Here is a 557,500-nt window from a genome sequence, read left to right as displayed (position 1 = left end):
TTGATTGAGTTGAGTTCATTTAAATCATTTCACTAAGAAATTCAGTCAAAAAGTCAATTATTAACTTGATGAGCTTAAACTTTCAAGTGTTGGACCACAGAAATGATTTATTTTCAAATAATACTCATGATACTAAAAATGAAAAAGTTTGTAGGTGCATGAGCATTCTGGGAAATATTCTACTTGTATCCACATCTAATTGATAATTCTTTCGTGCCTCCTGGTCATCACGCAGGTACTTGACACACTTTACGCATTATAATCTCACCGCTAATTGCCATCTTCTTAACCTCACATCATCTTCTCATTAACCTTCTGTTGTTATCCCATATGACAGTGTTTTTTTTTTCTCTTCATCCCTGTCTCCTCACTAGGATGCTCCTCTGAGCCCCAAGCCCCCCTCTCCTGACTCTGACTCCTGCCCTTCGTCTCCCAAGCCCCCCGCCTCTGTTAGTACTCACCCCTACTATAACCTCACCTCCTCACCTCGCCTCACCCTGCAGGAGTTTAACTTGTTCTGAGATTGTGAGCAGTGGCACATGTTGCAGCTCACTGCAGGGTTCCTCCACAGGTCTGGAAAATGTGGAAATAATTAGAGGAAAGTCGAGAGTTACAGCAGACAACAAAGCTGCAGCAAGAAAATTTGAACTTGAACCTGTGTAGAAACACTGTGCTAATGGGTCCTTAGGCGTATTTGTTTAAATTATTCACTTTTTGTAGTCAATAGACATTCAAATATTTTTGGGGTTTGCTCTTGGTTGTGTTTCCCCAAACTTTGCTTCTTAATCTGAAAAGGCAACAGATCACTTGCTCAATGCTGCAGGAGCTTTGCCAAGAATCCAAAGCCTTTTCTCATGTGTTTTACTCTGATGTCTCTTTACACTCTCTCTCTCTCTCTCTCTCCCTCTCTCTCTCTCTCGTGTTTGGTCTCTTGCCTTTCCTGAGCGGGAATAATGACAGCAGTCTGTTTTTCCTCCAAACTTAAAGCTGCGATTGTTCTGGTGGCGGTGTATTTTTTGCGGTGGCGGTGTTTTACAATTGACTGACACATGCTTATTGTTTACCAATATGTGGTTTTGACAGCAGCTTTCTCCTCTGTGATCCTGCAGTGGTTGTCAGTCATAATTTGTGTGATGGATGTGTCTGTAAAATGATGTTGCTCTAATGCTTTTTTTTTTTTCTCTCCAGCCGTCTGAAAAGTGTGGGGTTCTGAATGTGACAAAGATCACTGAGAACGGCAAGAAAGTACGGTGAGTAGCTCTGACGCTTTAATTAACTCTAGTCCAGTGTTATAATCCTGCGTCGTGTGGACGTTAGTTTTGCTTGAAGCTCATTTAATTGTTTAGTACTTTTTTAAACATCCTCATTTTGGTTCCAGTTATAAACACTTGGTTTATTCTTTATCAAAATGAATAGATTTTCTTTAGCATTAATGACCATTTAGAGGGATGTTTTTTAAATTTCACAGATACACTCTTGAGTACAGTTATTCTTTGTTGTAAATACAGTTAACTTCTCAAATGCATAAATGTTACATCTTAACACAAAGAATTGACAAGAACTTTGTCCAAATTATTAAATTATTCAAATATGTCATCAAAGAATAAATGAACAGTAAGAGTCTGACCAGGCATTTGATGCAGCTTTCAGTACTTGACTGTTTTTGGTAGCTCAGACTCAAATAAACACACAGAAAACTATACATTTACTTTCCACACTCAAGAGTTTTTATCAACTGTCTGTTGCAGGAAGAACTGGACTTCTTCCTGGACAGTCCTCCAAGGATCGACGTTGCTGTTTGCCAAAGGACAAGGAGGTGGAACCAGCTGGGTGAGTGACAGAAACATTTTTCTTTTCTCTTTTCAAGAAAAGTTATGTCTCATCAAGTCAGTAATTCTGTGGTGTTGCTGTCTAGACAAAGGTACATACAATAGACTATTGTTATCAATCATTCAGGGCCGTTGAACAGAGGGCGAGGACGAGTCTGTTATCTCTGTGTAGTTATTGTTGTTGAGGCTCTTTTATGTTAAAAGACCTCCTCCATTGAGTTCAAACCAAAAGGAAAGTCTGATTATCTGAGCCCGTCTAAAAGAGGCTGCTGCCTTTTTTATTGTGCAGGATTCAGTTTTTATGCCCTCTGTGATTTGTCAATGCAGCACCTAAAGTTTTTGAGTAATTTGTCAGGTCACTAGAGGGAAGTTGGGGTTGAACTTTCTCCTTCCCGGATGTTTCCTTTTCCTTCTCTTTCCATGCCTCCATCTCTTTACCTTTGGCTTCACCCCCCTCCCCTCCCATCTTCCTTTTCTTCGTCCCCCTCCATCCCTCCATGCAGCCATTCTACCACAGTGGCTCCCTCCCTGAATTTCTCCTGTCACTGTTGAGTAGCTGGAGACCGTCTGCTAAGAAACGTCCTGCTGTCTCCTATGGCTGCTCAGGGCTCGACCGTGCCTCCTCTGTATGTGCTTCCTCCTTCCTTCTGTGTGCTTCTCTCTCTCTCTTCCTCTGCACGACATCTCCGTCCTGTCTGTCATGCTCTGACCCCAACCCCTCTGTGTTATCAGTCACTAGCATCATGCAAAGACTGGGGACAATAAACAGTAATAAGTATTTTACATTATAGGCATTTGGCTAATGTTTTTGCCCCAGAAGTCAGGATGGAGTTCATGAAACACCTTTATCAGACAGTTGTTTCCTTGTTCTAAGTTGTAAAGTTCAGCCTTCAGATGGAGGTCTGCTGTCATGCTTTCTGATCACACGGACAGAGCATGACACACAGGAAGGATTACTTTCATTTTTTACTTGCATGTGTGTTGGCTGATAGAGCAAAACTGAACAGACTCCTTAAGTCTTTTAGAGTCTGCAAAGTTTTTTTGTTTTTTTTTCCTGCAGTTAATGAGCTCTCAAGGTAAAAGAAATGGTAATGAGGTTTGGTTGTGTAACTGGGTCATTTTTCTTCACCTTGAGATCTTAACTCCAGCATGCATACACATTCAAAGAGGTAGATTTCAAATAATTTATTGGAATTACCTTTTATATCAATTCTGAATTAAACATATTCATATACACTCAGTTGTCAGTTTATTAGGACCTTCATGCATGCCGATTTACTGCAGAACTGTTGTATTAGTTTTAGCTAGGTGTAATAAACCAGCTGAGTGTATATATGGAACATAAACATGTCTTTTAGTTAGTTTTCTTCATTATCCTTTCATAAATTCCTTCTGTGTCTGTGTCAGTTGTTAAGACTAATACAACAACAAGACAGTTAAGGACAGACAGCCAACAGGATAGTCCTCCACAATAGCAGAGCGTTTAACAGAGTGGTGAAAGCTGAAAAGAGTTGTACTGGAAGGTATATCTATATATGAGCAGGTCCTTTGTGTGTTAATCTGCTTCCCTTTGATTCTTTTCTTGTTTCTGTCTAGTTTGGAGGCGGTCAGTCCAAACCTGAGTTCACTGTAGATCTGAGGGGCGGCTCGGTGGAATGGGCCTCCAAGGACAAATCCAGCAAGAAGCACGTTATAGAGGTGGGGCAGAGCTGACATCAAGATTATGTGCTCTTCAGTCTTTTGTTAGTTTTGAATCAGCTTTTCTGTTGTTTTTTTAATAATATCTTATAATATAATAGCTTGAAAGCACTGAAAGGTCTTAAAAAAAAAAAACAATCTTTCAAATGTAGTCTCAGAAATTTTCTTTATACATTTTTGTTTGTTTTTCATTCCAAAACTCTAAAGATTAAATTTGTTTCGGCTTCCAGCAACACAACAAAATGATCATGTTTTGGGTTTAGACATGTAAAAATGAAAGATACTTTTAATTCCTGCCAGTGAAACACTTCATGAGCCCACATACACAGAGAATACATAAAGAAAAAAGCAATAAAGAGGATTTAAAAAATACAACATCTTTTGTGTCTCTCTCCTGGTTGCAGCTGAAGACTCGACAGGGCACAGAGCTGCTAATCCAGTCCGAAAATGACGGTGTCATCAATGACTGGTACCGAGCGCTGCAGGACACCATCAGCACCCATGTGAGTACCAACACTCACAGAATTTGTATTAGTTTAGGAACCAAAGGTCTGCAACAAAAGCATTTGTCGTGCAGCATGGAACAACATGTCAGTCAAAGTAGGGTTTGAGAGAGTGACTTAGATAACCACCCTAATAAAACTAAACTTCAACTCACTATTAAAATAAACACCAAATTGAAACAGAAATAAAATCAAAAAACAACATAAAAATGACAATAATTTGACAAATAAGCCTGGGAGTTAACTTGCTGTTTGTTTCAAAGGTTGAATCAGTTTGGTTTCACTTGTAATCAAAATATTAAGTTTATTGTTTCCATGAGAGTCCGAAGGTGCAGCAGATAGAGGCTTTTACTACCACTGTCTTATTTCCGTGTGTGTGTGTGTGTGTGTGTGTGTGTGTGTGTGTGTGTGTGTGTGTGTGTGTGTGTGTGTGTGTGTGTGTGTGTGTGTGTGTGTGTGTGTGTGTGTGTGTGTGTGTGTGTGTGTGTGTGTGTGTCTTAGGCCTGGGAGTCTGATGAGGCCATTGAAGAGGACATGCCTGATTCGCCTGGTTTTGACAAACATGACAAGGATAAAGAACACAGAGACTCAAAGAAAAGCAGAGGTGCGTGTGCTCGTTGATGGTGTTTAACGGGGCTGTATTACCTATCTCAACTGTTTGGTAACCATGGTTATTAGGGTTGGCAGCTGGTTTGGGCAAATGTTTGTTTTTTTTTTTGCAAAAGGAGATTTTCAGAGTGAAAATGGCTGATATAGCAAAAAAAATACTTCAATGAGATGAGATGGGAAAAGTAGCCAGTCAGTTGGTAGACAACAGATAAAAGTTGGATTGAGTATTTAGGATTTCCTAACCTGAGATAAGAATGTATAGCTAAAGTTAGTTAGGATTTGCTTGTGTGATACTCTTCCTGTCTTAACTGAAGACTTAAGATAGGAAGTTTCTGTAAGCACATACCATTTTGGGAAAAGTGAAATACTACATCAACATATTGGAGAAACTGATAATAAATCTTGAAAGGTCAAAGCTTAAAGTGAATGAATTGGGGAAAAAAAGCAAATATGATAGCAGGACTTATCTAAAAAGAAGAAAACTGAACGGGATACATACAGTAATCAAAGCATCAAGTACAAAAACAACTGGAGGAGTTATCTGTGTTTGGCTCAGCGTGTTGACAGCCTCATTACCTGTCGTATAAAACAACTGCTTATCAGTTTCATTCCTCCAAGTGGCCGTCATGGCGATCAGTGTTCTCATACGAGTGCTGGACAACACCATCCTGTCTCATCTCTCCTCAGCAGCCATGAAGACCTCCACCAGCATGGACGCCTCCGACAACAAAAAGACCAGACACAAGCTGAAGAAGTTCCTCACCCGCCGCCCGACCCTGCAGGCTGTCAGAGACAAGGGCTACATCAAAGGTAATGGAGACAAACACAAACTTCTCTCACATCTGAAACACACACATGGCGTCCCAGCAGCCAACTTTTTACAAATGGATCATCACATTGTATTGCAGTTTCATACATTCATTGGATTAGCTGGTGGGAAAAATCATTATGTTATTGTCCAGTGGAGACCATGAATTCAAATTTGGTGATTTTGAATTTTACTGAACTGAAGGTAGATCATTTATGGGTTGAGAGCTAAGTCAACCATTTAAAAACTATTTAAAAATGAAATGTGGAGATGATTGTCACACATGTGAAAACTGAGCTTTTTTTTCCTTATCTTAAGAAAATCTGACTTTTTGGTGAAACATTCTTTAACTTGACAGTGTCAACTATCAAATCAGGAAGTTGGACATCCCTTAAATCACAGAAACAGTCCAACTAGTTAGTTTTGAATAGTAAAGTCTCTGCATTAGGTCACTTTCCACATGCTTTACATCATACAATACTTTCTGTTGGAAAAATTAGTGCAGTATCTTAAAATAGATCATGTCACTCTGACCTTACTGACATCCTGTTCTTCTTTGTATCATCAAACTTTCATAATGAGAGTAAACTTCTATGTGTATTGCATCAAGCTTTTAGCCCACATGATTTTTAAAAGGCACACAGGTAGAAAACCTTCATCTTTATGAAAGCAATAAGGCACAGGGAGTTTTTGGAAGCGTGAGTGTTGACAAAACACTCACTGCTGACTCAGGACTTTGGACTGTTTTTGTGACTTTGTTTTTGTCATCATGTGTCTTCAGATCAGGTGTTTGGCTGCAGTCTGTCCAGTCTGTGTCACAGGGAGAACAGCACTGTGCCAGGCTTTGTAAAGATGTGCATCGACCATGTGGAGAACAGTGGTAGGTTTGGATTTAAGTCACTTTACCAGAGCTGAGTTAAGAGGAAGTGATACTGGTTTATTTTAGTAAAAAAGGATGGGGCTTACTGCCACTTGATAACAACAGGTAATATCAGATATCACTCACTGTAAAGTAGTAGAGTAGTAAAAATACTTGACTGTGTCTGAAAGCATATAGTACTGTCTTGTGTTGGATGATTCAAAGCAAATAAAATCAAACCATAAGAATAATTTATAGATATTACTGAACTGGTATTTTCCTCCCATCATCCCCTGCAGGTCTGTGTGTAGACGGGCTGTACAGAGTTAGTGGAAACCTGGCTGTCATACAGAAACTACGCTTTGCTGTCAATCACGGTGAGTCACATCATTTCTCCATTATTCAGGAGAAAATAATAATAAAAGACTGAAAGGTTATTAGAAATATTCTTAGGTGATAGTTTCTTTTTGATGTGTAAAGTGTGTGACTGGAGGGTTTGTTTGTGTCCAGATGAGAAGGTGAACCTGGCAGACGGGAAGTGGGAGGACATCCATGTGACCACCGGAGCTTTAAAGATGTACTTCAGAGAGCTGCCCGAGCCTCTCTTCACCTACGCTCTCTTCCATGACTTTGTCAGCGCCATCAGTACGTGCTGCGTACAGCTGTGGCGCACACATACCTTTATTTATTCATGCATTCCCTCAGTGTGAACTTAATGCACTTTCTGTGTTACTAAGTATGTTGTCAGTGGAAGCCTCTTTATGTCAAAAGCAAGACTGTGCCTGGAAATTTACTTCTGCAAAACCCGAAACCAACGATTTATTGATTTTCTTCCTTCAGACCTCAGTTCAAAGTGTTTTTTTCCAGGAGCTTCTTATGGAGAACTTTTTGTTTCACTGATTTTTGCTGACTCAAAGAATTTAAACTGAATGCAGAGAGATATTAATTAATGAAACAATTGATTTGAACTTTTCTTCTTCTTTCTTCATTCAATCAATCAATCAAACTTTATTTAAAAGTACTTTTCATACAGGTTACTGCAGTTCAAAGTGCTTCACAGATGACTGATAAGCTAAATAGAAAAGAACGAATCAAGTAAGAAAGCTGACAATGAGATGCAATAAAATAGATTTCAAGAGCTATAATAACATTAGCAAACAAAAAAGCATAAGAAAATGAATAGAAGAACAGATAAAATAGAATAAAATACAATATATAAATACAATGATATCTTTTTTATATCTTAAATCTTTTTTATTGTCCTGTTGAAAAATTAAATGAAATTACTTTGCTTGGAAACTTAGAAAACACTTACATTATGAAATAGTACCAGTACGGTAGTCAGGGAAAAGTGATCCCATAGACCTCTAACATCAAGGTTCACTTTACCCGACTTTGATCATTAAAGACTGTTGCACATAACTCAGTGACGGCTCAGGTTGTTCACCCAGACTTTAATACACTTTGTTTTTTGTTCTGCAGAGATACCAGACTACAAGCAGAGAGTCCACTCCATCAAAGAGCTGGTCCGACAGCTGCCCAATACCAACCATGACACTATGCAGGTCCTCTTCAAACACCTCAGGAAGTAAGAAAAATTGCTCCGGCTCCCAAAACAGAAGTTAAAGCTTAAGAATTCTACAGAATCACAATGGATAAGAACTGCTCTCTACACATAGAAACAATGAATATGAGATACAGGGATTTAGGGCTTCAACTTTCAGGTTATTTTTTCACTTGATTAATCTCTCATCCAATCACACATTTCCCAGAGGCCACACTCTAAAACCCAAAGATATTTCTTCTTCTTCAAAAAAAAAAAAAAAAAGGAATTTCTTCAAACAATCAGACACTTAGACTCAAGGATGAACTGATTAGATTTTGGTGGTTAGAGGTCAAAGGTCACTGTGACCTTACAGGTCTCGTGAACTTAACTCAAGAATTATTTTTTTCTTATGACACAAATGTCTTAACAGGATGAAGTGATGAAGTTTTATGGCCAAAAGGTCAAAGTTTAACTTCACTGTGACATCATAATGTTCTGCAGAAACATTTCTCGTCATTATCCAACGCTGTAACTCAGGAGGAGGAGATTGTGACCATATGTCATCCAACTTGGCTGGTTGGCAGAGGCAAACATTTGAATTTGATATATTTGACGATTCAGTTTGTCTGTTTTCAGAGTTTGCCTCTACTTTGTGTTTGAATGCATGAGTGATTTTGTGAGAAAGAAATGTTGACTGATGATAATTGTTCTTGTCAGGGTTCAGCCTTTAGAGTGATTTTATCTGACTATCTAACACTCCTCCTTCCCTCCAGGGTGATCGACTACGGTGAGGAAAACCGTATGACCACCCAGAGTGTGGCCATTGTGTTCGGCCCCACGCTGCTGCGCCCTGAAACAGAGACCTGGAACATGGCGGTCCACATGGTCTACCAGAACCAGATAGTGGAGCTGATACTGCTGGAGTACGAGAACATTTTTGGCAGGTAGACTGAGACACCAGAGGATGAGCCTTTTGTTTTATTTTTTTCTCTCCAAACGCAGAGCTCTTCCTAACCCAGCATGGCCCTGCCAAAAAGAGCCCGGCTCGGTCCGGGGGCAGCTTCTCTTCATCTCAAACCAACCCGCGGTCACTGGCTTCTCCAATCTTGCAACCTCTGGACCAAAGCCAAATGTGTCTCATAAACCAAAACATAGATGTAACTAACTAGCGACCAAAAAGTTAAGACTCTTTGCACTTTTCAGTATCTTATTTTCTCCTGCAGCTGCATTTGTGCCACTTTACTGCAAAGGTGACATCCTCCTGTCCTGACACTGGATTCCTAAAACTAATAATACATAGGCCAAACAAGCCTCTACTACTGCACAGACTAACTGAGACCAAAGGAGCTGCAGAGGAGTGAGTATCAGTAAGCCTCTATTACAGAGGAAGCAGCAGTATTGGAGGTTTATGATGTTGGATGCAACCTGTCTGTACTGTACTGTAAATCTCATCACTTATATAGACTCATCACTCCTGTATGTACCACAGTGGGGAACCAACAGAAGAATCGAAACTGCTCTGCCCCCTCAGCTTGGCTTTAGAAGTGTAGACACTAAGAGGTGAAATAAGTTGGAGCTAGAACAAGGTGAAGAAGGGATTTTTCTTTTGTTTTTTATTTAGGAACTATACAATTTACAAGACATTTTTTTTGGCTCTTTCATGTTCTCTCTTCTTTTTATTTTAAATGTTTTGTTCTCCTCTCAGTCTGCATCTGCCCCCCCTCTTTCTCTCCTCCTCCTGAAATACTGGACCGGGGTCCTCTGAACACTTGAGAGGTTAACACCACTCTGTATTATCTCTGCATGGCACCTCCTCCATTTGGCTTTTAGAACAAATCATTTCGCAGCGCTCAGAACATGAACTTGAAAACAAACAATGGTACTCAGCTCTTTCCTTGACTAATGGATATTAAATGTTAAGGCAAACAGCCTTTAAACATGTCTCCATTAATACAGTTGTACAGTGTTTATGTGTATGCATGTGGATGGGTGGGGCGGGTGGGTGGATGGATGAATGGATTTACTGACAATATATTGTACAAATAATAAATATAAGTGCATATGCCTGGAGTGTTAAAAATATGATAAGAGGTAGAAATCACTATTTTGTGATCATTGTGTAACCAACATGTGAGGAAAAAAGTTGTGAAGAACTGGGGATGTGGAGGTTTACCTGTGAATCAGGTTAATGGAAGATTGTGAATATAAAGAAAATGCTGTTGGCTTTATCAGACTGGAATAAAGGCCTCTAATAAGAGGAGATATTCTTTACGTTGTTTTAATACTTATTTATACATTTAGTGTTCAGTTGCACCAGTTCCATGTTGCTTCATTGTGACAATAAGACACTGACACTGCCAGAATTTGAGGTTTGATACCCACTAAGATCTTTTCCACTATTAAACTTCCAGCAGGCCATTTTGGCCAATAATTAATAAACAAAACTGAAAGGTTAGGACTGATATAAAAACTTTTTTTTTTTTTAAAGTACATCAAAGTAATGAGCCACCAAGTGAAAATAGTTGATAAAACCTGACATAAGTTAATGTTTTCAGATATCAAGCCAATTTTTTATTCAAAATTATAAGATAGTAAGTTTGACTGATTTTCTAAATTTAATTTACTAATCTCTGCTAATTTAGATAGTCAAAATTTTCAATTGCTTTACTAAATTTGTCTTAGTGTCTCATAATTGATATACTATGTGATAATTATACACTTGTATACTATGTAATGCCATGTCCACTATCTAAGTTAGGTGCGAGGGCAGACGGTTTACACCAAATCATTTGGGTCTATGTAATTTGATTATTGGCAAATTCTACCACTAACGTTAAATATCAGCTCTGATTGAGCCACGTGTACTTCTTTTAAGACCTGGGGTAAGTTGGTACTAATCCACCATAGGAAAACTATGAGGCTGGAACCAACATTTATCTTCATTTTCAATTACTTTATTTAATAATCGACTCATTAGTGTATAAAATGTCAGAGAATTATTATAATTCTTATTTCTTGTTTTATCTGAAACAAACATGTTGAATTTATTGTCATAGAAAACTGTTAAATTAGCAAATTAGGGGCTTAGGGGTATCTTAAATTAGCTCCTAAATCTGGGAGAAGTTAGAAGTAGTGGAGAGGACTCCTAACTCACTAAGAACAAATCACAAAGAAGCTTAAAGGGCTGCTGTCATTCCACGTCACAGCGTTTTGGAAACATTAAACGATGCTGAATTACTTAAAAGAAACGACTCAATTACGAGGGAATAATGATCTTTGTGGAATTTGTGAGGGATTAAATAACAACTGAACAACCTGATCAGTGCGGAAATTAAGTGTTTATCAACGCTGCGCTAATTTGCAACAGAGAAAGGCTGATATATCCACCAAACAATAAAGCGCTCTGACGTCATAGGACAATTCATATGATTTATTTTAGATGTTCAACAACTACAGAAAAATAAAGCAGCTTCATGGCAACTGCCAGTCTACCCAGTGTGATTGGTGCCATAGATGGAACACATTAATTATTGCACCATCACAAGGTATTTGTAAGCAGGAAAACAAAATCACACTATCAACACACAGGTTGTATTTGATGCTGCCTGTACAGTTTCAGATATTGTTGTACAGTGTCCAGGATCTACACACAATTCATGGATCTTAATGAAGAGTGACCTGAGACAGAATCATCTTCCAGCTGGATGTCACCTGGTAGGGGACAGGGGAAATCTTCACACACTTCAACCCACAGCTGGGACCACAGCTAGTTTACAACAGGTAGGCTGCAGCTAGAACGGACTGTGGTTAATAGGCTGCCAGTTAGCTTTAGTAAGATGGTCTAGCACAGGTTAGTTTTTTTTTTTTCATTGAGAGAAGTGATCCAAGTGTTTATAGTTAAATTAAATCCTCCTGGGTCGACACAAACCTTATCATACGGATGCATTTTAAGGAATGCACTACTTTTGTAAACAGAACCTAATCCATAATTATTTAATTTATATTCGTTTATTTCTCAGTGTTTTTTTTTTTTTTTTTAAATCATTATTGTTACTGCGGGATGTTGCGCATGCGTTTTCACCAGCACACACTGGTCTTTCATCAACCAATCGCTGTGGTTCCTGCAAGGGAGCTCGTCCAGGAAAATTGACGTCAGCCATAGCAACGCAGTCGCACCTTTAACTCAGGAGTTTTCGCCTTTCCTTACTAAAAGTTGGTCTCAGCAGCTTGATGAATAGGACTTAGGAGAAAACTTTTAGTTAAAACCTTTTAGTGTTACTTAGGAGTACTCTTTGTGGTAAGATAAAATGCTCTGTGAATACCGGCCCAAATCTGGTTTCTGGGTGCCAGGGGAAATAATGAAACTGCCATGTATAATAGGGGTCTACAGGGGCTACCTATGGGGTTAATCCAGCCATGACAATCAGGTAATGGAACTGAATCCTAACTGGGTTGCTGCTTTGAGGTTATTAAATACACCTGTGATTTTCCTGCTGATGAGCTACACCTGTGAATGTGAAAGTTTTCTCCCTCTGAGAATAGAGCAGTCTATGCATGATTATAATCTTCATGAACTTTAAATAACCTGTTTATTGATACCTACTTACATGCAGTATTGATATATTCTGTCTGATGCAGCGCTCTCAAAGGCCAGAGTGCTGATTTGACTAGAACACTTGGTCTATATGGGGCTGGCTTGGTTCCAAACCCATCAGTAGACAGGATGGTCTTTACATGCTTCAGTATCATGACTTATGTGTATCCAACCAGGCATAATCATAACCTGGGTATGAGGTTATCTACTTTACTCTAAAATGGGATAAGACACCACATTAAGTAAGGGATATTCCTGATACCAATCAAGCTCATATTAATGCTCACCAGCAATTTAAAAGAATAAATTGACAATAAAGAATTATTTTACCACATTTTGCTGGTATCTTCATATCTAGGCCTTCAGTGTGTGTTTAATGTTTTTGTTTGTTTGTTTGTTTTAAATCAACTAGTAGGAACATTGTAATTTTGTAAATTAAGAAAGTAAAATGACTCCAAAAATGACAACTGGACTGTAAAAAATGTGCACTCCGTTCTCTATAATAGTTTTACTTGTATATTAATGTTTGAGGTGTGGCGTTACCAATTCTTAAAGGATTGGTGCCAGGAAATTCATTGATTGCTATTGGAAGCTACAGGCAACTTTTAAGGTTGGATGTTTTCTTTCATGTTAATCAATGCATGAGTGTTTAGTGAATCAATCAACACACCTTAAATATCAATATGATAACTTGGAACATTCCATTTGTTGTCATTGGCTGTCTCGCATGACGTACGTTTTAGTGATGTCTTCAAGCTCTTTAAAATTGTGCTACTTAACTGCTATCGCCATGTTCCGAGCGGCCCTGTACGCTCACTATGTAAGTTGCGTGGGGCCTCACAATTTTCGCTCGGAAACCCGCCTCCCTCTAACGTTATAGCCATAGACTATATATAAAAGGTCAAAGCAGTTGTCGATGTTTACAACTTCGGAGAGGATGAAACGGAACTTTCTGGTCACGAAGAGGAAAAAAACACCACCAGAGTGAATGGCGGGAACAGCAAACAGGTAAACTTGTTTTCTCCTCCAACTTTGATGTCAAATAAAGGTTGGCTAACGTTTAAGTGCTAGCTTGCAGCGTATCTCTCTCCAGTCTGTCTTGCTAACCGAGCCGGGTAGTTTGTCTCTGTTTTGCTCACCAGCTGCTCTAGAGCTGTTGTGTGACTTTGTGACAAACGTGAGAGTGAAATGCAACTCTTTTTTACGTTTGTTAAACGCCAACGGTCAACGCTAGAAACAGCAGGCGGTGTAAACGATAACCGCGCCGTGAACAATCGTCGATATGCTCGTGCACCAAATGGAATTTGGCAGCAACCTCTGTGGATACTAGTCCAGACAAAATATCTTGCGCACATCTTCTTCAAACAAATCAATGATGATTGGTTACAACTCTGGCCTAATGAAAACAACGGATTGACATTGACTGTTGGTAAAATATTGAATGTAAAATACTGATTTGCTGGGGCATACTAGGCAATATGGATGCACACCTCTCAGTGAGTAATATGCATTAAGTATTGAACCAAGCCACAGTATCAACAGTATTTTTATATTTTAAAAAATGTCTACATAGCTGACAGGAAATGTAGGGCTGGAGGGCTCCTTAGCAGAATTTTACTTTAGGCACCAGGGAGGTCAGAACTGGCTGTGTGTGTAATGCATTCAGTGTTTGAGGTAAGTGATTAAAAAATCAGTTATGAGGTTGACATACAGAAATTCCATCACCAACATCCTGGATCCATTTCCAATCTGAAATATCTGAATATAGAAGTCCATTGTCACAAGAAAAGCTAAAATATGTGGCAAAGAAAATATGGTCCCAAAGTTCTGACTCACCAAGTCAAAATTATCAGAGTCTAACTGAAGAGTTAGTTTAGAGTAATGCTGAATAAAATATTGACCTGTTTTTTTGTTTTTGTTGTGTCTTCAAAGCTAGCTGTGTGTCGTGTGCCACAAGCAGAAGCTGTGTTTTGATATTGAGCATGTGGATGGAGAAGAGAGAAGTAGATTTTTCCATGGATATGCTGATACTTTTATTTTGCAGAGAAACTGCGGTGGGCCGCATTTTCCTCAAATTTTGACCAAGTGGGGAAAAAAAATAAAGCTGGTGTAGTTTGGATTTACTTCCAACGATTATAACTTTTTAAACCACTTATGTAATGAATTGAGACTCAATAAGCTCAATTATGATACTTTTATCCACACTTTGTACGTAGTGTAATATAATTAGACCTGCTACAATTAACTGATTTGTCGATTGAAAAAAACCCTTAGTTACTTTTCTCATTATCAAATAATTGTTGTTTTTTAAAGCAAAAATGCCAAACATTTGATGGTTCAGCTTCTTAAATGTGAGCAATCAATGCTTTTCTTTGCTATGTATGACAGTAAACCGAATGTGTTAGGGTTTAGAAGAAATTACCTTAAACTGTAGGAAATTGTGAAAGGGATATTTCATCTATCTTCTGTTTTTATACACAAATCAATGAATCACTTAATCAGTAACAATAATCATTAGTTGCTGATTTTAACATAATTACACCAGGTGTGTTCTCACTGTTTTAAGGGTCTGAAACAAAATGTAGAGTGAACCAGCTCTGGTCTTCAGTTCACTGGGCTGCAGAGGAGCTGATCAGCCTGTATGACAACTTCTAATAGAAATGTCAAACAGAAGTGCAACAACATGCAGCAGAGAAGGAAAAAAAGTTCCCCTAACGTCACAAAGTGATCTCAGCTCAAGGATGCAGAGCAAAACTAAAATACATACCACAAGGAAGCAAACTTTTAATGTAAGGCTTATGTAAACAGATAGTGACATCATTCAACAATTTAGAAGAGGTGATTACGATCAAAAATCACAGTAAAGTCAAAGTCAGATTTTGTGATGCAAATGTTTAAGAAGGAAGCAGTATTGTGCATGGATTTTAACAACACCTTTGATGCCTGGTCCAAGTTAAACCTTGATAATGGATTATTTTATCAGAGATTTCCTGTTGTAAGAAGGCAAATGCAAAGCATTCAGCATCGGGCAAAGGGTTTCCTTTATTCTGCTGTGGAAATATCTTCAATTTTTGAGAAACTGCCAATATTTTGACTTTCCTAAATGCTGTTTTCTGGCCTCTGCTTTCACATCTGGCTGCTCTGCTGCATCAAATGCTCAAAATAGGAAATATCCGCCCTTTAAGCTTTATTAGTGATTGCTCTCCAAAAGGGACTTTAGGACTTCCACAACAGAACACACTTATTTTTATAATGCAAAACCTCCAAATGGCAGCAGGCTTGAGGAGTAGTTATCTGTCTAAGCTCCAGGCTTCTTCAGCTGTACATCATCAGTCACACCTTCTATCACAGGACTCAGAGAAGCAGACGTGTGAAATCACATGTTAAGATCACAGGGATCCATGCAGAAACAGGCTAAAAACTGTGATGCTACAAATATGATATGAGGTACCACTATGAAAACTTAAGTTAAAATAATGCTATGTACAGTTGTTATAAAGGTATGTTGTACAGTCCCTTTTAGTTAAATTTATGACTTTGGGCTCTACAAAATAAAATTGACTGGGTGTCATGGTTGCTGTCCGAGGTGCTGTTCCTGGGATCCTTGGCTGTCAGTTGGAGGCACTGATAGATAGCATGTGTAATAATGAAGGAAAATATGCTTCAGGAAAGATTTAAACTAAACTTTTATCTGCATAAATATTGCCTCTTAATAGACACAGACAGTAACTGTGCCTGATTTAATTAAATATTAGATCATAGTTACGCTGAAAGCAAGGTATTGCTGTGATTTTTTTAAAGACTATACATGTAGGTATGTGTTTGTTGTATTGAAGTACAGTAAAAGAGTATATTTTTCTATTAGGCAAGATAAGTTGCAACAATATAAATTAATTGATAAAGTAAGTTGGAAGTAGGTTTGTTAATAATTTGTTCATAATGAACATGTCAGAACCACTGACAGCATTGAGAGAGAGAGTGAGTGTGAGAGAGAGACACTTGAGTGGGCAAGCGAGAATGAGCACACATATGGACAGAGGGAAGGAAGTGTGAAACTTAAACTCAAGTTTATTTGGACCCTGTCATATAAAGGTAGAGAAGAAATTTGTGCATATTCACATCTCATCTGTCAGCATGAGCAATTGATATCAGCAACAGATGGAGGGGCAGTCTATTTTTCTGTTTCATCCATGTGTTTTTGTTTTTTGTTTTTTTTGGTGGTTGACCCAATGGAGAAACATCACCTCACTGACCAGATCAGTTCTTCTCAGATAACATCTTAGATATCCAGCACTATATGGACTGGTACAGGAACCCTTGGCCTTAATCAATCACTGGTGCTCAGCTTATAGATAGTAACAGTGCCACAAAAGATGGTGTCAAATTGTAACAACTAACATTAAAACCAAGATTTCTGTATTGTCGGCCTCTCATGGAAAATCATTGGGCCGAATGCCCCTTGAACATATCTATCGTACATATCGTATCTGTCCAGACTAGTGTGTGTTCTTTAGATAACTAGGATAAAAGATGGATCTTCTGAAAACCACAAAAAAGCATAATTTTACAAGACTTGAGGGTCTCTATTGTACATAGTTAAGTGCCGTTATCTCATGGGCTGCACGGTCCCACAACAGTGTAAGTGTAAACCTTCATTCATCTAGGAAAGAATTTTTCTGAGCGTGCATGTTCTTGTTTTTTTAGGACTGTCCTAATTTAAATTGCTCCAGTTACAGTTACACCTGAGACATGAGGTCAGGACAAAAGCTGTTCCTCTGGTTGTCGCTGACTGAATTTTAGATTTCCACTTAAACCACATTTTCTGAACAATTCAACCTGACTAAAAGTAGTTTAATCCAGTTGAGATATGTGGCATTTTCTACATCTCAACCACATTATGGCGTATTAGCGCACATTCAGCAATCAGACTACATGAAATCAGCTGAATTTATTTTTAATATTTACAGTGTTATGTTGTGCGTAGTTTAAAGCCTTTTTTTATTTCTGAATTTAATGTTTTAAATTTACAAAAACTCATGTTGCAAGGTGAAACCACAGAAAGAAAAACATAAAAGAAAAAATGGGTTCGAGGCTGTAATGAAAATCTAATGATGCATTTTATGGCTTATTCTAATCAATTAAAATGTCATAAAATAGTCAAAAACAACCACCACAAAGGCCAAGGTTTATTTTATTAAATTTTTTTTATATTACCTTTATTTAGCTAGTCAAGATATTAAGAACAAATTCTTATTTTCAATTGTGGCCTGGCAGAATGCAAGAGCTAAAAGGGTATAAAGTTAAAAGACAGCAACACAGAGAACAAACATTACATAAAAGAAATACAGTCTAACAGACAATGGCATCATGTAAAAGTAGCATACACATGCAGCAAGAAAAGCATGCAAGATAAAAACAGTAGATAAGAGGCACAGTGGTAAAAGCTAAGCAAGCACAGGAACAAACAACAAAACAAAAATGCAAAGCAAGAAGCAAGCAAGGCAAAAACAAAACGGAAACAAACAAGTAAAACAACAGCAACAAAAAACAAATAGGAAAAGCAGGCAAATAACAACAATAAACTAACAGGCAAGCAAGGTGTTGTTACACTGCTTTTTTTACTAACCAATTACTTTAAACAGATAAATGCAGAAAATATCCGAACTGCAGAAGGTAAAATCCTTAGATAAGCAACCAATGAAAATAATTTCATATTCATGTTAAGAGATTATCACAGTTCATGTAAATATATCTTTGATGGTACAAGCTGAGGATCCAAGCTTGAGGCACTGAAGAGAGAGCAGAGAGCTTCATGTTCCTTAGTGAGGATGTGAACACTGACCTTGCAGTACGGCCTCTGAATGCCAATCAGCTAAATTTTGAAAGTTAATAGCAATACTTTTTGAACTTATGCTTTACAGAGTGAGGAGATTCTTCTGTTAACATTGAAATTACATGGTAGCTGTTGCTGTCGCTGTTGGTCCTCCACAGAGAGGATGTCATGGCGGCGCCCCGGGCCCGGTGTCAGGCTCTGATCATTTGCTGCCTCCCTGAGGAGCCTTCCCCCTCAGCATCTGCTCCACTTCACCCTCAGCCCTTTGTGGCTCCTGCTGATAAGGCCAAGCTAATATCTGCTCAGTTGCCGGCTGCATGGAAAATGATAAGCGCAGACTGAGCTGCTGTCCACACCATCAGGACAATAGAAACTGAAACCTAGCCTTTAAAAAATGCACTGGGGTTTTTGATCTCTTGACTTGATCTCAAAACAATTAAGTTATGCCTCAGCCTTTTTTTCTGATGTTATCTGAGACTAATTAACAGCACCAGTACAAATATGTGCAACAGTGTTTGCACATATTGATGAGGTTAAATCCTTGTTTGAATGAAGTACTACATGGTAATATGAAATGATTAAGATTCACATGTGGCAGAATCAAGGCTGAAGTGTTCACAGCCACTCTACAGTATGAAAATGCTTCAGGGAGACTTGACTAGAAAATGAATCAGGGTTGCAACAAAGGATTACTTTTTTGTTTTATTTTGTGGAATAACTGATTAATCACTTCTCAGAGCCCAATGTGATTTCCTGCTTGTTTATTCCACCAACAATCTCAAGCCCAAAACTTCAATTCATGATATGAAACAACAAATCCTCACATTGAAGAAGCTGAAACCAGTGTCTGTTCATTCATGCTCGATAAATCACTTATGGTTACCTTATCAAAAAAGAGTTTTTCTGTTGATCAACTAATCACTAACAAGACTAAAAGTTTTAGCACTAATATAAATGAAAGAGATTCTTAGTGACATGTTAATTTTGTATGAAAAACGACAATTGACGTAATTTTTTTACATGAAGAATCCTCAGAATGAAGGATACTGAGGGACTGGAAATTATAGAAACTATGTAAATATTTCTTAGTTTATTGCTCTCAACTTCACCAAGAGACAGAAAATACATTTAAGTTCATGTTTGCTGTTGAATAGTCAAATAAAATTTGGTAAGGGGCAGGCAAAGGGAATCCAAAAACCAGAACTCCCTGCAAATGTTGGGAACAGGCCTGGCAGGAAAACAAACAGAATGCTGGAAAGCTAGGTAGAAAAAAACTAGACAATCTGGCAGGAAATGAGTGGAGATGGGCCGATACATGAGTTGTTTATGTGGTTGGTAACAGGTGAGTAGGTGGGCAGGGAAAAGTCAGGTGGCTGCAAGGTGGGAAGGCAGGATGGAGTGGCAGGAAAGTTAGTGATATTGCAAAAGCAGGCAGATAACAAATGAAAAAGTGAATTAACTGTGACAGCTGTACCTCCACATCCAATTTGGTTTAATTTAATGGCAGAGTGTTTTCTTAATAAGATGTCTGACTAACTGTTGCATTAATTAATAGAATATTTCCACTTTAATTAAGGTTTCATTAAACAGAGCTGACTGACAAACTGCCTCAGTGGACAGGAAGACGTCACCAGCTGAGGACTGATGGAGAGACATGAGAAGCATCATACACTGACACTGACAGGTACAAACACACACACACACACACACACACACACACACACACACACAGTCTTTTATATCATCACAGAGTCTGTTTGAGCGTGTGTGTGAATGTGTGACCACCTCTGAGGAACTCCTCTTCCAACTACACATGCAAATCCAGACAGGACCTCCTCTGTGACTGCTGCTACCAGTTCTGCATGGTAATCACATTCTCCTTTGCAACTTAAACACAAACACACACTCACACTCACTTAGAGGCTGTTCGTCTCTGACTCCTGCTAGCAGCTCTGCATGATGATTATGTTCCCCGCAGACATTTGTGTTGCCAGCGCTGGCACACCTTTCTGCTCTTAACCCAGACTGAATGCAGGAATAGCCAGGTGGGCTGAGTGTGTTGACATGTAGTTCACTTCACTCAGAGGCTCCGGTGAATGGAAACCAGAGAACGAGAGAAGCTAAGACTTCACATGCAGCACAAACATTTCACCCTGTGTAGCTTTGCGCTTTTGAAAGTTCCTTGAAGATACTTCAACTAGTTTGGTGAGTGGATGTTTTATGAAAACTGGTTGACATCACACAGTAAAAAATAATAGCATTTTCAGGCTGTGGGAGAGTTTCCCACAGCCTGAAAATACTATTATTTTTGGGATCTAACCTGAAACTAGTCTGAGTGGCGGAGGGATACAACCGCAAGGCGGTAATTTTAGTTTTTGTTGCAAGACCACTGGCACAGCTGACTTAAGCTGGTCAGACACTGAGCAATTTCATTCATCTTGTACATTGTGTGAACTCACACTACATGTTTTTCTCCTCGGCCAGAAGTGGGCTCACACTGTACAGGTCAGTTGACTGGCCACAATGTGGAGCTCACACTGGAAGTAAGCACTGAGCCCCTGGTTGGATTTGTCCAGTGATAATTCCAATAATGTTAACTAAGTCAAACAAACCAGCTGTGTCATCAACCTTGACTAAAAGAGTGAAAGGCAGCACTACTTTGTGTTGGTCTATTGTAAATGGAAAGTGAGCAGAAAAAAAGAATAATATGGAGCAGCAGGGGCTGGAAGTTGAGTAAAGTCAGTTTTACATCATGACAGGATAGTTTTACCACAACATGTAAAATACTTCTCCATTAATATTAAAGCAAACCCTCTACAGTTCATAAAAGATATTTTGACAGCAGCCACGTGGGAAATTAGACTTGGAACTGCTCATACTGCCAGACAGCTGCCCAAAATTTCTGACCAGCCTAAAATCCATCTGATTGTCCGGGAGATTGTTCAGGTGATTAATCGGGCGCCTTGACCCCCCTCCAACTGAACATCATCATATTTCAGTGGAATTGCTGTGATGAGTGGATTTTCTCATGGAGATTAAGTAAACCAGTTTTAGTGAAATGCAAGTTTGGGACTTTGGCCAACTGCAAATAATCTGAAAATCTTTAATGTGTTGACCTGTTAGGGCACGGCGGGAACCAGAGACGTAAATTACAGGAAGATATACTAGTTGTGTCAGAGCATCCAGTTTGATGATCTACTCAGCTAATCAGAAGCAAAGATCATGGAGCTTACCTCTTTGTTTGTATTAGTAACTACACAGTATGACTTGTCAGATTCTGTCACAAGCGATCTCATGAGGACTTGAAAATGAATTTTGCTGTCCTGCTTTGTGTAGTGAACAGGCACATGTAGAGGAGTTTGGAGCGGTTGCTTAAATGTACACTGTGTGGTATTGATACTGTAGGCTGCAGATCTAATACCAAGTGTCAGGGTTTTTTTAATTTTTTTTTATTTGACCTTAGTCTTTCCCTAAACTTAACCAAGTGGATAGGTTGCTGGAACTTGACCAGACCTTAACCACAGAGATATCAGACCAAAAATCATCTGGAACAGTCAACCTTGTCTTTTTGGAGTGCACCGACAAACACCTGCTTTCCTTTGAAATCCAGGGGCCTTCTGACTGAGCAGCTGAAGCTGAGCTTGTTTGCTTTAAAGACATCCACCAATAACCACAGCTGCCTTATGTCTTACAGCTCGGGGCTGGTTTTTGTCAGCTTCATTGGTTGCAGCAGGCTGTGAGAGAGATCTCTATTAAGATTGACCTGAGCGACAAGAGCTCCAGGTGGCTAACAGTCTCTCACTGTCTCTCTCTGTTTGGTAGTGTAAGTTTGGTAGTCTGTACTGGGATAAAAACCAGCTAACCAGCAGGATAAAACCTGCTGAGAAAGGGGGGGAAAAAAAAAGTATTTTCAGGAAATTAAATTTAAGTGGAACATTGTTGCAAGGTGACTGGCTGAAAAATCAAAAATACAAAGTAAGATTTCTGGAGAATCAAGGACCAGTAAATGTTTAGATAACAAAAGGAAACACGGTTAACATCACTGCAATCACTGTCTTTAAAAGGAAATTGAGGGTTGTCCGTGCTCTAAAGGGCTAACAATGGCAGTTGTGGATGACAGGTATAATACTCCCTGTTTCATGTTTCTGACTTTCTCCTTCATCATGTTGGTCAAACCCAGACTGAACTCACACGTCTGTATGAATGTTCAACTCCACTCAACCATCTGTTATTTTCTAATGCATTTGAAGCTAAGCATCACTGAGCAGATGGCCTAACTCATTTGGCTCTAACTCCCTCCAAAATGAGAGATTCAGTCTTTGGGGCAAAGTGACGTCTACTTCACAACTTGATTGAGAGTCTGAAAACATCTAATTTGGAAAGGATTTAGTTCTCTGAGGCAGGTTTGATTATTTTAACATTGCATGCCTTGAACAGATATGCATGTGGCTATCCTCCCCTGACCCTGGTATTAACTACAGACCAACAGATCTTTTTTGTTTGTTTGTTTTAAAGTTCAAATTTAAGCAGTCACATGATTTTCCTGTTGAATATTCTTTGGAATATTTTTTTCTATCATGAACAACTTCATGTAGTTTACAGCTAAATTGTTAACATGGGAAGAATGCCAAATATTTTATTACCCCCGGAGATATCACGCACAAATAGAGATTTAGCGCATTATGTTCAAGGAGAGTAAGAAACAAAGGTAATAATATTATTATTAACATTTACCATGTGCAAAATATTGAAATTGTAGGTCATAAACTTGAAATAGTTATCGTTATCCAAAATAGAAAATGTGTTATTCACAGAAACGTACTTGAAATTAGTAGACTCTCAGTCTGCGGATACATGAATTCATTTTCTATTACTGTATGTGTTTAAGCAGTGTAGTTGCTAGATGGAAGAAAATGGAAACAAACATGGAAGCTTTACCTCCTAAATGTTTGAATTCCCTCACCACTCGGAGCAAAGGTGCCAGTTTTCTCTTGACATTTTGGTTTGATGACTGACAGCAGAAAAGCAAGGTTACCAAGTTAATGAGATTTATCCAGAAAGGCCAATCTGCTGATCCACTGCGACGCTGTGACATTTCTCTCGCTGTAGATTGATCGATAAGTGGCTAGACCATCCCCACAGGCGAAGCATTAAAACAAAAACACAAGTGACTTTAAATGAATTTGCTGACTGGAACCAAGCAAAACTTTTTCCTCTTACAGAACACACTGAACAGACTGGGATGAAAATGTGCAATGTTTTAAAAATGGAGGATCCGCAACGCATGTTGATGCCAGGTCTGAATAGGGCCTTTATGTTACTTAAAAAAACAGGGGATTACGTAATGCTTCACTAAAAGTTCGTTTTATTTTAAGAAAGAGTTGCAGTGGCCTTAATGTTAGAGAAGTTAGCTCCTGTGTAGATTCACAGAGTGGCCAGACCATTCTGGAGATGGAGGTGGAACATAAGTAGTTGCTCCTTAGATACCCTTCATCAAGGCCAATAACTCCCAACTGCTCCACCTGACCGTGGGTGTAGAGAAAGGCTGAACGATTTCTGAAAATAATGTAATTGTGATTTTTATTTAATATTTATTTATTTTCTTACCAATATTGCGATTGCAATTGAATATGCAATTATTTTTTTAAGTTCCATATCTTCTGTATTGTTCAACAAACACAAGCAATAAATCAGTCTATATTATGACTAACACATTATTAGATAGATTAAACATAAACTGTTCTTTCCTGTAGGCCAGGCCTATATGTCATGATGAAATTAGATGATGCATGAATTGATATGAATGACATATTTTTATTTAACTACTTCAATCACAGTAGTATATTGACTGATTGGTTTAACTTACAGCCTTGTAAGCATGTAAAGTTGTCCGTCGTTATGCAGACATGGTTCTCTTCATGGAGATCCCAGTTGGCAAGCCCCTCTCATTTTCCGGCTGCTATGTTTTCCCATGTGTGGTCGTCTGGGAAGTAGGTGTTTTTTTTAAGTGCTGATACAGGTTATTAGTGTTACCCTGTGAGGTAGCAACAGTAGCAAGGCAGGTTCTGCACAACACTTGACACTGTGCAGCATCTTCTTTTTTAAAGCCAAAATAGTTCGACACAACTGACGTACTGCTCCTCTTTGACACTAAAGTTTCCGCAGTGCCAGGTTCTGTCGAGCCTGAGGCCATTGTACAACAGGTGAAAGTGTAGTGTGCCAAGCTTACTGTGATCACAGCCTTTGCAGTTAGAAAATTGCCTTTTATCATATCGCAATATTACCGTAAAAGCAATTAATCGTTCAGCCCTAGTGTAGAGGGCTGCTTCTGGGGGTGAATGTGTGACACTGTTATCTCCATCTTTTATTGAGAGGAAAAAAACAAACAATCTGCTCTTAGTAGGGATTCAGACCGAAAGCAGTGCATAGGGCTGCATTGGTGAGACAAAAAAAAATGAAAATACCATTCAAGTCCAGTTGCAGTACCAGATGAATGTGTTTAAAGGCTTATCAGACACCAAAAGTTTTGTCAGCCAAAGCTTTTATTTTTAGTCATCATCAGATTAGTTGACAACTGAAATTTTCCTGCACTTTTAAGCTGCCTGTTAAATGTTCATAACACTTTTGTCTAGTTCATGAAGTCATATCGTGAGTATTTTAGTAAAACTTAAGCAAACTGCTTTCAAATAAGATTTAATTCAACTGATTTACAGCCAAATGAAATTTGAAGTGAAAATAAGTCACAAAATGACAGTTTTCAATAATAAGAATCCAGCAATTATTCTGTAAATTTGTAGGCCTTAGCGTTAGTGTTGTACTGTGTTATACTCATACAGTGTTTACAACAGATTGTACACCACCACTTCATGGACAGCCTAGCCTCATTCAAATGAATGAGAGGGCTACTCATGCAGGGCTGAAGTTGGCCTGAAAGCAGCGTTATCATTTAGTGAAGCAGTGTTGTTCAAATTCAGATAAAATTAAAAACAGAGTGTAAAAGTATGGACACATATAGACATCTCCAATTGTGTTTTGAACTCAAACAGATGCTCTTATCCACAGAAACTGTTGTGTTGTCTTTGATGACAAATTTCATAATGTCTGCTGCCTGTAGTGGTGACACAGATCAGTAGCGAAAGTCACAGAGTCAAATCAACACCAGCTGTGTGTGTGTGTGTGTGTGGGTGGGTGTGTGTGTGGGTGTGGTAGGCATTAACCAAAAAATTGTTTCTCCAACATGCCTGAGGGTGCAGCTGTCTCCATCAAGGGCAAATGGAGGCAAATAATAGAGCAGATTAGCATAAAGTGTCAAGAATTAGCTCGGGGATTTGTCACATTTCTCCTGCACACTGTCTGCAGTGAATGAATTCAGTGCATAAAATAACACGGGGAAAAACACGTCCTCCTAAACATGGGGCTTCAAGGCTGAATGGTTGCTTCGCTTTTGTTTTATTTTGTTTTTTAAAAACACTGGGAGCAGTTAAACCTCATCAGAAATCATTAAATAAATTCTGCAGATCGTTGCAGCATCTGCTAACACAGCATGCTTGGATAGATCAGTGAGCTTCCTGCTCCGCAGGGAGACTGTCGAATAAAAGCAGGAGGAACGGCACATTGTGATTTTACATGCTCAGTTAAGTTTGTCCACCGTGTCGGTTTCGAGCTTCGCTGTCTTGCCTGATTACTCCCAACAAGTTCCACCTTTCCAGTCATTTACTGTCAACAAGTTCCTGTGGAAAAATATCCCACGCTTTGATTTCTGCAGTTGTTTGCATAATAGCTACCTCTCTGTCACTATCAGCCACTGGAGAAAAGCCAGTTTCTTTTGCTCTTTCCTCTTTCCTGTGATTTCTGTCTGTCTGATTTGCTCTCTCCTGAAACAAATAAGAAATGGAGGCTGAAACCTGTTGCCTGTGAAGATGGAGGAGGCGTGCTGGCAGAGAACCTGGAGATGTTTGTGTTGGTTGAGCTGCTTTGGAAGGAAAGGACAATGTTTTCTCCATGTTTCCATCACTAATCACTGTAATCACAATGACTGAATCCTTCCAGAGAGAAACACAACAACAGTCCTGGAAATCACAGCCATGTGAATTAAAGTGGGGGAATCCTTGTGCTCCGTGTAGTGCAAGTTAACAGGTTTAACTGTGGAGCTGAGAATAATGCTGGGATGCTGCAGGATTGAAAGAGGAAAATGAAAGAAAATCAGAGATGCTGAGAGAGAGAGAGAGAGAGGCAGTCACTCTGAGTCATGTACATTTCCAGAAACTGTTTCCAGTAATCGTTTCCATTGTAGATGGTGGTGTAATTGTGCTGCTGTTTGCTGCTGATAAACCTTTGGAAGAGTCCGGTCTCCACTGGATTCTATCAGGAGGCCGTCAGACAGGAAGTGTTGGCCCAAACAGGCAGCCAGGAGCTTTTGTTGGTAGCAGTAGTTTTTCCTCTTTGTCTCTGCACCAACAAGATGATGCAGCATGTGAAGAGAAGACAGAAGCAGCAGACATAAACAGATACCAACACCTCAGTGTCATCATATGTACATGCTGCTCACTGGACTCTGTTATCTGCAGCAGCTCAGTCTACAGCGAGTGCACAGACTCTAAGTTTAGATGGTCCCAGTGGAAATAAAACCACTGACCGTGGAGGAGAGGCTCCACTCGCTGAGCTTCACAGGACTTCTGTGTCTGTTTCTCTGCTGTTTGTGGCTCCTTCAAAAACCTTTCTGACAGTTTGATTTCTAGTTAAAAATCAGTGATAATATAATTTTTGATCAAGTCGTGTAAATAAATAGGATCATACTCAACAATTTGAGTGGAGGGGCTTCACTTAGATTAGACAGAGCAAAAAACATGTTGTCCTGGATGAATAATATAGCCCTGGACAATCAGGTACTCTACGTTTTGTATTGACCTGTAACAGTTTTCCACAAGGGCTGCAACTAAAGATTGTTTTCATAATTGAGGAATCTGCCAATTATTTTCTTGATCAATTGATTAATTGTTGAGAGGCCTCTAATGTCTTCAGTTGACTCAATTTGTCAGACTTACAGTCTAAAACCTTAAGATGTTCAAATTTCTGTCATATATGACAAAGAAAAGCAGCAATTCATTACACTGAGAAGTGGGAACTAGTGAATGTTTGGCATTTTTGCTAAAAAAAAAATCAATTGACGATCAATCTAGTAATCGTTGCAGCTCTACATTTCGCATTGGGCATATTAGTGTGTGAATACACAATGTAGAACAGCTGAACTCTATGTACTGAATATTCAGTGACATTGGTAGTGTTGGTTGAGCACATTCTTTGAAATGATCGCTCCATGTTCATGAGTTTTTAGCCAGGGATGATTAGGTCCTTACTCCAGATAAACAAGGAAGCATGAACAGAGACTGCCATCGCAGCTGTATGTTCTCAGTAGAAAGTTAGTATATCAGTGACCTTACATCAGCCTTTTGTCCAACAAAACTGAGGCATTCATCCCCAAAAATGTGAAGTCTAGGTTTGTGTGTTCAGCTGTAAATAGTGTATGATTGTGATGCTGCACTGCTAAAATAATGACCTCTCCCTTTTCCACCAAATCAAACACCAAACACATGGTTGAAAGTATCACTTACACAGGCTTTGATTGAATTGAATGGGAGATGGAGACGGAAGAGTTGTAACCACAGCTCGGCCAGTCACTTTAAGAATAAAGCATTAATAATAAAACTTTGGTAAATGATCTTTGGCTTCTAGAATAATGTATGTGTTTGTGTGATGTGTGACAGTCGATCCACAGTTTTTCCCCTGGACTTATCTCTTAATGCTTCCTGTATTTACTGTAATATGAATTAGTTTAGATCAATTGTTGAAAATAATAGTCAGTTATTCATAATGCGAGGTCTGTAAATTCAGTGAGCCACAAAATCCTCACAGTTTCCTCCTGAGCTCTTTATGCAGTCAGTCAATCTTTAAAAATCCAGCATGCTTTAATCAGAAGGTTTAAGGGAAAATCCTGCTCACTAAATGGCTTCCTTTCTGTTTGCTCAGGCGTGGTGCAGGACAGAGCTGTTTGATAACTATAAGCCACTCAGAGTGAAGATCATAATTACTCCTCAGGACTGTTGCAGAATGAAGCAGAAGCTCAGACTCCACTTTAATGCTTAAGTATCAATAATTTAATGCACTTATAGAAATATCAAAGACTTTATTCTTTTCTCTAATCATTCGTGTTGTGGTGATATAGTGTAAGTAGATGGAGGTGCAGGTGACTGTCAGTAATACCTGCTTAGCTATAATTTATTAACTAAAATGATCTGTCAAGGTTTTTGGTTTTTGAGTGTCCCTGATATTAAAGCTGCGAAATGTTTTCCTGTTTTCTCACTTCTGCTTCTATAGTTTGAACAAGGTGAGGTGATAAATGAGAGCCAGCTTTGTGACTCAGGGCCGCTGCAGACACACCTGACTCTCATTACTTATTAACCTGATAACTATCATTAGGGAAAATCATCGGCAACTAATGAGGCATCTGTGCTCTAGACTATTAAATAATAAACAGGAGCTTTCCACGTGAAGAGAAAAGCTCCAATCAAACTTGCTGTGGCTGTGGATGTCTGGCTCTCTGAGGACTTTTTATCTGCTGCTGCTGCTGCTGAATGTTGATGGTAAACACTGCTCTTCATAAGCTGTGTTTCTAATTCTTCCTGCACAACAAGACCAAGGTCATTTCATCACAACAACAACACCAACAACAACAGGAGGTGTCTCTGTCCTGTGGGAGTTGGACTTATTTGGTGACTAGAGCTTGTCGAGGTGGACGGGCGTCCTTGGCTAAACTCCAGTTTCAGTGTCTGATCAGAACTCACTGTTCATTCTGTCTGCTCAAAGAGGAACTGTTAAAACTCCTGACAGTGTATAGAGTCTCTTTACAATCACTTTGCATTCATATAAGCTCTGTATCACTGTAAATCTGGATGATAACAAAATATTCTTAACAGAAGATCACTTCAATCTATATTTTATGATCTTTAGTTGTGGTCCAAAGCTGTTTCTCCTTCTTAATCTGCAGCAGAATGGAACAGAGTCGGTGGCTCTTGAGAACAGAGGGAGGATGGTTACATATCCCAGACCTACCTGCTGTCTGCTTAAAGGAAGCCAGAGGCATGTTACTGTTTACTGCGGCGGGACAATCATTAACTTATTATTACATAATATTTGTAAAATTGTACGCTGTAACATAATTGTAAGCGTTTTTGCATTTAAAACGCACAAAAAATGACAAATGTTCATGTACTGGTGTGGAAAACACTAATTTGTAGATTAGTACTTTTTAATTTTGTTCAAACATTAATTATTACCAATGTTAGTCTAAATGCATCTAATGGCAACACATATTTTATAGGTCCTGTAATTTCAAATAATTTACTGGAAAGGAACTAATATTTAACCATAAATTCAGAGGACATTTCCTGGAAAGAGCTCTGTTAATTGGTACCAATTATATGTAAAATGGAACCAGTTTAGATGGTACAATTCAGTTATTTAATACGAGTGAAATGCTTGTATAACAGAGAGTCTTTCAGTCAGTGTCCAGCAGGTCCTCAGTACGTGCAAAATATGATATTCTTCTGCAGAAAAGTGGACAAATCAGGTTAAGAAATGAAGATATAAGATCAATCATTTGTTCCTATAAAGTGTTGAAATCAGACCCAGCTTAGCCTGCTGTGTGTGTTCCTGGCTGTGTGTTCCTCATGTTACACAACATCTTAATGATGATTTTTCTGCTGATGAAAAGTCACTGTGACAAACGCCAGTGACAGAAACAGCAAAAGGAAGAGGACAGTGCCACACAGATGCTCTTGCACACTGCCAGGCAAACGCACAAACAGGAAAGAAAAGTCTCCATCAGGAGGGTTTACATGATTACAGCTCTGGATGGTGCAATCACATGATCAGCTTTTGAGTAAGCACTTTTTTGCCAGCTTCGTAGCAGGGTGAAGCTTGTATTTGGTGTCAGGCAGTTTTTTGTGAGAATATTTGAGCAGACGAGTCCATAAGCTCAGCATCTGACATCTACAAGCCTCTGACTATATCACATTATGTTACATTTTGCAGCTTTGTGGTAATAACAAAGACATGCTGACAAAAACAAAAGAAGAAGACTTCGTTGAGATGTTTGCTCTTGCGGTACATTAAAAGTGCATTTTTGCATCAAAGCTACGTGTATGCGACTCATATACTGACTGAGTTTGAAGATGACTTGAGGTCATCATTAGATCTCACTTAAGCAGCACAACACAGGCCTGTCTACCTTCTCTGCTCTACAATTGGCTGTAATTTTAGGTTTATACCTGTTGTACATGTTTTATTTTTTTTGTTGGATGATAGCACTTATTTTAAAACCCCCCCAAAAAACTGACAATATTCATCATAGAAAACAAATTTCTTCTGGCTCCATAATGAGAGTGCATCATGAACATGGCAAAAGGACTATGTCTTCAAAATAAATCCATTTAAACAATCAAAGAAATTGTATTTCACATTCTATAATGAATTTGATTATCAATTTTTAAGAAAGTAATCACCTACTTTATGTTACAAGAATAAACTAGTTTGTATGTGAAATAATGTCTAAACAGCTGCAGTTGGCTGTGGGGTTTATTTCCTACTGGGAATACATGTTCTACAAAATGTATACACTCCCAGTACACAGAAAAACTTCGGATGAAAGCATCCACTAAACAGTTTTTGTGGGGGGAAAAAGCTGTTCTTTATCCTCCTTTGAGGCCATTTTTGTGCTCAATCGCTCAATTTCCCCCTAAGCAGATTTAAAACATGAAAAAATAATTAAAGCACATGAAAAGAAAAAGGGAGAGGAGGGTAAGGAGAGGATAGTAGAAGTAGAAAATAAATTAGGGAAAGAAAGGAAGGAAATGAGAGCAGAAGACAAAAGGGCAGACGCTGAAGGGAAAGAGTGCACGGCAGGAGGTGAGAAGAGAAGAAGAAGCATGTTGACTCCAGCCCTCTCATTATAAAGGTCATTAGTGGTTCCTCTCCTCTGGGTGCTGATTAATAACATCATTTGGATCAAAAGGCCGCTTAACTTGAGACCTCTGAATTATAGTTGCAGAGAAAATAAGGTCATCAGAAAGAGAGCGAGAGCGGCAGAGAGAGAGAGAGGCAGCTCTGCAGTGAACATAACTTTCTGCTCTTAAATAAAAATACTTTTATCTTCAAACAGTCAGATTGGCAGAAGTCTGCAGCTACATGATTTTAAAACCATGGAAGATGAAAGAGGAGCCTTTAAAAAACTCTAAACCTTCTCTAAAACTGAACCAATATTTGATATGAAAGCAGCTGTCTACTTTTTACTAAATATGGAGAGAAATGCTTTCTCTATGTATTTTAATCTCTTTGTATCATCACTGCTGCTAAACCACACGTACTGATGAAGAGAAATCTAAATTCATAACTCGGACTCAGACTAATTGTCACCTGACTTCAGTTTGATTATTTATTCAGTCCCACCTTCTCTCGTCCTTCTGTCTAATTTCATGAACCCTCGCGGCACATTTGACTCTCTTTCATTCGGCAGTACACCTGGCTCAGTTAAAATTTTAATTTCTCCTCTCTGCAGTGTTCATTATGTGTGTAATTGTCCTGTTTCTTTATTGGCACACTTTGCCCGCAGCTCAGAGAGCAGAACAGAGCTGCAGCCGGGTTGTTAATGACAGCAGGCGAGAAACAGAGTCAGACCGAGGATTCAGGAGACAAACTGATGTTACTGTACCTGGTTCACTGATGACATCATACTAGGACAGTCAGAGTTTCTCCACAGCAATAATATCTTCTTCTCCATCAGTTAGTAAATTCCTACATTTCCTAAAATGACTTTAAAGAATCACCAGAAAACGCACTTTAGGATTTCAGCTCTGGGGTTTACGTGTCAGTAGAGACTGGCAGTGATAGTCAGACTAATGTTTGTGTAGAAATCTGTCTCTGCGTCTTCAATGAAGGATTTATCTCTGTATGGTTATTTGATTGTTGATGTAAAATGGTGAGTCCAGGATTCTGAGGGACTCACTGCAAAACCAGAAATGTATAATTTACATTTTAGCTTGTTTTACTACATTGTGATTTATCAATATATCTTTATAATATAAACATTAGACCAGTTTTTGTGGTACTGGATATAATTGAATGAAAGAAATCTGGCATATGTCATCTGTCATTGACACTTTAAAGGTGTTTTGTTTCTTGACTTTTCAGACCCCTTTTCTTTTTTTTTTTTTCAGACCTTTTTTTGTTTTGTTTTTGTAAAGTACCTAGCGACAAATCTAGTAACCTTTTGAACAAACCTTAGCTACTTTCTGTAGAAGACAGACACCAGTACTACTTTTACGGATACTGTGTATCGATCCGGTACTTTAACTGTACTCTTATCAATACTTTTTGAGGAAGAAAAAAAAACTTGAACATACAAAACATTTGTCACACTTGTGAAAATAGGCTGTGTTTGCATCCACTCTAGTAAAGTAGAGCCACACTTAAGACTGTTTGGTTCTCTCTGCCATCCTTATCTATCTAAAGGTAGGCTACAAGCTTGAGTTGGTGTGTGCGCTGCACTGTCTGGTGTGTGTGTCATTGGAACAACAGCCCCGCCCCCTGCCCTCCGCTCACACAAACAGCAGGCAGGCAGAGAGAGAGAGACAGATCTCTCGTCTTCTGTGAGAATAGCGAAAATATACATACATAGACGGATATTTGACGGAGTTGGTGAAATAAATGTGCAACATAACGTTTATCTAGTGGAGAAAAAAAATCATCAGTACTGCTCCAGTACTGATAGCAGAACTGTTAAGGTTGGAGCTTATTGATACTGCGGTCTTGAATTATGTAGCCCTGGGGCCCGTTCAATACCGGGGCTTGGTACCCATCCCTATATCTGGCTGCTACTCTATTTACCCGCTAGTCGCTAATTTTGTCTCTCTGTTGTGTGATGCTTGGCCGGCAGTGTACTGTGGGTTTTTAATAGCTTTTTAAAATATAAAAACTTAACCAAAACAGTAAATCTGTAGGTAGTAAAACCAAAACAATGAGCTGACAGATGCTTAAAAGCTCTGTAGAGCTCCCAGGAACTGCAGAGTCGGGGGATTATTTTCTGTGAGTTTGTCCCTAAAAAGTGACGCCTCTCTTATGCGCACACACACAAATACACACACATCAGTCTCTGCAGCCTTCCATTAAGAGGCTGTGAAATGTGGCCGGTAATGTCAGTTATGATACAGAGCTCTGCTGAAGTCATTTAATCCTTTGCTAATTTAAAAGTTATTGAATGGTGCAGCTTAAACATCTGTTTTTTTTTCATCATCATTCATAATTCGTGATTCAACCTGTACTCAGTTCATTACCTTTCATACTTACTGGACTTAGTGATGCAGATTTGTTTGGAATACATATAAAAAAGCCATTTTAATAAAGACTGGAAAACAGTAAAGCACTGACCACTTAAATTTAGTTTCCTCCTTAACCTCAGTAACCTCTGACAACAGAAGAAGCTGCCTCCAGAAATGATTCCTCTGACAAAAGTTTAAGCTGAAACAAACTTTAGACTGAATCTGTCCCCCTGAAATGACAAGGTTACCTTTTCTTTCAAGCTGACTCAAAGATTATTTAATTAACAATCTGACTCTGTCCAGGTAAAAAAGAACTACTGCTGCTTTGTAATGAAACAGCAACTACAGAGAACACACAGTCTGCAGAGATGAGAGCTCTCCTCCTCCACATTTACAGTATCACCAGCAGCGTGCTGCAGGCGTCCTGCTGCACTGATCTGAGACTGAGATCAAGGCAGAGTGGGAGGGAGATGGGACTGACTGAGATAAAGAGAGGCTGATTCAAACAGAAGAGAGATAGAAAGACACTTTGTACCAGCAGGTGGAGAGAAACCTTTCACATTGTATTAACAGACGGTTAAGCTCTGCTTTCATTCCTCATCTGGGATTCTCTCCCCACGCTCTGTTTAACGGCTCAACAGTTATCAAATCATTAATTAAGCTTGCATCAAATCTAGTCCCGCAGGCAAAGTGTGTGTGTGTGTGTTTGGGCGTGCGTGCGAGGGGTCTGCAAGCATTGCCACCCTCTAGTTTTTCAGATGCAAATATGAAGAAGAGAAGTCATCATGTTCTGCAGGCATGCAAACTTCTCACCTTTCGATGAAATTCGCCGTTTTGAGATCAAAATGGGTCCCCTCCGTGATTGGTGCTACATGTGAGACGCAGATCAGGCAGCACTTAATAAATTCATGCTTTGTAATTTATTTTGCTCAATATTGTAATTCTGTTACATGGTGAGCAGCACAGGAGTAATACAAAAAGTCATTAGAAATGAGCATTCTCTGGGGGAGCATACCCCCAGACCACTGTAGTGGGTCTGTGTTTTTCTCTGCTCATGCATCCTTCTCACCTTTTTCACCCATGACCAGTTTGCATGCCTGGTTCTGAGGTGTTAGCTTCTCCACAGGAAAATTGCTGGAAGATTTCACTAAATTAACCAAAACAAGGATCCTACATCTGCATGAAAACCAAAAAATACCTTTGATTTATTGCAGTTACTTGCTGACTGCAGGGAAAAGTTCTTGTACTTGGAAATAGTCATGGAGTAGAATTTTGATGCACAAAAAATTATTTGATTTAAAGCAGAGAGGTGCATACTTTAAAGGCATTAAAAGTACCCTGTGGATTTTTTTGACCACAGGGGCTATGGAGCAATATTTTAAAAAACAACTCCCTGTTTTGGTTGTATCCCATGCATGCTGAAGTGGATGATGTGATACACTTACCTGACAATGATTTTTAAACTATTCCACTGAATCAGCAGGTGGCAGTATTGATGAATGACTGATCGAAAAACACTGAATGTAAACAGGGAAGGGAAGAAAACTTAATACTTGCAAAACTTATAGGGGCTGTGTTGGTGTCTAGTATCTAGTTTGGAGCACTGTTTGCACACATCTCAAAAAATCTAATGTTTTCTTAGATCCTACTCTGACAATTTTCTCCTGAGCTGCTAAGGCACCAAATCAGATTTTAACAGTCATCGTCTAGTCGAGTGTGCTGAAAAGGTTATCATAACTTCACATTACAGTGTCTGAGAAAGATGCAGAGTATGTAAAGCTTCATTTAAACTTCATTTAAAAGTTTGGTTGGGAGTTTGTTAAAGTGATAATAGTTTGATATGTAAGAGACACAGGCAGGTGAAGGTGTGAATCATTACGATTCAGCAGAGCTCTGTATCATAACTGACATTACCGGCCACATTTCACAGTCTGAGTGTGTTACATTCCATTTCACAGCCACATTATGGAGGGGCTGCAGAGACTCTGTGTGTGTGTGTGTGTTTGTGTGTGTGTGTGTGTGTGTGTGCGTGTGTGTGTGCGTGCACATCTCCCAGGAGATGATGATGAGAGGAAATCTTCCCAATCAGAGAGTCTTTGGAAAATAATCTCCAGCAGTTGCTCAGAACATCTCCTCTGTGAGTCAGACAAACAGCAGATTTTTGTTTCTAAAGTGTAATCAAAGTTCTGTGTGGAGAGCTTTGATTGGGCTGAGTATCTAAACCAACACAGAGCCTCCTCTGTCTCTCAAGACACAAACTGAATGTTAAACTCCAGAATGAAAAGACCGGGGAAGTAATATCAGGAACAACTGGGAACAGATTTCCTCCCTTTTATTTTAGTTTCATTATCATATTTTTGCAAGTGATCATCTGAAATGCGCAAAGAAGAAATACATTAACCAGGCTGTTAGCAGCCCCGGCTGAGGCACAATATTCCCCTTCAGGGCTGTTACGGTTTCAACATCACTCACTGATTACTACTTAGTGACACACTTACTGAGTAAAAAATGGAAATAAATGGATTTAGTTACACTTTAATTTTATTGCCTTTCATCTATATGCAAATATACACTTGGACAAAATGTTGTTCCTGTCTGGTGCCAAGTAAAAATAGTATAACATGGACAAAGTATAACATGGACAATGTAGCGTGAATACCACAATTTGAATTTTGCTCTCGTTAAAAGAATGGGGCACCAGTCCTCAGGGAGGACAATTTGATTAAAATACAGATTGTTTTGATCAATCTCACATCCAAAGTTGTGATTTCTCAATTACAGGGATCTCCGATCTTCACTTCAAAGAAACACAGGCAACGACTGGGTTACGTTGATAATATTTATTGACTAACTAAACACAGTAAAATGAACAAGGATAATGACATGAATCTATATCTAACAATAACTATATCTACCAGCTGAACTAGCAGTATTTGGGCGATGGTGAAAGAGGATGGATTTAGTTATGTGTATAGCATTTATTCGTAACGGTGGAAACGAACGTGAGCTAGTGCGCGAAACGAGACGTAAGAGTTAAGAATGTAAGAAAAGTTGTAAGAAGAAGAATTGTAAAAGAAGAGCTGAGCCCTGGAGGATCCTGCTGTTTTATCCTCAGGGTGTGTGTAGCCGGGGGGGGCTTGACAGTTGTCGCCACCCCTTTGGTCTTCCTTCTCTTTCTTTGTTTCAATAAAGAAAGAGAGAAATAAAACCTTAAGTTAATTTGTTTAATTTGGTTTTACGCGCAAGTGTTGCGTATTCTACTCCCACCATGGCCCATTCATTTTGACAACGGCCTATATCAACTACCTAGCTAAAGTTTGGAATATACAAGATAAACTAATAATATCATCATGTTTAACAGCACACATAGAATACATGGATCAATGAAAGGATAACAATTTGTAACCACACAAATATATAGCTAAGTTACAATATAAAACAGTAATGTCAGAGTGATGTATTAAGTTTGTCTATTCGTTAATTCCCTAAGGGAAAAAGGGGTCCAGAGTGGTCCTTAGATGGCAGTATTGTAACATGGTGGATATTTACCTTAGAACTAATTAAACCTATCTCAGCCTCCGTGTGGGCTACAGAAATGAACTTTGGATCATACTTATTTGAAATCTTTCCAGAGTAATACTGCATGAATTACCTGGTGATAGGACGTTTGGTTCAATGACATTTCAATCATGCTTTATAAAATGTGGAATAGTTCATCAATCCGGCTTGGAATGTAGGATGGTTTTATGGCGGGGGTCTATGGTTCCTCATGAGACCCCGCTTTGGGTAAGAAAGGGTGTTAAAGGTGAGAGTGTTGTTTTCTCTTGTGAGAGAAAATGAGTCAGGAGTGTGAATCCTGGTGGTTTAGCACCTTGATGGGCTAAATGTTCCTTTTCATGTTATTTGATAAGAGGTGGCACCCTCCTATCAATCCCAGATGAGTGTCAGGGATGAAACATGAATTCAGTGTCAGTCTGTGGGGGAGAGTTGTGTTTGTCTCCCATTTGTTGCAGGAGTGTTGGTTCAGAATGAGTTCGATGAGCTAACCATAAATTCCGATGGTATCTTTAAAAGCTAGTCTATTGGTGAGGGGAACTCATTTCGTCCCTGTTTTCTATCCAAGTGATGGTTTGATGATGGGAAAGTGGACATGGGAGGCTCCCCATATCCTCCAGAGCACCCCAGTGTCCTTACCATAAATCTGGTGTCCGGTCACTGGCGTCCACCAGTGTCCACTACAACAATAATAGAGATGCAACAAACAACAAATAAGAAAAAGTCAAAATTATGAAGAAGATAATGTTAAGAGCTTTCAAGTGGCACCTTTACTCAAGGGGAATAATATTAACTATTTAATTTTGTACTTGCCCCCCCCCCCAAAACAAATGTAAGCAGAATAACAAATAAAACAATTACCTACATGTTTGAAAGAAATGATTGAATACATCCCTCTCTCTAATACATGTGTGGATGACATGATCTAAACTCAGAAGATCTCAAAGTGGTTCAAAGCCACATCTTTGATGTGCTTTGCCTGGAGCCCCACCAGGGTCTAGGATCACTACTGGAAGTGTTACCTCCAGATGCTGCCACCTTCATCAGACAAAGTTTGCAGATTGCTTCACCATGTTTCCATTGGGTTTAAATCTGAAATATTGCCAAATACGTGCTTTTGCTTTTTGCTTTGACACCAAATCCTCCACCATTGTTTTGTCGGCTGACTCGGCACATGATAAGACTTCACTGTTCTGAGATGTGGCTTTGCTCTGCTGCTGCACAGAGCAGACATGTTCACTTTATATTTGTAGCATCCGACTAGTGTTATTAACTAGTATTTCACATATTAGAGTTTTTTATTTGATGAATATGGGCGGTACCGTTGAGACACAAAATTGAACCAAATGGGTTTTATATCTAGGAAAAAAATGCAGTGTGGCCAGTGGGTAAGTTATGTAATCAGTGTGTGCCTTAACACTGTGTAACACCAACTACCATGGCAACCCTATAACGGCAGCTTTTAGTGTATATGTTTTGTTACACATAGTGCTCCCACAGATCCAGAATGAATTTCCATGCTCATATATAAACAACTTGTTTCTGGGTTATTGTCCTTCTCACTGAATGCAGTCTGGTGTGGACTGGGTCAGATCTCAGGCTCTTTTACACTGACACAATGACTGCCTTGCTCGAGGGCTCACCAGAAGAGTCTCTGTGGATTGGATGACTGAGATTCGACCTTGATAAGAGTGAGAGAGAGAATAAATGTGTTTGTGTGTGATCTCCCTGAGGATCTCTCATTCACCTGATGAACACACAGCCTCAGTGTCCCGTCTGCTCCATCTTTTATTTCCACACAGACACCTTGAAGGCTGGTGTGTCAGACAAAAAAACACCTTTATTCTTCTCCTCCTATCTTCTCACTTTCTCTGCTGCTCTTTCATTTTGTCCATGTTGGAATACATTACAGGAAAGTTGGCGAATCTTCCAAATGTGTCCCTCCACTTTCTTCACTTTCTCTGTCTGCCTCCTTCTCTTATTACCTTGTACTATGTCCTCTATTGCTTTATTTCTCTGCCTCTCTTGCTCTCAGTTGAAATCCATTACTGCACATGAAAGCAGTAAATTTCTATACTGTCTTTCTGAGCTTGGTTATATTCTAAAAGAAGCTATTATAACCTGCAGCCAGACGCAGCCAGACACTTACAATACCAACAGACATCATTCATACGTGTAAATTAAGTTTATAATTTTAAAATTGCTCATGACACAAAAATCATTGTCAAGAATGAAGATGACAATAATTATCTTGGGCTGGTGGACATATTTGTAGTTCTTAACGATGATTTTTGTTATCTTTTCAAGGAACATGAGTTTTGCTCATGCCTTTTTGCACAAATCACTGTGACATGATGGTTGTGTCTGGGAGTGTGAAGTTGGATTTCGTTGTACTTGATTCTTGAATCTTGGTGTTAGTCAGAACACCCCGTACTATTTGTCTTTGAGTGGATCTATTTGTATTATTTTTTTTAGTAATTGTTTAACAACTGCCACAGGCACACAATGAATTTCAGTGGATGCTAAACTCAAAGACTCAATGTGGCTCTCACTACCAAATATATTAAAATGTATAGCAGCACCTTAACGTGGACGTGTTAATAGATCTGTGTACACTGTAAATATTTGGAGAGTAAACAGGTTTTGTAAAGTTTTTTTTATCTGCGCTCATTGCCAGTGGGGAGTCTAAAAAGAAATTTCATAGCCTCTTGAAACTGAAAATATAATTTTTTTCTGGTAGTAAATAACATTTTGACCCCTCAAGGTTGGGTGATGATAGAGAAGCTGTTATAAAGGAACTCCTGCATTTAGGTTTATTACAACTTGAGATGACCATCATGTCTGTTGGTTTGGATAGCCATGTTCGCACACAAGAAGTTGCTGACTTGATGAGACATGGTGACATTGATACAACATAGCCAGAGGATAGACTAGATTATTATTCTGATATGTATAACTATAACTGTATAATGAAATGTTGCTATGGTATGGCATCTCAAATTTGAAGCATGGAATCGGTCTGTAAACAGTGTGGATGTAGAGTGTCAATGATTAGTTGATTAATCAATTAGTCAGTTTTCAGAAAATGATTCTGAAACTATTCTAATAATTGTTTAAAATAACAAATATTTAATTGTTCTGGATTCTCAAATGTAAGAATTACGTTATATGCATTTCTTGCATTAAATATTGTTGGGTTTTCAGCTTTTGATAAGACAAAATGAGACTTTTAAGGAAACTGATGGACATTTTCCTCTGGTCCCTCCCTGACTGTGAGCGTGATGGAATGGGAAATACTTTGACATTGACCACCCCGCCTGTGATACCTAATGCAATTCTCTTAATCATCAGAAAATACACTCCCCTCCAAAAGTATTGGAACAGTGAGGCCAATTCCTTTATTTTTGCTGTAGACTGAAAACATTTGAAAGATGAATATGAAACAAGAGATCAACATTTCAGCTTTTATTTCCAGCTATTTACATCTGGATCTGATACACAACTTAGAAGATAGCATTATTTGTAACGAAGCACCAAATTTTTAGGGGAGCAAAAGTATTGGAACAGATAGACTTAAAATAGATTAAAGTGTATAAGACTTAATATTTATTTGCAAATCCTTTGCTTGCAATAACTGCATCAAGCCTGTGACCCATTGACATCACCAAACTTTTGCATTCTTCTTTTGTGATGCTTTTCCAGGCTTTCACCGCAGCCTCTTTCAGTTGTTGTTTATTTTGTGGGGTTACTCCCTTCAGTCTCTTCTTTAGCAGGTAAAATGCTCTATAGGGTTTAAGTCTGGAGATTAAATTGGCCAGTCTAAAACCTTCCACTTCTTGCCCCTGATGAACTCCTTTGTTGTGTGTTTTGAGTCATTATCTTGCTGCAGTTTGGTTGCATCTTTCTTTAAATTGGCAGACAAAATGTTTCTGTAGACTTCTGAGTTCATTTTGCTGCTGCCATCATGTGTTACATCATCAATGAAGATTAATGAGCCCATTCCAGAAGAAGCCATGCAAGCCCAAGCCATGACATTACCTCCACCGTGTTTCACAGATGAGCTTGTATGTTTGGGATCATGAGCAGATCCTTTCTTTCTCCAAACTTTAGCCTTTCCATCACTTTGGTAAAGATTAATCTTTACCTCATCAGTCCATAAAACTTTGTCTGTTACTTAGTACACCAGTGGTTTCTTTCTTCTTCAGCACATTCAAAATGGTTGTACTGGCTATGGCCAATGTTTGTGCAATGGCTCTAATTGATTTTCCATCTTCTCTCAGCACCCATAGACAGCTCTCTGGTTTTCATGTTAGTTACACCTCTGACTATAAATGCTATCTATAAAAATTATAAAATCCAAATCTGAAACTGGAACTGAGCGAAGACATTCAGTGCTATTTGTTGTTTGAATAATCTATGTAATAGGACACACCTGGGCAACAAAACACACCTGTCAGTCACATGTTCCAATACTTTTGCTCACATGAAAAATGGGTGTGTTCAAAATAAAAGGTGCTATCTTCTAACTTGTGTATCAAATCCAGATGTAAATACCTGGAAATAAAAGCTGAAATGTTGATCTCTTGTCTCATATTCATCTTTTGGTGTCAAACCCAAATGTTTTCAGTCTACAGCAAAAATAAAGGAATTGGCCTCACTGTTCCAATACTTTTGGAGGGGAGTGTAGCATTGATACTCTATCAAAATGTTATGGTTCCGTCAAAACAGCCAAAGCTATTGTCACAGTTTCCTTAAGTTACTTTAAAAGTGATTTAGTCTCTTTTGTCACATATCAGCCTTTGGAATGAAATGAAACGAAAGGGTTGGATTTCATTTACAAGGATTCTTTGTGCGTTTAGGATTAGCATAATTCAGGAGGTCGAGGCTAAAGAGGATGTTTGAATGGCCCGATTTCTACTTTGTTTTATCAAAGGTCAGTAAACAGGATGCGAGGACAAACTGCCTGGACCCGACCCCTGATATCTGGGCAACAGATTCCCAGCAGAGTAATCATTGAAAACACACACGAATCATTAAGCTCTTATTAGAAGCATCACTAAAAGCTGTCCACATCAATAGTAGGTTCTGGCTTTGGGCCATGTAGCCTCTACAAACCTGCGACACACTGGTTGATATTTAGGATTTACAGCAGGAATTCACTTCTCAAAGGAAGTGAATTACTAGCCTGAAGATGTGAGGAAGCAAAGCGGCCACAAACAAGATAATAGCTGTGTGTTAGTGAGGGAGTCAAGGCGCTGACCATTCTTTCAGGTACGAGGCTCCGGTTCGCTGTGATGTCAGTGTTTTTATCTCCCTCATTTTCATTCCAGACGAGACGCTCAGACTGTGTCAAATGAGTGATAATTGCTCAAAGAGTCCCACTTATTCAGGCAATGTGATGTGACTGAGCCCGGTCCAAATCTGCTGATGGGATGTCTGGTTGGACATCAGTGGCCCACAAGCCACTGTTCTGTTTTATTACAGCGGCAGACTGGAATTGGCTGGTTACAGATGAAGTTGTAAACACATCGTCTTTGTGTTTCCAGTCTTCACTGAGCTTCACAGATGTCTGTATTGTCAAGATTCATCTTCCTTCTGTTGATGATCAGTGAAGCTCAGTTGACACAACAAAGACATATGAAGGTTAGAGTTGTGCGTTTGTCTGCCCTAACATTAGCATGCCTGGCTAACTAGCTTGCTACCAACAGTAGTAACCAAGCTTTTCCAAGCTAACAACATTCTTTTTTTTTTTTTTTTTTTTACAGGTTATTTAAGAAATACCTCTGTTCAGGACCAGCACATTCACTGGGAGTTGGTCCTGGATACTGTCGAAACCTAGCATCTGTATCGTGCTCTTTATTGGATTCGGGGAGGTTTGGATTTGTAGGAATCAAACCTTTTAGGGATGCCCCAATTGATCGGCCGCTGATCATTATCGGCCCGATTTTCATTAAAAAAACTTGATCGGTAGATTGGAATTAATGCTTTTAGTCTGTAATCACCTGGGGTTAATACGCTGGTGTCTGTGAGATGAAGCACTTTGTGCTTTTTAGTCCCACCTCCTACCTTGTTCAATGCACCGTTGCGCGACAGGCCACCAAAACGAAACAACATGTCAGCTGTTTGGAACTTTTACAAAGCATGTGATACTGATATAACGTAGGCCATCTGCAATGTATGCCAAAAATGATTGGTATTGCCCATGGATCGGCCGATCTAACTCATAGGTGATTTGTATCGGCAGCAAAAAAAGTGATCCCTAAAACCTTTTTAAAAAGATATCGTTCCTCTTACAAATTGAAAGTTTCAAGAATTCATAAGCAATAAAACACACACTGATTTCAGTACTCAGGGAACTTGCTGCTACAGCTTCACTTGGTGTTGTATGACCAGTAGATTTTGGCAGCTAATGTTTGTTAATGTTACAAACTTGAGGTAGATATTGTTGTGTAACTGTTTGTGTTTTCACTGCATGTTACGCGCGGGACTGTTTTGTGACTTTCTGAAGTTTGGTTACTTGTTGCCTCGCAACCTCACTCTGTGGCTTCTGGTCAAGAAATAATCTGGTACATGACCCCTGTAAATCACAATTTACAGAGTCATGCTAGCTGTTTACCTCATTTTCAGTGTTAATGTTTTGCTTTGCCAACCAGCTGCTGGCTCAAGCTTCATTCTGAATCGACAGATATAAAAAGTGTGAAAAATCAAAAAAATATCAGACTATTCCTTTAATCTAGGTAATACTCTTTTTTTTTTTGTTCCTCGTAAAAGTAAAACATGCTATTTAAATAGGGAAAAAAAGTAATAAAGTATAAATCATAAAATTACTGCAGTTTTTAATACGTACTTTGACAGAAGTACGTAGGCCTCCTGTCACTGTTACAGAGCCAATCACTTTCATCTTGAAATAATAAACCTGCAAGTAGAGGGAAACGCTCTGTGCAGCAGTGACTTAAAAAAAACAAAAAACAAAATTAAGCCTTAGAGTGTAACATCACAATAATGAATTTAGAGCTTTACAAACTAAATAGTTCATTAATTCACTCTATTTAATTTAATTTGGCACTGTAGTTATTAGTTATAGGCCCTGAGTTCATAAGAGGCCAGAGTTTATTTCAGCATCACGTAAATTAGTTTCTAATTACTGTACACTATTAAGATTCTGAACTGCTGTATGCCAATAGTGTCAGTTTTCACTTCAATATTTATTCATTATAGAAAGAGAGAGCAAAAAAAACATGATGTAGTGTGAGATTTTTTTCTTTGGTCGGGTCAGGGCATTAATTCATTCTACCGCGACAAAATGGGAATATTAAGCAGCTAATTAGTCTTGGCAGAACATAAATGAGTGTAACTATGAATAAATGACCCACTGAATCACTGCTGCTACTTAACACCTTTGAGAAGAATTAAAATGTGTTTTCAGGTTGCACGAGACAAAGCGGTACAACAGAGGGAAGAAATAAAAGTAGAAGACCAGTTACACACCTTTACGATCTCATTAAATCTCTACATCCAATCAGAAATCCTCTCGTCTCCTCTGATTATTATATTACCACATTATTTGCCTTCCCGCCCCTAAAGCAGAAATCATCCATTAACCCTTTGAACCTGCAGCCACTGAAGCACAAACAGCTCCGCTCTGATTCAGCAGAGTCATTAGCGTCTCCATTAACTCCACATTCAGCAGCTCAGCTCCTGTAGGCAACAACTCAAACAGCCCGTGGACTAAAAAAAGCATGTCTGCAGTTACTGAAAAAGATCATTTACAGCAGAGTACATCACTTCTTCCAAATATTCAGCTTGGAGAGTCACAGTTCAAATACAGCTGTGCAGGTCAAACATTAAGATACTGACTCAACATTTGATTGGTGACATTTTGATGGTAAGCGCTGAGACAGTCCTGCGCTCTGAGGAACGGAGCAGCTTGCCCATAAAAATACTGAATTGTCTGATGATTGCATGACCTTTAGTGGGAAGGTGCTGATGGGAAATTAGGTGTTTAACTTATTCTGTGTCAGTCTGAGCATTAGTGTCAGTGTAGATTGAGTCTGACCTTTGACTGGGCCTGAGCAGGAATTTGACATGAGGTTTAAAAAAAGGGAGCTGACAGATTTACACTCAAGTGTTGTTCTACATGGAAACAGCTGGACAAGGTTTCATCATCCAAGGCTTTATTACATATTGTTCAGTTTGACGTTTGAATGGATATAAAATATAAAAAGCTGCTCAGATGGTTTTTATCTGCTGATACAAAACATCAGGTTTTATTATAATATACAGTTCTATCACTAGTGGTCAATGCTGTGTTCAGTACATATCCAACTCAAATTTGGGCAGTTATTTTCTGATGGATTTAAAGTTACACTAAGCATCTTCTTTTTTTTTTTGTCTGCAAAGTCATGTTTACCCACGCAGGTGATTTCACTTATTTTGGTTGATTAGACCTGTTCTCGGGTGTGTGTGGACACAGAGACTGTAATTGATTGACATCTTCTTCACTCTTTTGTCCACTTTGTTGCACCTACTGGGCCAGAAAAAAATCTATTTTTGTCCATTTAACTTACATTATTGCCAGAACAGCTGTATCCAGTGATGGAGCAGAGGATTATCAGGAACTCTGCATGGTGAAGCTGTTTATCCTCTTTTATCATTGTTTTGGTTGTTCGGCCTGCAAATTTAACTTCCATGAACCATATTTTCAGCAGAAGTAAACCACTGTTTTCCCTAAATAAGTTCCCATAAGTCACCTGTGTGCTACCAGACATCAGGCTGTTACCATGTTTATTTCTGCTTTGACATTTAAACATGGGAGTTTATGGGGATTGACTTGCTTTAGGAGCCAGCCTCAAGTGATCATTTGATGTTTAATGAACAGCAGTTTTTGGCATTTCCGTGTTTATAGATAGATAGATAGATAGATACTTTATTTATCTCCTAGGGGAAATTCTTGTGTCCATTAGCTCATTGTTGATAATAATAATAATAATAAAAACAGTTAAAAATAAATAAACAATAATAATTAGATTAGTCCGCATCCTTTGGCTGAGGTGTTGTATAGCCTGATGGCAGTGGGAACAAAGATTCTCCTGAACCTCTCTGTTCTGCAGCGCAGTGAGAAGAGACTTTTGATTCTGTAGCTGCTTCTCTGTCCTGCCAAAATGTTGTGGAGAGGATAGTTGGTATTGTCTAAGATGGCCTCCATCTTACATTGCATGCGTCTCTCCACAACCAACCTGAGTGAGTCCAAACTCCTGCCAAGCACAGACCGAGCCTTTTTTACCTGCTCTTCCAGTGTCTTTGTGTTCATGTCGGCCATTCTGCTGCCCCAGCAGACTGCAGCATAAAAACGTACACTGGCCACCCCAGTGCTGCTCATCACTGTCCCTGAGACACAGTTACCCAGCCTGACGTACTGTGGTCGTCTTGTCAGGTAATCCACAATCCAGGAATTGATGCAGGGATCCACCCCCATCCCTTCCAGCTTGTCTTTAAGAATGGGGGGTTGGATGGTGTTAAATGCACTTGAGAAATCAAAGAACATAATCCTCATGTAACCACCTGGCTCATCCACTTAAGAATGGGCCTGGTGGAGCATGTAAAGGACGGTATCATCCACTCCAATATGTTCTTTGTAGGTGAACTGTAGGGGGTCTAGTGCATGTTCAACCTGTGGCCTCAGAAGGTGGAGAAGCAGCCGCTCCAGGGTCTTCATGATGTGTTATGTGAGGGAACTGGTCTGTAATCATTTATCTCAGCTGGTCATCCTACTTCAGGTACTGGAACAAGATATGATGTTTTCCACAGGACCGGGACCCTCCCTGTTTGTAGACTTAAGTTAAAGATCCTCTGGAGAAGCTCAGCCAGCTGGGCTGCACAGTCCTTTAACAGCCTCGGACACACACCATCCGGGCTTGTTGCCTTTCCAAGGTGTAGCCTCTTGAGCTCCGCTTTGAAGGACAGGAGACTTGACCCCAGTGTGGAGGGAGTTGCAGCTGCAGTGTCAGGTTGTGGAGAAGATGCCGTAGGAGAAGCTGCAGCTTAAGCAGTGGGAGAGAGAACAGGTGAGGCTGTGTCAAACCTGTTGTAGAACAGGTTGAACTCATTGGCCTTGTCCATATCACCTGATGTCGCCTGGCTGTTCTTCTCTTTATAGCCACGGATGGTCCTCATCCCCTTCCACACCTCTATGGTGTTGCTGTGCTGCAGCTTCCTCTCTACTTTCTTTTTGTAGTCCTCCTCCGCCTGCTTTAATCTCCTCTTCAGCTCATGTTGCACACACCTGAGCTTCTCCTTGTCGCCATCCTTGAAGGCCTCTTTTTTCTAGTTGAGGAGGGTCTTGATGTTACTGCTGATCCAGGGTTTGTTGTTTGGAAAACAGTGTACAGTGCTGGTATTACAGTGTCCATGCTCAAAGGTTCTTTGCAAGTGCCTCCAGTTCATCACACTCATTAGCTTGGGAGTTGACATTTCCCATGAGGGTCGATGGTAGAAAAGGCTTATCTCTATCTCCTGGCCTTTAGCTTAGCCCCGACTCTGCATCCATGGTATGGCTTCTTCAGCTCAGCCAGTAAGGGATGTTTAACTCCATATCCTGTAAACTTTAAAGCCAGAAGTTCTTGCTTTGTATACATTATTTTCTCCATCGTCAGATGAAACAACGATGTAGAATAAAAAAACATCAATCGACAAAATATATACTAATATATACAAATATATTGCAAAAAACTATGAGCTTTGCAGACTTGCTGCCACTTGTTGCCAGCGCATCATTTGAATGCCAGCTTGTTGTTCAGTTTTTCTGCTCCCCTAGTGGCAAGGAAATAAATAATTAACATACAGTATATTTATGTGGAATTTCTTTTATCATGATGAAGATATCAGAGGTACCTTAATGTCACTATCCAATCATTTACTGCTGATTTTACAACTGAGAGAGAAGCTGAGGAATAATTAATTAATTGGTGTTCGTGTTCATACTGTAGGACGAGTTATTAGCTTTGTTGCGCAGGTTCTTGTTGTCTCATTTTACTTGGTGCAGCCATGTGTGTTGCTTTTTACTGATGTATTTTCTTGCAGTGAGCTGCTGCTGGAAAAAAAAACTGTTGCTCAGGGTTTTTGTAATAGAAGAAGATTGCTGCATAGAAACGACCTCATCTGTTGTGGAATTGAGGTCAAAGTTTGTTTTGTTGAAGACCTGAAACACATCAGCTGTGGATGGACCAACAACATGTGGCATCTTTTCTCCTCTTTCTCTGCCTCTCTCTCTCTCTCTCTCTCTCTCTCTCTCAGTGTTCAGTAATGGATGTTTACATGGAGGCAGAAGTAGTTTGCTCAGATCAGCCCTGCTGCTGTCAGCAGGAGATCAGTGGATGTGAAACAAGTGTCAGCTGTGACAGGAAGAAACCCTGCAGAGGAAAATGACCAACACTGACAGGAAGAACGACAGTGGAAGATTGACATGAAGAAGAGAGAGAAAGAGCTGATGGACAGAGAGACAGGTGGAGAGAGACGGACAGAAGTTGGACATTATAGGCAGAGAGGACGAGAGGCAGAGGAGGACATTTTCAAATGAGACGCAGAATCCTAATCTAAATGGAGAATGTAGCCTGAGGCAGCGCTAAATGCATTAAGAGTTAGTGAAGAGCAGGAAATTATGTTATTACCAAGAAGTGTGAAGCAGGTTATTAGAAATTCATAATAGTCCAAATGTATATGTGAGCAGTTTCCTTTTTTATAGGTTGGAGCCCTGAGTCCAGAACAGCAGCACTGAAGTATTTTATAAAACGACTCCAACCGCCCTGTGGAACGAAACCCTCAGACCAGTCAGATTTGGGCTCTCTCTCAGCTTTTAAACATTTAAAGGGGCACCCCACTGATTGTACATGTCAAAGTGAACCTACTAATCATGAGGACTGTCTCTGAGCCTGTGAAACAGTATAATAACAATATAATGTCTTCTGTGGACCTGGAGGAGCTTTGTCAAATCTGAAAAAAATTACTCAAGTGCTTGGGTAGGTCTACAAATTTATAACAGATAGTGTCACAAATCCGGGGTGTAGAGCCTGAAATGTGGAGTGGCATTTCAAGATGAGAAGAATCCAGTGTTTTTGATTGTTCATAACAAGGAGTGTTATAAACAATCAAAGTGCAGCACAAATCAGTTGCTTTTGCTCATGAGGACAGAAAAAATCATCAAGGTACATGAGCCAGTCAGTCCAGGGAGCACATGTAATAAAGTTGCTGCTCTTTTGACGCCTGCACACTGACTCAGAATCCTAAATTTATACTACATACTGTATAATCCATACTATCCCAAAGAGTAGGTACAGAAATAATAAGTCAGCAAATGCAGTGTCAAAAATAGCTAAAAAAAATTTGAAAAAGAAAATAAAAAATTAATGTTTTTAGATTATATTGATATGCAGTTAATTATTTTAGTCATTTTTTGAGCATAAATGTGAGGATTTGATGCTTTTATTTGCAACACATGAGAGCAAACTGAATATCTTCAGGTTTTGAACTGTTTCAACTCAGATATGACCCATAGGAGCGTACCAGAGGCAGGTGTACCATACCTTTGTCGTCAGGCTAATGGTAATAAACATGTGGTCAAGGCTGTGCAACAGTCATGGTTTGGTAGCTTTTGGCAAAAAAACTAAACTAGGTTTAGGAAAGATCATGGTTTGGTTTAAAATAAGTTCTTCTTTAAGGTTAGAGGATGTTTGACGTCATGGTTACAATAATAAACACTTGTGGAAATGTCATGGATAAAGAAAACAATGACTACGGAAATGAACAGCACTCTCCCGTGTGACGGTCTTGTGTTTTGTCATCCCATCCATCCACCACAACCTCCTTATTATGCAAACTTTGCTGCACTATAAACAACATCACCTGACTTCCTCCTTTGCTCCTGTCATATTTATTACGAACGCTAGAGGTCACCTAACAATAAAATGTAACAGGGCAGGCTTTATTCACAGTGTTCTTACATTTTATAGACAAAAGGATTAATTGATGAATTGAGAAAATTCTCAGCTGATTAATAAACATTGAAAATAATTGATTGTTGTAGGCTTACTCAAGACTATACACTCATTTAAGCATCTCATACTGTGAAGCACTGCAAAGCAAAGATGCACTTCAATCAATATCTTCAGAACAGATTAATCCCCCTCTCTCATACTGGCTGGTCAAAATTTAGCAACTGTGGATTGAGCTTTGAGAGATCTGTTTATGAGAGATGGCAAGTGCATCTTACCGCTTTCCTCCTTCAAATAAACATGGTGCAAATTCTGCTGTGACTTCATGTTCAGTCTTTTAGTATTTAACCAGCGTACACCGATGACACAGACAGGGGTTTGGCATCATGGTCAAATCAGATGATGGAGCTCTAACTGGGATTGAGTTTTTGACCTTCCACTTAATCTCTTTACTCACACTCTCTGTCTGAAGCTGCACTTGCCGTATTGTCATCACATTGTGATCTGTAGTTAGTTCTCTGTCCTATTTGGAGGATCACTTTTTGGTCTCGTCCAGATCTATCTGTGTTCCCAGAGCGCTCAGTAATCTGTAGACAGTCACTGTGCCCTAATATCAGGTTTAGTCCGCTGACCCTCTCCTCATCATTTCACGCTATCGAGGCAGCTTCTCTCATTTAGCAGCGTTTTGTTCCAGATGGGAGCGGCTGTCAGTCACAGCTGACGGGTCGGAGATGCTCAGAGGTTGTCAGGACTCTGAAGCCTCCCGCTGTGAAGCTCAGAGTGTAATATCACGCTTCACAACACCCCTCAGGGCTCCTCAGCTGGATACGAACCTCAACAATCCAGCATTTAATTGTACAACCAGGTATTTAGGGCAAGATGAGAAGACAGTTTAGAGCCACACAAGTCTGAAAGCAACAAAATTCAAAAAGTCAGTTAATGAAAACACCACTGTAAAACGAGGAACCAAAAATGTAAAGAGAGACCAAAGAGGTGCAAGTGAGCACTGTTAATGGTAAGTTAAGGGACACATAGTGGGCTGGGGGGGGGGCAATAGACCATATAATAACTCATTAGCACATCCTTATCAACTTGTATGTCAGCACACGTTGACACACAAGTGTCCAAAAGCCTACATGCTATTTACAAACTAATTAACCACAGTCACATACAAGCAGTGATTCCTCAATCAAGTTAAGCTTAAGAGATACATGGTTTTCAAGGCGACACATTTCCGTTTGTGACACAGGAGCACTTGAGGCTCATCAGTGCTTGCTCTTCATGTACACATCCTGGCCTCACTCCCAGATGGTCTGGGCTTAGCCCCAGACCTTGTCGACTCCTAGAAATGCCCCTGCTTTAAGTGATTGCCTACATTTTGCCAAATCACAGCTCTTGTCAGTGTGTTTCCAGACTGTGAGAAGAGTCTCAGCAGGAGGAGTCTGTGCTATGCTTCCTTGCTGTGAAGGTTCAATCACTGCTTTCCTCTGGCTTCTTTCCTTTACCCTCACATCCTCTTTTTGTGCTCCAGCTGATTCTGACATTTCTGGTACAGCGCTTATTTTACACAGTTCTTTGCTTTATTTGCCTGCTTCTTATTAACAGAATGTAATGTAGTGAAAATTACTGCAGTTTCTCTCAAATTACAAAGCCATCAGCACTGGCAGTACAGGAACTCCTCGTGAGAGCAAGCCCATTAAAACTTTTTAGTAAGCAGCAAAACTGTCTGGTCTAAATTGAAATTTAAATAATAAACCAGGGAGCACTTAGAAATTATACATAATGTATGATAACTTAATAAGCCCCCAAAATTGTAAACTTTGGAACATGCAAATATTGACTGCAGACTTCATGAAAACTTATAACTGCCCCCTCATTTTTTTTTTGTTTATTTTTCATTGCTGGTTATGGAAATTAGAAATTGGTCACTGAGATGTTCCTGCGCCACTCCTGACTTTGAGTCTGCTTTCACCATGCTGCACTTACAAAATGACTCACAGCTATAACCAGGCAAATGCACAGGGAATAACTCCTGCAGCAGTTTGTTGCAGATAAATCTCAGCAGCAGCACAGGCGTCGTGTTAAACAGCTCAGATGGCAGCTTCAGTGACTCATCTGCTGTTTCATCTCTGTAGAAGTCAGACTCTTCATTCTTGCTGAAACTCCTCTGAATCTCCTCAAAGTGTCTGTTGACGGAGCTGAAGTCAGCAGCAAAGCGCCAAAGGTTTTGTTGGCTTTCAGCAACACGCTCCATTTTAATAGTGAAGAGCAATAACCAGCAGCACATACAAAATGTGACCCCAGCGTTTTGCAATGTATCAGCAATTTACTTACAGAGCACATTTTAAAGGAGCCATTTGTAAATTTTGCTATTGTTACATAGCCAGCATTAGCATTAACAGCTGGTTACTTACAAGTCTTGCCAAGAGCTACAGCCATCATTGTGTTTACAAGACAAGAGGTTATGATATGTCTTCTGAGCACTGTTACTTATTAGAGGCTGCCTGGACACTCCAGTGACTCGGTATCCGAAAGTGAGTAGACAGTCTGGCAAGACCGCTGGTTAGCATGCTAACTTAAAAAGAAGAAAAGAAATGATAGAAGTAGAAGCGAAACAAGAGGTTGTTTTCCACACTGCTCTTGATGAGGTAAGGAGTTTGATGTTGAACTTGTTTCTTCTTGACTGCTAAATAAAGAGCTGTTAATGCCAACATTAGCTATGTAGCAATGGCAAAACTAAAACAAATAATAACAAATAGCTCCTTAGAACAACAGTGTTGACTAATGTGCTTTACAGACCATCCAGTTAAAAGAAGAATAAAAGCCAACACCAAACAAGAACCAAGAAGACAACAAAGACAACAAAGCAGCATAATATCGATGTATGGAAACAAAAGAAAACAGAGTTGACAGTAGAGTCAATATATAAAATGTTAAAAAGCAGAAGCAAAATTTGAATGGCACTCAGCAGAGTGCATACCTCCACCAAAGCTAAGCAAAGTAAATACTCAATAGATCTCAACACCATAAATATGTCAGATTTTTTTACATCAAAATCCATCCATTGTTTCCTGAGACACTGAAACGTGAAAAAATGCTGTATCTCACAATGTTTTGGAAAATGATGAAAAATTTCTGGATCCGCCCTTTTTAACCGGAGTGGCACCAAAATTTAATGGGTTCTTCCCTGGCCCCATCTGCCTACCAAGTTTGTTTCAAATTGGTTCAGTACTTTTCGTGTCATCCTGCTAAGGAACGAACAAACAAACAAACAAACTTACCAACTAAGTGGTTGGATAAAGCTGAGTTATACGACGAGATTTAAAAACACACAGAGGGGGAGAGATCCTGATTGTAGTAGTAAATTAGTGGTTTAGGAAAAGAAGAAAAAGATTGATCCCCTTTGTATTTCAGATTGGAGCCAGGGACACTGAGGAGGAGCTCATCAGTGTGGAAGAATTTTCCTTCATTAAGTCTACTTAATGTCATTTAGGCAGTGTTTCCACACAGGTCACTCTCTGGTCATTCACTATAAGCAGCAGTTCACAGCTGTGAAGACACATCTGCCCAATTCCCGTCTGCAGTTGCTATAGCAATGGAGGTCGTGGCACAGACTCTCAGAGATAGGAGACGGACAAAGCCTCTGGTGGAGGAGGTAACAGGCATAACAAACAGCCAATGCCTCAGGGTCAGGAAGTTACACAAGTATTCTCAGAGTAGGACTGACAACGTGACGCATTGACATTTGAGTAAATCGTGGGTTGATATTTAGGATTAGGAAACCAATAGAAGAATAACCTAATTTGGAAATGTAGCTTGTATAATGAAGTATAGGTTTAAATATGATCTACAGGAAGAAGGATTCCTTCAGAATCAGATGGCATTGCACAATGTCAACTTGTAGTATTATCTCTTTTCTACTTGCATCATGCTTTAATAAATGCCACAAAATCAGAAGATCGTAATGGCCTTGAAGAGCTTTAAAAACAGATAAAAAAATTTGACAGATAGGCAGTGCAGTATGGGTGAAATGTCTTCTCTTGTTCTTGTACCTTAAATCTAGCTTCTGCATTTCGAACTCATTGTAGGTGATAAAGTGATGACTTTTTTTCTTGTTTACTATAAGGAGGGAATTACGTTTATTGATTTTGGAGGAGATGAAAGCTTCATTGATAACTTCCAGGTCTTATTCTTCATGAGAGAGGGACGGTTTAATTTAACTTGCATGAGTATGTACACTCAGAGAGAGAGAGAGAAAGAGAGAGAGAGAGAAGTTCAAGAATACTGGAAGAGGAATGTGAGGAGTCATAATGAGAGGGCTCGTAATAGAAATTCTGTAGCTCCAGGTGTTATAAAGCCTGCACTGTATAGATAGTATGGATGCCTCACAGTTGTTTGAGATTCAGAGAAACCTTTGAGCCCCTCAGATACTGTGTGAGTGTTGCTCTGGCTGTATCAGTCAAGCTTCAGGAAACATTTGAGCTGAGGAGTTCAGAGATATAAATGTTATTTTTTTTAAAACTTCTCATTAACATAGGCTTGTAATTTATTGTGGTTGCAACAGTTAAAATATGACTTGGCTTGCCATTCACAGCTGAATGTACCTACAGTATAGTAGTAGTAGTAGTAGTAGCACAGTAGCTCTGTGTCAGGCTCTTCTGCATCTTAAACACCTTGCCTCATTTTTTTTTAGTTTCTTTTTTTTGGCAATGAGACTGCTTTCCCAGATATCAGCAATTAAATTTCAATGAAGTCTTTGACAGAACAGTATTGTATCCTCCCAGATGATGTCTTTGTGGAGAGGGGTGTTTGATATGTTGGCTGCTGTCTCTCTGGAGACAGAAGTACAGGTCTAAACTCTTCTGTTAGTTTGCTGAAGGTCTCTCCTGTGGACTCCCCGCTGAAGATGTCCTTGCTGCTCAGCAGGATGGATCCAGGCTTTTTGAGAATTGCTATATGAATAAAGTTTGCTTTGTTACTCACTTCCACATTGGCAGAGCAGCTCTGTGACCAGCAAATGCAACACAGAGGCTTTTTTTTTTTTTACACAGCAGTTTTTAACCTTTAAGTTCCCCTGAAAATATATGCATGCAGAGTTTTCTTTCTTTGAGAGAATTGGTTACAGTATATGAGCAATAATTAGAATAAAGCACAAGAAGCTTTATTGGTGTTGCTTACACCACATGCCTTTTCAGCCACCTTTTCACCTCACAAACAACTGAAGCTTCTCTGTCTGCATGTAAGTTAGCGTGCATGTTTGTTTGGAGACATTTACATGGCACGGATTGGGAGGTGTGCTTCTCTGTGAGCTTCTGCAATCTGGTTACTCAGAACACTCTTGAATGAAGACTATGTTGATCCAGTGAGACATTCACAGGCAGTTAAAAATGCAGCATTGTTTTAATCAACCCAGCTGTTTTTTACTGGCCAGATAACCTTGTATTTCACTTGCACTTTACACTGGTAACTGCGACAAAAAGGTTTAAAATCTATTTTGTTCTGACTTACAACAATTGGTCAATTAATCAATTAGTCAATTGACAGAAAAATGATAATCTTGGATTTTAAAAGACTAGTGGGAACATTAATTTACATTTTATAAGCAAAACAATGAGTTAATTGAGAAAATAATTATCTGATTAAGTGATAATGAAAATAATCATTAGTTGCAACCCTGCTGTACTGTTAACAAAGGTGCAATTGCACAACAACATTGAACAGATCTAGTGATGGAGGGCTGCAGCTGCCACTGTGCTGCTGTCACTAAGCATCTGGTTCTGGACAGGTATATGTACACCACCTCGCTGACATGATAGGTTGTATTTCAGAAACCAGATCAAATCAAGAAACAAATCAGATTTTTATTGGTAAAATTTTTCACTTTAACACAACAAAGCACCCTCAAAAACACACTCCATCTCTGCAACAATTCAGAAACATGATCTTATTATCTTCCACCTCAGCCTACCTCATGACCAACATCCCCTCTGACTACCGTTTCACTAAAGTTAGTGTCCGATAAATAAATTAATAAAGGAATTGGGAACAGCCAATGCACTCAACGCAACAGTCAGTTCAGCTTGTCACTCAGTGGTTTAGAGAGTCAGTAAGTGGAAAATTACCTGTAATTTGCTCCAGTAGGTTCGGGTTTCCCATCGTCAAGCTCATGGCAGAAATTCCTCCTAACAGAACCCTTACTGAAAGACATTTCAGTCCTGCACTAGCTTCAGGTCCTGAACTTCGTCTCCATGTATGGCTTCTTGAATTACATTTTACCCTGCTTCTCCACCAATCATTCTGAAATCTGAACACATGTAATCACAACAGTATATTTCTTATGATTTAAAGTATAATAATAGAGTTTTTAAGTTTCTATTAACCTCAGTTCATTTCTCCTGTGCTTGAACAGCCAGGGGCGTTCGCAGCTTTATAAGCAGGTAAACACGTCTCTGCTGACTCCAGCATCTGTCTCACTGTCCTCAGTGAAATTACTACAGCATTTTGATCTCAGTGGAAAATATCGGCAGACAAATGTGATTTTACTGACTCTGTTTCTCTTTACTTTTATCTCTTTCTGAGTGTCTCACAATAAACAAGACCGTTATTCAATTGTTTTATTCACTTGAAAAGACAGAGATAATCAGCAGAAACATGATAGTTTTGTAGTGTGTTCTCAGATCCATAGAGGCCAATTATCTCAGCCAAAAAAACAACAAAAAAACATAAACTTCATACTAAAATTGAATAAGTGTCACTGAGTGGGACTTTCTGTTGTGTTTGTCTCAGTAAAAACGCAATTCAGGATCTTGTTTCCTTTCATACCTGGGGAAATGAAAGGAATATGCACACTGGGAGATAAGCTTTTAGATCAACATGACATTTCATTTCTTTCGAAAGGAATTTACGAGACACTCTTGTCACGACTTCTCGCCACCTGATCTGAGATAAACGGTGATTGTATATCCTTCACATATTTTAGAAAGCTAAAGAGCTCTGCTGTCTCCTATCTTGAAAAAGATTGTTCCACTTCTGAGGCTGTTGCTGTGTCAGTCGAGATAAACCAAACACATCTTTTTAAGTTCAGATAAGTGACTCTGTTTTCATGTATGCTTTTGCTTCCGTCAGACATTGTGTGAATAAATCTAATCTGAAGAAAGTGAGTCGAGATCTAAAGCGCGGCTTTGACAAAGAAAGAAAGAACATTTCCATTTCTGACGTGGGTTCAACTTAAATCAGATACACTTCAAAAACTGCAGACATTTCACGCTTTGGAGTCATATTTCTGTCCAAAACTCTGATTTGTATGAATAAATTCAATAGAAAGAGCCCCACTCTCTTGTAAAGTTTTTTTTTTTTCTCCTTTTATTTCAATTTTGATCATGCGTCTGTCTCTTTGTCACTCATGATTTTAAAATTCCTCTCCAGACATGTTTTAAACTATGTAAAAATACTGCTATGATTTGATATTTTGTTTAACATGGTTTATCCACATAAAAAGTGAAAAAAATTGAAAAGTTGGGCTGAAAACACATCTATGCTTACTTCCTCATTGAGAAATTCTGGAGAAGGCCTTGTGCCCTGCCCACCACCGCTGCCTTAGGTTGACAGCTGAAAGAGCAGTGTGTATCAAGATGGTTAGCAGAGGAAACATCAGAGAGACTCAGCCACAGTTTCTGGCTGACCGTTCAAGTGGCTGTGCTAATGCAAACTCTTGATCTCTGTACTGACAAGGTTTCGGTGAATGGTGAAAGAGCAAAGTGTATCAAGACGGTTAGTGTTAGAGGAAATATCGGAGAGACTCAGCCACGTTTGAGCCTCAGTCAGACCCAGACTCAGGAGTCTGATGCAGAGGTATCAGAATGGTTGGCGCTTGCGTTTAGTGGTTTGTTTATGTTGTTTGATCGCAACTGACAGTGGCTGACACAGTGTTTGTGGTTATGCTAATGCAAACTCTCGCCCTCTGTACTGACAAGGTTTCAGGTTTATTTAGCCCCGTTTATCGTGCCTTAGTACCTGCAAATTGACGGGATTGGTTCCAAAGGTATGTGATGCATGAAACCCTGGCTGTCTGTATCTGTTTTTATGAGACTGTCATTGTCACCTCAGTTCCAAGGTTTGCCTTTCTGTTCGGAGCGATGTCACACGACCACAGATCGCGCACACAGACGCAGGAGTGATCTGTAGCCGCTCAGCCTCCGCGTCAGATACTTCGATGGGTGATGATGTGTTTTTAAAAAGGGCTGCCGCTCACTGTCATCCCGGTGCAGTGTTGCCGCAGTGTTTCCGGTTGAACAGCACCGTGCTGGACAGGTGACAGGTGTGTCTACAGTGTCTCTTCAGTGCTCTGAATGACGTCACAGCACGAAAAAAAAAATTATACTAACTTGTTTAGTTGGCTGATGCTGATAGATGTGTTGGACATGATATTATTTTAATTATGAAATACACATATTCACTTGGTGAAATGATTTCAGGTTGTGTTTTATTACTTTTTGAGCATTTTCAGCGCGTTTTACCAATACCATGATAATACTTTTAACCATGATCACTTTGGTCACTATGATCGTGATACTACATTTCTATACTGTTTCATGTCTAGTGACTGCTTATTTCTACTGTTATAAAAAAAAAAAACCCAAACGTCATATGGTCATGTTAACAAGGTTAAACACTTGATTTTCCTCGGTGGAGGTCTTTGAGAAATTAAAAAGTAAAAATCAAGTGTTATAGTCATACTTAAAAATCCAAAACGTGACATGTAGAGTTTAACAATGAAGAGATATAAAGTAAGTGTACATTCATGATATCAGTGAAATTTATCTACTTATTGTGAAGTTTTCATTTTTTTAGAGGTTTCTTAGTAACCCACAACCATTGTTGTGGCAGTTCACACTTACAAAGAACTAGTTCAAAGTTCAGTTCATACAGATGAAAATGAACTAGTTCACGTTCATAGTTCTTTTTTCCCCTGTTTTTTCAATAGAACCTCCCTCTACCCATCCATCATCAGCCCCAAATCATTGCCACTCCCAAAGTAAATTAATTATTGTATACCACTGAAGAATCACAGACATGAGTTACATTTGAAATCCGAATATAAATGTAATCCGTCTAAGTCTTCACTTGTTTGTTCATAAAACTGCTTCAAATGCTCAAACAAACTGGCTACAGCAGTAGTAGATGCATCTGTACCGTCTGTGCGGCTAGCACCAGCCAAGCTGAGCCGTGTCTATGGAGACGTCATGCGTGAGCGGCATTCACTCTCGTTCATCATTTGTAAACTGATAAACATAACATAAAAAATATAATTCATGCACAACACTGCCCACGACCAAACTGAATGCTGAACTAAAGTTTCAGCACACTGGCTCCTACAATTGAAGTGGTTATCACAATAGGGAAACATTTCCATATCAATGTTTTCTTATGACAGAAATGTTTACAGGAAATGGTATTCGTGGTTTGTTATGGCAGGGCCTTGTGAGGTGTCTCATAAGTACAACTTGCTGTCTTCCACTGTGACACGGATAAAAGGACAAAAATTGTTGTGTTCACCAGCAGGGAGAGGCATGCAGGAATACGCTGATGGATCTCACTGATGGCATGGGGCGGGCTGTAGAGAGAGTCTGGTTAATCTTATAGTTTTCTGTCTTGGACATTCATAATGCATGAAGGTGTGAAGGTGCTTGCAGACTTCGAGCGGCTGTCTGTTGCCAGCAAGGTGCCAAGCCACCGCTGTGGTCTCTTGCTACCTCTGATCCCACCAGTCTGCACAATATAGGCTGCTGCTTCCCATATCCACTGACTATAATCTCATCATAAAGCTTATAGCAAGTTTTGCTAACTAGTATCATAAACTAGTTGTCGCAGACCAGATAATCAAACTTTGTCACTCATTTACAGTTTTTTCTTCATTAATATAGTTACCAGTGAAGAGTTGTGTCATTCAGATAAAATCAGCTCCTGTATTGTTTCCATGCTGCAGTTTCTGTGGTTATCATGGTTACGTGATGACCCACGGCGGCGGCAAATTGAAAGAGTTGGACCATCTTGAGCTCTAAAAGCAGCGGCACAGAGCTGTTTGCATTCACGAGAGCAGCAGCCAGACTTCTCAAGGCAGCAGCAGTATCTGCTTGAGAGAGCCTTCAGTGAGAGAAGTGAAGGGGTTACCGTTCTGTCTGCAGGAACACGGGAAGTACACCTCAATTTAGTTCTGGGTGATATTTACAATGATAAATACAGACAGTCATACAGACCTGTAAACTGTGAGTAGTTAATCAATAAGAAAACCCACTGCAGTTTACAGGACTGCAGAAGGCTCACTAACTGTACACTGATCTAGACTTTCAGTTTGTGTTTATGTTGTATTAAGTCTGGTTAAAAGAGGTATAACCCTGGGAACTTTGTTGGCTCTGCCTCTGCCGTGTTCTGCAGCTGGATAGTTAATGCTGATGCCCAACTCTCCTGCTGTGACTTTGTACTGAACAGAAATCCTTTAGGCATGGCAGGACACTGTACAGCCAAAGCATGATTTCTGTATACAGCATGTTTTACCTCCCTAGAGGTTGACCTAGCAGATATGAGGTCTTTTATTTTCATTGGTTATTAGCTTTTTAAACTAAATATAGTTTGTCCTGTTACTAATTGTGGATTTGTTCCTCGAGTTTCAGGCTTCCTCTTTTTCTTGCTTTTCTCACATTTGGTGATAAGAATAACGCCAGTAACGGTGGCATGAATTTGTGAACTTTTTCATACTCACTAATGCAATAATGATCATTTTCTTTACACACCCTTTAACATAAATAAATGATAAGGTTCCCTTTATTTTATTTTATTTTTTAACAATTGTGACCAAAAATTACATTTTACAGTTGAATAATAAACTACACTTTTGGACAAACTATAGAATGATGATGATGTTTCAAAACTTATGTTTGGCACGTCTCTACTTCAGTTTCTTGGGATTTTTTTGACTGAGACAGAAGCTGATGCTGATGAATCTACAATGAACAAATATTGTCCAGTATATTGTCCAGGCTGATTTATCTGTCGGTGCCTAGTTCCACTCAACCGCCAGGTCCTGAGAGCCAGCAGGATTCGTTTGTGTGCTTCTGGATCTTCATCTGTCTGGGTTTAGCTTATCTTAAAAAGCACTGGAATCCAAAGGTGTTCCTTGTAGCTCCTGGGTCCCCAGCAGGCTCATCCTCGAGAGCCTCTGCTGCAGGCAGACCCTGCAGTCATCCAGCTGGTTTGACAAAACAGGTTTGTCATCAACCAACTGCTCCGCGTTCAACTCAGTTTTTGTTTAAGTTTCTTTTAATTTCAAGTTTTGTGCTTTAAATTGTTGGTGTCAAATAATAAGATTTTGGCAGGAAATTAAACTGCACTCAAATGAGTTCCCCCAGAATAATTTCATCTTCCCCTGACTGCTGGCTGACCAGCCAACCATCCCTCAGTCTATCTGGCCTCTTTTCTGTCCTCCTGCCTGTCTGCACACCACATTAGCCAGCCAATTTTCTGGGTAATTGAGCTATTTTGGATAAAGCTTCTCTTCTTATTCTCTGCACTACAACATACAGTGGTTTTACTGATAGTGAGGATGACCTGCATTGGCAGCAGTGACTGAAAAAATTTCACATTACAACAACAAAAATTCAATCCAAGTAATAATAATAATCAACTCTTGTGCATAAGTAATTTATGAACTACATATGATTAATTTCCTCAGCATAATTGAACGGATGATTTGGGCTCAGACAAATTTCCTCTCAAAAACATTTTTAATGAAGAAGGTGAATTGAAATGCTATTTTCAGGTTTAATGAAAGCCCCTTTCCTCTACTCCTTTAATGAGACCATTAATGTGCCAAAATAGTGAAGCTCTGGTTCATTTACACGCAAATTATCCAAGAGCTGTGACTGACCAGTTGATTAAATTCCTCTCAGCACTCTTCAAATTAAAATTTGATGCTTTACCTTTCAGAGTATCAAGATTCCTGAACTTCCATATTTAGAGTAAGGCTTAGTTAAAGACTACTACATGTACAAACAGTCAAGGTAAATCCATGTGTCTGCCAGTAACTGCCCAGTGCTAATAAATGGTTCAGCAGTGAGGATATTGTCTTACTGTAGTAAATGGATGCGCGTCAATGACAGTTCAATACAGTAAACGCAGGGTAAGAGTAAAATCAGACTTTCACATGTGTAAGTAATACCTCTAAAATCAAAAGAAAGCTGTGTTTGAGCTATTTATACACCACTTATTTGTAAGCTTTGCCTTAGAGTCCTCAGAATTAGTTATTTGTCAATAGCTTGCCCAGTGTTAGTCACCATATAAGAGTATTGAACCCTCATATATGAAATTAATACCAGAGGAATGGATGAAGGGAGCACTGGTATGTATAGGTTCAGCTATGTTGTTTTGACTTTGCAACACCAAACACTAATTATTTGCTCCAGAAGATTAACTTGCTGAACGGATTCCACTTTCCATTAGTGCTTCTGGCTTAATTAAAATATTACCACAATACAGAGGAAAACAGAAAATGCTGTTTACTGTTGACTGAGACTTATTTAAGCTTCCTTATTCTGAAGTCTAATTGAGTGTTGAGAGAGAAGAGTGAGTGAAGCAGGAATGCTGTCTGTGTCTGTGTAATCCAGTAGTAAGCATGTTGTTCCAGGCACAGACAAGCTGCTGTGAACCGACCTACAACTCGGCCGTCTGAAGCTTCAGGAGGCTGCTGCCAGTCTGATCAGTTGTGGTACAAAACAACAACAAACCTTAGATGCCCTGAAAGCAACCTGAAAAACAACGGCATTAGTAAATTTGCTTTTTGAGTTGTCTAACATAAGTGTTTCAGGGATAAAAGAAAGGAAGAGATACATTCAGCTCAGTTTTAAGGCCATTTGGATCTCCATTCTTCTCTGGCCTGGTTCCATAAATCCGGGTTTATAAAACACCTTGAGGCTGTTTTAACCGTTATTGAACCAAGTGTGTTGTGTAAAAACAACATTCATATTTATAGCATCAGGCAGGAGTCACTACAAAGTGAGAGAAGGTCAGACAACAAGACACCTGGGATGTGTTCCAGAAACAAAGTTTGAGAAATCTTAAACTCAAACTCTGACTTGAGTTAGCAAAACAATAAACATGCTGGATTTTTTGTTCCATTTCCAGAGTTTGGATAGACTGAATCTGAACTGTAAATGATGGATTCTGACATAGAGAAACGTTTTTCACAGCAACAGAGCAAGAAGTTGTCATGACAGTTTACCAAGACTACCGGCAAATATTCTTTAAAGAGAAGTAATTCAGCAACAGCAGCAAAGGAAATAAAGATGGTGTGGCAAAAAATGCTGACAGTTATAAAGAAATTAAATAAAATGAGAAGAACATTATAACCTCATTTAACAAAATGTTTTCTCTCTTCCCAGATGCCAGTAAAAGATCTATATCTGGAGAAGCAATAAAAGAAAAAAAACTGGTCTGCTTAACTCACAAATCCTGCTCTCTTAAACACACCCCTTGTCCCTGGTCATCTCTATGCAACAATCTGAGCGTGGGCAGAGACAAATTTCCCTGCCTTGGTGTGTCTGGCATTGTGTTGCCCTCTGTTTCAATCAGCCGTCTCTACTTCCATCACAGTTAGTTTTTTTGGTTCACTCATTTGGTTTGTAAAGTTTACAGCCTGCCACAGTGTTACTCCTGCATTGCGCTATTTACTGCGCTGCGAGTCCACTTGGGGTCTTCTTGATTGATGCATCAACTTGACAGTTCTACTAATCACCTCCTGGCTCTAGCTACATGCTTAAAGCAGGTATTAATTTTGGATTTCCTCTCCTATTGATTTTGACAGGTGGAACTAATCTAATGCCATACTAGGTGCCCATACATAACTATACAGACCTGAGAAAGCTGTCTGCAATTTGTGAAAGGTGGTACTGACACTATTTGCAATCTGTGTGAAAGCATTGCTCACATATTGCTTTCATGAAAAAAGCCCCTTCTCAAACAAGCCCCAACTCGAATCTTTCAAGCCAAATATGACAGCTGGGGGCCTTCTTGGTGGCAAAGAGTTTAAGATGTGTACCATATACGGTATACTTTAATGTTTTGTTTTTCCAGCCAGGGGGACCTTTTGTTGCGTGTCATCTTTCCCTCTCCACTCATCTTTATGGTTGAGATCTGTCACTGTCAATAAAAGTATTTTCTAGTGTAGTCTAGAATAGGATCTATCTTAATCTAATTTTCTAGTCTTATTTATTGGTAATGAATGATTCAATATCTTTGAAATACAAAAAATTTATAATTTCCATGTGTCACACAAGATAAGAAAAGAGACAAGTAAAAACTGAATATGCGAGTCTTTAATTGTTGTAACAGATACACCAGGACATTACTTTTATAAAACTGACCAGCAAATATAGAAATTTGTTTTTCCAGGAGCCTGTAGTAATAAAGACATGTAGCTGCAGACAGATAAGAACCTGTTAGCTCAACAAAACCTCACTTCTTCCATCTCAGATCAGATGAAGAGCAGCTCATCTGTAGTCCCCTCAGCAGAGACAGGAAGTGCCCTCTCCGAGGAAACCTGCTGCTGTCTTCATCATCTGACTGGCAGCCCGCGGGCATTTCACACCATCTGTCAGGTAAGGATTAAACAACACAGAATTATCCATATGTGAGGCTCTCTAACTCTCGCTAACAATCTACCTTTTCTTACACAACCTACCAGAAAAAAAGGCAAGTCTGGTTCAAATAAGCAGGAGAATTTTTCTGCACTATTCAGAGATTTTTTTTTTTCACTCATTAATTCTTGCTGAAGTTCATTAAATCCAGACAGCAGAGGTAATTATAAGAGTCGTTGAAGTGCATGGCTCGTAGGTGTTTTTGTCAATCCCTGATTAATATTACATATTCTTAGATTTAATTTCTTCAGATAAGGACTTGATTAATCATTGATCGTCAAAGGATTGATGTCAGAGGGACGTGGAGATAATTTAAGTGCTATTCATTTGTTTTCAACATATATTGGATTCCTGTTTGTCCCAGATGAGTTCTTATTTTATCTTATCAGGGCTCTAACTCTAATTACACAGTGAAGAGAATTATGATCAGCCGCCAATCACTGACTTCCTAAACTGTGTGAAGTTAATCAGATCTGGCATGTGACCCATGTGGACTTCACTCTTGTACATTAATCCAGATTCAGTCAAATATTGCTTCTCTTGCCGTAAGTGAACCAGAGTTAATACACCTGTGACCCATTTTGAGTACTGACCCTTTTTAAACCCTCTGGAGTACAAGGCCAGTTTTCGCAGTGCATTGAAACTGTTAGAGTGTTTATATCTTATACAAGTGCATTTTATAAAATAATCCAAAAGAGAGAAGTAGATGACGAAAAACCAATTAATTCTGACTTAAGGGTTTTTCTCATTGAATTTTATAACTGAAAAGTTTCATTTTAAAATGACTCCACTGATACTTGACCTTGTCTCTGTGTACCCATCACAGACAACATGAATACATACATTGGGACACTGATATATCATAGAAAACCTTTATTAGTTTCAAAGCAAAGAAAAATTATTTTTTCGTACTTAATACCTTTTACTTTTTTTTTTACCTTTAAAACTCATTATAGCACCTGTGAGTCAGTCAATACAAATTCGTGCAGCCAAACACTGTTCAAACCCAGATATATTAATTTTAAATTCTAGTGGAGATCCCAGTGTTTCCAAAGACACCAAATATATCTGGATGAATCTGGAGCAATGTGTATAAAATGATACACAAGACATCTAGAATATTTCTATTTGATAGATTGGTGCTGCCACAAACACCATGGGGTCTCTGTGTGAACATCATGTAATTTTAATGAATCATAACTTTGATGAAGAGGTTGAACGAGCTGTTACAGAATATCTGTGATACTGTCAGGCAGAGCAGAATCAGCAGTGGGCATTTGTTCCGACCTAAAAGCTACTTAAAAAATAAAGGGTGGAAAAATGAATGTTAAAGTCAGTGCATTAATTCAACAGTATACAATTCCTGTATATTTTGATACAGCCAATCACATCTGGCATGAAGCAGTAAGGTCAGGTTGTATTGCAGGCAGAGAAGACGGTCACACTGAGCCGCTGCTACAGAACACAACAGCCACATGAACACTCGTCTTGTCCTACAGCTTATCACCAAACAAACATTCAAAAAGTTTCAAAGTTCACAGCTAATGTCACTTTGTGGGCCTGTAAGATAATTAGGTTCTCTGCTGCACCACATTAAACAGCATGTAAACGTACCCACAAATGTTACTTGGGTGCGGTTTTATGCTGATGTTCTTCACAATCGCTTGGAACATGCTGTCTGACTATGTCATGTAGCTTTGGAACAAGTTTGTTTACTTGGTCTCTCGCAGCACTTTCACAGCCTGCTGCAGCAAACCTTTCCATCCTGCTGCTTGGCCCGTGTTGCATCATCAGACATTGCATTTTTAGAGAATTAATAGATGCGCAATTTTACTGAACAGAAAATGTTTTGAGCATGTGTGAGGTCTAACAGTTTAAATGTAACTGCAGATCTGTCCTGTTAAGAGACTTCTTCAGTCCAACCTCAGTCACTGAAAGCTGAATAAAACAAGACATAAAACTAGAAACAAGGCAGTGCAATTTTATCAAAGTGTGTTGGCAGCCAGCGCAGCGTGACTTTGATAGCCCAGTGGAAACCTTCTGTGTTGCTCTGCCAGAATAAAATGTGTTATGTGGATAAATTAACTCTAAATAGAATTGGAGCTAGACAGTGTGAAGGTTCAGTGGAAGGGGACAAAAGTGGTATATATCAAAATAGAACTGTAGTCGAATTTGTCATCTTTCACATGTTCATGGAAGTTATTGTGTAAAAACAGGATGTAAATCATGTTATTTCAAAAAATATTAGTATGATATAGTATTTTTAATGTTAAGAATGTGAAGCGATTTACATGAATTAATCGCTTTTTTATTTCCAAAGTGCGAACGGATTGTGACGTAACTTAAAAAATGAAACCTTCCCTGACTTTCTTGGTTGCCTATAACAGCCTGTGGACTGATTTGTAAATAGACTCTTGAGGAATTTGTAGGAGAATCCAAAGGATGTGAAATTTATGCTCACTCCCAAATGCTTTGTCTCAAAGCCTCTCTTCTACTCCCCTACAGCTTCAATAATTTGCACAATACAAGCTAATGTTAGCTTAGAAATGGATGTTGCTAAAGTCAACAAATGACAAGCTCCCACCATTAAACAAAATTTCTGTTCCTTAGACCGTGTTACTTTGTAGATTTTATGTATATTAACGCCAGTCTAATGTTAGTCATCCCACTCCTATCATCTGTTTATAACTGATGTTATTTTAGGATTGTCGTTTTCCTGTCAAAGCCCCGACCAAGTTGACCGACGTCTCTTTTCCACACTAAAATATGAGGCTATGTTTTCAGAATTATCCACTATGGAGAGCAGTTGATATCAATGCTCATTTCATGTGGAATGTCTAACATAACATTTAAAGTCTAGCTCCATCTCCCACTCTATGATGACTCAGAGAGGTATTTGACTTAAATTGGTTTTCAATTGACAGCATACTGAGGAACAACCCTCTTATTCCAACCATCACTACCCAGAATGCATCAGTGTACAGTACACTGAAGACCTCTGAAACTCGTTGATTTCTCTCCCTCTTCTCTGGCTTCCAGCAGCTTGATCTCTGCTCCGCTCTCAAACAAACTCTGAGTGTCTTTTCTGTTTCAGCCAACTGGCCGGCCGGTCAGGCAGCAGGCCTCCAACAGCCTGCAGCTGCTGCTGTGAATATAAAGCAGAGTCAGAATGCATTGATCACCAGCTCCCTCCATCTGGTATTCAGCATAAATACGAGTGTGGACAAAAAGATGAGGCAGCAGCTCACATCATTCATCAGCAAACTGACTCATGTCAAAGACACTTAAAGCCTTTAATGTCTCAGTTTACTCCATTATCTACTAATAATTGTTCTACTGAGAGCTCACTGTGGCTTTGACTCCCTACAGTACATCCTAATGATTACAGCTTTCACCTTCGAAGAATCTGTGGTTCTAGATGCTTGATGATTAGTGCACTACTCACAAGGCTGGTTAGTGAGCTAACCACCAACATGCTATCCAGCCAGGTACATTCCAGCTCCCGTCAGTTACAATAACTCTCCAAGCTTGTGTTTTCTTTGCACTGTGCTGGTTCCCCCTCTGGCATTTTGTTTGCCGGATTGTAGCTCATTTCATTCTATATAGAGTTTCACTAAAGATGGCCAGCTCTCTGACCTAACTGTCACCAGTGAGCTCATTAGGTCAGTCACTAAAATGACAATAAGTTCACCCAGATCATTCATAAGACTGTCTGCAAACCGTTCTTCTGTGGAGTATTAATACTCAGACAGAGTAAAAGCAGAGCTGAAATAGGTAATAGGTAAATATATTTACTTAGCATGTGTGAGTGAAACTCTCACTTATGATCATGGTAGTTGATTTTTGCCATGAAATGTCACTGTTTTAAATGCTGCACCTGGCTCTTGCTCTGCTGTCAATATCATCTCCAGGAGAATGTGATAAAGAAAGATTTGCTGTAAAATGTCAGCACAGTGAAGACATCACAATTTATCTTAAAACTTACCTTGAATTTTGGAAAAAGCACGGCAAAATGATAATGAGCTGATTGGACAGGACACTACAGCGAATTGACTCAGTTGTAAAGCTGATGTTTCTTACCAATATTCATCCAGAGAATCACACAGAATTACTAACAAATCCTGAGTCAGTGTTTTCCCAAATATTCATATTCTGCTTGTACATGAATATTCAGCTCTGCCTCATTAAGTATGAAAAACGTTCCTAAATGTGCTGGTAAAAACAATGTTAAGTGAGTGAAATTAACAGAGCAAACTAAATGGAGACAGTTTTATTTACACTTAAACCAGCCTCTCTCTCCCTCACTGCTCATTCTCATGCTTTTGGCTCTAATTTTCAAAAGTCCATTCAGCCTCTGTTTAGTTGTTTTGGAGGTTGCCACTGCAAAGGAAAAAACACTTCATTGTTGATTAATTGATGCCAAAATAACACATTGCTTCTTTCTCAGGGATCACTGGAATCACTGGTTCAAAATCTGACGCCCGCTTTGATCAGCTAACTTGGCAGGTCAGAGATAGAAATTCCTCTGAACACTTTTATACAGAAGAGGAGGAAATGGCTGTGGATAGTGGTGAGAGACCCATTTGGGAGTCAGTGGCTGAATGAGCGCTCAATCAAATAACAGCAGGCTTTGAACAATTGATTCAATCTCTGAACACTTTACGACTTTAGTGTGGTTCATTTGGCTGAGTGAGAGTGAAGCCATCTGGGCTCTAGGGGCACTAATTAACTGATGAACCTGAAAATTCAACATTCATCCCTCTTCCAACACAAATGTGGCGTAATCTGAACAAAATGTGGGAAATGAACCCAACTAGCCAGGTGTTATATTCAACATTTTGGAAATACACATATATGCTCTGCTTTTTTTTTCCGACAGTAAGCTGAGAAGTTTGAAACCACTCTCATGTCTATATTTAAGTGGAGTCAGGATGTGGTTAGCCTAGCTTAGCATAAGATGGGAAACGGCTAGCTCGGCTCTGTCCAAAAAAACAATGTGCCTACTAGCACCAAAGCTCTCTAACACATCAGCTGTGTCCCAATTCAAGGGCTGCATCCTTCGGAAGCTGCATTTGAAGACGGATTGTGTCACAGTGCCGCGACCAGGCCGTCTCATTTCAAAGGCTCCTTCAAATGCAGCTGAGAAATACGGCCTTCTTATCCTTGGCAACGAATGATCCAACAGTTGGATCCTCTGTGGGCTCTAACCCCAACCTATCCCAAGATTCATTACGTGCCAGTAATGAAAGAAAACAACACTGACAGATAGCCTGAGGATTACACTTCTAAATGTAAATATTGGGTTTCAGGTCCGTTCAACAGCTAATGAGACAACTGTTAAAACTAAGGGCCTGAAAACTTCAAGTTTTGGTGGAAAAAAGTTATGTGTTGTCAAGGTTGCTAGGTGACAGTAGCTGCATTTTGCCAGACAACACTAAGGGGGGCACAGCTGGTGATGCGATGCAAAATTCCTCCATAGGCCAGACTGTCTCATTTCGATTTGGCCTTCGTAAACCCTGAATTGGGACAGAGCTATCGTATCTCATTTATTTAATCCGTACAGAAACAAGAAAGATGGAAATGTTAAGCACCAAGAAATAGTTCCAGCACATAACCACACATTTCTTCTTTGTGTAAGGGTTAAACAAATGACATCTGTATTAGTGAGCTTCATTTGGTAAATGTATTTTTGAAATACTGAGAAAAGGGGCTAGCTGTTTCCCCCTGCTTGCCATTTTTATTCTAAGCTAGACTAAACACATCCTGACTGACATTAAAATACGTTTGATCTTCTTATCTCACTCTCTAGTCTCCATACAGTCTCCCATTTATTTCAAACAAAGCCTGTATGACTGACATATCTAAGCATTTGTTTCCTATTTCAGTTTGATTTCTTGGCCAACTCTGACAGATTGCAGAAGTTATTATTCTAGTGCTATGCCATTACCCTGTTTTGCACAGCAGCACACTTAAAGACTGTTAACTCTGTGCTCTATAACTATGCACTCCACACTATATTCAATGTTTATTTGTTACCCACATCTTTCTGGGTAGAGTGCCTTTGACATCCGATAGTCAACAGATTTTCATGCTTGGGGAAAAAAACCCACAGTCAGGTCTGTGTGGTTATCTCCTCATGATCTCCTACTGGTAACCATCAGCACAGATATGTCCATGCTGTCATCACATTTTGGTTTTATTTGACTTTTTACTGCAGCCAAAAATCTCCAACCTCATAAGATAAGAGGTGAAATGAGCTCCATCCAGACTAACTTCAGAAAGAAACTCCACCAAGGTCTGTGTTTGTGAACGATGGAGGCTGAGTGGCATTGAAGTGTTTATTGATGGCCAACTTCTTGGCCACAGTTTACTCACTCTGTCTTCAGCTTCACGGCGTTCATTAATACAGAGCTCACACTGACAAAGACTTCTTAATTTCTTTCTTCAACTTGTGGAATAGAAATTTTGCACACATTTCTATGAAAGCACAACTCACACACAAAGGACTTTTCTTTGTTTCCTCTCATGCCCTCTGTGGCCCAGTTTCACTCATGACTGCCAAGTGATTTTTATCAGACCTTTAAGATGCAGCAACAAGTAATCTTCACTTTAAAATAGGATGATTCAAGTTGTGCAGTTTCTCTTTTTGAGCATTTTTCCCATCATCGAAAATACAGAACTTAACAAAAACTAGAGAGAAAATGGAATATTAGCATCCATTAATCTCTTTCCTGTTTCTGTTTTCCATGTAACCCTAATCTCTATAACTGTGTGTTTCGATGTTTGTATTTGACTCTCAGGGTGTGTTGTTAAGTTTTTAATCTTTTCTGCAACCAGAGGCCTGCTCTTTCCTCTCGGCGCATCCCAGGTTCAGATAATTATAAAATCTCTCACCCATCTGATTTAAACATTAAACAACCAGCTGGTTTCTCTGTGTGCGGTGTGTCCACAGGGGCCACCGGGGTGTGTGACGCTCATGTTGAGTATGTGTGTTAGTGCACGGTGTGGTTCTTTGTTTCTCGCAGACTCTGGCTTCAGTGTTATCCGATTCCCCTGCTGTCCATGCTCTCAGTAGGGTTTCATTATCAGATTCCCCCGCTGACTCTCTCTGCACGCCTTCCCTTCTCCTCTCTGCTTTCTGTTTTCTTGACCGCACATCTTTGGCTCAATGAAACCAAAAGCTTCTCTCTCTCATAAATGTATTCAGTTCATTTTCGGACCGGTGTTGATCTGTTGAATGTGACACCACAGCCTCGTACCCAGGCAGTTCTGTGTTACACAAATTGGACTGAGACTCCTGCTGTGTGTTGAATCATGGTTGCTTCAACCCACCTGTTGTAATTATTAGCAATGCTGCATTCACTCTTGAAGAACAGCCTGCCTAGTTTCCATCCTAATAACTTACAAATTTTAACAGAATTTCCATATAATTGGCAAAAGAAAATGCAAATTAGTGCATTTTTCTATCCGTCACTGTTATGTGAGTTGGGTGCATCAAGAAACAGATGGTGGAGCAACAAGATGATGTCATTAAAAGAGCGACAGTCAAATCTCAAACGCACGAAAACTGTGGAAACATACCGGAAATATGTCATTTAAAGTCTGTTTCGTATATTAATTTGAGGAGTGTTTCACAGATCTGATGTTTTGGTGTTCTCAGTGGAAGCTTAAACTTAAGCACCTTTTTTGCATTTTGTATTTATCGATACACCAACTTTTACATCTCAGGCAATATTTTTTTCATCTTTTTTTTTCTTTTTCTAAAAAAAAAACAGGTGGAAGGACACACACTTAGCGTTAGTTTTTCTGTTGTAGAAACTCGATATTGGTTGATTTGTTGAGCCTCTCTGGCATCACATGATGGAACAAATATATATATGTATGTTTAAGTATTTGCACTTGTACTGCCATTAGTCACAGATTAATACACTGTCAGTAGAAAAGAAGAGCACTCAGTTAAGATGCATTAATGGGAACCATAAGACTATAAATTATTTAATCTTCATACCCACTAAATGAAAGCTATTATTATAGCATCCATCCTGTATGCTGCACATATGACTCTGGTAATCAGCCACTCAGAGCAATGTGAATGTATTAGACACTATGCAAATCTTATTTGACAGATAATCCATAATTTATATGTGTTTTTGAGATTTAGAATAAATTGTGCTTTAACAATCAAAGAGGAATTGGACAATGGCTAAAATCCTATAATCGCTTATTTCCAGAAAGCAAAAATGATATTATAGTATTTTCATGCCAGTAATTAACCTTTGTTAATACTGCAGCGTTATAATTACCTTCCTTCTTAATGGAAGCCAGATGCATACTGCTGAAGTCTTGGTTGTAAATTTTACCCTAAACCATGCTCTCAGTTTAGTAGTCATTGCAGGTTATTAATCAAGAACATTTATATCATTGTCTACAACATTATCTCCTGGGGGGGTAGCCTGCTAGTCAGTATTGATTGATTAACTTTACTCTTCACTTTACTCATTCATTTACTGTTTGAATCACAGGAAGAAAGAAAGAAAAATACGCGATGTGGGCAGCAATTCAGAGGCCTGAAACTGAGCTACCCATGGGGCTTTATGGAAGAAAATGTGCCCAAAGCCCCCTTTGTATTAAGTCATGAATGCATTACATTATTTATAGTGACTGAAATGCTCTCTAACCTTTCCAGCTAGGTCCATGCTATATGACATTCCCATGCTGAGAGAAAACCTGAAACTAAATCAAATGTTTGTAGACAGTTGGGTAGTGCTTTAGATTGTGATAATTTTAATGTAGGTAATTTAAATTACTGAAATAATTTGATGTAGTGTTTGTCTTTCTGACTGGTTTCTTCATTTCCGTTTTCTCCTCGTCTGCTTCATCCGGTAGCACTTGATATCCCTCAGAAATGTATCTGAAGTAGAGACCATCAGACAAATAGTACAAGCACATGATTAAAATTAAATAAAATGTTGTATACAAATAACATTACTTCCTTTCTCCAGTATCATTCAAAGCAGAATGAGGGAAGCTGCAAAAGCAACCACAACCAACAACCATCTCTATTGACTTTCCTGGCTCTAAAGTGGGATATTAAACTCTATAATAGCAGCAGAGGTGATTGCTATCGTCTCCTTACATTGTGGGAAGCCAGAAGTCTCTCCTATCATGTTGCGTAGCTCTATTTCTTTCAGCCTGATCAGGAGCTCACACATCTCATCTTCCTCGCTCCACAAAGCTGAACCTGGATCCTCAGCAGCTGTCACACTGAAGTCTTCCAGAGGTTGGTAATCAGCCACCACCAAGCATCCTGATGTTGTCAAGGCTCCTGGAGCTTCAACCTGCTGAGTGGTTGAGCTGTTGTTTTTGTTGGAAGCATTACTGCCGTCCTTATTAGAAGATTCAGCAGCAGGAGTGGTCCTCAGAGAGCTGAGCTGTTTAGCTTTAAGGTCAAAACGAGCCCAGATTTCCTTGTTTTCTGCTGCATTGTCGTGGATAGAGGGGAAATATCTGACAGCAGCCATTTTGCTCAGATTGCATTATTCTTATTTAGATTCAAAGAGGAGGGTATCCTCGACTACTCTAGAACCAGAGAAGTCGAGGATACTCTAGAACTTACTATGCATGCCACATCATGCATAGTAGCAAAGATTAGCACTTTCAACAAGATTAATCAGCAACTTTTTTGATCATTAATTATTTTAGTTATTTTGCAGCAAAAATTCCAGCATTTACTAACTGCTGATTCTCATGTGTGACGATTTTAAGCTTCTCTTTGTTTTTTTTGTACATCACAGTAAACTGAATATTTGGGTTTCAGCCTGTTGGCGGGACAAACGAGACGTGAAGACTTCAGATGTCTCTGAGAAATTTTAACAGGCATGTTTCAGTAGTTTTTTTTACATTTGTCTGGCAAAACGGTTGATGAACTAATCAAAAGAGCTTAGATATAGCCCTATTCTACAGTGCACAGAAAGTTCAAATGTATTGAACTTTGACCTGGGCTGCGCTGACCTTCCAGGGTTCAGCCAGTGGCTGTTGCCCACAGCTTGAAAGACGGGACAAAAAATAAACAGTCTACTTGTGTTTTCCACCAGCAGTGTCGGAGTGGTAAATACTGAGCGAACCAACGCCTATCGCACAAGGCTGTTCTGCTGTAATCTGAATGTGATATGAAATATGAAGCTGCAGGCAGTAGTGTAGTTTATCTTAGCAGGAGAGGTGACTTCCTAGAATGTAAATGTCACACTGAGGGTGTCAAGTAGTCTGCACAACTACTTAAAACACAAAATCTCGAAATTTCATTGAGCTTTTTGAGATGTGAGATTTTTTTTAAGGCTGTGGCTCAGGGGTCATCCTCAGCTCCTCCTGTCCACATCACATAGAGCCAAAATAGCTGTGATGATCAGGCACAGCAGAAATCCTTTCCAACATTTCTAAAGCGCAATGAAATGCACCGATGAAAGAAAGAATGTTTTTGTGTGCGTCCACGTGTAACACAGCCGTGACTAGCAGCGGTGCCTGGCGGTTTATTTATTGCCCTGCTGTAAAGGGAGATCAGTAAGTATTTATCAGGCAACATCAGACTGAAGGACTCAGAGAGAGGCTGAAGGAGAAAGGGGAGCTTTCTGGAGACGAGGAGGCGCACTGAAGCTGTGACATTGTAGTACAGCCCCCCCCCCCATCTCTCTCTGTCTCTCTCTCTCCCTCTCTCTCTCTCTCTCTCTCCCTCTCTCCCTCTCCCTCTCCCTCCCCCTCCTCCAGTCTGTGGGGTTTGAGGAGATCTCTCTTGGAGCTGGAGAGGAGAGGTCCGCCGTCTCTCTCTCCTCCGGCAGCCACCGGGCTTCTCTGCATCCTCCCGCCGCTTCATCATGGATCTGGGGACTAAAACAAGAGTCGCTGGGATTATTATCGCTCAGGTCGCCCTGGTTCTCTCCAGCTCGTACGGGACAACCGGAGAAGGTGAGCAGGCTGTGCGCGCTTCTTTTTTTACTTTTCGCGGAGGAGACGCAGCGAGTCCGGGCAGCTCCAGACCCGGAGAGGAAGCTTGCTTGCTTCTGTCACCCTGCCTGGATTGTGTTATGCGGATGCAGGAATATTTAGTTGTTTGTCTCATTCACTTGTTATGTCAAATTGGACAAAGTAACCTACAGGGATTTCTTCTAATGTGGGATTTAGTGCGTATCGGTTGCGCATCAGTGCTCAGTTGTATAAAGACAAATAAAAGAAGATTTGAAGCGGTTTGATGTGAATGATGATTTAATTTGTGTTATACGAGATAACTGGATCAGTTATAACTATGATTTTCGTCGTTATTCTCACAGTATTAACGTGTAAGCCGAACGTGTCTTGTGCGTATTTTTTGGAGCGACTTTTACACAGCGTCCATCCATCTGTCATTTATGTCACTACATTTGAAACGGGTTCATATTGATTCTCAGGCTTCCTATAATACCTAATGAAAAGCATTATTAGCTGCTGCACAGAGAAGTTGTCTAATTCACAGAGCCAAAGGTTGGCAGTAAAAGGTCTCAGCTGTGTGTTTTTACCTTTCCAGCCTGACTGAAGCAGTTTATCCACTGTGTGCATAAAACAAGGTTATCTCTTTGTTTTCTGGTTAATTGGGTGCTCAGAGCAGCATGATGAGCAACCTGGGACAGAGCCACATTAATGGTCTCACACTCCAGAAAGCAGCTGGAGTGTGAAGGTGTGTGTGAGAGAGAGAGAGGGAAAGTGGAGAGATGGGTTTTGGGACTGAGAGGTTGCTGGTTTGACTCTGTGACTTGTGTGATGTGAAGGAAAAACAGTCTCTTTTCCCCTCTAAATACCATTGAACACTGTGCCAACTGCGCTTGGCAGTGTTCTTCTCTGGAGCTGTGTGTCAGTGTGTGAATGTGAAGCGGGGGCGTTGCTGTTACCCCCCTGCTTGAGAGAGGAGGAGAGCAAGAGAAAGGAAGGGAAATCGAAGAGGACGAAGTGAAGAGAGAAATGGAGATGACGTATGTGTGTGTGCGATCCAGATTGCAGAAAGTCCTCCATCGTCTTCCGCAACACAACACACAATGATCTCGTAGCCTGTTGGTGGTTGTCTCCATTTTCTTTTCGTTTGCCTGCCTTTTTGCATCCTCTGTGCCCAACTCTTCTTACTTCCACCTAAGTTGTCTGTAACCTCTTGAAGCAAAAGTTTCTAAAGACACCAGATATGTCAGGTGGAATTTTGCAGGGAGTGGTGAAAGCACAGAGTCTCAGGTTTGAATTCTTCACTCAGTGTGAACATCATAGAGCTTAAATTAACAGCTGTGACAAGTGGGTACAGAACACTGTGTATATGATGGTGTGGAACAAGATGATTGTCCAACCTTAAAGCTACTAAAATGGAAACTAAAGGGGAAAACTGGATGTGTGGTGTTTCTGGTGCAGTTTAATGTCACTACAATCAGCAGTAAGACCACAAGAGAGAGAGAGATATTGCTGTTCTTCATCCTTCCTCTGACAGAATATCTACAGCTTCACCAGAACATCTGAATCTCCTTCTCTTTTCCTCCTGCTGTGTCTCTCCTCCAGCTGCTTCTCCTCTTTCCTGCTGTTTCTGACTCAGATCTGCTGCTGACTGTCCTCTCCTCCCCGACTCGTCTTTCTGCTCCTCTCTTTTCCTGCTGTTCCCCATCAGCTTCTTTCGTCCTCCTTTGTCCTCCTGAAACATTTGTGTATTTGTCTTTCTTCCTCTTCTCTTTTGATGATCTCTTTCCATACCTTTTTTTCTCTTTCTTCTCTTCTACCTGGATTTGTGCCTTCCTGCATTTGAATCAGAGAGCTGCCGCTGTGTCGCTCACTCTTTCATCCCCAGTTTCCCTGTTTACCGTCCTCCCTCTTGCCTTTCTCCCCTCTCTACCCACAGTCTTTCTCTCTGTTTCATGTCCACATTTCTTTATCCTTATATCTGTATTCTCTCTCCTGCTGCTCATTTGCTTCTTTCACAGTAGTATCATAGTTTCCATCTGAAGGTGGTTGTATTTGGTTTCATCTGATAGGGTTTGGCACTATTTTGTGAAACTGTTCAGTTTATAACTGCTGGTATTTAACATCTTGTAAAAGGATGCTAATAGATTGTTTGCAGCTTCGCTCCTTCTCTGCTACTTGTATTCTTCTGTCTTGCAGTTATAGAAGAATATAAACAGTAATTTGTGACCAAAAGTCTCGCTTTCCACATAGACACGAATGGGAAGCAAATTTAGTTATGACTGCTCCAAATGACAGACTGTACATGCCGACACCGTCCGGAGGAGAATTCTTATCGGGCAATGTAAGTGAAAACGCCTGTTCCGTTCTTTGAAGGTTATCAAATGTTAAAACATATAACACTTTAACACTTTATTATTGAATCAGGAACTGTTTGCTCAGAGATGAATTGAACAGGATTATGAATCTGATCAGACATTTGATGCCAGATCAATTTGACTTCAGTTTTTGATACTCAGTCAGCTTGCTTGATGCACAGGTCCTCATGATGCATTTCCTCCAAATTATACATCAAAATATGTCAAACACATTCAAGTGTTTTCTGATCTGATTCCTCTATCAGCAGTATAATACCTTGTGTCTGTGCTTTTTTAAAACTATTACAGTGACTACTTTGTTAAGGTAAGGAGATGGATTTTTATCATGGTTACAATAATACACACTTGATTACGATCATGGTCATGTGGTCAGCTGTCCCCTGTGTTAAAGTCTGATGTTTTGTCGACCCAACGTTCGACTCATTCTACCTCCTCCCCACGTGGACTTTGTCGCTCTATAACAATGTCACCTGACTTCCTACTTGGCTCCCGTCATAATTACTACAGCCACTAGAGGGCTTTGTCACTTGAGCACACAGTCACTTCCTGAAATGATGCTGTCGTTCTTCTTTAGAGGTGAGCGGTTCCTCTGTGTGCCTCTGAGACCTACTATTTCCCATTACATCCTTCTTTGAGTTGCTTTAAAGAGACATTTATTTGTATCTTCGCATCAGTATAATTTCAGCTCTAGATTTCAAAGATCACTGAAATCCAGACTGATGCAACTGTTCCCCCATGTTTTTAGGAGAAGTTGACCCATCAAGCATACACCGAAAAGGTCTCTTGTTTAACCTTTTAAATGCACAGTATGGCATTTTCTGCTGCCAGGGGTCTCTCAATCAAAACAACAATAAAAGACAGGGGTTTGGTGACGTTGTGAAGTAGCGTGGGACCATGGGAGTTGCTGTCTTCACCACCATTGCTGTCATTGCAATCAACTTATTCCGGATTCCTTTAGTGTCAATCATTTAGGGGTTTTTCCTTTTTCAGTCTATGCTCATGCAGTTATGATCAGAGAAAAATTTTCATCATATTAGATGTGGACAAAACTAAATGATCAAAATTGAATATTTAATTTAACATTCATATTGGCTCAATATATCAGTTGGTGCAGTTCTAGTTGTAATCAGTGTTTTCTGTTATCTGTGCCTTACTTGTCTTGGCAACTCTCTCTGTCTGTATTTGTCTATCTCTGTTTTTCTCGCCCGGCCTGACAAAGCGGCACACTCATCATGCACGGACCATAAACCACAGCAGCATAATAAGTTAAGGCTGCAGAGGTAGAGGGATCCCAGCTGCAGTTTTCAGACTGAGCTTCACATCTCCATCCCCCCTCCTGGAGACAGTTCACTGTTCATTATGGAGGTGGTACAAAATGACAACAAAGTAGAAATACATATTTTAAAAGCCACAGATGGTGCTCCGATGACTTGTTAGTTGGAGGAGTGAAATGCTGGGGTTTATGTGTTGAGATTCAAGGAAGTCAGTATGTGAAACAGCTACCCGCCAGGCCATAAAGTCACTGTGCATTTAATCGCCTTCCAGTATTACAATCGCCTTCCAGTAGTACAACATTAAAGTTGTTTAGCAGCTCACAGACTGGCAGCCAAATGACTAACATGTAAATGAAAATGTGCCTTTCAACTGCCAGAAGCAGTGATTTGCTGTTTAGTCATCGGTGCTGCAGGTTAGTTTAAGTGTCAGCGTTAAAGGAAAAAGGTGAGACGTTCTTTAAATTCAGATAGATACAGATTTCTCTCTTTTGCTGGTTTATTTTCCTGCTTGTGTCGATTGAAAATAGTAAGTGGCTTAAGATAAATGCTGTAACATTTTATTAAAATAGGGTGGCTAGGCAGCTGCAGCTCAAGTGAAGCAAAAGGTTGGCCATTAATCATAGTGTTGGTGGTTCAATCCCTAGCCACTCCTGTCCACTCGTTGAAATGTCCTTGACCAAGATTCTGAACCTTAAAAAAAACAAAAAAGAAATCTGTTGAATGCAATTCTGTAGAAGGTAAAAACAAGACTAACATACTTTTCACACTGCTCATAGCCTGAGGCTAAAAGCTCCCTTAGCCTCAGGCTAAATTATTAAATTTCATCCTACAGGGTCATGGCATCTGTAGCACATTTCATGTCAATCCTTTGAATAGTTGGTGAGATATTTCATTGACAGCCAAAAGTGTCAACCTGCTGGTAGCGCTAAAGGAAAAAGTTTGAGGATCAAAGGTAGGTGGGTCAGATGGCTTCATCCTCCGTGGACCATGAATGTTTGTACAAAATGTCATCTAAGTTGTACAGTAGAGCGCCGGCGGAGGTGCGACATCAGAGTTTTAAACACTGTTACCATGAGTTTGCGGAAGCTGGGTGGCTGTTTTCCCATTTCTTTATGATTGTGACTTTTTGGGGTTTGTGGATTTTTGTTTTGAGAGTGAGCTGACTAAATCGACTCTGTTTTGAGTTTTGTTTATGGTTGCTGAGAAAACCCGTAGAGGATTTTAGTTTTTATTTGAATTGAGTTGGACATTTGGACAGTTGAACTACAGGTTCTTTACTTTACTTACTATTATCACTGTGTGTGTTGTAAGGAAAAATAAGCAGGGCTCATGTAACTGCAAACATGAAACCTTTGTAGGGTTTGGTCAGACTTTTTAATGTAAGCTGGTAGGGATAGAACGGTTCATGAAAAAAATCTGTCCCGTTCGGTTTTCTTGTCTTAGTTCGGGGCATGTGTGTATGGTTCGGTTCAGGGCATGTGTAAGATATGCAGCCTTATGCCGTGGTGGATGATGCGGGATTTCAGCAGTTGATTAAAGTACTCGAGCCATGGTATAGTTTCCCCTGCCACCGACACTTCAGCATCACGGTAATTCCTGAACTTTATGAAGAGATACGACGAGGAATTGTCAAAGAGTAGCTCTTACTTCTGATGGATGGACCTCCAGGGCCACTAAAGTTTCCTAACTGTGACTGCTCACTACATTACTAAAAGCTCTGTTTTGCAGACCCACCCCATTTAGCTGTACCCAAAATCTCACGTAGCTTTAATCTAAGACTATCACAATGATGTACCTAATATCAAACTGCCTTATTCTTTCAGTTTTTGCATGACTACAAACAGATTTTTTTAAAACTATAAATGGTTGATTATTAGGCTATATATCTTATGCTGATGTATGGTATTTCTGGAGTGTTAAAAAAATATAAAAAAAACGCAAAAAAAAACAACATCGTATACTGAACCGAACTGAAAACTGTGATCCCAAAACCGTCATACAAACCAAACCAGGGATTTTGTGAACTATTCCACCCCTTCAGTTTTGCTGCTGTAAACTGATGCTCTGACCTCGGTCTGTCTGCTGAGGGTGCAGGTTGTTTCCAGCCGCTGAACATGAAAAGCTTCAGGAACTTTGAAGTCTGTGAGAAAGTAGCAGCTGAATAACATAAAAGTCATTATTGCAGAAGCAGTTTTTCAGCTGAAAGACCTACATGTGTCAGTACAGGCAGATATTAATTTTTGAAGATCCTCCAAAACCCCTGAATAAGTCCATTAGTGATTTTTCACATCCTTGTTACATAAAGGACACACTACTTCCTGAATTGATATCGAACGTTTGCATAGGCTGTGAATTAGGTGGAGGTGCAGAATTATCCAACATGAATGTAATGACTTTGGATATTGGGCTGTTCAATAACATGATGGGGTGTTTAGGATGATCTTAAATTTTTGTTAGAAAAACAGATGTTCCTACTCTCCCTCTTCTTGCATCTACTGTTAATGTGGCTTTATGAAAGATCTTGACTGTTGAAGACTTTGTAAAGATTGTGGGTTCAGTGACGCAGTCACTGTTAGAGACTGTTGGTGGTCTGCAGTGTCTCTGATAGCGACCTCAGAAAGTTTTATTGTCTTATGACTTGTTTTGTTCTGATTTATTTTGCTGCTCCTCCGAGCACTGCGCTACTTTGGATTTATTTCTGTATTCATTACCGGATTTAATTAGCTTTGTTGTATTGTTTGTTGCTGGTTTTTTTCAGATGCCTTCAGAAATCCTCCTGATTCTTTGATGAATTTGCTTTTACCCCTTTGGATAATTCATCTGCTTCTGAAGATATAAATTTGGTGCGTTCTAAATATGTCAGGTTTGAGGATTTTTGTTGTTTGGTTGTTAGAAAACTGTGCCTTAAGTGTTTCCTTTGTACTCTTCAAAGGATGTTTGTATTTCAACAAAGTAGAATTTGGACTAAGAGGGCAGTAGTATCTTGTCAAGCTATAGAAGGTTTTTACTTTTCTTGAATTGAAACTGAACAAAATATTACATGATGCATATTTGTACTTCTGCCTTTATGAGGACCCTAATCGACACAATTCAACCTTTTCTCATAGAAATTGCAACTGATTTGCAGCAGCCAGTATGTTCCTAGGGAAACAACTGGATTACTTTCTCTATCAACATAATGAGAAAATCCATAAAATCAGTAATGGGAAGATGTAGCAGCCTGGAGTAAAAAGAGACACATCTGACCCGCTGCTAAACACAGTAAAGTCTCTCTGTTACTGCTTCATTGGGTACAGGCTATAAATGATCAAACAACATATTCCCAATTTAAATTCCTGTTTGAAGACTTATTCTTGCTGCTACATTTAATCCATCATTGAAGTTCAAGGAGAACATCTCTGAAGCGTGAAGTCTAAAATCATACACTTCATTTCCCAGAATGCCTCTCAAGATATTTCAAAGGAGGTTTGCTTCTGTGGTGCACAATATAGTGTGTCGGTGGATGGAGTGATTGTGATGGAGTTAAGAGTTTCCAGTGAAGAAAAATTAACAGCGTAGAGAGGTAGAGAGAGAGAGAGAGAGAATAATGTCACAGCGTGCTGTTCCCAGTTGTTCAGATAACAATAAGGCTTTTAGAGAGGATACTCTGGGTGTAAAATTGGTCTGCTGCCTCCTCTATGATGAATTTTTCTCAGTGTGATTGTTGAATATTGGTGCAAAATAGCAACTTCTGAGAGAAGCTCTAGCTGTTTAAGTGTGGGATGCTACAGCAAAACCTCTCCATAATTGCTTATGTTTGCAATTGCCAAAACATTTTCTATTAATCCCCTTTACATTCAGCCAGGTATCCATGGGAATAAGAATACCTGCCTACTCCAGAGTCCTAAAAAGTCTCCTGGAACTGAGAGGAAGTAAAGATTTGAATGATGATTCTCTAGGAGCTCATCACTATAAGCACCTCCTCATATTACATGTAGTCATCAGACCAAGTGCTGGGCAATGCAGCTTTAAAAACCTAATCGTACCCAGGGGAAAATGAAGGAAACAATTAATTCAGTTTATTGATCTTCATAATGACATATTTTTCTACAGCCATTACATCATGCTGTCAAATTTAGTTTGTTAATAAAATAATGAGTTCGATATTACACATGTTAGGACTTGAGATACACCAGTAAAACTGTGGAGAAACTTAAGGCTCAAGGCTATTGACAAAGGGGGATTCAGGATGGATCAATAAGCGGAGGAACTATTATTCTCCCTGTGAGGCAAGAAAACTGGTACGAGATGAGAAATGGGTCACTGCAGTTGGAAAAAGCAAAAAAAATAAAAAATAAAAAAGACATATATATATATATGAATCAAATATGAGAAACACTAAATGCTGTTGGCTAAAGTGGTGTCTAGCTCATATATTAGTTGTCGTTAGGTTTGAATGTTGCCAGATTTTTGGTTTAAGATGGAGAAGAAGAGGAGGGATGGATAGTGCAGGGAAAAAAGATCATCATGATTTTGAAGTCACATTTGCAGCCAGCTTGCATGATTAGATAAGAATAAGGGTTAAAATAATGTTTGACCCTGAGACTTAGTTAAACTGAGGAATAATGCGGACTTCTTCAAAGGTGACAGGCGAGCAGATAAATAAACTCTTCAGATGATAGTGTGACATTTTACATCATTCGAGAAATTGGATTAAAAGGACAGATGATTGAGAAGTGTTGTCACCAGGAGCTACAGGGAGCCAAATTAGAACCAAAGAACTCATCACCTTGATATGAAAGCTTTTGGACCCAAAAGGATATCTGCCATTTAAAAGCCATAACCAAAAAAACACTGCTCCCTGAAACCAATCAGTTGTCCTTCAGCCAGTTACTCCCCAGAGAGCTCACCTATAGAACATCATTCACTTAATAATTGTGCACACCAACTTTTCTCTCCAACATTTCATTTGTTTCAGTGCTTTGCCAGTGCCAGGGGCAAGGTTGGGCTAAAGCTGTTATTGAGAGTGAACTGAAGGCACTAAAAAAACGTCCTAAGAGGTTTGACTGTGTTTATTCACTCATAGTAATTCAGCATCTGAGCAGCCGACCTAAATCAAGTGGAGATGCTTTTCATTCCTGTTTAATAGAGACACTGTAGTAAACAACAACTGAAACTGAGCAGTGAAATATGAATTTCTCCTCAACACCAGCAATTAAACAGAAGCTCCTTTATATCAATGAGTGTAGGCTAAATAACATGAGCACCTCTTTGTATAATGCAATACAGTTCAACAGCAGCACAGACTGCATCCTCCGGAAAGATCACACAGTTGAATCAGCACCTTTGTAAAACTCTTTCAAGAAAAACCTGAACATTATAACCTTATAACCTTCATGAAGGAGGATTTATTGCAGGACTGCAGTGTAAGAGAGCAGTAGTTTAAGCTGGGTGATAAAAAACTGCCAATTATTATCATTATTAGCTCTGCTCTTTAGCTATCATTGTTACACAAAGGCGGCAGCATTTTTCCACAGGCATTAGGCTACAGAAAACTGTCATCAGCCTCTCTCTGGTATCTGTTTTGTTCAATTATTTAGTTGATAATTTGGCGTCTGTACAGGGGCCCTCAGAGCGTAACGCACTGCAACTTAAGACACATGCTAACAGACAAAACACAAACAAATTGAGAAAACATCATCAATTTGACAACACACATCTGAAAACATCAGATGTCCTGGATCGACTGGCTAGGATATAGAGAGAGTGGTGCTGCATAAATTCTTTAATACTGACGTCATCATTTCACACAACAGGTAATAAAACCATACAACTGTCTTGCATAACGATTAAAGGAAATAAATAAATAGACGTGTAGGATTGTTTGGCCCTGGCGGAGTTTCACTCTAATGTAAGTCATTCTAGTTCACCACGTATTGAGCCTTACTCTTACTGTTACTGACACGGGCATAACATAAAAAAAAATAATTTAAAGGATGGTAGAGAGCAGCCACCACATCAAGGGGAAAGATGGCACATGTTGTACTGTAAATGCTTCAAACCTCTTAATGATGAAATTAAATGTTTTTTTATTTAGTTTAGAAAATGTTATCATCTATACACAGAAGTTAGAAAGTAGGGCTGAATTTATATCATGTTTTCAAATTACAAAACATAATCATGATCACTGTCTTAACAAGCTGTAGCAAGTGACAGTTTATGCTGGTGACTGTTGATTTCACCAGCTGTGATGACAACTGAAAATTGAATCAGCGCTACAGGAGTTGTGACACTAATAAGCCTATTCACACTTGGCCAAAAATGGTTTTATTGGAAAAAAAATATTATAACACATACAATATGTTGTGTATGTGATAATGCTTGGATCACTAGTTTTATTTTTAAGTAGTTATTTATAACTTTTATCTCTGACATCGTTATTAATGGAGGGTTTGGGTCTTGAAAACTGCCCATCCAAAAAACTTCCTGGAGTCCTCTGCAAAACACAAGCCGAGTTTGAAGTTGATTGTATGAGCAGTAGTAAAAAAAAACTGAAGGACAGACAGACAAAAAGACTGAGATTTCTCCATTCATTAGTATGATAAATCACAAATGGGGGCTCATAGTTCAGTCCTCAGAAAGTAATTGCTATTTAAATAGAAATCGCAACACTGATCAGAAAAATTCCCATTTGATATTTTCTCAAATAGTTGAGGCCCATCAGAAGGTTTCATTTTCAGCGTACTTTCTCTCTCACTCTGTCTCATCAGTCTTCCTGGAGGGTTTTATCTCCCCTCTGAGCTGATTTAGAGCCACAGGAGTTTGTGATATAATCATACCCTAATGACAGATAATCTGAAGAACACTAAATGACTTTAATCCTAGTCTAATGACACATAATACCACTACACTCCTACTGTGTGTGTATGCTGATTTACATTTTTGCCCACATCCCTGGGTGTTTAAATGATGGTGACTCATTGGTTCCTCTGAGTCACCCCATTCCCAGTCTGGCTAATAAAATTAAAACTTTGCTGTCAGTTTACTTTCTGCCTTGCAGAGAGCGATAGACCTTCCTGCCTGAAGGTCAAAGTTAAAAAAGTTTCTTCTGAGTCAGATTTGTAGTGGAGTTGAAATTCTTTCATATTCTGACAGGTTCTGCCCAGGTGCTCTGTGGTTAAGCTTTAGAAGGGCAGACATTATGGACAGGTTATCATATTTTGTTATCCTTGAACTTGGTGACCAGTGTTTTAGCTAATTAGGCTGTGAGATATGCATGGTTCTGTTATTCACATGCTCTGTGTTGAAGGAACGGTTTGATTATTAGGCTGCTGCGGGCTGTGGAGGGATTTAATATGAGTTACAGTGAATTATTGAGATGCTGGAGGCTGGATGGCAAAATCAGGGGTGTGATAACTCACCCAATGAAGGCTGGTGGATGCCTTTAGACAATGTTGGTTATTTAAGCTGTGGGAGCTCCAGGGGAATATTAAGGGTGCTTGATTAAATATCAGAGCTCATGAAGAATCCGTCAGCTCTTCCAGGATTAAGCTGGTAAAGAAAATGCTGAGGACGGTATAAATTCAGCAGCCTATTTCAGGTGTGGCAAAGCCCTGTCTCATGGGAATTTATTGCCTTTTAGTGAGTTGGCTGTTTGCACTGGATACAAAAAGGCCTTTACCATTTGGTGTGAATATGTGTTGAAACTCCCTGCAAACCTCCCAGGCCCTTATGATTCATGAGAGGACAGCATCAGTGTGAGCCGGGATGAGGAAAAAGGGAAGTAGCTGAGGGTAAATCCCCTTTCATATTTCTTCTTTAGTGTCATTTATGGAAATGTGTGCAGGCAAAGTGGAGCCATGAATGGGATCTGATGAAGTCAAGGTTACAGACCCAACGTGTAGCCACCAGCCATGAATCTGAGGTTATTAACCCAGGAACAGGTAGTTAAGTGAGGAGCTGACAGACGACTGCAGTCCATCCATTTGATATTAGGACCTGCTGGACTGCTGTATTTGTTCAAGGCCGTCCCCAGAAGACGTCTGGTTCCCAAAAAATTAAGCCATTCATCATGAAGAGCTGTCGTCATCAAAGATGACTTGTTGTCACTTCAAATATCAGCTCTCATCTGCAGAGGTCATGATACTCCATCATATTAAGACAGTGGACTCAAATAATAAATGGATTTTACACTTACAACACTATTTGCAGCAGCTAATACAGTAGTTATGACTGTCATAATTTCACATTAGACTGAGGACATTAAACTTACCAACTGTAACTGCATTAGTTACCAAGGTCACCATGCTCTTTCATTCTCTATTACAGGATAGATTAGATTTGTACTAGACAGATTCTCCATACAGAGGGAAGTCTCTGCTTTCCCTTTGGAGCAAACACAATATGTTATTGTAAAAAATGATACAGTCATAGTCAAAACAATACAAACCATATATTAACATAAATCAGAAAAGGTAAACATTGGTAATATACACTGTGTTCACAATTATTAGGCAAGCGCGTATGCTTACGTGCATATTTTCCAACTCCATGCTCAATAAACTTGAATGCTTATTGGATTCAACCATATCAGGTGATGTGTATTTGTGTAATGAGGGAGGGTATAGCCTAAAGAGATCAACACCCTAGGTGTGCATAATTATTAGACAGGTTCTTTTCCTCAGACAAAATGGGCCGAAAAAGAGATTTAACTGACTCTGAAAGGTCAAAAATTGTAAAAAGCCTTTCAGAGGGATGCAGCACTCTTGAAATAACTAAGATATTGGGGAGTGATCACCGAACCATCAAATGTTTTGTTGCAAATAGTCAATCAGGTTGCAAGAAACGTGTTGATGAAGATGCAAATTAACTGCTAAAGATTTGAGAAGAATCAAACGTGAAGCTACCAGGAACCCATTACCCTTCAGTGCTGTCATATTCCAGAACTGCAACCTGCCTGGAGTGTCCACAAGTGCAAGGTGTTCAGTGCTCAGAGACATGGCCAAGGTAAAGAGGCTGAAATCCAACCACCATTAAACAAGACACATAAGTTGAAACGTCAAGAATGAGCCAAGAAATATCTGAAGACAGATTTTTCAAAGGTTTTATGGACTGATGAGATGAGAGTGACTCTTGACGGATCAGATGAATGGGCCTCTGGCTGGATCAGTAACGGGCACAGAGCTCCACTTCGAATCAGACACCAGCAAGGTGGAGGTGGAGTACTGGTATGGGCTGGTGTTATTAAGGATGAGCTAGTTGGACCTTTTCGGGTTGAAGATGGACTTAAAATCAACTCCCAAACCTACTGCCAGTTTTTAGAAGACACTTTCTTCAAACAGTGGTACAGGAAAAAGTCTGCATCTTTCAAGAAGGCCATGATTTTTATGCAGGACAATGCTCCATCGCATGCATCCAAATACTCCACTGTGTGGCTAGCCAGCAAAGACCTTAAAGATGAAAGAATAATGACATGGCCCCCTTCCTCCCCTGACCTAAACCCTGTTGAGAACTTGTGGGCCCTTCTTAAACGGGAGATTTACAGTGAGGGAAGACAATACACCTCTCTGAACAGTGTCTGAGAGGCTGTGGTTGCTGCTGCACAAAAAAGTGATCGTCAACAGTTCAAGAAACTGACAGACTCCATGGATGGAAGGCTTATGACTGTTATTGAAAAGAAGGGTGGCTATATTGGTCACTGAATTCTTTTTTGGAAATGTCAAAAATGTTTATTTGTAAATTTTGAGTTGTTTGTTTGTTATTCTCACTTTAACAGATGAAAATAAACAAGTGAGATGGGAAAATTTTGAAAAACGTTTTTCATTTAGTTGCACAATAATTCTGCAAACTAATAGCTGCCTAATAATTGTGCACAAATGGATATTCTCCTAAGAAAGCCAAAAACTCACTTTTACTGTCTGAAATATTCAGATTTGAGGTTTATTAACATTTTGGATTGACCGAGAGCACTCTATTTATTCAACAATAAAATTAATCCTCAGAAATACAATATGCCTAAAAATTGTGCATGCAGTGTATAGGGAGCATGAATATGTTCAGCAATGTTCATGTCAATTAATTTTTATGAATTTATGAAAACCTGGTCATTAGTTTCCCATATTTTGTGTGTACAAGTCTGCAAATCAGACTTTATCATAATATAATAAAACCAAGAGAGTTTGAGAGTAGATGAACCCAATTACTGTAATGTAACATGAAATAAAAGAAAAAGAACTAAAAAGAGTGAAATGAAAAGAAAAAAGAAAACCTCAGCAAAATCGGGATGTGTGATTTAAAAGATGTTCCTGGTGACTTTAAATCATGGCAAGTTTCGATTCAGCTGGGTGCATCTGTGTTTGTATTATTTCCTTTGTGAAAATAGAAATTTTGGCCTGATGGTGGCACAAGAAGGAACCTGAGTCATCAAAATCATTAGAATTCGTCCTCTGGAGACCTTGAATTTTCTCAGTAAATTTAGTAGAACTCTTGTGGTAAGTAAGATAATGTTGTGGATTTGTAGAAGTGTGGTCTGTATAGTAGCACTAGACACCAGCCCCTCCCCGCAACCCTCAAAGGATAAGTGGTGTAGCTAATGGTTGGATGGACAGATAGTTTTATTCATTTCTTTCACTCTCTTGCTCTCTCTCACTTTGTTTCCTGTTTGTCAGAGGCACAAAATAAGAGCTGTAGTGAATTCAGAACATTTTGTTGTCAAATTTTTGAGCAAAACATAGTCATTGTCACTGAATTAGTCCAAAATGGTCCCAGAGGTCAAGCTGCAGATCCATTTTCTTTACACAGTTATCTTAAGCTTTTTTCCACCATTAGCCTGTGTAACTTGGCACTCGTAACAGAAATTTAAGGGCTGTCATTGGATGTTTTTTGCCTCAGTGCATCTTTTAGTTGTAGTTAATTCCTTGCTTGAAGTTATAGGCTTGTACCTCTGACTTTGACACACTGGTCAATCTTTTGTTCTGATGAGTCAACTGGGAGAGTTTCATACCAATCCAAGCCATAAGAGCAGCCCAGCTGAGAGTCATGTAACTCTGTCTGTGGGAGAAATTTTACTTGCGGAACCAGGAACGCCTCCCACTTTTAAGATCTATGTCATAGATTTTGCATCAATGAGTTATTATGAAGTGTCTTTCACATCCTTGGTGTCATCAGTAATTTAGCATCAATGAAAACATTCTTGGAAAAGGTTTACCCTGTCAGAGTAGAACCTCATATTCCATACTACACCTCATGATCTGCTTTCCACCGTGCTCCCTGTTCCCCATGTTAATACCAGTCTTCAGTGAATAAACCAGTGCATCTCTATCACTTCATACACCATAGCCCAGGCTCTAAGTTGTCCTCTTTACACATTGACATAGATGTTGATCACACTTTAATATTCTCTCTGTTGTGTATTTCGTATGAACCTGGTGACCACAGCTCTGCAGCGACTGCTGATGAGAGGAAGCAGCGCTGGTCAGTTTGTATCAGAGAGGAGGACAGAGCTGAGTCAGTGGCCATTAAAGACAGAAGGGTAAGGCTGAATTTCAACACAAGATAAAGCTATGTCAGAGAGCTTTGAGGTGAAACAGAGGAGGAGGAGAAGGAAGGTGGACAGAAAGGGAAACAAGGATAGCAAGAGGAATATAAAGTATGAAGGGATAAACTCGGGGGTCAGGCGTCTGTAGGCTGTCTTGTAGTAGTATCTCCACTGTGCTTCTCACGACTGCAGTGACATTTTCAACTTCCTTTCCCATTTTATCCCTCACTGACTTTTTGTAAGTGTGCACGGACCACCATCTGCTTTTCAGCAGAAGGCAGTGAAGGAGGATGACAGCGAGGTTTGAAAGAAAGTGAGGAAAGTAGACCGGGACAGAAATGAGCGGAGAGAGATAGAGAGAGAGAGATGTGGGAAACAAGGTGGGGAAAAGAGTAAAAGCCTGAAGATAGACAAGAAGAAGATGAGGATTAGGGTGAGAGGAGGAATAAGGAAGAGGAGAAAAAGAAGGATGATAAGAAAGGGTGTCAAGCTAATAGTTTCCCCTGCTGTGACATTCTCAACTGCCTCTACAATTTCACCCCCGCAGGCTTTTAGGGAAGTGTGAGTGTGTTCATGTTCAGCCCTCAGTTTTGCAGAGCCCCAAGAGTACTGGGTTTCTGCAAGACTGCACTGGTAAATGCTAATGTCTGCCCAAAAAAGTGAAAGTTTAGAGAACAGCACTGGTTGGATCCGTCGTCTTTTTTGTCAGTGTCAGTGCCAGTGCTACCTCAAACAACTATGATGGACAGAGCTCCAGTTTAAAGAACTTGGTGCTCATTTCTTAGTTTTTCTGGCATACTGAGGATTTGAACACAAAGACTGCATCATACTGTACAATATCATTTCCCAAAGCCCCTGGATTTTTGGCCTCAGACTGGTTTAGACAAGCTTAGTTTGACTCACTCGTGAAAGTTACCCACTTACATTGCAATGGTCCAGTGAATTTCATTGCAAATGGAAATATCTTAACCTATAAATCAGCTACATATGTGTGTGAAGTGTACATGCATGACTGAAGTAAAGATCATCCCTGCGAGTAAAGTGAAAAAGTAGTTATGGATACTGTAGTTTGGATCACTGTGGTGGTTATAGTAGAACAGCACTTTGCATTACAGCTCTGTAATAAAGAAGAATTAATTGAATAATATCATGTGATATCAGGATAAAAAATGCACAATGTAGCGTAATTACAGATCTAGTGGCCAGGTAAAATATATAATCAGAAGACATTGGTAATATCATGGTTTGATTGGACAAAATGTGGGCAATAATTGGAAGCAACATCATCATTTCATTTACACTGTCATTAACGCCATGGTAGTAATGGAGTAACAAAAGGCTACACTGCTCTTAATAACCAAATTATATCAGGGTGATATTCTCTAAACTATAATAAGCTAATCAGTTGCAGGGTAATAATGGGAGTAATGTTGAGTTTCTTGTGTTGTTGCTTGCTCTCATCAATTGTCTGCTAATGTTTTCAATCCTGTGTGATGGAAAAGAGTCTTTTACAAACTCAATTCTTGATTATTTCATCACATGTTCACCCATTATTAGGCCTTTGTCTTTGTATTTCTATGTATCTGCTTTTAGCAAAATATTGTCATTTTTACTAAAATAATAATAAATTATATTACTCCATTATCACCTAGTTATTTTCAAGCTGTAATGTAAAGTGTTACCCAGCTCATATCTGAACTCATGTCACTGCTTTCTTCAGAGCGGTCTGTCATTGGTTCTTGTAGAGCAGTGTGTAACTCCCAGAGGTTTTCAGGTCTTGACCGGTCATATCACAGCAGTGTGATAAATTATAACCCCAGCAACCAAACAGCAAAAAATTGAATTTCAGTGAAGTGCGTTATCACCACAAAGATAAAAAACACTTCAAGCTTCAGCCAAAGATTAAATTTAAGGCAGGCAGAGAACAAATGTGTGTAATACTGGTCCGGAACAATGCTACCTACAATCCTCTGCTCTCAAACCAGCACAATCCTTACAACCAGCATCTTTCTGAGGAGGGAGCCGTGTGTCTCTTTGCTGTGAAGAAGATAGTTTCTCAGTTTTATGTGTTATCAAGTGTAAAGGTTGTGATCCTCTCTGTTTTTCCTATATAGGCCTATTGTTTTTCTATTCAACATTTTCAAATTGGAAAAAGTTCTTGAACTAAAGTTTCTGTTCCACCAGATTTCTCACTATCATATCTGTTCAGAGGAAGATGTGACCAACAAGCTGTGACAGGAGATATTCACCACCACATCCTCCATGTCTGAGCAGTGCACTAATTGGGGACTGTCCAGATTTTATCCCCAGCTTCCCCCCAATTCCTCTGCTCTTTGAAGGTTCAATAGTTCAGGCCAAAAGTTCTATGTTAACACTCGTCTCAACAACTTTGGTGAAGGATAGAAACTCTTCTCTTGGTTAGTTAAAGAAATTTTAGCCTTTGTGTTTCCAGCCTCAGGAAAACTGAGCTGTGAGTGTGTGAGAGGAAGATGGAGAACATCAAATTCGCTGCAGAGAAGTTTTTTAAAGAGCACTTATCTTCTAATGTCTCCTGAGGGAGGATGGCTGTAAAGTAAAACTAAGTAGATGCTGCAACGGCGGCTCCTGTTGTGGTTTAGTGAAAGTGTGAAGAGGCTGCACACACACATGGAAAGAGAGAGTGCCTTTGGTCACGCTATCCAATTTCTCTCTTTGGAGCTGATACAAAACGTGTGTGTGTTATTGCAGTGCCGGCACGGAGAGGTTTTCTGGTCTCCATAGACCAGCTGTTATAGTGAAGGTGTAAAGGGGCTGTCTGGCCATCTTTGGTTGGGAGTGTGATCTTCATAGTTTGGCTGTTCCAGAGGCTGCAGCTGGCCTCTGGTGACAGGACATGTTTCCCTTCACTTTAACAATATTTCCCAGATCGATCTCTTGTTCATGTCCGGCTCTCTAGCCGACCACAAAGTCGACAGCTGTTTGGTTTATAGATTTGTGAGTGAGACATCTGAAAAGTGTTTTAATAGATGAGGTATGATGAAGTGTATTCACAATACAGCATCCTCTTGTGAAGATTTGAGGGTTAATGTTTTGTAATTAAAATGATGTATGAAGTACTTATCCATATTCAGTGTATTACCTGCAGTAGTTCTGTGTCAGCTTGCTCCCATTTTGGAAAAGCAGGCAGGAATACTGGCACAGAAGCTGAGTGGTGCACTACTGTGGACGGGCACAGCAGAAAATATGTATAATTGTATAATAAAGATATAATATAAACACTTCTAAATATGTACTTTTTTACCACGGGTTTAGTTTCTTTTCAGAACGCAGACTTTCACATTTGTGCTGTAGAAGACATTCCACTTTGTTCATGGTGACCCCAGCTTCTCTCTTCTTTGAAATAAATGTTGAGCAAATGATATACATGTATATTTATATACAACATACACACACTGTACATACATTTAACTTATGTGTCAGCAGATTGGTTTAATTAGTTTTGCTTTTAAATTCCTGCTAAAAATTACACTACGTTGTCAAAGAATCCTGTGGTTGGTCTGATTTGCTTTCACCTCACAAACAGAGTTTTCTTGGAAAAGGACTGAGACCCAACTGTTCAGGAGGTGTAGGTGCAGTTGGTTCACACCAGAGTTTGAATGACAGCTTCAACACCAGCCAAAACAAACTGAACTAAACAGCCAAATTGTTTGAGCTAAAACCAAAGAGGTCAGGTGTGAAAGACCAAGAGAAGACCAGACTGATGCTGTATGGTGGTGTGATACCCCAAGTCCCAGACTATATCCAGTCTTATACCACCATATAGGTATTGCATTAATATATCACTCAACTCTCACTGCTCTGAAAATTCATTTGAGCAGCGGATTGCCCCCAGTCCCTATAAAAGGACAGAAGGTACACGATGTTGTTCTGGCTGTTACAATTTGCATAAAAACAGTTTGCACTGGTGCAATGCAGAGTTTGGAGTTTTATGAATCCCCCATGTCCAATTCAGTCTTTCATTTTTGAAATAAATTAGATTTGCAGAGGTGCTTGGATGATGTGAATATCCTTGTGCCTTGTATTTTATCTTATTGACAGAACAAAATTATATTTTCTGCTGAACGTTTTTTTTCCCATGGAGACCTGTTCGTCTGTTGTTCTTTATTAAGAGACATTTACAGGCAAATATATTCAAATTATTTACTTGGTGCAGCTGGTGGATAAGTAGATATTTTATTATACATATCTTCTCCTGAAGCCATTAGTACGAGTGATGTAGCCCGCAGCATTCCCTCTAAAATCTGCATAATTTCTTGCATTACGCTTCACAGTGAATGTTTTTTGGGCTTCAGCAGTCTTTGAACTGGGCTCTGGTGAAAGTCTTGATTCTCAGCAGCTTGTTTCAACTCTCTCTGTGTTTATGTGAGTAAAACCTGGCAGTTTAAAGATGAAGAGATTTTAAATGCTGCCGTGATGTGGCTCGTCGCTATTGTGATCACTTCATTTGGTTGATGTCTGTCTCCCACTCGGCCACCCACATCACTGCTCAGTGTGATGAGCCTCAGTGAGAAGGATGATTGTTCTCTCCTTTCAAAGGCAGCGGTACATTGGCGTTATGCAGAGTACTGTATGCATTAGGATGCAGTTTTTATGGATATGTGTGTGGGCTGTATTTGTGCATGTATAGATATTGCTGTACATAATTATGTATTTTTTCTTTTGGAGATGGATAATGCTTGAAGGCCATCAAAATTATACAGGACTGTATTTGACAGTCAGACGTGGAACAAATATTCTTGTTGTTGTTAGCTTCTGAAGTGTAAGGGGCTGAGCTTCTCAGTTGGGTAGCTGTCAGACAAACAGACTGTTTTGTGTCTGTTGAGCAGAGGGCTGTCAGAGAAGAGGAGGAAGTGGAGCTTTAAGTATTGAAGCTGTACAGCAGAGGTAGTTCTTAAAATCATAGAGAAAACACAAAATAATAGCTGCTTATTTTAAATGACCAGGGTTACAATAATGACAAATCAATATTTGTTGTGATATTTTTGCTTTCTATTCAGTCTTGAACTTTGACAGATTTCATGTAAGATAGGTAATGATTAGCTGTTTTGCTATTGCTACATAGCCAGTGTCAGCATCAGCAGCTGTTTACTTACCAGTCTTGGCAAGAATTTCAGCCATTGTTACGTTTACAAGACAAGAGGTTATAATATGTATGTACTCTGAGCAGCTACTTCTTCAGGGGAGACTGGAGGCTACAGTGACTCAGTATCGTAAAGTGACAAGACAGGCCAACCAGGCCAGGGCTAGCTGGTTAGCATGCTAATTTCAGAAAAAAAGGAGAAGTGGGTTGCTCTCAACCTCTGGAGACAGCTCTTGGTGAGTAAAGGAATGAAGTTTGATGCTGAACTCGCACCATTTCTTCTTGACAGTTCTGACTTTGATACTGAGGTTCATGTTTGCACACCTACAAGAGGTTGGTGGTCAGGAAAGATCAAACTAAAGTCACACTTATTTACTTACTAACTGTGATCCTCTTCATTCGCTGTGGGCTATAAAGTTATAAGAGCTTTCTTCGTCCATGCAACCTGCCTACATTCAAAGCACATGACCCAGTCTCATTTTCTGTACTTTTTTCTGTAGAAACAACTTGTTTACTATTATTTAATCACTTATAGCTGTAAACTGCGCTTTATCTCAACGATTCAGCTTAACAGAACTGCATGAAGTACAGCTACAGTTGACTTAATGGTTTTTTTATGATTGATTAAGATTAGGCAATGTGATACACTTTTAAAACATGTACAAAATTTGGTGCAAGCTTGAGACTTGATGATGAATAAGGTTTTTACTTTTTAAGTTATTTTTTGGCAACAGCTCCTGAAAAACCTTACCTGGTGACTCAGAATGCAGTTTTTCAGTTTATCTTATTTCCTATGATTGTGAGAAAACCAGCTGAGTAAAAGAAAAGCTAAACTCAAAGTATTTCACTATGTTCTATTTTTAATGCTTTCTTTGTTTGTGTATAAACGGGGAGGAGCAGGCCTTTGGGTCAAACTGGAGGTAGAAGTTGTACAGATTAGTAAAATGAACATTGATGTTTTCTGCTTGAGGAGGATTATTGGAGGTCTGGAGCAACAAGGAGCCTCATTATCCTTACTGCTTACTGCGATGTGCTCTGAATGGGTAAATAAGTCGGCTCGACTCACACTAAGAGGCACTGAACTCTGGGTCTGTGGGGCTTATGGAGCTCTGGAGTGCAGGACCTCCTGTTCACTGCTGTTTGTTGAGGTGATGGATGGAGCTCATCAGTATTCAGGGTCTCCGGTGTGCGCACTTTGTTATTCAGCAAAACAGTAAAGAAGTGGACAATGCAGGTGAATGAGCTGTGGCCTTCCTCCCTGTCTCTGGTATTAGTGTGCCATGTCAGTGCTGATTAAATATATTTGATGGTGTGTTTTTTTTTTATGCTGTCAAACTCTCCATTTGTCACTTGGCTGAATGATAAACCTGACACTGTGCGAATGGATGGATTGGCCAGAGGGTGATGGATTGGTTTACCTGAGGATATTTGCTTGGAATGAAAATATATTTCTTATCACTCAGATGTCAGCATAACGGTTTCCTGTCCTTGCTGGTTGAGGTTTGTGCAACGTCCCTTCTTTTATTGTTTCACCTGAGGCAGAAACCTCTTTTTTGTGGGCCAGTATTAGACCACTTAATGCTGTTATTCCATGCCGCAGTAGAAATCAGACAGTAGAGTCAATCCTTATGTCCTATTAAAGATTGGCAGATCATGTCCTCACTCATCTCTTCTCTGAATGACATCTGCTTTTCATGAATGTTGCTTGTTATTGAGGAATTGCAGTTTATTCCCCTGTTAACCTGGATGCCTAAAATGTAAACGCCAGGAGAAAAAGGTTTTTAGTGAATTCACCCTCGATCACACGTTGAGGCCGACAGAAAGAGAAAGGAGGCGCATTTGTTTTTGTGCTGTTTTTGCAGGGGAGGACGGTGCAGTAGTTTAATATTCAGGAAAGCTCTCTCAGCCGGGGTCAGTGTTGAGGTTCAGCGGCTGCAGAGTCCAACAGGTATTCAACATTTAGCTCCATTTTCCTCTGAGCTGTCTGTGTTTGTGCTCCGCTGGTCACACCTACAGCGGCGTCCACTCTTAAATGCCAAACCTCCGCTGTGGAAAAGTGGCCCGGTGTTTTTAATCTGCGGGTTCTTTTTCTCTCTCTCTTTGTGGAGTGTTACCTCAGCGAGGTTGCGCTCTCACCACACATTATCTCCTCAGGGATTACAGCACTCAGCAGTGGAGAGCCGTGCCTCTCATTTCACCTCTTCAGATTCACCTGCTTTTCACACTGAGGAGTCCCCACCACCCACATGAACAAGTGTCTCCGAAGCCAAGGCCTGCAATGATAAAGATTATCAGGAGGAGTTTCAGTGGACCAAAGAGCTGGAGGCCTTCTGATGATTGTCAAATAGCTGGACCACATTTAAAACAGTGAAATTGAATATGTATGAAGCTCAAAACCACTCTGTTGACTAATGATGGAATAGTTAATGGTAAGTGTAATATGACAACTGCTACAAGAAGCTGTCCTGCACAGAGTTTAGACTGAGATAGATAATTTTACCATCACAAAGAGCTACGGTGTCACTGAGATTAAGATTGAAGTATTCTGATGTTAACAAGCAGCTGGACTAAATATTAACAGACTTTAAAACTCTTAATTTGAATATCTGAAACTAAAGTTATAATCCTTAAAGCTACTTTAACTGATTTTCTCTTCTGACAACTAATATATTATTACCTCATAAAATTGTTATGCTGGATTTGTTTCAAACATTTGCCTGTTTGGATATCCAGCAGATGCAGAGCAACATTAGCATTTATTCATTCATTTTCTGGCCAATATTTAGCTCTGTTTTTGGTGTCCACCACCTCCTTTGGCTGGTTTTACAGCTTTTCCCTTTTTGTCTGCTCCTCCTGTAAACCAGGTTGACGAGAGAAGTGAGACTGAACTAAAAACATTAAAATTGTAGTAAAGCCAGCGCCAACAATTATGTAAAAGAGGCTACAATTCTCTGTAGAGCTGAGGGGAAGAGCTGAGTTTGTTGATCATTTATTTACTGGTGTATTTAACAGTGCACATAAATAAATATTGCTATAAATGCCTCCGGACTAAAGAGGCTATTTTTCATCTGTAGTTCCCGGTTACAAAGTCACACTAAAAACAGAATATCATTCTCTTTGAGGTCATTACTATCCATGACCTCTTTCACATTACAAGTAATCATGCAATCCTTTAGCAGCTTTAATATTTTAATTATATCAAACCCCATGTCTGATGCTATTTGTGGCCAGAATTTTTTTGCAGTAGCTGTCCTTTGTATTTGCCTCTAGTATTTTTCATTGTTACTGGTATAGCAGAGTCTGGGAATTAAAAAGCATAACCATACAGAAGGGATTCACAGGAAGTGATACATATACTGGATGAGAGATGGAAGACAAAAGCTGATGCAGGTGGTTATTTCACATAATGTGGAACAGTGGTCGCACAATGGCGGTGACTTTTTTTTTAATCTTTAGTATTCTTTATTTATAACCAGTGTGACATATCCTCTCAGCTGATCCCTGTCGCTTCTCCCTGTTTGATCCATATTTGTGTCATTTCAAATGGAACTGGGACCTGTACAAAATTAAGACACTTGCTATAACCACGAGTAACCACAGGTGTCATCATTCATTGGCTTATCGCAAGCATTTAATGAACACAGCTTTTTTTTTGACACTTGCATATTGCTGATAAATTTGCGAGTCCATCGAGGCTCTCACATGCTTGTGTGTGGGTTGGGAGTTGCAAATTTGATAAGCTGGGCACCGGGGTGAAAATGGTTTAGGATGTTTGTCTTTAAAGGTGCTATGTGTAGTAAGTCATTACCACATCTATAATGAGACATAACATAACAAGATAAAAATAACTGTAGACTGTTATTTTGAGGGCAGACTCTCGCCTCTACACTGTGTTTAATTGCCTCCATATTGGCAGGAAACCAGCTGAGAGACTTTTACAGTAATAGTTCTCTGAACACTGTAATTATACCAAGATATCACAGTTCAGCTAGTGAAACAATATTAATGATTTAAATGAAAAATGCTGCAATTTTAATTTCATGCCAGTCACTGTAACTAAGGATAAATAACAGTGCTGCTGTGGAATCTGTCTGATCAGCTTGTTAAAGACCCAGGTTAAAAAAACTGCCCAATAATGGAGTGTTCTTCCTCTTTAAAAAGTGAAATCATCAGTCTGTGGAGGATGTTGAGAGGCAGATGAAGACCTTGAGTTGTTGAGGTGAAGTACACTAATGTTGACAGAGTAATCGAAGCTAAAGCCTTGTTGTCAGAGCTGTGGGCCGAGATCGGACCGCAGTGTGAATCATAGTAATAGGCTCTTGTCTCAGCGGTGGAGAACAACATCCATTAACAGAGAGGCTTCAGATGGAGGCAGCGTTAGTTTGGCTTTAACTTACAGTTCGGAGCTGGAGAGGGAAACTATGAATATTTATTGAGCTGATGTTCATGAATCTGTGTGTGTGTGTTATTGTGTGAGATATAATTACACTGCTCAGACCTCAGAACATCTCATAAAACAAACATTCATTTCTACTGTGACTTTTTACTGTTTACTGTGTTTTCTCAGTGTAATGTAAATTTAACAAACAAATGAAATAGCTGCTCCTGTGTAATGTGGTGCAGATGCCAATTAAAGCAAGCTAAATTACTGTTAATCATTGTGGTATGTATAACATATAATGGGTTTATTTTTTGCAGTCGATCGTCCATAAACCATTAAATTGTGTGAACATGCAGGTTTCCTCTGACAACACTGATCCCTCTCCATCAATATCCGACCTGCAATCAGCCAGTCAGGACGCCATTCATCTCCACAACATGACATGATTACAATGTTCATTTATCCATCTTGGCAGAATTACACCATTAATTCATCCAACCGCACATTATTACACTGTTCATTCATCTAATATGGTGCCATTACAGCTGAAAGACCTGTTTCCACCAGGGGAACATTAAGCTTCCTTCTCAGTGATTAGACTCTGCTCTGCCACTCATGTTGTAATAGTAAGAGACTCAAAAAGTTTTTTGTTAATGTCACTTAAAGGATTAAGAAAACTGCAACCTTTGTTCTCATGAAACAATAAAAACCTGACTGAATAAACTCTGAAACCTTGCTCCTGAAAAGCTTGGATAATTTGGAGACACAAGACTTTCATCACACACCATCAGTGAGCTCCCGTCCTGCTGTTTTTACCAATGCAACAGTTTTTCACTCAGAGTAAGAGACGGAGAATAATCCATCCCCTGCTGTGTCTGATGTTGTGGTATCCTCAGTGTGGTTTTTGCTGTTGACCTCTGCTCTCCGAACCACTCAGCTCTCGAGAAGCGTTTGGACGCTTTGCTTCAAGTGCTTTTTTGATTTATGATTTTCTCTCATGCTAAGAGACGAGACGTTCCTACATCAACCTGCTGTTGTGAACTTACTTACTGCTCAATGAGAGACTGGAATGTAAAGTCAAAGGCCAGTTTTCACTGAGCTGACCTGCAGCTGGAAGATAAAAATGCACGACTACTCTTCTCTCAGCTACTCCGAGATTTTTCCTGAGGCTAAAAGATGTGATGCGCCTGCCCAACAACATCTGCTATTCTGTTTTTCTGACCCTCTATCACTCAGAGGAAGTGTTGTAGTACCTCTATCCAACTATTTATACTTTTCCGAGTCTCTTAAATTAGTTTCTTTCCCTCTGAATGGATGTTGCTGTGAGGTTACAAAGTTGTGTGTGCTCTCAAACGTGTGAACATTTGCTTGAAATCTCTGCAAACCAACTGGTTTCTTATTTTATTGCTAAAAACTCTGCAGAAATGGCTGAAACAACATAGCTGAATTGTGACTGATATGACTAATAATTAATGCTTTTGTTTAGAGCTGAAAAGATTAGTTGAATAATCAGTTTTTTGATTGAGAAAGAGAAGAATAACCTGCAACTATTTTGATAATTAATTCCTTTGATCAATTTTCCAAGCAAAAAAAGAAAGGTGAAAAAATGACACATATCAAATGTTTTTTTTTGTTATTTATGATTAGTAAACTGAACACCTTTGGGTTTTGGACTTTTGATCCGACAAAATAAGACATTTGAAGATTCTGCAAAGCTGTGATTGTCATTTTTTTTCTTTTTGAATTCACTGATGATTTGAAAAAATAATCTGCAGATTAGGCTGACTCACCAGATGTAGGCTGTAAGTATAAGCCTGCCATTGGCGCCTATTCAAGGCAGCATTCTCCTCCACTTCCCCTGCCTGTTACTGTTTTCAAAATCCGCTTTGCTACAGGAAACAACAATAACCTCCGAACGAGCAACCTACACGCTGTTTAGATGAAGATTTGGATTGCGCAATCACACAGTTAACATGCGCCTTTGACTTAATAAGAGAAACTATTGGTGAAGCTGATTTAAAGAGTGGGTAAGAAACGGTAAAGAAACATTCAGAGCCTTGACAACAGATGTGACAAATTGTCCCAACTCTCAAATTAAAATATATGTGACAGAGAAAATATTTGATTTAAAGATGACAGTTTTAGATAAAGCATTTTTAAAAACATAACTTAACAAGGTGTGTTTTGTTTCTGCCTCTCACAGAGGTGTGTGACAGCGCACTGGTGTCCAATCTGCCGCCATCGTCCTTCAGGAGCTCCTCCCAGCTGTCCAGCAGCCACGCACCGGGCTTCGCCAAACTCAACAGGAGAGAAGGTGAGGAAGAATTTCCATTGTCAAATTTGATGCAGGAGTGGATAATGTTGTGTTTGACCTGGGTAATATAACAGAACTGACCAGACTGGATACATAATTGGGCAGACTGGAATAATGTTTATAATGCTTCTGTATTTTTTCCAAGAGGAGATGTAAACTGTTTCTTTACTATGGTTTACATGAGTCTAACAGAGACAATAGAGAGGAAGCAGAGCCAAATCTCTCATCTGTCACTGAGGAGCTGCTTTGTGGCTGTGGGTCTCAGGGGAGTAGAGACTTTGTTTAAGCTCAGAACACAAAACAAAACAAACAGGAAAGTTTTTAGTGGATTCACAAAGACTTACAGGTAACTCACAGGTGACCAGTTTAGAGGGAGACGGAGGATCAGAATAATTTCAGAGAGACAAGACAATCTAAAAGAGAGAACAAGCAGTAGTTGCTTTGTATCGTCTTTGTTCTCTATAGGGGCCGTTTGTATTGAGGGTTTATATCAGAAGGATAAATGTGAAAGGTGTTTGTTCGTCCAGCATGGAAACCCAGCAGGGAGTCCTGTGCTGGATGCTGATGTGAGGCTTTGACAAAATGAAGATGACGGTTTGTTGTGGAGATTTCTGCAGGGAACAGGCTTCGCTGCTTTATCCTGACATCAAAGCCCAGAATCAGCTGGGAGGATGAGATGAGTTTAATCTGGATCTGAATGATTTTCACCACCTGGGAAACTGATGGAAGATGAGCCGGCAGAAAACTGTAGTCCTTGGTTTGCTGCTTGAGACTTTAAATACAGTGTCTTTGCTGCTAAATGCTGCTAGCCTCTGTCTCTCTGTTTGCTCATCTGACTTTGTGTTAATGGACTGATAAGACTCTTTACTGTGGTAATGATACACGACAAAATTAAACTCTCGAAAGTCTGATGTGTAGTAGAATAATCAGATTTACAGACATTAAACTAGACATTATATACTGTCAGTGCTAAGAAAAGAAGGGTCGGAGGTTGCAGCGATACTGTAGCTCAGGTAGTACAGAATGTAAGAGCTAAATTTCATTGGTGTCCTTTGCTGACACTTGCTGACACTTGCTGGTCTAATGCCACTCTGCTTTAATGCTGCTGACATTTCTTGGTCTTTCATTAACTGCGGTTAAAACTCTTTAATGAAAACTGTGAACTGTGACTATTTTTATAGTATAGTTTTACAAGAAGTTCTTCTTTACTTTTTACTTCTTTATTACTTCACAATGGCTGACGAACACTTAAAATGCCTTGAAAAACTTCCTTTGAACAAAAAAAAAAAAAGGTAAACGTGTTTTTCTGAAGTTAGAGCAGTTTGTGACACAGGCAAGCAGTCCAGACAGGGAGCAAGTGAAAATTCAGACCCATAGAGAGCAAACTAAGTCAATAACCATGGAATCAAACACTAGGAGAAACTGCTAGTGAGCTGTGCACACACAAGGTAACAAAGACAATGTGGCAGAGGGGAAGAGGAAACACCAGGAACACCAGGGGCATGTGAGTAATTAGAGGCAGGTGTGGATGATGAAGGGCGGAAGACACATGAGGGCAGGAACTGAAACGACAAGTCAGGCAAGTATTTCAAAATATAACAGAAAACAGTGACTTAACAGATGAGACGTGACAACAATAGATTTGAGAGAAATCTATCATAATAGGGACAGAAAAACAATACTCAATAGACCAGAATGCATTTTGAGGAAGTATCTTTCTGCTACCAGGCTTTTTGTGCATATACAGTACATATAGCAAAGCATGTCAGCAGTAAAAGGACTTACTTAGTTGAAATGTAAATTACAGTAGAAGGAGACAGCAGTCCACCACCAAGACACCAAGTAGATCTTTCACAGATTGCTAGTACTATGAAAGACTACATGAATATGAACATGTAATATATGTACTGATAAATTAGACTTTGGTGTATCCAGAGGGGTTGATGTTGAACGATTAATAGTGGATCAAATTTTTTACTTTAGATTACCTTATCACAAAATACATGGGAATTAATAGAAAACAGATTGTCAATATCTTACTGCATGATATTTTAGATGGATTTTTGCTTCATCAGCACATACAGTGGCTTAACAGTCACTGCAGAACTGCTGCAATATCCATATATTTTCCTTATCTAGCTCTAGTATGTAGTCTGCAGATTAGGAAAGCTGTGTGTGTGTCACATTTCCTCCTTAGCAACATTCATGGTGCAGGATCCTAGGGAGCGATCCCAACTGCTTTGCTGAGGAAATCGATGAATAAATGAATGTCTCCATCTCATTTCCATCTCCTGCTGCTGCTGCTAACACTCTGCCTCCTCCTGTTGTTCTCTGAGGAGCAGCTTCGCTCTCAATTCATTTACCCACTAAGTGAACAGAGATTATCAGAGTCTGGGAATACCACCTACACAGCACCTTTACAAGGGATTTAATCAGAAAGTCTTGCAGCTGGAATCTATAACTTTACTCACATTCAAATCTCATTGTAATTGATATCTAGTGAGAATCACCCAGGTACTGCGTATATCAACATATTATTAATGTTACATGAGAGTGCCAATATATCCTTGTACCAAAATTGATGATATAAAACATACTGATATGAATCTGTTGAAAAAAAATTGTTTGTGTACAAAACAAGGCATAAACATATTGGATGATGGTGGCAGATGAAAACTTAAAGGATCACCAGTGTTATTACAGTTAATCCTCAGGTGGGCATAAATGTCATAAACAAGAATTACGGCAATCCATCCAACAGTTGTTGACACATTTCACTGAAAACTACAAATGTTAATCTCATGGCGACACAAGAGGAGAAGTCAGGAGATCATTAAAGTCATGAGGACTTATCCTCTGGAAACCATGCATATCCGTGCAAAATTAGGGTCCCAGTTGGGCTAGTTTATACTAGACAGACATATTTCACTAAATAAGTAAAAACTTTGAACTGGTGTTCTCATCAGTGGAAAAGTCAGAGGATCACTGAAGTCCTGTGGATTCTTCCTCTGGAGGCCATGAAAGTCTGTACAAAATTTCATAGAAATCCATCAATAGTTGTTGAGAAATTTCAGTCTAGACCAGAGTGGCGGACAGACATACTGACATTGCCATCCATAAAGCCAGAGGACTAAAAAGTCCATGGACACTACGAGAATAGAAGATGTCTGAAGACACATGCTGACTAAAAATAATGTTGTAAAAAAAACTGCCGCCATGCTTGAGGGAAACAAAAACCTCTTGTATCCTATTTTCTCCACAGACAGCAGGCACTTAATAAAAACCCAGCGGTTGTCCAGTCTCTGTCTACAGTGAGACCAGAGGACGTGACATTGTACCTCAGACTTTAACCTGACAAGGCTGAGCACAGCGTAGGTCTGATGGCTCTGAGTCTGACAACAGAAGTGGATAAAAAGCCATGATAGTCTATTGACTGGCGATGAATGGCCTTTTAAGAGGATACTGGAGGATGAATGACTGGACTATTTCACTCTCCCCGATGGTCTCTCTTCTTCTTCATTTTGATTCCCCCTCTGACTTTTTTTCTTTCATTGCTCTACTGAAATCCTCCTCTCTTTCTCTCAACTTCGTCTTTCCACTTCCGCTCTTCCTTTATCTAAATTGTACCTGTCCATCTTCCTGTCCTTCTGTACAGTCTGTCCTGTGTTATAATCATTAGTTTCACTCCGTCTGCAGTCTCTTTTTCATTTTCATTGGTGAGAACTAATTTAGTCAGCTCTGTCTTCTTGCCAAATGTTAATAGCAGCGTCCATGTTTAAACATTTTCTTTCTTTGGTAGGCAACGCTGACAGTTATCAGTGACGCCACTGCAATCATGCTGGAATGGACTTTGAAAGAAGTCCACAGTAATCATTTTGTCAAAGAGTGAAATTTGAAGGTGGAATTAAACTTTAATTGGGTGGGAGCAAGTGTGAAAGAATGACAAGTTATTCAGGAATTGATCTTTATCTTGTGTCATGTTCAGTATTCAGTCATTACAGTTCAATTTCAGATAGACTCAATTTCACTTTTGAAAACAACACTTGCATTTCTATGGACTATCTTTGTGCATGCAGTTTATTTTATTTTCCTGGTCACATGATCCCAGTCAAAGTAACTGCAATAAATGACCTACTACCTATTATTACTTCTCATCCCTAATCTCCATCCATCCATCCCTTACCAATAAGGTGGAGGAAACTCACCCATGCATGAGGAGAACATACAAACTCCATACAGAAAGTTCCTGGCCAAACCAGGGTTCAAACTGAGCACCTTCTTTTTTCTTAAAAGTACTTGGCAAAACAATGACACTACCAAAGACACATTTTTTTTATTTTTTTTTATTAAATTAGATTGGTTTAATTCTTGAACTGAGTAAAAACATTACGTTGTCTCTAAATATATGTTTGTAATATTAGTGTGCCTACTGTTAAATTACTTTTTCAGTTAGATCCAATATCCTACTAAGGCATATGAAGAACAGTTACATTGAAAAAAGTTTTATAATCTTTAATGCAAATTGTTCTTTACAATAAAATTTATCATGGATATGAAAAAATAAGATTTAATCATCCTAAAAAAAGATATTTTGACTTTTCTGCCCATTTTGCAGTGTCATATTTAGAAAAATGGAAATCTTTCCTGCTTTGTCTGCAGAGAACCTGCAGTGTTCTCCAGCCTGCTGCTGCTGTCAGAGCAGCACTGAGCCCATTAGCTTCCTGTTGGATTCTCTGTCCGACTGACATGTTATCAGGCAGCTGAAATTACCCTCTAGACTTTGTATTCTCATGCAAATGACCAGTGCTCATTCTGGGCCCAGCACTTATATCAGTCTGTCTGTTACATGTCTTTCCAGCTGCCTCTCTCTCTCCCTTTAAGCTGCCTGTCTCTCTGTCCAACTACCTGTCTGCCTCCAAGTTTCTTTTCTGCCTCTTTGGTCTTTTCCTCTCTGCCTCTCTGTCCCTCTACATGACTGTCTCACATTCAGCCTGTCTCCTTCTCTTTAGCTGTCTGATGGGATATCAGTGCATTATTGATGATGAAACAGTCATTTATTTAGTTATCCATCCATCTGCTCCTCATAGTGAAGTGATGAGAAGCAGCCAGGCTCGACCAGGCGCCGTGCTGCAACTCATATTATTTCTACATTAACCTTACACAAAGATGACATGAACACTCAGCCAGCAACAGAAAACACATCTTTTTCTCTCTGTTTTGACTTTCTATCCACACTAAGCCAAACTTTTTCATAGCCCAAAATGGAGCTTTTCAAACATGATCTCCCAAAGGGCTAAATCTGAAAATATATTTTGGTGTATATATGGAGAAAACAGAAAACCAGACATGGGCTGTGCTTTCATGTCATTTTAAAGAGTGTGAAGAGGTGGAAAGAAGAAGAGATTCAGCCATTTTATGATTGTTTAGACCTTTCAGTGCGGACAGAGATTGTTGGGAACACCACCGGAAAATGCTAGTGTGAGATCACGTCAATTTTACTTTCAAAGTCCCTGCACAGCCAGTCCACCCCACAAGTGTTTTCACTCTTCTCAGGACAGTAGCCAGGTTTTCATCCAAATGTAAAGCAGACTTTACCCAAATATCCAGATAAATCAGCAAAATAAAAATATGAATGAATGCACGTTTCCATCCACTACTGTATGCGAATATTATGAGCTGTATTAGATGTAGCCCATACTTTTTAGTAGTGTTTGCATTTATGAAAATAACAATCCTGTGTAATATTTGCACATTTTTGCTTGACTTGGGTAACTTGTGTAGTAATGATACCCATGTAGCTAAATTAACACTGTATTTGCGTATTGCGTACTGTATTTTTCTGTATATGAGGATCTATTCATGACACAATGTAAATAATAATGAGTTACTTAGTGTAGTAAACTGATGGCCTAAAGTTGAGAGAAGTGAGCTTGTTACTGGAAGGTTGATGGTTAAATCCCTACACCAGCTGGATAAATCTGGATGGGAAAAGTGAAAAGGCAGGAGTTGCCATTCCCTCATTACCACCACTGAGGTACCCTTGAGAAAAACCCTTGGACCCAATTGCTCCAGTGCAGCTGCTCATTGGCCAATAGGTCAGACTATGGCAACTGTCAGTGTGTTGACTCTCTGTGAAATTTCCCAGAGGAAAATAAAAGAGAAAAAAAGAGCGAACTCGCTGTTTATTTAACTTCACTGAACAAATGAAACAAAGCAGAACAAAATACTGTTTCAAACTGGATATAAAGTGGCCTGAGTCCCTGTCAATTTGGTTTTACATTACCACATTTCCATCAGGACTGTCTCACTGTTCCCTGATTTGTTCGGCTACAGTGATAATTTCTTCCTTTGTTCATTCTTGGCCTCCATTAACTTGTACTTTTCTCAGTGGGTGGTCGGATCTGGTAGCTCGACAGACACTGAGGAGAAAAACAGGGAGATCTCTTTGATGTAAAGTGACAGCCGTGAAACAAAGTATTGAGACCCTCAGCCATCAGTTCACCTCGGTTAGATTAGTTCCAGTTATACCGACAGGGTGGACACAGTAAATCTTTTAACGCCCCTCAGTCTCGGAGTCATTTCCTCTGATCTTTCTCTCCTTTTCTCTACAGTCTAATCTTCATGAGTAAAGGTCAGAGTGTCTGCTCTTTTCCGTTCTGCTGTCACTGGACACGTCTGTTAGTCAAGTGCTTATTAGCTTTGGCCTTTAGTTCTGTAAAGATCAGGCTCCACTGGCCACCAGACCGACACTGATTCGCTTTCACTGCTGAGTTTTTCTCCTTGACCTGCCAATCCACACTGTTCACAGACATTTTTCACTATTAACAATAGCTGTTGAAGGTCCGGCTGTTGCTCTCCTGAACCTACATGATACTCAGGATGGGAATATATCCTCTAACATCAACGTATGAAACTAATAGTAGTTCAGCATTAGTGAGGGTTTCAATCAGTTATCATAAAGTGGCAATTTCAAGAAAGACAGACATGAATGAGACAGACATGAATGCTCCAACAGTGTAATTAATGAGAATATTTCAGATGGCTTACGTTAATGAAGATAACAGCAAACAAAGTATAATTGTGTGGCTCATTAAAAGGGATTGTACTTAATTTGAGTATCTTGTGCCTGAAGTTAATATTTTAGTCTAAGTGTGGTGCCGGGTGAAAAGATTTAAATTCTGGAGAGCATGAAAGTACTCAGTGATTTTTTATATCAAATTTCCAGTTACATATTAGTATTTACTTATTTATTATATTAGTATTTCATGTGTAAAAGTCTGGATTTAGACATGATCGTGACTCTAGAGGTAACAAAAAGACACTAGGACTCCTCCTCTGGGGAACATGAATATTCACAGAGTATGCTAATGAAATCTGGCAATTAACATTTTGAATGCCTTGTCATGAAACAAAGTGTTGGTCATGACAGACTTCTGACCTGATATCGGCGCTAGACAAAAGATCAGTGGACTTAATAAAAGATGAGATTAGTTTGGTTTTGTTGTGCTACGGTATTCTTTAGTGGTTTGAAAAGTGTCTGCAAAGCTAACGAGAGGAGGCAGTAGGCCAAATCAGCACTTCTAATGGGTAATAAATTGAGAACTATTACATCTTGCATTATGCCGAGATCAGACCACATAATATTGTTGTTTCATCTGTCGTGTGGATACTCATTATGTGTCTCAGATGTTTCAGGAGGCCTCGACAGACAGATTAGCACACCAAATGTTTTTTTGTCTACTACATGCTCAGTGACGACACAGTTGTTGGCAGTCCTGTTATGGAAAGTCTTTTCACTGACCACCCCCCACCCCTCACCCCCCACCCCCTTGCCTGAATACCTGTGAACATGATGCAAGGCCCGAAAGACCGCAAGCTATGATTGATCAGGGTTCAGTGTGTTGTCTGACGTGTCTTTCAGCCAGATCACAGCAGGTGTTTAAATGTTGTATAGTCCGATCCTGGCATTAGGTGAATACCCTGTTCTATATTTTATCATATTAGTGGAATAGACTTGCAAATACAGAAACAGTTTGCCTTCAGCTTCTATTTTCTGTCTTACCAAAACCATGTTTACACATAATATACCAAGCTTGTAACTACAGTAACTTCTGCATGCAGCAGATGGTGGCCAAAATATTGACATCCTGCTGTTGGATGGAAGACAACTGCATTGTCTTTCTGAAAGTCAAGTGGCATTTAATCTACTTTCACTGTGTTTGTTCTTTGTAGGGCTCTCTGACACGCTGCCTGTGTGTTTGTGTGTGTGCTCAGTGGGATGCCGGTCAGCAGCCTCCTCTACCAGAATCCGTCCATCTGGTGTTTGAGCTCTGTGTCGACATTTTGTCCTGACAAAGCATTTTCCTACACACGCGCACACACAGGCACACACAGGCACACACGCATAGGCACACACACACTCACAAACACAAACACACACACAGGCTACTTTTCAGTGTTTGAAGTGTCTTTATTGTGTAGCAGCCCATTCAATCAACCCCAGTTTATCTATCCCGGCAGACTTCTCTCAACACCCGCCACCCACATTTATACATGCAATGTGGGCAGTGTGCACGGTCACAAACACACTGTCTGGTACTGCAACAACAATTTACACTACAGTTTTTTAAGACTGAAGCATTTTGAAAACAAGACAATGTCCTAACAACTTTAAATACAGGATGATGTACTACATAATGCTGTGCTACATAATACTGTATGTATTAATCAGTGACCTAAATACAGTGTTATGTTTATTAAATCAAAGGCCATTGTTGATGCTATTTTGCATCAGAAAGGTTGGCACTGAAATAGTGCACCTTTCTTTAATAATTGAACTCACTCCGCTCTACCACATTTTTAATTTGCTGCAGGGAAAAATCTCAACCAATCAACAGAATATAAGACAGCCCTTTATTTATGATATTTAATATGTGTTTCAACATGAGCCTCTTCAGATATTCCCTCACTTGGGAGTTTTGATGATGATAGTAGTGGAGAGCGCTGTGCCGTCTAATAAGTACGGTGGCCGACAAGGGCAAACGCGCTGCAGTGGCCCAAGAAACTTCCAAAAGGAGAAACAAGCTGCAAATTCATTAACGATGCAGATTCAAAAAGAGATACGAAAATACAAAACAACTTAAGCAACGGGAACGTGCTGCAAATGAAAAAACATGCTGCGGGAAGCCTAAACAAAGACATTAACAGCAAACACGCTGCAAATACAGAAACGATGCAACAACAAAGACACACACAAACCCCCAAAACAAATGCAACAGGAAAAAGCGCTGCATGTTCATGCAACACAACGGAAGTGCTCCGGGCCTCTAGGGGGAGCGCTAAGTGGGACCGAGTGGAACACCTTGACCATGAGCTTGAGCTACGACCCATGAGGTCAGACCAGTCCACCGTAAATAAGTCATTCCAAAATGCCTCATAAATGTTAAAGGCCATATGGAAGCATCTGCATTCATTTGGTTTCTCCTCTCATTTAGTTATTCAGGTGTTTGTTAAATGTGTAACTTGTATGTATATAATGTTATTTTCAAGGTCACACACTGTAAGATTTAATATAGTTTGGAATTTCAGTTGTCATCGTATTGAAGTTGAAGGATGTTTTTTCAGATTTTTACACCAGTAAGGAAGTTCAGTGTCCTGTTTTCTTGCCTGACTATTGTGTGGATCTGACTCTAGGTATTGATCTCAGAATTCTTTTAATAGATATCTAAATTGATTGACTGTATTGTATTGGTTTGTAAACTATTTTACAGATTTTTGGACACAGATGACTGACCTTTGTTACATTGCTTTAAAAAGTGAAATATGAAATGTTTTCTGTGTTGCATATTTTCATTTCACAAATAAAATGGCATGTGTGTTTCTCAGATGGATATGAAAAGACCTAATGTCACTGTGGATCACATAGTAAATGTGCACAATTTACATTCCAAAGGAAAGTTGCTCAAGTATGATTTATATCCCATTATAGCCCCAGAATGGATTTAAAGATGTTCCCCTCGTTCAATCAATTTTCTTCATTCCAGTTTCATAACAGAGCAGATTTAGTTCAGAGTGAAAGGTCAAGCAATGCAATTCATTTCTCAGCATCTACCAAAGCCCATTTCATTTCATCCCAAATAGATGAAAACCTAATAAATCACTTACTTAGTGCTGTTCTTCTCTCATCTCTCTGCAGGAGCTGGAGGTTGGTCCCCTCTCACCTCAGACAGGTATCAGTGGTTGGAAGTCGACCTGGGCGAGCGGACCAAGATCACCGCTGTCGCTACCCAGGGGCGATACGGCAGCTCTGATTGGCTGTCGTCGTACCTGCTGATGTTCAGCGACACGGGACACAACTGGAAACAGTACAGACAGGAGGACAGTTTAGGCGTGAGTCCAAAACAGTCCCATCAAAAATGGTGGCACACCACACTGCACATGCATCAATCACATTAAAGTTTTATATCACTAGTTTGTTCCATCCCGTCACGCAAGTGACACAAGTTACAGTTTTATTCTTTTTCCTTCTTGTATTGACTTTATTTCCCTGCGGGGATCAATAACACCATCATATCTTGTTTTGTGTATCTCGTATGAAGTGATGTAGTGTCGAGCAGTACGTGTCTCTGTGTGTATTGTACCGATAAACTCAGTCATCATGAGTTTACCTTTTCATTTACAATGGATGAACCGTTGCAGGAGCACTGCTGAATGCACAGACTTGTTGCCAAACATTTAAGCTTCTGTTGTGATATCTTGTTTTTGACCGTCTTTGCTTTTTGACTTTTAAAAGAGGGTAAATGCTGTTTTTATTATGCCTCCGCACCAGCAACAGCCGTGGCCAAAGGCTTTCTGTTTTCGGGTTGTCGATCTCTCAGTCCCATTCTCGTGATATTGCTTCAAATTTGGTAGAAACATTCACTTTGATTCAAAAAATTTACTCATTTTTTTGGCCATAACTTGAATTCATATGCTAATTATAAGCAAATACACTTAATACCTCTCAGTTAATTTCATTATGTGTATTCACTAGATACATAATTGAGTCTGGACAGACATGGATGTAAACTGCAACTAGACTGGATGGTGGAGGCATACAACCATACAAAGCTGTTATTGTACTTGCTCCACTGGTAGATGCTTTAGCATACAGACACTGGAATACTAACTAATTTTGATGTTGTTTGTGTAGCAAACACAGTGATGACTCCTGCATATTTGTGTTTCTTACCTGCATGCTCCAACTGAGTCTAAAGCCAAATCACATAGTGCAAGAAACATGGGAAAGGTGCAGCAATTCCCTTTGTGTGGACATTATTCATGTCGAAGCCTAATTTGTTACAGTGCTGCAGAGAGGAGCTTCTGATTAGAAGCCGAGCTGAAGCAATTTCCTCATATGGAGAGAATCCAGCTAATCTCAGCAGTGAGGATCTTCTCTGGGAGAGCAGCGAGCGGCTTCTCACAGCTTAAAAACGTGTTGATCTGACACTCTACGTAAACTGTGCACAATTCCAGTCACATTTCAAAGTGTTTATGAACTCCTGCGTGTTAGTCAGCCAGGCTTAGAGAGGCTGTCAGAGGGGAAAGTTGATGGCAGGGCTGGTGGATCAACCACAACATGTTTCCCTTCTGGGATTCCAGCTTGCAGGGGTAAAGAGCAGGGGCTGTATTCATAACACTTCTTAATCCAAAGAGTTGCTCTTGGTGATGAAACTCTAAGAAAATTCCTAGATTTATGACTTTTTCTAAGAATTTCCCCACACACTTAAGACAAGATCCTGGTAAAACATCTTAGCCCTTAAGAGGTGAAACACTGTCAGGAGTAGGGAGGAGGATGTTTAAAGGCTGAAGAGTTTATTTAGCAGAGGAGAAAATGGCGGAATGGCAAAGAGGCTGGAGAATATTCTCCAAACACTGAATGACAGGGAGTTAATGAAACGTTACAGATTAGATTGTGCGAGGATAATGTCTGTGGTCAGTCTCATTAGAGATGCTCTCACATCTCCCACCCAACACAATAACGCTGTAACACAAGTGATCAAAACACTAACGCTATATGGCAACTGGGAAAAAATGCAAAGGTGCCGCAGTGATGACTTTGGTCTGTCGCAACCTACCGTCGGCACAGTGATCACACAAACGGTAACAGTGCTTTCGAAGCCTCATACTGTGGCGCAGTTCATTTCAGTTCCACTGGATGTTCACACCTTGCAGACATTCATGGACATAGTGGGCTTCCCTGTTGTTGGTATAATTGATGGGAAGCACATCCGTGTTATCGCACCATCAGAAATTGAAGACTTTTTTGTCGACAGTACTGCACCATCCATACTCACATTGTTTTCTGTGCGTACTACAAGATTTTGGACATTGTTGCAGAATGGCCGGGCTCAACAGATGATGCCACGATGCTGTCTGAGAGTGGCCTGAGACAGCTTCTTGAAGGACATGATGTTCCAGCCAGATGCCACTTGTTAGTGGACCGTAGCTATCCATGCAAACCATGGCTCCTTACACCATACCTCCATCCAGACTGGGGAGCACAGCGAAATTACAAGAGGTGGACTGAGCAGTAGCTGAGCATAGAAATATTATGGAAATTAAATTTAAAGAGCAAAAAATGTGTTGGAGTTTCCTAGTAGTTTAAATATTTTCCTCAAACAGCCCACACTGTCATGTATTGAAGGTTATTAATATTATTTGCAGTTGCTTTTAATTAAATTCTTTCCTTTTACCTGTATGGACTTAAAGGGCCAATAAAAAAACCCCACAGACAGTAGTTGAGCATCACATGGAGAAGTGCTGCTGAGGTATTTCTATGATTAGGCCTTTTGATTTCACTGTTCATACTATGCTCATTATCACCAAGAGTGCATTTCTGTTTTCTTGTTTTGTTTGATCAACCAGTCACACCTTTTAAAAGATTGCATCATACCTAACAAACAGGTCAACCACACCTCCTCACTAAGGTCAGAGTTTCTGTCCCTTCCTTTCTCCTTGCTGGAAATTTCTAGGCGAAGTTAAGAGCTGTCCCAGAGTGTTTTCAATGTTTGTGGGGATGCTGTTTGCTGTTTTCCTCTTTTGTCTTTCTTTCTCACTCCATCCTCTTTTTTCTCTTTTCTCAGAATCCTGTGGGTTCTGGGAAATACACTATATCTCTATCTCTCCCTTTATTATCCTTTGTTTTCTGACAATGCTGCTCATCTTCTTTCTTCTCAACATGTGCTTTTCTTTGCCCTCCATTTGTTCCTCTGTCATTTCACTTTGATAATCTCTACTGTTTCTCTTCCCCTTTCTTCCTCCTCTCTTTATTCCTCACTATTTTTCTTGATTTCCCATTCTCAATTAATCTCTCTCTCGTCATGTTTCTTTCACTCTCCCTCCCTGTGTCTGTCAAACGCTGGTGTTGGAGAATTCACATCCTCATCTCTCTAAAAGTAAATGAGATTCTGTCGACTCTTCTGTGGCACTGGTTGAGTAAAGTGCATTTCTCTTTGGCTCAGAGCTTTGAGGAGACGAAACACAAAGCATGTTTCTTTTTTGGTCTTTTGCAGTAACTGTCACACAACCACATATACACAGAAACAATACTCTTGTACACTACCATATGGGATTGTGTTCAAGAGACAACAACAGCATTGGTCATTAATTCGGGCACTTAAAATGACCTATGTTTACATATTCCGGACAGGGACCTCTTGTGGCCATGTGAATTATGACTGTTGTCTATGAGGAGAAAAGGTGGAGATAGTGTGACATTAGACTGGAGGTCAGGTTTGCCGGCTGGACGCACCAACAGTGTCACTTTGAACCTGGAGGTGACTGTAGTCTGCATGCTAAAAACTTGATTGAACATCCATGTGAACAAAAAGCAGGATATACAGGATATGCAGCAAATAAATTATAGCTTTACATACAGTTAAATCAGATAATACAAAATAAATACAATTATCCCAAAATCTACTATACAGATACTCTGCTTAAGCACCATGGGTATTCAAAGGGTTAAAAAGTCCCTCAGAAGCGGTGATCTTAAGGAAAAACACGTCTCCAATGTGAAATGTTTTGGGGATATACATGAAATTACGTGACTGTTTAAATGTTGAAAAACACTTCTTTTTTACAACAACAACAAACACAATATCTTTAACCCTCTACTTTGATAGTACAGTAAGCCACCTCCTGGTTCCAGACCTACAGTGAGGTACTTAAAGATCTGTTTCAATAACATATCAATATCTGTTTCTCATTGATACTTAAAGCATAACTTCACTGATCACTGCCTCCCCTTCTCTTTTGCACGCTGCTTTTGTTCTGTACCTGGGGTTGGATGTGCATGCTATTCACTGTCCTTAAACCAAGCAGTTTCCGTTCCATAAATCTAATCAAACTTTAACCACAGAGTTTGCAGATCAGAGCACAGTCTAATTAATCCTTTTTGGCTGGCACTAAACAAAGTCATCCTGCCAATCGAGTTTGCCAAATCAGAGAACCTTATTACCATTTTTTTGCTTAAGCTTGTGCTCCACTGAATTAGATTTAACACTACAGTTTTCAGCTTAACATCGCAGCACATAAGATGGCAGAAAACGTTCATTAGTGAATAAAGCATGGAGAAGAGTTGTGTGTGTTTGTGATATGGATTTGTCATTTGACTCTCAGTGAGTATTGTAGTGTTTTTTGCAGAACATTGTGATGTCACACTGAAGTTGACCTTTGACCATTTGGATATAAAACGTCATCACTTCATTTTATTCTGTTAGACATTTGTGTCAAATTGTGTCATAATGAGCTAATTCATTCTTGAGTTATGGCCAAAAAATGTGTTTTGTGAGGTCACAGTGATCTTGACCTTTGACCTTTGATCACCAAAATCTAATCAGTTCATCCTTGAGTCCAAGTGAATGTTTGTGCCAAATCTCAAGGAATTCCCTTAATGCGTTACTGAGGTGTTGTGTTCATGAGAACCCGAAAACATGACTGTCGCCAGTGTGGAAGCATAAAAGTGACACTGGCTCTTTTTCCCCTTTATTACAATCAAACATTTCATATGAGGAGATCCAGCTCCACTCTCATATGATTCCAGAGGAATTAATAAGTTAATTATGTGTCTAAGCTTTTATTTAGCAGTGGGAGAGCCAGTTGACCTGGATGTCAACTTGGAGGGAGGGATGTAATTAGGATAGATAGCCAGATGGGAGAGCTGGAAAGAGATGAAAAGAACGATCCATCAGGTGTTGAGCCCAGAGTCAGAAAGAGACAATTCACTGCTCATACTCTTCATACTCTGCAGAAAGGTTTCAATATGAAGCAGGTTAATGAACTTAATTCCCACAAAGGAAAAGTTTCTAAAGCATAAAAGGTGTCAAACTAAGAGTGTAAGAGTTCTCTTTCATTCTCCATCTGTTTATTAGCTTTTTATACCCAGCATGCTCTGCTTCCACAAACTGTTAGCTTCTGGGAAGGTGGTGTATTTTCAGTGTGATAATCCAACAGGTTGGCAGAGTGGTCAGCTTTATTATACACATCAAGAAACACTATAGAGGCTGCATATATCTCCTGTTGGCTAGATCTGATCCGAATCACATCTTCATATGTATCAGATCCAGTGATAAGTAGATGAGTCAACAAGCGTTCCAGCCTGAACAACAATATAGATCATCTCTGATATGACCCATAGTTGGCTGCAGGCGTACTGGACGTTTGTCGTTATGGTTACAATAATAAACAAGTGGTAAATCTTACGTAATCGTCAGGGTTTGGTTATGTTTATGAAAAGATTGTGGTTTGGGTTAAAATAAGTACTTTGTTAAGGTTAGCCTTAATCTTGTTGTTTCGAGGCCCGACCGCAACAGGCTTGTCGTCATCATGAATACAAAATTCATAGCTGCTGCGTGAAAAGAAGTCAGCGCACGGACAGACAAGACAGAGCAGCACAATATCGGCACTGAGCAGCAGCAACTTGTTCAGACCATCGGGGGGAGAGTGAGAAATATCCACAAATCTGTTATATTGTAATTTATTCTCATGCATGTTGCTCGGAGGAGTCAGCAGCAGCATCTCTCCATCCCCTCTTAGGCAGATGCATGAGTGAGTTATTATGGTTACGGTGACACTCCGTGTCTCTGTGGCTCTGAAACTTTCTCGTCATTCCCAGTAATAGGTTTTATGTTTAGTAGCCATGCCTTTACAAAATCATGAATGTAACTACCTCAATACTAAAATCTAAAATCTGACACGCTCTAATCTCTCTCAAATCCATCCCTCAAATCTTACAGCATGTAAGAGGAAGCCTCAAAGCCAATAGGTTTTCTGTGCCCACAGGACAAAGTCTGAACACCAGGCTTTTTTCCAGAGCCCAAAGCACAGTTTGTGTGCATTACAGCAGTCCTCGATTTCAGATAATGTGGGGTAAAATGATCTGCCTTTGAAGTTAGGATTATTCATTCCTGTATAACACAAATGAATTCTGAAGCTATTTGATATTCATTCTGGCGCCGGGCCTGCACCTCTCCAAGATGCTGATCCTGCTGCTAGGAGCAGCCAGGGAGCTATCCAGCACCTTGGAGAGCATCGTGGCGCAGGTCCTGGCAGTCGTATTGCTGTCAGAATGCAGTGAGAATAAATGGATAAAGCTCTTCTCTGTATTGTGTGGAATGACATTCTTATTACAGTTCCATTCAGTGATTCGATTAATTATTCCATTAAGTCTTTATCCCGACCCGATTACTAGTAACACAGCCCTGGTTAGTTTTACATTTACCATATAAATACATCTGTTTAGCCATGTTAGTGTGGCTCTACGTATATCAGCCAAATTTAGTGCAGATATTCCCTCTCAGGTTAAACTGATGACACTTTGATGATCCCTGAACATTTCATCTAGCTCCATTATCAAGTCAAATTTTTAATTAGCTGTTCTTATATATTTAGTGCTAATTAGCAAATGTTAGCATGCTAATACATTTGGTAAATTGGTAAATATTACACCTGCTTCAACATCAGCATGTTAGCATTGTCATTGTGAGCATGTTAGCATGCTGATGTTAGCATTTAGCTAACTGCTTCACAGAGCTGCAAGTGTGGCTGTAGGCTCTTTGTCCTGTTATTTTAAAGGCAAACTAGAAAAAAAACTTTCTCTGTGCATGTATATGTGTTTATAAGATTTTCAAAGTCACATAAATGCATAATGTATACTCAGTTGAGGTATTTCCATTGTGTTTGTGTGTTTTCAGTCTTTTCCAGGTAACAGTAATGCAGACAGTGTGGTTCAGTACAAACTGCAGCAGCCAGCGATCGCTCGCTTCCTCCGCCTCATTCCTCTGGACTGGAACCCCAGCGGGCGGATCGGACTCAGGCTGGAGACTTATGGATGTCCTTATAGTAAGTCTGATCTTCCTTACTGATTAGAATGCTCTCCGCGGTTTTCATCCAGCTGGAAAAATCTCTGGAAACTGGTGTCACTGGTTTCATTCAAACAACCTGCTGAAAGTGTTCACTGACCTCTCGGGAAATTTAGTTTGCATCAAGGATTTCTATGAACCTGAAAAACTGGGAAACCATCATAGGGAATGTACATCTCAACATTCTATAGATTTAATTTGGTTTAAATGAAAGTGAAACACTTTTCACCGTGTACATTTTTTCCATGGATACAAAAACCACAAAGGTTTCCTGGCAGCATTCTCTTGATAATATATTCATGTTTCACAATTAATTTACACACTTGCCTTTGTTAACAGTGTTTTGCAGTGTTTATCTTTCACACAAAGCATATTGATTTAATGGCTTCTTTTTGATCCTCTTTAATTTCTCAGATTACACAACCCATTGCCAGTATCAGCAACTGATTTATTCACACACTATGTGTTTTCAAAGTTACACAGCAGTTATTCGTTTCAGCACTGATTACATCACGTCAAAAAAACCCAAATATTGCATTTTTTGGATTTGAGCCAGGGACTGATTCTGTTTTTAAATAAACAACAGATATGAAACCTGTCACTGCTCCTATTACTTCAGCCATAAAACATGTTGTGGCTTCCATTTCTCATTTCCCTGTGATTTAGGATGAGAACATCTTTACACACATTACATCTTTGCTGAATATTACTTCTCTTCATCTTATTCTTTATCGTCTTCATAACTCTGTTGGACTCACAGTAAAAGATGGAATCACCTGCTTGGCCTATTTTGCTGAAAGAGCAGGTGTTTGTAATGTTTTTGTTTCTCTCAGCATTAGTTTCCTGCTGTGTCTTTGACCTGATTTCTGTCCTCTCAGCTGTTTGTTTACTATATTGTCCCTTCATAAAAACACAACATACTCATGAATATCAAAAACAACGGCACACGTTTACATATGAGCTTGAATATATTGATCAAACAGTAAATATGAATGTGAAAGTATGATTTCCATATAGACTGTCTGGGTTTCTATCCACAGCGGTTAGTGTCAATGTCATTTTTGATACTTGGTTTATCCCTTTATTTGAAAGGTTTTGAAAATAATTTGGAAAAAAGTACGTCTTGTTTTGAAAACACATAGCTGATATGCCGGTAAAATAACCTTTTTGAAATGTCACTAGTCAGTTGCTGATGCTTGACACAAGAAATATTCCAAAGGGTTTTCATACAATAATTTCATTAGTCACTAATGCAAATAACTACTTTTACAACAAAAGTCTGCTCAGTCAGATACCATAATTGATACAGACTATGTGATCTTTTTAAGTTTGTCTCCTTTTGACTTTTTTTTTTGTGCCAAAGGTTGAACATCGAATTAAAAAATTTTCTTCAAACCTGAAAGTTATGTTTGCTTTCAGTGTATCACATCAAAGTGCACCATGTATCCTTGAGCCTAACAACCGTGCTGAATACCTTTTCTTTCTCTTAAAACATTTCAAGAGCCAATTGTGGTTACAGGTTGTGTATTTTCCAGCCAATTTCCCCGAAACATTCCTCATAATTTCCCAAAATTAGCTTGTATTAAGCTGATTAGTGCGAGGATATTTCTAAGAAAAGCCAATTTGGTTCTAAATATTAGGAAAAATTGAGAAAATCGTTTGTTGTTACGTTTATTGATTGATGGTTATAAGAAATTTTCATGAAGAAATAGGGAATTATGTTATGGGTAAATTAAAAATTGTTCATAAACAAATGCTTATATCCACCAGAGTTCCCTTAGATAGACAAACAGAAATTCTGTATTTGCAAGAAGATTGGGCCTTCCTTGGAAATATTGTAGCAATAAACAGCTAAATACCAGGCTAATTTACAGGAAATTATGAGGAAAGTTTCCTGGTAATTAGCTGAAAAATAGCTAGCTAGCAGGCTCTTCATAGCCTGCATTTTTCTGGTGAATTGCTACCTTTCTTCACATTTTCCCACCGTAGTTAGCTTAAGATCACAGAGTAGAAACTCATTATTTTCACATATATAAAGATATAGAAAGATTTTATATAGATATATATACATATCTATATAAAATCTTTCTCCTTTAAAAGTGCACCAAAGCTTGTTAAAGGTTTCATACTGTATGTGCTGAGTCGCCTCTCTGTCTCTGTGTTCTAACTTCTTGTACTGGAGTCCAGCATATTCGCTCATCAGTTATTCATCATGCTATTTCACCAAGTGTAAAGATTTTTCATAATGTACCCATTTTATATCCCTTAAAACTGTGAAGAAGAAGATTGATTATGAAAAACATTTAAGAGATGGATTTTGATATATTGCGGGTGGTTTGGAAATATTCTCAAGTTACAATAACATGTTTATTAGCCATTGTGATGGTTGGCAGAGTGGTAAACTAATGTAGCATGAACAGCAGAAAAGCAAACGTAATATACTGAAGGGAGCAGAAATATGGCTGCTCGTAGAAAACAGTTTATCACAGTATGAAAAATACAGCCAGTGTAACTGCATTGTTGGTATTAGTCTGTGATCATGACATCGCAAAAGAAAACATCATAATGTGTCTCGGCAGCTATCATTAAAAAAAGATTTCAGACAAAGAACAAAATTGAAGGAGAACATCAGGTTTTCCCCAACAATGACTAGTGAATACACTTCATCATTCAAATCTCTAAAAAATAAAGGCAAAGTATTTGTTATGAGGAGTATTTTAATATAGAATATGTGTCAAATTTAGGTTTTCTGGTCAGTTAACAGGTCATATAACAGGGATAAAGCTTTTAAGGGATGGGGCCACAGGTTTACTCGTTGTTTCTGTCAGTAAAATGTTTCTTGGATAATGCAAATGTTTTGTTCAGAGAACACAATAGTAGGTGTTGTTTTTCTTTCCATCCAAAATAATTTCATCTTCACTGCTTGTATGCCTCATCTCTCTATACAATTTTAGTATCTTTCAGCTCATTGTTTTGGTTTTCGGGGTCACTACTTTACTGTTTTGGTTGACTTTCACCACTTTCATGTGGGTCATTTCCAACTGCAGCCAGCAGCAGTTTTCAGTGAGAAAATGTAAACTCACTGTACACTACCTTCTCTGAGAGCTATATAGCAAACAGACAAAGATAGCCACTAGCTGGTTAATATACTGGAGCTTTTAGCAGCTTAAGAGTCAGATATGTCTCTCAAGAGTTGGTGGAAACCTAGGTGGGCACAACACACCTCCAAATGAATGATTGTGTTGCTCCATATCTGCTGGATGAGGAAATAGGTAAGTGTTTGCTATAAGGTTTTCCATATTAACTGTCTAAGACACGACAGTATGCCAGTGTTGTGTCTACAGCTTATTTCCACTGCCAACAAGTGATCAATGCAGGTTTAAATCGTAGCACTGTTAATCACAAAGCTGCAAGAACCTTAACGTTTTGCACAGAATTAACCTGTAACCACACACCCCCACAAGTGCACAAGCCCCAAATTAATGTAGCCAAAATAAAGAGTTTACTCTTCTGCAGCCATTTGGTTACAGTTATAACGATGGTCCCCTTTGAAAGATAACTCTTTAAATTTTGCAAACAAATAAAAAATCATAATTAGTATAAGAGATACTGAACCAAAGTTATAAAGACACAAATATGCTGGAAATTTATTTTGCCTCATCTATTTTATTTTTGCATAAAGAAAGATAATGTAAGGTCTATATTAAGGCTGTTTATGTGAAAAACACTTTGGAGACGTAGCCACACGTCTGAACCAATTCTGTGTCAACAGGTCTTAAAATGTTTTGCACAGATTGAACCAGGAGACGGTGTATTTTCAAAGGTTAAACACCTTTTCAAAACCCAGTCCATCCTTTTACTTTTACTTTAATTATAATCAGATAAAATGTAATATTCCAGGATTTAATCTTGTATTGAATGGAGTGAAAGTATATAGATTATCAGAACAGATTTAAAGTAATGGTTGCAGCTTCACACTCAGAGGATGACTCAGCACTCTAGAGCTTCAGCCTGCTGCCCTGTAATCAGCAGGAAATACACTGTCCCTAACAAGCAGCGGACACTAAAGGAGTGATTTATTGATGACAGAACACAGACTCAGTCCTGGCTGTCTGTCGTAACTCTGTAAACCACAATATCACAGTAACAGGCAGACGTTCTGTCCAGATGTAGGTGCGTGTGTTTTTTTTGATAGGTAGTATGGACATTATTTGAAGACCTTGAATGTTTACATGGAAATAATAGCAACTCTGACACACAGTTATCTGTTGTGAATACTCTGAAGACCACAGTACGTTCCTCCACACTAAAAGAATGAATTAAAGCACAGATTTTTACCTCTTTCTCTGTTTTTGTATTTCAGCCTCTGATGTGGTGAGTTTTGACGGCGGCAGCAGCAGTCTGGTGTACAGGCTGAGTCCCGGCCGAGGCGGATGTCCAAAGAGGTCGTCTCTCTGAAGTTTAAAACCCTGAGGAATTCTGGGACATTGCTGCACGCAGTGGGAGAAGGAGGACTCAGCCTCAGTCTGGAGTTAGAGAGAGGAAAACTGCTGCTGCTGCTGCTGCTCAGACAAGGTCCAACATACCAGATACATACAAATACTGATACTGTAACTGACATCTTCTCTTACATACAGTAGTGTGTACAGTAGAGAAAACTCTCCCAACCCACTTATTCAGAGAATACATTGTAAAAGGAGCAATTTGTATGTTTTACTAGTGCTACATAGCATTAACAGCTTTTTACCTACCAGTCTTGCTGAGAGCGTCAGTCATCATTGTGTTTACAAGACTGGTGGGTAAACACCTGTTAATGCTAACGTTAGCTATATTGAAATATTGACCATATTGAAAGCCAAAATGTTCAGAAATGCTACAGGCCAAAAGTATAAGCTTAAAACTTAAATGCTGATTAAGCAGGGGTATCACCCAGCAGGTATTTACTACCTACTACTTACACTACTTATTTTTGACTCTTTGGCAAAGACACGTTATAGAGGTTCTACTCTTTGAGGCTGGGAGTCACTTTATGGTTATATTGGCACAAAAATATCTGTATCAGACCGAGGACAATATAAACCCTCTGTAATAACTTTAGATTGGTTTTGGTTGGGTGAGGTGGCCGGGAAGCACTCTGCCACATGATTGGTTTAAATCTTGGCTCACACTCTGCTGCTGCATCTCTGTCTAGTTACAGCTGTGATGGATGGTTCCCGTTTACTGTAGCATGTGTTAGGGCTGGGCTACATGCATGGCTTACTGTCTATACAGAGTGGTGTGTGTGTGTGTGTGTGTGTGTGTGTGTGTGTGTGTGTGTGTGTGTGTGTGTGTGTGTGTGTGTGTGTGTGTGTGTGTGTGTGTGTGTGTGTGTGTGTGTGTGTGTGTGTGTGTGTGTGTGTGTGTGTGTGTGTGTGTGTGTGTGTGTGTGTGTGTGTGTGTGTGTGTATAAATGGGGTTAAACCAGAGGTTGTCAGGCTGCCATGCTGAATCATCACCATATGGCTCACCTCTCATCAGGAGTCCCATCTGGCTGCTGAAATTCTTTCTCCATCCATCCATCCATCCATCCATCCATCCAGCTATCCAGCCAACCTCTTTATATCTGTTTGCTCCCCTTCCCAAAACTTTCCCTCCTCTCTTCTCTTTCTTTTCGCCTTTCTTTCTGTCCGCTTCTCTACCATCTGTTTCTCAAAAACACGTCCTTAATCTTCCATCATCTGTTCCTCTTTCATAACTCTATTCTACCTTTTATCCATCTGTCACCCACTTCCCTCTTTCTCTTTCTCCTCATTCTCCTCTCACAGAAGTTAAACTTGTGAAATTGCTTCACCTCATAAACAGATGACAGCACATCCTCAAAGAAATTAACATTTTAAAGACAATTTATGACATTTTAAGGAGTGAATCATAACCAAAGGTGTATCACCTTTAAAAAGTAGCCAGACATATCAGGAACATTGATCACTGTAAAAAGTGGATCAGCTTGAAAAACTGTTTCACCTTCAAGACGAACTGTTTTACTAAAACACATTTACCACCTGTGCTTCAAGTGAAAACTCTTCCTCCTTAAACAGAGTCTGTGCCATCTTATCGACATTAAGATGTTTCCGCCTTAAAGACTGCGTCGACTTAAAGAAAAACTGTGTCAGTCACCATAAAGAGGGACTGCAGCTCAGGGAGAGGAAATTAAAGCCATCCATTCAAATGAGAGAAGCTCGACTTCTGCTGCGACTGATCAACACTGAGAACAACAAGCATTATTCACTCCTCATCAGTTTCTGTCCCTCTCTACTCCTCTTTGTTTCCTCGTGTGACTCTTTGCTCTTCTGTTTTTCACCCTTTCTGCTCTAATTAACGTTGTTTGTCTTGGTTTTGTCTCGACACATCTTACACTCCTTTATTCTGGTCTCCCCCCCCCCCCCCCCCCGAAAACCCTCTCCTCTGTTTTCTTCTTCCTTCATTGTTATGTATCTCTGTCTTTTGGATATGCCAATGCAATTCTTTGCCTCTTTTATTTTTTTAAAGGCTCAACTCAACTCTCTGTCTCACTTTATTTCCTCTTCCTCTTTCTCTCTTTGTGCATGAGTTTTTTTTTTTTTTTAAGGTTACAGATTATTTAAGGTCGTCTGCTGTGTGCATCAACCCTGAGCTCATGCATGGTCCGCTCTGCTGTGCTAACACTAACACATCCAGGTCTGACCCCCATGGAACAGATGCAGTTTGCTTTATGAGGCAACTCTGAGTAACAGCTCTGCATAAGAGCAGCAACACTGCCCTGGAAAACAGAAAAACCAAAACACGAGGCAGAACTTTGATAGTAGATTAACTAGTTTATAGTGGATGCTTAACTCTTGAGCTCTTGTCTTGTACTGTAAAGTTTAATTCTCACACTGTCCTCCACCCTCACCTTCTTTGTGAAAACATTTTTCTACATCAATACTACTTTTCCATTGCATTTTGAAGCTCGCTCAGCCTTTTTATAGACAGCTAAAAGAAATCATCCTGTCAGTAGTTTTCATACTTGAGCTTTTCACAGCAGCTTTGTGTCTGTATCATTTTAAGATAATCAGGTGGTAGGGCAGCTTGCCCGCTGATCTCTGGGTTGGCAGTTTGATCCCAGACTCACCCGATTCCACGTTGCCTTAGGAATGGTATCCTCAAACCTATGCCGGATCAAATATGTGGTTGGTGATCTGCTGTAGCGACCTCTCACCGGAGCAGCCGATAACAACAATAACAACATTTGATGGACACATTAAGAGGCAACATAATTGAAACACAGAATGTTTCTGTATTGCAGTAACTAGCTTCATTTTCAACACAGCTGGCCACATGGAATACCTTCTTTAACATTTAAACCCACATCACATGAAGGGACAGTGGTTACCTCATAGCCTTGATGTAGTATACCAGTCAGTGAATCACATGACTCGCTGTGCTGTGGGGGTATAATTCGCAGATTGCCCCTGTTGGGTATAATTAAGTTTTTCTGACAGGAAAATCTCTCAACACATATCAAATCACCACACATAATGTTTTAGTGTTCAGTGTGAAATGTTGATTAAAACCAGAGAAGCCAGATTCTTGGCAGTTGTTACCAGTGGCTGATGCAAGGGACAATTTGGCTTTTTTGGCTTCATATAACAAGAAGCAGGTAGATACAGTAGAATTACCACTTGTGTGTAGTAACCTGTATTTAATACTAATACTAGTACATAATCCAAGTCACTGTTTCCTCATGTTCCCCATACTGTCAGTGACTTTAATGAGTTACATTATGATGCACGTCTTTGTTTTGGTCTGATCATTTCTTATGTGTTTGACACAGAAGAAGACACTGTAACTGCTGTGAATACGACTGTCTTCATTCTTTCATCTTGTTCCTTCATTTCATCATATTATGCAGAATCGACTCTATATTCAATCAGTGCAAAAGTGATTGATGTGATAAAAAAAAAACACAAAAGGAAAGTTGTGAGGCAGCAGAACTTCAAACAAGCCTCCCACTCTGTGACCCCAAGTTGGGACTCATTGCAGAGCTTCGGTCTCATGCTTATTATGGGACAGAAACTGTGCTTTATGAGAGCTAGTTGCTCAAATAATTATACCAGCATGTTTTCTGATGAGAGCCGTCAGTGTCTTTCTCCATCAGCAGATTTTGAGCAGAGATAATAGAAGGTCAGACAAGATACAATGAGGTGATACTGTGTAGAAGACACGGGCAGAACTTTATACATGAACATGATTATTAGTTCAGCACCTCAATACCTGTGCAACAATAGTCTGTTTATGTTTGCTCTACCAAAAGTTTAGTGTCGTGTTCATGGACAGCCGCATACATTTTATCCACAAAAAACAGGTCCTTGTCGCGATAAAGAAAGCTAATATTAGAAACAAGGTCACAACACACAGGAACACTTCATCCTTCTCTATTCTCAGTTTTACCTGAAAAGGCTTGGGATGAATTTGCTTGAGACAGATGTCATTCAGGAGTTGGCCAAATGCACAGATCACTCTGTTGCTCTGTCTTTGCTCCTGATATTCGAGAATTGTTTTTTTCTTTTTTTTTTAATGTCTAATTTAATATCAGTATGAATTTGTGTTGTATTTAAGTTGAGAAATGATTCAAGTAGCTGAAGAATCCTGCTTCATTTTATATGTTATATATTTTTTTTTATGCTTTTTTTATATCTGAAACAGATCTTCAGTTTCGAGAGAGATTTCATTATCACAGTGCTTCCCGACTGATAAGTCCAGTATTTAGTAAATAAGGTCTTGTGAGACGTAGTTGGATTTGTAAGGCTAGAGTTAAGTAATCTTTGACTTTAATTGGCCCATTTTCTCACAAAAGAATTGTCCAATGTGTTGGTGCAACTGTGACCTTTGTCAAAAGTATCAAAAGTTATTAAGTCACATTCTAATACTAGAGGCACCAGTGACAGCTACTTAGAGCAGAGACGTCTAGTGAAGTCGTTATATTTTACAATTTAACATCTAATAATAACACTGCTGCTTTGTAAGGCTCTGTCAAGTGATGCCACCAATTCTCTGTTGACTTAAAGAGTAAAGTATAAATGTAAAATTTTAAAAATAGACAAGCAAGTTTTGAAAGTCAAATATGTCAGTAGTTGGCCAAACTATTGTTATTTTGTGCTCTGAATCAGAAAAAGTCCAAGGTAAATTGACCTTTTATCAATTGTAAGAAGTATACTTATTGTACAGATAAAGGTCAGTGGTGAAAAAGTAAGGACCAGAAAGACTCACAAGAGATTTCTGAAGTGCTCTGACGATCTCAACTTCCACTCTGTTGCTACTACACTGAAAAATGAGTTCACTGCCAAGCAGTGGGTGGGAGAGAGAGCAATGGAGAGAGAGAGAGACTAAGGGTAAGACAATGATAGCTCTATATATTAGTAACAATAAAGTGAGTTTCTATTTGTTTGCCCTCGGACCTCCCATATTGATTCCTACTTTCTCTTTCCATTCGAGCAGTAATGAAATCATCCATCCAATGAAACACTTGATCATGAAGTCCTCTCCCTCTCCTCTCTACCTCCAGTAGCATAATAATTATTCCATTAATCAGTGCCAGTAAAGGGATATTATGTGTTTTTAAGTCTTACCATCCTTCCTCTCATATTGATTGCCCCGTCTCTTCCCACTCGTCCACACTGTGATTAAATAACTCATCACAATGAATGCGTTGACGGGATAGGCTCCCATCTTAACTCTCTCTTTCTGGATGAAATTGTTTTTCTCATCCACATTATAGATATCTCACAAAACAGGCTGAAATATCAAAGATACATTTGTCCATCATCTTCCAAACTGTCTGTGTTTGTCTCTCTGAAGCTGGAATTGTCTCTCCCTGAAGAATATCTGATACATTTTTAATGACTGACTGTATTCAGCTCTTTCTACAGTTCCTTCCTCGACAAAGTTTCTCTTCCTAGTACTTGGGGGGGGGGGGGGCATCTTCTTATTTGGACCGGCTGGTGCTCATCTATCATTAATGATGTCTCCCTATGTTTCTTGTGTTCAGATTAGGCTTCATCACATATTTGGCTTCAGTTCTCAGTATGCAGATATCCAGTAGTTCCTAATGAGATGAGAGACGGTGACCTAGCTGTGCTCGTCTCTGTGGGATACTGAAAAAAATGAAATACTTAGACGCAGCGTGGAGGCCGGTGTGTTGTTGCTGTCACTGTGCTGTCGTTCCCATGACACCAGGTCAGACTGTGAGAAAGAAGCAGAGTAGTGGGTCAGATAATGATGAGACAAACAAACAACAGACTGTCATGTTGGATAACTAAAGACTGAAACAGGGAAAAAACAGCCAAACAAATTACAAAAGGAAAAAGGAAATAGATAACTTGCTGTTACACCTGATAGAGGCAAACATATCAAATAACCAGAATAAAGAGATAACAGTGAAAGAAACACACTAACAAGTCAAATAGCTTTGGTCGATTCAGTTTCCGAATGAAGTGGAGTTTCATTTTATGCAGGTTATTTTTCTTTTCATGTCGAGTTGAGTCTTTGCAAATTAAACCATGATGATTTGTTGATTAAAAGACTGAGTCTGTCTCTGTAATTTCCATTTCTCACTGTGTGATTAGTTTTCAGTAGCAGTCTATTTGTGTGTCTGCTTTATCTTCTCTCGCCTTGTTGTTTGTTGTCTTTACCTTCTCTTCTTCCTCTTCACGTTTGTCACCTTCCTCCTCTTCCTCCTCGCTCTTCCTGCACCACCCTTGTGTGCCTTTTCCTCTCCTTTTTATTCTGTCGCCTGTCTTACTCCTAATCTTCCTCCTCCTTTTCATCCTTTTTCTCATCATGCCGTCTTCTCAACTATTTTCTTTCTTTACTTTCCTAGAAGTCACCCTTTCTCCTCTGCCTTCACCACCTCAACATTTTCATGTCCTCCTTCTGTCCAATCTTCATCCCCCCTCTTGTGTTTTTCACCTCATTTCACCTCACCTGCTCTTTTCTCTTCTTTCATTCCTCCTCTTTACCACCTATCTAATCCACCCCTCCTCCTTCTCCTCCCTTCCAGGTGGGACTTCTTCCTCTGAACCTCAGCGTCTTGCCTCCCTTGGCAGCCTGTTAGATGATCAGCACTGGCATCATGTCGCAGTGGAGCGGCGAAGTGTTCACCTCAACCTCACTGTGGACAAACACACTGAGAGGGTTCAGATCCCTGCAGAGTTCAGCCACTGGGACATCGAACAGGTGGGATGAAGCACACTGCCCTCAAACAGACACACACCTATGTAAACATACATGCATACACATTTATATATTTCATTATGCCATTTTGTGTTTCTTTTCATCCCCATACAGCTGAGTGTAGGAGCAGCCAAGAGCCTTGACTCCCAAAAACCAGTTGTCTCCAAGAACTTCCATGGCTGCCTGGAAAACCTGCTGTACAACGGCCTCAACCTGATAGAACGAGCTAAACACAATAACCAGCAAGTTACTCTAATGGTAAGTCCATTAAAGCTTGAACATCCACTTACTGTAATGGTTAGCTCTGCTAACAACCTCGGGTTTAATGTGACAAGTAGCTAAAAAACAACAGTACCACTTGACTGACTTTGTTACAATAACTTGATATTTGCATCTAGTAGTTGTACAAGTTGTATAATGTATCTCAACAGAATTTCTAACCTCTTTCCGTGTAGTGTTTTAGTTTTACAGTATACATTATTAGTTTTACAGAGTATAGTATTTTACAGTATTTACAGTTTTGGTTTATCTCATTTCCAGCAGCAGTAGGCAGCTGTTTTTAGCAAAAAAGCTCTGATAAACCCATCGTATGCTAACTGTCCTACTCTGCAAGCACTTCTGCTACCCATACTGCTGCTGCTGCTCAACATTCTGTATTATAGCATATTGTATTATTTTGCATTACATATAGTTTAGCGCTCATTGAACTTTTTTAAGGTGGTAAGCTTGTCATCATCACTTGCCAATATTTCACTTGGTTTCCACTTTGTTTACATGCTTGTTGGGAGTGAAGAGGTCAGAGCCAAAATGACAAAAATCTGCTCTGTACATACTCATCATCTTCAGATACATAACTGTATTGATCAATTAAAAGATAAGCAATCAGCTCAAAATGCAAGATACAAGGAGAAATACTTGCTTAAATAACTTTTTTGGTAGCATATAGAGTTGTTTTTAACTTTTCCAGTGTGATGATGACAGATCACATAAATCATTTGGAGAAAGCACAAAGCCTTGATGTTCTGCCCCTCAGACTCTCTGGACTCTGGACACCGTGTGAGAGAGAATAAGCGTCAGTTGCTGGAGCTGTGCCACCTAAAATAAAAACTGCAGGCTAGATTTGGCCCTTCACAAAATTATTTTTGGCAAAACACCATGACACACATTCACTGAGGTTCATTCACTGCGAACCAATTCCTTCACATCCATAAATAACTACAGATCACCATCTAGAACGTATGAGGTTGTGTATGTCTACATGCATGTTCACAGAGCACCGCGGGGAAATCATCTGGATGCTGGTGCTGCTGCTAACAAGCTGCTAGCTGGTTAATGAAGCTAATGAGCGCCTAACGAGGTCAGTGAGTGATGAGGGGGCAGAGGAAAGTAGATGCTGGTTAGATTTACAGTAACGCTTCCTCGTCTTTGTCATTAGGACCTTTGGATGATTATACAATGACAATAAGTGGAGCGAGCTCAGTGGAGCTCTGGCCTGTTTCTAATAAATGATCTCTCATTACAGCAAAAGAGCAGAGAAGCAAGAACTCTTGGAAAAAATATTCAGAGATTCACATGCATGGCTGCAGGTCTAATAGAGGCTGTTTTACAAGAGTACTGTAGCTCTTAAGGTAGTAGAGTATTAACACAGTTATGGTCCTCTTTAATAGAGAGACCACTTTTGGCCGTCTTAAGGGCAGGTTAACAAAAATAGGTAGAGGCTTCACTGATGTTTGTGAGTGAGGGGGATTTTGGGCGTGCATGTGTGTTAGTGAATGCTTTTTGGGCGATTTTATAGCTCACTTTTTTCTTTATATTTTGCAGTAGTGCTGTATCCTCCACCATGTACTTTCATATATCACTTTAACAGCTCTACAAAGGGCTTTTAGATGTCATCTGTGTTTCCGGAGCATTATAAAGATAGCAGGCTGATATTCCCAGCAGAGACCTGGGAGTGTAATATATTACTGCTGCCGCTTTAGCAATGAACCGTGTCATTACCACAACTCAAAACAATGGACCGCGGTGGAAATGTCTATATACTGCTGTTCACATACATATCCACCCTTCCACACATCTGAGCTGGGTGACATTGGGTCTCCTCAGTTTGCATTCATGGCTTTTATTCTCAAGGAGACTTGCTGATGAGATCACTGTGACATGAGGTCACGCCGACAGGCCCTCTGCAACTGATTAATATTCATGTTTCATGTTGTTTTATCTCTCTAATAATCATTTTCCTGTCTCACTTCCTCTCTCTCTGTCTCTACTCTGCATCTCTCCGTCTCAGGGCAACGTGACCTTTTCTTGTGCTGAGCCAGTTTCCGTTGCCGTGACGTTTCACGGCCCCCAGAGCTTTCTCCAGTTGCCAGGGGCACCCGCATCAGGGGGCGTGTCAGTGGGCTTTCAGTTTAGGACGTGGAACAAGGCGGGGCTTCTGCTCACCTTTGACCTCCCTCACAAAGGGGGTGTAGTGTGGCTCTACCTGAGTGAGGCCAGACTGAGACTACAGATCCATAAGGATGGCAGGGCACTGCTGGAGCTCAGTGCAGGTCAGTTTAACTAATTATAAAACTGATTCTTAGCCCTTGCTCTCTGGCCCAAATTTCTAAAAGGTAAATACCAACGTTTAAAGCCAGACATCTTACATCTAGTTAAGGAGCATCAAACATATACTTTGTGTTATACTTTATATTTGTTTGATTTTACATGGAGCTGTCCAGTCTGGATTACCAGCTGTGCAAAGTGGGCCCCAGACCCCCATTTCTACTTCATATCATTTGGGTCTATTTAATTTGATGAAGGCACTGAGACAGGATAAAAACTCGGACTGATCCTCCATCTTGTGTCACTGGTCTTATAAAAGGACTCTGTCAAAATCTAGTTTAAAAACCTTCAATATTTCAGTTTATATCGAGCTCATGTATTGTGTTATTATGTTGTATCAAATTGCTTCCATTTTTTCTTTGTCAAGTAACAAGCACAGAAAGCCCAGGGCAAGGAAGCATTATTCCATTATCTGAGAACTGTAATGCTGCATCCAACAGTTAGTTTCATCGTTATTACATCTGACAATCATTTTCTTTAAAAATGGATTGATTGTTTGGTTTAAAAAATGTCAGAAAATTGTGAAAACTGCCCATCATTATTCCCTGATACACAAATAAACATTTTCAAATTGCTTTTATTGTCCAACCAACAGTCAAAATCTCAAAGGTAGACAACTGGGTATAATAGCAAATATTCAGATTTTAGAAGCTGGTACCAGTGATTCTTTGGTATTTTTTGCTTAAAAAAATGACATTAGCTATTAATCAGTTATCAAGATTGTTGCCAATTACATTTCTGTCATTCAACTGGTTGGTTTCTGTGTTTTTGGGGAAATAATGAAACTGCTATGAACAGTGGGGGTCAGGAGGGGGCTAACAACAAATGTTTGCCCCAGGGCCTCAAAGGAGGTTAAGCCAGCCATTGAAACACACAATGAGCAATGAAGCAGATTGTGCCATTGTTTTTGTAAAAATGCTACATCAATAAACCTTAGAAATCTTTTTGTCACTGAATGGTCTTCAGGTACGGCTCTAAGTGACGGTCAGTGGCATTCAGTGGAGGTAACCTCTGGACGAGGACGTCTGACCATCGCTGTAGATAAAGAAGAAGGAGGCGTCACTCATGCCAGCCCCTCATTTCCTGTCACCGTAGGAAGTCAACTCTTCTTTGGTGGTAAGAGTGGAAAATATATTATCAATATCAGTTAATATACTGTAGAAGGATCTGATCAGTAAGCCATTATAGCACACCAAACTAAAAAAAAAAAAAGGCATTTTTCACATGAGTGCACTGGACATGCCTTGATAATCGTTTTAATTAATTTTCACAGGAGAAACACAGCATTCATTTACATTAGTGATGTAAATTAATGCTCAGAAGTATTATTGCCACGCTTAATTATGGTTCTAGCTCATTTTGCAGCAGCTGAGTGATAGTTAAGCTATATTAGGATTTTGGATTTATTTATTCTCGTTTTAGGAATATTTAACTAAAGGATGAATTTAATGCCTCTCATTTATAAATTAAACAATTTATTCCTGCCTTTCATGTCTGGATTTAACTTCATTTCACCCACACTCCCCCTTTTCTTTTGATCCCAATGCCTGCCAGGGCCCAGACTGTCACACTAAATGCAACTGCCGTCTCAATTTTTGTTTTATTTATATATTTATTTGCATTTTGTGAAATATTTTTATGGGCCTAATAGTATAGTCACAGCAGAGCACTGACTCCAAAATGAATCTATTTCTGTTTCACTGTGGTTCAGATTAACTTAGTCATATTTGCCCTTAAAGTTATGTATTAATATTTGAAAGTGTCTGACATTTTATATATTGTTCGATACAGTCGGTGTCATCAAGACTCACCTCTACAACTGTGTGTGCGCTGAGCCAAATTTAGCTTCTGGCTGTTTCATGATGAAAGTTATAAGTCTGCTTTATCTTTCTCCTTTCCCTTCCTTCCTCTCTCCTCTTTCTCTTAATATGTTCTTTCCTCTCACTCTTCTCTCCAGTCTTTTCCTCCATTTTCCCTCTGTTTCATTCTTCCGACCGGCTTCCTCACAGCCTTTTTTTTTCTTAATCTCATCTCTTTTGTCCTCTCTCTGCTCAGCAATATTAGAGTCCAGCCATGTTCTTTTACTGCTCGAGGCTTTTTATCCTCCTGCTCATACTGTACACACTTATACATTTGCACAATGCACTCACTATCTCCTCTTTCACATTAAATTGACTATGGACTACAAAGGAATTTAATTAAGGCTTGACCTGCTGTATATTTGCATTACTCCAGATGCTTTAAAATACGTAATCCAGCACAAATCACTGCTCAGTTCTTGGTGTGGTAGAACATTTTTACCACGGTGCTACTTTATGCTGCTCTTCAGTAAAATCAGAGTAGGTTTTTAAACCCTACAGAACTGTCCACACCATGAGTGCACATTAATTAGTGTGTTTTCAGCCATTACCTAAACTTGTAGTGAATTTTAATCATCGCAGTGGGTTGTATTCCACTTTAGCTGTGATGTATCCGCCATTTGTGTTAATAGTTTCATAATACACAAGCAATTGACTGTGTTTAATCATGTTGAATGGTGCTCGCTGTGTCATCTATGAAATTTTATTTGCCTCGAGAAACGTCGAGGGGAAATTGAGTCGTTTATAAAGCATTGGGTAAATCTAAAAAGTGAGTCACCTTCTTGTACCATGAACTGTTTGTGTACTTCACTTTTATTTTCTTCTGAGATCCCATTAGTGTTTTTTGATTGGATCAATGCTGTCATGTCACCTTCCTCACTGTTGTTCTGTTCTCTTTTCCCTTTCCTGTCCAGGTTGTCCTACTGAAGACGACAATCAGGAATGTAGAAACCCCTTCGATATCTTCCAGGGCTGCATGCGTCTCCTCACTGTGGACAACCAGCCAGTGGACCTGATCCTGGTGCAGCAAAGACTGCTGGGAAACTACAGCCAGCTGCAGATTGACATGTGTGGCATCATTGACAGGTCAGAACCACCAAAACCCATCTTAGTGGTCGACAATTAAACCATGATCTCACCCTTTCTGCCATTACCGAGACAATGAGACTTCTCGGCAGATACACTTAACATGGTACTCCTTAGATAATTCTAACCACAAAATGTGCCCATTATTCATTAATCCTCAGTTGTTATTGATATTTGGAGCCTGGTGTTAAGGGACTATGGTGTGGGAAACCTTAGAGCGTTCAGTCCAGATTTATGTTGTTTTTCTGGTTAAATTATCCTCCCAACAGAGTGGGAGTGACAGTTCAGTGATCATAACTCTCCTGCCAGCAGTGGGTTTTGAACCCGCGAGGGTTTTGTGCCCACTGCATTAGGAGTGCAACGCCTTAACCACTCAGCCATCCTGCTTTCCACATTCCTTAACTTTCAATGGCTAAGATCCAGCAGTGTAATAAAACCATCTGTTCTTTACAGCCCAACAAGCTTATCAAGGTCGTCAGAACACAACTGTGGGATTGTAAGTGTATTAGTCTGAGTCACCAGATGTAGACTGTGGGTAAAAGCCTGCCATCGACTGTGTATTATAAGGTACTATTCTCCTCCAGCGCTGGCTATGCAAGACTATAAGTGTATGAGCAACGTGTTAAATTATAATTTAATGTGACAATTTGGCCAATTTTACTATGAAGGTAGCACATGACCTTTAAAAACATCGGTGCTGCACAAGAAGCACAGTTGAGATCATATTATAGTTCAATTTTAAGCCCAGTAACTTAAATACCTAAGAGGCTGAGCTTGAAATGTCAAACATTCAGCCTTAATCACACTATCCAAGCCATCCTGATCACTGCACGCAAACATACACTACACTTTACTAAGCTGTGTTCAATTCTACCGAGGGTGGGGATTTAACCCACATGGGCAGAGAACTGTTGGACGTTTAAGCCCCACAGCTTAACCTCTCAGCCATCCTGGTTACTCCAGTTGTTCACTTTCAGTACCTGCAAGACTCACAGAGCAACATGTTTTGTTCTTCAGGCTCTGAGCTTCAGCACGTTCAATTTTAGATAAAATAACGGATCCTACATTAAAGTGCAAAGTCTCTCAAAGCTTTCATTTCAGTAGGTTTACATCAAATATAATAGACTTGTGTAGGAGATATAGCCCCTTTTACACACAGTGCCCAAAGTTTAGGAGTTCAAAAGGAATAACATATTCTTGATATATGTCCATGTTTGAAATATTAGAACACATGATTAAATTGTAGCACTACAAAGTACAGAGTTCAGTATCTGGAGTCATGTTCTGTCAGTCAGAAGTTTGTTACATTAGTTTTATTCTCTACAGAGCTGCCTTGATTATTTTGTCACTCAACTTTATATGAGACACAACTTTTGTGGAAGTGAAATGTAATTCTTCTATTTTTTTGGCAGACTAATTTATTTGTGAGGGGAAGTGGTGCGGAGAGTTGGATCCAGGAAAGACACAAACAGACACACACACACACACACACACACACACACACACACACAAAGAATCAACAGCATGCACACACACTCACAGTATTTCCATTAAGGAATGGAGAATTATTGTTCAGTGGAGACCTGAGGTGTGAAATAACCACTGACAGCCCTGTTTGTTTTATGATCTCCCTCATATCTGACAAATCAATGTTTCTTCTTATATTTCTCTCATCTGTTTCTCACTAGAACGCAATGTGTTATTTTCATGTGTGTATCAGTTTGCACCATGCAAAATGCCATTTTTAGTATATTTTTTGGGGGGGCTTTTTATGGATAGCACAGTAGAGAGAGACAGGAAATGGGGAGGCAGAGAGAGGGGGGAATGACATGCAGTAAAGGGCCGTCCGATGCGGGATTCGAACCAGGGCCGACTGTAGCCTAGGCGCCTGCTCAACCCACTGGGCCACTCGACGCCCCAATCATTGCCATTTTTAAAGCAGAAATCTTCAAATTTATTATTTAATCTAATTTATTTATAGTATTCCACTCTCTGTTGATGTGAGGAGATTTTATTCTGCTTTTATTCCTGCTGGAGCCATTTTATACTGATGCTATGTAGGTTGCTTTGGCATCTACCAAAGGCTTTCAGTTTTCTGTTTGATGGCATCCTAATGGCCGAGGGTTGGAGGTGCCGATGATGTAGCTGGTGGGTGTTCAGCTGTGGACCGCTGCATTTTGAATGTGATCCCCCATTTCTCTCTCTTTCCTCCCTCATCCCCTGTCATCTCTCTACTGTGCTATCTAGTGCCGACATAATGATTCCCCATCCCCACCCACATCTACACTGAAGTACACCACAGAGAGAGAGAGAGAGAGATACACTGTATGTCCAATAAAAGGTGTGCAGGCATTAAAAGACCACCTACCTTTCAATATTACCTTTCAGTTTTCTTGAGTATAATAATAGTGATGATAAACTTTAGTTATATGTCACTTACTTACTCACTTAAGGTTACTAAGTGCTTTACAATGCAAATGTAATACGAGAGAGATCTGTAAAACATGATCTAACAAGACTAAGAGTCTACAGCCATGCTAGCAGCTCTGTGAAGCTGCACTTTGCCCATGTGATGATATTTAGCAGGTATTATGTCATAAACCAGAGCATTGACACTTTGGTCTGCGTTGGCACAAGATGAAAAGTCGTCCCGGGGGAAAATGAATGTCTAAACCAAATGTCATAGAAATCCATCCAGTAGTTGATCAGATATTCCGCCTCAAACAACAATTGTCAACCACATCGTGGCAGCAGAGGAAAAGCCAACAAGGAGTAAGATTCATCCTCTAGGGACCATGAATGTCTATACCAGAAGTCACTGACAGGTGGACCGCAGTCCAGATCCAGACTCGGATGCCACACTATCCTATAAATTATTGAGAATTATTATATTTATTAGAATTATTATAAGTGTTTGTATTTATAACCGTTGCAGCTTTTTTAGCCTTTATAGCACTGGTCACATGATGTTACTCAGCCAATCATTGCAACTCTAGTCAGACAGTGAGAGACACACACAGGGCAGAGACGACGTTGGAAAAAATAAGTGGGGAAAGAGAGAGAAAAGGAGATGTTAAAGCTGTTCATTTGTTAAGATGTGAAATGAGACTTAACCATAAAGAAGAGAAATGGAGACACTTTTTACTAATTTTGTAAATTTTTTACCAATGTTTAACCAATATTCTGGACCTTTGCTTGAGAAAATGACGTCACTAAAAACACAGCACAATTAAAGGAACAATTGCAACAATTACTGTATGAAACCTCCTGTAGGCAACAACCAGCAAGCACACATTCATATACATACATATATGAACACAGCTACGCGCACCAGCCTCCTCACAGAGGGAGAATTTGCTCCGGTGGGTTTAATTAAATATCTTCCTGTTTCAACTTTTATCAGATTAGTATTCAGCAGAGTCTACTCACAGGAACAGAACAAGAGAAAAACCACAGCTTTTGTTGCGGTTTCCCTCACCGTTACTCTGTTGATTAAACCGAGGGTCCATGGGATGTAAAGTTTAAAGGAAACTGGAGTTGTAGACTTAGCTTCCATATGCTTCTCTTTCCTCAGCTGTTAAATCTGTGTTTGTGTGTGTGTGTCTGTGTGTGTGCGCGGGCTTAATAGCAGTATAACCCCATGCAAGGAGTACAATGTAGAAGCAGCCATGCATTTAATAGATTTGACCCATCATTCTTACAGTCAGATCTAATTTACCTCAGGTCTAGTCTGCATTCACATTGTAGTTACTTGGTCAGAAAGTCAACATTATTTCCTGAACAACTTTTTTGCTCTGTGTGGGCAGGCAGAAACCTCTGAAGTAAAACCCTTATTTTCTTTTCCTTGCCTGAAGGCTCATCTAAACCCAAGAACCCCAGTTTGTTTATCATAGTAGTTTAGTAGATTCTAATTGGCTCATAGGAAAGGTGCGAGTTACCCAGTCAAAGCTTTCATAGAGATGTAAACATCAACTGCTGTCACTGAGGCTATATCAGTAGATTGGCAAAGCTGATTTTGTTTAGATGTACAGGGTGTATATCTGATCAAACAGCTGTGTTTTCCATCTCTTACCTAGTTATAGTAGAGATTTTCTTTAACTTTTGGTGAATACCAGGAGTGGGATTTGAACCCACGAGGACTTATGTCCATTGCATCTTGAGTGCAACGCCTTAACCACTCGGCCATCCTGGTGACATATGTTGTACAGCATTGGTCCTTTATTCCACTACTTACAACCCACATCCACATTTTCCTGGCAAGCTACCTCTAGCACTTGTGATCATCATTAACACAACCACAAGAGATAGCAGGAGTTTGATGTTGTTACACTGCTGTGAAAAGCTTTAGGGGGCAGAGGAAGGGTTGGTGGTTGGGCTTGCAAAGTGTTTCATCTCTAAATACAAAAGACCAGACTTTATGTCTCAAATAATACCAGCAGGCTCACTCTGTCTTATCAAGAACTTTTAGTTGCAGTGAAGCAGCAACAGCAGCATGAAGCTGTGTTCTTCTGTGCAGGTTTTCACCATCATGTCAACCCCACTTGACAAATTGCTGTTTTACTCCCCTTCAGGACTTGTTGTTCATGTAGCCGACGTGTTCTTGAATGCAAAACTTTGTATTAATTACAAACATGCGATCTCTTGGATGAATACATGTGGCTTTGTTGTTTGTGCACTTGAAGACAAGAAAAAGTACTGTATGCTCTGAACAGTACATTCTGCACAATTGAAGCCAAAAGGTTTCCAAACAACCCCTCTTCTGTGGTGATATAATGGTCCAAGCAGAGAACCATATGTGGGGTTTGAACTCACGTGGGTATTTCACTATTGGATGTTAAGTCCAGCAGCTTAACCACTCAGCCATTCTGATTCTTGCATTTTGGTGATTGAGACACTTTTGGTTCATATGAATCTTAGACGAAGGACTAAATTTGAATCCAATTGTTGTTGTTTTAATTGCAAAGGAACAACAATGTGAAGATTAAAATATCCTGCTGTTATCTGTCAAACAAGCTAATCAAGTGTGTTGAAATCAAACTGTACAAAGGGGTGTGTAAACAGCATGTTGATTTGATTGGAATCCAAATGCCTCTATTAATCATTGCATTAAAGGCCTGGTAAAAGTTTCATGTTCAAAAATCTGAACACACAAGGTCAATTTGTAAGTGCAAATACACTAAGAGGATGATGCACTCCGTTGATGTGCAAAGACACATAATTATCTTACTTTGTCCACTTAAAAACTGCCTGTGAAAGGAAACACAATACCAGGAGTGGGGATCGAACCCACGAGGGCATTCGCCCATTGGATCTTAAGTCCAACGCCTTAACCTCTCGGCCATCCTGGTGCTGGCTGATGATTGATTTATACAGTACAATAAATCAATCCATGGCGATTAGAGAGAAAATTTTGCAGATTTATTGGGGTTTAAACCCACAAGAGCTTTGATGTGATGTGATACAGTGATACCTGAAGTGACAATTACTGACCTAAAATGTGGCTCTAAGATATTTCCTACATAAGAACTTGCCTTGAAATTACATTAGTTAGTATGTTAGTACCTCCATGTGTAGCAAAGATCAGGATGAAGCTTCTCCTCTGTGATTGTTGCTTCCCTTCAGTCTCTTGCTGTATCACTCTTCCTGTTGTTTACTTCTACAGAGGTATGAACACACAGCTTGAGTATATACAAATGTATTTGCAATGAGTATGTCGATGCTTGTTTGTTTCTATGTACTTATGCAGAGTGTGTTTCATTGCCCTTGTCAGTATTATACACTACTCATTTAGACAGAACTGAATCTGAAGCTCATCAGCAGTCAGTCTGACCAAAGACCATATTACTGTGTATAACACTACTGACACACTGAATTCGATTACATCAACACTCACATTCTTGAAATCCTGCCTATAACTGACTCACACATACACAAGCACTAAATATATAAAATAAAATATCAAGTGAAGTGTTTTATCTGCAAGGCTCCAGTTTACGCTTAGATTAAAGCAGTATAGAGATAAACGGAGGTTAACATCAGCCTGTAGCAGGCTGACAGGCTGCTGACTCAGGGCTTTTATCTAAATAAAAGGGAGGCTGCAGATTCTGTACAGTCATCTGTTTTCTACTCAATATTCCCGCCTGGGTTTGAGCAAACACACACTCACACACTGTCACATACGTTCACCTAAGTAAATACACTGGTTGAAACATACAGTTGTGAACATAAAGACAGATAGAAGTACAACATACACATGCTGACAAGCTTTGTAAACACAGATGACATAAAAGTGTGTGTGTGCGTATGTGTGTGCGTGCGTGCGTGTGTGTTTGTGTCAAACCTCCTGGAGGTGCCAGCCGGTCCTGAAGCAGATGGAAAGCAACCAGTGTGGATGAAAACACTGTTACTCATCATCTCCTGTCGTCCGTCCTCTACCTGTCTTTCTCTCAGCAGAATCAGGTCACATGACGTCTTTCTGTACGTCTTACCAGATACAGAGTAGATCAGAGGCTGAGCTGTGTTGTTTTAAAGCGTCGTTTAAACATGTTTTCTCACTCACCTCAAGTGATCATACTTTTGGTTTTACAACAACATTGTATGAATGAATGGATGTGGATGGATGTATGGAACGAATTTATTGGAAGATTTGAAAGCTATTTCACTATCAGACTAATGAACTAATAGAACATGGAAAATAAGTAACATTACAGGTATGATATAATACAATACACTGTCACATACACCCTAACCTAACAATGCACTTAAATTTAGTCTTTGTTGACTGACATACTGTACTACATATAGTGTACAGAGAGTAAACAGAGTGGTAAGTGACATCTAATATGACCCACCTTTGTAGCAGTCTTTTTTAATTAAGGGTTTATATAAATGTTCCTGCTCCCTACAGCTGAAAAGTTGCAGCTAAAACAAGAAGAAGAAACAGCTGAACGGAGCATGAGTCCAGACCACAGTTTCCTGCCCTTCATTATCTTTCTGCAAAATGTTTTGTTGTTGTTTTCCAAGCTTCAGGAACTGCTACCTCTGTCCGCATTCATGTCCCTTACCCTTAACGTGATGTTTTCCAGTTGTTTCCTGCAGTTACCTAAAGTCTAAAGCTGCACAGTTCCATCTCACGCGGTCTCATTCTTTCTGGCCTTTATTGAGCTTTTTATTGTGGAAAAATGTATTAATGTAAATAGTTTGTATGCAGTTGGCATATTCTTCCACTGCTGACTGCAAAAGTGTCAAGATTTTCTACCTTCCTTGCACACATGCTTTCTTTCTAATAATAAACTGCTTTGTTTTAATTGAAAGGAAAAAATTACCTGATCATTGGCTTCCATGAATTACCTAAAGTGGTCCTCAGGGGACTGGAGTCACAGTCACACCATGTGTCTGACAGCTCACTGAAAAATGTGTGCGCATGCCGGAACAGATAAATGAATGTTCGTACACACACACTCACTCACTGTTGAGGCTGGTAATAATGTTTCATGTGTTTTCATAAGCCCTACCCCCCTCTCTCCGTTCCCTCCGTCTCTCTCCCTCCCTCCTACACAGGACTGATGTCGTGATGGCTACAGCAGTATGATATTTATCTATAAATAACACACAGGGCCTCAGTGAATTCTCCTGGGAGCTGGATTCATTTAAAGAACTTCTTCAAACAATCTGCTGCTGAGAAGAAGTGAAAAGATAGTCTCTATTCAGAGTAAAACTTTTCCTTTTATGTAAAATGAAAGAAAATGAAATGTGTGAAGTAATGAAGTTATTCTTTTCATCTCTCTGAGGAAGGGTGAAAGGTGTTTCAAATGAATATTCTTCAGATGTCATCTTTCGATTTAACATTAGAAAATGTTTTTTTATTATTCCAGAGCAACACCCTCTCACAGCTTCACCTAAATACAGAAACCAATATTTAAAATGAAAGATGTTCTATTTGAGATCCTGCTCTGCTATTTAGCAGTATATTTAACCATCAAATAAATAACCTTGAAGAGCTTTGGCTAAAAGGTTTTTTCTTCCTTAAAATGGAAAGCTGCATTTCATAAGAGGGCTGTTAAATTTAATGAAGTAGTTTTCTCTCTCTGAAAGGAAGTGGGAGTTTGAAAGCATGTTTCCACTCAGTCATCTGTATTTCTGTAAAGATGAAGCAGTTTTGGCTGATGATGGTTAGAAAGAGATCTGTAACCCCAAAGTCAAAGGGCATTCGGTGCTATTGAATGCTCACTAACACTTTCATTATAACCACACTAAGACAAACATAATGCCAGAGACATGTTAATATTTTAACAGAGTTATTACCTTAAAAGAGTACTCTACCCATTCAGCATCAGTCTCCCATCTCATTATCTGACACACGAGTGACAGAAAAAAAAAAAAAATGATCAAAATTGATGCAGCAGATCTATCTGATTTCACACAGCTCCCTGGGGCCCCACAAAAGCTTTATACAACTTTTTCTTCATATATGCAGTAGTACTTCCCAGGACACTGTATATGATCTGGACTGGACTGTTCATTAATCTGCAGGTGGAGTGTGTGGCATAGTTTGGTTTCTGTCAGTGTTTTTTATCCTGTGGACTCATGAAGTGAATCAGGTGGTGGAGAAAAAAAAAAAGTATGATCTGGAGCAACAGCAGAACAAAAGTTGAAACGCTTTGTAAACTGATATATGAAAGTTTGTTGGCAACACGTCAAGGACAATTTTCAAACTGCCATGAAAAGCACGTCTCTTACTCTTTCTCTGTCTCTCTCTCTCTCTCTCTCTCTCTCTCTCAGGTGTTCTCCCAGTCGTTGTGAACATGGCGGCCTCTGCAGTCAGTCCTGGACCGTTTTCCACTGTAACTGCTCTGACAGCGGCTACACCGGAGCCACCTGCCACAGCTGTAAGTCACCTGTCAGACAAACATGGCCACATGACCGCCAAGACAGATAGATTGGCAGGTGAGATGGGACAGATGAAATACAAATGAGGAGGGAGGCTGGGTGTCAACCAGAATAATGAATGGGGATATTTCCTCCTTCATCATTTAAACCCAGAGGCAGTATGCAAACAGAAAAATCTGATAAAATTAGATTAAATAAAATCTCTTTTGCTACAGCGTCGTTAAAACCCAAAATATACTTTAAAAAAAAAAAAAAACAGGAATCACAGAAAACATTACACAGTATAATTATTAATGTTAAGGGTCCAACATTTTGTTTTTACAGTCCCGAATAGTTGTGATTTTTTTGAATTGGAGCCACATTTCTTAAAAGAAAACTCAAAAGGTTTCCAAAGTAATCCTGTGATAGTTGTCTTTCCCTTGCAAAACAAGATGCTAATAGTGAAATTAGCAAACTTTTAATGGTACTGATTTGCCAGAGTGTAAACAAATAAAGGTTTAGTCTCTGACGTGGGCATCTCAGGCAAAGCATTTTCTTGGTTTGAATCCTATCTCACTAGGCGCTCCTTCAGTGTCATAGCAACGACAAACATCCTTGTTCTCACCACAGTCTCTGCACCGATCTGCAAGAATCTCTTGAACACTCATCTCTCCAGGAGCATGTTATGCCCCATACGTTTACATCCTCCAAAGCCCTGAAATTATAGGAATTATAGTTGCAAAACTTAGAGCATAATTAATGATAATAATAATAAACTTTATTATATAGCACTTTTCATACACAGGGAAAGAAGAAAGAAAGAAAAACAGGGAAATCATTGAAAAACTGAAAACATTTAAGACAAAAACATTAATAAGAAAAAAAAAACTCAAAGAGCTAATGAAAAGCAAAATTTAACAGGTATGTTTTTTTCAGTCATTTAAAAAGATCCACTGAGTCACTAACATTTCTTAGTAGGGTTTAGGTGCATAGTGGGTGAAGGGGCCCCTATTTTGGGGGACATTTGGAACATTCAGAAGCCCCGTAAATAGAATGAAGATGAAGAATTATAATCAGAGTGATAAAATCTTTTTTTTTCATGTTTCACTATGAGAATTCTTTGACATTACGAATGCTTACTAAGGCTCATCCACTTATATTTCTGGCTCACTGACATTCTCTGACATCCTGTTCATTCATATACAGATGGTAGTGGAGGACGGTGGGAGACTACCATGTTCTCCCTTGTCTTTAGGACTACTATGTTCTTATAAGTGATAGAGATGGCAGCAAAAGCTATAAATACAACATCCAGGCTGTAATAAACTGGAACTACCCTTTAAATAGACCTGCCCCCATGAGTCATTTTTATTATTTGCACGTCCTTTATCTCTGATGCAGGAGGTTACAGTATTATTAAATCTGTTTGTATGTGAGTGATATGATGGAGGTTAATGAGTCTGTAGCTGTGACTAAACTGCCAAATGCTGAATAAATAAATGGAACCATGGCAGTGAGGTGAGATAATGGGCGAGATTTACTGGTTCTGTGCCGATTCCCTTTGAGCCAAACACCTCAAGACCAAAAGAGGAGAGTTTCCCACACACCTCACCTCTGCTCTCATTTTTTATTGCTGACGTTTCTGTGAAAACCTTTTTCTAACTACACTGAGGCAATGTGATGAATAAAAGGCCTTTGGCTGTGGAGAAGAAGCGAGATAAACAGGTGAGCAGAGTGTGGGAACCTTTAGATATGGATTTGACTTGAAGGGCTCGATTATGTGGCTGCAGAGGAAGAACAGGTGTGTGTGTGACTGGAGGAGGAGGAAGAGGAAGACTTGTGGAGATAGAGAGGAAGAGGTGGGGCTGATAAAGGTTTTATTTATTGAGTCTATGACTTCCCATCAGTCATTACTGTCCTCTCCAGCTGGACTGATCTTGACTTTATGGGACGCTGCTGCAGAAATAAAACGCTTCATGCTGGTAATGATTCAGTGGTGATACATACGTATGAAGAAGCACCCATAATCCTCCACAGGGTGTGATTTCCATCCCCCCACAGCTCCTGTGTGCCAGCAGATGTGCTGATGTTGATGTGATTAATGTTGAAGTTGATCTTATTATTTTCCTCCCAGCTGCGTATGAACAGTCCTGTGAAGCGTACAAACACAACGGCAACTCCTCGGGACATTTTTACATCGACGTGGACGGCAGCGGACCAATCAAACCACAGCTGGTCTACTGCAACATGACAGGTGACACACACACACATTCACTCCCCTTCATCCTCCCATCATCACTCTACTTTTGCTTGATTAACGTTCACATAATTGCAAATGATGATGCTCTTCCCAATTTTTTTCTTTCCTTCTCCACCTCAGTCGCCCCCTCCTCCCACGTCCTTCTGTGTCTCAATCCTTCATGTCATTTGTATAATCATATAAATGTGAATTATGACACACTCTCTCTTTCTCTTTCTCTTTCTCACTGCTTCATATAATTTGTATACTTATTTATCTAAATATTAATCTAATATTCTCTTTTTTTCCCCTGTATTCTATTTTCCAGTCTGTTTAAAGTCCATGCTCAAGTTCAAATATGCCTTTAATTGTATGAATAGGTAGCAGGTCTCATTTCAGTTGCCAATCTTAAATGTACAATACATTCATCTTCTGCAAATAAAGATGACATCAACATCATACAGCAAAAACGTTATGTTAATCAAAACCTTTCAAAACTTTAAAGGCTGTTTTCACTCACTTCACAGAATACACAGGCCATATATTGATATTTTCAGAGTTCAACTACACAGAAATGTCATCCATTGGCATGCATGTGGTACTATGTATATTCCACGAACAATCAGATAGTAATTGATATCAACTGGGTCTGTTTATTCCCTCCAGAGGAGAACACATGGATGGTGATGCAGCACAACAACACAGAGCTGACCAGAGTCCGACCCTCTCCAGGTGTGAGCCAGCATATAGTTCATTTTGACTACTCGTCTCAAGAGGAACAGCTGTTGGCCATTACCAGCCAATCACAGCACTGCGAACAGGAGCTGTCCTACCACTGCAGGAAGTCCCGCCTCCTCAACACCCCAGGTGAGGCCTGTTTGTTGTATATGTATTTAAGTATAATTAGGGGATTTCTTGTTAAAACTAATACCGTCAGTCATGATACAGCTCACCTGACACAACTAAGAACTTATTGTATTTCTTATTAGATTAATGTGGCTGTTAATCAGTATGAGGGAATCAAACTTGCAACTTCAAGTTGTGTTTTTTAATGTGAAGTGTGTTGGTCATTGGCTGGCTTCACATGTGAGCCCTTATATGCTCTCTGCTCCACTGCCGGGCAGCAGGGCCAAAAGAGATAAACACAGCCAGTGAATGAGTTTCTAATTTCACACTGTGCCATTTTTATTATATTTTGATTAATTTTGTCAGTCATTATCTCAGAAACATGTACAGAATATAGAGCATTCTCAAGTCAACTTCTTATAATTTTATCACTGAAGAACTTAAATCCGCTTTAACTGAGCCAAAGTGAGATTTGTTTTTTTGGATTCTGTGTTTGTGATTATTCTTAAATAATTCAAAAGCACATCTCACTTTTTAAAAATCTTTTCTAAACCTAATCCTTTTAATCTTCTAATCTTATATAATCTTATCTCAAGGCGAGCACTCCAGAACTCTATTTCCTCCCTTTTCCTTCAACACCCCTCAAGTGCCTGCTTAAACAAGAAAAGACTGTAAACAAGGACTTGTTCTTAATTGACTTGTTGGGTTAAGTGAAAGTTAATGAAAGCTTGGTTAAGCAGTCTTCAGATGGAAATGTTTTTCTCACTCTCCGCCAGAAAGAATAAAATCATTACGTTCATTACTTCAAACTTTCACAAATGATTCAGACAAATTGATTGCTCAGGATTTGTTTAATACCTCTTCATTTTGGACTGACTGTTGAGTTAGATTAATTGTTTTCTTCATTTGGTCATGTGTTTTCTTATTGACTCAAAGATGGTGAGTGTTGGAAAAAGAATGAGAATTAGTCTTGGTAGCTGTAAATTTAGTGTGCACTTTCAAATTCTATATACAGGAGCAACAGTGCATCATATTCAGTGTTATAAAACCCGTTTTATAACAGTTATGTGTATTTGGTTAGCATATAGTTCTAATGGACACAATGCAATATCATCTAACCACACACACAAACACACTGTCTTGTTTACCAAATGATCATTGTGACAAATGATAAAAATAGATGCTACTCCGAACACCTGGACCATGTCAATCCAACCAGCAGATGTTTTAATCTGGACCATAGTGGTGGACCAGTTCACACTGCCATCCATGGAGTCATACCACTATCATGGCTAAAATGAATGAACCACAACCTGAATAATCAAATAAACATTTTGAACCATGTATCACGCATTATTTTGACTGCTAGTTACCCAGTTGACATCCAGACATCTATTGATAGCAAGGACACACCTTCAAAGTTTCTAACTCCCGTGGAACTACAACTGTTATATAAGAGAGAAATGTGAGTGTTGAAGCAACTTTCTCGGGGGTGGCTAATAAAATGATGGATGAAAATAGTGAAAGTGGTAGAAAAGGAAGAATGGGTAGAGAAATTGAGGTTCCATTATAAACCCCCTGCTGCTGTCCAGGAAAATAAAGAAGCGCTGACTCAACAGAGACCTTTCCAATCACCTTCTCTCCATCCTCTCCACCTACACACTCTCAGAATGTGAAATACATTTTTCAATATATACTATCATCACCTTCCACCCAAAATAATATATTAAGTGTTAGGGGTAGGAGCTGGCAAACATCCCTCAGCTTCAAACACTGAATTCATCTTCAGAGGTTGAGAGGTGGGGACTCTTTCCATACAGCACAAAGCTATTTTCTCTCAACACAGCTCATCTCGGACACAATATTGCATGCAGTATTTCCAAAGACAGCTGTGTTACAACCTTTAATTATTGTGAGCATCTTAGTTGACTATGGACAGGTGCAAGAGGCTGCAGTGAGTGGCGGTCTCGCAAAGAATGGACCATTAAAAATTATCCGCATCCTTTAGATAACCATATGTTGCCTTGGTTTACCTTTTTTTTTTTTTTTTTTATTTAAACCTCATATCGTTTTCAGTGAAGCTACAGTGTGCACTTATTTAAAAACCCAGATCAAACAACCTCAAAGGTGCAGGGGGAGGTCTCATGACAGAACATAATGTATGACAGTGACATATGAGCTCCAGTCTGTGAGGTTACAAGCTCAAGTAGAACAAGAGGTTTCCAGAGATAAAACAAGAGAATATTGTTAGACATGTTCAGGGAAGTGACGGGTGTGTTTTCTCGTGTGTGTGTGTGTGTGTGTGTGTGTGTGTGTGTGTGTGTGTGTGTGTGTTTCAGAGGGCTCTCCGTTCAGCTGGTGGCTCGGTGGTCCCGGCTCCGGTCGTCTCCAGACTTACTGGGGCGGAGCTCAACCAGGAAGTCAGCAGTGTGCCTGCGGCCTGCAGGGCGACTGTGTGGACCCACAACACTACTGCAACTGTGACGCTGACCGAATGGAGTGGTACTGGCCTTTATAAATGTCCAAGCATTAATGCTAGTTTGATGAACGTCTGTTTACTTAAACAGAGTGGAAAACCCTCTTTACCTTACAGTGTAATCCAGTACAGCAGTCCTGCTATCAGTCCAATGTTTATGAAACTTTTTGAGAACTATGTCAGAGAGATGTTGCTTCTACTTAATTTTTTGCATGTAGTTACTGGTTTTGCTGTATTGGACTGCATTACTTAGAGCAGGAGTGGCCACCAGCCAGTCTGCAGACTTTTATTTATCACCTCACGATTCGTGATTTCACTGATGAGGTCCCCCTCTGCTAATCAGTGGGTGGAGTGTTTGTTTGGATTTGGTTGATTTAAATAATTATGCAGCATCAGCAGAGGTATGTCTTCTCTTTTATGCTTTGCTTTTATTTCTTGAATTTAGCTGCAGTGTATAAATGAATAAATAAAGTTCAATGCTTATAATGATACTTTTGGGGCAGTTGGTCTTATCAGGGGATATTACAGTTAAACTCAGTGTGCTTTATATTAGATTACACACAGAAACAAGTGCAGATTAATACAGTAAAAAATAAAATACAAAGTGTAGTTACAACAAAATAAAAAGTACAATAAACAGAGGTACATAAAGAGAAGGGAAACACAAATATTACTCCTGAATTGTAAGAACAACCAAAAGTGTACAAAATATTATATTATATAATATTAGAAATTGATCAGATATTGCTGCTTTCTTTTTCTTGTGTAAATCCATTCAGATTATTACCAAAGGAAGATATTTGTTCAGGAAAAACACTTCCTGACCAATCCTCTTATCTTCATCACACCGCACTTCCCTCTTTCTATCATCTAATAGTCCAAACTGTCAAACAGTTCAGTGCTGACAATGTTTTTACAGACCAATCATCAGATTCTCACAGTGCTGAAAGAACACACCACTCACGTCCGGAGACATATCAGTGCATAAGTGCATAAAGCTGAATATGGGTGTAAATGGCCGAAGCTGCTCACTCGGCTGTCTGTGTGGACGGCACTTTTGGAAATGGCTGTCACAGAAATTGACTGAGATGAGAGTGTCAGGATCAACACAGATATACTGACTCACCATTAAAATGTCTTCCTGGGAAAGTTTCATATTTTCCTCTCTTTTTCCTCCTCCTTCTCCTCTATCCCTTCTTCATTTCTTTTCCTCCTCCTCTTCCCTCATGATCTCCCCTCTTCCCGTGTCTTCCTCCTCTTCCCTTCCTCTTATTCCTCTTCTCCTACTCCTTTATTTCCTTCCCTCTCTGCCTTTCTCCTCCACTTTCTTTACCTCTTTCCTTCTTTCACTTCCTTTACCTTTTGCCTTTTCTCTTTATCTTCCTTAAACCCTCTTCCCCTCTTCCCCTTGTTCTCCTTCTTCATCTTTTATCCCCTCGTCCTCCTGCTCCTGCTGCAGGGCTGAAGACTCAGGCCTGCTAACCCATAAGGAGAGCCTCCCTGTCAGGTCTCTGGTGCTGGGTGACATCCAGAGGCCAGGGTCAGAGGCTGCCTACAAAGTGGGACCTTTTCGTTGTCATGGAGACAGTAAGTCCAGCTCTGGTTGCCTGGTTACACTTAATGGAGGCATGACAGAAATCTATCTGTCAAGGAAAACACTGTCACCTGTTCTGCTTCTTTCTTCCATTTTGTCCAAATGACTTAAACTGACATTTTTATTTGAATAGGTAAATTCATATCAGCTATCAAGCAACATATTTTTAATACCTCATTATTTCTAGGAGAATAATGCTCTCAGGCCTGTTGTTGATATGGAAATGCAGGATTATATGTTACATACTTTATTCCACCTGCCAATTATGTGATAAATGAATCCCTCTGGATAATGTACCTCCACATCTAGAAGCTTATTATCACAAGCAGAACTGTTGCTAACGCATATTTCCTTTTAAGTTTACACACTCTAATACTTGCTTCTCATTAAATGCATTACAAGGTAAATCAATGTAGCATGCTGCTTTTCCTTCTTTCAATTAATTGTAATTACAGCCAATTATATTTACTCAAGTATATAGATAAATAAATATTTGTCATGATTAATCAAACCAGACCGTGTAGCAGAAATCATACCCTTGTGTGAGCTCATTAGCTGAACATGTTGGCTCATTTGTTTCCTGCCTGATTTCCATTTAAAGGTCCTGACTGTGAGTTTTGATTGTGTTTTTCAGAGAACTTCTGGAACGCTGCGTTTTTCGACAAGGAGACGTCGTACCTCCACTTTCCCACCTTCCACGGGGAGCTGAGCGCGGACATCTCCTTCCTGTTCAAAACCACGGCCTCCTCTGGTGTCTTCCTGGAAAACCTGGGCATCAAAGACTTCATTCGCATCGAACTGAGCTGTGAGTAGGAGCTCGAGGGTAAAGATTTAATCTGGATTAGAGCGATGTGTCAGTGGAACCTGGAAGTCAAAGTCTTAATCTTGAATCAAAGACTTAATCTGTATCAAACTAACCTGGGGGAGAATATTTAGGTTTATTTTAGGTTGGAACTGAACTCAGCTGTCTTGACCTTCCTGTCCCCCATTTATAGCCGCACATAGTTAAATTGAACAGTCTCTAACTGGATCCTAATTACCTGACACCTGAACATTACAGCCATATTTAATTGCTCAACATCTGATTGAGAGCAATGGGCCCTCAGGGCTGTTAAGATTCTTTGGAACTGGAGCCTAGCCTGAACCGTAAATGATAAAATTAAAGATAGCCCCAGAAGTAGTGTCCACACATTTTTGGCTATATAGTACAGTGGGTACGGAAAGTATTCAGACCCCTTTAAATTTTTCACTCTTTGTTTCATTGCAAAAGGGTGCTTCTACTCAATACTGAGCAAAGGGTCTGAATACTTATAACCATGTGATATTTCAGTTTTTCTTTTTTAATAAATTTGCAAAAATTCTACATTTGTTTTTTTTCTGTCAAGATGGGGTGCTGAGTGTACATTAATGAGAAATAAAATGAACTTTTTAGATTTTAGCAAATGGCTGCAATGAAACAAAGAGTGAAAAATTTAAAGGGGTCTGAATACTTTCCGTACCCACTTTATATGTAAAACAGATGTTTAATCTCAGCTTCGTAAGGAAATCTCAACTTGAAACCTACTCTAATTTGAGAATATATTGCTCTTTACACACTTCAGGTCTATAAAAGAATAATTCATCATTCTGAGAAATATGTATATTTGTTTGATATGAGAAGATTGATATCAATCCCATCTGTGTGCCAAGTATGACATTTCAGTTTAAATATTGTATACACTGTATATATAGACAGAATGACACAATGATGGTTTAGTTTCTGAGAACAAACATCCACTTTCCTTCACTTCAGGTTTCTGTTTTCATTACTTGAACAATATTTTCAGCTGTATTCTGCCTAACTTTCTAGCTATCGCCTACACTGTGGGGCCACTGTGTGTGTCATTTGGAATATGACAGCAATAACCAAGAGAGTGTTAATTTACTTTATGGGTACCTCAACATTGATGCTGGGTCGGTGTTGTACATTTACAGCCCCCTTTACTGTGGTGTCGTTTTAAAATAGGACGTAAATAACCCCAAGGGTGTTCTTTACTATGCCTATGGTTATGACAGTAATGCAGCAAGGTATGAGGTTCAACTTTACGAGTGGACGTGATGTGGTGTTTAGAAAGTCTTGTATAGATGCCTTGAATCAGTTATTACAGGCAGTTGCTGTTTGAAGCTCGATTAGCCTGTTTCAGTTTAGTCTAAGTTCAGTTTGATGTTTTTGTGCTGCATTTTGTATTTCCTTATAGATGGGATTTCAAGGGACACGCACAGAATCTAATACAGGGACACTGCTGCACCAACAGCCTCTCTCCTCGGGGAAATCATTGTCAGCGTGGTGTTCAAGCTCTGAATACTGCTGCTCTGCTGGCAGCTGCCTCAGATCGCTCTGTAACACTGCAGCTGGGCCCGAGAACAGCCTCTAAATGAAGTTACCAGAGGAAGCTGGGATATTGTTTCATCTTCTTCTGTACTCCCAGAGTAATACATCTTCTGCTTCCAAAACATGAAGGATGAGGGTTTGTTTCAGAAACACAGATGATTTCCAAGATCCTCTCCTTTTGTTGGAATGAACAAAAGAAGGATTTTGAGAACGGAACAGTCCTCTCCATAGGTGTAAGTCTTTGAAGTGTGGGTAGGACTGTTCAGCTCCTGCTCAGTATTATCACAATGTCCCATCATGGCTCAGCGATACGATGTTGTATACGTATATGTATTATACCATCGTGGGCCATTATGCTGATCCCTGAGCTTAACTGCTCATTGCGTTGTGTCTTGGTTTGTCATGTATTATCACAAACCTTTGCCAACTGGTTATCCATGAACAGTTTCTCAGTTGATTTTCTATAAAATATATAGTTGTTATATGACTATATAAAATTAGATTTACTGAGATATATAATGTTTTCCATTGCTCCAACTATAAGCAACCAAATACAAAATACAAAACTAAATTTGATGTTGGACTAACTTGTGCAGTAGCTGAGACATCTTTTCATCAAACACACACGCAAATACATCTCTCTTCAAGGGCTTCGTCAGAGCAGCATTTTTTGCTAGTTGCTAGTTATTAAGACAATGATATCTAATATATTCACTGTCCTTTTCAAGAGTGAAGTTGGGAAGAAGTTTCTTAAGCAAGTATGAAGCTTTTTTTCTTCTCCTAGAAAGAAAGAACTTCTGTAAAGATAGAGGTCAGTTCTACTGGATAATTCAATGATAACATCAGGAAATAATCTTGATTATTCTGCTTATAGTTGTGTGTCAGTCTCTATATGACCTCACACAACATTTCCTCTTCAAACGTTTTGTTAATTTTGTCAGTTAATGAACAATGCCATAATTTTGTTCTCACTTCATGTGCTCTTTGTTTCCCGTCTTTGTCTCCATCGTTTGCAGAAAACATAACCTCATCCTCTGACTCCACCTTCCCGTCTCGTCTGTTTTTTTTCAGCCTCCACTCTGGTGCTCTTCTCCTTCGATGTGGGTAACGGCCCGCTGGAGGTTCGCGGGGAGTCGAGCGTCCCACTGAACGACAACCGGTGGCATCGAGTCCGAGCCGAGCGCAACGTCAAGGAGGCGTCGCTTCGATTGGATGAACTTCCTGCCGCCACGCAGCAGGCTCCTGCTGACGGACACTTCCACCTGCAGCTCAACAGCCAGCTGTTCATAGGTGAGGAGCAAATACATGATGACAGGGAACATTTGCCTCATTAGTAGCAGTGTTGGTGCCTTTGACGGCTTTTTGTCCGGAGCATTTGTCTGATCCTCTGTATCTCTCCCACACTTTGGTATACATACATATACAGTATAAAGTTTATCTTCTCATAAAGTATCCTCTTCGTTGTCCAGGGAAACAGTTGAGCTCATTGTTTTTGTCTCAGCAGCTTGATCACAGAACACTTTTTTTCTTGGTGCCACTAGTTTAACTCTCTGCCTCCTACTTTAGTTCACATTAGACCCCGCTGTATGAACCATTGTACTGTTAGGAGCTGTTTGTATTTTCTTTGCTATTGAACAATTCATCTGTGTGGGAGTCAATTTAGCCATCTGTGTATTGGAGGATATTTTCCTACAATTATTTATACAGTATATATATTATCTGAAGTTACACAGACTGAAAACAGAAGAACTACAACATGAAGTTCTATGGGTGAAGCTCATGTGCCATTTCTATTGTCTGAAGTGCAGAATTACTTCTCTGCTCATTTTGTGGTTATAGTTTGTATTTTGCTCAACAAACATGCTGTTGAGTGTTGTCAGTGCGGGTAAGTCCCCAGTTGTGACAGATGTTCCTTTTTCCCCCTGCATTTTGCCATCATCTGGCATCTGTCTGTTTGTGACTGATGCACCAGCAATTCAGGCAGAGGCTCTCCATTCTGTGCATAACAGTGGAGTTATGTTAAGTCGAGTAACAATTAGCAGTGTTTGTCAGGTTCATTGGAGCTCTTACAGTCACAATTTTTATTAGTGAGTTTTGAACAAAGGTAGTTGTGTGCAGAGTGAAGGAAGGAAAAATTGGAGAGTGACTGCAAAATGGATTAAAGCTCACAAAACTTTATGGACTGAACACAGGAAACATTTCGATCCTATCAGATCTTCATCATGCAAATGGTCAACATGGCAAAAAGCAAGATATAAGCACACAACAGCTTCTTCCTTGTTTACGTCCCAGTTAAGTAATCAAACAAAAAAATACAAACAATCATAATTTACAATACAATCCTCCAGAAACATTGTCAGCAACTAAAATACTTTAAAGAAAGTTGCATGAATTAAAAAAGATAATACACACAAAGTACATTACTATATATATAAATTAGTTAAAAAGATGCATAGAGGATAACATGACAACAGGAAAACATCCCCTACAAAGAAATGTAGGGAATTTAAAGATGGGGTTTTGGTTTAAACAACTAATGGATTTTTTTCTGTTATTATGTCAAACTCTTGTAGTTGTTTTGTTTTATATTTTATAAAATCACCTTACTAGGTTAAGATTTAATAATGCCTGTAAAACCTACCTAAACAGGCTCTGCTGGACATACTCTAGAGTAATTTTTCTAACCGAGAAAATAATAACTTATTTTTAGCTTATCTTTTGTGCAGGTGCTGCTGATTTACAGAGGAGGAAATGTTATGGGTGGAGAAGAGTCCGACTCTTCTTCCTTAGAAATCACTGCTGTTTAACACTTGCCTCTGAATGGTGATACATTTTTGGATGTAGATTAAGTGTCTCCCTGTACGGCCAAATCTGAGTGAAAAAGTAAAGTTGAGAGATCAGTAGCAGCTAGTACAGGATCTGATCCTTGATTGTTCTGTGTTTCCCTTTCAGGATGGGATTAAATCCTCAGAAAAGAGCTACAAATACTCTCCTTTTTTCACAAATGCTAATCCCCTTAACAGGATTGGATATGAAAGTGCTGAGACTGCACATGTAGCCTTCAGTATAAACTCCAGATAGACTGAGATCCAAGCCCCATGACGGTAGCAAGTCTGACCTCCTGAAAAATACTGAAAAAGAGAAAGAAATCCTCTGTCACAAAGCGCTAAACTGCTGTTAGCTAAAAGCTGCTTAGCACTACTGGATATGACATTGCTGAGTCGACAGCTTCTGACCACTGATTACATTCAATAAATAAACATGCAGCAGGGAGCAGTGATTACACATAGTGTGGGATGTGACTTCTTGCAGCGCGGGTCTTTAAATAATCTGTAAATGAATCTGTACTCATTAGTGGTCATGTAATTAACACACTGAGAACTACCAACTTCATCAATACCGCACCTCTGTTTATCTCAGCTTTATCGGTTCAGCTTCTACATAGACTAATTCTCTCTTTAACCTCTGAGTCTGTGTGTCGAGCTGAAGGTAGTAAAAATAATGAAAATCCATAATTTATTATCAGGTTTTAGTGTTGTGTAAATATGATGTACTGTATGTCACTTAATATCAGTAAACACAGTGTGGAGGGAAAACAAACCAACAAACACTGATGAGATCGGACGAGGGCGGTAGCAGCAGCAGTAGCAGGGAAATCAAGCTGAATATTGATTGGATGAATGTGTTTATCTGATAATCCGCTCTGAATAGCCAACAGGTCATCACCATCAGCCTGAACCCGTATATGTTTACCTCTACAGCGTAGTGCAATAAGCCTCATGGATTTATAGACTGGAACTGAAATGTGCTGGTATTTACTCCCATGCTGGTTTGTTGATGGATGTTTGTGGTACAATGCTCTGACTTGATTTGAGAAGAGCAGCAACCAAAAGATAGTCACAGGTTTGATCCCTGTAACAAAAGCTGATGCATCCTTCTGCAGCACTAGGTTCTGTCAGAGTCTTTGAGTAAGACAGTAAACCCTGAATACACGAGCTGAGCATCAGGTAATCTGAAAATAAGGCACCGTTTCTCGTGTGATTGGCCAAGAACACAAATAATTAAGAAGCAGCAACAAAGCTGGTTTGGCTTCAATGGACCAATTTGTAATTTAATTGCAAATAAAGCCTCCTAAATGTTTGAATACTATCTTTAAACAAACTCTACAGATCCTTTAGTTACAGTAAGTAATCAGTAAAATAGAAGTTTCTGTATTTCAGTGATGATTCTCTTTTCTCTGGTTTGATGTGGGTGCAGCTCAGCTGGAAAAAATGTGATGTCGCATACTTTTAAACACAAATCAGCCTTTGTAAATATTTGAATTAAAATCTGATGAGAGTTGTGGGGCTGTTTGGATATGATGTCAATCAGTTGATTATGATGAAGCAGATCAGCTGAGCTTTTGAGTTCAAACTTTCTTAACTTTAACTTTTATTGTGGCATATTTAGTGATACATATATAAAGTTATAGATACATAAGTTTTCAGGGGCTTCAGGTGTAATTACATTACATACTGTCTGAAAATATAATCTACAGCTACCTCAAACCAAGCTCTGTAACAGCTGAATTTGCAAAGTAATTCTTAACCACAACTTTTAGAGAAAAACATTGGAGTAAAACATGTAAGTAATTAGTAAAAACATTTCCTCTAAAATGTAGCAAAATGAATTTAACCTTGCTCTAAATAGAAATACCTTTACCATTCCATGTATTCAGGATCGCACTTCCATAGTCAGTAATAATGTTAAATAAAACAAAACAAAATAAAATAAGTAGTAAACAAGAACAGAATTGCACAGTAGAGTCGGACTTGTCCTAGTTTGGGTGACGCTACAAATGTTGTTGATTATTTTCACTTGGTCCTTCCTGAGAGGTAAACATGTCTTTCAAACTCCACTCCCCCAGTTTGTTACTCAAGCTTTCTCTTAAAAACTTGTAGTTTCTAAACCCAAGATAAGTTGCATGGGTCATGTGATCTGATAAACCTCCTTCCAGAGCCACAGAGAGTTTATAGGCTGTGTGGGATTCCTCATGACCAGTAAAATGAACAATATGAGCAAAATTGGTGCTGAAGCAAATGTTTTCATTTCTATGTTTGGGACTGATTACTATGTACAATGTACAGATTTTTCATGAGTACACAATCCACTCCCAGTAGACATACTGTATGTACAACAAAATAATGAGTTCTTTGGATTCACAGCTCTCACCACGGGCTTATTTAAATTCAAAAACCTTGTATTTATAAGTCTTGATTTGCAAGGCAGACTGTTTCATTGTTTGAATTGTGAGCTGCTGTGTTGATTTGTATAAATTCATAAGTCATATATCAACGTACACTGGAGTTATGAGTGATAATCCTGCCTTGCTTTATTAGGCAGTGAATTCCACTGTTTTGATTAATAAGCTGTGTTATTGCCTTGCATGAATTCATAATTCACCTCATTGTTCATTTTCCAATTCCTTTATTGCTGTTTGTATTGTAGGTGCCGAAAAATCCATAGGCAGCAATTTTGAGTGAGCATGTGATGAATGCAGAAATTACTTCTGTTGTGGAGGTTTATTATCTATTGTCTTGCCTTGTTTGGATAGTTAAGCCTTTGTATATTTGTGCTGCGTCTCTATCTACCGACTGATGTGCTCACACACACAGAGTTTATTCTTCTTCACTGTCTCTGGTTTAGAGAAAGCACTTGCTTGGACGAGGATTTTCAACACTCCTTTGATCTTTGCTGCACGTATCTCTGGAAATGCAGCAGTATTGATGTTAGAGGATTCTGTTATACATAATGTAAGCGGTATCCTGACAAGTCGTCTGTGTTGACTGATGAGCTTTTGTTTCCTCCTCTTTGCTGTGCCATAAAACACAGTTCAGTTACATAGTTTAAAAAAGAAACTGCTGTGTGGAGGTATATTTTGATTTCAACATCACTAATCCTTCATATTGCACTGGAATAGACATGAATATTATTAGTTCAAGGTGAACAGGAATCGCTATAGTATCCGTATTGATTGATGCACAGATTCTTTTGCACACTGTCCATACAAACTCTGCATTATCCGACAATATCTTCTCAGTGCTGAGGCTGCGCTGGCAGTTATCTGATTGAGTTTTGAATTAATTCTGTCAACGTTTGCATTCCAAGTTTGATGTGCACATGAATCAGCTTGATGATCACTTTGATCTCCGTTTGACTAATTGTTTTCTTTTCAGTCCCGTGTGGTCTCAAGTGTGTATTTGTTCACAATATGCAGATCTCATGTAGAGAGACTTGAATCATCTTGTTAGAGCTGACAACGTGCTGCTTGATGTGAAACTGAAATTCTCCTGAAGGTCCCACTGATAGCTCTGCTTCTCTGGTCAGAGGTGGAGTTTATCTGCATTTGGATTCTTTGATGTTTTCTTTGATCTCCTTGTCCTAAATCTCTGATTATGCTCTTTTAAGTGTTTCCTGTAAGCGGCGTCTCCATGTGATGCGGGGAGACTGTAATCCTTGTTGGAGCTGAAGTTTTACAGCAGGATAGTCTGGCTGTTTGAAGGGTTTGTTCTCTAACAACTTTTCCCTGCTTCTGTTTTGTAGCTTTGATCAGAGGTGGTGGTCCTCAGGGATGTGTCTCTGGTCCCTGCTAGAATCATCTCTTTCATATATACCCCCATGTTGAAGAACAGTTTCTAGTAGTGATAAAGGTTTCCTGAAGTGAGAGGAGTTATTTTGTACATCCAGGGTTTCAGAAGCAACAGTCCTGTTCATTTTCTACATTGACGAGGTTACATGACTGGCAGTCGCAGCACATCCGAAGCTTGAATGTGAATGAAACACTCCTGGTTGAATTAGCAGAAAATATGAGAAAATTGTCTTAAAAAATATCCAGTTCTTTGAGAAAAAGCCAGAGGTAAAAACCTGTGGACATAAAAAAGACATAACTACGACACTTAAATTGGACTTTGGTAAGAAACATCCAATCAATGGGCTTAAAATTCTGTTGCATCTGCTGCTAACTGTGATGGCAGGGAAAAGATTACACTCTGTAGAAACCTGATGATCTCTTTTTGGAATTTGGCAACTATGGCATGCTGTTTTGTTGGCAAATGTGACAGCTAATTTAAAGCCCTTTCTTTGAATTATCAACAGCTCTGACTGGCTTTGTGTCCATAGCAACAGCAGCTGAGACTCATGGGTGCCATAGAGCCATACCAAACTGATGGAAAGAGGAAACATAACTTCTTATTGTCATATTTAAATAATTATAGCACGAGCCATAGCATAAACTTAATTACAGTTAAACACATAATGTCTTTTAACAATTTTTCTATTTGTAACTCCCAGTTTGCAAATTTTCAATTAATGAATGAAGCTCTACATTTAGTAATGCCAGTGGAGTTGCCAGGACGTGGTTTGGGTAGATTACAGGCACACAGAGCTCACTACTGTCACACCAGAGAACAGGTTTCACATCCACAGTCCCACCTGTGGTTTAGGCCACAAAAACACTTCAGTTCAGTTTAAAGAGCCCATATTTTACACTTTTTCTGGTGTTATATTTGAAGTTTTGATATCCATAAGAAGATATATTTGGTTTTAAGTTCCAAAAACCATCTCTATGTAGGTTTAAACCTTTTCTCTCAGGCTTCTTTCTGTGGCTTTACTAACAGGTTGGTGAGCCAATCAGAAGTGAGGCTCTGAGCCTCGCTTTTACTGACACGTTCACTATCAACAACTTTGCAACTTGCCAAATAAGCAAATTATTTGAATCTATTAACATTGGGTTAATAGAAGATGTAATTCGCTCGCAATTGTTTCCCTAAAAGCATATTTGTATATAAACATAACAGGGTTGCCTGAAGATATCTTGAATATCATGTGTCCTTAAATATACAGATGCTGTGGGATGCCACTTATTCAAAGTCTATAAATTTTTGCTTTGTCATGAGCTAGTTGCACATTGAAAAACCCCATCCCAGACTTAGGGTTAAACATGTGCCCCTGATATCTTAAGCACACAAAGCAGAAGGTGGAATGACTGGGTTAAGCTTGTTGTGACTATGACACTGATTAACATACAAAGGCATTTGCATAGGAAGTGCAAGCCATGCCTTAATCAAGAAAGGTCACATTATTTGAGTGCACATAAGGGCGGTCAGTGTGTCAACCCTCTGAATGATTATTTAAAGATTAATTATTCCAAGGAGGACATTTTGTCATCTCTGAGTTATGGCCATTCAGTTTCCTCAGTCTTAACACCTAAATGTTGAACAATGATTTTCAGTAGTTGTGTCCAAGGAATCATTGAGGTAAGTTTCATATCCTGTGTTGCTTTGGTGGTTCAATAATTCATGAGTCAAATCAGAGCAAAGAGAAGAGGCCTAGAGGGGAGTCTAACAGAGCTCAGTGATTCACTGGTGTGAAAAGCTGCTGCTGCTGTACAATAGGAAGTTGTCACCTTCAAACCATGAATGGAAAAAGTTGCAGAATTTGTGATCTGAGCACAACAACTATCAGTCTGTGATCTTTGCAGAAAAGAGAGGTTGTCATGTTTGATGCAAGCGAACAGTAGGTGACCATGTAACATCTCAGAGAGAATGTACAATGCTGAGCACAGAGTGAGCTGAAGTATTGAAGAATACTGAAGTGAGCGTATGCAGCGGGTCCTGTTAGACAGACAGCTGATGAAAGTTATGTCCCCACAACCGTTTTTCACCTTCAGCTTGTTGCTGTTTTCATCGTTTCGTTTCATAAGAAGAGTGTTGTCAGTTTGGAGCTTGTGGGGGAGCAGAGGTGACGTCTGGATATGCTGTAGATGACAGGAGGAGGAGGAGGAATGAAAAACAACACAGAGAAAAAAACACACAAAGACACACAAAAAAAAAAAACAGAAGGCCTGGCATGAGCAGGGTAGAGTGCGTGCCATGGTTCCCAAAGGATGTCTCGGTTTTGAGTGAAGTGTTTCGCCAGCTATAGGATGGATTGTCATGAAATTTGGTAGTGATATTTATGGTTCCCCAGAGGATGAATCTCAGGGACTTCACTGATTCCTTGATTTTTCGTGTAGTGCCAGCGGCTGGCCAAAGTTTTCACTTTTATAGTGAAATATCTCAACATTAACTCATTTGATTGGAACAAATTTTGGTTCAGATATTCATGATACCCACCTTTCATGAAGCACCATCATCAGGTCAAAATTTTAGCTGGAGCAATACTTTGGTTTAATACCTGCAAAAGTAATGACCATCAGTGTTCATTGCACTTTGTGCTTACTGCGAATTAACATGTGCTAACTTGTTAAGCATGCTAACATCAGCGTTTAGCTCGAAGCAATGCTTTACCTGCTGTCTCGCAGGTCTGCTAGCATGGCTGTAGACTTAGTCTTGTTTATTAAGAATGGACATTGTGAAAATATCAACATTGATGACACCAATACTGATGGCGTTAGTCTGTTAACATTAGATGTCTAAAATGTAAATGTAATCCTAATGTCATTCTCTGTTTTGATGTTGACAGGAGGCACAGCGTCCAGGCAGAAGGGCTTTCGGGGCTGTATTCGCTCTCTGCAGCTGAACGGCGTCACCCTGGACCTGGAGGAGAGGGCGAAGATCACGCCCGGGGTTCGACCCGGCTGCCCGGGTCACTGCAGCAGCTACGGCTCGCTCTGCCAGAACCAGGGCCGCTGTGTGGAGAGGGTCAACGGCTTCCACTGTGACTGTGGCCTGTCAGCCTACACCGGAGTCTTCTGCCATACAGGTACACATACAAATACACACACACACTTATAGAGTTGCTTATTTACACCTTCAGAAGACAAAGAAATCTTATCTTTCACTAGGAGTCATGTTTTTGTCCACCTGATGAATGTAAGTCCAATATTCACACTGGTGTTGGCTCTGTTTTGGTCTCCACCAGCTACTAATAAAAATATCTGGCTCTTCCAGATCCACTTTCTTCATCAGCTATTCGGTAACGTTGTCTCTCTGTTGTTTGGTGATGGGCAGGTAGTGCACAGTGGCTTTATCCGTGCTTTGATTTTTTTTTCACTGAAAACTGCTGCCTGTTATTAACGAGTTGATGAGAACACTGTGACTGAACCAGAACTCTAAAGGTGTCACATAACCAAAACAACAAGCTTAAAGAGTGGAGAATTTGTCACTACAAGGATTCTTTGAAATCATAGTTATTTAATTCATCATTAATATAAAAATATTGATTAGTGGAGCTTTAGTTAATGTCAGATTACCTCTCCGCTGTTGATGCTATATGCTGAAAATACTGGTAACAGTCAAATTATTGCCAAAATATTGTTTAAATACTGATCTTCCCACTTGATCTTTATGCATAACCTTTTTGAGGCTCATATTTATCTTTGAGAATGTTGAAGTGCCTGCTTCTTCGATTTCCATTGGTTAGAACCTTTCTATCCGAAATCACTGACGCACAAATGTCCGGCTCGTTTGTTGGACGTGGTTTACTGATAGGCTTCAAACATGTCTGTCAAACAATTATTACTTAAATAAACCAAATACCAGACTCAAGACAGCCAGTTCTTCTGACCACTGGAAGAGCAAAAGACTCTGACGTTCACAACACAATGAATGTGTGAAACTGATCACTTCCAAAATCAAATTCAACAAATGTGAAAGACGAAAGTACAAACTTTGTGCAGCCAAGGAGACTTTTTAAAGCGTAAAGTATTTGATATTCAACAGATGGATTTTGGGTGGAGTAAGCTTCAATGGTGCCATCTGCCTTGACCTCCTTCTAGGAGACCTGTCCAACCCCTTTACAACATGCTGCACTGTGTCATTTCATGCCTCCGTCCCCTCGCCTCTGCTTTACACTTACTGTAGTTAGTTTATATATCTCAGCAGCCAAGGTTACAGCTGTTTTGATTGTGTGTGTCAGCTTGTACTTCCTTTGAGGGGAGAACAAAAGAGTCAGCGCAGGAACATTCCTGACTTCTAATGACTCTTTTACAAAACATAGGCAGTTATAATTTTGAAGCTCATACAGAAATAAAAATGAGTGTGAGTGAGAGTAACAGCAGCCTCCATGTATGGGCTTTTATCTGCTGCTGTTTAAAGTTTAAGGGCTTTTACTGCACTTCACACTCATCATGAAGTACTTAGCTGCCATGTGACATCAAAGGTCTGATGCTGTTTAATGTGTCGGTGTCTATTTTAGTCATTTGTTTGATGTTAACTCTGTGACAATGTGTCATCACATTGATCTTTTAGCCCTCCATGAGTTCAATAACTTAAGTGAGTTCAGCCGTCTCTACTTTTTGAAAAGGACTCTCTTAACCCTCCAACTACCAAATACTGATATCCACTGTACATTTTCATCTTCCCTGTCATGTTGATACACACTTTGTCAATTCATTTTGAGTCACATTAACTCCCTCTAATTGTGTTACATATCTTAAAAAGTCATCTCTGTTTCCTGGTGGTAAACTAAAGCAAGAACTCAGCAGTCCTCAAGACTGTTTCCTGTAATTAGAAATGACTAAAACATTTCAACCTGCTGCAGATATTTTGAGAACAGCTTTTTATTCTCTCACTAACTAATGAAAAGTTGTGTGGATGCCACAGCCTCCCTAGGAAGTTAATTAAAGTTTCAAAACTCAAACGATCTAAATATATGTACATTTAGTGGCAAAATTTAGCATCTTGAGGCATCCAGAAAAAAAGTGTTTCAAAGCAGAGTGTGGTCATGTAGAGTAGAAACTCATTCTCTAGTCCTGGTTAATGCTTTAGCCATATGAGAGAAGATTAACCAGTGACATTATTGGAAATTGATGAATTGTTGAAGCCATTAAAAGGTGCTTCTGAAATATGATAATTTTCCTTCTTTTCTCTGTTTCTGGAACAAAATGAAGCCCTTAGGGCTCTGCCTTTTGATCAGTATTACTGTCATCAATCTTAAAATTTTATCGACTAAAGAATTACCTGAGTAATGGAAGAAAAAAATGATCATATGATTTAGTGTTTTGAAAGATGGCATCAAGGTGACATTTTCATTTTTAAAACAGAAAATAAATGGGCTAGGCTTCTCCAGGCTGCACGTAAGCAAACATTTTTGTCTGGGATTGATTCTTTAACACCAATGTTACTTGTACCCACTACTAAAATATTTTGTATAAAGTAATTATACATCAAGTTGTTTGTGATGTATGGAAAATGTCTGATTGCCATTTAATGCTTCAGAATATGTCATCTGTAATCACAGTTAAGATTAATATATTTTTAGAGAGACTGTCATGTAACGTTGTAATTTAATTAGTGTGTAACTATTCACTACACACTTAAAACTCTGTTTGTCAGCAAAATAATGAATAATCCTATCTGTAAATCATTTATCTCCTTCCAGAGGTTTCGGCCATCTTTAAGTCAGGGACATCCGTCAGCTACACCTTCAAGGAGCCGTACGAGTTAATCAGGAACAGCAGCGCCCTGCCGTCCTCCATCTACTCTGACATGACGCTGAGAGGAGAGAACGTCTCTCTGAGCTTCAGGACGAACCAGAGTCCGGCTCTGCTGCTCTACGTCACCTCCTACTACAGAGAGTACCTGGCCCTGCTCATCAACAAGCACGGTGAGCAGGACATAGGGCTTTTATTTTGAAGGTGGTTTGTTTGGTTGGTGTTCAGACCTGAGGTGGAGTGGCCTGTTTTAAATGTAATTCTTCTTCCTTTTTAATGGCCTCATGAACTCTTGTTTTGTTTTCCCTGGGAGCTTTTTATACATAATTTTAATGCTTCTTGTAGAACTTTTGTACTTAAAGTTTCTCCTCCTCTTTATCTAAGTTTCTAAGAAGTTTAGTGCTCATCCCTCCTCCTCCTTTCTTCACCTACTGTACAATTTTCCTCTCATCCTGTTTTTACCCAGTCTTACCTCTAATTACTCCCCTTTGCCTTTTGTTCGCTCCTCTCCTTTTTATCTACTGTTTGCAAATCTCAGATTATGAGTCTCTTGGAGAGTTTCCTTTTCGTCTTTCCTTGTCTTCCTCCCTCAACTTTTTTTAAGTGACTTTCCTCTCCTCACATCTCCTCCCAGACTCTCATCTTACCTCTCCTCCCCTCTCCATCTCATCATCTCTCCCATTCCTGTCATCTCCTCATGATATCGACCTCTCCTCCTCCTCCTCCTCCTCCTCCTCCTCTACCTCTCTCCTTCCTCCTCGTCCTTTGCTCTGCAGCTTTACCAGATCTATCAGGATCTGTCAGACCTTTCCTCTCTCTGGATTCACCCCGTCAGCCTCTACTGCCTTTTAATCTGTCCAGCTGGGCCGGCTATTGTGTTTTGTCTCCGGCTGAAAAAAGAAAGTGCTCTCTGGTTTTACCGGTGAGACCTGATGAGTGATGCTGAGGGAATAAAGGTTTGGTGGGATGTTAATGTAGCCGGTCAATGTGCTGCTGAATAAAACAGCAGAAAACTCACTCATGTGTTTTAGAAACTTTTGAGTCAAATAATTATGTTGAGAGTTTGGCTTTTAAGAGTAGTAGGAGGCACTTTGAATTTTAAATTACATTTTCACCGTCCAGGAGTCTAATAAAACCGGCACTTGCTGCTAAATTAGCTGTAAATGGAATATTTTTGGTGTTAATGACTCAAAGCTGAAGGACAGCAGAGCGTTAAGGTTTCGTGGTGACCGTGGACTGGTCAGGTAAATGTTCTTAAACTGAAGCGTCCAATTCAATCCCTGAGAGCTTTCTCTTGTTTCCCCTGAGTCGGCGTATTTCTTCTTACCCTTGACTGCAGTTATACCTCCTCAGCCCAAACAAAACCTTTTTACTCAAGGCTTCTTCTCAACAGTAAATAAAGAGCAGCAGCAGGTATCTGGAGGTCCTTCTACACATTCTCTGTACCTGTGTAGAAAAACAGTTAGTGAGTTGTAATCCCAAGCTTTTTAATTTAGTTATATTTTTATCAGTTTTGGTTTACTTTTAAAATACTTTTTTTTCTCCTCTCCTTTCGCTGAACTCTGAAAACATCAGAGGGTTTTTGTTAAATCTGCACTTGAACATTAGGAGAATTATTTAGATTTAATTAGATTAGTTCTGTTATTGATAGGGAATTAGCTCTTATCCCCTTAATATAAAATAAGTTCTTAGTTAACAGAGCGACCGCTTCTTTAAAATATTCAGATTTATCTTTGAAGGATTAAAAACGTGTTTATCCTTTTAGCCAAGATTACGAGGCAGAACAAGGCCATTCTCAGGTGGAGAAAACTTTACCTAGAAAGTAGCATGTTTGAAATGATGGTGATGTTTTAAGCTGAAATCGTGGCTCTGAATGTTATGTTTTCATCTGAAATGCAACCCCGTGGTTTCATGTGTGTTGTGTGTGAAGATGAGCTGGAGGTGCGGTACAAGCTGGACAGCAACAGAGAAGCTGAAGTGTTGAGGAGCAGAGTGAGGAGTCTGGCCAACGGACAACTTCACACTGTGACCATCAGGAGACTGACAGACTCCGTGTCTGTGCAGGTAACACACACATGACAGTGATTATTTATACTCTTTATAAGTTTATAATGTATACGTCCATCAGTTAAAGGCATTAAGCATTTTCTTTTACCACTAGGATTCATAAAAACTCAAAAGAAAATGTGTCAGTATACAAAACAAAATAGTTTTGGCTCATGTGTTTGCAAACATTTATGTGGACATCCAACAGACTTAGAGTATTATTTCTGGCCATCTTACATATGTAAATCCAGTATTCATTCTCCTTTTGGCTTTGGTTTGGTCTCCATGATCCAGCTCAACAAAATATCTGGCTTTGTAGCTGCACTTTCTTCACCAGCCTCCCACTAACTTTGCCTGTCTGCTGTCTGGAACTGGGCAGGAAACATTAGCTCAACTTGTCTTGTGATTTGCCAGAAGCAGCCACCTAACAAGAAATGAGAGCTCTGGAAAGCTGCAAAGTCGAGTGTTAGTTCTTAGTGCATCCAGCACTGAAAGTAGCTGCTTCACATTTCACAAGGTCAATTCCTAATAACTATGATATGAAAGATATAACTTAATGCAGATTTCAAGACAGGAAATGTCCAGTCTTACACTACAGAACCACTGTAGGACGGACTACAGAAATGTCTCTGCTTGATGGCCTTTTGAATAATGTAATCTGTTAGCATGAGAATATTTCAGCCACTTCTTGCTTCCATCTAACTGACTGAATCAATATGCTACAACTTTAATCAGTACATCTGCCAACAACAGACACATAACATCCTGCAACTCACTCACAGTAACTGTGGCCTGATGGCACTTTAGTAACACTTTAATTTAAGATTTATAAGCAGTATATGGACATTTGATAAATGGTTTATAACACACTATAATGTACCTGTTCACAGACATATTTAAATATTAATTAATCCACACTTTCAGAAAACTTCTCCTATGAAGAGATACTTTATATTACAGCTTCGTTTTACTCTGTTATCATTAATAATATGTTTATGCAGCAGCCTCCACGTGTGGGTGGAAGAATAATATTTGTGGACAAATACATCTATAAACTGTAAACCCTGTACTAAATGTTTATATTCTGATTATAAATGCTAAATAGGAGGACTAGTTAAGTGTTACCATATGTTTTTGGGCTTTCTATCTGTTTCATCTGAACTTACACAAACAGATTTGTACATTGTGTTGTATGTTGGCCTGCGAGTGTTATAAAGCCACAGCTGCTGCGTTTGTGTTTTGCTCTCCTCTTTCACGCTGCAGCGTGTGTAGACAACATGTAAAGATGCTTAACATGAACTTTTTTTTCCCATGTCGCCAATCTCAAGGGTAAATCCAAGGATGCACATACAGATGCACACACAGGCAGTCCCATCTACCCCACTTTGTGTGTTGTGTATTGTGATATTCCCCTTTATAATAAAACCTCAGTCAGCATTTTACTTTCAGCCACCAGCAGCTGCTGGCCTGGACGCAGCCACAACAGGTCACCAGGGACAGACTCCACATTAAAACAGCTCCAGATGAAATATGAAGCATCTTAATCGTATCTGGATCTACTGAATCTCTTATCTTGTTAACAGAAGCTTCAGATGATATATGAGGTTAACTTCATCCAACCAGTTTCCAGCAGCCTGAACGTCTGTATAATTATCAACACAGTGAGATAAATAACAAGGTGACCTCGTCTTGCATGGGTGCCGCCTCCTGAGTCACTGTGTTGTGGGGCTCCAGTGAAATATGAGATGCATCTCATCTTATCATTTTCCATTATACCGAATCGTTTTATCTTTAGGAGCATGCTGAGAAGGCATAACATGGCATCTCAACGAAGATCTGAAAGATATCGCAACAAACATTTACAATAGATTTACATAAAAACTGGTCCCCAAAAGATAAATCCTAATGTTTCTGGTGCACATTTATACTCCCCACAGAATGGATTCTTCATGAGCTTTTCTTTGTTCTGTTCTCAGGCCAAATTTCATCTTTACATGGAAGATATCTACTGCTGAGATTTTATGATGCTACACTTGGGGACTTTGGTATTAGAAAACAAAGTTTGGAGGAAATTAATTCAAGAATCTCTTCTTTCAGATAAACCAAAATGCCAGAGAGGACTTCAACCTGACATCTGACGGAGAATTTAACGCCATCAAGTCTCTGGTGTTGGGCACAGTGCACGGTAAGTGAGGAGGAAGTACAGTAAGAGCAGAGACAAGGCCAGAAGTCAAAATATAAGAACTACTTTAGCATGAAGCTGGATCCACCCACATATGGTAGCTCTCTATTATATTTGTGTTTAATTTCATAAGAGTTCAGGGTTTAGGATTAAGAGTCTAAAATAAAAGTGGAGTACAGGAGGTCATATGGCAGCTGCAGGGACTGAACATAAGCTATTGATGATAAAGAATCTCTAATAAGAAGTAGTCCAAACAATAACCTACTAAACAAGACAAAAAAGATCAAGTGTGATTTTGTCGTGATTTTCTAAAAGACTATACTCGGCTCAGCTCCACTTGTAATTTCTTATCTTTATGTGAAACTAATGTAAGTTGTGTTCGTCAATTTTCTTTCTGTCCATATTTGAACTGTAGATCTAAGTGACACAACATAAACTTAACAAATTTAATGCATCTGTCATTTTGTAGTTTCCCATTTCTCATGAGTGAAAATCAGATAACTAATGATAATAGCAAAATCCAGATGCAAATCTGTTTAAAATGCTTTCTTACTCCCCCAACTTTGCATATTTTACTTCACGTAATACTACACCAATGCGGGTTTCAAGCTAGATGTCCTTATCCTCAGATGTCCACCTTTCACTTTCTATCATAACCAGGGGAGATAAATAAAGGAGAACAAAATGATAGCCAGCTTTAAGAAGCCTTTGGACAAGTATGAATGTGTTCAGAATCAGAGAGTGCAGAGTTAAACCAGGAGGATGCACTCCTGTAACGCACCTGCACAGATCTGAAGCCTGGAAAGAAAGATCCTCCCCTCTAAGAAGGTTAAACCACATCTTCATTGAGCTGCTGTTTTAAGTCCTGGACAGGGACGTGTAACAGAGTCGGAGTGAAACAGTAATTGGCTCTGTCATGACTTATTCATGTTCTCTCTGAGCGGATCCATCAGAGACACACTCAGATATAAGCTGTTAATAACATGAGGGGCTGAGAGGCCGCAGGCGGCAGTCATAGCTCTCTGATGAAATCGAGTCACAGCAACACACTGTCAATTTAAAAGGAACCAACCAGGCTATTAGTCGTTAAACATGAGTCAGGTATTTGAAATAGCCTTCACCAGATGCATCCATCAGGTGACACCAAATACTGACCATGAGAAAATGATTAATTTGCACAGATATAGAATATATCTGTATGTGTTGATTTGTTTTATTCAAGCACCCCTTTACTATAATATATATATAAACGTGTGTGCAGTGTAAGAAAACATGCACTCTAGTGTATGTTAGTGTCATGTGGGATTCTAAATTAATTTTTAAAGATTTATTTATTTATTTAATTCTGTTTTAGAAGAATTCAGGAGATTCTCAGTCAGTTCCGAACATGCATGTATTTTCATTTATTCATTTCCTGGGATTTTTGCTCTGCTGGTGCAGGAAAAATGTAATTACTTGCATTTCTGAGCATAACAATTAAATTTTCATTGGCTGCTTTATTTCCAAAGGTTAGTCTTCGGTTTGGGCCTTTAAATATCCATATGTATGAAAATCTAGCGTTAGATAGTTTAGTAACAAATACCAATTCTCTGATTATCTTTCGTCTTTTTGGATGTAAATCCTCAGTGAGTAACTCAGTGGGTGTAGCACAGTGTGTTTGAACCCCGGTCCTCATCTCTGTCAAACCAGAGGAGGCAGATCAGGATCAGAAAAGCAGCAGGAAAGTGGATTTACTGTCGTTCCCTGCCAACCCTATCATCCATCAGCCTAAGTAATGGACCCGGAAGGAATACAGAGAGACGGAGAGGGGGAGAGAGGTGATGGAGTGAGTGGTGGATCAGCTGAGCGGAGCTTACAGGCTGCAGTAATGTTTCCTGCCCGCTCTCGTCAACATGCAGATGTGTCCCGGTAAAAACCATAGTCACCTCTCAGTCATCTGACAGTGATGCAGCCGGTTTCTGTGGTAATGTTGTTTTTCCACAGCTGCCGTTTACACTGCTGTGAAGGAGTGGAGGTGAATAATGAAGGGATTTAAGTCAATAAAATGAACAGAGAGGGCGAGAGTGCACATCTGTCTCGTGGAGTGATAGATGGAGACTGAAGGCTGGAATCACTGACAGTCTGTCTACTGTAATGAGGGTGTGTGAGGTTATGTGTGTGTGCTAATGATTAGAATCAATGTACTGCCACTGTTCTCCTACTGTGATAACAGGATGGTGTGCAGCTGAGTCAATGTACCTGTCAGTGTATGACATGATCCATTGGGCCAAATCATTCTAACTATTGAGTGTAGCCTCTAGATGAAAGGTCAAAAGTTCATTTAACAATACAGATAAATTCTACTTCATTCTTGAGCACTGTCTCTGTTATTTAAGGGTTCCAGTTAGCTAACGTGTGCTCTGGAAAGCATTGCAAATTTCCTCCTGTCAGTGTCTCAAATTATGATGCAGGTCACTGCACTTGCATTCAATAAATTGTCATACATTTTGAAAAATACGGTTATTCATTATCTTGCCAAATAGAGGAGAAGATCAATACCACTCTCATGTCTATCCAGCAAATAGGATGACAGTGCCAGCAGCCAATTAGCATAGCTTAGCATAAAGACTGGAAACAGGGAGAAACAGCTAGCCAGGCGATGAAATAATCCAACGTAACCCCTGTGAAACCACAATGTGTCGACGTAACACTTGAACAAACAACATGAGTTAAGAGGCACTAGTAGGCAGATTTTGATACTTTGGACATAGACAGACTTGTTTTTAAGCTGAGCTTAGCTAACCAGCTGCTGGCTCTAGCCTCATATTAAGTGTATAGATATCGAAATATTTTGTCTTCTTGTCTCTTCTTGTTTGCATTAGATTATTAAACTTGTTTAAACGTAAAATATTATATAATTTTTTTGCAGCGATACACGTGACAAGAGAGAAGAAAGAAGTCTGACAGGTGGATTACATGGTTGTCTCAAGAGAAACTACACAAGACAAAAACAAAACTTTTTTTCTTTTTTTTTATTCTGTTACTTGATCAAAAACTTCCTTCTCATTTTTCTCTCTTCAGATTCTGCAGAGTTGGATCCAGACCTGGCCAGGGTCGCGTCTCTGGGCTTTACCGGCTGTCTGTCCGTGGTCCACTTTAACTCCATCACTCCTCTGAAAGCTGCTCTGCTCCATCCAAACACCAGTCCTGTCGTCATCACTGGATCTTTAGTGCAGTCCAACTGTGGTTCCTCAGCTTCAGCCAATCCCTACGCAGCAGAGAACACTCACCACCTGTCAGGTAAGAGGGGGGGCCCCGGTGGCTCCCTTCTTTTCTGTCACATTAAAAAACAGCATACAGGATGTCCCAAATTTTTTGCAATTTGCCCTTTAATAAAAGCCATAACACGCTGCTACACCAGAAAGACTTTAGGAAGTCAGGTGATGGTATAAAGAGCGACAAAGTCTGTGCAGGTAGTGGCGTTTGACTCCAGTGTGAAACCAAAGGTTGATTCTTTCTTATTTTTAGACTTATTTCGTTAGTATTCCAAAAAAGATCATGGTTTGGCTGGGTACACCCTGGGCAGATCGCCAGTCCATCATAGGGCTGACATACAGAGACAAACAACCAGTCACACACACATTCACACCTATGGTTGCATGTCTTTGGACTGTGGGAGGAAGCTGGAGTACCCGGGGAGAAGCCATGCAGACACCGGGAGAACATACAAACTCCACATAGAAAGGCCCCAGGCCTGGGGTTCAAACTTCTTGCTGTGAGGCTAAAGCGCTAACCACTGTACCGCCCCAAACTTAAACCTGCAATATCCAATTTTTTGGCCACTTTTTACAAGAATAAATAACAATATTATTCATTTAGAGTCATGTTTGAGTCCACCTGATGAGTATACTTTCAATATTAATTCCTTTTTTTGGTCTCCATTAACTCCTGAGAGAAATATGTGGCTCTTTACCTGTTCATAGCTCGTGTCTAACTGTGTCTGTCTGTTGTTTGGGGAGGAGCAGGTTATGGACAGTGGGTTTTTAGAGCTTTTTGTTAACAATAAAATTGCAGGCTGGGCAGCTAACAGTGTTCTGACACTCATTCTAAAGATCTACAGATTGACACATAGTTATTATAAAAATACTGATTATAGCCTCTTTAAATAAAGTGAAAACCGGGAGCTGCAGGTGATCATTCCAGCATAGAGTATATATAATCAAGCTGCCATGTGTAGTCTGCTGCAACTTGGATGAGACAAGGTGCTTTCATACAGAATACACACAGGATGGTGAGTGGGACAGGGGTCAATAGGGGATAGTGAATCTTTGCCCCAGGGCCCCCTAAAGTTAATCTGACCATTGCTGTAAAGTTGTTTGAGTAAAAAAAGGCTCCATTTTGCATCCCCAAAATGCACTGGAAGGAAGGAAGTAAACTCCCGCGTATCAACCATAGTACTGTAGTTCACAACCAAGAGGAGTTAAATTCATTCATTATTATTTGACATCATAACTGATGAGAAAAGATATTCAGGGGATGTTTTTGTTTTCTTATTTTATATGTCACTGCTCTTTGTTGTAAATATTTCTGACCCTTTTTTAACATTATGTTTAAGTAAATGTTTAATAGTAGGTTGGCTAACAAAAAGACAACAAAAGAATGAAAATTAAATGTTGAACTGTCACCTTGAGAATAATGAGTGCATAGAAATCAGTGTGCATATGTCACATCCTTTTTCTCCCCTCTGTTTCTGTGTGTATATGTTCTTGGTGAGAGTAGCTTTTTCTGTGTAGTGTATAATGGGCTCATTAAGTATGTACACCTTGTTGAGGACACTCATGACAAAGTGCTTGATGAGATAATTAATTTGGACCACGGATGGGAGTTTTCAGTGGCATTTCTTTCCTAGGACTGTTCTCATCCAGCTTCATGTTGCTGTAATAGAGCTGCTGCTTTAATCCCTGTCTGCTCTGGATGATGATGCTGTGATCATGTCTTTAAATTTCTGTTCTTGTCTCTGATCTGTTTATTTGCTCTTATTTTCTCTTATTCTCTTCTCATATTTCCTCTCTCATGTAATAATTTCTGCATTTCTGTCTTTGTCCACAACTTTCCTCTTCTAATTCTTTGAGCCCTTTGGTTTTTTTCTTCTTGCCCTTATTCCCTTCTTTTTTTCTACCTTTTTCTTTCTCTGTTGTAGACCAGTCTGGTTCAGTGGGTTCAGGTCAACCTTTAGTCAATGCCATCAGGACTGACTCGGCTCTGATTGGAGGTACTGAACTGTTTCACCATCTCTCACTGTACTGAAACCTGTCATCTTGTTTCACTATGTTTGCATTGGACTTGTCTCAGAGTCAGAGATTACACTCAATATTTAATTGATGACAGATATTCTGTTGAAAGCCAGCAAACGTGATGTGATGAACAAAAAAATTCCATCTGAAGAAAATAAAATGTTTTGCTCCTCTGCCCAGCCAGATTGATTCAGAGTATAGATCGAACTGTTCCTACAGTATAAGAGCGTGATAGAAAAATAAAAGTCAAATGTCATTTAAAACTGTCCATTAAATCTCCGTGACTTTATGTCTCAGTGCACAAAGCACAGCTGAACTAATTAAACCTCTGCTGAAATGACTTGCTGATGGAGAAACTTTCACACTGTTATCTTCAAATGCGTGGACATTTTAAAACCAAAGTAATATAGTGCGAAATTAATTTCAGCCACATTCTGGAATTCCAATTAGACAAAAGTTTCTCTGGATAATGAAATGTGCAGAACAGAGTCCAAATGTGTGAAATTCTGCTCGCTGTGTGTTAAAGTTAGATTAGCCTCCGCTAGAACGACCAGGCCGCAGGGCGAAAGAACTGACATGGGAGGGAGAGATGGGCAGAAATCGTGTAGCGACTTCACAGTCGTTTCACAAAGCTCTGTGACCAAAGACCACTTTGATAGATGTACTTTGATTCAGTGTGTCAGTCAGCAAAGCATCAAGACTTTCCAGGATTCAGCAATATGAACAACACACATCAAAATGTCACAGCTGAGCTACAATATGGACAAATGCACAGTTAACCACATTGGTATTTTGCATGTTTTAGCACCTTTTCACTTTAGTTTTAAATTGATTAAGTTAGTCAGTACATCACAAATAACAACGTTTGATTTTCGTTTTGACAAAGGTAAGTAACTGTTGCATTGTAATGTTCAAAATGATTTCAAAAAATTACCTCACCTTAGTGTAATCTGACAAAAATTAAAGCTGAAAATCGTACTTTACCTTACTGAAATATCAACAGAGTGATTTAGTGGAAAAAAGTTCTAAAATATTACGCTTAACACAGGGAAGTGTTAAGTGGTTTGTTAATTATATGTGATTTGGCATTACCTAAAAAGCTAAATTTGCATGTTTCATTGATTGTATGTATAACAGCTCTTTTGATTTATGTTTTAATTTAATGTTGTTGTTTTACTTTAAAAGTAAATGTACTTTACTGGGGGTAAAAACATAGTTATCTTAGCTTAGCACAAAAAAAAGCAGGAGAAAAAAGCTGGCTTAGCCAAGACTAAAAATAAATCTTCCCACATCTTCACAATGATCATGTGTACATGTATCAACTAGTAAGTTACCCAGCAATACATCCAAGAGTCCAGCAGTTGATTAAGAGTTAACAAAGTGTGTAAAGCTTACAACTGTGTCCAGCTGCTAGTGTTCAAGAAATAGCATAATTACCTAAGATAACCGCTACCTTTTTAGCATTACTTCCCATATTTGTGCTAAGCTAGGCTAAACACATCCCAGAGTTACCTGTACTGAGTTCACAGAGATGAAATCGATATCAATATTCTCAGTATGAGGAACCAGACCACAGATACAGTATACTGTCAGTTGCCAGTTTATTAGGTACACCTAGCTAAAACTAATAAAGTCTAATACAATAGTCCTTCAGTTAATCAACCTAATGAAGGTTATTATGTTCAGTTTTTGTTGAAACTGTTTTAGAGAGGTGTTGATTATACTGTATGGTGGTGCTATTGAGTTGTATTGCATTAGTTGTTTCTACTATTGTACAGGCTAAATAACAGACAAACATCTCTCTGAACAAAAATGTCTCAGTATGCCAGAGTAAATGTCCTCTAACCCTGCAGGTGTGATAGCGGTGGTGATCTTCGTGGTTGTGACTGTCCTGGCGATAACTGCCAGATTCCTCTACCGGAGAAAAGAGACGTATAGAAATCAGGAAGTGAAGGGAGTCAAACAGGACGACAGCCAAGATTTTCCTTTCAACAACCAAACGACTGACTCCCAGGACGTCTCCAGCGAAAGCCGAAAGGAGTATTTCATTTAACTAAAGGCCTGGTGACCTGGTGAACTGGGGGACTTTTTGGAGCTGAGGGTGCAGACCGGGGGTGTCCTGCCACGCCTCAGGACTTCACACTGCACTCAGAGACACTTGAGACTTCACTGGTAGAAGTGGCTCTACAAAATGTGGAAGGCAAAAACAAAGAACAATACACACAGTGTTGTCTTTTACTGTATGTATATACTGAAACAGTACTGGACTGAATATCCTTTCAGAAATTGTATATATAAAAAAAAAAAATGTAAATGTTGGAATAATGTCTACAGTAATCTCTAGCTAATGTCACTCTGTCATACTGAAAGTGTAGAAGTATTCTGAAGGGAACTGATTTTGTTTCATGGATTCATTTACAGTGTTCAAAAACAGTTTTATTTCTTTATTGCGGTGAATCAGGGGACTTGGAATCATGACTGGAGTCATTTGGCTGATGCACTTTTCTGTGAGGAAGAATGGATGTTTATGTAATTGGAAGTAGAAATGTTTGACCCTTAATTAGGCCCTCAGGAAAAGTACTTCAGTAAGAGCTGGTGTTTGGTGGTTCACTCACTGTGTGTGATGCCTTTCTGTTGTGCGGGCATAACAGTATGTACTCGTTAGAGGCTGTACAGCCTTGAAAATCTGCTTAAGGGAAACCTGTGTGTGCTTGTACACTTGGAAAATTTACAAGTATTGTCAGAGTCCCTGCAGCCGACATACGCCTACCAAATGCCAGGATGTCTTTTTGATGATTTTCCAGCTCCAGTCAGCACATGAATTAAATATGTTCATGAGTGAATTACTTCCAGCAACATTGTGCTACCACAGAATTTTCGTGTTAGCAAGTGGCGTCTTCAAAGTCAACACAGTCTTACTCACTCCAGTCATGCACATCGCCATGAGCACATTGTGCATTTGTGCTGAAATGGTACACTGCAGTCTGGCAGCTACTGGTTGAGAGACTTAGAGACTTTTATACAGAAGGGATTGATTTTCTACTTCATTTCCATTTTTATTCTTTTTTTCTCATTCCTCTAACTGCAGCTCTTTCTTTCCTCTCGTGACGTCTTCCCATCGTAACATGAAAGCACAACAAAAACAGGTAACAAAACTACATCCGTGAGGATTGAACTTTTTTTTTAATTTCCAATAGTTTGCGAGCTTTTCAGAAGCAGCTTGTTCACTTTAATATGAACGTTTTGTCCTCCCTGCTGCATGCCGCCTGCTGGGAGCTTCCTCCCCCAGCTCTCTGAACAGTGAAGCTTTTAACAGCAACAGCAGCGCAGGCTCTGTAACACTGTGGCTGTCTGTCACCTCGTTCACTGCACGCAGAGACAGTTAATGTGTTTTTGAAATGCTAATCTGCTTCGGTCTGACAGGTGGATTGTAACGCGATAGAAAGCAGTAAGATGATCAGAATGAGACCGCGAGATAATCCAAGAGACAGAGTGTCAGGCAGACATGGATGTAATGAAAACACATTCTGATATTAACACTGAAAATGAAGCAAATCCCTCCATGTGATAATTCAGCTCATGTGTAAAGAGTGCTGCTGATGGAGGGAAGCCAAGAAGCAGAAAGAGCATCGACAGCAGCTGTTTATCAAACATACACCACCGTCTCTCTGCGAGACCCCAAAGCACAGATGGGATTTTAATGACAAAAGTTGCTAAAACTTCAAAGTGCATTATTCATCACTTTGTCTTTTCTTCTTTTTCCCCCCACCTCACAACAGCTGAGGCCACACATCCACATCCTTGATTCAAAAGACTTTATTCTCTGAAGAAGCAAAGTGACTGTCCTCCAGCCTGCAGCAGAACTCACTCCAGTGCAACACTTGATTGCAGAGAGGAACTCAAATGGTAATCTTGACAGCCGGATAATCTTTGCAGATTGAGCGCAGCTGGAGGACACTGCATAAAGATATAGCAAAATAAAGATCCAGATAAGAACATTTTAATTTTTTAGAGAGTGTCCATATAACATTAGCAGCAAGTCAATGATGTAAACAGTGATGTGTGCAAAGCAGCAAAGAAACATGTTTGACCTTAAACCTTGGTCAAGTGTCACTGTGAACAATTTTTTTGTTTTGTCAAACCACTTTCATCAACAGAACAAAAACATTACAACAGTTTTACATTTGAACCTGCTTTATTCGCACCTGTAACCTGAACATTTTGGTTAATTTTGGATTTAAAGTTTAAAGGCCTAGTCACACCAGAAAGTAACACAACAAAATGAATCCACATGTTTAAAGGCTCAGTGACATAGTGACTACTGGCAGGGTTAGTTTGCAAACTGCTCTTGAGCTAACATGCTAGCCAGCCGGGACATGTTAGCATTAGTCAGTCACAATAAGTTTCAGAGCTTCTTTCTATTTTTTAGGCACTGTGCTGTTTACTTCCCCTGGCATTTTGTTTTCAGTACCATCAATCATTTCATTCAATAAAGAGAGAAAAAGCGAATAAACTTTCTAATTACTTGCTAACTGTCAGCTAGCAAGCTTGTTAGCCACTAATGGGGCAGCGAGTTCACCCAGTTAATTCAAAAGAGGTATCAGTACTATCCACTCCCACTGTCTGCAAACTATTCCTCCTTTTTGGAGCAGCTTCTAATCTGTCAAAGGAGTTTAAATAAATCTCAAGGGTGTAATGCGGCTAATATGCTATAACAGCTTTCCCCATTTTGTCAGCAGCAGTCAAGATGGCATGTTATTGCTTAACAACACAAATTTGCGCTTCACCTTGCTCCCATGACTGACTCCACTAACCCTGGCAGTTTTTATTCATTTTTATTAAACATTAATTGATAACCTTAGCCATTTTAAATGCTGGTGTGACTAGGCCTTATGCTATTCTGAAATTTGCTTATTGTCATCAAATTCCATGAAAAAGACTAAAACAATAAATTGCTCTTACTAACAATATTATCTGTGTGGCCAAAGCAATTCTTCAGTAATATGAACACAGTCACACTGCAGTTTATTTTGAATCAATTCCACATACTCCGTCCTGCTGCCAGAAATACTATAGCACCAATTGTATATTCATCCAAAAATTGAAAATGGCCCCCTACAAATGCATTATTTCCTCCTTTTTAAGTAACTTTTGCAAAAAAAACTACAGTGCCCAGATGTTGGAATTACGGAGTTTTTTTATTCAATCAAACTATATATATATATATATATGTGACCTGCTTTTAATATCTTTAAATATATCTTCAGTAGGAGCCAGTAGGTTTAGGACCGAGGCTACAGACAAGGTTACCTTGGAGATAACTGATTAATACATTATTGAATTTGGTCTTTTCATGGGATTTGTTTTGACAATGAGAAAAATGTTGAATAACTTCAGCTTTATCCTTTTAGGAGTTAATATTTTTGACTGACAATGTTCTAGTTTCTCTCTGACAATGCACTGGTTTAAAGTCGAAGTGTTGTCACTGTAACTGTAGTGTTAGTAAATAACAGTGATGTTGTGAGTGTGAGTGACCTGCCATAGAAATATACAGATTCTACTCATATTCTGGTTGTTTGATTATCGACAAAATCCTGTTAAGTCCTGTAAGATAATAAAATAATCATAATTTTTTTTAAAGATCCTGTTTTTCATTTTAGCTGGGGGGTTGTTTCTGCTTTAAAGATGAATCACCAACTGGGTAATAGTTAAGAGGAGACTTCTTTCTGTTTGTTCTTACATTTGCATGACTGAAGGACTCTGCAGAAATATGACACATCTCCACAACAAAATAAAATAAAATTAACATTTGTTGAAGTAGGATGCTTAAAAAAAAATTAAAATTAAACCACTCATTTGTTTCTTTGTTTACAGTAACTGAAGCTGACACATAGCAAAGACTCCCCCTCAATGACCAGAACAATTTACATATATTTACATCTTTTATATTTGATACTTCAAACCGCAGTGTGGGAGGATACATATCCTTCACTACTGGCAGTTCTGGTGGCTATTAACATTCTGCAGATCAGACATGAGGGAAATATGTAGAGTTGTGAAGCATCCAGGAGCAGATGATGTCGATGTGATTCTCTGCGAAGTCCCATTTAGACCTTCTGCCTGTTTAAACATTCAGACGCCTGAGGTTACAAGATGATTCAGCTGCCTCAGATCAGTGATCCCCGTTTGATTCATTTAAGTCTCAGCTTATTGGTTGTGATCAGAGACAAGATGTGGAGCTCTCTGATGATCTTTAGCATCATCACAGATATCAAAGGCTCAGCGAAGGAAACGCCAACATCATAAGGATCAGCTAATCTCTTTGGCCAACTAGAATTTGAATGTGATAAAAGTGCAGTGTACAGTTAATATGTATATTTGGAATGATAAATACCACTGCAACATTTCTCCCACTCTGCTGTCTTATTTAACATTCGACAAACCTTTGATGTACTGAATCACCATACTTGATCTGTGATGGCATTAATATGGCTCATGGGATTATACTCTATGTAGCTCAGCTTTCTACTCCTTTGGTTGTTTATTACTGAGTCATATGTGTAAAGTGATGGAACCCCAAAGGGTTCAATATTAAATAAATAAAGACGTTATGAAACAAGCAAACATTTGAGTAAATGTGGGATATATATATCAAACAGTCATCATTATGAAAAGTTATTCCATCATTCTTATTGTAATAGAAAGTTTTGTTTTATTGGATATCTTATTTTATAATGGCATTTTTCTCAATGACACGTTTATTTTATGTTAAGTTTTATTTCATACTGTTAATTTTCATGACTGTAATGTCAGCGCCTTTTCAACAGTATGTTTTAGTAATTTCTTGAATTATATGTTTTATATTTATTCATGTGATTATTTTAGTTCATAATTAAGCCTACTTATTTATTTAATATTGAACACTTATAAAAGAAACTGTGCTACAGATTTTTAATTTTATATCTGTAGACTTACTCATTACGTGATTTTTATTGCAGAAACAAGTTATCTCTCAAAACTGTAGTAGGTTAAATTTAAATTCTGAAACAAACTCGGTTATCCACCGGGCCGATTAGGCCTCCGAGCTCTGGGGGCGACCTCCATCAACTGTGGCCTTGTCCTCGCCGTCCTGGCTTTGCTTTTTTTTTTTGCTTTTTATTTAATCAAATCATGAATCAAATGTAATTAATTAATTGAGTGTGCGTGTGTTGAAATATGAACAAATTAAATTAAGTTACTTTATTTGCGAATAAGAAAAATATTGAGATCTGTTGAGTGGCTGATGATGATGAGGAGTCAGGTCAGCTGCGGCCAGCCCAGGTGATGAAAGGGTGAACATGGCCGCCAACATGACGGCTGCGGAAGAAAGACGCTTCTTGAAACGTGTTGGTTAGAAAATAACCGTTGGAGCGGGAGTGAAGCAAGGAGAAAGGCGGTAAAACAAAGGGCTCTCGGAGAAACTGAACTTACGGATAACAAACCATTTATCTCAACTTTTTTTTTTAAAGCCGGCTCGCTAGCATTAGCAAAGAGACTGGGCGATGCTAAAGTAGAAGAGGACAGTAACGGCTGACGGTCGTTAGTTCAGCCGAGATCACTGTGAAACACGCGGAGAACCACAGACCTGCGCCACGCACCTGTTCAACTGCCCAACCCTTTATTACCACCACTTAGTAGGTTACCAGTGTAACAGCCCCACAAGTTATCACTTTTTTCCCCCCATTTTCCCCACATATCGATGATTGAAAATGAACTGAGAACAAGGACGAGTCAACAAAGTTTAAATAACCGGCAACAGAGTCTGAATTCCTCAGTCCAGGACTTTAATGATGTGGTGGAGGAGTTTTCAATGAGAGGCCAGAGAGAAGACCGAGGTAGGCTTTCATTTTACACTCTCACACATTATGGACTCACATGTGTGTATATTCTTGTCTCCAAGGTGTTGTGTTTATACAATGAGCAATAGTTGACATTGCCTTTGTTTTGACATTTGGCTATTGTACCATTGCCTCTTCATGCCAGGATGTCTGAAACGGTGGATATCCTGTTTGATCAGCTTATAGATCTACCTACACAGAGCAGTACGAATCGATCACTGTGTGTGTGTGGGAGAGAGAGAGAGAGTGTGAATCTGAGTCATATAACTGTATTGGTGGAGGTGGGGCAGTATGCGCTTGTGTATGCCATTCATCTACACACTGTGGGCTAATGTGTTGATATTGTTGCTGCTGGCCCAGGAAAGTATTGTTGCAATCATGTGGTGTAAATCCTGTATGAGAGAATAAATCTACAGGTGTTGATATTGTCCTTCAGGGTGCGATCATAGGCTGTAGCCTGTCAGTGTAAATCCTGTATAAGATACAGGTGTTTTCAACAGATAGTAGCCTCTGCTGAGAACCTGTAATTCAAAACCTGGATTGGGTGTGTGTGGAGAGTAGTTCGGGGGGTGGAAGGGTGTCCTATATTTTGGACCCAGTGGTGTCTGCATTCTTAATCCGGGCCTTGTTTAGAGCTATGCCAGCAGCTCTGTGAGGCTGTGCTTGAGCTAAATACTAATGCGAGCATGCAGTGACCATGCTAACATGTTGATGTTAAGCAGGTGTTACGACCCAGCTCGCGGTTAGGGAAAAGGGTAAGCAACATAAAACCAGGTGTTTTTGGTAAAGCAAATTTATTGTGTAACCAGGAGGGTAAATAAGTAAACAAAACTACAAACAAGGTGAGAGGATAAGTAAAAAAGGGGAACAGGGCAAAACAGATGCTGCTTAACTCAAAAATAAAATATAACCAAAAGAGGACTCTACCTTATAGGGAGTTGCAAAACTCAGTTCTCAACGTTAAAATGAAATTAACCAAATTAGCCTTTCTATGCTGAGAACAGGAAGCAGCATTCCTGTTCCTAATGGCTCTAACAGTTTTGTTTTAAGTGTAAAATTCACAATCAGTACTCTAAACCCTAGCCCAGTCCCCAACAATCAATACTAGTATCTCAGACAAAAATCACAGCGTACACAAAAAGTTCACACTCACAAGGGGTACAGAGGTGAGCTGCCTATCTGAGTCAACCGCCATAAGTGAGTTCTGGGCTTTTAAACTAATCTTTCTCTGAATGCCAGAATAGCTGCAGCTGCTGTTTGCATTGGCAGGATTATTGCCTCACCAATAGTGAAAGCCGGCCTCGAGACTCCTTCCCTCTGCTCCGACCAATCAGGCTGATTAGCATACTCAATAATTAACACATTGCAGCGCATGTGTTGCCAAATTGATGAAGATGTTTCTGTGTGTCTTTGCATGTTTTTTCTTAAAATGCAGTGCGTTGAGCCCTTGGGGCCACTGTAGGATCACCACAGACACTGCAATTCATCCTGAGAGGTACAAGATTGTCTGTGCAAAATTTGATGGCAGTCCATCTGGTAGTTATTATTAAGAAATTTTACTCAAAATAACAAATGTCAGCCTCATGGTGGCAACAGAGGGAAACTAAGAGGTTCACTAAAGTCAGTAGATACCATTGATATCAATATAGATTTTGTGCCAATCAGTTGAGATATTTTGCAAGATAGGTGATAGTCACTGGAAAGTCAAAGAATTTCGTGGCAGTCCACTGGACTGACTGACACAATGAGACTGCCATGTGAATCAGTTTGCCACAGGCTGAGACTGATCAGGTTCATGTAGAGTTAGTAATGTTTTTCCTTTTCAGTAAGGCCGGACATTTCTCATTGTGTCACAAGAAGATGCAATAGAATGTATTTGTGTGTAGAATGAGTACACAGTAATGCCATCTTGTTTTACAACCGTGGTACAAAAGTTGATGGATTGAACAGATGCAAAAAGATGTTTCACCTCAAGCCTGATGGCAGATACAGAGTCATACATGCGTGTAGATGAATAATTCAAGCTTTACTGGAGTCTCTTTGCTTTGCTTTTTCTTCTCTTTGTTTTGTAGCTCTACTGACTGAATGGGACAGGTCAGCTTGATCTATAGGTCAGAGAAAGTAATAAAACTTGATGTTCACCAAAATCCAACATCATTCATGCTCCTGTTTTCTCCTTCGGTTGACATGTTGACTATTTTGTTGACTTAAATCCCTCGATTATCCACCTCCACCATGTAAACAGCAGCTTTAAAAACTGTAATTACAGCTGTATCCAGCTGTATTAGTGGCTGTTCAGATGACGGAGGGGTGTGTGTGATTTCAGCAAGTCAGAGCTGCATGCTGATGAGGGCAGCTGGAGCAGGCAGTGTGGTTTTGATTATTGATTTTGATGTATTTATTGAGTAATAATGTTTTGAGCTTTACCCCAAACTGTCTCCTTATGATCCTCAGATAAAAAATTGAAAGATTCTGATTTATGTTGTTGCTCACATAAGCAGATAACATACACATAATAAACATATGAGGGCTGATAATGGTAAGAAATAGAAATAAATAAATAATGAGAAAACAAAGTTTGCTATACCAAGATCAATCATGATTACAAGACGACAAAAAATAAAATGGACAACCCTTATGGTCAGATGAGGCATTTTAGTCTCCACAGTCCTGACACACATCTGTCAACTGGTCTGGTCTTTGGTCTGCTGATGAAGATCATGTGATATTATCTGCTGCGTGGCTCAGGAGTTAGAGCGGTTGACTAGTAATTGGAAGGTTCCTGGTTTGATCCCTGGCAGTGGAAGTGTCCTTGAGCAAGACGGTGAACCCCCAGCTTCTCCCGATGTTGCTCCATCAGTGTGTGAATGTGTGTGTCTGTGGGACATATTGTACGTTGTAAAGCGCTTTGAGGGGTCAATAGACTCGAAAAGCTATAAAACTGCTGCCCATTGAGGTGAGATTATTCAGTTAACTGCTGTTTGCACAATCAATAATTAATTTTCAACTTCAAGGCCAGATTCAGTGGTTCGTTTTCAGAAAAGTGATAGTACATTTAATCAAATACTGTACTGAGGTACAGTTTTGAGGTTCTTGTACTGAAGTAACTCCATTTTAAGCTATTTTATACCATTCTGTTCAGTTCATTGAATCCACATTGAGACTTATTCAGCAGCAACCACTGGCTCTGTTATCATTTTAATTCGGATGTGCTGAATCAAATTTTAAGATTAAGATTCAGATCTGCTTTTACATGTGTGGCAGAGGAAGTAATGAGATTAGGAGAACAAATAAAATCACTGAGAACGTTATAAGCTTCAGCAATACAACCTAGTGCTGTAATATTATTGGATTATGGTAATTCAGTAGTATACTTCTTTAAAAAAAAAATCAGTTATTATTTTACAATGCAATGTCTTGAGGGAAACAGTTTCAGTGGCACTGAATGAAAAAAAAAACTAAATTGATTCTTGATGGGGTTGGATTTTGTGTAATAGACTCTCCAGGCTTGTTTTATTAAATATATCCAACATATAAAGTGACTCAGTGTGAACTGAGCAAACAGGCGTCTGTGTTTTCAGTTATTACTCAATTCATTGTCCCCGTTGCAGTGACTGTTGAAAATGATTCTCTTCTCTATAACAACAAGTATTGAAAGGTCTAATAAAATTCATGGTCTATCAGCTCCTTCTTTAAAGTCTGTGGCTGATTCCATCAAGTCATTCTCTAGTGCTCCTCTCAGTGTGGGTGGGCAGAATAATTACCTGTGGCTATTGCGGATAGAGAAACTAACAGGACCACTTAATGAAAAAAAGCCTTTACTTTGAAATAACCATAGGATTCACTGCTGTATATTGAGTTGGGAAGTATGAGGAGTTATTTTGAGCTCCCCCTGGTTCCAGAAAGTCAGAAATCTTCCTGGTAGAATCATCAGTACAAAAGATTGACAGCTGTGTGAGAGAATATCAGGTTGTTTGATTAAAAAAGTGGAATGCACAAGCCTGCGTGTAGAAAAACTTTGGATTAGAAATCAAGCACGACCTCCAAGGTGCATTGAAGCTCCACGGTGCCTAAAATTCTGTAATGTGAAAGTAATAATGACACTAAATCTCCACAGGGAAACTTGAAAGAAACATTTTAAAATGGGGATACAGAATGTGTTGTTTGCTGAGCCCTAACCCCAGCAGTTACTTGAAATTTGACTTCAGACATTAGCAGACTCGAGCCGTTAGAAATGATGACTACCGGTTACGTTAACTTTGTGAGTTGGTTAAAACCTGTCTTGTGTTGACTTTTTAATGTTTCCAATCAACACATCTGTCGAGTATTAGACTCATATTAATGGTTGCTGTCTTACCTTTTTGGCGGGCCGGTAGAAAGCGGGTCTCAATAAACTCAGAAGCCCAGGTGTATTAAGTGCTCATGGGTAGCAGGCTTGTATGAGAGGAAGCCTACACCTCTTTGCCTACTTGAGGTGTTGTCCGACTACCTTCAGATCTGTTTCCCTTTTGGACCAACCACAAACATCAAAACAAATATCTTCAGTGGACGTTGTTTAGGCTTGTGGGGTCTCAGGTTGACCTAGCAGTCGTTCCCAAATTGAGGTGAGCCGCAAACAGCCTCAGTAAGTTTCTATTCCTTTCGTCTGTACTGTTTTCGTTCACCTACACACACTTTATGTTAGAGAGTGATCGTAGCCTAGACACGGTTGTAGAGCTGATTGCCATTCATCCTTGTAACAGCGCAGTGTTTTCACATTGCCAGGTCTTGGTCTCTGCACAGCCCTGATCACACCAAACAGTCACTACACCCAGCTGATATTCTGAAAGAAATAGTTCCAGCATACAACTCCACCTAAAACCATAAATTGTTTCTGTTTTGTACCAATTTAACAATCAGTTGTGTTAAGACCTCTGTTGTCGTGTCAGGTTCAATTCATCACAGTCGTCTACTTGAGCAATGTGTCATTTAACAGGTAATTTGTCTTCACAGCGTCTGTTTGCTGCGCAGGCATCAAGCCACTTCCTCTTCTGCTATCAGCAGCGTGGAGTCAAATGTCACAAAGCTCATGGAGAACACTTAGGAGACAATAATTCTAGCTCATGAAAAACCTCCTATTGTGGCTGTTGTCCATGGAGATACAAAGATATTAGAGGGTGTCTCATTAAACAGCAGTCAAAGAAACAGTTGAGCTTCTCTCTGGTTCGGCTTTATGTTCTGTCATGATGTTGCTGGAGGGAAAAGCTCGCTTCTCTCCCAGCAGGCGGCTGGTAATTATCCAGCCCACCTACAGTTTATAATCTGAGCGGCTGTGGAGATGTTTCTCATTGTGGAGTTTGAATTCAATCACATGAGTAATTAGATGACAGAGTGCGTCCTGCTCATCATCAGCCCACCTACAGTATTCAGGAGAGAGCGGAGTCAGGCCACTATCACTGATCTAATGAATGCACAAGTTACAAGATCAGACATTTGACCATCAGAGCAGTGACTGAACAGCTCGTTATAATCAATCAAGAAGATTTTCTCTTTATCCCTGACAATATTAGAGGAGAGGACTCATTTGAAATAACAAATTTTAACCACTATAATTATTTTTATGGCTCCATGCTGGTGAAGGTCAGAGCCGGAGGCATATTGTTTTCGGTTTGTCCGTCCGTCCGTCCGTCCGACCGTCCGATTCTTGTGGATACCATATCTCAGTAACGCCTTGAAAGAACTTCTTCAAATTTGGCACAAATGTTCACTTGGACTCAAGGATGAACTAATTAGGTTTTGCTGGTCATGGTCACGGTGACCTCACAAAACATGATTTTGACTTTGTAAACTTGTAAAAACTTGTAAAATCTCTGTAACGCTTCGAGGGAATTTCTTAAAATTTGGTAAAAACGTTCGCCTGGACTAGGGGTGGGCGATATGGCAAAAATATCATATCACGACTTTTTAAAAATAAAATTACGATTTCGATTTTATCACAATCTTAAATTGGAAAAAGAAAAACAGACAATTAAGACCAAAGCACCTTTTCCTAACAGATTTTATTTCAAAGTAAAGTTTAAGGTAAACAACAACAACATTCTAATAAAGTGCACTCTTGCAAAAGTAGTAACAGAAAGTAAAATATCAATCAAAGACATTATTGACAGTCATTTAAACAGGATTTATTTATCAAAACACTAAATAGCTTATTGAAATGCAAAAATACAAACTAAAGTGACTGTGGTTATCTCTTTTAGTGCAACAGTTTTGAACAAAAAATATCAAACTGCAATGTGTATAACCTGAATTATCTGTTAGCTTTTTGGCTCTCAGCATACTGCTTGGGATGCTTCCTCTTCAGGTGATTAAACAGGTTCGTTGTGTTACCACCCGACGTGCGAACGGTTTCTGTGCAAACTTTGCAAATTACATTTGCTTGCGCTTGATCAGTTGCGGAAAATCCAAACCAATTCCATATAATGGAGGTGGAATTTTTTTTAGCGACCAACTCCGTTTGGCTTTCAGCCATCGCTCTCCATGTGCTACCGCTACACACACAGGAGGCGGGTAGGTAAGTGCGTCACTGCCCGTAATTCACTATGATTGGTCGGTCAGGTTGACGACGTCAATACGTCTGGTGCGTCGGTGCATTCGCATAGAACTGCAATTTATAGACTGTGCCCTAGACGATCCCACGATCTCTGCAGTTTTAAAGATCATCTTCACGTTGTAATCCTTCATGATCTAATATCGTCATATCGCCCACCCCTAGCCTGGACTCAAGCACACTGTTAAGATTTTTGTGGTCAAAGGTCAAGGTCACGGTGACCTCACAAAACATGATTTTGGACTTGTGAATGCAATATCTCGAGGACTCCTCAAGGGAATCCCTTCAAATTTGGCTCAAACATTCACTTGGACAAGGCTGAACTGATTAGACTTTGGAGGTCAAAGGTCAAGGTCACCGTGACCTCAGAAAACACTTTTTAGCCATTACTCAAGACTTTACACAGCAATTATGAAATTTCACACAAATGGTTAATATTTTATATGAATTTACATAAACAGGGATGTAACCTGAAACTAGTCTGAGTGGAGGAGGCAGACAACCACGAGGTGGTAATTCTATTGTTCTCTAAATCAATCATATCTACAAATATAGCTTAGTTTCAGCTGTTATTCACCAACTGTGAGAGTAAATTGACCTTTTGATTTTAGATTATATTGTTCCCAAAGGTCAAGGGTGAACTAACATGGTCATGATTTATACATTGGATATAGTTTCTGATAAGTTTTAGTCTTTGTATTAAAAAGACCTTTGCAGCAAATAAGTTTGAGAGTCAGAGAGCTCTAATCGTGTCTTTAGTTTTTGCATTGGACGGCTCACAGTGTGTGTTTTCATCATAATCTGGTTTAGGGATTCTTAAAGCCAGCATGTAGCTTTTTACAAGTGGAAAGGTCGGGGAAACCCACTTAAATGGAGTGCAGGCGGGTTACATTAAATCTCTATCAGCTGATAATGAAACAGCAGCAGGAGAGGAGGTGCCGTGGTAGAATTTAATTTGATCTTTTCACCACTTGTTGTGAAAAACAAAGACTTCACTCACTGATTATCACTCCCTCAGGCAGAGAGGAAGAGGTCACCAGGGAAGGCACCTGCTGAGGTGATTAGCTGGAAATAAAAACCTGCACCATCCCCTGCTCCAGTTAAAGCTGTAGGGTTTAGATGAATGACCTGAATGAGAGCGGGAATACAGATGAGTTTCCTGTATGGTTGGTCACCTGTTGGCTCTCCTGTTGCAGCTTTACACAGTTCACATTCTGCGATGTGTCTTTGCACAATGTGAACTGTGGCGCAGTGTCACAGACAAGAATGTGACTTTCCAGCAGGGCAGAGGAGTGCTGTGATGTCATTCTATTTTGTCACAAACTACAAGGTGAAAGTCTGAAATAGTTCATCACTCTTAGGCATTTTTGCCTTTAGTTTTGGTGATGTGGTAGAAACACAGTGACAGAGAGGAGGAGCTAAGGATATGCGACTGAAATGAAACGGGAACATCATGGTTACGTTGTACAGATTTTATCCAAATGCATGTGGTCAAACTTGTCTCCCTCTACTTCCCTCTTGTGATTCTCCTATCGTGCACCTTAAATGTCCCTGTCTGAATGGGACCTGTGTTCCAAAAGTAATGAATCACATCAGTTCACCTCAGTTCGAAAGCCTTTATTTATACTGAGTGATGAATTTCTGTGTGAATGGGCCATAATGCTTTTTGTGACGGGAGCCTATAACAACATCATACATCCTGCTTCGCCACTGAATGTAAAAATATGTTATTTATGTGTTTCAGGGAAATGTCATTTATGCAACAAAAATACTGCACAGCTACACCGCTATGGTGGCTAGTAATGGTTTGTTGAGAGGTAATAAAAGTGCAGGAGAATGCAGATACAAAATTGTATAAATGTTTGTATTATAAACACTCGTAAACATGAGGTGTGTTCAGAATTTATTTATTGAGCCACCCCTGCATAAACCTGAAGATTTAATCAGCAGAGCATCCACTTCAAATGATCTATGTCTTTCCTCTATCAGATTTAAGTCTTTACCTTCTTATCAGGTGGATTTAAAGCTGACAGGGATTTTAGGAGACAAAAGATCTTAATTAAGAGTCAAGGTCGTTTGAATTCTGCTGCGTTGAAAGCCTGCTTCCTCTTCCTCACAGCTCTCCACCTGCCTCACGAGAGTGTGCAGATGTGAAACTGAGAAATGTTTTTGGAAAATCAATTTATTATTGGATAGCGAGGCTGTAAGGCGGCTCGGCCGTGATAACTTCTATGTATCACGATGAACACTGACTCCTCTGTGTGGAGGCAGACGGAGAGGAGAAGCAGGAAATGCTGTGGAGAGAGGTGATGAGTGTGAGGATAATCCTTTAAAAGTCTGTGGACAGCCATGTTTAAAAAGTTGTCCTCCGCTGTTATTTCTGTTACAGATTAGCTCTGCTTCTCCAGAGACTATTCTTTTTCCATTAGAGATTAGACCTGTGTTATCTCCTAAGAAGGAAAGGTGGGAAGAGTCAAGGTGGTCTTAAACCAGGACAGCAGGATTGTAGAGCAATCTGATAACTTCTGCTCTATTTAAGCTTTCTGTCACTTTAATTTCATTGTCTTCTACCTTCCTCTGTCTATCTTCCATCTTCCCTCCTTGATCTGTTTTCCTGATTCCTGAGAATGGCATGTAGGAACAACAACTTTCTTTTACACACCCCTGACAGAGCCTCACAAACATTTCATTGACAACGCTGATGTTGATCACAGAACTTCTTAAAATCCACATCTGGTGCTATTAGACCTTGGATATGGTTAATCAGCTAGAAAATAACAAGCATACAGTACACAGAAAACTATGCTGTCTTTAGCAGCTGTCAGGTAATCTAAACAGTGGTTACAGATGTGTAGCCGCAGCTGTATGCAGCTGTGTTATTTTATCTTTTTATTCTTATCAGCAGATACCTTGACCAATACCCTGAGCAAGAATGAATTTATCTGACTAGCATTGTCTGTGCCTGTACCTGATAGAGCTGAAAGGGGTTATTTGACGTGGGGTTGTATGAGGTAGTCATGCATAGTTGGTGTGTTACCTGCAGTAGATTCAGATGAGTGAATCAGAAAGCGCCATGGGCGCGCTTGTGCGTAGGAATATGGTAGTTCAGCGGATGAAAAAATGTAGTACCAAAGACAAGTGCAGTATTGAACATTGAACATTTAAATGGATATTGGATTGCTTCGGTGGCCGTTTCTGAAACACGTTGTTGGTCCCGTAAAACATAGCTGTGCTAGTCTACCAGTGTTTCGTGCCGTCTCTCCTACCCAGCAGCCACTGATCTGAATCTACTGCAGGTAATACACCGATTATGCATGACTTTCTCATTCAATCCCACATCAAATAACCCTAACTATCCCTTTATGCTGTACTGTATGCTTGAAGCAAACTATTTTCAAGCATACTGAGGCTGTAAACATTAGGTTTTAGATCCCATCATCTGTTATCAGTCATCGCAATGATATCAATGGACACCTACACATAACATGCAGTACATGAGCCATGTTGTTACATTGGGTACATTGGGAGTGAGGTACTGTTACATCGGAACATGTACAAATATATGCATGTAGCCACAGATGCAGAAGCAAAACCTTCAAACCAAACAATTCTGTATTAGTAAGTCAAACTCAAACTTTAAGGTCTTTGTATCCACAGGTGAAATCCTGTGTTCAGTCATGTTTTCAGTCAAACATTAAAGACACCTAAAAGTAAGACTAGTTTCAGATGATAGTGTGTTAACTCCTCCCTGACTGTTTTTCATGATGAGAATTTCCCCTCATTTCTGGACAATACTGAGATTCTATGTTATATCAGGCTTGGCTAAACAAAAAATATGTTCTGTGTCTTATGAATGTATTAATAAAACATTAAGCAAACCTCTCAGCTCAGAGAATCCTCTGCTCTGCTGTAAGGAGCACAGATTTGTTGTTTGCAGCCTCAGTTTATTTAAAGCAGCAGCTCCCTCAGCTCTGTCATAATGTAATGTGATTCAGACAGGATTCCACCACCTGCCCAAATGCCAATTTACTCATGTTCAGCCTAGATGACTTGGACTCTGTTGAGGTGATATGTAACGAGGCCCAACTAAGTTTCAAGTTTTTAGGTGGTTATGAAAATTGCCTGTGTTAAATCATATGCAATTATTCCAGGAGGAAGCTTCCATTTTCCTCCAGGTGTCACCTAAATAGTTCCATTATAGTCAATATCATGAGGCTTTCTCCTGCTAAAGTCTCTAATTTACCCCGTGGCACACCTCCCATTACACACGCCTACAGGCTGACATTTACAGAGGCCTCCTATTTGTTGTTATCTCACAGAGATGGTGAGCCATTTTCCGCTCAGCAGGGGCCTCCATATCATTCTCTCTCAAATTACTTTGTCTGTTTTTCTTTCTTTTCTCTCCTTTTTTCCATCTTCAGTTTGCTGCTCTATTTCCCAGTCATTTTCATTGTGTGTCTCTCTTCAACTTCATCAACTTTTCTGTTTTTTTTTTTCTCACCAATTTCACAAGGGTTTCACCAAGTTAATGTGAAGTGACACTCATAGCACCTGCAGCAGCTTATATTGTTCAATTTAGCTTCGGTTTAACGTTAATCCAAGTAACAGGCAGAGGGACAAAGATGCTTTGACAGTAGCCTGGCAGGGTGAGAATAGACGGCATTACTGTGACATCCGTTGTGTGTTTTGGTGCCTGATAAGATGCTCAGGAAACAGTTTTACTAAGCCGAGCTACACAGGAAATATACTCCGTAAGTATGACCACAAATCTTTGAGGTAAACACGTTTTTTTCTGTTGTGACAATGCGATTTATTCGTCAAACCTACGGCGGAGAAAGTAGATCATGGTCAAGTGTTGCAGCAATCATTCGCGTCAACCCAGCCCTGCTTTAAAAGGGCAATGTATTCACCCAACGGGCAAGAGAAATTTTTCCAACCATGACTTAAAGCCAGTTTAGTGTCTACTAAAGGGAACATGAATAATGCATTTTTAAAATAGATCTGTTTAACCTAAGATAGGTTTTCTGTATTTATTTGTTGTGCTCACAGGGAGCCGCAGAGCTGAGTTAGAGCTGACAGCTGCAGTTTAATTTCCCCACCGGGCAGATTTTGGTTTTAGAAAGCATTGCTATCTTTGTTTTCATTTATTGATTCATAGTGTAGGCGTTGTGTAGCCCTGTGAGACTGCAATGTTGATTAAAGGCAATACAAATTAAACTGACTTGACTTGTCGGAATATTTAGAGCGTGTTTAAAGATGCAAGATGGTGACTTACTTACTTAATGCTTTATACTGTAGATAAGTAATAGTCAATCGTGGAGGAAAACTACGGAGTTAAAAAATGTGAAATCAATGATTTACTAGAATTAAAACCACAATTTTTATTAAGTATCGCTTCAAAGGAAGTTGTACTTTCATACTTGCAGAAAAACATCAAGGGGTTTTCCGATCTGATGCCCATATCGCTAGAGCATTCAGTACTGCTTAGTTAAGGTTAGGGAACATTTGTGGTTTGGGGTAAAATGACTACTTTGTAACCAGTTTGCCACCCCCATTTTTGTGTACATTATTTATTACAGTCATAACTCTGGTCTCCTTTGAAAGATAACTTTTTGAAAAAAAAATCATGTTGTCATGGTTACAATAAGAACCAGATGATGAAGATTAGGGAACAATCTTGATCATGGTTTCAGCCTCTTCCCACCGCAGACTTTGAATCTCTCTAACAAAGTCAGTACAAGACACTGGTTCACAAACTTTTCAGCTTGTGACCAGAACCGTGGAACATCTACTTATGATCCTTCATAAAAGGGTTTCATGTATGTTTATGAGCTGATGTACCCTTATTGATATTGATTTATTTAGATGCTTTGTAGACGCATAGAGGCATTTTAAGAAAATAGTTTTGTGATTAATCAGAATGCATCATTTTGTGTAGTATAACTACTCAGATTTATCTCTTTGGTACTCCTGATCCTCAGTTTTCTGTCTTATAAACAGATTACTTTATGATCACCTCAAATTAATGTTGTAAGTGGGGTATTCGTTTACAGCGGTCAGTAATCAAAGCTTTCATTTACAGGTTTTCTGTCCCTGCTTGATCATACTGACCACCCACACTGTGTCTGTAGAGAATACAGAGCTTGTCTTGGTGGCATCAGAGCACATTAAAACCCTCACATCAGTCATATTATTCATATCCGTGCCAGAGATGAAAACCATCACCACCCACACTGTTTTTACGTATAATCACATTTGTTGTCATAATTATCTTCATCACATTCAGCATGTTCCACCATATTGGACCCCCCATCTGTGTATCCATTCTAGTCTAGTTTAGAGTGCCTTTTCTATCTCACAGTGTTTTCTATGTAATCAGAGCTGTAATCACATCCATATTCAGATCCCACCTGGATCCCTACTTCTACTCATCCATGCTGACTGGCATGAGCCGGTCAGGCTGGGTGTTAAAGGTCGTCCACTGCTCTGTACCCTTAGTCACTCTGTAATGCATCAGCGGTGCTGTTTATGCTCCAAGGTCAGAGCACAGTGATGGATCATTAGTTTACAAAGCTTTGAACTGTGGAGACAGAGACAGATTTCAGTGACTCAGGCAATGGCTGTTTTTCTCTGGGATCTTTCACATTGGAACAGCTGAGCAGTTGAATGAAAAATGACCTTGTTGCTCTCCTGAGTGGGACGATGAACCGCAGCCACAATCACTTTGATCATCATGTACAGAAAATGTGCAAGAATTTGTCTTCTGGTTGACACTGCTGAGACATAGTGAACAACATACTGTACATCCTAGATTCATACAGCATGAAATAATGCATAGCCAATAGGTTAATATGGCTACATTAACCCTATATTGTTTTTGTTGACCTATTGGCAATGATTGGGAGATGTGATGTTATCAACTAAATGCACTGTTTTCCAATCATAACTTCTACATTTTTAATTGAATTATATTTTGAAAAGCTTTTAATGATAAGTTATCAAGTGACATGTTTTGCACCAAAGATTTTAATAAATTGTGACCTGTTCCATAAAGTCTCAAAATATTTTTTGACTTTCAAGATAACATCACATATTCATGCTAAATCACTTGCACAATCATGTGAGAGCAACATAAGCGAACAACCCCACCACTGTCATGCCTATATTCTGATCCAAGCTCTCACATAAAGAAGTTCATTGAGAAAATATGTTTTTCAGGTCCTTAAAAAAATATTTGTACCATAAAATAAATAGCTAAACCTGCCCGGCAATTACAAGGAAAAATGGGAAAGATCAGAAAAAGTATAAAAAAATGTAACATTGGGCTGTTTTGTTTTTCTATATAAAAAGTAAAGATAAAGTTAATAAAAGAATGACTGCTCTACTACTCGCTTTGCTTTCACATCAAACCACACTGCCCTCACTGCAGACAGGCGTCTTGCATCATGAGTTTGCCCATCACTGAAGATCTTTGCATGTGAACTCTTTTGGTTTTGGCACTGGCGTGTCAGTTGTTTCTCTGCCTGAAGGATTTAGTTTAGTGTCAAGCAACAGTTGAAATAGTTGCAACAGCTTGATCACCAACTGAGTGGAAAATTCCTTCAGTGTCCTTCTGTTTTGTAAGGCAGGATGGAAACTACCTGCCTCTCTCCTGTGGTTTTTGGATAGGAGAAAGGAGGACTAGGTGGGAAACCAGCAGTCTTATCAGTCTGTCAGATTCTGATGTAACTGTTGTCAGACCTGTCCAATATTGCCCGGAAGGTATTGGGCTTGTTTGCAATGCTGTTCTGCAGTTTCAGGTCCTTGGTTATCCATGGTTTGCTTTATGGTTAAAGTCTGACCTGTTTTGAAAGTACTTAAGTGATTCAGTATTACACTTACATAAAGTTGTGGGCTTCACAAGAGACAGAATAAAAAACAAAAAACAAAAGAATAATGAAAGTCAAAACAACAGAGTTTGACATATCCTGACTTTTGGTCCCTAGTATGAGTCAAGCTCTAAAAAAAAAAAAAGCGTACATCCTACATTTACCGTGTTGCAAATGGATAGCATCTTTCATTAGATCCCTCTTTCTGCCTCAGTACTCCCCCTGGTACTTTCAAACCCCACATTTCCAATTTGTACCACTGCTTTCTGTAGAAAGATTCAAGTATCCAGAGCCACAGAAGACGTTATACAGCTGTCTTCACTGACTGAGTATGAGTGGCGATCCTATATTCTGGGGAGATGTCCCCTAAACGCCTCACATGCAGGCAGTCGGCAGACTCTAGTTACAGCATATATCATCAAGGGGCAGCAGCAGTGCACTGTGTAGTGTCTTTATGGGAGGTTTAAGGGGGTTCATATTTGTCATTACAAAATGTGCTAATGTGAGGGGCCATCAGGGGCTCCTTTTCCCTATGGGATTGTCCTTATGGTGTGTGGTACTCCTTGTGGCAAGTAGACTGAACTTCAACTGTAAAATCAGTAGATTACCATCTTTAAAGAATTTGTCAGAGACTTGTCAACTGATTCCAAGAACACAGGAAGCACGCTTACCTAAGGGTAAGATTGTTTTAAGTCGCCTTGGCTGCTGCTTCCAGTCAGTAAGAATAGTAAATCCTATTTCATTCACATTTAACGGTTATGTCAGGACCCTGTTACACCTAATTCTGAGAGATTCTACTCAATGCTGCCCCTTCTCCATCGCTAAATAAATAATAATTGAGCCTTGTCTTCGCTCAACATTGGATTGTTGTTTATGCAGCTCTTTGCTCTCTACCATACGAGCGTCTATTTGGGATTGTTTTGTTTGAAAGATGCAGAAGATCTGTGGGGATTCACCTGGGAAGAAAAACAATAACCAGGCTTTGCTGTGGGCTTTTCATGTTCAGTCACGGTTCGGCTGAATACACACCTGCACAATAAAGCAGCTTGTTACATCAACCTCCACCACTGTGTCTGCTTGTTTGACGGGGCCTGCTGTGGTTTGACTGTTGTTTTCAGCTCCTGTCTTGGGGGTTTTGATAAGAGTCGGCACGGCTCAACGCTCCTCAGGGTTTTCTCAGCTCTAAAACCTGTTTGCTATGAACAGAAAAATGGCTGCAAGATCAAAAATGGAGGAACATTGGGTCTGTAGAAAATATGGGAAAATTGGAAACATCTGCGGATCAAGAAAAACCTACAGCATCCCCTCAGGTTTCACAAAACAAAACAGAGCAGAACATGCTCATCAGAAACAGATACCTGTCGGGTTTCTGAGGACTGTCTCAGGGTGATGATGCAGCATGGTGACTTTCATGAAGCAGTCAGCTGTTTCTTTCTTCCTATTCATCGAGGGAGATTTGCATGAGCACCAAAGTCAGCCCGGCCCATTAGGCAGCATAAGCAGCTCACCTGCTGCTGATGGGGCAGCATCATGATGCAGATGATGAACAAATCTGGCCACATGCTGCGCACATCTGATATACACAGAGATTGAGCGTCCGCTATCACTCCGATGTACTCAAGGGAAAAACAAAAAATTGGATGGAAAAGAGTTGGATGGTGAGTGGAGCTTTGGTGGATTGATCATGCAAGAGATTATCAAAAGTGGCAACCTGCACTTCCACAGAGACGCCTGTCCCGCTTGAGAGGGTTAGTTGTTATTGTCTCATTGATCTGATTTCTGCTTATTTCATCCATCCATTATCTCTACCCCTTATCCTTTGAGGGTTGCAGGGGGGCTGGAGCCAATCCCAGCTGACATTGAGGAGAATATGCAAACGCCACACTGAGAGGCCTGGCCAGCAGGTTCAAACCCAGAACCTTCTTGTCGTGAGGTGACTGGTGACACACTGTCGTCAAGTTTAAAATCAGGGTCCTCTCTTTTCAACCTTTTTTTACAACCATTTCAGTGCATACATTTTTTACCACTGCTGACTTTGCAGGATGTGGCAGTGGGAAGGAGGTTGAATTCAGGGTGTTAAGTGCCTGTGAACCAGATGTAACCGAGCTCTGATGCTCAGCACTGAAACTGGTTGGTTAAGTAACCCATTGACTGTGCATTGTGCTGTGTTGGGTGGAAGAAGGATGGACGGGAGGTCTGTGTCGTTGGTGCTGTTTAAAAACTAAGATTTGACTATTTAATGCTTTGCTACACATGCATGTGCATACAGGGGATATTATTATTTATTTAGTATTTATTTATTTTTCTGCAGAGCTCTGAGCTACACAACCTACTTCTGGCATATCTACTATGAACTTCCAAGCTTACACAGCTATCAGTGGCTTCTACCTGTGAGCTAATAAATCTAGACCAGTGGATTTATGACAGATGGAATCACACACTAGACAGACTAGTTCATTTGACCCTGTACATAATGAAAAACTATAAGCATACCTCCATTGGTTAGAAGTAGAGTATTGATTGTAAACTCATCACCAAATAGCCCTTAAACAACACCTTTTCTTTTAGTAATCTCCACATCCAGCCCTACTGAGCATATCTGCACCCAACACTCACACAATTAAACACAAATACCAGGAAAGCTGACCAAAACCAGAGCTGACCAAAGCCTCTGTTTCTGTCATCTGAGCAGCCCTTGGTAGATATTTTTACAATACGCTTCATCAGGTTAATCCCTTCCCTTTCAGAAAAAAAAAATCTTGCCCACTCAAAGTCAATTTTGTTTCCAAAACAAAAAGATAAGCAAGTTATGTTCACAGACCCGCTACAGTCATATTATCCTGGCTCCAGAGTGATTTTTCATCCGTCGGTTCATTTCTGCCTCCTCTGATCCATAAAAACCAGTGAAACCACCAGAGCAGGTGGCACAGATCTGGGCGTGCATTATTTCATAATCGCATTCAGGAGGGAACAGCAGCCGTCTGACACCAAACCACCTTCTCTGCCCAGATGAAAAGTGCCATATTTAACACCATGTTGGAATCTGCTCTCGTCTCTCTTACACACACGCACACACACGGCAAATTATAGGTAATAAATTCACACATGGCTGAAGGAAAACACCTGCAGTCACAATCAAATCTGACCCATATTCATTTTATTCATATTACTGTTCCCCGCAGACAGAGGTGGAGACTCTTTTCATCATGTGTGAAGGGTCATTCCATTACCTGTATATTAGATGTGGGCTGTCTGTAGAAGACACTCTAACACAGGCTCAGGGACAAACCTTTGTGCTCTGATGCTTGATTTGCTCTTTTTCAATGTCTAGCAGGCTGTACCATGGTCATTATGAACTACTGGCATTTCACTGTATCTATTGTGTCTCATTGCTCCAGTATAACCTCTGCTGTGACATATTTATTCAGTTTTAAGTCTGCTCCCATCACCTTACTCAATAATATCTAACATATGTCTATGCATATGTTTCTGTGGCTCTCTCTGTGCAGCAGCACCAACACTGATAAGTGGCTGATGGAGCTTGTGTCGCTGTCATATACTGATTGTTATTCATTTCTGATTCTTGACATGTGCCACTTCCAATCATAATAAGCTGATGCTGTGTATGACGTATCAACAATTTGTCTCACATACTCCACTGATTCCCCGGACGACACTGATGGTGTGCCACAACTGTTTTAGTGTCACGTGCCAATTCCTAGCGGTGTGTCACTCCTCTTTCACTTTTACTGGCATATACCACTGCTGACTGACTGACTGACTGACTGACTGACTGAATGCTGTGTGCTACATTAAAACAGCATGCCACTTATGTGCCACTGACAGGTGCCACTACTTACCTGCATATTTCAGTTCTTTTTGACATATGCCACTGCTGTGATAATGGAATGCATAATACATGCACCTCATTGCTGTTCCACTGATACATACCAGTTCTTATTAATTTATCGACCAGTTCTGACATTAAATAAATTATTTAAAATGATAATTTTGACACAAGGCCCAGGGGCATATAACTAGTGTTAGTGATCAAACTTTGTTTGAGCCCATAGGTTGTTTGTGCAGCAGGTTATAATGACCCATAGTTCAATTTTGTTGTTAGGTGACATCTAGTGGTCATAGAAATGATGACAGGAGCAAAGGGAAAAGTGCGGTGATGTAGTATAAAGAGAGACAGTCCACGTCAGGAGGAAGTTGTGTTTGATGGGTCAGAAAAACAGAGGAATATGACACAGGTCAGTGGTGTTCGATTCCCATGTGAAACCAGCAGTTTATGTTGTTTAATCTATCCATGAGTGTTCAACAAATTTAGCCACGTTGTTATTATTGTAACCATGACAACAAAGATCATCTAATGCTGAGGAAGTACTTATTTGAACAGAAATCACAATCTTTTCCCAAACCTAACCAAGTCATGACCGTTATTATAGTAACTATGGTGACGTTATGCCGCTTTCGGTACAGTCGCATGCTTATTATGGTAACCATGACAACTGAGGTTCGGTACGCATGCCACTGTAGGGGCGCTATTTCAATAGACAATCCTATTGGTCGTATCAGACAATTGAAAAAAAATGACCTATATGGTTGTTTAGGTTGGAGGAGTTGTTGGGCTAATATGTATGTACTGTAAACATGTACTATATGTATATACTGTAGCTTAGATACCGGAAAGTTTTCATCAGTAACAGTTGACTAAAAAGAATTGTTATCATCCAGTCTGTTATAGAATAAGCTACCAGTGAAGCTTGTGGACAGGTTCCACCGGTTGGTAGGTGGAACTTAGGTTTCATGCATGCTGTCTTACGTGGCATACAACAAGCCAATAGCCAGCAGCAGTGTATGCTAGTAAAGTATCATCAGAGGCTGGCGGAGAGTGGCATGTGTGGAATACCAGTACTGTTTTTCATGTGCTATATGGCGCTATATAGTCATTTCAGTGAGTGCCCCAAAATGACATATGATTATGTTCAAGTGACATTGGGAGCAGAGGAAGAAGTTAAGTGACATTGTTACAGAATGATAAAGCAACATCAGACATTTTATTTTAGTACAAACCATAATCTTTCCCTAAATCTAAGCAAATTGTTTTTGTACCCTAAGCTAACCAAACCTTAACCATGGCATTGTGACATAATGAAATAGATTTGATTGACAGTGATTTGTAATAGTTGGAAGGCACAGACAAATAATGACATCCCGCCGATGGCATGGACACATTTTGTTGTTTAGTTAGGAGGAATTGTTCACCATGTGCCTCCTCTCCTTAAAGCCTTCTCTCTTGTGAAACCAAAACAATCTGTCTGACAACACTTCCAATAACATAAATCTCATCTTTGTGTCAATAGAAAACAACCTCTAATACTTCAGTTGGTGAGTAAAATTTTTTCCCACAAGTGGCAGCAACATGCCTGTTCAAGACTTGAAAACAAACTTGGACAAGCCACACAAAGAGGATATTTATGCTTAAAATTTCCAACTCAGTTCAAGAAGTGCTTCCCTATGCTTTTCAGAGGGAATCATCCAGGATTGTCTCCCACACAGTAGATGAAACAGGACCAAAGCAACAGAGCAGTTATAGACTAACACACACTGTATACCACCACTGGTAGATCTCTTTACAGGCCTCTTAAACCCTCCTCTCTAAGGCCGCTCTGTTTGGCAACAGTGTCACCAGCTCAGTTTTCCATCTGATCCAGATGACCAGATGAAAGGTAATCGCTCTGCAGTCTGTGTTTTCAGGTGAGAAGGTTTTATTATGTTGATTTCCCAGGAGCCTCATATCTCCTCAGAACGGCTCTTTGTTGGGTCATTCCTGTCCGGTTTCTCAGGCCTTCTCATTACTCTGCAGCCCAACACCAAAACATATGGATTAACAAATGATTCTGCAGCTCCATTGATTTCCCTCCTATAATACTTGTCATTTATCTGTTCTAATACCAGCCACTTTGCTGCTTCTCCTATCGTGTCATTCACTTGTATATTCTTCACTGCTGTAAAACCACCAGCAGACATTAATCATAGTCTCATCATTCAGACTGGTTGATCTCATTCAGCCCGCAGTCTGTAATGGCTGCCTCTTCCCAGAAGGCCACTGGCTCACAGCTTGTTACTGTGTCAACTCGCTCACCACCCACAGACAGACTCTGTCTGCATGCCTCGGCCTGAGCCCCGGAGGCTCATGGATAATCTTTCATACACTGTCTATGATAGAGGCATCTTAATCCATTGTTTGATATTTCAGCCTCGCTAGCCAAATCCACTCCCACTCAGTCTTAAGTAGCTGTTCACAATCAGAGAAGACAATCACTGCTGGTATAATTATTTCTCTATTTGGCTATAATCATTACTAAAACACTCTTTCCAGGCCTTAAGCTTCCAGGATTCAGGAGGGAAATAATGGTGTTAAAGACACTTAATGTGAGTTTAGGTAGCCATGTTAAAGACACATATTTAGTCAGATACAAATTAATCTTTTCAGGGGTTTTCAAGTGATTTTGTTATGTTTTTGAAGGTCCAAATGATTTTAAAAGAGAAGTCATAACCGTTTTTCAGTCCAATCTTGATACCTCTACAGTGTCTGTCTTGACTTTTGAAACCCACATTAAATTTCAAGAGAAAATCTAATCACCGCTCTCCAGTCTCTCGAGCTCCGTGTTTATGCCGGCTGCAGAAAACAGGAAGATTGGGTCTTTGTACGGCTGCGAGTGCAAATGAGTCCGAGCAGCTTGACGTGATCCTAATCAATTCAGCTGAGTGTTTTCTCCAAACACTTTGTCATCAGTGCAGAATGTGATGATTAGGATCGATCAGAACAGACATGAACAATGACAATGAATCTGTTCTTGAGTCAAGAATAGAACGTCTTAGATTCCTGGAGAGAATGTGACCTGTCAGTGCTGATACAGTATGAAGTCTGAATGTGGAAAAACTAATTCTCATAACAGGGGCGGTGAGACAGAGCGACTGACCCAGAAAGCTTAAAGGAATAGTTTAACATTTTTGGAAATGAACTTATTTGCCTTCTTGCTAAGAGTTAGATTGATAACATTCCTGTGTCTGCACAGTAAATACCTGGGGTGAGGAGCTAGTTAACTTAGCACAAAGACTTTAAAGCAAGGGAAACAGCTAGTTTGCCTCTGACCAAAGATAACAAAATACCTGTCTTCCCAGCACCTTTAAAGCTCACTAATTAACACTTACATCTCATGAATTTAATGTATACAAAAAAACCTTGACAAGAGAAAAAAATTCATTTGGAGTGTTAAAAAAATTTGACTATAAACTTACTTGATCCTTGATGTAATATTATTTATAATTATATATATAAGACAAATGCCACAAAAATCTAATTCGTTGTAAGAATTATTTTAAATGAGGTTTCTTTTGGGCTGTTTGGGTTTTTTTCAGTGCTCCGAGTTATTTTCGGTCGTAGATGAATTTAAAGTAATATAAAGTATTATTGTGATATTTACCTTGATAATTGCTTGTTTAGGCTGTGAAATCTGATTGCTGTGCTTATACTCCATTAATAATAGATGTTAAGAAGGTAAAGTACCTCAAAAGATGGTAAGTAATCAAATATAAAGCAAACTGTCAATCAGCTGTCACATGCCCTGTGTGATCTCAAGCTGCTTGTGTTCGAAGTTCACAGATTTCATTTCAGCAGATTTCGCCATATAAGCTGTAAAAGTTAGCATGCGTTCTGCTCCAAAGGGAAAGTCAGGACGAGCATGTGATCACTTCAGTCAGGCCTGTCAGTCAGTACATCCCAGGGGCTGCCAGCAGTGTCTCTGTGGTTGTGTCCTAGTGTCTCACCTCCTCCTGAGACAAAACACATCAAAAACTTTCAGAGGCTGAGGAATACACAGCAGTGCACACATATCATGTAGTCACTAACTTTGTTCCTCATTAATGGCTGTTAGTTTTTCAACTCTTGTTTTTGTACGGTTCTTTTTCGGTTTATTTTCTCATGTGTGTTGACTTAAAGTGGCTCTAACTGATATGTTTATAATGACAATGTATCAAAACAGTGTGGCCGTGTGAAAGTGGGGGCCTCCTACTGATGAACCCACAGAGACTTATCACCTGAATCTGCAGTTCCCTCGGCTTTATGGAGCTTTATATTGATTTTCAGCTCGTTGTTCAGCTGCCCAGCCCACAACCTCAGTGTTTCTGTTTGCTCTCACCGCTCTCCCAGTGTTGTTTTCAGCTGCAGAAAGCGGCCGTTTGTAGTGAAAAATCTTTAAACACTCCCTGTACACTACCTGGCCCAGCAGCAAACAACAGACAGGTGAAGAAAGTGGAGCATTTAGCAGGTAAAGGGCCAGACATTTCCCTCAGGAGTTAGTAGAGTCTTTTATTATTTTTATCATTATCATTATTATTATAACTGTTATATGATACAATATAAGTAATAATTAAAAAAAATTAAAATAAAACTACTTGATATGTTTAACAGCTTGTTTCCGCTGCCCCCAAGTGACCAAGAACATCAGTTATACTGCAGGTTTAATATAATCAGTAATGGTGTTTTATTGAATATTGGATAATATATATTAATCATCCTCTCCTGATATGATCGAGTCTCTTTCCTGACAACAATAAAAACTTTAGAGAACTGTGACAGCGTGCACAGCTCCAGATCCAGAGCACTGAATCGGGTGCACGGTTGTAGCTGTCTCAGTGAGATAAAGAAAATGCTGCCACTCACAGTTAAATAGTCTGACTATTTAATACAGGGCAATCAACAAACTGACAAATAAGCACGTAACAAATAAAAACTTTAATTTTCTTTGCATTGTAAACATATTACTTTTAACATAGTTTCTAAAGATATCAATCTTCTTATCTAATTGTTGGCAAGAAAATAGATGAGCGTATTTGCCAAACAATTTCTTTTAAAAATCCCTCAGCAAGTCGATTGAAACATCTCCTGATGTAGGAAAAAAAATCTTTTTAGTTTTCTGTTTTAGAATGTTTCCCCCTGCATTCTGTCAGCCCAACCACTATACTGTAATGGTGTAATTAGTATCCATACATTAATGTAAAGAACATGGCTTTTCATTTGCATCTTTTGTCCTAATAATTAACTAGTATGCAAATCATCCATAGACGGATAGTTAATACTAATTAGAATTGGAAATCATCCTTAATGGTTGAAATACTTTATTGAATATTCATCATTATAATTTACTACTTTCTCACTGTAATTTGATTAATATGTTGTAATAAGTTTTTCTATCTCCATCTGACCTTTTTTGCAGTTTACAGATTTTCTTTCACAAGCAGCATTTTTTAAATAAGAAGTACAATGGTCAGGTCGAAGCTACAGGAATTAAATGTACTATCTTGTGGTTGTATTAGCATTTCAAGCATATATATATATATGTGTTTGTGTGTGTGTGTGTGTGTGTGTGTGTGTATGTGTGTGTGTGTAGAGTACAACACTGCTTTGGTTCGCCTTAAGCAAATGCTGATTATAATTAGCGATTTTATTACCGTTTCTGCAGCAGAAAAAACTGAGGAAAGAAGATAAAGGACTTGTTATTTATTCTTGTGTGGGAGTGTGTGTGTGTGTGTGTGTGTGTGTGTGTGTGTGTGTGTGTGTGTGTGTTTGACCTTGAGTTTTCATCACAGTATATTACAATTTGAAAATCCAACAGAAAACCTACATGCTGCCTTTTTTAACTTTCACTTCATTGTATTTCTACTCAAAGGTGCAGATGGCAGGAACAGTGTGGTGGATACAGATGCATTGCTAATCTGATTGTTTTGACCACTTTGCTCTTTGCGAACGTGAAATGGATCATCTGCATGCTCAAAAAGGCCATGAAAGAGAAATTAGACTCGCAGAGTGGAGGCATTTTAACTCTACAATCGGCATAATGAATTTTAAGCTGCTGAACCCCGACTGCATTTTTCTCTCCGCTTCACTTTGTTTCTCCTTTTTCTCTTTTTCTCTGGCTGTAACAGGCTGCAGTCAGCTGATAGCAAACCTTCAGTCACATTGTACGAAGCTGTGATGTTTCTATCAGCAGACAGACAAATTAATGAACTTCCAACAGTGTCTCTGAATCTCTGAAGCCTCGCCACTCTGTCCTCTCACCTCCTCATCCCTTTTCTGTCAGCCCTTCCCTTTGTCTTATTTCATCCCCTCGTCTCACTCTGTGACTCCTCCCTTCACTTTTATAAACTGTCACTTGTAAAAAGTGGTTTTTTTTTCGTTTATTATCCCCTTTGACTTTCTCGTCGGAGCTGTGAAAAATTTCCGCATGAAAACAGCAGAGTCCCATTAATCATTTCAGAGTCGCTCGTCCTGTTCAGGTATCAGTTTTTGAATGTCTGATGAGGCTCCGACTGTCAGGTGGTGTTTGGGTAGCGCGGTGGTTTCGACTTGTTTCTCCTGAGTGGGAGTCCGTCCAGAAGCTGCTTCTTGAGACCTTAGAGCAGAGCTGCTGAAGTTCTACAGCCTGAAGCTGTCTGTTTGATAGCTCAGTAAAAATATTTTGGTGACTATATTTTTTGGCATTTTTAACTTTAAAGAAACAGTTCCACATTATGGGGAAAAGCCTAGTTGCTGTATCAAATCATCAGCGGGTAGCAGGATACCATGAACGTAGTTCCAGCACAAATTCACCTAAACTCTGTGTTTGAAGACTTGCAATCATCCGGTGTATTGCTAATAATAGTGTTGGCAAAACTAATCTTTTCTACTGAGCATTACAAGCAATAAGTATTGTGTGACAATGTTTGGCTTGCTTAAACAGTGCAGGTGGGGACTGACTGAATCATGTTTGCTCCTTGGGGCTTTCCCGTAGCTGTTACCGCTTACTGCTGAGACAAACCCGTACAAACTCGACCTGTCTGCTGCTGGCACCAGCTCTCCTACAGACCTGCTGTGCCCGACACTTCCAGAACCGCAGCCCGTACACCAAAGAATGTTTACTTTTGTCATCTTTCGCAAAAATACATAGACTTTCATTAATTTCCTGGAAACTTACCCTTGCCTTAAACCTAACTGACCAAATAATCAGTTTTTTGCCGATTGGGAACATGACCATTAATTGGTCTTCAGTCTGAAATTTGTCCCATTGACCTGACCTGTTTTGTGACCTAATACCATGCAAAAAGTGGTGACAATACAGTTTAAAGATAATCTCATGTGTTTTAGTAGGATTTTATTGTGCAAGAGAAAAATTCTCCAAAACCCCAAATCATTCCAATATCTTTAGATTCAAATATGATTAGTAGCTTAATAAATGAACGTGATATAAACTTGAGGTTAGATGGTTAAAGCGACAACATGTCTTTAAAAAAAAAAAAACAATTAAAATTAAAAAACTAAAAGCTTTATTCATGCAGAATTGTATTGTGGGTGTTATTTCAGGTATAGAAACATAATGAGTAAATCTTCAACTTTAGAAAAAGAAAAGTCTGAACTTTTGGAGCATATTGTCAGTGTAAGATGGTGATACAAGGAGGAGGAGAAGGGAGAAAAGTTGATGTGAGAAGGTGGACGTCAGAGAGGCTGGGAGAAAGAGAGAAAATTGACAGAGGTGGAGGAAGCTGGAGAAATGCTGTCAAGGTGAAGGAGGGGAACTGTTTTACTTTTTCCTTTGTGTAGCTCCCCAAAGGAACTCCATTTATCTCTCCTCCTCTCTCTCCCTCTTTTGTCAGCATCAAATAGAGATTCCCTGATGATGTTTGCACCTTCTCTCCAAGTCATCTGGCATTTATTTTAAGCCTGACGAGTCGCTGGGAAACCTGCAACATTCACTTTACCCTGAGCTGAGTCTGGATGTGTCCCTGTTTGTGTTCCCTGTCATTATTCTTTTCTCCCTTCCAACAGTCCCTCATGTGCTTTTCTGGTTCTTTTTCCTCTCAGCGATTGTATTTATGTTACAGTCCAATCAGCGAGACCAATCTGCAAACTTCAGCAGCAGTACGCCCACAGCCAGATGCATCAGTCTCTTTCTTTCTTTGGCTTTTTTCTTCCACTCCTCCGGTGGATATGAAGTCAGAAAACAGTCCCTCAGTGAATTATTTGTGACTCACCTGTCCATCACGACAGATAGAACAAAGCTTTCAAACACCAGAAACACGACCTTGTTATTCTCCGTTGCAACCTGTTATAACCACAAATCCTCCTTTGATCTGCTATAACCAACGTGTGGAGTTAAAAGCAAAGAAAAATGTCACACTAAAGCCTGTGTATTTCTGTATGTGCTATTGCCAAAAATGTGTGGACACCACTTTTTGTCTGGGGCAGTTTGCCATTATTGGGGTCATATAGTAATTCCAGTTACAGAATATAATGATGTTTTGGACAACATTGTGCTGCCAGCCTCGTGACTACAGTTGAAGTTTTGTCGATTTCTTGTTTCAACGTGACAACAACCCCGTGCCGAAAGCAAGGGTCATTTGGTGTGGATGTTCTTGACTGGCCTGCACACAACCCTCACCTTCACCCCGGCCAACACCTTTAGGATGAACTGGAACTCTGACTGAGCCAGACATTGTCGCCCACCATAAGCGAGGGACCTCACTAATGCTCTTCTGGCTGAATGGGAGCAAATCCCTGCAGCCAGATTTTAAAATCTGATGGAAATCCTGAAACCAGAAGAATGGAGGCTGATAGAATGGCAGAGTAATGCCACTAGTTTTGGAATGAGAAATGAGAAAAACGTGGATAATATATAGTTGTTCACATACTAGGAATAGTTGTTTGGTTGGTCCACCACTTTGGTCCAGACTGAAATATTTCAATAACTGTTGGTTAAAAACACATATAAGTTACTCCAAAAAAAGGACAGAGGCATGGTAGCAGTTTTTTTCAAACTTTCAATTTTACTTTAAAGGCATCATCAGGGGCAGGCAGAGGTGTCGTGTCCTCGTGACCTCTCACTGCTCCTGATGAAAACCGAAAGCTTGAAAAAACTGCTGTCATGAAGTTGATGGATACCAGAACAGGGTGCCATGTGGCCAGAAGCATGACCCCAAATGAATGTTAATGTTTCTTTGTATCTCATATGTCACAGTTGTGTTCACAGCTTGTTTCCGCTGCCCCCAAGTGGCCAAAAATAATATGTTTACACTACGGCACATATTTGCAACATTGTTACACATTGGACTTATAGATAGAAACTATTGTACAGTTCAAAGCTATCGATCTTGACTCTTTGAACCTTTCATATATCCCTTCATCTATACCTTAATAGAGAAAAATTCCTGATCTTGCGGTATGGAAGCAAAACTGACATTGTCACTGTGCTGTCAGATTTCCAGATTGTTGCTTGAGGTCTCTTGTTCTCATTTTTATTCTCTGGTGGATGGATCTTCTTTCAGTACAAAACTCTTTGAAAGATAAAATCCCTTCAGGGATTCTGTTTGTTAATGGAAATGGATACAGATTGAATTTGATTACCGGCTTTTCCAACAATTAGAAAAGTTTTTCACTCTTCTCTCGTGTTGATGTGATCCTTCAAAGAGAAGAGAATGGATGCTGCAATATTTTATTCTTGTCTTTGTTAAATGAAAATGTACATTTAGTAATCCTTTCTTCTTCAGTTGAAACAAACTACTCCTGTTGCGTTTGCCAAATAGAATCAGACGTGGAAGTTTTCTAAATGCCACAGAGCTGAAAGACTCATCAGAGAACAATAAAACAGATTTCATATGCAAATGAAACGGACACATGCGGCTGAAGGAAATTAACAGTTCCACAAGGGTCATTTGTGTCTGCTTGTCTCAATTTAGGAAGCTCACACTAACTCTGCTGGTAATTTTGCTGTGATCGTTACATCCTCTATGGGATTTATTTTTATTGAGTGGAAAATTAAGTCAGTAGATGAGAAAATGTTTTCAGGGTGAAGATGAACCTCATCAGAGACCTTAAAACAGCCTTCCTAGAAACACAAAAGGCCGAACAGAATCTGATTTGGACAGTCCGGGGACGAATGAATCACAGCAACACTGAGGTGTCCTGCAGCATCTCCTCTCTGGCTGACCTGAGCTGACACGGGTCAATGGACCAGATTGTTTTGTGGTCACGGGGAGAAGAAAATAAAAACAGTTTGGAAACTTGAGGAGCAGCTCTGTGGCCGAGTGTTGGAGACACTAATTGAATTTGCTGCCTGAGGTGGAAAACAAGAGCGACCAGTCCACTGGATCCACGACTGCAGCTGCAGGTGATTGACAGGTTAGGACTAACAGACGGAGGCTGAAGCAGGAGACCGGCCAGAGGGTGAGGACGGGTGGAGGGGTTGTTTTGATGGCCAGGAAAGTGCAGGGGGCTGAGGCTGAGGAAAAAGGCTGAGGTTGGCAAGAGTGCTTAGTCTGCAGCCAGGAATGTCCGGGGTGAGGAGCTGACCAAGACCGTAGGCTGTGAGTGAACCTCAACAACTCTCAAGTGTCCAACGTCTGTCGGGGTTCAAACTGATTCTTCAGGACTAAAATCAGGACATACTTCAACATATGTCACAAATGAGAACGTGTGAGATGAATGAGGCTGTAACTGCAACTTGTATATGTTAGGAAGCTGCAGAGCATGTGCTGAGATGATGTAAAGGGTTTAATGCAGAGAGAGAAAAACTTAGGATACCAGAAACCGGAAGGGAGTGAGATATAAAACATTTGAGGACTTAAATAGAGGACAAACAATGGGATTTTATCTTCAGGGTCCAGAATATTAACACATTAAGTCATATGTTTTTTCTGCCTCCACTACAGCAGGTGGCAGTATGCACCATTACACTGGGTTGACACCTACAATAAAGACTAAAGAAAAAGTAGTAGAACAAGAGCAGGAGAACACCTGCATGACATAACCAAAATCAGGAAACAACAAAGTCATCATCTAGTCAGGTACAGTGTGTTTGCTTCTCCTTCTACCCATGTGATGAAACCAGTGAAATGTTTAACTGTGTGACTGAGTATTGAATCGGCGACGGATGCATTTTATACTTTAATTTGTATAAGAAAGCATATGCACAGCTTGTGAAGAGGAACAAAGAGAATCAAATCTAAAAGAGAGTTTCCATATTGCAATTTGTTTTGTGCCAACAGTCAAACTTTTGGGTTTGTTTTTCCTACTTTCTTTTAAGTCTTAACCCCATGGCATCCAATAAGTCTCTGTGACACACTGACGCCAGGTCAGATTCCCTCCTCTTGATGGCAGCTTTTTGTCTTTACCCTCCATTTCTGGGGGTTTGAAAGGGGCTTTGGGAGTGCTGTTTCTCTGCTATATGTTGGTCACTACAGATGTTTTTGTAGCTGGTCTGAGGTCATCTCCCTCATGGCTGGCCTACAGAAAAGTTCTCTTTACTCTGCAGAATTGTCTGAACTGGTGAAAAGTTGTCAGGTGTTTAATTTTCTGTCATCCAGTTTGTTGAGGACAGAAGATCAAAAACAGAGACAGCTGTGAAGGGTGAAGGGTGAAGGGCAGAGGTTTTACTTAATGAGAGGTGATTTTCAGTCCATCTCTGAAACATGTCTTGGTGCTCTTATTTTGAAAATGATCTCTTTCTAACTCTGCTGATAAATAACCCCCATGTCATGTTATGGCTGTGCAGTTTACTCCACTCCTGAAAGGAGCGTTTGTTAGAATCCACTAAGCCAAAATCAAAGTTCAGCGGGATAGCAGGAAGTGAAAGGGCTGCGTAGTGAACTGAGTTTTACTGTAACGCCACAAATCTCTCTTTGTTCCTCGGTTGTCTCCTCTCACCTCAGGCTGCTTTTGTAATATTCAGCTCCACACTGTACTAAAATCCAAACTTTGCCTCTGGTCACAAGACAGCATAACACTGTGATTAGCTCACTAATTCAGTGCTCCTGTGGTTCAGTACAAGTTGAAATGGTGAATGCCGGAATATTTCATTCACAATCAGCATTTCCTTCAAGGTCCAAGACAGATGGGGAGTCCTGGAAAACACTGAAATTATAAAGTTGGTTCCCTCAAGTTACACAACTAATGGAGACAACGAACATTTGTAATATTTGATTCCAAGCAAAACCAAGATAGTGGCAGCAAGGGTTTATTCTGTAACGCCCAGCTGGCTGACAACTGCAGGACATTTGAAAACAAAATGGAGCTAAGCCAGCGCATCATTATTCTGGAGAAAGCAGGATCACAGCGGCGAAGGAAGCAGGGGAAGAGTGAGTGCAGACATGAGGAATGGAGGAAGCAGCAAGGGATGATGGGAGGAAATGAGGGATAAAGAGGAAAAGATTACAGAGCTCAACAAGCATTTGATGAACTGCAACAAAAGATATTTAGATCTCAATGTTTCTAAATGATGCAGATATTAGATATAACATACTAAAACTATTTCAGAAGTCAGGGCCAATACTTCTGAGAATGACACTACAGAAGTTTGTAAAGTACCAACTTCAGAGTAAAAGAGTTGTTGGCTGAGTGTGAGCAATAAGACACATTTATCAAGTGATTCCCTCCTGCTTACAGCCTTCTGTAACAGTCCATTTTAAGAGCAACTCTCAAGTGACCACATGATTGCTCTGCTCAGAGAAGGAATAGCCAATCAGAGGTATAGATTGACATTACATTTACCTTATTGAACATTCTTTTTAAAAAAAAAAAAAAATACTCCTTACCGTTTATTCATTGATGTGTTCTTCTGCAAGAATATAGGTCTTCAAATCTTGTCTTAAATCTTTAAATCTCCCAGAATAACAACAATCTAATATATTTGTAGTTTCTAAATATATAAATTGGTTTGAAATAATAGGAAATTGGCTGAAATGGAAACAAATTTTCGAGTTTCGTGCCACACTGACGAGTGCAGACAATGAAGATACTCAGTGAGTGCCAATAAAATCAAGTCCAGATTTATTCATGTTTGTTTGCAGCCCTGGTAAATGCTACAAAAATCAAAAATTAGTGTAACACCCTATCAAATGTTAAGATGGAAATAAATAGACTAAAATTAATCTTTTCTGAATTAAACCGCTTTAGCTAATGTATCAATATTACTATTATTATTATAATTATCATTATCATCAGACAGAAAACGGGTGTGCTCGGCTCTGTGAGTATTTATGAGCATTTTTAAGTCAAAATAAGATTTTTCTTTTTTTTTTTTTTTTTTTTTCTTTCACATAGATCCAAAATTTTACTTTTAGCAGTTTAATAGATATGGGCCCTGATCCACAGGCGGTTGATGGTGTGCAGGTAATAAGAAGCCCAATCAGACAGCGGTGAACCGAGCTGTTCTATTGCTGCTGTTCATCTTTTGTAATGATGATTTAACCATGACAGTTTTGTGCCAACCAAAGTTGTACAGGTGCTTTAACTGTGAGACATGTCACACAGTCTGTTGGAAAAAATTAACAGGAATTTTAGTACTGGAACCACTACTTCCTTTGTATTTGTAATCCAACCAAAATAAGAAAAACGTTTGCTCTTCATCTTAATATTCAAAGGGATCATGACGGTGGTTGCATAATACAGTTAGCACAGTCAGGTTCTCATCACCTTTTCCTCCCAGGTGAGAATCAGGTTGATGAGTGAAACCCTCCCTGTGGTGGCATCAGTACTCACCTGACATATTAAAACACTCCCATAGTCACTTTCACTGCGCCACTGGACCAGAGCTCAATCTGCAAAAATAAACCCTCCTTCATTAGCTTTTCCTAATTTACCTCCAGGCTTTAGGGCAGTGTAATACTCCCAACAGAGCTGTGAAATGAGAAGACCCTGTGTAATTTTATTAATTTTAAATTCGCATTTGAAAGTTTTCTTTTAATGATAAACACAGGATTCTCTCTGATAACACAGAGTTAATAAGTTTATGTATTTCTACTTTCAACTTTGTTTTTACGAAGTCATATTTTCCTCGGCCAGTTTTGTATTGATAAAGTAGACCACCACTCTATACTACAATACCCATGAGCCTCAGCTGCCATTGATATGTAGTAGAAGCCTGTCAGAGGCGGGAATAAAAGCTTTACCAAATTCATAAAACGTCTTCATTGCAGCTGGGAGGATCAGTTTTGTACAAAACTGATGCAGAGTCTAAAAGTGACTTAATTTTATCTCCTGCACCTTTTTAAATTTATATTTGACTTCTCACCTCATGACTTCATGTGCACAGGCTTGTGCTTCTTTTTTTTTTTTTACACAGATATTTCCTAATGCAGCTGGTCATCTGAGCTTTAACTGTCAGTAAACAAATGAGCAGGGCTTTTAATTTGGGAACAATAACTCCTGCTGCTTTACAAATGTTTTTTCCTACAAATTATATAATTATTTTATTTGTTTATCCTAGTTGCCCAATTCTCAGATGTACAGTGCCTTTGGACCTGGGAAGTTCTTTCTACTCCTAGTAATCTTGTCTTCACTGTCTTTTGTGAAGACAAGATTGTGAGGCCTTTGATTCTCCACGATTCTTCATTGTGAGTATTAAACTGCACAGAAGGCTGGCTTGATACTTCACAGTAAATATTCATTAGTTATTTGGTCAAATCCACCTTTTGTAGAAGGCCTGCCTCCATTCCTTGTTTAATCCCTCCTGCAAAATACAACTGACACGTCCTCCCCCTTTTTTTTTTTTTAACTCCTAAGCTCAATTTTTCTCCCCTTGTGCCTCCCTTTGATAACATTTAGAGGGAAATAAGCAGTTTGCTGCAACACACACTCAGAGGATTCACATTTGAAGATGCTTCAAATCATCTTAAAGCATGAAACCTTCTGCACCCTCTCTTTTTCAGCTTCTATATTCACAGTCCTGGTTCAGGGGTATTTTCAGACGGCTCGTCAAGGACAATCCTATGAGTGTGGCCAAATAGATAAAGCTCTGCAAACGTTTTCACTATTCTGTGATGTAAAAGTACTATGCCCTTGGCCAGGATAAAGACGCTGACAATGGTGCATGCAGGGTAAAATCATCGTCTTATAGTCTGCATGTAATTGCATGGACCTTTTTGTACATTCACCACTCCCCACTTTCTTTTCTATCCAATGTTCCTGGGGAGAAGACGAGTATCACTTTGATGACTGTGATAGTGGCAAAATTTCATTTTTTTGTTGTGATGTTGGGAACAAGGCAATCTGCTACTGCTCTCACTGTCCTGCAGTTGGTGCAAAATTGATTTTTGTCTCTGCTGAACAACAATGCAAAGGCAGGCAGACAGGTTGATTAGCTTCCCACAAAGGCAGACAGGCTCCCAGATCTCATCTAACATGAAAGAAAGGACTATTTCATTGGAAATATATGGGAGAGACCTGAGAGTCTCATGTCTGCAGCAGCAGGAGGAGGAGGAGAGCAAGGTGGCAGCTCAGGGATTATTCAGAGAGATGGTTGGAAATAAACCGGTTCAATATAGACTACACTGTCAGAAAATGATCCATATATACAGAAAATGAAATGTCTGGAGGGCTGGGAGGTTCTGATAAGGGTAATAACACACATGTATACTTAAAGTCACACAGAGGTACAGATGTATGCATAAAACACACAATCATATTCCCAAACCGACATGAGTAATCTATCACAGGCTCAGGGGAATGCTATGTGTTGATATGGCTACTCTAGCATCTGCACATTTGAATAGAGACTGTGCTGAGAATTTCTACGCAGTATCTTCATACAACAGAATATATAGATGGAGCTCTGCCTTCCTCCCTCCACCTGCCAGAATGATTCCCTCTGTATGGCTGCAGCATAATCTGCAGAGATGAGTTGCATCTTCCTAGACTGACTGATAATGTTTGTTCCAGCAGAGGATCTTAACCTGGGTGGTCCAAGCACCTCAGCATGTCATAAGAATTATAGGTTTTTAAAAAAAAATTATAGGTTTTTAAAAAAAAAAAAATTCTAATCAAGTATTTGAGTTGAATACTTTTAATTAACATTTGAAGCTACTGTTGTAATTGAAAGTAAAGTAATGGGTAACCAAATTATAGCAGTAACTAAAGCTCAGTTAATCAATTTTTCCTCATTAATCGACTGATAATCTGGTATATACCATGTGAGAAAATAATGAAAGATGTCCAGAATTAACAAATGGACAGTCATGTTTGCTCCCAGCTGGCTAGCCTCAGGGCGTTTGTTAATTAAGCTTTATTTATGCAGGAAATCATTGAGATCAATATCTTTTGCAAGAGGGACCGAGAACAAATTACACAAACACAAGATAACAACAAGAAAATTAAAGCTGCACACAGCGTTGATCGGGTCCTCAAACTGTTGTGCATGTTGGGGCGGCTGGCGAGAGGCCGGTTGATGCAGCTGTGCACTTTTGCTACACGAAGGAAGAGGAGTGTTTTGCGGCAGACGTGATATTAGTATATATATGTTTTGTATCACTTCCTATGTCCAAAATATGGCGCAAGAGAACACAGACTTAAGTATGCATTATGTTCCTCTAGTGTGTAGACCAGACCGTGACAATTTCATGTTAATTAAATGATGATTGTCAAAGCTTACTTCCTGTTGTCAGTAGGTGGCACAGTGACTATGACTGAATATTGGCATGTGAATGTTAAGCATCTACACCACCAATACTGTCTTTTTGTACTTGGATGTAAACATGCACCTTATCAAAAGCTCTTACTATTACCATGTGCTCCAGATCTCCTCTCTCAAACACTTTCAACTAAACCTGAACATTATAAGGTTAATGAAGGTAGGATTTATTGCAGGGTTGTACCTAAGTCTACCTTGTAAATTGGCAACGAGATGTTTTTCTTTATTTTCTGCAAGATAATAGAGAATAAAATGTCCTCTGTAAATTCTACTTGTGTTAAAGCTTTGCTTTCCCCCTTGCCTATAATGTTTAAAAAGTAGCAACATCAGCATTTTCCCCAGTACTGAAAAGATTATTCACTGCTCTGAATGACAACATCAGCTAAATGCCTGAAATGTAGATAGAAAGATCCTGACTGCAACATGATAGACAAGGCAAGCAGAGAGAGACAGACAAAGACAAACACAGGCAGATATAGACAGAGGCAGACAGAGACGGAGCCGGGGGGAAAATCTGAACTCAGCGCTGCCACACTGGGGCTTCGTGACAGACGGAATGTTTCTCCCTGCTTGGCTGCTTTAATGACAGGCAGCAAACTCATTCAGCAGGACAAACAAATCACTGGGACAAACCTCAGCAGGCATCTGCTGTCTCACACTCTCTCTCTCAGACACACACACACACACTAACACACTAACACTCCTGTTAGAAAATCTATAACTCTGCTGCACATATAAACCCTGAAGGGTTTGTGCATCTTTCTGCCTCTACTGAGAGGTCAGGGGGTCATGATAGAAGAAGGTAGAGAAAAACTGGGAGAAGATGAGCATCAGAAACATCTCCATCCAGTCAATACACCTGTCACTGTGGGATAAAATTCAGCTTTTATGGTTTATTGGACAGAATGAGTTTTTAACCCACAAATCAAAATGAAGCTACACAGCAGAGATGATTATTGTTACTTGTTATCTCTGAATGCTGTGTTCTTTCTTTTATCAAAGGAGGAGTGGAAAAAAGTTCATTACAAAGAAGATTTTCATATCAGTGACTTTAAAAGAGTGTTGGCTACAGATAAATGTTTTGGGAATCATTTCAAAATGGCATCATATCTGAAATTTATTCTGCAGCAGTGATGTGCAACTATGAGCTTTTATTGTTATTTAAACAATCAAAATCACATAAGCAAGTAACAAAGGAAACAGTGTGGGGACTACAAGCTGTCAAGGTTATTAACTTAATCTTAACAGAAATGTTCAGAAAAATAATTTCAGATCATGTCAGATTAGACTTCAACTTTCTACAGTAAAGTTTTATTTTATTTTTTGTTTATTTTGATACCATGGTAACTACTTTTTCTGTTAATATAACCTCAAACTGTAACTAGTTTCTGTAAACAGTTACCTGAAATGTGTTGGTGTGGTGTTTGTATAATTCAGAAAGTTGTTTTATAGCTTAGATAAACTAATACTATTGTCACAGAAGGAGCGTTTGTCTGTTTCTCGACTCATCACTGTGTAAAAATCTGTGTAAATGAACAGCTAGCTAAATGGTTGTTAGCAGCTGTGACCTAATTAGCCTGATTAACATAAATTTACAGAGATACCTATGGATGTTTACCAAGCCGATGCTATAAGTCAATGCCAGTTGTTTAATTGTGAATTCGGAATAATTTGGGTAACTTTTTATACCATTAGGGCGGTTTCAACCTACGAAATGACTAGCTTTAATGGCAAAGGAAAAGCTGGTAGGGTAAGGTATGCTAATTTTAAAATTTAGGTGAGTCATAACTCGGTTAGATCTGAACACGCATACATCATACATATACTTTTAGATTCAGTGTGACTTAAACTTTCAAAGGATATTGTTATCTCTGATGTCCATTGCTAATAAACATTCGTAAACCAGCTTAGAAATAACTCACTCCTTATTAATTCAGAATCATCTGTACTTCATCAGTATCAAAGTACTTCATAAACAGTTGACTGTATATCCAGTGGCACATGGCAATTAGGAACTGCTAATAGTTTATCCGGCGTTTTTAACTTAACAAAATTTGAACAATTTAAGCCTAAAAATTGCTCCTTTGCGGTTGCTAATGGGCAGTTAATTACAGCTAATGCTAGCATGCCCAGCTAACTCGAGAACTTGTTGTAAGAAGAAGTGAGGTAACAGTTAACGTTAGCAGAAGAGAGAGTATCCACATGGCAGTTGTTATTTGTTTGGGGTTATGCTAAATAATTGTGTAGTTTAGTGTACTGTTTTGAGACTCAACTTGTTGTGGAGGCACTAACTGTTTTTTCTCTGTATTCTATTTCTTTGGAAAATCAGATTTCAGTTGTCATCATATCTGCTCGTATCCCTGTTTATACTTCTGCAGGTAAAAAAGGCAAGAGATGAGGACATTAAAGCCATACCAACTTCAAATTTGAAGCATGATGAGCCAGTGGTGGACAGGATGAGGAGGAGAAGGACACAAACTTCTTTTAATATGGTGAGAAATGCAGTTAAATGTTGATTTATGTGGTCAAAGGTTTTATTAAGTTGTTTATTTTCATATTGTTGTGAGAAAATTATGAATGCTAACCATTTGGTTAATTGATAATTATATGATCATTAGATGAGCGCACAGTGAAAATATTTGCTCTCAAAATATTTATTAACTGCAATGATGATTTATATACTTCACCACACACAAAAATATAACCCAAATTGCTTGGACAGTCAGTTTGATCCAACCATGCAGGCCTCATCAGCATCAGTGTTACAGATCAGTGGTCAGAAAGGTTGTGCATTGATTGACAGGTGTGGCATGTGTCTGAGCATCCCAACTAATTTTGACAAATAGCTGAGTATGTGCAGCATCACAAACTGCAGCAGCGTGAAATGAGCTTTAATTACTGCCTGTTATTACAGCTCTGACGTTGTTTATGCTTCGTTTCGCTCCAGCAGACACCGACTTGTTTGGTTTGTAGATGAGTTGAATATGTTGTTGTTCTTGTTGTTGTTGAAGGTGAACATCACTTCACATCTGTGCACCATGTGTGTAGATGCGGTAGTTAGGTATTACCGGTAATTGTTTAAGCACATGCTTGACCTTCTGTGCTTTTCATGTGTCATCTGTAAAAAGTTTGGCATTTATTATTGCCAGAACTGGTGAGTTAACTTAAACCGTGAGGGACAGACCTGACAGGATTGGATAAATAGCACCAAACAGTCATAAGTTCAGAGTTCTTTAGTGAATACTGTCGCCTTGAAATCTTTATTTCAAGGTGGTCTTACCTACACTTCAATCAGACTCCACTCTCTCTGATCCAAACATGATGGACACTTAAGTTAAAAGTCACTTAAATTGTCATCAGATTTGAAGAATTCCGCCAGAAAATCCAGGATTAACAGAGCCAGTAAATATCCAGCTTCATGATAGCAGTCATCCAGGATCACTGATGTTATACTTAGTGAAGCTATGTTGCTCAAAATGAGTCAGACTTAAGAGTTTAACCACAGGCCCTTGTCAGAGTTTAGTCTTAGCCATAATACTGGATATTAAATCAAAAAAAAAAGAAAAGGAAAAAAAGTCAAGCTATTTTCCGTAATGCAACATATTTCAGAGTGAAACACAATATGTAAGCGGCGGCGGGTTATAATTATGAGAGGGAATTGATCAAATCATACTGAATCGATTGGACAGCTCTGGTCTAAAAATGTCCAAAAAGAGCTTGATAGGGCTGAAGAGGATGGTGGTTCACCCACACCTCCCTCGCCCATGTTAGATCAGGAGGTGAGGGATGAGGGAGACATGAGAAGCAGACCATTGACCTGCCTAGAGTGTCTCTATTCATATTTTTCGTCATGAAACAATGAATGCACTGAAGTTTCCACTAATGTGCATGTAATGTAGTATTCTGTAGACAAAGCCATCAGGGAAATGGTACATTATGAATAATCATAATAACTGTAAAGTCTTCAGTTTGTATCTAAACCACGCACACAACATATTTATGCCTTTATTGTGCTATAGTTTGCTTTATGAGAACACATTTTCATTACCTGGACATTACAGTAGAACACTTTCCTTCTCACTAAGAATAATGATCTGCTTTTTCCACTCACCTCAGGGAATACTCACACAGATTAGAAATACATTGGGCTCCAAATTTAGCACTGATTTAAGCTAGAAGTGTTCGTATTGCACAGTGTTCAACAGTAAAACTCTCCTGGCTCTGACACAACAGTTTGTTTTTCCCTGATGCTGTTATCTCTGTTGGCTGCTTCCCACTCTCCCACCTCCCAGTCTCATCACCAAGTTTTTTTTCCCCCTGTAATTACACATAATTGGTTTTCTGCACCAAAAATTATTCATACAGATAATCTCTCATTTGTCTCAGTGACAAAAATGAATGTAGATCACATAGCTTTATGCTTGAATGGAGCTTGACTTACTTTACAGCACACACATGCCACAGTCAGGCTGCTGCGTGCACTTCTGCGAAAAAGTTCATTGTTTTCAAATTACTCAAAACTAATCACAAATCGAATAAATCACAATTTGGAGGAACTTGAGTGACAACATAAAGTGAAGAACGTGTCAGTGTTTTCTAAATTTGACAGAAAAGCAGGAACCTACAGAAAAATCCCAAGAAAACTTCCCAGGAGTCCAGTTTTACTCCAGAAAGACTTAATTCATCTAGTATCTATCAAAAATACACAGACATTAGTTATTTATCACATCTGTGTGGTGGAGGATCAAAAATTAGTTGTTTATTTGGGCAAATTATCTATTTTCATTAACGTTAATTTACATTAATATTTGAACTCCCTGAGAGCTGAATAGATAGTAGGAAGATAAGTGAGTTCTTGCCAGAAAATGAATGTCCAGAGAAACAGGGTGTTAGCAGCCGTAAACACCTGTTTCAAATTTGTTAATAAAGATTCATAGCCAGTAAGTTTAGGGAAACACATTTGCAACTCTGGAGCCTTTTCTCCTTCTGTTCAGTTTGTTTCGTTACTGTGAGAATATCAGTCGGCAACATGAATAAAATCTATCATCTATCTTTCTGAAAATTTAATTGAGTAACAGAAATCACATATGACCATAAAATCAGTCCTGCTAATAAATGGACAGATTACTTTTTATAACTGGTGAAGCTCAGTTTTCACCAGTAGACAAATTGTTGTGTCACACAGTTGTGTGCAAAAATGACATATTTTGTTGATTAGTCAGCTATTTTGGTGATTGATTAATCATTGAGATTGTTTTAATGCAAAAAAAAAATTCACAGAAAAAATTCACAGAAAAAAAAAATTTCACAAATGTAAATATTTGCATGTTTCTTTAGTTGTTTGCGCTGCTAAAATTAAATATCTTTGGGTTCTGAACTGCTGGTCAGACAAAACCTGACACATGAATTTGCCAGTTTAGGAAATTATTTAATTTTTTTAAATTATTTTTAACTTACTCTCAGTTGTTTTATGAAGCAAATGATTAATTAATTAACTCAGAAAATAATCAGTGGTTAAAAAATTAAAAATTGTTGCTGAGATGAGTTAGGTGAGGTTAGAAGTGTTTAAAGGATATTTCCATCCTACACTATTTTACACCACAAAATTTTAAAGCTTTTAAAACTATTGTTTTCCCTCATCTGAACTTGTAAGAAAAATATTTTGATATATTTGCAAAAACAAGGTGTCAATTTAAGCTACAGTTGTGCAGAGTTGTATTTTCTGTAATAATTTACCTGATATAGTTGTCAGAAGTGGTTTGTTTTGTTGACCTGACCAGGTTGTGATTGACAGGAGGCCTGACATAAGCAAAGAATGTTGGCTGTTTGGTGAATGACAATGGAAGAGTTTGTGTTGTCATGTTGCTCTTTTTTTTTTTTCTTCTCAATTTTACATTCCTTTAATGGAAACATTATGATGATAATGATGATGATTTTTGACATTGCATTTTTTTAAGATTAAAAACTAAAAGGAAAGAGGTCCGAAGAAGGTTTGTTCAGGGATGTTTTGAGTTGTGGTCCAGTGATACTGAGGAGGCGATTTGCTCTTTGCAGTGTTTGAAATGTGCAGGACAGGACAACAGGCACACAAAGGTTGACATGGTCCTGATGTGCTGCTGGTTTTATATTTGTCATTAGATCTAAACTGTAGAAAAGCTCTGATGGAGGTATATGTTGAGTGAAAAAATGGTTTATTTGTTTACAGGTTCACTCATCATCCTGTAATGATGCTGACTCATGTGTAAGCCAGTAGCCTGGTATGAATCAGACAGTTTAAATGTATGTTTAGGTTTAAAAAATATTCTGCGTTGTTCATTACTGTTAAAAATATTGGCTGACTTTGTTTACCTCTACCATTAACAAGATCATCATTCACCATTAAGTCCATGTAACTGTCATAAACTGTACATAGAAGTTAAAGTGATTAGATATTAATCAAATATAATTCAAGTCCAATATTTTAAAATTGCTAATAATCAGGTCTAGAGGTGCAACTAATTAGTATTTACATTATCATCTAATCTGCCACTTTTTCTCAATCAATCAATCAATCAATCAATCAATCAATCAATCAATCACTAATCATCTGATCTAAAAAACAGTAAAATGTGTCCATCGCAATTTCACAAATCCTGAGGTAATGTCTTTGAATTTCTTGTTTTGTTCAGCCTACAGAGTTGAAAGTTATTCAGTTCATCATTACAGATGGCAAAGATACATTTTAGAGGCTGCAAGTGATGTTTTTTAGGAATTACTTACTTTAATTGATTATTAATCACTGATTGGTTAATCTGTTTATTGTTTCAGCTCTATTCAGGTCAATCAGAATAAACTTTAATTAAAAATCCCATTTTTTCCAGAGAGGTATTTACGAAGTTCTTTATAGGAGGGAGGAAAAAAAGACATAATAGAAGACAAGTGATTTCATGATATACAAAAACAGTGAACAACACTAAATATAAAGTCATAAGATGAAGAAAAACAAACTTTGAAAGTAATGAATAAACATAATATATAAAAGTTAGTTTTCAATATTTAAGTTTTGGTTGTGGCCAGCTGTTTTCCTCCTAGTTTTAATTCTCATGTAGGTGTGAGGCTTTGAAGAAAACGTTCCTTTCCCGGAAAGTGAACATGATTGTATAAAAGAAATATAATAAGCCACTAATGTCATTATAGTCACTTTACCGCTGCTGGTCGTACATGGCCTCTGCATCAGTTCTGTAATTATATAATCACATGATATATATAATCACAGCGAAGAACATCCTGTCTGCTGTCACCATTACTGTATCAGGTCCAGAGTGTCACTCGGTAATTGTGTTGGACTTTGTCTGTGTGGGTGTTTTTATGCAGTGTAAATCAGTGTGATTAAAAAGTTTGTGAGAAGTTTTTGGCTTGACTGCAACAGTGGGGCCAGCCCTATAATTGCAAATGTCCCTGACTGACTGGCTGACTGACTGATGGTTGGTACTTGTACCATTGCTGAGTGCCGAGCTGCTGTCTACCGAGCCGCTCTTGTTTCCCTGTTGCTCAGGAAGCGGAGGAGTACTTCAATACACTGAGCCTCGCCTCCATTAATGCTACAATGATATTTTTATGACTTACTATACTATGACGTTTTTATGACAAACTATACCATGTTTTTTATGATATACTATTCCATGACGTTTTTTATAACATATACTATGATGTTTTCTGACATTTTTATGACATACTATATACTGTGATGTTTTTATGATATACTATACTATGAATTTTTTATGACACACCATACTATGATGTTTTTTTATGACATAATATACTGTGATGTCTTTTAATGACATTTTTATGACATACTGTACAAGACGTTTTTTATGAGATACTACACTATGATGTTTTTTATGACATTTTTATGGCATACTATACTATGGCGTTTTTTTATGATAGACAATTCTGTGATGTTTGTTATGACATTTTTTTTGACATACTATACCATGAAGTTCTTTTATGACATACTATACTATGACATTTTTTATGACATTTTATGATATACTATACTATGATATTTTTATGACATATACTATGATGTTTTCTTTGAAATTTTTGTGACATACTATACTATGACGTTTTTATGACATATACTATGATGTTTTTTATGATATACTTTTCCATGATGTTTTTTATGACTTACTATACTATGACATTTTTTATGACATATACTATGTTTTCTTTGACTTTTTTATGACAAACTATACTGTGATGCTTTTATGACATACTATACCATGACGTTCTTTTATGACATACTATACTATGACGTTTTTTATGACATATACTATGTTTTTTATGACTTACTATACTATGACATTTTTTATGACATATACTATGATGTTTTCTTTGACATATACTATGATGTTTTCTTTGACATTTTTATGACATCCTATACTGTGATGTTTTTATGATATACTATACTATGACTTTTTTATGACACACCATACTATGACGTTTTTTATGACATAATATACTGTGATGTCTTTTAATGACATTTTTATGACATACTGTACAAGACGTTTTTTTATGACATACTACACTGTGACGTTTTTTATGACATTTTTATGGCATACTATACTATAATGTTTTTTATGATATATTATTCTATGAAGTTTGTTATGAAATTTTTATGACATACTACACTATGACGTATTTTTCAACATTTTTATGACATACTATACCATGAGTTCTTTATGACTTACTATACTATGATGGCTTTTATGACATACTATACTATGGGTTTTTTTTATGATAGACAATTCTGTGATGTTTGTTATAACATTTTTTTTGACATACTATACCATGACGTTCTTTTATGACATACTATACTATGACGTTTTTTATGATTTTTTTATAATATACTATACTATGATATTTTTATGACATACTATACAATGACTTTTTTAACGACATACTATACTATGGCGTTTTTTTATGATATACTGTTACATGACTTTTTTTCATCACAATTTTATGGCATACTATACTATGACGTTTTTTATGATATACTATTCTATGAAGTTTGTTATGACATTTTTATGACATACTATACCATGATTTTTTTATGACTTACTATACTATGACGTTTTTAATGACATGCTATACTATGAGGTTTTTTATGACATACTACACTATGACGTTTTTTATGACATTTTTATGGCATACTATACTGACGTATTTTTCAACATTTTTATGACATACTATACCATGATGTCTTTATGACTTACTATATTATGATGGCTTTTATGACATACTATACTATGGCGTTTCTTTATGACATACTATACCATGATGTTTTTATGACATACTACACTGTGACGTTTTTTATGACATTTTTATGGCATACTATACTATAATGTTTTTTATGATATATTATTCTATGAAGTTTGTTATGAAATTTTTATGACATACTACACTATGACGTATTTTTCAACATTTTTATGACATACTATACCATGAGTTCTTTATGACTTACTATACTATGATGGCTTTTATGACATACTATACTATGGGTTTTTTTTATGATAGACAATTCTGTGATGTTTGTTATAACATTTTTTTGACATACTATACCATGACGTTCTTTTATGACATACTATACTATGACGTTTTTTATGATTTTTTTATAATATACTATACTATGATATTTTTATGACATACTATACAATGACTTTTTTAACGACATACTATACTATGGCGTTTTTTTATGATATACTGTTACATGACTTTTTTTCATCACAATTTTATGGCATACTATACTATGACGTTTTTTATGATATACTATTCTATGAAGTTTGTTATGACATTTTTATGACATACTATACCATGATTTTTTTATGACTTACTATACTATGACGTTTTTAATGACATGCTATACTATGAGGTTTTTTATGACATACTACACTATGACGTTTTTTATGACATTTTTATGGCATACTATACTGACGTATTTTTCAACATTTTTATGACATACTATACCATGATGTCTTTATGACTTACTATATTATGATGGCTTTTATGACATACTATACTATGGCGTTTCTTTATGACATACTATACCATGATGTTTTTATGACATACTACACTATGACGTTTTTTATGTCATTTTTTTGGCATACTATACTATAACGTTTTTTATGATATACTATTCTATGAAGTTTGTTATGACATTTTTATGACATACTACACTATGACGTATTTTTCAACATTTTTATGACATACTTTACCATGATGTCTTTATGACATATACTATGATGTTTTTATGATATACTTTTCCATGATGTTTTTATGACTTACTATACTAATACATTTTTATGACATATACTATGATGTTTTCTTTGACATTTTTATGACATCCTATACTGTGATGTTTTTATGATGTACTATACTATGACTTCTTTATGACACACCATACTATGACATTTTTATGACGTACCATACTATGATGTTTTTATGACATAATATACTGCGATGTCTTTTAATGACATTTTTATGACATACTGTACAAGAAGTTTTTTTATGACATACTATACCATGACTTTTTTAACGACATACTATACTATGGCGTTTTTTTATGATATACTGTTCCATGACTTTTTTTCATGACAATTTTGGCATACTATACTATAACGTTTTTTGATATACTATTCTATGAAGTTTGTTATGACATTTTTATGACATACTATACCATGATGTTTTTATGACTTACTATACTATGACGTTTTTAATGACATGCTATACTATGAGGCTTTTTATGACATACTACACTGACGTTTTTTATGACCTATACTATGTTTTTTTATGACTTACTATACTATGACATTTTTTATGACATATACTATGATGTTTTCTTTGACATTTACTATGATGGCTTTTATGACATACTATAGTATGGCGTTTTTTTATGATATACTATTCTATGAAGTTTGTTATGACATTTTTATGACATACTATACCATGATTTTTTTATGACTTACTATACTATGACGTTTTTAATGACATGCTATACTATGAGGTTTTTTATGACATACTACACTATGACGTTTTTTATGACATTTTTATGGCATACTATACTGACGTATTTTTCAACATTTTTATGACATACTATACCATGATGTCTTTATGACTTACTATATTATGATGGCTTTTATGACATACTATACTATGGCGTTTCTTTATGACATACTATACCATGATGTTTTTTATGACATTTTTATGACATACTACACTATGACGTTTTTTATGTCATTTTTTTGGCATACTATACTATAACGTTTTTTATGATATACTATTCTATGAAGTTTGTTATGACATTTTTATGACATACTACACTATGACGTATTTTTAACATTTTTATGACATACTTTACCATGATGTCTTTATGACATATACTATGATGTTTTTTATGATATACTTTTCCATGATGTTTTTTATGACTTACTATACTAATACATTTTTATGACATATACTATGATGTTTTCTTTGACATTTTTATGACATCCTATACTGTGATGTTTTTATGATGTACTATACTATGACTTCTTTATGACACACCATACTATGACATTTTTATGACGTACCATACTATGATGTTTTTTATGACATAATATACTGCGATGTCTTTTAATGACATTTTTATGACATACTGTACAAGAAGTTTTTTTATGACATACTATACCATGACTTTTTTAACGACATACTATACTATGGCGTTTTTTTATGATATACTGTTCCATGACTTTTTTTCATGACAATTTTGGCATACTATACTATAACGTTTTTTGATATACTATTCTATGAAGTTTGTTATGACATTTTTATGACATACTATACCATGATGTTTTTTATGACTTACTATACTATGACGTTTTTAATGACATGCTATACTATGAGGCTTTTTATGACATACTACACTGACGTTTTTTATGACCTATACTATGTTTTTTTATGACTTACTATACTATGACATTTTTTATGACATATACTATGATGTTTTCTTTGACATTTACTATGATGGCTTTTATGACATACTATAGTATGGCGTTTTTTTATGATAGGCAATTCTGTGATGTTTGTTATGACATTTTTTTGACATATTATACCATGACGTTCTTTTATGACATACTATACTATGACGTTTTTAATGACATTTTTATGATATACTATACTATGATATTTTTATGACATACTATACTATGAAGTTTTTTATGACATACTATACTATGGCGTTTTTTTATGACATATACTATGATGTTTTCTTTGATGTTTTAATGACATATGACGTTTTTATGACATATACTATGATGTTTTTTATGATATACTTTTCCATGATGTTTTTTATGACATGTACTATGATGTTTTCTTTGACCTTTTTAATGACATCCTATACTGTGATGTTTTTATGATATACTATGACTTTTTTATGACACACCATGTCATATGACGTACCATACTATGACGTTTTTTATGACATAATATACTGTGATGTCTTTATGACTTACTATACTATGATGGCTTTTATGACATACTATACTATGTCGTTTTTGTATGATAGACAATTCTGTGATGTTTGTTATGACATTTTTTTGACATACTATACCATGACGTTCTTTTATGACATACTATACTATGAATTTGTTATGACATTTTTATGACATACTATACCATGATGTTTTTATGACTTACTATATTATGACGTTTTTTATGACATATACTATGATGTTTTTTATGACATACTACACTATGATGTTTTTTATGACATTTTTATGGCATACTATACTATAACGTTTTTTATGATATACTATTCTATGAAGTTTGTTATGACATTTTTATGACATACTACACTATGATGTATTTTTCAAAATTTTTATGACATACTATACCATGATGTCTTTATGACTTACTATACTATGATGGCTTTTATGACATACTATACTATGGCGTTTTTTTATGATAGACAATTCTGTGATGTTTGTTATGACATTTTTTTGACATACTATACCATGACGTTCTTTTATGACATACTATACTATGACGTTTTTTATGACATTTTTATGATATACTATACTATGATATTTTTATGACGTTTTTTATGACATACTACACTATGACATTTTTTATGACATACACTATATTTTTTATGACTTACTATAATATGACATTTTTTATGACATATACTATGATGTTTTCTTTGACATTTTTATGACATACTATACTATGACGTTTTTTATGACATTTTTATGATATACTATACTATGATATTTTTATGACATTTTTATGACTTACTATACTATGACATTTTTTATGACATATACTATGATGTTTTCTTTGACATATACTATGATGTTTTCTTTGACATTTTTATGACATCCTATACAGTGATGTTTTTATGATATACTATGATATGACTTTTTTATGACACACCATACTATGACATTTTTATGACGTACCATACTATGACGTTTTTTATGACATAATATACTGTGATGTCTTTTAATGACATTTTTATGACATACTGTACAAGAGGCATACTATACCATGACTTTTATAACGACATACTATACTATGGCGTTTTTTTATGATATGCTGTTCCATGACTTTTTTTCATGACAATTTTATGGCATACTGTACTATAACGTTTTTTATGATGTACTATTCTATGAAGTTTGTTATGACATTTTTATGATATACTGCACTATGACGTATTTTTCATCATTTTTATGACATACTATACCATGATATCTTTATGACTTACTATACTATGATGGCTTTTATGACATACTATACTATGGCGTTTTTTTATGATAGACAATTCTGTGATGTTTGTTATGACATTTTTATGACATACTATACCATGACGTTCTTTTATGACATTTTTATGGCATACTATACTATAACGTTTTTTATGATTTACTATTCTATGATGTCTTTATGACTTACTATACTATGATATTTTTATGACATACTATACTATGACGTTTTTAAGACATCATGGTATAGTATGTCATAAATATGTCATAACAAACTTCATAGAATAGTATATCATAAAAAACGTTATAGTATAGCATGTCATTAAAAACGCCATAGTATAGTAAGTCATAAAAACATCATGGTATAGTATGTCATAAAAATGTCATAACAAACTTCATATAATAGTATATCAAAAAACGTCATAGTATAGTATGTCATAAAAATGTCAAAGAAAACATCATAGTATATGTCAAAGAAAACATCATAGTATATGTCATAAAAATGTCATAGTATAGTAAGTCATAAAAAACATCATAGTATATGTCATAAAAACGTCATAGTATAGTACGTCATAAAAAACGTCATAGTATAGTATGTCATAAAAATATCATAGTATAGTATATCATAAAAATGTCATTAAAAACGTCATAGTATTGTATGTCATAAAAACGTCATAGTATAGTATGTCATAAAAATGTAATAACAAAATTCATAGAATAGTATATCATAAAAAACGTCATAGTATTTAACGTCATAGTATAGTATGCCATAAAAATGTCATAAAAATGTCATAGTATTTAACGTCATAGTATTTGTCAAAGACAACATCATAGTATATGTCATAAAAAAGTCATAGTATAGTATATCATAAAAATGTCATAAAAAACGTCATAGTATGTGTCAAAGAAAACATCATAGTATATGTCATAAAAAATGTCATAGGATAGTATGTCATAAAAAACGTCATAGTATAGTATGTCCTAAAAATATCATAGTATAGTAAGTCATAAAGACATCATGGTATAGTATGTCATAAAAATGTCATAACAAACTTCATAGAATAGTATATCATAAAAAACGTTATAGTATAGTATGCCATAAAAATGTCATAAAAAACCTCATAGTATAGCATGTCATTAAAAACGTCATAGTATGTGTCTAAGAAAGCATCATGGTATATGTCATAAAAAATGTCATAGTATAGTATGTCATAAAAAACCTCATAGTATGTGTCAAATAAAACATCATATTATATGTCATAAAAACGTCATAGTATAGTATGTCATAAAAAACGTCATAGTATAGTATGTCATAAAAATATCATAGTAAAGTATATCATAAAAAAGTCATAAAAATCATCATAGTATATGTCATAAAAATGTCATAGTATAATATGTCATAAAAAACGTTATAGTATAGTATGCCATAAAAATGTCATAAAAAACGTCATAGTATAGTATGTCATAAAAGAACGTCATGGTATAGTATGCCAAAAAAATGTCATAACAAACATCACAGAATTGTCTATCATAAAAAAACGCCATAGTATGTCATAAAAAAAAGTCATAGTATAGTATGTCATAAAAATATCATAGTATAGTATATCATAAAAATGTCATTAAAAACGTCATAGTATTGTATGTCATAAAAACGTCATAGTATAGTATGTCATAAAAATGTAATAACAAAATTCATAGAATAGTATATCATAAAAAGCGTTATAGTATAGTATGCCATAAAAATGTCATAAAAAATGTCATAGTATTTAACGTCATAGTATTTGTCAAAGACAACATCATAGTATATGTCATAAAAATGTCATAGTATAGTATATCATAAAAATGTCATAAAAAACGTCATAGTATGTGTCAAAGAAAACATCATAGTATATGTCATAAAAAATGTCATAGGATAGTATGTCATAAAAAACGTCATAGTATAGTATGTCCTAAAAATATCATAGTATAGTAAGTCATAAAGACATCATGGTATAGTATGTCATAAAAATGTCATAACAAACTTCATAGAATAGTATATCATAAAAAGCGTTATAGTATAGTATGCCATAAAAATGTCATAAAAAATGTCATAGTATTTAACGTCATAGTATTTGTCAAAGACAACATCATAGTATATGTCATAAAAATGTCATAGTATAGTATATCATAAAAATGTCATTAAAAACGTCATAGTATGTGTCTAAGAAAGCATCATGGTATATGTCATAAAAAATGTCATAGTATAGTATGTCATAAAAAACGTCATAGTATGTGTCAAATAAAACATCATATTATATGTCATAAAAACGTCATAGTATAGTATGTCATAAAAAACGTCATAGTATAGTATGTCATAAAAATATCATAGTATAGTATATCATAAAAAAGTCATAAAAACGTCATCGTATAGTATGTCAAAAAAATGTCATAACAAACTTCATAGAATAGTATATTATAAAAAACGTTATAGTATAGTATGCCATAAAAATGTCATAAAAAACGTCATAGTATAGTATGTCATAAAAGAACGTCATGGTATAGTATGCCAAAAAAATGTCATAACAAAGATCACAGAATTGTCTATCATAAAAAAACGCCATAGTATGTCATAAAAAAAAGTCATGGTATAGTATGTCATAGAATAATATATCATAGTATAGTATATCATAAAAATGTCATTAAAAACGTCATAGTATAGTATGTCATAAAAATGTAATAACAAACGTCATAGAATAGTCTATCATTAAAAATGCCATAGTATAGTATGTCATAAAAGCAATCAAAGTATAGTAAGTCATAAAAGCATAGTATAGTATACAAATGTCATAAAAAACGCCATAGTGTAGTATGTCATAAAAAAACATCATGGTATAGTATGTCATAGAATAATATATCATAGTATAGAATGTCATAAAGTGTCATAAAAAACACCATAGTATACCATGTAATTAAAAACGTCATAGTATAGTATATCATAAAAATGTCATAGTGTAGTATGTCATGAAAAAACGTCATAGTATAGTATGTCATAAAAGAACGTCATGGTATAGTATGTCAAAAAAATGTCATAACAAACGTCATAGTATTGTATGTCATAAAAAATGTCATAGTATTTAACGTCATAGTATAGCATGTCATAAAAGCCAGCATAGTATAGTAAGTCATAAAGACATCATGGTATAGTATGTCATAAAAATGTTGAAAAATACGTCATAGTGTAGTATGTCATAAAAAATGTCATAACAAACTTCATAGAATAGTATATTATAAAAAACGATATAGTATAGTATGCAAAAAAAATGTCATAAAAAACGTCATAGTATAGCATGTCATTAAAAATGTCATAGTATAGTAAGTCATAAAAACATCATGGTATAGTATGTCATAAAAATGTCATAAAAAACGCCATAGTGTAGTATGTCATAAAAAAACGTCATAGTATAGTATGTCATAGAATAATATATCATAGTATAGTATGTCATAAAGTGTCATAAAAAACACCATAGTATACCATGTAATTAAAAACGTCATAGTATAGTACATCATAAAAACGTCATAGTGTGGTATGTCATGAAAAAACGTCATAGTGTGGTATGTCATGAAAAAACGTCATAGTATAGTATGTCATAAAAATATCATAAAAAACGTCATAGTATAGTATGTCATAAAAGAACGTCATGGTATAGTATGTCAAAAAAATGTCATAACAAACATCACAGAATTGTCCATCATAAAAAAACGCCATAGTATAGTATGTCATAAAAGAACGTCATGGTATAGTATGCCAAAAAAATGTCATAACAAACGTCATAGTGTAGTATGTCATAAAAAACCTCATAGTATAGCATGTCATAAAAATGTCATAGTATAGTATGTCATAAAAGAACGTCATGATATAGTATGTCAAAAAAATGTCATAACAAACTACATAGAATAGTATATCATAAAAAAACGTCATAGTATAGTATGTCATAGAATAATATATCATAGTATAGTAAGTCATAAAGTGTCATAAAAAACACCATAGTATACCATGTAATTAAAAACGTCATAGTATAGTACATCATAAAAACGTCATAGTGTGGTATGTCATGAAAAAACGTCATCGTATTGTATGTCATAAAAGAACGTCATGATATAGTATGTCAAAAAAATGTCATAACAAACGTCATAGTGTAATATGTCATAAAAAACCTCATAGTATAGCATGTCATTAAAAACGTCATAGTATAGTATGTCATAAAAATATCATAGTATAGTATATCATAAAAAAGTCATAAAAATCATCATAGTATATGTCATAAAAATGTCATAGTATAGTATGTCATAAAAGAACGTCATGATATAGTATGTCAAAAAAATGTCATAAAAAAACGCCATAGAATAGTATATCATAAAAAAAGTCATAGTATAGTATGTCATAGAATAATATATCACAGTATAGTATGTCATAAAGTGTCATAAAAAACACCATAGTATACCATGTAATTAAAAACGTCATAGTATAGTACATCATAAAAACGTCATAGTGTGGTATGTCATGAAAAAACGTCATCGTATAGTATGTCATAAAAGAACGTCATGATATAGTATGTCAAAAAAATGTCATAACAAACGTCATAGTGTAGTATGTCATAAAACACCTCATAGTATAGCATGTCATTAAAAACGTCATTGTGTAATATGTCATAAAAAACCTCATAGTATAGCATGTCATTAAAAACGTCATAGTATAGTATGTCATAAAAATATCATAGTATAGTATATCATAAAAAAGTCATAAAAATCATCATAGTATATGTCATAAAAATGTCATAGTATAGTATGTCATAAAAATCGTCATAGTATAGCATGTCATTAAAAATGTCATAGTGTAGTAAGTCATAAAAACCTCATGGTATAGTATGTCATAAAAAAAGTCATAGTATAGTATGTCATAGAATAATATATCATAGTATAGTATGTCATAAAATGTCATAAAAAACACCATAGTATACCATGTAATTAAAAACGTCATAGTATAGTACATCATAAAAACGTCATAGTGTGGTATGCCATGAAAAAACGTCATAGTATAGTATGCCATAAAAATGTCATAAAAAACGTCAGAGTATAGTATGTGATAAAAGAACGTCATAACAAACATCACAGAATTGTCTATCATAAAAAAACGCCATAGTATAGTATGTCATAAAAGCCATCATGGTATAGTAAGTCATAAAGACATCATGGTATAGTATGTCATAAAAATTTTGAAAAATACGCCATAGTGTAGTATGTCATAAAAAAACTTCATGGTATTCTATGTCATAGAATAATATAGTATAGTATATCATAAAAATGTCATTAAAAACGTCATAGTATTGTATGTCATAAAAACGTCATAGTATTGTATGTCATAAAAACGTCATAGTATAGTATGTCATAAAAATGTAATAACAAACGTCATAGAATAGTATATCATTAAAAATGCCATAGTATAGTATGTCATAAAAGCAATCAAAGTATAGTAAGTCATAAAAGCATAGTATAGTATATCATACAAATGTCATAAAAAACGTCATAGTGTAGTATGTCATAAAAAACCTCATAGTATAGCATGTCATAAAAATGTCATAAAAATGTCATAGTATAGTATGTCATAAAAATCGTCATAGTATAGTATGTCATAAAAAACCTCATAGTATAGCATGTCATTAAAAACGTCATAGTATAGTATATCATAAAAACGTCATAGTGTAGTATGTCATGAAAAAACGTCATGATATAGTATGTCAAAAAAATGTCATAACAAACTTCATAGAATAGTATATCATAAAAAAACGTCATAGTATAGTATGTCATAGAATAATATATCATAGTATAGTATGTCATAAAGTGTCATAAAAAACACCATAGTATACCATGTAATTAAAAACGTCATAGTATAGTACATCATAAAAACGTCATAGTGTGGTATGTCATGAAAAAACGTCATAGTATAGTATGTCATAAAAATATCATAAAAAACGTCATAGTATAGTATGTCATAAAAGAACGTCATGGTATAGTATGTCAAAAAAATGTCATAACAAACATCACAGAATTGTCCATCATAAAAAAACGCCATAGTATAGTATGTCATAAAAGAACGTCATGGTATAGTATGCCAAAAAAATGTCATAACAAACGTCATAGTGTAGTATGTCATAAAAAACCTCATAGTATAGCATGTCATAAAAATGTCATAGTATAGTATGTCATAAAAATCGTCATAGTATAGTATGTCATAAAAAACCTCATAGTATAGTATGTCATTAAAAATGTCATAGTATAGTAAGTCATAAAAACATCATGGTATAATATGTCATAAAAATGTCATAAAAAACGCCATCGTGTAGTATGTCATAAAAAAATGTCATAGTATAGTATGTCATAGAATAATATATCATAGTATAGTATGTCATAAAGTGTCATAAAAAACACCATAGTATACCATGTAATTAAAAACGTCATAGTATAGTACATCATAAAAATCGTCATAGTGTGGTATGCCATGAAAAAACGTCATAGTATAGTATGTCATAAAAATATCATAGTATAGTATGCCATAAAAATGTAATAACAAACGTCATAGAATAGTCTATCATTAAAAATGCCATAGTATAGTATGTCATAAAAGCAATCAAAGTATAGTAAGTCATAAAAGCATAGTATAGTATATCATACAAATGTCATAAAAAACGCCATAGTGTAGTATGTCATAAAAAAACATCATGGTATAGTATGTCATTAAAAACGTCATAGTATAGTATGTCATAAAAATATCATAGTATAGTATATCATAAAAATGTAATAACAAACGTCATAGAATAGTCTATCATTAAAAATGCCATAGTATAGTATGTCATAAAAGCAATCAAAGTATAGTAAGTCATAAAAGCATAGTATAGTATATCATACAAATGTCATAAAAAACGCCATAGTGTAGTATGTCATAAAAAAACATCATGGTATAGTATGTCATAGAATAATATATCATAGTATAGTAAGTCATAAAGTGTCATAAAAAACACCATAGTATACCATGTAATTAAAAACGTCATAGTATAGTACATCATAAAAACGTCATAGTGTGGTATGTCATGAAAAAACGTCATCGTATAGTATGTCATAAAAGAACGTCATGATATAGTATGTCAAAAAAATGTCATAACAAACGTCATAGTGTAATATGTCATAAAAAACCTCATAGTATAGCATGTCATTAAAAATGTCATAAAAATATCATAGTATAGTATGTCATAAAAATATCATAGTATAGTATATCATAAAAAAGTCATAAAAATCATCATAGTATATGTCATAAAAATGTCATAGTATAGTATGTCATAAAAGAACGTCATGATATAGTATGTCAAAAAAATGTCATAACAAACTACATAGAATAGTATATCATAAAAAAACGTCATAGTATAGTATGTCATAGAATAATATATCATAGTATAGTATGTCATAAAGTGTCATAAAAAACACCATAGTATACCATGTAATTAAAAACGTCATAGTATAGTACATCATAAAAACGTCATAGTGTGGTATGTCATGAAAAAACGTCATCGTATAGTATGTCAAATAAATGTCATAACAAACGTCATAGTGTAGTATGTCATAAAAAACCTCATAGTATAGCATGTCATTAAAAACGTCATAGTGTAATATGTCATAAAAAACCTCATAGTATAGCATGTCATTAAAAACGTCATAGTATAGTATGTCATAAAAATGTCATAGTATAGTATGTCATAAAAATCGTCATAGTATAGCATGTCATTAAAAATGTCATAGTATAGTAAGTCATAAAAACATCATGGTATAGTATGTCATAAAAAAAGTCATAGTATAGTATGTCATAGAATAATATATCATAGTATAGTATGTCATAAAGTGTCATAAAAAACACCATAGTATACCATGTAATTAAAAATGTCATAGTATAGTACATCATAAAAACATCATAGTGTGGTATGCCATGAAAAAACGTCATAGTATAGTATGCCATAAAAATGTCATAAAAAACGTCAGAGTATAGTATGTCATAAAAGAACGTCATGGTATAGTATGCCAAAAAAATGTCATAACAAACATCACAGAATTGTATATCATAAAAAAACGCCATAGTATAGTATGTCATAAAAGCCATCATGGTATAGTAAGTCATAAAGATATCATGGATTAGTATGTCATAAAAATTTTGAAAAATACGCCATAGTGTAGTATGTCATAAAAAAACTTCATGGTATTCTATGTCATAGAATAATATAGTATATCATAAAAATGTCATTAAAAACGTCATAGTATTGTATGTCATAAAAACGTCATAGTATAGTATGTCATAAAAATGTAATAACAAACTTCATAGAATAGTCTATCATTAAAAATGCCATAGTATAGTATGTCATAAAAGCAATCAAAGTATAGTAAGTCATAAAAGCATGGTATAGTATATCATACAAATGTCATAAAAAACGTCATAGTGTAGTATGTCATAAAAAACCTCATAGTATAGCATGTCATAAAAATGTCATAGTATAGTATGTCATAAAAATCGTCATAGTATAGTATGTCATAAAAAACCTCATAGTATAGCATGTCATTAAAAACGTCATAGTATAGTATGTCATAAAAAAAGTCATAGTATAGTATGTCATAGAATAATATATCATAGTATAGTATGTCATAAAGTGTCATAAAAAACACCATAGTATACCATGTAATTAAAAACGTCATAGTATAGTACATCATAAAAACGTCATAGTGTGGTATGCCATGAAAAAACGTCATAGTATAGTATGTCATAAAAGAACGTCATGTTATAGTATGTCAAAAAAATGTCATAACAAACTACATAGAATAGTATATCATAAAAAAACGTCATAGTATAGTATGTCATAGAATAATATATCATAGTATAGTATGTCATAAAGTGTCATAAAAAACACCATAGTATACCATGTAATTAAAAACGTCATAGTATAGTACATCATAAAAACGTCATAGTGTGGTATGTCATGAAAAAACGTCATCGTATAGTATGTCATAAAAGAACGTCATGATATAGTATGTCAAAAAAATGTCATAACAAACGTCATAGTGTAGTATGTAATAAAAAACCTCATAGTATAGCATGTCATAAAAATGTCATAGTATAGTATGTCATAAAAATCGTCATAGTATAGCATGTCATTAAAAATGTCATAGTATAGTAAGTCATAAAAACATCATGGTATAGTACGTCATAAAAAAGTCATAAAAATCATCATAGTATATGTCATAAAAATGTCATAGTATAGTATGTCATAGAATAATATAGTATAGTATGTCATAAAGTGTCATAAAAAACACCATAGTATACCATGTAATTAAAAACGTCATAGTATAGTACATCATAAAAACGTCATAGTGTGGTATGTCATGAAAAAACGTCATCGTATAGTATGTCATAAAAGAACGTCATGATATAGTATGTCAAAAAAATGTCATAACAAACGTCATAGTGTAATATGTCATAAAAAACCTCATAGTATAGCATGTCATTAAAAACGTCATAGTATAGTATGTCATAAAAATATCATAGTATAGTATATCATAAAAAAGTCATAAAAATCATCATAGTATATGTCATAAAAATGTCATAGTATAGTATGTCATAAAAGAACGTCATGATATAGTATGTCAAAAAAATGTCATAACAAACTACATAGAATAGTATATCATAAAAAAACGTCATAGTATAGTATGTCATAGAATAATATATCATAGTATAGTATGTCATAAAGTGTCATAAAAAACACCATAGTATACCATGTAATTAAAAACGTCATAGTATAGTACATCATAAAAACGTCATAGTGTGGTATGTCATGAAAAAACGTCATCGTATAGTATGTCAAATAAATGTCATAACAAACGTCATAGTGTAGTATGTCATAAAAAACCTCATAGTATAGCATGTCATTAAAAACGTCATAGTGTAATATGTCATAAAAAACCTCATAATATAGCATGTCATTAAAAACGTCATAGTATAGTATGTCATAAAAATGTCATAGTATAGTATGTCATAAAAATCGTCATAGTATAGCATGTCATTAAAAATGTCATAGTATAGTAAGTCATAAAAACATCATGGTATAGTATGTCATAAAAAAAGTCATAGTATAGTATGTCATAGAATAATATATCATAGTATAGTATGTCATAAAGTGTCATAAAAAACACCATAGTATACCATGTAATTAAAAACGTCATAGTATAGTACATCATAAAAACGTCATAGTGTGGTATGCCATGAAAAAACGTCATAGTATAGTATGCCATAAAAATGTCATAAAAAACGTCAGAGTATAGTATGTCATAAAAGAACGTCATGGTATAGTATGCCAAAAAAATGTCATAACAAACATCACAGAATTGTATATCATAAAAAAACGCCATAGTATAGTATGTCATAAAAGCCATCATGGTATAGTAAGTCATAAAGATATCATGGTATAGTATGTCATAAAAATTTTGAAAAATACGCCATAGTGTAGTATGTCATAAAAAAACTTCATGGTATTCTATGTCATAGAATAATATAGTATAGTATATCATAAAAATGTCATTAAAAACGTCATAGTATTGTATGTCATAAAAACGTCATAGTATTGTATGTCATAAAAACGTCATAGTATAGTATGTCATAAAAATGTAATAACAAACGTCATAGAATAGTCTATCATTAAAATGCCATAGTATAGTATGTCATAAAAGTAATCAAAGTATAGTAAGTCATAAAAGCATAGTATAGTATATCATACAAATGTCATAAAAAACGCCATAGTGTAGTATGTCATAAAAAAACATCATGGTATAGTATGTCATAGAATAATATATCATAGTATAGTATGTCATAAAGTGTCATAAAAAACACCATAGTATACCATGTAATTAAAAATGTCATAGTATAGTGTATCATAAAAATGTCATAGTGTAGTATGTCATGAAAAAACGTCATAGTATAGTATGTCAAAAAAATGTCATAACAAACATCACAGAATTGTCTATCATAAAAAAACGCCATAGTATAGTATGTCATAAAAGCCATCATGGTATAGTAAGTCATAAAGATATCATGGTATAGTATGTCATAAAAATTTTGAAAAATACGCCATAGTGTAGTATGTCATAAAAAAACTTCATGGTATTCTATGTCATAGAATAATATAGTATAGTATATCATAAAAATGTCATTAAAAACGTCATAGTATTGTATGTCATAAAAACGTCATAGTATTGTATGTCATAAAAACGTCATAGTATAGTATGTCATAAAAATGTAATAACAAACGTCATAGAATAGTCTATCATTAAAAATGCCATAGTATAGTATGTCATAAAAGTAATCAAAGTATAGTAAGTCATAAAAGCATAGTATAGTATATCATACAAATGTCATAAAAAACGCCATAGTGTAGTATGTCATAAAAAAACATCATGGTATAGTATGTCATAGAATAATATATCATAGTATAGTATGTCATAAAGTGTCATAAAAAACACCATAGTATACCATGTAATTAAAAATGTCATAGTATAGTGTATCATAAAAATGTCATAGTGTAGTATGTCATGAAAAAACGTCATAGTATAGTATGTCAAAAAAATGTCATAACAAACATCACAGAATTGTCTATCATAAAAAAACGCCATAGTATAGCGTGTCATAAAAGCCATCATAGTATAGTAAGTCATAAAGACATCATGGTATAGTATGTCATAAAAATGTTGAAAAATACGTCATAGTGTAGTATGTCATAACAAACTTCATAGAATAGTATATCATAAAAAACGTTATAGTATAGTATGCCAAAAAAATGTCATAAAAAACGTCATAGTATAGCATGTCATTAAAAATGTCATAGTATAGTAAGTCATAAAAACATCATGGTATAGTATATCATAAAAATGTCATAAAAAACGCCATAGTATAGTATGTCATAGAATAATATATCATAGTATAGTATGTCATAAAGTGTCATAAAAAACACCATAGCATACCATGTAATTAAAAACGTCATAGTATAGTACATCATAAAAACGTCATAGTGTGGTATGTCATGAAAAAACGTCATCGTATAGTATGTCATAAAAGAACGTCATGATATAGTATGTCAAAAAAATGTCATAACAAACATCATAGTGTAGTATGTCATAAAAAACCTCATAGTATAGCATGTCATTAAAAACGTCATAGTATAGTATATCATAAAAACGTCATAGTGTAGTATGTCATGAAAAAACGTCATAGTATAGTATGTCATAAAAGAACGTCATGATATAGTATGTCAAAAAAATGTCATAACAAACTACATAGAATAGTATATCATAAAAAAACGTCATAGTATAGTATGTCATAAAGTGTCATAAAAAACACCATAGTATACCATGTAATTAAAAACGTCATAGTATAGTACATCATAAAAACGTCATAGTGTGGTATGTCATGAAAAAATGTCATCGTATAGTATGTCATAAAAGAACGTCATGATATATTATGTCAACAAAATGTCATAGCAAACGTCATAGTGTAGTATGTCATAAAAAACCTCATAGTATAGCATGTCATTGAAAACGTCATAGTATAGTATGTCATAAAAATATCATAGTATAGTATATCATAAAAAAAGTCATAAAAAACATCATGGTATAGTATATCATAAAAATGTCATAGTATAGTATGTCATAAAAATCGTCATAGTATAGCATGTCATTAAAAATGTCATTGTATAGTAAGTCATAAAAACATCATGGTATAGTATCTCATAAAAAAAGTCATAGTATAGTATGTCATAGAATAATATATCATAGTATAGTATGTCATAAAGTGTCATAAAAAACACCATAGCATACCATGTAATTAAAAACGTCATAGTATAGTACATCATAAAAACGTCATAGTGTGGTATGTCATGAAAAAACGTCATCGTATAGTATGTCATAAAAGAACGTCATGATATAGTATGTCAAAAAAATGTCATAACAAACATCATAGTGTAGTATGTCATAAAAAACCTCATAGTATAGCATGTCATTAAAAACGTCATAGTATAGTATATCATAAAAACGTCATAGTGTAGTATGTCATGAAAAAACGTCATAGTATAGTATGTCATAAAAGAACGTCATGATATAGTATGTCAAAAAAATGTCATAACAAACTACATAGAATAGTATATCATAAAAAAACGTCATAGTATAGTATGTCATAAAGTGTCATAAAAAACACCATAGTATACCATGTAATTAAAAACGTCATAGTATAGTACATCATAAAAACGTCATAGTGTGGTATGTCATGAAAAAATGTCATCGTATAGTATGTCATAAAAGAACGTCATGATATAGTATGTCAAAAAAATGTCATAACAAACGTCATAGTGTAGTATGTCATAAAAAACCTCATAGTATAGCATGTCATTAAAAACGTCATAGTATAGTATGTCATAAAAATATCATAGTATAGTATATCATAAAAAAGTCATAAAAATCATCATAGTATATGTCATAAAAATGTCATAGTATAGTATGTCATAAAAATCGTCATAGTATAGCATGTCATTAAAAATGTCATAGTATAGTAAGTCATAAAAACATCATGGTATAGTATGTCATAAAAAAAGTCATAGTATAGTATGTCATAGAATAATATATCATAGTATAGTATGTCATAAAGTGTCATAAAAAACACCATAGTATACCATGTAATTAAAAACGTCATAGTATAGTACATCATAAAAACGTCATAGTGTGGTATGCCATGAAAAAACGTCATCGTATAGTATGTCATAAAAAAACGTCATGATATAGTATGTCAAAAAAATGTCATAACAAACGTCATAGTGTAGTATGTCATAAAAAACCTCATAGTATAGCATGTCATTAAAAACGTCATAGTATAGTATGTCAAAAAAATATCATAGTATAGTATATCATAAAAAAAGTCATAAAAATCATCATAGTATAGTATGTCATAAAAATGTCATAGTATAGTATGTCATAAAAATCGTCATAGTATAGCATGTCATTAAAAATGTCATAGTATAGTATGTCATAAAAATGTCATAAAAAACGCCATAGTGTAGTATGTCATAAAAAAAAGTCATAGTATAGTATGTCATAGAATAATATATCATAGTATAGTATGTCATAAAGTGTCATAAAAAACACTATAGTATACCATGTAATTAAAAACGTCATAGTATAGTACATCATAAAAACGTCATAGTGTGGTATGCCATGAAAAAACGTCATAGTATAGTATGTCAAAAAAATGTCATAAAAAACGTCAGAGTATAGTATGTCATAAAAGCCTTCATGGTATAGTAAGTCATAAAGACATCATGGTATAGTATGTCATAAAAATTTTGAAAAATACGCCATAGTGTAGTATGTCATAAAAAAACTTCATGGTATTCTATGTCATAGAATAATATATCATAGTATAGTATATCATAAAAATGTAATTAAAAACGTCATAGTATAGTACATCATAAAAACGTCATAGTGTGGTATGCCATGAAAAAACGTCATAGTATAGTATGTCAAAAAAATGTCATAACAAACATCACAGAATTGTCTATCATAAAAAACGCCATAGTATAGCATGTCATAAAAGCCATCATAGTATAGTAAGTCATAAAGACATCATGGTATAGTATGTCATAAAAATGTTGAAAAATACGTCATAGTGTAGTATGTCATAACAAACTTCATAGAATAGTATGCCAAAAAAATGTCATAAAAAACGTCATAGTATAGCATGTCATTAAAAATGTCATAGTATAGTAAGTCATAAAAACATCATGGTATAGTATGTCATAAAAATGTCATAAAAAACGCCATAGTATAGTATGTCATAGAATAATATATCATAGTATAGTATGTCATAAAGTGTCATAAAAAACACCATAGCATACCATGTAATTAAAAACGTCATAGTATAGTACATCATAAAAACGTCATAGTGTGGTATGTCATGAAAAAACGTCATCGTATAGTATGTCATAAAAGAACGTCATGATATAGTATGTCAAAAAAATGTCATAACAAACATCATAGTGTAGTATGTCATAAAAAACCTCATAGTATAGCATGTCATTAAAAACGTCATAGTATAGTATATCATAAAAACGTCATAGTGTAGTATGTCATGAAAAAACGTCATAGTATAGTATGTCATAAAAGAACGTCATGATATAGTATGTCAAAAAAATGTCATAACAAACTACATAGAATAGTATATCATAAAAAAACGTCATAGTATAGTATGTCATAAAGTGTCATAAAAAACACCATAGTATACCATGTAATTAAAAACGTCATAGTATAGTACATCATAAAAACGTCATAGTGTGGTATGTCATGAAAAAATGTCATCGTATAGTATGTCATAAAAGAACGTCATGATATATTATGTCAACAAAATGTCATAGCAAACGTCATAGTGTAGTATGTCATAAAAAACCTCATAGTATAGCATGTCATTGAAAACGTCATAGTATAGTATGTCATAAAAATATCATAGTATAGTATATCATAAAAAAGTCATAAAAATCATCATAGTATATGTCATAAAAATGTCATAGTATAGTATGTCATAAAAATCGTCATAGTATAGCATGTCATTAAAAATGTCATTGTATAGTAAGTCATAAAAACATCATGGTATAGTATGTCATAAAAAAAGTCATAGTATAGTATGTCATAGAATAATATATCATAGTATAGTATGTCATAAAGTGTCATAAAAAACACCATAGCATACCATGTAATTAAAAACGTCATAGTATAGTACATCATAAAAACGTCATAGTGTGGTATGTCATGAAAAAACGTCATCGTATAGTATGTCATAAAAGAACGTCATGATATAGTATGTCAAAAAAATGTCATAACAAACATCATAGTGTAGTATGTCATAAAAAACCTCATAGTATAGCATGTCATTAAAAACGTCATAGTATAGTATATCATAAAAACGTCATAGTGTAGTATGTCATGAAAAAACGTCATAGTATAGTATGTCATAAAAGAACGTCATGATATAGTATGTCAAAAAAATGTCATAACAAACTACATAGAATAGTATATCATAAAAAAACGTCATAGTATAGTATGTCATAAAGTGTCATAAAAAACACCATAGTATACCATGTAATTAAAAACGTCATAGTATAGTACATCATAAAAACGTCATAGTGTGGTATGTCATGAAAAAACGTCATCGTATAGTATGTCATAAAAGAACGTCATGATATAGTATGTCAAAAAAATGTCATAACAAACGTCATAGTGTAGTATGTCATAAAAAACCTCATAGTATAGCATGTCATTAAAAACGTCATAGTATAGTATGTCATAAAAATATCATAGTATAGTATATCATAAAAAAGTCATAAAAATCATCATAGTATATGTCATAAAAATGTCATAGTATAGTATGTCATAAAAATCGTCATAGTATAGCATGTCATTAAAAATGTCATAGTATAGTAAGTCATAAAAACATCATGGTATAGTATGTCATAAAAAAAGTCATAGTATAGTATGTCATAGAATAATATATCATAGTATAGTATGTCATAAAGTGTCATAAAAAACACCATAGTATACCATGTAATTAAAAACGTCATAGTATAGTACATCATAAAAACGTCATAGTGTGGTATGCCATGAAAAAACGTCATCGTATAGTATGTCATAAAAAAACGTCATGATATAGTATGTCAAAAAAATGTCATAACAAACGTCATAGTGTAGTATGTCATAAAAAACCTCATAGTATAGCATGTCATTAAAAACGTCATAGTATAGTATGTCAAAAAAATATCATAGTATAGTATATCATAAAAAAGTCATAAAAATCATCATAGTATATGTCATAAAAATGTCATAGTATAGTATGTCATAAAAATCGTCATAGTATAGCATGTCATTAAAAATGTCATAGTATAGTAAGTCATAAAAACATCATGGTATAGTATGTCATAAAAAAAAGTCATAGTATAGTATGTCATAGAATAATATATCATAGTATAGTATGTCATAAAGTGTCATAAAAAACACTATAGTATACCATGTAATTAAAAACGTCATAGTATAGTACATCATAAAAACGTCATAGTCTGGTATGCCATGAAAAAACGTCATAGTATAGTATGCCATAAAAATTTCATAAAAAACGTCAGAGTATAGTATGTCATAAAAGCCTTCATGGTATAGTAAGTCATAAAGACATCATGGTATAGTATGTCATAAAAATTTTGAAAAATACGCCATAGTGTAGTATGTCATAAAAAAACTTCATGGTATTCTATGTCATAGAATAATATATCATAGTATAGTATATCATAAAAATGTAATTAAAAACGTCATAGTATAGTACATCATAAAAACGTCATAGTGTGGTATGCCATGAAAAAACGTCATAGTATAGTATGTCAAAAAAATGTCATAACAAACATCACAGAATTGTCTATCATAAAAAAACGCCATAGTATAGCATGTCATAAAAGCCATCATAGTATAGTAAGTCATAAAGACATCATGGTATAGTATGTCATAAAAATGTTGAAAAATACGTCATAGTGTAGTATGTCATAACAAACTTCATAGAATAGTATGCCAAAAAAATGTCATAAAAAACGTCATAGTATAGCATGTCATTAAAAATGTCATAGTATAGTAAGTCATAAAAACATCATGGTATAGTATGTCATAAAAATGTCATAAAAAACGCCATAGTATAGTATGTCATAGAATAATATATCATAGTATAGTATGTCATAAAGTGTCATAAAAAACACCATAGCATACCATGTAATTAAAAACGTCATAGTATAGTACATCATAAAAACGTCATAGTGTGGTATGTCATGAAAAAACGTCATAGTATAGTATGTCATAAAAATATCATAGTATATCATAAAAAGGTCATAAAAAACGTCATAGTATAGTATATCATAAAAGAACGTCATGGTATAGTATGTCAAAAAAATGTCATAACAAACATCACAGAATTGTCCATCATAAAAAAACGCCATAGTATAGTATGCCATAAAAGAACATCATGGTATAGTATGCCAAAAAAATGTCATAACAAACGTCATAGTGTAGTATGTCATAAAAAACCTCATAGTATAGCATGTCATTAAAAACGTCAAAGTATAGTATGTCATAAAAATATCATAGTATAGTATATCATAAAAAAGTCATAAAAATCATCATAGTATATGTCATAAAAATGTCATAGTATAGTAAGTAATAAAGATATCATGGTATAGTATGTCATAAAAAACCTCATAGTATAGCATAGTATGTCATAAAGTGTCATAAAAAACACCATAGTATACCATGTAATTAAAAACGTCATAGTATAGTATATCATAAAAATGTCATAGTGTAGTATGTCATGAAAAAACGTCATAGTATAGTATGTCATAAAAGAACGTCATGGTATAGTATGTCAAAAAAATGTCATAACGAACATCACAGAATTGTCCATCATAAAAAAACGCCATAGTATAGTATGTCATAAAAATATCATAGTATAGTAAGTCATAAAGATATAATGGTATAGTATGTCATAAAAAACCTCATAGTATAGCATGTCATTAAAAATGTCATAGTATGTCATAAAAACATCATGGTATAGTATGTCATAAAAATGTCATAAAAAACGCCATAGTGTAGTATGTCATAAAAAAAAGTCATAGTATAGTATGTCATAGAATAATATATCATAGTATGTCATAAAGTGTCATAAAAAACACCATAGTATACCATGTAATTAAAAACGTCATAGTATAGTACATCATAAAAACGTCATAGTGTGGTATGCCATGAAAAAACGTCATAGTATAGTATTTCATAAAAATATCATAGTATCATAAAAATGTCATAGTATAGTATGTCATAAAAGAACGTCATGGTATAGTATGTCATAAAAATGTCATAACAAATTTCATAGAATAGTATATCATAAAAAACGTTATAGCATAGTATGCCATAAAAAACGTCATAGTATAGCATATCATTAAAAACGTCATAGTATAGTAAGTCATAAAAATGTCATAACAAACTTCATAGAACAGTATATATCAAAAAACGTCAAAGTACAGAATGCCATAAAATTGTTATGAAAAAAAGTCATAGAATAGTCTATCATTAAAAAAGTCATGGTATAGTATGTCATAAAAATGATCATAGTATATGTCATAAAAACGTCATAGTATAGTATGTCATAAAAATGTAATAGCAAACGTCATAGAATAGTATATCATAAAAACGTCATAGTGTAGTATGTCATGAAAAAACATCATAGTATAGTATGTCATAAAAATATCATAGTATAGTATAGTATATCATAAAAATGTTATTAAAAACGTCATAGTATTGTATGTCATAAAAACTTCATAGTATAGTATGTCATAAAAAACGTTATAGCATAGTATGCCATAAAAAACGTCATAGTATAGCATATCATTAAAAACGTCATAGTATAGTAAGTCATAAAAACATCATGGTATAGTGTGTCATAACAAACTTCATAGAACAGTATATATCAAAAAACGTCAAAGTACAGAATGCCATAAAATTGTTATGAAAAAAAGTCATGGAACAGTATATCATAAAAAAACGCCATAGTATAGTATGTCGTTAAAAAAGTCATGGTATAGTATGTCATAAAAAAACTTCTTGTACAGTATGTCATAAAAATGTCAAAGAAAACATCATAGTATATGTCAAAGAAAACATCATAGTACATGTCATAAAAGTCATAAAATAGTATATCATAAAAACGTCATAGTATTGTATGTCATAAAAATGTAATAACAAACGTCATAGAATAGTCTATCATTAAAAATGCCATAGTATAGTATGTCATAAAAGCCATCATAGTATACTATGCTTTTATGACTTACTATACTTTGATGGCTTTTATGACATACTATACTATGGCATTTTTTAATGATAGACTATTGTATGACGTTTTTAATTACATGCTATACTATGGTGTTTTTTTATGACACACTATACTATGATATGACATTTTTCTTGCTGGATTGCAACAGCTGGACCAGCCCTATAATTCTAAATGTCCCCGACTGACTGGCTGAATAACTATACATAAGACAAGGCAAGCAGAGAGAAGTCATCGTTAACAAGGCTTCGTACTAACCGCTATGACAGTATATCTATCAAATATAGGGTGTAATTACTATTGACATTTGTCTGCTTTATTTTGTATATATATATATATAGCAGTTTAGTTTCAATTTGGATGTTGATTTTAACAAGTCAAATGCAACAGTACAAAACAACAAAATTAGAACTGTTGGATTGATTTATTTTCATGTTTGGTGTCCTACAGAGAGGAGAACATGTTGGTTGTCAGGAAAAGCAAACAAACATCCAAATAGTGTAAATATTATGTAATAACAGCATTAAATCAGGTGCATAGTTCATAGGCTTATTAAGAAAATTGTGTAAACGACAGTGACACTGTAAACAAAACCATTTCCAAAGAAAAAACTGAATTTCACAGCATTATGACTGACAGAGAAAAAAAAAGGTCAAACTACATCATATGTAACATGAGTTAGTGTTAGAACAAAACTGACTTTCTACATTAAAGCTCCAAAGACAGAAACAAAATCTTATTATCAAGATCAACTGTTCACAATTTTCAGGAGTTGTTGCTCAAACATGACCTTTTGTGTTCACAGCTTGGTCCCATCACTGTGCCATCAATGCAAAGCTTGTCTGTTGTAATCATCAACATGGTAAACCAGCAGTCCAAAGAAGGAAGACTAACAGTAATAAGGTAAGAACTTCTATCACTTCTAATGAGGTGCCGCTTTAATTATATAAATATCCCTCAAAGGCAGAGCTGCTTTGTACTTAACCATCTTATCTGATACCAATTGAAATGTGTTCCTGGCTACAAGTATCAAAAGTTGGCGTAAAATTCCTGCTCAGACTTTTTAATTTGAGCTGAAACGATTAGTTTGTCATTAATTTTATTTTGATCATCTGTTGCATCCCTAATATGACACAACTTCCAAACATTCACTGTTTTCAGCTTCAACAATGGGATAATTTGCTGTTTATCTGTTTTAAGTTTTATTGAACAGATTAATCAATAGCAAAGAGAAGCACTAGTTGCAGCAATATAGTTATTCTTTAATCGAAGAGTTCCTGTTTTAGATCAGAATTTGATCAATTTAAAATATTTCATAAAGTTCTTTTACAGCTGCTTTTGTTGAATAAGAAGAAATACTGTAATAGTAATTTCAAATGATACTCAAGTTAATATGATGAACCACAGCTACTAGAAGTTGTCATTAATTTCAAATGTTATTCCAATAAAATTTTCCTTTAAGAACAGGTCTGCCATTAAAAAAAATCTGTATGATTAAAGCGCCATTCTGCTGATGAGGATTTTAAACTGTAAACACAAACAAACTGAAGGTGTATGAGTTTTCACAGTTTTAGAGCAAAAGAAAGTAAAACAGACTGAAAACACTGATGTTCCCTCAGATGTACCCCTCTGTTTCTGAAAGGAGAAAATCCCTTCATCTCAGACTGAAGAATCAGGAGCAAAGGCACCAACATTATGCAGATTGTCCTGTTATTTTTGGGCTTTCAGGTCCAAGAGAAGTCATCCTCCCTCCACTGACTTCTAATCAGAATACACAAGGGCAAAAAAAAAAAGAAAACATTAGTCATCACTAAAGCAAAATAGATCTCTGTGCTTTAACTAAACAGCTTGCCTTATCTGAACTTTTTACTCAACTTCTGCAGCCAGCATTCACGTTTTACTGTGACTTTATGATTTTGTTTTTCATTGTAAACCATTTTCTGAAGAGCAAAACTCCCCGAGGGTACACTAAAGTTTGAATGTGTGCAAATATTTTTTAATTGCAGGTGAGATGATCCATGAAGATTAGTGCTCAAGTGTCAGTAAAAGCAGGAATAACACTTCATTAATACTCCACTATGCATGAAAGAGCCTCAGGGCCAATTGAAATTGATCTAAAATGTGATCATGCAACTGCCTTGAAGAAACAAACATTAATACATACAACTTAATATCTAATGGTTCATAAGACATAAAATATAAAGCTACAGTCAGCTAACAAAAGCCAGCTAAAAGTCAAAAGTGTAAAATCTCAGCTGGAGTCGTTGCTGGTTGTCAGGCAACCTTATTGTAACAACACAAGACTCCAGACTGCTGAGATGCTGGTAGGTGTATTTTCTTACCTTTGATTGCGCTAGACTAGCGGTTCGCCCCTGTTTGCAGTCTTTATGCTAAGCTAACACCCATTGTGTCAAAGTGAAAACCTTGTGTAGCTACTTACCACATTTAATCGGAGACGATTTTCTTCTTGGAGGATTTCTTTTTCTGGAATTATCAGAACAAAAAATTTTATAATAATTCGCAGAAATACCAAGTGTTTCTCCAAGCAAAAAAGTAAGATTTGCGTGCGTCAACGTACCATAGAAGCAGCTGTAACATCTGGAGCAGGTTCAGTTTCTTCCAGTTTTTCCTTTAGTCTGTTCTTCTCTGAAAACATGAGTCAACACAAAACATGGATATCAGCACATTGTGAAGTTGTTGTGTGTGCACTGAGAAGGACAAGGAAAAAAGTGCCTCAAGTATCTTGTACCAAATTACTGGCCACACTGTCTTTGAAAAATGAACAAATACACTACAGGTTGTCTTCATTGGTACAAAAAAATTGTAAAAGTGTAATTTAACTTGAAGAGGAAACAAACTGAGCTGCAGCACTTTGCCTTGGACTCAAAATAATGATTTTCATATATTAACATCTTTTATGAGGATTTCTTAAATTTTGTTATTAAACTATTTTGACCAAAATATGTAATAAGTGATGACATTGGAATTTCTGTGATAAGTTATTGCTAAAACAATTAGTCAATCAGGAGGTAATTATCACCATTAATTAATAGTTCAATAATTTATAAAGCTATATTGTTGGCTTTTGGACTGTAAAAACAATCACAAGCAAGACATCACCTTGAGTTCTGGAAAACTGCATTTTTCACGATTTGGCTGAATAAATTACTATTAATCAGTAATGAAAATAATCATTTTGCAGGCCAGTTAGAAATAAAATCCATGGCACACGAACACAAAATTTGTAACAACCAGAGAATTTCTTACTCTTTTTCTTTGCAGGAGTATCTTGGCTTGCAGTGACTGGAGTTGAATTTGCGCTCGTCTCTTCGCCTTCATCAGCCATCAACATCTTCTTTTTCTTCTTCTTCTTCTTCCTGTCGCTCGAGCACAGAGATGAGACCTGTTCAAGTTGCTCAGCGATCAGGTCGCTCACCGCACCGCTTTCATCTTCCTCCTTCACCAGTTGCTTCTTTTTCTTCTTCTTTGGCTTTGTCTTTGGAGGCTGGTTTTCCTTCGAGGAATTCTCTTCTTGCTCACTGTTCCTTTTCTTCTTTGGTGTGTCGTCTTCCTGTGCAGCATCTAGTTTGGGTCTTTTGGTTGGTTTTGGCCGAGGCATCTCCTCCGCTGCTTCCTGGATCCGTTTTTGTCTGAAAAATGTGAACATGTGACATCTGTATTTTACTACTGAACAACTACAGAAAACTGAACATTATAACCTTCATTAAGGGAGAATGTACTGCAGACTACATTAGTTTTACCAGTACTACTTTGTGGATTTTTATTTCACATTGGTATATACTCCCCGGGAGTCTTGACTATAAATTGCTGAAAAACTGTTTTCAAAGTTCTAGAAAATGTCTGTCTCACTAAGTCTTATTACTGTTGTTTCACTGAATTTAAATCTTAAACACGTCTCACAAATGACAGTAAAGCACTAACAGCAGTGTGTATTTTTTAACAAAGATACCAATGAAATAAAGTCTGACTTCTTTCTGCCTGTGGCCTCAGTCTTTCCTGCGGGGACTTTGTTCTTCCTCTTCACGATCTCATCTTTCTTGTGCAGCCTCAGCCTCTTCTTCAGGCTGAGTTTCTTCCTGAGACGCTGTTTCTTCTTGGCCGAGGCGAGCTGAGAGGAGTTTCCATCTGCAGGAGCAGAGAAAGAAAACATACAAATCACTAAACTGAACAATTTATCATACAACTGACACTAATGACAAAGTGTTAAAGCTGCTTTAGTTTCATGAAAAAGTCCTAGTTCAGAAATAAGAGGAAAAATGTTTTGCCTGTTTCTACCTGTTGCATCCAGGTTAGAGTATGTGCCTTCGTCGCCCCCTGCTGGTGTTTCATTAGACTGCGCCACCTCATTCTCCTGTCCTCCCTCCTTCTTCCTCTTTTTCTTCTTCTTTTTTTCTGTGTCTGCCGGACTCAGAGGATTCTCCACTTTCTCCTCTGCCTCTTCCACATCATTAACCTTCTTCTTTTTCTTTTTAATTTTGTTTTCCAAGGGAATGACAGGAGTTTCCTCCTCTTTCTCTTCCTCTCTCTCTCTTTTCCTTTTCTTGGCCTTCTTCTCTGATGGAGTTACCTGAGACACCTCCTCCTCCTGCTGCTTCTCCTCTTCCTTTCTCTTTTTGTCTCGCTTCTTCTTCTTGGCAGACTTGGAGGTAAGAGGAGTGTCACTGAGTGTATCTATGGTGGATGTGTCTGTGGTAGGTGTTTCTTCAGTTGTCTCCATCTCCTTTTTGCTCTTCTTTTTTTTCTTCTTGGGTGTTCTCACATCTTCGCAGGACTCGTCCTCCACAGGGAGCAGCTGGCTGGTTTCTCGCTCAGCTGCGTCACTGTCTTCGACCTGAATGTTGAGCATGATGGAATCGTCTAGGTCTGTTTGTTCTTCTGCAGCCGCCACCGTCGCCTTTTCTACAAGAGAGAAAGAAAAATATCTTCCATTTGTTCTCCTGTTCTGACTGCTTTTGAGAACACACAGTATGCATGAACGTAAAGGACATGTTTCTGGTGCTGTCACTGTTGTCCCAATTCTGCAGAAACAGTACACATGATAAACAAAGTCACAATAAAATAGCACATTCTGTGTGTCTAACTTTCAAAAACACAAACAAGGAAGTGCAGCTGCATAAATTCTTCATATTTTTTTTCTTATAAAAAATATATTTACTCTGGGGAATACTAAAATTTAGAAGAGAAATTTAAATGACCATGAACACAAAAAAATGCAACTCTGACAAACATTTCAAAATCATTTTAAAGGAATAAATCCACAAATCTGCAAGATAAACCGCGGGTAAAAGTAAAATTACTGAGGGTTACTCAAGTACATTTACAGATTTGTGAATACTGTGTTTTGAAACTTGATCTCCATGACAAACAAGACTTGTGCTCACAGTACAACTAGTTTGTCATCAAGAATACTAACAGAGGTTTAAATATTAATACATTAATATTTAAATTTATGCAGCAAGGCAAACTCTAACCAGATGGAGTACCTTTGCAAGTATGTAGTTTCTACTATGTATTGTTCTTGAGTTATCGTTTAAATCAGTTTCCTCTTAATTAAACCAATTAGCTCATTAATTAGCAAAGAGTCTTTACATACTACATATCCAGTATTAGTCTGAACTACTTAACTTAAAGTGTGAAGGAATTTCAGGATAGAGTCCCCTCGTTAATATGCAAATGTATGCAGAAATGTGTTCCAAAATCTTATCTTTCATCTGTTCCATATGAAGTTTGTCCCACCACAGACACAAAATGTATTCAGTCCATTAAAGTGTAAAAATAAAAGAATATGTTAAAAAGGAGGTTGTAATATTGTAAATTTTGGGTAAAGGATGATGCACTACAGAAAAGTGTTAAATTTGGCAGTAACTGTGTTACCAGTGTCAGTGATGGCAAGGTCAGCGCCGTCTCCTTGGTCACCAGTCTCTGTCTGGTTCTCAGGCTTCAGTGGAGACGTGAAGTCACTGGCCTGAGAAAAACATACACACAGTTACTGTTACAGTACTGTCTTAGGTTTACATTCTGTTATCCCCGTGCTCCTGGAAAAGGCCCAACAACACTGTAAAGTCCCAAACAGATTTTTGATACCTTGGCTTTCTCCTCCTCCTCCACTGTCTCGTCCTCTTCACCCTCTTCCTCTTTTGGATTTTCAGCACTACAGTCAGGGTCTGGAAAAGATGAAAACACAGCTGCTGTCTCAAGTCTATACTCTTGCATAACCTGTTAGGACACAAGCACTTAAGTATTTACCAAACATGACATTTAGAGACAAACAGAAGATGTCCTGCTTTAATCCTTAAGCCAATTATAATGTAGTAACTATACTCAGGAAACAACAAAATGAGGCCAAGCTAAATCTTACTAAAATAAATTCACTGCTACCAACAGTAGCCCCCTTCAGTAGGGGATATTATTATTTAGCACCACCTGCAGTTTACTCTGAAATGTAGTTGTCAAACTGTTGTACCAAGCAGAACAGGCTCAATCAAATGACACAACATTAATGGTGACTCCATAAGTTTCTTAACAGAGAAGTCAAAAATCCTTGTTCTGCAAACTTTCCTTAGCAACAAAAGCACAGGTGGAAATATTTAATGATCCCAGCAGTTATTGCAATGCAATCCAGCAGTTAGTAATGTTTGACAAGTTTCTGCACCAGAGTCATGAATCAATTTAAAATACTTAAGTAAATGAGCTGACTGTGCTCCAGATGACTGTGATTCTCAGACTAGTCATTGCTCCAGTTTGCCTAACAAGCCCTGACAAGCTTAACAAACACCTTTGAGAAGTTAAACAAGTGACTGACGTTGTGGAAAACTCCTCTGAGCGGAGCTGGCAGAGCCGTTTCTCCAGGATTTGGCAGCAATCCTTCAAAAACCTTTACAAGTTCTGGCACAAAGTTCGAGCGCCTCAAGGTAAAATCCTCAATTTTAAGTCTTATCTTCTTTTCTGTTCCTTCATTCTGCAAATAAATATATCCAAAAGTTCTGCACTCTAGTAGCTAGCTACACAATGTTTTCCTCCTCCTAAAAATGTCCAGTGTAACAATAAATGCAGCATTGAATTGTGATTCATTTTTGGAAATGCATTAAGGTTAATTCATCCAAATGAAAAAAAATAAAATATAAACTCAATTAGACAATACATTTCCTCACATATGTTCACACTGTCAACAGTTTCCATGGAGAATTTCAGAACAAAATTGTTCCAATAAAAGAGTTGGAACATAAATTAAGCTTCATTCATTTCTTTTGTATTAGGGTGAAGGAAAAAATCTGAACAACCATTTTAGATTAGGACATCACTCAAAGTAGTAACAAGGCCACAGGTTTCAATGTTTTTGTTTTTTTTTTTGATTAATGAAAAATAAAATCTAAGAGTTTTTTCTCAAAATTTTAAGTATCCATCCAGTGAGACAAGAGTTGGAAACAACTCCTGCATGAAAATTAATTTAAAAAATAGGCAATAATGACATGTAAACATGTTACAGCTCAAAAAATGAGCCAATTAACAAAAGAAAATCTACCGGTAACTATTTTGATAATCAACTAATTATTTAAGTCCCAGTTTAAATTTAAAAAAGGTAAAACTTATTTTATTTTTCATTGCTGACCTTCCCATGACTTTTGCGCCTGTGCAGCAGCAGTTGTCCATTTAAATATGTGAAAACTATCATGTGGTGTTTGATCAGCAGCTTTGAGGCTGTAATAAAGAAAAACAGTCACACTGGAGCTCCTGACTGAGGCCTCTGAGCAGCTCCTTCACAACAGCTTGTGATTCTTGTCAGCGCAGTGAGAAAGAGACAGAAAAGATGCCATACATAACAGGTAAAGAACAACCTGGTTATCAATCAGCTATTGGTTGTTCATACCTGGAGGGGGCGTGGCTTCGTTCTTGGCTGGCTGCTCATTGGTCTCCTCAGCTGTCGGGTCTGAGCTGGCGGGCTCAGCCTGGCTGGCGGGCTCAGCCTGGCTGGCGGGCTCAGCCTGGCTGGACTTCTACATGGGAGATCAACAGGTCAACAACAGTCTCCAACACCAGACACCAAGATTCTCAGGATTTTTTTCTTCTTAATTTATTTTGGCTTTATTTGTATTATATTTAGTTTCTTTTATTCATGACAGACTGGATCCTTTCTAGTCAGTATTAAAAACAAAAAGCTACAGTGAGTTGCAGGTTTGCCACCTCTGATTTAAACAATGTGGAATGCAGAGATGAATTTAATCTTATCACCGTTCACTCGGGGGATTTTAGGATCCTGATGACCATAGATATCCACAAATACATAAAGAGCAGCCAGTACTACACCTCTGCAGTGCTGCCTTCCTCATCCTCTGCCTCCTGAGTGCAGGGAGGTGTGGCCTCAGTTTGATTGACAGCTGTCTGCTCTGAGGCAGAGGTTTCATCTGCAGCATTAGAGACGTCCATGGCTGCTTCTGGCTCCTGAGGAAGGAGAACAGGGCAGAATAAACTTAAATATTACCAGGCATTATATTGTAGGTGTAGAGATTTAGAGCAGTGTTCCAGTTTCTAGTTTTTACGTGTTTTTATTATTTCTAATCTACCTCTTTGGTCATTGTGTAGTTTGTGTTGTTCTTATGTAATTTGGCCATTTCCCTTCAGGATTAATAAAGAAAAAATGACAGCTTCTCATATTGTTATTTTTTTCCTAAAATGTAGGGACTTAAGAATAACGGAGCAAGAAAGTTTAGTGGAAAAATGTAAAAACCATTATTCTGTTGCAATACAGAGAGAGAGCACACCCAGAATGTTAGTAGTTATCTCCTCTTACACAGGAAAACGATGCACACTGTTGAAATCTGAACCAGAAGTCGCTCTGTGAACTGTGACGGATGTTTACAACAAACAGTTACGGTCATGTTACTGTTCATCTAACCTGCTGTTTTGTTTACAGCCTGTCTGAGAGTCTGACTCAGTTTTTATCCAATTAATTCTTAGTGATGTTACTTCATTTTGAGAACTGAGAAACTAACATGGTGAATACAGTGTTTTTGGCACTGAGAGGAATGAAAGACAGAACTATGAGAATAAGTTGTAATTAACCTGATTTTGCTGCTGGCTAGATTTCTAGAAGATACATATGGAAATAACTAAAAACTGAACAACAATCAGTTACATCACGAGGTGCCAAGGCCGAGGGTTTCGACTCTGAAATGTTGTGCAATCTTGAAAGTTATGAAATGATTTATTATTTTTAATTAACTGTGCAACCCTGGAACCAGCTGAAGTTCAACAGGACCGAGTCTACAGTAGCACTGGCAGTGGTGACTTGAGCTGAACTCCAACGTCATAATGTTAATCACTATCTTCAGTTTAGCGTGTTAGCATGCTGATATTTGCTAATTAGCCACACAGCTAGACGCTGATGGGGATCAGTTTGCAGCTATTTGGTCATAAAGTACTGACTGGCCACTTGACCTGTTGATGTCATTAAAAGGAAAAGTTAGGGGACAAAGTTATAATAGTTCATCCTGAGGGGGACGTGAATATCTGCATTAAGTTTCATGGCAATTCATATAATAGTTGTGGAGACATTTCACTCAAAACTGACAAAAACAAACTCCTCGTGGTGGAGGAACAGTCGGGGAATCACTGACGTTATTAAGATCAATGTTTGTACAAACTTCTGACATCTATTAGATGATGAAATATTTCACTGGATAAGTGAAATTTATGCTCTGATGGGGACAACACAAGCATGGACAAAGTTTCACAACAATCATAGGGATAGCTTGGGTAATTTGACGTGGGGTTGTATGAGAAAGTCATGCATAGTTGGTGTATTACTTGCAGTAGATTCAGATCAGTGCGCTGCTGGGTAGGAGAGACGGCAGGAGACACCGGTACACTAGCAGAGCTATGTGTTACTGTGCACGGGACTAGCAGAAAAAACACTTTAGACACTTTTAAATCCATCTTCCTGTCAAAACAGCACTTTCCTAGGAAAGTAGGAATTCATAGGAATACGGTAGTTCAGTGATTGAAATGTAATACCAAAGGAAGTGCTGTTTTGACAGGAAGATGAACCACTAAAAATATTCTACAGGAAGCGTACATTTAAACGGATATTGGATTGTTTCAGTTGCCGTCTTTTAAAAGTGTCTAAAACACATTTTTTCCTGCTGGCCCGATGCACAGTAACACATAGCTCTGCTAGTGCGCCGGTGTTTCCTGCCATCGTGCTGATCTGAATCTACTACACACCGACTACGCATGACTACCTCTTACAACCCCACGTCAAATGACCCAGACTATCCCTTTAAATAGTCGTTGAAATATTTCAGTCTGGACCAAAGTGGTGGATCAACACTGTTATCCACTGAGTGTGGCTTAAATCTGGTTTAAACAATATAAATGTGCAGAGGTTTAAAGTTAAGTTGACATTTCATGTTGGAGTTTCAATTTATTCCAACAGATAATTGTATCATGTGCAGTGGTTCACTCATATCCACAGCAGCCCGCAGGAGTTCACCGTTTTGTATAATCATCGTTGAGAAGACAAGTGGCTTGTTGCAAACAACGTTTTCATGGTGACATTTAATCCCAAACCTTCAAGAGCCAGAATAATCTTAAAAATCTCATGAGTCAGCAAAGAAAAACAGCGTGCAGTGATTCCTACTGGAAACTCAACAGCACAAACAATGCACCTCAGCCTGTCGCAATCCTCTGCAAAATAAGTTTCAGATGTGCAGAGGGTGAGCTGAGGAAACGGAGGCTCAGCTGAGCCAAGAGTCAACAGCTACTCCTGTTTTTTATGAGCTGTGGTTAAACCTAATTAACAATTCTGCTCATTTCTTCAGTGCAGTTTGGTGGAGCAGGATGAAACTGCACAGTACATGTGGGAGTTGTAGGAGAGACAAGCAGCTCAAATGTAGGACTAATTGTGTCACACTGTAAAAAATGTAATGAATATTTGCTGCTGAGTAATGATCTCTGCAGTATGGAAGCAGAAGAAAACAGTGAGTGTCAGGGCTGAGAGTAGAGCAACTTTTCACTGGACACATACTGCAGGAGGATTTTACATGTTAATGAGAGGAAGGAACTTGCACAACCACATACTTCAGATTCAGCCTCAGCTCACAAACCTGCTTTGGCTCATCGACCATCTCTTGGTGCTCCTCTCTGCTCTCGCCTCCTGAGCTGGAGGCCGGCGGTTGATCCTCAGTCTGACTAGCGGCAGCTTGACTGAGGTCGACAGGGCTGGAGCTGCCCAGGGTGGGTTCAGCCGCTTCCTGAGAGTCAGAGGAATCTGAGCTGCAGCCTTCTGCTCGGTTAGTCGCCTTGGCAGATGCTTCAACAGGAGCTGACTGGAAAATATGTACAAGCAGAAACTTAGAAGCTGTGGCAGGGGCAGTTAGCCTGTTAGCCTTGTTAGCAGCTCTCTTTTCCCAGTGGTCAGAAAAAGTCTGATGGTTTCGGAAAGCTGAACTCAAGGGACATTAACGACCTTTTCTTGAAATGGGATTTAACATTTATTTTAAAAAACAAATGTAGGCAACAGGACTAAACAATCCTGGTATAATGAGGCACTCTGAGCTAAATGCTAATAGCAGGTATAATGTTGTGTCCCAGCTTTTCAGTCTGTAGTGCGGTCACACTGGAAATGGGACAAGATAAAGTATTGTCAAACCAGACACAATACTGAGCACAAACAATTGGTACTGCTCAAGATGTCGCTCCTTCATACGTTGGTACCATACACCAAAATGTAACCAGGAAGTAGAAAGGGGGATGGTTTTTGTAGTGGGGATGAAATTTGTTGCGAAATAGAATGCAGTACAATTATTGTATTATCTCAATTATCTTGTTTTCATAATCGTTAGAAGCCAAAATTGTAATTAAAAATTAAATTAGATTTATAGCCCAGCCCTAGCAGTTGTTGAGACATTTCATTCAAAGCCACACATCTCAGCGTCATGGTGGCGCCAGAGGAGAAGTCAAGTCAAGGGGATCACACAGTCAGTAGGATTCATCCTCTGGGAACCTTGAATGTCTGGACATAATCTCATCAAATAGTTAATGAAATGTTTCAGTCTGGATCAAAGTGATGGACCGACCGACCGTCCATCCTTAGAGCCGTGACACAGACAAGATCACTCAACTGAAAATCCTGATGCTATAACTGGGAAATATATGCCAGTACCACAAAAAATTAATGACACATGATGTCAACTATGTTTGGCAGATTATATTGATCTTGGCCATGTTTAATTTGACCAGATGGGGGTAGGACAACAAAAGAAAGTAAAACCAAAACTATGTCTGCTTTTAATTCAGTAGAAACATGTTTGTTCCGTTAGAAATCAGCACCGTGGCGCTGCTGTACTCAACTTAGTAGAGAGAGCAAGACACAAAGCAAAGTTATCAGGGTTTCCAGCAGCTGTAAACAAATCCACAGTGAGCTATTAACAACACAGTTTTACACACACACAAAATTTGTCTCAGAAGATTATCATTCTGTCACACACACAGTTTCTATCCAAACAGCATTATCTACTGCATCGCTGAGCCAACATAAAAGAACGGAGACACGATTTGGACACACACACACACACACACACACACACACACACACACACACACGAGATAACAACAGAGCAAACTAACTCAAACTAACAGACACAGGACAGACGAGTGGACATAATGTAATGTGTGTGTGTGTGTGTATTTCAGAAGCATAAAATAACACTGCGCTACTGTTCATCTATCAGCACATTATTACAGTGACTGGACAACAGTTATGTGTGTGACCATGATGGCAGTTCATAGAACAAAGGCTCACTTGTCACTTCTTTCTAGTTTCTTTAATTTTCAAACTACTACAACTACAATCGCATTTTATTAACTTAGTTTTCTTGCGCAATCAGCTTTGAAAATATAAACCCAAGATAAACTACTTCCGTTTCAATTTTTCATCCTGTTTGTTTTTTAGGAAACTTCTGAGTCCCATGGCTCATAGGAAGTTCCTTCACTTTCCCTGTGGTCTTTCCAAGTCTTGCTCTAAACTGTTGTAAATCAATTATTTCTGATGTACTTTGATATTTGTATTTTGTGTTGCAAACATTATGTTCTATGCTCTTAATATTTTGAGGTTTATTAGAAAGCAGTAGCACATTATATTCTTGGATGTTGTGATCATTTTTCACATGGTAGCTGTTCAATTGAATCTGACATCTTGGATTTTTGACTGTATGACTGTCGTCTTTTTTCCATGATCTTCCTTTGTTTAATCTTTTTGAATCTTCTTTAGATTACATTACATTTTGGATGACATGATGTCATAATAACATAATTAGTGATTTTACTGAAAAACACAAATTTTTTCCCTGTGAGGGTTAGCGGATGATGGATGCTCCAGACACAGCCAGAACCAGCTGGTCATTGTTCTCAATGTTTCCTGCATACGTCAATCCAGGTGCCAATCTCATCTCCTGGCAACGGAGGTAAACAGCTGCACTCTGCTGACAAAAGGACGACGCAAGAAGCACACGAGTGGAAACACAATAAAACAGTGGGAAAGCAAACCAGATCAGGGAGAGATGGAGTGATCTAACTCTGGTTCACACTCAAACGAAAACTTTGGCTCCCATGGCAGCAGCTGAGGGTTTAATGCCATGCTCAACAGCTGAGGGACGGGATGACATTTTCTTTTTCCCCCACCTTCATTTCAGATGTTTCAGGGATTCAAAGCGGTACGCCTCCGATCATAAACCTGCCTCTCTCACTGTCAGTTCACTGATATGTGTCACATACTGCGTTTCACAAACAGACAGAACAACACAAACCCTTTTTCAATGACATGTGAGGTGCTCATCTCTGCTCACCTCTTGCTCCGTTTTTGTTTCTTCCTCCCTCTTCTCTTCTTCCTCTTCACCATCAGAGGAGTCGGAGTTCTCTTTGTCCACGGTTGTTGTTTCAGCTTCACCTGCAGCTTCCAGCAGCTGCTCAGAGACGGCCTCAGCGTCGTTCCCCACACAGCTGAGGTCTGCACCGGATGACTCCACACCATCTGCCCCGAGCCCTGACAGAGGAGAACAAAATATATACAGTGTTTTAGACTGGAGTCATACTCGCTGATATCAGGGTTAATACTGAAAAATAAAAATGAAAACCAGCTGCAAAATATTACAAAAAAAACACACAAGGGGACGCACAACATCCCGGATCTGAAAGTGACATGTTGAAATGTTCATATAATCATTTCAGCTGAAATAAATATACTGATGTTCACACTGTAAATGGAAAAAAAAAAAACACACACACACACACTCACAAAACAAAAACAATAAATAAAGTTTTACCAAGAGCAGGCTTGGTTTCCACATTATCTTCTTCTGCAGTGTTGGAGAGTTTGGTGTCTGCGCCCTCTTCTTCTTCGGTGGTGGCAGGTTCTGGTTTGATGCTCTTCTCCTTTAAAGTGGCAGAGTCGTCTTCTGTCTCCTGCTTGGCATGGTGGGCGAGAGAGCACAGCCTAGAAAACACACACGCACGCAAACACACACAGGTAGAATTCATACATAAACACTATTTCCTATAATCAGCTATTTAAGCTGAAAGTCATTTATAAGATTTAGCAGTATTGGCGTGAATATACAACACAGAGGTTCTGCCAGTGTTATCAGAGTGCAGTGACCTGCAGGACCGTGGTCGACCAGCCCTCTCTGTACGCCTGTCATTGAGAGCTTGTCAGTGTTCACGTCAAACATCAGATTGGGGGAAAAAAAATGTGCCTCCACAACTTTGAGTTTCTGATGGCTCATGTGTTTTGGAGGAAATAAACTCTTGATGAGTGAAAACGAGCTGAAAGTGTCTCCTGACATTTGTACTGCACAAACAGGCCGGGGACCAAATCATCAGTCAAACAGCCAAAAGTCAGTGACACGACTGTCATGATGAGTAGTGAGGGATTAGTTCAACTTGAAATCATACTTGGACGAAAAACACAAATGTGGGATTTCCACTTTGCTTCAATAGGAGTGTTTCATGGTTTTAACACAGAAAAGTCTTCACAGATGAGGATCTTAACGTCAGACATTGAAACTTTCCTGACATGACTATAACTTTAATAGTGTTTCTCATCTTTAAAAAAACATATTTTCCCGACAACAACAACGACAACAACAACAACTGCAGGACAAAAAGGATCGTCCTATATTCAGGCCAATACGATATCGATTGGTTTACATTTGATTTACTTTAGTGCAAGAACAAATTTGGAAAATCAGGGTTCCCACTAGGGCTCTCCCAAACGATTATTCTTTAAACGATTAATCTAGCGATTATTTTTTCGATTATGCGACTAATCTAACGATTATTTTTTTTATTAACCTAACAGTAATTTTATTGCAATTATTTTCCAGTTAGTCATTTAATATAACAATTTGCCCCGTCCAATACACACACACTGCACCAGGGTGTTTCCTATTTATGTGCTCGTGCATGACTGTCGTGCTAGAGAGATATGCCAGATGCACTTTGCAGAGTCTGCAAACTACTGCACCTTTGGTGTCAAGATTAAAGTATTCCCAAACTTTGGAGGACCGTGTGCGAGCCTTTTTTGCCGCCTGTTGCTCCACACGCTCCGTCGTACCGCTGGTAGACGCCGCCATGTTGTTCAAATAGATTACACAGACGCAAATCATTCACGTAGTCAATGACTTCAATTACGTCACCGCGTTGTCCGGGTAAACCAAAGACGATGGATATAAACGGTCCCATTAGAAAGTTCCGGTTTTGTTCTATGAACATTTACCCTGTGTGGTTTTACACGGCGCGTCCACACTAAAATTTCACGTCGAATAATTTTTATAATCGACAACGTCGATTACGTCGGATAATCGTCCCAGCCCTAGTTCCCACACATTCTTAAACATCACATTCAAGGACTTTCAAGGACCAATGGAAACTCTGATAGGATGATGTCATTCATTCATTCATTCATCTGCTGCCCATTTAATCCTTTTCTGGGTGGCAGGGGTTTGCCGCCAGTCCCAAAATACACTGGGCAGGAGGGCCAGACAGCCATTCAGAGTGAGAACACACACACACACACACACACACACACACACACACACACACACACACACACACACACACACACACACACACACTAGTCACATCCTGTTCATATGGACAATTTGAAGTCTACAATTCACCTTCTCTGTGTGTCTCTGGGCCGTGTTAACGTGTTAACTGCTGAGCTGTCATTATTTCAAAAAGCAAACTCATAAAATCCAATGATCAAAGGAAACACAGTAAACGAACCAGCGCGAGTGAACTGACAAAAGTGCTTGGTAATCAAAGTTTATAGTGAACACACAACTCTTTATCCTCAGTATTTGACTTAAGCCTGGTTTAAATCATCAAACTTTCAATAACCATCATCACAACCATAAAAATCACCAAGTATTATTTCCATTTCTGAAATATTGGATTTTATTCTTCAGGTTTTTCTTCTTTACAGTTTGTTCTGTTCTGAAAATAACCATCTTATTCTGCTTTTAGTTAATAGTCTAGCAGCTCACTGTATAGAAAACAATATTATCTACCTGCACTTCTAATGTACATTGTGTTTCTTGGCCCTGTCGTTGTAACCATATACATATATTCAAAGCATATTATTGTTGGAGAGCCCAGCCTAAGCTTTAGTTCAGTTTCTACTCTCAAATTGTATCTGAAATGGCTAATGACATTTGAGAAGGCTAATGTTTAAACCTGTTATTTATTTATAAAAACTGGGGTTACAGCTATAAAAGTATCATTAGAAAGTAAAGCAGCAACGTGTTACTTACTTCATCCAGCCTGTGTAGATATCATGTAGGTTGGAGCTCTCCTCTGGTGTCTCCACCTACACACAAACAACGGTGCGTTTGAAACTTTCTCAACATATTTCTCTTGAAGCCACATTTTACAAGTTTTGGCTGATTTCATCAACAATATTTCTGCAACGCCAAACAAAATGGTTGAAAGGGAAATTGGAAATTTCCTGTGGTTCAGGAATGTTACCACTTTGATGCCACATGCTCCCGGAAATGAATCCATGCAGCAACATACTAAACTTAGCAATATGAGAGTTTGTGAGGAATTCAAATCTTGGATAAGGGCAATGATGCTCACAATATGTGAGAAATATCCTCTGAAAAATACACTTTGGCAGCTCTTCCAAAAATTCACACTTGTCAGCAACTTCTGACCATGATATTTTTAGCTCACGAGTCTGAAACCTGAAACTTGGGACTGAACACAGCTGAAGTTTCAACGTAACAACACATTTGTGATCTTTTGTGCATGTAAGTGCAAGAAAAATAAAAATACTCTGTTGGGAGCATTAGCGGAAAAATAAGCTATTTTTACAGCTGAAACAACACAGTGACTTCAATTATGGGTTTGATCATCTAACCAGCTTGAACAGTTCAGATTTTAATTTTATTATTAGTATCATTATTATTATTTTAATTTGGCAAACTTTTTAGAACATATTAAAAAACATACCAAGAACAGAAGGCAAGACTTCAACTGAGGAATGTGGTGACTATCATGTGTGTCTGGTTGCATCGTGACTGTGCACATGCACATGGGTCGGACAGTTTAGGGTTGTAACTAATGATTATTTTCACCAATACTATTTCTAAATGAATCAGTTCATCATTTGATCTCTAAAACATCAGAAAAAAGTGAAAAATATCTATCATAACACCTTACAGATCAATGCATCATCATCAAATGTCTGGTTTTTCCAACCAACAGCATAAAATCCAGAAATATTCCAATTTACTATAATGTAAGAAAAGGAAAATCAGCAAATCCTCACATGTAAGAAGCTGGAACATCAAGTGTTTGGCTATTTCTGCTTATATAAGCAACTCAAACAGATTCATCGGTTATCAAATTGATAATTTTCTGTTCATCGACTATATGATTAATCTACTAATCATTGAAGTTCTAGTACATTTAACTAATGATAAACAACTGTAATCACTAAATACAGTAAAAACCTAAGGAGGTTTTGAATGGGGAGTCGGTGTGTGTAGCAGCAGGCCTACAGCAGGCTTGTTTTTACAGCCATGCAGCTTCTGTAACATTATGTTCTTTTCCTCCAGGAGGCCTGAACAAGGAGCCATGTGCTGTAACACACACAGGGCTGAGTGACCTGCAGCTTACTAACAGCAACACTGAGCAAAAACACACTCAAGTCATATTTAATTCAGTTTCTTATATAACATGCATATAGCAGGCATGTCCGCTCACGAAATGACAATACAATCACCAATATAATCACATTTGATAAGAATTCAGCGAGGCAGGACGCAGGCAGGTCGGTCCTACACTCAATCACTGCAAATGCTGACGAATTGGACCCAAACTTCTTACCTGAGTAACGTGTTTCTCCAGCACCTTGGCTGCTTTCTTGTAGCCGTTCACCTTCAGGTGCTGGTAGATTAGAAAGAGCAGAGCGTCGTCCTCCTCGGCGGCCATGCTGTCCGGCTGGACCCACTGATACGACTGGGAAACGGGATAGAAAAGTGGAATATTATTGACGAGTTATTAACAGTTCAGTTCATGCTCGCTATTTCTGCGTGTGCACATGTGCGCTGTCGACGCCCCCCTCGAAATGCAGCATGGGAAGTGGAGTGGGGAAGCGAGGACAATGACTACAGAAGCATCTTCTGAGATTTGTTTTTTATTAGCGTTGACTAAAATATACGGATGACACATTCAGGATAATAATATGCCTATAAAAAAGACTTATTATCATATCATATATATTTTTTATTATTACCGCCCAAATATATGTGAAAAAAAAAAAACACACACACACTTCTCAATGAGGTACATTTCAATAGATTTAAAATGACATAGCAAAGTAAGTGCACTAATTGTACACTTTAAAAGAATTTAAGAGTAAGGACGTTCATGGACTCTGGAAACATTTAATATTGCACCATGCACAAAAATAAAAAATAATAATGATTTTAAAAAAATGTAAGGAATTGAAAAACAAAATTATTCAAGATGAGTCAAAATTGTGAGAAGCTATTATGTGAAATTATGAGTTGGTGACTTTTTAAGCCAAAAGTATGACATTTCCAGTCAACTGTAACCACTTATTTTGAGTCAAAATTATGACTTAATATCTAATAATGCTGACACAACTCATAGTTAACCTTTCATTCTTGTTTATTTTTTCTTTTACTAGCAGAAATTTTCTTTTTTTAGTCAGCTTTTTGACCTATAGAGTAACATTTAGATTTAGTGTCTCATACTTTTGACCTATCAAGTAAAATTTATAATTAGTATCTCATAATTTGTTACTTGTGAGTAACAAATTTAATAACCCACCATGGAAACATTTAATAATATTTGAAAATCGACCATGCACAAAAATATAAAATGACTAGTACTTCCCTATAGAAGCCCATTTATAGCTGTAGGATATGGAAAAACCTATAATTAAAAGAGGAGTCAAAATTATGAGCAGCTATTATGAGAAATTATGTGTTTGTAAGACATTTCTTTAAGTCAAAAATAATAAGGTAAATTTTAACTGCTTATTTTGACTTATTGAAGCAATATTATGAAATAATTTGCCACTTTAAGTCAAAATTGTGACTTAATATCTCATACTACTGACCAAAAAAGTAGAACTTTTAAAATACTATCTGATGCTTTGACCTCGTAGGTCATAATTCAGACAGACAGTCGACATTTGGATTTACTGTCTCATAGTGAGAGTATTTCTTTTTATAGTCATCTGTAAACTTTCATTCTTGTTTATTTTCTCTTTTACAAGCAGAAATGGGCTTTTTGACCTTGAAAGTAAAATTTTGATTAAGTGTCTCATACTACTTACCTGCTAGTATTTCTATTTAGCCTTGTGATGGCCACAGCCACACAGGAGGACAACCACACAGGGTAATATCATTTCAAATCCTAATTCACCTCATTAGTTACCAACATAGGTTATTTTCATCAGTCAACCACACCCAAACAATATCATTTGTAGTCAATAACACCTTAACATTTAATACCATTTTAATTGCTTTATCTGTTTATTTGCTTTAACCTTACATTGGTTTTTATGGAGTGCACACATTTTAACATTGTAGGGTTACATAGGCAATTTTCTGTTTTATGAATCATTTGTTTCTTTGTGTTTAGACATGCCCTTTTCTCCACCAGGAAGGGACGTCTCAACAATCACTAACTCAAGGCTGAGGACTCTTCAATCTGGGAGTCAGCTGATTGGCTCACACCAACTGTAAAGGCCCCATGGGGGAGATTTTGGGTTTAGGTAGCTTTGCTTGCTATTTAGTTCTAGTTGGCGTCCATTTTTTAACCCCTCTGTGTGTTATTTGGTTTGGTCAAGCCACTACATATATGTTCCCTCATGTGTAATTGTTTTGGGTCAGTTTGTTCAGTTAACACGTTGTTTAGTTGTTATCTTGAATATAGTTATGTTTTGTTGACCTCTTTTATTGGCCTAATTATTATACTCTTATTTTGTAATATTCGGGTAAATAAAACCCTGTTTTTTTTCAACAGCAACTCCTGTGTTCTTGTTGCCTCTCTGTTTGGTCCCTGACAAGCCTATTATCTTTCTTCTTTTGTCTTTTCTTTGTCCGGCAGAAATGGGCTTCCATAGCCTCTATGAATCTATCCATGGATACATTTCTTAAAGACCTATAATAATAATAACCATGAAAAGCCTGAACAATTAGTGAGATAGAGAAATTAAAAACATCATCTGTGTGCTTTAAAGTCTGAGTAACAACTGCTGCTCTTTTTAAGGAGCTACAACAATGTCTGGCAACATTCCTTCATGTATTGCTCACTGCCAGTGAATAAGCTCCTAATAAATCACACACCACTTCTTTCACCGCTTTGTTTGTCGGAAACTTGGAGTGGGACATAATGCCGGTCTGGGATGCTCTCCTACAGAGTCAGAGAGTCCCACTGCTGTCTGGACTGCTTGGAGATTTGAAATAGAGAGAAAGAATTTGGAATGACAGAAGTCAGAACAAATAAATTGGACTTTAATGCTTGTTGGAAGGAGTTCTTCCTCCGGGACAAAAGAAAGTTTTCCCTCATTTCTTCCTAATTTTAGTGTTTTAAATAACTGCTGTCAGTCATACATTCCATCAATTCATCCATCCCTCCACCATCCTCAAAAAAGTCACAAATAGTGACTGATCGTAACCTTCAAAATAAAAGCACAGACTGAGGAATTAGCCACAGCTAGTGTCGATCTACTGTTACAATCACATTCTGTACCTGATTTAATAAGGAGTGTCATCATTTGATCTTTGTTGGATATTTTACAGGTAGAACCTAACATCTTATTAGGGCTGGGTATCATCTAAGATGCTTTGAATGTTTAGCGTTTGTTGATTATATTTACATTATTTTTAATCTTGCTCTTACTGCTGCAGTATACCCTATTTCCCATAACGGATAATTGGAGCTTTTATTTCTTGATTGATCGGGCCTATTTCCGGTCTGATCCTGATTATTTTTGACCGACTTGATGCAGGTTTGCATCTGTAGAGTCCGCTGCGTAAAGAGAGCGAGATTCCTGGTTTCCTCTGGAGTGCCAACTGGCTCCTCTGCCCGCCTAACCAGTCCAGTCTGCAGTCACCCCTCTCGGTTCGGCCGATGTGCTCTCCGCGGTCACACAACCACAAGCGAGGAACTAAGTTATGATGACAATAATGAAAAGATACAAGAAATATACTAAAACAACGCGTTTACCCTATGAACGAATAGGAGCTTTAACCGTGTTCCCATTTTGTCAAGTTAAATAAATTAAATCAAGAATAGCGGATGTTAAGCAATTCAACCTTCAAAATAAAAGTGTCGACATACAGGTAAAAATATTTAAGTTTTTTTTTTAAATAAAAGTTTTGTACTGAAAAAAATGTGATGAGAGAAGCTATTATTAAGAAACTACTGAGAAAAAGTCAATCTAATGCTGTTCTAATGTGTCTAGTTTGTGTTAGCTAGCTTTACACTAGTGTTAGCTTACAATTAAATGTTAATTTAACATCTGACACATTACCAAATGTAATCAGCATGATAAACACCTTTTTAATATAACATAAAATGCAATTTATAGTCATACAAATCAGACAATGGCGTAATGACTGTCGGGACAATAATGCCTACAATTATTTATCAATTTATTGACATTTATATCCCATTTTTGTCATCAGTACTATAATTGGTCAATTAATGTGACCTGGAATTAGATATATGATAGAAAACTTTTGGTTTGATTAACCAGTTCTTAAAAAGTTGATAGCAATTAATTTGAATTTTTGCTAAAACTGACCTGTCCACTATAAGTCGATGAGCTTTTTAGCAATTGTGTCCTGACAGGCAAAATGTATAAGTAATGTTCCTTTCTACACCAGAAAATAAATAATATTCAAGGCCTTTGAAGCTAAATGAATTAATTAAATGAATTAAGAATTCATTCTTTCAAATTAATTTTTTTATCATAATTTTTTTTATTAATTATTGACATTTCCGTGTTTTTAGGAACAATTTAGTAAGTCTCTTTTTTTCTTTCTTTTTTTTTTTTTGACTACCTAAAAGCCTGATACATAAGTACGGCTATAGTTAAGCATGGCAAAGGTAGGCTAACTATTAGGGTAAGGTTGGGTTCAGGTTTACCATTATAAAAGAGACTGGTTGGAGTTATAAGGTTCGGTTCAGATTTAGAGAAGGAGAAACACATTTTGAAAGGGAAACAGAGTTTGACACAACACCTGGAACTAAGGGTTAACAATTAGCAAACTATAGTTAACTGTTAATTTGGGACTTTTTTTTTTTTTTTTTTTTTAAATCATTTTATTTTGGAGGGAGAGGGGGTAGTTTTAGTTACAAACAAAATTAATTATTAAATTAACACTGCACACCTCCTGTTTGGTTATTGCTTAAAACTGCAACACGCGTTGCAGGAGAGTTTTATTTTGACAGGTCAGACCGGTAGTGTCACCGTGTAGTTGTGTCCGGCTTGACTTTGCTCGCTTTTCATTGGGAGTGTGGACGCTCAGCCTGAAGGAAGGAAGGTTCTGTGGAAACTTGAGGACATGCGGCGTCTTCTACAAACTTTAGTCAAACCGACCCTTTCCCCGAGCTGAAGAAAGATCCGAAGTGTGAAGAATGAACTGAACCGAGGCGGATAGGAAGAGGAGAGGAGGGGGGGAACAGCCGTTCACTCCCATTGATCCTATATCGAGGTATTGATTTTGGGCCTGGCTTTGAAATAACACCGCTGTTTGTTTTTTTTAAGGAATAGATGCAATGGGAAATGTGCTGATTTTAAACATGTCACGGAGCTGTTTATATTATCTGCACTTGGATAAACTATGATGTCAGACTCAAAATCTAAATGAAACCTGAAAATAACAAATACTGTATTTATATTAACGCTCAGTCATTTTTCTTAAACTTGACAAAAGCTGCAGACTTTATTAAAACACATTTCATGCAGGACCAGCCTCTGCTTCCATAGTCTCAACTATCACAGTCAAGGCTGTCACAGGAAAAGCCTTCTGTTGTTCCCATGACCACCAGTATCTGGCCTGATGGGAAACCAGTTCATCACATCAGTAGTAATGGTTTGTGACCATTCAAGCTGAGACAGCTGCTTTGAGTAAGTTCTCACATATCAACACTGATGGCTGCTCTTGGCTTTGAAGTTTGTAAACATGTCTCAGATTATATAGACACAAACAACCTGCTCTCTCCCTTCCTTTCACAGAACAGTAAGATGCATATTAAACTGCAGCGTTCTCTGAGAAAATAGGGTTGAAGACAATAAAAACCTGATGTGAGAAGCTTCATTTTCTATTGTGGTTGACACTCTGTGACACAGAGAGGTTTTTTATTCAACTAACAAACTCTAACTTTTCAGTCAGAGTATGTTGTGGTATTATATTGAATTAGCCTACATTATAATGTAAGCGTTATGACGAAATACAAGTGGCACCTTCAAATATTATGCAATCCAGATTCTACTTGTCCTGAAATGATGTGGATCGCTCGTCAGAAACAGTTTGATAATCGTTTTAAATGTGTAGCAAGCAAAAATACTAAAACATTCTCTGGTTCCAGCTTCTCAAATATGATATGATCTGATATTTCTTTTACTTTTTGTCTGATTCATGTAATTGCAAATTGAATATCTTTGGGTTTTGGACTGTTGGTCAAGAAAAACTAACTAAAGCTATTTGAGGGTGTCATCTAGGGCTCTCAGAACGTGTGAACAATATCGTCCACAACTTTTTCACAATTATTGACAAATTAATCAGTTGAGTATTTGATTGAATAACAGATGGATCAGTCAAGAGTGACAATAACTATTAGTTTAAGCTCGAAAATCCATTGCAACACCATTAATAACTCAGGACAGTCTCAACGAACATAGTAAGTTTAGTAGTAATAAATAGTAAATTACCCATTATTTTGCACAAATTAATTTAGTCAATAAACCAGGTTAGTTTTTTAAAAGCAGATTAGGATGATATATACCATCAGTGGAGTAAAAAGTATTCAGATCCTTTACTTAAGTAAAAGAACCAATAGAGTAATGTAAAAATACTCCAAGTCACACATTCAAAAACCTACCTCAATAAAAGTACAGTATTATGAGAAAATGCACTTAACGTATTGAGATTAAAGAAAGGTAGAGCAGATACAATTGCCAGCTGTGACCGATATTTTAATATATAGGAGATTATTAGCTTGTTAATACTGACGCATTAATTATTTAAGCGTTTTTTTCATAATCATTTTAGTATGTAGCTACTCGAGGTGGAGTTAGTACTTTAAATACAGTTTGGTTCTTTAGTCCAGTTTCATTAACCTGGGAGTCGGGATTCCCACCAAGGGTCACAAGATAAATCTGAGGGCTCATGATATGATTGATGGGGTCAGATTTGTTACACAAATTTGTATTTGAAAAAAAGGTCACCTCTTAAAGGCCTTGAATAGTTAGGCCTCAACTAGAGGTCACAAGCCAAAAAGGTTGGGAACCACCGACTTAATCTTCAAAAATGCATCACATTTGATAGACTTATTGTTTTTTGTTGAAAATCTTAATCTGGAGATACAGTTACTGTATATCAAATGTAGGTGAGTAAAAAGTAAATTCTGTCCCTGTGAATTGTATTGAAGCTGAGGTATGAAGCAGCATTAGATGTCACTGTACATGTAAAATACAGTAAGTACGGTGCATTGTGTTATGTAAGAGATTCTATAAAATACAGTGAGAGTCGTCACCTAGTCTTGAATCCTGCACTGCTCTGTTTCTGCTCTCTCAGGCACCGCCAATAATTTCATCATTTTTTATTGTTATTTCTCAGTTCCAAAGATTATAAATGGTTAAAAGGCCCTCCTCAGAGTTTTCGCTCTCCCTCTCTAGCAGATGGATGTGTTTCAGATCACAGTTACAGCCAAGTTGGCAAGTCCATCTCAAATGTGGTTTTATGATCTACAGTTAGTCATCCAGCGATGGCATGCTTGTGTGAATTTGTGCCGACTCAAACATTTTTGAGCTATACTTCCCTGGTTCATAGACGTTCTCGCTGCATTGTTATGTTTTTTTTCTTTTCTCTTTTTGTTGCCTGCAGGGCTCCTGTAGTAAAGATGCAGGCTGCCGCCGCTGCTCTGGCTCTGACTGTGCTCAGTGTTCTCTTCAGCCTGGACGGCCTGTGTGCCCACAGGTCCGAACCAAACCAGTGGCAGCACCACAACGACAGAAACACTCAGAATGATGAGACAGAACCGAAGCAGAAGAACCAGCCGCACATCATATTCATCCTCACGGACGACCAGGTGTGTGTGTGTGAACGAGCCGGTGTGAGAGTGTGTTTTCTCAAATCTCGAATTTGGCTGATCATGTCGATAGCAGCAATTACATTGTACACATTACAAGTTGTTAAACTTCAAATATATGACACGATTTTTATATAAGAACAGATGATTTCATGCATATTGTGCACTACAAATTATAGGGTCCCAAAAGGATAACATTTGTAATTTAACATTATGGCAAAGTGTGCCAAGTCAAAAGCAATTGAAAATTAGTCAATGGAAAGAAAATGAATGAGCTATTTTGATAATCAGTTAATCATTACAGTCATTTTTAAAGGAAAATATGACAAATATCTGCTGGTCCCAGCTTAGATACAATAGAGAGATGGCGAGCTCTGATGCGTGTTAGCATGTGATCTTTACAACCAATTTGAACATGAATTTAAGTTTGAAAGTTACAGCATCTATAGCATGAAAACAAATATTACAGATATAACATATTCATAACTTCAGGTTAGCAAAACCGGTTGCATTATAGTGACTAATTGTTGCTGTCAAAAAGCCACCGAGGGGCTGCTGTCAGGTTGAGTAATGCTACATGCTTCCAATAGAATTACCAGTTTATACAGGTCCAGACAGCTTGTTGTCGAATATTGTTTTCACATGAAATAAAACAAATGTTCCAAGAAAGGTACATACCATAAACTACGCATGGTACGGTAACAGCAAGGTCTGAACACGGTGAGAAACTGTTTGCCTCTCACACAGAGCAGCAACACACCTGAACCTGATTGCCTTGACCTCCTTAACCTCCATCAGTTATCTCACTTATCTCCGCCTGGTGGTCGGTGGTGTAAACAAATAAATACATAGAGCTGGAAATGGTTCCAGGATATAAAGAACCGGACAGGAATTACAAAGTGTGTAACTTTTGTAATGACAACCATAATGAAACAATTAACAGAGCTCATTAATGCCTCCATGACTCTGTCACAGGGCTTCAATGACATCGGCTACCATAACCCAACCATCAAGACTCCCACTCTGGACAAACTGGCGGCGGAGGGCGTGACGCTGGAGAATTACTACGTCCAGCCCATCTGCACGCCGTCACGCAGCCAGCTCATCACTGGCAGGTACTGATGTCTCTTTACTGACCTCCTGCATCAAACGTGGGCAATGTGTCCGAATGCCTGTTATACAGAGTACTCTAGACAGCGTGCTGGATTTTGAATATATATCTGTGGTCATTGGTGATCAATAAAATATTTGATATTCTTGAGTTAAAGCCACATTGATTTTGTTTTTCTTGTTTTTGTTTTTTTTCTTCTTTTTTAACCCTGTTGAACATGTTTTAATATAAAACTGTACAGCAGTAGTATTTGTTGTAGGGCTGTAGGTTATGATCATTTGTATTTTCAATGAGTCTTTTGCATTTTTTTTTTTTAATTATTTACTTTTATCATTTTTATCAGAAAATAGATAAAGAATAAAGTTTTATTACTTCTTTTTTGTTTTACCAACAGTCCTAAATCCCAAAATACTCAATTTACAGAAACATAAAACAGGGACAAAAAGCAAATCTGCAAATTTTAGACACTGAAACCAGGAAATGTTTAAAAGTTTTCACTAAAAATGACTTAAACCATCATCTGACAAATACTTTGGGCACTGATTTATACACTCTGGTCTTATTTTACTCTGGTTTGACAGACAGATGGTTTCAGGCTATTTTTCAACACCTTTTTACAGCATGTTGTGATTATTAGTTCAAGACTTTATCGATCCTCAGGAAGTAAATTCATGTGTTGGAGAGGCACAAGAAACAGGTGAAGAGAAAGTGATTATTAAAAATGAAGCTAGATCAAATGAAATTAAAGAAAGAAGTTAAAGTCAAACCCTTCAGATCGGTCTGACACAAAAGACGTGGACGCTGACCAGAGAGCAGAGGAGTTATTGAGTCTGAGGCTCTGGTTCAAATGAGGTAGCTGCTCTGAATAATCTGATTATTGATTAGGCAACCTGAGAATAAATGAGTCCCTGGTTCTGTTGTGAGGCCTAACAGTAAATCCTGTGTGTGAGCATAACAAGCATAACAATAACAAGCCCCCCCCCCCCCCCCCCCCCCCCAGATATCAGATCCACACTGGACTACAGCACTCCATTATCAGACCCAGGCAGCCGAGCTGTCTGCCTTCACACATGGACACGCTGCCTGAGAGGCTCAGAGAGGCCGGATACACCACACATATGGTCGGCAAGTGGCACCTAGGCTTCTACAGGTGAGACGGAGACTGTACGGGTGTTAGTATGGCTGATTATGACTAGGTGTTTTCAATGTTTTGTCACTATTAACAAATAAATTATGATTTAGAAGAAGAAGAAGAAATCAGAGGCTCAAAAGTCTGATATTTTATCATTTAGTTGATGCCGATTGATGATCGATCAGTAACAGCCACACTTGAATTGGGGGTGAAAAGGTTGCTGTCATTGAAAAGGGAGGATGTGATAGATGTTCGGATGGGGATAATTATTTCCTCAAGGGCATTTATAGTGTTGCTCTTGGCTGTACACACAAAAAGTGAGAGGAATAATGGTGTGAACAATGAAAGAACAAGTTCCATCTCCCCCCTAATCTGCTGTTGGAAAGGCGTAGGGGGAGGGGGGGGGTTTAGATGCTGTTCAACCATCCAACAAACACGGCGGTTGAAACATACCGACACCTTAAGTTCAGTCTGGGTCCCCGGCCTTTCATCACACACTGTTTCACACGTGGGATGCAGCCGCTATGTTGAACCTCCAGAGTCACGACCCGTAGAACTCAGACTGCTTGTGCTATGAGTTTCACAAATATGAACATATTAATCATCAGATGATCATTTCTGTGCTCAGCTATAAGCTCATTCACCTGCCAGGCTGCTCAGTGTGAGCAGGCGTAATGTAGGATGTGAATATGAATAGATTTGACTCGTGTTGTCAGTTATTGTGGTCATTTTCAAAAAGAATGGCATGTTGTAAAAATAATCCACAACTGAGCATAAAAACACAACCTCAAAAATATGATATCTTCACACTTTGTAAGCAGTTTGTTTTTTATGTCCAAATCCAGCGAAAGGGTCTAACAATCAAAATTAGTGTCATTTGTTTGAATTCAGTCAGACCACCAGTAAAAGGGGGCTGGGTGTTACATTAGAATAAGGAGAGCCTAATAAAGCAGTTTGTGAGCTATCGCTGCAGCTCTGTGAAAGAGTTGGTAATAAGGTGAATAAATAGAGCTGACCCACTGTATATATTGTATTTTTTTGTTTGTTTTGAAGGTTAAAGGTACCCTGTGGGGATTCTGGGCCACAAGCAGCACTATAGAGCAGGGTTATGATGAGTGGGTTCACAAAGCAAGAGGACACAGGTGACGCGATTTATGTTTCTCACCTGTAAATGATTTCACACTCTTCCACTGATCGCTGATTGTAATATGCGAACACAGGGAAGACGACAAGCACAACAAAAAACTAGAATCAGCGCCTCGCGGCTGTCTGTCTCCGCCACTCAGACTAGTTTCAGGTTACACAACTTTTATCCAGTGTCATATAAAATATGAACCATTTGTGTGAAATTTTGTCATAATTTCTGTGTGAAGTCTTGAGTAACGACTAAAAGTGTTTTCTGAGGTCACCGTGACCTTGACCTTTGACCACAAAACTAATCAGTTTGTCTTTGAGTCCAAGCGAACGTTTGAGCCATATTTTAAGGGATTCCCTTGAAGAGTTCTGGAGATATCGCATTCACAAGGCCAAAAACATGTTTTGTGTGGTCACAGTGACCTTGACTTTTGATCCAATCAGTTCATCCTTGAGTCCCAGTGAATGTTTGTGCCAAATTTGAAGAGGTTCTGTCAAGGCGTTACTGAGATACAGTGTCCAAGACGGATGGACGCACGTACAACCCCGAAAACAATAAGCCTCCTATGCATAGAAAGGCGGTTTTGCAAATCTTTTAAAAGGAAGGGAATTCATCAACACTTTGCTTGGGCCTCGTGGTTAGACACAATGTGTTTTGTTGAGAAACTGAGACTGTTAATAGACCTAGAACAAAGCTCCACAGGGTGCCTTAATACCTCTGTACGCTGCACGTGTCTAACAACATGATGGAAATGTGGAGCTCAGTTTACTTTATCACTTTCCCTTCAGGAGAGCATGCCTGCCCACCAGAAAGGGTTTCGACACTTTCTTTGGCTCTTTAACAGGAAGTGTGGATTACTACAGGTAAATTTATTACTATTAGAATTACTAAGTTTGGCAGTTCGCTTTCTGTCTTTATACTCAGTATTTCAATAACTCACATTTCTCCATCTGTCTCCAGTTATGGGTCCTGTGATGGCCCAGGGTTGTGCGGGTATGATCTTCATGATGACGAGGGCGTGGCGTGGGGCCAGGAAGGGAAATACTCCACCACGCTGTTCACTCAGAGAGCTCGCAAGATCCTCGAGAGTCACGACCCTGCAGACAGGCCGCTCTTCCTGCTGCTCTCCCTCCAGGTATCACGCTAAAGTCTGATACATCAGAAATGTGTCAATGAGAGCATGTTGAACCATCATACAGAGAGAAAACTTTTTATTCATGAATAGCTGCATAAAATAGGTCAGATACAATACAGCCCGACATGTGTTTTGACGCTGCGTTAGTTTATGTCTGGATGTGAGCTGTCAGAGAAGTTGGAAAAACACAGAGGCCACATTAAAGTGTTTGTTTGCCTGTCTATGAGCATCAGAAACTAATTTAGAGACCGTTTGGCTCATACGGACTCTAACCGTTAAATTAAAAGCACGCCACACAGAAAATGTAACTTGATGTTAAAAGCGTTGTAACTCAAAAGAAAAAGAGAAGAAGAGATATTTGTTTGTTCTCGATCTTTGTGGGAAGCTGTGCTCATTTGATTAAAAGTTTTTCAGCTTAGGGGGGATTCGAGAAAATATAGCCAATGTCCTGGCAAGGAGCAGCAAAATAAAGGGCTGTTTTATTTTCCCTGTTAAGGCGTTCCAACATATGCACCATGAATTAGTGCCGTGGGCCATTCTGGGAAATTTAAGACATCACTAACTGAAGTAGAGGTAGATGAGAAAATTGAGGAACATGAGTTAACATAAAAAAAAACCTTATGAAATAACTATAACATAGTTGGTAAGGATTATACAGTTTATCTAAGAATCAAGGTGCTTCCCTTTTCAGAACTTTGAAAAGCTCACTGTATTTCTCTAAACTGTGAGAACATGTTTCCACCAGGCAGTCCACACTCCTCTACAGCCTCCTAAGCCTTACATCTACCCCTACCGTGACATGGCTAACGTTGCCAGGAGAAAGTTTGCCGCCATGGTTTCCACAGTGGACGAAGCGGTCCGAAACGTCACCTACGCCCTCAGAAAGTACGGATACTACAAGAACAGTGTCATCATCTACTCCACGGACAACGGTGCCCAGCCGTTTACAGGAGGCAGCAACTGGCCACTGCGAGGCCGTAAGGTATCATTAACGAACTGTATTTCTGCCACAGTTTCATGCACTTAAGAAATTTATTTTAACATATTTATAACAAATTAACTTCATTGCTGTGTTTTCAGGGTACATATTGGGAGGGCGGAGTCCGCGGTGTGGCATTTGTACACAGTCCTCTGCTGAGACGCAGGAGACGCGTCTCCAAAGCTCTGCTCCACATCACTGACTGGTTCCCCACGCTGGTGAGCCTGGCCGGGGGAAACATCAGCCAGGTCAGTGGAGCTCGGTACTTTCCTATAACAACATATGTGTTGCATTCTTGCTATTTCTTACCCTTTTTAGGACTTTTGAATGTGCTTTTGGCTTTGATGCTTATCTTCAGGCCTGTCTTTACATTGACTGTTAGATAGTAAAGGTCAGATACCGGACCATTTTTTATTGTGCTGCAAAACAGACCAGAGATAAGGATGCATTTCTCACCATGGACATCCAAGCTACCAATATAAGCACTCATGTCGCTGTAAACCTGTTCAGAGTCGACTGGATTCAGGGTTCTGTATGTTTTTTTTTCCAGTTGTCTGCTATAATTTGCTCTGTAGTAACTTGACTGACTCTGTATCCACTACTGATTTTATCTCAATGGATGAGTTTATTTGTTGTCACAGTCAGCAGTGATATGGCTTCAGACTTTACTGAAGTTCAGGTTACAATGCTACTGTAAAACTCTCATTACTTGACTGTCATGTAGATAAATGTGCTCTTGACTTATTGCGATGAGTGCACTTTTCCCAAACATTGGCTTAATACACGCTTTGTGCTTAGATCAGACATAAATTTCTTTCATTGGCAAGTCAGTGCAGTGTGTGTTCAGCTCCCAAAAAGCTTTATTGGCTTCATATGAAAGTAGGTTTCCATTGGAGAAGCAGATGAGCAAGACTATTACCAATCAGCACACATACAGTATCTGACTCATCCAGACACTCTGTAGCCTTTGTTACCAAAGGGAATTTGTAATTATTTACTCCTGTGTGGTGAATGTACAAGTACTTCTTCTGGCAACATTCTGGTTTCATAGTATCTTCTTTCACTCATAAAAAGAGACCTTTCCTTACCTTGCTTTGTATTCTTTGTGATGTATGTACTTGTCTCCTCCTCAGAGTCAGGGCCTGGATGGTTTTGATGTTTGGCCCACCATCAGCGAAGGGAAGGAGTCACCTCGTCAGGAGATCCTTCACAACATCGACCCCCTGCACAAACCTCCAGTTCAAACCACGACCTGGGACGTGGGCACAGAGGACGCCTCAGGTAACTAACAGGAAAACATCAAACGTTGTTGTACTCAACAGCCACTGTAAAGGTAAAGGTATTACAGGTGTTTACTCGGGTTACAGAGCACCAGTTATTTTTAGTGGAAACAGTAACAGTATCAGTGAAAAGCAGGATAGTTCAAAGGCAAGTGTATTTTACTTGTTCTGACATTTTATGTCTCTGAAATAAACAGTATTATTTTTAAGTATGAAATCTTGAGCTTGGAAAAAAATTGCTTAGATTAAGCTTTCAACCACATCTCATGTCTTCTATCAGCGGATAGAGTCTGCTCAGTAGTCCTGTATATTAGTAATGAACTGTATACAGTACTTTGCAAAGGTTTAAGGAATGATTCCGTGAATAGTTTTTATTTATCAATAAATGCAAAACAAGGTGTAGTAAACAGAAAAACCTAAATCAAATCAATATTTGTTGAGACCACCTTTTGCCTTTATAACAGCACCAGTTTCATTTGTGCACACTTAGTAGGTAGGTTATATAAAGCACATGACAATTTGCATAATAGGAAGACAAGAAAAGAAGGAAAGGAATTAGTGAAATAATAAACCCAAGCAAAGAAAACAGGAAAAAAGAAGGAATATATAATTCAAAGGAAGTGACAGCAAAAGAGAGACATATAGTGCCAAAAGGAGTGAAGACAGAAATGTAGATATAAAGGAAGGAAGCATGTAAGCACCAGCAGCCCTTACAGAAAACTAAGTGATATAAAAAAGGACTAAAAGTAAACTCACACAGCATCAGAAAAGCTGAAAGCAAAGGTTAAAGGAGTGTTTTCTTTATATGTGTCATTTGTGTGTTTTTTTATCAGTACACTCATCAAAAGGTCCAACATTTAAGAAGCCAAAGAAGAAGAAGAAGAAAATTCTGAGGCAGCAACCAAAGCAAAAGTCAGCGTTCAGGTTAAAAACCACCAAGAAACCTCAGACATTTTCCCATCATGCTGCTAAACCTAAACCCAGACCTAAATCCAAGCCCCCTCCCAAACTGAAGCATAAGCCCCTCCCAAAATCAAAGCCCATACCTAAACCCAAGACCAAAGCCTACCAGCATCAGTTCCTGTCCCACTACAGGCCTCATCAGGAGTCCCACTCCAGTGGTGCTCCATCAGTGTCAGGAATGTCCCGACTCAGATCTCAGCCTCAGGTTCAGTCACGTTTAAGGACAAAATCCAAGCGGGCGTCGTCCCAGAAGCAGCACTTGTCAGGGTCAGGATCACCTCAGCCAAAATCCAAGATCCAATATCCACAGCTCAGATTACATTTAAAGACTAAGTCCAGGAGGATGTTATCCCAATACCAGAACACGTCCCAGCCGATGTCATCCCATCCAGTGCCCCAGTTTAGGCCTCAGTTATCCCAGCCGGTGTGGGACACATCAGTCCAGGCTGCTATCAGAGTCGGGGACTGGAAGCTGCTAACAGGAGACCCAGGCCATGGAGACTGGGTCCCCCCACAGGTATTGTAACACATTTAGACCAATGTTTGTAGGATTATTTTTACTCTGATTCAAATTGATCATGAATTAATCATCACGATTAAAATTCTGATCCTCAGGTACTCGCCACTCTCCCTGGTCGCTGGTGGAACCTTGAACGCACCCTCTCGTCTTCCTACAAATCCTCCTACCACAAAAACATCTGGCTGTTCAACATCACAGGCGACCCGTATGAGCGGCACGACATGGCAGACCAAAGGCCAGATGTGGTCCAACAGCTGCTGGCCCGGCTTGCTCACTACAACCAAACAGCCGTTCCAGTTTACTTCCCCCCTGACGACCCTCGAGCCAATCCCAACGAGCACGGCGGCGCCTGGGTGCCCTGGGTGGAGGAAGAGGAGGGCGAGGAGGGAAAATATCAAGGGGTATACAAGAAAGGCAAGAACAGCAAGAAGAAGAGGAAGAAGACAAGGTGCCGGCTGTGCAAGCTGAAGTCGTTCTTTCTGAAACTGAACACCAGGATGATGTCCAATCGGATCTGAGGTGTCGACTCCGATTTTTAACTATCAGATGAATGTGTCAAAGACTTCAACATTTTGAAATGTTGTATTTTCAATGTTCCATCTTCACTTCTTAAACCCAGTGAAAAAAAGTGGTCACCAGGTGGGTTAACTCCACTACATTCAGCTTAAGTAAACCTCTTTCTTACATGTCCATTCACTGGCTTCTCTCTGCTACTTGTTCCTCTAAAAATCTACATGATAGTCATACATGCAGCCGTGCTGTAAATGATCTGGTAATTAGGGATCTGAGGTGTCACTGACAGTCCAGCTGGATTGTAAAGACATTTTCACTGAAATTTAAAGGGTCAGTCCACTCAATATACTAACACATATTATCTCACTTAGCCAGGGAGACAGTCTGTTTTACAATATTTTGAAAATTGGTCTGCTGTCAACCTAATATGATCGAGTCTTACTAAAAGCATTTTTTCCTGTTACAAGTTTTCAGTATAAAAACATTGATGATAGTGAGGTCTGTGAACTATTCTGAGCAAGTATTTGGGACTAAATTTCCATGTCCATACTTCCAGTAGAAATGAATGCAGACATAAATACCACCATATTAATGTCTGCATGGCTGGATAACTGAACTTTAAATTACAACAGGATGCCAGAGGTGGTTTTCTAACCTCTGTTCTCAGAGGTTGTGACTGCTGTTATTTTCATTGTGTCAACTGTTTCTTCGTTATTTTTTATTCCATTTCATTTTCATCACTTACTGACAGAGTTCTTGGCACGAGGACTGACTGTGTGACAGTAAAATGTGTATTGACACTGTAAATGATTTAATTATGTTAAACTATAAACAGAAAACTAGCATTTTCAAGAATCTGTTATTAAAGTGATGTTGACAGATTTTACTGTATGTTTACATCCAGAATTCATATACTTAAAAATCCTAATTTAGGGTTTAGAAGCAGATGTTTATAGTGACAGTGCATGATCATGATAATTATATATGACTTTGTTGTTTTTCTTTGTCTGCCATAAACAAGAAAACATTACAAAGGAGTTTTTAATATATTTGTTTTTAGATATTATCAGTTTAGTTCCACATTGCAGTGATTTCAGATGTTTTTCTATTATTTGTTTTTAGTTGTTATAATGTGTTTACATATTACTATGGCTGAAACAGGCCTTTGGATACTGTGGTTTTTTGAATGTACTGACAGTAGCAAGCATCTTTTGACTATGAATTTACAGTATATGTTTTTAATTCACTACATCTTACTGTGAACAGCAGAAACCTTAATTTGAACATAGTAATTTACCTATTTGGCCCTATATAATATTTTAATATTTATATGCTTTATACAAATCAGCATTTAAGTTTCAGGGGAAACGTTGAATTATTTGCTCTGGTTCTACTGCTCCTCAACACAAGATGATCTCTTCAGTCCATTGAAGACATACAGTACACAAAATGAGCCAGTTGAACACAGTAGCTGCCATTCACCTCTAATGTAAAGATCCTAATGATTTTGTGTTGTCACTTAAAGCTTATGTATTCAGAAAATAGAGAGAAGGAGGTAAAATGTGTTACAGCAAAAGTTTTACCATCATAAGAAACATCTTTGAAGTTAGATGTTGGTTTTCCACTTGAGCAAGACACCTAACCTCTAAATATTTCAGTGTATTTGCTCAATATCTAACAAACCACGTCTGTGGCTGTTCTGCAACAGTGCACGGCAGTGTGAGTGTGGAGCAGAGAGTTCCTGAGAAACACTTTAAATGGACGCTTGATTCCTCCACCCTGAGTAAATAAAGGTAAAATCAGATCAACAGCGACTCTGTCCTTTTATTTTATGTATGCTGGCTACATGCCATTGCTTTCACTAATAAGACTCAATAAAAAAAAATAAGGACGTGTATATTGTAGTGAAATGTTTTATGTTTTTATATGTTTTTTTAAGTCTTTTACGTATGATACTATGTACTTTCAGTGTAGGCCTATAGTTAAATAAGTTCATATGGCTATGAAAGGCTTCCCTGTCACTGTCTGACTTATTTTGTATAATTACAGGGTCAGGGTACATGTCACAATTCACACTTGAATATCTTAAGTTCTCATTTTATGACCTAAATCTGACTCGAGCACAAGTCTCAAGTCTGTACCGCGGATACAAACTGCCAAGATTATTGATGCATTAATATTTCATACTAATTGTTCATGAAAGCCATGAATGCCAGCACATTAAACATGGCTGATTTATACATGCTGCACACACAAAAAGTTAAGGATGGCTATTCTTTTAATAAGAATTACAAATCTGAGGATCATTATATGTTCATGTTTCTAAATCAGTCCAAATGCTCTCATGCTAGTACAACTTCAAATCCTGCACAATAAATGTACACAGAATAAAACTATTAGAAATGTAGCCTACGTTTTGTTACATAGTGTACAGTATATTAGAAACACAATTTAACCACTAGGTGGTGCCAGTTATCAACAATCCCTGCAGTTCACTTTCTCCCGAGCTTTTCCCTTCATTTGTAAATTACACACACACACACACACACACACACACTTGGGCTACAATTGGATTTTCCACGCTTGCTGTCGCCTTCCTACTTCACACTGTTTCCACTAAGAATTCTTTTGTCCCTGAACACATGTGGGGTTATGTAATCCTCTGGGATTAAAATATAATTTAGTTCAGGAAGTTGCTGGTTCTGCTGAGGAGCTGCTGGTTAGATGCACACACCAAAAAGTGAGCGTGCTGCTGATGTGCCTTTGAACAAACGATATGAATGAAATGTGTAGAGAAGGGATCAGCAACTAGGTTTAACCGTGGGCCAGACCCCCCCCCCTTGAAATGTAATGGATGGGCTGTCCAGCCTCCATACAGAGTGACCTGTATCATTCATGGGTAAACAAAAATACAGTTGCTATTGTTGCCTTAGAAACCTGCTACTTATTTATGGTCGAGATACAAATCACTGATCATATTTGTCGATACAAGGTCATATCTATTGGGATTTACAACAGTCTGTTATTTACATTGTTATCTACAATAGATTAGTGCAAAATTATGCAAAACCTTTGATGCAAACTATGAAAGGGAAAGCTTCAGCTTTTGTTCAATTTAATACCTTTTGTTGTCAATTGGTTAATCAATTGGTATTAAAATTTTGTTGTAGATGTAATACACGGTACACATTATCAAAACCATTTGGCATTTACATTTTTTTGTACACGCCACCAGGAAAAGATGTATTTCAGTTGAGAACCAAAACCTTTCAGCTTTGACAGAGTGAATCAGGACACTCATGTTACGACTTTAAAAATGTATTGCATCAAAAACACATTGGAGTGTGGTGCTGTGGAACAAATGTGAGTTTGATAAGGACCGTCTCTGAGATACACCAATACCTGATGAACATGAGAATTTATTTTCACCAAGTTGTATCCAGCTATGCAGGTAGTTTTGGTTTTATTTGCTAAGGTTTTGTCTCCAATATTTCTGCCTGCATGCTGATACAAGGTTAATGGAATTTCATTTTTAGTGCTGAAAGCATTGAAAAAACACCTCTTTCCAATAACAATGTTCCCATTACTGTGAATAATCAGATTTAATAGGGAATAATTACTTGGTAGGAGGTAGTTCTACTGAAAACTGTTCAAAGTGAGTTCAGCCGAGGGGTATGAAGACGAAATAAGCTCTATATATTGTTCATACTGCCAAGAGTTAAAGTTAGAAGTTGTCCTGTCTCTTAATACTTTCAGACTTCCCTGCCTTGTTGGTCATATATGATAATAAACTGAATACCCTGGTGTTGACTGACTAAAAGGAGCCATTTGAATACACAAACAACTAGTAAAGTCTTTAGCAATGTGTGAACCAGTTGGAAGGAAACATCTATAGCACTGACCAAAGAGCAGTCAACAGGAAGATTTCAAGACTTCATACAGTTTAGTCTGCGAAACATCTGATTATGCTAACCCAAACCGAGGCTAGCTAATTGGTCAAATGTTATTAGCATGCTTTCGAATTTATGGTATGTTGTCATATTTTTGTGAAATGTAATGTGGTTTGGACTGTGTCAGACCTCATTTGGAGACAATGAGGAGGCTTGTGCACAAAACCACAAAACAGGAAAAGACAGATGAAGTGAAAACAAGACCTAACATAATCCCTTTGTAAAAAAGAATTGCCAAAAAAAAGAAAGAAAGAAAAACATTACCAGAGCTACCGCACACACCTCACAGCTTGAATGAGCAAGCTCATACATAAATAATGCGGTCATTTCTCTCACACACAGTCACGCTTTCTTTCATCTCTCACACCTTGAATTAACAAGTTTACATAAAAATATCTCCCTTCTCGCCTTCTCTGTCACCCCCCACTTTCTCTCTATGTCACACACACACACACACACACACACACACACACACACACACACACACACACACACACACACACACTAACAGAGACATAATGCAATTGTGTAACCAACAATGCTGTCTTCATCCTGCTCCCCTCCAGGGATCCAGGGTAATATGAGATCTATAGAAGCGGAGCACGTGGGCGGCTGTGAAATTAGGATTCCCTTACCACAGACTTGCTTTCTGGACAGTTTCTGCTGACACTATCAAAAACTCATAATTGAGTTTTGTTCTGTGGTCGGACTGACACGAGCCTCGGTTTGTACTCTTTTACTAAGTTAAAAAAAAGAAAAAACACTCACACAAAAGAAAAGAGGCACAGTGTTCCCGGTCATATCCTGAATTATGATGCTTTCAGACGGTACACAGAGACTTTTTAACAAAATCCCTGACTCTAATTTTGGAGAAAAGAAACATGTGAATGTAACTTCACAACATGACACGTGTTGCAGGTGTGCGGTTATGTCCTAGTCAGACCAGTCTGACATAAGACCAGCAACTGCATTAAAATTAACACCAACGCATCATCACCACCCTCCCCTGATGCTGAACTTGTATTTTCTTTTTTAAAACAACACAAAGCCCCTCTCTCTTCTTTCCCCTTTCCACTCACAATTGCATCACTTCTTGGGCTCTCTGTCTTCAGAGTTACTATGTCTTCACTCTTTAGAGTTGGGGGTGAAGGCTTCTAGCTGCTGCTCTTGATACTCCTTACATTCAATTTAAAGTTTAAATTATAATAGAAGTGGTGTGATGTTTGCATCTATTATCATTTAAATTACTTTTTTTACTTTGGTTTGTATCACTTCATTTGCTGCTGCAGTGGCCCAGATTGCCCATGAGATTCCTTCAAGTTTTTCTCTCATTATCTGAAAGGTTTCATTGTACTTTGACACAACAGAGTACACTGCCACTGGTAGACAATACGCTGTAGCTGGGACTGAACTATTCTGCCAACCTAAAGACACCGGTGTACTTCATTAAAAGTGCTCGTCGGATGGTCGAATAGCTTCAGAAACCTCCTACCCATTACTTCTTTTTTTCTTAACACAGCTATTACAGACAACAAATTGTACCTCACTGCAGATACATAATTAGTTCTTGTAGTTGGAGCTCACACTATCTGGTATGCATTTCCTTCTGCAAACATTTGACTATGCATTCAAGGCAAACATAATGAGATGAATCAGGCATCCTAGTTGACTGTGTTGTTACAACAAATTGTAAATGTTCTTTTGTTTTTACTGATTACATTATAAAACCTCAGAGAACTTGTAAGACAGAGAGTAGCAAACAACTCATTAAATTCACATATGCACAGTCCAGAAGACGCAAGCCGTCATTCCTGATGTGCTGCAAGATTACTGGAGAGACAGACGAGTAGCGATGGATACTCCACTTTCAAATCAAAGAACAAGGAGTGAAACACTCCACATTGTGAGTGGGCTTAGAAACCAGACTGCTATTGAGTCAAAGTGATCAGGCGTTTGCAGACAACCTTGATCATCCCTATTTGCCCTCTGAGTCATCAGCTTTTAATGAGTCTGCCAGTCCACAACATCTCCACCGAGTGTATCTGCTGTTCATTAGGGCTCTGCCTGGTAATTGAAAGCAGTGACTATAGACGAAGATATAAAGGTGGCCGGGAGAGATAAAGTCAGTATACATGCAGGCCAAGAGCACAGATAATGAGGCCGGGGTTTGAGAGCATCTTTTGTGCCCCGCTCTTTTCAGCTTTGATTGTGCTCTATAGAAAATAACTTCGCTCAAAGCACCGACTGGCTGGCATCACCAAGCTTTCATTTACTACAGCAGCAGAGCTTACACAGCAACAAATATCACTGATGTCAATGAACACAAGTTTTGCAAAGTCATGAAGGATTTCTGGTAGTTTTTCTAGGAAATGCAGAAATGCAACTATTTTTCACTTACCTACTACTACAAAACTCAACTACAATTACCGCCTCACGGTTGTATGCCTCCGAGTTCTCGAAATATCACATTCACAAGGCCAAAACCGTGTTTTTTTTTAAGTATATTTTTTGGGGCTTTTCATGCCTTTATTGGACAGTATAGTGGAGAGAGACAGGAAACGGGGAGGCAGAGAGAGGGGGAATGACATGCAGCGAAAGGCCCTCCGATGCGGGATTCGAACCGGGGCCAACTGCAGCGAGGACTGTAGCCTCTACACATGGGGCGCCTGCTTAGACCACTACGCCACACGACGCCCCCAAAACCGTGTTTTGAGGGGTCACAGTGACCTTGACCTTTGACCACCAAAATATAATCAGTTCATCCTTGAGTCCAAGTGAATGTTTGTGCCAAATTTGAAGAAGTTCCATCGAGCTGTTACTAAGATATCGTGTCCACAAGAATGGGACAGACAGACAGAAAGAGGTACAGATGTACAGACAACCCGAAAACAATATGGCTGTCGCCGGCGTGGAGGCATAAAGATGAGCATGTACTACCACAACTGTAGCAACTAACACTTTCTCTATTTCCCTTATACATTGCACCAAACTGCACAGGCCATTCTTGGAAATATCCTTGTGATTAATGTGTTTATAATAGTTTTTGGACAACAGTGGAGCTCTATGGTACATACAAAATCTGTATAAATAATGTTACTTTTCCTGGATATAATTACTTATAAATCTGAAGACTGATGTGTGGTGATCTGAAACCAACAGAGGTCTGGATGTCAAACGCATAACAAGTTGTTTACTTTTTTTTTATACCAACAATTTTGAAACCAGATTATCTGGGGAAATATGGCAGTAGGAAGTGAATAGAAAAAATCATTTACCTGCCAACAACAACTCTGGTTAAGTTGCCCTGTAATACAAGATTTCTAATTGCAGAAAATAGTGAATATGTCCAAAGTTTAACTGGACATTGGCAGAACGGTTCAGACAACTGTTGTAGTTAAAAAAGACAAAGAGCACCTGGCACAGGTAAACTCATGAGGTATACAGAGATGTCCACGATTTGGCCAACGACAAACTGTTGCTTTCTAAAAAGTCAGTGTTTATACAGGGGAATATACTGATGTCAACTTTGGGGTAATTTCTCATTTGTGTATTTCGAACAGGTTCCTCCTCAACCCCCTTAGACCCATGGGAGCTTATACTTTCAAATTTCACTTTGTCTTTACAGCGTCATTGCTCCGCGACCGTTTGAGGTAGAGCGTGCTGTTTTTTTCTCCTTAAGCTGGATAATCTTATCTTTCTAACAAGCCCGTGTGAGTCACTGACTTCCACCGAAACACTAATATTAAAAGTTAGTATTCTTACTGTTTGGATGGTATTGCTGCTTTCTCTGTGAGTTTATCGATTGATTGATACTCATCCGCATTCTTTGCTTGTGACGTCTACAGCACGTCACTCAATTCGATTGGGTGCTGTCACAGCCAATCAGAGTGTCTGATTCAGAGGTGAAAAAACGAAACAAAATAAGGTCCAGGTTTCCATCTCTTTTGTCGTTTGATATGTTCATATAAGACGCAACTTTTAGGGCCTGTGAGTAATATTAATATTATCAAACCTATTACAGCAAATTCAGCTGATTTTACACTGGAAAAACTAATGAGCAAACTTAACCTTCTATTCAGCACCAGTTCAGATGTCTGACAATCTTCAGACGGGCAGGTCACTAATATCTCTACTTTAAAATACCTTTTTTCAGAGGATGCAAACTTACAAAAAATACTTCACATAGAGAATCTGACACAAACAACCTGGCTATTTTCCTTTCCTTTACCACCTCTAGAATGTACTTAATTGCTTTCTTTATCTGCCAAACAACTTATTTGCTTTTACATCTTGCTGCACTCTTGAACCTGGAACAAGACTACAGCCAGATTTATTACTATATATCAGTCTTGCACAACCTTCTTGTTTTGAGGTGCAAACTTTGCTAAGAGCTGATATCACCTTCTTTCACGTCTAAAAACTTTTTACATTTACACTTTTCTTCTCTTTCTACTTTTTTTTTTGGAACAAGCAATTACCAAGCAAAGATCCAAATATGATCAAGTCAGACGCATGGTAAAGGCAATCTCTCTCTCTGGGAGTTAGACTCATTTATTTTCCAGCTCTTATCGACTTTCGTCTTTTCCTCCTTTCCTCCTCTAAAATGTAGAATTTACATTTAAATGTCATCTCTTATCCAACCCAATTTGTGTTTACTTCGGTGAATAGGAACCACAGGTAAACAGCAAGTGTTCCTGGCTGGCCTTTTTCAGGAGCTGAGAAGTCAGAACAAGTTTGGAGTGTATATCCAGTGCTTAGGCATTGCTGCTACATGTATGCCAAATTTTACTTACTTATGAATTTGTTTCATGGTTACAGCACTTATGCCATTCACTTGAACTTCATATATATTTTAACTGATCAAATGTGAGTAATTTGATGTCTACATTAAAAAAAAAAAGAAAAAAAAAAGACAGAAATTAGCATTTATCTCCAAGAGGTGAACACGAGCTCTTCGCAGGTGTGGATCACAATACTATGCACTGAAATACTGACACACAGTTGTCTTAACATAGTCTGTCATAAAGTAGATATGGAGTCATACAATAAAGAGCTAGGAACACTCATGTGCAGGTTTTCATTCTTCTAGAAAGGAAGTTTATTTGAAAATGTTTGATTTTAAAATGATGAAAAGTTTGTGTTTTGGTTTGTGGAGTCAAAGCTACACCTAACCTGCAAGCTCCAGGGACTGACAAACCTAACACACACAGCCAAAGTTGTAACAGCATTTGGCTGGAGCTTGGTGGTCGTTTCCCACAACCCACAACCCAGACTCTATTGCATTCAAGTTCATTCACTTAATGACAAATTAAAGACAAAGACGACAAAGAACGAGACATGCTGGTCAAAACACATAATGCCCTGGATTTTTATTTCATTTTGTGACAGTTCAAGAGGATTTCTTAGTCTTTCCCATGAGAGTGTGTGTGTGTGAGTGTGAGAGTGTGTGTGTGTGTGAGTGTGAGAGTGTGTGTGTGTGAGATTGTGTGTGTGTGTGTGTGTGTGTGTGTGTGTGTGTGTGTGTGTGGTGGTGGAAGAGACTACAAAAAGACAAAACAAAAAAACTCATGAATCAACTGGGCCACTGGAATGGGCATTGGGATTGTGGTACAGACAAAGAAAAACTACAAGTAGCCTTGTTCAGTACCAAACTCTTCACAGAAGAGAGTGATTTTTTTTTTTAAGGTTTTTTCTTTTTTTTCCCAAATGAAGGCACCCGATAACTTGTGGTTCATGGCCTTTCAGCCTTCTGGAGAGTTTTAAAAGTAGAGAAAACGATCTTTATTTATTTATTTATTTTTTTTTTTCAATTAATACATGTTTTCTTCCTTATTATGTAGAAGCTGGAATGATAATAAATGTCAGTTACTGCATTTTTTTACTCCCTTATAGTTTTTTTTTTTTTTTTTAGAACAAGTAACAAAAGAATGAAGTCTTTTGTGAGGAAAATCAAAATAAAAAAAGTGGGAGATACAAAAATATTTATTTTAAAAAATGATAAGGGGAGGTGGGGGGATTATCTTTTAGAGAAAACGAAAAGGAAATGAGGCCGCCTGGTAAAAACCAGAGGCCAAATCATACAAAAGCAGCATCAATCAATTAAAAAAACAAATTATATAGTGCTTAGATAAGTCAGAAGCAGCAAAGTCTTCTGGGAAAGAGTCTTCATCCCCATTGTTTTGTTACTTGTCTCAGGAATAATATACGTATGGAAGAGCTTTGTGGAAACTGATTAACCCACTGACAAACTGATTCCTACAACAAACAAATTCACACCTGTCGTCTTCTTCATCTACTGCCCTGCTGCACCTGAATCTGCATGAAAGCATGTCTCCATGGATTCAACATGACACATGGGAACATCGTGGAAGGACGCCCAACAGAAACGAGCGAACCCCCCCCGCCATGTTCACAACATCCCAAAAAATACAGAGTTGTTTAAAACTAGCTAAACACTGACTACAGCACGGGGAACCGGTGAGGGGTACAGTGTATAAAAAAAAAAAAAGATTTAAAAAAAAAAAAAAAAAAAAAATCAAGAATGGAAAGGAAGAAAAAAAAAAAAAACCCCTTTGTAAACACGGCACAATAAATAGATCAAACAGCAGGTTCCGCACCATGCATGTGATGACATACATTTTTCTGTGATACAACTTTCACACCTCATACTCTCACCAGTTGCAGTTTGTCGTTTTCTCTTTTTAATTTTGATTTTTTTTTTTTTTTATATCTCGAGTGCAAAACATCACAAATGAACAATTCTGTATTCAAGTAATGTTATATACAAGAACAGGGGGGTTGGGGAGGGGGGTATTACAAATATGCAGTACTGTACATATAATTGCCATATTAAGAATTTACAGACGATCTCTTATTAACAGTAACAAATAGGGAAATGGGAGGGAGAGAAAAAAATTGTACGAGACGAGCATTGCAATTAAGTCCCAAAACAGTTGCCATGGAAACCCAGCCTTGCCATGCTCATTCTGCAACCACTTGCATTCATGACTAACAAATGATGCATAGCACCTAAAAAAAACCCAACAACAAAAGCAGTCACGCTTCCCCCGTCCTGCGTACGGGAGGCTACGTAACCTCCATGGCCACTGTGTTCTCTGATAGACTGTTCAGTGCTGGCTTGTCTTGTTCGTGATTCTCCCTGAGGATAAAAAGAAAGACAAGACAAAGTAAGACACAGTGTCAGCAGCAAGAAGTTAGTATTTAAAGTACTTTCATAAATGTACCAACAGCCCTTTAACACAGCAGGAACTGAACTCATAACCTGGACTTTTATTAAACCTAACTTTCCGCTGTATATTCACAACTGAACACTTCAGATATTATTTATTAGAGAGACGTTTTATGTTGGATTTGGTAGGTAAGTGAAGTAAACAGCTGTGCAACAGAAAACAACTGAAACAGTGATGCTTCATACAGAGTCTTAAGAGTCTGGGGGCTCGTTCCGGGTGGAACTTTTTACTCGATTGTTTTGAGGTACTTGAAAATACATTTTCTGCTACTTTATACTTTTACCTGTCTAGACTTATTCTACAGTTGTAGTCACTTGATATGGTACAGATCAAGATTTTACATTTAAAAATCAAATCTCAATGTAAACAGTGATGCTTAAAAAATGATTAGTGTTACTGTTTAACACAGCAGCATCTCTGCTGTCTAATAAGTACCTTTACATTTTGTTGACACTTCTAATTCACTTGTACTGCTGCTGGTTGGTGGCCCAAACCCAAACCTTTGCACATTTTGGTCTTATTTTATTGGTTCCACCTGTTTTACTTGGATTAGCTACTGTTTCTTTTGTTACCTGTTCTTCACTGATTTACTGCACTGTGTTGTGTGTGAACTAAAAAAATGAAAAAAAAAATTGGGCAAAAAAAGTGCAGTGAACCCTAGTTTTTCCTCTTAGTTCCACCAATCTCTGATCTTTCTATCCAGTTCATCTTTTTCAAATTTTTTCCCTGCACTGTTTGGCAGCATGTACTCTCATTCTTGCCAGATGTTGACTTTGTTGTGATGTGATGATACATGTGCTCGACCAGTTGTGACCAACAGCACTGCCAACAACCCCTGAAAGTTCCTGGCAGTTACATTTAGCAATGCTCATATTCCTGCAGCGGAAGAGGGCCTAAACTGTGCCCCGCTACTTTTCAGCTACCGATATTGGCTGCATTTCACTGAAGCCCTTTTCTCCATCACTAATAAATTATACACCTCAAGTGAAATTTGATTCTGTTTAACCACAATAGGCTGAAGCTTTCATAATATGATCAAGGGGAGAAATTGTATGTAAACATTTTGTTTTAGGAATATCAACACTTTACACAAGCCACTCAACCAGTCATTTACAAACACTTTACCACTTAAGGTGATATTTACTAGTTCCATGGACGTACAGGTTTATCTTCTGTTTAGTGAGTCTAGCAGCAGTATATCTGATATAATTTGCTTTAGTACAGAAGCACAGCAGTTGAATATACTGACAATTTACTATTCAGTATCTGTTCATTTATTGTTATCATTATTATTCTAATTATATTTTGCACACCATTGGATTTGTCAAACACTGTTTCATCTTTAGTAACTAAGTGGAATTTGACCACAGCCTTCGTCACAAACTGATACACAGACCATTTCAGGACAGATGATAGTTTCCACTGAAATGTCACCCTAATTATTTTGAGCCTGTGGGATAATACCACGGCTGACCTCCCCCCTCCACACTTTAGTGTCTGTCACACCTGTTGTGTGTTCCTCACCTGGGCACTATGTCCAGCGGCGAGGCCGACGCTGTAGTGACCTTGGGTTTCTGACAGTTGCCGGTTGTGTGCGTGAACTTTAAGGCGGATGTTGACATGGTGGTGCTCAGTGTCCGGGGTGCGTGGACACGCTTGCCGGCGGGAACACCCACACGGAGGCTGTTGTTGTTTCCCAGCAGGACCTGAGTGGTGGCGGTGTTAGTGGTAGTGGTGTTGGCAGGGTGGGCGGTGCCGTTGTTGTTACTGGTAGCGGAGGTGGAGCTGGTGGTGGTGCAGGGGTGGAGCAAGGCGGGTGTCGGGGTAGTGGTGGGAGGAGCCGGGGCGGCGGGGGATGGGGATGCTGTGCTCGAGAGGTGCAAGCCCTTATAAACACCTGAGTGGGTCAAAAGAGGCCGGGCGATGGTGGGGGAAGGGTGGGGGTGGTTGGTTGGTGACAGGGGTGAGGGTTGGAAGGTTTTAATTATCATTAATTATCTGTTCTTTGAAGAAAAACACTGAAATTACTTATATTGAAACTTGGAAGCACTGAATATGAACTGTGATATAATAACTACTATTAGAATATATAATTAATATTCAGCTTGATTTTCAAAGTGTGAATGATAATTCTTTCATAAACCAAACAAAACAAGCTGCTGAGAATGTGTGCACACACTTTCCTTAACTTTAAAACTCTGAGATCGTTCATAGTTGTATGGTATTAAATCTACACTGTGAGGCATGAGGTCTGTTATCAGCTGGATTTATTCTTTACCACCATAATCTCAAAGAAAGTCAGTATTAGAACAAAAAAATCTTCCACAATCATTTTGGACTTTTAGTTCTCAGCACTTTTATCTGTGAAGGACAGATCCTTGCTGCATGTGTTTTCATCTGCAGAAAAATCTTAAATGAAATTCCACGGTTATCTCCCGAACCTGCTGCCTCAAATGGCATCAGTTGTTCGGGGGTTAGTGCTGCAGGTTTTGTTCTGTCTGCTTTGTGCCGTTATCTGCTCTTTCGGTGCACTCCATTATGGGTTTTAGACAGTAATTACTTTACCGCCATTGTTTGCTTTGTCTGTTTAGTGACACTGTGTCGCTACACTTGGGTGAAGTGCACTTGAAATTGCAAGTGCTTTTAGTTTTTATAACTCTGGATGCTACTGTATTAGTTTTCAAAAGTTACATTCAGGACAAAACAATAAAAATCCAAAATTGCTCCAAATGATAAACATTTATGGAGCCTATTGTTGTGAGTAGTTAAAATGGATGATGCTCATGTAACAGGCAAGAATAATGACCACTCTTTTTATCTAAAATAATAACATTAATTAGACCACTTTGTAAAAGCTGAAATCCACTGACTGAGCCTACCAGCGCCAACAATGGGTGTTTGCCATACCTGAGGGGGAGAGGACGCCATTGACTCCGCCTCCCAGGGCTAGCTCCTCCTTGGTTTTAAGAGCCAGCAGTTGGTCGGCGGTGACGAGGGCCGAGGCGGCGAACTGAGCGCTGGCCTGGTCCAACGTGTTCGCCAGGCCCTGTTTGGAGAGAGGCAAAGGGTTTGTGAGCGGTGAAGTGCGAGGGAGAAAAGAGCAAAAGAGAAAATGAACAGACGTAACCGGCGGACGCTGGCTTGACAAGCAGAATACTGACCACTGTGCTGTTGGCAGTGGTGGTGCTGTTGGCTTGCTGTTGCAGCTGGATCTGCTCCAGCTGCTGTTTCTGCATCAGGGCCAGCTGCTCCTGATGCTGCTGGTACTGTTCGGCTGTGAGAGCTGAGAGGGACAAAAAAAAAAGTTTTGTTACAAATCTGGAAACAGATTTGTACCATCATATACATGTTTGAAATGTGCAAATCACATAGTTCCCCCCCAAGAGGAAGATACAGGCAGACAGCTCCATCACTGAAAAATACTCTTCTACATGTAAATGCCACTGCCTTGGATCTAAACTCAACACATTTCTCTGACATGAGAATTCTTTTGTTGGCGAGGGATTCTCAAATTTAGAAACTAAAACAACTCCAACTGGTGTTTAACCCAGTTTGGGACGAGAGCCTGATGCATATTAAGCCATTCAGATAGGCCACACACTTTCTGTGCTTTCAAAATATGATGCAGCTCTTAAGTGCTGGTAGCTCCTTGCAGTTTAGCAGCTCCAGTAGTTGAAACTACACCAGCTCCACATGAAAATCTGTAAAGATTATCTTCACCAACATAAATCTCACAACTCATGTTCGAATCCAGTTTTAGTCTCTTACACAAACCCCGAAACCACTCAGAGGTTTCAGGACGGTACAAATATGTACAGAAATATTTGTTTTCAATTTCTTCTTGGTGACAGAAATCACGCTTTAGTAAGCAGCCAAGTGAACCAAGTGATGGTTTTCTGCCTCCCTCTTAAGGTTCTTCGTGGTATGCCTGTTTGGTTAGTCAGACAGTTAACCCACCCACTCAGCACTGCATTGTTTGATAAGGCAACAGCCAAGACTGCAAAAAGACTGGGCCTGATAGACAAACTAAAAATCGGGTTTCAGACTTCAGCCATTTTCCTCAGCTCAGCCGCTCCGGAAAAAGCTGACTCTTGCCATTGTTATACTGATGTCGTTACTACAGACTGTGCTGATGAATAACTGAATGATATACATTAAGAAATACATTCTTACAGTGGAAAATATCATCACAACTTGCAAGTTCTGCAAGGTTTCGACCACATATTGGGTGTTGTGGGTGTGAGAGTCAAGAGCCTGCAGTTTACCACTTCTATTAAAAGTAAATCGACAATATTAAGCCTGTAGTCTGACAGTGAGACTAGATGAGTGGGTCTGTTCTTGTGAGAGTTTGGTCAAACTTTCCATAAGTGCTAACAACTGGGATTAAATGTCATTTAGTAACCATCTTACTTCATTTGTATTTTGTCATACACTTAAAATATTCCATACTTGGTTTAAATATATCATGCACTGAAGGAAAGAAATCTCATAACTGAGCTCCATGTACACACATCATGTAACACGGTAACCATGTTACTCCAGTAAACACATACTAAAATGATCTGATCCAACCTGATTTCTCCCAGTCACTTGGTTTCTTATTTTTAAAGTTCTTGCTACATGGCCTTATTTGCACCCCAACCACTTAACCTGTGAATAACAAGGTCTGAAGTCTTTCTTCAGTGGCTTTCTATTGATTAGTGTTACCTGGCCTTGCGCCTCGGTGCGATATTGATTTACTTATTCCCTTTGAGTCTATCAGCGATCGACACAAGAAACAGGACTCATCACTGAAAGTCGCACCTTGTCCTCTGGCACCACATGCTTATTTCATGCAATCTGACACTGTCTCATTTAATCAAAATACTGCACTTATTAATTCAGCACTGCATACAACCCACTTTTACTACTGTATTTAATCTGCACAGATGCAGATCTTTGCTCTTTCTGTGTCCTTTAGTTTATTTATGCAAGCAGATCAGTTTTTCAAGACAAAATCAATAGGCAGTTGTTTTTCCTTTCACACCAAAACATGCACAACTCTTGTAAGCAGCTTGTAGCGACATCAACCCCCCACCCCGACTGCCCTCACAGTGATATCACCAGGGACCTGTGGCATTTAGTTTGTATTCAACGATCCCCCCCTCTGTGTCCACACACCCCGATAACTCCTGTGCATCTCATGAATTTTTTTTTTATTAAACCCTGTTTTAATTGACACCTTGTGGACTGGGTGGGGTGGGAGGCGACGCAGTGTGAATGCCAAGCAACAAAAGAAGAAAAGAAAAGAAAAAAAAAAAAAGGACTACTTTTTACAAACAAAAAACAATCCCTAAAGACAAAGGGGAAATGATCACAATAGATCACACAAAAAATACTAATGGGGTAAAAAGGAAGCAATCTGACAAGAGTGTGCATCCTCAAGTTTTTCTCTTCACAAACACATTTTTATTCACCCCAATTGTAGAGGGGTGAGAGCAGAATATCAGTAATGGATATCTCAACACCAGGACAAATAAAACCCCAAATATTGACAGGGAATAATACCACTAAGGCTGAGGGATCAAAGTGGTGCTAGAGGTGTGTGTGTGTCCTGTTTTCAATAAAATATTTTCATAATTAAATAAGTCACTCATTATCAAAGCAGAGATGGTGACTCGCAACCTCAAGCTGCCCCTGGTGCAAAATAGTTAAACCCACAGAGCTTGAGAGAATCCACAAGGAAGCCAAGCTTCTTACCAGCAATGGGTGAGGGTGCAGGGACAACCCTCCCCGGGCGTTGAGAGCCATAGGGCTGTCCCCCGGCTGCGGAGGCCAAGACTGGGCGTTTCAGGCCTCGACTCAACCTCCTGAATAGCGGCTGGGCGTTATCCAGCTCGTGTAGTGGTAGTGTCCGTGGTCTAAAGTGCCTCCATCGGCACGACTTTATATTCAACAGTATCTGACTGAGGTCCGTGGAAGAGGAAGAGGGAAGAGAGGAGTTGAAGGAGGAGGAACTTCTGTCCGAGGTATTTGTTTCTGAGGTACTGGCAAACTTGTCGATGGCCGGCGAGCGTGAAGTAGCTGTGGGAGGAGGGGGAGAGGGGGAAAGAGGCATTTCTGGATCCAGTCTGTGGAAAACGTTGTCATAGTCCGTGTATGCCCTGTCCAGCAGCACCCTGAGAGAAGAAGAGAGGGTCAGACCTTCTGATTTAACACTGAGACACGTCAATTCAGATACGTAGACTCATCTGTCTGGCATTATCACAACAGCTTCTTTCTGATATTTATGTATGAGAGCCTTTTTTATAGTTCTTGATACTAGTACTGCAACTCTAAATTATTTTCAGATTTCTACCAATTAATCAATCAGATAAAAATACCTAAGAGTGAAAAAGAGAAAATTAAGAAGTCCTTGCTTCTTTGCCGGCATTGTAAAGTTGTCTACAGCTAAGTTGTTAGCCACAAGTGCCTGTGAGATTCAAAATCATACACTCTTGTGCTACATGTCCAGTACACAAGCCACTGACAAGGTATACATTTAGCCAGTGAATAGTATGGTTTGATATTTTAATACATTGTTGCAAAATCACAACAAAAAACAAACAAACGAAAAAAGGAAGTTAATTGACCTGCCGCCTCGTCCCACGCGTCGTCGAGCCATGCCCAGGCAGCGCCGCGGCACGGTGAGCGTGGTGAGACTGTAGCGAAATCGAGCTTCTGCCAAACCGCCCTCCCAGGGACCACACCACGGCCAGCTACCCACACGGTCCTGGCGAGCCTGGAGAGAGAAATGATGCTGAACCTCACCCATTTCTTTCCTTCTGTCAGAGTAAAATCCCTCCGGTATCTTCAGCAGGTGACTTGTTGCTTTTGAGCCCGGTAAAAACAAGTTGTCTCGTGCTGCTGTGTACGTACTACATTTCTAAAATACTCACATAAACTTAAAAATCTTCTAACTCCTAAATGCTGTCCTCCTACTGTAGATGTTACGTTCTGAAAACTACAAAAACATGTTTCTACAGCTGGACAGTAATTTAACAGCCAAAACTTCACTTCAGCCATTTGGCATTTAAACATACTCACGATAATCTATTATGCCTCCCATAAGCTCACCACTATAATCATGATTTACATAGTTAGCTACAGGATGTGAACCTCTAATCAGCTTTGTTATACATTCAGTGCAGGATTAAAAGATGATGTCACTTACAGCATAGTACTGGCAGCCTGCCTTCCTGCGAAAGGCGTAGGCCCCATCTGGATCGTTCTCCTCCTCTGCTTCTGATGAGCCTGAGTGCAGCTGTGGACACCGATGTCAGAGGTCAGTGGAAGAGCACAATTAATAACACCAAAGCCAGAGGCTATAGCTTAAATCAGCTGCCAACCAATTGTCATGTGGTTTAGCAATTCTGAGTGGATTTATAAAGATGAAGGGCAGAGTGCAGTAATAGGGGTTCAACACATTCTCTCTACAGTCACTCCTACAGTAAAAAGGTATGGGAAAGGCTCGGGAAGCTCAATTGCAGTAGGACAGAGAAAACGGTTAGAAAGACAGAAGATTATAATTTTAAATATTTGCAACTAACATGTTGTTGTGCATTGTTGCTCTTTTCTGTAAAAACTTGGCATGACACTAATTTCCGTCACCATCTCATCAATTTAAGACAAAAACTTATTTTTCACAGTTCCATTGAATTCTTGTTCCAGGGTCTACTTAAGAGTTCAGGTTTATACTTAGTGGTAGTTTTATAAGTTTCTCGTTAACTCTACAAACTGATCTGTCAGTGACCAGCTAACTAGTTTTCTGGCATTCCTATTGTTCAAAAGCAATAGTTCAAATTTACCTGTTCACCAAATTGAGAATCAACAATTCTTATCAGGACATAATATCGGTTGCCTCTTTGTTAAAAACATAATTTCAAAATCATGTTTACTTGAAGTAATTAAAACGCTAACACAAAGTAATGTACTAATGTATACAAATAAATTATGTTACTTATGTTGATGATTAACTATCACTATACAGTCTGCATATGGTCCATGGCTTTGCATAAATGAGTGCCTGTGTTTAAGAGTGTGTGTGTGTGTGTGTGTGTGTGTGTGTGTGTGTGTACCTGGGAGAAGGGCTCATCATCCGAGCTGGGGAAGTCGTACTGGTTGAGGTCCTTGGGATTGAAGACAACAGGACCCGGATGGTGTGGGGTGCCTGACGACAGAGGCAGCACCTTCTGCTTCTTCTCGTACTTCCTCTTCTGCCGAGGAACTTCCATTTTCTCGGGCTACAGGGGAAAGAAGAGGCAACACTAAAATACAACAATGCAACCGAAAACCTAACTTCATCCTGCAGATAAGGAGCCTCCTCACTAGGTGTGATCAGATGTTCATAGGGACTTCCTTTTCCAACATCCCCAAATTATCTAGACTTGTGTCAAGCGTGTACCGAAAAGTGGGGCTCACCTTAGACTTGTAGTCCTTGAGGTCTATGTGGTCCTGGTGTCGGTACTGGTTGGTGAGGGGAACCAGAGGAATGATCTGCGGCCTCACCAGCGCCCGTTCAGCCAGAACCTCTGCCATCACCTCACCACCAAAGTCTGACATGACGTTTCTGGAAAAGAAAAGGGACAAAGGATTAGCCAGTCAGAGACTCTGATGATACCATTTCAGTTGACACATTTCTCCGTTTTCCCCTCAAACTACAGCAATGAAACTTCTTTTGGAAGCTGTGCCAAAAATCAAGTACCACAGAAATAGAAAGAAAAATAGCTTCAACTGTTCTTTTATCACAGTTTCACACTTTGAGCAAATGGCTGACTTCTTCCTTTATAGTGTTTGACAGCCTGCTGTCAAACTGCTTTTTGTTTTATTTCTGTACTAATGCATGATGTGTGCGGCCCCAGAGGCAAGCTCACCTCTTCTCAAAGATCTCCAGTGTGAGGTGCAGCAGCTCTCTCTTGCTCTTCTCCCTCCTCTTGATCATTTCCAGGATGGTGACAGCTCGGCTGAGATCCCTGCGTAGCTTCAGCATCTTCTCATAGGACGCCTCGTCATTCTTACGATTCTGTGGGAAAAGTATAAGCAAAGCACATGAGAAAAAGCAATAGAGCCAACTCATAATAAGCAGATGTAAACTTAAATATGTTGCACATTTATGTGGCAGTTTCAAAAACTAAAAGGGTCAAGAAAATAAACCACTTAAATTAACAATAATTACATGGTGAGTTATATTGATCCAGTGCAGAGAGACATTTCTCAGGTATTAATTCATTAATACTTTGAATATTTTATGACTTAACTTGGATAAAAGCAAACATGTTATCAAGATGATTAAAAACTGCATTAGACTAAATTCTTCTAATGACCACTTGGTGGCATATTCATCCTTCACATGATGGTTGAGAGGAAACTACAGCTTCATGGAGTCAGTGTCTGCTCCATGTTCAACAGGGTATAAATCACAAAATTAAAATAATGGACTGGGGTGAATGTGAAAGAGCTTCATACATCAATGGACTTGATGTGTTTTTGTGGTGTATGTATCCAAACATTTCTGATCAGGAACTCAAGCCTTTTTCCATATTAACCATAACAATGAAAAGGGGAAAAAAAAAAAAAAAAAAAAAAAAAAAAAAAAAATCACCATTTCACACAGCAGCTCGGCTTGTTGAGCAGACAGAACAATTTAAAACCAGACTAAATCTCACACCTTGCCATTTAATTCATTCCATCGGGTCAAACACAGCATTAATAAAACCTGTACTGATGGTCCCAAAGCTATACGCCAGCACTACACACTCTATGAGAACTAAGATGCTGTTCATTCAATGTACTTTCAGTGCCTGACAGCATTCTTCTGTTGTCTGCCTGACAGAGTCAGATACTGAGAATCTATCCCAACTACATCCCAGTTTCGGTTACATGTAGTGTTTTATATGACAAACTGGATCTGGCGATTCAGACCAAGCTTCACAAAAGACAGTGATGCAGTGAAATGTAATCGTCTTAAAGTTTGTTCATGCATTGAGGAAGCTGTCTAACATGTCAAAATATTTCCTGAAGCAAAGTGGGACAATTTATTTTGTCCCCAGTGGAAGTCATACTGCCATAGAATCAACTAATGATAGTGTGTCCAACTAGACAATGTGAGACCTAACATTCAACTTGTGTGTGTTACCATAAAGCAGAGAGAATCCAAAAATACATTGTCATCTATGGCAAATGTCAGCATTAATTAGCTTGAAATAAAAGGTGGCTTTAGCTTTGAACTCAAAGACAAGAATTAGAGGAGTTGATCAGGAACAGATGAGGAGAATTATGGGTAACATCTAAAAATCTCTTCAAATAATACCCAATCTCTGCACCACAGCATAATAATATATGCTGCATCATAGCATAACAAAAAGATCAAAACTCTATCTGACAATTGTCAATTAATAAAAGAAACAATAACTATGATAAAAAAGAACAACAATGTAACAGTGCAATAAGCCCCAGACATATAACTGAGGCCAACACAGAGAAGGATCTGGAAGTTAACAACAATCACAGCCACATCCAAACTGCCAGTACAACAATGAATGAATGAAAGTCAACCGACCTTCCTGGTTTGCATCTTCTCTGTGCGCCGTCGGAAGGCCACATAGGGGTCACTGGTGCTGGAGCCGTCCCGCTTCTCCTGCTTGACGTTGGGGATGAGCGAGTTAGCCTTGCTGTTTTTCCTCTTTCGACTCCAGTAGTCGAAGACCTCCTTAATGAGCTCATCGTCCTCCTTCAGCAGCAGTTTGGCCTCAGGAAGACTCACCAGCTAAGAGATACGGAGGTTACACATTGTGATAAATAACATGTATTTGCACAGTAGTGAGGGTGACAAATCGGCTCTGTGGGGAATTCATGCTGATGCTGTCATACCATAAATGGTTTCTATTTTGTGTTGCAGACTACTTAATGCAGGTGTCACTGTTTTTTTTCCAAATCTCATTGTGCAGTGGTCTGTAAGGTATTTGATGGGGCTTTCTGTAAAGCCGGCTGTGTTTGAGGGAAGACGGAGACACAAACAGTGCCGACCTGCTGCCCACTGCCTTTCTCCAGTCGGTCAATCATCTCCTCGAACTGCAGGAAGCTGATCTCCATCTTCTTTTTCAGCTTGATGACGAATGCCTCATCGTCCGAGTCCAGGTCGTAGTCGGGCTGCTCTGTGTCCAAGCTGAAAGCTGCAGGGAGGCAGAGGAGTGAAAACGGACGTCAGACATAAGTCTGTGGACAGGTAAAACATTGCAGATTTGTTTAAGTTGTGTACAATGGAAACCATACAGAAACCATTTATAATTTTTAAGATTTTTAGGAGGCTTCGACATCTTATCTATTTTCACTGTGTGTTCTTTTATTCTCTGTTGCACCTATTTAATGCATAGCGGTATTCATGGTCGGCCTGTTTCCCTCTATTGTAATCCCCATGCTCATATAAGCATTGAGTGCAACTGGCCACAGGTTAGCTTGTACATTTATCCAAAGTGGTGTGGAATGAGTGGGTTCAAACAGAAGGAAAATCAATTAATTACGACTAATCATGATACTAGCATGCACAAGGAATGTACACTCATCTATTCAAACAACAGTGATCGGGAATGAGGGCAGTAATTGGGACATTATATTCAAATTTTGGAGTTTATTTGATCAAATTGATCAGGTGAAATCGGGTCCTCTCTATTCTGACTCCACAGCAGACTCACGGCTGAAAGTTAAAATTCAGCTTAATTGGTCTGCTAGTAACTGGAGGCACTGCATGCAGCATTACAAAGCATTATTGAGCCAGTTTCCAGGCAAGATCACTTAACCTCACCGCTGAGCAACTGCTCTGAAATAACAGACTTTCTGTGAGCCCAAACTTTTACTGATTGTTTGAGATGCAGCAAAGCACACTGAAACTCCCTTTTATCCATCAAACAGCAGAAAGCTTTAGTTTACAGTGGGGGTTTAATAAATCTCCAAATCAACAGTTCAGTCTTTTTATTTTTTGTTTGGTGACTTAAATGTGCCCAGAGGGGCTTCAGAATTATTATGTCCCTAGTTTACAAAGATAAAAACTAGCAAGTCCCATAATTCACAATCCAGCATCACTGCTTTGCCAACCAGTTAGATATATTAAAAAAAAAAAAAAAAAACTTTTTGTGGTGGCAGTTAATGATGGTTTAAGTTAGATATACAGATGGTTGCTTAGCAATATGACTGGCAAGGTCACTCTTTAGCTCAAGTGCCATGGTTGAAAGAATCATATAGTCTTTTAATATACTTTCAGTCTGTGTGCAAACGTGTCACATATCCAATGTACAAAGAGATGTTAATAGTACATCCTCTGCGACACCGTGCTCACCACTGAAGTAAGGTTACCACCTACACAGCAGTCATTCAGAATTCAACATTTAATGAGCAAGTGTTAATGACCTGATTTTCAGCACCTCTATGTACCTAAGATCAAAAAGCAGCCAGCTACACGAAAAGGAAATTCCTACACTATGATATAAAGTATAAATTAACATTTACAACCACATTTCTTTAAGATTCTCACTGCTGCTACTACATACAATGAAACAGAGATATTGCTTTGATTATACCTTTCAAATAGTTTTCTGTGAAGCTCAAACTGCAAACAGTATTTATCCCTTTTTAATATGACCAAAGGGTTACCACTGGATACATGAGGTTTAAAAATTTGTCTGAGAAAAATAAAACCCGGAGTGGGGCCTATCAACAGAAACACACAACCGTAATCAAAGAAAACAGCTCTGACCAAAGCAGCATGACGGCTGTGAATAGGTGACAATGTTTTAATTCACAGTTTCCCTGAGCTGTCTGTTTACTCTATAGACACCACGACCTGGACAACTGAGGAAATTCAGACATATTGCTACACATATCCTTAGAACGGTAAAAGGATGGCCTGAAAACTTGCAGACTACAGAAAACCACCTACGCTTTTACTTGCAGACAACACGGACTCTTTCCCAGCAGCTTATGTATGCGTAGTGAAAAGCAGAGAATAGTTGTATCCTCAAATATGACTATGTGGGGCTGGACGATAAAACAATCAAAATTAACTCCCACAATAATGACGATAAACTGATGAGTAATTATAATACATGCATCTGTTCTGTATTTGGGTCAACACTCATCTGCACAATCCATCTTTTAGGCTACAGCAATACGAATACATAGCTGACATGTCGGCCAAAGCAAAACACACAGTGTTGGAAACACAAAAATGGGCGACTGTGAGGGGAGTCAAACATCTGCATGAGACGAGGTAATTGTGATGAATAGACACCACATGACATCGGTGATTTTGGAAATGGTTTGGATTTCTAAAGCTGGATCAACAGCAGAGAGATATCCTTTGTAAAATATGCAGGCAACCTGTGCCGACACAGATGTGAAACACAAACCTTTCACACCATCTGAAAAGGTACCATCCCTCTGCTTATACAGAAAGCCACAGTCTGCACTCCCAGACTGATGCCACAAACAGCCAGACTGGCAAATGAGCCTCTTGTGGTAACATTAGTTCAAACCCCAGCAGCACTCAGTAATGGCTGAGAAGGCAGACAGGACTGAGTCTTTAATAGGGACCAGACCCGTAGCCATTCTATTTAAGTCACGTTTACCCAAGCTATATATGTTTATCTTTTATTATTATGTGTGGTTCATAAAACTAAATACATCTGCCAGTACCAGTGTGCAATAGCCATGTGTGTAACATAACATGTTGATATTCTGTGTGATATTATTTAAAAGCATTGTTGCCTTTGCCTTATTAAGACAATGTTATATAATGTTGGTTTCAGAGAGAATCAACTTGTTGATTTTAAAATAAAAAAAAGGACAGTTAACAACTGCACAGGGCTAATTGCCCCCAGTTAACTTCAGTAAATGAGTGTTTTAAGAGTACAGCCCACCCAGTGTCTGTTGGACACAAACTTTAGGGATACACTGGATGATTATCAGGTTTAAATACACCTAATTAGCCCATTCAGACATCTAGAAGAAGGAGGTCAGACTGGAGACTAGGCCTAAACGATACGAGGAACATTTTTGACACTTAAATATTGTGATGACGATATGACTTGTGATGAAAAAACAAATGTCATCTCCTCCATCCTCCTCCCTCTGCTGTAGGTAACATTCATGTCTCCAGCTGCAGTTATAAGTTTCCAAAAGTAAACAGAAGACTTTTTCTTTTGGCTTGTTCATAACAGTTCACTATTGGCTTAAAGTTAGCGTGCTGCGCTCGTCTAAAACAAACCGCGGTAGATGGGACAAATTGAAAATGTAGCTTTTCTACATGTTTAAATCTTGGTGAATATGCGGTGTGATGAAGGAGGCCAATGGCTTTTGTATTCGCAAACGTAATGACACTCACAGAGCTACGACTGTAGTTGTTGTCAGCTCAGGTAAAAAGTTCACTGCTCACTGGTCTCCACTGCCGCCTCTGTGTTTATGTGTGAGGTTGCAGCCTGACACCAAATGCGGTCGTTTTTTCCCCCATTCATTTGGCTCAGGCGCTGTGCCTTGAAACCCCTCTGCGTGTGTGAATAAAATTATTTTTTCTAATTCATCGCATTTCTCTCAGTCTTTTGCAATGTGTATATTGTATATATTCATATCGCGATGATGATGAAAATAACATTTATCCATCAGCACTACTGGAGACCTGACAGGAACCAACGGTAAACAGTATATATTATCTGGCTGTTGCCGAGTGTTGCAAGTCAGTACCTCTCAGACTGACCCAATACTACCAGACAATTTAATGGAGTCTGCATTAACATGTACATATCCCAACAGGTCAAAGATACATCAGTGTAATTTTAGTTGAGGCATAAAATGTGACTCTGCCCTTTCCTAATGGTCCAGTGTCAGAATACTTCTGATTCAAGAGACAGAAAAGTATAAAAGCTATTCACTCAACACAGCTCAACTTTTTCAGGCTTCTACTTTGTCTCAAGCCTCAGTGACCGGTGAGACACATGTGTCAAACCACAGACTAATTCAAAACATAAGACTTCCTTTTCTGACTCACCAACATAATAGGTCAAAACTCAAGCAACACTTGCAGTAAACAGAAGAACTTTTTATTAGACCCAAAATGCGTCGGACTAATAATAAAGTTTTTCTGTATAGTGCGTTTAAGTGTTGCTGGAGTTTTGACCTCTGGACTTTTTTCTTTCTACACTGTGGAAGCAGGTGAAGTTGTGCCAGAAGTCTCTTTGATTTCTATTTGTGAGTTTTGATTCAGCTGCGGTGTGTCTCTCAGCAAGAACACTGCCAAATCTGCTAAGATCAAATTAAACTAGCTGCCATCAAGCATTCACAGCTACTGCACTTATAATTATAGAGTAAACAATGCACAGCTTTTAAGTGATAACCTCTGTTCAGATTTAATTATAGCAAATCTTGGGTAGCCATCAAGGCAGATGGCTGATGACTTTTTTTTTTTTTACTTGCACAAATTGACAGTGTAAAATCATCCTTACACAAATGGAATAATACACAACATACTGTATTTGCAGAATTTTTGATATTTCTGTACAAACTATCATGGCTTGGAAATGATCTGAACTGATTTTTATTTTATTTTTTTCCCCCACAGTTCAGACTTCCGAGGATACCCTGAAATTTGTTCAACAGCAATTTGACAGGACAACACATTTGTCATTTCAGCTTCCAAACTGATAATGTCTCAGTTTAGGCTACAACAAATTGCTTTGCTTTGAGAAACAATTGTGGCTACCACTTGTGACACCGACAGGGTTACTAAACTAACCAATCTCACAAACTCATTTTCTTTGATGCTATTACTGAACCAGGCAATCTCTCAAACTCATTTGCTTTGACAAACCGATGATAACTCGGTAAAAGCTCATAAAAAAAATGCCCAATGGCATTAAACGGATGAATAGCTGTCAGCGACAACGGAGCCACTACCTTGGCTTGCGAGTCATTGAACGGGATCAACATTTTATAAGACTTTATGCAACTTGCAACCAACTTAGCTAACATTCTGTAGCCAGGAAGTATGTTTCACTTATAATGCCATGTGGGTTTAAATGACTAATTTTCTTCCATTGAAAACTACTCTGAGGAAACTCTTTATATTCCAAAAGTTAATCTAAAGAAATGACAGGTCTAAAGTGATGCTTTACAAATTAAAAAAAAAAAAAAAAAAAAAAAAAGTATCCTTAATGTACACTCATGGCAGCTTATAATTCTGATCAACAGCCCCCAAGTGTCATTTAATGTATTCAAAAATAATTGAGGTAAACACTAAAGCCTAATGAAACCTAAACTGCTACATCAAACTCATTGTCTCTGCTTTCTACATCATATATTTGCCAATAGAGAAGCCCACTTACGCTGTATGTGAATTAGCTGCTTTGGCATCTTGTAGTCCCCAGGGTAGAGGGAGTCGTAGTAGGTGATGTTGCTCTCCGCCTCGGGGACTGGGATGACCATGTTGTCCCGCTTCTCGCCATATACCTGCTGTGCCGAGATGGCCCGCTGGAGATGGTGTTCCTACAGAGACACAGATGGAGTTGAGACACCTGCACCACCGAGGATGGATTTTCTCTCACTAGAGATTATATACAAACTACCATAGAAATAAAATCACTTAAACGCAGCAGAGGACATTTTTTTCTTGAAACCATCAAGCTGGTATGAAGCGAACATACTGGGTAAAGAAACCTGGTACCACACAGCTGAAAAACCTTTTAAAAAAAACCAAAACAAATTTAAAAACAAAATCTGAAGGCAAAAAGACTTTGCAACTAGTGTGATATGGCATGGTTTTAGGAAAGGAATTCAGTTAAACAGTTTGTCCACTAGAGAACAGCAACAAGTTTACTTTTCAACTGTAAAATGTATTTTTGCCACATAATATGTATGTTTGGTGGCATTTTCTTTTCTCTGCCAGAAACACTTGCAGTCATTATTTAGAACTAGTATTCTAACTCTATTTCAACTTTAACACAGTAAAAGAAGTAGGGAAAAAAAAAAAAAAAAAAAAAAAAAAATCAACCTTTATAGATTTAATTATGCTGCCACAATGCCCACAATAGGAGGTTTACTGAGTATTGAGCAGCTTTGGTCCTTTAGGTAAAACTTCAAAGGGCTGAAACAAACTAAACAACTCCCAGCTTAAGACCAATTTGTGGAGCAGCTGGAGCAAAACAGAACATTGTCCAACCGAAACGATATCTTGCACACCGTCATTCTGTGAGGGAAACACACTGACTCATGTAGATACCAGCCGAATGTACACCTGCAAAGTGAGTTGCAGGCGATTATCCAGATAAACAATGAGTAACATTTGCCATCCAGACCTTATGATAAAAAAAACAAAAAAAAAAACACACCAGTGCAGGGACAAACGACTGCCAGGACAAACAGAACCATATTAAAACGCCTGTTGCCAAGTTCACACAACCAGTCAATGTTTTCAATGTATTTAAATCTTAATAAGGAATTACAGATTGGCCCTAGAATGGCATGTGGGAGCTCGACAGCAACAAATCTGAACATGCCATGCCATCACTCTCAAGCACAAATACAGAGGGAAACTTGACACTGTTTTTGTCTCCAACGATCAGTCTGTTGGCCTTATCTACCCGCCACAAGTGTGATGAGAGCCTGCTGCTGCCAAACCCGTTGAGGAGGGAATGTGCCAGAAGGAAGGCAGACAGGCTGGAAGGCTGACTAACTGGTTTGCTGGTGGGCTGCTTGTCTGAACAGTCCCAGTCAGTCGTAGTAGTGGAGCCTTTGGCCCCGAGCTGGGCACTGAGCCACTGGCAGGCAGGCAGTCTGTCAACAAGGCAGCGTGCCGCTGGGCTCGTTCAACAGTTCTCTGGAGAGATGGTGTGTGTTTATTGTTTCCCCTGCGGCTGTCAAAGACACAAGGGTGGGGGGTGGGGGTGGGGGGTGTCTGTGTCTCAGGAAGGTAGGCAGAGTGAGTGAATGAGTGAGTGAGTGAGTCAGACAGAGAGAAAGCGTGTGTGTGTGTGTGTACGTACTTGAATGAGGAAGTGTGAGACTGGAAATGCAACTGGTCTGTTATGCATTTTTGCATGAAAAGCAACTGAATTTACCTGCTGCCAAAACTATCACCAGTCAGTCGTATCACATGGCCACTGTTGTATAACACACATGGCAGCCTTGAGGAGGATATACTACATTACATAAGTATTGAACAACTTCCTTTCAGTTTGAGCCTGTGCAGTTGACACTGTCAAAGAGACAGTAGTAGGAATTTGATTCTAAACTGCCACATTCTCTTGGCTGAGACCTAATGCTGCTCCTCCAGTAAACTCAATTAAGCAACTGCTTCTTATTCACGGGTAATATGACCTGTCGTACTGACTGTACTTCAAGCTCTACTGGCTATGTCTGGACCTCATCTCTTATGCAAGCATTGCCCCACAGTATGCATGATTGGCCCCAGTGTGTCTGGCAGGCTTCTCAGTTTGCTGCTATGAATGAAAAAAGTTGAGGTATTATTTGTGTTAGCCTAAAGGTATATGTGATTTTGTGTCATGATATTAATATATTATGAGTATGAGTATGTTTTCTTTTCATTTCAAGTGAGAAATCCTGCATGGATATACAGATGGAATTGTCGGTTATGGATTTCTTGGATTTTTGGCATCTATCAATCGTCTAATACAACAAGAAACTCTTATAAACAGTATGGTAAAATCTGACAGTTGACAAATTTCTATTGTCACACACTGAACCCATCCCCATTCAGAAACTAACAACGGCCCTGCAAAGCACTGTTGTTTTTTTCCCCCAGTCTCCTCCTACAGGTTTATTTCTTTGCAGAATTCAGAGGGAAATATATTTTCCATGGGGTGAATATTATATGCTATGTAACTATTATATGCACTACACAACTTCAAGTTGGTTATATATCAACAAGACTCCTATAAATTTATTGCACTTTGTTACTTAAGTAACTGGAAAACTGCTCTAACAGAAACGCCCGACAAGACTGTAACCATTACCATAACTTACATGAAACTGTCTGAATAAGACAGTTGTTTAGAGTTCTGGTAGTACCTGATATGCAGCTGAGGAGCCCCCTTATAATCACTATGGTATTTCTACTTTAAACATTTTTATGAGCACATTTTAAAAATGTAATTTCTTCATTTTAGGGATTCATATCATCTGGATTTTGTTTTAATCTAAGCTGCCCCTGGCATCACATGAAGGCCAGGAGAAAAGAACAGGAACATAGGAGCGGCAAATTGTTTTCACTGGGTTAAATCAAGCAAGCGTGCCGCTTCTCAGAAAGACCTCCAAGTGAAACTGAAGACAAACCCAGCAGAACACTAATCAATTTGTGTCTCTTTAAAAAGACCCCAACAGGCAGGCTTTTCAGAGCTACAGGGTTTCTAAACAGATGGTCCTCGACACTGACTGAGACCTTGAAGACACAAAGCACTGTTCCACAGCATTCAGCACGAGCTTCACTATTCATATGGTCTTTAGTCATTTAGTCAATTAGTCAAGTTATCACTTCATACAACAGAACTGTATTCTGACAGAAAAACAGCTTTTCCAGGACTGCAAAGTGTGGACAAATAATCACAACAAATTATTTGGATTAATTTTTAATATACCAAGTTCGATTGAATGGTTAGGGTAATGCTCGTTAGACAACAGTGTAGTTATGCACACACACACACACACACACACAATGTTCCTGCATTTTCAAATGAGCAACTACAGTGTGCAAAAAGTCTTACTTTATCTTTCATTTTTTATTACTTGTCCCTGGTACTGGTGTCAAAACTCAAAGTAACTGGTGGTAATTCATTTCACAGTCAGGAAAAAACAAACATGTTGTTTGTAACGGGTTCAGTCTTCTGTATTAAATCTGATTTATTGTGTCCCAGAGCCCCATGTTCATCACAACCATTTGGACTTTTGAGACTAGCAATATTCTGTCATACACGAGGCAAGTGACTATACTTTACATTTATGGCAGTATGTGCTCTGGTGATCTGTTCTAAGGATGCAACGACTGCCTATAGAAGAAGGTGCTGATGACAAGCCTTTCAGATTTATTCTCAAAGCTTCCCTAAGGCGTCTGCAGACAGAACTCGAAGCTCTTACACATTCAACCTATCTGTAGTGTTTGCTCTAACCCACTCTGTGCTTGTACGCTTGCATAACCTTCAAGTTCCTATCTGATTCCAACATTCCCCCGGCAAGCCCCTAAACCTCCGCATCAACCTCTTCTGGCTTCTCCACCACGAGGGAGAAACTCATAAAAAAATCAAATGGCCTTGAGCAAAATCACATCAGCTGCCAAACCTAATCAAGCATTGTGTTTGTTTACTTTCCCCTCCATGGCTATTTGCTTGAGAATAAATAGACTCAGATTGAGGTGAACAGTCAGAATACAGAGCATTTGGCTGGTGCCCTTGCACACACAAACTTTTTCCTCTTGGTCTCGCTTTCTCACACATACACACAGGAGCCCAGAAATAGCATTCTAAAATGACCAAATCGATCACTGTCAAGTCTGCTGAGGCAGCCAGAGCCTCCTCCACCTTCCCCAGTCTCGCCTCTGACAGCTACTGTCCCAGACACTGTAAATGCCACTTAACATGATGGACAGCTGCAGGGAACGGTCTGCTAGAGCTGTCAAGGGACACATAGCTACAGTACAAAGCAGGTTTATGTGCTGTGTGGGAGGATGATTTTTAACACCCAGTGTAAGTGGGGTGGGAAATTAACAGCAGCCATCAGCCTGCGTTTTTGGCTGTTCCAACTCTGCTAAGCAGTTTGTAAAGTAACAGAGCGTGAACTGAGAAACTTTCCATTCCACAAATGAATGTGGCTGCTGGTAAAATAAGACCATGGCAGTGTCTGCAAGTTTTTTCAAGCTTGAGCGTGGGCCCACTATTGCATAATAATGCCGTGAAACCAATTAATCACAAACAGTCAATGTTCATACAGTAGTCTTCCAATCATCGGCCATTGACTGGAGAGTTCCAGCTGAGGTTTGCCTAGCTGGTAAACTGGCTGTGGAGAACCTGCCACAAGGCTGATGTTAATTTCCCACGCTGCCCACATATACACCAATGCAGAACTTTCAACAGCTAAAGAAAAAAGGAGGGAAACAGCTGACAAAGGCAACTTTCAATTTCACAGCATGTAGACTGTAGGGACTTTGGACAGGTGACATGCCCCAAATTCCCACCCAGCAAGGTCACGCAGTGAGAAACTAGTGGTATGCCAGAATCAGAGTGTGTGTGTGTGTGTGTGTGTGTGTGTGTGTGTGTGTGTGTGTGTGTGTGTGTGTGTGTACAAGAACGATGTCTGGCAAAGAGGCAAACACAACAGATGCCGGTGGGTTCCCACCAGGGCTGCAGATATTGACCTCACTTTCACCCAAATGTAAACACAAGACAAAGTGTCTGACCCAAAACAAACAAGCAGCACGTGCTGGGGGAATTCCTGCGATGATGGCTCTTCAGTCAAGCCACACTACATACACACCGCCTATAAATTATAAAACCACATGCTGGACAGAGATACAACTTTTGAAAGGCAGAGTCCAGCAGCAACAGAGAGAGCAAGGCCGTAGTCTTGTGCTCACTAATTGCTTGAAACGAGCATGGCCTGAATCTGAAAAGTCGCTCTGTGGTCTGAGTTCAACAGCTCACTGTTAAAAGCTCTCTATTAGAAGAGCGTCAGGAAGTGCAGAGACACCACATATTCACCCTGTAGACCACTGAAAATCGAGTGGGTAGTCAATGTGGTTGTGGGTAAGCAAACCTTGCAAAGCTGATGCATTAACACTTCAAGGATGGCTGTTCATAATAAAAGTGAAGCAAGTCTCCAGAAATGCCAGGCACTACTCCCTGTGTGGATCAATGAATGCAGTATCAGGCCCAATTATCTAAAATACATGCATTTACAGTACAATAAGGCAACAGCACCACACCTTAAGGCTTTTAAAAGAGTGTGAGCTACAATATCTGCCGTCACTGATTCAAAGCAAATCTCCATCTGAACTCTGACGTAAAAATTCATGACAGACGACTCCAAACACTGAGTGGCTGGCATGCAGCAGGCCTTGCCCTATCTCTTATGATAATATGACTGTTACATAACCAAGCACTCCAGCTGAGCAGAGCACAGACTTTGAAGTGACAGCAACCCCCCCTTCCTCCCTCTTCTTGCCCTGATCTCCTCCTGAGCGCCACGTGCCGCTGGTCTGCCAGCCTGCTGTGCTATCTGACATACTGAACCCCTGACACTGAGCCTCCACAAGAGCAGGGACACAGACCGGCTGCAACACACTTTCAGTGAATAATAGCATCATCCACCTCAGACGCCTGTACTGATATTCCCCATTTACCTGCCCTTATATTTTAAACATTAGTCAAGCTTGCTGAGTCAGCTACAAAACTTGAATCCTTGGAGAGGGTAATATATTGCTTAGGGGACCCAGGATAAGGACCTCGCTGTGACACGCTGCTGATGAATGACAAGAACAGAACAGAAGAACACAGTAAAAAAAGAATTCCATTGGGTTGCATCTAGTTTACAAACAACCCCACTACAGCCTACAGATAACTAAATCCGCCCATGTGGGATGCTACACAACCCAGACAGACACAGAAGCAAACCGTCTATGCATCTGCCTCTGTGGCTGGTGCATCCTTAAATCTCACCTAAAATATCTTGTTTCTCTTTCCAACAGACTGTCAGCATACGCTAACCAATTATCTGCAATAGCAGCAAGCAGAGTTTCCCCAAACCAAAATGTGCAAGCATTAGAGACTTTGATTTTTAGGTGGGCTTTAATGTGCTTATCTGGTAAATCAAATGTCAACACTGTGAAACCAGAGGGATGTTTATTGTAGTCACAACAGCCATCAAGAATAACCACCTTATCCCCCATGTGACCTACTCTGAAAAGTCAACATAAGTAAATATATTAGGAGAAATCTCTGCCGGTTCAGTTGCTGCAAGACTGTGGGAGATTAAATAATACTCCTGTCTGACAGCTACACAAACAGGATGATTACCCCAGTGCATTTACTGTTCGAACAATGGTTTTAGTTGTTGCAATACCCGAATAACAACAGCTGCATTACAAATATAGTGTGGGAACAAAACCCACAGCCTCACTACATAACTACACACATACACAAATCCATGACATGACCATGAAGTGGTAACAGCAAACTGTGCCTAAACTGTGACATGTCCTACTGCAAATCAGGTGAAAACAATGTCAACACAAACAAACATATATACTGTATGTTTCAAGATGACAAAGGTTAAGATTTCCCAAATGCATGGCAGCAGTATTGACATTCCTGTCTGGTAGTGGTACAGATGCCACATATAATATGAAATCACTAGCTCCCCCTTGCCCTGGTCCTTTGCAATTACGCCAACACAAGGCCCCATCCTGACAGACAAGACAAAATGTCGGAATTGCTGAAGTCACATGACTCCTTTGTACTCAGAAAACCACCTCACGCATAAATAAGCCGGCAAAACCTAGCGATTTAATCCAATAATGACACAATGTATCTCCGCTTCACCCAAGCTTTCGTCCAAGTCTCACATATATGCAATATGCAACAGAAATCTGTCGTGTTTCTTCTGAGAAAATTGGCGGCCATTTTGTGAAAGCTTGCGCAGAAAAAAAGAGGGACGCCTCTGATCATGTAAAAATAAGAAATAAACCAAAGCGTATATTTTCACATTTTCGAACTGTTAAAGCATACCGATTCCTCTTCTTTCTCCATCCCCGTAGGCATCTGCGGCACTGCCCGGTTAATGGATGCATATTCGTGTAGGTCGGGTAAATCCTCACAACGGAAGACGGGTAGTGGCTTGGAAGCGTCCAGCGCCCGTGCCCGAAACGACAATTTACTCATTTTTCACAATTCGAGATGCAATATAAATCTATCCGATCTCCTAATATTCACAACGGTACCGAGTGGAGCTTTCATGGATGTTTCTGTGCGGTTAATCTCTATTCTAACGTTCGAATGGTTGTAGCTTGTATTTAGGGCGTCGCCAACGGAGCCGGGGGAAGGCCCGGATCTTGGTCGCTCTCTCTCGGACTGTTTTTTTCCGACGCTCCGCTCCCTATCGGTGGTTCAGTGCGCCATGGACAACATGGCGGACATTTAAAACTCTTTTGCGCTGTTTCGCTCGGAGCGGTCCAACCCCCAGTTCGTGGACCGACCATTCCCACACGGTCCCGAGCGCTTGCGCGTTGCGGGGGTGGGGGGAAGGGGGCATTTCTTGCAAACTAACTCCTCTGCACACATACACATAAATAATTGAAATAAACATTAGGCATGGCCGAAATATATACCGCCATAATAAAATAAATAAGCAAAAAATGGTTTATATATTAATGAAACCTTTAAATAAAGAGGAATTACAAATTTATTAAAAAGCTTAACTTCCTAAAAAAAAAAAAAACTGAAATTGTAGTTGTATTTAACATATATTATCATTTATTAAGTTCCACCAAGTAACTGAATATTATATTAAGACAACGGATAAATTAAATAAATTTAGAAACGAAGTCATTAACGCGTTTCACCTGATATGATTAGTCATGAAAGTTGTATAAAATGTACATCTTACTTATTCAAAATTTGGTGTTGTTGATTGTGAATTACTGACTGTGCAGTGCAATAATTTGAGCCTATAATATCATATCCATGTGTATTCTTACCAGAACTCTCAAATCATAATAAATCAAAGCTCATCTTTCCAAGTTTATATTGTTCAATAACTTAAAACAGTATACCCTTAAAATACTAAGAGTAAATGCCTCAATTACCTTTTATTTGAAAGATTCAATTTTTTTTATATCCAAATGTATTTTTTCAGAATCAAAGCTATTAAAACCAAGTTGTATTAGGTCAAATATTAGTATACTTTAAATTTCTTTTCTGGTAGTTGCTTTTATGGTTTAGAACAAAACTGGAGAAATACAGTCCTTAAGCCACTACAAGCCAACGCCTCAAAAACCACAGAAATAACTGTTCCTGCAAACTGACCTGAGATAACAGATCCACTGAACCTTATCTATCAGCAGTGATTCTATAGCAGCCCACAACAGAAAAAAAGGTCTGTTCCAGGTGAATGCTTCATGGCGTCATGTTCACTATTTGAACAATGTCGCCCTCTTCTGGTCTGACAGGCAAATGATCTTGATCTTCAGGACAGGACACCAACATGCATTTTTGTAAGGAGTACAAACACCACTGCACACACGGCACACACTATTTGGTGAATATTTAGATCCAAAACACTATGCAGCTCTATGAGTGTACTCAATGTATTCAATGTGGGTGATTCCAGCCGTGTCAAAGCCCTTAACCGTGACAATGTTGGCACCATGCTTATCTTGCTGGACTCTAGGCTGCAACTGGGTTGCTTTGAGATAAGCTTTTGCCATGACCCTATAGGTTTTTGGGAATAGTGTTGATGTAGTATCTATGCTTAGTATCCAACAGAGCCAGAGCCAAAGACATTTAGAATGTTAATTTATCAAGGTTATAATAATATTTTACAATCATTAAAATACTTTACCTGTTGATGACATTAGGTTTAGCCAGGGTCCACCCAGGTGAACTGAGGTTTTCTTATCGTTAAATCCACTGACAGCATTATGAGGACCTGAGAGTCAATTCACAAGAGCAACAGGGACATTTAGTCAAAACTACATGAACACAAAAGCTTTAAATAAAAAACATATTATGACAACTCAGTTACAGGAAAAAATAAAACCAAGGGGCCTGCAAGTTATTCAAAAAAGTGCCCTAACTAAGGTCTTTTAATTAGGAAAGTGCTGTCTGGGTGGAGCTAAGACAAAAAACATTTGTCCACCACCTGATCACGATTGTCAGCAGTGCTGCCTGGTCTGACCCTCCAACAACCACACCTGGCTGTGTTTATGGGTTGCGTCAAATGGGCTCTTTTGTATAGTGAGATCCTCTTAATCAGATTTATATATCTTTGATCTTTGTATAATGCAGTGTTACAATTGCAAAGAAAGCGGTTTACTTTTTTTCTCTGTAGTGTAGCAAAACATGAGGGGAGAAGACACATTTTGTAGATATTTGTGTTCCTCTGAGGAAGAATCCGCATGACTTTGGCGATCCCTGACCTTACCTCTAGCGCCACCATGAGGATGACATGTTTGGTTTTCTGTGAAATGCTTCAACTACTTTGGAAAGGACTGCCATAAAATCTGGTACAGATAATTTAAGTCCCCAGAGGTCAAATCCTAATGACTTTGGTGACCCTCTTTTGAGCTCAACACTAACAATAGTCATTGTGAACATGTTAGCATGCTGACTTTAGCACTTGGCTAAAATAACTGCTGTGGCTAGGTACAGCCTCATGGGGGTCACGGACACTGGTTTAGATTCTTATGTCTCGCTATGTTTCTACTGGGTAAAATGACGTAACATTTAAAAGGGGTCAATTGTACTGACAAACCCAACTCTGCGCCTGAATGCCACTAGAGGTCCCTATCTGAGGTTTAAGCTAAACCCGAGACCCCTGCAAAAATACATTTAACAGTTCAGCTGTAACCTGTCTCCACAGTAACCTATCCTGTTGTATAGTCAGTGTTCAATCTAAACAAATTCATGTATATTTATTGCCAGGAAAGAGTTCCGTTATGCAAAAGCAGCACTGTGATCATGAGCACCATGGCACATGAAACCACAATATACAAATGTGTATTTAAATATTTATCTGCTGGATGAAGATAACCAGCTGGGTCCATTTAAGATAAAACTAATTAGATTTATCAATAATTTTGATGTTATGTGTTGATTCCTCCAAATCCTACTTGTGATACCTTATCAATACAGTTTAGCCAACATTGAGATCCATATAAGAGATGTAGATTTCCTTTAAACATTTTACCTGTTCTGCTGTCTGGCAGTTGAGCCCTTTGGAATGAGGTTATGGCTGTTTGAGGTGTTCAGAAGATGGTACATATGTGCAAGCTCCTCTGTTAAAAACACTAAGAATTGGAGGCACTGTATAATGCGATATTGATGCCTGCCTTTTGAAATATTACCATCGCATTTTAGAGGCATGGTTTCACATTCAGTCACAGATACTGAGCTGTATTGTAGATAAATTCCTTGAAATATTCTGCAATTACCAGCCTATGTATTCATTAGGAAAAAGGCATACATCCGAGTTCGAGGTCAGGGCCTCAGTGTCCAGTGATTATGCAAAAATGACAAGAGCTAGGGTGACATATTTTAGTCTTCCAAGTTAATGTGTGTGACCTTGACTGCTAAGCTTCGGGAAAACTTAGTAAAACATGTTAACACACTAACAGACCTTCTCAACATAACAAACAGTATTTTCATGCCTCACATACTTTGTACTAGCCTACATATGTCCCATGTGGGTGGGGTTTGTCACACAATATCCAGAGCTATTTTTTTTTTTAGTTTTCTGATTTACAGCTTACCTGGCTTATTTGATGCAGAGAACCCTACCAATCAGTTACTCTAAGCAGGCTTTAAAGAATAATTATTAACTAATAATTATAGTACTACAACCAATGCTAGTCACCATGAGGCAGCTTTAATCCTGGCTGGGTGCAGATCTTCCAAACTTCATCTTTACTGGGAAGCCAAATCACTCATAAAGGTCTCTCCCCCTTTTTGAGTCCTTGTAGGGAGAGGTGGGTGTTTTAGGAGGGGTTCTACTAATGCAGGGGATATGAGGGATACAGTCTATGATCCATGCAGACCAGGGCCGAGCAGTTCCCTGGCAGACCACAGGGGCTGCCTGGCACTGTTTAGCCACACACCCTATGCCTGTGAGCCAACAATGTTACATTTCAAAGCAAGATGATGGAAAAACCCTCATATGAAATCATGTCAGATTTGTATGTGAGCCTCTCATCGACTCTTCACCTCTGCCTCCTGCTGATGTTTTCTCTCCCAGTTAGCCAGATCAGGTTTCCGACATTCTAATTTTGCCATTAATGTAACAACTAATGAACTAGATTTTTGTTTTATACAATGAAAAATATCTCCACTGCTTACATCGATCGATATCACACTCTCCTCGCTTTGGGAGCTGACAAAGTGATTAGGAACTTGTGGTTTTAGTGCTGAATTGCATCCAGCTGACCAGCCAGGAATTTGATTGCGTGTATGAAATCATCTGATGCCAGAAACACTTTTCACGATGGGCCTTTTTTTAAGCAGCCATCGATTCAAGTTAAAAAACATTACAAGAATATACTCACCAAGTCGATCATTCAGCACACGTTAGGGATTTAAAGATAGATGGACAATATTTCTGCAAGTCAGAAGTAAAAAAAAAAAAAAAAAAAAAAAAAAAACGCCAGGCAACACCAACACGACGCAGCTAGCCAGAGAGGGAGCCAACTAACACTAACGTTAGCCACAGCTAGTTTTCCTAGTTGGTTTCATAATAAAACACCCAACGGTGAGCCGGTAGTCCTGGTGGGGAGAGCAGCTGTCCGGTTTATATCCTGCTCGTTAAAAAGCGCTTTTCGGTCGATGAAAAGTCAGTATTTTCCTGTCGATGTAAAGCAGGGTGAAACTAGAGAGGTGGAAACCAAAGTGCTACTGTTGGGGGTTAACAACTTTGCTGTAAAACGCGGCCTGTGATTGGACAGCGAAGGCCACCAATCACCTGTGGAGAGCCCCTGGGTTTGTGGCGTCACGTTCCAGAGGGGATGGAACGAAACGTGATTGGCTTACGATGTCAGCATGAAGTCTGAGCCCCAGCCATTTTTTAAACGTTGTGATAAGGTCCTACTTTTACATGTTTGTATATTGTTTTTAGACGTAAAAACTAAGATGTTTTTACTTATACTTTTTTCGCTTACTGTGCACACGTTCTATACCCTAAAAGTAAAGCAAATATGCTAAATAATGCCACGAGTAGTTTTTAAATTTCAATTAACTTCACACAAATTGTATAAAGTAGGTAAAAAATCTAATCAATATTTGCTGTGACAGCACCAGTTCTCCTCAGTATACCTCCACACCGTTTTTCAAGGTGCTTCACAGGTAGGTTGTTCCAGCATCTTAGAGAAGTTGTCACTGTTCTTCTGTGGATTTAGGCTGTCTCAGTACCATCTGTCTCTTAACGTGATCCCAGACTGACTCCATGACGTTGAGATCAGGGCTCTGTGGGGGCCAGACCATCAGCTGCAGGACTCCTTGTTCTTCAAATCTCTGAAGATAGTTCTTTGACTCTGGCAGTGTGTTTGGGTTGTCCTGCTGCAGCCTCCCTGATGGACAAGAATCTAAACATCTAAAGTGCATACAATTTATGCACAGTACAAGCTTTACTTTTAAACCTGGGGCTACTTATTCATATGTTTCACTGCACTTTAACTGCACCTTATTCCACTGTTTTATCTGTCTTATTCTATTTTATCTTATTTTTATCTTTTATTTAGTTTTACTTTTTAAATTCCCCTTGTCTTTTATATTGCATTGCATTGTATTTGTTTTACAGTTAAAATGGGAATGCAAGACACATGCACAGATCACTTCAAAACATGCACAAGTATTGTCAATATAAACTTTGGTATCATTCAAAACACAATGTAGTTTAGTTCAGTCTTAACAGATTACCACACAGTCCAACTTTTTTGAAGCACATTTCATGTTTTACATTAGTCACCTTACTGAGTAGAAATAAACATTGCTCTACAGTACCCTCTTCAGCTCAATATCATCTTAATTTGATTTTATCCATCAGGTTAAGACAAAATAACCTGATTTCATTAGATGTTTTCTCAAAGTTCGTTATAAAAAGAGACAAATCTAAGTAGCAATACACCAAAAAAAAGAAGAAAAAAAAGATTCCCAGTGTGCCTTTGCTTTGTGATGAACTGTAACTACTTAAAAGACACAATGTTCTCCTTAAAACATTAATCGTTATGAATATTTAGAAAACTTTCTACATCATGGCACTTTTAATTACCAGGGATTTTAAAAATGGATTTGAGCAGAAAAAATGAAAACTCTTCTGATAATTCATCTGGTCGACTCATTTCAACCAGCTCACAGTTTACACTGCTTCCATTTGTCAGGATTATCTATAAGTCATCGATCAATAACCTGCTTTGTCCTCTGTCCTGAGTTTTGTTGAGGCGCAAGAGCAGATCATTTGGTCAATTCAGAGTTTTTCCATCAGGTTCATGCACAGCAAAAACAGACCTCCTGGTACACACTAAACACACCAATAAGTTAATAACAAATCCACGAAAATAGTAAATCACACAATAGTATCCTAACAATATGGGGGTAAATTGTTTTGATTGTTTATTCAATAAATAATTTCAGAAATACAGAATTGCAAATGTGAACGTGTTGTCGAAATTGAAAAAAGGCACTTAAAAACAACGGTGACAGGTGTAACCTTTTTTTTTTTTTTTTTTTTTACAAAAACTAAAAATTCTTGAGATCTAAAGCCATTTTCTGTCAATTGATCTTTAGAACTGAATGACATTATATCCACTCCTATTTCTGTTCAATAAAAAACGTTTGATCGAGGCACCACCAAATAGTTGGTTGGAATTACTGACGTAAAAAAAAAACTGGGACCCTTCTTCCAGTTCAAATTCTACAAATAAAACAAGGCATTTCAATATAAGGAAATTTTGTTAGCAAATAAGGCAGATTTGCGTATTTGGCATTGCTGTGAAGATTAAAGGACCTGAGTTGGCTTTTAAATTAAGCAAGTAAAACCTGGAGCCAAACAGTAATACTACTGTACACTGATGTCCTTTCACCTAGAAAGGCAGCCCAAGAAAATATCTTTTGTAGATAAACATACATTTCAATTGATTGTTCAGATGGATTAAGTCACTTGGCAAAAAAATACTAACGCCTTCAACCCTGTTCTGTGAATACATATATGGCTTTACACAGAACCCAAAATATACTGTACACAATTCATTGCCGTACATGGCCAACTGGCGCTACATATGAAAAGTTCAATCCAAAGAGACATTTAAAAAGAAGTGATATCTACTCAGTCAAAACGCTTACAGACACAATAAAAGCTTTGCTCAAATCAATCGGCAGATCAATCTGAAGACCTTTGCCCACCTGCAGTTTTGAATCACTGACTGACAAGATTGCAGCGTACTCCACATTGTATACATAGTAATTTGGAAAGGAACGCTTCCATTTGTTGCCCATTATCAACATCAAATTACACCCTCAACGAAACACTGATAGCTTGATGGTTCTATGACAAAAAAAAAAAAAAGGCACAGTTAGGCTTTCTGTTACCTTGCCAGTCCTGTGGCGGGACAAAAAAAAAAAATCTGTTCAAAAAACATTCTCTCAAGTTCTGCAGAGGCATAAAATAAAATATAAAAACCCCACATTTACACAGACTGTACACATTTCAGACGATGCATAGAAAATAAACCAAGTTAGTAAAACAAACTGAAATAGTGGCGAAATGCATTGCTATCTTTTGGTGACTACAACAACAACAAACAAACAAACAGTGAGAGCATTAGAAAACCCGCCCCTCCCTTCACCCCGCCCATTTTCTCTTCCATACAGTGTTGTCACAATGAGGGCACAGCTCCATCATTTGCCCTCGTACTTTGGATTGACGACAGTTGTTACGGCACTTTTGTAAATTGGATTCTCACCCTGAGAAAGAGAGAAAAAACAACGAGAGTGAGTTAAACGGTTGTGAGTAATCAGATTAACAAATCACAGCACTCAAACTTTCATGTAGGTCAGATTGGTGGTTTCAAAATTTCAATATCAGTAAACTCAACAGTTTCAGACTAGGTTGTACAGTAGGAAAAAAAAACAAGAAACTCCAGCAATGAGCATGTGGCCACACAGTTCATCTTTTGCAGCAACATTTTGGACAAACATGTTAGATGAGCTGAACAATAATTTATGAGTTAAATTATTTTGTTTGTTCATATTAATATTTTTCCACTTTGTAAATTGACTGAGTGAGTATTAACAACAATCCACTAAAATATAACAAGGCACCTCTGGTTAATCATGCTAATTTCACAACATGCAATCACCAAACCTTTCATTTCCCTCAATAAAGGCAATCAAGGTGTAAAAGTGCGCAGAGAAATTTCATGCAAGAGCACAAAGCCATCTGGTGATACAAACTTGGACCTAAAGAGCAGCGGCTGTATTCCCATAGCTGGGATTCTGGAACTGGTTAATAGGACTCTTGTAAATGGGGTTCCCTTGCTAACATGGAGAAAGAAAGGGGGAAGATGAAAGGGAAAAACAGAAGAAAAAGAAATGAACAGGAACAGTGGAAAGGACAGGCATAAACGTCTGAGAGAGATGTTCAGCACAGCAGGAAAGATTAGGAAGAAATTTAACAGGTATGTAATATCTCTTGTTGTTATGGTCACCATTTCTTTTTTTCCATCTCAAACATGCAAATAATGATATATACTAAGAATTATGATTTCTTTTCTGTTTTAAGTAGTATTTTTATGTTTCCTGTAAACTGTGATTTGTTACATTTCAGTCTGATTTTTTTATTTTAATGAAATATCTTTCTAACTGTTGGCAAAAATACATAACAGCAAAAAACCCAGTGTCCCTCTGGTACGAACTGGGAATAAAAAAAACATTCCAAGTGTTATTGATATAAATACGATCAGGTTGCCTAAAAAAATAAAATGACAGACACTGAAAAGATCCCTAACAGCACAAACTATATTACTACATGTTTATTAAGATGGAATAGAAAGGAATCTAACAAGTCACTTTTTACAAGAGAGTAACTGTGAGCTATCTGCCAATGTCTACTGCAATAATATGGTAACTAATTATGTTTACAAGTAGTTCCCACTAACGCTGCCTGTGATGAATGTCTGCTTCCCAAACAGCCTGCTCCTGTGCTCCTGTGACTAACAAATAGGAGTGAGCAACAGTGTAGTTTTCCACCAGTGGTCACCCCTCAGCCCTCCTCTTTCTCAGCTTCATTGCCTTTTATGGTTGTGCAGTTGTACCATGTGGACAGCAAGAGGCAGCACTGTCAGCTGAGGGGAAGGCCGCTCCCTCAGCGAATAAAGACTAAACATAACATCATGGAACTCAGGTTGATCAAGGACAGTGAGGGCCACAGAGCTACAGATTCTCTCTGTTCTGTTCCACACCTTATGGATGTGTCACTGTTTCACATCCATAAAGAATACAGTTTAAGGCCTGGAAAGGCTAAAAATGATTGTACCTCAATCCTTTTAAAAGTTAGGGACAGTCAGATCATTATTTCCCTGAGTAAACATATATAATCTTGGTGCAGCTGGTGCAGCAGCTGAAACAACACAGCTTGGAGACTTCAGGTAAAATTTATTTGAACGGTGGAGGAAAATGAAACCTGTGCACTAGGAAAAGGTCTAATCAGTTATTGCTCCAGGTGCTCTGGTGTGACCGACTTACCGTGTCCCACTTGGCGTTCATCTTCTCCTTTTCAAATTTGGCAAACTCTCGGCGGTCATGGATGATCATGAGTAGTTTCCAGATGAGCAGCAGGGCGAGGCCGATCAGCACAATGCCCGCAACCACACCTGCCACGATGGGGATGATGTCAGGTCCTGCTGGGCACTCTGAAACACAGAAAATGCACAGACACCGAATAAAATCCACTGCTGATGAGAAGAAAAAATATCTTAAAAGACAGGTGAACCAACAGTTTCAATATAGAAAATTTGCATCCTAGACAAATGATTCAGTTTATTTTGGGTTGTTTGCAAATATAAGAAAAGCCTACTCTTTCCATGATGCAGAGCGAACATGTGCAAGCCATGATAGTCTGTTGGTTTTACATCTCAAAACAAAATTTGTGATGAAGGGGAACGAACCTGTGAATGCGTCAAATATTTAATACAGACTGTAACCTTGAAGTAATTCAGGTATTAACTGTAAAAGTGAGAGAGCAACAAAATATCCGCCCATCATACTATCACCATTATAACTACCACTACTATTGCAACTAACATTCATGTATTCAAAGGTGAGGAATCTAAAGTAAATTTACAATGGTATCATGAGGAGTTTACTTGTAAAGACACAAAGCTCTGTTCACATTAAGCTGTACCAACATGTACATGTACTGAGGCTGAACAAGCTGCTTTGAATGCACTTCCTTCCTCATAAAACATTTTCATAGCTGTGTTTTTCTAAAATTTGAAAACTGCATGTTTTACAGCCATGACTACTTGCTTGCACTCCTCTTCTTTGCCTTTAGCAGGTATATTTATGTGTTTCTTGGCATGTGATTGTCACATGCAGGACTGTGTATTGTGTACGAGACATAAACACAAGGATTAATACATTTTAAAAAAAAATGCTTCTTAGAGCTTCTAGTTGTCAAAATTTCCACAATGTACCTTGTAAAATAATGATGCAATCATACAAACAGCATCATATACAGTCAGGTTTTCAATTTTAGTAAATTTAGAGATGTAATCTTACCCAAGTTCTCCACCACGTAGACCTCCTTGGTATCGTTCCTGATGGCATAGGTGTAGTAGAACCAGCAATCGTTGGCATCTCGCTCTTTGCAGTGAGTCAGAGGGAAACTCTGGTCTGTGGGCTGAGGCAGCTTGTCGCGATCCTTCACCTTGATGAGCTCAAAGTAGCTGCATTCGTGCTCACATGTATCCTTCTTCTCTCCAGCATCAAATGCTCGGCACTGCACGCAATCTCTGCAGAAACATAGACGGAGGGGTTGATTAACTCTTCACGGTGTAACATCTATTAAGTGAAGTCTAAGAGGAACCAACTCACATTGTGACCAATGAGTGGTGAATAGTTACTAAGGTTACTAAGACAGAACTATTGCCAAAGTTTTGGAAATACTCAGATGATAATACCAAAAGTATAAAGTCTCAACAACTGTTCAATCATTTGGATTTTTCATATAGAATTAAATTATCTTATGTCCTGAAATTAATGTCTATATGCCACTTCAAAGAAGTAAGACACCCAGGAATAATGTCAATGTGGTGCATAAATAATGAATACTTCATTTATTCCTTTATTTGCTGGCCTAACAGTAATCAAATTGAAACATTTTGAGTCTAATATAATATATATGTTTGTTAATTGATGATTATAGAACATGTCCTCAAAGGCAGCTATGGCATGGCCGAGAAGAAACATACACATAAAAACATTAGAGAAGGAGATGCAAACAGAGACAAGTTTGGGGCTCAAACCCAAAACCCCCACCAACATTGATACATTGATCATTATATAGCCTCAGACTCACTTGTGCTCAGCGCAGACACCGGGGCAGGTGGGACAGATCTCGCAGGTTGGACCCTGGAATTTGGGGTTGGTGCATTTGCAGATTCCACATTCACAGGTACCACGACCGTTACAGATCTGCCCGTTCTTGGCGAGGCAGGTGGAGGTCTCCAGCGAGCAGTCGCAGGCACTGCCGGTGTAGTTGGCATCACAGATGCACTTCCTGCATTCACAACGCCCATGTCCTGGTGAAGAACAGGCAATGGCAGAGGTTACCGCAGGGCTTTCAATAAAACCAAGTCAGTGTTTGAAATGTCATTATATATACACAGTCCTCACCTCCACAGAGCTTGTTGTTGGAGCGGTCACAATTGAAGTTATCGCACTCACAGTACTTTCCACTGTAGACCTCTGCTGGATTTTCCCTCTTCTTGCATTCGCAGGTGCCACAGACACAGTCGCCATTGTTGCTGCAGATATCTGTACCATTGTCTTTTCTGCAGTTGGCATCCAGGTCCTCTGTCCGGACTTCGTCTTTGCTGCACTCACAAAGACGCCCAATACGTCCATCATTACACCTGAGGCAGAAGATGAGAGGTTAAACATTTCAGTAATAACACATGTTCTCACAATAGAACATAACAAGCAGAGAATTAATAAATAGACTACTAAATGTTTGGGAAACAGTACTTCAAGTGAAAAACACTACTCTGAACCAACGGGTGTGATTATCTGGGTGGAGAAAGCAAAAACAGGCCCATCTCCTTCCTCCTTTTTTGAACCATGTACCACAGAAGTGCACCTTTTAAAGATGTACAGCTGTAGCTGGAAACTGAAAGCTCACACTTCCTTGAGGTTTCATTGCACATGGTTCAGCGGAACTGACCTAGTAAATCTTCCTGGCTTGATACTTACTTGCAGGCTCCACACTCGAAGGTCCCATTGCCCTCATGGCACTTGTCACTGTTGGGTTGGCCTTCTGCTGCGCACTGACAGTCGCAGATGAAGTTCAGAACTATCTCCACCTCCTCAGTGAAGCCCAGCGGTTTAATCTTAATGACCTCAGATTTGCCATGTGATGGACACTTCTGGGATTCAATGGAAATTCTGAAAGAGACCTAGAAACCAGAGGGGAGTTTATAGGGTCATTAAACCTAATGAGGAGGATACTTTGAAGCTAATAGTGCCATTTTCCAGACATTACTCAGATTATTAGCTTGTGAAATGTTTCTCTTTTCTTGTTTATTTTGAAGTAACTTTTTTAAACTGTTTTTTGCTCCTTTTTTCTCTCAGTTTGGAACAGCAAGTTCCCTAAACCTGTATGACATAGTCATTTATCAACTTCACATCCCAGAAACAATATTTTTCCCCTGTGCTACTTGGATTCCCCATGAGCCGAGATGCTTAACCCATTTATACCAGGTGCTGCGTAGCGCAACATTGCCCCTCCCGCCGGCTGCTGCGTAGCGCAGCATTGTTGATTCCTCGTCATTTTCATGATATATTTATACATATTTTACATATTTATATGCTGCATGCTAGGGTTGTCACGATACCAAATTTCAGTTTCGATACCGATACCAATATGTATTTCGATACTTTTCGATACTTTTTGTAAAAAATATTTCATTATATTATGTATTGCCTTAATGGGTTATTTAAATATTTAAAGAATGTAATTTAATTTTTAAAAATATATTTTTTAATGTATTTATTAACCATGGACATGTTTTAGCTCTCTGTATGCAGGCTACTGTAGGTTTACTACCGGGCTGGGAGGGGCTTTGTACTTCTTTCATTGACATTACAGTGCAGTGAACTGGTGAACAACATTATCACCTGTCGTTCTTGACTGAAGTCTCGGAACAAGTCCGCATGGTTGTCCTTTAAATGTTTCGACAGGTTTGAAGTGTTGCCTGCTTTGGCGAGACACACTTTGTAGCACCGCTTGCACTGCGGTGCCTCTGGGTTCAGTGGCTCGCCTTTATCGTTCGGTTTGAACCCGAAATATTTCCACACCGTACCTCGGGCCCCCATTTTGTCGACAAGTACGGGTTTTTCTGCAGCTGCCATCTCTATCTACTGTATTTTCTTCAACCCGCTCCGTCTGTCTAAGACGTGACTTGTCGTTTCTCTCTCCTCCTCAGTCTAAACATGCGAGTGCGCGTGGGAGGCGGCTTACATCCGCTCGGGCAACTACGTCACACTCGCTGGCCTCGCTGTGCTTAAAGAGACAGGCTCCAATTTACCAATTCATTTGCATTCAATAAAATGAAATAAAAGTACCGTTTGTTTTTAAATGCTGGTATAGTACCATTTTCAAAACTCTAGTATCGCGGTACTATACTGGTACCGGTATACCGTGCAACCCTACTGCATGCGTCATGAAAATGACGAGGAATCAACAATGTTGCGCTACGCAGCAGCCGGCAAGAGACTCAATGCTGTGCTACGCAGCAACCGGCGGGAGGGCAAATGTTGCGCTACGCAGCATCCGGTATAAATGGGTTAAGAATCTATTTTTTTTCCTATTTTCCCCTGTGTACACAAATTGCAAAAAAAAATGATATATATGATTATATCTACCTCGTCTCCAATGGAGATGTTGGAACACTTCCTGCCGTTCTCTCCTGTTCCCTCAACGCCGTTCTTACAGATGGACTTGTAGGTGATGGAAACTCCCTCTGGTAGCCTGCCGTTTTCCAGAATGACCTCAGATGACAAAGACTGTTCAAAAGAAAAGAGGAAGAAAGATTGAAAAAGATTGAATACTCACTACAGACTGTCATCTTTGACTGATTTGTTTAGATGGACAGCATTCATATAACCTGAATGTGTGCAAGTATTATGTGTGTAAGTCAGGAGGGGATTGTGATACTGCCTTCAACTTTTCATTTTCACTGAAAAATTATTAGTCTTTGCACAAAACTTGCAAGTACGGGACCTCTAGTGGAGTTTCAATGTCATCTTTATTTAGCAAGGGAAAGGGAGGAAGGGCAGTTTTCCACAGCATCAAGTCAAAAAATGTGTGTGCAAAAATAAGTATTAATATAAACTAAATCAGTCAGACATCATGTGAAGACTTTGCAGTTTGACTCACATTGTAGGCATCAATAATAAGTTTGATCACATTGCTGGAGTTGGAGGACAGCGTGCCAACAGCTGACTTAGGAATAAGATTTTTCAACTCCTGTAAACAGTAACAATACAAAGAAGACATTTTAAATGTGCACATTACTTTTGAATTATATGACAAAAATTAAATAAAAACTCCTTTTTACAAGTACAATGTACAGAGAACTAAGTTTACCTTGTAAACAGGCTGGAATTCCTCAGTGACGGCAAAGATGGTCTGGATGTTGTGGTCACTCAGTTTCTGGACCAAATGGGCGATGGAGGGGTAGTCCTGAAACACACACACATTTATATTAATAACAGAAGAACTGTGTGGTAAAGAGTAGGTCTGGCTAGAGACAGCTCTTAACATCAATAGAAAATTGAGACCATTAGTAAGAGGATCATGCTTATCTCACATGCTCTTTCAACTCTTACTGGAAACATTATGCGTATTGAATAAATGATAAGCTACATACATAGTAGTGGCTCATAGTGTACATGTTGTTCTCCAGATGACACTTCCCATCGTTGGGCAGGACAATGCCACCCAGTTTGCCGTCTCCAGCAAAGTGGAAACCAGCATCAGTGGAAAACACCAGCAGGCGAGTCACATTCCTCCAGCCGATATGTTCCTGGGAAGGTTGGGACAAACAGAGTTCCTCATTAGTATTTTACACTCTTGTCTAGATACAGGGCAAAGGTAAAATAAGCCTCTACTGATTGCTGACAGGAGAAGCAACCACTAAAAACACACTATTGCATCTTGCCCCTTCTCACCTCACAGACCGCCACCTGCATGATGGCATCGAAGCCCCCCTCCGGAGAGTCGAGGTTTCCTGAGATCTGCTGCTGACTGACCAGCCGATTAAACTCATCTCCGTTTTCTGTCAGCTTCAGGACGTTCTTATAGCTGAAGGGGCTGGTACAGTTCTGGTTCCCTGTGCAGGGGTTGATGAGCCTGGCTGGTGTGGTGCTGATGTAAGGCATGACAGTCTTCTCCACAAAGGACCCGAAACCTGAAGGGTTGGTGAGAAAAAGGAGAATGTATTTTATTCAGGATTTTACAAAGTATTTCTAACACCACAGCTTTTCTGTTGTTTATTATTCCTTTATTGGGAGGGAAAGTTTTCCTAACCAATTCTGAAGTCTGAGGTGATCTCCTGCATTTCCCTCATGAGGTCAGTGCCAAGGTTCTTGACGTTTTCCAAATCGTCTTTCATTGAGAAGGAGAGGTCCATAAGGTAATACAAGTCGATGGGGTAGTCCTCAGCACGCTTGAACTTCAGCTCGAAAGTCTGGGGCTCACCTTAAAGACAAAAAAATGAAAATTTAAACAAAATTTAATGCAAGATTATGCAATGTGACCACAGCTAAAGTACTACTCTAAAACCTGCACTTGTGCCTCACTGTTAACAGTTACTGCTACACCATCCCAGTCTGAGATGGACAACAGAACGAGTCATTGGTAATTAATAATTTTGAAGGAGCAGGTATGAAGGAATTTTTAAAGCCTTCTGTTACAATAAGAAATCTTACTTTTTATCTGTAATTAGTGCCAAGACTAATTCTATGGACTTGTATACATACAGCATTGATAAAACTGGCTGCATTAATCTAGTCTTTTTCAAAGAACATTTCACACAGAGATAATGACTTCCATTTTGCTCTGGAGCTGATGGAAGGCTGACTTAGACTGCTTTGCCCTGATACTGGTTAACTACAAAAATATATACTCAATTAAACAGCAGTTTCAGTCAGACTCTTCTCCTGCTCTGGCAAAGCGTTAGAAGATTTGGCTATTTTTATTTACCAGATCTAAGTGTCAGTGTGAGTTTCTGGGGCTGGATCTGGGTGATCTGCTCAGGCTTCAGCTTCTCAGCCATGTCCTTCTTGCGGTTGGTGACAGGCTTGTTCTTGTCAGTGGTAATGCTTCCACGTGGGTTCTCAATTTTGGTCACGTCACAATTTCTATTCTTCAGGGACTCCAGATCATCACAGCGGGCTGACTTGGATTCACCCACAGTGAGGAAATTCTGCAAATTAGCAAAGAAGAGGTTGTTATGTGGATCTTTTTTTTTTTTTTTTAAGTATATTTTTTGGGCTTTTTATGCCTTTATTTGACAGTATAGTGGAGAGAGACAGGAAACGGGGTGGCAGAGAGGGGGAATGACATGCAGCGAAGGGCCGTCCGATGTGGGATTCAAACCGGGGCCAACTGCAGCGAGGACTGTAGCCTCTACACATGGGGCGCCTGCTTAGACCACTATGCCACACAACGCCCCGTTACGTGGATCCTTTTAAGTGAACTTTGCACTAATATGTAATTTCTTAAATATTGCTCCTCCAGCTTAAGTTTTGTTGTGAGATGGAAACCTTGCTGTTGCAGGGATCTAATCTGTGTCATGTTCTTTTAAGTATCAAAAGACGTTTTTAACTTGAATGTCTTCACCAACTGATAAAAATTTCTAAATTTCTTTTAACGATTTATGTGCAGAAACATCTGGAAAGGTCCTGTAAATGTACAGGAATTTGTCTCTGTGTGATTAACATGACGAAACATGTTGACAAGTTAGTAACACACTAACGCAATACATACTGACAAACACATTACAACAGGACTTTACATAAAATATTGATGTCACTTTATAGGTTCACAGCCTCATTCAGTTAAGATTTTGTAGGAAGAACATTGTGATGCCAAAAGTAAAAGTTGTGCTTCAGCTTACCTAAGAAAATCACTGATCTCTAGGGTATGAATACTGCAGATACAATTTTCAGGATTCTTTCAGATGGCAGAGTATCTAAAAGAATCTAAGATAAAGTCAGTACTTTTTCAACCAATGAGGCCTCTGCAAATCAATCCATTTTACACAAACTGCCTTAAACTCTATTTTTTTAGGCCATTGTTCATACAAAGCAGGAGACAAATAGAAACAGATGACTCTGAGGCCTGGCTAAGAATATAGATTGGATGCACATGATATCCCACAAGGCATAGTGGAGGAGAACTTGAGACAATGAACTCAGTCAAAACAAAAATAATGTTTTGACCTAATTATTTCAAAACCACATGACCCACAGTGGGCATTTTTTTTTTCTCCCCTGTATCTCACCATACACATCAGACAAGGTTTATGCAAAAGTTTAAAAACCACAGAAATGGGAGACACATTTTTTATGAAAATACTGTACATAAGAGGAGGTGACTTAAGGAGGGAGATTTATAGTTTAGCCTGTTTAGTGTGAGTTAAGGTTGCTCATCAAGTGCCCTCTCAGATAAAACTAATGTACTGCACTTTCCTTGTAAAAAAAAAAAAAAAAAAACACACAACTGTACTGATACTTGCAGTCATGTTTCATGACTGGGGGTAGATATGAGTCAGCATTCTGCAGACAAGATTTAACATTGGCTCTGTCCTGACATAACAAATCAACAAAAACACACAACCCTGGGAGATGTTTTTAATTATTCACCATGAGACTGACCTTGGTGAATAGTTTTAGAGTGTGATGATTCACAAGGCCAAATCCTGCTATTTTGGACAAATAAGTTAATTGATACAGTCTATGATAATACATTGAGGTGATATTTTGGGGATGACTACTGGAGGTAAACCATAAACCATTAGCGATGTAGATATGACAGCAAAACAGGTTGAAGGATTCACTGCACATTTCACTTACGAACAATAGAGTTTAATACCCTCAGATATCGGTTTTACTTTACTAAAAGACAGCTTTAAAATTCAGAAAAAAACACTAATTTGAACAAAACAGGCCTGTTATTATGAACTAATGACCATTGACTAAATTTCACATGGTGCCATGTGAGCTCCTCAGCCACACTGTGTGTCAACTTGCATCTACACAACTGCAGTAAACCACTGGATTACAAAGCTTTGTTTCTGTTATAATAATCGAGCAGGGTTTCCATGTATGAATGACTCCAATATCTGCCTTGTTCCACTGATTTACATTAACCTCATGTTCCTGCAGAATGAAAACATGGTGTTCCCCACAATGCAATTAATTTCATGTAGAATTTCAAATTTCAAATATTTGATACACAGCATTATATAAAATTCTATAGCATGTGTCATCAATTTGTCCTGTAGGCTATAGATATATCCCAGCTGTGAAGGAGTGAACAAACTTAATTTTCACCTCATGTTCATGCTGTTCTAAGTCAGTATTTTCCTGTACTGCAGTCTGTTCACTCAGTCGTGTGCTGCTGCCACAGCATGTATATTTGTCTTGGGTCCAGAAAACATCTAATTAAACAGGATCATTCAGCCAAAGTTTCCACTGTGAGACAAGCATCAGCAGAACTCATGTTTACAATTAATGGAGTGGTTGTGGTTACTTGTCTTTGGTCGAACAGAAAGAGAGAACAAGTCTCTTTAATCTCTTAACTCTCTAATGCTACTCTGCATTTGTGTACATACTAATTGAGTTAGGTTTGGTTTCTGTACATGTATATTTATTTTCGTGTGCATACAGTACAGATGACAGAAAATAATTTGAGGGAACATGGAAATATTTTCTTAATTTCTGAACCTAACCTCATTTTTAAAATTATCAATAAAAACCCATTTGTTACCTAAACCTAAAAAGTATCTCTGGATTATGTTTGTTTTAAATAGATCAAACAGTAGTCTCTTCTACACAGATTTGTTTTGACTGTCAAAGATGACATTATTAAATATGATTCTTTAGATTCATTAAAGATTGTAGCGTTTCATGAATAATATATTGACAACCAGCTGTGTGCATTTGGCAACACTGTCACACAGACCACATAGGAAACTCTGACAGTACTGCACCCACAGTTTAAGATCTTCTAGATAAGGTTTCATTCACATGATAAAATTGTTTAGTGGCAGCTTTACTGATTCAACTCACCTCATCTGAGCACCATCCACATGTCTCGGCGACCTGAATGCATTCCCCACATGACTGTGCGTTTGCTTTGATGCATATGCTCCCCTCTGAAAGAGACAACACAAGTTCCTTTTAGCCAAGATGACAAAACAGAGTTTCCATTGGTTCACTAACTCAAACCAGCTTCAGTTTTTGGCTGCAACACACAACCTCTTCCCATTTAAGAAAACTGAGTCATGCTGAGAAAAGCTCAAGGCAGTTCACCAACAAATGACTTCACCCACAGAGCCATAAAACTATGAAGAAATACAACATTTGGCAAGTAAAAAAATGGAAGAAAGCAAGGAAGTTTTAGTTCATTCTATCACTGTACTGCATTGTGCACTTAAAACCAGACACTTGTCTAAAACATAAATCTCTCTAATCCACAGAGAAAGTCAATGGACAGATCAAAACATGTCAAATCAACAGACGTCCAAAGTTTAACACTGAATACCATGGTAACTGTGTTGCACTAGTGTGACCATTAACGGATGCTACACTATGAATTAGCTAATATTTAACAGTTAAGATAAGAAAGACAGAAAAAAATCTAAACAAATTTACACCATATCTGTGTTCTTACCTGGCTGTGCCCAGCTGCCACCAAGGACCGCTGATAATGATGCTATTAACAGTAAACGCAGATCCATCTGTAACAAGAAAAAAAACAACAAAAAAACTCAGTGCTGGATGAAACAAACAGATCTACATTTGAAGCCTGAAAGGTACACACGTGTTCAAGAGTAGAGAGAATGCACAGATCGTCTAACATGGCAGTGTTTTCTTCTAAGAGAACCTACACACAAGAGAGAACCTGTACATTTTGTATGCAGATGTAAAAGGAATGTGTAGTATAGTCAAGAAAGCTAACAGCCAAAGTGCTTCATAGTAACACAGCATTTCAAAGCGTGATCACATAATCACCACGTGTGCCAACACAGGAAAAGGTTGAGGCTTTTTTTGCACCTTCACCTATCACACTAACTGCAGTGTTTCCCACAGTAGGAGATTTTACTTTTACTGGCGGATGTACATGCAGAGACTCATGCAGTTTAGAGAGGGGAGGGTGTAACCCTGGTTATTTTCTATAGCTACAAATTACAGATTTTCCCTAAACGCCTCACATACAGGCTATCCTCAGAGGATAACTAGACGGCTAAACACAGAGAAGCCTCTAGTCTTCACTCAGCTGCTGCTGCACACAAAACTCAGATAGGTGTGTGTCCAAAAATTAGTTCATTTGAAAAGTTGAAACTGAGTGATTTTATCAACCTGGGTGGGCTGCCCAAGTAGAGCCTCTGTATGAAAAACACTGCTTACTGTAAAATCGTCTTTTTATACCAGGTTTATACCAGGTTGAGACCCACTATTATATGTAATAGAGCTGCACTATGCACATTTTATGTTGGCCAACATTAAGTTATTAAACACTTTGAGAAACCTACTATTACCAAGTATACCATTAACACAACAATTCCCCCTTGAAAATGTTCTCAATAAAAGCAGACTTCAGGTTGCGGTGAATTACGTCAGCTACCAATAGGCAGCAGTGGGTTGAGTTACTCATTTTGCCTCTTCCAAATGTGGAGGAATGATGTCCCCACACTCAGCTGGCGTCAGCTGCCAGTTCATCCACACTTCCACGACCCTCCATACTTACTACATACTTGTTTTCACTGCAGCTTGGTAGCTGTCCTGCTGTTGCATGCTTATGTAAAAAGTGGCTCGTTATCTCACCAGGTCTTATCAGCTAAGAGTCGACAAGAAAGAGACGGAGGATGACAGGCTTGAACAGATTTACTAAAAAATGTTGCGTAAAGGAGAGAACAGTCACATTTACACTTGCGATGTTTGGTCTTCACCAGTGTTACTCATAATGAGTCTAACAGCAGACATGTAATGACTATAACAGAGCAGCAGCAACAGCTTTAATTTCTCATTTAGGCTGCCACATTAAAGAATATAAACTAGGAAGAAATAACTCTGGTTCATTGAGCATTGATGCCTCTTTACCACACTGAATACAAAAAATAAAAATAAGGAAAGACACAAACCTCCAAAGTGGATAAAGATTGTTAGCGTGACAGCAACTTGAAAATACTCTTGGTGGTGAATCAGAACTTTTACTTAACAAGTTTTCTGCCGAAAAAGCCTCCAGCTAAGGTCACAACTCCATATCAGACACAACAGACAAGAGGTGCGTTAGTGCGGTAGGTGTGTTCACGTGAATGTGTTTGTTCCCATATTTGGTCAGGCTGTTTCATACCTCCTCCTGAAACTCCATTAAACCCCAGTGACACAGTGCCTGTACTGTCTGCCTATCCTCAAACTTAGAAACTCAGACCAACTTTGTGTATGGGCCCCGGGTACCATACACATAGGAAATCAGGCAATGTTGACAGTAGCTGAGTCAACATCTGTGTCCCTAAATAGTCTATCCTTGATAGATATTAAGCTAATTCAGGAACTTGTAAAAGTTTCTGTTGATAAAGGGACATTTATATTCATGCTACACAAGAAAAGGATATTTTCACAGTTAACTATGAGTGTTGTAGAGGTAAAACCAGTGACTGTGTTCTTCAGTGGATGCTCAGTGAAAAAGTGCAATATGTTTGCTGCAGTGCAGTGTGGGTCAGAGAGTACAGGCATCAAAACAACCACATCCTGTGAAATGAGGCCTAAAGACAAACCTAACTGCAAGTTTCCTCTCAGCACTTTAGTGATAGTTATCATAGTACTCTGGGGGGGACAGATAAACATGATGATTGTCAGACAAAATTGTTGACGACATGGAGAATAATGGGGGACAGAGTCTGACATCTAACAAAAACAGAGGAGCACAATGTGATTTTTGTTTCCCTTGTTATGGGGCCTCTAACGTCTAGCTAGAGACAAATTATTTTCAGTAATATTTCTGTTCATCAATAGCCCTTTTAAACATACACACTAACCCTAACCAGACACAAATGAGAACTGGTTGCCAAGATGGACAAAACATTCAACACGCAACATACCCAGCAAGATAAGTGAGAAAATTCAAACCAACACCAACTTTAAAGACTTTCTACACTATTAAGGCTCCTCCCCAACATTCCTGAAGAGCAGCTTTGTTTACTGCTCTGGGGTTCGTCGTGCACAGGGCTGCAAATTGCAAAGAGCTGACAGATTGGGAGGCATTTGGGGTCTTCAATGCCTGTGTCCCGCCTAGAAATGCCAGGCAGAGGCATTGGCATTTCCGGTTATGATCCTGGTGCGTGTTAACTTTGAAAACAGGCTTGTTTGTTGCATTAATCTACACCTCGACTATCTTAAAACCCTTTCTTAACCTGTTTTTTATATCTATATCAGTGACTTTGTTAAATGGTACAAGTTACTGGTACATGATTAAAAAGACTAAACAGGGGATAATGTCTTTTAACTGAATTCATATCTTTTGTTAATTGAATGATGAGTCCAGCTTGATTGAAATGTCACTGCCACCTTCAAAACTTCAAAACAGCAGCTGAACAGTCATATCTGAATGAGAGACTGACCGCTGGAGAGGATGTCACTGGTTCAAAAGAAATGGCGGGCGCGAAGGTCACAGCTGATAAGAGCTGAGAGGAACCTCAAGTAGACAGACAGAAGGCACCTAATCCATAACAGACTGTGGTAAAACTGCTCCTTATAACTGTGAAGCATCATGAAGGAAGGCCCAACTGGTATGTGGTAAATTACTACGGTAGCATTTCTAACCAATTTTCTCTTTCATGCATTGGACAAGGAATTACTGCATTACCTTTTACAAAAAGTAAAAGATTTTGCTTGACATCTTTTGCAATGAGCTAAAGAGGAACTTCAAATAATGCTAATCACATGTTGATTATCCAAGCAGTTTCTGAATATATTTAGTGCATTGCTTTGGGGCGAAGGCCTGCCCCACCCAAGCCAATGGTAGGGGAAGCACTGATATGTCCTCATCTGCCTGTAGGCTCAGAATTTAATTTGTGCTAAAGTAGCTCCAACTCCTTCCATACCCTTTTTCCAACAAGAACATTCACAAAAATACTACTAGATACCATGTTCATCATTTTGTTTATAAAATGTCAGACAAAATATTCAGTTTACTATCATACAAGACAAAGAAAAGCATCAAATCCTCAAATATATAAAATATCGCATGTTGGTTTGAAAACAATATTGATTATTTAAATAGCTTTACAGCCACATCTACCAGTTGTATCTCATTAATGTTCTGTTTTTTATTCAAACTATGAAGCACACAGTTAGTGTTTTTTATCTACACCACATATCAGTTGAGAATAAAATCAGCTGACTACACATATGAAGCCATGTCACTTCCTGGCTCACAATCTAAATATTACTAGAGGGAAGATATTGAATCCGAGTCTGAAAAAGCAACAAAACTGGGAAAGAGCATGTTAATACAATTCAGATCTGATGACCAAAGTGTTACAAAAAAAAAAAAAAGTTGAAAATTTGTTACCTCATTGCCCCCTTTGCTTACTTTTCATTTTACAGGTCTTACTCTACTCATCCATCTTTTTGAACCTACCTCTAATATCGTCAAGCAGAAACTATGGCCTATGAGGATTCTCGATGACAGACCTGAGAGCCTAATATTTAGAATAACAGGAGTAAACTGTGTCGAATCATGACTTTGTATGGTCAGACTGGAGAGGAAAGAGGTGGCATACACTTTGTGTTCACAGTGCTGAATGTTAACGTCACAATTTTTCATTTACAATTCAACCTCTGTTAACAGTAACCAGAGCTGCTCCAATCATTCCAATACAGTAACTAAGATGGAGGTGTTTGCCAGGCATTTCTCAAATATGGATGTGTGACTGTAGTAACACAAAGCAAGGTGTTGCTAAGTGAGAGTTAAAGCCAAATATTAAGGTATACAGCTGCAGTAAGCAAACCTTTGCAAACACTGTCAGTTAGAATCACAAAGAGCGACTGTGACACTGGTAATACACCAGATGTCTTTCTTCTGACTAAAGGTGGTATCACAAATTAAAACTCCCAACCTTCGCAGATTAATGATTTGAATCTGGATGTGAAATATCTAGTTGATATATCGGTGAGTCAATAGACAGATAAATAACTGTTCCTCGGATTAATAGATATTACAAATGCTGCTGTGTGTGTGTTCAGATTCCTGCTCAAGCTACGTTCACTCAGATTCTTCACTTCACTGAATCGTTGGGCCAAAAAAACAACTCCAAACAGAAAATGGAATATGAATGTGATGAATACTGATGAGAGAAACTTTAATAACAACTTGAAACTCTAGCAACATCAGGCTCTTAAAATATTTATACAAAGCAGTGTGTTCTGGCCTCAGAGACGCCATCCTCTTACGTTGTAGATTCGTGTATTTCATCGTTCAAGTTGGACTGGCTGCCAGGCATACTGGGACAAATCCTGGTGGGCCGCAGTACTGTGAGTATGTCAAAGCTGATTCACAACATGTCAAAATCAACAGCAACAAACAACTCAATCTTGTGTCTTCTTTTTCCAAGCTTTTCTGTGGAGTGGCTTGGATGGCCAAACAGTACCTGCTTCCTAAAAACTAATACTAGCCAATAATAATAATAACAGCCAGGCTTTCAACACAAGCTGTGGGAGTCATGCACGGTCCCAGACAAATATATTATCAAGAATGTCTTCCAACAGCTGCTAGGAAGAGCCGACTGAAACTCAATCCTCCATCGTGCTCGTTGTTATACTCCACTGCCTGCCATCAGCTTCAGACAGGTCAGAGGTGTTTTGATTCAATCTGCAGTCTGAAAGTACGCCTCAGGGACCACAGTTGTGCTCTCTCTCTCATGTAAATTCACAGAAAGCATTCCTCTGTGCACACGTCTAGCTGTCCTACAAAGAATCGACTCCCTGTGCGACATCTCCGCCTACTTTATTGTGGCATTCCCGTGACTTTTCTGTGGTAAATGAGAGACACAATTCTAACATCTGATGGAAAATATGGAATAGATGTTTGAGAGATTAAGTCATTAGTATCAATATAACTGGCAAACTGCAATTTCAGTAGCATTCATCAGCCCCTTTTAAACTGAGATCCTGCTATATTGCCATTAAGGAAACCCTCCTTTATGACGGCTTTGCTTGATAATGTGTATAAATGATGACTTTGAATAAGAGTTCAACGATACGACTACTCATGAGATGATGGTAATTTGTCAACCATTAGACTTTTTAATGACGAGGTAGCTATCCCTTTAACATTTCTGGTTGTATCAGGCTATTGTAGACAATGCTGCACATCAGCAACAACTGATTCATGGTTAAATCAGAGCAGCACAAGTTGTGTTGGTAGGTGTTGCTAATAATTTATTCGCTCCACTTATATCCATTAAGGTAGATTAGGGTTCATCAAAAAGAAAAAATCCTCATAAACATGGTCTTTCTTGACCCACTGTGTTCAAAGTCATGTTAAAAGGATTATCCTTTCACTTACAGAGATCTGGGGTTTTCCCAAGTCAGGTTCCGATTCAGTCAGACTTAAAACAGGAGGTGAACATGAGGACTTTGACTCAGACCACAGAGACATGTGTCACCACTACTTCTTTGTTTACCCCTTCCTGTGTTCACTAAAGGTGGTGCAGTGCCTTGTCGGCCGTTATTAACAGGGGAAACTCACTGTGCGAAGTCTGAAGCAGGAGAGTTCCTCTTGATGGGGCCACTCACTGACAATTTGGCACAATAAGGTCTATTTGGTTTTTATGTCTGTTAGATATATTCTTCCACAGAAATGTTCTAAACTGGGAATGGCAAGGAACAAAGGGGTCATTAACTGGTGGTCTGAATGTGAATATGTAGTTCGTATGTGGGTGTCGTTCCAGTGAAAGACGTGTATTATCTGATTTAGAGCAAATTAAATTTATAAGCTCTGCCCGACCCATCTGTGACTCGTTGCTGTGGCTCATACACCTTTAAAACAGACAAGACTGGTGTTGTCTAAAGGTGGAGCAGAGCACATCTGTGAATGTTTAGTAATCCTCAACAGGGTTCATGTTTAGACTGTGGATGACCACATTTCAATAACTAAGCACAATAATGTTTCTCAGTATGGCTGAGTTTATGGTATCTGTGAAGTACTCACAAAAAAATTTACTTCAAATGACCATGTCAGGTTTCTTTACAAAACTGTACGACGATAAACATGATACATACATAAATATGCTAAAATATACTATAATCTTTAAAATATGCCATTTCTACACCTCTACCCTCGCCCCTATCTGACAAATGTCCGCTACACAAGAGCAACTACAGAAAGTGTTTCCTGAAGAACATGTTTTGCTGATGCACAGCTCCCCCTGAACACACGTAGACAAAAAATGACAGCAGTATCCAAACCATTTTGATGATCTCAAAATGTCTGTTACTTGATTTTTAGTTGAAGTGGACATTTAAACACACCAGTCAGTAAACAAGCAGTTAAAACAACTAACTACATTCCTGGATGCACATATAAAAACTAACAGCCAATGCTAAAGCTCTTTGTGCACACATCAGACATAACTGGAAGTAAACAATGCAAGCTGATTGCAAAAGCTACCACAACTCCAGCTGGTGTTACTTACAGTATTTCCACTATTAATCTCTCATTGGGCTTTGTTTGAATTTGTCTCATCATTTTAATCACATGCTGTGATGTTAGATATAGCCACTTCGCTTTCTTTAAATAACCGTAGCAAACTGAATTATACAGTGACACTGTGTGTATGTAGGGTGATAATTAATGAGAAACTGGAGTACAGATATTAAACTAGTTATCTGAGGTCATTTGGCTTTTTTTTTTTTTCTTCTCCAACATTTTTACATTGTTTTTATGCACTTTGTTAATGGACTGGGTCCAATCTATGTAATGTAAAACACAAATCACAATGTAAACCTGACCACTGCCATATTGAACAGCTACATGAACAATACACAATTTTGTTAGTTTTGTGTGTCCTAGATGTGTCACATAATGCATCCTGGTACAATCAAAATGCTGAATGTTGCACGCTAACGCCAAGACCTTTTGTGAGAAACATGCAAAAGTGAAAGGTGGTGCTCGACACAAGTCAGCATTGTTCATGCTGGGTGGGTCATCTTGTAGTCCACAAAATGAGTTGGTGCCCATCCCCCCCAGCTCTGTTTGCCACCCAGTCGGCCAGCCGACCCCCACCTGCTGCTGGAAGTCACAGTCCACTCTCAGTCCATTAAGTCCCCAAACAACTCAGCATGACTCTGAATCCATTTCATTAATTAAACCACACCCACGCACAGTTTTCTCCCAACAGGCCTTTGAATGATCAGGAAGACCCCACTTCCTACTGCCAGCACAGCATGTTTGAAGGAAACCCAACCTACAAACAGGAATACCTGCTTTATCCAGCTCACATCTGCCATGAGGCTTGTTACTGAACTTAGAGGCCTGTCAGACTAGATGAGAGTTCACAGGTGAAGACTGTTTCTTTATCTACGTTTTTTAGACAAACGTGTTTGAAAAATGGAATGTGTTCAATCGGATGCTCACATTTTGAACTTCTGAGTACATAATGTGTTATGTACTCAGCTGGTGTAAAAGACTGAAGAGTTAAATCCAGTAAGCTGTACTATTTTTACATTGCAGAATGAACTGAAAGACCTGGGGTTTTTCTGTCATATGGAGGAGATCCCGATCCTGCAGCCTTCCTCAGAGAGATGAGATAACGCATTCCAGCTTAACTAGCTCCATACTGTGTCTTTGAAAAACTACGTCACTGAAATATGGGCTGCTTTTTCCATTTCTCCATGACTTCACCCTGAGTTTATTCTGTCAGTTTGATGTAGAGTGAGTATGATGCCTATTTTGGCATAATAGATAGATTTTAGTCTGTCCCTCATTGTTATTGCTCTTGTTTATAATTTATGCCTCTTTTCTAGGAACCAGGAACATTTGTACTTCTGCAAAAATATGTCTTTAAAATAGCTATAAAGTATATTTTTATATCAATATGTGGACACAAAGTGGCAATTTCACATGTGCGTCGCTCATAAAGATGAACCTAAATCTGCAGCTATCCTTGACTATACAGAGATTCAGCTCATTGCTTAGCTGTCCAGACTACAACTGTACAGTTTCGGTTTACTCTCACTGCTCTGATGGCATAGTTCTTGGCTACAGCAGGCAGCTTTTTTCAATGACACAGCTCTAAAAATCCCACTGTCCATTACTTGCAAATCAGCAAACAGCAAACGGACACAGTTAGAGACTAGCAGGTGAACATAGGGGAGCATTTAGCAGCTAAAGAGCTTTATGTCCCTCAGGAGTTTGTAGACACCCAAGGCAGAGCTAACAAAAGTGTAAATAATGGACACAGATTCATCAGGTGGCCAGTGACACAACTGCATATGAATGAAAATGTTGCTCCATGACTGCTGGATGTGAAAATGAGCAACTATTTACAAACAAGTTTGCCATATCAATTTGGCAATTTAGCCCCCAAATGCCTATAATGCTGCTTTCTTTCAGCATCTCAACCAGTTTGAAGCTTCCTCTTTCTCTGCTGCGACTTCTAACATTTTACCACAGACTAAGACTTCCATACAAGGGATAGAGGGGCAATGTTTGAACCATGATCACATAGCCTCAAATATATCCCACTCCCACATGCTTCGCCCAGCCATCCCCGGATGAGCCGTCACCCATGACTCATATCTGATATGTTGGAGTAAGGCCCTGGTGTTGAGTAATGCTATATGACCCTTGAAACTGTCCCAGACACTCCTAGCTCCCAGACAAGCACCGGTCACTGTGTTTAAACATCACAACAATGTAACCAAGGGAAGTGACTCAGTGATCTACATGGAGCCTGCTCTGCTCTACAGACATGTCTTCCCCTCATGTTTATAACTACCAGGCCTGGTGTATATTGTGTGCACAAGATCAAAAACATATGTGTTTTCACACCTCGATACAGCACTGTTGCTATGTCATTACGATGCCATCTTTAAGTCCTTCCAGGCTTGTAATTAACCCAAGACATTTTATTCCCATGTCACTAAATAAGGTCTTGCAGCAAGAAGTTGGGCAACATAGATTACTAGTTTAACTCAGTCCAAAAAAAATCAAGCCTCTGCTTGAGATTCACAGGGGAGGAAAAAAAACACCCCCTCAGGCAACAGAGCCTTTACAGGAAGTGAATAAGGCAGGCAAGACCAATCTTGTCCAACTACTGCACAGTCAAAAGTCCTGAATTAGAGCTGTGGACAAGGCTTAGCAAGACACTTTATATTCTGGTTAACCGATCTGGCTTGCTTAAAGACTCTTGGTCTTACTGTATCTTTAGCCACAGTTTATACAGTTCATAATGTAGCAGGGTCCAGCTGTGGTTTGTTTCAGAGTGTTTCCAAGTTTCACTTCACCCAAATATTTGTAACTTTGGTTTACAAAAAGGGATGTTGTTTGGTTTTCTTCTTTATTCATGTTTTTCCCAGAGGTATATGACTTCTGAAGTAAGGGTTAGTCTGTCTGACCAACAGTCCAACACTCAAAGATATCATGTATGACAAAGACAAGCATCAAATCCTCACATCTGCAAAGCTGGAACCAGCAACTGTTGGGCACTTTCGATTTGAAAAAAAAAAAACAACTAACATGATGATCGATTATCAAATAGTCGCTGATTGATTTTCTGTAATCAACTAATCGTTGCATCTCTATAGAAATATGAAAATGATACAAAAGTGGACAACTAAACGCTGTCAGAGACTTCGGCTTTGTGAGCAAGATTAAAGAAATGTTTAAAGTTTTACACACTAAGTTAGATCTGTAAAAGTTTATGTGATACTTCTGACTTTAAAGTGAAGACTAATATGATTAAAAATATTGTTAATAGTTATCCAGAACTTATAAATCATACTATCTTCACATGCTTTAATCACCTACACTGCCCTCTTTGGTCATATAAAGCGGCTCTCCTATGGCCTACTTTCTGTACAATAGCCAAATTAAGATTTATTGAGAGGGCATAGTTGAGTTGTAGGTTGAAATATACCAACATTTCACATGACATACTGTTGAAAAACTGTACTGTATGAACTCTGAGGAAATGAGTATAACTGTATTTTCGACCGCTAGCTAGTTATCGTTAATCCACACCCAAAGTTTGCCCCGAAGACAAGCATTCCTTGCTTCTCCCCTTTTGTCGTTTACATTGTGTTTTAAACAGGCAGACCGACTAAATGTGACAATTGTAGGGTAAAACAACATTACTCACCTTGTTTTGACGTTTTAATGTAGTTTCCGATGATTTAGAGTAACATTTGCCCCCCCAAAAGTGTCCCCTTTTAAAGAAATAAAACGGTTACCGATGACGGAGACTAGCTAAAACGGTTATGAGGGTCCGCTTTGTTTTAGCTAATAACCGCACGGTTCCGACCTGCTGAGTATGTAACCGATTAAAACACGGGTGGGAACAGCGTATTAAAAATGAACATTCATATAGGTTACGTTAAAATAAATAGATAAGGAGCGAGGAGTCCCGAGCTCACCCGGGCACGTTAGATGCTTCTCCTGGTGGTGAGTCGTCCTTTTTTTTATGCCCCACTTCAACAAACCTCTTTTCTTATATAAACCCCGCCCCTCCAGGAGGAGCCCCGGTTCGTGGAGGGGAAAGGAACGACCACACCGCGGAGGAGTGAACCCACCTTCACCTTAGATGTGGTAAAAAGTCATAACTCAGATGGTTCATACGCAAAAATATAGATTGAAAGAAAAACAAAACAAAATATATTCATATACACGAACTCTTCACCAATAAACAGTGTGAAAAATACCGATATTTTAAACACTAACTAATATGTAAGCAGCCAACTGTATTTAGTTTTTGACTGAAAGAAGCCTAATGACATTTTCATTTAAGTACTGTATGTTTTACTGTACGTTTTCAGGTACTTTACATGAACATTTTTTATTAGAAAAGCTGTTAAGGAATATACAGCACTGACATTATAAGGGCCTTAAGGGACCAGTATACTCAGTTTCAGTGGCATATGAAGCAACTCGTGCAGTGGTGACTTTTCTCTGTAATTCTCTTTTTTTCATTTGTGGCACAACTGTTTCTGTCACTTTTCATGTGAACTACCAAGCGCGACACTATGAGTTTCTTCCAGGAGAAACTGTCTGAAAAAACTGTGCTTGGGACTGTAGCCGTTTGGATCAGGAATAAACACTTTTGATTCTCAACATGTCGCACAAAGCACCACCAATTTGTGTATAATCAAGTCGCCATGCAGTAACATGTATGTTTTGTATGTTAACAAATACAGAAAAATATTAGTGATGTAAGAACTATTCAGATCCTTCAAAAATATTCTATTACAGTACAGAAGTATTATCAGCAACATGAGCTCTAAGTAAGACTAAACAGGATATAAAGTAGTTAAAACTAGCTTCACCTCAACCAGCTGCAACATTACAATCATGTCAGATAAATGTAGTGGAGTGAAAAGTACCATATGCCCCACTGAAACATGCTGGAGCAGAAGTAAAGACCTGCATAAAAAGGTAAGACGCAAAGAACAAGTAACTCAAAATTATACTTAATTACAACACTTGATTTCCAAGATATTTTCCACCAAACAATTTCAAGTGAACAACCACATGTTTTTGTCCTGTGTTTTTAGCTGTGCTCCAGTGAGTTGCCCATCACCTTCACTTCCTTTGCAAAGTGAGAGAGCAGTCTCTGGTACAAAGTTCAGTTTCAGTCATTTGCAGTTTCAGTTTTACCTGTTCCCTGTACTACAGCCTTGAACTGCAAAATCATTTGTCTGGGTTTGAAATAGTAGCTATAGTTGTGATTAAGTGCTGGCATGGAGGACTGGAGCAGACATAACACATTATACCTCCTACATGTGGTGCCAGTCATTGGATACACAGAACTAACCTTTTAAACCCCACTAACTTACAAGTGAGTCTGTCCGTGTGAACTCATGCTGTGCCGCTAAAATTTGTTTAAACCCTAACCTGAGTTTTATGTTAAACTCTAATTAAAATCCCAAAATACACATAGACACCACATATATTATATTTGCTTGAATATTTCACTCAGTGTAAATAAATATATAGTTTCAATGAAAAGTCAAACAAGCTGATAGAAGATGCTGCCAGACAATGTAGAATAAGATGATTTTAACAAACCTATAGTTACTTCTGATTAAATAAGAGAGGAAAATGGATTTTAAGCAGTTAAAAAAGTGGGATGAGGCTGTTTCATTAGCATTTAAATGTTTCAGAAATATAATATAATTCTAAACATGTTAAATGAATTGTGCTGGTGTGATGTAAAGAAAAGAAATCAGAGGTTATGATGTAATTCCTCTTAAATGAAACATTATGACAATATACATCTGGCAAAGACAAGCAGATAAGCAAAAACGTTCTTTAATCAAATATTAACTTATTCCAGTTTTGTGGAAAACCAATAGAAGAAGCATAAAGCTACAAAGAAATAATCAGTAAGGAACCTTTATACAGTCGGCCTAACATACATACATATGTTGAAAAAGACACTTCCCTCTTTTACAGTGAAACATTGAAGCAGCTCAGATCTGATTTCCACCTTCCCACATTTAGCCTCTACAATCACTGTATAATGTGTGATGGGAATGTAACAGCTGATGCTATCAGCTGGCCAAATGACACATGAAGTCACCATCTCCACTGCACATCTTTACATCACCGCACACTCATCCTGCCACATACCTCTGATAATCTGTCCAGGGAGAGTCGGCTGAGTGTTCGCTTTCAGCATCAGGTCCACACACACTGGTAACTGAAGAAACCTAAAACAACTACAGGCAGATTATAGTGTGACACTGTATGTAATTGCTACATAAAGGGTGACTGCACTGAAGCCACCTGCAACCCAGATATGAGAAAAAAGAACATGAAACCAACAGATTATGAGAGGGTTGTACTGTGGCAGAAACTCGGGCAGGAAACCTCAGGTAAACCAGAAGCCACAAGACTGAAGTTCACATGACATTAGACTTCACTGAGCTGAGAAAAGTTGTTCCACTTAATGTAGGTCACAAAACATGTTCCCTGTTTTATGAGGAAAGTGATGCAGGTAGTTTGTGACTCTGGCACCATTCTCCTGTTATATATGGATGTTTTTTTTTTTAGTGGCAATACTGTCACACTGTGGTCAAAGTCTGATATGGCAACCAGGCAGACAGGAACACAATGACCATATGATATGAATGTCAGTCTGATGTTTGTAGCCATGTCCCAATTCAGCATTTCGTAATTCTAAGATGGTGGTGTATGCAAATTTACTAATGCAAATCTGTGAATTTTTTTTAGTTATATTTGAGCTATCTGACACTGATCCTTGGAAACAAACCGTTCTCTCTGAGGTTGGACAGAAACAGCAGAGCAGCTTTTACTTAAAACATTTATTTGATCCAATTCTTTGGAATGTAATAGTCAATGATCAGAGTCTGAGACAACAGAGACGGATGAGTCTGGGTGCTGACCAGAAAGTCAAAGTACAAACAATACTTTTAGTCACTTAAGGCCTCACTGCTTTTCCATTTTTTTACTTTCTTATTTCCTTTCTTGTTTTTTTTTTTTCTGGATCTGAGACAGCAAAATTACAGAAGCAGTATTGAAAATAAATTTTTTTTTGTCATACAAGGGGGGAAAAAAAAATAAAACAATGGCACGTACATCAGTGACGGTACAAAAAGACAAGGTGATATTATACCAAGTAAATAAAATTGTTACGTTTCAAAGAGACAATATAAGCTTTTTCGAGAATGAAAAACATCTCTGTAAATTGTACATTTCAGAATTATAACACTGTCATCTGAAACCGTGTTAAAAAGAAGCAACAATAACACTGTCCTCTTCTACCTCCTTTCTCTCTTTTCATAAATCAACATCATAAACACAGATTTTTTTTTTTAAATATATCAGTGCAACATTTGTTTTCATGTCTAGTGCTGCAGAATCCTTTCTTGTTTAAAAGGGAAGGAGCTTTATTAATATCTGGCTGACTCACTGGGAACACACACACATTCCCCGTCTGTAAAGTCAGACTGAAATTGCATTTTGATCACCCACAACCTTGTCTGGCAAAACACAACGCAGTTGATCTTTTACTGAGAAAAGAAAAAACGATTGAAGCAGTGTGGTATTAAGAGCGAATAACGAGTGTCTCAACAGTCAGAGCACCTCCATTTGATGGGAAATGTTCGCTCAGGCGTTACTGAAACCAGACGAGGATTTCAAATGACCCGACTGAGGAGGTGGATTTCCTTTAGAAAAACTTAAAAATGTCTGATTTGAAAAAGGAAAGCACTGAGAATTGATTCTAAATTGATGCTGACGGACAGTCTCACTTCACATTTTGAGCCGTCATGATGCCACATACTGTAATGCTACATTAAAAATGGGCAGATGTAAGCTCCACAGTGCAGTGCAACATGAGACAAACGCTGTTCTCCCCGTTGCTAATAAATATATCAGTCCATCATAGCTGTGTAATGGCTTTAAAAAAAAAATCTTTGCAAGTACAATCTGTGACGTAAATGACTGCAGAGTGAACAGAGTTGTTCATTGACACCAGTGCGGTGTGAGACTCAAGACTCCTCCCACCTGAACGGTGCTATGAGCAAGCGACCAGCATCACAACACATTCAGCTGCAAAAGCTAAAACACAGCAAAGCAGTATTATTAGCACAAGGCTTATTGATTTGAGCTTTTAACCAATGTTTACTAAAAAATATACCCAGAATTAAGTTTAACCTGATTTTCATCCAGGATTTTTGTGCCCCTCACAGACTCAGAAGCTGTTGAAATTTCTGCAGTAAGAGGACACTGATCACAGTAGTTCACAGTGAGGAAACCCTTTTGAAACTTGACAGTTAAGAAAATGGTGGATGTAGAGAGTGGTGAGTAAAATGTGGTTTGTAGTTAAATAAGATTCAGATTATGAAACAGAATCCTACAAAAAAAAACACAGTGCTTTAACTGCAAGTTACATTTTTAAAATCCAATTTTCACCTGTTTTAAACTGTCAAAGGAAACAAAAATTAATAAAAAAAAAAAAAAAGAGCCCTATAGTTTACTGGGCATGTCTGTTGGGTAGTCTGGTAGTGAACTCATCATGGATGTAAAATGTGACTAGTTCTGTGTGTCATTTCAAACCACTGCAGCTGAAGGGAAATAGGCTTATGAAGCATGATCACTGTCGGAGCAATGAGTCACCTGCTCACCTGGTGACTCATTAGTCACCTGTTAGGGTTGATGAACCTAATTCGATCTTTCCATCAAAGATCATTCATACATTTCTCCTCTGATAGTCGACACTGAAGATACATTGACAGAGAACAGCATTGTCATGGCAAACATTAAATCTTGATGAGTTTTCAGAAGCTTCCACATCCTGTCCGCTCAGCAGAAGATGCTGACGGACCCGAGGAGAGACACTTTCAGTCTTTCTTTCTGGTGTCTCTCAGGACTGCTGGACGCACTTCAGGTTCAAGGTTTAACAGTCATTTTGTGTGCCAGTGAGAATATTTCAGTCCTGACGATCCGTCTTCGACATGCTGTCAGCATCTTAGTGGTACTGAGGCTGTCTGTTTTACCCTGTGCACAAAGCGTCCCTTCCCATGAGGCATTTCTCAAGAATCCCAAATCTGTTTTCGTCATTGCAAAAACCCTCCTGTTCCCAGAACACAACAACAAAACTCACAAAATGACAAATAGATCACATTTGTGAAAGAAACACAAACAACAGGTTTGTGTCTCTGTCTGTTAAAATCAACATTTTTTGTACATTTTCAGAATCTTGAAGATTAGGTGGGAGTTTGATTCCAACATAGAAAGGATACTGCGGCACTTGTGTCTTTTTCTATATATATAAAAAAAAAAAAGCGCTCAAATATATTAAAACCTATGTACAATATGTTGGATGTGTCATGTGCCATGAAAACGAGGCATTCAGGGCTCCTACACATTTTTCATTTTCCAAAATTCCAGAGCTTTTCTTAAGTTTTCCAAAACCTAAAAGTTAACTTGGGTTTTAACATTTTTAGTCTGTGTCAGTACGACCGTCATCAAGGCAAGAAAGATCTACAGGTCTACACCAACATGTGTTAGTTGACAGTACATGACAATGCTAAAAAAAATGTGTAATTGTATGATCACAATGTTTTTCTGCGTGTTTGTGTAGGAACCCTGGACGGAACGCCAGCCGATGAGAAAACAACCAGCAGAAAACAAGGCAACGGAAAAACTGGAGGAAAAAAAAGGCACTGTTGGAACTAGACGCAGGTTCAACGGGCCTGGATGGTACCCGCTGCACACACACACACACACACACACACACACACACACACACACACACACACACACACACACACACACACACACAGAAGTATGCTTGCACTTCATGTATACAGATACAGTAAACATAAGCGTAATGCACACACACCTATAGCCAGACTGGATGACACATACACACCTTAAATGCAGATGTATATGAATGTGACACATGTATGTACGTACACACACACACACACACACACACACACACACACACACACACACACACACACACACACACACACACACACACACACACACACAGGGACACATGGCTAGCTAAAGACCCAGATATCAGAATCGCAAATTTCACATACTCTGCTCGTTCTGTGAAACTATGACATCTGGAAAAAAAGAGACAGCAATAACAAACAAAAAAAAATCAAATCTTATCTTTCCATAAAAGTACACAAACGATACGTTCATCTGAATTGGTCTCAACACCAGCATGTGATTACATGAAATTAACATAGCACGCCAAAAAACAAATAGAATCCTTAGTTTTCTTCTTTTTTTTTTGCTGTACAGATTCTTTATACACAGTGCCCCCTACAGGTCAGTCCCTTCCACCGCCGCTCCTGAGAAATAAAATTACATCGGCTCACTTTCAGCCCACCCTGCCGTCCCATTGGTGGCTTCAGCCCCCATCCCGTGTTCCTCCTGCTTGATTGGCTGCATCATGTGTCCACGTGGAGCGGTCTCCGCTCCGTCTCCCGTTTCCTCCTCACGCCTCTGAATAGTTAGTCTGTCCGTTCATCTTGTCCTTCTTTAGCTTCACGCCGTCCACCAGCTCAAAGTTATAGTTTTCCAGGGCTGATAAGTTCCTGTCCGTCATGCTGCCCTGCGAGCAGGCGCAGTACAGGACGACGCCGCAGATGGCGCCCAGGAACACGCCCAGCGCAGACATGGCGATGATGGTGATGAGGATGGGGTCCAGGGTCTTCAGCATGTTGCCCGGGCCTCCGAGCTCACTGGTCTCCTGTGAGAGGGAGTCCATCGCTGCAAGACAGAGAGAAATATGGACACAAGTTATGTTCCATCCAAATGAAATTAGGCCTCTGATTGCAGGTTTAAAGGACCATACTGGTGGTTTAACATGATCTGGACCATAAACTACAAATGGCACATTCAGCTTCTCTCCAGGAGACAACACTCATGTTCATCTTCTGGTTTTACTTTATCCCAATATAATGACCTGTGAATGTTTTTCTGGCAGTCGAACCTTAAATCTTGGATGTCAGATTTTCTGTGAACACATCACCAAAGACCTGGTTTCAACACAGACCCTCCTCACAACTACTTCAGCATGGATCATGATGTTCACAGGAAAATAAATGAGTTAGAGTTAGGGGTTAGGGGTTAAACTGTGGTGGCAAGTAATGAAGTACGTTAATTAAAGTACTGTACATGATGTACACACTAATGAATCTATAGATACGATTCAATAATATAAGTCATATTATTATGGAATGGGCCATTTTGCATTATGTGCTTTTTAGTTTTGGGACTTTAAGGATAAGGATCTTGATGCTGAGAAAGCACTGATGATGAACTGACAATTTCAACAGTGTCATGTCAATGGAAATGGAAAGAACCAGCTGCCTGGAAGGTGGGAAATTAATGTAAACATTTCAAAATATAAAAAAAAATCTCATTGTATACTTTGGAGAAATCGCAAAATCTGATATAAAATATATATAGTTAATGTTTATAGCAAAAACATAGAAATCCACTGATGTGATCCTTTAAGATGTCAAAGAAATATTTGATGTGACAGAGAAAAAGACACACAGTGTAAACATTTTACTTTCTGGAGAGGACAGACAAGACTTTTCAAGAAGAAAAGCAAACTGTAGAAGAGAAAACACAAGCGAGATCCCTCAACTCTTTTTATTTTGGTATCAATTCAAAGTTTTTCCTTGGAGTCAGAGATGTACTCACGTAGGATGAAGATCTCAGTCGGCGGAGACGTAGGAACTTCTGGATCTGGAGGAAAGAAAAGCAGACGCTATTAGTTTAAAGTCAGCGATGGTGTACAACCCAAAACTAAACTGAACAGAATAACATACAGTTGATTACGTAAGAGAAATCAAATCAAAAAGACTAATGTCAGAATTAACCTGCTGTTCTAACAGCAGCTGGACTGAGTGTGTTTTAAATAGTATAACACTAAAATCTTTGGTGTAAGTGAGATCTAACACTATTATACACACCCTTGCACTCCTCTGCACTGAGCCCATCCATGATCTGGATGTTGTCCACAGCTATGTGACCTGTACTGCGTCTGTCTGCAACACCTTCCACCACCACCTGCAAAAAAAACCCAAAGTCAGTCAGTCATCTGCATTCACTGAAACACAAGCTTTATATACACAGCTTAACATGTTAGATTTTTCAGCAAAATTAATCTTATCAACCAAACTTAATTTTTTAAGGCATATTTACATGTGCAAATATGCAACTTGTTAAAATCTCAGTAGAAATTACAACAAATCAGTAAATTACAAATTTATGTTGATTTCGGGTGAAAAACCACTGTTTTACATGATTCATCAGTATAGTTATGCTTAGTCTTCTTGAAAGGATCTTATTAAGGCTCTTTGTTACCATGGGGGAAAGAAAAGTAAATGAGGTGAAGGTAAACTTGCATCAAACATGGACTAATTTTTCATACATTCTCAGCACAAGCTAATCCAGTTCAGGGTCAATGAGACTGGGGCTCATCCCGGTGGCAAAAAAACAAACAAAAAAACACCCAAAAAGTGTATCACAGGAAAATTTTGAGTTTCTAGATTCCAGTTCCTCCCACCCTCCCATGTTTGTGCGTTTTCACATATCCAGGACTCTGTATTACCTGATATGAGACACTTGAATGTGGCAGTAAAACTCGTCCCTCTCTCCAGCGGTTGCCCTGGCGACTGCTGACCATCCACAGTGTCTGGCCTTCCTCTGCCTCCTTCCTCTGGTTGATGTGAAGCGATCCCGTGTGTTCACCGAACATGTGATACCAGAAGGACATGCACAGGTCGGCGTCCGGCGCCGTGATGGGCAGGCTGGCCAACCTTGCCTTCTTTTCCTTGTTGTCCTCGCCTTCGCCCATTTTACTGGGCATCTCTCTGTCAGTCAGCTGCATGTAGATGAAGTTGCCTGGTCTGCCTGCAGGGGGCAGCATAAGATAAGGTAAAAGCTGACTGTGTGTTGCGTTTTAAAAAGGAAGCTTGTAATCACATTAATGCATATACTGACCCCTTTGGATTAATGTCGCTTTTATATGAACAAAAGCCTTAATATAACCGATACCAAGCTGTATCGTGACAACCAGGTTCCCAAACTCTCAAGGTTTCATTATGGATTCATTTCATTTCATTAACTTGTTTGTGTAATGTAGAAATCTCTGCTGCTACAAAGGTTTCACTCTTCTTCCATCTTTTCATAAAGATCAATGCAATTGTTAAGTGTGACATTTCTGCAGCTCCCAAAGATGTCAAACTCAAGGACTGGACAAGGTTTTTCTACAACAAAGAACTCGACATCAGCAGCAGGCTTCAGGAAAAGATCTGACTTGACATCACAAAGAGCTCATTTTTTTACACTTGTAATCTGGTTCAGTCAAAAAATCAAGGTGAAATAATTCATTTTAGAGCTGCTGCTGTCTCCACAAGGAAAGAAATCCATCACAGGAGCTTTGAATGGAGGGAAGGCCAGAGAGCGGAGGCATGTTGATGAATCTGAGTGCAATATAAGTATTTCAAGGCCATCCATTCATTTTCAAAATGTTTAAAGACTCAGAGCATCTGCATGTTCTGTTCTCTTCTCGTCAGTGCTGAAGGTAAAACGTGTTTATACAAAGACTAGAATAGTTCTGTTTCTTTGCACTTCTTTACAATGCTGCTGATGTTTTGGTGTATTTCAGAGTCTTGATGCGTTAGTTCTTGTTTTGGATGGGTCATTTTTATCACTGGTTCTATGTTGTTCTCAGGGGTTGTTTTCAGGTGTCACTTAGGTTGTTTCTGCCATGAAATCTTCTGTGTGATTATAATAGACATGTTTTTTTCAATCATCCTAGAAATATTTCTAAAATACAATCTTTTTTAACCTTTAAAGACACAGAGACCATTTTACTTGCTTTATCTCATCACGCCTGGATTACTGCAACAATCTTTTTACATGTCTTACCCAAAAATCGATTGATCGTCTCCAGACTGTACAGATCTCTGCTGCCAGGCTTTTAACCAGAACCAAGAGACACGACTACATTACTCCTGTTTTAGCCTCTCTACACTGGCTCCCAGTATGTTTCACAATAGATTCGAAGATTTTATTGATTACTTTTAAAACTCTCCATGGCATCTCTCCTGGTTACATTTCGGACCTCTTAGTTCTGTGGAATGATCTGCCTGAGGAAATCAGGTTGGCAGAATCTGTGATCTCCTTTAAGTCCCTTCTTAAAAAGAGCTTTTATCTGAGAGCTTTTTCAGTTTTACCCTCCCTCGAAGTGTTTTATTTCTCTTAAAATGACTCAGTACCGTTTTATGTTCTTGACAGTTAATTGTTCTATCTGTCCTCTTTGCTTTGAGATGTATTGATTCTATTGATTCTATTTTATTTTTGCTATTGTCTGTAACTACGTTTTTGCTGTATAAGTGCTCTATAAATAAAGATTGTTATTATCATTATTATTATTATTACTATTATTATTATCATTATTATATTGCAATAACAGTGTTTCTGTATAATTCAGATTTTATGGAATATCTTGTTGTATCTTGTTGTTTGTCTGTAACTCATTTTTACTGCTAGTTAACTTGACAAGGATATTCTTAAAGAAGAGATTTTTAATTTAAATGAGGATTTCCTAAGAAAAATAGAAAGGAAGTTATTGTTGTCCTTAACTCTCATTTGAAAGTTCATGCATGCTTCCTATGAAAACATTTTTGTAAGGAAGGGACATGTAATTATTGCCCTAGGATGTTTTTGATTATAATCTTGTCTTTGTCAAAAACAAAACAAAACAAAAACAAACAAACAAATTATCTGGGTCAATTTGCCTATAATTGGCAACTGTCCTAATCAGAATGAATGTCTCATTTCTTTGGTGTCTTTGACTGGGGAGGTCTTGTTTTCATCACTGTGCTCTGACTTCTAGAAATGTGTACATTTCTATTTGAAGTTTCAAGAAATGCAACTGATTCACTCCAGGCATCACAACATTATCTCAGTGATGGTTCTCCATGTTCACTGTCTCTGTCCTTCAGAGCAGGAATAAGGTTATGTGTCCAAGGGGGATTTCCTTCTAGACAACATGCATATTTTCCCTCATTTCTTTAAACAGAAAATACGTATTGTTGTAAATTCCCAGCAGCACTGAGAGTGTAGTGTTATTTAAAGCTTTGTTAAAAATACTCCAACTTCTAACAAAAGAGGGTTAGACAGGCTTTTCAACAGCTGCATGCAGAGTGCTCTCCCCGAGCATCTGTCGAGTGGCACTGGTATAAAAAAAAAAAAAAAAAAAAAAAAAAAAAAAAAAAAAAAAACCCTCGAACACAAAGGTGAACACGCGTCTCGTACCTCTGTGGTCGTGGGTCGGCCCTCTGTGGATGGCAGGTGCTTCGATGGTCTGGATGAGCCACTCGGCCCCTGTACCGGTCTCTCTGGTCCAGCCGCAGAACGACAAGAACTCAAAGTTGCAGGCGAACCATACGTACGCTGCAGTAAAGAGAAAACAACTGTAGTTAGAAGCTGGAAACTACAAACTTTAGCTGATAAATTGCCTGCATGTTTAATCTAATATTAGATTGACTGTGAATTCTCTGTTGATTTATTCAGCTCTGGAGTTCTTCCATGTTTCCCAAAACACGGTACTGCTAATTGTGCTAAGCTCCCTGTTAGCCAGGATGAGGCCTAACCAATACGTGATGTGTCACCCGTCGCTTTATTCACCCGACTGCACCCGACTTCATAAGACGTCTAGAGGTTCGTGTTCCAGCCAAGATCCCACCACACTCTTCAACACAGCTAGAGCAGTGATCCCTCACCTGCTTCCCACCAGCCGACACTGTCAAATATGTTTGATGCAGGTTGAAACAGAAGCACTGCTCCCTAAAAATGCCAATTTTTACATAAGAAAACGCGAGAAACCTTCTCTTTCAGCCTGACCGTCATATACGTGTCGCGGGTTTCTCATGGCTACACGAAGGAGAACGTGCACAACGCTTCTTCAGAGATGTGTGCGTGGCATGGTCATTTCTTTTTTATACTTCCACATACATCTTTTTAGGCATTTACTTTTTTTCTTCTCTGTTTCAAACCAGCCTCCCCACACGATTTGAATCGGCCAATCAGCTTGCTTGACATTTCAGTAAGTTGCATTGTTGAGATTCAGTAGGTGTACATGTGCTCTCCTGTGAACAGTTCTACGCCCCCTCTCTCATTAAGTAATCCATGATCTATATATATATACAAATATTTTTCATTTCAAAAGTTTAACTGCTGGATACAAGATGTCTCCTACATCACTGAAAGCCAATGTATGTGCAATCCAGGCTTCAAGTTTCCACAACACACTTTTGTAAAGTTGTCCGTTGGACCAGGATTGGCTTCCAAACTAGTTCCACTTTCGGCAGATTAATGTGCAAACAGCCTTCTAGTCAAACTCTGAACACACACAGTGAACATCCAAGAGAAGTGACAATGACCACAACACATTCTTAAGTGGAGGGGGACTTTAGCTAATGTAAAAACCTTACATTGCAGCTGTCACAGTAACACGCCTCTATCTGCTCCTTTAAAACCATCCAGAGAGACAAATCAAGTGTTTCCAGAAGCAGTACCTGCTGCATAGTTCTTAAGAAGCTGTTATGTGGCAAACTGCATGACCTCTTCTTAGGTTATACAGTGACAAGTCAAGGCTAGAGACTGTGATGCTGAGCTGTTTTCATTGACTAATCCGCTTCAGTTAGGAGCGCGAGATGAGACAGCCTGAAAAAAGAACTGCAAGCCTTGTAGCATCAATATTACAAAGCTGTTCCTGCTGTATTGTACACTCAGTATAAACTGTGTAGCTTGTGGAAAACATATCGCACTAAACAAAGGGCTTGTGCAGATGGAATGGGGTGAGAGAGACATAGAGGAGATTGTGATTGTATATGTCGCTCTGCGCTACAGGGCATTTTCCTCCACAGCCACAGTGAAACACAGGAACTGAAACATCACCGCTGATGGAAAGCAGCGCCAACACATACATATGTTTGGGATCAGGACATCAAGAGAGAGAGAGAAGGAGAAGGGTGTGGTGCCACCAACATGCGGATGTGGGCCCCGAAAAAACCCCAAACAGAGAGCGAGAGAGAAAAAAAACTACATTTCCCTCCCTTCTTCTCTGCCTATGCCAGCAGTCGACTGGCGGCAGCGGTTCACCACAGCATCCAAATGAATGCAGAGATCTCTGAACACTGGACATGTTGTTACTGGGAGTCTAATAGGATGCAGAGATGACCGTGGAGCTGCACGGTAACACCTCCCACCCCAACCCCAAGCTGTCTTCACGCGATACTTCAGCTCGGCTAATTGAGACCCATGAGGCCTTTATTCTCTCTCTCCAGCTCTCACTATACCTCTATCCGTTCCTCCCTTTTCACCTTCACTCTCCCTCTACCTCTTCACCACTCTCACCCTGTCTCTTTCTCTCCCTTCTCTATTCAGTCCTCTTGCTGGCTCTCCCTCTCCTTTCTTTCTTTGTCTCTCTCTGTCACTGCAACCATTTTTCTACCTTTTCTGCCTATTCATCCCTCTTCCTCTCACTCTGGCAGTTTACTCCAAATGTATTGAATTTGGTGTATTCACAGGGGATGATAAACCGTGACACGATGCTAAGATGTCCATGCAGTGGGAAAAAAAACTACAGATGACCAAAACAAATCACTGCATTTGGATTTGAATGTTGCAGTGAGGAGGCAAGCCCACCTCAGGGTCTCACTATATGAGGTGATTTATTTTAGGTGAATGGCTTTTGGAAATGTGTAATATTTTCCCACCATGTCTCTTAGTTTTACCTCTGCTGCATTTGAAACTGAAAAATATTTTCACATTCCAGCCTCTCGATATTTCAGGATTTTTTGACTTCTCAAGAAGAAGACATTTTCAGATTTCTATGATTTCGTCGCTGGATTTGTTGCTAGATGTTTTTTTGAAAAAAAGTCGCTACAGGGGTCTGACAAGTTTGTTAATGTAGTGACAAAGGTGCTAAGTTGGCAACACTGCTTGTTTGCACCAAATCATTTTGAAAGACACTCGGCCAGCTGCCCAATGGTGCAACTTGATCAGTCAGTCAGTCGGTCAGTGACAGACCTGATTATAGGGCTGGCCCTGTTGTTGCAGTTCAGCCACATTTTGCTGTTAATTTCAAGCAAGTGGAATAAACTTGCCATAAACCAGCTCCAAATGTTGTATTGCTTTTAACTACAAGAAGTAACGGATTTTTGTTAAGGTTTTTGTTTTTCTCTTCACATCTTTACTTTTTCTGTCTCTTTTTCCTGCCCTGTTTAACCTTTCTCTGTCTCAGCATGTCTTTATCTCTCTCTGTCTTTTCTCACTTGTCTCCATCTGTCTCCCCCTGGTAAATCAATTCAAGTGGATTAACTTGACCAAAAAAATATGATTTAAAACAAACAATGTTAACAATACTGTAAATCTAACATGCCCTTCTCTTCTCTCTGCAGTCCAGTCGTGTCGGGGCCGAGAAGTATTGGGGGGAGAGACTAATTTGTGAGCTGGGGTGATGAAAAATCCATTTACTCCCATGGAAGTCAGTTTCATTGCTCTTTGTGATTGTGTTCAGTACTGTTGCTGACACTGAACGATGGGACCACTGGCTGAATTAATGCACTGATCTGGCAGCCCTGCACTGGCACATTCATTTGTATATCTCCCTGTAAACTTTAAAGTTACTACAAAGATAGAGAAAATGGAAAAGATAAAGACGGAAGAAGATGAAAAAGACAAAAGGTTCGTAGAGTAGATGAGGACAGGAGGGGAATAAATTACAGGTGAGGTTTGTAAACACGGGAGCAGATGGCGGCGGACATCCTCACCTGGTATGTCTATGGTGGGGTCAGCCGCTGTGGTGCCTCCTGCTATCAACAGATGGGACAGTCAAAGTGAGGTCAAAGGTCAACAAGGCCGGTCCCACCCACACAGATGCCAACACACCCTCAACACACCTCAGTTCATAAAGAAAATCAATACCAAGCTTTCATGTTGCGTTGCACAGCAATTCAGAAAATATCAAATGTTTTAGAGAAAATCTTTCTATCAGCAGTCAAAGTTCTCAAACTTCAGAGAATCAGGATAATGGATTTGATTACATGTGAAAGCAAAAGGGAAGATCAAGCGGAATTTTTAAACATGGACGTGCTTGACAAAAATCACAGTCAAAACTTTAACAGCAAGAGGGAAGATAAGGGAGAATTTTTCATGGTCTAAGTCCAACAAGTTTTCAGTCAGAAGATACAGAGTAGACATGAAAGAGATGACTGGTACAGGATGAAAAAGAAGTAATACATGCAAGAGAGTTTTATTTCATATCACTTCTTAAAAAAGACTCGGCAAGTAGACACACATAAATTATTCCAATGCAAAAATTTGTTCAGTTTTTTTATGTCTATTTTCTCATTTTGCATTGTTACCTTGTATTCTTTTACCTTTCCACACGGAGGAGGGAGGGAACAAAGTAGAGGGAGTTCTGGTGGTTTACCTGTCGCTAGGTCGTAGTCGTCAGGCGCCTCAGTCTCGCCGCCACAGTCCTGTTGTCCTTCCTCGCAGTCAGTAGCCAGTGCTGTGCCCGGTACGGTGATCGGTGCTGTGGTGGTTGCACCAAACGTGGTCATGGGAAGTGTAGAGGCCATGGGCGTGGTGGGAGGGGCTGTAGTTGTAATGTCTGAGTGGGGAAATAGAAAAGACACAGTGTGTGAGTGAGACAAAAAAAGATGAAGTTGACGAGAGAGCTGGATAGAGAGACAAGAAATTAGAAACGTCGAAAGTGAAAAAAACGAAGATCTTTACCAACATTAAAAGACCTAAAAGCTCGACGCGTGGTTAACTCACACATTAAATCATTATAAACAATACAGGCCCAGTGGTTTTCAGGGTAAAAGTGTGTGTCCGTAGGTAGGTTGTTGTATTAGCTCAGTCAGTGTACATCTATTCTGGTCTATACGTCATTGCATCTAGGAGGTTTATGGGACTGGGAAGAGACCTACAACTCAGGAGCTGCCTTTCCACTGGAGGAACAAGGGTCTAAATTTAAAACGTACTTTCTGATTACCCAGGAACTACTGGGACAGAGTTTCCACTGACTGGTCACACAACGCACAACAAGGAAAAAACATATCCAGAAAAACAAAACAAAACAAACAAAAAAAAAAAACATGGAGAAACAACAGTGTGAGGCTTCTTTTGTTGCAGACTTGGTGAGAGAATAATTGTAACAAACCTGTTGCTTTCTAATCTGCTATCAGTCTGATTGACCAAATCGTTATGGTTCTTAATTTGTGGTATTTTCTTATTTACTTGACAGGGCTCTTTGAAAAGGAATTTGACAATAACAAGAAGCTGAGCCGATTATTGCTACTTTGGAGACAGGTCAAAGTGTTGTTGTAACCTTAAGAGGCAGCTGGATTTTTTCGCAAGCTAGAATTCATCTTACCAGGGCCCAAGTTATTCGCTTGTGGCTATGGAGAAGCAACTGTTTTGGTATTTGTGCTTTTCGACCACAATAATCGACACGCTGTAGGGTCTCTGAGTAGCTTCTTCAGCAGCAGACTTTTACATCCTCGCTGTAAGAAGGAGAGGTTCCGCAGGTCCTTCATTCCAGCAGCTGTCAGACTCCACAACTCCTGCTCTTCCTGACCATGTGCAAACTTGCACTTATTCATGTACATATCGTGTGTATTGTGTATATTGTATTTATTAGTGTATATTTGGTATATTTTTGTTGTATATTTCCATAGATGTTTATTCTATAGATGTGCATTTTTCTGCTGTGGTAAATGAATTTCCCAGTTTTGGGATTAATAAAGTTAATCTAATCTAATCTAATCTAATCTAATCTAATGCTAACTAGTTTCCAAAGCTCCTCAGACTGCGGCTTGTTGTTGTGTTGTGTTTCCTCTTCGATGCTGTCCTGTTACGTCATATGATAGACAGATGGTTCATCCAATCACCTGCCAAATATTTATTTTTTTGAAAGCTCCTGCCCTTTTCCAAACTGTTTCCTACGAAGCTTTCCCAGATGGTTCAGTGTAACAAACCATCTGGCGTGTCAGGTTAGTGTTGCTGCTTGTTGCATGCAAAAAAAAAAGGAAAAAAAAAGATCTCTAACGCAGCTGTTGCTTTTTTATTACATTATCAATCTAACTAACAAACTGATTTACAGTTCATAAGTTGCTGAATATGGAAATGCATACAAGACTGCAAGAGGAACTTTTGATCCTAGGTTCCTGGGGGATTATGGTCTAAAAGGGCCAATATATCACTTTCATGACATGTAAGTCTTCAAACCAGGAAGTAATCCCTTAGAGATACTAAAGATTTGCTTAAAGGCAAGGACTCGGTTAAGATCTAACTGAAACGTGAAGAAAGTTGAGATACAGATCTAAGCAGCACTGAAAATAAAGATAAAGAGCAGACTGTGTGGTGGGCCCGAGCCTTCAGGTAATAGTCAGATCATGTATCACCCCAGCGGATGTACAAAGACAAGAGGTTACATTTAACTAAATGTAAGAGGTATCTGTGCATTGTAATAACATTTCAAGTGTAATAAGACCTTTGGCTTTGACTTATTTATGTTAGAGAGTTGTGACTCATTGGAGGAAAGAGATATCAGGTTGAATATAGAACTCTCTCATCAATAACCGCACAAAACTCAAGTGTCTCAATTTATCTGAAGATTGAAGTGGCTGAGAGCCGGCACTCGTTTCCCCATCAAGGACCAAAGTAATAATGACGGAAAAACCTCTTGTATCTTGTTAAATTCAGTTGATGTCTGGTGATGTGTTTTTATGGAAATGAAGTAAACTGAACTCGAATTAGCATATGTAGGCTATGTAAAAATCACAGATGGTCTGCATGTAATTAAACGTGTTTGCAACGTTTTGAGTGGGATGGAGATTTGCTCTCACAACAGAGTGGTTTTAAGAGTAGAGTTGCTTCTGATTTGACTCAAAGCAGCATCAAACTGATTGAAGACACACTGTAAGCTTGTTTGTTTTTCTCCTCTTGTTTTTGTAGCTTAAATTGGCATCCTGATGTTTTTGTTGAACCAGGTATCACGCTACTTGTAGGATTCGCCGCTCTAAGGGAAAAACACACAAAGAGTTGTTCGCTTAATCCAAATGACTGTATGAAAACCAAAGGGTGACAACAGCTTCTTGTTATTTCTCATTTTGCAAATAAGAAACACATTTCTGTTTACATTTCCACCACAACTTAAGACCCATAGGTTAATTAGACGGATAACAGATAAAATGACTTTACTGCTAAAGTGATCTGAAATCTAGCACCTTATATTAAAACGGCTTTTCATGTCAACTTGAGTTCTTGTTAATTATTTAATAGCATCTAATCAGCTTATTTAACACTTGAGGTCAAAGCTTTATCATTATACACATTAATGATAAACTGATAAACAGCCTCAGTGAGTATCAAGGTGAAAGAAGGCTGTGATTTGGATAATTGGCCATAATTTCTGATGGGTATGAGTGTGTGCATCTGTATGTCTTTTCCAGTGTGCACATATGGTTTGTATGCATTTGAGTGTGCACATATGTGTGTGTAAGTACCCTAAGCAGACTGACTGAAGTGTCTCAGTCTGTGTCATGTCTCCTGTGACAGTGTGTGTGCGTGTGTGTGTGTGTCTTTGTTCTTTCCTTTTGAAGTGAAACTGTGTTCATCTGGGACAGACACAGATATGCAGCACTTTTTATTTTTACCCCCTTTTGCTCTCACTTCTTTCAACCCCCCCCACCACCTCCACACACACACACCCACACACGCGCGCGCGCACACACACACACACACACACGCGTGCGCACACACACACACACACACACACACACACACACACACAATGATAATCAGTGGGTCCTGACAGATATACAATGTAAGCCTTGTAGTCCCAACAGATTTACAGTAATACTACACAGCTACACACCTTCTATATCCTGGAAAAATAAAAATTTTAAAACCAGTTTAAAATTGTCAAACCCTCTGGAAGCATACCTGAATTCAGTTGCTTCTTTTTATACGTTTATTTCTTATTCCAGTTTGTCTGTTTAGTGGTATCAAGGAGTGTTTAAGGACTGTTTCTTCTGTTTTCCTTTTGGATATATAAAGGCTTTTCATTTTGCATATGGACTGGTTTACTTTTATTGGACTTCAGAGGAAGAGCTGGATTGTATGTCTTATTTTTAATGTAATTTCCCTGCTTCTGTAAAGCACTTTTAATTGCCTTGTGTCTGAATGGTGCTATATAAATAAACTTGCCTTGACTAAATTAATTTCATACCATGCTGTACAGTACATTGGCCGCCAGTCTGCTGTCACAATCTCTGTCCTGCTTCTCGCCTCTCAACATACAAATATTTCACTTTGCATATTTTTATTTCTATTATACACAATAGAAATGCTATAAGCTACAGAGAGCTTCTGAGGTTTTCGGGGAGTTCATTTAACAGGGTAACAGGGTTAAGAGGCCAAGGACTTCCTCTGATCCCCTGTGTCTTGCTGGGTTGAAGTTAATCTCCGATCTCTGCTCCTTGTCTCTCCTGCCCTTATTTCTGCCCCCACCCCCCAACACACACACACACACACACGCACACACACGCACGCTCGCACACTTACACACCCTGCAATCTCGCCTGCTTTGCCTGATTCTTATCTCTCTCCCTTCAGGGCAACCAGACACTCACACTCCGCCAGGCAGCCTCCCTCTTCCCTTCATCTGTTCCTCCCTCACCTAACTGTGGGAGGTGGAGCCCTCCCTCCCCTTTCCTTTTCTCTCTCTCTCTCTCTCTGACCACTGCAGCAGCAGAGATAGCAGCCTGCCATGGCATGCGTCAGCCTTTCATGTTGCTCGCTCTCCGCGCGCTCCCTCTCCCTCATTACACCAAACACTGCAGATAAGCAGGCTGAAGTGTAAGCAGTTCACCGTCTAATGACTGGATGACTGATTGAGGCCACGTGCGCATGAATGCCAATACATCTTGAAAATGCTGCTTGCATGTTGAACATTTTCAGTTCACCTTAACAATTTTTTTCCCGCTGTCCTTAAATGTTGGCATCGACACCCACATCTCGTAGCAGGCACATGGAAGTAGTTAAGGTAGAGTGGCTGAGATCGTCCCGAACGCGTCAGCTTGAATAGAAAACGACCATATAGATCATTAGTCCCTCCCCTGAATTTGCTCAGATAAACTGAAATAATTTTCTGATGTGACAAAGCTATAGTAAATGTTTGGTTAGGTTTAGGCCCAAAAACAAAGTACTTAAGTACTTCATGTAAAGGTTAGAGGACCTGTGTTGTCATGGTTACTATAATAAACATGTGGTTGGGGTTACGGAACGATCACGCTAATGGTTAAAAGGAAAAATGTTGATTCTTAGTGGGAAATGGGAAACAAAAAGCGGTCTCTGTGTCAACCCATCCATCCACCACAACCTCCTCTTCCTCTTTCACATGTGGACTTTGTTGCTATAACAACCTCACCTGACCTCCTCCTTCCTGTCATAATTACAAAAGCCACTACACTACACTACTGAGTATAAACACGTCGTTTTGTGGCTTCTGCTGAAAAGACTGATGCTGCCTCACACGACCGCTGGAAGTCGCTCAACAATAAAACGTCACTATGGGGTCGTTTTTTATGGGAGTCAACAGTCTCCATTGTTAAGGCGCATGTCAAATACCTCAAGTGTGTGTTATTCTTTACACCTTTCTGGCTTCCTGCAGTGTTTAAAACATTGTGTGTCACTAGGTAGTTTTTTCCTGCTTTCATTACCTATTATATATATGATGTTATCAAATGTGAATGGGGTTGTGTGGCTCTATCTAGTGTCATTTTAAGTGCAATTTATGCTTTCTACATCCACATGGCTGCAAAGATCTGTATTTCATAATTTACCCGTGTCCACTGAGGTCTCCGTACACCTTCTGCATGTAGCCTAAAATTCATGACTAACTTGTCTGCACCAGTGTGAACATGTCCACCTATAGAGACATCTGATGTAGTATAAACAGAACTGTGTGCATGTCTGTTGCCCACTCTCTATTTTGGACAATATCTGGCCCTGAAGGCTCAATCCAAGCGCGAGACATTTATGCTTGAGTATTGGCTTCTGAGTTGCTGCTTGACTTCCCAAAAAAAACCTCACATGCAGCAGCAGTAACCACCTGCAGTCTCATTCTGCCTGAGTTACCTCGACCATGTATGGTGAAGCATCGCTTGTTGTAATTCAGCTGCGTTTCTGTGTGTCACTGGTTACGGTTTGTGAAAGCTGAGCACTGTTCTCAACCAAGAACAACTCGGCCAAAGCCAGAAGCCACAGGAGTGCTCTGCTTTAATATCAGCCATGGTGTAATATCATGATATTAAAACGTAATAAGCTGAGACAAATTGCCTCAGGGGTGACAGTAACGTTCTCCAGACTAAGCTGATCCACTTTAAACTTGCTCTTCTTGTTATTGTGTGTAATGTTGGCTTTAAAACTGTTACTTTATGACATGAATCTTACCTGCTTTAAATATGAATATCAATACTACTTTAATATTTTATTCATACTATATATTTATACTATTTACTTATTTCAAGGCAGTGCAGACACTAAAACGTGACTAACCGTCCAGCTCACAGCCCAGCAGCTCCAGTCGGAGGCCCAGGCCCTCGGTGGTGGCTCTCTCCGGGTAGATCCTGACAAAGCGGGAGAGTAGTGGTCCCATGGACCTCAGCTCTGGGGTGTCGTGGTTTTGGTTCCCAGTGAATATCTGAGGGAAAAGACAGAAACAAATATGTCAGGGACTGAATTAATGTCTCTTGAGTTTAACCAGAGGTCACCAGACTGGGCCCATTAGAGAGCTCAGGATGAGTTATGATTCTCTTACAAAGGGTTTAGCATTGAGTTAAATCTATTAGTCGGGAATTTAAAAATTCCCGACTAATAGAATTGCAAAACACACTGTCCTTTGTGTTAATTTTCCAGTGCCATACAAATGTAGTTTACAGAGGGACCTGCAAAAGTCATCAAGGTACGGAGCTCAAAGGCTTTTCTAATGTACGTTACAATGACATGTGAGACCAGTTTAGCCAATTTAAAGAACAGGGGAACTAGGGAAATAATTCCTCTATCGCAGGAGAGATGTAATGTCACTTCAGTTTATATTTCATTGAAAACAAGGGATTCTGAGGTCCTGAATTTATTTCTTTTTTTTAGGACCTCTGCTGAAATCTGCTTTCATTTTCTCAGGATAAATCAGATGGTGTCATAAGGTAAATTATTAAGTGGTAAATCAAAGAATAGTGGAAAATATTGACTGCTCTTTCCCTGCTAAACTCTACAGTTATTATTTCATTGAACGTAAAGCCCATCCATTCGGTGCCTGTCATGCATAAAACAAACAATACTGTTTGGGTCTAAGTCTGGCTCTGATCAGGCACAGGTCACTTTGATAAGAAGCTGAAACTAAATGAAAGGAGGAAACAAAAGCAAAAGCCAGAAAATCAAAACCAGAGGTCATCCTTTCATATTTCCAACATGGAAGCAGCACAGATGAAAACGGTTACTGTCACACTGGGAGCCAAGTGGTGGGACGCCAAACACCAAACACGCTCCTGCCTGTCTGAACCGCTAAAGTTTCCTTAGGCCTGATTTATTAAAGGCTGCATTGTGGCGTTAGGGTCGGTGCTATGATGTGACTGTTTTTGGAAGGAAGAGAGAACTTTTCTTTCAGCTGCCAAGGTTTGAGCCTGAATCTGGGAATAAGAAATACACTCAAACTGTCCATTAGTGCTAACTCTTGAGCACTTACTGTCATTGTCCAACAACAGGTATGTGACATCTCAGTATCTCATTTCAGTACGTGTGTGTTAAAAAAAAAAAAGGATCATATGTTACTTTCTCTGTTTATATATTTAAAAACTGACCAGGGGAGACACCTGTCTTACAGGCAAATGATATATGTTAATACAAAAATGAATGCAGCTTTTTTATTGCTACATTATTTATTGGTGCATGTGCACTGAACTCTACTGTACTATCTTGGGCATGATGTTTGTTTTTCATGCTCCTTTGAACATGTTCAATTTACCAGATACATTATGTTGTTTTTTTAAATTCTATTTTAGTGTTGCTTTCTAACATCTGGCCAGAGGCAACGGATAAAATTTTGCCTTCCACAATAACTCTGACTCATTTACAGTTTTTAAATCTGTGTGTTCTGTTATCACTGAGCATTACTGTCTGTGACACAACAATTAACAAGAGTGACTTTATGTACTGATGTTGACAGTCAGGTAAAGTAATATTAGTTCAAGTGTTGCTAACTAATGCTAATTCACAATTAAAAAACTTCACAAATAACAAGTCATTTTTCCCAAGAATTTGTATACTATGCACATTTGGTAAAGCTTTATTTTAATGCTCTGCAATTTACAAATAATTTCCTAGTCATTTTCTGGAGAGAACTAAATACGTCATTAGGTACTAGGCCTATTAATAGAGAGAAATAGAGACACTGTTCAGTTGGTACAGTTCCAGTGAATTAATTACTAATGTAACCCAGAGAGTCTTTCAGCCCCTGCACAGCAGATGAGCTGAACATGCAAAAATGTTAAATGTGTCTACAGGTAAACATACAGTCCAGCACATATGAACAATAATGTTTCCAATAAGAGTTGCACCAACTTTCATTTCATTTCAGGAAACTTCCTACAAATGTGCAAGGAAATTACACAACTGTGACACAAAGCGTGGTAACATTTTCCTGTACTTTCCAGCTAATTTCCTTTTAAATTATCTGCTATTTAACTGTAAATTACAACCATATTTTTAAGAAAGACCAAGTCATTTTGGTACTAATTATAAGAGAAATAGAGTTCCAATAGAGCTTCATGAAACTATAAGTTTGGATTTCTAAAAGGTCGTCCTTCTTACTTCTTACTACTGCTACTTAATCACTACTACATTTTACTAACATACAGCTGGTCAGGTGTTCTATTAAACCCAGTGTCTCTCTCTCAGGATTTCAGAGTTTCTTCTAAGGTAAACTTACCAGCTGGCCGGTCTCCTGCTGTACATATACACACTCATCTTTATGCATCAGCACATACAGTATGTACAGCGTGTGTGTGTGCATGTGACTGTGCCCATGCATATATAAATACATGCAGTGGCCAGGCCTCACTTAGCCTTCCTGCCTCGTCTTTTGATGAGGTTTTATAAAAAGACACAGGAAACAGAGCATAGAGTCTCTGCTCTGAGAGGAGAGACAGAGGAGCATCTACAGCTCCGTCTGCAGCAAATCAGCAGGAGTCTGGTGGCTAACCTCGTCCTCCGCCCCGCCATCTGGAACACATAGAGGAGGATGTCGCACCAACGGGGCCGGGCAAGGAGAGGAAGTCGGGTCTTTAAAGCAATGACATGAATTTCCTCTTGGGGATGAGAATCAAAGTCACTTAAATCACTAAGAAGAGTTACAAACCAAGAGCTAAACATATACTGTATATATATATATATATATATATATATATATATGTTAAATTCCGGTTTTATAATGTCTTTCAAGTGGTCAACTGTGACACTTTGAATTTTGATGCCGGATCCATCTTTTGTACAAAGCTGTCATTGTTCTGCTCCGACACTTCCTGTCAATCAAACAGTGATCTTCTCTGGAGTTTCTGTTGGTGATGTTGGAGTTTCTGTAGGTGGCGCTCTTTTCCTTCAGTCACTCACTTCTCATGCTGCCAACCACACAATCTTCTTGTTTATTCTGAACAAACCAGAACGGCTGAACTAACACATGATGCCGCCTGAGCCTAATAATAAATCTAATAAACATACTCATAACCAACTGAGAAAACGGCCTCACTACAAGGGCCATTTAGTGGCTTTTCTGGAGCTTTTGATCATGACAAACAATCTTCACCATCTGATGGTTTGTCAAGTTGTCATTGTGTGAGAAATCCTAACAGTGCTCAGAAAACATACAAAAAAGTGGAGTGTTTAATATGAGTTATAAAGTACTACATATACATAGATATATCTTTTATAAATTGAAATAAATAATGGCCAAAATGACTTAGAGTATATTTACATATTTTCTTCTGGCACACACATTTTAGGATGCTACATTAATGCTAAATTTGTTGATGAGGGAATCATAGAGGAATAACATTAGAAGGTTTTTAAGCTGTCCGCACGTTGATTACCATATTACAGCTGACTGTATCCTTGCAGCACCAGCACAGACGTTAACGACACCACATGAGAATTCTGGGAACTCTGATCTGTTGTCAAGAATCGCTGAAAAGTTTGAGTGAATGAGTGAAGGAACAAATCAATCGATAGATAAATATGTGAGGTGCGGCACATAGAGCACTGCCTCATTTGGCCTTGGCCTCAGTAATATTGTCATTATTTGCACATCATGAGAATACTGTAACTTTACTTCATGCTTTCCATAAACTGTCCGTCTCTGTGTGTAACCTCATTTCTTTTCTCTCTTTATGTAGTTCGTATTCATTTGTTGTACCCCAATATTATTTGCTCCAACAACAACAACAACCCTAATTCCCCTTGAGCTTTATTTTTCTTCATGTGAAGATTTTGTTGAGCACATCAGACAAACGCGTTCAACAAACAGCACTGTTCGAGTTCACATGAATAGCAGCCTGTAATTTGGGTGCTAACCATTTCACTGCAGAAGCAGCACTGCGACAAGTCCAGCGTCTGTCCGTCGGCTTTCTGGAATTATTACAGATTACAGCAATTTTCATGTCAACAACCTTTTATCTGGCTTTCTTGTAATTTACTTTCTGTTGATCTGTATTGGCGTGTATCACCGCACTGCCACTGAACGGGACAGATATACGAAAAAAATACAAAAAAGTAGAAGCAGATCTACTTTAGTGGAGCAGTTCACATGAGACTTCTGAGAGACCTACAAGCTTTTCAGTTGCAATCTTTATGAACTTAGAAATATATCGACACCTTAATACAAAACTACATTACAGAGAGGTAGAACTGAATTTTGACAAGTACCTGTAGTGCAAATAAGCATTTTGAGTGCATGACTTTTACACGTAGTGCAAGAGAGTGTTTTTATAAGGGTCTGAATACTTCTTCCACCACTGATTGGCAGTTGAACTTAAAAGAGTCAACACTTGTCATCCAACCTGACTTTGAAGCCCTTCTCTCAGCCGGGGTTGGACGTGGGCCACATAAAACCCGGCTTAATAAAAATTTAACTGCCAAAAAGAGAGACGCGTCTCTTAGGGTTGAGGCTCTAATTGACATTTTCACATTTAAACACCATTTAACGGATCCACTCATGTGTCCAAAAAAAAGAGAGAATAGAAGAGAGACAACGATCCGAGGAAACTCAGCTTTACGTCTGTAAATGTGACTCTGTGTAATTTTATCAGTAATATGTATGGAATTACAATACGGAGCAGCAACCTGTGGCAGCAGTAAAACGCAGCGTGTGTCTTCTGTTGGAAAGAGGTATAAGCAAACCAACCTTTGGCCTGGTGGTGTTGTCCTCCTTGACGATGGTCCACTCCTCTCCGTCCAGACTGTGGCCCACTTTAAACCTCTTCATGAAGACGTTCCTGTCGCGGTGTTTCCCTCCCTGGATCACCACGCCGCTCACCATCTTCTCCTGGCCCAGATCCACCTGCCAGGGAGGACGAGAGCGAACAGTTAGTCAGCTGAAGGTAACAGACAAACTGTCTGATTACAGACTGATTGACATCCTATTTTGATATGGCTAAAGTTTTGTGTATCAGTGTGTCTGATTCATGCCTAAAAACAAACGTTATAATCTTGTATTAGACAGTTAAAAAACAAAAGGGAGGGATCAAGGTTACAGTAGTTTTATTGGAGTTAAATTTATGATTGAGGTCAAGGTCTTGCTCAAGAACATTCACTAACTGATGGATCACTAAACTCACCATCCCTGTTTTTAAAATATGACAGCCGAGTTGTGAACCCACCTGTAGCCATTCATTTCTGAAGGGTTGCTTGGTTTGCTGCCCGGTCCAGCCCGACCTCCCCGTCAACAAGCGGGCGTTCTCAGCCACCCAGCCCCGGTCGGCATAAGACGAGGCGCTGATCTGAGCGTCTGAGATCTGACCTGACACCATCCCCAACATCCCAGAGCAGGGGTAGTCTGTACAGAGAGGGAGAGAGAGGGAGAGAGAGGGAGAGAGGGGGAGAGAGGGGGAGAGGGAGAGAATGGCGTATAAGAAACTTTTGAGAGGCGTGCAGTATGATAAAGAAGACCACTGTCGTCCTTATCTAGCCACTGCTTTAGTCAGCGGTTTTAGTTGGTGCCCTCTGGGGTTTGCTGCAGTGTTTAAACTCAAGAGTCGAAACACTAAAGATTCATGTATCATCTCTGGGATGAGTTTGTCTAAAATGAAGATTGATTCCCTGTTGGGGGGGGGGGTTCCTTATCCAGTTTGAGGGTGTAAGGGAGGAAGGTGTTGTATGCTAAAGGCCCTTCTGTTTATATTACAGTTGTAGTTCACATGTTTGTCGGCGTGTACGAACGTGGGCAGACGCTGGAATGTTTGTGTCCCATATGCAGATGTGAACAGTATGATTTACGCTTCCTACCAGTTGTCCTTCTCCTTCTGCTACTACTCTTACTAATGCTCTGCTCACACCAATAATAGCAGTGTCAAAAAAATGCTGCCTCCTTAGTGGGTGTTAAGAACAAAAACGGCCCAGTTTTTTTAAAAAGAAACAATGTGAAGGGCTGCGTTGGTGTTGCTTCAGGTACCGGTGAGACAATGAAATGTGATCCAGGAAGTGTGGGTTTGAAGTTTGAGGAACAGATCTAAGAATTTGGAGGTTTATCAGATGGCAGAAGAGAAAAGTGGATTTTGCAACAACGTTATAACAGGCAGGACAAATGCAGAATCACAGCTTTCATATAAATTAATCAATGTCGTGCTTGCATGAATTTGACTGGCCAATTAACACCCTCTGCCCCCCCCCCCCCCCCAAAAAAAAAAAACCTTTGATGGGAAGGAAGGGGAAAAAGATTTATGCATATCTTCTGTACCTGCAGAAAAAATGTGTTATTCTTGGTCTGACGTGTGGAAAGGTCAACAACCACTGCCACCATTACAACCAAATACAGTATACTACTACAATGGGGAATTAGTCCTTTTTGTTGTGTCCTGCGATTTGCACACAGGCACATTGGCAGAGGTCAAGAGGCAGCTTGTAGCAGAATCCTTACAACGTGTTGGAGGTTGAAGTCTTGTCTCATGGGTACTTGACACTGACTGAGTCGCCTGTTGAAGGAAATGCTGCATGTGACCTTCAGGCTATAACATACTGTTGAACAACCAGGGAAGTCTGCTCCCTCTAATGTTTTTGTTTCAGGAGGTCAAGTATTAGGAAATAAACTGGGATGATTAGTGGATAATTGAGAGACTTTAGCTTGTGTTTTTCTCGGAATAAACAAACTTAATGAAACTAAATTATTTGGAAACAACGGTCTGGGTCACTGTGAGCCAAGTTTAATCCATTATCCACAACAAGCTAGATCTAATATCCTGGCTGAAAAGGTCGTGGTCTCAGAGTGATATTTGAATTTGACAAATGCTCCCAGAGTTATGTCTGGAGCTCAACAACAACAGCTACTGAGGATGTAAATTCCTCCACAATGTGAATTTACAGCTACTCTGCGCTCTTTATGGAAACCCCCAACAGCATTGTCTGAGTGTGTTCATGTGTTTCTGAGCTTATGAGTAACAAATGTCCTCCCAGGGATAAAAGAAATGGGTCAAATGTAAAAAAGTGAGATGTATTTTGTCATTTCTTTAAAATGCATGTTTTGGACTAGGAGTTTGGTTTAGGATTACATGTGGAATTTATATTGAATTTAGTTAAAAATAAGAATCAAGTTTAAAGTTACGGGTTTAGGAGTGAATAATAGTTCTGCTGCACGTGCAATAAAAGCACACCACACACACTTTCCCAGTTGTATCATTATATCTCTTGAATCACCTGTCTAGCACTCCACAGCCTGTTCTCCAATGAATAAGAGCCTAATATCTACTTTATGGAGCTCTCCTACCGAGAGTGGCTTGTAGCATATCAAGGACTGAGGTTTATATAATGTTAGAGGGTGAGTAATGAGGCAGCATGATTTTCCTCCGCTCCTCTGTAATGAATAACGCCGTCCTTCTGTGGGAGTTTTTGCGCTCGCCTTGGAAGCAGCGATTATTTTAAATCAACAGCGAGCAGCAGGAGGTTCTCATCCGGCAGCCAAAAAGATGTTAGCTTGATTCACGATGTGTAAAAGTGAGAAAATGTTATTAAAGGGAGAGTCCACAGTCTGGAGAGAACAGTCGACCAGCGCCAAAAGCAGGTAAAACTTGTCAAGAAGTGTTTTTTTTTTTTGGACTGTCACTCATTTCCTTCAAACTTTTTGCATGAAGAGTTAACATTATTTTGTCTTAGAAAAGATGTATTCCCAGGTTTAGGGAAGTGCGTTCATTCATATTAACGAATATTTTTCTCCAATGTGTAAAAAAAAAACAACAGATTCTGCCTTTGTGAAAGAATCATAGGTTTAGAAAAGTAGATTTAGTGTTTGTAAAACCTCTCAGACTATTGACTAGAAGTTAGAGGAAGGAATTATTGGCAGGATGCTTTGAATAGCACAGACAACGGATAATATACATACAAATAATATACATCTTTAATGGAAAATGGAGAAAATTTGTGTACTTTTACTGTATTTTTACGAAGTGAGAGAAAAGGTTTTGAACACAGTGAGTCAATATGTGTCATGTGTGTGTTTTGTGTGTAGATATGACATTTACAAAAGTGTACTGGTGGTTGTGTGTGTCTGTGGTGTTTACTAGCTGTTGTTTAATATATTAGAGAATAAGCAAATAAACGAGTTTGGGTGTTAGCGAAACGCCTACACTGCATGTGTGTGTTAGATTAGATAAGATTTACATTACATTAAACTTTAATCATCCCTGTGGGGCCGGGAAAAAGTAATTAAGAAGAAAATCCATGAAATTTCATATGAATGAAATATGTAAAAAAAATATGGATTGCAGCACCAACAGGAAGTGCCGGAAGTCATTGTAAAACATAAATCAGTGCGTCAACAGTTGGAGCTGGGAGCGCAGTCTCCAGTCAGTATGTTTGAGTGTGTTTTCTGTGAGTGTTTGTAACGTCGTTACCTGATGTTCTGCAGCCGTAGACCTCGAAGCGCATGCAGATGCCTTGCTCCCAGGACATGGGGCGGATGCGGATGTAGCGAGCCAGAGTCTGTTTGGGAAGAAAGGCGCGAGCCTCGTCCATCGCGTTGTGGTTCCCCTGAAAGATCTGAAGACAAGACAACACAGATTAGTGATTCTGTTACTTTGTTACTTCTAGTACTGATGTTACCACTAATGCTACTGTTACTGCTACTGAAACTGGTACAACTGTTGATAACTGCTACTAGTACTACTGCTTTTACCATTACTGCTACTGAAACTCATATTACATATACATACTCCTACTACTACTGCAGCTACAGTGTCTTCTGCTGAACCAACAATACTACAGGTATTACCATCACTACCCCTACTCTGTGGTACTGTGCTGCTTCTTCTACAACTACTACCATTACCACTACTATTACTCATACTACTACAGCTGCTGCTGCTGCTAAACTACTACTATTACTAGGCTTGGGCAGATATTCGATAACATTGAATATTGCAATATTTCCTGGCATTTTCCATAATATCGAATATATATGTGTGTGTGTGTGTGTGTGTGTGTGTGTGAGCGTGTATATGTGTATATATTTGGACTGTATCAAGATATTACATTTTGGATATTGTCCAAGACTAAGTGCTACTGCTATTGTAGTGACTTCTGCTGCTGCTGCATTTCCTGACATGTTGTTTGATCCCGACCTGTGACTAAAGACACTTGACTTCTCAGCCTCTCTTTAGTACTCAAACAGAACAAACCGGCACATATATTGGCACCGGAGCCAAATGTAGCACCATGGAAACTCTTCAGGCTCCATTTAACAGTAGTGGAGACTCTGACATGATTTAGTTGATGCTAATGCTAGCAGTACTTGTACCACGTCTATCAATATCTTGCTTAATGAGAAACTCTGTCAATTTATTTCTTCACCAATGTCAGCAGGCCAACTTCCAGTACAAGAGTGTTCCTCTAAAGAAATTGATTGTGATTGTGATGAGAGGAGTGGGATATAAAGCAGACTTTCAGGTTAGGCATGCTGCCAAGTGTTGTCAGCCTTAGAAAACATTGATTCAGCTGTCCACACTTTCTTCCCCATTGATTAAAGTGCCTGTCCTTCATTAGTCATCAATATCATATAGATAAGGGTTGTGACAGCATTAATGACTCATCATTACCTTCTGCTTTGAGCCCTCTTTCACAGTGACCCAGTCCTCTCCGTTTGAGCTCAGGTCCACCTTGTATGAGCGGACAAAGTAGTGCTTCTTGGTCTCTTTTGAGATCGCTCCCTGAGTCCCGATGGCTGTGACGAATCTGAGAAATCCCAGGTCCACCTGGGAACACAGTTAATGACATTGACAAGTCAATGGAAAACTTCAGACAAGATTAAGGCGAGGTACCGCAGTGAGTATATCTGCAGCCGCATGGGGGAACTCGGAGCAGCTCAACTAATTTACAAAAACTTTTAAAATATCCACGTATAGACAGATATAACACCTGAACACTATACAATGATATATATACATTTAACAGCTAAAAGTGCATAAATAGCTGCACTATAACACAAGGGATAAACTGTGTCAATGACTTGAGTTGGTCTGACAGGGCTGTGGGGTACATTAGGGACAAAAAAGTTGGGTATGCACTGGACTGGAGGATAAAGAAGTGGATTTGTGATAGAAAATCCAGATGGACAGCAAATGAGAAAACCCACTTAAAGCAAATAAAAGCCTGAAGATGCAAAAGTTCTGTATTTTGAAGCCTGATTTAACCCGAGACTACTCAGGCATGAGGTTTACATTTGTTCTAAACAGATCTAAAAGTGTAAGTGCATCCAAAAGAAGCACATTTTTCTCTTTGGAGATTTCCTTTTGGACATTACAAGCAAGATATAATTTGAAATTTAAAAATGGATCACTTAGTACCAGCTTATACACAAAAAGCCAAAATATCATCTTACAAATGCAATACTGTCTAGTACCATGTTTCATTTGAAGCGTACGGGGAAACAAAGGCTCAGATCTCATTAATTATACTGTGATCTGCCCATAAGTAGACAGTGAAAAATCAGAGCAGGACGCTGGAGAGAGAGGGAGGGAGAGAGAGAGAGAGAGAGAGAGAGAGAGAGAGAGAGAGAGAGAGAGAGGCAAACCACATAACAAAGACCTTCACAGGAACATTATGCAGTCTGTATACTTCACTACTAAACTACTGACAAGTGTTGTAAGTAATGAGCGCTCTCCTCAATCCTTTTCTCTTCAAATAGCCTCTTAAACATGATGAGATGAGGTGCTGACAGATTAAACAGCTCTTAAAATCCTCTAAGTCATTTTGGTGTCTGGATTCACAATACAAGCTGCGTTACTCAGCACTGCAGGTATGGACCGGACTGGGTTTCCAACTCACATGTCTTAGGGTACTTTTCGCTTTGTTCTGCTTATTGACAATTGATGTTATTCATCTATGCTTGTATGTATACTGTGATTGGAAATTATTTAAGAACAACCTCTTGAGATGTACTGTCTCCTTTTCGAGAGGATCCTCAACGACAACAATTCAATATAAACACAATTCAACAGGGCGTTTAACAAAACGTAAATAACAACGTGATGATTGAGCGATACTAAATGTGACGAGAATCAATCAAACAAACAAACAAACAGAAAACAATAAATATCAAGTAATAAACCAGATGTCCATGTGTTGTTTGATTATAGAACAGGTCTAGGTTCTATATTAACACTGTGAAAGTATCAAAGCCTCAGTCCACAGAGAAATGCACACAGCCTGTATTCAGAAACTGAGCCTTAAAACCAGCCGTCAGGACTTCTGTAATTTTGTGATGTCACAACAAAACAGTCACCTTTACCTGAACCCACTATCCAACCTTGCAGGATTCTGATTCTTAAAACCATAAATATATCTTCCTATGGATCAACACTTCAAATAAAACACAGAAAAAGTGTAAAATATGGGACTTTTAATGTCAGTCATGGCATTGAGTAATAAAGTTATAAAACATAATTATAGAGATGTAATTATTATGGACATGTACAACTGGTCTTATAATAAGAAGACGGGGTGAATATCAACAGGTAAATTATTGGAATCAGAGGACGCTTTAAACATAAGGGCTTTTCTTTGCTATTGACTTAGAGAGTCAGCAGGATGCCAGTATCTCTCTGCCTGAAAATACTTATAAGGTTAAGTTAGGATAAGTTATCCAGATGCCTTTCCTTGATTTTGTTTTCAAGGGAGCAAGTTCATCTACAATGTCAGTGAATTCAAAATAAAAACAGTCCCAAGCATCAAGAACATTTGGTATTAGTTGATACCTGCCCCAGTTAAGTGAAATTAATTACTAAATCATTAATTAATCGATTTATATTCATTTTCTCATTTCCTGATTCAAATTAATTTGGGTGGCAATTTGGGAAAGCTAATTTTCCAGTACACAACAGCCTGATCACTGAGGCAGTCAGATACAGCCCCTGCTGTTAAAAATCTATTTGGGTGTGAAACCAGTATCAAGTCAAGCAGATTGACTGGTAGATGTAACACGAGTGGGCTCATAAATTAACTGGGTTAGGTTCAGGTTTTCAAAAAGGTTTTTTTCTTAACTAGAAGATTTATCAATCCACTTCTTACTGAAGTCACCTAATATAATAATTTCAATTCTGCAGGCATTAGAATTTATAGTAGAAATGATTCAGTTAATGGATTCAGCAGGTGCAGAGGGAGGGCTATAAATGTTTCCAGTTATACTCTTATTCTCATGCCACCTTTACAATATTACACTCAAAATGTAAAGGCTCAACATCAAGGACAGTTAACTCAGAAACCAGATTAAAGGACACACATGTGGCAACACTACACTCTGTATAAGACATTTAGGTAAATTTAATTTCATTGTTAGATATCCTAAGTTTCTGATAAAGTAATAACATTAGGTTTGTACTCTTCAACCCATACTGTCACGCAGGAACAAACAAAACACATAACAAATACACACACACACACACACACACACACACACACACACACACACACACACACACACACACACACACAGAAGAATATACCCAAGACAAGTCTAGTGACCCTTGACCCCACAGGCCGAAAGACTATGGTGAATAAGCCAAAGTCACTTCCACTCTGAGCAGTCTGTCTCATTGAGGAGAAAGCTAAAAAAATTTGATAAGCAATTAATAAACAAGAGGCTAATGCATTATATATGGAATTATAAAGGCTGCTGCAAATAAAACAGAAATGGAAAAGAAAAAGAAAAACCTGTGCATAAACAAAAAACAACCTGTTAACAATAAACCATCCCAACAGTTGCGGCCTAAATAACAGAAATAAAGTAATTCCACAAGTTAATTCTGAAAGTCACCAACTATGTGTCAAAGAGTGTTGTCATGGTGATTTACTTGTGACATAATGTGATTTAAATCCTGAGTTTAATTCAAACCAGTTGAGTCAACGATACACTGAGGTTGAGCCTCAGGGTGCTGATCCAACAAGGACGTCCGGAGGAGTCTGTTTTCTGAGATACTGAAGAGTGTGTGTGACATCACAATCATTTAGCGCATAGGAGGCAGTCTGTGTGTGTGTGTGTGTGGGAACCAGTTCAGGACCAATTTTACGGTTGTCGACCCGCATCACTAATGACTAGTGTGTGACCTGTGGTGTGTGTGTGTGTCTGTGTGTGTGTGTGTGTGTGTGTGTGTGTGTGTGTGTGTGTGTCTGTGTTTGTAACCCTCTAGGTTAAGAGGTTGTGTTGGACCAATAGCAGACTTTATGAGACTAACTGTGAGCAAATAAGGACTAAAATTACTGTGTAACTGAACCATGGGTGAACTTTCCACTGGGGCGGGGGGAACACATCCCCCTCACTTTTTTAAAATCCAGTTTGTGACCCCTCACCACAGTCCACATGAGACAAGAGAGCAGATAAAGCAGCTGATATATAAAGTATTGATACACTAATTTCAGTCGCCTTCCTTTATTACTGTGTGTGAATGAGCTTGACAAGCAGCAATGAGTACTTCAGTACTTTCCCCCCTGGGTTTTGACTCTCAGGCTGCCATAACTTAAAGGTGAGGGCTGATAAAAGGACCTGCTAACTCTTAACACTGCTACTATTTACATTATCATTAGTAAATAGAGCATACTGATGACCAATTGAATCATTAACATTAACTGATTAATTGATATCTGACTGTTGGCAATATGAACAAACATATTTTCCAAAATGTCAGAGGCTTGGGTGCAAATGTCGACACAGAACTAGCAATGGCTTATTTAAGCAATATCACACAAGAGGGCGTGATGTTGTACTGAATATTCAATGCATAATTCAAATGTTATTTCTAGAAATATATTCATCTTTGCAAAGTTTGTTACAATCAAAAAAGATAGATAACGACTGTTAATGTAACGCTGATTAACGGTTAATAGAACACTTTTGAAGCGGAGCGATGCAAGTAGTAAAAAGTCCCCGTGCTGTTGTACACTATATCAGCATTCATGGAATGCCTCTCGTCCAATCAAATCACTTGGTTGGAACTAACTGTTGTATAATAGGAGCTAGCTAATGTATTAGTTAGCACATAATAAGCAACTAAAGTTAACTGACAAAGTGCAACAATTAGCAAACTAACAGATTTGTGTCTAAATGTCTTAACCATGTGGTCTATGATCAAAGCACAAGAGTTATATATAGAAGAATGATCAACTCTTAGCCAAAAACAAACAAACAAGCTGTGTTAAAGTTTCCATGTCACACATCTGGAAATTCAGTCAGTGTCCCTCTGCCATTACCCGGACCTGTGCGACAGCATTAACATGACAGGCTGTGCAGATGAGGGAAAAAGATGCACATAAACTGGGACAAACCAATGATGCACAGTTTTGTGAGTACAGGTTTTAATACTATTAAACTATAAAATACTATTAAAATACTGCCTCACGGGTAATCTTGGTAGATATGTGAATTTAGAATGAAGATCCTCAATGGAAACTAAACAGCTACACAGCTTTCCTGCACCTCTTAGGTTGATGTTTTCCTACTGACAAATAAGGATTTTGTAAAGTTATGTTTTGCTTTTATTCTGATAGCACAGCGAGAGACTTAGAGGAAGGTCAGGGAGAGCGAGAGACGGGATAACATGCAGCAAAAGGCCGCTGTGGTTAGGACTAAGCCTATGTGGCATGTGCTCTACCAGGTGAGTCACTGGGTCGCCTCCAAATGAGGATTTTTAAACTGTAAAAACTTTGCAGACCATGGCTGCTGTCTGCTAATACAACGCAATAAGCTATCATGGCTTAAAATAGCCGACATTTGTCTGTGGCCAAGGGTAATTCCTCTGTTTGATTGTATGACTAAAATTAATGTCTTGTGTCCAATTGAGTTAAAATACCCAGGACAGTAAACAAACACAAACAGACTCAGATCTTGGGACACAGACATCTTAAAAACTGAAAAGACTTATTCAACATCCATTTTTGGAACTGCTTTGATTTCGTTTTTAGTTTAAGATGGAGTAACACTATGTAACTTGTTCTATTTTTTTCATTTTTTCTAATAAACTTGTGATCATCCTTATTTCGCCGGCAGTTTCACTTGTTCAAAGAAATCCTTATAATAAGTAACTCCAAATGAAATTACACTGACGTTATCACATCTTGTGGCTATACTTTTTCTCCCAGATTTCTCATGAAAATTATCATCTAAGGGCTAAATAACAGATAAAAACTTGTTCAGATGGCCGAGGCATTTTATCTCACAGCGTCCAGAAACAAGGCTGTTCAAAGTGCGTGAAAAAGAAAAAGATGGAAAAAAAGATTATTAAAAAGATAGCCATCATCAAAGAGAGCAGCGGCGATAACAGAAAGCCTTACAGTGGTCTTTTTTAAATCAGTATACTGTCCACAAATACTGAAGCTTATCTAAATTTAAGAATACTTCACTGAAGCAGCTCCATATATAGTTATCACATCAACTTCTTCCAAACTGTATTAAAGCATGAAGTAGAATCCATTTATTTTCATCACTGTGGATTAAATGAGGTGACACTCCATTTGACTTCTATCTCTCTCCACTTCAACTAAACAAAATTGCTTGTTTGTTAAGTTTGGAAATTATCAGTTGCATACCAAAATACACTCAGCACTTCAGTATATGGGATGCTTGTGTAATATATGGTGTGTAATTATATTACCATAGAGACGTTGCCACTGTGATATTGTACATGGGAAGGCACCAGAGGGCCATTATTTAACTTTTCCCCACTGATGCTTTTCCAAGAAAAGAGAAGAAAATAGCTTCCCGTAGGTCTGTGTGGGCTCTGTGACTGACAGGGAGACCCCTGGGAAACGAGGTTTCGTGGGAGTGCTCGCCGCCGTTCCCAGCTGCGTTCTGATCTAAATTCCCACGAGATGCATCCCCGAACATTTCACATTCTGGATGTGACAAACACACTGTGCATTGTAAGTTGCAAGTTCATTTCTGTTGTTGATTCCACCATGAAGAGTTGGGTTTAAAAGTGAAGTAATGGGGTGAATTTTAGTTCGTCTAAATTAGTGGTTTCCAAACATTTTGGCTTGCGACCCCTTAAAATGACGCAACTTCTACTTGTGACCTGGGTTGTGTTCTTGGTGTGGACATGAGTTGTGAGTTCAACAGTGATTTGTTTACCTTAGATTGTTTAATTTGAAGGCTTTTTAGAAGCTTTAACAGATGGGAGTACATGGTGGTTCACAAGAAAACACGCAAGAATCAGAAATGTCAACAAAAATAAACTAAATACATTTTTATTTCTCCTCTATCAATCATTTTATGACCTCTTTAGCTAGTCTGGGCAATACAAAAACATGGGTTTTGGTGTCCCTTTACAAGAATCAAAGAGTGAAAGTTTCTTTCTAGAGTTGCCATTTCGCATGGATATTGTCTGTTCTTACATGGAGACGAATTAAAGACGCATTTCTCTATCAACAGTTTTCTCACTAGATCAGAATATAGTGCAACCATAATACAGGTCGTTTCTCCTGTAATGGGAGGGGGCAATTTTCAGAAAGCCACCCCTGGTGTCCACTACTTGAGCAAAACTTGAGCCAAACATTATCTTAAATTCCAACTTCTTCTTCTTCTTATGAGGATGTGATGATTTGCTTTGTCTTATGCAACACTAAACTAAATCTTATTGGGTTCTGTGGGAAATTGTGAAGGGTAATTTTTTGCAATTTTGTTTTATGCTCAATTATTTGATCAATACAAATTACCTGTTAATTTTTTCTTTCTTTTAACTTGTTGATGGGAAAGGTTGTATCACTGATGCTGAACTGATATAAGTATTTTAAATGATATAATGATGAACTTCAACTTCGCTTTTGGAAAAGTGAACTTGAGGGATTTTCCCATTAAAATTTTGGTTTAAAAATCAAAAACATAACACAAAGGAGTGTGCCACATTCTATATGCTTTTTAAAAAGGGACTTTACCCCAGTGCAGTTACAATTGTGCAGGTATAGATACATGCATAAGGTAATTTGAGAAACATATTTCACAGAGGTATTTAAACATAGGACTTTGGAAGATGATGATGATGATGAAGGTTTTACTAATGTGCAGGTATTGTGGACAAAAAAGGTCTTAACCTGACATCTTTAAAGTGAGAAAAACACTGTTTACCTGGGTTTTTAAATAAAGTGATGATGTTGGCCCTTTTAAAACAGGAAAAGCCTCAGCACTTACAGTAATCTATTGGCCAGCCGTCACAGTCATTATATGTTTTCTGTAGCGGCTGGTCACAGCTCCATTCTCCAGACTTCCTCCGTCAAATGACTAAGGCTAATTGCTCTTCCATCTTCTAATTACTCAACACTTGGCAGTGCCTGCATTTATGCCACAGAAAATTGTCACACTTAGAGCTTTTTAATGAAGGGAAAAAATGCAGGAAGGGGACATAATTCAGTCTAAGTGTGGCTAAATGAGATTGAACGAAAACACTGCTACTTCCTGCCAAAACAGGATACTGCTCTAACAGTGATAGTTAAAGAAAGGGCTTCAGTTACTCAGTTCTCATCTGAGGTCTTAGTGTTAAGACAGTGATGCCCCATGGGAATGCAATGGATTACACAGGGAGAGAGAAACTTTTCGCTACATGTTCAAGTTTATTTACTAATAAAAACAAGAGAATACTTTGGTTCTCCTTAAAGAAAAACTGAATGTCTGGCTGATTTGATAGTGCGGTTATTTTGTTCAGTAACAGTAACAAGTGAAGTATTCATCCTGCAGCATCATTGTCAGCTGACTCAGAAGCTGTGGTAGTAATTTGTCATGGATATCTATCTAAAGCTGTATTTTATCTATTTTAAAGTCCACAACTGTGAATTAAAGCTGATTTGTAGTCTAAGGTTTTTAACATGGTCCATCAAAGTTACGTAAAAACTTTTGTAATCATCCGTGTTAACTGTTAAAATCCAACAAAGACTTTTACAACAACACTTTGGCATCAGTTTCTCATTTCTGAAATACTTTTCTTTTTTTGCAGCCTGCAGCTTTCCATCCAAAATGAACAACATACTAATTAGACTGTCTCCTAAAAATGATGTTCATGTTCAAATAATCACAATAACAGACGTGTTTTTCACAGTGATGGATAACACAACCCAAACAAGTTTCACCCGTCTGCTAATTGAATGTCATGATTGATGACATGATAGATTGCCGTGCAGAAGTGAATTGAATGAAAAGTTGTTAGGAATGGTTGAAAAAAATGATCCAAATATCTATAATTGTACATCATGTGCAGGAAAATGGTCAGAAAAACTGTCAAGTAAAACTTTCTGGTTAGAGAGTTGAAACTCGCAAAACCATTGCTATGGTCCTTTAAGTTTATGCTGAAAAATCACACGCTAATGTTTTTATTTGGAACTTTAACATGATTATGTATCTGCTGAACAACTTTTATAACCGCAGGGCCCTTAAAATCTCATTACATAATTTCTAAACGACTCTGGCACTGATGAAAGTACTTCCTTTTAGCAGCCTTGACATTTTAATCCGAAATGAGCCCAACGCTAATTAGAGCCACTTGGTTTGGGGGCTTTGTTTTCTGTGATGAATGACATAGCTCACATTTTATCACCTTTTTGCCTCTCCTCGCTCATGATAAAGAAATTAGATTCATGATTATCACAGTGCAAAGACACTGATTTGTGTTGAGGTTTCCCCTCAGTTACTGGTATTTCCCACGTTTGGAAGTTCACCTTCCTCCAGAGGTCTGCTCTGGACTGCGAGACCCTGCAACGCTCTCTGGAGGATCTTTTGTCTTGTGGCCCCCCCCCCTCCCCGGCCCAGCTTCGACAACACACGTCGCTCACACAAGGCCCAAATGTGTTCTCCAGATGCACAACGCTGAGTTCTTCCTGGTGGCGTCAAATAGATCCTGAAGACAAACAGCAGGGCGTCTATAAATACCTGAAGTCAGAAGGGAAGGAAGCCTTTCCTGGGCTTACATCACAGTGTTCAATAACAAGTCAGTTTACTACAGCTTGTGCAGATGCACCTACTGGCTGGTTTTTGGGACACATTCATATGAATGGAGCTTGAAAGTGACAATCACGTCCTGTTTTTGTATCTGATCTGATTTTTAAAGACTTTACTTGTATGTGTTTGAGATGAAGTCAGATTGCTTGAAATGTCGATTCCTTCTTCACTTTGCTTGTGCTGTTCAATATGTTTAATAATAACTGTAAAAGTCTCTTTTTAAATGACTGTTTCTCATTGCAAGCATGGATTAATATATCATTTTCACATTAAAAGTTACTTTAAAAGCTCATTTGCACAAGTAAAATGAGCATTACACTTAATTCCTCTGTCAAGCCTTACTTGGCTTAAAATGTGGTTTACAGATATGGGGGATTTCCATTTCATTACAAATATCCAGCAAACTGATGTAATGAGGCACTATAGTGCAAAATATGATTACAGATTTATCATAAAGCTAGATAATGAGCTCACCGTCTGCCGCCATCCAAATTGCCACTGGGTAACACCACCCTGACAACATTACGAATAGTAACCTGAAAATAGTATCAATAAAATATAAATGCCTTTAAATTAATAATAGAGGTGTTTGCAGTGGAGGAGGCAAGCATGCAAGAATTAACTAAGTCATAATTTTCTTCTCAAGTAAGATGAATGGAAAGCCGTAAGGCACACCATGCTGTGCAGAGTTGGCCACGCACCACACTTAATCAAATAAAATGGAATATTCTCCTCACAAAAACCACCAGTCATAACTCAAAGGCCTCACAGAGTCTGAGGGTGAGCAACAGCACCGGTTCTGAGGCTATAAATCACCGTGGCAGGGGGATGTTCTGCCGTTTCTTCAGGAGGGACTGCCAACAAAGCTTTCGTTGAGCAGGAGAAGAGCACACACACATACAGAAATCTGTCCTCACACACCAAACTGGACACCGCAGCGCCTAGCCTCGGGCCGGAGGAGAGAGAGAGAGAGAGAGAGAGAGCGTGTGACTGAGAGGTCGCTGGTGCAAATCTCATGATTGGTGAGCTGAAGGAGGAGCGCTGTCACCTCCATTAGTATCTACAGTCGGCGTGTCCTGATGGAAAACACTGGAGCCGGTCAGAGGCCGGCAGCAGAGGCTGTGTGCAGGGAAGCACTGGCACGATGCTGCTGACAAGGCACATCCATGCTCAGCAAACTGCACCAGGTGTTTTACGTCTCCATTTTTTCTATATTATGAGAAATGAGCAGGCTCTTGCTTTTACTGTAATTGTGGTGGTTGCTGTGATCAAATGTGGGAAGTGGAAAAAGTCCAAAGATTTGGTAGGTTTTTTTTCTCCTCAGGGCTCAAATCAAGCAAAACCAAAAAAAAAAAATCTGACAGCTTCTGCTCTGTATCTGCATAGAGGGGAGTTTGGTGACATGACGGTGGGGTGGAGCATGTCAAGGAGGCAGGTAAATTACTGCTTGTGCTATATTTAGCTCAGTATGTTTGCTTTCTGTAAACTGCCAGTAAGAGTATTAAAAAGCATTTCTGTGTTACCCAGCATGCAAAGTAGGCAACTGCCTCAGGACTCCGGCTGTCCAAGGGCCCTCAAAGTCCCACTCTCACTGTGTGTGTGTCAGTTGGTCTGTAATTATTTGTTAAATTGCACAACTAAAGCATGATGTCATCTGAAACAACACTTATTAAAGGTCCTGCATTATCAAGGGTGATTTCTTGTATTGGAGCCAAAACATGCTGTGGAACAAAAAGATGGTAGATTACATATACTGCTCAAGATAGTTATTGAGCAATATACTAAAAATACACTTTTAAAACCCTTATAAATGAAGAAATGCAGAGCTGGTTCCCCTGACCTGAACTTGGTCAATAACATTAACCTCTGACTGAATAGAGGACTATTAAAACAATGCAAATAAACAGGACTACATACACACTACTTGTATAAACAAACTAATGGACGCCCCTGGTTCCACCCACTGTCTGTGCATTGTGTGTGTATCCTGTTGTATTCAAGTATCCACCAGGTACAGTGCGCTCTGCTTTTGCCCAGAGGCCCAAAAACAAACCAGTGCTACCAGTTATTACTAACATTACTGTGTACTAACTGCCACACCTGGGGCAGTGAATCTGTGAACCTGAGGCCTTCAGGGCCCCTGAGGGTCTAGACCTACTGAAGTCTTGCTTGTAGGATTATATAATGTAGATGAGAGCTACTGCATGAAATCCAAACAAGTCGTCTTTACTTGACTTAAAGTTACATGTATATAAAAGAACCAAACATTTTTTCTCTAACCGTACCTCTCATAAAACTGTTAGTTTATGATAGATCAATCTAATATTTTGTCTCTATAACTGTTGGTTAAGGTAAACATTAGATATACAATAGAAATAGATTTTACAACAAAGTAGAGCAATAAGGTAAGTTTGAAAGACTCTATTCATGTTATTTGGACTCTACCCACAGAGCTCTCTGACTCTGCTTGTCTATAGCATTTGGAAAAAGGGTCAAATCGAATTGAAAATGTATTGACTACTGCACATATGTATTGGTAGCGCTAGTTTATCATCCCTCTGAGTTAGTAGGAAAGTATCAAGATGATCTCCTTGTAATTCCATGACCATTTTTAAATTTTAAAAGTGAGGATGGTTTTGATATTGATTTAAAATAAGGGAAAGAGCATGAATTCTAAATATTGAATGACCTTCATGTAAATTCAGGTTCTCTCCATATATAAAGCCATTAACCTCTATTAAAATGCTGTCATATCATGATATCCCAGAGGACTCAGCTGTGGCCCAGTAGCTAAAAGACGTCCCCAGACAGACAATAGAGTGCTACTAGTACTAATCCAGCACTAAGGCGGTCTCTCCGTCTGCTTCCTGCTGTAACCCCCACAGGAAGGAAGTGAGGGCCTGCTCTTACTGCAAGGGGCATTGTGAGTCTTCCTCTATGAGTTCCTGTCTTGAACAATGGGACAGTCCTGGACTTCAGCCGCACCTTATCACAGAGACTATCTTGGGGGGTGGTGGGGTGCAGGACATCTCACTTAGAATCAGTTTTCATTGGTTCAAATCAGATTAGGAAAACATGTGTGCTTGTTGCTTGGAGTTCTCAAAGCCCAACTGTATGTGAGCCAGGACTCTTAAGTTTCTAAAGTTTTGGTGACCTTTCATCCCGTCAGGTCTGATAATTTGGTGCCAAGAGGAATCAAAACAAATCAGATTCTAGTTCCTGTGATTTTAACCAAACATGATGGATTACACTCTTCTTCAGTGGTGTTCGAGAGCACAGGAAAAAACAGCTCAATCTAAGCATCAGTCAGGCTGTGGTTTGACTGTCCATGTCAAAGATGTTGCATTTATCTTGAAGACGTGTTGAAGTCTTTGTTTCTCCCTACTTAGCTTTCAAGAAATCATTGCTGCCTATGGTCTTAAGATATAATGTTCTGCCACACAAAAGCTAAAAGCATTGCCCAAGTCACTGTCACATTCATTACAACTTCTGCCACAGAGAGACAACCAACTACAGAGCTAGCATAGGGGAGCTAAAGCTAGCTGGAGAGAGCCCACAGCTAGCACACCTAAATTTACTTTTTTTTTTACTCACAGCTCTCTCTCTCTCTCCAAAAAACAAACAAACAAAAAACCATCCATTATGATGAACCAACATAAGTGTAATTTATTTTCTTAACAAACATAACTAAATGAGACACAAATGACTGAAAGTTAGCTAGCCTAGCTTTAGCCTAGCTTTCAACTCTTTTGTAATTCATGCAACTTCTTGCTATTTCATACAACACTGTGAATATACTGCAGCAGTAAATTAGCAAAACATAATGTTTGTTGTACTTATTATATTTTAAAAGCAAACTCTAGATTATAACAAACAATAATCTTGCGTAACATCTGTATGAATGTGGCTACGACAAGATGAGAGATAAGACAAAGTGCGCAAATGTTGTATGTGCATATAAAAAGCAATTAAAAAAAAAAAAATCAATATTAGTGACATCTCCCAATATTCATGATCATCAGAATTTTTTTAAAAGGTCAGTATTATGTTGCAATCTCTAAGGGTGACAACAGAACCTCATGGGCTATTTATGGGCATCATAGTGCAATAATTTGCTGCCACTTGAGCTTATATGGTATATGGTGTTGTTCGCACCAGTTTAAATGCTCTGAACCATTCTGGAGAAAGCTGCACAGTATTAATAAACAGTGTATAACATGCTGGCTTTGGTTGCAGACTGAAACAGAGGCAGTAATTTGCACTGTCTCTGATATGTGGACGGAGCCAAACAAGACTCAGGAGCTCAAAGCTCAGCCTCAAGCTGGAAAATATATTGAATATGTTTCAAGAAATGAAACACTGGGCTGCTCTATTTCCACATTTAGTGACTGCAGGTTGCTATGTCGGATTTCACAATGACGATGAGAAATGTCAACTGTGCTGAAGAGGCAGGATCCAATAAATAATGTATATTGGCTTATTTTTTTCCATTCTGCATCCCTATAACGTGTGGAGCAATGGTACAAATGAGTGAACAATATTCCAACCAGTTGTGAACAAGATCTCAGTGGTACAGTCAAGTTCAAAAACAGGAACAGTTTCTCCATGAGTGAATGAGCATACGCAGATTTTGAGAGCAGACTCTAAAATGAGGGCCAATGTGACATAATTTCTTTTTTCCAGATGACTTCAAGAATTCTCCACAGTAAGTGGCACGATCTTAGATATGTTCTGGTGCTTGAACACCTTAATCACTTTATTATACTGTATATATCTGTGCATTCATTCTCATTTGTGGCCTTTATTTCAACCACCTAAAGCAGCTTTGTAAATGCTCTGCAGCTGGATGTAAACAAACAGAGGAATGAAAGAAACTTCACTGACCTGTATCCACTCCCTGACGGTGTCATCTGAGGGCGTCCAGCCGTTCTCCTGGTAGTTGAGGCGAGAGCGTTCAGGGGACCAGTTGGAGTTGTACTGGGAGGAGGCGCTGATCTGCTCTGAAGAAATTTCCCCTGACTCCATGCCCAGTGGCTCCATACAAGCAAAATCTGCCAAAGACAGAAAAAAGCTAATTAGCAAGACTTCAAATGCGACATTGAAGCTCAAAGTTATGACCGATACCCAGTGATGTGGAGTAAAATGTTGCCAAGCTAATGTGTAAAATTTCTTTTTAAGCAATAATAAAATCATTTGAATCAACTGATCTCCCAAATGGATTTCTGTCATAGCTAATGGCATGACACAATTAACTGTTCAGATGTTGTCATCCCCACAAGGAACCCAGTTGGATCAATTTCCTAACCATAACTGTCGTCGTTTAGAAGATATGATAAAGATATGTCATCATGCTACAGACTGTGGTGGTCTGTGTGTGTTTTTGTACCTAAACATCATTCCACTGCACATTAATTATGGTCGGGTCACAAGGGGAAATTTTTTTGTGATCACAATCATACTAACCGCCCCTTTAATATGAGTTTAAAAAGGCTATTTCACAGATAGTTAGCTGGGTGAGCTGAATTTTGCTCCCCTCATTTTTGCTGCTAATGGCTGAATTTATCATTCAGCTCAGAGCCCGGATTCTAAAGGAAACACCTCAAGTTAAAGTCATAAATCTGTGTAGGAAAAGAGCTCATTTCATCTCTGGCTCAGGCAGAAAAAAACAAGTGAGCAGTGTGATTAGAGTGTCACCCAGACATTGTAAAGTGTGTGTCCCTGCTCCCTGCTGGCCAGTCAGACACAGGGGTCACTTGAAATAGCCTCTGTGTTTAGTGACGCTCGCTTTACGTTAAAGTTCAGAGTTCGGTCACCACTCACAGCACAAAAGCCCAAACTCATGCATCTGTACAATTATTCATACAGTTACACACTTACCCTACATACAGACATTTGGGGCTGGAACCCACCACAAACTGCAGATTTGTTACTGAATTTTAATTGAAAGCTTAAAACAACAGAAAAACCCTGGATTGGCTTGTGTTATAGTAAAGGCCCTCAAACACTCTTAAAGCTGAAGCTCTTAAAACCTCATTGTTTTTGGTTCAAATCCAATGTGTACAGATTGAAAATAATAAAAAATATATAGCTAAAACTGCTAAAACTCCAATCAAGAATGACTTTTAACTTGTGAAACTCACAGCTTTCTGATGGCTTTTCTCAAACAGCACTGATATATACGTCTGCAACTAATGATTTTCTTCATTATTGATTAATCTGTCAGTCTGTTTTTTCATTTATTTGATGAATTATTTCAATGATCAAATGTCAAAAAGTACTGAAAAATGCCAATCAGAGCCTCTCGGAGCCCAGAGCGATGTCTTAATATTGATTTTTTTCCTTTGACCAACACTCATTTGCTGTAAAACTATGACCAGTTTCTGTTTTTTTCACTTTTATGATATAAAATCATCACATTTAGCGACGAGAAAACACAACTGTCATCAATTAATTTTCTGTTGACCATCTAAACAATAATCATCTACTAGTAATCCTTTCAGCATACACCATGATTTTTAACTGCGTATTACAGCTGCAGTAATTAGTTGATGAATTGATAAGTCGTTCAACAGAAAATTTGCAACTAATTTGATAGCGGTTTTATTGTTTCAGTTATTTTTCAAGCAAAAAATGCCAAATATTCTCTGGTTTAAACTTCTCAAATGAGAGGACTTGCTACTTCTCTCTTTACTGACTAAAAGGAAATAATCTGCATATGAAACAATAATGAAAATAGCTGTTATATATATATGTAGGCTTCTCATGCACAAACACATATAAATAGACACAAACCCACACAGGCGCATTTCGCAGCTAATGTAGTGTGAAGCTCTAATTTTGGTAATAATGTTTATCTGAAGGATGGTGCTCTGCTCTGTGGATTGAGGAAACTGCACAATCCCGTGTCCTTACGAAACACTTTCAAAAACAGTATTTGGATAAACTCAAAGTACATGTCTATCTCTGAGGAGGCAGTGTCCACTCTGTAACAGCAGGGGAGCCAGGAGAAGGAAGAGGGAGGGGGCACAAAAGGAAACGTGTGTTTGTGTGTTTTTGTGTGTGTGTGTGTGTGTGTGTGTGTGTGTGTGTGTGTGTGTGGGAGGGCTGTCTGGAGACACAGGGTCTGCCAGACTGACACAAACATAGTTACATCATTCCGATTTCCACAAATAAATTAGGGAGAAAGTCTACTTGCAACATCACCAAACAGGCAACACAAAGCTGGAGTTTGTCCTCATCCTCGAGATTTGTTAACTTGACAATTTTCAGACCAAAATCTTACAATTCAGTAGTTTTCTCTGCAGCGGATTCAAGCCAGAACATGCTTTGAAACTGCAGGTAGACAATGAGAAAGTAGAAAACACTGGTATGATTTAGCTGATGCATCAGTTTATTCCTAAAAAAGCCTCAAATTATTTGTTTTTCCTTTTGCCTCAGCTCCCACCTCCACAAGCTTCTCTTTTGCTCTTTTCTTATTTTTATTCATGACACGACCTCAATGTCCCGCTCACAGCAGGCACGAGGGACAAACTTAAGTCCCATCCCTCTACTTCTCCATCCAAAAAGGAAAGACAGGACATAAAACTGACGCCCGCACCGGTGGTTCAGCTGATCAAAGGCCCAGCTGGAGGCCGTTTCTGATGGTGATGGCAAGACGGAGTGAGAGAAAACCGTAAATTCACTGCAGGATATCAGAGCTTGATTCCCCTGTGGCTGTTAGCAGAGATGGTGCTTGAATGGAAGCTCTTGCTGAAAGATTTAAGAGGCTGAAGGCACAACATTGGTGTAAACATCAGTGTAAATAGAAGATAAATTTTTACTGCAGTCGTTCCCAACCGTTTTTGTCAGACGCACCCCCGCAAGTACCAATGCCTTCAATGGCACCACCCGTCATGTTCCAAATGTGTTCACTGAATTGGCTGTTCTTTAAAAAACACTATTATAAAGCGATAACTGAGTTTATGTTTATGTTGGTTTGGTCACATTTGCATTTGCTGGCGAACTCGCAGCAGCAGAAGCTGGATATTGTAACCATGTAACCATGCTTCATAGCTCTCTGCTTCAACCATCAACCTATTACTTTTAGCTAACTATTTAAACTGTTTAATCATTACTTTAACTATTTGAACTGTTTATTCATGATTTGTACTTTTAGAGAACTGTTTAGACTTCTCTGCTAGCTATTCTCTGCAGCTAGCTAGCTTTAGCACTGCTGACTTTATGGGATATGTGGACTTTTTGCACAACATGATTTCTTTCATGATTCTTTTTTTCCAAATTAGTTTAGCTTCTTTAAAATCTTTCCACGTACCCCCTGGCAACTGCTGAGGTACCCCCATTGGGTACAAGTAGCCCTGGTTGGGAATTGGTGGTTTATAGCATCAGAGCGGTTGTAAAAAAAATTGGACAAAAGACAATGTGATTTGGTTGTCAAGAGGCTTTAATTCAATCTGTTGAGCTTAGCTGGGGGTCTGAAGGCAAGAGTAATTGTCTCTGTCTGTCTGTGTGTGCGTGTTTGTGTGTGTGTTACTTAAGCTAAGATAATTAGAGCTTTGTCTAACACCACTGCAGCTCTCAGCCATCCCAGCTAACACTAGAGGGTCAGATTTATCCCTCAGACATACCACAGTGCATGCAGACATGTTTGATACATGTAGACTACATCCATGTATTATCACATTGTCATGAACACTCACCATCAATATCAGACATAACACACACGCACCTACACACTCACACAACCCAACAACACCCACATCTTGCCCATGGCAAAAACAAACAAGAGAAATGAATAAAAGTGAAGATAATGACTTTGACCCCTCTGGTGAATTGTCTACATACATATGAGACTTCAGAGCCTGTTCCTGATAGAGTGTGTTGTATAGTCATTGAATGGTGCATTGTGTTGAATGTAATATACAAATTACCTTAAATTTTTCAAATTTAAGTTAAAAAAAAAGCTTTACAATATGCTGCTCTTGCCCTGCAATGATGTACGGAGGATTTGGTCAGTGGTTTTGTTTCTGATTTATTTAGATGTTTTTTGAAAATTCAAATACCTTTATGTGTATGTGTAAAAAATGGAAATTATATGAGAACTGACAAACTCTGTCTATTGACGAAGTTCATTTGATACGATCAAAAGCTCAAGAAAATCTACTACATGGCCAGTGACTTGAGATTGTTTTGTCAATATTGGATATTTCTTATGCCTATTTTGTGTATGGTCTGACAGTACTGAAAGCCAGTTTACGTTGTCTAGTAGATACAGTATTTATTGCGGTAACTCAATAATTATTTTTGCACATTAAACAAAGGAAAAGAAAGAATTAAACAGCTTCACTGACCAGTGTGTGCAGCTGAGACATGTGACTCTTCAGATAAAGGATAACACTGACCCAGACACCAAATAAATACACAGTAACTGATTTAAGTCTTTAAATATCAATTTAGAGCAGTGAAATATAGAATTTTATTTTCATTTCTCCCCAAGTGCCCATGTAAATCACCATGGGACCTTAGGTAAACTCACCTCTGTACACACTCACATTCCTAAACTGGAGTGAGTGGGGAAGAGGTCACCAGAGTGCAAGAACCATACGAACCAACATAACTTAAATCTCTACAGGCCTTCAAACAAGGTCATACAGTCAACTAATGCAGACGAACTGCTTTAAAGAATGTTAAAGAACATGTGGACGAGAACGTAAAAGCAGACCGAAAAGCAACAATGAGAAATGCTTCATCTGGTGATAATATCAGCCAAATACATCGTTCAAAAGGAGGAGATAAGAGTTCGAGGTAGGTTAGACTGATGAAACTACAGGCTGTATTTACCAGAACCAAATCACATTTTAAATTCAGTTTGAGCCATGAGATAAGATTACATTTACACCAATCTGTAGTAAAACTCAGATCCTGATTCTGATATTTCAAGTTCAAGCAGACTTGAATCAAACAGTAGCTGCAAATGATTCCTACAGCTGGTTTCATCCTGTGCGAGTTCCAACCATGTCCCCTAGAAATTACGTTTCCATACAACTAAACTGCGACTGCAAATCCATTTTGTAGGAAACACAATCGCTGGCTGTATTATGCTCAGAGGTGATGTATTTTTTGAATGAATGAAGCGTTAAATGTATTAACAGCAGCTAAGTGGCCAGGAGGTGTTTGGAGAGGATGGCTGGCGTACAAAGCAAACAACTGTCACACCAGAGACTGGGCTGCTATGCATCCTGACTCTGGTCTGTGGTTTAGGCAACAAAACGCTTTGATTAAAGTTATTGAATCGTTAATAAAAACGTTAATAAATATGTTGTGTCTGAGGTCACTGTAACTTTTTGTCTATTAAACCATATCTCAATCTTTCCCAAACATTAGCCAGCTGCTGTGAGTTCCTACACAAAAAGGTTTAACAATGCTGCAGTCACTGCGAGTGATTATTGTGCTGCAAGATGTGATATTGTGGCAGAAAACAAACACGTTCTCTGTGAATTCATTGCGTTAATTTTTAAATTGTAAATTGTAAATTGTAAATTTGTAACATGTTTCTTTCAAACCATATTTGCTGGTGCAAATATGTTGTAGATAAAGGTAATTGATAGGAGACAGGGTTGGAATATATGCAAGAACAATACGGGATCATAGCAGTGGAAAATTCTCTAAATCCAGAAGAAGTCGCATTTTTTTCTTTGTTGCATCTTGTTAATATGAAGGGTGATTCTCTTTCTGCTTGCTCTACTTCCAACATGGAGGTCAGGGGTCAAAGATCACATATAGACCAACTCCGTTCGAGCTGGTAGGGATTCAGCGTCTTGCTCAAGGACACTTGCGTTGAAGCTGAGTGAACTGATAAACCACTAATTCAACCACTCCACTGAGTAATCAGCTATAGGTGAGGCAATTTTTATGAGCTGTAGTAGCATCTTTACAATATACAACACAAACATACCCAGGAAATGAACCCTGGTCCTTCCTAATGCCAGATGACATCTGTACCCTCCACATCACACAACACCCCCCACCGCCTTCCTTTCTCATCACTAATCCAGCTGCTCACCCTCATCTTCGTGTCCCGGGGGGAGGCTCCTCTCACGGATGGTGTAGTTGGCGGAGAATCCCTCTCTGGCGATGGCGTTGTCAGTGGTGATGGTCATGGACAGGATGCCGGTGTAGGAGATCACTCGGCCCGGGGAAGTCTGGCCACAGTATCTGCCAATGTGAGGACCCACTGGGGGAAGGGGGGGGGTGAAGGAGAGATGAAGTGAGAAGAAGGGAGGACGAGAAAAGGGAATAGGGGTGATAGAGAGACAAAGGGAATGAGAGATGAAACAGGGGAGATGAAGAAAAAGGAGAATGTCAGCGTCCTCACTCATCAACTGCAGAGCGCTTGTATTATTCACTTTGTCCTTCCCTGACCTCACTGTCCTGGGAAACGCTACGTGACTGAAAGCAGAAACACACGAGTTTGAGACTTGTGTTTTTAATGTGTCACATCCCTTCTACACAGAGTTCAAGTCTAAAAACGTCACATTTAGATTAAATGCCCAAAACTTTAACCTGTCCTGATCAAACTGTATCAGACAGTCACAGTGAGCAGCTGATCCCCAGTCAGCTCCAATCTCTCACCTCTCATAAGTGAAGTTGTGCCCTTGAGATAGGAAAAATGGTGACATAACAGCTAGCAGAAACTCTCATTTCCACCGTATACTGTATTGGCACTTATTATCCAAACACTATATATAAACGGTCTATATATAATCACATCAGGAACGGCAAAGAATAGTCCTTTTATCTCGAGACAGTGCAGGGTATTGTGTCAAATCTGTGTGTTTTATCATCCTGTTAGTTACCACATTCACAACATTGAATCCAGGTAGTTAAATTAAGATTTGAACTCTATATTTAATGTGGCAGAATTACTGTCATCTAATTAAAGCAATGGTATAATTCTGCTTTTTGAAAATGGAAAGATTAGTCCTCACATGATTGGACACATTTTTGTGAGAGAAATGAAGTATGGCAGAGAGATGAAAAAAGCCATTTTCATGACTCAAAAAGAATCACTAATGGTCATTTAAATTCAGCGTATTAAATTGGAAGAATTCCCTTTTTTACTTGATGTTAATATCAAGTCAGTAAATTGTGGCTCTCTGTACCCTGTGGCTAAAGAAACAAGTCGACAAGTCAGTGAAATATTTGCTATCAGTTTTTGCCAGTTATGTATCAACTAATCATGAAATTTTAAGAAAGATAAACCCCTGAGTTTAATTCAAAACATCCTCAAAGACTGTTATATCCATCTGGATGAACAAATACAGTCACACAAGTCATTTCTTAATCAATTTCTAGGAAATCTCCTGTAGAGGATGATGTAGTTTGTCATAATCCATTTCTTGAATCTCATGCTTGCCTGCAGACAAATTTCATATTTTTGAATGCATAGTTGACCTGTTTTCATTGATTTATGCTGGTGAATAACTGGAATTCATTAACTGTAAGTGCATCAATTGAATTCGCTTGGAAATGATGGGCCCCTAAAATAAAACAAAATGCTACCAAAAATAATCAACAAACCAAAGACATTTTAATCCATTTCCAAAGTTCACCAGTCTTCAAAAAATAACCTCAAATGACATTTATCCTTCATTTATCTGCATGACAAATTATGGAAAATAATATTGATTTAGGTAAATATACCCAATAACAATAACAGTGTTAAATTCTGATTCACATCATTAAAAGTTAAGCTAATCAAGCAGCCGTCTGGGTTTCTGCATAAGATTTCTGGGGATTTATCTTTCAGGAAAAGAGATGCTGAGCATGGTGACTCAATGTGATGATTAAACATGAGAGGCACAAACTGGGGCTAAAATCTCCTGTAACAACGTGATTTTCTTACATGCAGCACACAGCGACAGACTGTCTCGTGTCTAAACACTGAGCGCTGCTGATGTCCCCGCCTGCCCACAGTTTGCTGCCCATTTCATCTTGTTCTTATCGGAGAGAAACAATGCCAGGCTTGTGGTGCCTCCTGTTTCGTGGAGATACTGTATCTGCAGCCTCTCGAGGACTGAAGGAGGGAGTGTTCAGCCCAGAATGAAATTAGAAATATTATAAAAAAGAAAAAAGAAAAAAGAAAAAAAAGACGCTTCTCCAATTTTTCCTTCGGCTTTGGAGGCAAATAATCAAAAAAAAAGTAACACGAAGCGACGGCAGTGGAATGCCGAGCTTCAGTAATCTGGTGGATTATGTTTATCAGTTACAGTTTTAAGCAGGTAGTCGACAATCTGTGACGGATTATACTTTGAATTTTTTTTGCCTTATCTGGTTACGCTATGATGCTATGTGTGTTTTTGCTACAACCAGCAACAGGCAATATGTACGGTAGCCCTGAAGGCTGAGATGTTGTGTTTTCCGACATCAGATGTGGCCCTTGTGATAAGTATGTTTTTGTCAAAGTGACAAAATATGTTCTGCAGAATTAACAACTCTCCAATCATGATATTTATGATCTTTTTTTTTTTTTGCAGAACTGATGCAAATTTCTCAAAGAATACAGCAGTGCATGATGGGAATGTTTGATGTTAGTGTTAACATTGCGAAAGTGTCTGATGGGGATTAGAGACTACATTCAGGTCTTCACCCTGCTACAGAGACGCTTTGTTATCTGCACCGATACACACGTTCACTCAGCAAACACAGGGATACACAGGCTCTATAGCGTCACACGCCGACGCAGTACATGCATCAATGTTCATGCAAACAGACACACCTGAGTGCACACGGATACACACACACAGATCATTTGACAGGAAAAGCCCTGGCATGTTATGTATGCTGGCACGGCTTTAAAGTGTATGTCACTGTCTGTCTACCTGTGCCAGTCTTTGTGTCCCTCATATTCCCATGCCAGTCCCCTCCTCTGGCAATGATCAGGCAAAGCTTTGGGCACAGCAGCGAGTATTGTGGACATCCTGGCAGCCTAGTCAGGCCTGTCCGAGGTATGTAGCTCTCACCATTATCTGCGCACTGTACGGCTAATTAGACGACAATGGAAGCTGTGAAAGGCGGTCCAAATGAGGCGAGGAGTGTGAACAGAGGGTAGAGCAGGTTGCTTCTTCGTCATTCATGTGCGGAGAGCTGATTTTCAGAGTGCGGTTGGTAAAGGAACAACGAGTCTCTCTTTCACTAGCTTGGTCTCTTTCAGTGTATCCTGCATACTTGATACAACTGAGCATCAGCTCAGCCATTAGTGATTAGTACCTGCTGTAAGTTTCTGGATGCTAAAGGAACAGTTCAACATTTTGTGAAATTTCCTTATTCCCCTCCTATTGAGCTTTGGAGGTGCTACTTTCCAGTCTTTATGCTAAGCTTACTGGTTGCTGGCAGTAGATTCATATTTAGCATGAGAATGGCATCAGTCTTCCCCCAAATCTAATGTGCAATCAGCTGTATTTTTTATGCATCTTGTCATTTGTGGTGTTTTAGTGCTCATTCAAATAGAAATGTGTAACTCAAGCAAAACAAACTAAACAAGTCATTTCAATGGAAGAATGGAAATTTCGTTTTTTGTTGTACCATGGCAAGGTTTTTTTGCTTGGGAGCACAAGGTGAAAACAGTTGAACATAGCTCATCTTTTGGGGAGAAACAATGAGGATCATCTGTTAAATTGTGAAAAAAATAACAACTTGTCATTTAAATTCGGCTTCGAATTCACCAACTTCTCAGTGAATGAGATTTCTTTTGGAGAAAATCAGCATGTTTTGGTTTGGTAGGACAGGATACTTTTCTGAATTATTATGACGGAACTGATGTGCTTGGTTAGCTTGAGTTTTATTTTGAAATTCTTGAAACGGCCTTGAAGGTTCATATAATGCTTACAAAATTTAAATCATGCTTGTGGACGCTTAAGTCTGTTAATCAGTGAAAATGAACAATCTCAAATGTATAGCATCATATTAACCATTCCTCTTTGATCTGAACCTGATCCAAATCCTCTCCTCACCTGCAGGGAAGCCGTCCCAGATCTCCAGCCAGTCGTATCGGCAGAGGGCGCCCGGCGGTGGCGTGGTGTCGGGCTCCATGTCGAAGCTGTCGAACTCCACCACGATCTCCGACATCTTGGGGGCGAAGATCATGAATGTGCAGTCCAGGTTGTTGGGGTACTTCTCGGGGAAGCCCGGCGTCTTGATGATGCCCCGGGGAGCCGTGAAGTTTCTGGAACATTCTGGACCTGTGAGGGGAGGAGATACAGCTGAGTGTCAAGATGTGTTTGGACAGAGTGACTAACTCTCTCTTGGACAGAGGTGTGAACTATCAGGGGTTAGAGGGTGGTGAGGGGTCATAACCTGTTCTTAACATAACTGTCACTTTGAATACGACTTCCCTTTAACATGTCTTTTTATGTTATTACAAAATGAGATGTCTATGATACTTTAAAACTGGAAACAAGCATTTCCCAGCAAAGATTTCAAGGTTGCTGATAAAAAATAAAAGCATTTAGCTATTCATAGCTGCAAAAAGTCATCCTCAGAAACTTTTGTGTCTGTTTGGGTTGATAATGTTCGCTATCCAGTCCATTTTTTATATATTTTTGACCTTTTTCTGCCCTTTAGCAAAAAACAATGAAAATGTTATGGACTGAACACATGAACTGAACGCTTCAGGGTGCTCCGGCAGCCCAAAACACTTTTACAGCTCTGAATTCTTAGTCTTTTTTAAAACTCTAGATCAGATATAGTCTAAAACAATGAGGAGATTCATTGAAAAAATAGCCCATATTAGACGGGAAAACAGACTTTTTCCGAAGACATAACAGTAACAGTAGAGAAATAAGAACATCACTTACTAGATCAACAATAATTGTTGCTAGATTAACAAAACTGCAAAAACAAACAAACAAATAAACAAACAAACAACAGCTGATTTATATCAAGTCAAATTTGAGCTCAGTCTCTGAGACACACCAGGCTCCATGTCTTGTTAAGATGGAAAACACACCCTTTGTTTTATTGACAAAACTTATGTCATCTCCCTCCAATCAGACGAGCTCTGCTGTGATTGGTTCTCTCCCCTGTTGGAGCCAGTTGTGTCTGTGTTGTGTCTGTGTGTGTGGGGTGGGGTGGGTTGTGGACTGGGGGGTGGGGAGGGTTTAACTGGTATTTATTGACTGTCCCAGACACTGAGAGGCTGTTTACAGGGACTGATCGTGGTCAACAAACAGCAATACACACACAGATACACTCACAGACAAACAAAAACAAACCCATTAGCTCATTAGACACATCCAAATGCACACACATGCTACCCCACATAATCAGTCGACCACATCTGCTTCAATCTCATCTATAAGACCTATTTCTGCTCTGAGGCATGATGTTCTGATTTTTGTTCTTGCTCCTCCTTGATATATATTTTTGGTTTGTACAGTACAAATAACCACTTTTGATATGCATCTTTGTGAAACCATGATTGAGAAATAAAGATATATGTTTTACTTTTTCAAAAACAAAAACAAAAAAAAATCCACCCTAAAATTGTCTGCTATTATTTTACACCTCCCTGATAAAGATGTTTAATTTATCCAACTTTCATTCATGTATTTGCACACAACACCGTCCAGCGTCGAAACCATCAGCTGTGATGTGATTTTATATTCAGATATTCATGTTGTGTTGTATTGTGATGTAATTCTGTCAGATTGTTAACAGAGCAAAATCCTGTGGTGAATAGGCAGAGTTGTATTGTAAAGGTACAGGTTGCGATGCATCATTTTTGTATCCATTCATAAACTTCTGACACATTTCTAATAAAGTACTGTATGTTCTGTGTTTTTTTTAGAGGAAATTACAATTTCCAACTTTCATTTCCATTTCTTTCATTTTATTTTACGATACTAGAATAAAATACAAGAAGACTTTGTTGAAGAATGCCCCCTGTGGTAGGATCGCCATACGGCATGTGAGGGTAGAGTGATCTGTTGAGACCATGTTGGCATAGAGGGACTTTGCCTGTGATGTTACACAGACGCAGAGAGATTGTGCAAAGGAAACTGAACAGTTTGTATCTTTACAAATGCAGCTGCAGATAACAGTGAAAGTACTATGGATGCATAAAAACCAGATAACTCCATGTAAGCATCACACGCTCCTCTAGATCGTAGAAATAAAACCTTGTCAACACACAAAGCTTGAAAACAAATAAGTTGGTTAACTGGGCAGCTGTTATGACATGGTCGTCCTTAGAACGCGAGCTGTTCTCTCCACAGTCACATCCACACTGTCAATACTCATGAAAAATCCTAGCGTGGACTCCCATCAGTCGGCCCCGGTGGCTGTTCGCACCTCGCTTGTGGTAAAGTGACATGATCGAGGCTACGAGACGGTGACTGATCTCTGTTGGAGGAAGACGACACGAGGCGTGGACAAGGGTCAAGCATCCCTCGGAGGCACCATCAGCGTGTGTGTGTGTGTGTGTGTGTGTGTGTGTGTGTGTGTGTGTATTTGTGTGTGTCTTGCTAGGCCAGATGTGACCTGCGTGTTATCTGAACATGCCTGTAAACAAGAATCCACACGCACACACACACACACACAGAAACACAAAGAGACACACACACTCCAGTGGACCCCTCGCTGTTGACACAGGTGGTGTCATTAAAAGGGCGACGTGATGAATGACATGGAAGGATGAGCGGCGAGGGATGCGGCAGGCTTCAATGCTCAGTTGGCACACTTTCCAGTGTGTGTGTGTGTGTGTGTTTATGTGTGTGTGTGTATGTGTATATGTGTGTGTGTGTGTGTGTGTGTGTGTGTGTGTGTGTGTGTGTGTGTGTGAGAGAGAGAGAAATGTACAGCTGGGTCGCTTAAATCTGGGTTGAGAAATCTATTCTATGTCTGTCAAGCTCAGAAATTAATGTTCATATAATTCCTAGAAAATAAAAATCAATGCCGACATAATTTTCATTTTCATGTATTAATATGAGAACTGACCCTCACTGGCTACCATAGGTCATTTTCTGACCCTGTCTCCAGCTGATTCATTTCAGTACATAGTGGATGACAGCAACAGAGCAGCCTTTGATCTGAAGACAAACAACTAAACATTTACAAAGTGGGGAAAAATGCCGAGTCCACACAAACCACTGAGTTAACAAAAGACAAAACAAACAATGTAATGAACTAGAAAACATCCAGAGACTGGAAACCTCCAACCAGGCTCTGTTTCATTCAAATAAGTTGAGAAACTCAGGACTGAACAGTCCAGTTTAATTTCATCTGTACAAACCAAACATCAGCTCCTTGGTGAAGGAAAGAACCAAATCTTTTTCACTCCTTCCACTAAAGCAAAGAGTCAGAGACTAAACTAAACTTGGAGATTCAAACTGAGTGTCTGACTAATTGTGCCTCAAGTGAATTATTTCAGTTTAAAAGTCTCAAAAAGACACAACTGCCCAAAAAACGTTCAAAAGAGCCAAGAAATCCGTGTGTATATAAACAGGTTGCAAAGACTGTATGCTAAAGTGAAACTGTTATTTTGTTATGTCACCAACATGAGTGTGTACTTTCCTCAAACAACACGGTACATTGCCCCCATCTCTCACTGGCTAATCCTCTGGCCATCCATCTTTTTGTTTCTTTCACTTTCAATCAACTGCGGCTTGAAGTTGGCGTAGAAACCCCTCCGCCATCCACCCCCTACCCACTCCACCCCCCATCGACTGAACCGCTGAGACATGTGTTTCTGCTTTGAAAACCTGCAATAAAACGAGAGAGCTGGGGCAAATATGGTTCCAGGTCACTGAAGAGGCCTCGCTTGGCTATCATTTATAAATGATGTGTATTCTGTGGTCAGCAGAGGGTGGAGTTGTGATGATGGGTACGGATATGGAGAGACAGCCAAACGCTCATTAGTACTGAGATCTACCCACCACTGCAAAGCGCCATCCTGAAGGCCAAGCTGAGCTTGTCTTTTGAACAAGGGTCGCTGCTTTTTGTGGTGGTGTGTCGACAGACGTGGAAGAACAAGGGATAAAGCTAAGGACAGATACATAAAGATAAAAGAATGTGTGCAGGGACACATGTCAAATCAGGCGGACTGCTAAGTTCATTAACTCATAATCTTTCTCCAAAAAGAACTCATAGGAGCATTTTCTGCCTCTATGGTTGAGGTTTCGTTAGGTTTAGGCAACAACATCCTAACCAGCTAGCTGCGGCCCATTCACACTGTCTCGTCACTTTCCGATACCGAGTCAGTGTAGCGTCTGGTCTGCCCTGAAGAAGTAGTGCTGCTCAGACTACGTAGGTTTTATTACCTCTTGTATTGTAAACACGACTATGGCTGAAGCTCTTGGCAAGACTGGTGAATATACAGCTGCTAATGCTAATGTTGGCTATGTAGTATTAGCAAACCTTACAACTAGCTCCTTTAATGTGAAGTATTTCTAATCCCATAGGCCTATGGGTTTTTTAATCTCACCATTGTCATCGTTTTTATGTAAAAAACATTTGTGTTTTATTTGTTTGTTCAATGTGATCAGACATTGAATAGTTATTGTTCGCTTGTTTTGCTCTGATATTCCAGGGTTTATTATTTTACTATCAGTTGCAAACAAAGAGAGACGGGGAGAGAAGTAGTACCACAGAGACAAAGAGGGAGGTCTCAATGGAGTGTAAAGCCTGTTTGTAACCAGAGCCGCGGCTCCATTTAGCAGCGAGTTTCAATATGCTGCTCTGACTGTAATGGATTTTAAATGTGGCAAGAAGGAAGGCAGCAACATGGCAGGGGGATTACCTGAATGACTACAAGTGCTGTTTTTAACTTGTTAGAGGGTAGAGGACCCATATTCAGGCCAACACACGCACACGCACACGCACACACACACACACACACACACACACACACACACACACGTGCACGCATGCACGCACACACACATGCTGTCCTAGTTTCAGAGCCCCTCTTCTATGCCAGAGCATCCATCTCATCTGCAGGTCACCCCTGTTGCCTCCAAGGACAAACAGCCCATTAGCTAAATGAGCCTGGGGTCCCATGCACCTGTCTGTTGCGCACACACACACACTGAATCGCAAAGACAGATATAGGCATATAGCAACACAAAAAAAACAAACAAGACGTAAAAGAGACATGAGCTCAGATAATCTATAGAATGTAAACTCACAAAAATGCTGATGACCACAAACACACACACTCATACACGTACACAATTAGAAAATTCCCACTTTGCTCTGAGGCGTCTGTCCTGCAGCTGAACAGTAGCTGGCAGAGAGGAGACAGCGGCCGGACGTGCTCAACAACAACAACAACAGCAACAACAGGAAAACAGTTGCTGTGACAAACACACGCAGGGACAACAACAGCAACAGCAGCAGCAGCAGCAGCAGCAGCAGCAGCAGCAGCAGCAGCAGCAACAGCAGCAGCAGCAGCAGCAGCAGCAGCAGCAGCGTGTCACAGTCCTGACATCTACTACATCACTCGTACCCTGCAGCTTCAAACCAGCACACCCAGTAATACAAACAACACACACTTCCTTCATCCACCAACTGCATTAATACAAGAAAGTCGGAGCGGTGACTGAGTTGGAGCAGATTTGCTGTAGCTGTACAGTAGCTGTTCTGGAGCTTTTGAACACACCACATGATCCTCATCAGCAGATTGAATTTGTTCAGTAAAAACTTAGATTAGAAGTTAATTTCTGGGCAAAAGAAACAAACAAAATGCAATCAAACAGAAATCTGAACAGCTAATTCAATGAAGACTCTGATGAGGAAAATAATGTGAAGAACAGCTTATAAATGAACCTTGTGGTGATCTTTTCCCCCCTCAACCACTGTTTCCAGTCCAAGAATGAACTCTGAAGGGAGGTGGTTCAAACATTTTCTCACTTGCCATCTCCAGCCTTGCTGATCATTTTATTGGTTTATTGGGTTATTGGTCGAGGTTTTTATATATTAGACTACATACCACTACACTTGAGGTAAATGCTAACATATGCTTAGATTCCCTTTAAAATTACACTAAATACCTCACAATTACTTTTTAATTGACAATTTATTGTAGTTTTATTAGATCCTAAAAAGTCGCCAGCCTCAAATTCACTTTCACCACCATCACAGGTGTCAGGTATTACAGCTAAAAATGATATAAAGTTATACATTTTCTAAAAGTAAATGGCAAGGTGACCCTGACACTTCCACAGTCTGTGAATCCCAATCATATCATTTTATTAAAGATCAAAGCTCAAATATAAATCATCAGAAATCTTTCTGGAAGCTACATCTTAAAAAAAAAAAAAAAAACCTTAAATGAAAAATGTTCAGGAGCAGTGTTCCTTTTAAGCTGATACTTTGCTGACCTACTTTAAAGATTTATTACACTGACTTTCTAATAACATCCTGTCATTCATCAGTCACGGCTCCACTTCGCACCCTGAAATTAAAGTTGATACAAGCAGACTTTAAAGTTTTGGTATCAGAAGTGGGGCCGTACTTTGTAGTTTAGAGAAGAGACAGCGATGAGTACAGGGAGTGCAGAGCGTGGAGGAGCTCCAGTGTGAATTGGGCCCCTAACTCTGCTCGTGTTATTGCCTCACTCCTCATTTAAGTACAAAAGAGCACTCGCCTATCCATTTTTCATTGCACAAAACAGGACTCGTCAACATGACTCCACCTGGGGATTGTTATTTCTGGATGCTGTGATTCTGTGAATGGTTATTGCTCTCAGGGGTGCAACCAAAAAAAGAAAAGAAAAGAAAAAAAAAAAAAAAAAAGAGGAATCTCATGTAAACGCATGTTCCCTTTTTATCTGATTTATCTCGGGTTCCCTATCGGTGGAAATTGAAGTGGTCACAGGAGAATTGCCGTTTTGGCGGCTACTCAAGTGGACCCAAGAGGGAAGAGCAAATACAAATGTAGGACACGGGAGCAAGGTTCCTTCCTTGACAGGCAGTGTTTATGTAAGTCTGTCCTGCTAGCATCCTGCCCCAGCTGGGAATCGCTGTTGCTCTAATGGAATTCTGGGTCTATGAGTTTATTTGGCCTGCAGCTTAAAGGTCAGTGTACCAGAGGTTCAGCTCGGGTGGTTTGGATAACCTTGGACAACAGTGGGACCTGAATTTAGAAACATTTCTAAGCCTGTTGTAATCTCTGAAAAGTTACTTTAGGGCACTGGGTGCTAGTTTCAACATAAAACCAAGAAATTCTTTCCGTTTAAAGGATCAACTTGTCTCTTTTTAAAAAAAAACAAACATTTTATATCATTACTCAGTTATGGTGACAATGAACCTACTAAAGTAATTGCAGAGAATGATAATGCTTTAATTAAGACAAACTAAGCATGACACACGAGCAGTTGGACAATTAGAATAACAGATAAGAATTTTAATGTTTGTTTTTGTTTTCTGTTTTCTCTCTCCAATACATTTGGCCATTTGGCTCATAGCATGATTTTTGATGCAGTTCTCACCACGTTGTAATTGCAAACGCGATGATGCTGTCACCACCAGCATGATTAAATTTCATCATACCTTCCTGTGATGATGAGAACTTAACATAATTCTCCACCTGCTGAGTTTCCTTTCCATTTATGAGCGGAGGTAAACCTCACATAAAATCCACAAACCACAAATTCCTTTATTTCAGAAACACTCAAGGCCAAGTAGCCCGCTGCTCGTGTTTCATGCTCTGCCTGACTCCTTTTAAGCCATGTTGCCATGTTCCCAGATCTCAGCAATTATAATTATTAATCATAAGAGCGAGGGATGAAACAGTAAGACACAGGCTGAATGAAATCCGAGTAGAGGTATAGCAAAAATGTTATATTCTTTACATCCATTACTATTCCCTGCTGCCCTTCAACCGCCTCTCCTGAGATACAGTGTACAGTAAATGGCATAAAAAGTATTTATTGCAGATTATTTTTCATCGGGTGTAGCAAGGTGATGTATGACACTGATCCAAGAGCTACAGAACAAACCAGAGTCATGTAGAAAGTCGGCTTCACTACAATTGAATTTAAATTGGCTGTTTTCCATGAGGCGATTCATCACATTCAGTGGAGTGTATGGAAAACAGCAGAGCAACTGCAGCTCGGCTGCTGCTCCTCTTTAAGCTTTTAGCTGATGCTGCTGTCCAACACCGGCAGCTACAACAAGGACATTTCAGCAGTTGTATAATGAAACCAATGGACCACTGCATACCTGTCTTGAAGACCTCATAGCGAACAGAGAAGCCCGCCCCGTGGGTCTCGTAGTCAGAGACGAACTTGATGAGGAGCTGGCCGCCGCTGGAGATGATCGGGGACGGTGCGATCTTCCCGCAAAACTTTCCCAACATGGGCGAAAGCTCGTCCCCGCCGTTGTAAACCTCCACATAGTCGTACCTGGAGGAGGGGAGAGGAGACACAGGTTTAGGTTTCGGTACCTTAGTGCTGAGATGAATTTGAGCTCATAATTGATTTCTACATGAACCTGTCCCGGTGGATTACTGAGCTCTGCTGTTGTTCCCTCTACAATGTTTTATTACAGACTCTTTGCTCGAATGCTCACAGCTGCTCAACATATGCTTCAGTAATTGTTGTGTCTGAGCCTAATTTATCTGCCCAAAAAGCTCCTCTAGGCCATCAACAGTTGATTAGTGGTAACGCAATTTAAAACAGGTATTCCATTAGTTTTACACGGGAAACTCAAATTACAAGACTACAGATGTTTTAACAGAAAGCCAGCATTACAAATTAGGAACATGGAGACTCTGATGAAAGGGACGATCAAGTTGCACTATGGGAAATGTAGGATAAACAGCTTGGAGCTTGAGCAAAGATAATAAGTCCGGATATCTCACAGCTGGTGCATCAGTACTGACAAGTCCTTTTTAAACTGGCTTCTTGCAAGTCCCTCAGCTTGATGGCTGTACAAGCTGCAGTCCTTTGATTTCTTAGTGCAAACTAAATTAACAAAACCTGTGATCATCTTTGAACATTTACTGTAAACATGGCTGCAGGGAGGTTTTTAAATAACTGTTCAAATCAATTCCTGGATGTAAAACCTGTGCATGTTGTTAGTGTAAATAAAAAGAGACTTTACAATCACAACAAAGGGTGTAATATCTGCTTTTCTCAAACATGTTTTGCTTTGATACTACTGACTGAACTGAGGCGTTTCCCTAAAATACCGATCTGGTCAGCTGACTTGATTTGTCTGCCATGTTTTGTCTTCTCTTCCTTAAAGCTGCTGCAGGTGTGGGACTGCGAGTCACGGCAGCTGTCTCAAATGAATTATGGAAGATTTTCATGTTGCAGCAGCAAATCTGAGCATTTCACAGTGAAAAAAAAATCTCCAGATATGGCAGCTGTATAGAACATTATTGGCAACAGCTGCTTGTCTATCTGCCTTTGCCTGGTGAAAAGATCAATATTTATAGTGATTACCTCAACATGTCACAGATAGCTTGTGAGGCACCGTGATGTAAGGTGCATTTAATCTCAAAATGAGTTTATATATCTAATGTTTCTCCAGTCCCCAGACCCTGTATTTTCTTCACAGCATCAGCCCTGTCTCCAGTGTGTGTGATTGGGATTGGATTGGACGGAGGCTCCTCTTTCTTGCGGTGACAAAGGCACAGAGAGAGAGAGAGAGAGAGAGAGAGAGGGAGAGTGGGGCGGTGATAACAGACATACGAACACACGGCAGTGTGAAGCACTGGGAGCCTGTGTGGATCCCACTGAGCGCACTGAAAGTCTTCATCAGTCTCCGCTGTCCGTGAGGACCTCCCACCACCGCTGCAGCACCTCATCCTTTACCAGGCGACACCCCTCTGTCCTCCCACCGTCCGCTTCACGACATCTCAAGTGTGTGTTTGTGTGAGTGTGCTCAGTACTGTAGGCTTTGTACATGTTTGTATGTGACTTCTGTAAATATGGATCGCTGAACCGATACTATACTTGGATGCACTGTTAATGTGTTATCCTGTAGTGTGCTTACGTGAGTCTAAGTGCATTTTGTAAGTGCACGAGTAAGTCAGAAGTAGCTGTTCTCTTGTGTCCTCCGCTCTCTGCACCGCACTGGATCTGATTGAATCACTGAGCCTGTGGAGGCTTCACAAGTTACGTGTGTGTGACGAAAACATGCTGAGATGCAAGGTGACTTCAGAACAAAGGTCCCAGACCGCAGATCCCAGAGGGAAGCAAGCTTTAGCAAAGAGAAAAGCAAAACGCCTGACAGGTTGTTAAACTGTCTCTCAGCTCTGCGTTTCACACTAGATCAAAGCTTCCAAACCTTTATGACCCGTTACCCCTTATATCCATGTAATATCTACTCGTGACAGGTTGAACATATGTATGAGCTTTCACCAGTTCACTCAAAGAGTAATGTTCCCTTGTCAGATTGTTTTATTTTAATAGTTATTAGAAGAGACAAAATAAACAAGAATAAAACAAAGACTTGACGAGTCAAAGTTGATTCTTGATCTTGGAAACGACAGTTGACAGTTGACTGTGGAGCTCCAGCACAGTCGCCTCAAACTGACATTGTTTAGTAAACCAGTGGGTTTTTTTTCTTACTCTTTACTGTCTTGTACATAATGTTGCGAACCCTGAGATTAATCGTGCAACTCCTGGAGTCTCAGCTTTCGGTTTTGGAACTGCAGTGAACTGCTACAGATGGTGGATCTTGAATTTCTAGGTGCATTTTATTATTTGCTCTGGCGGTTAAGTGTAAATGTGACATTCAGTTATTTCTAGCAGCTGCTGCAGAGGTTGATGTTAAATATTTTAAAAGTAAAATCAAAAGGTAATATATTTTGGAGTCAGTCCCTCTAAGACAAAAATCAACATACAAAATCTGCCGTATATATAGATGATCAACAATCACACAAGAAGAGCTGAGAGACATAGAGACCATTTCTTCCTCTGACGATAGCCTCAATAGACCAGAATTCAATGCAGGAACAAAAACATGTCTTTTATATAAAACACTTGCTTTTTTCTCCAGCATAATGCGCCACAGCTGAGTGCTTCAAGTTCAGGGTCGATATCCAGGGCTTGTTAAAACTAAGTGGGGAAATGTAGGAAATAAATGTGAAGTAGCAGCTGACGAGGGAAGATGGTCACAACAAGAAGTACATTTCAACCTTTTATCACAAATTAATTCCAGTGGGTGAAACTTCATGATGAAGTGAGTACATACGTTAAACTGTCCACATACGTAGCATGCTGACTTCTGTAGCGTCACTGTGGCCTGGAGCTTTCCAATGAAAAACTAATCCAAGTAGCAGACTCAACCCACTTCTCTGTAAACTCTGTTTGTTGGTGGTCTGTGTTCCCTCCACACAACACAACTTGCTCGGCACTCTGTAAACAAGGTCGCACATATCAGACGTGTTTGATGTTATCAGGGCGGCTCAGATCAGACTGTGGAGATCCCCAACAGATAATCTGAGGCGACCATCGGCTTCAGATTTCCCCTCTGACTGTGAGGACGGGAAAAACACAGTGGAAATGAACTCGATATAGTCTGCGATGCCTCAGACATCAAGACTCTACAGCAACATCCAACATCACTCATAAAACAGTTTTCACAGTTTTCGTATCACTGGTTTTAAGTGTTTTGTTGGCCTTTTTTTAATCCTGATTTTCACATCTGACATTTTTACTGTCGAGACATTTGTCTCTTATTATTGCTGTACTGTCTAAAAGCACTTTGTAACTGTTTTGATAAGTGCTATACAAATAATGCATATTATTCAGAACTTGTAATACGATGTAACGAGCTAAGAAGCTTCTTCCTCTTTTAGCCAGCTGGGGAAACAACTTTGCCTGGTGAGTATCGAAAGCTGCAAAGGGTGAAGTGGAAGAGCCGGGAACCTGGACACATCAGCTGATCGTGTCCTTGAGCAAGACAGAAAATCCATACCAACTTTAGGGTCTCTGTTCTGAAGCCGAGACTGACCTCTGACCTTTCAGACAAGAGAACAGAGAGTTTCCCTAAGGAGGCTGGGTAGAGTATCACGATATTCCTTCAGCCTGCTGGTCAGCGGCAGAAGCTATCAGGTAAGAATGTGTGGAATGTATGTCTAATGAGACCCTTCACTACAAATACAGATTTAAGAAGCAGGCGTCCTGACTGAGCCAGATAATTAACCATGCTCAGTTTAATGTATTCGCTACAGCTGAACCAGAAAAGACAAAAAAAACAAAAAAAACCCTATAAACGTTTCCCACAGAAACTTCAGCTGCAGGTTTGGACTGAGGCTCTGCCAGACGGTCAGCTTGTCTCAGACTGAAGGAATTCAACTGTTGACTGATGATTTTCCTCATGGCTAACAGCATTAGCGTTCAGACAGAAAGCTTGTTAGGTGGTGGCTTTCAAAGAGTCTCTTCGTCGGTTTGACATGGGAAATGTGTTTCTCCTCTAAATCTCCTGCAGACATCAGACTTTTAAAGGTTTCTGTCTTACATATGGTCGAACAGCTAGACAGACATAGCTGCAGTATGTCGCTTAGCACAGATATGTCTATGGAGTATTTCTATGGATTTATCTTGGTCGTTTTTATACGTGTATTGACCATAAAGCCTCTGAATGCCCTCAAAGAAAAGACTTAGTCCAGGTAAACTTCATTTCTTAATATGCTAAGAATTTTTTAAAGATAATTCTTGGCATTTTGCCTTTGTTAGATTAGTTTATAGTGGAAATGGAGACAGGATAGAGATGACAGAGGATAGATATAGCATAGATAGCATCGAATCGTATCATTCTTTTTGACCACTATAGGCCACCAAGACAAAAACTACATCCGCAAAAGAGGTTTTACTTTCACCAGAAACCAGCAATAAGATGAGAGAGGCCTGATCAATAATCAATGAAGCAGAATCTGACACAACCATAGAGGAAAAGGTGCAGATAGCAAACACACAACAATTAAAACTGCATAAATGATCAATACAAATTCAAAATCAAAGCAGTGTAACAGCACAAACCCATAAAGAATTAGAGACATTTTAAGCTCAGTCCTCTGACTGTCTATGCGTCGTGTTGTATACTAACACACTGTGAGTCATTTACTTAACTATTATCAACATGCACGTTTCTGCAACATCATCCTCTGAAAATGTGAATATCAAATTAAGAATAACAAACACACTTAGCCATTATCAAAACACTGGTTAAGTTTCCACACTATCAAACATGCAGTAATTCTCAGGCAAGTCTGTTTACACACATTATGTATGTGCAGCGCTGACAGCTCAGGGCATAAACAATTTTCCATGTCTAAATCGAGGTGAAAAAAACAAACAAAACAGTTCTTGCACTCTGACTTTATTTTTCTGTCTGTCTTTTATTCTCCATGTGTTCGTGGATGGTTTTAGATGACCGGTGAAAAATGGACTGAAGTATTCACCAGTAAAGTCTTAGTGCCAACAGTGATGTTTAGGTGATGGCATATTTATTCGTAGCATCAAACTCCCACCTCGCTTCCCCTCCCCATCCTGCCCTGTCTTACCCAGGCTCATAAAATAAGAGCCATAGGGAGAGAGATATGTGTGAGTGTGTGTGTGTGTGTGTGTGTGTGTGTGTGTGTGTGTGCATGCAGATGGCTACACTCGCTCAGTCACTCCAGCCAGTCCTGGAGGCAGTCTGTGTTTACCGAGACAGGCCCATTTAATGAAGTGGGTCTGTCTCTTCACACTCTAGTTAAGGAGAGTCTCTCAGTCGGCAGCCCTGCAGCCCCCTCTACGTGCCCTCACATCACTCATTAACCACACCGGCTATTTGTGCCCTTCAAATGCAGCTGTCCATAGCAAATGCCTTGCTCAAGGGCAAAACAGTTGCCATTCCATCTGGGAGCCCAACAGCAGATGTTTAAATTACCATCTTTTGCTATTAGCTGGCCACAGTGATGTACAGAACAGTGAGCGCAAGTATACTAAATGTCAAGCTTAATAAGCAACCAATCCCAGGGAGTTCAAGGGAAGGTCAGAAGATGTATAAAAGTGTTGCTGTATCTTCATGAAGTGCTGGTTACACCAGAAATCTGGACACTTCAAGATACAACTAAATGTGGGTTGTGCAACTCCATACCACTAAATGATATGTGGAAAAAACAGCAAATCAGTAAACGTGGTCCACGAAAGCTTTTTTAAATTTGCTTTTCTGAGAAAATCCCCTTGAATATGTAATGATACTCTTTTATCTTTAACTGTGGGTGTAGGTGATAATGTGCTAACCGTATGCAGCCTGACAGGGAGCTCAGCTGACAGTCCTTAGGGCTGAAGAAACTACTCTCTGTTTTTTCATGTAGAAACAAACTCATTTATATAAACACACTTGTATACAATTCAATTTCTGCGTCACAAACTGTGATTGTAATATTAACCCTAATGAGATGCTAGAATAGAGCATTAGTAAGATAAGGTATTAATAGAGTTAGAGCTTTAATAATACAGACACTACTGTTATTATGGAAGCAAAATTATCTGTTATTTGCTAAGTTGGCCAAAAAAAACAAATGCATTTAAAAGCAGAAAATAAAAACTTTTAGCATATATGAAAAGTCCCACAATAATGGAAAGTTTCTGGTGGTGATGAAGACTGTGCGAAGACCGTGGAAAGCTCTGGAACAAGTGAGTGAGATCATTGAGATGAGCTTTGTAGTATTCAGTTGTGTCCTACTTTTCAAATCAAACCTACAGCCTTGACCTTGACTTGACCCTTCAATCAACAGCAAGAATGTTTGATCATACATGAGAACAAGTGGGCGTGTTAGCGTTAGCAGCCATTTCCATCATGGAATGAAAACGGAATAAAAAAATCTCTCATTAAGATGTCACAGTATTGTCCAGATAGTTTGATAAGTAATATCTGATACAGTACGTGCACAGCACAGCGACCACAGCAGTGACCGCTGAGCACCGCCGGTGTAGCCAAATTTAAAACAAATGAGGATGTGGCAGATTACCACTTAAAACAAATAAGATCCAGACGGAGAGGGGGAATTTTCTCACAGCCCTACATTCCTTCCTGCCTTCCTCCCAAGCTACTGGAGCACTGAGCTATAAGCCAACACCCCGACCCAGCTCCGCTCACACACTACAGCTCATTAACATGCCCGCCGTGTTGTGTTGTGTTGTGTGCTAACTCTGTAACATACATCTGGAAGGTATCAGGAGAGCATTTATGGGGTGAAGTTTAAGCTGTTGTAAAATTCACCCCCTGCATAGCGAAGCTAAAGCTAGGAATGACTCAGTGTTTCTGCAGCGCGGCGTTACACGCCTCTTTTCCCCCCGTCGATCATTTGTTCCATCCACCTTCTCTTTCCCTTCATCTGGAACTGTCTGTGCAAACACTGTCTGCTCTCCACCTTCGTCACCAGACATTAAAAGATCCTTCCAAAGGCTTGCACTCCTCTATGAACCATGTGGCTCTAAAGGAGACATTCCAATTTGACACAGCAAAACCAACTTTTCAAGAGTTTCACTGTGATCAAGTGCTGTCATAAAGTTTTTGGCATGTGCACTTTTCTCCAAAAGGCCTCATCCGCTTCTACCTCATGGAGTGATTTCTTTCATTACCCAGAATGGCCTTTAACAACCTCAGCAAAAAGATGTGAGCTTGTTGCACTGAGTTTCAGACAGAGAGAGTGAGAGAGTGTGCTGTTAAGATGTCAAGCCTCTTTTCTTCAAAGCAGCTCAAATGCATCCTTGTCCAATGAAGGTTGATACGCTATTAGCGTAGCATCGTGGCCTAGCTTGGTGCAATGATTTATCCTCTGTAAAATGACTAGAGATTAAAACACACATTTATAGACTCAACCTTTTGACTTCCCTTTGACTTCTATATATTTCTGGGATATTAACCATAACCTATTATATTACCACTACAAACCCCCACCCTTACCAAAACTCTATGGCCATTACCCTAAAACTGAATGTCCATCCCTAAAATGTGACTATGTGAGCAGATTTATGTCCTAACAATGTGAGTAATACTAGTCATCAGACACACACACACACACACACACACACACACACACACACACACACACACACACACACGAGAAGCTGTAGGCTAATCTAATGTTCAGATTTTGTAACACATGAGCGGGTTCTGTGTTTTAGTGCTGATAAACTCGATCTGACCAGTCGTTTTGAGCTCTGCTGGGAGGCTACAGATGGCACATGTGTGTTGTGTGTGTGTTGTATGTGAAAACACACTACAACGCCACCTGCCATCTCACACACCAGTCCATCCCTCCCTCGTTTCTCACCTCCCCCGTGTTCACCAGTAAACCTACATCATCTCCTTCTCAGCGTCTTATTCACTCAGTCGAACACACACGAGCGCTCACTACAGCTCATGTCATCTCCCCACGAATAACCCTCAGTTCTCTGCTCTCTTTCTCTCTCAAACACACACACACACACACACGCACACACACATAAATACTTATATATACTCATCGTATTTTGTTAAAACAACTTGAATGAGGTGCAGCACCAGTTCATTTTCTATAGGATGCGAGTGGTTTGCTTCTCAAGGCATTATGGGATAGTGGGTGGTTCAGGATTGAGCTGAAACACAAGAGAATGGAGTAAAATCTACTCTATCAAGTTCAATGGCGATTTGCTAAAAATGTTCCTTTTTTTGTGCTTCCATGTTTACAGGTAGAAATTAGTATGAAGTGATGCTTGGCACAAAGTCACCAAATGGTTGAAGAAAGTGAGAAAGTGCCGGTCTGCTTATTTACACAATAACTGCTAAGGAGCTGTGCTTGCTAGGCTTGTGTGACCCGGTCTTCTAGAAATAAGATTTATTTATTACAAATTTCTTTTCTATGCTGCGATTACGTTGCAATGCTTCCTGGATGTTCATAGGCAGCGTTTTTTGAGCAACAGAAATAGGTTATATTCTTGGACTTTAAAACTGAAAAGCGGGTTTCACATCCTGAGTTTTATTTGTGGTTCAGTTTAGGCAACACAAGCACTTTGGGTAAGGATTGTGTTTTGTTTAAGTTTTAATAATAAACACATTGAGTCACTGTTGACTTTCAATATTTAACCAAGACCACGCGCTTTCCGTAACCCTTACAGAGTGCTGCGAGTGCCTAAACCTATGCAGAAAAATGTTTTATATAATTTAAGAGAAACAGATTACATTGTCAAGCACATTGAAGCACATTGTCAATGATGATATTTCTGATATGAGCATTTTGAGACTTGCCAGATATGTTCATTGACAACATTTCTTCATTATGTGCAGAACAAATGTAACATGGCTGGCACAGGTTGGCCTGTGAGTGTTGTACTCCCACCCAAACAAGCAAGAAGCCACAAACAAGCACATGGGTCTTCACTTTAACCCTGTTCTTACCCTAATTTATACCTAAAGACAAAACTTACCCGCAAGCTGCCCTTTAAGTAAGTGAGGACCAGAAAAGATTTCCTCACATTCCAAAAATGTCCTCAAACTCATCATCAAAATATGGTCCTCACAAAGACAAAAGTACAAGAGCGCACGCACAAACACACACACACACAGGCACGTACCCGTGTTTGTGGAACTTCTCATCAGAGTTATGAGCACTCACTACATGCCATTCCCTCATACACATAAAGCGCACTCAACAACTCTCAGCACACTCATGCTCAGAAAATATTTGCACAAATAATCACTTTGACTCATGCCACCCCTTCACCCACACACATTTAATTTATGAACATGACTGTTTATCAGACACTATAAACCCAAATTTCAAAACAAACCAAACATCCAAGAAAACCCAGTATCTGCAGCGCGATGATGAAGAACACTTCCAAAAACTGAGAAAATGTATTTAAGCGAATCCTATTAAAACCAGAAGGATCTCTCTCTCTCTCTCACACACACACGCACACACACACACACACACACACACACACACACACACACACACACACACACACACAGCCACAAAGACCTGCTCCTCTGCCCAAAAAATAAATTGGGCCAAGCAGCAAAAAGTATGAATATCCTCATCCTTCACCTCGGCCGTGTAGATACAAAGCCGCGGCAGCGCAATCCTGTTGGGAAATTAAAACGCAGACGTGGAGGAGGTGGAATTTGTTCTCATTTTGGAAGCTTTAATCCGACAGAGGAGGGAAGGAGAACACTGATTTTTTTTTTTTTTTTTACCCCCCTCCTTTCTCTTTCTCTTAGACTGTTTAGGAACCCTGGGGGATGAAATGAAATTTGGTGCGAACTCATTGGGGTTTAATGTGCAGAAGTTGAAAAGAAAGAAAGTCAAAGACGACGTTTCGGGGAGTAAAAGTTCTTCTGAGGGTCAAAGTGTTGCAACTGTGTATATCTGGTGCCTTCATCTTTTCACCACAAAATAAAAATCCAGATGTGGGTGTGACTTCTTTTGCACAGAAGAAGAATAAAAGTCGAATCTGCCACAACAAATTTGTCACTGCATCCTGATTCCATCAGGGTAACTTTAGACTTGAATGAACACAGGAGGGTGTTTCCGAGTCTGAATTCAGCGAAAAGCCAAACGTCTCCATCTCCACCTGAGAGATTTGGGAGGAAAAAGCCCCTTTGTCAACCGACACTCTATCCACACCTCTCTGAGGTGACTTAGGGCCAAAGCAATAAACACCATGTCACTTTCAATGCACTTTGACATGCGTTAGCCTTCGACAAGTTCCTCTGCATTCATCCATCCATCTCTCTTGTTCCCCAAAACATGTGACATTAATTAGCCAACTCTATTCAGACACACATATAGAAACCCCATCAGGGACTGCTACAGTTTGGCAATGAGAGAGTCTAGCTGACAGACAGGCAGGGAGGCAGATAGAGAGATAAAGAGCAAACAGTTGGACGTTGTTAAGCATCCTTCATTTGGAGCGAAAAATGTTATTGAGCAATAATGCCTGCTGGTGTTGTGACTTAATGAGTAGCATTTGGGGAAATAAAGAAAGTTAAATGGAGATTAGCCCATTTGCCAAATTAGCTTTTCGGTTATGAAAACATAAAAAGCAAAATCACTCATCTGTTCTTTGTGGATCACTGCTTCTGGGGCTCCATGCTAACACTTCAGTATGATGAGTGTTGGTGCGAAGCTAGCATAAAGAACTGCTCTTTTATGGCTAACTCACCTGTTTCAGTGGAAGAGTGTACAGCAACAAACCACACCACAGAGGATAAAACCTTTCCAGAACCTAGACCTGGCTAGATGTGTATAATCAATTCATTCATTCATTGTTAAGTTACAAGCAATAACGTACAAACATCACATTACTTTTTATTGCTAATAGATCCGTTAATGTAATTTAAATGTAGAGTTGGGAGCTCAGAGAGGAAAGTATGGTGCATAAGTGCAGTTTTGAGGTGTGTGTGTATCCTTCACATTAATAGCCTTTAAAAAATGTTTGCAACTTCCTTCACAACATTTCATAGGGAAATGTCCTTTTTACTGCATCAACTGTAGTGATTAGTTACTTTACAAATACGACACAGAAAAAACATGACAAACGTGTTAAAGTTATGGCGCTTTTCAACTATTTAACCACCAAACTTCATGTAATGAAGTTGACCATAGCCCCATAAGGACCAGCTGAAACATAAAAATGCTGCTTATGTGATAAAGTATAAATAATTTAACACTATATGGGACCATTTCTCATAATAAAGACCATTAGAGCAAAACCTAAGTGCTCTTTGCTGTTAATGTAAGACGTGCACAGAGGTGCAACACTGTGCTATTGCTACTTCTACTGTTCAATGATACTTACTTGCTATCACTCATTTTAGTGAGCGGTGTTACTAAAGTGTTGGCACAGAACATCAGAAAAAATGATGTTATGCTTCCACACTGATGATTTTGTTGTTTTTGCTCACAACACTTGCACCAATTTCCTTAAAACCTGTTGTGTTCCTTCAGTCAGCAGTCTGATTCAAAATAACTCAGAACTCATGGCACACATGAACACTGAGTCACCCCACTGTTCATTGTGCTCCGTGAAGTGGCTAAAGGTTAATATAATGAAGCTTCAGAAGCGCAGGCAGGCAGCCAGTTTGAACACAAACGCACACTGCACGCAAACTACACTAGAGTGCAATCCTATCAAAATAAAAGCCCAAGGTTTTGTTTAGTTGTGTGGAGTTGACCTCAAAGATTTGGGCCGTAAGACAAAATACACTCATGTCTATTACATCCATGTACTGTATGTGTTTGTTTCATTATTGTTGTGTATGCATATATCTGTGAATATGTGCACCACCCACACATTTGTTCTGTTTATCATCTGCCCACAAGAGGTGTTTGTGTGTATCTTCTACCCACATTTCTCAGTGGGAGGTCACCCTGGGGCGTTTCTACCCAGACAGATACAACACATTCCTCTACAAGCGGAGAAAGAAAAAGACTTTATTGTCCGTGCTGCCAGTTGAACAGCCATTTGGCTTCACCGGAGGCGGGTTTCCCGTTGCGCATATTTAGAAGGAACAAAGCCTCCTGGGCCGTCTGTCCTCCCCAGAGAAGGTCAAAGCACAGTTTGACCTGCTGACTGACCTCCGACACTCACGCACCAATGATGGCCTGTCGCAACCGTGACATCGAGTCTTTACGGGCCTTTTAAATCCACATGATGAAGAGAGATCTGAGCCAAACTGAGCTCCGCATCACATGAAAGTTCAGTCAGTCGTTTATATTTGGTGGATTAGTACAATTCTAAGTGGTGTCTTGTGACTTTTGGGACACCCAGAAGGATGTAGGTCAGTTTGAGTTTGACACATTTAATATAGAGAAGTGGGTCAACACGTATCTGTCTATCCGTTTATTCATCTGTCCATCTTTCTTTACATCTTAATACTTTGATAAGTGCCTCTCGTAAAAGCTGTAATAAACGCAATGAAATGTTGAACTACTATATAGTAACACAGTCCATTTCGAGGGATCTTTTTTATCACGGTTAAGTTAATGTAAGGCCATTCCCACTCGGGCCAAGCGGACAGGTTTTTTTGGCTAGGAGGCTGTTTGCACTGAGCGCTCTGAGGCGTGAAAGTTGCTGTAGCTGGAGCCCACTCCAGAAAAACAGTCTCAAGTAGATTCAAATGGAGTCCACACCTAATGTGAAAGCCAAGTGCTTCACAAACCTGGAGTTGTAACATCACTGTTGTCACATTAGTGTCATCAAGTACAAATCCTAAAAACATGTTGCACACTAAAAAAAATACACATCTGGTGAACACCTGCATTGTCATGAATCTCTCCTTTGACATTGCTTTAGGACACAACAAGGAATGGCAAATTTTCCTTGCTTGTGCCAGCAAAATAAAAACTGTGTGTTTTTTTATTTTGTAGGTATGTGATGACGGCATATAGTGTTGCCATGAATGTGTGTTGCAACTCAACTTTCTGAAGAATTACTGTGTGTGGAAAAACAAACTTGCTGTATGGATGAAGCCTGAGCCAAAGCCTGAAAACTTCCTAAGATTTAAAAATAGCCATGTCCAACCGTCATCATATAATAAATCCTCTCAAGTGTGATGCCTACGCCAGCGTGTCACTGGATAAATTCTTCATATTTATAACATATACCAACCAATCCGGCAATCTGTATCTACTAACATCTCTCTCACTGCTTATATAATGTTCACACTGGATCTAAATATGTTGAGCTTTATTGCAAGATTAAGAAAAACCCATTAGAAGTGATGAACAAAACTCGATCAAAACAAGCTTTATCGTCAATGTGAAATCCAAGTGTTTACACTGATAGATGCCTCGCTTTCGCTCATGGCTGTGTGTGTGTGTGTGTGTGTGTGTGTGTGTTACTTTCAGGACATCTGGAGTGCATCAGCAAGTGCGTCCAGTAAATCCTCGGATTGCAGCTGTGCGTGTGTGTGTGCGTGACGTCGCTGACTGGGTTTCCCCCTCTCTCCCTCCCGCCAAACTCTCTCCTCGTTAATCTGCTCGTTAAGGATCTAATCTGACATGTGTTTTCATTTGTCTGTGACAGTGTGTGTGTGTGTGTGTGTGTGTGTGTGTGTGTGTGTGTGTGCGCGCGCGGTTGACTGATGAGCAGGGAATCCACAATAAGTCTACGTTTACAGCAATTTGTCAGTTTTATCGTATGTGTATGCGTTTGCTTGAACGTGTGTTTTCTTTGCCTGTATACACATATATACACTGTATATTTCAGCCTTTGCATGTTTGCATCTGTGTGTTCCATATCTGTGAGCTGATTCACATGGGATGCAGTTTGTGGCCATAATTGTTTAGGAGAGCAAATCCAAACAATGTACACTTGCGCAATTGAAACAATAGCAGGATTCAGAGTTCACCCTTCCTTCCATTAGACAAACATGTGCTGCTAAAAGACACGAGTCAGCTGGAGAAAGTCTGTTTCTTCAGCAGTGTTTGTTCACCATTCTTCTTCTTCTTCACCATCTACTTTACAAATGGTGGAAGTCAGTGACTAAACTCTGAAAATCAAAAGTGTACAATTAATTGTTTCCAGATGCATCATCCAACTATTTCAGCAAAAAAAAATCTCTGATGAACCCACAGTACGCTACCTGCCCAGCAGCAAACAGCTAATAGTCAAAGTTAGCCGCTAGCTGGTGAATACTGTCGAGTGTTTAGCATTTAAAGAACCAATTATTTTTCTCAGGAGTTGGTGGAGACCCAAACAGAGTTAAAAGAAGACTTACATTCAAGAGGTTGCCAAGAAACCTGACTCCAAATCAATGCTAATGTTGTTCTCTGTCTGCTGGAAGTTTAAATATGACAGATGATATGGCTGATGTGCTAGCAATCTTTTTCAGGCCATTATATTTCAGTTTATGTGGAGTCCTACCCATGTGACCAAAGTTATTCAGTTACTACTAACATATCTTTAGCTACTCTCTTGTCAAACTGCACACAGGCTTTGCCAACGATGTGGTTCAGATATAAACCACTGAAATGGCTGCTGTAGGTACATTTTGCTCAGTCATCATTTTGTGTGTAGTTTTTATTAAACACAGCCGAGAGCTCAGGTTGTTCACAGTGAAAAGTTCTCTATCATTTATTCAAATCCAGGTAGAGGGAGAGACGAGAGAGGGAGACCATATGGAGAGCAGAGGAAAAAATGGGATGAAAACATGATGGCTGCACATGGAGTTCAGACAGAGTGATGAGGGGAAAGAGAACGGAGAGAGAGAGAGAGAGAAAGAAAGAAAGTGATGGAGCAGGAGGTGACTGGATGAAAAAAGTGAGAAAAAAAACAGCCTGAGGCCAGAGGAGGAGGAGAGACAGTGAGAGGTCTGTCACGGAGGTCAGGATTAGACTGACCATGCCAACCAGCCCGAAGCCCTCTGTCTCTCTGAGTCCGTCTGTACCCTTCTGTTTTCTTTTTTCATCCCTCTTTCTCTCTCTATCCACTTCATCTTCCCTCGCCCTCCTAATCTCAGAGATCATAGTCTCTCTCGTGTGCAACAGATTTCCATGCATCTTTCATCTATATTTCCATTTTTTTTATTTCTCTCATTCCTTTAATATTCCCAGTTTTGTGAGGATGACCCTGAATGACCAGGAAGGATTGTATGATTTAATTAATGTCATCTTTTCTAATTTAAACTATGAGGGAATCCCAGGCTGAGACCTCATTGCAACATGGGAAATGTAGTAATTTTGGAAGGCAAAGATGTCATGGGAAAAGGGAGAGATGTGTTGATCTATAGATCTGTTGATGTGCGACTGTACGTATTACAATCTTCAGAGTAGTTAAATCTCTTCAGACTTTATGAAGGCGCTATTTAAACCTAAAAATGGTCAATTGCGTGATATTGATATTGCGTAAGACAGGACGATTGCTCATTGAAACTACAAAAAAGAAAACAAACAAAAAAAATCCATCCTCCAGTGACCTAATTCTCTCGGTGCTTTTATACTTCAAAGTAACAAATGGGAGGAACCTGTCGCTGCAAAACAAGAACAAACAGCCAAATTATTTTTGAAGGCTCGCACCTCAAATTTCCTTGAAAGCGAGCCACAGGCTAACCGTTCTGTGACAGCAGCACATTTCCTGTTTTGTGTGGCCGCTGTGGAACTGAAAAATACAACCATCTGGGAAGGGATGCTTTTTTTTTTTTGCTTTGAAAGTGGCAAAGTCAGACTGACTGTTGAACACAGGATCGCTAGTGAAACAACGCCTCAGACTAAAGCCACATAAAAAAGGGCTGAGACTGAAGACAGTATTTGTCATGTGCTGCGGCATATACACAAGACTAAACAACTGACTGCAAAGTCGCTGACTAACCGTTTGCTTTTTCACAATAAGAGGTCATCAAAATGTACCGAGGAGTAAAGTTTATCCTGCTGTATGTCTTTCTATTCAGCAATGCCTCCTTCCAGCTATACCTTAATTCATCCATCCATCCTGCCATTCTTCTATCAGAATTTATCCATTCAATCATTCATTCACTTATCCATCCATCAATTCATTCATATCCTGCCAACCTTTCATTACTTCACCTATCCTGCCATCCATCAATATAACTATTAGTCCATGAATCCATCTATTTTTCTGTCTATCAATCAATCTATCATCCATCATCCACACATCAGTGAATTCATCCAGCCACATATCTATCCATCAAGCCTTTGTTCCATTATCATCCATCGATCTGTTCATTCATCCATCCGTAAATCAATCCTGTCATCATTCCAGCCATCTGTAGATTTATTGATCTGTCCTGCTATTCTTTGATCTATCAGCAATCCATCCATCCATCCATCCATCCATCCATCCATCAATCCGTCCGTCCGTCCGTCCGTCCATCCGTCCATCCATCCATCAATCCATCCATCCATCCGTCCATCCATCCATCTATATCTTTCAAATACACAATGTTTTACTCATTCTTCAAGGTCATAGTGATCATCCCAGCAACATCAACTTTGAAAACATGATTTGCCTGAAAAACAAAACCCACAACAGCCTTTGCACACAACATAATCCCTCCAGACATACACACATAGACACACTAATGCTCTCCAAGTGTGTATTTCAACTCATGTGATACCTCCAGGCTGTGAGATGTTGGTCCTGTGACTTGTGTCCGTGCTTGAGGAAACATTTTTTTGACTTATTATGGAGCACCTTGCCTCTGGACACAACATAAGGAACAACTGGTCCTTCCATCACACTGTAGAGGAATTTATAGCATCTCCCCCAATTTTTCTTTCTATTTCTTGCTCTTTCATCCCCGCAGTCTCCGTTCTTTAAGCATTTGTTGTTTATGTCCCTGATATGTCAGGATATAAATGAGAATATTGTTTGTTGTGCTGGTCTGCTTGGAGGAGAGGAGTTAAAGGAAAATCACACCTACAGTTATCTATCATCATGTGATAGTAAATGCGTTGCAGTTATTCTGTGATGAAGTGCTGTAATTAACTTCTTTGCTCTCCCCACTTTCCCTCAACGTGCCTCATCTACCTCTGTCTCAGTTAGGCGGAGTGGTCTGAACTTGAGTTAATTTTGGGGTTTTACACTCAATTGCCAGTTAATTAGCCTGTAACCAAAACAAATGTAGTCAAATCCAACAGCCCTCAAGAAATCCTCAATAAATCCTACCATCATGAGGTTTATAAAGTTGCTGATATTTTGTCCACCTCATTTATGTTCATGATGGTAGATTAAATATTAGTAACGCCTTGGTTTTTGCACTCAGTTTGTCCTTTAATTTCTCTGTTTCTATCTGTATATATGATTTTGTATCATCTGGGTTTGGCCACAGAAGAAAAAAGATTGCACCAGACAACAACGAACCTACAAATCCAATATACATCACCATACCCTGGTGAAAACTGTGCATTATACCTTTAATGTGCACCAGTGTTTGTCTTTGTGCGTACACAAAGCTGCACAAGAATGTGTAGCAGAGAATTTGCAGAGTGTGCATACTGTAGCTGTGTGCACCAAAGAGTGCACATGAAGCATACTGTAAGTGACAGAAAGTTTGTGCTGCCTGTGTGTGTATGCGTTGTGTGTGTGCGAGGTGCACACTGTGCCAGTGCAGCCTCACGTAGGAGGTAACAGTTCAGCCAACTCCTAAAAAGATGTCCCAAATTATCCTGCCACCGACGCATGTTCCTTACCCATGCCTCTGCTCTATTTTGCCGCGCTCCGCGGGGATTCACTTTGTCGGCCACGCTATTTCAGACGTGGACGTGAGACAAGACTTGTTCTGGTGTCGCTCCAGATTGGCTACGGAGGCAGAGCTGACGGATCTTAGCGTGTCTGAACAAAAGTGTTACTGGTTGTCATCTAAACCAACGTCTGTTCACTGAGCACAGACTGTGTCACTTGAGACTTTGTGGAAGTAAAAGGTCGCCATCCAGACTGACTGTTTCACAGAGGCCTTGTGAACCACAAATTAAATCTAAGTATCCCCCAGGCTCATCTTGAAATATACTGCAGTATCATTTTTGGGATGTTATCAAGTTTACGATTCGGTACATCTGTGTCATTTGCCTGACAACACAGAGCTTCTCTGTCTTTCAAATTGCTGTTTTTTGAGATAAGGTGACACTGTTTCCAAACTGGTAGATCATCTAATTTTAGTACAGACCTCCAAAGTTCCAGTTTCTGTCTTCATGAATCATCCATGTAGAAAACATTTCCTGACTGGCAAATATGTATTTTTAAAAAACGTTGTAATTAGGGATCATAATTACAAACCCCGGGTCATAAGGGGGGAACAGGGAATAGATATTTTTTACCACAGATGTCGGAAACGTAGCCGGCATTTGCTTGTGGATGCCAGAACTATGGTTTCTTTTTTGGCTGGTTAACTGCAGACATGCTTCACAGCAGTGGAATATGTTTGTTCCATTTTGGTCCAGTAATTTAATTATGGGACTGGGGAGAAATGGGCAAGCAGTGACATGCTATCTGATGAGGGAGGAGGAGGAGTGTTATTCCAACAATACATTTCAATTAGAAGACAACATCTGAACTAAAGCTAGGGCTAGTGGAATGATAGAAAAACTGTCCCAATGGCTCTGTTTCTCCAACAGAATATCAAAATCTACGTGAGCACGGCGCTGAATCCCAACAAGCTCAGTTACTTTGAGGGTTACTGGAGAAGCAAAACACACCACTTTCTTCAGCATTGTGCTTTACGTTACATCCGTTGTTAGCTGATCTACTGGTCAGCTGATCAGCCGACATGTAATCAGCAAATGTTCTGATCAATTACCCGTTTATAGGCAAACAAAGAGTCGCTGGTTTCAGGTTTTTTACCCACTATTTTCTGACATTGTACAGACAAAACGATTTATAGATTATTCAAACATTCAACTAGTGAAAACAATCTTTTGTTACAGTTGTAGTTTTACCATCAATCTCACGTTTCATCACTGTGGAAACCGACCTAATATTTGTTGATTTAGTTTATAAGCTTCACTTTACGGTACAGAACTTTATGTTTTACATTAGTGCTGCAACTAACAACAAACTATTTTCATGATCGATTAATCCGCCGGTTACTTTCTCGATTGATCTGTAAAATGTCTGACGACAATGAAAAATGCCTGTCAATATTTTGCAGAGCCCAAAGTGTTGTCTCATGTCTTCTGTTGTCCAACTGAATGATCGTAAATCCAAAGAGAGTCAGGTTAAAATAAAAACGTGCAGAAAATCCTGACATTTGAGAAGCTAAAACCAAATAATTTTGCCATAAAAATGGCTCAATCAATTTGCCAGGTCAAATTTGGACCTGGTAAGGTTTCAGTGTTTTGCTCATGGACACTTAGGCAGAGCAGATTGCCCTGTGTGTGCCTTAATTGAAAGCCAGCAGAGGTTAATGTACAACATTTCACGTTCATGGTAAAACATTATATTTTGTTGCTGTTTCCAATCATGACCTCACTGACTCCAGCATCATATTTTGGAGCTGACGTTGAGCTCGGTGGCATCAAACAGTGAAATAAAACTCTTAAATATCATTTCAGGAAATTTTTAAGTAGGACTGCGGCCTCGCCAAAGGCTTAAGGCCCCCCTCAATGGGCATATTTCGAGCATTTGACTCGGTCCCAAGAACAACACTGCTCCTGCCAAGTCGGAGAGCTATGAGATACACCCCATCATCATCCAACATAAACTCACACAACAAATAATGAAACCAATCGAGCGAAACGGAGGCCCCTAAGAAAACAGCCGAATGGCATGTTAAGGTGGTTGCAGGGTGGCCTGGCTGTTGAACGGCCGCAGGTCTGACTCCTGCAGCATCGATGGCGTGTCAGTCCTAATGTGGAAATGTTTGGTCTCTTGTCTGCGGGCTCACCCAGACGTGGAATCATGTGTGCAGCCACAGTGAACAGTCCGGTCACACAGAGAAACAGCTTAGAGAGAGATCTAGAGGAGGCTCTTCAGATGGATAAAAAGATCCCTCTGGACATCTTATACCCCCCCTCCCCCACTTTTCACCACCTTTTGGATAGAAAATAACATGATCCTTTTTGCACCCGAACACCCTCCTCTGGTTCTTCTTCTGATACAAGAAGCCTATCTGCTCTTTCATTAGATAAGACCATAATGCTAAAACGATTAGCTCATGTTAAACCCTGATAAAAACCATAATATTTTATTTTACAACTGCTTATTCCAGCACATTAACCTATGGAAAAGTAATTTCAGCAGACAATAACACTCTGTTGGTGGCGTGCAACAGTGCCAGCTACTGACTAAAATTTTATCACTGGGATTTATTACATTTCATTAAGTACTTAAACAGCATGATTGCATACTTATATTGCTCCCAGGGTTATCACACAAAAATAAGGTCATTGCAGAATTACGTTTTCAAGGAGCAGCTTTCCTGCACGTTTGTTGCCACACTGATGTAGTTGTGTAATCCACTGAACAACACAATATCCACTATCTGTCTGGAAGGCTAATGGTTTATTAGTCCCTTGGTGGGGAAACATGATCCAATAGTATTGGAGGACCCCATCTGTGAGGCAGCCCCGGACAGCTAGTTGTGTGATTTACACAGGAGCCGTTTATGGAGCTTTTAAAAAAGACAGAGGAGCCGACATAAAAAACGAGCTTATTTATGGACGAGAGCAACACATGGGTTGTTGTGTGCATGCAAACAATCGACTGTGTGTTTCTGTGTCAAGGAGAGGGGGTATAGGAGTTGTGTGTGTGTGTGTGTGTGTGTGTGTGTGTCACCATCAGACATGCACAGGACTGATTTGTGATGCATGTTTGAGTGTCTGCGTGGAGCGTTCCTGTCGTGTAAGAACATTTTTAACATGTTTACAACCCAAACTACCACCTGGTCGACCTGTGCACGGCCTGACAAACCAGTGGTGGTGACGAGAAGTACGCCGTATCTGCAGATTATTTTCTTGCTTAGTCATTCATCGTTTGTGTTATGAAATGACAAATAATAGTGAAAAATCCAAGTTGTCCAAGTTGCTGTCATCATACTGCTTGTTGTGTCTGACCAATGGTGCTAAACTCAAACAGTCTTTATATTAAGCAGTAAATTCTTGCTCCAAAAACCACTGAAACGATTAGTTAAATATCAACTGTTGCTCATTAATTTTCTGGCAATTGACTAATTGATTAAAGGACTTATCTTTGCAGCAGTGTTATCTTTGCGGTAATTGGAAATATGAAGGTGAATGAGGTGAGTGAAAACATAACTGCAGAGAAAAAACAGCTTCAGAGAAAAACAACATCTTATATTTGTTTCTTTTTAACATCTCTAACGTACAAAAAAGAAAAAAACAAAACAAACAGCACTTCCAATCATTTGTAAAATTAAATTAGATCCTTGAGGTTCTATTCCTGCACACAAAGAGCCAGACAAACTCTATTCCTCCTCAAAATACAAACAGGCAAACTTTGCCTCCAAATGAAAAGTAAACACCATTTCTTTATTCCTGCAACGAGCAAACTCGACTCCATCAATAAAAAGCTGCAGCACACAGAGTTTTTTTGGGGGGTTTGCTCTGATCTAAATTCATATCAATTCAAAAACCCAGCCGGAGACAAGTTCCAGAAGAAACTCTCCCTCCTTATCAAGTAATTTCCAGCAGCCTTGGTATCATATCTCAACCTTGCACCTTCCTTTCCCTGGTATCAGATATTTAACTCCTTGACCAATAGGTGGCAGAGTTTCATACTGTATCCAGGCAGGGTTGAGCGGAGAGCAGAGGAGGGTGGGAGGAGGAGGAGGGGAGAGAGAGAGAGAGAGAGAGAGAGAGAGAGTGTGAGAGAGTGAGAGAGGGAGAGTGAGGAGTGAACTCTTACTTGCAGTCTCTGTCCTCCAGATCAAAATGCGGATTGAAGTTGATGAGGATCTTCTGACCCGGCTCGGGGGCGGTTATCACCCACACGCACTGCTGGGAGGGCGGGTAGGCACCGGGATAGCCCGGGGAGGTCAGGTAGTCCGCGATGTCTATCTCTATATTCCCCCCGCATTTATCTGCAGCGTAAGGAAAAAGGCGGAAAGTTGTTCAGTCAGTTGGTGGAGAGAGAAATTGACTTTCTGGCCACTGAACTGCGCTCAACTGTTGAGTGGTGGAACAGTTTGATGTCAAAGATCAGAGAGCATGGAGAGAGGATGGAATGAGGAAACATCCACCGCTACAGCAAAAATGATGTTGACAAAAAAAAAACATGCCTGCACCAGAAGCCCAATTCACACATTATAACTATGAAAATTCACATCCCAATAATTTCTATCAGCCTGAAAAAGGCGATAAAACACCACAATTACTCTATTTTAGACAAGGTGTGGTGTAAAGTGAGGAGGGTTCCTTTGCATCCCTGCTGTAAGGTGTGATTACGCCCATGAAGGTGAGGTGCGCTGGCTGCTGCTTCTCCTGCAAACAGGCAGGATGATCAAATTTAATTTTCTCAATGAATGATTTATTAAATTGCTTGTAGCCTATATCAGGCTTCAGTGGCAGCGCGCGCTAAAGCTCAAAATGACTGGCTGAAGCGCGAAAAATGCGTAATATTCCTATTATAATGAGGAAATCTCAATATAAGGACTTCTTGTGTGTCGTGATATTAAATTGTCAGTTTTTGGTGATTGTATGGTACTTTATGAATATTTTAGCGTGACTAAAATGCCTTTATTCATTCTGTTGTTTGGTGTATTTTGTATAATGTCCTCAGGCTTTATTTCCCGTGAAGATAATAAAGAGTAAAAACAGTATTAACATGGTCTGACTTCAGTCCCTGCGGACGTGCTCTCAAAGGGAAAGCCGAGGCATAACAGGTGAGAGGCAACAAAGGTGCAAAATGATGCAAAATGGATCAATACACAGCTAGGCTGCCTGCTGTCAAGCCACATGTATTCATACAGTCAGTCAACACCTACCAGTCTGAGTCAACGAAGCAACCAAGACGACTTGGGTGAAGAGGAACAATAGCAATCCACTACGCATCCTTGTTAGATTGTACAACACAGACAGTGTAAAAGAAAAAAGAAAATAAAGACACACAGAGGTGTCGGGATAAAAACGTCCAGGTGGGTTTACGTCCGAATGAGAAGAAATAACCGAGAATTGTCTCAAAGTAAGAAATCTGGTTGTTGTAGGGTCTCCAGCATCCTGCGAGCTTCAGCACCAGATCCCTGCGTCTGTCAGGGAACAACTTGCCATCTCTCCTGGAAAAAAAATAATCCAAATGAAGAGGAAAAAAGACGAAAAATCAAAAAGGAAAAATCCGTTCGCCAAAAGTGGCAGCTGTGCGCCCTCGATTCTTCATCAAACCTCTCACTTCTGACACCAAACAGCAGCGACAGCAGTACTTCCAAGTGGAAAATTAAAAGAGGAATCACTAGTTAGCCGGTATTCAATGGAAAGCAACCACGGAGAACATCAGAGCGCTGCTCAACAGATCTTTGCTCCTTATTTCAAGCTCTTTCTCCGCGTCTCTCTCTCTCTCTCTGTTCGCAGCGACTCACTTGGCCGACACAGCGGAAAAAATGTCAGGAACACGACGCGAGCCGTGAAAGTAACAGCGGAATTTCCACTCCCCAAATTCCTGCTCGTTGAGACGCCACTTCGCGCAACCAGCAGCGACCGACCGACCGCTACGAGGGGCTGGAGCAAACTGACACCGGTGCGCCCTCTGTGCGCTCCCGACGCATGCAGGGCTGGAGCAGAAAGACTGCGCACGCAAACTCACGCTGGCATGTGGGTCTGGTAACAAGGAGTGGGCAGTGTCCACCGAGCCGGCGCGAGTCCACATCTGATCGGTGTCTAAATGTTGTCATAGGTGGCTGCTGACAGTTTGTCCCGCTGAACAAATACGTCCATCAGTCTGTTTGTACATTGGTTTTGATCTTTTCTTATGGAAATGCGGAGAATTTGACTAAATATTCAGGTTTGGAGGCACATGCAGGATCCTCTTCATGTGAAAACACGTAACTGCACCTTTTATCTGTCCTTTGATAAATTAATCATACAACTTAAACAAAGCATGTTTATCTTTAAAGGTTAAATTACACATCCTACTGAGGAGATTTAAGGGACATGCTCCAAAATGAATATGAAGTGTCCTGAACACTGACACATCATTCATTATGTATTAAATGACCTGAAATGGATTTTGTCCTGTTCATTTTAACTTAAACAAAGGATCAATATTCTTTTCAGTCACATTGATGAAGTATGATTGGAGAACAGGTTATCTGTAAATCTCAGGATGATGTTGACAAAGGCTGAACATGCACAGAGAGGAAACAGCTGACTGCAAAGGGAGGAAGATCACCTGTATGACAAAGAACTATATTTTTCCTTTCTCACTTTATATACACATCAGACACAATAATGCAGAATCAGACCGTAATGTTTAGAGCACTGGTGCATAAACCTTCCTCATCTAATGAATGTCACTGATTTCCTACATTCCCCAGAAAGCCTTTTCCCTGCAGAACATGCCTGAACTTGTTGCATACTGATGCCGTTTTATGTGTGAGGAAAACAATATTGATACCAAGAACACAACATGTTTGGTCGCTGCATCACATTGTGGTCAGCTGGGGACTGATGAGGTTGCTGAGGTGTGATGGATTTCTCACTGTGTGATCATAGACTTTGGTGCGAAAATGGCAGCTCTGACAGAAGAATGTAATTTTAGCAGGTGATGTTTGAGATTCCCAGAACCTTTCTCCATTATCAGACTCCACTGCAGACATTGGGAATATGAATAACAGTGTTTGATATTTATAAATACTAAATATTAGAGTGTCATTGATTCAAATCACAGAACACTGTACAGCAGGAGGAATGTGACTGTCCTCCTGTAAAGAACGAACCCATAGGTTGTCTGTGCAAGCAGCTTATTACATCCCATAGTTCCGTTTTATTGCTAGGCAACCTCTAGTGGCCGCAGTAATTGCTATGGGAGCTAAGCAGGAAGTCAGGTGACGTAGCATAAAGTGTGACAAATTCCACATTAGGAGGAGGAGGAGGTTGGCGTGGATGGATGGATCAACAAAACACAGAACCTTTGTTTCCTGTTTGAAACCAATAGTTGTTGTTTCTTTTATCCATGACTGGCCCACAACCTCAACTGCATGTTTACTACTGTAACCATGACGACACAGTTTCTCTAACCTTATTTCCCTAAACCTAACCAAGTAGTTTTTGTGCCTGAGCCCGACCAAACCAAACTGTGACTGTTCCACAACTTTAACCACATGTGTACTATTGTTACCGTGATGACGAAGGTCCAGTCGCCTGCTGCTGGTCTGCTCCTATGGGTCATGTCTGAGGACAGGGACAAACAAGCTGTGGTTTTAGACTGTAGGACTTATGGCTTTTGGGTCAAAACTGTGGTGAACTGGTGATCTGGTTCAGGACAGTAAAAAAACTATTGACTAGTTGTCCTCAAACTGAAGTCATTCACAACCGGATTGAGATTTTACAGGCTGCAACAACACAAATAACACATGCATGAGTTTGTAGGCTGATCTTTTAAAATTACCTAACTAAATGTCACTGTTTTCAGTCAGAAATTGGAGTATGATGTGGCGATTTTATATTCCTCCACCGTGATTTAAATAATGGCAGTGCAGAGAAGACTGTGAAACAGCATATAGACATTTATCATGTAGGACATAACAGGACGAAACTTACACAAAACATAACAAAACAGTTCAATAAATGACTAAAATGAGAAGAATGTTATTACAACCCTTCACTGGCTTCTTGGTGACATGAAAATATCACAAGGAGATAAATGGGGAAAGTTGGACTCATGACCTCAGTGTTTCTAAAATAATGCTGGAGCTCCTCTGGGGTAAACAGCAGAAGACTGCATCTTTCACTGTATGTAATTAATGAGAGCTTGCTTGTTCAGCACACCTTCCCTGGACAAATAGAGATAAAAATGTGATTATCAGACACTTATAAGAGCTGCTAATTGCTCGCCGCACTGTATTAATGCAGTGTAATTCATTATAGCTGTACGCTGTAAGAAAACTTGTGTTGTTTTCTGCTCTTTGCAAAACAAGAAGCGTTTAGTTCCCTGAATGTCAGCTTCTGTCTGCAGTTTAATCATTTCAGCAGTTGCTCAGATTAAGGCCGGCATCTCAGGGGAGGATTTAAACAAGAGAAATTAATAGTGGTAAAATGTATTTACAATTAGGCTGAATACAAATTGGATAAAACTGCTAAAATATTTGGGCAGAAATATGCATATAGAAGAGCAGAGAGTACGTCTGTGGTAATAGTGACACGCAGAGCTTTAGAGAGAACAGTCACACAACTCACTTACACAGTACTTAATATACACTGTGCGCACAAGCATGAATTAACCAAGCAGACTAGTTCAAATGACATCTATACTCCAAAACACAAAAAACATGCAAGTAGTCTTTTCATTTTTATCAGTGTAAATTAATTTGTTTGTTGGGGGGGAAGTGAGTGTGTGTTTAAGTGTAATTTTAGCAGTGTAGTGAGGATGTGGTGAATACAGACAGTGATGCAACACTCAGATTTAAACTTCATCTTAAAAGCAAACACCCAGCCTGTCAAAGTGCCCCTGGGCAAGATAAAACAGTAGTTTCCAGACTGTTTTAAAAACCATGGCAACCCTTCATAGTGTTCTTCCTCCCAGATCCTGTCAGGTAAGGTTCATCTCAGATGTATCACACTACACAATTTTTAAATCGAAACATTATTAACAATGTGTACTCATCTAAAAAGATGTAAATGAACAACTCTTTTGGGGCCCTTCCTTAGCACACCCTAGGTGCCTCAGCACCTGATCTGTGAACCACTGGAGCTTTTCAGTGCTTTCAGACTGTCGGACTTCCTTTGAGTGCAAACTAGTCTTAAGTCCCCCTACTCAATGTCCAATAAACTGTTTGTAAATCTAAATCAAACCAGCTCATGTTGTGACATGACACAGCTTACCTTATCGGGAATACAGTCACAGTGAAAAGACATTTCAACTGGCAAAACAAAAAGTAATGTGAATAATGGAGATATGCAAAACAGAAGTCCGTTCACTGCCACGACCCTAAAAACAGCAGTAACAGGAGCGGTAACAAACTGACAGGCCGGCAGCTGGACTATAAAAGTTAATACCACTGGAATTTCAGACGGACGTCAACAAGAAACCTACTGAAACTCCTACAATGAATGGAGCTGTTATTTGAATGAGTCGACTCCTTTGTAAGAATATTTAGCACTGACTATAGGTTCGACTTTGCTAAGTGGAAGCCTGACAAACGGCTGTAAACTGTAAGAGTTTGCAAAACATCGGAAAAGCTCCGCATACGGTTCCTAGGCTTTAACTGCTTTCATCTGCTTGAACATAATCACACAAAGAAAAGGATTTTAAAAAGTCTGTCATGCTTGAATGAAAGACAAATACGATGTGTGTGAGAATGTGAATGTAAACAGAGAAGATGATGGAGTGAGTGAGTGAAAGCGAGAGCTGAGTAGAGAGAGTGATTGAGTGACATAAGGGATCAGCAAATGAGCAGCTGAGTGGGTCTGGCAGACTCACACGACTCACTTCTCAGGAACAGTTTGTATTACAATCCAAAGATCATAACAGACTTTAATGTTTCCAGTCAGCGTTCAAGTATGATTTTCACTGAGAATCTAGATTTACTCTTCAGATTATTTAGTGCACTCACGGCATGTGTCGGAGTGGAGACAATAAAAAAGTCTTTGGCTGCGCGACGCACTCATAACGCTGCCAAGCATGACTGAAATAGCATCAGTGGTAAAGTACTGTACATGCTAGTGACGCAAATTGTGGAGGGAGAACAGAACCCGGTATGTGTTTGTGTAATGATAACAGATCTGAGCTTTTCAAGGCTGACGACAATAGTTTTCTTTTGTATCAACGTGGCTGATAGCTGATGTTTTCTGCAAGTAACGTCTTGATATTTTTCCATTTTCATGCAAAGTACTTCCAACTATTCAGAGCCATTAATCAGGGTTTAATAAAAGGCCTATAACAGCACGATAAATCACTCTAATGCTAGTTCATGTCCATTAATTATAGGGAGTGTGTTTGCGTTGAGGGGAATTTTAGCATGTATGTGATTGTGAGAGGATGGAGAGTGAGATAGGAGTGCTGTATGTGCTGAGGGGGCTTTGTAGAGCAGCCATATTTGTGTGGCAATGGGAATCATGTTAATCAAAGGATTTTAAAAAAAATATATTATTAATATTCATTGTCAAGATTTCTGGATAAGAGCTGCTTTTCTTTGTAACTTAATCTTCCATAACAAACCTGTCAACTGGCATTTTTGTGAAACAGCAATATCCTGAACTGCAAATGCTCCTCTTGTATTTTGTTAGTTTATTTTGATCTTTGTCGTGTTTAGCATTCTAGTAAGAAAGATGTAAGGAATTATTTCGGGTATCCAGGGTTCCACAAATAAAAGACTTAAATAAAAGTAAATAAAAGTGTTAGGTGACTGCCAGTTGGAACACTTCCAAAGCTTGGTTGGATATAAAACTCTCCTGGTTGAATCATCAAGATGAGAAACCGTGTTATAAAATATCAGGTTGTCTGATAAACAGGCAAAAATAACAAAAAGTATGTGTATTAAAAAAATGCAAGGAGCAACTTTAAATGAGCATTTCAATGAGAAATACCAAATCAATTTGATTAAAGTCCTAAAATCCAATTAGTGTGTGTTGCTAAAATAAAATAAAAAGGGAACTTACAGCGAGGAAAAATATTTCAAGAACCAGCAGCTGCAGATTTTTTATCCCCAAGTCTTTCTAGTAAGATGAAATTTTATATACTGGGTTTTGTGCCTAGATTCTACACGTATTGTTTTGCTTTCATCAACTATGAATCTTACTGGCACCCTGTTGTCGAATGCTAAAGAAATGATAATCTAATAACCTGAAGTAAAATATAGCTCATAAGATTATGCTGCATCCTGCAGATGCTGCACCTCCAGAGAGCACAGGACTGTCAACCTGTTCTGAAGGATGACCTGGCAGGTAAGCTTGTCAATGTGGTGGGAGCTGGTCTGATGATGCTGGTCCCTCCCTGTCTGAAATAGCTTTAGTGTGTTAAAGGAGCTATTAAGTTTATAGCCAATGTTAGCATTAACAGCTGTTTACTTACCAGTCTAGAGGAAACATTGTGAGTTCAGCATCAAGCTTCATTCCTTTACTAGCCAGTGGTACAAAAAACAATCCTCTTGTTTTACTTCTTGTTGTTTTAGTTCTTTTCTTCTACTGAAGTTAGCATGCTAGCCAGCTAGTCTTAGCCTGGCTGGACCATCTTCTGCTCAGAGGACATATTATAACCTCTTGTATTGTAAATGTAATGATGGCTGAAGCTCTTGGCAAGACTGGTAAGTAACCAGCTGTTGATGCTAACGCTGGCTATGTAGCAATAGCAAAACTTACAAATAGCTCCTTTAAATTGATTTTTCTGAGCAGCTTCTGTTGTTGCTTGCTATGTTTAATGTTGCTTTAGCTTAAGTACTTCAGTTGAAACAGTAGTAGCTTTACAAGTTAAAGTTTCAATTTTCCTCAACAGTGCAACAGCAGAAAAATATTTATCTTATAACAGACAGACACACAGAAACTTTTAAGAAGAACCAGCTGCCTCAAAAGTGGAAGAGATGCTAGCTAGAAGAGGGCTGGGTCTTTGGCTCTCTATGCCCATTGTACCTTGTGTTGTAGCCCTATTGTATCGTATTCACAACAATAACTTGCCTTTACATTCTGTTGCTTTGTACAAATCGGTGCAGATACACACTTCCAGTTTAAAGTGTATGTGCATGCCGAGCAGAAGCATATACACCCACTCACATGCACACACATGCATCTAATGGCTATGGAATGATGGAGGAGGGGCAGTATTTCTATAATGACACAGTCATATCTCAGTAATTACAGGAGACACTGACAGGGATCCATTAGGCTGCTGTGGTGGGCTGAGAGCAACAGCAGCTACATGGAGGCTAACACTGGGCTTATATGTATCCTACTATTATGCACTTATGTACCACAGAAACATACATACATGCTGCATTCACAAATGCAAGCCTATGTTTGAAGGGTACACAAACATACAGCAGCGTTAGTGATCATTAGTCTGTATAATTCATCTATAAACTATTATCATGCCTTTACTATATACCTCAAATTAAATCTGTTGTTGTTATTTATCATATCTGCTACTTCTGGTGTGAAGCAATCCTTAACACAGCTGATTGCTTTTTCCCCACGAATACTCCATATTTCTATACTTGTAACTTCTAACATAATGATACTGATGTACCTCTCTCTACAGTGATCATAGTAATATTGTCATATTGTGACATATGACGTGGCTGCTTGACCAGTCAACACCTGGATGAGTCTGAACGGTCTGCCAGTTGCACCTTTTGTGCCCAGGTTCAAGGCTCTGGTTGTGAGTAAACAGTGCAGCTTCTCCCATTAAGTTTACAAATGATTACATATTTATTATATATATTCTACTATGTGTACTAAGCATCTTTGGCCTAAATTTTCACTGCGGATAAATACCTTTCCATCTGTTTTCTTTAAAAAACACTCACACCTGCGTACAGACACACAATGCAAACAAAAACCACATGCAATTGCATCCAACATCAAATAACGGATGACGTCATCTCAAAAACATGCATTAAAGTGCACAAGTACAGATCCATATCAGTTGCACACACTGCTCAGCCCCTCTCCACTCAGCTTCTTCAAAAGCTCACCTTCTTATAACAATAAATCAAAACACGCTCATAGCTCTAAACTGCATTTGTCATCCAGCCTTGTTCCACACACACACACATATGTAGACCCCTGCACAGATACACACACACACAATACACACTTCCTGAAAAGATATTTCAACACAACACTAGGTCATGGCATCACTGATAGGATCTTGCTGCCTGGCGCTGATCCAGGCAGCCTTCTCTGGTTCCCACTCTGGAACCCAGACCAACCTTTTGTGCTCTCTCTCTCTCTCTCATACACAGACACGGACACAGACACAGACACAGACACAGACACAGACACACACACACACACACACACACACACACACACACACACACACACACACACACACACACATCAAGCCCGGCCCTGCAGTGGCCTTGCCAGTTACACCTCCCAAAGGACCTAATGATGAGGTTCTGGATTGGGTGTTGAAATGGACAACGCTGGCCAAAAACGCCTTGTTTGAGGATTCGGATTGTGATAATTACTATCATTACCTAGGAGGTGATTTGAAAAAGGACAATGTGACCATCGTCCAGCTATAGTGGTAAATAGAGTAAATAAACCCTTGCTCATCTCAGCCACTGTATCACAGTCTTGGCCACTAGCTTTTTAGATTACTGGAAATAACATTGAGTCATGACTTTTCTTGTGAAACCACAAGTTGCCAAATACACAAGGGAGCTGCTCTGCTGTACACTTAGAATATAAATCCTCAAAATATAAAAGATTTGCTGGACAGATAGCTCCGTCACATAAATCATTGTTCACTCATCCATATGGTGTTTATATATAGGAACATTTTTCTTAACTTGAACATAAAGAACCATAAGAACTTTCAGCCTTTTCTGTGCGATTACACGTTTGCTGACAGCCATTGCCACAGTTATTGCCTGGGAGTCATCATTGTTTTTTATGAAAATAAAGGTAAACTTTACAGAAATCTATAATAATAACAATTATCATAATAAACTTATTAAAACGTGTAGAACCTAGGATCAGACCCTGTTGAACTCCACGGAAAAGCATTTTACTGGCTGAGGAAACTTTTTTTCATACCACCAACTGTATGCTTGTGTAAATATTACTTAAATCATATTATGTCAATACCTTATTAACCATAACATTGCTTTCAAATTGTATTATAGTTGACAATGTGAAGTGATAATAATGATTAATCCACAAATACTCCAAGCCTGAGTTGTTCTTTGTAAGTTATATTATGGAGAAGTTTCCCCAGGGAAGCTGAAGTTAAAGGTTTCTTTTTTGAAAACAAATTGAAAGGTAGAAAATATTATTTATGAACAGTAAAAAACTATAACTATCATGTAGAACAAGTACTACACTTCATGAGGATAAAAAAGTGGAAATAAAAGATTATTGTCAGCTAGTTTAGTGGGTAGCCCAGCAGTTTGCAGTGGTAATTATTCATATGATTTGTACATGTCGCTGACCTCCTGAACATCTGAAATCTGTTCCGTCAGGGAGCAAACACGGCACAGACTCTGAAACTTCCTTATGTTACAAAACAACTCAGACAAGTTCAGGATTTCTCATCAACATTTCCCATCGCAGAACAAATCAGAGAATTCCCAGTCAGTTTTAAAAATGTGATTTCCATCAACTTGTCCCTTAACTTAAGAGCCGTAACATTAGATGCTGAGTCATATCTGACAGCTGGAAGTCATACCTTTTCTGCCTGTCACTAGGATTTGAGCTCTATTACTCAGTAGGCCCTCATTGCCACATGTACATGGTTTCCATCCAACAACAGAAATATTACAGTGAGTCAGAATTTATCAGATCAAGTCGAGCAAAACATGTTCCGCAACAGTTTCAGAAATACAGGTTTAATTCAAAGAGCGCTGTCACTCAGCCACAAGCATTTATATCTTATAAACTTATTAAAAAGAAGTAAAACATGTGCATTTTGACCTTATAAGTGTTTTCATCCACCTTATTTTCAGTGTGCTAAAATACTTTTTTTTTTTTTTTTTTTAAAAACATATTCGTTGCCTGTTGATTTAATTTCACCTTTCACCTGATTTTTTGAAGAATTGTCCCATGAGATTTTTTCTTGTCTTTTAGTCCAGAAGCTTTCCAATTCCACCTTTTAGAAATAAGACTAAAGGTTAAGTAATGGTTTATAATGTGTGAAAAATTTATGGGCATCGGTGAGAATCACAAAATATTCATGAAATTCCAGCCTCCACCACAGCAAAGCACATACTGAGAAAAAGTAGTGCAAACTTACCAAGTTAGAGATGAACAAAGTGCTCCTGAGTATATTAATACAGCTAAAATAAGATTTAAAATTTTCCTTTAAATTATATATATTATATTTAGGAACCAAACTTTTCCAGCACTGGCTTGCAAATCTGTCCCTTCGAAGTACTTGGCTGAGGTTTTGATCCTCTTACAGTATCCAGATCAGGTTTCTGAGTGAAAATAACACCACTCGCATTCCTCACACATTTCTGTACAGAATAGCATTTGCCTCCCTTATTTTTAAGGGACAGCTGTTTGAAATTTCCCTCTTTCATTCTCTCTCTTGGCACAGTCCTCATCGATTTAGCCTAAGCCCTTGCTTGGCACTGAGCAGCTACGCGGGAAGGCTTAAGTGCAAGAGCCAAAATCTGACACTTCTAGAAACCCTGATACTTTGTCAAGTGATATGAAGAGCTCCTTGTCAGAGAAGACCCACTGTCCCACATCTCTGGCAGTGTGTGTGAATGTGTTTATTTGAGACACCATAATGGAGAGTGAGGGACATTTGTGGGGTGGTATTGGATTATATCGGTACATTTTACAGTACATTGTACAACAATATCATACAATTTGATATGCAAAGATTATGCAGGACACAGGACACTGAAAACATATGATAAAGCAATGTACATTGACCCAAACGGAAAAGAGGACAATCCTAAAGTTTCTAATATTACAACTATCTTGCTGTGTGAACTATTTCCAGGAGTTTCTTTCACAGGAAAAACAACCGCTCTTGGCAATGCTTTTTTAGATTCTTCTCTTTTCTAATTATCTGAAAAGTTCATTTTATAATTCTCTGAACTACTTCATAGAAACTAAATTCAGAGTTTTTATTTAGTTCATTTCTAGTGTACTTCAGTTCATTTAAAGACTAAAGAATCCTACACTACACTAAATTTTCTGCCATAATTCTTACAGTTTAGGAATTTACATCATAGTTTTTCTATTTTTGGCTCTGTCCTTGCTTTTCTTGTTGTTTGCTAATGTTGTCAGTTCTGTCAGTCAAATCTGATCAAACCACACACACAGCTTGGATGAAGCACTATGACTGTTAAACTCTAATGACAAATATAACTGAGGATGCTGTTTTTCCTCAATAACTTTAACTTTTATTGTTTATTTAGTCACAAATACTAGATGATATATTCAGTTGAGGGGCAATAAGATAACTCAATAACCAAAAACTAATTGCAGTATTTTGGGAATGTCCATCAACTTGTCAGACGTTATGCACACAAGCCAATAAAATTTTACAATCTAGTGTCACAATGTGTACAAAATCAAAATTGAAATAACTTAAGAAAGAGTTCTAAAGTGTTTGCAGAACAGATTTACGTCCTAATTTCACATAAATAGATAAGGATGACTATGAAAAGTAACTCAAATTACATTCTAGCCCTATATATGCCTGGTTTTGTATATTCAGTGGCAGAAACCTCTCTTGGCAGCAGCACCATCAGCCAGGGTTAAACATAAAAGGAAAGGGATTTAAAAGGTAAATTAAATGAATCAAAATGAGACTAATGTAGTAAATGGAAGGAAAAAGGGAAAGTGAGAGTATCATGGCCTAAAGGTCACAGAGAGTGAGATTAGTGACCCGGAGCTGCAGTCAGGATCTCTAATTCATTGGGGGAGGAAGGGTATATGTGTTTGTGTGTGTGTGTGTGTGTGTGTGACTGCTTGTGTCATTACATAAGAGGAGGGAAGCTAAGATAAGAAAAGGGGTGAGCTGTGTGGGAGTTTGTGAGCTGTGTGTTTGCGAATGGGAATGAAGGAAAGTGGGTGACTGAGAAGACGTGTAAGAATGAAGCTGTGTGTGTGTGTGTGTGTGTGTGTGTGTGTGTTCAAGCTTATGCATTGAGTGTGGAGAGAAAGTGTGAGAGAGAGATCTGTTTGTGTGTGTTTGACAGATAAGACATTATCACACATCACCTTTTCAAACATGCTCCAACCAGCCTGAGACACCGACATGGCAATTACAGCGTAGCAGCTATCGGGGTCAGAGGTCGGCTCAGAGCAGTTAGGTCGCCTCGGTTGACTTCTAACGACCTGAGCAGTTAATTAGTGAGGTAGAGCAAGTCGCAGCCACCGGCTGTTGTTTTATTAGACATTCCAACACAACGTTTACTCCCGCTGTGCAGTGATTATTCACCTTCTATTGAATGTTTGACATTTATACAGCACACACACACACACACACACACACACACACACACACACACACACACACACACACACACACGATACAAGTTGGTTGTGCTCCTTCTTGTTGAAGCAACTATTTTCTGTTCTATCTTAAAAAGTTTTTACACTATTACAATGTTTGTACTGTACTTTTACAACATGCAAACTTTAATAATCCTTCCTCTCAGATAATTTTGCAATTACTGTCCACAGTTGTGTTTTGAATACTTATTATTTTACTTTATTAATAATTTCAATTTAACTACTTTATTAGAATCATTTTTAGCAAGACGCACTATCATGAATTGAAAGTATAATGATAAAGTGGTATTGAATCTTTTATCTCTTTTCTATAAAAACTGGTACAAAATATAAAATTTAACCAAACAGGACAGAACATTTACTTTGGTCCATCCAGCAAGAATGGTGACATCATCTGACAAAAACGTCATTACATAACAGCACATTTTATGAAGGCAAGGCATGTTTTAACTTGAAAAATTAGGCTGACAGAATATGAGCATTGCTATTTTGTGTTGGAATTAATTTGTATTTATCTCTTAAACTTTTAAGAGCAAATATTGTATTTTGTAAAAACCATGCAACTTCAAATTCATTGCGATTCATACACTGTGAAGTTGCTAAAAAACGCGTTCGACTGGATATAAAGAAACCTAATACAGCTTCATGCAGACACCATCCTGACGAGGGCAAACCAGCTAAAACATTGAATGAATACGACATGGTGTACTGGAGAAAAGCTCTGCCAAGTATCTTAATTTAATGGACTTCCACTGAAGCTTACACTGGTCTGAACTTTGTCTGCATTCTCTCCATTATTTAACAGACTGAAAGAAAACTTTGTCTGAATAGTAAGTAAAATCTCTTGTCATTTCAGGCAGTGCACTCTCCCCGTCATCACAGAGGAGTTCTGACTAAATAACATTGTGTTTTTTATATGGTAATAATCTCATTTTCAAGCATTAGTGACATTTGGCTTTATTTTGGAGAACAAAGGCTAATATTCCACATGTGTAAAGAACAAACGGTGAATGTACAGCCTTCTGTGTTTGATTTCTTGTATCTGGGAACAGGCTTTTGAACACTCATTTGTTTTCTCCCGTTAAACCGAGACGATGTCACAAAACAGATCAAAGATTGTGTGTAAGCCGCTCACATTCCAGCCATCGTATTAAGATAATCTGCTGATATTTGTTCTCATTTGCGGCGGAGCTGCAGAGAGAGAAAAAGCTCTACAGATGAAGAGGATATTTCTATTGCACCTTTAGTCACTAGACTCTTATTTTGTAAAGTTTGTCTTACGAGTCAGATTCATAGGTAATGAATAAGTAAAAATGGAAGCACCATGTACTTTATGATTTACTTGAGCAAACACTTACACAGCCGCGGTTAAAGGTTCAATTCCAAATGTAATTAGTAAATGTATGTACTCCAGAGAGAACACACGGGGCGGGAGTCATCCAACAAAATGGCAGATGTGAACCATATTTACCACTTGTATATGGTTATTTTTCCAAATACTACACTGTAATAATCTTCCCAGTCTATATACGGAAAATCCACTGACTGCCATCTGAAAAAATACCTCACCGTAACACTCCCATTACCAATAACCTTAGCAAACATTCTCCTTCTTCACATGACTAACCCCGCGATCACTGTATTTACATTACCAAAAATGAATGACCCTAATCGAGTGGGGCCTACAGTTCCTAAATCACTGAAAACAGCCATTGCGGCCTGACAACATGTTCAATTTTCCAGCCGCCTCACCTCATTTTTATTCTACGTGTGATGCCCAGTGTCATGGAGCAGCGGTTTCAGGCCCGAGCACGAGGGATGGAAAGGAAGAGGAAGGAGGAGGGAAGGAGAGCAGAGGCCTGCGATGGTTTAAAGCACCATGCATCTTTTCTATCTGACGGACTCTGCTGGTTACCGAGTCGATGGTTCACTGGGCCATGAAGGAGCCGATTTGTTCTCCTCCAGAAGACGGGCTCTGAAATCAGCTAGCCAACACACTTCAGGAAAAAAAATAATCCATCTCAGCAAGTCATTTAATCTGGTATCATTTATATTTGTCTTAAAAAAAAAAATTCCACCAATGTGCGTGGAAATGCAGATTTCTCCAGCAGATTTACTTTGAACACAACTGATCACTCCGTGAGGCCATTTGAACCTTTCCACTTGATTAAAGCAAATTCTTGTGCAAATTGTGAGCTGCATTAGAAACAAATAAACTGAGACAATATGGATCACATCACGGCTTGTTTAAAGATTTGGTTTTTCTATTAAATATTGCCCGATAGACAAGATGGTTTACATTGGAATCTTGTACAATTTCCCCATTTCTCAATTTTCTAATTAAAACAGGATTTGCAGGCTCAATAGTAAATGGCCTGTTGACATGTTTTGCAGTCTAGAGGGTTGCTACATGTGGATAAATGAGAAACGGAGGTGAGGGTGGTGGAGGGTGGACAGAGAGCACTATCAATCATTTGACACCTCAGTACAAAAGGAATCTGGGGGCAGCTGGGGAGGAGGGGGGGTTCTTAGAAAGTACAAACAAGTCTAGGAAACTAACTCAGACACCAAATCCAGAAATCCTTGGAAGAGACTTTAATTTTAGCCAGAAAATAATTAAAAGTGACACTGTGATGAGGAGGTTAATTCATAGTTTAATTCCATGGGACTGCTGCATCATTTTATTGGCAGTGTACAAACACTGGGGTGATGGTATTTATTAAAAATAGTAAACTCATTAAGACACTGGAAAAAGCATTTTCAAAACAAGTTGCATCATTATTTTTCAGTCCTAGTTTTGTGCACCAAAATGAAACAAAACTAAGACAGCCATAGCTGCCCGTGTTTGGCAGTGCAGTTCTTTTTTTTTTTTTTTTTTTTGGTCTAACCTCCTCAACACGGCCTTCTTTGACTTCATCAATACAAACAACCTCCTGGATAAAGCCTGCTGAGGGGGAAACAAGGGAACAACTAATAAACCGTGGTGTTATCTTTTGGGTCTGAGGCCTGAACAGGCAGAGATTGACTCATTCAGAAAGTAGAAGGTCTGTCAACTGAGACACTGTCACATTGATTCATCACATTGATTATTTGGTTAGACCAGACGATTGTTTTCAGGCCAGTCGGTAGTTAGTGCAAATTGTGATCACAGCTAACACATACACAAATGAATGAAAGCAGCCATTCACTCTCTTCAGTGAGAGAGTTTGGGAAGTGAGGCTGCATGAAAACACACAAAAATCTATACATCAATGTTTCGTATAATCCTAAACAGGTCAGCTTGTGTGTGGGAGTGAACATGACCACAAAAAAAACACATGTACAGCACAAACAGTCCAAGCATGTGTTACTATGTAAGCTCAGCATCTTGGTCTCTTCACAAAATAGGTCACATCTCTCTCTCATTCAAATCTGGCAATCACACTCCAGTAATTACTGAATGGATACTTCTTATTTATGCACAAGTCTTGGCAGGACTGAATGCAGAGTGAGCGAACTGCAAAGCTTTCAAAGCTAGACTTATATTTTAATCCCTGTGGAGAAAAATTAAAGCTTCATTACCAGATGTCCTTTATGACTCTTGCAATAGTTGTTATTAATGACTGACTTTATATGAGTTTAACTGTCCTCGCCGCTTGCAGTATTGATTGAATAGAGATTTTGTTGTCGGCAAAAGGGGCATGTGTCTGTGTTTTCTGGGGCATGAATGTCTTTGGAGTGGTGAGAGTTGTATGTAAAACCGTGTCTTCAAGCTCATGTGTGAACTTTAACCAGCTCACAGCGGAGGAATGTTGATACTGGATGACTCTGCAAGATGCTGGATTTTGTTCAAATAAGACATTTACTGCCAACACTTTCAAAATTATTTATTACTACAATATTTTCTACTGCATTTTCATTATAGTTAAAGTAGAGTTATGCTTATGCAACTAAAACTTCTTGGTTGAAATGTCAGATTTAACTAATGCCAACATGACTTCTTTCAGGATACAGGCAGAGAAACAATAAATTAGCTACCATCGCTACGTCTGCCAAGCTTGCTCTTCTTGCATCACACTCATGCAGTTTACAGTGACAACAGTGGCAGATTTACCTCTCACTATCTGCAGTAGTTTTTGAAACATTGGATCTTTGATAATCACACATAAGTAAACAAAAGCAGGCTTGTCATTTCGAGCCAACGTCTGAGGATTTTGTTGCTGGCAGATGCTATCAGCCGTAAGCTAATGGTAGCATTAAAACTATGTGAGTTGGGTGTAAACTCTTTATCACCTGACTTGTTTTAAAACAAGAAGCCAGTGAAAGAGTCTAAATTATGGGGCGTCGTGTAGCGTAGTGGTTTAAGCAGGCGCCCCATGTGTAGAGGCTACAGTCCTCGCTGCAGTTGGCCCCGGTTCGAATCCCGCATCAGACGGCCTTTCGCTGCATGTCATTCCCCCTCTCTCTGCCTCCCTGTTTCCTGTCAATCTCCACTGTGCTGTCCATTAAAGGCATAAAAGCCCAAAAAAATATACTTTAAAAAAAAAAGAGTCTAAATTATGCACACGGTGGTTACACAAATTATGCCACCCTAAAAGACTGAGGTTGAGATTGTGTGTATAGCAGGATGGAACTACAATATTTGTAGTTCCATCATACATAGTACAGTAATTTTAATAAAACAAGCCTTTAATGGTTTGAAAGCTTACTGAACAAAAAGAAAGGCAGATATCAGATGTATGCTTTAATACTACTACTACTACTACTACTACTTCAATAAGTTTCAATTCTATGAGAGAAAAGGATGTCAGGATGAGTAATAATGCCGTCTCACGAATGCAATTAAATTCGGCTGGAGTTGCTAGAGTAAATTTCCCAAGACCAAACTAATCTGTAGCCTGTTAGTTAATGTCATGCTCCTTGCCTCTGAAACAACTCTATGTTACTGCTGCAGGTTGTAAGCTAGTTAGCTTGGTGTGCTAATGCTGCACAGTGTTATGAATTCCTCCTACTTTTGCTTTTGTGTTTTAGAAAGAGGAAAAAGACACCACTCTACATCTCCAGACACATAGTACCACTCTTATTAGAGCCACATATTCACAACTCCAACGTGCGGAATCGGACAAAAGTCGTGCAACAGACAATGATGTGGAAGAAGTTACACTACTGCAATTTTCTCTGCAAACTAGAGACTGTAACTACAAATGTCAACACAAAAATTAACCAAAAGCAACACACGCTAATCCTGGGTACAAAATAAAATATATTGCAAGAACCTGCATAAACACACGCACACTTGAAGGAACACATCTTTGCCAGTCTCACTGCAGACAGTCACCCTCGGCCACCGTCTGTCTTTGAACTACATTTCTAAGTGAATTTCATAAGTGTGTCTGAATTGGAAACAGAAGCCTGCAGATCAATATTTGAATACAAGTGCTTTGGTTTACTCCCATGTGAGTGTGTTCACATGTACGTGTGCGTGTGTGTGTGTGTATGTCAGGCTGCCTTGGGCGATGCTAGTGGGACCGATGCCAGACCATTTACTGTCTGGAATTTGATGGGGTCTGGTAATGTTTTATATGCACTCGCCTTCATGATACATTATGAATGAAGCGCACCTTCCATCAAAGAGACAAAATAACGGAGACTGAGACATCAGATGGACAGACACGGAGTCATGTGTGTGTGGATGCACGCTTATATGAAAGTGCTCTTTCATTTCATCATTGCATTTTTCTTTTTCTGTCTCTAAAACACACCAACACACAAATGTGGTGCAGTAAAATTTTTAACTCATCTCTCAGTCTGACGGTTTTGGCTAACATCATAACGTAAACACACACACAGTGACAAATTCATGTACACTCTCACACACACACACATACACGCGCACACACACACACACACACAGCAGTAAAATTTTTATCTCATCTCTTATTGAGGCAGTTTATGGTTCACGCACGCGCACACGCACGCACACAAACCTAGTGGGAGAGAGAGAGAGAGAGAGAGAGAGGGACAGACTTCATGTGATGATCCAACAGCCCAGCCTCTCTCCTCTCTCCACCCTGAGGTCTCCTCTTTCCTCACTTTCCCACAGATGTCTCCTTCAATGATACACTATTGATTTATTGTCCACCACATGACAGAGAGGCCGAGAGAAAGATGCTGAAAGAGGGGCGGAAAGATATTGAGCCGGTGAGAAGGAGGGAAACAGACACAGAAAGTGAAAGATTTTATTAATGTTACTGACCTGTTTGTTGTTGTTGTCACACTGTCATCAGCAGAACCTGGCTGTATTTGTCCAAACACCATATATAGAGTCTACCAACAACATGGTGTGATGATGTGCTGAGAGTAAACCTGTTTAACATTTTTGGAAAGTCAAATGATGAGCCGGGACACTGAGTCACTTCCACCACTCAGAGTTTCCAAGGTCGTTTGTTAATGAGTACAAAGCAAATGAATTATTGAGTATGGGAGATGAGACGCTGGGCGGTGCATTACTGTCTCCCAGGCAACATATTGACTCTTCTGAAAATCAAATTATGCTGAAATCTTTCAGTCTTTTTTACTTATTTGGACAAAAATGTTGTTCCATTTACCTTTTTTTTTCTTCAAGAGGAACAGACCTTCCATAATCCGGAGAGTTTAGATTCACACAGCAACATCTTGATTCGGAGTCTTCTGGAATATTATATTTACACGGATCATCCCTGTTATAATATTCTATTCTAAGAGTATTCAGATGTCTGATTGTCTACATGGTGCAGACATGTCTTTGACTTCTGGATATCCAGCCATTTTCATATCTGTACTCTCAGAAGGTGAGGATGAACCTAGCTTGGTTTCTTTCTGCCGGGACACTGATACTTTATATCACTGCAGTATTTGGCTTCTCCAGCTGATCTCCCAGTAATGGAAGATAAGAGCAACACTACAATTTATACATGCAAAGATCTGTTTAGATATCCTTGGCAGACTTGTTATTTATTCGTTTTTATTTTTATGTTTTCATCATTTTATTGCTTTTATTACCATTAGTATTTTTGGCCGACCTGTCTGTTAGTTATGTTTTATTTGACTTTTTCGTTATTTTATTGTTATCATTACCAATGTGGTTGTTATCATATTGTCAGGGTTAGTGGTAAGTAGGACCCAAATGCAGCCAACACATGGGAGACGGTGCAGACAGATTTATTAAACAAAAGAACTTAAAAAACAAGCACAGGGAACCACACGGAACAGCAGGGAACAGGTAACATGAACAGACCGGGGTAAAGCAGACATGAACAGACTGAGGACAACCAGACGTGAACAGCTCTGCGACCAACCAGACATGAACAGGAGACGTGAACCGATGAGGACAAACCCAGAAATCAACGACGAACCGACACAGACAAAGGGAAGCACAAAGACTATATAGACAAGGGAGGCAAGGGTGATTGAACACAGGTGAAACACATTAGGGCGGGGCAGACAATCACCACACAGAAACAGGACCAAGACAGGAAGCAAAACACTGAGACACACAAGGAAACCAATTACAAAATAAAACAGGAAGTGAGAAAGTCCAAAAAAAGTCCAAAAAACCAAAACTCTGGAGCCTCCAGGCTGAGACCATGACACATATAGTGTATATCATTCTGGCCTGTGATTGTGATTTCAGGGCATTGCTGTGAAAGAGCTTAATGCTCGGTCAATCTTCCCTGAATAAACAATGGTTGAAAGAGAAAAACAATACTTCTGTGGTGCAAATTTAGGCAAAAATGTATCCTTGCTTCAAGAAAACACATCTTTAAGAAATTCACTTTCATTTCAGTATGTACTGTAGATCATCATGACACCACTCATCATATTTTTTGTTTTACTGACAAACTACATCATAACTCTTGTTGGGGATGCACCTGTGCAAATGGAAAGACAGCGACCAGAAACGTGCTTTCATGTCACATTATCAGGTTCTCCTGCTGGCATATTGTGTTTTCTCATGATAAGGGCTTATCCAGGTGCCTGAAACCAGGATATAAACATGTACAAACACACAACCCAGATACTAGGAAAACATGTTCATTTCTATGATCTTTTGTTATGAATGTAAACATGCTCATTGGTTAATTTCTAAACCCTCTATAGCTCATTAATAAGACAGAAAAAATGAGATCTGCTGTAAAGATCTTTTGAGGGCAGCACACACTGATTGTGTATGATGTGCTCCAAACATGGTGTCTTTTGTTATCTATGTGGGACTCCACCCTCCTGGGGTGCATTGTGGGTTGACACCTGCCAGTGCTCGAGAAAATGCTCCCCACTTTGTCATCCCAGCTACCATAAACTGACTGCTTTCTCTGTCTGTCTGTTGGCATGTAAACTTCTGCGTATCTTCAGCTGTGTTTTAATCCGCAGAGTTTAGTGCCTTGCTCAAAGGACGCTTTGACAGGACTCGAGACCCCACAACAGATTGACTGAGACGTTATCTCAAACTGTCCATTTACTTTTAGATGTGCATGTGGATATTGTGGACCTATTTGCAGTTTCAGTGTTATGAATTTGTATGTTTGAGATTTGGGATTAATTCATTTATGATTGATTCACATGTAAACAGGATTTTGTTCAAAGGCTAAGAAGCATTTGGTGGGAAAACAACAAATTATTTAAACTGAGAATGAAGTCTCAGTCAATAAAAAAGCAGCAGCAGCAGCAGCAGACTGCAGTGAGGAGAAAAACTGACTATCAGTGTAATTGGCACGTTTCCATCCAGCCCGCTGACCTCTGACTTGCTTGAGGACGGTTGCACACAAAAACAGTTAATTTGAGATAAAATATCATACATATTTCAGATATGTTTATGCACTATGAGTTATATGTATCGCATACATGAACAGCCCTCCTCAACATGTTGAACAGCTCATCTGTCTCAGGGAGTCCAACACAAAATTAGGGCCACTCTCTTGCTCCTAGTTTCCTAGGCAACAACTCAGAAATATAGAGGCTTTTCTGCACAGGAACTAGCAGCATGGCCGTATTATTTACCACTGGCTAAGGCTGTAATCCCTGTCACCTACCCACTGTGTCACTGACTATACCTCTGGAAAAGAACATCCAACCCCCACAAGCAACAGCCACCCCCCACCCCTCTCTCTCTCTCTCTCTCACACACACACACACACACACACACACACACACACACACACACACACACACACACACACACACACACACACACACTCCCTGCATTGTGGCATTGTGGATCTCCGGGAACAGCAGGGTGACAGTTACCATGGCAATGTCGATAGTTATCTTTTTTGCCCCCCCCCGCACGTCAACAGGTGAGCTCTGTAATGTAAATTTGTCACACTGTCACACACAGATGAGGCATCCACAGGGGAGTGCACATGTGCACACACATGCAAAACACACACACAAAAACATCTCCGCAGATTTATACAATGAACTAAATGTGTTTTGATAAACATGTGAGCATAGACATTTGCATACACACTTACATACATGAAGGAAATATAAATGAGACACACGAGCAACACACAAATTAACCCTTCTGCATTCAAAATGCAGCAAAATGCATATATGAATATAAATGTGGGATGCATGTGCAAAGAAATGAAAACATACACACACATACCCGTCCTAAGTTTACATCCACAAGCACACGGAACATATATAGCAAGTACTGTATATACAGTATGTATATACACATATATATATATATATATATATATATATATATATACACACATACATATACATACATATATATATATATAAACACATGTGCCTACATAGATAAACAATCCCTACAGCATGTTGCTTTTATAAAAATCACAGACACACACTATCTCTCTCACAAATGCACCAAACCCCCCTCTGCTTGCCCCATCAGTCAAATCCATAATTGGCCGTCCATTATGCCAGAGTTCATTTGCATGGTTCCAGCTGAAGTGTTTACCAGATGTCTGTGGGTATCGCTAACATGATTAGGCTGCTGTTCTGCTAATTTATTGGGTTGATCCTCTGGGTACTCGTCCATCATCAGCTGGATTCAAGAAACACTGAAACTGCTGATTTTTGCCGGAAGACCTGATGTTTATGTGAGGAAGGTGTTAATGTCCGCAGTGTGTGTACACACTGCCTGTGACACCTTTCTGTAGAATGTGAAACTAAACTAAACATCTTACTGCGGCAACATGACTTTGACACATTCCTGTATATTTATCATGGTTAGAGATCTAAGTGAGACTGATTCAGAATTTCGCAGCAGGTGTGATTTATTTTGACACTTCGGAGGACGGCGCAGGAATGTAAAAGTTGAGAACGGAGTGAGGTGACTTGCATGTGGTTTTAAATGTCTGTAGCATGTACAGCATCCATCTATGATGTTGAAGTTGAGTATCAGGACCTGGAGATCACTTTCAAGACAAAAATGAATGAAGCTACGAAGGTCCAGTGGCTATTTCACGGCATTCCAAGCTAGTAAGTTATTCAGTAATTTAGACTATTAGTTATTTTGTGGTTTTGACCCTAGTTCTGTTCAATTAAATCCTGCTTTCTTGTGACTCAAACCAGTATCACCACAACTGGAGTTGGAATCACTGAAGGTTTATTTGAAGTTCAGAATTGATGCATCTTCTGCAAAGTCACATCTTAGATCAATCTACCATTACCCTGATGCTGCATACTGTAATACACGGTCAAAAGCTTTGTTTCATTCCACGTAGACTTTTCTATCTCTTAATTAGCATCATGTTGTACTTCAACTGACATGTGCACTTATACAGCGTATCATTATCACCACATTACCACCTGATGTAAATTAACCTAACCCTGAATGCAGTCATAATTTTTAGCATATTACACTTGTGAAAAACATACATAAAACTGCTGTGTGAACTTCTACGATATTATCAGAACATTACACACCCACACACACTGGTTAGTACAGACAACTGACAATATTAACTTTTTGATCACCTAAGTGGCTCTAAAAAAACAATAGGGTTGAGATGATCAAAATATCCAGAGAAACTTTCCAAACCACTTTTAATAATCTGATGCTACGCCGTCTATATGTTGTAATATGCTGTATATCACATAGAGTCACCATTTCCCCAAATTATATCTAAATACACTGTTTCCATGTCATATTAATGCTGAAGCTTCTCATAAAGTAGCGTATTAAGACATAAACTTTTACTGTTGAAGCAGTGGAAAAGCTGATCATGTTATAGCAGTTGTCTGAAGTTTCTCTGGACATTTCAATCATTTTTTCTGTCATGAAAATTTTAACACAAACAAAGACCCAAATAACTGACTGTCTATTATAATCCTGTCTCCAATAAAGTATGTTTATATACTTGTAATTTGCAAGAGCAACATTTAAAAAAAAAAAAAATCTAATTAATTAACGTTAACTCCTGATGATGTATTTTATTTGTTTTCCCCAAAATATGAATATCTCTCTGAAGTAAAAGTACAATTAACACATAATTTTTTTCCAGCCTTAATCAACATGCTTTTCTTACCTCAACCTAACCACATGATGAAAGTGTGGTCACTGGTGTCTTTGCGCGCCCAACACGCACCCTCTGTGTTTCATCCCAAAAAATAATTGGCAAAACAAATGACTAATATATGAACCTAATATCTATGAGTAAGGGTTGACCATTATAATACTAAATGCACAAGATTTCCATTTGGTAAATAAGAGAGGCGGTTTGCTATCTGTCACTCCGAGTGGAGACGTTTCCATTCGTGAGACAGTGATGGACGTGTGAACACAGAATAAGCTCAAGCATGTTTCCCATGATTTGTTATGACACTTATTACATATAAACACAGATAAAGATGTGTACGAACATGCAAACATCTGCAAAAACATGGAAACGCATGCACACACACACACACACACACTATCTGATCTGAATCACACAAAAACCACACGTACACAACTCTCACACATCATCTTCGCTCTCATTTGCAACTGACTCCCCACTGTCACATCATTACATGTAATGGACGTGTCAGTCTGCCAGGCAGATTCACTAAGACTTGCATGTTCATAACTCCATCCAGAGGAGGCGAGGGGAAATTTCAACAGTAATCTCTGTGAGAAGTTGAAACGCTACCCGCTATCCAAATGACATCTAAATAACATGCTAGGTGTCACACCTATCTGAAATAACAATCACCAGACGTAAATGTCAACGGGAATTCAACTCAAAGGTGTTTTAAGAGGGAAATTCTGATCCTGGGATTTAAATCTAATATAAATGTGTAATCTGATTCCTGTACGTCCTGGATGAGGATGATGTAGTGGTGGATTCAAATGCCAAGCAAATGTCACACGTATTACAAAAATACACACGTCTCTTATGAGATATGACGGTCAAAGATAATACGTTGAGGTATTTTTTCTTCACACTGTGAATATCTAGGAAAGAGTACATATACATCTATTGACTGTACACACACAACGCATGTTTGTTGCTACTGGATTCAGCATTTAAAGAGTCTGGTGCATCCACAGTAGGCATGGTGAAGACTGATAAATTTGTACAATAAAGGAATCAAGAAAAAAATATATAGTCTAAGTCTAAGTTTTGTCAGATATTTAAAATGGAAGCTGAAGGTATTTGCTCTATGCTTCAGTGCAAGCTATTATATGAATACATGCACTGTATACTGGAAACGCTTCCCTAAATGCTGCTTCACATTAGTGGGATATGGAGGCGTGGTGTAAATATATGAAAAATATGCATTAAGTATACGAAGAGTCAGTTGAATTGGGATAAATGGTATGGACCTACTTTCTCTTTACTGTTGCCTTACAGACCGTTTAACCATGACCTACAAGATCCTGCAATAAAATGCCATCTGACAGGAGACAGACAGCTGAGCCATGATGTGGTAAGAGATAAGAGACAGAGGGATGGAGACGAATGTGGACATGACAAGAACTCTCAGTAGTAATACTGGCAATTTTTGCATGTTCGCTTAAATAGAACAGTTTATATAGATGGCCCAAAATTCAGTGTTGTAAAGTATTTTCACTCAAGTACTGTCATTGAGTATTGTACAATTGTGAGTTATCTCTACTTCTCTTGAGCATTTTCCATTTTCTAATCCACTACCTTTCAGAAAACTGATAATCAGCATGTGGCTTATTGAAATGTGAGGTATTACTCTAGGATAAACTGCCCATCAGTGCATAAAACTGTTACAACAACTCCTCCTTAACCATCTAAATGTTGCTTATACAGTAATAATTAGTAAGATTATGATCATTTAAAAAAAACAATAAAAGCAGTAGGTGAGAAGAAAGTACGAGTTCAAAACAAACTAGTTTGTACAACATGTGATTCAACCAATTCTGAAGACAAAAGTGCTTGGAGCTGTTCCTAACAGCAAAGGTGTAATGAAAAGCCAGCTGTCAGGGGTGAGATGCAACAGTCCTTCAAATGGGGATAATTGTGCACACTTTGGACAGTCTTTCTGCAAAATTGCACTTAGTTGTTACGAATTGTGTTACAAATGAAAAAGAGTTTGAGAGAGAGCTTGAACTCTGTATACTTTGTTTGGTGTGCTTATAGGATCTTGTTTCTGTAAGTTACACAAATTGTTGGACCCAGTTCGCTGAGTCTTACGTGGGAAGGTGTGTGTGTTTGTGTGTGTGTGTGTGTGTGTTTCTGTGTGTGCGCGCGTGTGTGCGTGCAATAAGGAAGCAAACTATTTGTGCTTATTTCAAGTTGAGGTGTATCTAAAGGAGCTTATATGGAATATGCATTAACTAATATGGTTCTGGCTTTTTCTCTGCAAATCAATGTTTCTAACGCGTCATTTCATACCAGGGAATCAGTTTGTTGGAGCTGCCTTGTGGTCTAAGGGTTTCATATACTGACCCTGTAATTGCTACACACTGGTTCAAGCCCAGTCAGTGACTTTTGTTGCATGTCTACCCCCTTCCCTATCTCGCTCGTCTCCTGGCAGCCCCCAATTTCCGAAAAATGCCTCCCCCCAAACCCTATTCATTTAAAGTTACACTATATCTACAGCATCTGGATCCAGTAGTCAAGTGGTTGAGGTGCATACCACATAATTGCATTGTCAGGGGTTTGACTCTCAGCTGGGGGACCATTGCTGCGTTGTTGTCCCTCTCTCATCCCTCGTTTTCTGCCAAAAATATAATCATGATATAAACATGGATATTTTAGAACCTACAAATCATTTGCGAATAATGGTGTACTGTACTTTGAGGATGAATGAATGAATAAGCTCAATTATGTCTAGTTAAACAAGCAGAAGCAGCAACTGCAGCATCAATAGTGGGAGAACTCTTATTAGTAGTATTAAAAGTAGAAGTTGTGGCAATGAGACCTATACACATTTAAGATAGTTATTATTCTTAGCGAGTACATATAGACCTTGCAACCTCAAGGTCGGAACCCCTGAGCCTGGTTTCAAAGTTTAGCCTTGATCCTGGTCTTTATTCACTGTTCACTGTAGCAAGCAGGGATGTACGCGCTCTCTGTCCTGCACTCTGAGTGGTTTATTAGTAAGCCGTGCAGCACTACGGCTGGATTAGAATTCACTTCCACCTGCACTGAGTGACGGGAGTCCATTGAATGTTTCATTCAACCCGCCCCAGTCACTGGCAATGCGCTGCATCAAGTCTTAGAATTAATATACCGTGACTTGGCTACACTGACCCATAAATTATACTTGTCGAAGATCATTGGCTGCCTTGAAATATGCTCCTTTAAAGGTTGGTTTTGTGGTTAGGGGGCAACCCCCTGACCTGAAAGTTCAAACCCTGCAACCACAAATGTTTCGGAATCTACCTTCTCTCATATTCATGGAGAATTTTTGTGTGTACCATCTTCAGTGAATGCCTGAAATGTAAATGATGGTGCAAATAGTATGTGTTGACAAGCTGGATCCCTGATGTATAAGCACTTAGAGACACGTGCTCCAAATTAGGCTGCTTAATGTATTAAAATGCCTTGCATCGGCGCTATTGATATGCTGATCTATGACTGAAAACTGAATGGAAGTTTTCATTAGTTTTCATTAGCCAGTGGAATTAAAATCCCATCTCATGAATTAAACAAAAAGCCTTTGAGATTTAATTGATTTCCCTGGTGGGGTGAAGATCCATTCAACACGTAATTATAGGTTTCATGAGGATTATCAACATAATAATAAAAAAGCGTGAATGTCAAAACCAGTAAGAGAAAAGCTTCTGCACAAGCGATAACAATGACATAACATTTCGCCTTTACATTTTTGCTATTATCTAGAGAGTTCTGTTCCAGAGTGTGATGATTGATATCGCAAGAAACTTAAAAATGATGCACCACATAAGTGCTCACTAAGCAAACTGTGAATAAAAGTGACTGTTTATATCTGACAGTAATGTTAGGAATTAACCATTCCAGCTGTAGTTCCCAGGAGTGATACACACATTTCCATTTACACCAGGAACAGAAAATATCTACAAAAAGAGCAACTATTCATCACTTTTTTTTCTGTTCTGGTTCTGTCTCTTATGTTCCTTTTGTTCTGTTTCACACATATTTGCAGCATCTTCACCTTTCACCCAGTGGAAACAACAGCTTGTATCTCTACTAAGATACATATTTTAAAGCTTTATCAGGTCTATTCCGAACTCCATCCTTTTCCCTGTAATCTGAAGTCTTCCTCATTTTGGCAGGAAAAAAAGTGTGAACTATTAAATAGCCTGACTAATTTCTTTTGTTTTCTTTTTCAAATTATACTCCGACTAAAAAGGTTAATTATCCATTAAGAGATTAATCTATGTCATTTTGTTGGGGTAGATGTCATATGTTTTACTCTATGAAAAATCCCAATAACCCAATGTGTAATTTCACAGTTCTACACAGTTTTATTTAGGCGATATGGTGCCAAACTAATGGAGAGGGACAAAAACTACCTTGATCATGGGCATTGCTATCATGGGCATTGCGCCTTAAAAGCACAGCAGCTTCACCAGAGAAAGATTCAGTGGAGTCAGTGTTATGATGTAACCTCTACACATCTACTGACTGCACTTGTTATGTCAGTTATGTTTTCCTTTAATTTTCTGGTTATTTTCGAATTCTGCAAAACTAGCCGACGATTTTCTGTTTTTTTCTAGATATTTCAAGATGGCAACTCAGCTCTGACTCAAGATCAGCCTATGACATACAGTGGGCCCACGCAGACTTACAAACAATTCCTATAAGCTACACCCAGAGAGCTGCAGATAGATTTTCATTCTCAGAATAAAGAACAAACTCAAACTTTTACAATCTTCAAACTTTCACCTACAACAAAATTCACAAAAAACTGACAAAAATATTCATTAAATAGCACTAGAGAAATAAGTAAATACTAATTAAATAGTCTGTCCTGACTTCTTTTGAGACAAAGTACAAAAAAAAAACTGATCCAGATATATTCTACATTTCACTGACCTGACAGTGAACCTGTCTCATTTGAGTGAGTTCATATTTTCCAATTTCTAAGACAAACAAATTTCAAATGCCTGAGTGGCTGAAGTGTTCAGCTTCCCTCTGATATCAGGGACAGTCCTAACAATGAAATTAATTAAAAGGGAAATATTCAAACTCTTCTCTTTATCAGAAGAAAACAAACCCGATGCTAGACAAGTGTAAAGAAACATCATCTGGGTTTGACATGCTCTAGAAAAAAAACTGAGTTTAAACTTTTGCTCAATAAAAATGTGCTGACGACATGGAGCTCAGGACGGCTGCCATACTCCTAATGATTTCACTGACAGATTCTGTTTGGAAAAAAAAAAACATCCAGGATTGGGATATTTACAATCCTGATTCAGAGCCAGGTCTCCTCACTCTGCAAAATCTGGAAAACGTGGAAAACTGAAGGCTTATCTCTCAAAACTGGAAAAAACTAGAAGACAAAGACATTGCAACGAGTTACAAGCAAATGTCTTAAACCCTACATCTGCAAGGCTAAATACCTCTGGGGGTTGATAGGGTAGATGGTTTTTTTTTTTCTTTTTTTTTTGTTACAACGGCCTGTAGGAGTGGGGGAATTCAGGTTTTGGGTTTGTCAATCCCTTTAAAAACAACTAAACTTTTTGTAATTCACGGTCATTCCTAAAAGGCTGTCAATGTAGATTTTACTTGAAAGCAGTGACATGCTCTCAACATTAGTGGTAATCCGAGCAGGCTACTGTGTTTGTCAGCAGCATACAACAGCTAGCATTTCACTTGTAATCCTGTTACACGCTGCATAATCCCACCCACCCTCACCGTGATGGTATGTCACTCACAAACTCTGACTTGGACATCTGTTAGCTCTCTGCAGAGACAGACAGAGAGCGATAGTGACAGACACTTGATAGAGGAGTCCTTGAGTTGACAGGAGGGGAGTCTGAGACAGACAGCCCAGTGTACGGGGTGAAGAGCCGAGGGCCTGCCAGAAAGCCTGCCCTCCCACCCACAACCCTCCAACCCCCCGGAGGGCACGAGCTGGTGTGTGTTCATGCCAGCAGATGATAGCAGCCGGTGAGCAGACGGTGTGTGTGTGTGTGTGTATATGTGTGTATTTGTGTAGGAGTGTGTGGTTAAGATGGGGCCAGCAGACTACTTGCAGGCCTACGGAGCTACATGTACTGTAGCCAAGCAGTGAGATGATCACACATGATGTGAACAAGTACAATGCAAGAGCACATTATACTTTATTATACTTATGAGGACGTTCACTGAGTGCATTCATTCTCTCTTTGTCTCAGGATGTAAATATCTACAAGCTTTCCATGCATACAGAATTTCACCTGGAAATTTGGTCATCTAACTTGCTGAAACTTGTCATGGTATAGCTAACAGCTATCAACCATGCTAGCAGCTACCAACACACCTAACTTCATTTACTTGTAGCTGTGAGCCATGATAAAATACATTTTCTTTTATCTAATCTAAGTTAGCCGAGGCTAATCCGACAGTAAAACAGCAAACATCAGCTTCAGGTTACTAATCTAGGGGAAGTTACAAGTTGGAGCTGTTTCCTGTCTTACACCTCACCAGCTTTGTGCTTGAAATGTGGCTCTGAAAAGTTTGTAGCTGGATCCTTCTAAATATTTTTCCCAAAATGTCCAAAAATTTGGCTAAATGTTCAGCACTGTGTGGTTAGCCACATTGGTGTGACAGACCAAAACTACGGAGCCCTACCAGGAGTGATGTGGTAGAAATAAGTAGCCTATTAACGTGACAGTCCATACGAAGGGATTAATGAACAAGGAGTGAATTAATTAAAAACCAGAGGGAACCATTGCATGCAGATTTGTTAACTGTCCCCGCTGGATGTAGACTACAGGATTTCTGCGAATGTCTGTGGCTGTCTTTTTTAAACTTTATTTGAATTTTTTTAATTTTTCAGATAAACCTACATAGTAAATGGTTGATACAGAAGTTTTCAGGTGAGTATGCCTTTAAAATGCAAATCTATATGTGACTTTCAACCTAATCCTTTCATCACATTTATTATTACCTATATAAGAGAGAATATGGTGTGCACTCTTGTCCACGAACACCTCAGTCATTAGTGAATAAATGGCATTCTTTTAAATTACATATGTCCACCACTGTGAGTGAACCACCCAGTGTGCAAAACAAAGGACTACAATATATACACGGTGTATTACGCACTTATTTTTTGACTACAGCTTAAGTATTCTCAATACCATAAAATCAAAATTTTACTTTCCTGTCTACATTACATGTCTAACCTTATCTCTCACTTTAACATACATTTAATATTAATGTAAGTCTTAATCCTCACCCATTACCTGCCCACACACTTCCTACGTATACCACGTTGACAAGTAAACACATCTTCAAGAAACATATGTGCCCTCAGGTGTGTTGAGAATGTATGAGGACGCTCACACTCCAGGAAAAACCTAAGATTGACAGGCTCTATGCAGGCTGGGAGAGAAATATCAAGTATCATAATTGCATGTGGGTGAAGCATTTGATATCATCACGAACCGCTGATTACAGCTGACAAGTGGAAATCTTCTCTTTTCTATGTTTTTTTTCCTAATTTAAATTTTCAAACATTGTGTGAAATGTGCTACGTGGATGGAATATTACACTATTATTACACTATATTACACTATTGTCGTAGAGGTCAAAGTTCAAAAGTTTCTCTATATTAACATTTTAAATTCAGTTGATTAAAATCAGTTTGTGGGTCAAAACCTGACATGCTTTTATCCATTTCAAATGAATATCCAAACCAAATTAATAAAATATTAATAAAACAAAAATACACTGAATTAAGGGCTCGAATCACTGAAATATGCAACGGACCTACATAATGATATGCTACTTGGTGAATGTTTGATCCAAAGCACATTTAGAGTGTACATATTTAGCATAATTGGAACAAGTCCCCGACCCAGCATGTTATATTTTCATGCTCTATCCACTGATCTACATGGAACCACAGACATAAAAACATGTACGGGCATGTATTTCAGAGATATCTTGTATTGAATAATTATCAGCTTTTAATATTAACAGCTCAACACAGTTTTAATGGAAGACCATATTGGGATCTGTCTTTTTTCTGTTGATAACATCATTTCACTTGAGTCAGTCAGTTCATAGGAGAGTTAGAGTCAATGTTCTAAAAACACAAAATTTAAAACAGCCATAATGCGATACCTATTAGATCCCTATTGGGAAATTTGCTCTACTCTTGCTGCTGACATGACTTGCTCTGTCAACTTAATCCACTATGCAGATCCAATTTGTACCAACTGCTCATAACGAGCAATAAATGATTCAAAATTATACAGATCTGCAGCAAATTAAAATTTAATATCACCCAGGACGTTCAAAGAGTAAAGCTCACGGCTATTAGAAACTTCCAATAGTCTCTTGCCTCCAGCCTGTGAGTGCTGTCCATCCTCTGCCAACTTAACACCAGAACAGACCTTTTTCATTGATTAGTTTTCTGGTATTTGTTGCCTTTAATGATCATAAAAACTGTATGAATGAGAGCAAATCATTCTTATCATATCTCCTCCCATCATTTGCTGAGTCCTGCCCTACATGAATATGCATGAAGGAGAGTGGAGCACTTCACTGATTACAGGCTATGTGTGCTTCAGATGACAGCCGAACTGTGCTTCCAGTCTGCTGTACCTGTTTGATGAATAGCCTCTATGTCTCTAACAGCAGAATGCATCCGAAACAAGGCACAAACAGCTTGGGGATGGATACTAGAAACCTGGTCTCCTGGTTTAAGGACATCCTCCCAAATCACACCATCATCCTGCAATGGCATGATTAACTGTATCATCTACTGTATCTATTATATTTTACATAAAGAAAAGAAAAAGAATGTGCAGATTAAAGGTGCAAATTGTGCAGCTGTGGTAAAAAATTCAATTCTAGAAAATAAATAAGGTCAAACCCTAACCTGAGTATGCTATAATAGAATCAAATGAAGCTGGGGAATCCATTTATTCCCAGAGACACATTTTTCAAGGAAGAAAAGCAAATGACAGAGAGCATCACAGCAAGCAGGCCCTCCTCCTCTCATCTCTCCAGGCTATATATAGATGGACTGAAGGCTTCCCTATATCTCTGCTTGATGCCAAATGCCCTCATGCCGTCCTTATCTGTGGCTAATATTAGCCCAGTACAGTGCTGCATCCACCAATGACCTCTTCGGGGAGAGGGAGAGAGGCCGATGGCGATGCTTCGCCAGTCCCCCAGGGACCATCTGTCTTAGCTAGGCACACAGCATGGGATAATGGCATCATGTGCTGCTGTTGTGCACATCAGGGGGATCCTTAGATGCAGACGCAGATTTCTTCTCTCAGCTCTCATGACCTGGTTGAGAAAATTTCTTGGTATTTAATAGCTGCTTTTGTGTAGCTTGCATACAGATGAGGGAAGTGTTGACCCTCATTTGAATGAGAAGGGTATTAAAGTGAACAGGATGTCAGTAATTAGTGTCTTTTCTTCTCTTGGCTGGCACCTGTTGAGTGGAGGGCGAAACCGGTCAGATACAGTCACCCCGCTGACAAGGGGAACAAAACTGTGACCTTTACAAAACCCAGAGGACCTTTCAATGAATCTTATTCATCCAAACACCAACCACAGATCAGCTGCCCTGCCATCACAGAAGCCTTGTACCTAATGAGAGGCAGCAAACTAAACCCTGCGGTCCTTCCTCCTTTGTCGTAATTCACAGCAATGCTAATCCAGAGAGCAAATCTCCATATGCCTGGACAAACCTAATTAACACCCATCACTTATTAACACACCCAGCAATGAGCTTTTCTTCGCCAATTAGATGGCTTTTATATGAACGATGGATTGACAATGTACCGTGGCCTTGAACGCATCACAGAACATTGCAGGGTCTTTGTTTTCGCCCCCCTCCCCTTTCTCATCTTTGGATCAGCTACATTTATGCAAGTCGAACGCCAGGCTATTAATCACCAAGTCATTAGCTATGCATCAGTTACTCAAGATGCCCACCACGCTTTTTGATTAGAGGCTGGGCAAACTCTGGAAGACTGATCTGGTGAATATTTAACAATTATCTGTTAAATGCTTGCCAGTCCTGTTCCTCTGACACCCCCCCACCACATCAAAAACCTAGAATCCATCTGGCCATGTCAGAAGCAAATGTCTTTTTAATCCAGATTCCTTAATGATGAACTTTCTGAAATACAGATTTTCTTTGTTAGGTTAGGTGCTAGTGAAAAAGTATGAAGTGAAAAAGAATCTCCAATTCCACAATTTCTAAAAATTTCACAGGCCTGAGCTAAATTTTGTTGTACAGCTGTGCAATTACAAAGGTATTCTATTCTATTCCAAAAACATTCACACATCTGAATCTAAATTCAGTTTCTCCACGTATTTTACCTTTAACAAGACTAATAAATTAGTTTCTTAAAACCTGCAAGGTGTCAGCATTGTTGACATATACGAGTTCCAATGATTTACCATCTCTGAATGGATTTGATGTACAACATTTTCCTGTGATCAATAATCCTTCAAAGCGGGTGATCGATTGACAACAAACCATGGCTAAAAATCTGAATTTGTTCAATTTGCTTCAGTTGCCTCAAAGTTTTCATTGGCAGGATCTTTCAAAACACAGTGTCAGATATTAAAGAGGGACCTGTCCTCACCACAGCTCTTATTTGGTTTGCCTGGGAGTCATTAGTCTCCGCAGCATCAAACACTATGGCTATAATCAGTGGAATTGTAGTCGCCTTGATGTAACAAAAAAAGATTTGCAACCAATGGGCTGCAGGTATCTGGCATCAAAAGGTGCAGGCTTGAAAAGCGAAACAGCAACATGCTCTCCTCAGTTGACAGCTGCCCTCTAGCTGCTCTTGAGCAAGAGCTTCATTGACACTTTCACCCCTAATTGCTTAGAAGTGCATGGTGACCAACAGTGTGGTGATCCAGGGTAATTTCAGAGCTAAGACAAACCAAATCAATCCAAATGGATTCAAAGACTGTTCAAGAGAATCTAAAAGACCAACATCAAAGAGCACTGTGTTCTTGACAAAACCAAAATAGGGAATAAGGTTCAAGCCCTCCATCAGTCCCTCCATCCAACCATCCATCCATCTGGCATACTGAAAACAATTAGTATGCACTTAGAAAAACTTTATATGTTCAATATCTGACAATCTGTCATTTAGTACAATCTGTTGCCCTGCTGTGTGTTTAGGACCCCTGCTGCCCTATGGAGACACTAAATTAGAGAGATGTGTGCTGCAGTGCTCATGGGGGAGGAGAAATAATCGCATTCTCCCCTGGGTGTTGTGGAAATAATTGTTCAGCCAGACGCTGGGATGTCAGTTCTTATCACCTGAACCATAAATAAAAACAGACACAACACAGGAGCTTGACAGCAGGTTTGCAGACAAGAAATGTCTCGACTGTAGGTTCACTACAGCTGATTATTGCAGAGGTTAATGAGTGGACCTGTTGTAGGTCAGCCTTGTGCTGTGTCCCATTTCTTCTCTTTACCCTCAACCTCACCTCATATTTGATAGCGAGCACACTTCAGACGCAGCAGTGTTCAAATACAAGACTGTGCAGAAAATCAAGACCATTGGCTGATTCATCGAAATGCCCATGTTTACATCCAGCGCCAGAGCAGCATATAGAGTCCAGTAATGTGACCATTGTTATAGCCAAGCAAGCGGCATCTCATCAATGGTCAAAATAAGATTTCTCTCACCATGAAAGGAATCTTTAACCTGTTATTACCTTAATGAAAGAGGTACAGATGCCTAACCTTGTCATTCACCATAGGGGGGGTGACAATCACCTTGTTGCTGCCCTGTACAGAACTTTACTTTTACAAGTGACTCTTTAGGCCTTCCTCCCTCACACCAAACAGATAATTCTGTCCAACACATACCAAGGCCTGTGAATACACGCCAACAAACACAAACACTCACTCACTCAAGAAATATAAACAGTCAGGGGGAATAACAGAAGATCTGGCCGAGCATGGTCAGTTTCTTCTTCATATCAGAAGAACACACAGAAGACGAACCGTTGCCCTCTATGCGCTGGTCATCAGTATTTATACATGGTTTCACTGCAGCATTTTCCTTCTGATAATGTCCCCAAATCAAATATGATGCCCATTTCCATCTTCAAGTATTGCACTGGAACTCTTCACCACTACAAACTGAAGGTGACTCAAAACCAGTATGAAGTTCAAATGGGAACAGTATCATTTATGTTCAAATCTGCAGGGAGGCGTCTTCTACAGTACTTGATCTCATGATGAACATTGGGGCAGCACAGGTTCAGTAACTTGAAAAAGGGAAAATAATGTGAATGTCTGTCATTCCAAGGGGCTTGTGCTTCTTTTTCATCGAGGTGCCAAGTCAAATCTAATTCATCTGTAAATTTAAAAGCCAAAAATGTCTTCATAGAGGAATGATCCAGATTAAGATACAGATTAAAACATGGATATTTTAACATTAGGATAAAAATGCAAAGCCAGAGGTTAGAGTTTGGATGTAGCCGAGTTGGATGCAGTACTGACTTCAGCACCAAAAGATATTGGGGAAATGCAGTCCAGTTATTTGTTCACATACATTTCTGTTCAGGGCCACAAGTGATCTAACTTGATAGAAGTGTACAATTTGTTCTCTTCTACCAAATTCTTGCCTGAAGCACTAAAGTCAAACCAGAGGCAGAGTTGAGTCTGAAGAACACGGGGAGGGAGGTCTAGCACCCTCAGGCTAATCACAACAGGACGTGGGTTATTGTAATGCCTTGGAAGGCTGTTCATTTGAAAAGCAGAGGCTCGGGATAAGAGCATTTTAATAAAAACCTGGGCTAGTGGACATGAAAAGAAAGCACAGTGAAAAGCTTCTCTTCATTAATTGACACTCGTGGGTCCATTAAATACTTGCAATAGCCCAGTGTAATTTCTCTCGATCACAGCACTCAATGCGGTGAGGTTCAAAAGCGATCATGGGAGTTAATTACGTTCAAAAGAGTGCCGCAGTTTCATCACACGAGACTGTGGTGAGGATTAATGGCAGGCGTCACAGAAAAATCCAATAGAAGAGTGATTAGCATTCCTTGGAGATAGTCGAAGATTCGGTGCATTGCTTGATAATCAGAGCGCATTACTCTGCCTCAGCTTGACACACAACATGTAATTTCATCCCAAAGGGAGAGTAGATTCATCGCAGTACAAGGGGGTGAATCATTTTTAGGAACGTTATTATGAAAAGGTCCCGTTGTCCTTGAACCACATGTGTCAGTACTGTGAAACAAAGGGATACCAATATATCTCAGCACCAATGTCACCTAGAGTATCCTTGTGAAATTATTGTGCTTGTTTAATACGACCTTAACCATAGTGAGCTGACAATAATGGCCAAATAATGACGTTAATATCCTGACCCTTGATATGGTTTCCTTGTTAAAATGATTGATAGTATGCAACAGCCTGAGGTCAGGGACACTCAGGGCAACTTTGGAGTCATTTAAATGTGCAACAGAGACAAAAGAGTTCCCCATTAGTGTTACTCACACTTAGATGTTGTTGCCAGGAAACTCGTCATACAATGATTTGTGACCACTGGTCCCCAATTATCAAAAATGTTTGTGGAGTGTGATTTATGTTAGTTAATATTACTAAACATCTGTGTAGTTTGTTTTCTCTGTTTGGCCAAGTGAGAACAATGACGGTTATGAAGATCAGGACAATGTGCCTAAAAGGAATGAGAAGAGCATCATTCATTCATTTTAAGAAGAAAGTTGAAATAGTTTATTTTTGTTTATTTCAAGTTGTGTTTCTGGCAACCTGATGCATGTATGTCTAATATTCATTCTCCTTTTAGTTGTGTTTTGGTCTCAGGTGCTTTAAGCTGCCAGACACTCCACTGCGTTCACTGGAAAGTCGCTAAGTTTCTTTGTCTGCTAGTTGATGTTTGGCAAGCAGCAGACAGTGGGTTTAATAGAGCTTTTTCGCAGAAAGAAATCAGTTGTCTGCTGCCTGCAGATTGATGGGTTTAAGTGAGACTTAGTCAAAACAGTAAAGTTGTTGACCGTAAAATCAAAACAATGAGCTGAAAGCAGTTAAAACGCTCTCATGGGCTGAGAGATAATTCTCTGTAGAGTTGTCAGTACCAGCGAGCCCTTCAAATTGTGACCTATTGTTAATATAATATAGATTCATGCAGCTTTAAATACAGAGAACAATTTCAAAACACACATATTTAATGATACTGGGAGGCAGATATTGACTTGTTGTAGCCAACAGATCCTCATGCTTGGATAGCATGTGTATAGTATGTGCTCTTCCATGCAGAGTCTACAGCCTGCAGTATTGTTCATCTAAAAGTTACAGAGTTACACCTCACTGCCAAATAATCAAACCTGGCAAGGATGGCTAGTTACCAATAGTCTGTCTGCAGCCTACTTAAGCAGGTGTGACTTTGCCTGTCTAGCATTTGGGCTATGTAAAGAAAACAAACAACAAAATCCAAAATTGTAACACCAAGTAAAAATCTAGCACCCAAGTTTGGACCAAATGAAACTTGTAAGCGTGATCACACTTTTTTTACACCATTTCCTGTTGACCGTTTACAGTTGCAAAAATAGCATGCGGTTCACACACTTGTATGTAGCTATACTGCTGTTATCACTGAGGAGGAGCTTGGGTTGTTTTTGTAACTCTTTACTTCATAAGCCAGCATCACAATTTGTTGCCTTGAGTGCAATTCTTGACTTAGAAATTGCTTGCATTAGCACATCTGCATACAAAGTAGAAATTTATCATCTGCTGTGTGCTCCTAACTCCAATTTACACTCAGATGAGGCAACAACAACACTTGTGCGTCTGTTTCAGCAGACCTTTGGCTTAGAGCAAAGTCATGACACCTCACTTGCTTCCTCCTGGCAGCATTTTACACACACACACACACCCTCTCTCACACACTCACAGACATCACTCCATACCTACTGTTATTGCACACTGCAAATGACAAGCTCAGTAAGATACCGATGCTGTACATCTAATCCTCCAAGTTTATTTCATGATAATATCAGTCAAATTATCTCACTGCTCTGGTGGACAATTGTTCCCGAGATGAAACTGAGGGGAGGGATTATGGATCAGCCTCAGCCTGTCTGTTTATCAGCTGAATGCTGTTGATTGGATTTTAATGAAAATTTATGGAATGATGTATAAATGCTCGGCTCCGGCATCTTCTAAATCATGGTAAACAACAGTTTGTGTGTGACTGACTGTATGTCACAATTAGATCCCGCCTTTTGCAATGAGAGTAAATCTGCCTCATCCCAACCCTAGACAACTGTACAGCACAAACAAACACATAACATCACACAAAGACATGAGCACACACACTTACTCCAGTGTACATTGATATATTCAGCTGAGAGTTGCCTTCTAATAATAACAATAAAAAAAAATAAATAAAAAAAATCAGATGTTGCCAAGGGCTGTTGCCCACTGATGTTGTGATGGAGGTTCTTCAATGTTAACAGAAAAACACATGTATATTGTTTAACTTAAAACCCACCAATACAGCTATTGGCCTTTCTTAGTTCACTGTTCTGGTTCTGCAGCTCAACATGCAAAGGAGAATCACATCACCCCATAGTGGACATCGCGAAGTCCACTTCCTCAAAAAAGGCCAGAACAAAGCAAATCATCTGCTACTTTTTGAACAACAACCAGCACAAAGCTGAAGTACAAACAGCTGTTAAAAAAGTCAAACATCTAGAAGCTGAAGAGCCAATTTTTTTTTCATTAGTTGGTGGAGACGAAACCACAGTTATAAAAAAGCTTCATCTAATCTGCACTGCCCGGAGAAAAAGAAAAAATAATCAATCACAATACAATAGACTGCTCTGACATGAGATGTATACCAAACCTCCTGACAAACAAACACATCCCACTATGCTTACCCTATCTTGAATAAAGCCTGAAACTTGTTAATATTGTTATCCACCATGTTCATTATGAGGCTGAGGGTGGGGCTGGGGCTGTCGATCATCTGTGTTGCACAGCAACAGAGTCAAAGTAGGTCTACAACTCTACCTTTATGCCACTGAAATCACCAAAACATGATTCAGCAAAGAAATAAACATATAGCTAATGGTTAAAACAATAAATACATTTTCCAGCTCAAACTAAAATTATGTAAATTCAACATTGAAACACCTTGACAGAACATGGACACGGAGAAGTACAGCTATTTAGGCGTAATGTTTGGTAAACCAGCAAGACAGAACACAGCCTGGCCTACAAATGACTAGGCCAAATGGGGCCTGATCATTTGTCCTGTACACAGCTTGCTGCAATCTGGCACAACTCATCCTGAAACCAGTTTGTCCCAGGCCAAAACTCACCATAAAAACACCTGGTTGAATATAGGCCAGACGTGGTTTATATGAATGCAACGGCAAGAAATGGCCCAGATCTGGCCCATATGTGTGTACGATCTGGAACATAATAAAACATAGTCGTCCTGTGCACACTCCACCCACTCGCTAGCTCAGGTCTCCAGAGTGTTGTTGTTTTTGGATGCACCGGGCGTCGCTGACAGCACTCGAGCATCCAGCCTGCCCCTCCCATTGGGTGTTGAAGCATTCCATTGCTCCGCCCCATCTTAAGCTCCAGGCTCATTTTATTTCAATTAATTAGCATAAATGTATGTGTGCGAGTCCTCAGCACACCACCCCACAATGATCTAGTATGCAAATGTTAATTAGAAATTGATGTATTGCAGGAGGGTTTAAAGTAATGACGTCCCAAGGGGGGAACCTTCAACATAAAATGCAGTAATCCTCACTGACAGTGTAGCCTCTGTAGCACAATGTGTCTAGAAATGCGCCTCTGAGCCAAAGTTGTCTGCCACACATAACGCACATCAACAGTTGAGATAAACAGGAGGAGGATGTTAAGAATTGATCAGAGTAAATTTGGAGAGGAACATATTCTGAATTACTCAGTGTTATTTCTCTGACTTCTAAAGGGCTGGAAAAACATTTGTTTGAAGGAGCTGTGAAAGCAAGTCAAGTCAGTGTTTTCTTTATGGGCTGTCTCACTGAGGATGTGTGGATGTTGTTTGCTGTCTTCATATGAGACCTTTTGAGGTCACTAGAGAGAGTATGTATGGGAAAGTTGTAAACTGTAAACAAGATCATGTTTGATGGCTTTACACTTAATTTATCATTGTGTACCCACAGGTTGCATTTACATCATAAGGCGAGACTACTTATTAACTGTTATTATTATTATTATTATTACTACTAATGAGCTACTGGACTCTAGCTATCTATCTACCTACCTACCTACTTACGGCACAGTTTGCAGATGAATGAGCAAAAGGGAATTGAAAATTTACTTCCAACTTGTTCATCCTCTTCAAATAAAGAAGCAACAGGTTTGTGGGAAATGTTGTGCTAACCACAATGTAATAATGTAATAAATAAGTAACTTTTGTGACTTATTACATTACAATTTTTATTTTATGTCCCAAAGGCCGAAGCTCAATTTCACTGTGACATCATAATGTTCTGCAAAAGCACTTCTTGCCATTATTCATTGTCATAACTCAGAACAGAAGAGGAGACTGGTTGGCGGAGGTTTCCAATGAGGGTATAATTCTAGTTAGTGATAGTATCTGCAGTTGTCACATTATCAGCTTCTGTCTTACTTTTGAGAAACACTTCCAAGAAGTGGTGTGTGAAGTTAAAGGAATGAAAATGGTCTATTTAGAAAGGGAAAAACGTATGATCACAATCATGCATGGAATGGCTAGTTGTTTACATTCTCAATGTAATAAAGCCTCGTGCTAGGGAAAGACCAAAGTCTCATTGGAAATAATACGATCAAGAACTGGGTTGAAGAAATGACTGGAAAACACATTTTCTCGAAATAAGAACATTTAACTTGTCAGAGGAGAAACCCATGAAAGCAACACACAATGACCCTTTGTTTGAACACATGGTGATGATGTGATCATGATCACTTGAAGTGGGGATAGTATGTTAGGAGGTGAGTGTGCACAAATACAGCACAAAACACTGCCCTGCTCAGATCGAGTCACAATACTTTAATATGGAGCACCAAATGTCTCACGCTGCATTTTGTGCACAAAATTTCCATAACCCAAAATGTATATTTCATGGCACGGAATGCATTATGTGCACAAAATACACTGTGGGGCGCCAAGTATCACTTTCCATGCCATGAAATGAATTTTTTGCAACAAAATGAAGAAAATGAACTGGTAATAATTATAATATAATTACCATATCATTTCCATATTAATTTGCAACACTTGGGATGCAATGCACTTTGATGACGCACATGTTATTTTTGTGGCACAAAATGTAACATGCTGCATGTGACACTTAGCACTTCATACCTTGTGCCCCTCACAGCAAATAAGTCTGTCAGCTTCTACTTGAACCTACAGTGATTTCCTCAATTTGTCTTTTTTCTTAAGTTATTTTTTTGGGCATTTTTGCCCTTATTCTGTGGACAGTGAGAGATAGACAGGAAAGTCAGGGAGAGAAAGAGAGGGGATGACATGCAGCAAAGGGCCCCGGGTCAGACTCATACCCATGACTGCTGCGGTTAAGACTAAGCCTATGTGGTCTGCGCTCTACCAGGTGAGCCAATGAGGCGCTCCAGATTTTCTCTATTTGAATAAAATGGCGTTCTAAAATCTGGTTTTAAAACTTAAGAGGTGACTTTTGGTAACATGAATAGAATCCCAAATGGCAGCGCCTACCCTAGTATTATCTAGCCACATATGAAGTTTTGGTTTTATGTGCTGAGGGTTTGAGAGAGTAGACTCTGAAAAAACTGCTTCCACCTAAAAGCAATGGAGGTGAGTGGTATTTCTTTTGAAACATCACTGAAATACTACATTTACAAATAATAATAATAATAATAATAATAATAATAATGTACCTCTGACTCAGGATAACCCACACATCTCACTTTGAATAGTTTTCTTTTGCTTGACAGTAGTTTTGGTGCAAACTGTTCAGGGTACACAGGGTCTGTAGGTTACTCAGACTACCTGCAATGTACAGATTAAACTGCGTCCACCTCCAATGCTTTGGAGCAATGACAGAGGTGACAGAGGCCAAATACTTCAAAACTTTAGGAGATAAAACCAATATCTGCATCGCTAGATACCACAAGAATCAACAAAATACTTTGTGTGGTTATTTGGATGAACTCACCCTTAAACCAATGTGGTATGTCCTAGTTATTGGTATAGAAATTACCCATATTTTACTTGTTAAAGCTATGAAATTACTTAGGATTATGTTAACTGAATGCATGCATTGGACACAACACAAAAAGCCCTCCAACCAATACGACCATATAAAGGTTGTTTATTACTACCGTCTGATATGACACATAGGAGCTTTTTCTGAATTGGCGCCACTGCTGGCAGCAGGTTGTAAGCCACAGATAAACAGTTAAAAGCAGCGTTGAAAAATAGATGACCAATTCTATTATGATGACATAACGGTAAAGGTGTGGTTAGGTTTAGTTATAAAACAGCTTGGTAAGGTTTAGGGAAAGATCGTGGTTTTGGTTAAAATAAGTTGTTTGTCAAGGTTAGAAGACCTTCGTCATCATGGTCACAACACATGGTTAAGGATATAGAACGATCGTGGTCATGGTTAAAAGAAACGGCAATTGTTTGGTTTGAAACAGGAAATGAACAGCAGTCACGCATTTTGAAGCCCAATGTTTGGTCCACCCATCCATTCACTCCAAACTTCTTCCTACGCAGACTTTGTTGCTCTTTAACAACGTCACCTGACCTTTTCCTTTGCTTTTGTCATAATGATTACAGCTACTGGAGGGCTTTGTTTCTTGAACTCAAACATGGCGATTTGGGGAAAAGACTGTAGCCCTCTCACACGAGTCGTTGGATGATGCTTAACAATAAAACATAATTATGGGTCTTAGTAAGTTGCTTCCAGCAACGACCTTTGGTAGGACAGTTTTGAATATGTGTCTCACTTTGTTGGCATGTTTATGGGCATGTCCACCATATTTCCCAGTGTCACACAAGTTAGTGATATGTGAAGTGGGCATATTTATGTACATCTTGACAAAATACATTGTGCATTTTGACAGTAAACATGTCTGTTTCTCTGCAAATGCATCTATCTTCATGTCAACAGCATGCATGTCCATGTATGTGTGTGTTTGTATGTCTTTGTCCTGGGGTCTGCTGTAAACAAGATCCACTCCTCTTTACTGTGCATGTGACATGACAGCTACTGGTGTTTTAAGACCAAAGGGCCTTGAAATGGTTTTACTGTCAACAGAGAGCGAAAGAGGATGCGTGGCAGTGAAAGAAAGTGAGACACAGTGGAAGGTTAACAAAAAAGTGTCAAATAAAATGACAAAGATAAAGAGAAGCACATGCCAATGCCCATAAAGGAATATGAATATGTGGATGTGGTCACGTCAGTCTTGTTTACATGTTTACATGCGACTGTATCAGAGATCAACAGCTAGAAAAGACAAAATCTAGCCATGGAGGAAAGAAAAAGTGATTGAGAATTAAGAGGTCTTTTCTCATTCGTCATCACTGAATGCAACAAAAGCAGCTGTTCACCCATCAAGCCCAGTCTTTATATAGATAGATTAAAACATAACTATTTATTACTATAGTTAAAAGCTGGCACATATACATAAAAGAGCATAGAGAGTCATCACAGCGATGGCCAGAGTCCTTCAAGCGCTCAATGACTTATGAGAGAATAAGATGTTGAGATACTACGACCGCAGAGCTGGAGACAGCAGCATGTGTCTCATCCATCAAAGTAGTGGGTGTACAGAGAGACATAAACCATTAAGTGTCATCGTTCAAAGTAAATGTCACGTCGTTGGTTTCTGCAGAAGCAATAACACCAGCCTGTTGTCAAATTATTGACGGTAAGACACGTGACAATTCATTGATTGCACAAGAAAAGACTTGAGATGACTGAAACATGGACTGTGTTAAAGAGAATGGTTTAAGATGTTTGGAATATAAAGACAGCGATCCTCAGTGTCTTTATAAGGCACCAGAGAAACCCTACTGATGGACAGAACAATTATACACGGTAGACAAACTGTGATATCTTTAATTAACTGTGGAATATTTTATGTTAAAATCCACCTGTTTCCTCAGACTGAATAACAAAGAAGAGCCGCAATAGAGGAAATCATCCATCTGCCTCTAATTGAGACCCTGTAGATTCACCTTGTCTTCTAAATTAAATACTGAGAAACCAAGACTTTTAAAGTATTTTGTCTCTACTGCCTCATGCTCTATGACACAAATACCCATTTACATTTAGCCACATTATGCGCTCTCGGTGGATGAGACAGCTATCCACTATCGAAAAAGGTTTAAATGCAACCAAGAAGCAATAGAGACAGATTAAAATCTGATTGCTCAAACTGTGATTGCTCACAGAGGAGGCATTCAAGCATTAGAGCCTGATGCTGAAAAGGTTTTAACGCATCCATCTCTTTAAGTAATCTTTACATCTACCAAATGTGTGTGCACTGTGGGAGGAGACTCTACAGGTTCTTCATGGCAGCTGAGGTGACACTAAAAACGTTTCTTTGTCTCATTAAAGCATGTGTTTGTGTTGTGGAACTTAACTGCTAAAATGTAAAAGTTATTCTTCTGAATTTCTTTTTGGCAGTTATCACTCAGCTTCAGGTCCATCTTCACCACCCTCAGAACTACAGTAGAGCCTGAACTGATCTGGGTGTAGCTCGGGAAATCCAAAAATAACACAATCAACCATCCCAGTCGGGATCTTGCTAACAGAGAAGCATTTGAAGTGAAAATAAAAGTGTATTGAATTGCATTTGGATGCAGATACAAGAGACTTGGTGTAAGTGTAAATGGGACCTCAGATTACGAGGTTTCTTTGACCAGCAGTCCAAGATGATGCCAATAGATATAACCACTTTTTTGAAGCACTGTAATGCTTCATTTTATGTTTCCTTACTTAACATTTATAAACATGCAAACATTTCATCATGTCCTAATTAATGTTATGATATCAGCCACAAAGCACATTCACATTTTGGATGTTATATGTTAATACGTGTGCACACATCCATAAAGAGGCAGTAGACACTGAAAAAACAACCTTATAAGTCAAAGTTATTGAAACACACACCTTTACAAACACACCTCTCACATATAAAAAGGTCAAACACTTTTATCATCTCACTTGTGAGTGTTCTTTACTCTGAAACCTTTATCCAGCTCCACATCTTCTGTCAGAAGTTTGACATTTTTTCTACATCAAAATGGAATATATTCGTAGTGATCCAATCTCTTTTTTTTTTAAGTCATAACCAAAGGTCACGCCACAAGCACCACATACAGTAAAAACTTTGTGAAACAGAGGCATTAAAAGTCCATCAACCTCCACTCTGTCATGACATTTTGCTCAAACGCTTCATCGAATGCGACAAAAATTGCATGAAACCTTCACGGCGGAGCACAAGCCATTTTCTCACAGAGGACATGTCCACTGAGAGAGAATCAGGTCATTGAGAGGCGCAGATCAAGGAAGAGAACATTTCCCTGCCACATGGGGGACTTAATCAGGACAGCTTTCTGGGATTGCAATCCATCTCTGGAGAACGGAGGATAGCGGGGTTTGAACCTTTGATGTCCCTGCCAATGGACCATCCGTATATTTTCCTTGGTGATAAATGAGCTAATAAGCGTGTAATGACACTGGTCTGACAGTGGGATACGCGACAGATGGTTTCTTAATTCTCTATTTGCTTTAGTTGGATTATTGGCGGTACAGGCCAAGAACATGAAGCTTGCAAAAAGTAGAACCCAATTTCTTAGAGGGTCTTGGGCAGAAGCTGAATTTTCAGTGGTGAGGCATTTTCCTGAAATTCATGGTACTGTAAGTAAAATCAACCATACCTCATCTAGTAGATCGGAAGATCTTTGCTGTCATGCATCAGGTGACCATCATGACCCCTCAGCGCTTGAAAACCAAAGTAAAAGTTAAAATTATTTCATCCTTTTATGGTTGAATGAGATATAACACAGGAAATAATTTAATGATTCTAGCCTCACCTGGATTTATTTTGTCTGGCTGCCATAACAAAAAGCCATCTCCTTTGCGTACCTGTAGACATGATGATAACAGCTTAGAAAATCTGTAACAATGAAATGATGGCATGCATTAAAATTAGATGAAATTGGGGTCTTTCTCAATCGGTCAGCTGAACATAACCACGCTTTGCAGCCACCGCATGAATGTCATTTTTTCTCTCAAATTGAATGTCGGACATTTTGAAAGAATCCTTTCACATTTAGCAGTGACCACGACAACCATCCTCCATCCGTGTAACAGGGCTCAGCCAAATGGTAGTACCTGGAGACAAATTGATAGCTATGCCAGTGAGTCTGAGTCATGTTGAAATCAGCTTCACATTCCACATTCTCCTTTGCTTCTCCCATATAATATACAGAGACCCTTTCAGAAAGACTGTCTTTGGGGCTTCTTCTCTGTAAATGTCATCCTACTTCAGACGTCACTCTGAAAATGTCACCCTGCTACCCTTTTCATTAGCTCACCGGCTCTCTTCACGATTATACACCATTTTCCATTAGAGGGATCGCACACCCAGGGCGAGGTTCTTTTTTTCCGAGGCTGCACATACTGAAGTGTGATAGCAAGGCTGACAGGATGGATGTTCTGGCACTCTGTGGTATGGTTTGATGTTGTTTGCTCAGCCGTGATCACCTGTTATTGAAGATTCTTCGCAGTTTCCCACGCTGCCCTGCTGCAAAGGAGTGGAGGGCTGAGCAAGCAGTCAATCATGTCTGCGGAAGAAGAAAGATGCAATTTAGGTGTTTTTGCTTCCTTGAAGTGAAAGTTTTGAAGGTTACGGTATGTGGCAGTTGACTTCAATGAACTCTGGACATTTGAAATCTGCTTAAAAGCAGCAAGAAAATTGGTATTTTTATTTGTCACTTTCCTGGAAAAGTATTTGGGCGACAAACAGTGAAAGGTTGTTGTCACTCTTCCACAGAATACGCAAAATACATCACACAAAACCGACTACTACGTACAAAATATGCATACTTTCTAATTATTTATACAAGTTCCTCACCTTCAATTTACATTCATGTAATATATTGTGCAGAAACACAATTGATATCTAATCTGTCCAGCTGAAGTTTTAGGATTCAATAACTTATCAAAATAATACCCAATACTATATTTACAATAGGAAAATTAAATGATAAGACTGCTGCCAGAAATACTCACTAGAACACCAAATGTGTAATTACTCCACAGCTGAAAATAGTCGCAAACCGCTGCCCAATTATATTTTTTTATGTAAAGTTAGCTAAAAACTACAATTATCAGTTGTTTAAAGGAATGACAGAAGGAATTACTGAGCCTTTTTTTCCAAAATGAAATGCCATTTGCAGGTGAGAAAGTAGGTGGGATTTGAACTACAACTTCAGCTCTTATGCTTTGAATTTTGAGTCTTATAAACTACTTCTTTCATAATTTCTTCTGTGTACGACTTCAGTGCCACAAAGACTTTCAAGGAGGGACTGAAAGTATGCAGTCAACCGCGTCATGTACGATCATCATGTCTCATCCCTCTGGTGACAGGCCTCTCGCGCCATCTTCAAGAATGGCCATTGAGAACAGCTATAAACACTTGAGGTTTGAAGGCACATCATATGAGCAAGAACATTCAAAGCCTACTCCACCCTTAAACATTGCTGGTTTTGGTCTTTTCAAGGGATTTGCCAATTGTTAGTTGAAGAAATAAAACAGTCCTGCATACACCAAAAATATTATCCAGAGTGAGATGAATTTTCTTCCAAAATTAAAGTCTGTGTTTCAAATGAAGGTCCAGTAGTACTGGAGGCTTTATAATGTTAAGGGGATGGATCTCAATGAGCAGAACGTCTTTGAATATTCAGTGAATACGGATCCCTTCTTATGTGTTCACATGTCCAATGCCATCTTCACATTCCTGCAGTTTTTTTCACATGCTGGAGTCCGTCTCTCTGTCATTAGTAAACCTATTATTCCATGTCTGCTGTCCGTCAAAGTCAGCGCCCTGCTCCCTTTCTCTATGGGCCAAGGGTAATATTTGCTAATGAGTTGATTTGCTGCTGCCATGGCAACAGGCCCATCACTACAGAGTGTGAAGCAGGAGTGGCACCCTTGACACCAACCCATAAAACAAGCCACCCGGGCTGATGATCCATGATGCATAATGCAGTGGCATAACCCTCGTCTGCCCCCCTCATCCAGTCCTTCTTTCCCTTGTCAGTCTATTCCTTATTCTATTTTTTACTCTGTTAAAACACCCCCCCCCCTCCCCACACCCCCCACCCCATCCCTAGGCATCCATCCCATCTGGTTTAATCACATCTACAGGGGTCTGCTCTGTGCCCCCTCCCTATCCCAAATCGGAAAGAGAGACAAGGGTCGAAAATTAAAACTGGCTGAGCAGCAACAACTGGGATAAATTGTCTTTGGTGGATAATTTAACTCATCAGAGGGGTATGTAAAAGTTATTTGCTGTGTGGTATTTGATTATTTGGTCAGTTTCAATTATATTGCGCTCAAATGGAAACATAGGTCCACTATAGGGTACTAAGCAGGATTGAAATTTAAATTAGAAATCTGTCTCTTTGATGAATGAATCCTATCAAAATCAGGTTGAAGAAATATCAAAAAGGCAAGATGGCAGATTTAACAAAAATGTGTTCAAAGCAAAGGTATGCTCACAATGTCCAAAGTAAAGGCATCAGATCAATTACATCTACACCTACCTGTGTCTCAACAGCATTTGCTGCACATGTTGGTGTAATATCAGTTAAAGCAAACAAGATATAACCCCCCTCAACAACAAACGCAAGCTCAGTACGAACTATTAAACCTAGTCTAGCATACCAGTACATCAAAACACAGTGATTCACAGCCAATTAAATGGCAAACACAGAAAACCTGAGTGGATAAACATTTCCTGTGAAGGTTCAGTATAATGTAAACCTCTATTATTGACAAGAGTAAAAGAGAATGGGAAAAGATGAAGCTTGTGTAAATCTCTTTGTTGATCTCTTTGTGAAAGTTAATGTGGCTTTAGTCCAAAATCAAAAACAGTCAAGCAACAACTATTGGTAAAATTTTTCTCTGGTGGGTAATTTAACTAACCTCAAGTAAACCTTGGTTATATTGTGAATAGATGATCAATCAGCATTAAGTGAATAGATGTTCTGCTTGGTAATTGATACATGAATGCATTCTGATAATCAGTGACTGATGTTGTGATCGTCTCAAGTGTTTGTAGTAAAAGATCATTATAACAAGATTTTATCACACCTGAGCTCTCTGTCTAATGCTTTATGGCAGAGCTGAGTATCTTTGGCCCTCAGCTACAGGTTCCAGTGTCAGCTCACCAGCTAACCTACAGAGACCATCTATCTAATTACACAAAGGTTGCCCTGACGCCCTTCTTGCCACGGCGTGACCAGCTGACACCACTCTCTCTCCCATCTGTCCAAGCCTACCGACGCCTTGTGAAGCAGAAGCGGCACAGATTGTGACTCTTGTGTGACTTCGCAGGCACAGCAGGCCGTGATGCTCTCTCAATCCTCAGCGGTCCTACGTCCCATATGACCCTTTCTAGTTGTGAGAACGCAGTGATTGTGTGAATGCTCAGTTGGGTATCTCACAATCTGTGATAAATGTGGCATCATTTTTACCCACTTTACAGTCAGGAAATAACTTGACACTGATTTGAATTCGTGACATGGCTGGCACAAAGGTGTGACCAATCCACCATTTTCTTTTCAAGGTTTGTTTTTAAATCAACAAACCTTCGTCTTTTGTTCATGTAATCATGAACCCGAGAGAGACAAGTGTACGGAAAATGCTCATTAAAATGGTGACCCTCACATCAGTTTTTCATTACATCGCTAGGGCTTAGGGGGAGTTTCTGCATACAGTATCTATCCATCAAATAGCTTTAGCAGGAACACATCTATTTCCTAAAAGCTACTGTAATCAATTTTGGGCCACCAAGAGAACAGGAACTCCAAAATATATCACAGGTATATCACCTTATAAAGTTGTTGTGGCTAACGTGTTAGCAAACAATACATCGGGTGAGCATATTTTCAAACCCCTCATGCACACATTGTTTCTGGGTATCTGAAGGAAGGAGTAAGCCTCCTGGGGCTATTTAGAAAAGGTTGACTGTCTCTTTGGCATGACAGCTAACCCGTTAGCATATTGACAGGTTCTGTTAGCAAGAGCCACCAGCGCCATGGCCTATGACGCTTGCCTATGACCTCACAGCTTTGCAACAGCCTTCACAATGACCTATTGATTGATTTTTACATACATAGACCAATCAATGTTGAATTCAAACGCATGGTGAATTGTCTATGTTTTTGCAATGTGTTAGGCGAATGTTGAAAACCGGGACAGTTTAGTGTTTTACAGATATTTGCTGGGACTTGGGACACCCAGCCTGGAACTCGTCATTACACCACAAATTTCCAGAAGATACAGAGCAACAATAGGTCTCAATTTGCAGTAATGTTTCTATCCATCTGATCTATTCACCCTACTGCTAAATGCTCTACTTTCTTCACCAGCTTACTTGCTAAAAACAATATTGTCTTCTGCTGCTGGAACAGAGCTGAGAGCAGCGACACCAAACCTTAAGTAAATTTGCTGAAAAAAATAATACAATGAGCTAAAATAGGCTAGAACACTTGCAGAGTTGAGTAACACATTCTGTCTGATTCTGACACTAACAGGGACCATGTTCACATTAAAAATACTACATATGCATTTCATTCAATCTTAATATAAAATTAGCTATAATTAGATTTTCTTTTGTTTCTGTAGGTGGCTGTTTGTTTTGCTGTGCTAATGATTCATGCTACTTTCATGTGTAGTTTATTCCAACATACAGGGTTGTCAGGCAACAGCTAATGTTAAAGCCTTCATTTCAGTGTATACTGTAAGCAGATTTAATCACTACTATGTTCAGCAACAGAATAGCAACTGGGGCATTTGTATTTATGAAAAGATACTATCCTGATTATTATTTTAAAAGCACTGGGGAAATAACGCCATTGATTTGAAATTATGTTGTGCTTTGTGTGGCAAAAATGTGACCCAGTTCGCCATCTTGTTTTCATGAGCATCATTTTTCATCATACGACATAGTAATTACACTTCATGTTGTGCTCTGTGGACCCCTTTACATTAGATTCTGTTCATTAAGAGCCTTTGGTAACATTATAATGTGCAGTCATTATTGCAGGCATCATAAAACAGGAGCGGGTACTGAATTAGTGAGTATTTTTCCATTAGCATGGCATATTGTTTTAGTAATTGAGTTTAAAGATGTGGAAGACCTCTCATATTTATAAAGCAAGTGATGAAGTACATCTATTCACAAACATAAGATGCCAAAAAGAAAAATATGTTGTACTTGTAACACTGACGGCATGAAATTAAAGCAAATTGCAAGACTTTGTAAAGATTTGTAGTCAACAACCTCAGGCGTTGGCCCATTATAAATGGTGTTGAACCATCTAAATTTTAGCATTATGTAAGATAATTTACCTGTGTGCGTTTGCAGCTGGTTCAATAATTTCTGTACCTCACCACGTACATTTATTGACTCATGCAAACATGAATAGAAATATGTTTCACGTTTACATGATATTAACCAGTGGTGGAATATAACTATGGTACTTATACCTTCCTTTAATATTTGCATATTATGCTACTTATACCTCTATACGTCTGAGGCATATAATGCACATTGTACTCCACTATATTTATTTGACAGCTTAAGTTGTGAGCAACTTGTCAGTCTTTCATGTCTTATATTCCGAATATAGGACATATATCACATGACACATTGTCATACATAAAACTATCCAACAGAATATAAAACAATTTAAATCATCATCTTGACAAAATAAACTTAAATGGTTCTTAAATATTAATGCATATGTTATAATAATCAATATTATAAGATTAAATAATAATACAGCAGCAGGAGCCATTGTGCTGCATACTTTTTAAACTTTGAGTAAATTTGGCTGATAATACTAATATGCAGGACTGACAAGAGTGTTGCTAATCTTACTTAAATATAGGATGAATACTTCTTCCACTATTGCCAGTTACAAGTACACCCCTGCAAAAAGAGCCACCAACCTGTCAAAAATGTGTCATTGTTTGCTCCTCCTGCTGTTTATTTATTCTTCTTTTATACGTCCTACAAATTCTTTATCTGCATCTGCAATATTTGAGAGTCGCATGTGCAATAAATCAAAAAGCTCAGCATCTATCTGGCCTGGTGCATTCAAGCTGCCATGGTGGAACTGATATGTGCTTGTGGCAAATGACTTGTGTCGGTTTTCACAGTTCTACAGTTAAAGCGTCAATGTGAGGTCACAGTATCCTACTCATGTGTAATTGCTTATAAAATACATATGATCTTTATTCACTGGCAAATCCAGCAAACACACGATCTGCTTTACTTATTGCCAGTGTATCAAGTATATTTACAAAGCAACGTGGCCTGCATGTTTAAACCAGATTGCCATCATCAATCACAATTCTGCAGCTCTTGACTGCAAGACACAGGCTCATTCTGCATCCTTTCCACTCAGTCTGCTATCTCTTAACTTACATAACCCCTCTGGTCCTCAGGAGGCTGCCAAGGCTGGCTGAGTTGGTATCAATGCACAGGTCAAGGGAAGGTGATGACTAATTCATGAGGCTGTTTGCGAGGAACCCTCGTCGAGTCATTAGTCGCCTGTCAGCCTCCGCTCATGCAGCCATGGGAGTTGGGCGGCATTGTGTGTCATGATGTGACTTTAATAAACAAGACCTCTTTTTTTGATCTTCAGACATTTGAGTCACAAGGACAGCAGAAGAGGTGCTGACGCACAGTTGGTAATTGTGTAAGGTTTCCTGAATGCACCCGAGTCTCTTAAAGAACTTTGATCGTAATCTCACACTTAGGATGGTTCATGTGCTGAACTGAAGTCTTCACATTCTTTATTCCACTGGTTACTTCAAAGCAAAGTCCTGTTCTGAGAGACTGCATAAATTGATTCATCTGGCACCCTGAGAGCATAAGACCTTTAATTATAAATTCATGGTGGTTCTTCTCACACTGTTTTTTTCTGGATCCTATAGAGGTTCAATGGTAGGAAACATGGTTTAAAAACACAACCCTGTATGTTGACTGGCTTGACATGTGACATGGATCTTTTATCACTAAACAAAATCCACACACTCCCTGTACACTTATGTATATTGTATACAATCCATACATCGTGAAGGGAGAGTCCATTCATGTACATGGAGAATGTATGACCTTGTGATCAAGAGCCTGTCTGCATGCACTTGCCCTCACATCGCTGTTTTCACAATCGGTTGACACTGAGCAGCCTGGTATTTGTAGAAAAGTAAAAAGGTTACAACAGCAGTGGAGGTCATCTCTCTGCTCTAATGTAGCTAAACGGGTGCAGCCTGACACCCATACTGGAAAGGCTAGGGCTTTGACTGGCTCTTGAGTCACAGTACTTAAAAAAGGAAAAGAAACATCTAAGAAATATATCAAATAAAAATAATGAGGATAAGCATATTACAATGAATTTAATTAATATATTTTTGAATTCTTTGTATGCTCATTTGACCTTATTTTCCCACATATACTAAACTGGACAATCTGTGGCTATGATACAATCTGCAAAACATCATACTGTATTTACATTCGATAAATGTACTTTTCTTGTTTCATTCTGTGTAAAGCTTATGTTTTAATATTATATCATACTTTCACTTTGATTCATTAGCCTTTTTTTTTTTTTTGAATCTAACATTTTTCCTTGTGTGCTATTACTTAACACTTCAGGAGTATTAAACGAAGAGACACCTCACATAAAAAAGGGAGGCATGGTCTGTGCTCTGGCTGTCAATTTGAATTCAAAACCAATATCATGGGAAGGAAACAGATGTTAAATGAATACTCTGCATATATTCCATACACCTGTGTGCTTCCAGATTACACAGTGACATCAGTTGAGCTGCTAATGAGTCAGTACGGAGTGACAGCTGTTAGAATGCTTGCTATATTAAATGGGGATTTAAGAATTCCTGAAGCATTCCATGCTGATTCCATTACCCACTATAATAATAATAATAATAATAATAATAATAATCCTGAAGGCATCATTACCATCAGCTAATAAAAGGTGATCTGACTAATCGTGAGTCTATACAAAATCTGTGCAAAATCGCAAATAGCAGCTTTAATGTCTTTCAGCCCACTGCTGCATTAGGGTTTATGCCTGCTGATCACAGGTGCTTCCCTGTGCAATAAAATTGTTTTTGCACATATTGTCAAAAAACTCAAGTTAGTATATGCTTATATTGTAGCAATTATGTTTACCTGCACTTCATTGTTTCCTTTGTGCCGATATGGAAGTTTCCCATGGGCCTTTTAGGAGCTGCTGTCACTAAACACTGATTTACTCTGCCCTTATTGTTACCACCGTGTAACAGCCCCAAACCCAACACTTCCTGTGTTTGCCTTCTTGGGACAGGAAACAGTCTGGACTTTGGGATCAAAGACCTGCAGCCATCCCTTATCATGGAGTGGGGATAAGCAGGGCTGTGGGACAAAAGCTGTGAAGCTCTTGATGAAGGAAAATGTTTATTTAGACCTAACAAAAAAAGGAAGGCAGAAAATTTGTGTGTGGCTACCACATCAAACTGACAGCAGTTTTGGTCCCAAGGGAGATGAAATAGGAAGAACTGTGGTGTCTGGGGACATCAGATAGAGAAGTGTTTCCTGAATGATGATCCCATCAAGCTCTGGGACCTGCTGTCAAACTGCAGAAGCTTTTCAATGACAGAATTTGAAGTGAGGTTTTCCTGTTGACAGGAGGAGGGACTAGTCCTGACAAACCAGACGGCGTTGTTTGTTTCATAGTTTGCCAAATTAATAAGAGCTTAATGTCATAATTACCCAGCAGGATTATGCAAAAAGGCCTGCACTGATTTCCACCAAACCTGGTGGAGGGATGGGGCATGGCCCATTAAATTCTGTTGCCAATCTAGTTAAAGGTGCTCAATAGTAAGTAACAGTAATTGTTTATCACTTTCCTAGGGCATCTTTTATCAACTTCTCGGGAATTTAATATATGGATCTTGATGTAAAAAAATCAGACATATTAATAATGTTACGATCTATGACTTGGCACAGTTAGGTGCAGATCCAAATACTAATCTGGATCTGACAGACGTGTGTAGGATTGTTTGGCCTTGGAGGAAGTATGCACTCTACTGAGCGACATTCTAGTTTACTGTATGTTAAAGTGACACCAAGTGAAAATCCATCTGCTAGCCTTATCTGCCTGAGTGGAGCTGTAACAAAGAAAAAACTGATTCTCCTTAATTAAAGTACAGTACATATCTCTCTTTGCCCATATCAAACTCTACTTATGTGCACTTTCTCCACACAGGAAGTAATAAATCAAACTTCAGAGTGTGCCATCCTTGTTCAGTGATATCTGGATTCAGCACTTTGTTTTTTCAGCTCTATCCTTGCTTTGATATAAAACATCACAGACTGGCCAGGGTATGTTCATCGCCTCTGCTGTTGTAAACTTTTGAGATTTCTGATTAAAACTTTTCAAACAGTTACCAGAGCTCTCATTACATGTTTGGGGATTTCACTGTGCTAAGTGAAAAACCAAAAACCTTTTATCTCATTGGCTAAAACTGAGTACAAAACTACATATAAAATACTATCATATACCTTTTTCTTGTGTTTTTAACTTTGTTCTGTCTTAAAAACATAACAATGAAGGCTCTCTCTCTGCATGTGCCCCCTTCAAAACATCATCCATCGCCATGGCTTCCACTTCCACAGCAACGCTGATGAAATTTATCTCAACACTGCAACCGAATCCATTGTCATTGAAACTCAATCCACCCTTACTACCTGCCTCTCCAAAATTACATCATGGATGCATGCCAACTTCTGAATCTCAACTGTGATAAATCAGATATAATCATCATTGGTACCAAATCCTTCACTAAAGCCACAAAAAACTTCTGCCTCAACATTGACAACTCCACTTTGTCTCCCACCCTCCCCACATTTCCACAACCTCTTAACAACCTCTCATTTTGACACCACGCAAATCTCATCACAAAAACTGCTCTTTTCTGTTTCAAAAACATCGCCCGCCTCCACCCATCCCTCTCCTTTCTGCTGGTGAAACCCTCATCGATGCTTTCATTAAATCCAGACTCAACAACTGCAATAGCATTCTTTATGGTACGTCATCAAAAGTCCTCAATAAACTCCAGTACCTTCACTGGCTCTCTGTCCCACAGTGCAACCAATTCAAACTTGTTCTCAGCACTCACAAAGTTTTCTTTAAACCAGGCCACCTCCTGCTTCACCAATCTTCTCCACAGCCACTCCCTCACGCAAGCCCTCCATTCACCTGACGCCACAGGACCTGGAGTGACTGAACTTTCCCCATTGCTGCTACCACCACCCTCTGGAACTCAAAAATACACATTCATGAATGCACATTTTTACACAATGTACTACAGATTTATATTATTTAGGATTTTTTCACTTCTGCTGTATAAAGTGTCCTTGAGTATCTTGAAAAGTGCTCTCTAAATAAAAATGTATTACTATGGTTATTTTCATTATTGGCATTTAAACATTCATCCTGTTTATATTACTTCAAAATGAATGTGATGGTTTGCCCTTAGTATTTCTTTTAAATGGTGAGCCAAAGAGCTCCTGTTTACATGCTGTAGGCCTGCTCATTTACTATCTTATTAATTATCAAAACTAGTCACAAGATGTAAATAGATAGATGCCATAAACTATGAAAAATGACCATCACAAGTTCTCACTCCAAGGTAAGATCTTCAAATTGGTGCTTTCTTTTCTGACCATCAGTCCAAAACAAACTCCATTCACAAATGAAGACTGTTGGAAGTGGATGAAAGCTCTGGAAAACGCCACTTTGAACATTAGGTTAAGAATTTTTTGGTCAAAGTATTGCTATTGACTTGAGGAAAGCTCAACCTTTACATAATACGAGGCTGTGTATTAACGCAGGACAGTCCAAAACTGTGAACGCCTTCTTTATAAAAAATATTCCTCAACAATAAAACATGCTTCTGTTGACCTTCAGAAACCTCTTGAGGTAGTAATTAAAGTGGTCAGTAGGTGGTTCGGCGCGAGAGAGGGGGATTAGGATTCCAACTGCTAGATCTCAAACTGAGCTAACAATATGGTCCAACCACAAAGCCAAAGGCTACTGGGACCTGAGCCAGTGGCTGATTGATCCATCAATATGACAGGTTTAGTCAGCAGTGATTGGTCTCCAGAGCTGCTCTGTTGGTTTGACGAGGCAATGATGTGTGGAGTTTTCCACGTTCTGGAACTCTGCTTTATTTACATGCAGCCACATGACAAGTCAATGAGGACCTACTGCATGCTAAGGAGGTTCACATTTACTCTGCTGAAAACCTATAAATCAAGTTCAGTAAACACAGTCTGAAAAGTATTGTAATTGTGATATGCAGTAAATCTATCATTACAATACATCGTATGGCTGCTCAACTAAGACTTATGTTTTAGGAAAAGGGACAAATAATTTGCTGAAAATATCTTGAAACAAATTTCTAATTTCTAAGTATGTGTAAGACTACAATGAAGTTGGATAATCTTGTAATGTAATACTAACATTTTTAATTAAATAATGTGCTTTTAATGAAAGTGGGTTTGGGGTCACACCGATTCCATTAATACATTCTTCTTTCTTTTTTTTTACAGTGCGGTTTGTTTTAGGCTGATAAAATAGCAGATGGGCAGATTTTGCACATTACACAACACTCATTATCAAGTTTAAAGTTTTTTAGGGGAAATAAAACAAATCTGATATATTAAAAAAAAATAAAGAATAAAGCCATTTTTAATACGTTGTAGATTAAATCAGCATAAACTTAAGAAATGAGGAATGTGGATGATCTGCTGAACAAAAGAGTGCAAACACCAAAATTTAAGTTCAAGAGATCAGAAAAGGATTAAAGCCCAGTGGACTTCATGACTACTGGAATGATATGGAAGGCAGCTGTTGTACAATGAGTGAACATCACTGTCCTCCTGGTAACTTTCATACACCTATAGTAGACATCAAAATGCAAGAAGGGCACAAAGTTGTCACAGACCAAAAGCACAGACCAGATATGCAGCTAGTGGCAGTTAAAGGGTTAAAATCAGTCATATGAGAGTGATACTGCAGTTTTTTGCAAGTGAAAACAGTAATCAAAAAGTATATATAGACTAATCTGTCAAAACTAACCATAACATCTGATATATTGTTCTCAAAATATAACTTTCTATAACTTTTTAGCTCAATACTAATGCTATTCTCATAATATGACTTTTTTCTGGTAAAACTGTGTTCTTTATTCTCTGAATATTAATGGTTACAAAAATAAAGTTGTAATATTTAGAAGATTTTAGAGAGTAAGTAATTTTTTTTTAAATCTTTCTTATTTGTTTTTAGTACTGGGCCTAATACTTTGTCGTACCACAGATTTCAGACAATCAGAGGACAATGATTTTGAAATATGTTACTTTTATCTGATTTTAAAAAAGTGTTTGCATGATCTGAAAATCAACATCTGTGGCAAACCCAAACCCTCTGGAAGCCCTCACTGATTAAAGCAAATCCTGACTTATCTCTGACAACTGTATAAGCAAACTCTGGCATAGACACAGTTGTATGGGAACACAGAGACAGAGCAGTCGCAGAGCTGTTTACTGCCCAAACTGGGGGGTCATGTTTCCTGGAGTGCCATGTGATAACATTGTCACCAACCAGCACGAAGGCTTCCTCCTCAAGAGTCTGCCTTGAAACTCTGTGGTAATTTTAGCAAAGAAAAACACCAAGAGATGTATGTTGATGAATAGCTTTTCAAGGCTGTGTGTCAACTACGTCAGACACAATAGCCCATATAAAAATGAAGGTAAGAGCCCAGAAAACAACCACACAGTCTCATTGGGCCAATGAATACTACATTTCCTTCCTTGAAGGGCTTTCAGACAAGCACGTGAGTCACTGAAATCACACAGGCAGGAAGCAGAGGGAAAGACAACTAGCATGCACACTGGACTGCAGGTGATACCACACATTTTTCACTGTTGACTCACTGCAGATTTATAAAGTAGGATAGAAAGGTGTCTTCCACCACTGTAGAAACCATTATGGAAACATATAGGTAAAAATTTAATTAATTCAATTTAATTCAAAAACGATATTTTAGAGATTTTTATCAGGCAACTGCTGCACTTTATAAATTTAAATGATGTATAATTTAATAGTAGTAGTTCAAAGTATTACAGCTACAGTTTCCCTGAGATTTGAATTTTTTTTTGTGAATTGTGTTCACAAATCAGAAAGAGTCTGACAATATTATACAAATCAGTTAGTAAAATCATGAAACTGGACTCACAAAAGACTAGACGGCCAAATTAATCACACAAGCCAGAAAGAAACTTCACCATAGTAAGAAAGAAAGTCGACATAGGAAGTAGCCTGCAACACAGTAATTACTGTAGTATACATGAACGTATAGTCCTAAAGAGTAAGGCACAAGAAGTGTAAAACAGTATAATAATGCTAGACTCACTACAAGTGGATTTTGTACTGCAAGATTGGATAATTTGGCAGAAAAATACTTTGTTTGTGAACATCTTACTGGTAAATTCAGTATCAACATATTTGCGACTTGCCAAATACATGAACATTTCTACATTATGTTAATAGCAAACCTAATCCAGTCCACATTAAGCCTTCATTTCCTTCAGGACATACTGTTTTTATGACTGCAAATTAGTTGTACTGTATGTAAACGTAATTTCTAGGAGACAGGGTTGAATTTTTTGCTCAGGTTGCTCCTTCGCGTCCCTTCGGGCCATCCTGAGTGAATTTTTAGCTATTCATGCCCCCTTAGTAACACACGTAGTTTAATGGTTAGTTTGGTTAGCTAACTGATTACAGAAAAACTCAGTTCAATCCAGACAATAACTGCTATTATAAAACGATTACCTGCAGATAATGCTCTAAAAGAAAAAGAAAAAAAGAAAAAGGCAGTTGGGGATTGGATGAAACATTTCATATCCATATTTATTATACTTCCATATTTGCTTGGCCACAGACAAAATGGTGGACGGAGTAATGTCAGCAGAAATAAACTGTAGCTGTTCCTACTAGCAGAAGAGTGACAGACTGAAACCAACTGTTGGTGACAGGAAATTAAAACTATCTACAGCTGCATTCACAGCTCACATATACCAGTAGGAAATAAAGATTTTTATTTTTATAACAAAATGTAACATGCTATGATATCCAAAAATGTATTATGTATAATTCCTACATTTATAACAGAAATTAAACTTCAGTTTCTAACACTGACACAGAGATTAAGTCATACAGGTCTTTGTTCTTCTTCCCTCTTTTCTCTTTCCCTCTCTGTCCTACACTGCCCTCAGATCCATATGCTAACAGGGTCTCTCAACACAAAAAAAAGACAGTGAATACATTTTCACCAGAGAGGCGCCGCTCCATCTGCACAGCCACAGCAGCCTCATTTTCCCGGGTACATCACACAGCCGGCTGATTGTGAAAGATGATGCACTCGCACCCCGCTAACAGGTTCACACAAGCCCACATGCTTAAGCCACCCTGGGCTAATTCAATTCCACTGCCATTCCAGAGGTAATAGAGTGTGCCTGTACCTCCTTGCAGTTAGTGCATGGAGAAAAGGGGGTCGACAGGGTGGGGCAGCCGGTTGTGGTTTGCCCACCACCCCGGTGCTTCAGAGGTCAGAGAGGGACATTTTTTTAATTTTTACATTCAGTTTTTCTGGGCAGTCATGTATCTGAGTGTGAATGAATAAACGTACATAGGAAAAAACTAATGAACATTTTTCTCCCTTAAATTTTCCATTAAAAAAACAGGTCAGTTCACCCACATTACAAAATACATTTTTTTTCATTTGGCTGTGGTGGTATCATGCAGGGTTTTATTTGCCCTGTTCTGATATACATGTCTCTGCGATTTGTGCCTCCAACTTTTATACAAAAGAAAAATGAAAAATAAATAAGTGAAAAAAAAATCGACAGCTGCTCACTGGATGATCCACAAATCTCACTGTCAACCGTTTTCATCAGAAGAAACAGTCTCTACAAAACATTTTGCATTTGCTTGTTCGCTGAACCTTAATGATTACCTTTAAAATAAAAAGTCAATCCTAAAACGCCTTTTTCAAGTGGCTGCTCTTGTTCTGTGGGTCATTTTCTTTTCACTATACTCTCCTGGATTTCATACATGAGATCTTGGGATCTCCACTAGAATTCAAGAGTAAAATAAATCACATTTATTGTATTTGCACAATGTGTACCCCAGACAGTTGAATGTCCCCAAGCACCAATTGCTCTTTTGCTGTGGCTAGCTAACAACTAGCAACTGTGTGTGTGTTTGAGTGATGGTGTGACAGCTTAGATTGACTTTCAAACTGGGGCTACGGGTAATTCAGTTGTAATCGACTTTGTACGCACTCATTACACTGCCAAGATTAATTTTGCATTTGGTCTGAACACACTTTAAGTGGTATCTGTTTTAACTTGAAATGTCACAGTTATGCTCTCCATAACTTAGAAGCATTTTATATACTTTCCCTCCAGGCATCAGGGACATGTAACATATACAAAGTCGGTCTTGTAATACAGAAGACAGAAAACAAGGTTCAGTCATGTGCTGGTCCACTGAGTCTGTGAGTGAATCTGCTCACTCATGATGAGAAGGAGAACACTCTCTCATTCAGAATAACAATAATACGTAAATGTAATGTTCCTCCTACAGCTCTTTTATAACCATGTCTATGTAAGATCCCAAAGGAAAGCATATGTACATGTTTGTCATACAGTATCTAGCTGGATAAACATCTCATCCCAAATTTGTTTCTGAATTCATATTCAAAACTTCCTTTAAAAATCCTCTTTTGTATGAAATTCTACTATTTTCCCCCTAAAAGATGAACAGTTTGTTGTCACACACCACTTCAGTGGAGAGGAACAAGCTGAAATTGTAGAAATGCAATCTACTGAGAAGGACTGAAATGGGCAATGAGTGGACGTCAACTCCAGGTACCGTCTCTGTTCCTCTCATATGTGCTCAGGTGGAGCTGCAGGAGATTTCTACCGAGAGCTTCTGCCTACAAACACAACATTCATCTACAGACACAATGGAGCCTTACCAACCTGCCATGAAATTGCTTTTCACGATAAAACCAGCAGTGATATGAAAGAAAGTACACAATCGGAAGTGGGATCTAAAATAGATCTGAAATACACTTTGATGGCCTGAGATACATACAGAAGACACTATTATTACAGTATGATGCAGCACCTATCCCTGCTGTATATTGTGGCACATTCAATGCACACAACACAGATTGAAAACAACCTGAAACTTTTTTCTTTCAAACAATGATCACGGGTTTATATGGTGGACTGACGATCCTCAGACCCTTAAAATAGACTATAAATAAACTCCACTTTCCAATTTCAGAAATAAACAGGATATTCCGGTCTTTGTTCTGTGCTTCATATTTCTGCTTTTCACCTGAAGGTGATAAACATTGTGTAATCCCTTGTTTCCAATTCGACAGCACTCCATAATGTCTGATAAGCAGTTTTCTCATATTTGTATGATAATCTAAGCTTGACAGAGGAGCTGCTAACTGGCTGTGAGAGCCCCAGTAATGAGACCAGAATAAGCTTATGGCATTTAGGCATTCAGCGCGTCACATAAACCTTCATTAATTCTGGGTTTCCAGGGGTTTGAGGCAACAGTCGTCCAGAGAGGAGGGCCAAATTATTAAATTCATTAACTCTATTGAATCGATTAGTGAGCAAACATCTGTCATAAAAGCCTAAAAGGTTACCTCATTTTAGTGGTATAAGAGAAGACTAAATGAACCACAAACTAGTATTATGCAATGGCTGACTGCAACCTTAAAGGAAGGTACTGGTGCTAACCAAGAAATAGCCTAGCGAATAACGCCCCTGTAAAAATAAAATTTGTCCTTTTCGTTTTTTTCACAAATTCGTTTTTGTATGGTGTGAACAAATGAGGTATAACTTGTTAACAAGTGAGTTTTAGAGGTGCTAGTAGGCAGATTTTCTTTACCTTAACCTGTGGACAGAGGCAGGCTGGCCATTTTACCCTGTTTTCAGTCTTTATGCTAAGCTAACTAGCCACAGAAAAACATGATGTGATTTTGATTTCCTCATGTAACTTGTGATGAGGAAGCAAATAAATATATTTCCAAAAGACTTGGTATGGCTGCTCTATACCGGCTGAATATGTCTCTGCATTATGACCGGGTCAACCAAGGAGTGAATACATAAGGCCCTCACTACATACAGCAGGCTATACAAGCACATTTCAAGCACATTTCATTACAAATGACATCATTACAAATTACATCTTTACTACTTGTTTCTATTATAAACAGTTAAAAAAAAACAACAACAACTGATATCTCTTACAAGCAGCCGACTGAACGCTACTGTACAGAAATAGGTCGGGTGAGACACATTCTAAAGAAAGGAGTGACGGGTCTATCGTTTACAACCAGATTAGTCATTAGGATTAGTCATGATGAGGAAGAGGCTCCACGCAGCCTGAAGCCATCCATTAACTCCATGTCAACCGGTTTGGTTCATTTCATTGGTGAATTGAGGGAAAAAAAAAAAAAGATTTATGTCAAAGATTTATGTCAAATAGTTACAGGGAGCAACGCTTTGTGTTCACAAATATTTCTAATGAAAACAAACATTCCCCCAACAAGGCTTGTGTCTGGCTGTCAGATGATGCCTGTTCTTTTATATCAGACAATGAAAATCACATTATAACAAATCATTGCATCATGTAAGCAAAGACAGGCGTCCTCCTACTGCAGACTGTGCTTGTTAAAAAAAAGGGATTTTGTATCGCTCTGTAAATTAAGTCTCAGTGCTCTCTGACCTTGAAACAACAGCTGCTCATTCTACTCACTGCTTTTAAGTTATGACACATTTGCATAAACTGGCGAGCTGCACAGAGCTGCTGGATGGCAAACGTCTATGCCGAGTGTGAAGCAACCCATTGAAAAAAGAATAATGGAACAGTGCTGATCTAGATTGTAATGGTGCGCACACACACACACACACACACACACACACACACACACACACACACACACACACACACACACACACACACACACACACACACACACACACACACACACACACACAGAGACTGTAAAAACATCAAATGTCATGTGTCTGCGGTCCTATTGATCGCACAGCAGGGCATCATGGGAAAAAAATACTGCAACAACCCACAGAGGTTAATGTACATGCATTCCAACCTGCTGGATATGAGTCAATACAACACTATCTATTGACTGCACCGCACAACAGCATGTAAAATCATGTGTCAAGCGCAGATCTAAAAATTATGTTTGTCTTAATAGACATGGAGTGCTAGGTGGGTGGACATATGGATGCTTTTATCAGCTGTTTGGCACATGTACTGAATGTCTGTTCTATGTTGCACTGTGGTCCATGATGAAGAACAACTAATTTCCCTGTATGTATGACATGTACAGTATGTGTGTGGAAATGACAGCAAAGGTGAATTTGAACTTTAAAGCTACATGACGGTTAATCACAAAACTGCAAACTCGCAAAATTCAAGTTCAAAAGTTAAAAGTTTCATATACTTTAGTAAAATGTGGTGGTTTACTTAATCATTATTGCTTATAATAATGTATGAGAGAACGTAGACATCTGCCAAGGCCAATGTCAAACAACATACACCAGACTTTAGAAAAAAAAAAAAAAAAAAAAAAAAATCATATTCATAGTAACTGATCGGCTCTAAAATTTAATGGGTTCTTCCCTGGCCCCGTCTTTCCATGAAGTTTGGTGCAAGTCAGCTCACTACTCTTTGCATAATCATACAAACAAACAAACAAACAAACAAACAGGGTGAAAACATAACCTCCAGATAATTATCACCCAAAGCTGCATTGGGAGTTACAGCTTACTGTTTAGCTGTCTGGCCTACAACTTTACTGTTCTGGTTGACTCTCACCACTCTCTGTTTTCAATGAAAACCCAATGTACACTCCCTGGCCAGCACCAAATAGCAGATAAACAAAGTTAGCAACTACCTAGTGAACACAGTGGAGCATTTAGCAGCTAAAGAACCATATATTTCTTTCAGGACTTAGTAATGACCAAAATCTAGCTACAAACAGTGTTGGAGAGGTTACTGAAAATCAATAGTTACAGTTACTAATTAATTCTTTCAAAAGGTAGCATCAGGAGAACAGTGTCAGCTATAAAAACAGGAAAACACACAAAATAATGTCCTTTGCACTAAACTATCTGCCGGTTGGTGATCTGAAACACGTTGGCCTTTGAGTGTCAGCAAACCTGCTAAGTGGTCTGAGTGTCAGATAAGCCTGCTGTTTGTGTGACTTTCAAACATTTTCCTGTGATTGTCTGAGCACTCAGGCACTCTTTGTGCTGTACTGTAAAGGTCACTGGTTCCGTTGTGTGCAGGTTTAGTGTCTATAGTGGTGCTCGTGAGTGGTAAACTATTCTTGTTGCTGTCATTTGTACCCAAAATCTGTACCCTCGCAACATGCGAAAGAGTACAATATATCTAAAAAATGTAGACTGAAAAAGATTGCTTATTGAATGAACCTTTGGGCCTGAGCAACATATTCAAAATCAATACAGAGGAAAAGTATTGGAAACTACTCAAGTAAAAGTAGTTACTTAAAGGAATTTAGCAATCAAAAATTCCTGCACACTGACTTGCAACAGACAAATTATTTGCAATGTTTTGGTGCAAAACCTTCATCAGGCTAATGGTTTTCCAACAATGAGGAGCCATCTTAAACAGGGGTGGCTGTAAGCCAGCAGCCTCAACCCACGTGAAGTATAAGATAACATTAAATCAATATCAATCCACTATACAACAGTTCACAATTCAATATATAGAAGATGGGAAACTCCACGTAGTGACAAATTGAATAGCTAATATAAACATACATCAATTATAAATGTACTCATGCATGCAACCTGATTTTTGTATGTACCATTGATATGCAACATCTCAAATCACTGGACATCATATTTATATGTTGCGTATTGTATAGGCCTGGAGCATCATTATTATGCACACAATATTGGTTAAACAACTGTCTTAAAAAAACACTGACTGTCGGTAGGAAACAAACAGCAGTCTCCTGTGAAATTCTAATGTTTTGTTGTTCCATCCATCCAGCCCAATGTCACCCAACTTCCTCCTCTGCTCCATCATAATTACTAGGGCCACATCAGGGTTTTGTCACTGACCTGCTTGCTGATCTGATTGATGACAGCCTAGCATCAGTTTATATATTATTTCGAAACTAAAAATTGCAAAAAGAAATAAAAAAAAATGTAATATCATAAACTTTGCGGACTTACCAGTCCTGTGGCCTACTTTGAAATCATTGCAGTCACAAATTATGCAATGTCTGAGTTAACACATTGATTGACCAAACATCTACTTGGCCCAACCATAGCCTATTGACCAAAGCCACCAATCACCACATTTTAATTGTCTATTGCTCTGCCCAGGTGTTCCCTCCCTCCCTTTCATTGGTTGAAATCAGCTCAGGAAGCTGCCATACGGCTCCACACAGCCACCCTCCATCGAGGAAGTTCAGGAGGGAATTGTCTTTGTCACTTGGCTAATGCTTTGGCTCGCTGTGTTGCCATATGGAATCTAGTGAGATAAGTCATTGGTTTTGTGTGGGGAGTTAAAAAAAAATAAAAAAATAAAAGCAAACAGCTTGTCTTTCTGAGTCAGCGTTGCTCTGCGACTTTGGATGGCGGCACGTTTCTAGCTAAACAATAGCAAAGCTTGTTTACAGAAGCAGAGGAGGCCTCGCTCCCATCCCATGTGTTCTGTCAGAAGATCCAGCCACGCCGCAGAGAAATGAAACTTGAGCAGCTTAAAATATTTCTGATCAAAAAAAACAAAAACAAAAACAAAACAAAACAAAACAAAAAAATAAATCACACAGCACACTGAACTTCACAGACACACAGACCGAGATCCCCTGTTGTACTGCACGGTAAACACCTTCCATTCTTGCACACACGTACACTTGTTGCTTAAAATGCACACACATGCTTTGATTTGGCAGTGCCGCTTTCCTTCCTGAACCATCAGATACCTCATTTAAACACCAGAAAGACTGTATCTGTCTTCTGTCTGCTTCATCCCCAGTGTTGCTTCCGTCTTTTATGCTAATGCGTAAGCACACAGTGCTTTAGTCGCGAATTTACCTCTGCTCTCTCTGGGAACAAATACCTGGCAGAACACAAAGCACAGCACACTTGTCCTAGATGAGATACCTTGATGATATCTGACGTGTGTGAGGGTTTGTGTGTATATGGTGTGTGTACGCAATATGTCTGTGTGCGGGAACAAAGCTTGGGGAATCAAAGTGTGCCTGCGTGCACATACGTGTTTTTTGTGTCTATTTAAGAAAGTCTCTCTTGATTTGTCTGTGGAGAGTCTCATCTCTGTAATCTATCATAGGACATGTTCATTAGTCTGCATGTGTTTGTGTACGTTGTATGTGATTCACCAGGCATCTCTCGCCTGGGAATCAACATTAAGCAGTGCATCAGCTCACCATATGCTGAGATCAAGAAGAAGAGCATCAATTAACAGACTTTTGATCCTGAGCTCCTCTCATCTCATAAAGCACACACACAGAGTGATAGCAGCAGTGCCCAAACTGGGATCCAACGATCCCCAGGAGTCTTTAAAGCTGGGATCAAACTATATAATCTCAGCCTGAAAAAGGGCTGATATGGCAGACAGGGGCATCAGGAACATCAAGGGTTTTGGGCATGACAACTAGTCACTTTACCCTGTGTGTAGTAGAAGACTAGGTTTACTAACATGTTAAATTCGATTTCACCTCCTCTCACCTTGTTTGAAACCTCTCAGATACGCTCCTTGTTGCCATAATGATTCAAGTTCCTGATCCCAGAAGTCTGTCTCTGGCTGCTGCTGCTGCTCCATCATCTTTACATGTCACTCGCCAAGTCTTGCAGGACCATGGCCATTTAATCTGACAGTGATCATCTGAAAAGACATAAGAGTTGTGCAGTGAGATCATACAGAGGGTTCTTGTGGTTCAAAGCTAAATTGATAAAGGAAACAAATGGAAAATGCAAATGCATTCAAAAGACGTATCAAAAACTATATAGACACATTTCTTATCTTCTATGCACAGGATCAACTTCAGATAAACATCAATAAAAGACAAAGTACTATCAGACAAATTAATAGCCAGTGTATTGCTTTTGCAAGTTCAGCAGTTGTGAGCCCTTTGGCAAATAATTTATCAAATCAAACCGTTGTAGGGGGAAACTATTTTCTCTACATGTGCAGACCAGAGAGTTACAGGATTTATGTTGCATGTTCCTTAAAATGTGATCTGCATATTGTGCTCTTTCAAGCATTCTTTATCCCTATATAACAGAAACAGACCATAATCAGATACATATTGAATAAACTCATCATACACTATACTTTTACACAGTTGCCACCTCAGATTATTTTCTTAATAGTGTAGAAAAGCAAACAGTGTGATATGTAGATGATTGTTCCTCTGACAAGCATAAGATTCTCCTGTCCCCCTTGATACCTCATCTTCAGTAAATGACATCATGTTCCAAAAATAAGGGTGTCATTACCTACCTGTGTATATATGACAAAAGCTACATTGAGTATGAAACCAGTATTACAGGGAAATAATTATACAAATGCTCTGAGAACAATACAACTGACAGACATGTTAATCAACAACAGTCTCTGCATCCATTTGTCTGGAATATACAATAGTCTTAATAATAATCTAGAAATTCTCACATCAAACCAGAACACTGTAGATAATATGCCTTTAACACATGACAGCCAGGCTATGTGAATAATAGGGGGATGAAGTGTGATCAACAGTTGCCAAGGTAACACACGTTTGCTCGCATATGTGATCTGCAACTAAATTTAATCAAGGTGGATGAAATCACCAGGCTTTTATATTGTAGAGCACAGTCTGCTACCCTGGAGATGGAGCTACTTCAGAGTGTTTTAGAGGCATCCTTTTTTATTAGTCATTCTTTTACTGAGCACGCACACACACACACACACACACACACACACACACACACAACACACACACACACACACACACACACACACACACACACAGTGACAGGTTTGCAATAATATACACATGTAGCATGTGTCGTTATGAAAGAACGATCATTTAAAATACCCTCAATTAATCAATATACACCTGAAAACAAACCAAATGTTTTAATCTAAATGGTTGTGTTGGTGTGACAGCCACAGATACCTTAAGTTGTCCCTTAAATTTAAAAAGATGACACATCTTGATTATATAAACCCTTGATAAAATAATCAAGCAGATTTTAAGGGGAACTCAATTTACACATTCATTTAAAGTATTAGTATATAGTATAGTATTAGTAATAGTATAATCCATTCCAATCAGTTGAAGAGCTTTTAATTTTGAAATTTGGATTTATGTTAGGGGTATTTCCATGTGCAAATAAAAAGGTATTTTAAGACTCTTTTCAGTATAAAACTGATAAATGGTGACTTAGGGGTTTGTATTCCAGTAAATGGACCTTAATTTTTCAATTAAGACACAAGTATCATGGTTCACTCTAAAATTAGCGCTGGTTTATGGATAAAGTCATGGCCTGTAATACATTGAGATTTATATGATGAGTTATCAACACAATTTTAAAACAGTCAATGGATAAACAGTAAATTTTGAACTTCTGGCAGACAACCACAATGCTGAGACATGCACAAAGGGGATATGACGCCATTGACAGATGAAACAGCCCATTACAATGATTAAAATTATGAATTTCTCTGGGTTTGAGAATTGCTAGAGAAAATGGGGATAATGTAAGTACACAACTCAACTCTTTTTAGACATTTGTAATGTGGAAAAGGTTACATGTTATAACTTTAAAGGCTTCAAATGATCCTTAAAATCCCAATCCCTTAATTTACAAATTAAAATGGCCTGAAAATCCATTTAATTAGGAAGAAAAGCTTAATCATATTCTAAGGGGCACTTGTAAGTATATTTTGTAAATTCAATAGATCAAATGCCATAATTATTAATGGCTAAATTAAGAGAACTTTAAGGCAAAATGTAAAAGATTCAGTGAGCAAAAACTGAAAAGATACACACATATTCACAGATGCAGAAACACACACGCAGTGCATTATAGATTCCATCAGACCCCTGACTGTTTTCTGCAGTAAAAAGGCTGAAATGAGAGAAGCAACATAACATGATGTCACCAGGGGGATCAGTGTCTCATCAAATAGCCAGAGACTGAGGCTGAATCCAGATGGCTTTTTGTAAATAGTTATTTTCAACGGTTGAAATGTTTTGCACCACAGGTGGCAAGAATATCTATCCACCTCTTACAGTGGTTGCTCTCATTTCGTTTTGTATGGATGGAAAAAAAAAAAAAAAAAAGGGAAGAGCTGCCTGCTGATTCTCACTTTACTCAACACCACTCTGCACTGCACTTTGGTTTTGTCCAGAGCCAAAATATCTTCTTTGTGATTCAGCAGGCGTGTTTGAGAAGTAAGAGAGATGACAGGTTGTAAGTCCCTCGATATCTCTCGCTCTATTCCATCTAGAGGTGAGAATAAATTATGATTTTCTGCAGAGGAGGCAACCTGGACTGAGTTTTGCGAGAGTATCTTGGCTCTGCTAACAAAAGGAAAAGCAGCACGACTTCCAAAGTCCTAACTGTTATTGCCGAATGGATTTTCTGCACTACCAGCAAAGGAGTCAGAGCCAGATTAGTATCAAATTAATCTTAGGACTGACTGAAACCAGTGGAAACAACGGAACAGAAACACTGATAGAAGAAGACACTGAAACAACTTACTACATGCCATCAAAGTAAAATAAAGTCAATGTGAGCAAAATTGTCAATAGAAGCTCAAACAAACTTGAAGAGCAAACCAAATGAGCAAATATAGTATGTTCCTATACTTTCACTGAAAATAAAGACTAGAATCTTAGTTCTAACTGGTGAATTTGACATTTTTGGAAATACACTTATGCACTTTCTTGCAGTTAGATGAGAAGATCAACATCACTCATACTGTATCTATGAAGCTGCAGCCATTAACTTTGCTTATAAAGACTGGAAACAGGGTAAAAGTTGGCTTTGTCCAAAGGTAACAAATCCACCAGCCAGCACCTCCAACTGTGTGGTCAGAGAGAACATGAGGCAAATTTTAAAGGCAGTGTGATTACATACAGACAATGTGGAGACGCTATTAGATGTGCCAAATTTGCAATGCCTTGGGCAAATTCACAAGTTTCAATTTGAGTGAAAAGTGTGCGCATATGCCAAACTTCATGAAACTGCTTCATAAATGTACAGAGGCGAGAAGGGGGAAAAAAAGAGGTTAGATGGAGATAACAGAAAGAACTGGAGTTTCTGTTGAGTTTTGAGTTCAGTCAGAGGCTAAGCACACAAACGCACAGACCCACTCCAGGAGACACAGTCGATACGTCTGCAGCGAGCTAGCTTACAGCTTACCGCTGTACAGTTGGTGTATAGGCTGTTTGGGGAACATAAACACAAACAGTCCAATACTATTTACACAAAAGGTAAACTTTTGGTGTGTGAATGAGTGCAGAATGACAAGTTGTGGTTTTACAGGGGGTTAATTCATGTGCATGAGCTGTGATCATTTCCCTTCCGGGTGAAGTGACCTCACAAAGTCTTCCCATTGCCACACAATCAACAGAGGCCCATCAAAGTGACTACAGCCAGCCAATGAAAGTCTTTCTACTTAGCTAACTAGCTGCTGGTTGTAGCTTCAATGACAGACATGAAACTCAAACGAGCAAATGAGCATATTTTACAAAATGTGAAACCATTCCTTGAAGTATAACACATAATCTATTAAATTAAAAATTAAAAAGATTAAGTGAGTTGCTTTGGGATCAAGGATAAACTTAAAAGGGAGGCAGGAGGAGGAGGAGACCATGAAACTCTTCTTGTTAACTTCACTTTGGTGAAGAAATGTTGAAGAGGCTCAGACATCGTTAGTGAGGCCAAAATTCTTGCTGTTTATTCCCCATTTTAAGGATTTGGCCTGATAAGACAGGTGTGTTTTTATATAAAAATAATGGTTTCATCATTTAATGGCATCTATTAAATTCCAATGAGAAGCTTTGTAGAAGCTCATGTAGCTTTCTGTAAATTGAATTTGGTTGAAGCCCTGGAACATAACTAACCTACGCCAAGTAAATTATATGTAGGTGGAGGAATGGAATAAAAGTGAGCATGAGGATGCCAGTGGAGGGAAAACTGAACTTTTTTGGCACTTCACAGTTCAGCTCACAATCAATGGCTTCAGGGTGTTACACAAATACCTCCCTGTCCCTCCAATAACGAAAATGAAGATATGTATGGGCTTTTCTCTCCCTCAAACCTTTTCCATACAGATTTGCACTGATCTCCATCAGTGTAAACCACAGCCTTTAAAGCCATTGCTTTTGCTATTGTGGTTGTTTGCTCCATGGAGTTCCTTGTAAAGTAGGGCCATTAAGTCTACCAATTTACCGTTTAGAGAAAACATTCACTTAATCCAGTGCAATTTACTTGCTCCTCATCTTGCTGCTCATGGAAGAAGGGTGTTGATGTGCGAGTGTGAGCTTGGTATACACAGTAGATATGTGCTATATGGACAGATAAACTGACACAGAGCCAGCCATAGAAGAAAGTGTGGAAGAAAATTACAGAAATTATAATCCTAAAGTTGGTGAACCGTAAATATAAGGACATACTTGCTATCTTTCATCATTATGCTCTTTCAGGCCTGCACTTCACCCATCTTTACTTTTTGCTTGTTAAAAAGGGCTTCTTGCCTTCATTCTGGTCTGAGCAAGTGAACATATGTTCCTTCGGATTGAGGACATAAATGTTCCTCTGTATGGGCATTAAAATCTCTTTGCTCTCTGTCTGTATTTGTAGCATCACTGCTAACCTGCAGTATTTTCCTAAATTCGATGGACTGTGTAGAAAAACGGCCAGACGCACGCATTTCAGTACTACAAGAGAGATATCAGATGTCATGAGCATGATCATCATGTGTTGCTTAACACAACAAACACTTAAAGCTGAGCACCGGAAGAACTTCGGTATGCTATGACTCAAAGCTAGGCAGGATGATACCTCCCCTTTGCGCCCTTGTGTCCTGGAGAACAGCTGACGAAACTTACCAGGAATGACACCGAATCCAAAAACAATGACATCACAGAGGGGCCGACAGCCAAAGACTATCACAGCACTGAATCAGCCAAGTGACTCAAAATAAATTGTGAGCATAGGGCATTAGATCTCTCCCCCGAGTAGCTCTTTGTCTGTTTTAGAGACACAGCAGTGCGTGTTACATCCATCAGGACATTTCATATAGATAAAGGGGGTTTTATTGAGGCAGATGGCCCTGAAGCAAAAGACAAGGAGCAAGCTTAACATTTATAATGTGTCACAATGAAACATCTCTATGTTGATGTGTTTGTTTTGAAAGTTTTAAACTGGTATAACTGGTATTCTGTCTGTGGATGATGTCCATGTTTTACCACTTTATTCTTACTGTGATACATTTTATATTACAAGGTGATACTTCATAGCGGTGTTGTTTTATCCCCAAACAATCCAGCTCCTTTACAGGCTGAGAGTAAATGAGCTCAGCCGCTGCCTCTGAAACGGTGATATCCATTCTTGCTAAAGTGTTCATTTTTCTTAAACCTCTTTACTTCAAGCTAAAAAAATGGCTGCCAATGATGAAGGCAATTAATGGCGTCTAAAAAGGAGCCGTAAGCAATGATGCAGTGACTTAATCTGCTTTCTATTGCAGGGGCTATATTGAATCTGTCAGTCTGCCTGGGTGCCACAATAGGCTATTGTTTAGTAGGGGGACATGAGAGATGACTTCTGCTGGGGCAACTGTCTCTTATGCTCACACACACCTGAATACACATCACGTATACAGCTTGAATGGGCAGACAGAGACACACTGATTCAGTTATGCGCACATGTATGCACACATGCGGCATGAAGACATTTTCATAATGAAATACATATGCAGTGATGTAGGCTATGCACAAGCAAACAGGGATTTAAATCTGCACAAACACAAACATGCACAAATAAGATGATTTCATGGATAATGGATGACATTTCAATTGTTTAGCTGGGCAGTGATTTTTTTTTTTTTTTTTTTTTTTTAAATTTGAATGTTTATTAATGTGCACTGCCTTTCAAATTTAAAACAAAAACAATGTGCACACAGAGACAAAGACGTATTCACATTCAGACTTCCTGCATGAGATACCATGAAGTACAGCTTAGAAACCTCAGATAAGCAGGTAGAGACAGCTACTATACATGCACAAAGCATGAATTCAGACATGGACTCACACACAGGGAAGAATACTCTAAAATAGGCCACTGACAGATTAGATAAGCATACAGAAACAGACAGCACAAAAAGCATATCCACACATACTACATATGTGCATGTGTGTTCTACACATGAATGTACCAAGGCATGAATGAAAAATTGTCTGTGCTCTGAGAGATGCCAAAACACGTCTTCTGAAACTTACACTGAAGCACAACTAATTTGCATTTGCAGATATGTTTTAGGAAATATTATACTGGAATGGATTACTTTCATTTCATTTTCAAATAAACTAAGTTGAAATTAGTAGGGATGTTCAACTTACTAATTAAGTTGAACATGTCTGCGTAAAAGATATTTATATCATACTGAACATCCCTAACATATTTTTCCTGGCAACTCAAGCACAATTAATGTTTTATATTTAGGTTTAGGCAACTCATTGCACTGGGTTAAAACATCGGGAAAATGTCAGTGCTGGTTAAATATCAAAAAACTGAATTCAAGGATGAGACATTGACTTTTTCATTATTTAACCCTAACCCTAGGTTATTTTGGTAACCCAAAGGTCTAGGTATACTCCAGTGAAAGGCATTTGTGCTATTGCACTCGGTTGTACAAACCAAAAGTGACTGTAACCATGTTTCAGTTGCTGTTAGACAATCAGACAAGCTCTCATTTTAAAGCATACTAAGGCCTGACAACACAAGTGCAATATAAGGATGTCACAAAACCAGGATTAGAAAAGTATTGTGTAAGGCTTGATTTATATTTCCTCCAACATGTATTTGGCACAGAAAATTTGTGGAATAAGAGATACAGTTGAAGATGCAAGGACTGTTCTTTAAAAATTCCAGACAAAAGCGCACAAATAACCTCTCTCTGGTCAGTGTTGTTCAGGAACCCAGAGGGCCTGCGGGTTAATGACTTCCCTGGCTGCTGCTGGACAGATAGATAGATGTGTGGAATGAACAGAGTTGTGGCTGATAGAGTCGAGGGGGAGTTGCCATGTGTCCTGGTCGCTGTAGAGCCCTCTGCTCTCCATTCATCAGTGAGAACAGGACCAGACCAGATGAATCGCGCACATGCACAAGCCGAGAGCAGTTTGTGTTTCCTGTGTGTGCATGAGTGTGCATGAGTGTGATATAGTGTACACACACAGGGGCAGATGCATGACACATGGAGGATGTACAACACTTGAACTTTCTAAATTTTTCAAAAGGAGACAAGGAATGTGTGACAGGCGCTTGTATATAGAATGTGCATGTGCAGGAATTTCATACACATACTGTACATATCAAAAGGAGACAAATATATGTGCAGACGCAACTATAAACACACATACTTATACACCCTCTCTGCTTTCAGTCAGTCAAATAAACACATGTACGGGCACACACTGCCTCTCAAACTACCATTTGTTTAAATCAGCCACATTTCACAACAGTGTATTAAGCGGACAATAAACTCAAGAAGATCACCCATAACTCTCCCTGTCTAATACAAACACATCATCATCTCATATACAGGAAGTGTAGGATAGTTTGTACACACAGTGTCAGTATTGTAGCTGTAAAACAGAAGACAGCCATACTGTCCTTCAGTAAACAAAGGCTGGTAAACAAATAGGCAAGAGAGGGTTATTATTACCCAACAGCACACATTCATACTTCAAACACGTACACACACACACACACACACACACACACACACACACACACACACACACACACACACACACAAAGATATAAAAGGCAGGAGCAGTATTCATTACTGTGCCACAATTAAAAGACAGCACAATGGAACATAAATGACTCTGCGCTCCAATAGCTTAATTGCTAATCTCTTCTTTTAGGACAGTGTTTATTTCATTAGCCTTGTTTGCGCTGATGCTATCTCCCCGTTAATTAACTTGTTTGGATTAAATGTCTACCCTTTATGCCAGGCAAGAAGCAAACAAATGCATGGACCACCATGAATACTACTGCATAAATGACTAAAGAAAGTATGAAGTTATTACTTTGCATGGTTTCTGTTTTAACAGAAATAATGAACAATCAAAAACAAGGAGTTAAAGGATTTTGTAGCAAGTTTGCAAACATTGTGTAAGTGGTACATGTAGTATGTTTAGTATATGTTTTAGGAGATAGCAAAGACGAACCTTCTGTTTCTCAACACTCTTGTAAAGACCTACTAATGTAACAGCACACCCGCAGACTGGAACTTCTCCAAAAGCTCAATACAGAATTTATTTTCTCTTACATTTCACTGTTTATTCTCCTGCCAGAGCACTCCTTCCATTTCCTCCATTTCTTCCTGCGATGATTTCATTCATGAATTTCAGGCCTTGCATCATTTACGGTTTCCCACAGAGTCACAGCTCATCTCACTTCTTGATTTCAGATCCTATTTGACCAGTAAACGTGCTCAATGAACCAGTTTCTGGATGCTGCCATTTAAAGCTGAAATGCATTTCCCACGTTATGGGAGAGAGGTCATGAAATGTTCACACTGCAACAGAAGTGGCAGTGATCTGTATCATTCTGTAAGCCAAAACATAGGTAGAAATAGTTGAGATTTCCTCTAAGGCTGCATTAGTATGTCCACAACTTCCATGTTCCTATGACAAAACATTCATGTCACCATCATGATTTCAGCCTTATCGCTAGGTCCTAAGTGAAATATAAAATATATTTACAATGAGGGAAAAACAGAAAACCTAAGAATCCAAGAAACACACCTTGCAGTTGATGCTACCTTTGCAAACACTGTGCCAGGGCGGATTTAAATCCACGTTTTTTTTTGAGGCTGTAGTTTGTGGTTTTGTAGTGAATTGTATGAAATACAACTGCAAGATAAATGCATGAAGCTGGCACTACCTTTTAGGAGACGCTACTGAAATTCTGAAGGCCTCCTGGTGACAGAAAGTAACACAACTTAGCATGCATGACGCAGTGGAATTGCTCCATCCCTGCACATTTCATTTTCCCGGCATCTGGTTCCCCGGGTGCCCTGTTACATCAGATGAGATCTAAGATGTCTGGAAGCCTTCACTGGTCCCCATTTGTTTTAATCTGGTACTATGGTGTTAATCTATCACTCGGTTGCGCTGCAGGAACGGTGTTCCCTCATTGTGTCAGACTTTTGTTCAGTGAAACGTGAACGTCTGGACTGCTTTATCTGCACAGTTTGAGGTTGTGCCTCAAAGAGAAGCAAAGAAAATAAATGTTTGAGACTGTATGCAGAGAAAAAGAACAAACAAAAGGTGGAGAGTGAGAGACAAGGAAAATGGTGGGTAGAGGGACAGTTCAAGGTGTATGCTTGCTAGTTTATGCCATTGCATCTACGACCAAAAGTGATTTCTTTATCTCGTTTCTCAGTGTTTGGAAACTTGGAAAGGAGGGGGAAGAGAAAAAAGAAAGAGGGCATGTTAGAGAGACACAAAGAGAGAAGCGTGTTTGCTGGTTTGTGTAATTGTGCCGACCTGATTGGCGGTGAAAGAAAAACGATTTCTTTATCTCATTCCTCAGTAGTGGGAAATAGGAAGTGGGGAGAGGAAAAAAGGGGGGATGTTAGATGGAGAAACAGAGGCAATGCTGGCTGAGGGTGAGAGAGACAGCGAGAGAATGAAAAAGAGTAAAAGAGTGTGTGCTTCTGGATGTGTGTTTGTGAATGTACATGCACAAGGTGTACAGAGGAGCAGAATGATAAAGAGGCCGCAAAAGACAGCAATGAGAAAAAGAGAGGGTGCGATTAGAGAGAGAAAAGAGTGGGCTCTGAACTATTGAACGCCGTATCTGGCTGTGTACCCAGCCATCTGTACGCAGGGCCCTGAACCTATTTAAATTCAGGACGATTGCACTGTTTCTCAAATCCTTCAGAGCTGAATGCTTTTTGCATCCTGCCGAAAGCCTCAGAAGAGTAACCGTGCGGCTGAAAGTACGAACAACAGCAGCACACGGAGGGCAGATCTCTTTGTCCGTTTAAAAAGGCAACATTAGCTACCTGACACTTTCACACTGGTGATCCTGGAGTCTCTTAGTCTGCGCTTTTTACTTTCGTGACATTTTTGGTGATAAGCACTGTTTTTGCACATGACGCCCCAAAAGGTTGCATTTCAGCCTAACAGTGTGGCCAGTCCTGTGACATCAGGACATTAGATATGGACAATGCACCATAACCACTTCCTATGGCTTAAACACTGTTGATCCCGAGGGGATCTAATAATACAATAAATGTATTTTTCTAATACAGAAAAATGAAACTTTACTCTTTGAACTGGTCACAGCTCATAGATGTGCAGTCTTAGACAAGTGGTTGAGTGGGCATAGCTCGACTATAAAAGGGTCACAAGGCAAAACCACTCAGCCTAATAAAACAGTAAGTCAGTGCAGTGGCGTTGTAAGACTCTCTTAAGGGGCAGGAGCAAAAATAAAAAGGAAAACAACACACAACAACATCAAACAACGCAGCCTTATGATCAGAGTTAGGATTGATTTTTGCCCTAAGCTTGCACGGGCAAGGGCCCTTGATCTAACCAAATGGGGACTTTGGTAACCAGAAAGGTACTTGGGTGAACAAGAGGGCTACTTATGTGCACCCATTCACTGGCCAAAATAACCATATAAAGCTACAATGGAGTGGTGATGGAATGTACTCATTCTCTTTAAGGGACACCCTGTAGTTTTGTCTAATTTTTTGTCCAGATGAAATCCTGATGTTGAGTAAATCCATATGCGGAAAGCTGGACTCATCAAAACAGCCCCCTTTTTTTACACTGTGATGATATAGGCAATGTAGGATATATTCAAGCCAAACACAAACATTCAGTCCATGTCAATAGATCCATCTATCCACGTGTCATCCAGGTATCTCAGAGTTTTGCAGGGCAGATAGGACATAATTTCTCCAACATATTTTGCGTCTACCTCAGGATCTCCTCCTAGTTGTACATGCCTGCACATCCGATACATACCGGCGTCAAGTGAGATGCATCATATGAAGACACAACTTTATGATATAGCTAGTGCATTTCACCACTGTGCTGCCAGCTTTACACACATAGTGTCACAGCATCTGAAGTACTGCAATGGCTTTGGGCTAAATGCCCAAAATCTAAAATGTCTGCATTTGTTCGAGTATGTTATTTACAGGTGCATCACACTCAATAAGCAGGGTTCTGTACATATATAAAGAGTCCATAAAGTCAGAAACAATCATCCTAGCCAGCTCTAGATACCATGCAGCACTCAAATCAGTGCATCTCATCAGCACCTATTCCATCAACACTTAGTATCTGACACTCAAGGGCAGCTTCCAATTTCAGACAGTGATAGATGGGCTGGTGGGACAGGGGGAGGGGCGATGAACTCCAATCAGGTGGCTCCTCTGGGACTGTTATCAATGGGCTACTTCCTGAAACATCTGCCACCCAGTTATCCATCATCAGACGACCACAGTAGCTGTCAGAGGGAATGATGGGCTCAGCCGTGAGGTCTAAGGCAGCAGGCGGACACGCGACTACACCTTATGAGGTTTTCATCACTGTATTTTGTCATTACATGATCAAAGTGATAGCTGGACGGGTTGGTGTGCTTTGACAAGTACAGTATTCTCCGCCTGTAATAAATCAATGATTTCCTCTGTTGATAAGAGAGTGCGCTGATGGATTTCTGTGCAAGTGCCTCGGATATACTGTACAACCAGGTTTATCTGATCTATGTGGCGCATGGAGGTTGCTCCCAGGAAAGCAAATGCCTCAATAAAGCTGAAATGTATCGCAGCTCCAGACAAAAATCTCATTTAAAATATGAAACATTAATTTGGAGAAATGCTGTGTTGTCATTTTGCAGGAGAAGTGCTTCTAGGTGCATGTACCAGCAAGGAAATTCCCTGTAACCTCATTCAATAAAGTGAAATTTAGCAGATAGAAAAAATAGAGAGTATTTGATGTGTTTCTGCTGCACCTTTTGATTCTTACTTCAGAAAAGTGTGAGGCTAAGAGGATTAGACTTGAGAAAAGTCAATTAATTGTAAAGTATGAATCATATTCCTCTATTTTCATTAACTAACTCAGATTAAATAAATACAATTTTTTTTTTAGGTGTTTTATAACCATTTAAAAAGAACATTTTCCCAAACGGTACACCCTGTTGCTTTCACTCATTGTGTGTGGAGTTCAGAGTGATATAGTCCATGGTGTTTAGTGCGATTACTCCAGATGCTGCCTGGCGTGTAACTAATGAGTCGTGCTTCACCCCGGGTCAAGTCTGAGGCTTCTGCTGGGGCTTTGAAGCTTGTTTACCCTCCTGCCTGATGCCCATGAGGCCTCCCTGCTCCCCTCCTGCTCCACTTCTCTCCCTGCATACCTGCCAGACAAATTAAATACCTCCGCCGAAAAAATAAATAAATTAATAAATCACAACTGCATCAAGTTGAAAGAGTCCGCTTGTGAAGGCTGAAATGTCACAGGCTTGTTTCTCATCAACAGCTCCACTTTTTTTTTTTGATGTTTACTTTGCACAAAATTAAACTCCCTATCTGCTCATTCAGAGCGACTTGCTCTGGATGATTAAAAAGTAAAATGGAAATGGAGTAGTTAATTTGGATATGTATGCTGCTTCAAGCTAACGCTATGACCTCAGGTTCCATTTTGCACGAACATCAAAGCTGTCATCAGAAACAAAGACATTACTTGTTTAAAGAACAAAATATGGTTGCTTACAACGTTTCACAAATAGTTAATGAAAGTGCCATTGCACGCAACAGCATGGTAACCATCACCATACATTAGATGCATTTGACATTTTCAGCATCTTTGCTAAAAACCAAATCTTTCATCTCTGGACAGCGAAAGTTCAATGATTGAAGAAAAAACAGACTGTCACTCCTCTGAAAGACTTTCAAATTGACAGGGTACTCAGAGCAGAGATACTCATAATGTAGAAGAGGAGTTAATGACAATTGAACAGCTGAATAGTCCATGACTTCCCTGCACATTTGTTACTGGAACTACAAGACATGTTTTATGTTTACAGCATGTTCAGCATATTTAATAAAATGACAAAAAGAGTTTTAAAGAAATGACACTGAGATGAAGCTGCAAGAAACTGCAGGGGAAGAGTAAGGCTAAGGTAAGGGGAAAATGTACTAAACAGAGAGAAGGTACACACACTGCAGGGGGTGAAGGTGCCAACCGTGTATTTTTGTTGCATGCCGCCCCCCTTTTCTCGCTGCCATGATTTCCTGTCAGCTTGCTTTTTGTCTGCTATCTAAGAAAAGGCAAAAATGCTCAAAGTAATGCTTCTATTACAGCATCTCAAATGTATCTCAATGATATCAAAACTAAAGTTACTGGACAGACTAAGAATGTTTGTCAGATTTTTCTTCAACTTTAGCTTTTTTTTGTGGAATACTGTATCGTTGTACCTCTTCAAGCCTCTAATGAGCTCAATGCTCACTGTACCAGGACTAGATCTTCACGTCTTTATCAACACATGTATCACATTTAGAAGTTCTGCAAATAAATTAAAGCTAAATAAGAAACAAATTCACCATATACACCGTATACTACAGATAATGCGGCATTAGGAAACATGCTGCAAATAGGTAAAATTCAAGCAATTGCACAAAGCCACGCTGTCAACACAGAACAGAGTTAAAGGTTTTCACAACTCACTCATATACTAGTTAGTAAATGGTTTGTATATATTGTATATACTGAAATATTTACATATCTCTAAATATATCTAAAAAAAATGAAATGGATGCAAAATAAAATAAACATTGTCTGCTCATTGTCTACTACTCAATTGCATGTCCAGTGAATTGAACTGGCGAAATAATTCCTTTAAATGCTCCTGTTTTGTCCATCTAAATATTTTTTTAAGCTGGGGTGTATTACACTATATTCTAGAGTACATAAATGATCTATCGACTACAACTCTTCAACAACAACTTAATACTAATGACAAATGACCTGCTTACAGTTTACACACATGCAACCAGTTATGAGTCAAATGCCTTCATATTAAAAGGGTAACAAGCCAACAAGCCAAGCCAACATTAAATACATTAATTAAAGTGTACAAAATCGATAGAACATGTCCAAGGTCCCAAGACCCACAGCATCTCCAAATGACTCCACCAACATCCCTGAGTAGTGAAATTTCATAATCTTCAAGCAAATTTCGGACTCCACTATCTTCTCAATCACTCCTTTAAGTTGTCTTTGGTTTTTACAGTCCCCACCACTGAAGCCTGGCTGGATAATGGCCAAAAAAACTGAGTAACCATCTCTGTGACCCCTGTGCACACAAGGTCAGCACCGGGGCAGTAATCCCTCCACACCTCTGCAGTGGAAAAGCAAGATGGTCTCTTGGCACATTAAGGAGGCTACCTCTTCCCATCCCACACCCCCAACCCCCCAGCTTTATTACGAGTGGCTGGAAAAAAGGCAATGTCTGAGACGGATAAAGGCAGGGCAAAGAGTCGGGCGGCTTGGAATCAGATGAAAATAAAAAGTCAAGGAGGATTTTAGGGGATTTGCAGCATCTAGCTCAAGGTTCACTACAAGAGCTGTGTGTGTGTGTGTGTGTGTGTGTGTGTGTGTGTGTGTGTGTGTGTGTGTGTGTGTGTGTGTGTGTGTGTGTGTGAGAGAGAAAGAGCAAGATGTGTGAGGCATTCAGTCTTGACCTTGCCATGCCGAATCCTATTTCCCTTTGGCTGTTGCCCGGCAACATCACCTTGACAGCAAGAAATGGTCAGAGAGAGACGGAAAGAGGGATAAAACCAGAAACAGGTCTCACACTGACTTGATACTTTCATATTATCCTTTGCTTCAAAGCCATATTGCTTCTTGTCTCTCCACAGCTACGGTTAACAGGGGTTTTATTTTTTCCTTTTCAGTCCTCATGGGGCAGGTCAAAGGTCAGAGGGCAGGCAATAGGATCTTTCGCCCCTGGAAAAGGGGGTTTAGCAGCTTTAATCTGAGAGAAGTTATGGTTTTCACTTGTATCTGACCCTGGGGAAGCAGCAGGACAGTAGGTAGTCAAGATCAAAGTCATCCTGCAGGACACTGGCACATGTGGCTGAGGATGAGTCTGTACCCCTCCTAGATAAACATGATGTAATATCTGTGTGAGCTTGAAGCTGACCCCAAGGGGTCCAGCCTCTTCACCCTGGAGTCCCAGCACAATGACCACCCCCCCCACTCATCAGCTTTGATCAAAGGGGAAGGAAATGATTGAGTGGCTAGTAACTCCCACTGAAGCATTTAATAGAAAGAAGAGAAGGCTGACATCGGGGCAGGGAGATGGAAAACACTGAGGTGATGGATCGATAGGGGCCATCTGTGATAGCAAGGGACTTGTGCTGTAATAATGAGTCCTATGTCTGTTTACATTGTGGCTATGAATTGATAGAATATTATAGTCTGTCAAGTGGCTAAATCACAAAAAAATGTAAATTACATGTCATCGCCTATGCCAGTGGCATTATTTCTGTTGTAATGGGTTGTATCAGTTACATGTTCATACATAACTAGAACAATAATGCTCCAGCTCCATGGTTGGTCCTTACAGAAGCTCATTGCTGTTTGGTCCAATCAATGAAACAGCCTCCTCACTTCACCTGCCCAGCCTACTAATCCAGTGTCCAAATCAGAAGAGCCTTCTGATGTTGTCATGGACACTAGAGATCCAGGTTTACATCGCGTTTTCTAATAACAGTGATTCTTTTAACCCTGACCACAATCTTTCTATAATCTTAAACAACTAGTTTTAGTGCTCTAGCCTTAAAGACCATGTCCCTACTTTTGATATGGACCATTGGAGCATCACCTGAAATAGCATCCCTAAGGCAGTGGCGTACCAAACATACGTTGTCATGGTTACACTAATAAATGTGGTTAAGCTTATTGAACGCCCTTGGTTTGGTTAAATCTAGGCACAAAATTGCTTGGTTAGGTTGCAGGAAAGATCATGGTTTGGGTTAAAATATGTACTTCCTTAGGTCAGAGGATATTTTGATTACTTGTGCAGCCCTATTAACCAGGCATGTAAAAGTTATGGCGTGCTGTGTTGTGTTCACTACATTTGAAGAAACAGCAATGCCTTTCTTCCAGGCATTGGTGGTATAGTGGCAAGCATAGCTGCTTCCCAAGCAGTTGACCCGGGTTCGATTCCCGGCCAATGCATGATCAGATTTAATATTGTCTGGAAGTGTTGACTTCTTAAATCAGTAGTGGTATAGTGTTTAAATACTGTCAAGACTTGTATGCAAATTAGGATATTGTGTCTGACTAAGTACCCACTACATTTCTGAACGTGACTGCTTCCTGTAAAGCCAAGAAACTAGGGATTCACGTAGCCTGTTTGTTACAGGTTTTCCTCTTTGTATACGAGCATTCATCCATCTTCTAAATATGTATGGTTAATCCTTTTCAGGGGTAGACTTGGGCAGATTAGTTTAGTATTGAAGCATGCTGTAGCAGAAAGGAAGAGAAACACACTTGGGAGGTCACTAGTGCATCAGTTTCAGAACCATATTGCCTGGCCGGGAACCGAACCCTAATTCTATACTTTGCTCCTTTCAGTTTTCCCTTTGCAAAAATGTCTAACATCCTGTTTTCACTTTGTTAATATGGGGTGTATGAATTGAAATTATTTTAGCTTAAGGTTGCAACAGCAAACCGTGAAAAACGTGGAGGAGTCTGAATACTTCCGAATGCACTGTATTTTGTTTCCACTTACATCGGCCTTATGTTGCTAAGCTTTCCTCTAGAGTTTTAGGTCCTAATTTTACAAAGTATACATATAGGCATATATACTCTGTGTGAATTTTCCATCTTACACCCCCATACACAGTCAGGTCCAAATGTCTGAGACCACTTTCCCATTCAGTTGAATGGGAAAATCTACTTTAGAAAACACACACGCACGCACGCACGCACGCACGCACGCACTTGGCACGATGGGATCAGAAAATTGCTTTGGTTCATAGCAACCGAGGCAGACATATCTATCTATATTATATCCATAACTGCAGCATTTGCAGATAGATGGGCCCTGGCTTTTATTTTGATAGCACATAAATGGACAGAACCATCTAATGCATGTCAAACAGCATCGTTTCAAAACATGATAACAAAATGAAACTTGCTGTGAGGATGTGAGCAGTAGTGGACATAAGTTCGTAGAGAAGACGTGATGCTTGTAGTACATTAAAGACAGCATATGCAAATTTCATTTATTTGCTTTCATCTAGTCAAAGTTTGTTTGGATTCTTCAGCACACACTATTATAGAAATGAATCATGCCCAACAGAAAAAAATCAGATGTTATTATTTCCCTTAAATTTTCTTAATTTCTTTTTTATTATATTCGTAAAAGAAATGCAGAAGTACTACACAATTTCATGTGAGACCTGTGATAATGAGTAACAGCAACATTTTAGACTTAAGCAGTCCTTGCATAACTCTGTTTTGGTCGCCTGGCATTCCTAATGCAAACCTGAGGGAAAAAGTCATAGTATTCTTTTTTAACTTTTAACCAAGCGATGTGTTGAGTATTCAAAGGTATTTTTGTGCTATGATGATGTTTGCTTAGGGCAAAACCAACATTTAAATCCAATACTTTCACAGTCTCCTATTTTTCACTGCCCTAGCCTAGGGCAAGTCAGGGCAGTAGATGGTGCAGCCTGTAGAAATAATGGATTTAAAAGTTTGTTTTGCCCCAGACAAATATCTTACCACTCCAGGCAGACTTTAAATATCTGTTGAATGATAAATATACCTTTGAAAGTGCAACCCAATGCTACATAACAGACCAACATTTTGATTTCCCCACAGTTTGCATAGGAAACGCTATGCAACTGGATCATGTAGTAACGAATGGAGTATTGATGTTACGAATGTAGGTAAATATCAGCCAGACAGTAATCTGAGATGCAACTCTAACCACAATCTTTGATCGCCAACCCTCTTTAGGGACCTTTTCTCACTGCTCTCCCTTCAGTAAGAGCTGCCTACAATAAGGAGGAATGCAGTGAATTATACAGAATAATTATAGAAGAAAGAGGCACAAAGTTCAGGAGCCACTTTCCATGTCAAGATAAAGTGCAAAATGAGATCACTGGGACGTCTATAGAGGGACCTGGAGGTAACATACCCAGCTTGCATGTGACACAAAAATCAATTATATCAGCAGATTTGGCAGCCGATGGACCACAGCAGATGTGAGCAAAGGTTAAATGTCAAAGCACTGCAAAACATTCACTTGTTGAGGGAGATCCATACGCAGCAGGGTATGAGCTCCATGTCATTAAAGAGCTCTGAGAAAGGTCAGAGGAAAACATGAAGTCACAATCTATGTAGCTTCGAGGTAAGAAACAGCCCATCAGACTGGATCACACATGTCTGTAGACGCGGTCTTTACCACGACAGAAGATCCTTATTACAGTAACAGTCAATGTCAGGCATTCAGCAGATGCTCTTATCAAGAAGAGACAAAGAAGGTAAATGGAAGTACCTATTAATCCAGATCATCTAAACCACTTTAATTTTCAGGGACTACATTGGTCTGGAAGTAGACTTTCTTAACTTAACTCCTGCATCCCTTCCCCTTCCTCTTCCATTTTGGTGATATCCAGGTTTGAGTGATTTCATATATATATATATATATATGAGTTTGAGTTTCATACATGTGTAACAAGGCTGCAGAGTCAGAACAAGTGTATCGTATCAAAATATATGCACAGAAAACGGCAGGTAAAAGTCTGTTGTTTAAATCAGACAGTTAGGGAAATAATTTTACTGTTTAATAATAATAATTTTCTCTTCAAGTAGGTTCAGCTAGCCTGAGGATTAGTAGATTAGAATTAGAATTAGTAGATTGTCTGACTGCTTGTGTTTACCTTTTTAGTAATGTCCAGGTTTAACAAATTCTCTTAAAATCCACCTGTTGAAATACTGTAATATTCAAGCTGTTGAGACAATGGTTATATGCAACTTCAAGATCTAAATTGTTGTCATCCACAGTGCGTCTCCTTGTGTTTTGTCTCAAGATTTCAGCAACATGTGGGTATTTGTACAGTTTGTTCTGCAGCTGTATTTAAGCAAAGCAGAAGTAAAAAAAAAAAAAAATCATATCCAAAAGTTTGCTTGTCATAAAAGGAAAATACACAATACTTTGCAAGACGCTGGGTGCTTGGCAGCTTTGCTTATTAGGCTAGACATGAGAGAAAAGAAAGCTTAAAAGAGACTAGCACAGTCTGTATTTAAAACACATTTGAAGTCTGTTTCCCTACAGTTCACTGTGTGGAATTCCCTTATTGGCAAATGCGCGTGTCTCATAAATTTGGAGAGAGAGAGAGGAAGAGAGAGAGAGGGAGAGAGAGAGAGAGAGAGAGAGAGAGAGAGAGACTTGGAATGGGAAATGGAACTCAAAGGAAGGCAGAAACAACATTTCACAAGAGAAAATTTCTATTTTTACATTAAAAATGAGCATTCAGGTCTCAAACATAAAGCTTTACAGCTGACTTTTGATCACAGCAAACACAATACACACAGACACACACACTATATAGCACCACCACAAAATAATTTCCTCAACACAGCTTTAGTGAACTGGATGGCTAATTTCATTGTCCAACGATTGGCTGAGCTGAATGCTGGCAGAAGAAGACGACGACGATGTAATTAGCCATTTTACTATCATGTCTGACCACAGGAAGCCTAATTGTTTCTGCTGACAGCACAGACAGCAGGTCGGGGGAGAAACTGAACACCCATTTGTTACAGTCCCTCGTTAACATGGGGTTAAATGCTGAAAAAAATCTATTACCACCCCATGCAAAAAAATCTATATGATTTACATATATGCAAATTGGGGCAGTTTAACCTTAAATGGTAATTAGAGTCTTCACGAGATGGTTGTGATAAGAGGTATGTTTAGCATATGTAATGACTAACTGGAATAAATCTCTTTAAAGGGTCTTAACCCCTGCGGTACAAGTGATGAGTATGATCCAGTGCCATTACACAAGATGAAGAGCGCTTTATGTGTCTCAAATTGGTTTCAGGCCCAAGTGGACCATGAATCCACAGCAGGAGGGGTTTGTCTCCTCTGGCTCTTTGTCTGACAGCTGGTTGGAGTGACCATTTTTGATATGCTAGGGTATGTTGTATAGTATAACAAACATAATCATTTGCATTATTAAAATGATTTGAAAATTAGGCTCAGAAAAATACATTTTATTTAGTATTTTTCCCCTTTATTTATTTATTTGTTTGTTTTGTATGCCCAGTTGCCCATATCACAGCTCTTTGTATTTCTTAATTGCCTTCATATCTATGATGTCGGTACTGTACCTCAGTCCTTTGATATTACGACAGGAATTGGTTGGTATTTAATTTGGTATTCTTTCCATGTTATTTGGAGTTGTGGTATCTATTGAGTCATTTATATCGCTACATACGATGAACATACAACATGTGTGATTTCTGAGCATTATAGTTCATTATTAATTACATTATAAAACAATAGTTTGACAAAATAGCTCCACTTACTTGCTCTTTCCAAAGCTTTCAACGTCACATCCCTGATCAGCATTTGCTCACTTGTCGTGGTGTTGGTTGAGTTGATCGGGGGGGGGGGGGGGGGGGGGGGGGGTGTCCTCCTACACAAAGCAGAACATCTCGTTAGTCAAGAGGTTTGAGGCAGGTTCAGGATGTTTGGAGGATGGGGGGTTGGTCTCTGTGCGGTACATGATCATCAGTTGGCTGCAGCAGAGGTAGCAACAACACGCAGCTCATGGAAGCTACAAGCGCCCAGTTGCCCCAGTATGCATCAAAAGTCAAACCTCAGTCAAATCTGAACACACAGGCATGATACACACATTTGTAGATTCAGTGTAACATACTCTTTCAAACACTTTCAATGTAGCTGTTGTACACCATGAATAAACCATAAATCTGCTTAGATGTCAGAAACAAAGATGCTCCTTATAATGCCAGAATTTGCCTAAGGACCATCATGTTTTTAAGTGTAATTCAGTACAACAGGAACCCAGTGATAGCTGCCCGTACATCTATGGGTATACTGGAAACATGAACTGTAGTAGTTAATTCGATATTGTAATGGTGGCAGTTGACCAAAACATAGACAAATATAGTCTTTAAAAAAGACTTTCTATATATATTTTAACTTCACACAGTGTGTCTTGGCCATTTTTCCATTTTTGACAGAGAGGCATATTTACTAAGATTGTTGCTGTCATGCATTCACTTTAATATGACCAGTTCTAACCCCATTGGGAGACAAAAGACTTAAGCCTAACCATTTTGCTTAAGGCTACAAGTTGGACTGCAATGTTTGGGACAATTTCAATCTCTGCTGTAGCTGTAGCATAGCCTATGTGATTGAAAAAGCTATCTGGAAAAGCGTTTATGCTAGTGGGAAAATCGTTAGCCGCAGCCTTGCTAGCGACAAATCCTTTATTTAATCTTTTGTTTCATTCGTTCTCTGCAGACCGAGATAAGCTGGATGTGTGGGCTATGCACAGACTAACCCTCTCAGCCATTACATGCCATGACTACTGGCCAAATCTGGAAAATGATGGTGGTGGGCGAGCTAGCTGGTTTTGGAGGGCAGTCTGTTAAAACACTGGAGGTTGGATGGACAAAGATATTAAGGAGGATAGCTGAGAAAATATGAAGAATCTGTGAGTGTAGTCTAATCAGGTTAAGATTTCTGCATATAAAGCTGCCTTAATCATGAAAATCTTATGAGAAAATACGTAGTATAGAGATGCAGTTCAGGCTTTTTGTCATCCTTCGCTGAAAAAAAAACATCTATTTTTGTAAATTACTTAAAAAGCAAAATCATAGCTTAAAGCAAGGCCACATCTTTCAACTTATGATCTGTTTGCAGATTTGCTCTGAATACTTGGAATTGATCATGCTGTCAACTCTGCAGCACAACATTGTCACAACAATTCTCTCTCATATTGACTGAAATCTCAGTGGCTCCACAGTAATCTTATCCAGCTCCTATCTTTTAACAGTGGCAAAAAACTTTGGGTAAACTATTGAAAGCTACTTTTCCAAGAGATAAAATGAGAGACAGTCAATCCCAACAGAGGATGGGAGAGATGAGGAGACAAGATGTGTCAAGTTCCTGTAAGATATTGAAGTGGGTCTAAATTTGTGTTACATATGGAAAAAAAAATTTTAAAATTTCTACAGCCTGAAAACGCAGTGAAAATCTTCAACATCTTCCTAAACATTATTGTGCACATTCTTATCATTTCAGTCTATTCACAAACAGGCAATCACATACAAACTTATGCTCAATAGTAGCTAGTATACACCTGACTAAAGTGATTTGATTGACCCCAAATAAAGTTCAGCTGTTGTAGGATTTTCCTGACATCTTCTTAGTTGCATCCTACTGCAAAAGCCATGGTTCACAATGAGATTCCAAAGCATGAGTGGGATCTTTTTGTTGAAAAGGTATTGATTAGGAGTGGGGTACAAAATAATTCCCAGAACATTAGATATACCAAGGAGCACAGGGAAGACAATCATCAACAAGTGCAGAAAATATGGCACAGCAGTGACATTACCAAGAACAAGATGTCCCTTCCAAAGCTGATGAAAAGACGAGGAGAAAACTGGTCAGGGAGGCTGCCAAGAGGCGCATGGCAACATTAAAGGAGCTGCAGGAATTTCTGGCCACAAAACCATGTTCTTCATATGTCTGGGCTACGGGGTAGTGTAGACGGACAAAAGGCTTTTCTCACAAAGACAAACATCCAAGACCGGCAAATTTTGCAAAGAAAAAAAAAACAAACATCCAGTCCCCCAGAACCACGTGGGAAAAGGTGGTCTGATGAGATCAAGGCTAAACTTTGTGGCCATAATTCTAAAAAGGTATATTTGGCACAAAAACAACACAGCACGTTACTTAAATAACACCATACCACAGTGAAATGTGGTGGTGCCAGAATCATGCTTGGAGCTGCTTTTCTTCAGCAGGAACTGGGGCTTCAGTCAAGATGGGGGGAATTATGAACAACTCCAAACACCAGTCAATTTTGGCGACCCTCAGGCATCTGCTGGAAAGCTGAAGATGTAGAGGAAATTCACCTTCCAGTATGACAACGACCCTTCTTTGCCATAAGAAGATTAAAGTATTGGAATGGCCTAGCCACAGCCCAGAACTGGATCCAATTGAAAATCTGTGGGGTGACCTGAAGTGCGCTGCGCACAGGAGATGCTCTCGCAATTTGACATTTCTGCAAGGAAAATTCTGAAATGATTCATCTTGTTTTTTACATCACAAAACCTGCCATTTTGTCAGGGATGTTTACATATTTAATATCCACTTTACATTCTAAAATCAGGCAGACATCAGTTGCAGTGGAAGAGAAGAGCCAGACTCATTCGGGCTTTAGGCCTAGATGGACGGGCCTTGGCCTCAGGTCACTGACTCCATGTTTTTCATTTGGAGCCCCTATCTTGGCCATTCTCCAGTCTTTATTTTCCATTAGGAAGAGAAATGCCTGTACAAGAAAAGTGGAAGGCGAGAGAAAAAGATCGCAATACACACACACACATACACAGCGAGAGTGGAAAGGCGGAGAGCAGAAACACTGAAGACAAAATGGCTTTCATTCGCACAGCAGTGGAAGGCCAGAGGTCCCTTATTTTTTCTTCATTCAGTTGTTTCTCTTCACTTCTAGCCTCCTTTCATCTCCTCTGCGAGGCATGTGGTTGTGCACCGTGCTTTCAAATCATATAAAAGATGTTTACACAAGTCTCTGTGATAAGCTTGTTTTGTGCAATTGTATGCAAATCTACTAAACCCAGATCACTGCAATGAGAAGGAATACTTTCATGAGCACACACAGCTAGGGACTTAACATGTCAAGTTACTCCAACACTCACACACAAACACAGGCATGCATAAACTGTTGTGAATATGAAGTGGAAAAAAATAATCTCTTATTCTGGTTATGAGGTGCGTGTGTCTGTGTGTTTAGCTCATTTTTGTGGATGTGTTTGCGCTGTGCAGGACCGTCAGCATGCAGCGACAGTGATGAATAAGCGTTATTAAACAGGAGACACAGGCCCGGTGGTGTCATTAATCTTCATCCCTACTGGCACCATCACAGAACTCACTCCCTGTCCGTCCTCTGCAACATCTACACATTTCATTGTCAATAACACAAAGAAGGCAGAACTGGTTGCCCAGCTTGTGATTGGGTTTCGGTGTGGCTCTTTAACCAAAATGAACCATCTGTGGGGTCACAGTGAGACGTAATAGGTGATTACATTCCACTGGCATCAGATGACTGATGGGACAAAGAGAGAGGATGACACCTTGTCCGGTGGCTCAAAATTAATCACACTCTGCTTAGGGTCGATCCACAAGTCTATTTTAGCGAATGAACTAGCTCTGAAAAGAAATGTGAACTTTTAAGAGGAGGCTTGCTGACAGTGAGTGTCGTACTGCAGCTTCTGACATTACACTTAAAACAGGATAAAGACATTCCCTGTCTGGTTGCTCCTCACATGGAAATAAAGACTGGGATGAAGAGAAGGAGGTTGAAGAAAAAGTGATGAATCATCAAGCGGTCCTCTTTTATCAGTACCTCAAATCACCAGGTGGGAGGAAGAGAGGAAATAATGGGGTATGTGCAAACTCAGAAATACTGAAGTAGTCACAGTGTTGTACGTGCGCAGACACACGCACACACATTTAAAATAGTCTGTCATTTCTCTTAAAATCATTTTCATGCTCTCTCTCTCTCTCTGATCAAAAAAAAAAATCCCACACTCTGCCAACATGTACCACTTTATATTTACTGAAAACTATGTTTAGGTCATTTAAACTTAAGTGTGTACATATGTGTGTGTATATATATATATATATATATATATATATATATATATGCATGTTCACAAACAAAAAATATATATCCATATACCCACAGACTGTAAATAATGATGGATATAGCCACCATTATGTCACTCATATGTTTCTGAAGGCCAGTTTTGAAGCTCGGGCCTGCTACGCTGTCACCATTTTAGCAGGTCCCACTCTGCCCAACTCTGGGCTAATCCCATCCAAAAATGAGCCAAGAGATAGGGTGTGAGTGGTACTCAGACTTCGGTGCATGCCGGTGTAATAACTGTGGCAAGCATATGCAGCCGTTAGCATTGTTAGCACAGCTGGGTGTCTTGCTCAAAGTTTAACCAGAGACAGTAGAGATACCGAGAAACTTTTTTCATTGCTTAACAGTTACAGATTATCAGCCTATTAAATTGACATGACTTTGTACTGCGCTGAACAGATGTTGTTAGTAGATGAAAAAAAACAGCGGCAAAAAAGGCGCAAATGTATCTGTGTTGTATCGTCTATTGTTGTATTCTTTTGGCAGGGATAAGTAATCCATAAATTAGTGTTAAAAATGCCCGAGCTTTGTGCAGCAATAGGCTGTAATAACAAGAAAAACGGATCTGTCTTTTCTTTCCCAGGGCTAGATTTTAATATTAGCTTCTGTCACATTTCATGCCAGTTGCCTTGGCGTGAGGGAGGGGTTGAGGGACAGCGCCTACTTAGGACACCGGAACTGTGTCCCATTTCATACCACTGGTGCTACCTGTAATGCGGTATCATCCGTCTAGACTAGAGGATCTTTGGTTTAACCCAAGGCTAGCTAACTAAGCTAGCAAGCCGGGTATGCTGAGCACAGACACCGATACCTGCTAATTAATACTAACATATAAATAAAAATAGTTGAATTTCACTGACCTTAAAACAGGAGCACAAACTTTCTCACGTTCTGTTAGTCCATTAACCGCACAGCAAGCCGTGTTATTTGCCTAATATTTGATTTAACAACCCTCCACGAAGCACAAACACGGTCGACAGGTCACGTTCAGTGATTCGAATTAGCTGAGTGATGACGTCTAGCGACAGCTAACTGACACGACAACCACCTGTCACTTAAAGCGGCCACACCTTTAATTATGCTTATCTTTAAGCCTCAATAAAGTTCGAACGGGGGAGTTATATATGCATTCACTCACCATACAGTTCTCATGAAGGGGAGGGACTAAACAGAGCCTAAAATCGTTTTAATATGGGAGTCTATAGGGATTGACTGCTTTTGGGGCCAGCATCAAAAACCACAACAACCCCTGTTCAATTCTGACAGGGGAACTTTTGTTGCTTGCGATACCTTTCTCCCTGCATTTCCTGTCTGTAACGCTACTGTTATAATTACATAAAGTCAAAAAAAAAAAAAAAAAAAAAAATATATATATATATATACATATATATATATATATATAACTAAATTCCCACATTATCAAAGGAATATTAAAATAAACACAATTTTTATGATAATTATTTTGCCTAATCCATAGTTTTAAAAAAAATCAATCTGATGAATACTGATGAGGGATTTTCCTTTTTTTATTTATGTTTTAGCAGGCTGCAACAGAGTAAAAGGCGAAAACATTTAAGGGGTCTGAACACTTCCTGAATGCACTGTATATGTATCACCATTACTTTCAGCACCTCTACCAGATGGTCACCCACAATGGTGCCTCCCTCCACAGGTGGTGGTACTTTCCCCTTCATTCACCTGTCTCTGCCCTATGATCACAGAACATCTGGTTCCACCAAACACCGTATACTTGTCTCTGCCTAATAAAACTGGCCTGAACCCTGAGGTCATTTCCTTTATTTAACTTTTTTTTTTTCTGCCTCTTTACTGGATGGTGAAAATTGGGGCAGGAAGCAGCAGCAGGAGATGTAAAGGCAAAAAGGGCACCGCAAGGTCACATTCTCCAGAAGCAACAGCACAGTGGACAAAGATGAAGCTGTCATTCAACCATAAAACCACGGTCAAGTCCCAATGTCAGCTGTTGAGATGGAAATGAGAATTTTCCTAAAAGGCCAAATAAATCATCAGCCAGTAATCATTCAGGTGGTGTTAATGTAAAGTTGCAAAGTTGCATGTGCTCCACAAGGCCTGAACCAGCAGCATCATCATTATGCAGCGTAATGGTATATGCATCTAAGAATCATTAAATGTCAAGTTTTAACAGGTGCAGCACGCTATCCACATGAGCTGCATTCCTACTGCTGTTAGTAGATAACATAAACCTGCTGAACCCAGGTTGTGGATTGACAAATGTCTCACAAAGTTCAGTTTCCTGAAAGATATGAAACTGCATTCATAGTCCATTTAAATGTATCCTTTAGATATGAAACACTCACCTCCTGTGGCCTTGAAAGATGGCTGTAAAAAGCTCCTTAACTTGCTGAGAACACCCACTGTGGTGAGTTTGACATCAGTTGATTAGAGTGGGTTGTATACAACAGCAAACTAAAGGCACTCGCATGTGTGGGAATAGGAGCAATGTTGAACTTATAACGTATCTAGAGGGGAAATAAACCCCAAAATGACCAGTTTGGACTTATTTGTAGCTTCCTCTGTGCTCCAAACAGCAGAAAGCTCACATGTGACCTTTTAGACATGAATTCAGCAGGTGGGTGTGTCTTAAATGAATAATTGGGACAACAGGTGGACGATGATGAGTTACCTCCAAGGGTTTATTCCCTAAACACACACAATCTAAAAAGTAAAAGAAACCAATAATCAATATTCTGGTGTTGTATTGGCAAAGTTTCAATGCCATTCATTCCACTGAGCTTTAAACTGTTACATAGATGTGTAAAAGTAAGATGCATTTAACAATCATTAAGTCTTTGACTTGTGTGAAGCACACTTTCCACATGAGCTGTGTTTTTTTTATTTAATGGTGTGCAAGATTTCCCTGGCTGCTAGTCTTGCTACTCTCCATTAATAATTGACAAAAAAATATTGATACAACGTATCTCCAGTTCATGAAAGCTTTTACTGTATATCTGCCATGGAAAACAACAAGTCTGCTAGTTCTCGGCAGGACACCCAAAGACTGCTTCCCACCAGAGATGGAGGAAAGAAGAAGTACTACCAGTGAAGTAAAGCTGTCTTCCTCTGCAGAGGTCTGCTCTCCTGATTGGTGTTAATTCTTGGCAGTTTTGTGTCAGTTAAAAACAATCCCACTCTTTTGAGTAACTGGCCTGTGGCCTTCCTACAACTAAAGACGTAACATTTATGTGTCTCACGTATATGTCTCATTCTTTTCAGATCAGAGTTCCTGCAGGATACCACAGACACAAGCCGCTCATACTCTCGGAAGCCAGCTTGGGAACCTGCCAGCATCAGAGAGCTCAGTGTCCGGCTACGAGAGGCATGAAATCCAAGAAGGGGGAGTTTCATGGCTAAGTGGGGCTAAGCAGAGGAGAGCAGGACGTGTTAGAGTCATTTCATGGAGCATTTGACTGAGAGAAGTTGGACAGGATCCTGTCTGAGTTGATGCTTGTAGGATTTGGGGCTCCTGGAAGTTGTTTTTCCAGTTCTGTGCTGGTGATGCTACGTGCTTGATGGCTGTCTTTGCTGATATACAGAGTTTATTAGTACTGCAACACTTCTTTTGGGTCTGCTTAATTTTTTTCTGTGTTGAAAATAGCGCTGGGTTGTGTCCTATTATTTTGGGTTTGGCCACTCTGAGGAGTTTTCTACTATTTAAGTTTGTTTCTCTTCAAAATCTGTTTCCCATCCACCCTTTGTTTTCCCTCTCACCTTAACTTCGTGCTACCATACCCCTTACATCTACTGAAGTCGAAGCAGACAGATGGTCCAGCCACAGTGATCAGAAGAAAATAAAGACTGTAACTCCTCCAATAAAGTGCCCTAAGATAAATACATGGAATGAAATGAGGAAATGACAACTCCTTTCTCTGCAGATATACACCTTTGTTGCATAATCTTAACCACAAGAGCTTTGTTTCATGTTTGAGTTGGAAAACAGCAGTGAAATGAAATGAAGACACAAAATAACTGCAGGACTTAAAAAAAAAAAAAATGTATAAATCAACAGTGCCAGGAAACTGAGGAGGGAAATTCAAGGGAGCAAAAGCAGAAAAATAAGAACTAAGATACAGTATGTGACTTGCTTGCACTAGAATTGATAAATGTTCAGCAATTTGTCTCGGAAACAAACTGATACCGGGTGCAATGATATACAGTATATCATATTCTTTACAGATTACTGCACCATTTTAGAAGTGTCAGGACGAATGGTTGCAAAGATCCTAAATCTGCAGGTTTAGTCGTAAAGGCTTATGGGCAACATGTCAGCGACATGCGTACATGAGATTATTAAGTCTGTGTGATTTTTGAGAAGGTCAGCAACATCATGATACTATAGTAAAAAAAAAAAAAAAAACTCTTTCCAGATGTCTGACGACTGGAAAGGAGGTTATATCTGGAGAACTTCCTCAGTTAGTTTCCTTTGTCTCCCATCTTGATTTACGGTCCCGTGTCATCCCCCGCCTTTGCAACCTCTCCAGCTTCCTCCTCCAAATTCCAGAGGGATGGTGTCATCTGTGAGCTCTCCTTCCTCAACATGAACGTTGGAAGGGTGCAGAAAAAAAAACAAACAAAAAAAACCCACTAAAGTGAGCAGAAACAGGTGTCACCTCTGAGTAGGAGCTTATCCGACCTCCCTGTAAGCTCAACGGCTAAACCTCCCCCTGTGCGAGGTGAGCGTGACATTAAACAAAATAATAGGCTTCATTAATGGCGACACGGTGCTTGGATGGCGGCGGCGACTGTAAAATAAAAGGTTTAGCAGCCTCTTGTTGTGGCTCTCTGTTGACAAAATAGGGCTGTGGCTGAAATGATCCGTGACATTGCTCCGGGGGTGATATGGAGCACGTTAAAATGTTGCAGTGCTGCTAAAGGAGAATGAGAAATAATACAGAAGGTAAAGTTTACTGGCCTCAAGAAGCAGGATGCTGCTGGTGCTGCTGTGTGTTTGTCACTGTGTTGTTGTGCACGTTGTTAAGATGCTTCTGTACCAAATCCTGGGGGCTGATTAGATTAGAGAAAGGTTAATTTTCGAACAGCTACAACATAAATTATATTTATGCATTTAAATAATGCAAAAGGCCAATCAGAGCTCCTGCTTCTGCTTTGTGGGTTGGACCTTTTACATTAAATTCAATTTAATTTAAAATGAGTTCTGCAATTACACGTTGAAATTCAGTTATTACTTTATCATTTAAAAACAGAATGAGAGATTAAAATTATTAACCAGCTACTTTTTAAAAAAAACTTTAATTATTAATGCATCATTTAAATGCAAATTTACTTTTTCAATTTATATTATAATTTATGGTTGTTAAAATGTGCCACTTTGGGCTGCATACGTGCAGACTTCTTTAAAATAGAACTGTTTATATTTAGTTGTGTCAACATTTTTTAAATGCACAGCGGTGCCCACACTCACAGATTATTTATAATTTTCCACAGACATTATAAAAACCTGGCCAAGTGTGGTTGAGTAAGATGCTGCGATGAAAGCTTTTATGCCGAAACGCATTATCCTGATGTTTACCGTTAATAAAGATATGATTTAATTGAGGTTAATTCTTGCACTGGAGAGCTGCCATTTCCATCCTCGCACGGATGTTTCTGGATCACTCAGGCAGCTTTTGGCAGAGAGCTGAACCAGACAAAGGTTACACAAAAAGGTTCACCTCTTAGAAGGTGTCAGTTGGGAAGAGATCAGAGTTTTCTTTCCAAAAAAGAAGAAGGATCATCTTAGAGCCTTTCAGCAACACTGGAATATTAACTGCTCCAGCGGAACTCTTAATGGCAAACACTATGAGACTGTGGTTGTGTTGTGTACGGCCAAGAGAAACAGCTCCTTAATTAATGGAACTTCTCCATGCACATTCTGGACATTGTGCCAAAAACATGTTATGCACTGATTGTTTCAGGGATCATTAAACCGAACAAGAAAAACAAAATCTGCTCATTGACGACATACAATAGGAACAATGAAATAAATCTTTTGTTACACTGCACAACTTCACACTGGTAATGTGGCACAGCTGTATCACAAGTACTATGCTATTCTCTCACAGTTGCAAAACACTGAGCTGAACTAAATTCATGGAATTTGGACACAAATCTAAAGGTTTCAATTTAATTAGTAAAAAAAAAAAAACATAGACAGACAGAACTTGATCCCCAAACCAAAGAGCAGAGCGATGTGCAACATGTGGAGCTTTGAGTTCCAGAAAGTGTTGTTCGACTATCTAATAAATATGAAGGTATCACATTGAAAAAGAGACTTAACAACATATCATGATTACTTTCCTGCAGCTCTGTAAATATTCATATAACAACTCTACGCCTGATCAGTAAAGCTACTTCTGATTCCCACAGGGTTCTATCCAGGAGCTTCCTTCTTTTTGTACCTGCACAGTTGAAAATTCAACCTCTCCTTTAAACTCAGAAGACGATTCAAATGACAGTGTGTGTACCATATAAGATAAAGACTCAATTCCTCAGAGATCAAGTCTGGATGCATCTATTTGGTTCTGCACACCCACATGTTTTGACTGGTCTTACATGAACTGCAGTAAACCCAAGCAGCTCTGTGCATGTTCCATATTTCAGCTGTATTTGGATACCAATGTGCAGAGGACTGAGACAGCTGAAACAGCATCCTGTGTTTCTTGTAAATCCACACTTGTGAGATCCAAATGCATTCACTAAGTGCAAACCCCCGTGTGTGTGTGTTTCCTTAGTGAACCTTTAAGGAAATGCTTTTTCCTTTAAAGGAAAAGGAAATGCTCTGAAGTTTATCAGCCGTCTATGACTCAAAATTTCATAGAAGCGAAAAAATAAATAAATAAATAAAATTCCTGACTGTGGCATGGTGACACAATTCCCTGCATGTGGTCTGAATCTCACACCATGAAGTCAATAAAAAGAACAGACTGGTATGAAGGATAAAAGCACAGGATGAGGTGAAGGGGATTTTTTTCCTGCTTTTTTTCCTCTGTTCTCATATCTCAGTTTCTCCCAGCACACACAGCCAGCTGGCTTAAGTAGCATTAATGGTATTTGGTTAGGACTTCCCCTTTGACCTACGGAACAAAAAAACAGTAGCAGGGAGCCGCTCAACAGGTCCCCTGTGAGGGACAATGGGAGTGAGGTTGGAGTTAATAACAGGAAACACAACGGCGTTTAGGGAGATGACATCAGTGCATTCAACAGATCGGTTACGCAGGTATTGTTGGTGTTGTTGCACTGAAGACGAATGTTTCACTTGCGTTTGTGCATCAGCTGCTGCACCATTTCCCCACAGGAATGAATGACGTTTCACACTGAACGCCGTGTCTCCTTGTATCCGTCAAACTCTCGGAAAAAGACATCAGCAAGCAGACCTGACAGATTTGACGTCTGACAGCAGAATCCTTCCTGCTTAATTTAAGACTCGTCTAATCCCCGGTTCAAAGCCGGGGCCGAGGAAGAGAAAAGAAAAGGTGGCACAGGCACAGGCAGGTTGTAAACAGGATGGAACAGCCTTCCGTTTTATTCTAAATTTGATATGTACAGGAAAAAAGTGGCTGTATACATTTCTTAATATATCATGTAAAAGTTTTCTGGAAAAAAAACAAAAACAATTGCACATCAGCTTCCAATAGCTTCCATTTCTTTTTTTTTTTTCTTTTTTTTATACTTAAACACATCATGGTACAGCATGGTTGAAGGCAATGTCAAACAGGATACAAATACACTGATAACCGCTTGTAAGTGTTGGCTCTTGTGAATAAAATTAAAAAAAGGTTCAGGAAGGAGTACCCCAAAAAAATGACATTTTTATTTTCATATGATATTAAAAATGTTACAAAAAAACACACTGTAGTTTGTGTGCTGTAGTGTCACTGACAAACAAATCACATCGTGTCCCTCTTTGTGTAAAATATTATGGTATTATCTCAGGCACTTATCGCTATCAGACCCCCGTAACTGGACAGCTACAACAGCAAAATCCATGACATTTAGAGCAAGGGGTCAAATACATCCTTCTAAAATGTGCTGGTCACTAATGTTCACAGCAAGAAGTAGTGGCCGCTCAACCAAACACTTCTAATGAAAAACCATTCAGAGTGGACTTTTATTCTTTTTCACCCTCACATCACACAGTTTGTGTCTTATTTGGTAACAGTTTTGTGGCATGGATGTAAACACACATACACTGGCGAGGGGCTTCAGTGTGTGTGTGTTGTTACACCCATGTACATCCATAATGCAGAAGGGAATTCTTAATTAGCTTAAAGCACTGTTGCTGTGCTGTGAACTTTCCTCGGCCTACGATACAGGTTTACAAACTGAAGTAATGCCATTAAAAATTCCTTTTTTTTCTCTCTTCTTCTTCATCTTCTTCATATTGCCGTTCATCATCTGTTACCTCTACCTAAGCCTGCATCTTTCCCAGCAAGGGCCTTCATTAACCAACAGGAGATAATGTATGTCACGCAGCTTTGCTCTGCATATGGAGAGTGAAGGGCAATTACGCACCCCGCCTGTTTGTTTTCCACAGCTTTATTTATTTATTCTTTTGCATTTCCCTTTTTGCTTAAAGTTCGACCTCGGCTCGGTCTCATTTGTTCACTTTCGCAGGCAGATTAGTGATGTCAAAGACGGGCAGGTTTGAACCGGATTGGTCGACACCTACTGCAACAATTATAGAGGTGGGCCGGTGGGCTGTGGCAGTGAGTTTTAAAACGTGTGTGATCAGCCCCCAAGGTCTCCCTTTTTCACGACCTACAACTACAGCGGCTGGTTTTACTGATTAGTTCCTCCCCTCTGGGTGGAAAAATTGCCAATCAGCAGCTGTAGAGTTTGACTGGAATGAAAATGAGAATACTCTCAGGTTATAATGACACAATCCACTGGGCTAACATGATTCATAAACAAGATTCCACTGGTTTAAAGAGTCGGTTTTTATTACTACCAGGACTTCTAATCATGCAGATAGTTTTGTTTTCATTTAGTCAGGTTTTCAGATTTCTGTCTCCACCCTAATACAGTTGAGGTAAGGGGAGGTTATCATGACTTACCTTTTTGTCTTCCACTGCACCAACTGCTTTTATACAACCCTACTCTGTTGGAGCATAAACTGAGAAGAACTGTATGTTCAGACTGAAAGCAGCAAGAACACAAGAAATCGCTCTGGCTGCCCTGAGAAGGGCGCTGTTGAAGTTGACGTAGATGACGTAGATGAAACGGACAGACAGCACAGTTTGTTCTGAATGCTTGGTTTAGCAAAGTGTAATTTCAGGGTCCGCAACGGAAACAGGCATGTCAGCAAGGATCTTTGTGCCAACTGACCACAAGTAGTGTATAAGTTAGCAACATGAAATCCCTAACATTACCGATTCATTTGCATCAAGTTGTCAAGCAACCCTGTGCAACACTTGCGTGTCATGGGGCTAGTTAGCATGCAATTATAGGCTACACTTCGAACACCTACAATGTCGGATACCTTTTTCCATGCATCGTTTTTTACCCTGTAAGTACACAGGGACGCACCCGCCACCGCAATTATTTATTTCTCCTCCATTGTGCTTGGGAACGAATGTTTGATGGGAAGTTTACACGGTTGTGTTCTCTAGTGTTCTGTTGCTTCTGTCTGGTTCACGTAGAAAATGAATGACTTTTGGTCACTTTGAATTTCTTGCCGCTTTCGGTCTGAACATGGTTTGAATAAACTCATTGTCTAGTTAGCGAACGAGCTAACAAGCCCGCTAACTTTCAATTAGGGACCATGAATATGACTAGTGCTAGTGCACTGTCAGCAGTTTTCATACAAACTCAATCAATTCAAAGACAGATTTCTGCAGATTTTTCTCCTCCGCTGTATTAGGATGGCATCAGAAAACCTGGACAAATAAAATCAAAACTCTGCTTTTTGTAATTTCATTCAACCCATCCTTTAAAAGCCAGCAGCACTCTGTTCATCCATTGACTGCTGTGTTTTTTTGAAAGCAAGATGGCACCCCTACCCGCTCCCTATTTTCAAATCACTCTGGAGAAATATGTTGGCTAAATGCTTAAAAAGGTAAAAAAAAAAATAGAAAAAGCAATTATAGCAATCGAAAGCAATCAACTCCTGAGGACAATTTTGCCTTTTGTTAAAAAACAGGAGAAAAGCTGCAGCTAATCTCACACTGGGAGGCTCATTGTCTCTCTACCATCTTTATCCTCACTCTTTTTTATGCTTTCATTCCTGTCTTTATGTCAGAAGCCGGGCCCTCTGTCGGTGCCTCTGGTGGCAGCGTGCTTTGGCTCTGGCAGGCAGCAGGTGGCTTGTGATGAAAAATTCAGTGCACAGCCTGACTCGGGAGACAAGGAGGAGGAGGGTGGTGGTACTGGGTAGCAGGAGGAAGAGTAAAGGGAAGGGGAGGGCTGGGATGAGAGGAAGGCGGGAGAGGAGCGAGGAAGGGAGAGCAGAAAGGTAGAAGAAAGGCGCGTAATGAACAGAGAGATGACGAGAACAACGGGAGGAGGGATGGGAGCCAGAGCTCCAGACAGACAGGCAGGCAGGCCAGTGAGTCAAGCCCAGAGCAGTGCAAGGGGGGCCAGGCACAGGATCAGAGCTGTCGACCCTCTCTGCTTGGGTCTCCCTCACGGAGATAACACACCATATGAATCATTTATGAGGGTTTTTTTTTTTTTTATTAATAACACACACACACACACACACACACACACACACACACACACACTGTGCCCTGCTTCTTTCATACACTTTGCCTTGTTTTCTCTGCCCCCCTGGGAGTACTCATGTGAGAGAGCCCGATCGCTGAGGAGAAAACGCCTGAAGTAGAGAAAACAGAAAGCACAGCAAAGCCAGCAGCGTTCCTAGTTGGTAGAGGGGGTTGAATGTTAACTTTAGTGAAGGTGAGGAAAAGGTGACTTGTGACCGGTGGGGGGGGCGTCCACGTGACACTCTGTAAAGCCACGTAAAAAACATACTCAATCGTGAAACATGTACCTCGTCACATGCCCACACAACAGAAACGTTGTTGTACGCCTCCCCGTGGGCTCAGAGAGAACGACCGCTCACTTGCCCGTTTGATTGTCAATACGTGACGGTGCCAGGTCTCGAAGAGTCTGAGTCCTGGACGCCTGCGAACAAGCGCCGTGTTTGTGAATGCAGAGAAGGCACTGAGCGTCTCAAGTCTGTAGCAGGGCGAGCGACTGAGTGACTACTGTATAGGTCATCGGCACAGCTAGGGATCCAACACAAACACCCACATACTGAGCACACTTCACAGCTGTTTTACCTCTAAGAGGGGGCTATAAGACCTCTAAGGTTGTCCTTTGTCAAGATTTGTAGCGTCCACTTCTGCGGTTTCTTCAAGGTAACCCCCCCCCCTCAGCTCCTGAGCCAAAAGTTCTCTGTTCAGCTCTTTATCCATCAAGTCCAGCAACGCTCCTCAGGAATAAAAAAGTCTTCCTTTCTCCGACCCCAACCTATTAAGCCTCGCTAACTGCGAGGGTGAAGGCGGCACATCTTGGCGGTAGGGACCCTTGGGCGAGGCTGGGTCCTTCAGGTGAGCCGCAGTGTACCCCTCGTAGCTGCTGTTGCCGCTGCTCTCCTGCATTAATTTCCCTTTGGCTTCCTGCTCACGGCGCCGTTGCTCCTGCCTCAGGAGCTCCTGGGCCTCCAGAAGGACCCTGGCGTTGACACTGCCGCCGCCCGGGTAACCGTTCCTGGAGCCCTGGTAGCTGGAGTATCTGGGGTTGTCCTTGGCGGTCTGGAAACCCTCTCCAGGTGGGTACGCCTTCTCCCATGAGTCTTGGGAGATGGAGCTAGGGTTCTTCCTGGGTTGCCTGGTAGAGAGAGAGAGAGAGAGAGAAATGAAAGAGAGGGAAATGTGAGATGTGGTTTGATTTATAGTTTCATATGATTCCTTTGACATAATCATAAATGGCACATCAGTGCTTTATTTCACTGTTGCTTTTGCTCTGTTTTCAGTTTTCTTTATTTACAGGCTTAAGACACAGCCAGGACAGGTTTCAGTTAGTCATGCCACATTTACAATAGTTATTTTGAGATTACGTTAGATCAACATCTGGCTGTAGTAAGACGCTTTTTGTAGAAAGTGAGCGTGCCATTTTATTTTCTATTCTTCACCTTGGAATATTCTTTGATTTTTTCCCCAGAGCTTTTACCAGCTTCTCACGGTCTTCTTTAGCAGACAGAGCAGGCTCAGTTATCATATATGCAGCGACCTCTGTGCGCTGAAGAAGACTTTGGGGTGGTTAAAAGCTCTGGAAAAATGTAGCAACTGGACCTTTAGTTGAGATTTCTTTCTTTTTTTCTTATTTGTTTTGTTTGTTTTCTTTTATGTCTGATCTTTATATCTCCTGTATATACAGTTTGGAAGAAGGAAGTGTCAGTATTCGAGGTACTGATAGTGTAACAAAAAAAGAAAAAAGACATGTTTTCATGGGTTTATGACTCCTATTTTTTTTATTTCCATTTGGCATAAATATGTTTTGAGATTTGTCTCAACAGTTCCCAGCATGCTTTGCAAACAGACAGTTTAATGTTAATGTTGCCTCAGAGGTCGGTGAGTTAGCTGTGGGCTACTCCTGTTTTATTCACCTCCATTTATTTGCAACCAGGAAAGTCTTTCTGCATTAGCTCCCATCAGGTCTTTTAATAACTGTGATGATTGATTCATGAGGCTTTTTATGTGACCAATGTGTGACACTGAAAAGACAGGATTTCTGATAATACGGGTTAAAATAATCACATGTACTTTACGTGCCAACAAATGCTCTCTCATTCTTTCACTCTCATACACTTTATTTCTCTATGACACTCAACCCTCTCAGCCACATTCTGTGACCTGGTCTGATGGGAAAAAACATCACCAGCAACAAAAATTAGGTTGAAAACTCTATGTTTTGGGAGATGCACTAATCAGACTGTCAGTTGCATGGTAGCCAAGACATCGCATTCAATGACAATAAGGCACCGTTACAGCCTCACAAGCTGCCTCTGGGCAAGTACCAGCCCACGGTAACAACATACAGGGATACCTAACCATGTCAAAGTCCCCTTCCAGCCCATTAGGCCCATTTGGAGACAGGCAGGAACAACCATTGGATCTGACAGAAAGTAATAGCAGACCTTTCACGGCAGGAAAAATGAGGCGACCATCTTTGTCCTCGATGGATTTGCCCAGGCTGATATTTGACACCTGACACAAGTGTCTTAAAGGCACAGTTGTTTTGTCATGCTTGTGCGGGTCTGCCCTGCCCTTTACCAGAAAAGATTTGGGTGGGGGGTGGGGTGGGGAATCCAGATGTGTGACATCATTTCTAATTTCTGCTTGGCTAGCCTCTTTGTGGCAGCCCTGCCTGTGTGTAAGTGTGTGTGTGTGTGTTTGAGAGAGCCCATACGATATGCATGAGTGTCCCGAGCCCTACAGCTCCACCCGTTTATCTCGAGGGCAAGGCACCAAAACGAGAGCGGAGACAGGGAAGAAGAAGAAGACACACAAAAACATCAATGGGCTTTTGACTCCGAGCCATGCATAATTAGCAGGTTTATCAGCCAGCTGTGAAGAAATCGTATTATTCCTGTGTTTGGATTTGAGGAGGAAGGGGCGAAAAAAAAAAAAAATCCTTAATGAGAATAGAAAAGACCTTTGTTTTTATTCAACGGAGACTGAACGCTATTGGGAATGGATACGCTTCTCGATCGGTGAGATAGGAGAATATAGCCCAGGTTTATTCTTGCACACGGTTGAGTGATTCCAATTTTCAGAGACAGGCGTCCCCGGCATCTGATTTCATTTCATATGTTGACAAAGAGGCCAAAGCCGGTCTGCCTCCCTGCTGAGAAATGCAAACCAGATCGCTCTCTCTCTCTGTCTGATACTGTGCCAAGGGGGAGCATGTACATGTGTGGTAAATACAGAGGGATGTATACCGCTCTGTATTCTGTGCATGCACACGGTGAAGCATGACACATGATACAGAAAAAAAAACCCCAAAAAACAAGAAGGTGGGAAAGGTGACAGAAAAAGATTGAGAGAAAAAAGGGAGACTTTGTGAGAGGTTGTAGTGCAGTGCAGATAGACATGGGGTTGTGACACATATGCATGCATGCAGAAACACACTTGTGCGACCAAATGCCACTGCAGCTGTTGCAGACAGCCTTCGGTCTCCCATAATGACATTACTTTGGCACGGAGATCAATGGTGCTGCTCGGTGATGAATATGAGGGCCCTTCATCCACCGTCATTGTTTCAAATGGCAGCGGTTTATTTTCACTCACGGCTCCTTGTTTAGGGAAGGGTCTCACCCAGAAGGAAACTGACCTTTATCTAAAATGAAAGCCGTTTTTTTTGAGGAGCTCTACCGCCATTAATCATGTCTTCATTCACAATCCAGAGTCATGCTCTCATGAAGGATTTCACTCAGTGTGAGCAGCGCGGGCCCCATACGAATCCCATCAAGGCTATGATCTCCTGAACGCTACGTTTACTCGGTCTCAGCCTCTGACTTCACACGATGCTATGCTCTAACTCAAACAATAGTTAGCGTTCTCGAGATACCACCGCCGGGTTTATCCAAACAGAACAGCTTCTTAATGGAATTAGTGGGAAAGTGAAGGGACGTGGCCACAGGATGTTGCCTCTGACCGCTGGAGCGAGACAGCAGTTCATTAATCTTTCAGCACAGCTGCCTGCAATATTTATCAAGGAAAGGATTTATGTCGATAGCAGTGGATTAGAGAACGACGGTGAAGCAATAGAAGATAATGTATTTAATGTTGTATATGTATGGGAAGTGCTAGTGGATGATGTATTCTGGGATGGGTCGGCTTGGTTTGGCCTTGTAGAGAGTCTGCAGGAGTAATTAGAGACTGCTTAGGGAGACATATTAATAACTCTTGGACACTTCATGCCTGTGCTTATTCAAGAATTTAAAAAAGTCTTCTTTAAAAGGTACAAACCAGTATGTTATTATGTGTTATTGTGTTATTATAAGTGATAACTCATTTTTATTGACATTTTTTGAATGAAGGCTCTACAGATGTCTCTCTAGTTTACATACATTTTTGTACAGTACTAAAATCTATTGGTAGGCTCTTGAAACTTACCACAGATTGACATTGTTACTTTATTGTCGCATGATACTAATATTTTGCTGCAGATTGAGCTCAAAGGCTGTACTGTGTTACCTCACAATGATAACTTTGTATTAGGCAACACTTGACCTTAAGGCCCCTTATTTGACATGTATTAGCAGGATATAAACATTTAATAAATGGTTTATAATACACTATAATGTCGTAAGCTGATGTAATTGTTTATTAATGCATGTGTTAACAACTCCACCTGCGGGTGCCCGAGTGAAAGCTGGTGTATAGATAGATATAGAATAGAATAGATAGTGAATGATAATAGTATATAGTATAACACGGTTATAATAACATTAAAATGTCTGCATAGGGGAAGTTACAATTGTTGACAAATACACATTACTAAACACACTTAAAATGTCTAAATTTCTGCTTACAACTACATTATAATGTGTCACAAACTATTAAATGTTTGTATGCTGCTTATAAATGCTAAGTGATGGCTATTGACGTATTAAAACATTTCTAGTTAGAACAGGATGCTGTGGAGGAAACATGGAGAGGAGCAGTCAGGTGGGACCTGTGGGATATCAACTAGGAGAAAAATGCAGCTTTCAGTGTAATTTTGTAATAAAAATTTTGTAATTTTTTAGCCTAATTTCAGTTGTGTCTGTATATCAACTTTCGACACATACATGCTTTTTTATTCTATTTCAAAATGTACACGCTACAGGTCAAATTTGAACTTTCCCCCCCAAAAAAAAAACCCTCTAGTCAGTCACTTTCTATACCCTCCACCTCTAACCATGTGCGCGCACACGCACACGCACACACACGCACACACACGCACGCACACACACACACACACACACACACACACACACACACACACACACACACACACACACACACACACACACACACACACGCCTCAGCACTTCCTGGAACAACAGGCAGTCATATCATGCAGATCAAAGGGAATTACATTAAGGGAAAGGAAAGCAATCATGTCACATCTGTGTGAGAGGGTAACATGATCTGTCCATTCTGAGGATGAGTGTGTGTGTGTGTGTGTGTGTGTGTGTGTACACAGTTCTGTGGTCTGAAAATGACCGGCTATGCTGCTTTTTCTTACTTTAATGTTATATATATATATATATAAAATCTGCATTACTGTCACAAGGCTATTACAGTGAATCTGGCATAATAAGGCAGGAGTGCACAGATGTGCACACACACACACAGCCACACACACACACACACACACACACACACACACACACACACAAACACATGCAGCCCCACACACAAATCAACTTACAGATCTAAAATTGATACAAACAAAGTCACAAACACCTGCACACATTGATATTAGATTGTACACAAGAAGATTCAACACACACACACACACACACACAGTGCCCCAGACAGACTCACACACACAATCTCTTAGCACATATTGATTGTCAGATAGGCAGAAACATAGATCAAACACAACATCATATCAGCCTGACACACACACACACACACACACACACACACACACACACACACACACACACACACACACACACACTCTCTCTCTCTCTCTCTGTCTGTCCATCACTCTTACCTTGGTAGCGAGCTGTACTGTCGCTGTGCCTGGGCGAACGAGTCCCTCTCCTCCTGCCTCTGTCTCTGCATCTGAACCTCGACCGACACCGAGTGGCGACCCGGCTGACTGTACCCGCCCGGACCGTTGCTGCTGGTGTTTGACTGGAAACAGCGAGATGGCTCGGTTAGCTGTCGTCCCCAGTGAGATCATCATCATCAGCAGCAGAAACACGGGCACAATCAATACGGGAATGATTCTACCCATTCAATTTATTTATTTATCTGCCTTCTATAATTTGATGATATTCCACACGGGACTGAAATACTGTCGGATAAGTGGAAATGTGCACTGGGTGGACAGATATGACGTAGTGTGTTTACAGGATTCAATATTACTAAATTAATCGGTGCAGGATATTCCTCTTCTGCAAATGTGTCACATGTAATGAGGGGAATTTCTTCTTCTATGGTCCATTTAGGGATGGAATACTATCACACATAAGTGGATCATAGTTATTTAGTGAACTAATCCACTGATTTGGACCACCTTCATGATATCAATATTAGTATATTAGTAGTAGTGTGTTGGTCTTCTATCTAAATCCATTCTTAAAGGGCCGGAAGGATAATCCTGCGTATGGTTTTCACTGCTCCACAAAGAAAACTCCCCTCACCTCCATTGTGCTGGAGCGGCAGCAGAAATTTCACCCATATCTTTTAACTATCTGCATGGATAGATACCACCAGAGGCAAGTGGAAAAGTGTAATTTTGTTTTTTCGTCATATGGGTGAACCGACCCTATAAAGCTTCAGCGCTGCCTGCCTTATCTTGGCTCCGAGGGGAACAGAACTGTCTGAAGCTACAGTACGAGAAACGTTGTGGTGACAGTTATTTTGTGCCGATCAGAGAGCTGCTTGTTCTCGTGTACAGCTGATATGACTCTGGGACTGCAGGGCCTTTATACACTCACGGAGTTAAATAAATACTGATGACTTTTCTGTGTTCACTTAAACATTCATGACGAGGAGCTGCCTGCAGTGCTGATGCAAGATAGATGCATGACTGGGAGGATTTGGAGGTGCTAACACTGAAATCAGCAGTTTTATGTGAATTCAAGTCAATCAGTCTTTTATGTTATATTTCCTCCACATTTCAAACATTCAATTTACTCTCTATTATATGCTGCACTTCATAATAACATTAATAATTTCTTATTATCATCAAGAATAAAACTTTAAAAGCCATATACCATCAAACAAACCTTAACGTGCCATTGATAAAACATGTTGATAATTAAAAATAAAGATTAAATTCCAGTTGTGGTGATTTTCATCCTGGGTTTTTGCTCAAATTGAAGGATCTGTGCCATAAAAATATGCACGTTCGTCTAACTCAAAAACATAAGCGGCAATACATTCAAATGTCTTGTTTAATCAAGCTCAAATATTAGAATTAGGAATATATTTGGCAAAAATGACTTTTAATTAAAAGGTTTTATCACTGCTTAGACAAATGAACATCTTATACTGGAAAATTCTGGATTTGAATGTTATGATTTGGATGTTCTCTGGCAGGAAGGACACAGATTTGAACCACTGCCAAAATATGATCTTTCCAAATTGATAAAGAAGAAACATCACACTTAAAAACCAACAAACACACACATGACACCCCAACCCAGTTCGAATTTAGAGCACGAAAATCACCACTACAGAGATTTGCACATGGTAGCCCAATAAAACTGGCAGCGTTCCCGGACACAGGATATCTCACAAAAAGTCCCTCCCCCCCCCCCAGTCCAGACCACAGACACTTACCAGCAGTTAGTCGGGCAGACACACCCTGAGCTCGTCTCTTCTCAGGTCAAAATGAAGGTGAGTCACACACAGACAGAAGGAGGGGAAGTGAGGGAGGGGCCATGCTGGAGACTCAGAGCAGGGTTACAGTGATGACACGTGATGGATGTTAGTGGGTGTTAATGAAGGAGACAACAACACGGCCTGTTGACATTGTGACAGTCCCTCTCCCCACCCTTCAAACATCCTTACATAAACACCTAGTGTACAGGTTAACAGGCCACAGTAGGTTTATGTCCCTGTGCACATAGAGTAGACAAACTGTGTGTCATGTATTGATCTGTAGTATCTGCAGATTTAGAATGTTTTTATAACAGAAAATACAACCGAATAATTCATTAGAATTCATCATAAACTCTGACACATACACACTCTCTCTAACACACTCACACGCACACACACAGTCACTCACTCACACGCACACACACACTCACTCACTCACTCACTCACTCACTCACTCACTCACTCACTCACTCACTCACTCACTCACTCGCATACGGACACTCACACGCACACACACACATGTTTGTACTTCTACACTTACCCCCACTGACATAATGCAACCCATAAGTCCTTTAATACAGAAACAAACTTGTCTGCACATTGAGTTGTTTAACCATTAGGCAGAAAAACTGTTTCTACCTCTATGTCCTGGGTCACTGTAGTGTGCTGTGGTGGTTTGGGAAAAGTTTCAAAAATAATTGGATGCTTCCCCCACAATTCAACAGTTGGAAAGTTGTGAGACAAGACACGTGTCCTCACTATTAAGGTCTAAAACTGGTCCTCTCACACATGCAGGAGTATACACATGTGCGCACACACACAAACACACACCCTTGTTTTACCATATTTGTGGTGAGCTGTCACTGAGATAATGTAGTCCCTAAGCCCTTTCCTTTAACCATCACAACTGAAATCCTAACCCCAAACCTAATTCTAATCTGAACCTTTAAAACCAAGTCTTGACCCTCAAACAGCCAATTAAACTTGTAGGGTCCAGCATTTTGGCCCCACCCCAACCAAAGCTGACGGACGACTCGAACCCAAGAATAAGGGGCTCCCAGTTTTTGGACCACACAAATATAGTAAAACAAGCCCACACACTCATACAGACAGACAGCATACACTAATAATATCTTTCTCAGCAGCAGAGCACCACCTCAATGTCCAGCCCACACTTGTACCACAACTCCTTCCGCTCCCTGCGATGTTGATTAGCGGTGTGGGTGCAATAATTGTGTGCAGCCGTAACACAAAGCCGATCTAATTACTTTTATGGCTGTGCAACATATTGAGAGCCTGGTTGGAGCGCTGTGGACATCAGTTGGTGGGGAAACCATAAAACGATTAAGAGTGCTAAAGAGACACTCCCCTTTAAAATCAAATAACGCCGAGGCAATCATCTCTGGGATGGATTGGCGCTGCCTGGCTGCTCAGCTGACAATAAGGACAGGCTGGCAGAAAACTGAGAGGGAGGGAGGGGGCTACCAAGCACCCCTTATTCCATATCTGAATTAAAAATTGCCTGTGGGTGAATTACAGTCCCAAATATTTTTCACTTGAGAAAAAAAAAAAAAATCCCTTTAGCGGTTTAGGAGTGTTGAATATTCCTGGGATTGTTGGCTCATCTGCCTGAACACGGTGACTGCAGAGGAGAAGGGAGGGCGAAACACCCTAAAGGAATCCAGATAATAGCAGTATTAAAATGTTGCAGTAAAATACAAGAGGCAATATTATGCCCTTTCTAAACCCCCAGCATCAATTGAATGAACTCCTCTATTCCCATAGTGGTATAAATGAGCGCAATAAAGCTTGGCGCTGCGCTGCTGGGAGAGCGGGCATCAGTCATCCTGATGGAATTAGACCGTGCTACCCACAATCCTCCCCTGCTCCCCAAACTATGGTAAAAAAAAAAGAAGAAGAAGAAGGGGGGGGGGGGGGGGGGGGGCCTCACATGGCAAAGAGAGATATTATATTGACTCAAGGCATGTGGCTAAATAGGGACGGCTAAGAAAACAGCCTGACCCGAGAATGGATAATCGGGCGAATGAACCGCAGAGGATGGATCGTGTACGTGTGTTTGGCTGGAGGAGCGATATGAAGAGGTGAGCCTGGGGTTGACTGTCCAGCCCTGGCTCGAAGGTGCACAACAACACAGTGAGTGCTTCCATATGGCTGCTCAGAGACACCTCTCTAATCGGTGAGGCATGACACTAATAGGGATCTGCATTCAACTCCCACTGTACGAGCAAGAGAGACCTCTGAACGGATAGTGAACGGAGATGA

At 39.1% G+C, this 557,500-nt stretch overlaps 8 protein-coding genes, 2 long non-coding RNA genes and 3 other non-coding genes across 36 annotated transcripts in view; 6 read left to right on the top strand and 7 right to left on the bottom strand.

Moving 5' to 3' along the window:
• LOC130179194 (rho GTPase-activating protein 12-like) overlaps positions 1-10,123 on the top strand; it is a 57,946-nt gene extending 47,823 nt beyond the window's left edge. For 4 of the 13 annotated variants that reach the window (XM_056392015.1, XM_056392006.1, XM_056392008.1 and 1 more), the window contains 13 exons: positions 375-449; positions 1,189-1,250; positions 1,749-1,830; positions 2,333-2,455; positions 3,426-3,527; positions 3,932-4,030; positions 4,532-4,634; positions 5,327-5,449; positions 6,229-6,327; positions 6,606-6,683; positions 6,817-6,951; positions 7,789-7,894; positions 8,626-10,123. In XM_056392015.1, coding sequence (XP_056247990.1) covers positions 375-449; positions 1,189-1,250; positions 1,749-1,830; positions 2,333-2,455; positions 3,426-3,527; positions 3,932-4,030; positions 4,532-4,634; positions 5,327-5,449; positions 6,229-6,327; positions 6,606-6,683; positions 6,817-6,951; positions 7,789-7,894; positions 8,626-8,800 — 1,362 coding nt within the window. In that variant the 3' untranslated portion in view covers positions 8,801-10,123. The remainder of the gene's footprint in view (positions 1-374; positions 450-1,188; positions 1,251-1,748; positions 1,831-2,332; positions 2,456-3,425; positions 3,528-3,931; positions 4,031-4,531; positions 4,635-5,326; positions 5,450-6,228; positions 6,328-6,605; positions 6,684-6,816; positions 6,952-7,788; positions 7,895-8,625) is intronic. The other 9 variants (XM_056392011.1, XM_056392013.1, XM_056392017.1 and 6 more) reach the window with 5 other exon arrangements.
• A 3,108-nt stretch (positions 10,124-13,231) lies between these two features.
• Positions 13,232-50,112, top strand: LOC130179234 (uncharacterized). The gene is made up of 3 exons (XR_008829259.1): positions 13,232-13,454; positions 19,856-19,963; positions 48,498-50,112. It is a non-coding gene; the product is annotated as an uncharacterized LOC130179234 (long non-coding RNA).
• Positions 50,113-75,629: 25,517 nt separating this feature from the next.
• Positions 75,630-182,933, top strand: LOC130179051 (contactin-associated protein-like 4). The gene is given in 25 exon segments (XM_056391765.1): positions 75,630-75,837; positions 102,705-102,815; positions 113,011-113,204; positions 120,050-120,197; positions 124,581-124,631; positions 124,634-124,792; positions 131,271-131,446; positions 131,558-131,701; positions 133,731-133,992; positions 135,014-135,163; positions 136,821-136,992; positions 145,774-145,880; positions 147,995-148,114; positions 148,766-148,966; positions 151,285-151,447; positions 152,881-153,008; positions 153,650-153,820; positions 156,458-156,676; positions 164,888-165,127; positions 167,747-167,971; positions 169,729-169,862; positions 171,942-172,029; positions 175,087-175,305; positions 177,206-177,277; positions 179,153-182,933. Coding segments are annotated over 25 exon segments (3,945 nt in total). The 5' UTR covers positions 75,630-75,746; the 3' UTR covers positions 179,353-182,933.
• trnal-caa (transfer RNA leucine (anticodon CAA)) lies at positions 141,102-141,184 on the bottom strand. The gene has a single exon. It is a non-coding gene; the product is annotated as a tRNA-Leu (tRNA).
• trnal-uaa (transfer RNA leucine (anticodon UAA)) lies at positions 142,258-142,340 on the bottom strand. Its single transcript has one exon. It is a non-coding gene; the product is annotated as a tRNA-Leu (tRNA).
• Positions 182,934-184,540: 1,607 nt separating the features above from the next.
• Positions 184,541-254,808, top strand: LOC130178793 (uncharacterized). The gene is made up of 3 exons (XR_008829200.1): positions 184,541-185,173; positions 222,513-222,626; positions 254,720-254,808. It is a non-coding gene; the product is annotated as an uncharacterized LOC130178793 (long non-coding RNA).
• On the bottom strand, positions 254,324-284,220 carry LOC130178791 (dentin matrix acidic phosphoprotein 1-like). Its single transcript, XM_056391280.1, has 16 exons — positions 284,111-284,220; positions 272,323-272,454; positions 270,744-270,799; positions 268,254-268,423; positions 267,777-267,973; positions 265,038-265,259; positions 262,240-262,374; positions 261,803-261,929; positions 260,020-260,099; positions 259,810-259,900; positions 258,211-258,834; positions 257,904-258,060; positions 257,182-257,564; positions 256,493-256,560; positions 256,355-256,398; positions 254,324-255,675 (listed from the first exon to the last, which is right to left on the bottom strand). The coding sequence occupies exons 1-15, from the start codon at positions 284,174-284,176 to the stop codon at positions 256,360-256,362; spliced, it is 2,547 nt and encodes an 848-aa protein (XP_056247255.1). The 5' UTR covers positions 284,177-284,220; the 3' UTR covers positions 254,324-255,675; positions 256,355-256,359.
• On the top strand, positions 276,080-290,368 carry LOC130178792 (arylsulfatase I-like). The gene is made up of 11 exons (XM_056391281.1): positions 276,080-277,193; positions 279,588-279,792; positions 280,768-280,907; positions 281,904-282,053; positions 283,959-284,033; positions 284,131-284,305; positions 285,051-285,287; positions 285,386-285,532; positions 286,418-286,565; positions 287,398-288,044; positions 288,143-290,368. Exons 2-11 carry the CDS (start codon positions 279,604-279,606, stop codon positions 288,563-288,565), a joined length of 2,331 nt encoding a protein of 776 aa, XP_056247256.1. The 5' UTR covers positions 276,080-277,193; positions 279,588-279,603; the 3' UTR covers positions 288,566-290,368.
• A 7,496-nt stretch (positions 290,369-297,864) lies between these two features.
• On the bottom strand, positions 297,865-328,427 carry LOC130179392 (enhancer of polycomb homolog 1-like). 3 transcript variants are annotated; one of them, XM_056392339.1, is made up of 15 exons: positions 328,079-328,427; positions 325,381-325,467; positions 316,146-316,305; positions 310,804-310,949; positions 310,337-310,543; positions 308,652-308,800; positions 308,200-308,347; positions 307,857-308,021; positions 306,953-307,042; positions 306,372-306,520; positions 305,500-305,918; positions 302,922-303,043; positions 302,668-302,806; positions 301,285-301,657; positions 297,865-299,669 (listed from the first exon to the last, which is right to left on the bottom strand). In XM_056392339.1, the coding sequence occupies exons 3-15, from the start codon at positions 316,243-316,245 to the stop codon at positions 299,597-299,599; spliced, it is 2,280 nt and encodes a 759-aa protein (XP_056248314.1). In that variant the 5' UTR covers positions 316,246-316,305; positions 325,381-325,467; positions 328,079-328,427; the 3' UTR covers positions 297,865-299,596. The 3 variants fall into 3 exon arrangements, with proteins under 3 accessions (XP_056248314.1, XP_056248313.1, XP_056248315.1); XM_056392338.1 differs by lacking the exons at positions 325,381-325,467; positions 328,079-328,427 and adding an exon at positions 323,550-323,977; XM_056392340.1 differs by lacking the exons at positions 310,804-310,949; positions 316,146-316,305; positions 325,381-325,467; positions 328,079-328,427 and adding an exon at positions 310,648-310,786.
• Positions 328,428-330,114: 1,687 nt separating this feature from the next.
• LOC130179393 (integrin beta-1-like) lies at positions 330,115-354,727 on the bottom strand. Of its 2 annotated transcripts, XM_056392341.1 has the most exons (17): positions 354,395-354,727; positions 343,702-343,768; positions 343,098-343,183; positions 340,006-340,228; positions 339,331-339,501; positions 338,973-339,211; positions 338,672-338,827; positions 338,389-338,484; positions 338,179-338,268; positions 337,665-337,805; positions 335,994-336,196; positions 335,418-335,656; positions 335,101-335,323; positions 334,302-334,534; positions 333,267-333,433; positions 331,983-332,060; positions 330,115-331,487 (listed from the first exon to the last, which is right to left on the bottom strand). In XM_056392341.1, exons 2-16 carry the CDS (start codon positions 343,766-343,768, stop codon positions 331,983-331,985), a joined length of 2,412 nt encoding a protein of 803 aa, XP_056248316.1. In that variant the 5' UTR covers positions 354,395-354,727; the 3' UTR covers positions 330,115-331,487. The 2 variants fall into 2 exon arrangements, with proteins under 2 accessions (XP_056248316.1, XP_056248317.1); XM_056392342.1 differs by lacking the exon at positions 331,983-332,060 and having other exon boundaries at positions 354,395-354,726.
• A 2,833-nt stretch (positions 354,728-357,560) lies between these two features.
• Positions 357,561-443,137, bottom strand: LOC130178525 (neuropilin-1a-like). 2 transcript variants are annotated; one of them, XM_056390851.1, is made up of 18 exons: positions 441,949-443,137; positions 440,871-441,045; positions 418,783-418,964; positions 410,575-410,802; positions 406,626-406,796; positions 400,451-400,617; positions 386,193-386,348; positions 384,993-385,137; positions 381,771-381,946; positions 381,296-381,451; positions 376,402-376,546; positions 370,262-370,444; positions 369,600-369,638; positions 366,079-366,216; positions 363,365-363,666; positions 362,724-362,820; positions 362,452-362,496; positions 357,561-361,509 (listed from the first exon to the last, which is right to left on the bottom strand). In XM_056390851.1, the coding sequence occupies exons 1-18, from the start codon at positions 442,013-442,015 to the stop codon at positions 361,235-361,237; spliced, it is 2,847 nt and encodes a 948-aa protein (XP_056246826.1). In that variant the 5' UTR covers positions 442,016-443,137; the 3' UTR covers positions 357,561-361,234. The 2 variants fall into 2 exon arrangements, with proteins under 2 accessions (XP_056246826.1, XP_056246825.1); XM_056390850.1 differs by having other exon boundaries at positions 369,600-369,641; positions 441,949-443,136.
• Positions 443,138-527,790: 84,653 nt separating this feature from the next.
• On the top strand, positions 527,791-527,862 carry trnag-ccc (transfer RNA glycine (anticodon CCC)). Its single transcript has one exon. It is a non-coding gene; the product is annotated as a tRNA-Gly (tRNA).
• Positions 527,863-544,152: 16,290 nt separating this feature from the next.
• LOC130178684 (partitioning defective 3 homolog) overlaps positions 544,153-557,500 on the bottom strand; it is a 243,403-nt gene continuing 230,055 nt past the window's right edge. For all 8 annotated transcript variants that reach the window (XM_056391121.1, XM_056391122.1, XM_056391128.1 and 5 more), the window contains 2 exons: positions 553,377-553,519; positions 544,153-548,492 (listed from right to left, as the gene is read on the bottom strand). In XM_056391121.1, coding sequence (XP_056247096.1) covers positions 548,096-548,492; positions 553,377-553,519 — 540 coding nt within the window. In that variant the 3' untranslated portion in view covers positions 544,153-548,095. The remainder of the gene's footprint in view (positions 548,493-553,376; positions 553,520-557,500) is intronic.

This window comes from Seriola aureovittata, chromosome 12 (assembly GCF_021018895.1).
Source record: "Seriola aureovittata isolate HTS-2021-v1 ecotype China chromosome 12, ASM2101889v1, whole genome shotgun sequence".
Classification (NCBI taxonomy): Eukaryota; Metazoa; Chordata; class Actinopteri; order Carangiformes; family Carangidae; genus Seriola; species Seriola aureovittata.
Note: the sequence above shows the minus strand (reverse complement) of the source record. Positions and strands in the feature narration are given on the sequence as shown.

Excerpts from the sequence above, each read along its gene's own strand:
- LOC130179392 (XM_056392338.1), bottom strand. The coding sequence starts at position 323,702 with ATGAGTAAATTGTCGTTTCGGGCACGGGCGCTGGACGCTTCCAAGCCA. Across the intron at positions 308,801-310,336 it reads AGAAGATGCAAACCAGGAAG|AATCGTAAGAATGACGAGGC; the intron begins GTCGGTTGACTT and ends CTTTTCCCACAG. Across the intron at positions 301,658-302,667 it reads TGGCGTCCTCTCCCCCTCAG|GTGTTTATAAGGGCTTGCAC; the intron begins GTATGGCAAACA and ends TGACCCACTCAG.
- LOC130178792 (XM_056391281.1), top strand. The coding sequence starts at position 279,604 with ATGCAGGCTGCCGCCGCTGCTCTGGCTCTGACTGTGCTCAGTGTTCTC. Across the intron at positions 280,908-281,903 it reads AGCCAGCTCATCACTGGCAG|ATATCAGATCCACACTGGAC; the intron begins GTACTGATGTCT and ends CCCCCCCCCCAG. Across the intron at positions 282,054-283,958 it reads TGGCACCTAGGCTTCTACAG|GAGAGCATGCCTGCCCACCA; the intron begins GTGAGACGGAGA and ends CTTTCCCTTCAG.
- LOC130178791 (XM_056391280.1), bottom strand. The coding sequence starts at position 284,176 with ATGAAGATCATACCCGCACAACCCTGGGCCATCACAGGACCCATAACT. Across the intron at positions 272,455-284,110 it reads CTGGAGACAGATGGAGAAAT|TCGTATCAGTGGGTCCAGCC; the intron begins GTGAGTTATTGA and ends CCCGTTTCCCAG. Across the intron at positions 256,561-257,181 it reads TACTCCTGCAAAGAAAAAGA|AGAAGAACAGACTAAAGGAA; the intron begins GTAAGAAATTCT and ends TCATGTTTTCAG.
- LOC130179393 (XM_056392341.1), bottom strand. The coding sequence starts at position 343,768 with ATGGATCTGCGTTTACTGTTAATAGCATCATTATCAGCGGTCCTTGGT. Across the intron at positions 340,229-343,097 it reads GTGGATGGTGCTCAGATGAG|AATTTCCTCACTGTGGGTGA; the intron begins GTGAGTTGAATC and ends GCTAATTTGCAG. Across the intron at positions 339,502-340,005 it reads CACACTGACACTTAGATCTG|GTGAGCCCCAGACTTTCGAG; the intron begins GTAAATAAAAAT and ends TTTGTCTTTAAG.
- LOC130178525 (XM_056390850.1), bottom strand. The coding sequence starts at position 442,015 with ATGCGTAGTGGATTGCTATTGTTCCTCTTCACCCAAGTCGTCTTGGTT. Across the intron at positions 369,642-370,261 it reads CGACTACGACCTAGCGACAG|CAGGAGGCACCACAGCGGCT; the intron begins GTAAACCACCAG and ends ATCTGTTGATAG. Across the intron at positions 362,497-362,723 it reads CAGTGCAGAGGAGTGCAAGG|ATCCAGAAGTTCCTACGTCT; the intron begins GTGTGTATAATA and ends TCTTTCCTCCAG.